Source organism: Dreissena polymorpha, chromosome 3 (assembly GCF_020536995.1).
Source record: "Dreissena polymorpha isolate Duluth1 chromosome 3, UMN_Dpol_1.0, whole genome shotgun sequence".
NCBI classification, from domain to species: domain Eukaryota; kingdom Metazoa; phylum Mollusca; class Bivalvia; order Myida; family Dreissenidae; genus Dreissena; species Dreissena polymorpha.
In genome coordinates this window covers 59,626,292-60,162,467 of record NC_068357.1, presented here as the reverse complement: position 1 = coordinate 60,162,467, position 536,176 = coordinate 59,626,292, and the positions used below count along the sequence as shown (strand labels likewise).

The 536,176-nt window shown below is 36.1% G+C and overlaps 14 protein-coding genes and 5 long non-coding RNA genes across 42 annotated transcripts; 8 read left to right on the top strand and 11 right to left on the bottom strand.

The window, feature by feature from the left end:
- The first annotated feature begins 11,020 nt into the window (after positions 1-11,020).
- On the top strand, positions 11,021-18,982 carry LOC127874382 (protein SYS1 homolog). The gene is made up of 3 exons (XM_052418664.1): positions 11,021-11,423; positions 14,246-14,316; positions 16,976-18,982. Exons 1-3 carry the CDS (start codon positions 11,226-11,228, stop codon positions 17,214-17,216), a joined length of 510 nt encoding a protein of 169 aa, XP_052274624.1. The 5' UTR covers positions 11,021-11,225; the 3' UTR covers positions 17,217-18,982.
- A 2,400-nt stretch (positions 18,983-21,382) lies between these two features.
- Positions 21,383-64,452, bottom strand: LOC127874376 (vacuolar protein sorting-associated protein 35-like). Of its 7 annotated transcripts, none has more exons than XR_008046849.1 (19): positions 64,396-64,452; positions 63,264-63,356; positions 58,654-58,750; positions 56,975-57,098; positions 52,286-52,471; positions 49,117-49,336; positions 48,401-48,484; positions 47,298-47,407; positions 45,240-45,336; positions 43,753-43,901; positions 40,147-40,170; positions 36,603-36,810; positions 32,695-32,850; positions 31,052-31,174; positions 29,756-29,935; positions 26,930-27,166; positions 26,609-26,752; positions 23,609-25,502; positions 21,383-23,192 (listed from the first exon to the last, which is right to left on the bottom strand). XR_008046849.1 is itself a non-coding variant. In XM_052418649.1 (18 exons), the coding sequence occupies exons 1-18, from the start codon at positions 64,414-64,416 to the stop codon at positions 25,329-25,331; spliced, it is 2,427 nt and encodes an 808-aa protein (XP_052274609.1). In that variant the 5' UTR covers positions 64,417-64,452; the 3' UTR covers positions 21,383-25,328. The 7 variants fall into 7 exon arrangements, 4 of the variants coding, with proteins under 4 accessions (XP_052274609.1, XP_052274610.1, XP_052274611.1 ...); XR_008046850.1 differs by having other exon boundaries at positions 21,383-23,837; positions 23,873-25,502; XR_008046848.1 differs by having other exon boundaries at positions 21,383-24,028; positions 24,089-25,502.
- LOC127874380 (uncharacterized) lies at positions 25,541-26,496 on the bottom strand. The gene is made up of 3 exons (XR_008046852.1): positions 26,239-26,496; positions 26,057-26,169; positions 25,541-26,018 (listed from the first exon to the last, which is right to left on the bottom strand). It is a non-coding gene; the product is annotated as an uncharacterized LOC127874380 (long non-coding RNA).
- A 2,138-nt stretch (positions 64,453-66,590) lies between the features above and the next one.
- LOC127874377 (alanine aminotransferase 1-like) lies at positions 66,591-87,223 on the bottom strand. 2 transcript variants are annotated; one of them, XR_008046851.1, is made up of 14 exons: positions 87,014-87,223; positions 86,043-86,132; positions 85,817-85,928; positions 85,413-85,543; positions 84,255-84,371; positions 82,224-82,353; positions 81,071-81,150; positions 79,055-79,188; positions 78,053-78,161; positions 76,611-76,676; positions 72,303-72,458; positions 70,100-70,212; positions 69,632-69,787; positions 66,591-68,446 (listed from the first exon to the last, which is right to left on the bottom strand). XR_008046851.1 is itself a non-coding variant. In XM_052418654.1 (13 exons), exons 1-13 carry the CDS (start codon positions 87,206-87,208, stop codon positions 68,356-68,358), a joined length of 1,524 nt encoding a protein of 507 aa, XP_052274614.1. In that variant the 5' UTR covers positions 87,209-87,223; the 3' UTR covers positions 66,591-68,355. The 2 variants fall into 2 exon arrangements, 1 of the variants encoding a protein (XP_052274614.1); XM_052418654.1 differs by lacking the exon at positions 69,632-69,787.
- A 138-nt stretch (positions 87,224-87,361) lies between these two features.
- Positions 87,362-112,252, top strand: LOC127874378 (T-cell activation inhibitor, mitochondrial-like). The gene is made up of 9 exons (XM_052418655.1): positions 87,362-87,504; positions 90,405-90,537; positions 92,622-92,742; positions 93,578-93,797; positions 96,903-97,126; positions 100,990-101,081; positions 104,071-104,312; positions 109,630-109,761; positions 110,352-112,252. Exons 1-9 carry the CDS (start codon positions 87,482-87,484, stop codon positions 110,584-110,586), a joined length of 1,422 nt encoding a protein of 473 aa, XP_052274615.1. The 5' UTR covers positions 87,362-87,481; the 3' UTR covers positions 110,587-112,252.
- Positions 112,253-112,684: 432 nt separating this feature from the next.
- On the bottom strand, positions 112,685-127,580 carry LOC127874379 (ribonuclease P protein subunit p29-like). 2 transcript variants are annotated; one of them, XM_052418657.1, is made up of 6 exons: positions 127,451-127,580; positions 122,145-122,202; positions 120,223-120,431; positions 118,517-118,585; positions 113,919-114,103; positions 112,685-112,931 (listed from the first exon to the last, which is right to left on the bottom strand). In XM_052418657.1, exons 2-6 carry the CDS (start codon positions 122,199-122,201, stop codon positions 112,795-112,797), a joined length of 657 nt encoding a protein of 218 aa, XP_052274617.1. In that variant the 5' UTR covers position 122,202; positions 127,451-127,580; the 3' UTR covers positions 112,685-112,794. The 2 variants fall into 2 exon arrangements, with proteins under 2 accessions (XP_052274617.1, XP_052274616.1); XM_052418656.1 differs by having other exon boundaries at positions 127,405-127,574.
- A 4,999-nt stretch (positions 127,581-132,579) lies between these two features.
- LOC127872261 (lipopolysaccharide-binding protein-like) lies at positions 132,580-155,883 on the top strand. The gene is made up of 12 exons (XM_052415591.1): positions 132,580-132,604; positions 137,968-138,041; positions 145,712-145,869; positions 147,951-147,977; positions 148,632-148,811; positions 150,416-150,496; positions 150,844-151,017; positions 151,195-151,262; positions 151,410-151,452; positions 154,507-154,570; positions 154,925-155,001; positions 155,677-155,883. The coding sequence occupies exons 2-12, from the start codon at positions 138,038-138,040 to the stop codon at positions 155,881-155,883; spliced, it is 1,083 nt and encodes a 360-aa protein (XP_052271551.1). The 5' UTR covers positions 132,580-132,604; positions 137,968-138,037.
- A 12,135-nt stretch (positions 155,884-168,018) lies between these two features.
- Positions 168,019-198,665, top strand: LOC127874375 (hemocyte protein-glutamine gamma-glutamyltransferase-like). Of its 2 annotated transcripts, XM_052418647.1 has the most exons (16): positions 168,019-168,423; positions 170,750-170,956; positions 182,113-182,340; positions 182,749-183,006; positions 183,351-183,469; positions 186,222-186,326; positions 187,631-187,805; positions 190,029-190,167; positions 191,366-191,469; positions 191,755-191,917; positions 192,502-192,614; positions 192,955-193,034; positions 193,517-193,718; positions 194,402-194,562; positions 195,257-195,393; positions 195,817-198,665. In XM_052418647.1, the coding sequence occupies exons 2-16, from the start codon at positions 170,764-170,766 to the stop codon at positions 195,953-195,955; spliced, it is 2,316 nt and encodes a 771-aa protein (XP_052274607.1). In that variant the 5' UTR covers positions 168,019-168,423; positions 170,750-170,763; the 3' UTR covers positions 195,956-198,665. The 2 variants fall into 2 exon arrangements, with proteins under 2 accessions (XP_052274607.1, XP_052274608.1); XM_052418648.1 differs by lacking the exons at positions 168,019-168,423; positions 170,750-170,956 and adding an exon at positions 174,885-175,188.
- An 11,373-nt stretch (positions 198,666-210,038) lies between these two features.
- On the bottom strand, positions 210,039-223,203 carry LOC127874372 (G1/S-specific cyclin-E-like). Its single transcript, XM_052418643.1, has 11 exons — positions 223,070-223,203; positions 222,636-222,680; positions 222,432-222,513; positions 222,257-222,310; positions 221,283-221,597; positions 220,769-220,915; positions 220,115-220,210; positions 217,109-217,255; positions 216,392-216,503; positions 214,445-214,602; positions 210,039-214,264 (listed from the first exon to the last, which is right to left on the bottom strand). Exons 2-11 carry the CDS (start codon positions 222,668-222,670, stop codon positions 214,106-214,108), a joined length of 1,305 nt encoding a protein of 434 aa, XP_052274603.1. The 5' UTR covers positions 222,671-222,680; positions 223,070-223,203; the 3' UTR covers positions 210,039-214,105.
- A 64-nt stretch (positions 223,204-223,267) lies between these two features.
- On the top strand, positions 223,268-230,804 carry LOC127874373 (uncharacterized protein F13E9.13, mitochondrial-like). Its single transcript, XM_052418645.1, is given in 9 exon segments — positions 223,268-223,286; positions 223,846-223,974; positions 225,684-225,766; positions 226,122-226,308; positions 227,166-227,316; positions 227,706-227,793; positions 227,795-227,834; positions 228,160-228,257; positions 228,259-230,804. Coding segments are annotated over 8 exon segments (837 nt in total). The 5' UTR covers positions 223,268-223,286; positions 223,846-223,886; the 3' UTR covers positions 228,361-230,804.
- Positions 230,805-234,368: 3,564 nt separating this feature from the next.
- On the top strand, positions 234,369-238,432 carry LOC127874370 (iroquois-class homeodomain protein irx-2-like). Its single transcript, XM_052418641.1, has 4 exons — positions 234,369-235,624; positions 236,226-236,317; positions 236,820-237,067; positions 237,418-238,432. The coding sequence occupies exons 1-4, from the start codon at positions 235,493-235,495 to the stop codon at positions 238,014-238,016; spliced, it is 1,071 nt and encodes a 356-aa protein (XP_052274601.1). The 5' UTR covers positions 234,369-235,492; the 3' UTR covers positions 238,017-238,432.
- A 755-nt stretch (positions 238,433-239,187) lies between these two features.
- LOC127874371 (uncharacterized) lies at positions 239,188-245,994 on the bottom strand. Its single transcript, XM_052418642.1, has 4 exons — positions 245,476-245,994; positions 244,212-244,316; positions 240,500-240,684; positions 239,188-240,096 (listed from the first exon to the last, which is right to left on the bottom strand). The coding sequence occupies exons 1-4, from the start codon at positions 245,792-245,794 to the stop codon at positions 240,016-240,018; spliced, it is 690 nt and encodes a 229-aa protein (XP_052274602.1). The 5' UTR covers positions 245,795-245,994; the 3' UTR covers positions 239,188-240,015.
- Positions 245,995-248,232: 2,238 nt separating this feature from the next.
- On the bottom strand, positions 248,233-425,885 carry LOC127874357 (solute carrier family 12 member 6-like). Of its 11 annotated transcripts, none has more exons than XM_052418619.1 (28): positions 425,788-425,885; positions 402,942-403,121; positions 399,785-399,949; positions 398,378-398,401; positions 318,737-318,822; positions 310,746-310,856; positions 305,432-305,575; positions 296,903-297,088; positions 295,030-295,259; positions 290,667-290,872; positions 287,832-287,972; positions 283,352-283,450; positions 282,875-282,932; positions 279,639-279,757; positions 277,288-277,462; positions 275,894-275,992; positions 272,021-272,140; positions 271,761-271,865; positions 271,004-271,092; positions 267,075-267,154; positions 265,229-265,317; positions 263,710-263,816; positions 261,670-261,876; positions 260,102-260,193; positions 256,250-256,406; positions 253,420-253,573; positions 252,713-252,846; positions 248,233-251,124 (listed from the first exon to the last, which is right to left on the bottom strand). In XM_052418619.1, exons 3-28 carry the CDS (start codon positions 399,897-399,899, stop codon positions 251,033-251,035), a joined length of 3,219 nt encoding a protein of 1,072 aa, XP_052274579.1. In that variant the 5' UTR covers positions 399,900-399,949; positions 402,942-403,121; positions 425,788-425,885; the 3' UTR covers positions 248,233-251,032. The 11 variants fall into 11 exon arrangements, with proteins under 11 accessions (XP_052274579.1, XP_052274580.1, XP_052274578.1 ...); XM_052418620.1 differs by having other exon boundaries at positions 425,806-425,882; XM_052418618.1 differs by lacking the exon at positions 425,788-425,885 and adding an exon at positions 424,389-424,629.
- Positions 251,157-252,337, bottom strand: LOC127874367 (uncharacterized). Its single transcript, XR_008046845.1, has 3 exons — positions 252,071-252,337; positions 251,903-252,014; positions 251,157-251,846 (listed from the first exon to the last, which is right to left on the bottom strand). It is a non-coding gene; the product is annotated as an uncharacterized LOC127874367 (long non-coding RNA).
- On the bottom strand, positions 395,286-396,604 carry LOC127874369 (uncharacterized). The gene is made up of 2 exons (XR_008046847.1): positions 396,232-396,604; positions 395,286-396,086 (listed from the first exon to the last, which is right to left on the bottom strand). It is a non-coding gene; the product is annotated as an uncharacterized LOC127874369 (long non-coding RNA).
- Positions 425,886-432,765: 6,880 nt separating the features above from the next.
- On the top strand, positions 432,766-446,807 carry LOC127874362 (plexin-A2-like). 3 transcript variants are annotated; one of them, XM_052418633.1, is made up of 7 exons: positions 432,766-434,499; positions 435,389-435,511; positions 436,184-436,388; positions 436,749-436,948; positions 438,625-438,743; positions 441,877-441,959; positions 442,858-446,807. In XM_052418633.1, the coding sequence occupies exons 1-5, from the start codon at positions 434,449-434,451 to the stop codon at positions 438,649-438,651; spliced, it is 606 nt and encodes a 201-aa protein (XP_052274593.1). In that variant the 5' UTR covers positions 432,766-434,448; the 3' UTR covers positions 438,652-438,743; positions 441,877-441,959; positions 442,858-446,807. The 3 variants fall into 3 exon arrangements, with proteins under 3 accessions (XP_052274593.1, XP_052274592.1, XP_052274594.1); XM_052418632.1 differs by having other exon boundaries at positions 441,877-441,977; XM_052418634.1 differs by lacking the exon at positions 441,877-441,959 and having other exon boundaries at positions 436,749-436,927.
- A 24,896-nt stretch (positions 446,808-471,703) lies between these two features.
- On the top strand, positions 471,704-474,846 carry LOC127874365 (uncharacterized). Its single transcript, XR_008046843.1, has 3 exons — positions 471,704-471,791; positions 472,600-472,746; positions 473,282-474,846. It is a non-coding gene; the product is annotated as an uncharacterized LOC127874365 (long non-coding RNA).
- Positions 474,847-475,272: 426 nt separating this feature from the next.
- LOC127874366 (uncharacterized) lies at positions 475,273-477,604 on the bottom strand. Its single transcript, XR_008046844.1, has 3 exons — positions 477,502-477,604; positions 476,381-476,518; positions 475,273-475,827 (listed from the first exon to the last, which is right to left on the bottom strand). It is a non-coding gene; the product is annotated as an uncharacterized LOC127874366 (long non-coding RNA).
- Positions 477,605-494,632: 17,028 nt separating this feature from the next.
- On the bottom strand, positions 494,633-526,158 carry LOC127874359 (progesterone-induced-blocking factor 1-like). 3 transcript variants are annotated; one of them, XR_008046842.1, is made up of 17 exons: positions 525,519-526,158; positions 525,097-525,217; positions 523,887-524,006; positions 522,880-523,013; positions 521,975-522,083; positions 521,343-521,524; positions 519,787-519,912; positions 519,201-519,299; positions 517,615-517,780; positions 515,078-515,228; positions 512,134-512,224; positions 505,978-506,080; positions 504,940-505,070; positions 503,808-503,892; positions 499,547-499,711; positions 496,706-497,487; positions 494,633-496,559 (listed from the first exon to the last, which is right to left on the bottom strand). XR_008046842.1 is itself a non-coding variant. In XM_052418627.1 (16 exons), the coding sequence occupies exons 1-16, from the start codon at positions 525,959-525,961 to the stop codon at positions 497,389-497,391; spliced, it is 2,325 nt and encodes a 774-aa protein (XP_052274587.1). In that variant the 5' UTR covers positions 525,962-526,158; the 3' UTR covers positions 494,633-497,388. The 3 variants fall into 3 exon arrangements, 1 of the variants encoding a protein (XP_052274587.1); XR_008046841.1 differs by having other exon boundaries at positions 494,633-496,686; positions 496,846-497,487; XM_052418627.1 differs by having other exon boundaries at positions 494,633-497,487.
- Positions 526,159-536,176: the final 10,018 nt, after the last annotated feature.

The window sequence follows — 536,176 nt, the reverse complement described above, 5'->3', positions numbered from 1 at the left end:
TTACGTTATTTTGCAATAGCATCGTTCCGACATGAATTCATGTCGGAAGCTTTAACGGCATCAAATTCATATAACAGCACAGAATAATCATGCAATAATTATTAAACATAAAATAAAACATTATTTTACTAATTGCATTAGAAAAATGTTTATACAAACTTACAAGTAATGATAGTCCAGACCTTAAAACACTACCACTGTTCAAATTCCATATTGTTGCCATATAGCACTGTGTAAATTGAAAGTTGCATAATGTTACCTCATTGGTCGGTTATAAATACATTGTTTCTCTATATATAGTATTCGATTTAGACGAAAATAATAATTTACGTGGAATGTCATATTAGTTTTCCATTAAAACGTTGATCTTGCCGTGTGTGTTTATGGACGTTATTAATTATGTTATACTTATTTTTGTATTTCATTAAGAATTAGAACGTGTAGCCCTTTTTGTTAAATTTTTAGCAAACGATTCGCGGCTAAATAAGACACGGAAAATGGTTAAAGCGACACTTTCATTTAATGGTTTAATGTGAACAATATTAAATGAAGCCTTTTTTGGTATTAATATATTTATTGACATGTTAAATTCGATACTTGAAAAGGTATTTAGTCTTTAAAAAGATGTCGCTGATATTGTTAATTTCAATAACTGTTAATATGCTTAATGTTGTATAAGAAATTGAATAGTTTCACTGAGTTGTATTCCCGCCTAAAATCCGATATCGTAAAACGCGCAACGGTTAAGAATAAGGTCTGAATAAGTTTAGGTATTCAAATCCGAATATCTGCAGCTGTGCAGCTGGGAAGCCCCGTTTAGCTTATAACAACCGCAAGCGAAACAACATACTTTTTAAGTCTTGCACTAAGACTCAGTGCCTTCCCCAGGATTTTTTTCAGGCGCCCCCGGGGCCCAGATCGGGATGGTTCCGAAGGGTGTCCCCTCCATACGTTGATTTTTTTTTAAATTTACGTGTCAATTCACGTTCTGTGGTGCGTTTATAATCAAAGGAAAACAGCGTCAAAAGACGTCATTTGGTGCGCTATGACTCTTCAAAAAATTCCCCCAGTCATTTAAAAAAAAAATTTTTTAATTGTTAAAAACTTTTCCGCACAGATAGTAAAATCCCGACTCGAACGATCCCCAATACATCCGTTTCAAACCCGACTCTATTACTGTATACTTACTATTTTTCAAGTTTCTATTTATTATCCGATAATCCCGTTTTATTCGTTTTATCAATCTCTTTCTGGTAAATATTGTACGATTAAAGCTTTCAGTTATTTCTTTAACACAAACCTTGCCATTTTTAGTGACTATTTATAGATTTGATGAAATATTGCGTCCTGAATATGCGTCAATCCCCTGACCTGTTGTGTGCTTGTTAAAACGCTCAATACACGCCATTTGTATGCAATAGACGCGACGTTGTACATGCTGCATAATTTTCGCGCTCTTTTTAATTGAGAAAAAGATTCGACACAAAATAAAATTTGCACTGCTAATTTGAAGCAAAAAATATTAACGTTGTGGTAACATTTAACATTCGGAAGTGTGTTCGGATTAAAAACGCGTGTAACAATCGACTTACGGGAATGGGTTTCGGATTACAAATTAATTATTCCCATTTGAGATTTCAACAAATATTAACCGTTGCGTTTATAAATTCAACGATAATTTGTTTAAACACTTTACGAGTCGAATAAATCTTTTGACGGAATTATGCATGAAATTCACGTTGTCCACGAGGATCACGACCGGGTTGCCATCATCAGTCTTCTTACTATCGATTATCGGACGAAACATTTACAAGTGTGCGTAATTTATTCAACGAAAATTTGTTAAAGCGCATTACGTGTCGAATAAATGTCAGAAAAACGAGGTTAATCAGTTCTATAAATGGACATGTTGAAATATACATGTACTGGAATTAAATAAATTGTTATCACATAATTGTAACCGGGAGTCATTTGCACAACTTACTCGCTATAATAATTAATTGTTTACCACTTGCAATTAATTTCTCGTATTAATTTGAGTCATAGGTAACACTTGTTTACAGTAAAAAGGGTGTGATGATGATGCCCAAAACCGTCTTTAATGTTCTGTACTGTACTAATTACCGGTTTATATTACTCAAATGGTACAACTTCTTACTAATCAAGCTGCGATAAACTCTTACTTCATGCCCGACGTCAATCAAAAATAATGGTCGATAGTTAACCCGCCCTCATAAGCATTCGCGTAACCGATTGGACGATGAACTTCACAGTTTGACGACTGGAAAATTACCAGATACATCCTTGTCAGCATTTAATGACCGTGTAATGTGGCTAGAATAATCGATACGCGCGTCATGCTATTCTCTTATTCAGTGGATTATCCATTACCCCATGTGGTGTTTATGGCGATTACTTGTGAAAGTAGGTACCGAGTGCTCTTTTAAACAGGGAATATTGATACACTGATAGGGAAACCTTGATTTTTTTGGACAATCTCTACTTTATTTTTACTGAAGAATTACACTGATCGGAAAATTTCAAGCGCCCCGGGGACTCTGATTTCGAAATTCAAGCGCCCCGGCAAGGGGCGCTTAAATGGCCTGGGGAAGACCCTGAGACTCCATTGATCACAAGTATAGGTCCCCTGCTGTGGCGTATGACACCATAGTGCTATTTAGTATTGGTCGGCACAGTATCTGATCATAAAGAGATAATTGGTTTGTGCTGAACACAGGGGCAATAAACCACAGATCTATCGATAAACAAGATTATTGAGATATCTTTTATTGAACACCGCGATAAAAATGCTTCAAACCACGGACTCTAGATTACCACGGATAAGAAACATGGCAACATTCTCAGAATCATCACTGCTATATGTGTAATCACCTAACAATATGTCTAAAAATAATTTATATATTTGAGTTGAAGACGATGTACTGTTGTATAAGTCTGAATAATCTGTCTGCCTGTCTAAATCTAAGCCGTCATCGTCCCAGTGAAAAAAATATGATTTTGAATAGTTGGACATGATGCCCTGATGTCAAAATACGAAATGCGTAACACCAACCGTGATATTCAAGAAGTTTAATAATTGATAATTTAAGGTAATAACATTTCATATAATTATACATAAGTCCCTCGTTGATAATTAACAGCAAACGATGAATGTTTTTGACACCCATTTTATTTCAAGTATGCATGCAAAGCCGAATAAAATCGAGAGGATCCGCTATAAAAGCTGTTTCATCATAAAGTTATCACCCTTTCTGTGTTATAAACAAGAGCTGAAATCGTTAATTTGTTAAGATTTATTTATAATAAGCTTTATTGATATGTTTCGTGAACAAAAATACCACAATATATTCCATCAAAAATATAATAATCAATGGCAAAGGAAATTCAATGGCCGGTTTCTAAACAAAAGCATAATCGCCAAGATCGTAGCATCAGTTCAGTGCGTTAGGAACGCGCGCTACTTTCTTCCGCCTTCATTCCTTAATTACTTTCGTTTTTTTAAACAATTTTTTTCTATCGTATACAGAATTCTATTCTCCTAAGCAAGATGTAATTTTTAAAACTGAACTCCAAATATAAACGCTACAATTGGTATTAAGTACGAACATGTCAACCGTAAATCTAGATTCTAAAACTCCATACGGTATGATATTTGCAAAAGTTAAAGTTATAACTCGCCGGGCTGTCGAAATCAGAAGAAACACTAAATATATGTTTATATATCTGTTTACTACGGAACGTAAGCTTTCTAATGATATATAATTTGTCAAAATCGGCCGAGAAATGAAACTATAATTCAACAAAAGACGTGAGTGGGTACATCAAATGTATAACCTCGGCGCTTCGCTTTACGCTAATTGTACAAGATCGATAGCCACAACACGGTAAAACGCGCGGTGGTAAAACATAAAATGTGTATTTCTTGTGTTTATCTCGCTATAAATCCATTAATAGCAACGGGAGTATACTAAACGTATATTTTTTGAAAGAGGAATTAATAAGCAACAAGATAACGTATAAACCAATAAAATCGAATGAATAGTTTTTGCATAAGATTGAATTTACTACAGTAAGGGTCAAATAGTCGAATCATCTCCTATCAATATACACTTCGTGATACAACTGGTAGTTTTAACACACACATATAGGTTTCATTTAATTAAAAAAGTACAGAAAGCTAAAAAGTGATGTGGTTTGTTGTACAACAACAATTGGTTATGTGTAACCTATTCAAAAAATAATTTCGTTCAAGATAATTCAATGTAATTTATAAACGACAAACACACTTCGTGTGTTGTGTATGTTTATTTTTAAAAATGTACATAAGTGGTTTAAAAGCACAATTTTTACACATTTAATAGAGGTAATCGCTCACATTTATGTCTAATTAATGATAATTTTATGCATTAGCAAAGATTTAACGAGAAAAACTGAAGTTTAAGTTGAACTCAATTTGCTATAGGAAAACGACGGTAGCCGTTTAGACGTAAGCGGGGTAGCTTACGTCTAATTATTTGGACTATCGTATCATGTCATGTGAAAATTGTGTTATTGCCACTTCAGTTAGAATGTGCCCGTCAATTGGAAAAAAATATCTTCCAGTGATGGGCATAAGCACTGAGGTTGCATAAAAAATAATATTAATAATTTTGTTTTAGCCCTTAAAAGTCTTACAAGCCCTGCAATGTTTCATGTGAGTTAAATTAAAAACTTAAAAACTAAACAAAAACAACAACAATGGATCTTGTACTGGTTTGACATCTTTTAACAATAGACAGTGAGAATAGTCACACATAACCAAAATGAGTTTTTAGAGTGGAATGCTTTAACAATAATTTTCAAAGGTTAGTCTTATATTTTGTTTTGATTTTTTTTCAAATCATCAAATAAGATATTAAGATCATCTGCCATTAAATACTTATGTATATGTTGTAAATAACTATAGGATTTTAACCCATGTCTCATTATTTTTAATTTTATGTTAAACTTTTATTTGTTTATATCCGTATCCGAATAGTTACTGTCCGGATTTGACACTTAAAAAACTATACATAGAAGTAATATGCGCATTTAACTCAATACGGTTACGTTTTTTTTTAATGTCAACGAAAAATTAGTGTTGAGAAAGTTTATTGATGTAAGGAAGACTGGTCTTAGCGATGAAATTCTTTCACGGGAAATATCGATCACTCGTCGGTTACGTAATCCATTCACATTTTCAGAGCTCCAGATAAGGGTCGTATTTTCGTAATTACGAATTATTTTCAAGTCTGTTACGTATTTATTTTAAACTTTTGTCGTACCATTAAGAATTACAAAATCAAGTTACGAATATTATTTTTACATCGGTTCGTATCAAGTTTTATTGAGTTCTTTTCGCATATTTAAGATCTTTGCGGTGCTTATATAGAATGGTTATCGGGTTTGTTTAACAAAGCGCATTTTTTCTAATAAAAGCGGCATATACAGTCTATCTGTCAAAAAACAATGGCTGCGCCCAAGAGCGTCCTAAAAACCTGCAAAGCGTCCAAAACACGCTTTTAACATATTGTACGCAAAGTGAGCCGAAGTTAAATGTTTAGATAGACATTATAGAAAAGATCTTATATGATGTTGTAGGTCCTCGGATGTTTCGCCCCCAAGACGTTTCCGCCCTGGTCGTTTCGCACCTGGTCGTTTCGCCCCCATATTAGGGGCGAAACGACCAGGGACTAGGTGTTGAGTAGTTTAATTGGTGACTATTATATAATCATCAAAGAAAGTACCCTGAATCAATAATGTAAGTATATTAGTGGAACACTAGGTGTTGAGTAGTTAAATTGGTGACCATTATATTCAATAATGTAAGTATATCACGCATTTATCCGACAAAGGGTAGGTGATAAAAGCAATTAGCCACCATAAGTATATATATTAATGTAAAATGAATGCAGATATTTTTTTAATTGACTTGATAATCACAATCCAATCAATTTGATATGAGTATCTTTTATAAGCGGGTTATATAGATATAGATATATATATGAGGCAATTGACCGTAAATTTAAATTTTCCTTCAATAGTATACAAACTATTTTTTATTGACCGAGCACTCCCTCTGGTCCAGGGAAACAACCATTGTAGACTTCATCATCATAATTACCTCCCTTGTACAACTGAGTGACACCACCCCTGCTGGCTCTTCTTTTCCCCCACCCATATCGGCCTACACTTCCATAAAATCTCTCCTTCTTTCAACCCTCCAGGGTGGCAACATGTATTTTAAATATATAAATGCATATAGTCCTGTACATATTGTAAATAATGTACATCTTGTACAATTTTAGCTGTCTGTCTTATTTTTAACTGTAAAGTACATTGTCTTACCCTTAATTTTTATGTGGCCCTATGAAGGTGACGGTTTGGAGACACGTAAGTTATTGCCCTTAACATAAGGGTTTATTACTAAACCCACTTTTAAAATATTGTTTTATTGCCACTCTGGGGGGATCTCTCTTTCCTATAGCCAAATCCTCCTTAAGTTCCATACAGACAGGGTCTTATGTTGGAGCATTACGGCTATATTCCCTGTCTGCAAGTGTTCAACATTGAGCCACATACATAAACTTGTACTCATTAATTTTTTAATAACTCAATACTTAATTGCAATATTAATATATAATTGAGAGTTACACGCTCTATGTGACATCATATATTGTCTTTTTTTTTTTTTTCCTTTCCTTCTCATATAATTGCATTTTCACATGCAACTTCACTCTACATTTGAGAGCTGTTAAATCAGGCTCTGGCATCCCTATTAATAAAAGTTCTTAGATATAAACATATCTCTCTTATGATTAGATCTTGTTGTTTGGCATTTAGTTTAAACTTTAAACATACACATAAAAATGGTACTTGACTATGCATGTAAACATATTGTGGCAATGTTCAACCACTTTGTGATCTGGAAAACCCTCAAATATTATTATATTGTTACACAAACATATTACACATCTGTGTATTCCTTTTTCTATAATTAATATATTAAATAGTCCTATTTGGATTCAAATTTTTAAACTACAGATCACAAAGTCTAAAGACTCCAACAAACCCATTGCAGTATATACTGAACAATGGGTCTGGTAATGATGCTGCCACATACAACAGTATGTGTGTTTTCACCATCTTTACTTATAAAAATTGGGCTATTCTTTCTCTCTCTCCTCCTTAAAAAACAATACAAAGAATAACATACAATAACAACATCATATGAATGATATAAATTAATAATAAGCACAGTAATGTAACAAAAAACATAGTAATCTAATACTATAAAACAAATCCAAGTTCTTTTGGATTAACTCATTCTTGTTCTTTCATTTATATTTTTGCATATCAACCATCATTGTTTACTTTTTCTTAAAAGTACAAAGTCAGCCGTGGGAAAATCTATTTTAAAACGGATTGACCTACTGGCAATCCTTAATAAGAAATTTCGGCCAATCAGCGCCATCGTTATATAAGCGCATCAACCAATTAAAACGCCGCTTTTTAACCGCGTTAGGCCTATTCACTGTATAGCACTGCGTCTTTTTAACGCTTCATATAAAGGTTATATATTTTTAAACCAATAGATTTTTATTAAGGCACCGCACCAACACTGCAAAGTTTTATATTTATACCAATGGTACAGCCCAGTAAAATCGGGCTGTCCATTTTATGGCCGTTTTCGGCTTTTTATGCAGAGTCCTATGTTAAGCAGTGTGCTCGGGCAATGGTTTTTAACCGAAGTCCCGAGGGTAAATAACCCCAATAGTCAGTCGTAAATTTAAATAGCATGAGTCTTAAATTAACAATGCATTTCATTCCCTCATTATGTAATTGTGATAAAACAGGTGTTAGTTATGGTAGCTATAGCGCTTACCATTTGTAGAAAACGAAATGTGAAAACATTTGGAGATCTGTATTAAAAGAATAACAGTGCTGCTATATATTGTAATGTAAATAATTACGACTCATTCAGTTTATAAATGTGCTTTGCTGTAATTTATTATTGTGTGCTATGTATACTCGAATAAACTATGTGTTCTGTTCTATTATATTCCAAAAAATATTCATGTAGTGCAATTTCATATTTAATTAAATACAATGTATGGAAATAAAACAGTTGGTTTCTTGTATGCGTGATATTCAATTAGTATTACTATTTATTAAATTCAATTAAAAATGACTTTTTAAATGGAAATAATAATACGAAAGTGATGACATGTGTAAATAAGTAGTAGTGTTGCTTATTTTATCTAAATAGCAGCGATAGTATATTTATTATCTCTGTTATATAATGTACTTGTGTATAATAAGAAATTCTAGTCATAAGTTGATGGTATATTGAATATATTTTGTGTATAGAATCTATTATATAGGAAAAATACAGAAAGCCACTGTTAACCAGTTCACTTAGGTCGTCGCTCTTTTACATCATTTTTCACTATGCGCATTAGTACCCAGTTTTACAAACACCAGTGTTGTATCAACTTCAATATTTTATAACAGGTGTTTAACATAAGGTTAACAGGGGCAAATCTGTAAGATTGGCCATGTATGTTTGTAAATTGTGTTATTTTATGTATTATTATATTGTACATGTCATGGACGAGAAATAAACCTTGAAACTCTATGTTTAAGTCGTAAGACATAATTAAACATCTTAATTGCGATAAGTTCCATTGATTAACTTGACAGCTTACGCACAAAGTGGTGCTAAGGCAACAAATGAATAAATTGGTCAGAAAAAATATCTCTTTTTAGTTTTTTGTTACTACTCTAGAGTCTAGACTATAAGTTTAGTCATTGACGTGATAAATATCCTCTTAATAAAATTATATAATGGTCATCAATTAAACTACTCAACAACTATTGTTCCGCTAGTATGGGGGCGAAACGACCAGGGCGGAAACGTCTTGGGGGCGAAATAACTAGGGTGCGAAAAGACTTGGGCGCGAAACGTCTGTAAATCATGTTGTATGTTCAGTTGCCGACACAGTCGGAAAAGCTAAACAAAAACGCGACACGACGGGTCCAAACTTAAACACAAAAAAACATTGAACGAGTGGAAGGGACATGTCACGTGGCTAATCGTTGAAAAGATTGAAGGGGAGACCGGTTTTAATTGTGAAATATGTAAAAATTGATCTAAGGCATGCAATCTAAGCACAGTTTGGGCATATGAAGGTATTTGAAAAATAAAATTGTATAATACTGAAGAGATACTGTTGAACGCGTATAAATAAAGTTGCTGGTACGTTTATTTTGATTTTTTTGCATGAAAATAACCATTATTATTAATTTTTAGGTCATTTAGAAAAAATAAGAATTATTTTCCAAAACTTAGTAGTAACGTTAAGAATAAAATTTCAGAGTTAAGAATTCTTTTTGAAAATCTGATAGTAATTTAAGAATTTCACAAAACCTTATCTGGAGCTCTGATTTTACACAGCGGTTAGAGTTGCGCCCCATTTGAAAAGTTTTGTTTACTTTCTACGCAACAATGTCCGGCGAAAATAAATGGCCGAAATGAAAGGCTCGACAATATCAAAAGATATTTCCAGCGAAAATAAAAGGCACTGGCTATTGGGAACGGCACCTAAAATCGTTCGGAACGGTAGATATCGAGATTGGGAAAGGTCCGGTGCTAAAATTGGGAAGCCTCCGGTAGGCTTTGGGAAAGGTACCGTTCCCCGGTACTAGTTAAAGAAGGAAAAAAAACGCTGGGAATTTAATGGCATAAAATTTGTTATAAACAAAAGGTCGAAAGTCAAAAACGAAAAAAACAAAACGTGTTTGAATGTCATTATGCGACCCAACTTGAAATGTGCATACTTGATATTGTGCTTTAAAAAAAAAATATATGTGAAGTATTGTATACAAAATTTAAGTCGTCGAGTGTCAAACCTTATCTAGATTGGCAAAAAAAGTAGTCGCCAAATTTCAGTGTTATGATGACTATCCGCATAATTTGCTCTATCAAAAACAACATATTTAGTATCATAAAGTATCAAAAAGCATTGTATTAAATTATCCATCAAACCACATTTAAATGAATTAATGTTTACCTGACATTAAATACTTCATTTCATGTTTTCTCATTTCATTTTTATTTATTTTCAGGTATTGGTAGTAACTATATACAATTTAGAGCTTTCCCCAAGATTGTTTTCAGACCCTCTGGTCTAAGATTGTGTGGGTCTTGCCATTTGTAGCTCCTATTCCCCCCCCCCCCCCCCCCCCCCAATATTTATTATGAAATGTACTTGTCAAATGACGTAAGTTGGTGCTTCTTGGTTCTTTAGAAATAAATTTACTGCAATGTATTATTTGTGTATTGACATATTTTTTCTATAGTTTAAATGGGTCATTTGTTCAAACATAATTTCTTAAGTCTAGAATACTGCATGTACTGAGTCGCTAGGCTATTTAGTTAAAGCGTCTGTTGCAACACACACGCTTTCCATTGCAGATGACAGCATTAATTTTGTGCTCTTTCTTAAAACACAGGCTTTACATCGCATATATGTATAGTGAATGGTTATTATGACGTGGCTGTAGAAAAACGGTGGGATATTTTTCCTTATATGGCTGTACGGAAACCTTAGTAACATTTTGGTCACATTTTTAGTGCAATCTAAATAAAATTGTATTGCTATGTTGAACACTTTATGACACTATTTAAGCCACATTTATTGGCCAATCTTCATGAAACTTGGTAAAAAACCTTTGTTACAATGAAATATCGACTGAGATTGAAACTTGGTCATGTGTGCTTAACAACTAGATGAGGTATTAGGTCAAATTTAAAAAAAGTTAATTCTCTAGAAGTCACTTTTTGGCCCAATCTTCATTGATCAGCGTGCACTTTTTCAGAAAAGTCTAGTTCCTTTGGGTCTAAGTTGAACGCCTTAGGGCCTATGGCCCTCTTGTTAGGTTTCCAGCTGTTGTTAAACTACTGTGTGAATATACCGTAGGTCCAAGGATTTTCTTCTATTTACAGATGACCTGAAAGGACTTGTCATTGGATGCAATATTTCTACCAAGCAGTTGCCATCTGTTGTTTTTCCACTAGTTTGGAAAATGATGTTAGAGTTAACTATCTATATATGATTCTCATTCAACCTTAATTGACCGCGAGTGAAATTCGAAGACTGATTCACTTTGATAAATTCTTTGGGATGTTTGACTTATTGAGACGCAAAGCAGGAAGAATGGCGATAGGGACATTCCGTAGCAACGTGTGGGACCCGGTGTTGATCATTTGCCAAATTGTCAGCATGCAGTGCCAGTACATTGTCACCCTTGGAATCTGGGTCCACCTCCTCAACGTCCTCTGCGGATACAACACAACTATTGATCAACTTTTTACACAGGCTGTAAGCATTCCTTAGAACTTGTAAAATTGGCCTAGCGATTGGGAGGTCACGGGTTCGCTCCCCACTCGAGGAGTATTCTTTAGATCTTCTTACTCAAAGACATCAAGTATGGTTATACATGTAGGCTCAGGAAATATACGGTACTCGAGAGCATTTCTATAAGATAAGCCTGAGGCTTTTGATGCAATCGAGCTAAAATAAATAGGTTTAAACTAACAAGGCTTACCGGAATCCACTAACATGATACATGTGCGTGAATCCACTTATAATTACAGGAATCAGCATTGAAAATGCATAATAATCATCCTAGTAAAAGTGGTTGGTTTAGTACATGTAGTTTAACAAATTTATTTAAAATAATAGTTGACCTTCTACTACTACATGTATTCCTTTGATTTCTTATTAGCGTGTTCTGTCTGTAGGAAAGTCAAATTTAAAACTAGATGTACAAGGCCCTTAATCATGCACACGATATCCTGGCTGTTGGTTTCAGGAAAAAAACATGTTTCCTGTAATTATGAAACCAATGCATATGTATAATTTTGGATAAATTTTATTTGATTTTTTTTTCACAATTATTTAAATCATCATTTTTTGCGAGGTATACTTTTTTTGTTGTAACTCATTAACCATTATTTAAAATATTGTTACTTTCAGGGTTGGCACCAATCGACCGCCCCCGGTTTTAACCGGTGGTTTTTACCGGTTAAAACCGCCTCGGTCAATACTCCCAAAGTGGTCATTACTGGTCAATACTGGTCGATTGAACTTTACCCCCAATTTTGATTATAATATTCCATGCTTAATTAAAAAATATTGATAATATAAATTAAACAGACATGTTGCCAAAAATGTCTTAAACTATTAAAACCCACTAATTTATACCTGTTCATGCAATTTGTAGGCAAATCTCTCAAAATTTTGCAAGTTGGTCAATTGGAGTTTGCTGGTTGATTGCATTTTTTTTTTCAATTCTAACGAATTATGAATGCTCAGAAAATTCTGTGCTTGATTCAACAAGAAACTGTCAATTACTGTGTATTAGTTGTTCCTCATGCCCCACTGTCTCCACAGTCTTTCACAGTCTTCAAACCTATACAGGTTAGGGCACCCAAAACTGATAATAGGGCCTTACATGGCACCTTTGACACAACCCTTACTTGTCATGTATTCTTGCCTGGATTTCTTTAACAAAATAGTGAAAAAATATTTTATTTTACCATTGATATAAAAAAACTTTAAAAAAAGAAATAATTATAAAAAGAAAGAAATAATTGAAGAGTCTAGAGTAGACCCACAATTGGTAAACATTATTTGTTGCCAAAATCAAGAACTTTGATAGCTTATTCATTTGAAGACCAATTGAAGTTTAAAATAAGAAAACCCTCTTAATATAGAAAGGAGACAAGTTAGAAGTAACTATTAAATTAATAACATTTATACAAGTTATCTCATTTTGTTTGAGTGAAATGAAATAGCCTAAGGGCAGATTTGCTTCATTGTCACAATCAGAGACATACCAGTGCATGCATTTTATTACCAATTAAGGCTTAGGGGCCAGATCATTTATGACCCTAGAAACCACAAGTTCTGTTTGTCCATCAGCTTATCAAATAGATATATCAATAGATCAGTGAAATACTATGGTAACTACAATAGTAATAATACTTCAGTAACAGATGTGATACACTGAGATAAAGATATTGCCTTAGTTCTTTTGTATTTGAGACCGTTTCCATAAATAATAAAGAAGTATTTTTTACAGCTTTAAAGCTTTTTTTTTACAATAGATAACTCAAAAAAAGTTTATCAATTACAGAATAATGATTGATTTAATATAGAATAGATTAAATTCTTCCTTTGTCATGTTTAAATGCTACAATTTTCAATCGACCAGTATTGACCAATAATGACCAGTATTGACCGGTTTTAACCGGGTATTGACCGCCGGCCCGGTCAATACTCAATTGACCGGTCAATATGCCAACCCTGGTTACTTTGTAACAAAACATTTGCAGATGAAAAAAAGACGTTATATATTTAAACAACGTTTTGCAGCGTTATTTGTTCAAAGTCTTGCAACCAGACAGATGATGATCACTGCTCAGCGCATGCGAAACTCGTTCTTAATTCTTTTCAAATTCGAGCTGGTATTCGGCCCCATTCCCAATGGATTTTTTTTTCCCAAATTGAAACTTAAAATTCCCAATTGAAGAGCAGCCTGCCTGCCAACTTTTGTTTAAGTTCTCCACATTTATATCCCCTCCAGCTCTATAAGTTGAACCTTTGTTAATATAATAAATCTCAATTTTTAAACATTTGTTAGCAAAACAACAACAACACAAATTTACCAATTTAAGTCAAAATGCCACCAATTTTCCCAATCCAAAGGGACCAAACCCGTTTTCAAAATGGTGAAAAAACACTGAGTTCTATGTAAGCTTCAAAAGGCAGAATATTGTTGTTTGTATTTGGTACATGTACCTACATTTTATGTAAAGTAGAGGTTCTAACACAATATAAATAGATTCAGGTGGATTCTGATAAGTGACTGGTACGCCATGTTTGATTTTATGACTTTGATAAAAAAAACAGTCTTAAAAAGTGTTAATTATATGCAAGTCATTATTTGTTTTTATATGCAATATAAAGAGGAAAACATATTGCTACATTTTTATCTTTGGAACTGAAGATATGTTTTGCTTTACCTTTAATGATTTTTGTTATATGTCAAGACCAAGTTTAATTTCAACTTAATACATTTTTCTAGAGCTATATTAAAAATATACAGAATAAACAAAATATTACTTCTCATATTTCAGGATAAAGGCTTGTTCACAGAAGGACCAGGAAAAGCGAATACAATGGCATATGCTTTAAACTGTTTGACAAGGTAAACTAGATATTGTGCAATTAAGGGGGATCATTTTTTACCTTTGTTTGGTTTTACAAATTAGTTGTTAGCTTCCCGAGAATTACATGCACATGGGGATCTTTTCTGATCACCTTCTGTTTTTTTTGCTTCGTCCGTTTTTTGTCCTCAAATTTTAACGTGTTAATACTCTAAAGGCCACATTAATGTTAAACTTGGCGAGAATGTTTTTCCAATGATATCTTGACTTAGTTAAAAACTGATTCACCTTGCATCAAAAACTAGTAAACTATGTTTAATGAAAAGAGAAAGCTTATGAAAACTGTAGTCTTTTTTGCAATTTTCATGAACATTGCTCAGAATTTTGTTCTTATGATGTCGGATGTGTTCCAAAATGGCTCCCGTCCGTTAAAAGGCATGGCCACGTGATGCTGGGCAGTTTTCCTTATATAGCTCTAGTGGATAATTGCGAACACTCTAGAAGTCACTTTTTTCGGCGTAAGCTGTATTAAGCCAGCTTTTCACCCTGACTTGACCTTTGTAAGTGTCCAATAATATTCAAATAAAATTTCCCGCGGCTAGGTACGAATGAATACACTTCATTTATTCCATTGGCTGATTTGAGTATAACACCAGAACATTGGAAACATATCCGCGTCTTTGTAACACTGTTTTACTGCATGAAACAATTTTATCTCTAATGAAAAGGCTCAATAGATAGAACAGTTTTACAATCAATTTTCGACATAAATACAGTTTGTGCGTTCACCTTTTATTTTCAGAGAATTACCAGCGCAAAAGCGTTTATACTAAAGGCTATATTCTCATATTTAGTACTTACTTGCATTGCATTTCAACCCGCGAGGTTTCGGGTCAATTCGCGGTTAGTTTGTGAAAGTCAGAGTTTATATACAGTTCATCACCGGAGTTCGCAGAAGGGGTTGCGATCTTTTCATTGAAGGAAAAAATTGGAATCTATGCTATTTTTGTCTGATGGAGTAAATAGTTCGTTTAGTCTCTTTGTCGATATATCAATATTTTAGGCACAGCTGTTGCCTTGGTCGTGTACAGTTGGCGTAAACAAGCCGTCGTTTCAGTAGCAGAATTGTTACCTAACTTTAATGCATTGCATTCCAATCCGCAAGGTATCAAGGTCAGTTTGCGGTCAGTTGCAGAAATCTTTATATAAACGCCGTCTCGTAAACTTTGTGCACTTGAAGTCTGTTTTGATCAGAAAAATACTAAATAAAGATATTCGGCGATATTATTGTGGTATGTCAATCATCGATTTTTAATATGTTTTCAACATTTGCATTTAGACCAGTTTATTAAGCATGAGCACAATAATTCACTGTACTATAATTATGCAATTAAATAAGATTCGAGTATTGCCGGCTGACCTATATGCACTCGTTTATTTTCATGTTTCTTGTGTTTTTCTATTCTGTAAATATAGATATCTGAGTAATAATATCACATAAAGCAAAATAAGCCACGAAATCTGGCGCAACACCCCGTAATTGATTTGCTTGTGATGTAGCTAAGAACTGCGCAGAAAAAAGGCATCCGCTACTTTTTATCTCATAGAGATAACTTTTGATCGTTCATAAACATCGACCACAATCAACGCCGTATATCTTTTTTTAAAGATATTTCTTGTTTCCACATGTCAAGGAAATTTCCTAGAGCCCTAACCCCTTGTTCTCATTATATCTTGGCTGAATTCAAAAAATGTTCATGTCCATTTAAAAAAAACTTGGACGATAGAGTTTTCTGTAAAAGGCTATAGAGAAACATTGTAAATGGCTATAGAGAAAAATTGTAAACTCTAAATTTTTCAAATCATCATGAAATATTTTCAGAATGTTTCTTATAATAATATCTCACCCAGGTTCAGAAATGGTTGTGGCCACTTTGATTACATCTACAGGTATTAAAATGATAGCTACCGTAGTGTGATGTTTTAATAATTTTTGATGAGGATGATGAGGAGGCTATTGGTGATGAATACAGAAACATGAACAACAACCCAAATTTCTAGTGGTTTTCAATTACTCAAATGTTCCCATTACTTCAGATTATCTAAGTTATTATTACAGAAAATTACTTATTTATTAAACCAGTAATACAACTTTCAACCTGTTTCAATCCTTTATACATCATTCATGTCAGAAGCTGTATGTAATCCTTCCATAAGAACTATAAATAATTCACAGGTGACCTATTGAACTTTGTTTTAACAGCCAAATTTGAACGAGAGACAATTTACCAGCTTAGTGAGCTGTGCCAGTAGAGACATACCACATAAATTACTTAAATTAAATTAGGTTTAAATATGTACATAAACATTGTTCTTTTTTGGAAACATATTTACGATTATCAAGAAAAGGTCATAATGATGTACTCTCTTAACTGTTTGCAAAAGATGGCAAAAAATTAAAAATATTTGTTGCATGTCTAAGTCGGAGTGAGACCTGTTGTAACAACTAAGTAAATAGGTTCCATTTACGCGGAACACACATTTCAATGCTGTCTAAGACAAATCCCGCAAAGGACTGACAAATCCCGTTAAGGACTGATGATGTCTTAAGACTGACAAATTTTAGTTTGAAATATTAACAATCTTTAGTTTCAGGATAATTATTCGATATTTATTAATTTAATTTCTTGGCTTTTTCAGTGCGCTGGGACTATGGATCATAGTGGGAAGAACGAAACAGTGTTTAGATTTCTCATTGACTACGCATGTGATACATTTCGTGACCTGTTGGATTGTCAATGGACATTTACCGCACACCGTGTCATGGTGGATACTTAACCTGGTCGGAGTGACACTCATGACAGTACTGGGAGAGTTCCTATGCATGAGATCTGAAATAAAGGCCATTCCGCTAGGAATGGGGTCAAAAGTTGACCTATAAGGGGCATATAACAAATGAGAAAAAATATTAACTGTGATAACATGTAGGGTTTGGCGGATTTTGGTAATACATTTAAAATAACCATTTGGTCTGCAGATAATTAACTTTTTATGAAAAAAAGACAAACTCAAAAAGCGCCAAAGGTTATGAAACAATTAAATTGGAATATGAAATTTTAATAGGTATCAATTTAGTGCAAAATCACGTTTGCTTTAACCCAATTGTGAAAGATAAATACATTAACTTATAAGTCTCCTACTGGTTTCACCGGAGGGGACTTATGGTTTGCGCTCCGTCTGTCAGTCCGTCTGTCTGTCACACTTTTTGGGATCCTGCGATTACTTTAAAAGTTCTTAATATTTTTTCATGAAACTTGAAACATGGATAGATGGCAATATGGACATAATGCACGTCATTTCATTTTGTTCCAACGGCAATAATTCTTGTTGCTATTGCAACAAATAGACTAGAAATACTGCTGAAAATGTAGGTTTTCTGGATCCTGAGATAACTTTAAAAGTTCTCATTATTTTTTCATTAAACTTGAAACATGGATAGATGGCAATATGGACATTATGCACGTCATTTCATTTTGTTCCTACGTCAAAAATTCTGGCAACAAATATTTTAAAAAAATATTCCGACAATGGTGGAATTTCGGACAATGGTGGAGCTGGTAGGGGACTTTTATTGCTTGGCAATAGTCTTGTTTAAATATGTGTTCATAATGTACATATTGTTTGTGAGTTTCTTGTGTTACTATAAATCTTTGTCCATGTTAACACTTACTTGCAAATGGTCACTACAATTGCAAAGATTATTTAAAGAACCAGAGGACATTCATTCTGGACACATTTTCATATTCTGGAAATTGTTCCATGAATATTTGACTCATTGTTGTTTCAAACCTTGTTTTAAATCAAGTCATGTCAAGGATCATGCTAATCTGTTTAAAAAAGAAGAATTTTCAAACATTCAATTTTAGCTCACCTGAGGGATAGCTCGAGGTGAGCTATTGTGATCACTCAGCGTCCGGCTGGCCGTCCGTCCGTCTGTCTGTAAACAATTTGTAAACATCTTCTTCTACTAAACCATTGAGCCAATTTCAACTAAATTTCATGTGGAGCATCCCTAGGTCATGGGACTTTCAAAAATCTTCCACATTTTTTGTCCAATCCTTTCCAAATTTGCACAGTGTCTTTATATCAATGAGGACACGAACCCTACAAAAAATGAGCATTATTGGTCCATGAAGTACAGAATTACCTCCCCTTGAATTGAGAAAATGGTGTTTATGCAATGAAGTCCAAATTTTTCATCCAATTCTTTCCAAACTTGTAAGGATTTAGCATGGTTCAAACAAGGGAAACAACTACGGTTCATGCATGTTCTTTTTATTACAGATTTGCCTCCCTTTAATTCATTCAAAATCTCATTTTACAGCAGAGATTCCAAATCTGACCTGTAAATGGGCCCCATATTTACTGCCAGTGCTAGGTTACCTTTTCCCATTTGATCATTCTTAAGTATTGGTCTTGTAATGCTGCTACTGCTTCTGCTTCTGCTACTACTACTACTACTACTACTACTACTACTACTACTACTACTACTACTACTTCTACTACTACTACTACTACTTCTACTACTACTACTACCACTACTACTACTACTACTACTACTACTACTACTACTACTACTACTACTACTACTACTACTACTACTACTACGACTACTACTACTAGTACTACTACTACCAACACCACCACCACCACACCACCACCACCACCACGTCTACTATTACTACTTCTACTACTACAAGCCACTATACTACTACTACTACTACTACTACATACTACTACTACTACTACTACTACTACTACTACTACTACTTCTACTACTACTACTAGTACTACTACTACTAGTACTACTACTACTACTACTACCACCACCACCACCACGTCTACTATTACTTCTTCTACTACTACTACTACTTTAACCACTACTACTACTACTACCACTACTACTACTACTACTACTACTACTACTACTACTCTACTTCTACTACTACCTACTACTACTACTACTACTTCTACTTCTACTACTACTACTACTACTACTACTACTACTACTACTACTACTACCACTACAACTACTATTACTACTACTACTACTACTACTACTACTACTACTACTACTACTACTACTACTACTACTACTACTACTACTACTACCACTACTACCACTACTACTACTACTACTACTACACCACCACCACCATCACCACCACCACCATTCACAGTGACAAAAAACGTATTCACACAATGGCTGCTACTACAACTTATAGCCCATATAGGGGGGCATGCATGTTTTACAAACAGCCCTTGTTTCTATGGGATTTTAACCACAACTGTTCATGTTTATCTCCGACACATATTTTTAGGTCACCTGTCATGAAGTGACACGGTGAGCTTATGTGATCGTGTGATGTCCGGCGTCGGTTGTGCGTGCCTGCGTTTGTCCGTGCGTCCGTCCGTCAACAATTTGTTTGTGTAGACAGTAGAGGTCACAGTTTGCATCCAATCTTGATGAAATTTGGTCAAAATGTTTATCTTGATGAAATCCGGTTTGGGATTGTATTTGGGTCATCTGGGGTCAAAAACAAGGTCACTAGGTCAAATAATTGAACAACCTTCTGTAGACAATAGAGGTCACAGTTTTCATCCAATCTTTATGAAATTTGGTCAGAATGTTTATCTTGATGAAATCTGGGTTGGGATTTTATTTGGGTCATCTGGGGTCAAAAACTAGGTCACTAGGTCAAATAATAAAAAAACCTTGTGTAGACATTAGAGATCACAGTTTTCATCCAACCTTTATGAAATTTGGTCAGAATTCTTGATGAAATCTGGGTGGGATTGTATTTGGGTCATCTGGGTTAAAAATCTAGGTCAAATAAATAGAAAAACCTTGTGTTGACAATAGAGGTCACAGTTTTCATCCAATATTTATGAACTGTGGTCAGAATGTTTATCTTGATGAAATCTGGATTGGGATTGTATTTGGGTCATCTAGAGTCAGGAACTAGGTCACTAGGTCAAATCATAGAAAAACATTGTGTAGACAATAGAGGTCATAGTTTTCATCTGATCTTAATGAGTCAGGTGAGCGATTCAGGGCCATCATGGCCCTCTTGTTATTTTTCAACATAATCCTAACAGATGATAGGTTTTGTTTTATAATGCTGATATTTGTTAAATGAATGTTCATATCTGATGAATCAGGCATGATAACCATATTTTCTTCAGTCATGTCATTGTATTCAATACATTTTTCGATTTGCAAGGGCAAGATTAATTAAGAAACAAAGAGAAGGACATTTTTCTTCCAGTAAAGGGAGGGAATCATAGTTTGAGCACTGTTTGTCAGCACTATTTGGGTCCGCTCAGCTCTCTTTCTCAACCAGTTTTCATGTGATTGTCACCAAACGTTCTGACTATATTTATTAGCATACAATATAGACAAATTCTGTAACCAGGAAAACCTCACCAGGTACTTAAATTTGGAATTACAAGCAAGGCACTTAAATTTGAAAAATGGAGTTATTGCCCTTCTACATTTGTTTTTCTAAAAATATAGTAATTTAAAAAATAACTCCCAATAAATGTCAGCCATGACCAGTCTCCCTACCTTAAAGGTCAAGGCCACATTAAGAAAAAGAAGGTCATTTTGACTATTAAACAGATAGTTAGGTTAAAACATTGTTATTCATCATGCAATTTTAAAATAACTTGTCACTAATAACTACCATGAGAAAACTTTCTTGCATTTTTCACTGGTGTCATTACCGCAAGGGTCAAATTCACACTAAAAGGTCACGTCCAATTTGCCCATGAACAGCTTGCTTTTGCCATAACTGGAATTTTGGGAATAAAATAGAATGTGGGAGCAACCTTGTCCTGTCTACTCATGTCTTGTTATATACTTGTTATTTACCAAATTTTTCAATATTTGTTAACTGTTGCAAAATAAAACTTTTTTTCATTTATATACATGTATATGGAAGTCTAGGTCATTGCCTATTAATGTATGATCTTTCTTGTTATTTTACTTTCGTTTCTTTGATTCACTGAATTTGGAAGCAATTTTATTCTAGGTGAACCCAGTCAGGTGTGTATTACAAATTGAAATGCTTATAGAAGGTTCAATCATTTATAATCTGTCAAAGTATTATGATGATTGAATGATGTAAGTTAAAATTGCATAAATGCCGAAATCTAAAAATGTGTACATGAATGATGGATGCTTTGGTATGATTATACATGAATTTGAATTGAATGTTATGAAAAGTCATGCAAATAAAATCTACATGTTATTTGACTTTTAATATGTGTGTGATGTACAAATCTGTGGATTATCTTTCATTTAATATTTCTTTAACTGTTAATTTATGAAAGATGAACACACCAGAAGACAAATAATCTAAAAAATCCCAAAAGATAGAAGGGCAGGCTTAATAAATGTCTGTCTGTTGGTCTGAAACTTGCCTAAACCAATACTTTCACTCACAATGGAGGGTTTCTAAATTACTTAGGGCACATGCTTATTAAATATGATACTGTTTTGACATGCAAAAATCAGACAATAACATTGTCAGTCTTTAAAATCAAAAGAGAGAACCTAATTGTCAAAACCCTTTTGTCTAAGCCCTAATTTCACCACCCATTTGATTTTTATTTTAAAAAAATTGCACAAATGGATACCTATCCAGGTTGTGTCAGGTGAATTAAAAGCCCATAAACCCACAAAATCAACTAATATTTGGTACAGTATTTCGAACAAATAAAGTTCACTCATACAAAATGAATATTCCTTATAGCAATCAAAAAATTGTACTAAATATTTATTGATTTTTAGTGTTCATGGGCTTTTAATTAGTTGGCTTCACTTAAGGAAGTAAATTGTCAAACTTTGAGAACTTAAAGCTTTGTGACAAAGGTGACCAATACTCTAGCCTTCTTGTCTAGTCAAACTTTGAGAACTTATAGCTTTGTGACAAAGGTGACCAATACCCTGGCATTCCTGTCTGGTCAAACTTTATAAACTATAAGCTTTGTCACAAAGGTGACCAATACTCAGGAAGTCTTGTCTGGTCTGTAGTGTTAAACCCTTTCCCACTCAGAGGCAAAGTGAAAATGGCTCTGTGCAAACAGCATTAAACCAGAACAGCCTGCAAATAACTCGCAGTCTGTTCAGGTTATATACTGTTTGCTGCGCATCAGTTTCTTAAGGCTTGGAAATGAAGCCTTTAAAACTTGAATGTAGTAAAAAAAGGTCTTCAATTAAATTTAGCTTGCTAACACGTATGACTTATCAGTGTGTAACCCTTACATGACACATATGACCTAGCAGTGTGTAACTACAGACATGTATGACCTACATGTAGCAGTGTGTAATCCTTACATGACACATATTACCTAGCAGTGTGTAACCCTTACATGTCACGTTTGACCTTTCAGTGTGTAACCCTTATGTGACACAAGACCTAGCAGTGTGTAACCCTTTTGTGACACATATGACCTAGCAGTGTGTAACCCTTGCGTGATTCGTATGACCTAGCATTGTGTAACCCATGCGTGATTCGTATGACCTAGCATTGTGTAACCCATGCGTGATTCGTATGACCTAGCAGTGTGTAACCCATGCATGATTCATATGACCTAGCAGTGTGTAACCCTTGCGTGACACATATGACCTAGCAGTGTGTAATGCTTATGTGACACATATGACCTAGCAGTGTGTAACGCTTATGTGACACATATGACCTAGCAGTGTGTAACCCTTACGTGACACATATGACCTAGCAGTGTGTAACCCTTACGTGACACATATGACCTAGCAGTGTGTAACGCTTATGTGACACATGATCTAGCAGTATGTAACCCTTGCGTGATTCGTATGACCTAGCAGTGTGTAACCCTTGCATGATTCTTATGACCTAGCAGTGTGTAACCCTTGGCTAATTTGTATGACCTAGCAGTGTTTAACCTTGCGTGTTAGGAATGACCTAGCAGTGTGTAACCCTTGTAACATGTTTTACCTAGCAGTGTGAAACCCTTATGTGACACATATGATTTATCAGCGTGCAACCCTTATGAGACACATATGACCCTGCAGTGTGTAACCTTTACATGATGATTATGACCTAGCAGTGTGTAACCCTTGTGCGACAGGAATAACCTAGAAGTGTGTAACCCTTATATGACACATATGACCTAGCAGTGTGTAACACTTGTGCGACGCATATGACCTTTCAGGTGTAGCCCTTGTATGACACATATGACCTAGCAGTATGTAACCCTTACATGATTTGTATGACCTAGCTGTGTGTAAACCTTACATGATGCAGATGACCTGACAGTGTGTAAACCTTGCGTGACATGAATGACCTAGCAGTGTGTAACCCTTATGTAAAATGTTTTACCTGGCAGTGTGTCACCCTTATGTCACACGTTTTACTTAGCAGTGTGTAACCCTTACATGACACATATGACCTATCAGTGTGTTACCTTTACGTGATACATATGACAGTGCAGTGTGTAACCCTTGTATGATGCGTATGACCTGGCAGTGTTTAACTCTTATATGATGCGTATGACCTGGCAGTGTGTAACCCTTATATGATGCGTATGACCTGGCAGTGTGTAACCCTTGCGTGACAGGAATGACCTAGCAGTGTGTTACCTTTATATGAAACATTTTACCTAGCAGTGTATAACAGTTATGGGACACATTTTACCTAGCAGTGTGTAACACTTATGTGACACGTTTTACCTAGCAGTGTGTTACACATTTTACCTAGCAGTGTGTAACACTTTATGTGACACATATGACCATACATTTATATCTTTACCTAAATGGTCAAATACACAGACAACTGCATAAAAAGAGAATGAAAATAAATGGTTTTGAATTTTTTATTCCGCTGTGTTTGTCATTGCAAATTACACATAGCAGAGTGACACCATAACATGCACCAAAAAATTAATATTTAGATTAATGTATACATACAAAATAATTAAAAGACTACACACAAATAAAAAAACAGTACTTTCTTAATTAAAAATCAAAACTATTCTTTGATATGAACGAGAAAAAGTATATTTGTTTGTTAGTGCAATCTTTCATGAACTTAACAGAATAAATCATTACATACCTGAACAGGGGTATAAAAATCTTGCAGAGGTTGTATTGCTTAATACACGAGTTAACTTACTTAATACACGAGTTAACTTACATGTAATAACCAAGTAAAACAAAAAATATGACTGTTTTAACATAATACAGGATATAATTATAAATAATTAAAGATAATTGTTGGAAAATACCAAACTGGGTATGTGCTGTTACATAGCAGTTGTTTGATTCCAAATGTACATATTTATGGGAAGTCCTTATAGAACAGACAAATATTTAAATAGTTGCTAGCAAGTAAAAACTGTAATTCAAGTTTTTGATCACCAGGCACATTCACTGATACCTACATGCACATGAAGATTGAGTGTTGTATACCACATATAACATGTTTATTCCTAATGTACTCTACACATGTTATTTTGTATAATATACAAATGACCAAAATGAACCTCTGATCCTTGGCGCCAAAATAATCAGTACTGAAAGATGCATTGTTTCAATATACCACTATTACCCATTAGTAAGCATGGTCTTTAATTTAATTTTCTAATGGACTACAAACATGTCAAAATGTTCCTCTGTGTGATGAAGGGTTAACCCTTTACCACTTAGATGTGTATTTTCACGCATATGTAGTCCCTGAGAACGTTATATTTAATTAAATACCTTTCTTTATAGATTCAAGTTTTAAAGGCTTCATTTCCAACCCTTAGATACTGATGAGCAGCAAACATAATAAAGCCTGAACAGACTGCGAGTTACTCTGTTTACACATAGCCATTTTCTCTTTGCTGCTAAAGGTAAATGGTTAAGTGAAGATCACTTTGCCTCTGAGTGATGAAGTGTTAATTTAAGATCACATGAGTCACATTTTTATGTCTATATCACACTTCAGTACAATTGTAAGAGTCCCTTGCTCTAGATAACAAGCCCTGTATAGTCAGCCCCCTCCCCGTCCTGTTTCTGCAGCTGCAGGTGTTCCAGAGTGTTCTGAAAGTGTTTGTTGATCTGCTCTGTCTCCTCATTGGCCTCGAGACTAGGCAACGTCTCCTTGATCTTCGCTATCAGCTGGTTTAATACTTGTAGTGTTATCTGGAAAATGGACACAATGGAAAACACATAAGCCTCACTTTGGGAAGACTGGGCTAAAAGCGTGTGCGTAAAGTGTCATCCCAGATTAGCCTATGCAGTCAGCACAGCCTTATCAGGGAAGACGGTTTCCATCTAAATTGGACTTTTGCTAAGCAGCAACTTCCTTTAAAGGTAAAAATCCATGAAAGCGAATTGGTGTCCCTGGTTAGCCTTTGCAGACTGGCACAGGCTAATCTACAAACAATTAATACACAGGTATTAACCCCTGGTTGGTAGGTCTTTAAATACTTAGTTCTCTCAATCTATGACCTAGGCAATTCTTACAGGTCATACATACATCAAAATATTTACTGAATTACAAGTAAATATTAACGTTTTCCTTACTTTATATTGCTAAGTAATCAACATGATCATTTGCCTACATTATGTTGCTCAAAAACATTCATGATTATTTCCATACGTTATGTTGCTAAATAACCTTCATGATCATTTCCATTCTTTCTGTTGCTAAATAACCTTCATGATCATTTCCATTCTTTCTGTTGCTAAATAACCTTCATGATTATTTCCATTCTTTCTGTTGCTAAATAACCTCATGATTATTTCCATTCTTTATGTTGCTAAATAACCTTCATTATCATTTCCATTCTTTCTTTTGCTAAATAACCTTCATAATCATTTCCATTCTGTTGCTAAATAACCATGATCATTTCCATTCTTTCTGTTGCTAAATAACCTTCATTATCATTTCCATTCTTTATGTTGCTAAATAACCTTCATGATCATTTCCATCCTTTCTGTTGCTTAACAACCTTCATGATCATTTCCATTCTTTCTGTTGCTAAATAACCTTCATTATCATTTCCCACGATTATGTCTCTAAGTAAACTTCATTATCATTTCCCTCCATAATATTTAAATTAGTAGCTCCAAAATGTACACTTAAAAGTTAAGATTTCTCTAAGCAACTTAATGAAAGCAGGCCCTGGATGTTTCTAGGTCACCTACCTGATCATTTCCCTTCTCATAGTAGTAGATGTAGTGGTTTGTGACCTACCTGATCATTTCCCTACTCATAGTAGTAGATGTAGTGGTTTGTGACCTACCTGATCATTTCCCTTCTCATAGTAGTAGATGTAGTGGTTGAGTAGCTCCACAAAGAGCTGTACTTGTACAGAGTTGTCCATGCACTGGTTGGCTATCTTCACTCCCTTCTTCAGGCAGTCTGACGTTCGTTTGCCATCCCTCGACTAGGAATTAATATGTTATTACAAATTATCAGGTTTAATGCTATTTACTGCTCATCAATACCTTAGGGCTGGAGTGAAGCCATAAAAATTTGAATCTATTCATAAAAGGTTTTCATCCAATTAGATTTTGAAGTAATTACAAATGGGTTGAAATTTTCAAAAGAAAACATGAATTACCTCCCCTTCGTGTGCTGAACTCTTCCCAGACCAAAACAAGTGAGAGCAAGTGGCGACGCCCCTACACTGATCAGGTTTCTTAAGAAGCTTGGATCCTGCGAGTGCACACTGCGTGCGTAGAGGTTCATGATTCTCCTCTCCAAAGCACGCCATCTGTTCCAGCGTGCCGGTGATCAGGGTTATGGCTGCCAACTGGGCCTTGCTGTCTGAGATTTCATCCTCATACAGGGAGAATGCCTGTTCAGGATACGAACAAAGATTACTGTAAAATCATTTATTTTTGTTGGCATGAAATTTCTCTGGTGTTACTTTTTTTAATGAAAAACATACAATTTGTGGATTTCTAATTTCAGGAGAAAAAAGAGACATTTGCTCTGGTCATTTATTTTCTGATGTTTTGTGTTAAATTGATGGATCAGTAAACCCATGAAAACAATTAAAATTTATGTCCTACAAATAATACTGATTTTACTGTATATGACAATAGAGATTCACTAAAATTTGGGGACAAAGCTCAGCAAGGGGATGTCACGGTAGTGAAGAATACACCCTTACCCTGCATGTAATGTTGTTAAAAAGTTGTGATATTCATTAAATACAGAATTTATGATTAAAGAATGGCATCACTTCAGCAACTTTGTATTTCAGGAACATTGCAAGCAAATTTTGATGCTGCACACTGAAAAGTGTAGAAGTGCTTTGTTGAAATTTGTTGTGTCAAAGGACAGGTAAACACACAGATGTCCATGGTAATTCTAGAATACACCTCTCTACTTAACAGCAGGGAGTATGTCAATAGTATCTTGTATAAAAATGTTCAGCACATGCAACAGCTCTCTTATAATAGTTGTTTACATTTAAAAACATGACTTATCTTAAAACAGTAGTGGTTTTAGAACAAGTAACTTATTTCAACAAAATACATGTTGAGTTTTAGTTCAATCAACCTATGTAAGAGAATTTTACTTACATATTCTCCTTTGAATAGTGTCTTTTTTTAATCAGATTTTCTCAATTCCGGACTTTTACCTGTAGTAGAACATTTTTCTTCCTTCAACTGTTTTAACTACCAGTTGGTCATGACTTTGAAGATTATTTTACTTTGACAAAACTAGCCCGTGACCCAAACTTGAATGTAAGGAACCTGTGACACAAACTTGCACTCCATTAACCTAAGACACAAACTTGTACACACCTGACCTGTGTCACAAACTTGAACGCTACTGAACTGTGAAACTAACTTGTATGTCACTAACCTGTGAAACGAATTTGTATGCCTCTAACCTGTAACACAAACTTGTACCCCACAAGCCTGTGACACAAACTGGTATGCCACTAACCAGTGACACAAACTTGTACCCTACTAACCTAAGGCACAAACTTGAATGTATGCTACTTACCTGTGACACAAATTTGTAGTATGCCACTAACCTTTGATACAAGCTTGTACACCACTAACCTGTGACACAAACTTGTACCGTACTAACCTAAGGCACAAAATTGACTGTATGCTACTTACCTGTGACACAAATTTGTAGTATGCCACTAACCTTTGATACAAGCTTGTACACCACTAACCTGTGACACAAACTTGAACGCAACTGAACTGTGAAACAACTTGTATGTCACTAACCTGTGAAACAAACTTGTATGCCTCTAACCTGTGACACAAACTTGTACACCACTAACCTGTGAGGAAAACTTGTACCTCACTAACATGTGACACAAACTGGTATGCCACTAACCAATGACACAAACTTGTACTCTACAAACCTGTGATACAAACTTTTTTGCTACTAACCATTGACATAAACTTGTAAACAACTTATCTATGACTTAACTTGTAAGCCTTTAATCTGTGACAAAATAATGACACAAACTTGTATGCCACTAACCCATGATATAAACTTGTATGCCACTAACCCATGAGACAAACTTGTATGCCAAAATCAAGGACACAAACTTGTATGCCACTTACCTGTGACACAAACTTGTACCTCTCTAATCCGTGTCACAAACTGGTATGCCACTAACCAATGACACAAACTTGTACCCTACTAACCTGTGATACAAACTTGTACCTTTCTAATCCGTGTCACAAACTGGTATGCCACTAACAAATGACACAAACTTGTACACCACTAACCAATGACATAAACTTGTACACCACTAACCTGTGATACAAACTTTTTTGCCACTAACCATTGACATAAACTTGTAAGCAACTTACCTATGACTAAACATGTAAGCCTCCAATCTGTGAAAAAATAATGACACAAACTTGTATGCCACTAACCCATGACATAAACTTGTATGCCACTAACCCATGAGACAAACTTGTATGCCGATAACCTGTGACACAAACTTGTATGCCAATAACCCATGACACAAACTTGTACGCCACTAACCCATGAGACAAACTTGTATGCCACTAACCTGTGACACAAACTTGTATTACACTAACCCATAAGACAAACATGTATGCCACTAACCTGTGACACAAACTTGTATTTCACTAACCCATGAGACAAACTTGTATGCCACTAACCCATGACACAAACTTGTATTCCACTAACTGTGACATGAACTTGTATGCCACTTACCTGTGATATGAACTTGTATGCCACTAACATGTGACACAAACTTGTCCCCCACTAGCAAATGACACAAACTTGTATGTCACTAATCTATGAAAAAAACTAGTACCCAACTAACCTGTGAAATAAACTCGTACGCCACAAACCTGTGAAATTATTCTTAGGCCACTGTCCTCTGGCACAAATGTATACACAACTAACCTGTGACACAAACTTTTAGGCGACTTACCTGTGAAATAAACTCATATGCGACAGTTTCATGGTTCTCAAAGGCGATATTTCCCGCTGCCATGGCACCCTGCAGGAAGAGCCGCAGTGGGATCTCGGCCTGCTCGGCCTTGATGAGTGCGCCAATAGTCTGGTGACAGAACTGGAAGATCTTCTGGCACTTCTTCTGCCAGTTCTCGTCCTGTGAGATGAAGATATTATGTGAGCAGTGTTCTGGGAAAACTGGACATAATGCATCTGCATAAAGTGTCCTCCCTGATGAACCTGAGCAGTCTGCACAGGCTTATAAGGGACAACACTTTCCACTTAAATGGCATTTTCCGTTTAAAAGAAGTCTCTTCTAAGATCCAGTTTTAATATAATTTCAATATTTCTATGTTTGGTATGATAAATAGCGAACATTCTGATATGACATGGAAATAAACTTTCTTTTCTTTTTATTTTATACTGTCCTATCAATAACCATTTACTAGTATAATATTAAAATTGCTATCTTTTGATAACAAAACTAACCAAATGTCATGAATGACCTTTTGTTTTCCTCACAGATATTTCTTTAGATTTAACTCTTTAGAAAAACATACATAACAGTACCTATTATATTATGACCCACATAATGCAAAGATGGGTTTTATGCCACTAAGGTTAGCTCCAGACCAGCCTGGCATCCGCACATACTGGTAAGGGGCTACCCTGTCCATAAATGAGACCACAAAACCCTGGGTGAATTTATAGCTCCTGACCAGACTGCACGATTGCGTAGGCTGGGCTGAAGCTACACCTGGCTGCATAATATCAATCAGAACACCATGAAACATGAACACGAAAAGCTTTTCAACGTTTTCGTTATTAATTAATTTTAAGTAATAATGAAATCTAAAGCTAGGTCTGCACGTAAGCTCAGACACACAATCTTTTAGCACAATTCAACCATGAAAACTCAAGCTACGGAGCACAGTTGTTCTGTTTTAAGTAAGAGTGATTTTGATCAAACTGGCCTCAAATACAATCCTTAAAGTAGACCAACATAAAAAATCGCAGTACAATACCAGCATAAAATTCAATCCATTTAGCAGAAACAGTGCGGTGTGCACAGGCCAATAAGAGAATAAAATTTCCTCTTTTAAAGTATTTTTCTTTTAAAGGAAGTCTCTTCATAGCCAAAGGTTTAGTAAACATTTTGACAGAAAGCTCTCCCTGATAGGCCAGTGCAAACTGCATATGCTAATTTTGGAAAAAACTTTACGCAAATGCCTTAAGCCCCATTTTGCCAGAGCGTGGCTAGACTTGTATTTACCTCCTCTGAGCTGTGCATGTACCGAGTGGCCAACCTGTAGGCAGAGAACACAATGGGGGGCAGGGTAAACCGTATTCTCTTGTCTCCACCAGCTCCGAAATGCTTTCTAGCTGCATTAAGAATCTGAAGGCACAAAAAAGGGTAAACAGTTTAGTGTGGACACTGCTGCGCTGGTATCTGTCACGTAATCCATATGTTGTCCTCCTATCAACAGGAAGGTAACAGGTTCTATCTTCACTGTGAAAGCATTCTGTAATCTCCCCAAAGGACAACAAGTACTGATTATACCCAGGAAAGGGACTCAAGAGCAGTTTAAGTTAAATAAGCCTTGGGCTTTTAATGCAATCAAGCTAAAATAAATAGGTTTACACCAAGATTATACTAGTACAGTGAACACCTTCTATATGGAACACAAACTGGGCTGAACAAAATGTCCCGTTTTTAGGAAGTTCCATTTACAGAGGGTGTAGGTAATTAGGAAGTTCCATTTACAGAGGGTGTAGGTAATTAGGAAGTTCCATTTACAGAGGGTGTAGGTAATTAGGAAGTTCCATTTACAGAGGGTGCAGGTAATTAGGAAGTTCCATTTACAGAGGGTGTAGGTAATTAAAAACAAAACAAACTGATATACCATTCAGATAGGATTCTTTGCCAAGTATTTTTTTCAACCCTTTCCCACTTAGAAGCAACATGAAAATGGCTATGTGCAAACAGCATAAAACCAGAACAGCCTGCGAGTAACTAGCAGTCTGTTCAGGTCTTATGCTGTTTGCTACTCATCAGTATCTACGGTTTGGAGATGCAGCCTTAAAAAACTTGAATCTAGTAAGAAAGGTCTTAAATTAAATATAACTTTCTTAGGGACTACAAATGCGTGAAAATACGTATCTAAGTGGTAATGGGTTAAAGTATCATCAAATTTTATGATCATGGCAACAATCATAGAACATGTAAATTAAAAGAACTGTCCTACAGGTATTATTAACCCTTTGCATGCTGGGAAATTTGTCGTCTGCTAAAATGTCGTCTGCAGAATGAGCATTTTCTTCTATTTTTTTCAAAGAATACTGTCAGAATAGCAAACAGTTTGGATCCTGATGAGACGCCACGTTCTGTGGCGTCTCATCTGGATCCAAACTGTTTGCAAAGGCCTTTAAAATTCAGTTTCCGCACTGAAAGGGTTAAGACCTATTCAAACATGAAAAATGATGGTATGTGAATGAATATAACCCATTGTACATAATTGTACATAGAAAAACATTTAAAAAAAAAAAAGTTACTGAAAATGAAAAACAAATTAAATTGTAAAATTTCAAAATAATATTAAAATTTGTCGCTTCCATTAACTATAGAGCATACATTTTTATCTAAAGTAGTAATACCTTATAGAACTATTGCCCCTGATTATATGAACATTTGGAAAACTGGGCCTTTTACATTTGCACAAAGTCTTATCCAAGATTAGCAGTCCGCCTAAACTCGATTTATATTTAAAAGGGAGCTCCTTTGAAGAAAAATTTCATAAAAAGCAGTAAGTGTCCGACTCCACAGGCTTACCCTGGGACAACACTTTACAAGCATGCTTTAAGCCCAGTTTTCCCAAAACTCCGCTCACACCCACAAGGACTCTAGATGCCACCTACCAGATACTGCTGGTTTGGATCCTCAGAGTACAGCAGGTGTATGAAGCGACCAATGAGTCCCTGCTCCTCAGCAAAATCCTCAGGGTCATCTCCCTCCTCGGGCTGGTCATTCTGGTCCTGCACCAGCACGCTGATGATGGACAGCAGGTTGTCAACCTAGGGGATAATGGAGCATTGAACATTGTCCACCAATGGGATAATGGAGCATTAAACATTGTCCACCTAAGGGTTAATGGAGCATTAAACATTGTCCACCTATGTGATAATGGAGTATTTAATGTTGTCCACCTATGGGAAAATGGACCTTAAAACATTGTCAACCTAAAGGATAATTGAGCATTAATCATTGTCCATCTATGAGATAATGGAGCATTAAACAGTGTCCACCTATGGTATAATGGAGTATTAAATGTTGTCCACCTATAGGAAAATGGAGCTTTAAACATTGCCCACCTATAGGATAATGGATCATAAAACATTGTCCACCTAGGGGATAATGGATCATTAAACTTTGTCAACCAATGGGAAAATGGAGCTTTAAACATTGTCTACCAATAGGATTATGGAGCATTAAATATTGTCCACCTATGGAATAATGGAGCATTAAAGGTTGTCCACCTAGAATATAATGGAACATTAAATGTTGTCCACCTATGGAATAATGCAGCATTAAAGGTTGTCCACCTAGAATATAATGGAGAATTGAACATTGTCTACCTATGGGAAAATGGAGCATTAAACGTTGTCCACCAATGGGATAATGGAGCATTAAACATTGTCCACCAATGGTTTAATGGAGAATAAAACATTGTCCACCTATGGGATAATGGAGCATTAAAGGTTGTCCACCTATTGCTTATTGAAGCATTAAAAATTGTCCACCTATGAGATAATGGAACATTAAACATTGTCCACCTATGGAATAATGGAGAATTAAACGTTGTTCACCTATTGCTTACTGGAGCATTAAAAAGTGTCCACCTATTTGATAATGGAGCATTAAACGTTGTCAACCAATAGGGTAATCAAGCATTAAACATTGTCCACCTATGGGATAATGGGGCATTTAAAGTTGTCCACCTAGGGGATATTAAATGAGTATGATTCTGGGAAAACTGGGCTTAATGCATGTGTGTAAAGTGTCGTCCCATGTTAGCCTGTGAATTTTGCACAGAATAATCAGGCACGACACTTTTTGCTTTTATAGCAATTTTAGTTTTAAAGAATTCGCTTCATAGTTCTAAGTGAAAATCAAATTTATTCAGAAAGTGTTTAAAAGTGTTTAGCCTGTGGGGACTTCATAGGCTAATCTGGGATATTTTACTCACATGCATTGAACCCATTTTTTGAAAAGGCTCAAATAATTAACGCCATGTTCTGGTCCTACACTAGGCCCCCCATTTTGTGAAAAAATGAGTTGCAAACTGTTCAAAGTTGTGAAAAAATGAGTCACGAACTTTATAACATTGTGAAAATTAGAGTCATGAACTTCTTGAAATTCTGAAAATTTGAGTCGCAGATATCTGCCTAGCAACCGGGAGGCACTAGGATCGATTCCCACCATGAAAGCCTTCTTCAGATTCCCCTAAAAGACACCGTTCTACCTAGGAAACAGACTCAAGTATCAATAAGCCTTAGGGTTTCCTTGCAATTGCTAGCAACAAGGTCTGGTAATTTCTTATAACTGGCTAATACACAATTTTACTACCCAATCAAACAAGAATATCAGTTAAACTGATGGATGCTCCCCGATGATGCACTTTGTCGATCTATGTGTGAATAACCACCTAAAAAAATCTATTATTAGCCTCGGAGACCTTAACCTTGACCTCATCAAAAGGTAGAGGTCCATGCAAGGTACCTACATGCCAAATATGTAAGAGATCTGTAAAATATTGAAGTCACTATGAGAAACTGTAACAAAATTGTGACCAAAAAATCTATTTTTAGCCTCTGTGACCTTGACCCCAGTGACCTCTAACCTCATTAAAAGGTAGAGGTCCATGAAAGGTACCTACATACCAAATATGTTAGGGAACGGTAAAATATTGACGTCGCTATGAGAAACGGTAAAAAAATTGTGACAGAAAAATCTATTTTTAGCCTCTGTGACCTTGACCCCAGTGACCTCAAACCTCATCAAAAGGTAGAGGTCCATGAAAGGTACCTACATGCCAAATATGTAAGAGAACGGTAAAATATTGAAGACACTATGAGAAACTGTAACAAAATTGTGACGGAAAATCTAATATTAGCCTCGGTGACATGGACCTTGACCCCAGTGACCTCTAACCTCATCAAAAGGTAGAGGTCCATGAAAGGTACCTACATGCCACATATATATAAGAGATCGGAAAAATATTGAAGGTGCTATGAGAAACTGTAACAAAATTGTGACGGAAAAATCTATTATTAGCCTTGGTGACCTTGACCTTGACCCAAGTGACCTCAAACCTCATCAAAAGGTAGAGGTCCATGCATAGTACCTACATGCCAAATATATAAGAGATCGGTAAAATATTGAAGGAGCTATGAGAAACTGTAACAAAAGTGTGACGGAAGGAAGAAAATAAGGAAGGAAGGAAGTACGGAACTTCAAACTGGCAACTACATGCTCCACCGAAAATTTTCAGGGAGCATAATAAATACGGAATATTACGCTAGTCAATTGTTCCAAGAGTTTGTAACACTCGAGTGGCTTGTGTGATGACGTATCACACGAGAGGCGGAGCCTCGAGTGTGATGCGAAATAGCACAAGCCACGAGAGTGATACAAACTCTTGGAACAATTGACTAGCGTAATATTCCTTTTATTATATACAACAACTAACGAAAACAGTTAACAAATGTATTTTTTACTTTAACAAAATTGACAAAACAATGCCTAAAACGGTACGCCATAGTTTATTTAAGACGCGTATGAATACAGTTTATGTAAATTAACGTGTAAACAGTAGAACCGGGAAAACACAGGTTTCCGACACGCTTACCTTAATGCCATCGTTAATCACATTTTTATAACAATTAAGTTGACAACTTTAATCCGATGTTTATAACAAAAACGTTTAAACGATATGCACTCCACTTCTATCTTCCATGTCTTTATCGAAACTTAGTTTAAACCACACTATTTTATTGTTTTCCTATCGAAATATACATTTATGCATGATAAACACACACTCCAAAATACGTTTTTAACACATAGTTTACTGCTAAAAAACACCAGGTCCGACATATCCTTACAGAGTTTAGATAAAACTATTGTGTTTTGTCACAGAAATGACGTCACACGATGTACTACGTAATATATTTCGTAATAGGGTATGTAAGTCTCGTCATGTGACCACCGATATTTCTATTTTCGGTGCGTGTAATGTGACGTCATTAAATGGGTCGAAGTAGTCCGGCTAGTATGGTAATACGGAATTGGAAACAGCGAGTAGTGTAATACGGGATTTTTTATTTCAACGATTGATACAACCTGTATTTTGTTAAAAGCATTAAACATGTATATAATAAACATATATACTTAGCCAGAATGCCTTACCAGCCACACGGGCCAACATTATTTTTGTACTGAACCTCTTTGATGGCTTTGTCTGACATCTGACATACTTCTGTAAGGACTTTTTTATGGAATCACTCATTACTGCAGAGGTCTAATTTTTGCGTTTTCACACACCTTCCATTTCGCAAATTTTTGTTGACCACAAATATTTTCTTATTTGATCATAAGTTAGCTTTCACACAGGTTTTCTGACCGCTATATCACATGATTAAGTGGGTGAATCGATCGTCTTCCAATCAAGATGTTAATTGTCACTGCACAAATAGAAGACCTGGTTGTCTTTTGCAAATAACATGATTATTTAGAACATATTTTTTTTAATCACAAAACAGCAACAAACCTGATCCTGTGTGGGTATGTTGGTCTCGTTTTCAAGGGCGTTAGAAATCAGGAAGCAGCTCATTGCCTTCCGGCTCTGGTAGTCAAAGTACTCAAACAGCGGACCAAAGTGCTGCAGCTCCAGGACGGTCAGCACGTTGTTGTAGTTCTCGATGGGGATCTTCATGAGACGCATCAGCTCCTTAGAGACTGGGCTGCCGTGTTCTAGACTGAAATGAGAGAAACGAACATGGCCAACATAGCCTTAGGGACCACTGCTGTGTTCTAGACTGAAATGAGAGAAACAAACATGGCCAACATAGCCTTAGGGACCACTGCTGAGTTCTAGACTGGAATGAGAGAAACGAACATGGCCAACATAGCCTTTGGGACCACTGCCGTGTTCTAGACTGAAATGAGAGAAACGAACATGGCCAACATAGCCTTTGGGACCACTGCCGTGTTCTAGACTGAAATTAGAGAAACGAACATGGCCAACATAGCCTTAGGGACCACTGCTGAGTTCTAGACTGGAATGAGAGGAACAAACATGGCCAACATAGCCTTTGGGACCACTGTCGTGTTGTAGACTGAAATGAGAGAAACGAACATGGCCAACATAGCCTTAGGGACCACTGCTGAGTTCTAGACTGAAATGAGAGAAACGAACATGGCCAACATAGCCTTAGGGACCACTGCTGAGTTCTAGACTGGAATGAGAGGAACGAACATGGCCAACATATGATACCCTTAGGGACCACTGTTGTGTTCAAGACTTGAATGAGAGCAATGAACATGGCCAACATAGCCTTAGGGACCACTGTTGTGTTCAAGACTGGAATGAAAGAAACGAACATGGCCAACATAGCCTTAGGGATCACTGTCATGTTCTAGACTGGAATGAGAGAAACGACCATGGCCAACATAGCCTTATGGACCACTGTCATGTTCTAGACTGGAATGAGAGAAACGAACATGGCCAACATAGCCTTAGGGACCACTTCTGTGTTCTAGACTAGAATGAAAAACACAAACATGGCCAATTTAGCCTTAAGGACCACTGTCATGTTTTAAACTGGAATAAGAGAAACCAACATCGCCAACATAGCTTAGGGGAATAATATTTTTCTTGTAAAGGTATGCTGTTTTAAAGCTAGTCCCGCGGTGGTGGTGTTCATGTGGTTTTGGATCGGCAATCAGGAGGCCATGAATTTGATGTTTCTAGTGTACCTTAAAGAGGTGCTGCTTTTAAAGCTCAGTTTCTTGTGGCTATTTAAATATGGTGCTTGCTCACCAATCAGGAGGCCCTGAGTTCATTGCCAACTCTGTGAGTTTTCTCATGATATTCTCTTTAGACACCAAGTATTGGTTCTACCCAGGAAATGGACTAAAGTGTCTAAAATAAACTTTAGGGTTATGATAAAATGAAGCTTACTTAAATATTTTTAACTTAAGCTAGGTTCATAAGCATTATCATTCACTTCATGATTTCAGTAATGTTTTTTTATTGGCTATTTGCAAGTTAAAAAAAGACATTATTTAAAACTTAATGATAAAATAATTCACTTGTCAGTAACTTGTTTTTTTGTCTTACTAATATCAGAAACTATAAAGTCAAACTGAAGAAACCAATTCAATTCTGACTTTGAAAAAGGAAACATGAGTCAAAGTAGATTAAACAAAAAATCAGAAGTCAATTCATAGATCCAAGAAAGTTAAAGATTACACAGTCATAAGAATATCCCACGCTCACACATTCAACTCACAATTGCAAAGCTCAAATGCAAAGAGGCAAGTGTTTAGCCAGATTCTCTGTTTTTATTGCAATCTGGGACCGCAAGAAATTTATAGAAATAGAGTTTGGAAAGTTTAACAAAATCTTGTATCAGTCTACAATTTTTCCTCACAGCAAATCGGCATATTTATATGACCCACGTCATGCGAACATGGGTATGGGTTTCATGCCATATGTGGCCAAAGCTAATCCAGACCAGCCTGTGAATTAGCCCAGTCTGGTCAGGAGCTCTGATGTTTTCTTATAGGACCACAAAACCTTGCATGACTTCAAAGCCGACACGGTACCACCCGACCAAACAGTCAGGTCGCATTGATCAATGGTCATAAGAACAATTATTGCATGAAGGGGTCAATATATGAAAAGGGGGTTTAATGCATGTGCGTAAAGTGTCGTCCCAGATTAGCCTGTGCTGACTGCACATGCTAATCTGGGTAGACACTTTCTGCCTGAACTTGATTTTTGCTAAGAAGAGACTTTCTTTTAACAAAAAATATAATAAAAGCGGAAAGTGTCGTTCCTGATTAGACTGTGCAGATTGCACATGCATTAAACCCCGTTTTTACAGAGCACAGCCCATATGTTTGTGTATATAAGGAACATGTAAAGACTTCTGATACATATATTCAATGAAGCAAATGTTTTTTTGTAAATGACTCAAAAATAAAATATATGCAGCTTAACTTATGTCAACCTTAATGAGACCTAAATTTGTATAACTGACCCTGTTTGCACATTAGGTTATACCGCAGTAATGAGTAATGTTTTGGTATCATACAATATGACACAATTATTAACAACATTTGTCATCATTGGTTATCAAACAATATTAATATTTAATGCATACATTGTACTTCCATGATCTGAGACAAAATGGTAATGGGGCGTTAATAGAATTTTAATTAATCTTAACAATCTTAATTACATAACAAGTAATGTCAGTACAATATCTAAAGCCAAACTCAAGTTATTGAGCAGAAACGCTTTTTCTATTTTTAGAAACAGTGACCTAGACCGAATTTGCCCCAAATACCACCCCAAGCAAAGTCTCCATAGAAGCTTGATAACTTTCATCAAGATTGGTGATTGCAGACTAAAGTTATGCAACAGACACCACTGCTTGCCCATCTGCCAGCCAAGCCACCCACTATTATCAAATAACCAGGATGTTCAACCATTTTGAAAACCTGGTTATGAAGACTGTAAAGAACACATAAATAATGTATGATAAATTTGTTGGATTGAAATGTAGGAAAGGTTGATAACAATTGCTTGCATATATAACATAAACAATCAAACATCATTACATAAGTGTATGGAGTGGAAATTATTGATTCAATGGTTGAATAATAAAAGGAGAGGAGTATAATAAAAGCAGTTTCAAAATGTTTTCAAAGGAACATAGGATGCTTGTGCTACACAGTTTCATCCTCTTCAATTCTCATATACAAAAACCAAGAAATGGTTTGGTCCTATTTAAAGGTAAACTGAAAACTTCTATCGTCATCTAACAGACATATCCTTTTAAACACATAAAATAACCGATCATGGTAGAAGGAACTATTAGAGCAAAGTCATTTAATGTTTATATAAGACTTTATCAACATTAAACAAGAATTACTAGTATATTGATTTTCTGAAACATTAAAAAAAGGGAATCATTAAAGCTCTTGGCAAGGGAAGTAATACTGTCCAAAGGGAGGTAATTATGTGCATGACAATGCAACAGAATGCTGTAAGCAAGAGTGCTAGCTGGCACCAAGTTGCTCACCTCTTATCCTTGGACCCAGGTGAACTATAAAATAACAGAAAATGTGAAACTCATGGGTAAACAGACATGTTTGCACCACCTTGAGAATATACAGTTAAATAAACAGGTTTTTTCTATTAACTTAGTCAAAACGGTGTCGTCCCGATTGTCCCACATTTAGAAATTCAATACACCGTTCAAATAGGTGTGAAGAGGCGTAAGATGGGTAATACAAGTATAAAAAATATCATGTCTAGGATTTATTATGATTAACTACGATCAAAGTATAAAACGATGATTATCTATTTTTTGTCTGCTGTGACATAAATACAATATAAATTTTAAAAAATAAGATAAATGCGTTATCAACAAATTAACCTAACTTCACTTTTTTCAAAATTCCACGTTGCTGTATTTACTTATAAACACGAAGGGATGAACATTTTGCTTGACGGATTCAGATTTGTACTAAGTATGTATACTTGTATACTCATTGATCTTATAACATGCGAAGTATTGTTAGTATGCCATTCGAATTAAAGTATACAGAATCTTTATTCAGAGGGGAGATTAAATAACGGATTGAACGATTGATGCTTTGAATCGAAATATTAAGAATAAATGGTGATTGTTAAATAAACAAATTACCTGAGATTGTCTGATTTTTTTAATACATTCATATTGCATTTTATAGGTATTAAATCGATTGGTGATTAAATATAAAATGTTAATAAAGTGTGTCTATATTCCCTCTAATGGAAGAGAATAAAAATAAAATATTTATCGAGAAACACTTTTGTGTTTATGTTATGTTAATTTAATCAAATAAATACACGAAATAAATACCCCTTTTCGAGCCCCAGATATGCGACTTACCTGTCTTTTCCGTTATCGATTTTTTACTCTTAAAATAAAAATGTAGGACAATCGGGAGTAAACCGTCAAAACAAGACTATTGTCAAGCAACATGGTCCCCTACCGGTGAAACTCCACCATTTTCAGACATATTTCTAGTCAATTTGTTGCCATAGCAACCACAATTCTTGACGTACGAAGAAAATGAAATGACGTGCATAATCTCCATATTGCCATCTATCCATGTTTCAAGTTTCTTGAACAAATATGAAGAACTTTTAAAGTTATTGCAGGATCCACCATTTTCAGCAATATTTCTAGTCTATTTGTTGAAATAGCAACCAGAATTCTTGATGAAGGAACAAAATGAAATGACGTGCATATTCTCCATATTGCCATCTGTCAATGTTTCAAGTTCCATGTAAAAATATGAAGAACTTTTTAAGTTAATGCAGGATCCAGAAAAGTGTGACAGATTCACAGACTCGCACACGGAGCGCAGAGCGTTTCACCGTTAGGGGACAAAAATATGTTGGTTTAAGACTATCTAACCAAAACGGACATTATCATATTTTTAGAGTGCTGGTATCCCAATTGTGGTGAAAACATTGCATAATAAACAAAATTGTACAAATGTGGCAGCTGAAGGATTGGGTGCAGCATAACTTTAAACAAGTACACAATAACCTAAAACAAAAAACTTGGGAAAGTTAAAACTTAATGACAGTCTGATTTTTTTTGTGTGAATGGAAGAAAAAATATGTTGGAAAATATTTACAATGCTTTGTCAGAAAAAAATGCATACACAACAGTTTCTTTTCCACCAATGTGCAATAGCCCTAATTGTGCACGAACTCAATGAATATCATACATGCTTGATTTAAAGGTCTTTTTTTTCACTGCATTTTGAGGCCTATGTTTTCAATACCATCAAAATGTTCAACGGTGATTGATTTCAATGATTTTGATAACAATGTGATCAACTTTATTTTTAAATGGGGGGTATGTGAAATTATTAAAAAAACATTTGACTTTTTTTTAAATCATAAGATTTACCTGTTTCTAGATGTTAATGTGTATTAAAGTTAACAGTCACGTGAAATCATTAAAAAAAACATTTGACTTTTTTTAATCATAAGATTTACCTGTTTCTAGATTTTAATGTGTAATAAAGTTAACAGTCGATTAACAAAAGTGTTATTAAGATAGTGTAATTACTTGGGATCTAACCAAATGTCATGAAATACCAACAATGTCCAGTGGCCAGGATTCACATTTTATTGACTGGCTTACAATAATTAATGGTTATATTTTCACACACAAGTTCACTTTTAGATGAACAGTTAACTTTTCCGATGGAAAAATTATGTGAAATAACAAGAAAACAAGCTGACAAGTCTTCTTTTGTCTGACATAGTGTATAGTGGTAGTGGTGTGAAAACAATGAAACTGTTTGCCTTGGTTCGACCTTTAAAATGCGTAACGATTTTGTATACAATGACAGAAATGACATTGGCATGATAGCCAATACATGTAACGACACATGTGAAAAAGCATAAAAAAAATCACCAACAATTCTAATGCCTATGCTGTATAGCAGTTTCAGGGATTTCAATAAATTTTGTAAATCAGCAGTCAAAACAGCCCTTGTTTAAAAGTGTCAAGATCAAATGGAATTTTAAGGGGTCAAAATTCAAAAGTCGGGAGTTATTTCTGCACATTTGTTAAATAGACTGCAAATGTTGTCTCGCATACACTTAAACGAAATACAAAGAAAAACAAGAATATCAGTAAAACTGATGGATGCTCCCCGATGATGCGCTTTGTCAATCTATGTGTTAATAACCACCTCAAAAATCTATTATTAGCCACGGTGACCTTGACCCCAGTGACCTCAAATTTCGTCAAAAGGTAGAGGTCCATGCAAGGTACCTACATGCCAAATATGAAAGAGATCGGTAAAGTATTGAAGGTGCTATGAGAAACGGTAACAAAAGTGTGACGGAAAAAGTATATTAATATTAGCCTCGGTGACCTTGACCCAGTGACCTCAAACCTCATCAAAAGGTAGAGGTCCATGCATGTACCTACATGCCAAATATGAAAGAGATCAGTAAAGTATTGAAGGGGCTATGAGAAACTGTAAAAAAAGTGTGACGGAAAAAGTATATTATTAGCCTCTGTGACCTTGACCTTGACCCCAGTGACCTCAAAAGTTTTGAGGTCACTGGGGTCAAGGTCAAGGTCACAGAGTCAAAACTCATCAAAAGGTAAAGGTCCATGCATGGTACCTACATGCCAAATATGAAAGAGATCTGTAAAGTATTGAAGGTGCTATGAGAATTGGTAACAAAGGTGTGACGAAAAAAGTATATTATTATTAGCCTCTATGACCTTGACCCAGTGACCTCAAACCTCATCAAAAGGTAGAGGTCCATGCAAGGTACCTACATGCCAAATATGAAAGAGACCGGTAAAGTATTGAAGGTGCTATGAGAAACGGTAACAAAAGTGTGACGGAAGGAAGGAAGTACGGAAGGAACTTCAAACTGGCAACTATATGCTCCCCGAAAATTTTCGGGGAGCATAAAAAATGAATGATAATAACATATATTTTAGAGTAAGCTTCTTATTAACATTTGGGTCAAAATGATGCAAGCCATTGTTTGCAGGAGTAAAAAGTCAAATTTTTTCAAAATGATGGGATAAAAATAAAGGATTTTGCTCTAGTTGAAATCCCCGAATGTACAACTACCCCAGACTGGTACATACTGGTCAAGGTTGAGCCTGTTGAAGATCTCCTCTGTGGTCTCGAGAACCTTGTCCACGTACTCGATCTTGTCTGGGTAGCACTTGAGGGCAAGGTTGATCAGAGCCACCTGCAGGGCCACTATGTCCTCCGGGGGCATGTCCGAACGGTTCTGAAATTAGAGGGCCTTATATTAACCTCCAAGGGGCATATCCAAACGGTTCTGAAATAAGAGGGCCATACAATCCCTGGGCCATGTCCAAACGATGCTTAAATTAGATGGCCATACAGTTGGGCATATCGGAACGATTCTGGAATCTGAGAAACATACCGTGGGGCATATCCAACTGATTCTAAAATAAGAGGGGCATGTTCAACCTATTATGAAATAAGTGGGGCATGTCTGAATGATTCTGAAATTAGAGGGGAAAGTCTAAACGATTCTGAAACTTGGAGAGGGAGAGGCATGTCAAAAGGATTCTGAAATAAGAGGGTTTAATATTAACCTCCCAGTGGCATATATAAATCATTCTGATATCAGAGGGCCATACAGTGGAGCATGTCCAAACGATTCTAAAATTTGAGGGACAAACAATCCTGGGGCATGTCCAAACAATTATGAAATTGCAGGGCCACACAATAAGCCTTGTTCTGGGAAAACTGGGCTTAATTAATGTGTTTTAATGGTATTTTCATTTTAACAGAAGCCTTTTCTTAGCAAGAATCTAATTATGCTGCGGAACTGCACAGGTTTATTTGGGATAATTCTATACGCACATGCATTAAGCTAAGATTTTTCCAGAACGCTTTACTTATGTAGTAAGACTATTTCGGTAACAGGACAGCCAGTGATTTGTCTGCATCGTCAATACTTAATTATAATCTAAGCACATGCTTTTTTTTTTCTTTTTGTATTATGCTGCAGTTAAAATATTATTTACAGATTAAGTGTTTTCATCGGCTTGTGCATGATTTGGTGAAATTAACGTGAATGATGTCAAGTCTCAACACAACTTGATATAAAGGAAATACTCTTCAACCGCTTTATCTCATTGCCACAATAGCCTGTCACATGAAAGATCTTTTGACAAATGTAAATTGCAACTGAATTTTCATCTTTCAAAAATACATACTAATAATCTGTTCCTTAAATGAAGGACCTGTGCAAGATAGAGATGCTGTGATTACTATTAATGAACATCACAGAAATCAGATAAATCATATATGTTGGTGCTAAGAATAAATGCTGCTTACAAAAATGCATCTAAATATTAATTTGACCCACATCATACGAAAATGGGTCTTGTGCCAATAAAGGCCAGCATAGTTCCACAATCGCGCAGTCTGGTCATAAGCTCAACTGTAAGCTATAACATCATGCAGAGTTTCAAGGGACAGGGTGCCTCCTGACCAGGCTGCTTGGATGCACAGGCTGGTATAAAGCTACCTAGGCTGAATATGGCTTAAGGCCCTTTTCCGCACAACGCTGCTAATTTTTTGTATGACTCACCTGTATGACCTGGGAGATCTGCTGTGAGAAGATGTCAAAGAGCTGGATCTCCGAGGGAATGCCTGACCCCTCCTCGTTCTGGGCAAACTGGGCCAGTCTGCAATACAAGCCAGGTGCCAGTCATAACAATCATCCTAACTTAAGTTAAACATAAGTTGGAATTAAGTGGAACATTTTTACTAATTTCAGGAAAATTTCCCTTTCAATGCTGACTAAGGTTCTTTTGGTGGAAGTAGTGGTAGTAGTAGTAGTGGTAATAGTAGTAGTAGTAGTGTAGTAGTAGTAGTGGTGTAGTAGTAGTAGTGTAGTAGTAGTAGTAGTAGTAGTAGTAGTAGTAGTAGTAGTAGTAGTAGTAGTAGTAGTAGTAGTAGTAGTAGTTGTAGTAGTAGTAGTAGTAGTAGTAGTAGTAGTAGTAGTAGTAGTAGTAGAAGTAGTAGTAGTAGTAGAAGTAGTAGTAGTAGTAGTAGTAGTAGTAGTAGAAGTAGTAGTAGTAGCAGCAGCAGCAGCTGCAGTAGCAGCAGCAGCAGCAGTAGTAGTAGTAGTAGTAGTAGTAGTATGCATTACAAAAATGCAGTTAGCCTTACATTTGGTAAAATTTAAATATATTTCAAGGGACGCAAATGCAGTAACAATAAATTTAAACTTAATGCATTTGTTTCCCCTGTATATAACAAAGATATAATAGTGTATTACCTCCCCTGTCCTGCTTATATTTAAATTAATCAACAAAATTAAACATTAACACAATATTTAATATACAAAATATACAAAAAATCTCATATTCTGATAATATTTTTACTGATCCACTGTATTTTACTAAAACGATGATGTTTCATTGGACTGATAATTATAGATTTAGGATTACAGACCAGTTGCTTCAGTAATATTGTTCAGAGTGTGCCCTGTTGGCCGCGTATGCATTCTTGAGTTATCATTCAAAAACCATTTTACTATTTTGAGTCACCGTGACCTTGACCTTTGACCTAGTGACCTCAAAATCAATAGGGGTCATCTGCGAGTCATGATCAATGTACCTATGAAGTTTCATGATCCTAGGCCCAAGCGTTCTTGAGTTATCGTATGACAACCACCTGGTGGACGGACCGACAGACCGAACGACAGACCGACATGAGCAAAGCAATATACCCCCTCTTCTTCGAAGGGGGGCATAAAAAGATGTTGATGAGAGAGACGATGTTTTTCATACCTGTAAATGATGGGGATGATGTTTTTCTTACCTGTTGATGAGAGAGATGATGTTTTTTTATACCTGTAGATGATAGGGATGATGATGTTTTTCTTACATGTTGATGACAGAGATGATGATGTTTTTCTTACCTGTCGATGAGAGAGATGATGATGTTTTTCTTACCTGTAGATGATAGGGATGATGTTTCTTTACCTGTCGATGAGAGTGATGATGATGTTTGTCTAACCTGTCGATAAGAGAGTGCTGATGTTTTTCTTACCTGTCAATGAGAGAGATGATGTTTTTCTTACCTGTTGATGAGAGAGAGATGATGTTTCCTTACCTGTCCATTAGAGAGTGCTATTGTTTTTCTTACCTAAGGATGAGAGAGATTATGATGATTTTCTTACCTATCAATGAAAGAGATGATGATGTTTTTCGTATATGTCGATGAGAGAGTCTTTCTTAACAGTTGATGAGAGAGATGATAATGTTTTTGTTACCTGTTGCTGAGAGAGAGATGATATTTTTCTTACTTATCAATGAATGAGATAATGATGTTTTACTTACCTGTCAATGAGCAAAATGATCATGTTTTTCTTACCAGTCAATGAGAGATATATGGTGATGATTTTCTTACCTGTGGATGAGACAGATGATGATGTTTTTCTTACCTATTAATGAAAGAGATAATGATGTTTTTCATACCTGTTGATGACAGAGATTATGATGTTTTTCTTACCCATTGTAGTGAGAGATGATGATGTTTTTCACACATGTTGATGAGAGAGATGATGTTTTTCTTACCTGTTGATGAGAGAGATGATGTTTTTCTTACATGTCAATGAGAGAAATGATGTTTTTCTTACCTGTCAATGAGAGAGATGATGATGTTTTTCACGTTGACGTTGGCGTGCAGCTCTGCACACGCTCTCAGGAATGGAGTCAGAGTCTGCAGGTGAAAATCGTCTGGAAACACCTGCGGGAAATGCAGACCAGGTATATATGATATATTTCAAATTATAAATGAGGTATGGTATATCACATTACATTAAACCTTAAATGTAAAGTCTATTATATAGTATTCTATTATACATTATACACTATTTATATCATATTATATGCTGAATGTTATACATGAGGGCTGTTATATTAAAGATAACGTGGTCAAGACAAGCATGTCCCCGTGAGCCCATGTTTTAAACAGTGAGGCGCAATTTGTTTCTACCTCTCAACAGAAATATAAGAATGTTAAAACAAGAGCTGTTACCATAGGATGACATATGCCCCCTATAAACGCTTTGATAGAAGTTATAAGCATTTTTCGAAACCTAAACGCAGAATTCGAACCTAAACGCTGATCCTATGTTCAAGGTCACAGTCCCAGGGGTCACAATTTTGTGCGTATGGAAAGGCCTTGTACATTACACATGCATACCAAATATGAAGGTTATATATGAAGGAACATAGAAGTTATGAGCATTTTTCGAAACATAAACGCAGATTTTGAAACCTAAACGCGGACCCTAAGTTCAAGGTCAAGGTCACAGGGGTAAAAATTTGTGTACTTATAGAAAGGCCTCATCCATATATACATGCATACCAAATATGAAGGTTATATCTGAAAGGACATAGAAGTTATAAGCATTTTGCGAAACCTAAACGCAGATTTGAAACCTAAACGCTGACCCTAAGTTCAAGGTCAAGTTAACAGGGGTAAAAAAAATGTGTGTATGGAAAGGCGTTGTCCATATACACATGCATACCAAATATGAAGGTTATATCTCAAGGGACATTGAAGTTATGAGCATTTTTCGAAACCTAAACGCAAAGTATGACGGCCAGACAGAAAGACAGACAGATGGGCGGATGGACAGTGCAATCACTATATGCCCTCCTTCAGGGGCATAACAAAAGGCTCACTTAGAACTGCTAATTCTGATGACAAGTGATAGACAAGTGTAAGAAATACCTGTATAATACACTCCATCAGGTATTCTTGGGCAATAGCGTCTCTACAGCTCACCACTTGTTCCAACACTCCAGGCAGTACATTCTGTAGAGTAGATTAACCCATTTATGCCTAGTGGACTCTCCCATCCTTCTAAATTGGATCAATTTATTTCCAAAATTAGGGATGTCTAGTATATTTATGTCTATATTTAGAATATTTGTTACAGAAATTCCATTAAGCAAACAGCGCAGACCCTGATGAGACGCCGCATCATGCGGCGTCTCATATTGGTCTACGCTGTTTGCCAAGGCCTTTTTTCTAGACGCTAGGCATAAATGGGTTAACAAACCATGTGTAGTTGTTTTGTTACATGGATTTTTGAGCTGTATTTAAAAGTATTTCTGTCATATAAGCAACCTTCCAGGAAAACTGGGCTTAATACATTTGTGTAAAGTATCATCTTAAATTATCCTGTGAAATCTGCACAGGCTTATCAGGGACGACACTTTCCGCTTGTATAGAAGTTTGTGTTTAAAGGAGGTCTTTTCTAAACAAAAATCCAGTCTAGTCGAAAAGTGCCTTCCATTATAAGCCTTTGCAGACTGCACAGGCTAATCTGAGATGACACTTTGCGTACATGCATTAAGCTCAGTTTTTTATTAAGTTTTGTGTTCTTATTATTAAAAGAATACAAATCCAGACTTGCACATATGTAGCAATATCTTTTTCCTGACCTTTTTGTACTTGTTCATATCGATGCACTCTAGCTGACTCAGCCTGACCAGGTTGGTGCCGACCAAGATGCGCAACTCCTGTCGCTCCCTCTCCCGTTTCTCCTTGTTGCGTGTGTGACCCTGGTGCTGCATGCGCACCCAGAGCTTGTTCATCTCAGAGAAGTTGAGCGAGATGAAGTCAATGGAGTCTGATATGGTGCCACCCTCGTATTCTCCTGAGCTGAATAAACACAGTACGAGCCTTGTCATGGGAAAAGGGGGCTTAATGCATGTGCGAAAAGTTTCATACCAGATTAGCCTGTGCACTTCGCTTTTCATGGAATTTGTATTTTAAAGGAAGTCTCTACTTAATGAAAATTCATTCAATACTGGAAGAGTCATTCTTGAGTAGCCTATGTGGATTGTACACACTATTCTGGGACGATACTTTTCCATTTTTTAAGTATCTGATGCGCTGACCGCTAAAAGGCAGTTGTAGCTGATTCAAGAGACCGTAAATAATCAATTGCTGGGAGGATTTGGCTGATAACCAAACGTGGGAATGATGCCAAAAAGCATTTCACAACACTTGGAGGGAATCGCTTAAAATAGATTAAGTAATTGTTGCGCTAAGAGAGTGGAAACAAGTGGTCTACAGACAGATAAATCAACCTATTATAAAGAGATCAATATGACCTGAAATCAGTGATAATTGAGCCCAGTTCTAACGTAAAATCGAACAATCATTTTAAAGTTTGGTAAATGACCTGATTTTCCAATCACTATGAAATATTATGATACTATGACATAAACACTGAGTATTAATACATGAATATCAAACACATCACACCTCCTACAGGAAGACCATTGTTGAAAGGCCTCATCTCTAATCCCTCGCAGGGCTTTTGTATATTGCAGCAAGACAATGTAAAATCGACATACACATATTATGATGACTTATAATATCATTATTTTAAACTTTTTTTGCACATTTTAAAAAAAATATGACCCTTAGCGTAATGTCAATAGCGATGTGAGAAAGACATTATCTAAACTTCTGGGTAAATAATATTTTAATAGCCTATCTGACTTCTCCATTAAAAGCCCACAAACCCTCAAAATCAATTAATATTTCATTCAATATTTCAAAACAAGAGGGCCATGAATCGCTCCTGACTAACCAAATACAATTCCAACCCAGATTTCATCAAGATAAACATTGTGACCAAATTTCATAAAGATTGGATGAAAACTGTGACCTCTACTGTCTACACAAGGTTTTTCTATTATATGACCTAGTGACCTAGTGTTTGACCCCAGGTGACCCGAATACAATCCCAACCCAGATTTCATCAAGATAAACATTCTGACCAAATTTCATAAAGATTGGATGAAAACTGTGACCTCTATTGTCTATACAAGGTTTTTCTATTATTTGACCTAGTGACCTAGTTTTTGACCTAGTGACCTAGTTTTTGCCCGAAATACAATCCCAACCCAGATTTCATCAAGATAAACATTCTGACCAAATTTCATAAAGATTGGATGAAAACTGTAACCTCTACTGTCTACACAAACAAATTGTTGAAAGTTTTTCTATTATTTGACCTAGTGACCTAGTTTTTGACCTCAGATGACCCAAATACAATCCCAACCCAGATTTCATAAAGATAAACATTCTGACCAAATTTCATGAAGATTGGATGAAAACTGCGACCTCTATTGTCTACACAAGGTTTTTCTATTATTTGACCTAGTTTTTGACCTAGTGACCTAGTTTTTGACCCCAGATGACCCAAATACAATCCCAACCCAGATTTAATCAAGATAAACATTCTGACCAAATTTCATAAAGATTGGATGAAAACTGTGACCTCTACTGTCTACACAAGGTTTTTCTACTTTTTGACCTATTTTTTTTACCTAGTGACCTAGTTTTTGACCCCAGATGACCCAAATACAATCCCAACCCAGATTTCATCAAGATAAACATTCTGACCAAATTTCATAGAGATTGAATGAAAACTGTGACCTCTACTGTCTACACAAGGTTTTTCTATTATTTGACCTAGTTTTTTACCTAGTGACCTAGTTTTTGACCCCAGATGACCCAAATACAATCCCAACCCAGATTTCATCAAGATAAACATTCTGACCAAATTTCATAAAGATTGGATGAAAACTGTGGCCTCTATTGTCTACACAAGGTTTTTCTATTATTTGACCTATTATGTGACCTAGTTTTTGACCTAGTGACCTAGTTATTGACCCCAGATAACCCAAATACAATCCCAACCCAGATTTGATCAAGATAAACATTCTGACCAAATTTCATAAAGATTGGATGAAAACTGTAACCTCTACTGTCTACACAAACAAATTGTTGACGGACACACGCACGCACACACGCACACACATACGGACGCCTGACATCACATGGTCACATAAGCTCACCATGTCACTTCGTGACAGGTGAGCTAAAAATAATGTTAACACATAAAACATAAATGCTTCTTATAGCAATGGCCAAAATGTCAACGGTAGATGTGGTCTGGTTACATAAATTTCACAATATACAAAATGCTCTTTTTTGTTTCTCTTGCTGAACAACACATGTTTATGTACCAAGTTCGTGTTCGTGTGTCGTATGAATAGATAGCGTTGCTGGAAATTAAAATGGAATATATTGTGCCACTCAAAAATAAAAACTAGCATTTTGTATCTCTTTAAATCTATGTTACCATACTACATCTAGCGTTCAAATTTTGGCTATTGCTATAAGTTCACGGATTTTTTTATGGGTTAACTTTATTTTACGCAAATACATTTGTTGATTTTGAGTATTAAGGTAACTTTAATAGCCTATCTGACTTCTCCATTAATGATTGGAGGAATTTTTGTATGCACATTTACGTGAGAAAGAAGGAATTTAAAACTACTGGGTATGGTAAATCAGTCTCGCGGGGCTTTTTTTTTTCTTATAGAATGGATTTTTTTCACCATTTTGAAAAATCTGCAACTCAAATTTTCAACATATAGAGTCATCAAGGAATTTTTTTCACAATTTTGAAAAGTTAACAACACATTTTTTAACAATTTTGAAAAGTTTGTGACTCAATTTTTCTGAAATTGGGGGGGGAAAAGGCCGCTTCACAGAGACAACAAAAAGCCCTGTCATCAAAACACCTACCTGGCAACTTCTACCTCGACATCAGGGAGCACATTTTTCGTGCACTGCAGCAGGTAGTTTCGCAGGAAGAGGCCCCTTAGAGGGTGCTGCACACCACGACACATCTCCACGAGATCCTTGAGGATGTCCTTGCGAGAGAGCTCGTTGGTCTTGATGTACACGACACCCACTGTGATCAACAGGTACCTGGTATACCAGAAACAAAGTTACAGTGTAGTAAGCTCTTGATGTACAAGACACCCACTGTGATCACCAGGTACCTGGTATACCAGAAACAAAGTTACAGTGTAGTAAGCTCTTGATGTACACGACACCCACTGTGATCAACAGGTACCTGGTATACCAGAAACAAAGTTACAGTGTAGTAAGCTCTTGATGTACACCACACCCACTGTGATCAACAGGTACCTGGTATACCAGAAACAAAGTTACAGTGTAGTAAGCTCTTGATGTATACGACACCCACTGTGATCAGCAGGTACCTGGTATACCAGAAACAAAGTAACAGTGTAGTAAGCTCTTGATGTACACGACACCCACTGTGATCAACAGGTACCTGGTATACCAGAAACAAAGTTACAGTGTAGTAAGCTCTTGATGTACACGACACCCACTGTGATCAGCAGGTACCTGGTACTGTAAAACCATTAAATTTTGTGTGGTATGAATTTTCGTGGATTTCGTTGGTCCACTGAACCACGAATTCAAGTACCAACGATTATTTATACATTTTTAATCCTAAATTTCCGAATGTCATTTCCGACATTTTCTTGTGTTGTCAGTCATCCGAGATATTTGTTTTTGTAATAGTTACTTCACTTCAGTAGGTCACATTACACTATATCCATCAGTTTTTTGTTGTTTTTTTTTCATTATCGTTAATGTACGTTTTATTAATCATGGTAAATAAAGATAATAAATAGCATTACCAATTGGGAAGAAAAACAAATTTCTTTTTCGTGACGTCGTAAAATTAACAGTTTGCAGATTTGTCATATATGTCAATATGCGCAAATTAAATTTAGAAGAGACATAACCGTTTTCACACATGTATTTTGGGGACCTTATTACTCAAGTGTTTCTACTAGGGGGCCGATTGCGCTGAGAAGTGCAAATATTGACAAAACAACATCGATGGCAATTAGCGAGCTGGGACCCACAAGTGCACCACTTTATCTCTCTTATCGACAATTATCGGCAACACTTTCATGCTTCAGTGCACATTAACCTCAAGTCTTCCTGTCAACACAGATAAGCAGATTATGCTTCGTTATTACTCTGGTGGTTTTAATAAAGTATAATTATTATGACGGTCAGTCTTCCCCGAAAATTTGAAATCCACGAAATAACGTGTCAACGAATTAGTTGTTTTTCATTAAACCACGAAATTTCATACCGACGAATTTCTATACGTTTACACCCACTGTGATTAACAGGTACCTGGTATACCAGAAACAAAGTTACAGTGTAGTAAGCTCTTGATGTACACGACACCCACTGTGATCAACAGGTACCTGGTATACCAGAAACAAAGTTACAGTGTAGTAAGCTCTTGATGTACACGACACCCACTGTGATCAACAGGTACCTGGTATACCAGAAACAAAGTTACAGTGTAGTAAGCTCTTGATGTACACCACACCCACTGTGATCAACAGGAACCTGGTATACCAGAAACAAAGTTACAGTGTAGTAAGCTCTTGAAGTACACCACACCCACTGTGATCAACAGGTACCTGGTATATCAGAAACAAAGTTACAGTGTAGTAAGCTCTTGAAGTACACCACAGCCACTGTGATCAACAGGTACCTGGTATACCAGAAACAAAGTTACAGTGAAGTGAGCTCTTGATGTACACGACACCCACTGTGATCAACAGGTACCTGGTATACCAGAAACAAAGTTACAGTGTAGTAAGCCTTTGATATACACGACACCCACTGTGATCAACAGGTACCTGGTATACCAGAAACAAAGTTACAGTGTAGTAAGCTCTTGATGTACACCACACCCACTGTGATCAACAGGAACCTGGTATACCAGAAACAAAGTTACAGTGTAGTAAGCTCTTGATGTACACGATACCCACTGTGATCAACAGGTACCTGGTATACCAGAAACAAAGTTACAGTGTAGTAAGCTCTTGATGTACATGACACCCACTGTGATCAACAGGTACCTGGTATACCAGAAACAAAGTTACAGTGTAGTAAGCTCTTGATGTACATGACACCCACTGTGATCAGCATGTACCTGATATAAGAAACAAAGTTACAGTATTTACATTGTATAGCAAAACAATACAATAACTTTACAGATTCAGAACATGTATGCCCCAGTTAACTAGAGCTGAAAATAAATTATTAATGTATACAATCTTAACGTTGCTATGCTATTTGAGCATTACAAATATTAATAGACTTACCAGTTATTGCAACTCCTAAAATATCTCAAATGACTGCATTTCTTTATCAGAATATCCAATATAAAAATGTCAAATAATATTCTCAAGTGTTTATTTTTTGCCAAGACTCTTAATAAATATCCTACCAGGGCATTTATAATGATTTTTGACGATGCTGCGAAGCAGCTCGTCTAAGGTATCATACCATGAAAAACATCTTCACAATGGCGACCTATGTAAAAGACCGAGCCAGTCCGATTGAGATAGCTCAATTTTTCTAATCGGCGTACCTCGCTTATTATCATTGATAAAGGTATAGGAAGCTCAGCTATAAATAGGACAGCATATTCTGGGAAAAAGATTTTATAATAGTTTGAAAACGTTAATTTTTAATCAGTTATATTCAATTCGTTATATGTTTGTAGATCAATGAAACAACTATGCATTTTCTGTATTGTATTTGACATTTGTCGTGATTCAGTAAATAAATTGCGCAATAAAACGTGTATAATTAACTTTCAACGCAATCATGAGTGTAAAGAAAACGAATTATTTCGAACCTGCCAATTGTAAACGTTGTAGCGACTATGGTATATAAACAGCATAATAGCCATGTGACATCTGAGAAACTTGCTCTTATGCGTGCTTTCTCATTTTGCATATTTAATAAACTTTTCAAACAGAAATTACAGAGCAACATCAGTACATATACTATGTTTGATTATTCATTCGTTTGTTGGATATTGTTTGCTGTTTTAAACACATATTAGGTCATATCGCGGAGATTTAGTTAACCTTACCATGTGGTCATAGGCGAACTCACGTATTCAAGTGCTCTTACGACTATGTGCTCATACCTACTTTCCGGAATCATCATGAAATTATTGCTGTACTTAACGAACAAACATGCCTAAGCTTATTGAATTAAAGAAAAAAAATAATCAAAAGATAAAAATTATATGTTCATGCACATGGGCATGTGAAATAACGTCCGTACAGCATCATTAACTTAGGAAAGGAAACAACGAAATATAAAGTTTGGTATGATAAACATGTGAAATTAAAGAGCATGGTGAAATTAAAGAGCATGTCAAGTTTTGAATTTATATGCTGAAACGTTATGTTATATCCCACAAACATTTTACTGTAACATAACGTTTTTTTAAGATAAGTGGTACAGAAAAAACACGTCAAATATCTTAAAGATATTTCTTGTTATATTTGATCGAGAATGTAACCCGCCTCCCAGTTTCGCTGAATGGATCAAGTTCCCCACGGATACTACTTCCCTGTACCCCCATTTTTTTTCGTACCCTACATATTTGGTACCCAATTTTTTTCGTACCTAATTTTTGCTCGTACCCAATTTTTGTCGTACCCAATTTTTTTTTCCTACCCAATTTTTTTTTTCGTAACCATATCTTGTTTCAACCCATTTTTTTTTGCATAATTTGTGTACCCAAAATGTTCGTTACCATTTTTTTCCTACCCAAAAAGTTCGTAACTTCATATACAATTGTGGTGATGTAGATAAAATTAAATAGATGCTTTTATATCAATCCTCTTCAAAAGCATCTTCACACCAGTACTGTCAGTACTTTGATTTGTATTGTGGATCAAGTGTTTGCAAAAAAAATAACGAACCAATTACCATTTATTTTCAGCTTTCCAAACACTTGTATTCTCCAGGCAATCAATTGACTAACAGGTTGTTTTTTTCCCAATAGGAAAAGTACCAGTGCATGCCGATAGGGAAAAAATCAGCGTAAAAAAAAACTGAGATTAGGAAATTTGCAAAATGAAATCTTCAGTTTGGGAATTAGTTGTCTTTTTAATTTGAGTCGTGTTCTGAGAAAACTGGGCATAACGCATGTGGGTAAAGTGTCGTCCCAGATAAGCGTGTGCAGTCCGCATTAAAATGAAGTCTCTTCTTAGCAAAAATCCAATTGAGGCGGAAAGTGTTGTCATTGATTAGCGTGTGTGGCTTGCACAGGCTAATCTGGGACGACTCTTTACGCACATGCATTATGCCCCGTTTTCTCAGAACACGACTCATTAAATTGCTTGGTACTTCATGGCACAAACCCTTCTTAATATTATTTAACATGTCATTTGCTACAATAACTTAAAGTACTCATCTTATTTGTTCCATTGTAGAATTTAGGCACATTTTCTTCCTTTTGGAAATGTTTTTGCCGTAAAAGGGAATATTGTACTTTTCTCTCAATTGGGAAAGTGTCCTTTACCAGTACTTTGTACAAAAGAGACATAATGTTAGACTCACAGCCTGGGCACGATGTTCCCCGCGTACTGCACCAGCTCATACAGGTCAGACACCTTCCTGCCTTTCTGGAACTCATCTACGAGGTAGAGCTCCAGGTGGCGGAGTTCATCCGATATGGACATGTCTGCCACGGAGTTAAGGACTCATAACTTTAAACAGGGCTTTTGTCTTTAAATGAAAGTATTATCTCCTGCAAAATGTCACGTAGTTTTTTGATCTTTCATAATTATCATTTGCTTCCCGTTTGTTGTATTGTTTAACTGAAAATCCTCAACTCATCTATGCCTCCAAAAAGACCCTGTTGAAAGACGGAATAAAGTCCCTGTATAAAGCACCTACAAAAATTAGAACATATTGTCAATGGTGTCATGTTTGTAGCACATATAGAGACAAGGAGGCGTTTAAACATACACATGTAACAAATGTCTTAAACTTAACCCTTTACCACTTAGATACGAATTTTCACGCATTTGTAGTCCGTTAGAAAGTTTTATTTAATTTAAGACCTTTCTTACTAGATTCAAGTTTTTAAGACTTCATCTCCAAACCTTAGATACTGATGAGCAGCAAACAGCATAAAACCTGAACAGTCTGCGAGTTTGCACATAGCCATTTTCACTATGTTTCTGAGAGGGAAAGGGTGAAAATAAATGCAACTGGTAAAACAGGTATGCCGCCTCTGAGTGGACAGTTTTCTTATAAAGTACGATAAACATTATATGACAACAGCTTAAAACAAAAAGCTGGTATATTGTAAATAATATTCTGGGACATTAATCTCCGCTGTTAATCGTGCCATTATGTTTAGTATCGAACTTAATGAATTTGAGAGAAGATTTTATAAACCTGTTGCACTCAGAGAGTGAAAACATATTTGGTCTTACAATCAACATACATCCTGCAACATTTAAGAGCAGGAGTTGAAGGATTACTTAACTCTTTCAGTCCTGGAACCGAGTTCTGAAGGCCTTTGCAAACAGTTTGGATCCAAATGAGACACCACAAAACGTGGCGTCTCACCAGGATCCAAACTGTTTGCTATTCTGATACTATTCTTTGAAAAAAAAATTCGAAGAAAATGCTAATTTTAGAAATTCAGCAGACAACATATGAGCAGACTACAAATTTCCCAGCATGCACAGGGCTTACACAGCATATGAGTTTGATATCTTGTTCATCACCTCTGTGTACTCCCACTTCCCCCTACAACACAAGACCACACACAAATTGACAAATCTTTTAGTAACAAAAAATAAGCTGGAAATTGCTGCTATAATTCAAAATTCATCGTAACATTTCTGAGTTTAGTAAGTTGATTAGGTAGAAGTGCTGGGGAACACTTCGGGTCCACACATAATGTATCCTCTGGCCAGGAAAGGACCTCATAAATTTCAAAATTTACACGCACAAACACAGTATACATCAACCCATTTATGCCTAGCGTCTAGAAAAAAGGCCTTGGCAAACAGCATAGACCCTGATGAGACGCCGCATGATGCGGTGTCTCATCAGGGTCTGCGCTGTTTGCTTAAAGGAATTTCTGTAAGAAATATTCTTAATAAAGAAATAAATATTCTAGACATCCCTAATTTTGGAAATAAATTGATCCAATTTAGAAGGATGAGAGAGTCCACTAGGCATAAATGGGTTAACCAAATCAAAATTTTCTGAAAGGATACACAGCTCATAATAGCTTTTCGGGGAAAGGAGCGAAGTTCTGAGTTCACCTAGCATCGTGGAAGCATGCTTTAGTCCGTCCATCAGCTTTCCTTTGTCCTAGAAATGCACCAAATATGTCAAGAAATAAACATCCACAATTCTTGATGAAAAAGTATGTAAATTAGTTCTCATTGTCCAGCTGCATCTGCAATTTCTCTAAATATGAACACTTTGTAAGTTTAATAATGGACGGGACAAGACATTATCTGAATATTTAAACCCCTTTGCACAGGAATATTTCCTTCTTAGTTTTAACCCAAATACAAAAATATGTAGTTTTTTTCCAAACAGCTTACAAAACACTTCCTGATCTTGTGATATTCTAACCTATTGCCACTCTATGCCACTTTGATAAATTTAAACACGAAATGTGTTTGTCAGAAACACTATGTCACCTTCTGCGCTGCTTTGAATTTATTTTTTTTTGACCTTTGACCTTGAAGGATGACCTTGACCTTCCACCACTCAAAATGTGCAGCTTCATGCGAACGCTGCTTTAAAAAAAATTTGTTTTTTACCTTTGACCTTGAAGGATGACCTTGACCATGAAGGATGACCTTGACCTTGAACTTCCACCACTCAAAATGTGCAGCTTCATGAGAACGCCGCTTTGAATTTTTATTTTGACCTTTGACCTTGAAGAATGACCTTGACCTTGAACTTCCACCACTCAAAATGTGCAGCTTCATGAGAACGCCGCTTTGAAAAAAAAAATTATTTTTTTTACCTTTGACCTTTTAGGATGACCTTGACCTTGAAGGATGACCTTGACCTTGAACTTCCACCACTCAAAATGTGCAGCTTCATGAGAACACCGCTTTGAATTTAAAAAAAAAATTTTACCTTGAAGGATGACTTTGACCTTGAAGGATGACCTTGACCTTGAATTTCCACCACTCAAAATGTGCAGCTTCATTAGATACACATGCATGCCAAATATCAAGTTGCTACCTTCAATATTGAAAAATGTGTTTGTCAGAAACACTATGTCCCCTTCTGCGCCGCTTTGAATTTTTTTTTTTACCTTTGACCTTGAAGGATGACCTTGGCCTTTCACCACTCAAAATGTGCGGCTCCATGAGATACACATGCATGCCAAATATCAAGTTGGTATCTTCAAGATTGCCAAAGTATTCATAAAATGAGCGATTTTGGCCACATATACTTGACCTCTGACCTTGAAGGATGACCTTGACCTTTCACCACTCAAAATAAGCGGCTCCACGAGATACACATGCATGCCAAATATCAAGTTGGTATCTTCAATATTGCCAAATATTTATAAAATGTGCGATTTTGGCCACATATATTTGACCTCTGACCATGAAGGATGACCTTGACTTTTCACCACTCAAAATGTGCGACTCCATGAGATACACATGCATCCCAAATATCAAGTTGCTGTCTTCAATATTGCAAAAGTATTCATAAAATGAGCAATTTTGGCCACATATATTTGACCTCTGACCTTGAAGGATGACCTTGACCTTTCAACACTCAAAATGTGCAGCTCCATGAGATACACATGCATGCCAATATCAAGTTGCTATCTTGAATATTGAACAAGTTATTGCAAATGTTAAAGTTGGAGCAAACAGACCAACGTACAGACCAACAGACAGGGCAAAAACAATATGTCCCCCACTATAGTGGGTGGGGGACATAAAAAAAATCAATAAATGTTCATGTATGGTAAATGACATCAAATTTATTGATGAAAGAATTATGTTAATAAGAATATTCACATTAAATGTATAATTTGTATTTACAATTAAGGAATCGTAATGAAAAGATAGGCAAGACTGAACAAGCAAAACATTGAAAATAACGTGAACCTTTCCTCATTCAAATTTTCAAATTCAAAGTGACTGGAATCAGTCCATTTAGATATTACATGTGTCTAGAGCTGCTGAAATCTCATATAAGTTTACTTTTCTGTTTAAGAAAAAGCTATGAGTAACTTGTTGTTAAAGTAGTTATAAAGGGGAGTAACTTGTCCCTAAAGTAGTCATAAAGGGGAGTAACTTGTCCTTGAGGATAAAGGGGAGTATCATGTCCTTAAAGGGGCCTTTTCACAGATTTTGGCATTTTTTTAACTTATTCATTAAATGCTTTATATTGATAAATGTAAACATTGGATCATAAAAGCTCCAGTAAAAAAATCAAGAAAAAAATTAAAAAAAGGAAAAGAACATTGCCCGGAGCAGGTTTCGAACCAGTGACCCCTGGAGTCCTGCCAGAGTCCTGAAGTAAAAACCCTTTAGCCTACTGAGCTATTCCGCCGAGCACAAATTTTTGACGTATTTTATACATTATATAAGCAATCTTCGTAGTTTCACAAAATTTAACGACAAAAACAGAACTCTCCAAATTATTCAATCGTTTCGCGTTGCAACGCTTTATAATTTTTAGGTTTTAAAATCGTCAAAAGATGCATATAATGGCTATATTAGAGCATGGTTAATGTTCAGTATTACTGTTTCCTCACAAATATCATAACTAAAACGAAAACTTACGAATCTGAAACAACTTTTTTCAATTTTGTCAATTTACCAAAGCGTGAAAAGATCCCTTTAAAGTAGTCATAAAGGGGAGTAACTTGTCCTTGGAGATAAAGGGGAGTAACATGTCCTTAAAGTAGTTATATAGGGGAGTCAGTCTGAACAGACAACATGGCAACCCATGCCTAAGATGTCAGACATTTCCAATAAAAATAACCGGATCCGGTACAATTTCTAAAACTAATGGTCCATGTATCCCATAAAATTCAATGTGTTTTTAAATTAATATTTTTTGGTACAATATGAAAACGAAACAATTTTCCTGTAACAAGAACCTCCTGATTTCATTTTACTTAGCTGGATTATGGCAAATTATTATTAGAGTATTTATAACCAACCAGTCCAGCTCGCTTGAACTTTTAATAAGATAAAATGACATTTTTTCATTGATCAATATGATCACAATAAGAAAACTGTTTCCAGCCATTGAACAAAAATACTTTGAAAGTGGGGAACAAGGCATGCTTTTCTCTTTCCCTGAATTTGTCAACATCTGAAGCGAAAGTTGCACTTTCCAAGGCATATGATGTTGGCTATTCTAATTTATTTTTGACATGCAGCAAAAAAATGTGAAGTACTGTGGTCAAATAAACTTACATATTTTTATAAACATATTATAATAAAAAATCTTCAGTTTGTTATAATTAGTATTGCTTAACCATTGACATTGTGAAAATGAGATCTATAAACTTGAGAAAAGTATTTACTTTCATTTGATACATAAAAAACAAGGTCTAACAAAATTGGATGAGGTCCTGTAAAATTCAAAAGCTATATAACCTCAGGTCCTGTGGATTTTGGTTGTATTTTGGATGGATTGAACACATACAATACAGACAATTGATTTCACAGCTCCTGGTGTTTAAAAACAAACCCAACTCCTCAAAAGACCACTATTGTTTTCATTAATAATTATAAGGATGAAATCATTTTGGAATGTCAGGTAACAAGGAATAAAAAACAGTAACAGTAGTACCCCATTAAACCAGGGATAGACACTATCCATGGTTGGATGCCAGGCATGCAACTATCTTTAGTACTGAATCTGAATGGGTACATTGCAGCGTCTTGTTGGGCAAACATCGGTTTAGAGAGTTAAATCCAAGATTGAATTATTCAGTGCAGTTCTGACTAACTTGACACATTGTCAATAAGTTTTTTTGCAGTCCAATACAGTTTTGGGGAAAATGAGTTTTCAAATTTGCTCGGTTCTCCACGCGAAAATTTTAAAACACTTTTTTTTTTTAGGATGTTTGAAGATTGATAGTCTAATTTGTTAACCCTTTGCATGCTGGGAAATTTGTCGTCTGCTAAAATGTTGTCTGCTGAATTTCTAAAATTAGCATTTTCTTCCATTTTTTTTCAAAAAATACTATGAGAATAGCAAACAGTTTGGATCCTGATGAGACGCCACGTTCTGTGGTGTCTCATCTGGATCCAAACTGTTTGCAAAGGCCTTCAAATTTCGGTTCCAGCACTTAAAGAGTTAAGGTTTGAGGTTGCGTTTAATTCTTACTGGTGTTCATATGTCATGACGAGGTTAGGCTGGCACCTTACCCAGATTTACATGTTAAGAAAGGTAAGTTGCTTTATCTTGTGTTTGTCCTGTAGCCTTTAAAGTTCCAGTTTGTTTAGCATGGACGTGACACAGTACTTTAAGATTGACTTGGCAAAGAATAAAGCGCCTAGTCGTACTTATCTTACACATACATTTAAGAAAACAAAATTAGACAACAGCATAACATGGCTGACTTGACTCATACCAATTTATGAGCCTTAATTTTCATTCTTGTTTGAAAATAAAGTGAGAAACTGTGTGGAAAATGGCTCAAGCTCTTCTAAAAGGCTTATTGCCCAGTTGGACTACAAACTCTTTTCTGACCCCAGGCAACTAGGCAACCACTAATTCCTATCCCTGAAAACAGTTGTGACAGCTACCAGTAATTTTCCCATAAAACAGTTGTGACAGCTACTGGTAATTGTCCCATAAAACAGTTGTGAGTACCTACCAGACATCTTTTCATCTGAAATGATTGATTCTTTACGATGGTCTGGGCCTCCTCAAGAAGCTTCTCCTGCTCCTCAACGTTCTGAGTTGACGGCTGCAAACCAAATTTCACTCAGGCTCAATTGGTCATAGTCTGATCAGGTACTTCTAATAAGTGTCCCGGGTATTCTTAAGTACATACTACAAAGTACCCGGGCTACGAAAAATATACTTAAAGGCACCTGTTATATTCTGTGGTACTTTTGAGCCGACAATGACCAATCCAGCGTCACTCAAGGATGGTATGTTCTTAAATCTCTTGATGAGCATGCAAACAAAAACTTCATCAAAATAAGGCAAAAGCAGATCATTTTCTGCAGTCAATAAGTGTAAGTTATAAAATATAACACTGTATTTTTTTATTTGACCGGATTTCAACATTTTGAATTTAATTTATGGTAAATTATACCCTTTTAAAGAATTAGCTCAAGTTGAAATTAAGTACAGTCAGTAATTATATTGTACTAACTGATTTATCATGGTAAACAGTTATCTCAACAGTAATTCTGGATCATAACATAATTAAAGTATTCAAAAAGACGATTGTAAATTATAAGTGATAATTACTGATACCATAACGATATTAAGTTTGTTTTGTACAGATAAAATTTAAGGTTCTATGTACATTAGACAGGCATTAATCTTAAGCTTAAATGTGGAATAATTTCGTAGCTAACACATGCAGAAAATCATATCTTTCAGTTTCTAAGATTAAAAAAAGATTTAACAAAATTCAAGCTCTACAAATTACTTTTTGCACTGAAAAATTGTTTATCCAACTCATAGATCAGTTTAGTAAAGAAAAATAACAACAAATCATTGCGTTCACTTAACATTATACGCATTTTAATAAATATTTTTGGATGTAACAAACCGTCTCTGTCATTTCCTTGATCTAGAATTATCATAATTATGACGCGAAAATACATGTCATTATAAAATTGTATGTATAAATTTGAAATAAAATTGCAATATGAAGCTGCAATATGGTAAAATTGAACGTGATATACATATTGGCAATATAATTAATTGCATTCAATTTGAATTTACTTCAGAAATGGAATAATTTAAAAAGTCAATAATTTGACACCCACCATTTTTGGATCATGTGACATTTATCCACAAACACACGTGTGTTATGCGGACCGTTTATCGGTGTAAGATTTTCGGGCATTAACTCAATATTTTGTAGGATAACCTTTTCACAATTCTCATATAGACTAATTCAATGCTTCAGAAGGCTTTACATATTGTACAGTATCAAAACTGCAACCCCAGCATCCATAATAATAAATGGTGTAAAGTTGTTAACTGTTTTTCTCATTCTTCCCATTAGGTGCATAGCTCCTTGAGAGCATCAACTCACTTTGGAGTCTTGGGCCTGGGTAGAACCAGTACTTGGTGTATTCAGAGATCTCAAGAACACTTCCACAGTGGATATCGAACCCATGACCTTTTGATTGCTAGGCGGGCATCATATCGACCACACCATGACAAAAGGAATAATTGTAATTAAATCTATGTAAAAATGTATTGATATTTATGTTGCTCAAATATTGTTGTTGTTTTTTACAATAATTTTAATGATTACATGTTAAATCATGTTCATGTACATGTAAATGTTTCACGATAATAAATGTTGAGACATGATTGTAATTACCCTTAAAAGCCAGGGCCTATATTCACCAACCAATCCTTAGACACGAGTCTATAAATAAAGAATATTCCTTACACTGAAATATTCACTTGCTTTAATTCAGTTCCATATGATGTGGAATGTAAAACCTCTTATTATATAATTCTTTCTTTAGAACACTTATTTATAGCAATGCAACTTGTGTAACTTCAGCAACATGTGTGGACTATTACCCCTTTCCCACTAAGAACCAAAGTGAAAAACGGCTATGTGCAATCAACATTAAACCACAAATGCCTGCAAATAACTCGCAGTCTGTTCAGGTTTTATGCTGTTTGCTGCTCATTAGTAGTAAATGGTTGGAAATAAAGCCTTTAAAACTTGAATTTAGTAAGAAAGGTATTTGATTAAATTTAACTTTCTAAGGGACTACACAATCGTAAAAAATACATTTCTAAGTGTTTAATGGGTTAAGTATAAGAATGGGTTGGTGAATACAGGGCCTGATCCAGTTACAGCTAGCGTAGTTGATGTGTAAAGTGCTGGATTGCATTACATCTGATTTGTAGCAAAATGCGGTATAAGGAGAACTTATGCTGCCTTGCTATATGAGCTAGTTTTCATAATGATGGGGTAGCTTATGTCTTGGTTTAACCCACCAATGAGATGGATTCATGTTTAACCCACCAATGAGATGTATTCATGTTTAACACACCATTGAGATGGGTTCATGTTTAACACACCGATGAGATGGATTTATGTTTAACCCACCAACGAAATGGTTTAATGTTTTACCCACCAATGAGATGGATTCATGTTTAACCCACCAATGAGATGGAATTATGATTAACCCACCAATCAGATAGATTCATGTTTAACCCACCAATTAGATTGATTCATGTTTAACCCACCAATGCAATGTGTTCACTCATCCAGGAGGGTGGGTTACAGATATATGTATGGCAGTTGTCAGGTATGTGTTCTTAGTATTGGTGAATGGCCTCCAAATTTACGCTTCACTTCAATCAAGAGCAAGAAGGTTAACTGACTGCATACCATGATAAGCCTAAAATACTATTAAAACAATAAAACGTCCCAATATACAAACAAAAAATCAGTCTATATATTCAAAAGGGAGAAAAATGAACATTACGACACCCGACATATGACGTAAGGTAGATAATTATGGGCCAAATCTTGTGGTCTTCTCCTAATATATGTACGGTAACAAATGTCTTGTTTCAAATTATTCTACATTGAGCTTAATGGAATGTTTTCAATTCTATTAATAATTTTTTAGTATATGTTGATTATCACAAATAAATATATTTTGGAATCACGTTAAAGTAAAAATGATCTGTTCAAACTGTAACAATTAAGTTGTCTTTGGCACCCAAATGAAAGCACTGTCATATTGGTATACAGTATATTAAATGGTTTTTACTTCGCATTTTTCACCCATACCCTTACTAAGGATTGTTAAAACTCAGGACCTGGTCAAAACTCGACAGTAGTTGAAAAATAATTATTTTGCAATACATTAATTATCATATTAAATAAGATTCAAGTAATTGTTATTTTACCAACCAAGCATGTATCACCTTTCTATAAATGATCACAAACAAGCATTGAATAAAAGAAACACACACAAAATAATCATTTAATGTAAATTTATTATCCAAAACCTTTAACAATTCAAGGTAAAAACTAGTAGTTGTTTCTCAAAACATGATCATACATGTAGTTAATCAAAAACCCGTACTGATGCGGCTTAAATGTCAAATATAAATGCTTAATTTAGCTGAATTCATTGACAAAATAAATTTTCAATTACAAAAGCACCATCTTTCCAATTTACCAAAGCATATACTCAGCAACTTCCATCTTCTTTACATATGCAATTTCTGTTTAATGATTCATGTATAACATAACCTTGAACACTAAAACATTTTATGAGATTCACTTATTTATAGAATTTTTATATATTGACATTTGTAGACATTAAAATAAAATAAGTGAAACAGGTTTATTGTTTTAAAAAATCTTGTGTTGTTTTTTTCATACTAAGATCAACTACCGGTTATGGTTAAATAGTACTTATTCCTGACAGTAGAAAGGCGCATGGATTTATTTAACCCTTAAAGCGCTGGAGCTGAATTTTAAAGGCCTTTGCAAACAGTTTGGATCCAGATGAGACGCCACAAAACGTGGCGTCTCATCAGGATCCAAACTGTTTGCTATTCTGATAGTATTCTTTGAAAAAAATTGAAGAAAATGCTAATTTTAGAAATTCTGCAGACGACATTTTAGCAGAAGACAAATTACCCAGCATGCAAATTGTTAATTTAACAATAAATATTACTCAGAAAATCTTGACTGATTGCATCCAGGCAGAATGCAACAAGAGCTGTCAAATCTTGACTGATTGCATCCAGGCAGAATGCAACAAGAGCTGTCACCATAGGATGACTTATGCCCCCTATAAACGCTTGATAGAAGTTATGAGCTTTTTTCGAAACCTAAATGCAGATTTCGAAACCTAAACGCGGACTCTTAAGTTCAAGGTCAAGGTCACAGGGGTCAAAATTTGTGTGCGTATGGAAAGTCTTGTCCATATACACATGCATGCCAAATATGAAATTGCTATCTGAAGCGACATAGAAGTTATGAGCATTTTTCAAAACCTAAATGCAAAGTGTGACGAACAGACAGACAGAAGGACAGACAGTCCGATCACTATATGCCCTCCTTCGGGGGCATAAAAATCTAAATACTTTTCAATATACCTGGCAGCATAATAAAAGCTATTTAACTAGTTTACTTAGTATAAAAGCAGAACTAAGAAAGACTTACACAAATACTAATACTGTTAAAGTGTCAAAATACATGATAAAAGTAGCAAAATGTTTGTAGGTGTGATAAAAAAATATTAAAGAACTAGCTATCTACTATTCACAATTCCAATAACAATTTCATTCCACATAAACAGCACTTATAAATGCCAATTTAAATCACGAAATAAAATTACACATCAGTAATAAGTTATAACAGATACAGATACCAAAATCTAAATAGTTTGGTTGCATCCAGTTATAGTATTATTTTTAATACTAAGTATTTTAATTAGGAATCTTGTAAATTCAAGCAAAATTATTATACAGTGCATGGCACAAAAATTAAACAATCCAAAATAAACACAGCTGCACCAAATGAATTTTGAAAATATAATGGTTCAAAGAACTTTATAGATGCATACTGGGGCGATGCCTAAATCCGCCATATTTAGAAGGAATTTTAATTATATTCTAAAAATCTGCCAAACCATTAATTTGCGTTCAACATTTATAATAATATATACTGGTCTCTCAACAACAAAATATATGTTCTTTTTACAAACAAGAAAACTAATTAGTGATGTTTACTGGTACTTCTGTACAAAGTTCTTGTGGAAAACTTTGAACTTGTCCATAAACACTTGAAGCTTTTCAACAGGGGGTAAAATGGTTGTCCTGAAACAAATATAAGAAAAGATAAGATTCCTTTTACTTTCCTTTTATCATTGAAAGGATTGAAATATGGATAACTAAGGTTCTACAGCTCAAACAAACTAACCTTAAACTACTTTACCAAATTATCATTTCTTCCCTTTTGTATAGAAAATATCACCAATAAAAAAAAAATCAACTAATAAGTCTTCAACACGACCAAATAACTATTTGTTTATAAGGGTTTAGTTTGCTTAACACTTAATAATGAAATACAATAGTTTTACACACAAGCCTAGCATTCAGTGTACAAACTGCTTCCCTGATCCACTCACCTGAAGTGGTAAGTGGTGTTCAGTGCATTAACTGCTTCCCTAATCCACTCACCAGAAGTGGTAAGTGGTGTTCAGTGTGCAAACTGCTTCCCTAATCCACTCACCTAAACTGGCAGTGTACAATTAGCTTCTCTGATCCACTCACATGAAGTGGTAAGTGGTGTTCAGTGTACAAACTGCTTCCCTGATTCACTCAACTGAAGTTGTAAGTGGTGTTCAGTGTACTTACTGCTTCCCTGATCCACTCACCTGAAGTGGAAAGTGGTGTTCAGTGTACTGACTGCTCTCCTGATCCACTCACCTGAAGTGGTAAGTGGTGTTCAGTGTTCAAACTGCTTCTCTAATCCACTCACCTAAAGTGGTAAGTGGTGTTCAGTGTACTGACTGCTCTCCTGATCCACTCACCTGAAGTAGTAAGTGGTGTTCAGTGTACTGACTGCTCTCCTGATCTACTCACCTGATGTGGTAAGTGGTGATCAGTGTAAAAACTGCTTCCCTGATCCACTCACCTGAAGTAGTAAGTGGTGTTCAGTGTACTGACTGCTCTCCTGATCCACTCACCTGAAGTAGTAAGTGATGTTCAGTGTACTGACTGCTCTCCTAATCAACTCACCTGAAGTAGTAAGTGGTGTTCAGTGTGCTAACTTCTCTCCTGATCCACTCACCTGAAGTAGTAAGTGGTGTTCAGTGTACTAACTGCTCTCCTGATCCACTCACCTGAAGTAGTAAGTGGTGTTCAGTGTACTGACTGCTCTCCTGATGCACTCACCTGAAGTAGTAAGTGGTGCTCAGTGCATTAACTGCTTCCCTGATCCACTCAACTGAAGTGGTAAGTGGTGTTCAGTGTACTGAATGCTTCCCCTGATCCACTCACCTGAAGTGGTAAGTGGTGTTCAGTGTACTGACTGCTTCCCTGATCCACTCAACTGAAGTTGTAAGTGGTGTTCAGTGTACTAACTGCTTCCCTGATCCACTCTCTTGAAGTGGTAAGTGGCGTTCAGTGTACTAACTGCTTCCCTGATCCACTAACCTGAAGTGGTAAGTGGTGTTCAGTGTAATTACTGCTTCTCTTATCCACTCACCTGAAGTGGTAAGTGGTGTGCAGTGTACTAACTGCTTCCCTGATCCACTCACCTGAAGTGGAAAGTGGTGTTCAGTGTACTCACTGCTTCCCTGATCCACTCACCTGAAGTGGTAATTGGTGTTCAGTGTACTAACTGCTTCCCTGATCCACTTACCTAAAGTGGTAAGTGGTGTTCAGTGTACTAACTGCTTCCCTGATCCACTAACCTTAAGTGGTAAGTGGTGTTCAGTGTACTAACTGCTTCCCTGATCCACTCACCTGAAGTGGTAAGTGCCTTCTCTCTGACCGAACCCTGAGCCAGGCACAACGCAGATACCCGTCTCCTCAAGGAGCTGGGTGCAGTAGAATACATCGGGCTTCATTCCAGCTGCCTAATGTAAGAGGCAGACTTACAATGAAATAAACAATGATAAACTTGGACTGCTTTACAAAAGAACAATTTTTATTCAAGCAGGTATTCACAATCCCTATTACTCATTAGATACTCTTCTGTTTTCGAATATATTTGTTACCATCACTTGTTCTAATCAACAAGAATTAAGCAAGCTATTCACTGTAAGAAGATATGTTTATATGTGTTGTTAAGTTGAAACCTTTTTTTAAGCTTGATTACATTGAAAGCTTTAGGCTTGTTTAAACAAGCTCGAGTCCATTTCCTGGGAGTAGAACCAGTACTTGGTGTCTTTGGGAGATATCAAAGGAACGCTCCCAGTGGGGATTGCATCCAAGCCCTCTGGGTCACTAGGCCGACACAATATCCACTACGCCACAGCCACTTTTAAATGGATTGTTTAGTATCAGGATATGGTCTAAAATATCTGTATCGTGCTCATTCTGATGCTTTTTACCAGCCAAAAGTGTATTATGTAATTGCAGGGCCTGTATTCACCAACTAATTGTTAAGACTTAACAATAAAGACTAGAATTCCAACTAAAAAAATATGTCCAGTGACTGTGTTTGAATATGTACAGGCACTGGTGATAATGTCCCAAACAAAATTATCTGCATGAGCAATGGTGTAGATAGAGACAGTAAATGCCATTTTTACTAAAAATTACAGCAATTCTTGACCTTTCCAATTCAGGGAATGTTTGTCATTTATAATTTCTTTGGTGGAAACAGGCCCTAATCATCTTACAGAGAAATGTGTTAATACAAAATCAAAGTGCATTCAATAGATTTGCATTGACTACAGCTAAACAAAATGTTAATCATAAATTTTTTAAAGTAAAAAATTTGTTGACAAAACGATATGAAGACAGTTATACATAAGACAGTGAGTAAAACATGACTGCAATATTTTCCAGTTAACTAATGATTCAGTGCATACATGTAGTCATAGTTAAAGATTCTTATTCATGAACAGCACAATAACTATTCATTAACAAAAAAAACAAAAAAACATTAACATTAACAACATTAACACACACAAAAATCAATAAGAAAGTACAAAACCTGTGCACAGCAAACCTGAGCACAGCTTTGTAAGATGTAATTATTATTTCATTGTAGATTATGTATTTGATATTCTCCCAATCAAAGTATTCACATTATTCCTATTTTTGTTTATTGGCAAAAAAGTACTTCTCACAACGATATTTATTTGGTAATCAACAACGATTTTATAACAAGATAATTTAAAGCAATTTATTTTAGCTTGATAGCTTGTTTATATTATTCAAAGACAACATCCAAACAAATATCAAAGCTTTGTAGGAAGCATTATTGATATTACACGAAACATGTCTTTTTGTGGTAACAGTGTACAGACAGATGAACGAACCAGCAACCAATGGACAGGCCAATCACTATACTGCATCACAACTTCTTTTAAAACAAGAAACTGTCGGAGATGGGTGATGCTCCCTAAAGGTTTTTTTGTCACACTATATTGCACTATATATTCAGATAAAAGGAAACGTCTTGAGGGGCAAAACTTTGGACAAAATAATACGATGGATGGTTTAGCAACTAAAAAAATTCAAAGGGACATAACTCTCTAAATAAATCATCTAACCAGAACCCACAAATAACATGTGCATCTCCGCAAGGTAGTAAAGCTTCCCATAAAGCTTCATTGAATTCCGGTCATTAGTTGCTGAGAAATAGCCCGGACAGGAATTGCACTATATGTACAGTTAATGGAAAATTTCAAAGGGCCATAACTCTGTGAAAAATCAACCAACCAGAACCGGCTGATAATATGCACATCTCCTCTTGGTAGTGAAGCTTCCCATAAAGTTTAATTGAATTCCAGTCATTAATTGCTGAGAAAAAGCCCGGACAAAAATTGTGCACGGATGGACGGACGCATGGACAGACGAAGCGGCGACTATATGCTGCCCCCCAAAAATTTTGGGGAGCATAATTAAGTCGTTTAACGTGGAAAACTAGAAACAAAAGGCAATCCAGTTATCATATTTGAAACGCATCCACTCTACACTTGTACAAAGAACACACCTCAGCAGCCTTGATAGCTTTCTTTGGCAGTTTTATGTTTGGGAAGGCGTACATGGACCCCTGTACCACATTACATGATATGCCCTCGATGGAGTTGAACGTCTTGGTCACCATCGTTGCCTTTGTTTTCAGCTGACCCAGCACCATATTCTTCTCCTAGAAACACATTTGTGTCGTGTTCTGAGAAAACTGGGCATAATGCATGTGAGTAAAGTGTCGTCCCAAATTAGCCTGTGCAGTCCGCACAGGCTAATCAGGGACGACACTTTCCGCCTATTTGGATTTTTGCTAAGAAGAGACTTCATTTAAACGAAAAATGTCATAAAAGCAGAAAGTGTCATCCCTGATTCGCAGTCCGCACAAGCTAATCAGGGATGCCACTTTCCGCCTAATTTGGATTTTTGCTAAGAAGAGACTTCATTTAAACGAAAAATGTCATAAAATCGGAAAGTGTCGTCCCTGATTAGCCTGTGCAGACTGCACAGGCTAATCTGGGACGACACTTTACGCACATGCATTAAGCCCAGTTTTCTCAGAACAAAACACATTTAAAATCCTGTGTAATTCAATATGAAGAGTGCAAATAACAAGAGGGCCATGATGGCCCTGAATCGCTCACCTGACTCATTAAGATCAGATGAAAACTATGACCTCTATTGTCTACACAATGTTTTTCTATGATTTGACCAAGTGACCTAGTTCCTGACTCTAGATGACCCAAATACAATCCCAATCCAGATTTCATCAAGATAAACATTCTGACCACAGTTCATAAATATTGGATGAAAACTGTGACCTCTATTGTCAACACAAGGTTTTTCTATTTATTTGACCTAGATTTTTACCCCAGATGACCCAAATACAATCCCACCCAGATTTCATCAAGAATTCTGACCAAATTTCATAAAGGTTGGATGAAAACTGTGATCTCTAATGTCTACACAAGGTTTTTCTATTATTTGACCTAGTGACCTAGTTTTTGACCCCAGATGACCCAAATAAAATCCCAACCCAGATTTTATCAAGATAAACATTCTGACCAAATTTCATAAAGATTGGATGAAAACTGTGACCTCTATTGTCTACAGAAGGCTGTTCTATTATTTGACCTAGTGACCTTGTTTTTGACCCCAGATGACCCAAATACAATCCCAAACCGGATTTCATCAAGATAAACATTTTGACCAAATTTCATCAAGATTGGATGCAAACTGTGACCTCTACTGTCTACACAAACAAATTGTTGACAGACGGACGCACGGACACACGCAGGCACGCACAACGGACGCCGGACATCACACGATCACATAAGCTCACCGTGTCACTTCATGACAGGTGACCTAAAAATATGTGTCGGAGATAAACATGAACAGTTGTGGTTAAAATCCCATAGAAACAAGGGCTGTTTGTAAAACATGCATGCCCCCCTATATGGGCTATAAGTTGTAGTAGCAGCCATTGTGTAGATACGTTTTTTGTCACTGTGAATGGTGGTGGTGGTGGTGGTGGTGGTGGTGGTGGTGGTGGTGGTGGTGGTGGTGGTGGTGGTTGTAGTAGTAGTAGTAGTAGTAGTAGTAGTAGTAGTAGTAGTAGTAGTAGTAGTAGTAAAGTAGTTGTAGTAGTAGTAGTAGTAGTAGTAGTAGTAGTAGAAGTAGTAGTAGTAGTAGTAGTAGAAGTAGTAGTAGTAGTAGTAGTAGTAGTAGTAGTAGTAGTAGAAGTAGTAGTAGTAGTAGTAGTAGTAGTGGTAGTAGTAGTAGTAGTAGTGGTAAAGTAGTAGTAGTAGTGGCAGTAGTAGTAGAAGTAGTAATAGTAGACGTGGTGGTGGTGGTGGTGGTGGTGGTGGTGGTGGTGGTGGTAGTAGTAGTAGTAGTAGTAGTAGTAGTAGAAGTACTAGTAGTAGTAGTACTTGTAGTAGTAGTAGAAGTAGTAGTAGTAGTAGTAGTAGTAGTAGTAGTAGTAGTAGTAGTAGTAGTAGTAGTAGTAGTAGTGGTAGTAGTAGTAGAAGTAGTAGTAGTAGTAGAAGTAGTAGTAGTAGCAGTAGTAGTAGTAGTAGTAGTAGTAGTAGTAGTAGTAGTAGTAGTAGTAGCAGCAGCAGCAGTAGCAGAAGCAGTAGCAGCATTACAAGACCAATACTTAAGAATGATCAAATGGGAAAAGGTAACCTAGCACTGGCAGTAAATATGGGGCTCATTTACAGGTCAGATTTGGAATCTCTGCTGTAAAATGAGATTTTGAATGAATTAAAGGGAGGCAAATCTGTAATAAAAAGAACATGCATAAACCGTAGTTGTTTCCCTTGTTTGAACCATGCTAAATCCTTAAAAGTTTGGAAAGAATTTGATGAAAAATTTGGACTTTATTGCATAAACACCATTTTCTCAATTCAAGGGGAGGTAATTCTGTACTTCATGGACCAATAATGCTCATTTTTTGTAGGGTTCGTGTCCTCATTGATATAAAGACACTGTGCAAATTTGGAAAGGATCGGACAAAAAATGTGGAAGATTTTTGAAAGTTTTCACAAAATAGGCAAAAACGAATAAACATGCAAAGTTCAACGAGCTCCTGCGGTCATGTTTTTTGACGAATCAAATTTCTTTGAACAACTTTTTCAGGGGAGCCTTCAAAGGTCATCCCTGTGAAAAATTTTGAAAATCTGAAGAGCGGTTTCTGACAAGAAGATTTTTTAAGGTTTTTACCATATATGGTCATGGCGGCCATCTTGGTTATGTGATCAAATTTTTTTTTTTACAATTCTTTTGTCCCATGACCTAGGGATGCTCCACATGAAATTTAGTTGAAATTGGCTCAATGGTTTAGTAGAAGAAGATGTTTACAAATTGTTTACAGACAGACAGACGGACGGACGGACGGACGCCGGACGGTGAGTGATCACAATAGCTCACCCCGAGCTATCGCTCAGGTGAGCTAAAAAGAGCGTTGGCAAGACAGCAGTGCTTGACTATTCTTTAGCTTTTACATTTTCTGTGAGTCACCAGATATAATAACTGCTAAGGCATATTTGAAATTGAATGTTGTAGTGGAGAAATAGGTAAAACGTAAAGTTAACCTAAAAATGTTTAAATAACAACAATAAATGTGGCCATTTTTATTGAGTGGATACTATTTTCCTATTTTTTGGCAACAGACCTTGACCGATTGGCCTTAAATGCATAACATATATTGATTTGCATGTAAGTTACCAACAGCACAAAACCTCAATCATAGCTCAAGTCATGGAGCAAAAACCATTTTCTATTTTTTTAGCAACAGTGACCTTTACTTTAAAGGCCCCAAATTCAACTAAATGGTATGTTTGCATGCAAGCTACCAACATACAACATTTAAGTGCAGCATGACATCCCAAACTAAGTCATTTAACAGAAAAACTTTATACGAGCCTGTGTGAAAAGGGATTTAAAAGCAGATTGGCCAGTGCAGTCTTTAGAAAAACTTAAGTAAAACTAACAGCTATCAAGCATGACCTTAACCCTTTGAATGCTGGGAAATTTGTCTTCTGCTAAAATTTCGTCTGCTGAATGTCTAAAATTAGCATTTTCTTCGATTTTTTTCATAGAATACTATCAGAATAGCAAACAGTTTGGATCCTGATGAGACGCCACGTTCTGTGGCGTCTCATCTGGATCTAAACTGTTTGCAAAGGCCTTCAAATTCGGTTCCTGCACTGAAAGGGTTAAACCTGCCTGAGGTTGCAGCGATGTAATGGATATGTTGTCCACCTAGCGATCGGGAGGACATGGATTCAATCTCCACTGTGGGAGCCTTCTTTAGATTTTTCCCCCATAGACACCAATTACAGATTCTAGTCCCAGAAAACCAACTCGAGTGTTTCAAATAAGCCTAAGGCTTTCTATGCAATCGAGCTCAAATAAATAGGTTTAACCCTTTCCCCATATGCAGTAAAGTAAAAAATGGCTATGTGCAAACAACATATAACCAGAACAGCCTGCGAGTAACCCATAGTCTGTTCAGGTTTTATGCTGTTTGCTACTCATCGGTATCTATTTGTTGGAAATGAAGCCTTTAAAACTTGAATCTAGTAAGAAAGGTCTTTAATTAAATGTAACTTTCTGAGGAAATACAAATGCGTAAAAATATGTATCTAAGTGGTTATGGTTTAAACTAAACCTGCCTTCTGTGCATCATCTTTATGCTTTTAACATTAAAGTTTAGTTTAGTGAAAATCCAGCAAAATGTATAGGAATATGGGGCGGAGTTTGGAGTAAACTCTGTTGTCCCACACAAAGCAATACATGAGAAAATACAAGGGAGACAAATCTAGTGCACCTTCATGAAAAGTTCATAGGACGGCTCCCCACTCTTTGGAGGATTACAAACAACGTCCATCACGGCCTGGAACCAGAAACAATATGCTATAGAATAATAGCACACAAAGTCAGGTGGCTTATTTATTTCAAGTGCTGATATTGTAAGAAATTATTTTAATTGTTTCATACAAAGTTAACAATATGTATTTATACTACAGTGAAAGCTTGTTATTAAGACCACCTGTAGGACTTTTGCAAAGTGGTCACAATAGCAAGAAGATCTTAATGCTTTTTTTTCATGAATTTTGATGGAAAGATAATACAAGTGGTAAATATTCAATGAACTTTAATATTCTTGCATGCAATATAACAGTAATCAATAAATGCATTGTACAAATATAGTATTTTAATCTTTTCAAACAATCAATTAAACATAATTTTCATCATGATACTGTCCTTTTTGGAAATCTCATACTGTGTTGCATGGTAGGTGTCTTAATTATCCATTTTAATAAAAATATGCTATAGACATCAGTTTTTATATCCATCACAAACAAAACCATTTTACTCAATTATCCTTACTGATAAATTATTGGCCGTCTTTACAATTTAAAGTTTGTACCAAACAATTTCCAATTTACCCATATAAACTCAATCGTGTTAGCTAATTATCAATCACGAATCAAGGGTTGAAAAGAAAACCAAGGGCCCAAAATCACCTTGATGCAAATACTATTGTTGTTAATTGGGCCACCATGACTTCATACACAAACCTGATCAAACTTCAACTGCCAATCAAGAAAGGTGTGAAACGGGTGTCAACTTAGAGCAATTTCATTGAATGGTACTGATAAAAGTGGTTGTAACATCTGTTAGCGGATTGGTCAGATCAATAAAATATTGAAGGAACAAAAGCTGTGTTTGTGAAACACAATGCCACCTACAGTGCCGCTTTGAAGCCATATGTTTGACCTTTGACCTTGAAGGATGACCTTGACCTTTCACCACTCAAAATGTGCAGTTCCATGAGATACACATGCATGCCAAATATCAACTTGCTATCTTCAATATTGTAAAAGTTATGACCAAGGTTAAAGTTTTGGGACACACACATTAAATGACAGACAGACAATGACAGACAGACAGGTCAAAAACAATATACACCCAATCATTCGATCCGGGGGCATAAAAATTCTGGACTGAAAATAGTCATCATCCTGTAAAGTTGGTCTTAATGAAAGGGTGGCCGTTTAGAGAGTTTTTACTGTTATACATATTTTAACATAGGGCCTACTTACTTTCATTGCTGATATTGTGACTGTCAGAAATTATTTCATCTATATGTATACATTAATCAGTCCATACAAAGGTCAGCTTTTATTGCTGATATTGTCAAAAATTATTTCATCTCCATATACATTAATCAGTCTATACAAAGTAAACATGTCAGTGCTTCTTTACCTGTCCAGACACAGATGAGCAGAGCTTGGCTGAGATGGACTTGATCTGAATGGCCTTGACAGCAGGGTCAAGGTTGATCACCTCACAGTAGCCTCCCCTGAACCCACACCTATTTATAGAAATATTTCAATTTCTATTGATAGAAAATCCATGTTACAATGACATTTTATTGAATATATACAGGCACAAGGCTAAAAGGGACTGGTTTAAATATATTTTGAGAATAGTCAATACCATTCAATGATTTAAGACTAAAAAATAATATCAATACAATACGAGAAAATAATAAAGCTGCTCCCTGCAGTAGGGATTTAATCTAGATTCTCTGAATCTAAATTCCAACCCCTCAGTGTCTATTTTGCATTAACGTATAAGGCAGGAGTTTTTTCTCCAGGTTTCATAAACCCATGCTATGAAAAAAGAAGGCAATCAGCATATGCGGTGACATATGGTTCAGAAGATCCTGAGTTTATTCCCCTGTTCGAACTCTTGAGTTCCCAGTTCTGGTTTTACCTGCAAAACGAACTCGAGTCTCCCACTAACACAATTCTTTCTATTTAATTCAAATAAAGCTAAAATAAAACAAACACATCCACATGCATCCATGTATATATTTTTATTTTATCATTTAAAACAAAGATGCCCAGCATGGTTCCTTCAATACTTCTTTTATAGTATACAAAACAGTGGTTTTTTTATATAAAAAATCTACCCACACACACACACACAGTTCTTGAGGGGCCATGTGCTAGCAGTGTTTTGATAACAGGGTTTTCCTTTATAGAGAAACTCATTTTTTTTAATTTAACTTAGATCCAGACTAAAATGTTCACAATTTTAAAGAAGTTAGCTACACAATTTTTCACAACTTTGAAAAATCATGACTCATATTTAATTTTCTCACAGTTTTGACAAGTTTGGGACACGTTTTTCACAAAGTGAGGAGTCAAAGACTTCTTCACAAAGATGGGGAAAAAAGCCTAGGATAATCTTGTTACATACTCTCCCATATATCCCTTGGAGGATGACATGAAGGAGGCCAGCTCCATGCCTCTGTACTCAGGTCCCATCTCCATCAGCACCTTCTTGAATGAGTGGAAGGCAGAGCCCTCCGCATAGATGTTGTGCTGGTACACCTGGGCATTTAAGGCCAAGAAGTCAGATGCTTAAACCCTTTACCACTTAGATACATATTGTGACGCATTTGAAGTACCTTAGAAAGTTGCATTTAATTAAAGAACTTTCTTACTAGATTCAAGTTGTGAAGGCTTCATTTTCAACCCATAGATACTAATGAGCAGCAAACAGCATAACACCTGAACAGACTGAGAGTTACTCACAGGCTGTTCTGGTTTTATGCTGTTTGCACATAGCCATTTCACTTTGTTTCTGAGCGATCAAGGGTTAATAAGCAAGCCCGATAATTTGTTAAATTATTGATAAAAACCTAGAATCTTCAAGCTCCCAGATAGAAAATTGATGGTCAAGGATCAATTATAATCACTTAACAAGTCTTCTTACTAAAAAAAGGTTTAATTATTTTTTTTTTTTTTTAAACAAATTGAATTTTATTACATGTACTTAAATCAAATCAACTTTCAATACCGCAGTTTCGAGAATATAAGATGCACATAAAACTATCATGCAAATATTTCCAAGTATTCATTCAACCATCCATTTTTTTTATTTTTTTTTATAAAGGCTGTTAGTTGACAAAGCAAACATATAAAACTTTTTAATATTTAGTAAAAATATATATATATATATAAGTACAGTTGATATAATGCATGTAATGATAACATTTGAAAACCATTTAAGTGATGAAATAAATATTTTGGAAATGGTGTGAAATCAAATTTGCAGAACAAAGCATACAAAATTCCTCAATTTATAAAAATTGGAAACTGATAAATATTAGGTTTGTTTGATTTATTTTGTGATAATTTGTTAATCCAATGACTTTTTTGTCAGCAATTGTTTTATTTTATATTATATCATGTTTACCAATATTTATAACATAACTTACTGTTCACTGTGTGTTATGACCTGACCATTTATGCAATTCTGAAACGCTCGATTGGTAATTGTTGGCTCAGTTACTACTTAAATGTACCACGGGTACTGAAAATATACTAGAACGTACCCGGGAATTCTAACAATAAAAATGTTGTTGTTGGCTAATTTTTTCAAATTAATTATGTTCATAATCATGTCAATATTTTGTAAAATGCCCTCTACTTTATCGAATAACATACACAAACAAGAGATGTGCTTGTGAAACACAATGCCCCCTACTGCGCCACTTTGAAGCCATATATGCGACTTTTGACCTTAAAGGATGACCTTGACCTTTCACCACTCAAAATGTGCAGCTCCATGAGATACACATGCATGCCAAATATCAAGTTGCTATCTTCAATATTGAAATAGTTATTGCAAAAGTTTAAACAAGGTGAAAGTTTTGGGACAGAATGACAGACAGAAAGGCCAAAAACAATATGACCCCGATCATTCGATTCGGGGGTATAAAAAGCATATTGAGACAGGTTTTGTTCAAAGAGAATTGTGTTTTGTATACCGCAGCGTGTTTTACAACAGCAGATTTTTTTGTGGGATTATAACTCAGGTACAGTCTTAAATGGCCGGGTACATGTTAGAATATTTTTCATACTCCCGGTACATTTAAGTATACATAAGAGTACTTGGGGTGCATTTAAGTAGTACCCAAAACGACAATGGCCAATTGAACCTTCATATTTTCATTTAAAGAGGCATCCGAATATAAGACGCGAGCAAATTTATTTCGCAAAAAATATTGGTAAATCAAACAGCTTTTAATTATTACTTACAAATGTGCAATGAAATTATGGAGCAAGCCCACTTGAAAATTTAGGAAGCATTGGGATCTTAAAAACTATTATCATTATCTAGATAACCAGGTTGATATGAATTATATTAATTATTAAGTTTTTTTCTTCGTTCAAAAGGTAGACTCGAATTTTAGCCCTGCATACAAACCTCATCAGCCATTAAGAAGAGACCCTCCTCCTTAGCAAATCTAATGACTGCCTCAATATTGTCTCTCGACAGAACTTGACCTAAAAAAAAAACAAGCACACATACAGTTTATCTGTGTATGTTTGTCATAATGACTTACTACATTACAGATTATATTATTTCATTAGGAACTAGGAAATAATTTGACTTGATAAATGTTCAGAGAGCACTTACAAAAAATAATGCAAAATATTAAATAAAATTAAATGAAACACTTTTGCAAACCAACCTAAATTACGGACTTTAGACGTTAATATATGCAAAAAATGTATCATAATGATAAACAGTACAATATAAATTAATATTTATACACAAAATCCATTTAATATCAATTAATGGCAAATATTCATCAAAGAACTGCTTTTTAATTAAAGCACATATTATAGTAAATATAACATATAATGCAAACTAACAGGGGTAGAGAAACATTCCAACTTGAAACATTAAGCACAATAAATAAAATTCTTTATAAAAAAAACAACGCTACAAATCTTTTGAATTCTTGATAAAGTAATCCCTTTTACACAAGCTTAAAGAATCCATTATCTAGACTTTAGACTAACATTACAGCACAGTGCTAGGAAAACTTGGCTTTATTCATGTGTTTGAAGTGTTGTCCCAGATTAGCCTGTGTAGGAACTACACTTTTCACTTATAAGAATTTTTCCTTTAAAGGACGTCTCCTTGAAACAAAAATCCAGTTTAGGAGAAAGTGTCGACTCTGATTAGCCTGTGCAGACAGCATGGGCTAATCTGGGACGACACTTCATGCACCTTTTCAGCCCCATTTTCCGAGAGCAAGGCTTATTTGTTCAATTGATTCGTGTTCTGAGAAAACTGGGCATAATACATGTGCTTAAAGTGTTTCCCAGATTAGCCTATTCAGTCCTCACAGGCTAATCTGGGACCACACTTTCCGCTTTTATGACATTTTTCATTTAAATAAAGTATTTTCTTAGCAAAAATCCAATTAAGGCGAAAAGTGTCGTCCCTGATTAGCCTGTGCGGATTGCACAGGCTAATCTGGGATGACAGTTTACGCACATGCATTATGCCCAGATTTATCAGAACGCGACTCAATTATTTAGAGGCAAGACAGTGCGAGCGGTATCACCTGTAGGGTTTCCTGGGTTGATGATCACAATGCCCCTGGGCTTGCATTCTGAACGGGCTTCTTTAATGGCCCGTTTCAGCTCTGGGATGTTCAAAGCCCAAGTGTTTGACTCGTCCAAAAAGTATCCAATCTGCACAAGAAAGAACAGATAAGTTTATTTGCAACTTAATGATGTACAGCTCATCATAAACAAGAGCACTGCATAACGGGTGCCACGCTCAGCTGCAGGTGCAGTTTTGAATAAATGAAAGCTTGTCAGAATTTGTTGTTTTTTTTTTAGGTCACAGTGACCTTGACCTTTGACCTAGTGACCCAATAATGGGTGTGGCATGAAGAACTAATCAAGGTGCAGCTTCATTAAAGTTTCAAAGTTGTTGGTTGAAGCACTTTGATTTTAGAGCCAATGTTCAAAACCTTAACAAAATTTTAAGGTTTTAGCACGACGCGGACGTCGAGCTGGCTATGACAATAACTCAGGTTTTCTCCGAAAACAGCCAGGCTAAAAACAAGCAATAATAAATACACAATACACATGTGTCAAAATAACAAAAAAATGTTTTTGCATATTTTACAAATACATATCAATTGTTGTGAGAATGTTTGATGAAAGGGAAAGCTCTTTCTGTTTTAACAAAAATAAGTTAATGTTTGAAAAGGCCGAAAGATATCATGTTTGAATGTAAGTCACTGCCACTCCATGCAAGTGTTATTATTATTTATTTGAAGCCAGCCAAGGAAGAAGGCAAAATATATTTAGTTCAGGCATATTTATTGTTTCAGAATAAACTAAATAACATTCATATGCAAAGCTAACCATTATAAAATGTTTCATGGATTAAAAGACAATCATCAAGGATGCAGATTTGAGTTCTGTCCCAGGCTGGATTTTACTAGATGAGAATATGCAATATATATCAGGTAAAGGTGAATGTTGTTGAAAAATGAACACTTTTTCAGCTGTTTTTTAACAGTTTTGTTATTTTTATACTTAACATTATAGGACAGTGTTGTTATCACTAAGCGTTATCTCTAGCATTTTTCGCAACATTAAAATGAATTCTTCACAATAAATAGTATGTGAAAAAAAACAACTTGTATCGTCACACATTGATGAGAAATGAATAATGCATTTCATATGCCAAGTTGATATAAAATCCCAAAAAAATTACAGACAAGGGACAAAATTGTCACAAAACCAGGTTTTCATTGTGAAAAAAAAATCTGATAAAGGGAGAAAACTCAAACTGAACTTTTGAAATGAACAAACAAAATTACCCCCCTTTGTAAGTTTGTTTTAAAAAAAAATATATTTTTAGTCATGGCGACCTTGACCTTGGAGATATTGACGTGATTCTTTTGTGCGACACACCGTCCCATGATGGTGAACAAATGTGCCAAATGATTTTAAAATCTCACAATGAATGACATAGTTATGGCCAGGACAAGCTCATTTATGGCCATTTTTGACCTTTGAACTCAAAGTGTGACCTTGACCTTGGAGATATCGACGTAATTATTTCGCGCGACACACCGTCCAATGATGGTGAACAAATGTGCCAAATGATTTTAAAATCTGACAATGAACGACATAGTTATGGCCCGGACAAGCTTCGGAAAACCTGGTTAAAAAACCTGGTTAAAAATGAAATATAATCTTAAGAGAAAAAACACTTTTATATGCATTCTCATTTTGCAGTTTGCTAAGTTAATTTTAGACATTGAATACATTTTCAAGCTGTAACCTTCAGAAATTCTTTCACACAATTGAATAGCAAATAAAAACTTAAATGATCCATATAACTGTTTTCAAGTGCAATACATAGGCCTGCACGGAGAAAACAGCATACAAATAAAAATAAGTATACTAAATCTTATTAAAATTCAATTTTTTTGGTGTCGGACACAAGGTCCAACAGTTTCGGAAATAATACCTGCCCTAATTTAATTTTATCAGAAATGTCCAAGGTCCGACATCTTTCGCATGGGTTGGGTAAAAGTATACCACATGTAATGGTAGGAGTGGGTACTTACTGGGTAAGCGTTATATTCAGCAATGGTGGCGGTGTACAGTGGATATTGTGGGATGGGGATCATGATACCAGCTCTCTCCTTTCCATCCTTAGCGGTCATCAACATCTTCATTATCGTCTGATGTGGCATAGAAATACAATTAAATGCACACAGTTTATTAACACATTTCAAATTAATGCCAAGTTTTATTTTTGCATAAGGAACCATACTAAATTGATATCAAACATAAAAACGACCTTTTTTTAACTCTTTCTGGAACCGAATTTTGAAGGCCTTTGCAAACAGTTTGGATCCAGATGAGACGCCACAGAACGTGGCGTCTCATCAAACTGTTTGCTATTCTGATAGTATTCTTTGAAAAAAAAACGAAGAAAATGCTAATTTTCGAAATTCAGCAGACGACATTTTAGCAGACGACAAATTTCCCAGCATGCAAAGGGATAATAAAAAAAAATTAAGAACCTGCACAAGCTAATCAGGGACATCACTTTCCGCAAAAACTTGATTTTTGTTAAGAAGAGACTTTCTTTTAATGAAAAATATCATAAAAGCAGAAAGTGTTGTCCCTGATTAGCCTATTCAGACTGCACAGGCTCATCTTGGAAGACACTTTACGCACACTCATTAAACCCCCTTTTCACAAAGCATGGTTTATTTTGTCACACCCTCATGCTATGACTGATTTCCCCCATATCATTCTAGGAAAACTGTCCTTTTCAGCATCATAATGATTCTTTTCTCACAGTGGGCCCTAATTATCATATCATAAGCAGTTACCACAATCAGATTCTTTGGCCGAAAAATAAATGCACAAAATATGCAATAACGTCAGAGGTAATAGACAACCAAGCAGATTGATTAGAGTGTTTACTTTTGGCACCTCAAAATGAATGCCATGTGACTGCTGCACACAGGTAAAAACTGGCTTTGAGATTAAAATACAATTGCCGTCAGCCGCTATAGCAAGGTGATGGTTATACTCAGGAGTAATATAGAATGATTTTCTACGAGAGGAATCTAGACTGACCACTGCAGGCAGGTAACTGCTGGTCTCAGGTGACCGTTGGGTCAGGTTTGACTGTATAGCACTCTTGGCATGTTGGGAAAAGACATCACTACGGCATTGTTGTGAAGAGTTCACTATCAGTGTCACACTACCTTAATACTATCACTAGCTCCAGTGCTCAGGAAGATATCATTCGGGTCTGAGGGGTGTCCATCTCTTTCAGCGATGTACTTTGCAATATCCTCTCGGATGACTCTCACACCAGAGCTATCACTGTATGCACCTTAATAAAATACAATACTTAGACATTAGCTCAAGTTTCATATGCAACAAAAGTTATTGGAAAATGTGAAATTCTACTAGAACAAAACAATCAACTATTACAACAAACTATCGCACACTTCATTTCTAGGGTAAATTGCAAATATATGTACAGAAGAAGCAGTTTATATGATATGTATATTGGTACACGAGTACTTTAATGGCATATACTTTAACTATATCATGAAAACAACATTTGAAGTAAAATTGACACTTCATTGTTTAAAAAAATTACCCAAACTTTTTCCTCCACAGCCATCCAAAATTCTTTGAGCCCTCTCTTTAGCATCTGAGGGGTACGTGGGATCCTTCATCAACTTGTCTGGGTCTGTACATAGCGCAACCACCTAAAACGATCATGCATGTAAATGGGCAAACAAGCCTCTGGTTGCTACAGTGAACATTTAAGTCACTTCATTTTTGCAGTTGAATACATTAGTTTACACACTTTCGGTGATTACCTGTCTGATGAATGTTAGTGGCTTCTGGCCTGTAGCATGACAGTCTCCAATATTGGCTCGAATGACTTCTGTAAATGGCTTCTTAACACCCTGAAAATTAAAGTAGTTTAATGTCATAATATATTGTACAATTTTAGTACAAATAGTAGGAAAATTGAAAATAAGTGTAGTGAAATCATTTGGGCAAAAGTCCTTTATTCTTTAACTACCACCAGATTTGGTTGCCTCTCCAGTATACTGAGAGGCCCAATCTACATTTTACTATGCACTCAGTCTCATGCAAATTAAACTTTCAGACATTTAATTTTAAAACTAAACATCCTACAAATTAGCTCACAATAATCTGATTTTGTCTGATCTAAATTTGGGAAAGTCAGCAGGTTTCTTGGTAAAGACAAGACCTTTTGCGTAATAATATTAAGAGCAACAATTTAATTTACGGTAACCAGAATTATGTCTTACTAATCTGGACTAGTGTGATAGTGTTTTCAACTGTTAGTGTTACGAACAAATAAGAACCAGCCATCAGCTTAGCTCAATTAATAAGTGGAAATAGGTAAAAGCCAAGCATATGGTGCACTTATCCTCCAGAGATTTACATAAAGTGCATCAGGAGTGCTTGCAGTTGGGGAGGAGGATTGTACCATGCATGTATATAAACTAGCCGCCCCGTTAAATAAGTTTTCTGGCATTCGTGGGCTTGAAACTGGCACAGGATGCACTTTTCCTGCAAAGGTTATACTTTGTTTATACTTTGGTTTAGTTTAAAACTATTTTTTAAAGCTCAAGTCTGTTTAATGGATAGAATCAGTACTTGGTGTCTGCGGGGGAGATCTGCGGGGAGATCAAAGTGATGATCATACCCGTGACCTCTAAGTACCTAGCCGGATACCACTACACCACTGCAAACTTTTTTAAGTTTATAATGTAATTATTTTAAAATAACCTAACTATTTGCAGTAAAATTTCACCCTTTTCAATTCCTCCTCTATCTCTCCTGCCCTGATGACAATAGGCCCCCTGACTGCATATTCCATCTGCTTGACGTGGGGGTTCATGTTCTCCACTGTCAACACCTTACCCCTGCGTTGCTCGGCACAACCAACCGCAGGCTGCAGCATCTTCCTCAGAGGCTGAACGCTGCGGAATGTTTTTGTCGTCAACATTATGCGGACAGTAGCTTGACTTTCAAAAGATCCGAATCCAACGAAATCGTAAACACTATCCTGGTACTTGTTCTTTTTCTTTAACGACCTTAATTTAGTATTACTAACAGAAGACCAGTCAATATTTAGTTTGGAACCCCTTGGAACTTTACGAAGGATTTGATAAGCACCTACAGGATCTGAATAATTTTGCGCAGAAAATACTCCTATATTTAAGAAAAACACAATACATTTCTATTAAAGCGATGTTATAGCTAAATCTATTGACATGGAATGTGGGCTTTTTCTTATTCAAGGTAACTGTAAATTTGCTTTTGAGCTATCTGAGTAAAATAATAATGCATTAAAGGTCAAATTGTATTTGTTTTCATCAAGTTACTAGAGGCTTTATTAGTTTTAAATAGGTTACACTACACTTGAATATCATAATTAACATTATCAGCATTATACTGAATTAAAATACAAATAATTTGCAGTGATTCATGTCAATGTAAAATCCAATTAAGAAAAAGGAGACATGCAACATCAGAATTAAGCACACATGATAAGTATCAAAGGGTGTTCAGTGCTTTCCCCAGGAATTTTTTCAGGCGCCCCGGGGCTTATAGGGGTGGCTTCAGGAAGGGTGTTCCCCTGCCAAGGGCCAAAACACCATCTTTGGGGAAAGGGCCACATCCTTTTTTTCGGGAAAAAAGACAATATTTTCTGGCTTTGGGGAATGAAAAATATAGAGGTAGATTGGAAATAAATAGAAAAAATGCATGATTTTAAAGAAATTTATGTAAGGGAAAGGGCCTTTTTGGTAAAGAGGAAGAAAAAGAGGCCCCTTGCAAAGAAGGTTTTTTTGGCCCTGCCAACGTTGATTTTTTTTTAATTTAACGTGTCTATTCTGTGGTGCATTATAACTCTAAGAAAAACAGCGTCAAAAGACGTCATTTGGTGCGCTATGACTCTTCAAGAAAACCCCCCAGCTATAAAGTCAAAGACATTTTTAAATAATTTTTTAAAAAATTTCCCACAAAGATAGTACAATCCCGACTTGAACGATTCAATACATCCTTATCAACCCGACTCTATTACAGCATACTTACTACTTTTCAAGCTTCTATTCATTACCCGATAATCCCATTTTAAAATCACTTTTTGGTAAATATTGACAATCAAAGTGCTCAATAATTTCTTTTACAACAAACGTTGCCAATTTTCTAAAGTATCAAATAACTTTCGGCATAAGTGACTATTTATAGATTTAATGAAATATTGCCACTGAATATGCGTAAATCGCTTGACGTGGTGTGCAGAGCTCAAGATAAGGGCCGTACAGCCGTAAATACGGCTTTTTCATGAAGGTTTACGCATTTATTTTTATAAACTGGACGTACAATTACGACTTTACTATCCCTTTTACGCATTTACGAAAACAATCTGGCCGTACCGATACGTCCGCATCAGCGCGGTGTGATTTGTTGGTCTCGAACCTAACGGCGCTTTTTGTTAATTTAAATTAATGAAAAGCTCTAGACTGGGTTTAGGTTTTATTGTCTATTCTGTCGCGTGATTTCCGGTTACTCATAAACCCGTAAAAAACAATATGTCTGCACACAAGGAATGCCGGCTAAACCGAAAGCGTTTAAAAAAACACTTTGTTGTCATATAATGGCTACATACGGTCGTCTAACCATCCTGACATTCAAACTGTAAACCCAGAAATAGACATTGTCGCCCCGATATTAAACGATTTGATTGCATCGGAGGCTAAAAACGTTAGAAAACACGATGGGAAATGGATCCAAACAAAAACTATCGAAGATTGGAAAACCACATGATTGGCTGGTCACCGAGAAAATATAAGACATTCTACGGCTAAATTGTGAAATTTGCCGTAGTGCTGCTAAACCTTGTAAATTAAGCACAGTGTGGGCCTATGAAGGTTTGAATTATACAGTATTTTTTATAAACTAAAGTAGTTTTACTTGTTCATAGGTATAATTTTTTGCTCAAGGAGGCAACATATTTTTTGCTTTGCATTCTGTGCCCCCAAAGAATCCACTTTGCAAATGATATTTTCAGTTAAACACCCTTCAATATTCAAGAACATGGGTAGTACAGTACTACCTGTATTTTTGGATATGGTAGTACAGGTACTAATTGATTTTAAGCGTTACTCCTTTTCTTTCTGTCAGTGGCAGTACCGTTACTAATTTCACAAATCCTTATCTGAAGCTCTGGGTGTGTGCTTGTTAATACAACGCTCAATACACCCACGCTTTCTATGCACATGACGCGGCGTTGTACATGCTGCATACTTTTCGGGCCCTTTTTATTGATAGAATTTTTATTTGAAGCAAGAATCTGTTAACATAGAGTTAACATTTACATTCGGAAGTGGGTTTCGGATTTCAAATTTAATTACTCTCATTTGAGACTTCAAAAAAATATTAACAGTTGCGTAATGAATTCAACAATAATTTGTTAAAAGGTTTTACGAGTCGAGTAAATGTTTTGACAGTATTATTCATGAAATGCACAACTTCCACGAGGATTACAGCCATCATCAGTCTTCTAAGTAACGGGCCAAGATTTCTGTGGCAATTACATGTACGTCATGAGTTGTCTGCATGGTTTAACTGCATGTAGTGCCTGCCTACAAGTGCTGTCGCTAATACAAAGCGTACGCTCTCATTGGCCAATATTGATTTTCGAATACAGCGATGCTCGGCCCTTAATCGGGCTTTAGTTGGGTAAAGCGTTAGATGTAGTCGACAGAGGATCCTAAATCGGCTTTCAAAATTTTCGGCGAAGTCGATAACGCTTTGATCTTAAGAATGGCTAGTTGCAGTAACAGCAAAAATACACTGATCGCAAAATTTAAGGCACCCCGCGGACTTTGATTTCAAAATTCAAGCGCCCCGGTGAGGGACCGTTAAATGGCCTGTGGAAATCACTGGATGTTATTTTAAATATTCTAAGTCTTAACCTGTAACAGTTTTCCAATTAGTGAGATCTTATAGTTATATCATCTTTTAGTAATAGAAAGTCATATTTTTCATAATACATACAGAAAATGTGTATTTAGACAAACAACTATGTGCTAGAAAGTTGTCAAAAGACCCTGTCTTTAAAAACAAAATTGCCTGAGCATCATGCACCTGCCATTTACCAGATTAGATGTGATAATGAGGCCTTATGATCACAGATATATTGCTGTCAAGAGACAAGTACTGTACACAGCATGCCGTCACCTGAACAACAGTCAAACAGCTGCAGCCCTTAGGCCCTTCTACTTTGCTGTGCATCCTGACTTGTTTGGTAGGCACCCGAAAGAAAGGGTATGTTGATGAAAAAGAAAATAAAGTTTTATAATTATGAAATAGGTGAGCTTTTTTGTGTGCAGCACTAACTGATAGATTTTATATTAATTATTACCATCAGTGACTTCACACTAACCCATTTGCCTGAAGCCAAGAGGGGATAATCATGTGATATTCAATATGACGACACCAATGCCATCATTGTCATGACAAGTATATTTAGCTGTTTTATACCCTTTAGTTTTATTTATTATCAATTTTTAAAATGCTGCTAACTTTTCAGCCATATCATTAAGAAAGTTACTAGCATTTATTTCCTATTAAGATGAGCTCTATATCTCAACTTTACTTGTAGTGCAATTTTTTAGCGGGATGACCTAATTACATTCTGAGGAATAGACTAACTCCAGGGGTCAGTGGTTCGAGCCCATTTGAGGGTTACTTTTTTTGCTTTTTAAAACTTTATTCTTTTTTATGCTCCCCCAAAAATTTTTTTGGGGGGGAGCATATAGTCGCCGCTTCGTCCATCCGTCCGTCCATGTGTCCATCCGTGCACAATTTTTGTCCGGGCTATTTCTCAGCAATTAATGACCGGAATTCAATGAAACTTTATGGAAAGCTTCACTACCAAGAGGAGATGTGCATATTTTCAGGGGGTTCTGGTCGGATGATTTTTCACCAAGTTATGGCCCTTTGAAATTTTCCATTAACTGTACATATAGTGCAATTCTTGTCCGGGCGATTTCTCAGCAACTAATGACTGGAATTCAATGAAACTTTATGGGAAGCTTCACTACCAAGAGGAGATGTGCATATTTTCAGCCGGTTCTCGTCGGATGATTTTTCACAGAGTTATGGCCCTTTGAAATTTTCCATTGTACATTATAGTGCAATTCTTGTCCGAGCTATTTCTCAGCAACTTATTACGGGAATGCAATGAAACTTTATGGGAAGCTTCACTACCAACAGGAGATGTGCATATTATCAGCCGGTTATGGTCAGATGATTTTTCACAGAGTTATGGCCCTTTAAAATTTTCTATTAACTGTACATATAGTGCAATGCTTGTCCGGGCTATTTCTCCCCAACTACTGACTGGAATTCAATGAAGCTTTATGGGAAGCTTAACTACCTTGAGGAGATGCGCATGTTATTAGTGGGTTCTGGTTAGATGATTTATTAAGAGAGTTATCAGTTGAAATTTTTATGTTGCTAAACCATCCATCGTATTATTTTGTCCAAAGTTATGCCCCTCAAGACGTTTCCTTTTATCTGAATATATAGTGCAATATTGTGACAAAAAAAAACTTTTGGGAGCATCACCCGTCTCCGACGGTTTCTTGTTTTTAACTGAATTTACATTAAATTTTTTTCAATATAAAGCATTTAATAAAAAAACTTCAATACATGCCAAAATATGTGAAAGGTCCCTTTAAATATGTTTATAGTTGGTAAGAAATGAATTTAGGCTTTTACTAGTTTTTGGCAAAATAAGTTTGTGTTTTGTCAACATTTTATAATATATACCAGTAGTTATATTGTCGATGTCAAAATTAGTGCTGTGGTTGCATCAGTGTCTGTTTCTAGTATTCTAGAATTTAAGGAATTCAAGAATGTCAGAAACCTAACATTTCTAGTTCATATTTATGCCCCCCTTCGAAGAAGAGGGGGTATATTGTTTTGCTCATGTCGGTCCGTCGGTCCGTCCACCAGATGGTTTCCGGATGATAACTCAAGAACGCTTAGGCCTAGGATCATGAAACTTCATAGGTACATTGATCATGACTGTCAGATGACCCCTATTGATTTTCAGGTCACTAGGCCAAAGCTCAAGGTCACAGTCACTCGAAACAGTAAAATGGTTTTCTGATGATAACTCAAGAACGCTTACGCCTAGGATCATGAAACTTCATAGGTACATTGATCATGACTGGCAGATGACCCCTATTGATTTTCAGTTCAGTAGGTCAAAGGTCACAGTGACAAAAAACATATTCACACAATGGCTGCCACTACAACTGACAGCCCATATGGGGGGCATGCATGTTTTTAAAAACAGCCCTTGTTCTAATTCTGTATGCCACTGTTCTACTGTGTTTCAGTCTGTAAACGAGGAATCTTTGAAGCAGCTGCACGAGTATGTGGCCTCCCTGCAGGCCAACCGCAGTCTGACCCTTCAACCTGTAGATCTTGTCTTCTATGTACGCAGTCAGGCAAACACAAGTAATACATATTCTGATATGTTTTTGTCCTTCAGCCTGTAAATCTTGTCTTCTATGTACGCAGTCAGGCAAACACAAGTAATATGCTTATGTGTTGTTGTGTTTTTAATGCCTTTGCCATAATATTTGCAGAAAGGCATGTAATGTTTAGCCTATATGTTTGTATGTGTGTGTGTTTTTATGTGTAGGAATTTAAGTGTCTTGCTCAGTCAAAACTTTTTTGCATATGATGCGATTCTGAAATAAATTGACACAAATGATCATCATAATGTCAATGCATCATGTCATCTGCATCACACGCCTCAAGGTCAAGGTCACAATAACAAATTATGTGTAATACACCTGTACCTTGTACATTTATTTACCGTTTTATTATTTTGACTGATTGCTGTATCAATTGTTTATTGGTAATGTGCTTTTCTCTGAAAATGTCACAGACTTAATAATTTAAGCGTTTGATGTCATCTTTGAGGAACAGAACTTTTAAAATCTGTAGTGACAATATTATCTTAATTAATATTGACGAGAGGGCTATTGAATATGATAGCAGATTCTTTGGTAGAAAGCCATGTTGACGGAGGCATTCATAAAGCTTTTCATAGAATTAAAATTAATTTTTTCATGAGTTTTGTTTACTAAATATGCATCTTGTACCTAAATAAATCTAAACATTTTCTTGATATATATACAACTATTCTTTTATTAATCTTATAATTTTTGTTTGGTTAATAATAAATGTAATATTTACAAAGTGGTATATTAACAACATTATATAGTTAACAGGATGTTAAAGCAAAACCGTAAGTACAAGCAATGTCTTTGAGTGATGTTTTCAGATTTGCGCACAGTGAAAATTTCCCTGATGTCAACTGATGTTCGAACAACTGTGATTACCATTTTGGAGGCATGTGGCCTTCCGTTGGACTACGTAAAAACAGTACCAGTAACAACAAAGGCATACAGCAAGACTGACTGGAGCAAAGTACATGTGTACGATACAGAATCCAGGTTTCATTTTCAAGAACGACCTCCACCTCCTGTGCAGAGGACACTCAGGTTTTGGATTTGTTATACCCATACTCCGAATTGGAGCGGGGGGATTATGTAGTTATCTCCGCCGTCTGTCCATCTGTCTGTCCTGGCCACTATCTCCTCCTACACTATTAGCACTAGAACCTTGAAACTTACATGGTAGCTATGAGCATATGTGCAACAGTGCACTATTTTGAATTTTCATCTGAACCCTGGGTCAATAGCTGCGGAGTGGGGATTTGCGTTGGCTGCTGCCGCGCCATTTCTAGTTTGTGTATAGATTTGTATTGTAATAGGGGTTTGATTCCTTCTTTTCATTATTGATTTCCGTACAAACATAATTACTCCAAGTTTTCGGACACTTAAAAAAATTTTTTTTTTCCCAGTGTCGGAAAATTTAGTTACAAAAAATATTAATAAATTACAGATGTCTTGACATTTAGAGTAAAAAATACAGGTGTTCAAAAATTAAGAGACACTCTGAAATATTGCATTGATGATCTGATACAGGTATGCAATGTGTATAGCCTTTAAATGTTTCAGTGCGGGAACCGAATTTTAAAGGCCTTTGCAAACAGTTTGGATCCAGATGAGACGCCACAGAATGTGGCGTCTCATCAGGATCCAAACTGTTTGCTATTCTGATAGTATTCTTTGAAAAAAATCGAAGAAAATGCTAATTTTAGAAATTCTGCAGACGACATTTTAGCAGACCACAAATTTCCCAGCATGCAAAGGGTTAAATGTTTCAACAAATAGCAAGTCCTTGTAAAATACCATGCCAAATTGAACAAATTACTTCTACATATGTTTTACTTAAATCTTTTTTAAATCATTGTCTATCAACAGTATACATATATATTTATCTTATAACGTAAATGTTATGGTCTATCGCCTTAGGGTATTGGTCTGCAAGGTTTTATAACCTTAATGCGGCTGTAAAAAAACGTGATATAGGTGACATCCGATAAGCGCAACATGGGAGCATTCTGTTCAAATAGAATGTTGTATGTGCAAAAATTTAGCATCACGAAAATTATTAATTTGACTCAAAACGGTGTGTCCGAAAATCAAGAGTGTCAGAAAACTTAGAGAAATTACGGTGTGCACTATTTTTTCATTAAGAAATTTGTGAACCCAGTAAGGAAGTAGGGTATATACCTCCCCTGAGTTGTTTATAAAATCGCATAATTACTTATAGCATTTGATGATAGATGTGTTGTATTTAGTGTTAGATAAGGATTACCCTTACATACACTGTATATTTTAGTCATTACAATTTCAAGGATCTATTGCATTCAATAGACACTTTGGTGATTTGTGAGGATTGGAAATAAATATGATGGCATGAGGCTCAACTTAATTTTAAAAAAAACAACATGAAGGACATGCAAAAATCCTGAAAATACTCAAAATCATCATTAACCCTTTGCATGCTGGGTAATTTGTCTTCTGCTAAAATGTCGTCTGCTGAATTTCTAAAATTAGCATTTTCTTCGATTTTTTTCAAAGAATACTATCAGAATAGCAAACAGTTTGGATCCTGATGAGACGCCACGTTTCGTGGCGTCTCATCAGGATCCAAACTGTTTGCAAAGGCCTTCAAAATTCGGTTCCCGCACTGAAAGGGTTAATTTTCTTTATGACTCCACTCAGTGGCTATATGGAATAAGGCAAGGGTGAAGAAATATTTGAAGCACAAAATGAAATTGACAGACTGTTTACACCCCACTCATTATATCTCTTATTTTTCTCTGGTATTTCTATTCTTCTGGTATATCTGGACTTCAACCAGGAAAAACACATGGTGTCAATGAGAAAAAAAGATCTTGAAGGTGGTTTGGTGGCTAGTAAATAGAGAACTTGTTTTGGCTGTGGTAGATTATTGTGCCCTACCGGTGAAACCGGAGGGGACTTATGGTTTGTGCTCTGTCTGTCTGTCAGTCAGTCTGCCTGTCACACTTTTCTGGATCCTGCGATAACTTTTAAAGTTCGTTATATTTTATCATGAAACTTGAAATATGGATAGATGGCAATATGGAGATTATGCACGTCATTTCATTTGATCCTACTTCAAGAATTCTGGTTGCTATGGCAACAAATATATAAAAAAAATACTGACAATGGTGGGGTTTCACCGGTATGGGACAAAATTTCTTGGCAATCTCTTGTTTATTTTATTTCATGAGTGATCAGAGAAATTCATATTTTCAGAAGTGGATGATCATTTGTGGTTTTAAATTGAAATCTACCAAAACCAACGAATTTTCTGTTCATTTTATGCTCTTGGGTATTTATTATCCTCTGCATTTATTATCCTCCCCCAAAGGCGGAGGGATATCAGCATGAAACTTCATGGATGTATAAATATCAATGAGGAAAAGTGCCATGGACAAGAACCATAACCCTACACTGTCTTAAATAAGAATTATTGCGCTGTTTTGTATTATGGAACTTTCAAGGCCATATCTCAGATTTGCTACAATATTTCAACATGAAACTTCATGGTTGTATATCAATGAAGAGAAATGCAATGCATAAAAACAATTACCCTATACTTAAATATTTTTTTAGGATTATACCATATATCAAGGGATTTGCATCATTCCATAAGCAAACTTCATTTGGCTGGGATTATCAGTTCAACAAATTTGCTTGTGTTTTTTTTTTTACATTTTAAATGGTTTAAATATATTTTTTTAAATCAACAATTACATCATCACTTATTTTATGTGAAAGTCAACCCTTCTCCTGATAAGAAGCAAAGTGAAAATGGCTTTCACAAACAACATAAAACTATAACAGCCTGCGAGTAACTCGCAGTCAGTTCAGGTTTTATGCTGTTTGTTGTTCATCAGTATCTAAGGGTTGGAACTGAAACCTTTCAAACTTGAATCTAGTAAAAAAAGGTCTTAAATTAAATATAACTTTTTAAGGGACGACAAATGCGTGAAAAAACGTATCTAAGTGGGAAACGGGTAACTTAACGGTGACAATTATCAATAACAGGAAAGGATAAAATAATATAATTAAACTGATAATAGTTAAGTCAATTTCTCTTTCAAATACTGAACTAAAAATGTCCAAGACTTCCCATAAAATCATGACTACATTTGTATGTGGCTGCAGTCGTTGGCTAAAGGAGAACGAGGCGAGGGTAAAGAGGTATTTCGAGGCGAGTCTGGCGGCACAAGAGGAGATTGACAGGCTATGCACGCGCCTCGTGTCGCAGGTAGGGGTGGCTTCAGTACGCTGGGAGAACATCTGGGGCCACCGGCACTACATCGCATGTCTGAGAACATTTAACAAGCTGTGCGAGACACAGGTCGACAAGATGAGGAATACTCTGCAAGGTATGCAGGACTTTTTTATACTATTTTGGGGTAATCTGTGTCATTGCATGGGAATATTAGTCTGATCCCATACACCAGCAGTTACTAACTGTGTAACGATTACTGTGAAACCATTATATATCGTCAGGCATTAATTTTCGTATATTTCGTCAGTCGACCGATTGACGAATTCAAGATCCTAACGAACAATTATGTCCCATATCTGAACAAATTAAGACTGAATTACCAAAGGCATGAGGCACTAAAATCCAAAGTAATCCACGCATACATACTCTGTCTGTTACGTAATCAAGATAAATCCGGTTTTGACACAAAAGGGTGTAGATTACACAGTGTACTTAACTGACACGTGACATTGCTCTAAAACGCGAAAGCAGTACAGCTGTATCGACTGCGTTTACTTCGTTTAGGTAGAATTGTTATGATAAGCGCTAATTGTTAAAAACTTTATTACTGTGTGTATTGTGTTTTTCAGTGTTGTTCCAGAAGATTATACAGCCTCCACGCACCGGATTAGATCCGGATCAAAGACAATAAACAAAATTTAAAAAATACTTACCATATACATTCTCTGCATTGATTACAAATAAATACAGAACATTTTGATTTGTGTTTAGTTGTTTGCGTTTAACTACAATAAAGGTTTAAAAATAGCTTGTGTTTCATTTTATGGCTATCGATCTTTTTAATCATTGACATCTTTTACAAGTTCCCTAATGCACTGTTAATTTTACACTTCCGAAAATTATTGTACTTAGTGATTAAATATTTACGATGCAAAACTCTTGAAACTTTATTGAAAACTGACCAAACAGTTTGCTAACACTAATTTTAACCAATAATCTTCGCACCTTCTCTGATTTGCGCCGATAAAGGTAAGATTGTTATTAGTTTTGCCATGATAATAAATTAAAAGGACCAATTGGCAACTGGCTCCATTTTTTTCAAACCCGGGTTTCAAACACTTGTTAACGGCTATTTGTTCCCACTGATCCGCTAATCATAATAATGATACGCTAATGGAGGCAAATTACTGATCACCTGATAACAAAAGCATAGGCGGCTCCAGGGGGGCGGATGCGGCGTACGCCCCCCTAAAATCGTCAAAGTTAAGTCCATTCATTGGATGTTTCACCCTTTAACTAGATCTAAATCACCTATTTAAACTTGCCAAAGCCTTCAAAATCACTAAAATCTTGGAGCTTCCGGGGGGCTTTGCCCCCCCCTGGACCCTCAAAACTATCAACTATGCACTTTTTTTGGCATTATAAGAAGGTACTTTGATGAAAGTATGTATATAAGGCGTGACATGTTCGAGAAGTGGTTGTCAAAGCCTTCAAAATTATTTAAATTCTGTAGCTTCCGGGGGCCTTTTCCCCCCTGGACCCCCTAGCAGGGCTTTGCCCTGAACCCACCAGGGGGCCTAGCGGCCACCTGGACCCCCAGCAAATCTCTCAATATACCGCCCCCCCTCCCCTAACCAGAAATCCTGGATCCGCCCCTGAAAAGACTAGTATATTGACATGTGACAAATAGGCCTCACTTCCTGCAAGTGACTCTCAAGTGTCCTCCCTCTTTCCCCACTACGATTTTTTACAATTGCGATATATTTCGGACAAACAAATCGGATATTGACTGAAGCATTTTTTTTAGTCAGGAATTGGCGAATTTAAGTGCTGATGAAAACTTCACTTTTATAAAAATGAAGAAATTTTGTGCTGGCGAAAATAAATGATTTCACAGTACTAGTACATCTCAACCGACTACTCGATTACTCAGGGTGTATGGAAATAACTCGGGTTGTATGGAAAATACACCATGGGTATGTGACGGCTCTAAGCCAATCGGATAAGGTCCTTTTTGTAGGAGGTGAGATATTGGAAAATCTTAGGTGCTCAGTTTTAGCAGAAAACAGCAAGGTTTCGAAAACATTTTTTTTAGAGTATGAAATATTTAAAAAGCCCTTACTGTGGAAGGAACAAAGCTGGTATAAACTGGTTTCAACTCCCTTACTGTGGAAGGAAAAAAGCTGGTAGAAACTGGTTTCAACTACAGTCATTACTGTGGAAGGAAAAAAGCTGGTAGAAACTGGTTTTAACTGCAGTCCTTACTGTGGAAGGAAAAAAGCTGGTAGAAACTGGTTTAATCTACGATTTTGCCTAGTATTGTCATCACCAAGCAAATAATGTTCTTGTTCTCAGTATTGTATTGTATTGTATTTCATTGAATAATTTAATTTACATTCTAAAATATCATAATTAAAATAAAATGTATCATTATATAAATTATATATATAGAAAAAAATATTAACAAAAACTTCCCATACATTCTGGCATTAACATGTATTGTTCTTGTGTTCCAAAAAATTGTATGACCACATTTAATTTAAATGTAAGTGGTGATAATTGTCAGAATTAAATACATGTACCTCAATTATTCATACACCAAAGTCATTAACAGCTTTATACGGTCAGACATGCAAAATAGCAATTATTATATTAAAAAGCCCACCTCTTTACAGGACATCATAGTTTTAATAGTTTTTTATGCCCCCCTGCGAAGAAGAGGGGGTATATTGCTTTGCACATGTCGGTCGGTCTGTTGGTTCGTCCACCAGGTGGTTTCCGGATGTTAACTCAAGAACGCTTGGGCCTAGGATCATGAAACTTCATAGGTACATTAATCATGACTCGCAGATGACCCCTATTGATTTTGAGGTCAAGGTCATGGTGACACGAAATAGTAAAATGGTTTCCAGATGATAACTCAAGAACGTTTATGCCTAGGATCATGAAACTTGATAGGTAGATTGATCAGGACTCGCAGATGACCCCTATTGATTTTCATGTCACTAGGTCAAAGGTCAAGGTCATGATGACCCGAAATAGTAAAATGGTTTCCGGATGATAACTCAAGAAAGCCATGCCTAGGATCATGAAACTTGATAGGTAGATTGATCATGACTCGCAGTTGACCCCTATTGATTTTCAGGTCACTATATTAAAGGTCAAGGTCACAGTGACCCGAAATAATAAGATGGTTTCCGGATGATAACATAACGCTTATGGCTACGATCATGAAACTTCATAGGTGCATTGATCATGACTCGCAGATGACCCTTATTGATTTTGAGATCACTAGGTCAAAGGTCAAGGTTTTTGTGACCCGAATTAGTAAAATGGTTTCCAGATGATAACTCAAGAAAGCTTATGCCTAGGATCATGAAACTTCATAGGTACATTGATCATGACTCGCAGATGACCCCTATTGATTTTCAGGTCACTAGGTCAAAGGTCAAGGTCACGGTGACCCGAAATAGTAACATGGTTTCTGGATGATAACTGAAGAACGCTTATTCCTAGGATCATGAAATTTGATAGGTAGATTGATCATGACTCGCAGATGACCCCTATCAATTTTAAGGTCACTAGGTCAAGGTCATGGTGACCCGAAATAGTAAAATGGTTTCCGGATGATAACTCAAGAACGCTTATGTCTAGGATCATGACACTTCATAGGTACATCGATCATGACTGGCAGATGACCCCTATTGATTTTCAGGTCACTAGGTCAAAGGTCAAGGTCACAGTGACAAAAAACATATTCACACAATGGCTGTCACTACAACGGAGAGCCCATATGGGGGGCATGCATGTTTTACAAACAGCCCTTGTTTTTAATTACTTCATTTGTGGTGATATCTTTCACATTTATTGATAATTTGAGTCTAAACAAGGTCACAGTTGCATAGCATGTATGGATATTGGAAGGCTTAACAATCAGGAGGTGCTGGGTTCACTTCCTACTCACAAAGTGTTCTCAGGATTTGGACGAAAAAATATACTGCTACTGTTGTTTTTCAGGTCGTCACTTGGTGTTTGGTAACAATACAGGCATCAATCTCCATGGTGAGGTGGTACTTGGCAGCGAAGATGTGGCTACAGAGTGGATGCAGGTACTGCATTTTGGTTACCCGTACTTAAGTTATTGCACCTCAAATTTCTCAATAGCTGTCATAAAAATTCCCAATTGAAGGTTTTAAAAAAATTACTTAAAAAAGTTATTATATATGAATATATGAAGCTCTATGGCTTAAACCTAGGTAAATATAACATTTACAACATGACAACTTTTAGTTATCAATTTCAAAGTATTTTGGAGCAAAAAAATCAAATACCCTAAATCTGCTAATATAATACGCCCTCTTATATAATATGCACCCCCGAGTTTTTTCGAAATTTATTTGGTAAAAATTGAAATTCCTAGTAAAATACGCACTGAAAAATCAGTGTCCGAAATCGGACATTTCCGAAAAAATGGGTCAATATATTATTGTGTTGTGAAAATAGCAAATCAATTTGAGGTTATCAACCATCTGTTTCACAGTAATACCCCGGTTATTGATTGCGATGTGTTATCGTGCTGTTGTCATGACAGTTGCATAATATATATCTCTGTTTATTGTTTATATTACCGTTGATTGTTACCGATAACACACGGGCCACCTGCTGACACCCTGGTCAAGCAGTCATAATTGCAAAAGAAAGAAACAGAGACGCTGATTGTTTGTTTTTAAACATTTAATTCCATTTGACAATATTCAGGATGATAATAATTATAATAATAATAAAATAATAAGTAGACAAAGTGGTTACTTCTGTTTTTATAGTAGTCTAGATGAATCACTCTTCCGAAGTGTTACAGACTCGATACTTTTATTAAACTTACAATAAAATTAAACCGCTTGTGTTTTTCTCGAATCCCTTTAATTAAAATATGCCGCTGTTATTTAGAATAATTTGGGAGTAAAACACAAATTAATTATCACCTTTCAATTTAATTCGGCAATCGGCATAAAGGTGTAATATTAGCGTCATAGAACTAATTCTTTAATTACCACTCTATACTTTAGATATGGTAAATATTTGGAAGAATGATAAAAGTGGTCAGCTTATAAATATTTATTAACAGGTATTGTCACGTTGTTGTTTTTTTCATTTGCTAATCTCGTTATACAACTTAGGGTCCGGTCGCTATTTTGTAGGCAGACGACGATATTAACTGTGTATTCAAAGTATACAGTGTCTGCCCGTGAATGACCGAATATTATCCGATAACTCCTCCCGTTCTCCCGTTTCGTTCAACAACGTCATGTCATGTGTAAGCCAGCTCAATGTTGATTGGCCAGCTACCATGTGCACTTCAATAACAATAAGATCGAGTGATTTCTCATAATCGAGTACAGACCAGGTTTTGTTTACTGTTTGAATTGCGAACACTTTCATTGAAACAAAGAGACAAATATAGAAAACCAGTCCTATATAAATGGCGGATGTTTTCAACGAAATATTACTAGATTTTCGCAAATAAGATTTTTATTGAGCCAAATGCTCAACATTTTCGCAAATGGCAAAAATGACGAACGACAGCGCAAGTCCTGTTGCCCCCTTTTTAATGTAATGGTGTAGTTCAAAATGGTTGTCACGCAGCGAACAACAACGATTAAGTTGAAAATTTTCACAGGAAAAATTTTGTTCTGCTCTAAACTCATATATAATACGCATCCCCTACTTGAAGAAAAATTCGGCAGGTAAAAAAGTGTGTATTATATTCGCAGATTTACGGTACACCAAATTCCCAATATAAAGACTTCACCACGCGAATTTTCCCACTTTCAGGATTTTTTCGGGCACCATTTTCCCAATTGGGCTGGAACCGGTACTTTTCCCAATTGGGCAAAAAAATCGCTGTACTATTGTATAGAATTGAAAATAAAACCAACCTACTATAGAAACTCCCTCCTGAAAACACTTCAAATTTTGATCAGCGTTATAGAGTGAGTGATGAGGAAAAGGGTTGTTCTCAAACATTTGTGGTTTTTATGCCCCCCTTCGAAGAAGAGGGGGTATATTGCTTTGCTCATGTCGGTCAGTTGGTCGGTAGGTCGGTCGGTAGGTCGGTCCGTCCGTCCACCAGGTGGTTGTCAGAAGATAACTCAAGAACGCTTGGGCCTAGGATCATGAAACTTCATAGGTACATTGATCATGACTTGCAGATGACATCATTGATTTTCAGGTCACTAGGTAAAAGGTCAAGGTCACGGTGACCCGAAATAGTAAAATGGTTTCCGGATGATAACTCAAGAATGCATACGCCTAGGATCATGAAACTTCATGGGTAGACTGATCATGACTCGCAGATGACCCCTATTGATTTTGAGGTCACTAGGTCAAAGGTCAAGGTCACGGTGACCCAAAATAGTAAAATGGTTTCTGGATGATAACTCAAGAACGCATATGCCTAGGATCATGACAATTCATGGGTAGATTGATCATGACTCGCAGCTGACCCCTATCGATTTTGAGGTCACTAGGTCAAAGGTCAAGGTCACGGTGACCCGAAATAGTAAAATGGTTTCCGGATGATAACTCAAGAACGCATACGCCTAGGATCATGAAACTTCATGGGTAGATTGATCATGACTTGCAGATGACCCCTATTGATTTTGAGGTCACTAGGTCAAAGGTCAAGGTCACGGTGACCCGAAATACTAAAATGGTTTCCGGATGATAACTCAAGAACGCTTATGTCTAGGATCATGACACTTCATAGGTACATTGATCGTGACTCGCAGATGACCCCTATTGATTTTCAGGTCACTGGGTCAAAGGTCAAGGTCACAGTGACAAAAATCGTATTCACACAATGGCTGCCACTACAACGGACAGCCCATATGGGGGGCATGCATGTTTTACAAACAGCCCTTGTTTTTGTAGACTTTAAATTAAATCTTGTTAAAGCACAATGGATTAACTGTATTTTCCCAGTTAAAAGTGGCACTAGAGAATAAAACGCATTCCCTATTATCTATCTATATCTTTTTACATCTTTCAAAATCCTATACATTGCAATTTATTATTCATTTTTGTCTATTATATATACAGCAACTGCGTTGTGTGCACGCCTACGATCCCATGATTGAGCGGTTCCCGCGCATGGAGCAAGAGTTGTCGGCACTGCTCAATCATGTCCAGATAGTGCGGCGTCAGAAGCGTGAGTTTGTGATGGCACAATCGTACGAGGTGCTCCTCAATCGCATGCTCAACTCCCTGCGACGGTGCCAGGACCTGGTTGGGCAGGAGCTGGGTCTGCAGGACCTTTCGCATCTCGTCTTGGTCGTCGAATGGTGGGTAACAAGCGATCCAAAGTGTAACCCATTTATGCCTAGTGGACTCTGCCATCCTTCTAAATTGGTGAGCTTTTGTGATCACCTTTTGTCTGTCGTCCGTCGTGCGTTGTGCGACGTCAACATTTGCCTTGTTCACTCTCTAGAGGCCACATTTATTGTCCAATCTTCATGAAATTTGATCATAAGATTGGTTTCAATGATATCTTGGATGAGTTCGAAAATGGTTACGTTTGCTTGAAAAACATGGCTTCCAAGGGGCGGGGCATTTTTCCTTATATGGCTTTAGCAAAATCTTGTTAACACTCTAGAGGCCACATTTATTTCCGATCCTCATAAAACATGGTCAGAAGATTCATCCCAATGATATCTTGGACGAGTTCGAAAATGGTGTCGTTTGGTTGAAAAACATGGCCGCCAGGGGGCGGGGCATTTTCCTTATATGGCTATATAATAGCAAAACCTTGTTAACACTCTAGAGGCCACATTTATTTTCCGATCTTCATAAAACTTGCTCAGAAGATTTGTCCCACTGAAATCTTGGATGAGTTCAAAAATGGTAACCTTTGCTTGAAAAACATGGCAGCAAAGGGGCGGGGCATTTTTCCAAATATGGCTATAGTAAAATCTTGTTAACACTCAAGAGGCCACATTTATTGTCCAATCTTCATGAAACTTGGTCAGAAGATTCATCCCAATAATATCTTGGATGAGTTCGAAAATGATGCTGGTTGGTTGAAAAACATGGCCGCCAGGGGGCGGGGCATTTTTCCTTATATGGCTATAGTAAAACCTTGTTAACACTCTAGAGGCCACATTTATTGTCCAATCTTGATGAAATTTGGTCAGAAGATTGGTCTCAATGATATCTTGGATGAGTTTGAAAATGGTTACGTTTGCTTGAAAAACATGGCCGCAAAGGGGCGGGGCATTTTTCCTTATATGGCTTTGTAAGGCTATAGTAAAATCTTGTTAACACTCTAGAGGCCACATTTATAGTCCGATCTTCATGAAACTTGGTCAGAAGATTCATCCCAATAATATCTTGGACAAGTTCAAAAATGATGCCGGTTGGTTGAAAAACATGGCCACCACGGGGGCGGGGCTATTTTCCTTAAATGGCTATAGTAAAACCTTGTTAACACTCTAGAGGTCACATTTATTGTCCAATCTCCATGAAATTTGGTCAGAAGATTGGTCTGAATGATATCTTGGATGAGTTCGAAAATAATTATGTTTGCTTGAAAAAAATGGCTTCCAAGGGGTGGGGCATTTTTCCTTATATGGCTTTAGTAAAATCTTGTTAACACTCTAGAGGCCACATTTACTGTCCGATCTTCATGAAACTTGGTGAGAAGATTCATCCCGATAATATCTTGGACGAGTTCAAAAATGATACTGGTTGGTTAAAAAATATGGCTGCCAGGGGGCGGTACATTTTTCCTTATATGGCTACAGTAAAACCTTGTTAACACTTTAGAGGCCACATTTATTTTCCGATCTTCGTGAAACTTGGTCAGAAGATTTGTCCCTATAACATCTTGTTATCTCAGGTGAGTGACTTTGGGCCTTTCAGGCCCTGTTGTCTGGATATGACGGTTGAGTTCGAAAATGATTCGTATCGGTAAAAAAGCATGGCCGCCAGGGGGGGGGGGTCATTTTCCTTATATTTATATAGTAAAAAAGCTTGTGAACACTAGAAGTCACATTTTTTGCCTAATCATCATAATTTTTTTCTAAACATAAATTTTATAGATATCTCGGATGAGTTCGTAAATAGTCATGATGGGTGGAAAAACATGGCCGCCAGGGGGTGGGGCAGTTTTCTCTATATATCACAAGCCCATCTGACACTGGTCATTATATTGGCAAGTGGCTAAAGTTGGAGAGGAATTATGGTCTGTTACATACCTGACTTCCGTGTGTGGTTAACACATGATACTGGTCATGTGGTCAAGTTGTTAAGACCACTTGTTTACATTTGCTCAATACTCAACACTAGCCTAGGCTGTTTTTAATCAGATTGCATTGCTATTATGTTGGTCATTGACTAGATTAGTTAACTGCTCTACATAACATATTTCATTACCATTAATAATGAAACATTACAAATTGTGTGCACTTTTCACACATTGTCAAATAAGTCAAAATGAGTGAAAGGAATCCAAAAAATCAAAGAAGTAGCCATATAATGGGTATTTTGATTAGTATAAGTCCTGATTGGTTGTTGCACTATTATTTGGATACATTTCACAGGTCATTGACATAAGTGAAATAATTTGGAGACAGAATGTATATAGAATTTCATCTTAGTGTTAATAAGTACATGATTCCATGCTACTTATTGGGGATTTTATTTTAAAATTTAATTTATTTTATTTTATTAATTTTATTTATTTTATTAATTTTATTTTAAAATTTAATGTATTATGTGTAAACAAATCATTTACTTCCTTCATTCCCACAGCATAGGATATGAGTAAATCATTTGTGTTAACTAGTTTGTTTGGGTCCTGTTGAGTGTAGCTGAATGTGTTTATTTGTGCTTTTTAGCTCACCTGAGCACAATGTGCTATTGGTGAGCTTTTGTGATCACTTTTTTGTCCATTGTGCGTCGTGTGTTGTGCGGCATCACAATTTGCCTTATTTAAACTCTAGAGGCCACATTTATTGTCCAATCTTGATGAAATTTGGTCAGAAGATTGGTCTCAATGATGTCTTGTATGAGTTACAAAATGGTTACGTTTGCTTGAAAAACATGGCTGCCAAGTGGCAGGGCATTTTTCTTCATATGGCTATATATGACTATAGTAAAATCTTGTTAACACTCTAGAGGCCACATTTATTGTTGGATCTTCATGAAACATGGTCAAAAGATTCATCCCAATAATATCTTGGAGGAGTTAAAAAATGATGCCGGTTGGTTGAAAAACATGGCCACCAGGGGGGGGGGCATTTTTATGCCCCCTTTTGAAGAAAAGGGGGTACCGTAATTACTCTATGTTTTCGGACACTTAAAAATAATTAATTTTTTTCGTGTCCGAAAACATAGATACGAAAAATATTCACAAAATGCAGGTGTCCGAAAACTTAGAGTCGAAAATTGAAGTGTCCGAAAATAGCGTCAATTGTATCAACTACTACCGGTAATCGCATGCGCTTGTAAAATACCATGCCGTATAGTATAAATTACAGTTATATATATTTGCACTGCATTTGAGATAATTTTAAATGCTTAATTTATTTGACAGAAAGTTACTACAAGGTTGTACTTTGACGCACGAGTTCAAAGATGAGAATGTGACGTACCGATACTCGCTAGTATGAACATGTAATTAACGCAAAAAAGCAAACTATGAATTATTTGTTAGTTCATTTCAGATACCGGTAGTTGTTTTCTAACACCTTCCATTGTTCGTTAAACTTGCAATAGGGTGCATCACACTTTGAAGCGTTTTTTGTATTTGTCACAGTTATTTTACTTAGAAGGGGTAGGACCATTGCGGTAGATAATTAAACTGTTAATCGGTACTGCCCCTGGTAAGTGTCATAATGCTTATGCTATCGGGCGAAACCATTGTTTAATACCGGTTTACAAGGTTATTTACCTTATAACGCAATGTAATGGTCCGTTGCCCTCAGGCATGCACCTTCCATGTTTTATGATGTTAATCTGGTTGTAAAACCCCATGATCAAAGTGTAATTATATATCGAAAACAGGACCGAAATTTGGTAAAATAGCGCTGTAAAATATTCTGTCCGAAAACTTAGAGACATAAATAATGGACGAAAAATCGTGTGTCCGAAAATTAAGTCATGAAAAATAATTATTTTTGCTAAAAAAGGGGGTGTCCGAAAACTTAGAGTGTCCGAAAACATAGAGTTATTACGGTATATAGTTTTCGCACTGTCCGTCTGTCAGTCTGTCTGTCAGTCTGTCTGTCTGTGTGTCACACTTTTCGTGTCTGCTCTCTATTTCAAATACTTTTCATCCGATCTTTACCAAACTTGGTTAGAAGTTGTATCTAGACAATATCTAGGTCGAGTGCGATATGGGTCATGCCTGATCAAAAACTAGGTCACGGGGTCCCTTAGTGCATTTCAAGGATTTAGCATGGTAAAATGCTCATAACTTTAATCAAAGTGTTGGCTCTAATAAGAATTTCAAAGCGGCGTTCTCATGAAGCTTCACATTTTGAGTGGTGGAAGTTCAAGGTCAAGGTCATCCTTCAAGGTCAAAGGTCAAAATGTTTTGTTTTAATCATAGTGGCGTCCTCATGAAACTGCACATTTTTGAGTGGTGGTAGTTCAAGGTCAAGGTCATCCTTCAAGGTCAAAGGTAAAAAAAATAAATATTTCAAAGCGGCGCAATAGGGGGCATTGTGTTTCTGACGAACACATCTCTTGTTCCTAATATGGCTATAGTAAAACCTTGTTAACACTCTAGAGGCCACATTTATTTTCCGATCTTCATGAAACTTGGTAAGACGAATTGTCCCAATGATATCTTAGACGAGTTCGAAAATGGTTCCGGTTGGTGGAAAAACATGGCCGCCAAGGGGGCGTGGCATTTTTCCTTAAATAACTATAGTAAAACCTTGTTTATACTCTAGAAACTATATTTTTTGTCTGATCATCATGAAACATTGTCATAAGATTTGTCCCAATGATATCTTGGACAAGTTTGAAAATGGTTCCAGTTGCTTGAAAAACATAGCCACCAGGTGGCTGGGCATTTTTCCTTATATGGCTTCATGAATCTTCATGAAACTTTGTCAGAATATATTTGTTTAAATGATATCTTGGGCGTGTATGAAAATGGTTCTTGTCTGTTGAATAATGTGGCTGCCAGGGTGTTCACTAGTCATGAAAGTAAGTAAGAACATTTTGTTCTTATGACATCTTGGGCTGCACAGAACAGGTCAGTTCCATTGAATCTCAGGTGAGCGACTTTGGGCCTTCCAGGCCCTCTTGTTTACTTTCAAGCCCTTTTTTGAGGACTAAAAATTATAGTCTTGTTTAAATGAGACGCATTCTGAGAAAACAGGGCTTAATGAATGTGCGTAAAGTGTCATCCCAGATTAGCCTGTGCAGTCCGCACAGGCTATTCAGGGACGACACTTTCCGCTTTTATGGTATTTTTCGTTTAGAGGAAGTCTCTTCTACATGTAAGTCCAGTAAAGGCGAAAAGTGTCGCCCCTGTGCGGACTCCACAGGCTTATCTGCGACAACACTTTACGCGCATGCATTAAACCCAGTTTTCTCAGAACGCGATTCAAATAGTGTTGATTGTATCAGTGTTCCCATTGATTGCAGTGAGTCAGGCCCCCTTGCCCTGTCCAATGAGGGACAGTTCCTCATTCCTGCCTCCATTCCTGGCTCCTTAATGTTGAAATTCATAGCCGAGAACAAGGATCAGGCCGCCACCTTCCTCATAGATGCCAAATTGTGAGTTTCAGTTTTAACCCATAACCTCTCATAAACCCACTTTGGTGCGTTAATGGTCCCTTAGAAAATCAAATTAAATTGAAGACCATGATTCATTTTCAACCCTTAAATACTGATGAGCATAAAACACCATTTAATCTGAACAGACTGCGAGTTACTCGCAGGCTGTTCTGGTTTTATGCTGGTTTCATATAGCCATTTTCACTTTCCTTCTGAGCGAGAGAGGGTTAAGGCATTTTGTAGTCTTCCATAGTTAAGGCTCACAACAGGTTACTTTACAATCCAAAATACTCTGACAGTAAGAATTGTTATTGATTGGACATTAATTTGGGTGGATTTAAGTGTCTAACAAACAATCATTAAGCAAAATGAATCGAATTTGTTTGTTTTTTAGATAATAGTGTAATAACAATAAAATTTTAACATCTTGCACACATATCATATTAAATATACATGTGCATTTCTTAAAGACATAATCAAAGAATGTTGTTTGATACGACTAAAATAGTTTTTTAAGTGAGACAAAACGCTTGACAATCATAGAAATATATAGATTCAAAAGAATTCTCTTTTTTTCCTTCTAATTTCAGTCATACCTTCTACATGAATCAAATTCTTGACCAATGCAGAGGGCAACTTAACGTCTCAGAAATCAGCCGCGATGATGCAATAACTCCGAAACAAATGACAGAATGCTGCCAACGCTTACTGGACAGTCAAAGACAGCTGAACCCTTTACTGCAAGGCACGAAGCTCAAAGTGTCGACATATTACACATTAATGAAGGATGGAGAATTGACGATTCCTTGGAATTGGGTGGAATAAACAATATTTGGGAATATGGTCTGTGCATCTAGTCAATGGGCAGAATTCTGGTATTAGAAACCGGCACTAAAAACCAGGTTGAAAATTATATATACCCCAGTAACCACATTTTATATGCGTAAAATGAATCAGTGCCCTGAAATTGTTGGTTCTTGTAATGTAACCGTTGTTATCTCGTCATATTACTTATGTCCAAACTGTGCATCTTTTATCGTTTACTTTTACACATTAACAGTATTTCATGCCATATTTATCCCCACGCTTTTTGAAAAAAAGGTGGGGATATTGTGGTTATCTCCGCCGTCCGTCCATCCATCCGTCTGTCCGTCCGTCCGTCCTGGCCACTATCTCCTCCTACACTAAAAGCACTAGAACCTTGAAACTTACACACATGGTAGCTATGAGCATATGTGCGACCCTGCACTATTTGGAATTTTGATCTGACCCCTGGGTCAAAAGTTATAGCGGTTGGGGTGGGGCCGCGTCAGAAATTTTCACTCATTTTTTTAGGTTATTTTACATTTACTTCTTTATTTCTACACCGATTCACTTCAAATTGATACTGGACCTCTCTTATGACAATACGGTCAATCTCAACCATGCATGGCCCCATTCCCAACCCTGGGGCGCCCCGCCCACATAGGCCACACCCACCAAAAATTTCCATTTACTATAATTTTTTCATTTCTACACGGATTCACTTCAAATTGATACTGAACTTTTGTTATGACATTAGGGTCAATCTCAACTATGCATGGCCCCAATCCCAACCCTGGGGCGCCCGCCCACATAGGCCACACCCACCAAAAAATTCCATTTACTATAATTTTTTCATTTCTACACAGATTCACTTCAAATTGATACTGAACTTCTCTTATGACATTAGGGTCAATCTCAACTATGCATGGCCCCATAACCAACCCTGGGGCCCCGCCCACATAGACCACACCCACCCAAAATTGCCTTTACTATAATTTCTTCATTTCTACACCGATTCACTTCAAATTGATATTGAACTTCTCTTATGACAATACAGTCAATCTCAACTATGCATGGTCCCATTACCAACCCTGGGGCGCCCCGCCCACATAGACCACACCCACCCAAAATTGCCTTTTACTATAATTTCTTCATTTCTACACCGATTCACTTCAAATTGATACTGAACCTCTCTTATGACAATACGGTCAATCTCAACTATGCATGGCCCCATTACCAACCCTGGGGCCCCGCCCACATAGACCACACCCGCCCAAAATTGCCTTTTACTATAATTTCTTCATTTCTACACCGATTCACTTCAAATTGATACTGAACTTCTCTTATGACAATACGGTCAATCTCAACTATGCATGGCACAATTACCAACCCTGGGGCGCCCTGCCCACATATGTCACACCCACCCAAAATTGCCTTTTACTATAACTTCTTCATTTCTACACCAATTCACTTCTAATTGATGATGAACTTCTCTTATGACAATACGGTCAATCTCAGCTATGCATGGCCCCATTACCAACCCTGGGGCACACCTAGGTCAAACATTCGGCGTGGGGATACGCGTCGGCCTCTGCCGCGCCATTTCTAGTTATAAATACATTTAAATATTGTGATTTTATTACCGGTAAATTCATATTTTATTTAAATAAAGGGGCATTTTTGCGTGCATGGGTTAGAAATTCATTATTTTACACCAGTAAATCTGGCTAGTGGTGGTTATGAACAGAACTTGATGGATTTGTTTCATTCTAATTTCAGCAAATATTTTTGCAGCCCCCTACCCAAATCAATTCACTCGATCAAGTAATAGATTTTTGTCAGAGATTTATTTCTAAATGTAAGTACTGGTTAACTCGCTGTATGTCAAAATTAGTACTGTGAAAACCACAACATGACGTATTGGATAAGGTGTGTGCTTAGCAACTGGAAGGTCACAGATGCAATCCCCACTATGGGAACGTTCTTTAGGTCTCTCTTGAAGACACCTTGTACTGGTTCTTCCCTGGAAACAGACTCAATAGCGTTTCAATAAGCCCTAGGCTTTCAATGCAATCAAGCTAAAATATGTTAAAAGTGAAATCAAAAACAAAGCTTAAACATCATTTCATAATTTATATATTTTAACACAATCTGGAAACCAAAAAACAATTTTAATTGAACACATTTGTAAGTCTTCTAAGTTTGTACTGTCCACAATTAATTTATCTATCACAGTTCTACTGTAGCTTTTTGTTTGAATTTCCGTTTTGTCCTCTGGGCAGCACTGACACAGAACTGGTTGCCATGAATGGTGAACAGAAACCCGTCCAGTTGAAATGAAAACATGCAGCTTGCTTTTGGTATACCTGAAATTAAACAAAAACAGGTTCATCATATCAGCTTTGTTCAGGGAAAACTGGGCTTAATGCATGAGCATAAAGTGTCATTCCAGATAAGCCTGTGCAGTCCAAACAGACAAATCAGGGATGACACTTTCCACTTTTATGAAATTTTTCGTTTAAGGAATTTCTTCTAAACTGAAATACAGTTTAGGTGGAAAGTGTCTTCCCTGATAAAGCTCTGTAGACTGCACAGGCTAATCTGGGATGCCACTTCACACATATGCATTAAGCCTATTTTTCGCAGAAAGAGGCTAATACATTCTATAATCAGCCTGGCAAAAACATAATAGCAAGGTCCATTCTTGCTACCCACAGATAACCCTCTGATCTTGCCAAAACTTATATTTTTTGCAATATGGGCCAGTTAGCTAGGGGCTAAAAATCCCAAGATTGCAGGTTCAATTTCCAGTCTGGCTACATAATTTTTGTTGGAATGGATCATGAAAAATTTATACGGTCATTTTTTCGGTATATCTAATTCAATAACTGCAGTCAGTTACTGACACAAGCTTGTGCACTTAATATACCAGCTTAACCCTTTCTGCGCTGGAACCGAATTTTAAAGGCCTTTGCAAACAGTTTGGATCCAGATGAGACACCACAGAACGTGGTGTCTCATCAGGATCCTAAATGTTTGCTATTCTGATAGTATTCTTTGGAAAAAAAATCTATGAAAATGCTAATTTTAGAAATTCAGCAGACAACATTTTAGCAGACGACAAATTTCCTAGCATGCAAAGGTTTAAAGTGGAAAAGTGTGAGGTTTACTGATCACTGTGATAAGATTGAAAGACTGTTTGAAATGGGGGGAAAAATCCAATCATACAAAAATCAATGTTTTTTAAGTACAATGAATACTACAGATACCAAAGTCTACTCCAGCTAAAAATCAATTGTTTTCAAAGCAGTACTCTTTATTGTACCTTTTAACTGTTATGCTCAAACACTTACACTTTATTTTGTTGTCCTTTGCAATGATTTTCACCATATTTTTCGTCTCCATGAGAACGATACCAGCCAATCCAAGTAGCGAAGGGCACTTTGTCTTTCTAACAACGACCAGACACCCATGAAAGTCTGCTTTCAGCAGTCGCTCGTTGTTTAATTTGGAATGGTTGGGATCAGTAGAATTGTACCTGGAAATTATGATACATAGCTTATGAATTAAAACTGCATGCTTATGTACCTATTGATTTAGGGCTGAGGAAAAGTATCTGCACAAGCTAATCAGGTACGACACTTTCCACCTTGAATGGATTTGGTTTAGAACTGACTTTCTTCAAACAAAAAATACCATAAAAGCAAAGTGTCTTCCCTGATAAGCCCGTGTGTACACCGAAGTGCACAAGCTTATCTTGGACAACACTTTTTGCACATAAATTAAACCCCATTTCATGAGCGAGGCTCATATACAAGATATAACCCTTAACCACTTAGATACGTATTTAACCCTTTACCACTTAGATACGTGTTTAACCCTTTACCACTTAGATATGTATGTTACCTTTTACCACTTAGATACGTGTTTAACCCTTTACCACTTAGATACCTGTTTAACCCTTTACCACTTAGATACGTATTTAACCCTTTACCACTTAGATACATGTTTAACCCTTTACCACTTAGATACGTATTTAACCCTTTACCACTTAGATACGTATTTAACCCTTTACCACTTAGATACGTATTTAACCCTTTTCCACTTAGATACGTGTTTAACCCTTTACCACTTAGATACGTGTTTAACCCTTTACCACTTAGATACGTGTTTAACCCTTTACCACTTAGATACGTGTTTAACCCTTTACCACTTAGATACGTGTTTAACTCTTTACCACTTAGATACGTGTTTAACCCTTTACCACTTAGATACCTGTTTAACCCTTCACCACTAAGATACGTGTTTAACCCTTTACCACTTAGATACGTGTTTAACCCTTTACCTCTTAGATACGTGTTTAACCCTTTACCACTTAGATACGTGTTTAACCCTTTACCACTTAGATACGTGTTTAACCCTTTACCACTTAGATACATATTTTGACGCATGTGTAGTCCCTTAGAAAGTTGTATTTAATACTTTTCTGATGAGCAGCAAACAGCATAAAACCTGAACAGACTGCGATTTATTTGAAGGCTATTCTGGTCTTATGCTGTTTGCACATAGCAATTTTCACTTTGCTTCATAGGGGGAAAGGGTTAAAGCACTTTTTACGGGGCAACGGATTTGCACAATGATTCTAGTAAAATAATCTTTGGTCGAATTTTACATCCCAGTATTGGAGATTTTAGACACCAGTTTGTGCATACAATTTATTGCCTACACAAAACAACTCCTGTGCGTCTCTTTACAAAGACACACTTTGCTCAAGGGTGGAAGATTAAATCCCAAAAGTAAATTAATCACATTGATCCAAGGGTCAGTCTGTCCTCCCATACTCTGATTAGTGTGTTGGAGAACAGAACTGTGTTTAAATGTAAATAAACAAGCACATGTTGAATTGATATCCACCGCCTTCATCTCATTCACATTTATAAACCTATGAAGTTTCATGTTAACATCTTCCATAGTATCTGAGATACAGTCGTAAAAAGTTTGTTACAGATGGACTGAAAGACTGACGAACAGGTGGACAACGCCAAAACTATATTCCTCCGCCTTTGGCAGGGCAGAATACATAGTATTGAAATACCAGTAAGTGCACCAAACTAAACAACTGAGAAAATTTATCAGAATTCGTCCAAAGTTATATCAAGCAATATACTGTACATAAAGGGTATCACGTTTTAACGGTCGCGTTTCGTGTTTTGGTCAAAAACGTTTACAAAAACTGTAAACGTTTAAACGACAGTCAATATCAATAAAATTCATTTCAGTTCATGACGTGACAACGTTGCAAAGCTTGTTAACAGCTGCTGAAAAAGACTCGTATTAAAAACTATTTGTATCACGTGCGCCAGATGGCCCTCATTCACAATACCGTAAACATAACAATACACCATGTACGGACTAGACGTCTTGAATATTTAACGCGCGTCATCACGAAATTCCCGCCTTTTGTTGCATGTCCCGAGTCTTGAAAATTCGACGCCCGTCGGCACGAAGTGCACGAGGGAATTTTCCAGACGTTTCTTCATCGGCATTCATTTCTAGAGATATGGCCAACTATCTCCGTATAGAAACATTTTTACTGAAATTGAAGTATGCATCTTTGGATGTACATCGTGTTAAGTAAAACATTGAAAATTTTAAAACCGGTTAATACTCTTATTTAAGGAATGTTGGTTCGATATTAATTTGTTTTTGTTACAAAATATTACGGCATGAAAATAGACAAAGTGTAACCCAATGGTTAGACAACGACGAGAACAGTTTGTTTAAATATGACGTCATATTGCGAATGGGATATGCACTCAATATAACTTTCAGAAGTAATTACTGCTTTCAGTTTGGAGAGGCCATGGCACTGATGCTTTTAAAACGGACATAGGGATACCGTTTAAATGGTAACGTTTCATTTATTTCATTTCGATTTAACGTTTAGAAAAATATGTAAACGTGATACCCTTACTGTGCATCCATGTTAAATTATGATAAACAGACTGTGAAACCATTATAATTCATCAGACAATAGTTTTCGTGGAGCTTCATGGGTCTGCTCAACCAAGGAATTAAATGTTGAAGACTTATGTTTGAAGTCTCATATCTGACTTGTAAACAAGAGCGCCGCATGACGGAGCAATATACGCCCGATTCGTGTGCCATTGGAGATGATACACTGATGATTGATGTATTTGTTTTGGAAATAAGCAAAAAAAACAACAACAACTTATATAACTGATATATTCATATATATGCATTGATATCAATAAGTGTACACTTAGTCTCATTTGTTCTCTAAAACACAATATTTAAATCATAATTGTTTAGACCTACATAGGTATAGAATGGCAGTATTTCCTGTACTGATATTACTTATCTTGAAATTAGTTCCCTAAAAACTGGATAAAAAGTTGTTTAAAAGTTTCGGATGAATACAATTTGAATTAGAGTCCGGACAAAGTGGCGCCGTTGAAAATGCACTAATTGACCCTATGACCTAGTTCTTGACCCGACATGACCCATATTCGAACTTGACCTAGATATCAACTAGATGCAACTACTGACCAAGTTTGGTAAAGATCGGATGAATACAATTTGAATAAGAGTCCGGACAAAGTGGCGCTGTTGAAAATGGACTAATTGACCCTATGACCTAGTTTTTTACCTGGCATGACCCATATTCGAACTTGGCCTAGATATCAACTAGATGCAACTACTGACCAAGTTTGGTGAAGATAAGATTTATACAATTTGAATTAGAGTCCGGACAAAGTAAAATGCACTAATTGACCCTTTGACCTAGTTTTTGACCCAGCATGACCCATATTCGGACTTGACCTAGATATCAACTAGATGCAACTACTGACCAAGTTTGGTGAAGATCGGATGAATACAATTTGAATTAGAGTCCGGACAAAGTGGCGCCGTTGAAAATGCACTAATTGACCCTATGACCTAGTTTTTGACCCGGCATGACCCATATTCGAACTTGGCCTATATATCAACTAGATGCAACTGCTGACCAAGTTTGGTGAAGATCGGATGAATACAATTTGAAATAGAGTCCGGACAAAGTGGCCCCTTTGAAAATGCACTTATTGACCCTATGACCTAGTTTTTGACCCGGCATGACCCATATTCGAACTTGGCCTAGATATCAACTAGATGCAACTGCTGACCAAGTTTGGTGAAGATCGGATGAATACAATTTGAATTAGAGTCCGGACAAAGTGATGCCTTCCGCCCGCCGCCCGCCCGCCGCCCGCCCGCCCGCCAAGGGGTTTCACATAATACGTCCCGTATTTTATACGGGCGTATAAAAATTCTCAATTTTTAGATCCAACAAGATGCAAATTTGTTGAATTGATATCCACCAAGTTATTGTTTTTATGTATTTGGAATTCTCCTCATTGATATCTATACATCCATCAAGCTTTATGGGGAAATATTGCATCGTATTTGAGATAAAGCCCTGAAAAGATCATACAAAAACAACAAAGGGCAATAATTCTTATTTAATAAATTGTAGGGAAAAGGGTCTTGTGCATGGAACTTCTCTGCATTGATATCTATCAACCTATAAAGTTTCATCTCTTTATCTTACATCTTGTATGAGATATAGTCCTGAAAATACAATCTTGTATAAGATCTAGTGCTTACAAAAACAACAATGAGCAATGACTTATTTAAGAATGTGTAGGGTTATAGTTTTGAGCATGGCACTTTTCATCATTGATATCTGTACAACCATGAAGTTTCATATTGAAATCATATATAGTTTATCAGATATAGCCCTGAAACTAACAAGTTTGCAACAGACGGAAAACACCAAAAAATATCTATCTTCAACAGGGAATAAAAATGCCAGATTTTTCGAATCCACCATTTGTCATGTGAACAAAATTAAAAGAAACTACAGTGAACAATATTATTTAAATCTTGGTACCTGCTGAGGTCCAGAATGCTCCGCATGTAATCTTGCCAAAGTCTGTGTAGAGGGAGATAGTCTTCAAACCTGCAATTGACCGAAGGGTTAAGAGTTTTCAAAACACAACCCAGTCTTCCTGAAAACGGTTGGTCTAAAAGACAAGACGAACAAATTAAGAGTGACCAAAGAGTTAAGAGAACAAGAAAACTCAGTCTTCCTGAAAACAGTTGGTCTGACAGGCAAGACTGACAAATTAAGAGTGGCAAAAAAGTTAACAGAACAAGAGAACCCAGTTTTCCAGAAAATTGTTGATCTGACAGACAAGAGTTACAAATTTAGAGTGACCGCTGAGTTAAGAGAACAAGAGAACCCAGTCTTCCAGAATAACATTGGTCTGACAGACAAGACTGACAAATTAACTTATAAGAGTGACCAAAAAATTATGAAAACACAAGAACCCAGTCTTCCAGAAAACCGTTGGTCTAACAGACATGACTGACAAATTAAGAGTTACCAAAGAGTTAAAAGAACAAGAGAACCCAGTCTTCCAGAAAACCATTGGTCTGACAGACAAGACTGACAAATTTAGAGTGACCAAAGAGTTAAGAGAACAAGAAAACTCAGTCTTCCTGAAAACAGTTGGTCTGACAGACAAGACTGACAAATTTAGAGTGACCAAAGAGTTAAGAGAACAAGAGAAACCAGTATTCCAGAAAACCGTTGGTCTGGCAGACAAGACTGACAAATAAAGAGCGACCAAAGAGTTCAGAGAACAAGAGAACCCAGTCTTCCAGAAAACCGTTGGTCTGACAGGCAAGACTGACAAATCTAGAGTGACCAAAGAGTTAAGAGAACAAGAGAACCCAGTCTTCCAGAAAACCATTGGTCTGAAAGACAAGACTGACAAATTTAGAGTGACCAAAAAGTTAAGAGAACAAGAGAACCCAGTCTTCCAGAAAACCGTTGGTCTGACAGACAAGACTGACAAATTTAGAGTGACTAAAGAGTTAAGAGAACCCAGTCTTCCAGAAAACTGTTGGTCTGACAGACAAGGCTTACACATTTAGAGTGACCAGAGAGTTAAGAGAACAAGAGGACACAGTCTTCCAGAAAACCGTTGGTCTAACGGTCAAGACTGACACATTTTTAATGGGTCAAATATTTTTTAACAAAGAATACGTCAAGTTGTCTCACTGCTTATTGAACACTAAATCATTTATAGAAGCTGAATAAAACAATGTAATATTGTGGCAATTCGATACAGCCATTACCTATTTTTGTGCGTTTTTTTAACATGTTTTTCATTCTCACATATCGTTAAATAATTTTTCTGTTTTAATGAATGTAGACAACTACATTAATAGATTTGCTGGTACAGATCACTAAAAATTGACAGATATTTAGTCAATTAACCTGTATACAAGTATACATAATAAAATATTACTGGTTCAGCACATGGTTTTGGTCCTGCAAAGATTTTTGGCAAGTTATGGTAAAATTGCCTGATTAATAACAAAGTTACAGAAAAAACATGGTGACCAAGTGTGACAAATAGTTTTTAATTGCAAGATTAATCATGAAATTACAGTCCAGAGAAATTGGACGCCTACATAACAGAAAATTTCACTAGAGCATTGTGAATGCAATAACAAGCTTTCCAATGGGGGCTTGACAACAAAATGGTATAATTTGATAAAATTTGGTACATACTACATAATATTTACCTAAGACCCTCAGCTTTAAGCTCAAATATGTTAAGTTTTCGCCGGTCATTGACGGACAGCCTATTTCTTCCTTTGCCCTTTTCTGGTTTTTGCCATTTCTTGCGGACACTGTCGAGGACATGTGCCTTATGTTCTAGAGCTTCAAACCCAGTGTATCTGGCAGGCAGGCTGTCTGTTAAATACTCTCGGATTGGCTTTTTCTTCGAACCCTTTTGAAAACAAATGTAATCTGATATTATTTCATATTAAACAATATCAAAAGCTGCCTATAGGCACACATACAGAGTCAAGTTTATTATATTGTTGAAATAACATATCATGTATACAAATATTGAATCCTTGATGCAAAGTAGAAAGAAACAGGCAATAAGCAATGTAGCGGTTGATATTATCAAAGAATACAATAATTAAGTCATTTTATATAACCCAAGCATTAACCCCTTTTAACTCAGCTAAACATGTCTTTTGTACATATAACATAACTTTTTTTTATGCCCCCCCCCCCCCCCCCTTTGAAGAAGAGGGTGTATATTGTTTTGCACATGTCGGTCGGTCCGTCCACCAGTTTCCGGATGATAACTCAAGAATGCTTATGCCTAGGATCATGAAACTTCATAGGAACATTGATCATGACTGGCAGATGACCCCTATTGATTTTCAGGTCACTAGGTCAAAGGTCAAGGTCACAGTGACTCAAAATAGTAAAATGGTTTTCGGATGATAACTCAAGAATGCTTACGCCTAGGATCATGAAACTTCATAGGTACATTGATCATGACTGACAGATAACCCCTATTGATTTTCAAGTCACTAGGTCAAAGGTCAAGGTCACAGTGAAAAAAAAACGTATTCACACATTGGCTGCCACTACAACTGACAGCCCATATGGGGGGCATGCATGTTTTACAAACAGCCCTTGTTTCTTCTTATTTACCATAGTATTTTGCTACTGTTAAACTTCATACTTGAAACTAAAGTAAATGGGCTACACAAAACATTAAGAAAAGTGTTGAAAAAATAACCTGTTTATTATTTTCCTGGCACAAATATATGCTCAAAGACTCCTAATATAACTGTGTTTTATTATACCCACACACGAAGTTGGGGTATATAGGAGTGAACTTGTCTGTCTGTCGGTCCATATTAAGTGTCCGCTCTCTAATTCAAGTTGTTTTCATCAGATCTTCACCAAACTTGGTCAGATGTTGTATCTAGATGATGTCTAGGTCAAGTTCGAATATAGGTGATGCCGGGTCAAAAACTAGGTCACTGGGTCACTTAAAGCGTTTAAAACATTGAGCATGGCATCCGCTCTCTAATTCAAGTAGTTTTCATCGAAGCTTCACCAAACTTGGTCAAAAGTTTTATCTAGATGATCTCTAGGCTAACTTTGAACATGGGTCATGCCAGGCCAAAAACTAGGTCACCGGGTCACTTAGTGCGTTTTAAATATTGAGCATGGTGTCCGCTCTCTAATTCAATTAGTTTTCATCCGATCTTCACCAAACTTGGTCAGAAGTTTTATCTACATGTATATGATCTTAAGGCCAAGTTCCAACATGGGCCATGCCAGATCAAAAACTAGGTCATGGTGTCACTAAAATCGTTTTACACATTCAGCATGGTGTCCTCTCTCAAGTAGTTTTCAACCGATCTTCACCAAACTTGGTCAAAAGTTGTATCTAGATGATGTGTAGGTCAAGTTCGAACATGGGCCATGCCAGGTCTAAAACTAGGTCACGGGGTCATTTAGTGCCTTTTAAACATTGAGCATGGTGTCCGTTGTTTTTTGTGAAGTCAAATATTCTGTGTCAATGCGGCATGTGGGGGTATTCGTCACGTCTGTGACAAATCTCTAGTTAAAGACTGCTCCAGTAGTTACAATATGCAATTATACATCATAATTTGCCATAATCACTAACCTTTTCTTGACTGACTGGACATTTTATAGACTGTGGAAGTTTGGTATACAGGTCCATTCTGAAAATATACCGAACTGGGTCAATATGCAATATATATGTATAAGTATATGCTTTAAATTAAGTTTTCCACTTACATGTATGTCCACTAGGAAAATGTTGGTTAATTTGTTTAGACTGGTTTTAATAAAAGTACATAATCTATTTTTTCTAAATTAAGATATACAAAAAAATCTCAACTTTCAGTGGCCATGAAATATGAGACACAATTAAAATATACCTATGGCATTGACATTCAAATTTTTCTTGAGTATAAGGTCACAGTTTTGATGTATGATGGTTCATGTATACAAAATACCATGTCAAACAGTATTTATGATGTTACAATAAGTTTCAAATGAATATAAATATTCATTTGGTTGATTTTGTTCAACAAAAACACATTTTTGAAGGCTGTTCTCTGACCATCGTGTACAAAGATAAGTATTTGCTTAAGTATTACTTACATAATACGAATGTTTTATTATCTAACTATAATAAACCAATCAAATTATTATTTCATTGCTTATAATTGATTTTTTGTTATTTCACAATAAATAGGGTGCTTAACAAATTGCTCAAGTTCACGTTTCGAGATGGGTAAATAGTCCTAGTTAACTGAATTGTTAATAGGCACTAATTAATAAAATAATGATTTTCAAGTCAATAAAAAGTAACTTGCATAAGATTTTCATACATGTAAATTGTAATTGGGACAAATGAATGGAAATGCTACAGAATAAACAAGAGATGTGTTCGCCAGAAACACAATGCCCCCTATTGCGCCACTTTGAAAAAAATAAAAATTGACCTTTGACCTCGAAGGATGACCTTGACCTTGAACTTCCACCACTCAAAATGTGCAGCTTCATGAGAACACCGCTTTGAAAAAAAAAAAATCTTTGACCTTGAAGGATGACCTTGACCTTGAAGGATGACCTTGAACTTCCACCACAGCTTCATGCAGCTTCATGATAACGCCACTTTGCATTTATTTTTTTTACCTTTGACCTTGAAGGATGACCTTGAACTTCAAGGATGACCTTAACCTTGAACTTCCACCACTCAAAATGTGCAGCTTCATGAGAACGCCGCTTTGAAATTATTATTTTTTACCTTTGACCTTAAAGGTTGACCTTGACCTTGAACTTCCACCACTCAAAATGTGCAGCTTCATGAGATACACATGCATGCCAAATATCAAGTTGCTATCTTTAATATTGAAAAAGTTATGGCCAATGTTAAAATTTTTGGACGGACAGACGCCATATATTTGACATTTGACCTTGGAGGATGACCTTGACCTTGAACTTCCTCCACTCAAAATGTGCAGCTTCAAGAGATACACATGCATGCCAAATATCAAGTTGCTATCTTCAATATTGAAAAAGTTATGGCCAATGTTAAAGTTTTCGGATGGACAGACGCCATATATTTGACATTTGACCTTCAAGGATGACCTTGACCTTCACCTTTCACCACTCAAAATGTTCAGCTTCACATGCATGCCAAATATCAAGTTGCAATCTTCAATAGTGAAAAAGTTATGGCCAATGTTAAAGATTTTTTGGACAGATGGACAGACTGACATACACACATACACAAATACTGACATACTGACTGACGGACAGTTCAACTGCTATATGCCACCCTACCGGGGGCATAAAAACTGTCAATGCTTCAATCAAACCAAATAATCACTTTCAACTAGCAGGTGAAACAATGGTCTATATATTCCTATAACACAAATGAAATGGTTCACTGACTTCTCTCATTGCCAAATGTATTTATTATGTATTTATTGCCTAATTTATCTGCCTAATTTTATGACCGTCTGAGTAAACATGAATGCATAAATATTTACGTCAAATTTAGAGTTCATAATTTTATGTGATAATCTAGGTATCAAATTACAGAATCAAAATTTTGGCAATCTGAAAATTTAAGTGTCCAGGTAATAACGCGTGATTTGTCATTGTGTTCGGGTACTACTTACATGTATCCCGGGTACTCTTAAGTATACTTACATGTCAATTTTCTGTTAATGGCCTCTATATTATCGAAATTCCTACTAAATAGCATGTTAATGCAGTTTTTTATAAAGAGAAGGTTGTTAAGATAAATTATATCATTTTATGGTAACCGGTAGCGCGTTTTACGACATCGGAGTTTGGGCGGGAATACAACTCGGGTACAATCTAATATAGACCGGGTATGTTTAAGTATATTTACCGTACCTGGGGTACTTGTACGTATACTTAAGAGTACCCAGGGTACATTTGAGTAGTACCCGAGCCGACAATGACCAATTGAGCAGTAATAACAGTAATTTATGCAGTATTAAATGAATGTTTTTCATACAAGTCCATTCTGAACTAGGGATGGGTCACAGAGATTGATGCCATCAAAACGTATTTGCCAATGGCAAATCCACTCTTTACTGTTCAGTTTACAAACAGACAATAATTAAGCTAAAACAGGTTGCAGCTAAAATTCCCTTTATATGATCATTTTTATGCGCCTTCTAGTTCTAGTTAAGGACATATCACTTTCTGAAATGGTCAGAAGTGGGTGGAGTAATGTCAAATATTAATTCCTCATATTAGCATTGTATGTTAAGATTGGAACAATATGCAGAACTAAAATAACATATAATTCAGTGATACATAAACCAGTTCAAATGAAATCTTTCAAAAAGAGTAAATAATCACAAGTTTTCAACTTATAAACCACTTTTTTCTTGGGCGTTGTAAGACTTTTTTTCTTATTTTGTTCAAAAATCCATTGACACTAGCTGAAACCTACACAACTGTAGAAGAAAATGTTAGAGTATTATTAAATATAACACAATTGAAACACTGAAAAAAGGATCCTTTACACCCACTTCTGACCATTTCAGAAAGTGATATGTCCTTAAAGTCGAGTTCAAACAACAAGCCTCTGGATATACAGACACACAATAGCAATGCTTTATTTCTCCCATCCTTCAGTACAAAATAAGGTAATGTATATGTATTGTGTGTGTTCAGTGATTTTTTTTGCTTTTATTTGTTACAGCCTGTGCCTTTTGAATTGGGAAAATTAGCGCGATTAACCTTGAAATTGGGAAAAATAGCGCGATAAACCATGAAATTGGGAAAAAATAAGCATTATAAATAGGATTATAAGTAACAGAAGTGATATTGTTTTTAAGTGCATGTTCAGGGAGTTTTCTAGAAAAGGAGTCTGGTCAAATTGGGATTTTTTTTAATCAATGAAAGTGGCAAGTTTGGGAATGATTTATGGACAAAAATGACTAAATTCAAGTTATATATTTATGCCCCCTTCGAAGAAGAGGGGGTATATTGCTTTGCTCATGTCGGTCTGTCAGTCGGTCTGTCGGTCGGTCATCATGAAACTTCAGGTACATTGATCATGACTCGCAGATGACCCCTATTGATTTTGAGGTCACTAGGTCAAAGGTCAAGGTCACGGTGACCCGAAATAGTAAAATGGTTTCCGGATGATAACTCAAGAACGCTTCGCCCTAGGATCATGAAACTTGATAGGTAGATTGATCATGACTCGCAAATGACCCCTATTGATTTTCAGGTCACTAGGTCAAAGGTCAAGGTCACAGTGACCCGAAATAGTAAAATGGTTTCCGGATGATAACTCAAGAAAGCTTAGGCCTAGGATCATGAAACTTGATAGGTAGATTGATCAGGACTCGCAGATGACCCCTATTGATTTTCAGGTCACAAGGTCAAAGGTCTAGGTCACGATGACCCGAAATAGTAAAATGGTTTCCGGATGATAACTCAAGAAGGCTTATTCCTAGGATCATGAAACTTGATAGGTAGACTGATCATGACTCGCAGATGACCCCTATTGATTTTCAGGTCACTAGTTCAAAGGTCAAGGTCACGGTGACCCGAAATAGTAAAATGGTGTCCGGATGATAACTCAAGTTTGCTTATGGCTAGGATCATGAAACTTCATAGGTACATTGATCATGACTGGCAGATGACCCCTATTGATTTTCAGGTCACTAGGTCAAAGGTCAAGGTCACAGTGACAAAAAACATATTCACACAATGGCTCTCACTACAACAGAGAGCCCATATGGGGGGCATGCATGTTTAACAAACAGCCCTTGTTTGTAAGATGTTTAAAAAATAAAGTTGAGACCTAGATTTATGAAATCATAATTAAGTTATATGAGACTTCTTTCTAAAAAAAAAAAAAAAAAAAAAAAAAAAAAAAAAAAATTTTTTTTTTTTTTGGAAGTTTGGCTTTTTTTGGGAAATTTTGGTCAGATTTTTGGGAAAAAACGTGTTTTTTTGCGATTGGGAAGCAGCCGAAAATCGGCTGTAAATTTGATCAAAAAAAATCACTGGTGTTGTTGTAGTTTAGTTACAGGTCGTTCCCGCGTCTTCATGACTACATTTGGTATCGACCTGCCCCTGTGATGTTTCAGGGGAGACAATCTCCAGATAAATTCTTGTCTGGACGCAGCTCCGCCGAGGGAGTGCAGCAAGCAGCTCTGCCTTTATGGCCACTCTCGTCACCGGCCGTCGTCTTCAACCCCGAGACGGTTTCCCCAGTGCGTTGAGCGCACTGAGTACCGCCGCCCCGGGTCCACTCTCTAGGGCCACACCCTCGATGTTCTGATGTTAACACCAGGTCCATCCCGTACGTCCTCCAGTCCCTCTCTTGGAAAGTATAGTGTGAAAGCCACACTATCTCCTAGACCCTTGCATACAGAGTGGCTCGGGCCCCCGGTCTCAAGATCCTGGACATAGCGAACCCCCGTCGATGTACCAGTCCCTCTCTTGGAAAGTATAGTGTGAAAGCCACACTACCTCCTTGACCCTTGCATACAGAGTGGCTCGGGCCCCCGGTCTTCAAGGTCCTGTATCAGCGGTTGACGAGACCGCTGTATCTTTGGGGAGACAGCGAACATAGCAGTGTAGAACACGTCCGGCTCGAGGGTGGCGGACTCAGCTGGATTAGCAGAGCCGCCCGCAGAAGTTCCCTCTATTAGGAAATATGTACAGGTGAGAAGATCTTCTGCGGGTGACTCTCGCCTCGGTCGCGACGCGCACGCTCCAGCTGCTGACCGAGATGTATATGTATTTGGAAGTGAATGTGCTTTTATAGCTGCAGCATTCACCATCCGACTTATACTTACGTCCGAAAATCAGTACAACTAAGAAAACAGTGTTTAGTAAATTACTTTTACCCTTTTAAATAAAATAAACACAATTTATTCAATCTAAATTTGAAACCTTATAGGCGCATAACTTAATCCTTAAATCAATTAAACGTAGATCAGTTAAAACAATAATGTTAAAGTCAATCTATAAGTATTGTGTTGTTGTTGTCTCCTTGTGTTGTTGGTGTCTCCTCGAATGTGAGGTTACAATTCAGTGATAATATTTGCAGTTACAAATTCTCCAAGGGGAAATGTTTTCCTCTTACAAAATGATAAAATATGCACTCCTTTGGCAATATTTACTTGCTTAAAACATTGTAAAGTACACAGTAGCTAGGTGAATAGCAGGACCCAGTGGTGCATTTGATATGTTACTTTTAAAGGGGCCCTTTAACGTTTTGGTAAATTGTAAAATTTACTGCTGAGGGTTCCTTTTTTTTCTTTTTTAAATTTTATTCTTGATTTTGTTCTGGCGCATTTTATATCCAATGTTTACATTTATCAATATAGAGCATTTAATGACAAGTTTTAAAACATGTCAAAATCTGTGCCCGTTTAAGTGGTTTATTAATATGTATTTATAATTTAATATATAGAAAATATTAAATGACTGCTTTGTTCCCAGCCGTTGTATCGCACGAGTTGATACAATTTCATACAATCAGTGAGTGCAATAGAAACCACCAGAACACCACATCCATGAAATATTATTGGTACATTTATTATACAACTCAACAAAATTGGAAGTAACGAACGCTATGAAGGATATATCAATTCCGAAACATAAACAAAGCATTATATTGAAATACGCTTTATTGATAAGTTAATATGGAAATGGGTTTCTTACAGTGAGCTATGAAATTCTGGTTAAGTGTTGCGTACCGGTAAAGTTCAATCGTCCCCCGCCGCCGCCCACTTGCAGCCACATCATACACATTCAGTTTACCGGAACAGCTTCTTAAACAAAGGTTGCGCAAACTTCAACCTTGCGATTCCCTTGTGGCCTGATAATGGCGGACACTCTGAACGCCCTGAACCAACATATCCTAGCAGCGTCGACGGCCGCCACGAGCGGCCGTTGAAGCTCCGACGATCCGGCGGGAACCGCATCGAGTGACCAGACAAGCGTCTCCTCTGCAGAGATGAAGAGCGAGCGGACAGACGGCGGATTGAAAATTGAGACGATCTCAATTTCGTGGTCGCCGTCGCCGAATAGTTTTCAGGGGGCAAGCCCCCAGTCACGTGACACGAGCATGCTCGATTTCACTTCGTCGTCCGACTCCAAGCACTCGTCCGGCTCCGAGAGCGAAGATCATAAGCCGAACGTGTTGTCCAAAAAGTCACGTGGCGATAGTCCAACGTTAAGCTCTACGGTGACCGCTTCTCACCAAGATTCCTGCGGGTACTACCACCCAAGCGCCGGAGCCGCGCCCGTCGGCTTCGGCTTCCGGTACACCACGTGCGCGGATGTCAACATGAACATGTACCCGCATGCACAGAGAGCACCGGTGGTTTTGCACATTAATTTGCTACTGGAGATTTGACACTGACTGTCGCGGCTAAATAACGCTGTTTGTTTAGAACTCGACCACTACCATGAACACAGAAATATGCAAATAGAGTTCATTCTAACCTGTGCAGTTGAAATATTATGGTATGATCATCACGTTGTGATCATTTTTTTCAACTCCTGAAAAGTTGATCCGTCTATAATTTCCTCACTGAACTCACTGCATGCCGGTGTAAACGCAATTCGATGTGTTTCTTAGTATTCGGAAACCTTTTTTGGTTATGCAGTGTTCTGCTCGTTGTATTTATGATATTACCAATATTTCTAAGTTGTCGTCAGCAACAATACATTCATAGATCTAGCTATGTTTTAATGAAAATTAGTTGTTTAAATTGTTCAGTTCTTGATTGAACATGGAACTAATTGGTTTAGCATATCATTTCTGGGAAAACACGATTTAATACGAGCGACAGAGCATAAATCATACCGAAGACCGATCCATTAAGGAGTATTATGGCGATGGTACATATGAGCATATTTATTAAACGCAAACGTAGTGATGAGCCAGTCGTCTGTGTGCAAGCTTCTGTCGTGTGTGTGGTGTATGTTGAGGTGTGGGGGGGGGGGGGAGGGGCGGCGTCTGTGGCTCATCATATATTGTATTTATTAATATTTATTAGGCATTCCTAATATAAATTTGCCGGATAATAGCATAATTGTAGTCCAATGGAAATTCCAATTAAATGGTAAACCATACGTGTCGTCGGTACTTTGTTAGTGAAATACTTGTTCTTCCTAGACTCTGAGCGTTCAAGATATCTTCGTACGTCAAATAGGAGATCGATCGAACATTTCTGTCTATATTTACCGTAACCTTATACACTATTTTCATATGTATCGAAGATATGTGCATGAGGCGAAATGTTAGTGTACTAAACTCAAATCATCCGACGTTTTCCTTAAGTATTATGGTGTCCGCCTAGCGACCGGGAGATCACGGGTTCGATCCCCACCGTTGGAGCGTTCTTAAGATCTTCCCCTAAGACACCAAGTACTGGTTCTAGGCCCAGGAAACGGACTCGAGAGCGTTTATTTAAGCCTAAGGCTTTCGATGCAATGGAGCTAAAATAAATAGGTTTCAATTAAGTATTAACTCACTTGTCGTGACATGTTGTAACTGGAAAATAAATGAATTCGGTTTTGGAAGGTGAATTATATTTGACTATTTTCTTAATTAGAAAGCGTACAGTAATCATCATCATAATAATTATAATAATTATAATAATTGTAATACACGTAATAAAAATAATTATAATAATTATAATTATAATAATTATAATAATTATGATAATTGTCGTGCCTGTACGTGAATTGTGATAATTATGTAAACCACAATACTCTTGCCATTTAGCCAAAAATGGTCTGGCCTTTACGTTGTTTATACTATTTAACCCTAAATAAGTAGCCCCAAATAGTCCGACCTGTACGTGGATTATACTATGTTTCATGGTCAAAGATTGATACAATTACAGAATTATCAAGAGAATGAGAGTGTTAATTGACATGCATTAGATTTTAGATCTACTTCTTGATGAAAACGATACAAATCTCACGTTCCGCGGCGCTATTTACACTTCTTGTTGTGTCTGACAGTGTTTTGAGTATTGTAGCTTGAATTTTCATGTAAATGACTTAATTTTTGGTCGCCATTGTACGTTTCGGATTAAGAACGATATATGCATCTAAGTGATTCATTTTTATACGGTTCACAATCTGTCAATGGACTGTGAAAAGCGGACAGATATTATGGGGATGGAGAAGAACAACATCAGTCTTATTTTGAAATTTTGTTGTATTTATGTTTTAAGAAAGTATAAGAAATATCAAGACCTCATTAAACAATTGGCCATGTGCAAATGAAAATCTTTTAAAAAATCTAATTGGAAAGATAGAATTACTCACATGTTGTTATTGCTGATACCACCTGACAATTACAACTAACAACGAGAAACAACATCATACAAATCGCATGCATTATTATCATTATATTATCCTTATATACTAGTTACCTCATTAATGAAATACAACACAATAATAATTTACATGCAGACTAGACCAGTTTCGCTCATGGGCCCATGGAGCTTCGGTTAAAACATGCCGGGCATAATGTGTGAATTGAATCAATGTTAATTTAGGGTATACAGTATGGGCGTTGAAGCCCTTGGATTATCCCTGAGTTTTATATTATAATCATTCCATTTGTACGAACAGAAAAAAACTTACTGATTTATGCAATATAGACAATTAATTAAGGATTTATTTGCGAACCGTACACTCCCTTTGGAAGTGACGTATTATATCACTATTTGCATTGTTAATTGACTTTCTAGACTATCTATTGTGTAATTGTCGTCTACCAATATTGATAAAAATTGTAATGTTTTATAGTTAAAATATACTAGATATGTATTAGTTTCTTCTATGAAATAGACTGTTCTGATCCCATGGAACCGTTGCTATAACTACAATCCCATAGCTGTATATTTGGAACTATACGAATCATGTAATTTTAGTACATTCTTTACAATGCATAAACAAAAACAAGGATACACACAATTCTAACCTGCACACTTCCGGCATGATCTCTAATCCCTCTCAAAGTGCAAGCCTCTGGCGGAAAGAAAGAGAGACCATAAAAAAATGTCTCTATAAATGCAGTTGTTTATGCTTATATTTTGTAGCTAATAACATAGCAGTGAAGGCTATCACTAAGGTGGCCAGCACGACCACATTTCCGGACATCAGTGGCAAGGCTAGTGGCGTCCATTACAAGGTCAAAAAGTAAGTATGTGGGAAGCAGTGGCCAACTCCTGATCTTTAATCTTTCACTTCAGACAGCGACAAGTATTGGACAAGTTATTATCAAATATTTTTTCCACACCCCTCTGAAGACTAGTATCAGATTTGTAATATTTAAAGTGTAGTGAGCAGCATTAAAAGACACTTATGTCATACTGCGTTAAAAAAAAGACTTTCAAAGGTATCTGTCTGCTTCAATCGAAACAAATGATTTTTTCTTTTCAGAATCCGCGTATCGTCATTCATCCCACCAGCTAGTGCAATTGGACTGGTACCCGGCAAGGGCTTGCAATGGACAGCAAGCAGAGCCAAGGTTAAAGGGATCTTTTCACGCTTTGGTAAATTGACAAAATTGAAAAAAGTTGTTTCAGATTCGCAAATTTTCGTTTTAGTTATGATATTTGTGAGGAAACAGTAATACTGAACATTTACCATGGTCTAATATAGCCATTATATGCATCTTTTAACGATTTTAAAACCTAAAAATTATAAAGCGTTGCAACGCGAAACAATTGAATAATTTGGAAAGTTCTGTTTTTGTCGTTAAATTTTGTGAAACTACGAAGATTGCTTATATAAGCTATAAAATACGTCCAGTGTGCGTACTTGGCGGAATAGCTCAGTAGGCTAAAGCGTTTTTACTTCAGGACTCTGGCAGGACTCCAGGGGTCACTGGTTCGAAACCTGGTCCGAGCAATGTTCTTTTCCTTTTTTTAATTTTATTCTTGATTTTTTACTGGAGCTTTTACGATCCAATGTTTACATTTATCGATATAAAGCATTTAATGAATAAGTTAAAAAATGCCAAAATCTGTGAAAAGGCCCCTTTAAGGTGAAGGGATCTTTCGAATGCCATAAGTGAGTATACGGATTTGAACTTATCAAGTTCAAAGCATATTTACACGCATCTTTGGGTAAAATCACAATATTTTTTATTGACGAGGTTTTCTGTATGTTTTTTTCAATGCATAACACAGTTACTAAGACCTAGCTTATGCTATTATTAACTAGAAACTATTATGGTAGGTTGTTGTTGAGACGTGGGTTATTTTTGAGTCGTATGTATAGAGCTCGTGTGAAATCCCTTGATAAAACGTTTGCACATGATACAGTTTGTCGTTGTTTTTTTGACACAGTCACTATAATAATATGAAACTTAAACAAAAAACTAAAAGCCTTTCAGATCTGGAAGGATTTTCTTGTGATGGCACAGGATGTATGTGAGAGAATGAACGACAACTCTGCGTAATGATCGAATAAATTAACCTTCCTTGCGATGTCAGTTTAAGGGCATTTTGTAGCACGCAAGTCTTGAAATTGGGACAGCCAGTCAGAATCCATGGCTCAAGAAGAACCTTATTGTTGAAGATGGCGGCTTGACACTATCAACACAATCGATTATTTTGATGTAAATAGACGATCATCAAAGCGCTGAAGGCACTGAAGATGTGGGGTATAGCATTATCTAAGACGCAACACATTGTTCAAAATTAGGTTAAAGCTTTTTAAAACGCAAGTTTGAAATGATCACAACCCATTCTAATTTATAAAGAGTGTGTCTTAAGTTAACTCTTAACGAACATGTCGAGATGTGTGTGCACTGTTTATCATCCTAATTATGGTTAAATGATAAGTTAGACAAAATAACAACAACATGTCCCTTTTTGACGTTCTGAAAGCTTAGAAAATATTATGAAAATGGTATAATGAGAACCAGTTAATATAAAATAAAATTTGCAATCACCTTTAGATTAAATGAATATTGTTGGAATATCGAATCCTATCACATTAAGAATATAATTTCATGAAGGAAATAACTTTACACAACTTTTGTTTTTGACACCATATACAATCAAAGCGCTGAAACACCGAAGTTGTTCGCTATTGCATAATTTAAGACGAAATTCATTTTTCAAAATTAATCGCAAGTTTGAAATGAACACACGCCATTCAAATTTATAAAGAGTGTGTCATAACGTACGGGCCGAGCTTTGTGTGCACTTTTTATCATCCTATTTATTTCATAGAGATAACTTGGACAAAATAACAACAACATGGCCCTTTTTGGTGTTCTGAAAGCATAGAAAGTATGATGAAAATGGTAATGAGAACTGAATATAAAGACAATTTGCAATCACCATCATATTAAATGAATATTGTTGGAACTTATTAAATACCTATCTCACAAAGAATATAATTTCATGATGAAACTTCCCTGTACAAAACTTTTGATTTTTGAAACCATATACAAATTCAAAATATACAATAAGATCATTGATGAAAATAAATAAAAAAAATAAATCTGCGAGCAATACTGTTTACTCACGAATTAGGTATTCATCAGGACAGCCATTTTGACCCGTACATTGTTGTTTATGCATTACTTGTTACCCGAGCAGTTCACACAGTGTCAATAACTCTGACCTAAACATATGTAAAGAGCACTAGTGCGCTTTTTCGACATAGCTGTTTACTCAGCTTTTCATCTTAATGACTTTTACATAACGCCAGCAGACACGCATGAATATTTTCGAATACTTCATAGGCTGATTCGAGATACAACCTCTGAACTTTGGCTACATCACTGTGGCTGTGCTCAGCGCAAAGGATGTGTTCAGTGTAAGGTATTCCGGGCTACTCTCTGTATGTTCAAACGACACAAATTGTGACCCAGTTACAATTACTCGTTAAAATCCATCTCGCAGAATTTCAGTTTTGCTTTCAAGATGAGAAAACAATCATTACCGAAAAAGTATAGTGTCACGATTAGAGGAAAATAGTTTAATTATCCAACCACAATATTTGCCGTACTTGGTCAGCACGTCTGGAAATCGTTTCTGAAAGCCTGGATAGGCTGCCCTCATTTACAAGTTTGCTATTTTGAATTCAATATTGTATGGAAAAGCATTGTGCTAAAATGTGCCATTTACAATTCGCAATGAGATTTTTAATGACCCTCGTCATGCGAAAATGGGTCTTATTCCATATACGGCTATCATATATATAGCCCACTCAGCCTGCGCATCTCTCAGTCTGGTCACGAGATACATAATGAGACCATAACATATTGAGTGATTTTATAGCGAACAGCATAGTCTCTGACCTGACTGCGAAAATGCACATGTTGAGTTTAAGAAACGCTGGTCGAAACGCATTAGACCCATTTTCGCATGACGCGGCTATGAAAGTGTTATTTAAATGCGTTTAAATTAAATATTAACATACGATATATTTCGATAATGAAGAAATATACTCATAATAAGGCATTTGAGAACACATATGATGTGCACTCCCGTAGTATATTTTTATCTACTTACACTAATGTGTGGTTTGACAAAGCTAACACACATTTCATGCGGTGAATATGCAACTTACAAGTAAAAAAAACACAATAGTTAAACTTTTGTTTTCATTTTATTTATTTATTTAGAAAAGTAAATTGCAAACTTTATTTCAAAGTCAGCGTTTACGCCGACTACATTTTTAAAAGATATTTCTTGTTATATTTAGTTGTTTTCGGTTTAAGCGATTACAAAGCATTTTTGAGGATGCCTGTAGTAATTGGTGAACACATGTCCACCAACAACAACGTTTTATAAATTGAGAACTGTGAATATAAACAAGCTTAACCTTCTACTATTGCGTTGTTAGCACCCGTAAATGCAAAAGATCGCCGCTATCTGTTGAGAACAAAAGAACGTTTCCCAGAAATCCCCGCTGTAGAAGCATGAACGAGGTTACGAAACAGATCATTCGTGTTATATTTAATTGTTCTTTATATTCGGTTTTAGCGATTATGAAGTATTTTTGTTGTTGTCTATCGTATCCCTGAAGTTATCGTTGAACTCATGTTCAACGTTTTATTAATTTAGAATATAATCAAGCGTAACCTTGCCTCAGATTATGAATGACCTGTACTACGTTATTAAGACGCAGCAGAAAGTGGACTATTTTAGTTATTCATAAACAATATCTTCCGCGACACGTATAATACAAACATTGTTTATTGATTCTTTTCTTTATAAGCTCCGTTCGTAACTATTCCATTTAACACGATATTCAAATAATGTTTCGGTTTTATGAGTGAATATAGTTGGAGAACTCAAACCTTTTGCATAAATTATACAACTCTTTCTCGCGCGGATACGGCATGTGTGGCGGGTAGTAGGCTTTCCGTAGATAGCAGCGAACCGACTTGAAATTTTCAGTAACAACATTAGCTGTTCGCTACGCTACGCTACGCGAACAAATAAAAAATCCAAAATATTTAATAAAATAATTTATGAAAATAAATAATAAATCTGCGAGCAATATTTTTTACTCATGAATTGGGTAGTCATAAAGAAAGCGCTGTTGACCCTGTTTTTAATGTTAATGCATAACTTGTAAACCTAGCAACGGTGTCAACCAGTCTCTGACCTTAACATCGGTATAGAACACTAATGCTCTTTTTCGGCACAGCTGTTTTACCCAGCTTTTGACCTTTAATGGCCTTAACATAAAGCCAGCAGATACGAATACATTCGATGATTACACAGGCTTATTCCACTATTCTGTGCACAACGTAAATGATGTAACTCTGTTAAGTGTAAGGAATTCCGGACTAATCTCTGCATGTCCAAACAACACCTAGACACAAATTGTGGCCCTGTTACAATTTCGCGTTAAAATCCATATCGCAGAATTTTAGGGTCTGTACTCGGTCAATAAATCGTCAGAAAAAGACATACTTGACTATCGATAAACACAGTTTTGCTTTCAAAATGTGAAAACAAACGTCACCGAAATATTATAGTGTCATATAAGTGGAAACTCGTTTAATTATCTAACCCTTTATGTTTGCCGTACTCGGTCAGCACGTCTGAAAATCGTTCCTGAACGCCTGCATAGGCTACCCTTATTTGCAAGTTTGCTATATTTGCTATTTTGAATTCAATTTTATATCGAAAAGCATTGTGCTAAAATGAGCCATTTTCAATTCGCAATGGGAATTTTTGTAACCCGCGTCATGCGAAAATTGGTCTTATGCCACATGCGCCCATCATAGCTACAGCCCACCCAGTCTGCGCATCTCTCAGTCTGATAAGGAGATAAATAATGAGACCATTAAACCTTGAGAGATTTTACAGCGGACAGCATCGCCCCTGACCAGACTGCGCATATGCACAGGCTGTGCTAAAGCTACGCTAGCCGAAACGCCATAAGACCCATTTTCGCATGACGCGACTATGAAAGTGTTATTTGAATGTGTCGGAAGAAAACTGTGAACAACATACAAATGAAAAAGAAACAAATATAATGACCAAAGGATAATTATAATGTTTATAATGATTAATAATTATATATTTAAAACATTTGTATTGTACCATTTTAATGAAAATTACCAACGACACAAGATAAATAAAGCATAAATGTTTGTGATAAAGGGAAAAAATAATAAAACATAAGTGCATCGTTATATTCAAATATTGCTGATGTTGATTTTGTCGAAATATTGCACAGAAAATTCACATGGATATATAGTTGAATGTTAAAGTAAATATATCTAACGTAAAATATTGTATGTATACGTACAGACTTATCGATTTATGTCAGATATAATACAAAAATACGGATAATATATCTGATGACCTTGCCATTGGCCCTAGAAACCTGTTATTAGGCTCGAAACTCCGTCTCAACGTGTTTGCTTATCACGTTTGCCAAGTTGTTAGAAAGTTTCTTATTGTATGAAAAAGTTTTAGCTCCAAATGATTTTTTTTTCAAATATATATCAACGGTGACCTTGAATTGTAACATTGACATTCCGCATTGCGAGCATTCAGTGATTTTGCTGAAGCAGTTATTATGTCGTACATATTTTAACAAGTGAACAACACATATGTGTTTAAATAAAGTTTGTTTAATATTAAAGCTACGTATTATCTTTTTATCACATTTCTTATTAATATCATATTAAGAACATAAAATACAAAGTTCAAAACGAACATGTATTAAAACTAAGTTTATATGGACTTATATTACATATCGGACATAGCCGCATAATGGCCCTCGGACCGTTATGTCGGTAGCGGACAGGCTATAGACTTCCGGCCCAGCTCAGCCGTGCGGTATTGTCTAAGTAACCAAGAAGAAAATAATGTTATTGCAAGCATCTTGTTCGGCTTATTATGTCATGTTTGCTAGTCCTATTGATATTTAGAGACCCGTTTTGGTTTCAGAGGAAAAATCAAAGGTAGTGGACATGTCTCTGCCGATATTTCCGGTGTCGGCTTTGATTTGTCCATTGATATGGGTGAGTGCTATAACTGTTGTCATTTCATTGCTGATGGTGCTGTAGCTGCTGTAAATGTATTTGTCTTTTGAGAGTCATTTTTTTTTTCAAATAAAGATTGTCTTCCATACATTCAATATGTAAGTCGGGGTTTGCTGCTGCTACCGTTCTAGTGGTTCTGAAGCTTTTTGACACCATCCGTCCGTCATTCCGTCCATTCGTCCGTCTGTCTGTCACAAAAGTTTGACATTGGCAATGGGTATCAATTCAACAAACTCGTGTGTTTTATTTTAGATTGAAATTATATTAATTTCGATTTTGACAGACATAAGTCTTTAATGTAAACTAAATTTGAATTCACTATAGGAACAACTTTTAACATACATACTATATACCCACAGATCTTAACAATAATGCATTTGTACAGGTGTTGACTCCACTGGTCGTCCCAGGGTCTCGGCTGGAACGTGCACCAGTAGCGTCGGTTCGGTAAACATCCGTTTCCACGGCAAAATCTTAGCGAAGATTCTCAACCTCCTCAAGGGAAAGGTCGAGGACACTATCCGGCACACGCTTCGTACCAAGGTAATCTTACACTCTGTTGTTGTTGTTGTTATTATTATTGTTGTTAGTGTTGTTCGGCCTTTTAGCCGATAAAACAAGTTATTACAAAATATTGACCGAACTGTCCGTTTGTACGAGCGATTCCACGTTGGCTTGATTGCTTAACATTTAATTTGTAAACATTCTACCTTAAAGGGCCCGTTTAACGTTTTGGTAAATTGACACAATTAAAAAAAAAGTTGTTTCAGATTCGCAAATTTTCATTTTTTTTAAATTATATTTTTGAGGAAATAGTAATACTGACCATTTACCATGCTCATAAATATCCATTATATGCATCTTTTAACGATTTGAAAACCTGAACTTTATCAAGCGTCGTGCGACGCGAAACGATTGAATAGTTTGGAGATATGCTATAAGCATGAGCATGGATGGTCAAGTGGTCTAGGCGGGAGACTTTTTACTCCAGGACTCCAGGGGTCAGTGGTTCGAGTGGTTAAATTGTATTCTTGTTTTTTTTACTGGAGATTTTTAGGTAAAATGTTTAAATTTATCAATACGTGTATAATGCATTTAATGACATGCTTCAATACAAGCCAAAATCTGTTAAACGGCCCCTTACATATGACAGTGAAGAAAGAAGAGAAAAAACATTCATAAATTACTGCTTCAATTTATCAAAATAAAGCAATATTTGATCTCAATATGACCAGATGTGCGAGCTGGCAACCAAGGCTGTCAATACGGATGCCGAGAGAAAACTTGCCGCCATTCCAAGTAAGGGTCTTCATGAGATGTCACGTAATGAATATGATATTGACACTCAGTATGATACAACACTCGAACGACATAACGTTATAAATGGTTTCGTTTCACACAGTGATGATACCATGCTCGCAATAAAAATGTTTGCGGCAAGTGAACCTGACCGATTGCATGTTTGTATTAAAATAGAATGATGATTTGTATATTTCATCGTAAAGAATGTATTTTTATTTTCTTAATTTGTTGATATCTAGCATTTATTATCGAGAGGTTTCCTCTGTTTACGTAATGCATTTTATACATTGCACTATAGTCGAGGGGTTTATTTTCTTCCCATTATTAATTGTGCATCTAGCAGTAATGGCGGAAGGGGTTTCTTTCTTTCCTTTATTCTTTTTATGAGCAGCACTTATGGTCAAGGGTATATTTTCTTCTGTCTATTATATTATATCTATCAATTATTTATAGGAGTTCCTTTCCTTCACTTACATGTAACGTATTTGATATCCGCACTTATTGTCAGGAGTTTCTTATTTTTTCGTTTATGATTGTATTCCTAGCACTTATGGCCAATGGTTTATTCTATTCACATATTCAGAACAATAAGCTTCTTTTGACTTATACAATTTTAATTAAGGTTTTTGGTTTGCTGGTAAATAACTTTAGCTTGCATTTACCAAGCATGATGACACTTCGGCGTTTTGACAGACATTAAGCAAGTCTGTCTGAGCTGAAAGCATTGCATTTTGGGAAAATTGGGACACTGACATTGTTGCTAAAAATAGATAACGATTTTTATTTTTAAACCTTCTGTTACGATAGAGATATTTCCATTTAGTGTTGCCTATATGTAGATATGGTAGTTTGCATGCTCATCCAGCTTGATATTGTATTTGGTTCGTTGGAGCTCGGGCAACTGATACTTAAAATAGAAAGATAATTTACACTCAATAACGTGAGTTTGGATAGATGTTTTTTGTTTGTTTGTTATTTTGTATTAAGATAGAGTACATAAGGATCTAGCCGGGAATCGCATTTACTTTTAAATTTGTTATGTTGCTAACATAAATACAGACTTAGCTTTGGAATTGCATTTAGGCCAGTCAGGTCGGGGTGAAGGTCACTGATATTAAAACTATGACAATCTTATACGCTCATTTGGCATGCAACCTATTGTGCAACTTTTGCAGATTTTCACAATCAAAGTTGAATTTATGCATTTCTTTATATATTTGCACTTGTATTTTCTTATATGTTCTTATGGGTTTTTACGCAGTTACTGTGGCGTTTGACAAGTTCCTCCTCGACTACAGTATGCTACAGGCGCCCTTGTTCTCGGCGACATATATGGAAACCTTCCATAAGGTTAGAAACTTAAATGTAGGCCTCAAGAATTATGCTACTGTTGTGGTGGAGACTAATTGAACCATTTGCATGCTGGGAAATTTGTCGTCTGCTAAAATGTCGTCTGCAGAATTTCTAAAATTAGCATTTTCCTCTATTTTTTTTTAAAGAATACTATCAGAATAGCAAACAGTTTGGATCCTGATGAGACGCCACGTTGTGTGGCGTCTCATCTGGATCCAAACTGTTTGCAAAGGCCATTAAAATCCGGTTCCAGCACTCAAAGGGTTAACGAATAGCTAGATGCATTCACCATATCCCATTCAAAACAACGACATTATAACTAGCTATACAGAACATAAAGTTGTATCGTTATTGTATCGTTATATGAGACAATGAGCATACTATTTTATTTCTGATTTGTCTCGTAATTACAACAGTTAGTATCTGTTTTATTACTTGAAAAGATACAAATTATTCATAATTACTTACATGTATGCAAATGTTTGTGCATCTCCATAAGTGTGAACAAACATATTTAACAAATAGTAATTATCAGAAATTCCAACTCTTGTGTCATAGAAAGAAGCGATTGTTCTAAACATTCCCGAATATTACAATACGCATTTTCATCGGGCGGCATGCATGATAATGTAATAAACGATTGTTTGTCTACCAGGGTGAGATCTATTGGAAAACCACGCCCTCCACGGAGGCCCCCTTCACCGCCCCTTCTATGCCCGAGAATAGAGACACTGACCGGATGTTGTACTTTTATATCTCGGACTACATGTTTAACACGTTGTTCTTTGCGGCCCAAAGCAACAGATACCTGCAGCTCAACATCACTGCGTCTGACGTGAGTAGTTTGTTCAAACTAGCATATAATACTCGGCTGGAAAGCAGTTCGTACGGAAAATCGAAATTACACGAATGACATAGGCACTTACTGAAAATACATTTTTGGTTCATGAGTATTCATCATTATTCAACGACAAACAGTTTAAGTACGCAATTTATTTATTATCTTAAAGGTTTGGTATAATAATGGCAAGGCTGGGATCGATTGTATTATACAGGTTCCCCCGAGAACGGCGGGAAATTTAAGTACATAATGTCTATCCCCCGTGACAAGCGGGAAGTGTGTTCGTGGAAACTATGCCTATACATCACTTCTATTCTTTATCCTTAAATGGTGTTTTCAAGGCAAGAGTAAAAACCAGAGATAAAACTTTACTGAATGTAAAATAACTCTGGAAAACTGTACCCGAAAACAACCAATATTAACAAAAGTTTACTGATCAAAGTCTAGCAAATTCTCTAACACTGGTACAGTCAATTACGCAGGAACCTGTCGTCGGGGGCCGAACTAAGTAGACCATTGGACAGACTGACGGTGTGCCGTACGCTGTTAAGTCCCAGCCATGACGACTTGGGTTTCTAATGGAGCTTGTAATTCTCGACAACACTGAAATATAACAAAAATCTGGCAAGCATCGTTTTACAATTACAAGTTAAGTGGGAGGGTGGGTGGTAAATGTAAACTTGTAAACCATAGCGCGACCTACCCTGTGATGCGACGAGCTAGTAAAAGACCGACACTTTGCACGGGCAGTGGTTTTGTACTTAGTGGACGAGTCTATGTGTTACAGTAGACTGGGTAGGATGGGTTATAAAATAGTTAAACTTTTGTTTTCATTTTATTTATTTATTTAGAAAAGTAAATTGCAAACTTTATTTCAAAGTCAGCGTTTACGCCGACTTCATTTTTAAAAGATATTTCTTGTTATATTTAGTTGTTTTAGGTTTAAGCGATTACAAAGCATTTTTGAGGATGCCTGTAGTAATTGGTGAACACATGTCCACCAACAACAACGTTTTATAAATTGAGAACTGTGAATATAAACAAGCTTAACCTTCTACTATTACGTTGTTAGCACCCGTAAATGCAAAAGATCGCCGCTATCTGTTGAGAACAAAAGAACGTTTCCCAGAAATCCCCGCTGTAGAAGCATGAACGAGGTTACGAAACAGATCATTCGTGTTATATTTAATTGTTCTTTATATTCGGTTTTAGCGATTATGAAGTATTTTTGTTGTTGTCTATCGTATTCCTGAAGTTATCGTTGAACTCTTGTTCAACGTTTTATTAATTTAGAATATAATCAAGCGTAACCTTATACTATTGTGTTGTTTTCCCGAATCTATTAATAGCCTCAGATTATGAATGACCTGTACTACGTTATTAAGACGCAGCAGAAAGTGGACTATTTTAATTATTCATAAACAATATCTTCCGCGACACGTATAATACAAACATTGTTTATTGATTCTTTTCTTTATAAGCTCCGTTCGTAACTATTCCATTTAACACGATATTCAAATAATGTTTCGGTTTTATGAGTGAATATAGTTGGAGAACTCAAACCTTTTGCATAAATTATACAACTCTTTCTCGCGCGGATACGGCATGTGTGGCGGGTAGTAGGCTTTCCGTAGATAGCAGCGAACCGACTTGAAATTTTCAGTAACAACATTAGCTGTTCGCTACGCTACGCTACGCGAACAAATAAAAAATCCAAAATATTTAATAAAATAATTTATGAAAATAAATAATAAATCTGCGAGCAATATTTTTTACTCATGAATTAGGTAGTCATAAAGAAAGCGCTGTTGACCCTGTTTTTAATGTTAATGCATAACTTGTAAACCTAGCAACGGTGTCAACCAGTCTCTGACCTTAACATCGGTATAGAACACTAATGCTCTTTTTCGGCATAGCTGTTTTACCCAGCTTTTGACCTTTAATGGCCTTAACATAAAGCCAGCAGATACGAATACATTCGATGATTACACAAGCTTATTCCTCTATTCTGTGCACAACGTAAATGATGTAACTCTGTTAAGTGTAAGGAATTCCGGACTAATCTCTGCATGTCCAAACAACACCTAGACACAAATTGTGGCCCTGTTACAATTTCGCGTTAAAATCCATATCGCAGAATTTTAGGGTCTGTACTCGGTCAATAAATCGTCAGAGAAAGACATACTTGACTATCGATAAACACAGTTTTGCTTTCAAAATGTGAAAACAAACGTCACCGAAATATTATAGTGTCATATAAGTGGAAACTCGTTTAATTATCTAACCCTTTATGTTTGCCGTACTCGGTCAGCACGTCTGAAAATCGTTCCTGAACGCCTGCATAGGCTACCCTTATTTGCAAGTTTGCTATATTTGCTATTTTGAATTCAATTTTATATCGAAAAGCATTGTGCTAAAATGAGCCATTTTCAATTCGCAATGGGAATTTTTGTAACCCGCGTCATGCAAAAATTGGTCTTATGCCACATGCGCCCATCATAGCTACAGCCCACCCAGTCTGCGCATCTCTCAGTCTGATAAGGAGATAAACAATGAGACCATTAAACCTTGAGAGATTTTACAGCGGACAGCATCGCCCCTGACCAGACTGCGCATATGCACAGGCTGTGCTAAAGCTACGCTAGCCGAAACGCTATAAGACCCATTTTCGCATGACGCGACTATGAAAGTGTTATTTGAATGTGTCGAAAGAAAACTGTGAACAACATACAAATGAAAAAGAAACAAATATAATGACCAAAGGATAATTATAATGTTTATAATGATTAATAATTATATATTTAAAACATTTGTATTGTACCATTTTTATGAAAATTACCAACGACACAAGATAAATAAAGCATAAATGTTTGTGGTTAAGGGCAAAAATAATAAAACATAAGTGCATCGTTATATTCAAATATTGCTGATGTTGATTTTGTCGAAATATTGCACAGAAAATTCACATGGATATATAGTTGAATGTTAAAGTAAATATATCTAACGTAAAATATTGTATGTATACGTACAGACTTATCGATTTATGTCAGATATAATACAAAAATACGGATAATATATCTGATGACCTTGCCATTGGCCCTAGAAACATGTTATTAGGCTCGAAACTCCGTCTCAACGTGTTTGCTTATCACGTTTGCCAAGTTGTTAGAAAGTTTCTTATTGTATGAAAAAGTTTTAGCTCCAAATGATTTTTTTCAAATATATATCAACGGTGACCTTGAATTGTAACATTGACATTCCGCATTGCGAGCATTCAGTGATTTTGCTGAAGCAGTTATTATGTCGTACATATTTTAACAAGTGAACAACACATATGTGTTTAAATAAAGTTTGTTTAATATTAAAGCTACGTATTATCTTTTTATCACATTTCTTATTAATATCATATTAAGAACATAAAATACAAAGTTCAAAACGAACATGTATTAAAACTAAGTTTATATGGACTTATATTACATATCGGACATAGCCGCATAATGGCCCTCGGACCGTTATGTCGGTAGCGGACAGGTTATAGACTTCCGGCCCAGCTCAGCCGTGCGGTATTGTCTAAGTAACCAAGAAGAAAATAATGTTATTGCAAGCATCTTGTTCGGCTTATTATGTCATGTTTGCTAGTCCTATTGATATTTAGAGACCCGTTTTGGTTTCAGAGGAAAAATCAAAGGTAGTGGACATGTCTCTGCCGATATTTCCGGTGTCGGCTTTGATTTGTCCATTGATATGGGTGAGTGATATAACTGTTGTCATTTCATTGCTGATGGTGCTGTAGCTGCTGTAAATGTATTTGTCTTTTGAGAGTCATTTTGTTTTCAAATAAAGATTGTCTTCCATACATTCAATATGTAAGTCGGGGTTTGCTGCGGCTACCGTTCTAGTGGTTCTGAAGCTTTTTGACACCATCCGTCCGTCATTCCGTCCATTCGTCCGTCTGTCTGTCACAAAAGTTTGACATTGGCAATGAGTATCAATTCAACAAACTCGTGTGTTTTATTTTAGATTGAAATTATATTAATTTCGATTTTGACAGACATAAGTCTTTAATGTAAACTTAATTTGAATACACTATAGAAACAACTTTTAACATACATACTATATACCCACAGATCTTAACAATAATGCATTTGTACAGGTGTTGACTCCACTGGTCGTCCCAGGGTCTCGGCTGGAACGTGCACCAGTAGCGTCGGTTCGGTAAACATCCGTTTCCACGGCAAAATCTTAGCGAAGATTCTCAACCTCCTCAAGGGAAAGGTCGAGGACACTATCCGGCACACGCTTCGTACCAAGGTAATCTTACACTCTGTTGTTGTTGTTGTTATTATTATTGTTGTTAGTGTTGTTCGGCCTTTTAGCCGATAAAACAAGTTATTATAAAATATTGACCGAACTGTCCGTTTGTACGAGCGATTCCATGTTGGCTTGATTGCTTAACATTTAATTTGTAAACATTCTACCTTAAAGGGCCCGTTTAACGTTTTGGTAAATTGACACAATTCAAAAAAAAGTTGTTTCAGATTCGCAAATTTTCATTTTTTTAAATTATATTTTTGAGGAAATAGTAATACTGACCATTTACCATGCTCATAAATATCCATTATATGCATCTTTTAACGATTTGAAAACCTGAACTTTATCAAGCGTCGTGCGACGCGAAACGATTGAATAATTTGGAGATAAGCTATAAGCATGAGCATGGATGGTCAAGTGGTCTAGGCGGGAGACTTTTTACTCTGGGACTCCAGGGGTCAGTGGTTCGAGTGGTTAAATTGTATTCTTGTTTTTTTTACTGGAGATTTTTAGGTCAAATGTTTAAATTTATCAATACGTGTATAATGCATTTAATGACATGCTTCAATACAAGCCAAAATCTGTTAAAAGGCCCCTTACATATGACAGTGAAGAAAGAAGAGAAAAAACATTCATAAATTACTGCTTCAATTTATCAAAATAAAGCAATATTTGATCTCAATATGACCAGATGTGCGAGCTGGCAACCAAGGCTGTCAATACGGATGCCGAGAGAAAACTTGCCGCCATTCCAAGTAAGGGTCTTCATGAGATGTCACGTAATGAATATGATATTGACACTCAGTATGATACAACACTCGAACGATATAACGTTATAAATGGTTTCGTTTCACACAGTAATGATACCATGCTCGCAATAAAAATGTTTGCGGCAAGTGAACCTGACCGATTGCATGTTTGTATTAAAATAGAATGATGATTTGTATATTTCATCGTAAAGAATGTATTTTTATTTTCTTAATTTGTTGATATCTAGCATTTATTATCGAGAGGTTTCCTCTGTTTACGTAATGCATTTGATACATTGCACTATAGTCGAGGGGTTTATTTTCTTCCCATTATTAATTGTGTATCTAGCAGTAATGGCGGAAGGGGTTTCTTTCTTTCCTTTATTCTTTTTATGAGCAGCACTTATGGTCAAGGGTATATTTTCTTCTGTCTATTATATTATATCTATCAATTATTTATAGGAGTTCCTTTCCTTCACTTACATGTAACGTATTTGATATCCGCACTTATTGTCAGGAGTTTCTTATTTTTTCGTTTATAATTGTATTCCTAGCACTTATGGCCAATGGTTTATTCTATTCACATATTCAGAACAATAAGCTTCTTTTGACTTATACAATTTTAATTAAGGTTTTTGGTTTGCTGGTAAATAACTTTATCTTGCATTTACCAAGCATGATGACACTTCGGCGTTTTGACAGACATTAAGCAAGTCTGTCTGAGCTGAAAGCACTGCATTTTGGGAAAATTGGGACACTGACATTGTTGCTAAAAATAGATAACGATTTTTATTTTTAAACCTTCTGTTACGATAGAGATATTTCCATTTAGTGTTGCCTATATGTAGATATGGTAGTTTGCATGCTCATCCAGCTTAATATTGTATTTGGTTCGTTGGAGCTCGGGCAACTGATACTTAAAATAGAAAGATAATTTACACTCAATAACGTAAGTTTGGATAGATGTTTTTTGTTTGTTTGTTATTTTGTATTAAGATAGAGTACATAAGGATCTAGCGGGGAATCGCATTTACTTTTAAATTTGTTATGTTGCTAACATAAATACAGACTTAGCTTTGGAATTGCATTTAGGCCAGTCAGGTCGGGGTGAAGGTCACTGATATTAAAACTATGACAATCTTATACGCTCATTTGGCATGCAACCTATTGTGCAACTTTTGCAGATTTTCACAATCAAAGTTGAATTTATGCATTTCTTTATATATTTGCACTTGTATTTTCTTATATGTTCTTATGGGTTTTTACGCAGTTACTGTGGCGTTTGACAAGTTCCTCCTCGACTACAGTATGCTACAGGCGCCCTTGTTCTAGGCGACATATATGGAAACCTTCCATAAGGTTAGAAACTTAAATGTAGGCCTCAAGAATTATGCTACTGTTGTGGTGGAGACTAAAAACCATTTACATGCTGGGAAATTTGTCGTCTGCTAAAATGTCGTCTGCAGAATTTCTAAAATTAGCATTTTCCTCTATTTTTTTAAAGAATACTATCAGAATAGCAAACAGTTTGGATCCTGATGAGACGCCACGTTGTGTGGCGTCTCATCTGGATCCAAACCGTTTGCAAAGGCCATTAAAATCCGGTTCCAGCACTCAAAGGGTTAACGAATAGCTAGATGCATTCACCATATCCCATTCAAAACAACGACATTATAACTAGCTATACAGAACATAAAGTTGTATCGTTATTGTATCGTTATATGAGACAATGAGCATACTATTTTATTTCTGATTTGTCTCGTAATTACAACAATTAGTATCTGTTTTATTACTTGAAAAGATACAAATTATTCATAATTACTTACATGTATGCAAATGTTTGTGCATCTCCATAAGTGTGAACAAACATATTTAACAAATAGTAATTATCAGAAATTCCAACTCTTGTGTCATAGAAAGAAGCGATTGTTCTAAACATTCGCGAATATTACAATACGCATTTTCATCGGGCGGCATGCATGATAATGTAATAAACGATTGTTTGTCTACCAGGGTGAGATCTATTGGAAAACCACGCCCTCCACGGAGGCCCCCTTCACCGCCCCTTCTATGCCCGAGAATAGAGACACTGACCGGATGTTGTACTTTTATATCTCGGACTACATGTTTAACACGTTGTTCTTTGCGGCCCAAAGCAACAGATACCTGCAGCTCAACATCACTGCGTCTGACGTGAGCAGTTTGTTCAAACTAGCATATAATACTCGGCTGGAAAGCAGTTCGTACGGAAAATCGAAATTACACGAATGACATAGGCACTTACTGAAAATACATTTTTGGTTCATGAGTATTCATCATTATTCAACGACAAACAGTTTAAGTACGCAATTTATTTATTATCTTAAAGGTTTGGTATAATAATGGCAAGGCTGGGATCGATTGTATTATACAGGTTCCCCCGAGAACGGCGGGAAATTTAAGTACATAATGTCTATCCCCTGTAACAAGCGGGAAGTGTGTTCGTGGAAACTATGCCTATACATCACTTCTATTCTTTATCCTTAAATGGTGTTTTCAAGGCCAGAGTAAAAACCAGAGATAAAACTTTACTGAATGTTAAATAACTCTGGAAAGCTGTACCCGAAAACAACCAATATTAACAAAAGTTTACTGATCAAAGTCTAGCAAATTCTCTAACACTGGTACAGTCAATTACGCAGGAACCTGTCGTCGGGGGCCGAACTAAGTAGACCATTGGACAGACTGACGGTGTGCCGTACGCTGTTAAGTCCCAGCCATGACGACTTGGGTTTCTAATGGAGCTCGTAATTCTCGACAACACTGAAATATAACAAAAATCTGGCAAGCATCGTTTTACAATTACAAGTTAAGTGAGAGGGTGGGTGGTAAATGTAAACTTGTAAACCATGGCGCGACCTACCCTGTGATGCGACGAGCTAGTAAAAGACCGACAATTTGCACGGGCAGTGGTTTTGTACTTAGTGGACGAGTCTATGTGTTACAGTAGACTGGATAGGATGGGTTATAAAATTGGGGTTTGGGTTTCGACGATCCTTTAGGAAAATAGCGTTTGCGTTGAATAAGACAGTTTATTCTTGAGCGAATAAACATTATTATTCAACGACAAACGCCAAACAGTTAAATACGCAATTGATTATCTAAAAGGTTGGTCATAATAATGTCAAGGCTGGGATCAATTGTATTATACAGGTTCCCCCGAGAACGGCGGTAAATTTAAGTACATAATGTCTATCCCCCGTGACAAGCGGGAAGTGTGTTCGTGGAAACTATGCCAAAAAGGACCACGGCCGCAGGAAGTGGGCCTTCCGCCACACAGCACATCAGTAGAAATTGACAAATTTATAAACGAGGAACGATTTAATAATTTGGATTGCTACTATTGTTTTTGTGTGTTTTTTACACTATGTGGATTGCTGATAAAAGAAATAAATGCCTGACGTCGTGTATAAACCCAATTGCGAAATATTTTGTGTTTAATTGATTTCTTGTACTATACTTGATCTATTTGGTACCGATGTTAACATACCTCATTTTAAAGAATTAAATGACGAACTTCAAATTAAAAAAGGTTAATCGTACAACGATGAATATAACGGATATTTTAGAGCGTGGTAAATGTCCGGTAATAATGTTTCTTCGCAAATATCAAAACACCATCGAAAATTTGTAAATCTGAGTGTGTTTTTTTTAATTTTGTCAATTTAAAAAACAACACGTAAAAAGGTCGCTTAAATTTTATGTTGAATTTTATGTTTAACGTCATAAAAAACGTTGTTTTTTGTTTCTACTGTTAGCTGCCCGCTAGTGCTCGGGGTGTCCTCAACACGACCTGTGCAGGCGTCATACCAACATGTATCGGTGGCCTCATCCCTGCGGTAAGTGCACAAGGATAGGTATCACTTCTTAATTTTAATATAAACATATACTGTATACCTTGTAGTAAGATGCAAGCAAAAATAACTACTAAAGGGGTAAGTTGGTTTTGTGAACTTCATTTTCATAACCTGCGATACATGTTTTGTCTAAAATGATCTACGCATAGTTCGTTATATGCGGAAATGAAATATAAATACTTTATATCTGGTAAATATAGATGCCAATTAACCCATATTTGTGCTGTGCGCTTAATTCCTTTACAAATAAAATTAAAGTATCATGCAAACTATTAATTTTCAACAAAAACATCCATTTATTCTCCCCCCCCATTGTTGATTATTTCCAGATCGGTCAAAAGTATCCAAACAGTATTGTAGATCTGCGCTTGTTCAATGGTGTCGCTCCTGTCATGGACGTCACTTCCGCCGGTGTTGGTGTAAATACCTCAGGAGCAATCGATCTCAACGTGCATAAGCCGGGTACGAACAAAGGGGAAGTGTTTCTCGTCTCATTCAGTGCGGTATGTATGTTATTAACTGTTTTCTATGCATATTCTGTATTGCAATATATTAATCGTAAAATGAAAAGTGAGCTTTAATTTTGATTTTGTAAAAAAAATGAAAAAAAAGTTAATTTAATAAATATAAAATTAACATATTTGAAACAGTAAGCGTTTAGACCTGTAATGATTTTTCAGAATATGACCTTTCGATCAGACGTTTTGATGAACGGCTCGGTCATACATGCCAGGATCACTTATTTGAAGTAAGTTTAGTTGTACTATTTTGCTCAATACATTCCGTTCCCCTTGATCGGTGCATACGTTTTATTCCAAACAACTAATGACTCTCGCTATGTCATCATAATGCTATTTTGATAAACATTTTACATACGCTTTCTTTCTATTTTCAGCTGGAATCTTAAAACTGTTCGTTCGGAAGTTGGCCCTGTTGATGTAAGAATCTTTTTTATTATTTGCTGTCGTAAGAAACAATAAAACAGCATGTTAATCATTTGTTAGATACATATAATGAGACAAACAAAGTCATTACAAATAATAGTACCATCAAATGTTTATATAGTGTCATGCCATGTGGCGGCGTATGGCAAGCGGTTCGACGCATAATCCCAAGAAACTAGGTTTCTCATGAAAACCTAGGTTCTCAGAATGAGAACCTAGGTTCTCTCTTGAAGATTGCACATGGCTTCAAGAACCCAAGTTTTCAAATGAGAACCTAGGTTTTCATGAGAACCAAGGTTCTCAGAATGAGAACATTGGTTCTCATGAAAAACTTAGTTTCTTGGGATTATGCGTCGAACTGCTTGCCATATCCGTGGTTTTCATTTGGGAACCATAGGTTCTCAGGAGAACCTAGGTTGTCAGAATTACGCGTCTTTAATACTTAATCCGTGGTTTTCATTCTGGAACCATAGGTTAGGTTCTCATGAGAACCTAGGTTTCCAGAATTACGCGTCGGACGGCGTAAACTTGCTCGTTTGGAATACGGGACACATATATATTATTCAGGGCGCAGGATCAATGGGGTTCACATATGATTACACACGGGCTGGACAAAATGAAAACACGCCGTTAAGGACTTTATTTCTGCAGATATCTCAAGTTATTGAAATATGTTTGCAAAGTCTTTAGTGCATACGTTTGCAGTGTGGGCCGATATCTTACGATTGAATAAGACATTATTACACATTATCAATAGAGATAAAACTTCTATTTATACTATAATTATTGCTTACTATATCACAGACATACTTTAAATAGAAAACTGTACCGTACAGTCGTTTGAGGCCCGAACAAGGCAACTGAATATCTGAAACTCGTTTATTGCTGTAACGATGAATAATGTAACGATTGGTATGAATTTGTTTCAATTTTTAGTCTCAAAATATTGACAATAAAAGAAGTATTTCATAAACAGTTGAATTTTTTATTAACGTGTTCAGACCAATGTCGACCGATTACTGTACTAATTTCATTCCTCAAGAAGTTTCCTACAAGTTTCGTTGAATATTACTTATAATTGTCTTAACATTGTTAAAAAATGTTCTTGGGGAGCAACATTCACTGTTTCACGCCTATTTCTTATCATTCTACACATATGCCGCCAGCGTGTACCAAGCAATGGGAGACAACTGCAGGTTAATTATAGCAAGCGTTTCGACGCATTATCCCAAGAAACTAGGTTTCTCATGAGAAACCTCGGTTTTCATGAGAACCTAGGTTCTCATGAGAAACTAGGTTTATGAAATCCCAAGAAACCAGGTTTTTCATGAAAACCTAGGTTCTCATGAGAACTTAGGTTTTCATGAGAACGTAGGTTCTCATGAGAAACTAGGTTTATGAAATCCCAAGAAACCAGGTTTGTCATGAGAACCTAGGTGTATGAAATCCCAAGAAACCGTTTTTTTTTCACGAGAACCTAGGTTCTCATGAGACCCTAGGTTCTCATTTGAAAACCTTTGTTTACGCTAGAGAACCTAGGTTCTCATGAGAAACTAGGTTTTTCATGAAAACCTAGGTTCTCATAGACACATAGAACTTAGGTTTTCATGAGAACCTACTTTTTCATGAGAACCTAAGTTCTCATTTTTAGAATTTAAGTTCTCGTTTGATATCCAAGGTTTTCACAAGAACCTAGGTTCTCGACAGCTTTTCGCGTCGTTCTCTCTGATAACCTAGGTTTTCATGAGAACCCAAGATTTCATTTGGGAACCATAGTTCTCATTAGAACCTAGGTTCTCATTCTGAGAACCTAGGTTCTCATGAGAAACCTAGTGTCTTGGGATTATGCGTTGAACCGCTTGCCTTAGGCGGCGTAATGATTATTAAATGTTATCACAAACAAATATTGTGTTTTCTGATTTGCCGTCGCAAGAAACAATAACACAGAATGTAAATCATTTGTTAGATACATAGAAAGAGACAAACATATTCATCAAAAAGTATAGTATAATGAAATGTTTGTATATTTTCATTTAAAAGAAATATAACGGCAGCGTGTGTATTTATTATCAGTACATAGTCATATGACGGCGAAATGATTACCAAATGTTATCACAAACAAATATTACAATCGCATATTTACCCTTTGTAGACATTAAAAATACAAATATCAATGTTTAACCGATTGTCGACACAATTAAAGTAATTGGCCAAATGTAAACCCATTGTCGAAACAAAGACATCAAACAGCCAAATGTTCATCCATTGTCATCAAAAAAAAAGGAAAAATAACCAATATTAACTAACTGTCATCACATTCCTTAATTATATGAGCAAATGTTAACAAAGTTATACCTTAACCTTATATTACCAAACATTACTATATTGTCATAGTACAAAAAATTAAACGACCAAAAGCTTAACTCTATTCATCTTAAATGTACTATAAGTAATATACCAGTCGTGATAATTTAATCAATATAAACTTATCATTTAAAAAAAAAATACGGTATTTAAGAACTTTAATATGAGTAAATAACCCTTCTTTATCTTAAAATAATACTTCCAATGTCCGAATGATAACATATCAACAATACGACCAAATGTAAAACTCTTGGTCTTCACAACAAATCATGTGACCAATAGTTTATCATTTGTCATCGCCAAAATTAATACGATAAAGACGTTAAATAATTGCCAACACACAGAAATACGTCGTCCTTATGTAAAGCCATTGTCACCATACACTACAAACATCGCCTTTAGACATTTAATTTCTAGACTTATTAAAAATCTCAAAGTATCATACTCGACATATTTGCTTTCGTTATACGTGTCTGATATGAAAAAAACACTTTTCTAAACGCATCATTATTCAAAAATGTCGCTTTTTGCATATAAATTATACGACCAAATGGTCACCTATTGCTACAAGAAAGAAATAGGCATCGTGAATCAAAATAACACGCGCACAGTTTCATCCGTATTCTCAAATGTATGTCAAACACAAAGAGGCAATAAATGATCAGTATATCGATGTATTTTCAGGATAAATTCATCGACTTTCTGATCAAATATGCTCTCGACGTGTTCCTGATACCCAAATTGAACGGTAATATTGAACGTTTTTGTTGATCACGTTGCACTTTTATTAAAAATTCATTAAATAACATACAACAATAAGAAAGTAAAATAATGTACGTTACAGGAAGAAAATGGCGAATGAGCAATCTTTTGATTTCTTGAAAAAGCATACGCATTGCATGAAGCTAAGCAAGAATATCTTACACGACAACGACGACGACGCCGACGACGATGATGATGATTATTATTATTATAATTATTATTATTATTATTATTATTATTATGATAGTGATGGTAATGATGACAATGATGATGATGATGAGGAGGAGGAGGAGGAGGAGGAGGATGAGGATGAGGATGAAGATGATTATTATTCTTGCAGACTACGCTTCAAAGGGGATACCTCTTCCAATTGGAAAAGAGGTTTCATTGAAAAATGCATCCGTCGTGCTTGCTAAGGTATGATGAGTGTGCACATTAATGTTACAATATTGAATATGCTTAAACGTAAGTGATCGGCTGATTTATAATTTCGTCACATAATCATGACGAACAGTGCTTTGACCTGACGATTACGAGGATAAAACTTCGTCAACGAAAATGCAGGTTTATTGACTCAACTTAACGCGGATGGTGTGTTTGAAAAACAGTCAAAACATATGTTCAATGTAAGTGATTTTAACGTCGTTGTATAAAGTCGGTTAACATCATATTGTTTTTTATGTTTAAACACTACATATTATGTGGTGTGTTGTTTGAACTTATATGAAAAATAATAAACACGCATTAAAAGAGAACAAGTCAAAGCATACAATTGTAAACTAATTTGCAATACAATACATATGTTTCGACATGGTTAATTGATTAATAAATCACATTTGCTTCTGATAATTCAACAAATAGTAAAATAACTGATTTAAACCAGTAGTCAAATTGAAGTTTTAAAGGAATTGTCTGATTCATTCAACATATTTTTGTTTCGCTTACTACGAACAAATACATTGCTTGTACCTTTTAACTTAAACATTTAATCTCACATAATCCATTTATCATATTTATTGTTATTTATACATTGCAGTATTTCAGTAATAGCGCCATATAATTTCAAACACGCAAACAATGTATCATCTACAGGATACCATCGTTATCGCCACTGACGTCGCGTACACACCGTCGGTTCAACGGGATGTCGATGGAGCGTTGAAATTCGTGCCATACGACTCAATGTCAAGATCGATAACAAAAACATCGGTGACGTCAAGACCGGCAACGACAACATCGACGACGTCACCATCGGTGACGACAACATCAGCGCTATCAGAGTTTAAGTTAGATTGGTGAAAGAAGTCTTGATGATGATGGCATCATCAATCGTGTATGTAAATATGCAACGACTACAAAGAAATGACCTGTACTTGGTAGAAATCTACACTTAGTTTACACGCGTGTGCGATTAATTGCGATTTGCGTTGCACATATGTAGAGCAAACATGTTGATTGCTTTTTGACAATTAAGATAAAAACATATATGAATTTTTACGTGTGCAGATAGAAACAGCAACATCAACAACACTAACCTAGTGTGGAAGTTCCGTTTTTTGTAACCAATCGCGGTCGTGTTTTTAAAGTGTGTATGTCCTTTTGTCCATCGCGTGGTATCCGTATACACCCCCGGAAACCCGATCTGGTTCGACCTGCTTGGGAGTTTCCGATAAATTTGACTGAATTTCTGTAGGGTAAGTAAATCCAGTTCTATAATTGTTAAGTCATTTTTGAATTAAAATATCTTTTGATATATACACAGGAGGTATTATCATTTAAGCTAGAAAAATCCTGGTTATTATTATTTACAATTTATTGAAATATGGCTATTTAAAGTCGATGGTGCAGGTATCTGTCCCCTATTTAGCACTTTATTTACAAATTTCTTTAAATGTATGCCAGTGAAAAAGTTTTTGAACCGAAAATGATATCAACCAATGTCCCCCGAGTAACATATCCGCCAGAGTGTCTTAAAACAATTCGTTCTAGTGGAGTAATTCGACTTTACATTCAACATGTTGATGAAAAAAATGATTTGACCCGGTGCAGTGCCAAAGATGTCAAGATATGACAGGAGTGCAGTTCATTTATAAACTTAAAAGCTCACTATTACAGTTGATTAATGCCCACTCTGATGCATTTTAGATCATTTTAATTAAACTTTGAGGTTTATTAATTATATCCGTTCTGAAGCTTAGTTCATTACCAGCTTATTTGTACTTTTGAAACTTGTCCAAGCAGGTCGAACTTTTCACATTAGATCGAGTTTTCGGGGATGGTATAGATCGAACAATTTTAACAGGCACCCGTGAACTACTTTAATTATATATTGCACGCTTGGATAATTTCTTATATTTACTTTGAGATTTACTCCTACCCGTTTTGAACGGTTTTAATAAGACCATGACATTATTCAAGGTGATTTACGCCTCCATCGATTCAAAACGTTTACAGTATCAACACAAATTTATTCACCATAACGGTGAATTAATACATTCATAAACAGGTTAGTACTCAGTTAATATTGGCGAGCTTTACTTTTTGGCACTTTAAAAATAAAATCAGTTTGAACTGACGGCCATTTATATCAGTTTTTCAATACATCTAGTTATTATATGTATATATATATATATATCCATATATCCGTTTGTTTACCGACGAACCTGCTATTTACTCGTTATTATGTAAACACTTTTGTGTATTTAAATGCGTGAAATATTGTTATTTTTCAGTATCATACATATTAAGTAGTAATTCTTTATATTTTTCTTATGAATAAATGATATTGCTTGGACGTCGTTCATATTTTATTTCAATTTATTTTTTAACTTTTAATTCACTAAAAGAAGTAGACAGCAGCGTGCATAATGGAGCCTGTCGGACCGTATTTGGTACAAAAACGAATATGTACAAGTTTGTACCATATTCGGCCGAATATGGTACAACTGTCTAATTGTACCATATACGTATCTGCAGTTTTGGGGTAAAATGCCTGACCGAATATGGTACAAACTTGTACCATATTCGGATGAAAAATGTACCACATTCGTTCCGAATATGATACACACTCATCATCGTAATCATCATCATCATCATCATCGTTATCTCATCATCATCATTATCATCATCGTTATCTCATCATCATCATCATCATCATCATCACATCAATTATCAACACCCCAATGATCATCATCGTTGTTATCTTTACCAACACCACCATCATCATCACCATCAAAACCAACATCATCATATCCATTATCATGATCGTAATGGTGATCACAAAAGTTTTTTTTGTGATGATAATGACAGCGATGTTTTCGGTCGATAATGAGGATGTTGTGATGATGATGACGACGATGAGAATATCATCATCATCATCGGCCAATAAACATCGCCATCATCATCATCACAAATATTTTGTTATCATCATCATCATTATCATCATCGTCGGCCGATAAACATCGCCGTCATCATCATCTAAAAACTTATCATCATCATTATAACCATCATCATCGTCCGATAAACATCGCTGTCATCATCATCCCAAAACGTTTGTTATCATCATCATCATCATCATTATCATCATCATCATCACCACAATCATCAAACCCCAATCATCATAACCACTGTCATCATCATCACCACCACCATCATCATCACAATTTTTTTACCATCATCATCATCACAAATGTTTTGTCATCATCATCATCACATATTCATTTTACATTTTGTATTTTATAATTTGTTTCATTCAAGAGATTCAACAAACTTGTACTTTTTTCATTATTGGTATACTGACAGGATTTTTCAAAGTAATATTGAAGAACATAGAACAGCATTTAAATTTTAATCCAACTGTAGCATTTTGACAAGACATAATATACATATATACATTCATTTTAGTAGCAGCCAAAATATCCCAAATGTGCTTCGTAAAAAGTTACCAGTAAATGAGCAAATGACAACAAATTTCCGGTAGAAGAACATAATCATCAATCACAAAAATAACATAACAGGTTTCCAAACACCGATATACATGTATATTTCACCTGTAATGTCTGTACATGACATCTATGATATCATACCAACCGATTCCACTAACACGCAAACGCAGCCATGCGTTTGCCCATTTTGGCCCCTTGATGATTTCTTTTATTGCCGAAATAAGACCGCTGTTTCTGCCCGCTCTTGTTAATAGGAAACGAACGCTAACAGGATTTCTGTTACTAGTATCTAGTCCAATATCCGGCCGAATGTAAATTCTAGGTGTTTGCAAACTCATTGACCTTATTAAATCTCTAAAGGGTTTGCCGACCTTCGCCAACACAAACTGGATTGACGGGTTTGATTGTATGCAGAACTTAAAAATTTCAACTTGAATGTGAAGTGGTAACATCAGAAATGGAAAAGTCGTTCGCTTCTGTGCCCTCCTATTGTTTATCATATCTTGAAGCTCTTTCAGGGCTGAACACACAGAGACGTCACCGTTGTCGCCAGAGTCACCGTTGTCGCCGGAGTCACCGTTGTCGCCAGACGCAGCGTTGTCGCCGGAGTCACCGTTGTCGCCGGAGTCACCGTTGTCGCTGGAGTCACCGTTGTCGCCGGAGTCACCGTTGTCGCAAGAGTCACCGTTGTCGCCAGACGCAGCGTTGTCGCCAGATGCAGTGTTGTCGCCAGACGCAGCGTTGTCGCCGGAGTCACCGTTGTCGCCAGACGCAGCGTTGTCGCCGGAGTCACCGTTGTCGCCGGAGTCACCGTTGTCGCTGGAGTCACCGTTGTCGCCGGAGTCACCGTTGTCGCAAGAGTCACCGTTGTCGCCAGACGCAGCGTTGTCGCCAGATGCAGTGTTGTCGCCAGACGCAGCGGTGTCGCCGGAATCACCGTTGTCGCCAGAGTCACCGTTGTCGCTGGAGTCACCGTTGTCGCCGGAGTCACCGTTGTCGCAAGAGTCACCGTTGTCGCCAGACGCAGCGTTGTCGCCAGATGCAGTGTTGTCGCCAGACGCAGCGGTGTCGCCGGAGTCACCGTTGTCGCCAGAGTCACCGTTGTCGCCAGACGCAGCGTTGTCGCCTGACGCAGCGTTGTCGCCAGACGCAGCGCTGTCGCCAGAGTCACCGTTGTCATACGACTGTTCTAAGCGTGATATTATGTCCTTGTACACGCGTTGATTGATACGGATACTAACGTAATGCATGCCAAATCCTTCTGGGAAATACCCCAATGCAATTGTTCCAACATCACCATCGAACTTTCCATCTGCTGACACAATTGATGAGTGTTCTAGTCCTCGGGTAGAAACTACCAGGCACTGCAAATTATATTCTCTCATAAGTGCAATGAGCGTGAGGTTGTCGCCGTATGTCCCATTCTTAGACATATTCTTAACGTATTCATCAAATGTTTCATCATAGACAAAAGTTTCATAGAAATATCTGTTTTCTACAATGTGATGGACTGCTTCCTTACGTAAAGCATCTACGTCTTTGTATATACCAATTTACCAAGTTGATGCGATATAGCAGCAAATTGACAATTTCCATCCGGATTTGGGTCCATGGCAATATTCACCCCATCCAACAACTGCAGATTTTCATGGTGTGTTAAAACATGATAGTACTTAGTTCTGTGATTTTGTTTCTCTGAGCGGTTCTGTTTTAATGAATGTTTTTTAATTTTTCGTTGTTTCTCTAAAGCAACAGTTAGGCTAGTCATGTTTTCGACCCCAACCGATTTGCTTACGAATCCAAGTTCGGGTTTGTTCGGTACTTGAAATGACACGATATAAACACCATTTCGTTTTACTTTTTCTACCTTGCCTTCGATAACATATCTTTTGGTTGGCACCCTGGATTTTCGAAAGGGATAGCGAATTAATACTGTCTCTCCTACTTTGTACTTGCTTGGGGAAGTTGCGTTTTTCAACAGCGACCTGTAAGCCTTTTTATTTGCTCGCCGTATGGTTTTCTTTATTTCACGAGAACTATGACGTTCTTTGGTAAAAACATGACTTCTTCCGTAGTAGGCTTCAAAGGGCGTGAGACCCCCCAAGAACTCGTTTGAAACTTGTGTTTATGGCATAGGCTAAATCTTGAAGCCCTTCGACCCAGTTAAATCCACGTTTACTTTTTGTTGCAAATAGAATCTTGGCCTTTATAACACTGTTTGACCTTTCACACTTGCCCTGTGATTGAGGATGATACGGCCTACTATTGATCATTTTGATGTTGTACTTGTTCAACAAAAGTTTCATACTAGGGCCTTTAAATTCCAGTCCGTTGTCACATTGGATGATGTCAGGGGCAAGGTTAACCATCAACACGTCTTCTAATGCCTTTGCAACTTCACGCGAACTCTTCGTTTTCAGGGGTTTTGGCATAACGTACCTAGAATAAACGTCCACGACTTGTAGAATATAACTGTATGTGGACCCCTTGTAGCTAACACTTTGATTTTTCATGTTAATTATGTCAATCTGCCATCTTTTGCCTGGTTCCTCTTCTGTAATTGTCTTTGGCTTTGGCTTGTTTGTAAATCTCGGATACTTCTCATGGTAATACTTGCTATTGTACAGTATTTCAAGGATAGCTTGTTCCGAGAACCCCGTGTAATTTACTTTCAGTTTGTTGTAAATAACCCTTGCTCCACATCCTTTGTTTTCCATGAACATCTTCTCAACAAATCTAGGAAGATCTTCTTTCACAAGGACTTGCTTTCCGCCACACAATAAAGAACCCCGGTCACCAAGCTCGAAGTCCTTACGTTTTCTAATCATGGCCAAACAATTATTCTCTTCAGGTGTCCGTTTCTTCACAGGGACATCGAACGATCCGTTTAAACATCTGACAATAATGTCGTACTTCGACCTGGGCAAGCACCCTAATTGCTTCCTTTTTCTCCTAATTGCTTCCTTCATCTGAAATAATATAATAAGTTATTATACATTTATACTTCATTAGTTAATAGAGCTTGTATTGAACACCGCGTGTCGAAAACGAATGTCTCACGACATGAGCTGAGCTAAAATCACTCGTCTGATAGCTCCGCTAAAATTTACAATCCGAACTTCCGGGCAATATGCGCAATGAAAGTAGCAAGGGCAAACTTATGGCGGTCAACGGACAAACGGTCTGTAGAAACCAATGCTACGTGGATGGAAGGGATATAAAGAAGGGGCCCTGGGGGCCTAGGTCGCTCACCAGAAGTCACGACTAGGCAGGGTTCGAAGGTCAAAGACCTATAAACTCCATAAAATTTAAAATGTTCAAATCTACAGATTACAGGAGCTCGATCTGATTTTGGTGGAAAATACACTTTCGAAAAAATGACTGTAGCTTAAATATTTTAGCAGTTTAGGAGTTACGCACCCGGAAGGAATGCCACGGACAATTGGATAGACGGACGGACAACTGCAAATGCACTCTGAGGGGGGGGGGGGCATAAAACATAAAAATCAATGCATGTTAAAACATCAATGCATATTAAGACAACTGAAAATTAAAATTATGTACAGTACTTACTGTCAAGAATACTTTTGAAGTTTGAAGAAAGTTTGGATTTCAATTCTTTCTAGTCGAAAATCACAACTTTTCTTGCCGACCGCCAAGTCAAATATGGTTACTGACTTCTGAGTAAGACTCGTGTGCAAAATTCCCGCCTTTTTAAAGCGGCACGTTATCAAAGAAAAAATCGGAAACTTAAAAGCTTTGTCGGCTTCTCAGCAATATGACGTCGGAACGACAAATCAACTTTACAAAGTAATGTTTAGGAATACAGTCACACCTGTCTAAAGCAGCCAGTCAAACATCCTTATTTTTGGAGAGTTAGGGTTATTCATTTAAAAGAGCTCAAAATCTCTTAAATCGGATTTTGGTGAAAATACACTTTCGAAAAAAAAAGTTTTAAAAATTTGAAAATTGCTATTATTGATCTCCACGAAAGTATCTGGCCCGCCCGGGAATCGAACCCAGGCCGCCTGCGTGCCAATCTGACGCGCAACCGACTGAGCTAGCCGGCGAAACAGTTACACAACCAGCAAAATCCATGTAAAGTGTGGTTAGGTTAGCTGTTTCTGTTACTGCTAGTTACGACGACGACGACGACGACGACGACGATGATGATGATGATGATGATGATGATGATGATGATGATGATGATGATGATGATGATGATGATGATGATGATGATACTTTTGTCACTTCCAATATTAGGTTAATACAATGTATTTGAGTTTGAAAAAAAGTTTACACATCGGCAGACTATTTCATTTATTAAGAAATACATAATTTATGTACCATATACGTAGGCCATTTTCATTTTTATGAGTTTTTTTGGTATGTACCAAAAACGTTTTTGCGAGCATAGAAAAACTTATTCCAACCGAATATGGTACAATGTTTGTACCATATTCGGTCGAAAATTGTACCATCTTCGGTCCGAGTATGGTACATTTGTACCATATTCGGCCGAATATGGTACAAATGTACCATATTCGTTTTTGTACCAAATACGGTCCGACAGAGCCTTTTAGTAATTTATTTGGAGTACGTTGGTAAATGACATGAAGCCCCGTGCGTGGGGTAGCTAATAACGTCAACAGCTGGCGTAGGGTATCAACTGATATGAAGCATACGGTAAACACTATCGTGCGAAGAAACTCCTATTTCGTGTAGCTTTGGACGTAGGGTAGCTTACAATGTGCACGTGAGACCTTGCGTCTCCAATTACGTCAACATCTTGCGCATGGTAGACAATTACAAGTAACCTTGCGTCGAAAATAGCGCGTATGTCTGGAGAAGCGTAGCAAATATTGTGTAGTCTTTGGCGGAAAGCAGACAATGGCGCTTGAAAGGCCATTGTCGGCCAGGTACAACTTAAAAGTAACCCGGGTACTCGTAATTACACTAGAGAGTACCCGGGTACATACACTATACGAATAATTATGTACCCCGAAGTATGACCATGTGCCTGTAAGCGTATTTTCCGTACCGGGTGCATTGAGTATACGTTAGAGTACCCGGGTATTTTAAGAATTACCTTACCCAATAACGACCAATTGAGCGCCAATGACATGTAGCGTCTTGCGTTAGGTGGATATGGCCGATGGAAAGTGGCCGTTGGCGAGGGTTTACTAATGACCAGTACCGTCTGACGAAGGATTGCAATTGACTAGTGGCATCTGTCTCGCCAAGTGTCTCGAATTGCGTAAGCTTTTGGCGTAGGTTTGCCGATAACGTATAGCCCCTGAAAGAGGTTCGCAAATGACGCGTCGCCCCATGCGCAGCGACGTCAATGACAAGTAGCCTCTGGCTAAGGCAGCGAAGTATTTGTAGCCTTTATCGTAGGAACGTCAGTGAAGTATAACCTCAAAGGCAAGGTCTCAAAAGGCGTAAGTGAGGCATATAGATATAAATGGCGGTTATCCTCTTGCGAATGGTAGCTGGTGACATGTGACCTCGGTCGCAGGGTCGTAAACGGCGCTATCAGCTGGCATAGGAATACCAATTTCAGTAAATGTTCCCTTAACTCTGTATTATGTTTTTAAAAAATCGTCTAGTTGTGCTATCTTTGGATAATTAAAGGGTATGAATACTAGATGCAAAACACCGCCTCTGATGAGTTTGTTTTTTATCTCGACAGCGATACAACATATGTCCATTGTAGATAAACTGGCATGTCTTCGACATTACATCAACCATGTTGCTGTGGCACATGGACTTAGTAAAGAGTTTCTAAAGTACCTTGACATAATTTAAAGTTTTCTTTAACATAATTCAACTAATCCAATGTTTTGTTCAAATCTGTACATTTCTACGGCTGTTTAATATCGCATGCTTCTAATGTTTTGCCGTTCACTAACGAAATGTACAGAAATAACGATGACTTCAGAAAATTCTTACCTCGATGAGGTCATTAATGTTATTAAAAATTTAATGTAATTTTAAACGTATACTATGTATTCGTATAAACCTAATAGTCGGCATTTTAGGACAAGCAGTGACCGGTTTTATTCTTACGTGGTTATTAGTGGTTATTAACGGGTAGTATTAAACGTTACGTTACATCGCTCATAAGAATATTTTGGCTTTTTGCTTGTTAATGTTGGGAACGAAAATATGAATAACTCGAAACTGAAATCAGGATTCCAGCGACACGTGATGTTGGGAACGAGAATATTAATAACTCGAAACTAAAACCAGGATTCCCTCGACACGTGATGCACACAACAGCAGAGAGTTTAAACCAAGCGACCCAGTTAAACTGTTATTTGATATCCATAGTGCACAGAATTTGTCATGTGTGCAGAACATGTGGATACAAAAAGCCTATGTTTATATACAAATGAGTTGTTACAAGAAATGCATATTTTTACAGACAGCTCATACATCGAGTTATTTGCGAATAATTAACAGGAAATGCTCTGTAAATCAAGTTATTTTCTTTCTTGCGACATGACAATACTATTTATATTAACAGCTGGGTTGTTGTTTAACCTCATTATGGGTTTCTATTAAATAAGTGACTTCATCAGATGTTATTTCTCGTTATCAGCTGATTATTTAAAGCTACAAATACATGTTTAAAAACAAGGTTATTTTATCTATCTACTGCGCTGCGTGACTTCATGTAAAAGTTGGAAGTATTTTATATTTTAGTCATCATTATAATTATAGGGATAACGTTCGTTCCAGTGTTTGCGTCCGGAAGTGCACCAGAAGCGTCAGTGTAATGAACATTCAACGATAGCATTACGTGGCTACTAAACCCTCTAAAGGGACAGGTCGACAGGACTATCCAGAACGCGCTGCCTTCCCAGCTTCAGCAACACTCTGTTGTTGTTGGTGGTGGTGGTCGTCGTAATGGTGGTGGTGTTTGTATTGTAAAGTACTTTTTTCTTAGGAAGCTGATGATGGAAATTAGTGATTCGTCTGTTTGTGCGAATATATGTTGGTCCCATTGCTCATTATGATATAAACATTTTATGATTTAATTAATGGTGACGAAAAAAGAGACACCTCATGGTTTGTTATTGGCTTTTTAATATTGTATACAGGAAAATACAGTATTCCGTGGTATTTTATCCAGTTATTTTATATACGGTACATAACTCATGGAATATTTGTTTAATGGGGCTTTAATTTAAGGCTTTAAGTGGAAAAAGCACAATTAAGTCACACAAAAATTCAAACTTTACCACCCGACGATAATTTATGTAAGAGGTACCCTAACCCTTTTAAGACCCTGGTTTTCTTTAGTCTGGCTAAATCCCTGTAGTATAATACACTGGCAACTCGAGATAAACTTATTGCGTAATACACCTATGTTTATATCATGAAACGTACGTATTACTCGTCTGGAATTTAACGATGCTCGATACATTTCAACATGCATAATGTGCAATTAGGTAGGTTATTTGATACCCGTGCGAGATGTAAAATAAATGAAGAGAAGAAAAATATTTTTTTTACAAATAATAATAAATCTCAGAATTATATTGTGATACTATTTAACGCCGATATCGGAAACTCTTGCCGCAAATATTTCTCGTGCAAATGATGATGTGTCATTACTAAGTGATCATATACTAGTTATTACATCTCATGATTTGGAATGTCGGCTAGTTTTCTCACGGCATCTATGATGACAGCATGGGTTGCCAGCTGGCACTTCCCTTTAAAACAGAAATCAAGTTTTGCTTTATTTTCTTAAATTCAATCCGCACCGTATTAATTATGTTTTCTTTGATCTTAATTGAAGAAAACATTAACAAATGAAAGAGGGTAAAAACGGTGGGACTTACAATGGACGGGACCTTAATGTTTAAAACGGGGGGCATACAAATAAGAGGGGACCGCTTTTCCGCTTTCGATTAATCCTTACTACGTGTACAATTGTAAGATCGGTATGTTAAATGTGCACGCAACCATGTACGCAATACAAAAACAAAATATATGATCAGTAAATGGTTATTGGAGTCAAATATGAAAGTCTGCGTACAATTCAATATGATGCGTGCTTTGCCAGTATAATGCATTCATGTTGTCATTAAAAAAACGTATTTCATTGACCGACTGTCCATCGTCAAATTTTAAAAACTCATAATATATGGTACGTCTAACTGCATATTTGAATTTGCATAAATTTCATATAAAACGCAACAGCATTTGATCTAGTAAATGTGCAAAAAGTTCATCTCGTCATGCTGGTTCATAAACTCAATGAGCCGTTCTCAGTAAAATGGGGGTTTAATGCATGTGCGTAAACTCTCGTCCCAGATTAGCCTGTGCAGTCCTCCTAGTCTAATCAGGGACAACACTTTCCGCCTAAACTAGATTTGTGTTAAGAAGAGACTTTCTTTAAAAGAAAAATATCATAAAAGCGGAATGTTGTCCCTGGCTAAAATAAGAATATATCGGTCTTAAGGTGCAACTAATACTTGAATGTTTATCAAGGTTTCTTCTTTTCTATATAGTCTTTTCAAAGCGATGTGACATCACCTCCTTCGTCTGGTTACTATGCAGACCTATTATTAAATAAAACTTAACTGTCAATATTTAACAGACACTGTACTTTACAAAAATGTAATGTCTAATTTGCCATCACACTTGATTCTGTACGTTGAGATATGTAATGCCCAATGTAGGAATATAAATGAGCCGCGTTCCTGGAAAACTGGGCTTCAAAGCATTTGCGTTAAGTGTCGTCCCAGATTAGCCTGTGCAGTCCGCACAGGCTAATCAGGGACGACACTTTCCGCCTAAACTAGTTTTTTGCTAAGAAGATACTTTCTTGAAACGAAAACGACACTTTCCGCTTTCATGACATTCTTTCGTTGCAATGAAGTTACTTCTTAGCAAAAATCCAATTTAGGCGGAAAGTGTCGTCCCTGATTAGCCTGTGTGGACGGCACAGGCTAATCTCGGGCGACACTGTACGCACATGCATTATGCCAAGTTGTCCCAGAACACGACTCTATTGTACTTCATATTTTAAAGCAATATATTTTAAAGTTACTAACATCAACTGGAGAGGTTTATTGAAACTCTTCGCGTTATGATTGATTGTTCGCCTATGGATCCTTGTCCGTAAGAAAAATATAACCGCGCCCTCTTGTTGTTTTTTAAATCATGAGTTAAGAGATCCACAAAACAATGTTTACGATGATTACTCATTTGTTAACAACACTAATTAGCTCATGAAGGATAATGAAATGTTCAGGGGAGGAGACTAATAATCTTCGGTTGTTAAAGCCTGACTGACCAATAAAAACCAATGTATCTTTACATATAAATTTATCCCTTATATAAACAATTAATTCTATTGAGGATCGATACTAGTAGCGACCATCTAAAAATCAAATAGAGTACTAGCTCACAGTGTGATCGGCAATCGGAATACACCGATAATCTTCGGAATTCTCCGTAATAGGCAATAAATCGTCTGCTGATCAAGCAAGCGTGCCGGGTCAGAACATAAACTTAATATGTTTAATCGAGTGACTTTTTATCATTATATTTACTCCATACATATTGAGAATTTATCTAAGGAATGCAATAGACAGTTACTTAAACGGATTGGTTGTGACTTATTCAGTCTGTTAAGTGTGAGCCTTTGAAAGAACGATGTGTCTCCATGTAACTCGACACCTCTCTTTTCAAATTGTGCAAGAGTATACCTAAAATATTTGAACGCAAGAGGAACATAACGCGTGCAGCTAGGGTATAAATAAGACTACATTTTTGGAAAACTGTCATTCGACATTTTTTAGTTTGAATGGTGTCTTTCCCAGTCTTAGGCGATATATAAACGCGTGCAGACGGTTACTACGAATTCGACATAAAGGTGCGTACTAGATAAATAATTTAAATTAGTATACAATTATTCGCATTTAATATTACTTGTTATTCTTTTATTTTATTTTACTACATCTGTAAAGAAAATGACATGTATTTTCTGTACTTCCCTAGTAGACGAACACCATTCTATACTTGAACGTAACTTGGATACAGTTTTAATATGTAAAGATATACCTTCATGTAATAGAAAAAAGGACAAATGTGCAAAATATGATTGAACTTATGTCTTCTGATTTCGTACCTGTGTTCAGAAACCTGTGTTCCATTGTCGATTTTGCAATTTTAGATAGATCTTCTTATATGTTTGTGCCCATGTGATACGTATTTACAAATTAAACGTATTCCATAAATGTCGTCTATCTATTTTATTCAGTCGACATTTGGCATATGCTCAAATAGATTTATAATCTTTCAATCTAGATAATCTTTTATTATAGTGACATGTGTTTACGTACAGGGTATTGACAGATATGTATACAATGCAAAAAAGAACACCCGGCATAATAGGCCTATGAGTCACATTAACAACAAATATATAAATTGCTTCAACTTTGCTTTTGTTTTGTATGTGAATGAAATGTACGAATATTTCAAACCTGATGGTACAGATTGCTTCTGTTAACCGATATACGTCTAACTATGTTTCGGTATGAATGATAATTATATTATAAAATCTGTAATGCAATCTACTATATATTTTGTGTTGCAAGCTTTACTGTTCTACTTACATATTTTGCTTTATATCCGTCCGTACTTAAATAGCAATTGTCATACAGTACAGGATGAAATCAGCGCTTTTATGAGTCGTGTTCTGAGAAAACTGAAGCTTAAGGCATGTGCGTTAAGTGTCATCCCAGATTAGCTTGTGCATTCCGGACAGGCTAATCAGGAACGACACTTTCCGCCTTAATTGGATTTTTGCTAAGAAGATACTTCATTTAAACGAAAAATGTCATAAACGCGGAAAGTGTCGTCCCTGATTAGCCTGTGGGGACTGCACAGGCTAATCTGGGACGACACTTTACGCACATGCATTATGCCCAGTTTTCTCAGAACGCGACTCATATATATTTCAATACACCATCCTGTACAGTAACGTAAGACATCAATATGCATAGTTATACAGTTTCTAACGTATGAATTATCTAACGCACACCTGTCTAACAACGAACAAACATGTCATGATACCCTGTTATTCGTTTCGCTCAGGTGTTTTTCATACAGGAAAATAACAGCGTCATGTTCCGTGAAATCTCTTCTATTGTTTTTCATACTTTGTTTCCTTATAATGTACTTACAATGTACTTTGGTACTTATATTACTTAACTTGTTATATGTATTACCGTATGAAAAGTTTTCGGTTGTTATTTTTTGCTTGTTTTCTCCTCATGAGCTTTTAAGGGACGAGGAAATTTATTTATTAATAATGCACCACTTATTGATAGCTGCGACTACTCCTCTTTGATATTATCACGGGAAAATATGTATTACCTACTGTTAATGATGTATTGACATTATTTATGTATTTATGCATGATAATGTATAGTTACCTCGCTTACTCATTATTAAAATGCCTGTTATAATTAGGTTAATATGTCTATTAATGCTGTCACCATATTGCGTGTTCTGAAACGTGACCAAATGAGCCATTGGCATTCTGAAATTGCTGTAAATTAATCTATAATCGTATGATTCGCGGCACACAAATAACCAATTTGATGGAACCTCTATTGCTCACGGTGTTTGAACTATCAGATGTTCGAGAAATCTCTTTGACAGCTTAAAAGAAAATTTCATGAATCCGATCTTTGACATAGTTGTATATGTAGGGCAAAATTCTATTAAAAAGGCATTTTCTTTTTTTATAGAGGTCACTTGAATCTAATAATTACTTATTATTTATGTTATAAATACCATACTATTTAACACATTAAGCAATTTAAAATGCAGTAAAATTAATTGCGTGAAAGTAAAGACATTTCGTTATTTACCCAATGATTTCTTTACATGCATACGAAAGACACACTTTAAACCAGACGCACACATAAACATTTCATTGGTTAGCTTATATTCACGTCTATTTTTCTTGTTCTAAAACCAATTGACATAATACATATGATTCGAACTGAAAATGATCCGAACATTATTTCAGCCTACGAGAACTTATTAATGTTAATTTTGTGAATTTTCTTTATTTAGTAAAATGTATTGTTTTTGCGTGGTTTATGAATAATTTTACAACGGCAATCGTATTCTTTGTGTTTTTAAGCTACATCGTATATTAGGTTTGAATAAGTATTGCCTGATTGCAGTACCGTCTTAAATAATGGGACGCCGCAATCTTAACAATCGCCGGGTACGCCGCTCCCGAGGAAGGCGAGGACGCGGTCTCACATGGAGCCTCAACATGGAGCTGAGCGCACTTGGACGCCGCTTCGTTTCCGTGAACGGTAACCGCCCCTCGTGGTTACCCGGTGGGTCAGATGACAGAGACTCCGAGCCGGACACCGACGAGACCGGTATGGCATCCGTTTGCTAATACTTTCATGTTCCTTCATATTTTTTTTGTATCCAAGAACGTATTCACCAGACATTGCTTGAACTAATAGACCAATAAAGGCACTTAACAGTCTGAATATATAATGTCGAGGCCTGTGTTGTTGTTGTCATGAAAAACTGTTCGAAACGCAGAATGCTGCTATTAAAGATTGTACATGCCGAAGAAGAGCTTAACCCTTTGCATGCTGGGAAATTTGTCGTCTGCTAAAATGTCGTCTGCTCAATTTCTAAAATTAGCATTTTCTTCGATTATTTTCAAAGAATACTATCCGAATAGCAAACAGTTTGGATCCTGATGAGACGCCACGTTCTGTGGCGTCTCGTCTGGATCCAAACTGTTTGCAAAGACCTTAAAAATTCGGTTCCCGCACTGAAAGAGTTTTATTCAAGGTTTTATTGTTTGAAACTCTAGCCATCAGATCTTTGTTGAGGAGCTTTCATATTCTTATTATTAGAATTAATAATTACGGAAAAAATCACGGCATCGATCATATGTATATACATGGTTTAGACTTAAGTTTATTATTAAGGTTGTTTATTCGTTAACTCTAATGAATGAAATTTCAAACGCCTTTAATCAACAAAAATGTTTTTATTGTTTTATTCCATGTAAATTTCAAAACAACGAAAACGGTTTACATTTATCGTTGATTTCGTCATCTGATTAGTACTGATGCGTCTTCAGGAAAACCCCGCTTAAAACACACTAAATTACTTCCGGAAACAAATATGCTTCTCATTCTGTATGGCGCTCATAAAAAAGGCATTCTAGCTTTGGACCGTCAGGCCACAAAAAAATCGAACACTAAATTAGTTTTGTTAACAAATATCCTTTGCATTTTGTATGACACATTTATAAAACTTTCTCCAGCTATGGACCGTCAGAGAAAAAAATCAAATATGCTGCTTGTCACGGTGCATGATATGTCATCAACCTCTTTAAAACTTAAAACTTTCCAAAAAAAGAGCCGTAGGATTTTGCGTAATAGGAAATGAAGTTTGAAAAGTCAGAGCCTTATGATAATTCTAAGTCTAGAGATAATTTATAAGTACCATAACTTTTAGTAGCCCTCAGTGCTATGACTTTTACCAAGTGTGTGTATATAAACGTTGGACACGTGAAGCTTATGTGAAGTGAAATGATTGTGAAGTGTTTGCAGAAGAAGTCCTTGAGAATATCATGTTTCCAACTTGAAAGTCTGCTGATATGAAATATCAACATAAGTATGGAGGTCAAATTTATTTATTAAAAACGGAATTTAAAGAATCTTGGGGTTAACACTGTGTCTATTGTATTAACATTTTCCAAGTGAAAATTGTTTGTAAACCACAGTTGTTATTATATGGGCCGTGATCTATGCAAAAGGGGTTTTAATTCATGTGCGTAAAGTGACGTCCCAGATAAGCCTGTGCAGTCCGCCAAGCTAATCAGGACGACTCTTTCCCCTTTTATGGTGTTTTTCGTTTAAAGAAACGTTCTTCTAAGCTCAAATCCAGTGTATGTGAAAATGGTCGTCCCTGCTTAGCCTGTGTGGACTGCACGTGTAGAACAGAACAGAAGCACGATCCATAGTATAATAACACTCAACAGAGTCCGAGTTCATGCAATTAAAAAAAACTACAACATTAGTTCTGATCAGCGTGTACCACTTTTATTTCTTTAAATGTTTTTTTAAGAAATGAATTTAAATAATATCAATAGTACTTAGTGTTTTATATTATCAAACTGTAATCAAACGACCGCGTTGCTACTACCAACTTTTAGGTACGGCTTTTGTAAATATTTTAGGAAAGTATACAAAAAGCGAGCTGATTACTGTCCCCGTCCCTACGCTTGTTGCGGGATTTAGACATTAAGAGTAATTGTTACATGCACTAGAAATAGTTTCAGATCGAAGATAAGTTTGAGATTGATATCATATAGAGAATGTCCTTCCTCGCGGAACATTTTGAAGCATAAATCAGGATATCGTCAATATAGCTTAAATGTGTACTCTTTTTTAGTTTCGTTCATTTGACAATATATTTAATATAAAATAATCTATTGAAAACCTGAACCGACACATCACATATCTAATGAGTGACTATAGAAACTGAAATGGCTCTTCAAAATGAAGACGGAAAAGATTACAACAGAACATTTCCGATTGTGGAGTACTCCTCAAGTTTCGCTAACTATAAAGAACGTTTATCTTAAAATTGTACAACCTATAAATACACATCAAAGACCTAAAAATATGTTCACATTTAATCATGTATAATGTACACGTCAACGCCCTAATAAATCTCTTCAGAATTAATAACCTATTATGGACACGTAAACAAACTTGAACTCTTCCGTACGTAGGTAGCAATAATTTGGAAAATAATATTATCTTAAAAGCTCTGAACTAAAATTGCATATAAAGTAAGCATATTTGCAAAGACGCATTGTTCCGGTAGCACGCCATTTAATGTTTTGTATGAAATTTGAGTCCGCATGAAATATGCATTTGTATGGAATTGCAAACAATACGCTGATCATAGACTGCACTTTAAACCAACCATTTGATTATATGTCCGATACGCGAATTTCGGTTTCAAATACCATTATTTGTGCTCATACAGACATAGACTACGATAAAAAGCTTATGCCACAGCTAAACAATATACAACTACGGTTGGGCCTTATCTCATAAACCTGTTATTCGGTACAATCTCTACATCTCATCTTTTGTTATTTGACCGTTTCCTACCCATCCCTAAAATAATGCATAACCTTGCATTTTAGCACGGAGTATTTTATTGATCAAGAGTCCGTGATTTTACAATATACACTCCGTGCTAAAATGCAAGGTTATGCATTATTTTAAGGGGTGGGTAGGAAACGGTCAAATAACAAAAGATGAGATCTAGAGTCCGTGATTTTAGTCGATGTTTGATAACATACTGTCTGGTATCAGCAAAAAAAACGTAACCTTTATGACAGATGATTTGATAACATTTGTGTTTTGTTTTGTAAAGAATGCACGTCGTCGTTAAAAACGAGTGACAGCTTTAAAAAAAAGTTTAAATACTCATGCACGTTAACGTCCATGTATGAATAGTATCCTTTTGTGTACAACACAAACTACAAGTGACATTTTCTTAGCGGGATCTGTGATTTTATGACCCGCTAAGAAACTGTTAAACAGTTAATGTTTGTCAATTTATTTAAACGTAAAGAACTTGGTTTGTAGGGATTGTGTGAAAAAATTAATATCACTAAAATAACACCGTGAGACAAAGCACGGTATGAAGCAGTCCATTCATCGATGCCACCTGTAGGCCGTGGACATCCATGTTATAGGTTTAAAGTCCTTCCGCGCCTGAGGCAGCATTCTCTGATCATTTTGTGTGCACTTATCCGTGGATCTTCACTTGCATCCCATGTGCACCTCTATATATTGCATGCAACTATGTGAACAATCACGGCGTTTTAAATCTGATTTATACGATCATAAATACCGGAACATAAAACATACTAAGTACCGGAAAGGCCCTACTCATTAATAGTGAATCATAATTATTGTGCTTAACGGTTGCTCAATCATTCTTCAATCCCGATATGTGAACAACATTACGAATCTACAGAAATATGTTGTTAACATACACAATTGCGTAATTGCGGGACATAATGTTCCAGTTTCAGTTTCATTCTATTAGCAAGCGGCAAAATATTTGCCTTTGGAAGCACGTATGTACTCGGAAAGCATTCTGCTTCAATCAAGTGTTTTATCTTGCGCATGCATATCATAGGTACACTAAACGTCTTGTACAAAACTTCCGGAGGAAAACAGGCACTGTGCTTCGCTATGTAGTATATCTTTACTGTGTGTTATGCCGAAAGTACCAGACTTGCTTATCAGGAGGAGTAAATAGAGGAACATAATAACAAATATCGCTTCTAAATCTATCAAGTTCTAGTCTAATTAATATTACGTGGTTGTGTTAACAAAACAAAATATATAAAACTATCTATTACAAATGTTCGTGTAATCTGGACCTACAGTAATGGGTAATCTGTGCACTAAGTTCTTCCCACGATGGGCAACTCCCAATAAGCCACCTGGCGGGGCTGTCGTTGATAGACGTGCGTTTTACGAGGGGCATCCGGGGCTTCACGTTCCACTAACGACTGGAATAGTTTCAGAACTTGCCGTTACTACTCAACGTAAGACGTAATAGGCACAAAGTTAATAGATTTATCCATTAGTTAACTAGGATTACAATACGTGAAACAATAAATATATATTTAAAAGATATTCGGAGCATATCTTGATTGTTAAGTTAAGGGTTTACAGGGGTCGTTTATTGCATTATGCCTCATAATTTGTTAAGTATTGTGCGCTTACAGAAAAAAACACGCTCTAAGCACTAATAGTCACTTATTTCCAGTAAATGATCCAATTTTCATTTCCTATGACGCATGTATACATGCATTCGAGCTATGGTTGGTCAGGCCTCAACCATATAAAATCAAAGAATGAAATATGATGCGTTTGCATGCTGTATTATCCTCCATTCAACAAGACGTAAACGAACCAATTTAACACCAGTTTGCTTGTTGATAAAGAACTTATGCAGTTCGACATGTTGGACATGTGTGATTTTTTAACCCTTTAAGCGCTGGAACCGAATTTTGAAGGCCTTTGCAAACAGTTTGGATCCAGATGAGACGCCACAGAACGTGGCGTCTCATCAGGATCCAAACTGTTTGCCATTCTGATAGTATTCTTTGATTTTTTTTTAAAGAAAATGCTAATTTTAGACATTCAGCAGAAGACATTTGAGCAGACGACAAATTACCCAGCATGCAAAGGGTTAAGATGTATACTAATCTGCTGTGAAACGTAATTTATCAATAAAAATTCTTTAAAGGGACCTTTCCACGTTTGAGTAAATTGACACAATTAAAAAAATCTTTTAGGTTTGCAAATTTTCGTTGTTGTTATGATATTTGCGAGGAAACAGTAATACTGAACATTCATCATGCTCTTAAAAATATCCATTGTATGCATCTTTTGACGATTAAAAAACCTTAAAATTATTATAACGCGTTACAAACGCGAATCGATTGAATAATTTGGAGAGTTATTATCATTATATTTTGTGACATGACGAGGACTAGGCCTGTTCAAATACAGTTTAAAACACGCCTCTCTCTGTAGCTCAGTTTAGGATCACTTTTTTTCTTTCTTTAATTTTATTCTTGTTTTAACTTGAGCTACTTAGGCCAACATTTTTTAATAAATTGATTTACGGGATTGTTTTTATAAAAATAGGGTCGGGGGATCGAAATAAAAATAAAAGGAAAAGAAAAAATATCACAGAGTCGACAAAAAAATAAAAATAAAAGTTTAAACTTGTCAATTTTTTTAATATTTATATACCAACTTTTTAGGTTACTTTTTAATTATATATCTTATTTATGAAAACAGTAAGTCACTAAAAGCAATAGAAATAGTGTTATTAATGCATTTTTCAAGAACATTTCTTTTTAATCTTAATTCTTGTGGAATGTCTTCATTGTCTGCTATTGAATAAAAAATTGTACATTTAAACAGTATTAAAAGTAATCACTCAGTGTTTGTTTTTTATCAAATAAAGTGTAATCTTTTTGTTTTATTGTTTAATGTCCTGCTTAATAAACATTTCTTGAGTAGAAATCAATGTTGAATACTAGTAGCATTCATGAAAAAAAAGAGTCCAACACAAGACAACTTTTAACTGTCAAATTGAAAAGAACCTAAAATGTCATTTACATAAATACAACAGTAGAACACTATAATTATGTATGTTTCTGACTAGACTGTTATAATCTGAGGAACGCTTAACAGTATAACACCATATAAGTGTTTTTCCCAGGAGGGCAAAGGGGCATTGTGTATTACTTTCAAAAAAGGCATTTTAACGCACAGTTTATGCAAAAAAGGGAAAAAAAAAGTTCTCTGGATACCCGGTTTTGAGAGAAACATTTAATCACATTAGAGGCAGTTAAGGGAAAAACATAAAAATATAAACAAACACATTTAATGGTAATTGATGTTTTTAACTAACTTTATTTAATATTAATATATTTATCTTGCTTTGTCTTCCATTAAAGTTCCATGCTGTTTCAGTAAACTGTAGAGCATGACAAACATAATAAAGCAATATATGCATATGAATCTGATTATAAACAGATCCACTAACATATAAATGAAACCATGTTTGCCTTATCCAATTTTTTAACGATAATCCTGCCAGATGTTTTAACTTTGCGAGTAAACTGAATGCAAACACTCGTCTGTTACATATATCCACTGAGTAGATTACTAATAAATATGTTGTCGGCATCGAAAACGTTTTTAGCATCGTTCGTTATCACATGTTTTAATTTGCATTTCAGTAATCCCTTCTAAATGTATAATCTCCATCGTTTATTTGATCGTTATTTTCCATTTTTGCCGAGAGTCACAATTTATTTGTTCTGTATTGTCCGCCATCGTGTTAAAATGATGTAATCGACAGGTGCGCACCTCTACGTAAAACTGTATAATATGTCCATCTAATACGCGATTCGCAATTAATTCAATATTCTTAATGTTTGACTTGACCATGTAATTTGCGACATTTTCTATTTTGAAATAATGCCGCGGACGCTGTTCATATTATTGTTGTCAACCCAAACTTTCGAGCACGCCATTTTGCATGCCCAAACAAAGCTTTTACTTTAACATAAATACGATTGGTTTATTCTATTTTAAACAGCCAATTAAATTTGCCGATAATGGAAATACGGATCCGATAAAACGCTTGCGAATATAAATTTTGATTTTTGTCGTCGACAGATTTATTTTTTCACGCGGGACTTAAACACTGTCGGCGGAATTTATGAAAATAAAATTGCCGATAGTTACTTTTATTTTTATTTCATGTTGACATGAAATACGGTCGGCGCTCCCGTTAATCAATTTATTAAAAACTGTTGACCTTGGGTCCAATTTTTACATTTATCAATTTAAAGCATTTAATGAAAAACTTCAATACATGCCAAAATCTGTGAAAATTTCCCTTTAAGTATCCATCAGCGTTACGACTTACTCCAAGTGTATACATGTATAGATCTAATCGTTGGACACTTGAACCCTCCGTATTATTCGATAATTGTCAAGTGGTTGCAGACGAAATACTTGAGAATATCCTATGACAAACTTTAACGACTCTTGATTGTCATTTTCATAAAACGTAAGGAGATTATAATTCGACTTTTATTTCACTTAATGTATTTTAAGCAATTCATTTAACACTGCATATTTTTGAAAACGCTTTATACGAATGCAAAATATTAAACATTACCAAATTGACATGTATACTATCATATTACCGAGTTCCACTTTCAGACTCTATTATATAACGCACGTTTTTATTTAACCTACGGTGTATATAATTATTATAATATTGCCTGGTCACTAACTTAAAACTCAAAAATGCTTATTTTACTAGGTCTTTCTTAGTATACAAAGTTCTCATGTATCGTGGTCATAAAATATATTTATTTTCACTTGTGGCTGCGCCCCTCGTTAAAATATTATTTTCTTTAATCACTCGGGAATTAAAATCGATATTCCACCGAATCCAATAACTATCCTCTATTTCATTGTCTTCAGATGAGATAAAGAAGGTTTACGAGGGTGCTTTTCTGCATAATGTCTCATCTTAATGTTATATATGGTGCGCTTACAAAAACAACGCTCTAAACACTAACAGTCACTTTTTTCCAAAAAATGATCAACTTTGTAATTCCTATGACGCATTTATGAAATCTTTCGATGAATGTACGATCGGGCCTAAATAATCAAATGTGATTCGCGTTGATGATTTATTATCCTTCAATCAAAAAGACTTGAACGAGCCGAGTGAACACTGGTGTTAAAGCCCCATTAACACTCAAAATTAACGAATATTTCGTAAAATATTACGAAAAATAAAGTTAACCAATAAAACAAATCAGTGTTCCTTATAGCAATAGTCAAAGTTTCAGCGCTAGATTTGGTATGGTAACATTCATTTAACAAGATATAAAATGCTCGTTTTTTGTGACATTATATTCCATTTGAATTTCCCGCGATGATATCCGAACATTCACGAGTGTTCGCGAGATTTACTTCGGGCAACGACGTAGGTATCAGAACCACGTCGTGACTAACTTTATTGTACCGTTTTAAGGTGATCTCACGCAAACGTTCCAACAACGATAATTTTGTCGACTGGTGTAGTAAGGTTCTTTCCCTTATTATGCTGCTGAAGTTTAAATGCATGTGGAACTTATTGAGGCGCCCAATCGCCGATTAATTGAGCCTTGCACTGAGAAAACTGGGCTTAATGAATGTGCGTAAAGTGTCGACCAAGATTAGCCTGTGTACATTCTTAACGAGACGGGCACAGGCTAATCAGGGACGACACTTTCCGTCTAAACTTGATTTTCGGTAAGGAGGGACTTCAACGAAACAAAAAATACCATAAAAGCTGAAAGTATCGTCCCTGATTAGCCTGTGCGGACTGTTTTAATCAAGTTGGAGAAAATGAATGTTATTTGTATAAAACAGTAACGTTTTACATGGAATAACACAAATAGATGATTAATAACATACATGAAGACCAAATTGGATAATGCACACAAGTGGCAATTTCTCAAAAGTGAACATCCTTTACGCTTTACCCCACAGCATAGACCATCAAGGAGTTTTTACAGAATCACTTGAAAGTTAGAGAATACAAAACTGAATGTTTCCCAATTTGCTAAGTCAACGTATTTTTAACAAACGCGATACATGCATTTATTCATTCGTGTCTACTGTATGGACATTTTCTCAATATTTCATTGGACGTTAATAAATACTTTATCACTGTGTTCTATCGGTGGTTATTAAAGTCTTATAACTTCATGCAACAAAATCATTTAAACTTCGAATCCTATAATATTAACGGCTAAATTCGCTGAGACAAATATTAATCTCTTGCCTAATGTAGCCCACGCCTGACGTTGCACTTACATACAATCAGGCGCTGAAAGACGATTTGAGGTTAAAGGGGCAGACTATTTTACCATCACCAACCGTTAAGAAACAGAACACTGCGAATCCCATGTCATAGCTCGAAACGGACACAATTGTTCGTGATATTGTACAATAAATACTGACATAGCCAACCTCTTAATCGTTTATTGTTAAAACGTTTTGCAAAACAGGATCGAACCTTAACCTACGACTGCTACAAAACATCAAAGGAAAATAATAAGATAAGTTCAAATAACATATAACTTAGACTTCTTAGACGTCTTCAAACTTTGTATCGTTACTTTAAGAAACTTTCACAAAGAGTGTCTAAATAGTAAATATCATGTGTCCAACATTTTGTCACAGATTCGAAATATATTATAACATTGTACACAGATTCGAAATATAGTATAACATTGTACACAGATTCGAAATATAGTATAACAGTGTACACATATTCGAAATATATTATAACATTGTACACAGATTCGAAATATATTATAACATTGTACACAGATTCGAATTATATTATAACATTGTACACAGATTCGAAATATATGATAACATTGTACACAGATTCGAAATATATGGTTACATTGTACACAGATTCGAAATATATTATAACAGTGTACACAGATTCGAAATATATTATAACAGTGTACACAGATTCGAAATATATGATAACATTGTACACAGATTCGAAATATATTATAACATTGTACACAGATTCGAAATATATGATAACATTGTACACAGATTCGAATTATATGATAACATTGTACACAGATTCGAAATATATTATAACATTGAACACAGATTCGAATTATATGATAGCATTGTACACAGATTCGAATTATATTATAACATTGTACACAGATTCGAAATATATTATAACATTGTACACAGATTCGAAATATATGATAACATTGTACACAGATTCGAATTATATGATAACATTGTACACAGATTCGAATTATATTATAACATTGTACACAGATTCGAAATATATTATAACATTGTACATAGATTCGAAATAAATTATAACATTGTACACAGATTCGAATTATATGATAACATTGTACACAGATTCGAATTATATTATAACATTGTACACAGATTCGAAATATATTATAACATTGTACACAGATTCGAAATATATGATAACATTGTACACAGATTCGAATTATATGATAACATTGTACACAGATTCGAATTATATTATAACATTGTACACAGATTCGAAATATATTATAACATTGTACATAGATTCGAAATAAATTATAACATTGTACACAGATTCGAATTATATGATAACATTGTACACAGATTCGAATTATATGATAACAGTGTACACAAATTCGAAATATATGATAACATTGTACACAGATTCGAATTATATTATAACATTGTACACAGATTCGAATTATATTATAACATTGTACACAGATTCGAATTATATTATAACATTGTACACAGATTCGAATTATATTATAACATTGTACACAGATTCGAATTATATTATAACATTGTACACAGATTCGAATTATATTATAACATTGTACATAAGGGGGGAAAATAACACTACTAAAGAAGACTCTTACTGAAAAAACAACTCATTTTTCTTTTATGAGAAATAATCATCAGAAATTAATAAAATTATAAAGCGGTCCAAACTCAAAACGATTTGAATTCTTTGTGTGTTTATGTTGTTTTCGTTATATTCTATGCTATAATGATGATTGATTTTATAAAGTATCAAATGCATGGCGTAATGTATCAGCTGGGATGGCCGATTGGTTAAGCTTTTAAATCCAATGTTCAGTGGTTCAAGGGGGTGTAAACTAGTTTCGTTCTTAAATTATATTCGTGTATCAAAACAGTAAATGTGAACATTCTTTATCAACTCACATGCAATGCAATCGATCAAATAACAACTTAGTTGACAGTGCTCTTATAGTCGATAACCCAAGGACTATTAAACATGTATAATACTTACAATTCTTGCCAGGCATTTTTGAGGAAAGTTATCAAGCTTTGAAACTAAATGTTCGTTTTAGCACCCGATAAGAGTGCACCGGAAGTGCTGAGTGTAGCGGCAGTAAACCTCGACATCCGGTCTAACGTGCAGCGCCACCACACGGCGGAGTTCGACATCACAGACGCTGCAGTGTACGACGAGCGGGAGTTCCTTGTCGCACGACGCGGACAACCATTTACCATGATCATCACGTTCAATCGGAAGTATGACCCGGGCGCAGACGACCTTCGCTTTGTTTTTCAGTTTGGTAGGTGGATAACGATCGATGTAAAAATATCGCGAAATTCTTGTAAAAATTGTTTGAAGCTAAATCATTTGCAATAAATAAGCAGATCAGTTTCTCTAATTGCGAATTCGATCAAAGTCACGCTATTATATTTATATAAATGCACATTACTTTTTCATTTGATACACGTCACAATATTCATTAAAATGCACGTCTCTCTATATATTGAAATACACTTCGGTAACATCTGTCTAATGAAAATCATCATGTCTTACTCAAATTTCATAACAAACAACTGAGCCAACAATGTTCCGTTGTGATACAAAATTATCTATGCTTACACAGTGCTAACCTGAATGCCATCAAATTACCTTGCCAGTCCTTACTACAATGCAACGACATAACGTTGTCGCTTGATTTCCCGCCCAGGATCCCGTCCGCTTCCCACCAAGGGGACGCATGTGGAGTTCATTCTCTCGGCGGATGACGTCAAGGGCGAGTGGGGTGGATGGATCACCGGCGAGGCCGAAAACGCTCTGACAGTGGAAATAACGACCCCGCCGACGGCGTTCGTCGGCAAGTGGTCAATGAAGATTGACGTCGTGAAGCGTTCCGACACGTCCATTAACGTCTATCGATATGAGCACAAGGACCCGATTTATGTCCTGTTCAACCCTTGGTGCAAAGGTCAGACTTTTATTATGCTCCTGCAATATTAATTATACCTTTTTTTCTTGCGACGTTGTATTTTTTTAAGATATATAAGACTCAAATTTAGAGTTCACCTGAGCTAAAGCCAAATTGTTTTGCAAACAAATTTCCACATAAGACAATACACAGGTGAGCGATCTATGGCCATCTGGACCCAATTGTTTTATGATAGCGACACCGGTTTAGAAAATAAGTGTCGCTGACAAACGAACTTCTTACCATGACTTCCGAGATCTTACGTAACATAGTTTTAGAAATGGATGCAATGTTGTAAAGTTGAAAACTACTTCCATGAATATCCATTTTATCCTCTACGTTAGAGGATGGAGTGTTCATGAAGGACGAACATCTCTTGAACGAGTACATTCTTAACGAGACGGGCAAGATATATTCGGGCAGCCACAAAAGGATCTCTCCTAAGCCATGGGTGTTTGGCCAGGTACTCCTTAGGTTATGATGGTGCTATTTTCGAGATTTGAGTCGTGTTTTGAGAAAATTTGGCATAATGCATGTGCTTAAAGTGTCGTCCCAGATTAGCTTGTGCAGTCCGCACATGCTAATCCGGGACGACACTTTCCGATTCTATGACATTTTTCGTTAAAACGAAGTCTCTTCTTAGCAAAAATCCAATATTAGCGGAAAGTGTCGTCCCTGATTAGCCTGTGCGGACTGCACAGGCTAATCTGGCACGACACTTTACGCACATGCAGAATGCCCAGTTTTGTCAGAACGCGATTCACTTGATAGAGTTTAGAGTTAAGGGTTTATTTCAAAATACATTAGGCTCAAAGCAATTGAGTACACGCATTTTACAACAAAGTATATACACAGATGGTCAATGACGTAAAGAATTTTTAACAGAACCTACAAGAAAGTCTGAATACAAAACTTTGTATAAAATCTGATCATGAAATAACATATTTAAAATTATAGCTTATGAATGTTGATAATAATTTTGTTTTTAATTTATTTTCCGACAATATTTTGCTAATTAAAGTTACTCTTAACTACCATTTAATGGTACCTTTTCCCAAGGTTTCTTTATAAAATTTATTTTTGTACAATTAACATGTATTTATTTTATATATTGACAAATAGATATTACCAAATTTGAAATTTAAATGTACAAGAAAATTATATATGACCTTGGTTTTGGATTAATTAAATTGAACACTTTTTTATAAATAGATGCGCGTCATAACTTTATTTTAACTTTGTATGTATTTAAGACGTTGAACATTTGCATGATGTATCAGTCATAATAAATTGTCTGTTCAGTTATAAGAAATACAATTGCACTTATGTCCTTTGCCCTATGCCATATAACATAACATGACGTTTATTCGGCATTAAATAGCATATTGCAAATTTATAGCCTATACACAGTATGTGTTTTAAATAGCAAAGACATGGTACATGTATTTGAAAAGTGCAACACAAAATGATGTATACAAATAGTGGGTAAAACAAAAAAGAAAAAAGGCATGTCAAAATCATTCAAAGAATAGAATCAATAAGTCATTTACATAATGAATATATAATTTCGGTGGTGAATTTCATTTACAAAAAAAAGTTCTCATTGTTTAAATGATCGATTATATTTTCAATGCTGGATACAATTACAAATTTAAAAATTGTTCAATTACACAGACTTAATTAAGTAACACTATTACGTAATGATTATGTTAAAATTACAAAAAATAATGAGTAGATTTATTTAATAATTTGCATTAAACATATGTTTGCTGTCTCTTTTATGTGAATTGAATATTCTAATTGATAATGATAACAAAATAATTAACTTTAGAATATTCTAATTGATAATGATAACAATACAACTACATTTTCAAATTTTGAAAATCATACAAAGAAGTGATCTTCTTCATTACAAATAGTCAACATTATATAAAATAATCGCACAAGTTGATCACTTTTACTCTATCCAATACAGTCATTCGATCACCTTAATATTTTAAACAGTAGGCAAAAGGAAATAATAATCATAATTAATACGATTCACTTATTATTGTATCTGTTTTAATAGACGTACAAAAATGAAGGCGTTAACAGCATATAGTTTATACTACGTTACATTTGACCTTAGTTTGAGGGCAAAATAAACATATTTTGATATGTTATTTAGTTCCTTTGTTGATTTTGATGACATTATAATTTCGAATTTGTTCAATGTTGGCCAATGACGAAAGTATGGTTTTAGGTATTGTTGTCTAATTTCTTTATATAGGGGGCATACTAATAAAAAGTGAAATTCGCTTTCTATAGCATTCATATTGCAGTAAATACACTTCCTTTTTTATATACTCGATGCTCCGAGTTCTGCTTGATATTATGCATTGCTTTGTTCTATAAATTTGCTCTATCGCCCAAATTACATAATCATATGACCCATATTCAATCGTCCATTTTCAACTGCTCATGTTTAACCCTTTGCATGCTGGGAAATTTGTCGTCTGCTAAAATGTCGTCTGCAGGATTTCTAAAATTAGCATTTTCTTCGATTTTTTTTCAAGGAATACTATCAGAATAGCAAACAGTCTGGATCGAGATGAGACGCCACAAAACGTGGCGTCTCATCTGGATCCAAACTGTTTGCAAAGGCCTTCAAAATTTGGTTCCAGCACTGTAAGGGTTAATTGTAAATGGCTAATGTACATTGATATGTTCCATGTTTAATAATTAATATTCGATAATCTGTTAAATAATTCTAATTAATAATTCTAATTCAATTACTGAAATTAATTAACCATGTTCAATTAACCCTAGTCGTCGTTCCCTGTTCAATAATCTAAATCAAACACCAATAGCCGTGCTTAATGACCCGAATTCAAGGGAAGGTAATCAAGGTCCAATTTAATATCTGTATTCAGTAATTATTGGCCATACTCAATGAGCCATATTAAGTTATCCATGTTAATTGAACCATTTTGATGATCCATTTTAAACAGTTCATGATTAAAGTTCAATATTATTTGCAATGCTCCATTATAACTGGTCTAAATCCATATTCAGTGAGCTTTAAATGTTACATAATTCATGTTCAATAACCAAGCGGTATGAAATGATTCATGATCCATGCTCAATGTTCTATTATCCGTGATAGTAGTATTTTTCTATGTGTTTCACCATATTTTGCAATGTTCTATGCCCCACTTTCTATTTTCTATGTACAGTTCACGGGTGACGTACTGGACTGCTGTCTTTACCTGTTGGACAAGAGCGTTAAGGATCAAGCCCGAGGAGATCCGGTGGTAGTTTCGCGCGCGATCTCAAAACAGGTAAGAAGCACAGGTGGTTAGCGTGTGGCTATGCTATTAATTAGTGAAAACATCATTTTGAATGATAAATAATCATATTATAACGAAAAATTAACTTTTCTGAAAAAAAATATTTCACTATCAAATATATATATAACAAGGTATGCAACTCAAAATCACCCCAAAACGGGGTGCATCGCTTTGAACAGCCATATCTTCATCAATTTTGCAGCGATTTTCACGATCTCGGTCTTATTCAACGCAGAAATGAATTTCCTTTCTGGAAATGTATATGTCTTGCAATATTTTTACAAATGCTGGGTCAACTTTTAAGAAATAACACGATACACAACACGCATGACCCAGTTGACAGTGATCATGCTGTCTTTAAGACTGAAATCTTCACGGAGTAAAGGGCAACTTCCCTATAAAGTTCGTGTAGTTCGATACCATAATTCAATAAAACGTATGAAAAAACATTATTACCGTTCTTGTCGTTACATTCTGCATCAAGACTAACTGTCCAGCGCCGTTTGAAACCTTTGTTTACATACATTTCAACTAACTGACATTTTAAACATACGAGTGATTTCATTGGTCCAATGCGGAGGTGTGTCTTTACAACTGGAGATTTCATTCATAAAAAATACATGATCACTGTCAACTGGGTCATGCGTGTTGTGTATCGTGTTATATCTTAAAAGTTGACCCACCATTTGTAAAAATATTGCAAGACATATACATTTCCAGAAAGGAAATTCATTTCTGCGTTGAATAAGACCGAGATCGTGAAAATCGCTGCAAAATTGATGAAGATATGGCTGTTCAAAGCGATGCACCCCGTTTTGGGCTGATTTTGAGTTGCATACCTTGTTATATATATATTTGATAGTGAAATATTTTTTTTCAGAAAAGTTAATTTTTCGTTATAATATGATTATTTATCATTCAAAATGATGTTTTCACTAATTAATATCATAGCCACACGCTAACCACCTGTGGTAAGAGGCAAGCCTTATTTTAGCTTATTCGAATAGCCACCCATTCCATTTGGATACCACAAGCTTAACGTTCAACTTAATCATGAGGGGAATTAGGTTAAGCTTTTCCTGGATTTATCTAATAATGTGAAGTGTTAATTAACATGTGAAAAGTGTATACAACTTTCGCTTAATCCGACGTCACCTATGAGACGGTGACAGAAATGCTCATGTCTTCAAAATATTGCCTTTACAGTTAGGTTAGCGTACTTAATAGTAACTTACTCAGCCCGTACAGTTTATTACCGTTGTGTTCATTCTTGTTATATTTTTAATCGTCTTAAGGTGAACTGTCCCGACGACGACGGTGTTTTGGAGGGGAACTGGAGCGGAAAATACACGGACGGCACCTCACCGCTGGACTGGACCGGAAGTGTGGCCATACTTGAACAGTTCTATAAAACAAAGACGACCGTCAAGTTCGGCCAGTGCTGGGTATTCTCCGGACTAGTGACCACGGGTAGGGGACACGAGAACGAGCATTTTTGGCCTGGGGCGTAGCCCCAAGGCCATAGTAATGATACAAATTTCTGAGCGAGTCAGAATTGGCTTGCTGCCAAGAACCAAATTTCCAAAAGTCCGATTTACCCCTTAATTCATGCGCAATAAAAGAAGTTCTTCGCAGATCTCAATAAACCACATTGTAAATACAGAACATTACTAAATAACATGACCGTGTCATAAAAGTTGTAAACAAATATTATTAAAGCAAAATTGCTAAGCATTGGCTACGACAGTTTTTATTGTTTGCATATTCGTGCGAGAATAAGTTCCTCACTTGACGGTCTAGGCCGAAAAGATACGAGTGTCCAATGAGACAGTAAGAATAATTTTTTTCTGATACATTTTTTTAAGACATTATATTTGGTATTTACAAACATATTTTAAGATATTGTTATTTGATTGTGCGTTAACGAGTCATTCAAGAAAAAAGAAAATGAAAAAAAACAACAACAAATATTCATGATCATTCTCGGAAATATACGAAGTTCCCGGGTATGATATTTCACTGCGCAGATCGAGTGCGCAAATCGAGCGCGAAAAGTAAATTTCTACGTGAGACAACTTACACAATATGTACACCGTTCTTTACCAGGGTAAAGTCCCAGTCTCACTATGATGCCGGCGGTGCCCCGGTTCGTGATCCGGAATCTACCGGGATGGACCGGGGCTCTACCGGGGCTCTACCGGGATGAACCGGGACTCCATTGGGGACGACCGGGATGAACCGGGAAAAAACCGGGGCTCCACTGGGAAAGAATTTAAATGTTTAATACCTCCGGGAGTCACCGGGAAGGACCGGCAACGACCGGCGCGGCACCGGGAACAACCGGGACGGCACCATAGCTCTACCGGGGCCCATACAGACCCCGGCAGAGCTACGGCAACGCCCAGGTGAATGCCGTTAGAGTCCCGGTTTAGCTACGGTACACAAGTAAACCGGCGCACTGCCGGGACGCCACCGGCATTCACCGGGGCTTCGCCGGGGCATTACCGGCTACGATCGGGGTGAAACCGGGGCGTTGCTCTGCCGGGGTCTGATGCCGGTATAGCCCCGGTGAGTGCCGGCGGTGTTACGGAATACCGGGGCTCTGCCGGGACGCTGCCGCCTTTCACCGGGGCTCAACCTGGGCACTACCGGGGCTATGCCGGGACTCTGCCGGCTTTCACCGGGCTCAACCGGGGCATTACCGGCGACAACCGGGGCTCTGCCGGGGCTTCACCGGGATAAACCGTAGCCAGTCCGGGTTGACCGGGACTCTGCCGGGCTGTTGGCCGGCTTCAACCTGGGCGGCACCGGGAAATAGTGTGACTGCGTTAAAAAAAATCTACGAATCATCCCGGTCCTCGCCGGTCGACCGGCGTTTGCAAACCGGGATGGACCGGGGCTCTACCGGCAATAGTGAGACTTGGGCTTAAGTGGATTTTCTTTTGTATACACATTACAAAGGAAGTATGAGTGTTTTCCTGATCTGTTAATTATGTAATAGAAAGCTATTGTAGGCTATTGAAAGTGATTTATTTGACGCCAACAATAACAGTTTTTTTGCGGCCATGTTGTTGTTGTTGTATATCTTCACCGCCTATGTAGACGAACCTCTACCAGATCCGTAGAGTTGAACAAAAGGTTATCGTTCCCACAACCAGTATCGTGTTGTCCTCCAACGTCTATGTACACTGTAGTATATACACAAATATTGTCTTTTCTTACAGTCTCTGAGCTTCTGCACTCAACCGCTAGGGCCAATCTGTATACATACGGACAAAGGGAGAAATTCGGACAAAAGATCCTAAATGCATTTTACGTCACAATAAATCTAGCCCCAGGCCTTCAGTGCCTACAGCGCTTTGATTTATAGTTATTACCTTACGTTGACAATTGGAATAATATCAGTCTTCATTGCACATAATTTTAAGATGAAAACAGTGTTGGTTTTCAACGTTTAAATATCGTCATTTGATGCAATTGACATTAAATTTGTTCACGACTGGATAAAACTCTACATGTATTATGTTATGAATCATTGGATCATTTTATAAGGAACATGTTTAATGTTAAAGTAAGGAATAAATAATTCGAATTTTAAATCTTTGAGATAATATAAAATAAAAATGAGTCGTCATAATGGTAACATTTTCGTTTTGTTAAAATGTCCAGTAAAATCTGCATCACTTTTTTCAGTGTGCCGTGCTCTTGGGATTCCCGCGCGCAGCGTGACGAACTTTGCGTCTGCGCATGACACGGACGGGAGCATCACCATTGACAGCCACTACGACGCGGAAGGGAACCCACTCAAGGAGTATGACGACGATTCCGTATGGTGAGACGTCGCCGACACATATAAATTCAGAAGCTTTTAATTTTAGTTTAAACCTTTTTATGTTAAGATCGATTGCTTCGTAAACCTTACAAATAGTGAGTCACACTCGAGTAAGTTTCCTGAATAGAATCAGGGCTTGGTGCCTTAAGATAATATATTTGGGATGCTTTCTGAATGAGATCGAACCCGGTATCTCCTGATCGTAAGGTGGACATTACCTGACTACGCCACAATGACCCTTTTAACTTCTATTTTAATCAATAGCCCGGTACTTTTATCTAATAAAATGAACAGAAAAGTGACATCCGTCCGGCTGTCCGGGATTTTGTCATAAAAGAAGTGTACATACAATTTTAATGCATTTAAAAGGACATGCGATTGAATATGACAGGGGTGTTTTCGATATATCGATAGTATTCAGCTTAATATAGTTTTCATTATTGCTTTATATTACAATGTACTCTTTAGTAAGCACGTGATTTCTACGCAGTACATGTTATGAAACAAGCGGTGTTACAAAAATTGACATTTCGTCAAAATTTAACTCCAATTGAATGCTTTCCAATTATTATTTAGTTGTAGACCTCTTTCCGTAAAAACAATTACGGGTAGAACATAGTCAAACTAAGATTTTTTTTTATTTAAAGGGGCCTTTTCACAGATTTTGGCATTTTTTAACTTATTCATTAAATGCTTTATATCGATAAATGTAAACATTATATCGTAAAAGCTCCAGTAAAAAATCAAGAATAAAATTAAAAAAAGGAAAAGAACATTGCCCGAACCAGGTTTCGAACCAGTGACCCCTGGAGTCCTGCCAGAGTCCTGAAGTAAAAACGCTCTATATACTGAGCTATTCCGCCGAGTACTTAGCTAAACGTATTTTATACCTTATATAAGCAATCTTCGTAGTTTCACAAAATTTAACGACAAAAACAGAACTCTCCAAATTATTCATTCGTTTCGCGTTGCAACGCTTTATAATTTTTAGGTTTTAAAATCGTCAAAAGATGCATATAATGGCTCTATTAGACCATGGTAAATGTTCAGTATTACTGTTTCCTCACAAATATCATAACTAAAACGAAAATTTGCGAATCTGAAACAACTTTTTTCAATTTTGTCAATTTACCAAAGCGTGAAAAGATCCCTTTAAATGCGATGGGTATATTGCCAATGTTTACTTTCCGGCGCTTAGGAATTTCCACGTGTGGAACGATGTGTGGATGTCGCGACCGGATCTTCCAGCTGGTTATGGCGGATGGCAGGCTATTGATGCGACGCCACAGGAAACCAGCGAAGGTAACATTCGAAGAACTGTCATTTCGGATACGTGAAACTATTGTACTAAAACGTTTCCAAAACATACAACGATATGAGAATATGGTGTGAAATAAACTACTATTATTGCTCCTACTACTTATTCTACTACTACTACATTTATTACGACTAATATAACTTCTACTAATACTGTCACCAATACTTAAAATATACATATTCAACTATTATAGGCGTATACTGTATGGGCCCCATGTCCCTACTAATACTGTCACCAATACTTATAATATACATATTTAACTATCCTAGGCGTATATTGCATGGGCCCCATGTCCCTGAGAGCCATCAAGGAGGGCAATGTGAACCTGCCCTATGACGGCCCCTTCGTGTTTGCGGAAGTGAACGCCGACAAGGTCGTCTGGATCCTCGGCAAGGACGGGGCCATGGAGCGCAAGCAAGTTGAGAAAAACAGGTCAGAAAGTGTTTTCTTGGTTTTATCCACCAATTCGCAGTGTTATTTGTCAGTCATTCCACGCTTGCTTCTTAAAAGATTAACCGCCATTGCCATTGATTGGGTTTCTTGTTTGGGGTCGTCATATTTTTATTCTATACACGTATGAAACGTTTATAAGAGTTAGTTTCCACCAAAAAAAGCGCCATTCACACAGATAGTCAACTACATCTACAGCGGCCTCGGTATGTTTAAGAAGAAACTCGTCAACAATCAAATTAACCTTGTTCACAGTAAATGCGTATACAACAATAGTTCTAAAACAATATATACTTTAATTTGCTTAAAAATTGAGACTTTTGTTCACTTAATATTGCTCGAAACCTCTATGTATTCAAAACTTCTGTCACTTTCATTAATGAAAACTGCCTTTAATGCGCACACTTTTTTATAAATACCCTGCGTAAAAAACCGTACACAACGTTCTTGTGCCGGACGCACATTCTGATCCGTGAAGAAACGTCATCGTCGCGAACGTCAGTTAATTCCGGTTAATCACAACAAATGACAAACACTATTATATTGCTTATTATTCAACTATTTAGCGTTGGCAAGTTCATCAGCACTAAGAGAGCGTTCGGTCGCGCCACCTGGCGGGAGATGCTGCACGGGGACCCGGACCGAGAGGATGTCACCAACCAGTACAAGTTCGAAGAAGGTGCTTGTCTTATCTTTATTTGACGGAATATGATAGTATTTTTCCAAATGCGCAATATTTGGGGAAAAAATGCATACGGTAATCAAGCAATTTACAGTTTTTTATTGATCATTGCCAAAGGTTCCTCAGTAAACTTGCAACGATTTTTTCATAAATCATAACGTACGCAATGTACATCTTCAACGGCAATACTTCCGTCGAGAACTCCAATACCAGTCTGGCTTTAACAAGAATAGGAGTCCAACATTCATAATGTTTATACTATATGTATATGCGCTGCGATGTCAATACTAAAATTACGCATACCTTATGCCCTGTTATGCACGTGTTCTTCGTGCAGGCTCCGAGGAGGAAAGGGCCGCTATCCGACAGGCAAGCAAGTTCTCAAAGCGGACGGACGTGTATGAAACCACTGCAGAGGTATAGACGCATAGGCCTACAAACGACATGTATTTGCGCCTTGACTGTTACGTGTAATTACTAAATATCATATATAATGTGTGGAATGTTTCTGAGATGGCAGTTATATATATGATTATAGATTATCTATAACTAATATTGTCACGATTCAAACCGCCTATACAACATCAGAAACTATGAAATATACATTTTTAAGACAGATATGTTCAATGCATTGATCACAACATGTACATCACATCAGGTGTTCGAACATAATAAGGCACATCCAATCAATTTTAGACGTGATCATAGAAAATATGTCTTGCATACTCATAACATAAAATGGTACATTACCCCACAAGCAAAGGATATTCCTAAATGATACATCTGGGAAACATACAATGTATAAATTGTCATTTCTTAAATATGTCTTGTATTATTTACCTGATTGAAGTATTTTAGAATTTGATACAATACCTAGTTTTGTTTGTCGTCGATGCCAGGATGTGAAACTGTCGGTGGTGAGTGACCCGGACACGTTCATGGGTAATGACATCAAGCTGACCGTGACCTTGGAGAATACGGGTCAGGAGCGGCGCACGTGCAACGGCACTCTCGTACTCGGCAGCATGTACTACACCGGCGTCTTCCACCGGGAGCTGCTTTCCCGGAAAATTAACGCAGTGGAGTTGGTACCCGGCCAAAGTAGGTTAAATGTGATACACGGTTTCTAATTGACGGTGTCTGTGTATATGCATATTTAACCCATTTATGCATAGTGGACTCTCCCATCCTTCTAAATTTGATCAATTTATTTCCAAAATTAGGGATGTCTATTATTTGTATTTCTATATTTAGAATATTTATTACAGAAATTCCTTTAAGCAAACAGCGCAGACCCTGATGAGACGGCGCATCATGCGGCGTCTCATCTAGGTCTACGCTGTTTGTCAAGGCCTTTTATTCTAGGCGCTATGCATAACTGTGTTAAGTCAAATATAAATTATATATATTATATATATATATATATATATATATATATATATATATATATATATATATATATATATATATATATATATATATATATATATATATATATATATATATTGCTATAAAAATATATAAATGGGCTGCTTGTTTGTTAGTATCAATATTATATATTGTGTTATACTATGGTGACTAAGTAATTATTACATTAAATAATTTGAAGATTTGTCTGTATTTAAACGTTTCAAACAACTTAATACGGATTCAATAATAATTTAGGTTATACTTGATAATAGTACTTTTATGGCGTCTTAATCATCGTTGAATGGTAAAATAGAGTAGCAATATGTTTTTGCTTTATTAACGATCGTTTATCTTTAAAAATGTCATTGCCACAGCGAAGAGCATGGAGTACAGCGTGCCAGCGACCCAGTACCTGGACGACCTAGCAGACCACTGCCTGTGCAAGATCTCGTGTGTCTGTATCGTCAAGGAAACGAGGCAACACTGTGTGATCCAGGACGAATTGCGCCTGCGCAAACCGCACCTTAACATCAAGGTGAGAGACTTATGATGAGGGATTTGGGGGAATTTAAACTTATATCATATTACGTGTTAATTTTCAAAATAAATATCATTGATTTCAGAAGTAAATATATGGTAAAACCAAATCTGGCATTTCTAAATAAGTACTTCGTTGAGTCTTTTTTTTTCAATGTAAGACAACGTATGGCCAGCCATTTGGGATTGTTTACAGGTCCTTTAGTGGAGAACGTTTCCAAATAAATAATGAAACAAACCTCAATTTAAATAAACACTTTTGTTAAGTGACATTTCCAAAGTAAAGCGAGACATATTCAAAATAGTATGTTTTAGTTTTTATAAACTAATACAGTGATCACAATTAACCAGTAGACACAAATTCATGGCCACACCTGTCTGTTGTTTGTCTCTATTATATTATATTATATTATATTATATTTTATTTTATTCTAGACTCTTCTCTCATAATTATTCAAACATGTGATATTTACCAATACAACAATGAACACGTGATTGGTCAACGAATGCATTGAATTACGTGTACTAATCAATTCGTTATATACGGTTGGTAAAAAATTATTTAATGGTCTTTGAACTAAGTTAAACTTTTCAGTGTATTTGTGTATGACGTTATTCACGGATAGAGGTTAAATTGTTATCGAGAAAGAAAATAAACCTTCTTCACGATGTATTGTTTCTCCACCGTACAGGCGCCGGACGCTGTCAAGGTCGGGGACAGTTTCTCGGTTGAGGTATCGTTTGAGAATCCCCTTCCGGTGACCTTGACCCAATGCGAGCTGCGCGTTGAGGGACCGGGTATTCAGAAACCTGTCGTCTACGCACAAAAGTATGCACGAAATATGTTTCTTATTTTAATACACTGTGTTTGCTTAATGTCTGCCTTTTCCTGATATTTGAAATTAAACAACATTATGAGTTCGCTGCATATAAGGAATATTTTTAATTTGTTGTTTTATCTGTCTAATAACTCGATCAGCCCTTAATATAAAATTTGTGTTTGTTGTTCGTTTGTATGATTAAATAAACAGGTTTAAGCCAAACATATATTAAAAAATAATTAATACAATTCCTAGTTTTTAGAATTTTTATAGTATTTCTCTGTATAAACCTCAGCAAGATAATATATTCTCGAGTGGAATCAAAATAATATAGTAAAACATGAAACCATATATATTGAAAGAAAACAACATTCTAACTGGAAGTTGTCTTCTGTTAGTATAGATATGCACACTCTTACACTATTTTCCAGTAACATTGACGCCAAGAAGACGTTCCTGGGGACGTTTAAGATGACGCCAGTAAAGGTAGGCGCCAAGGAGATTGTTGTGTACTTCAACTGCAGACAGATTTCCGCAATTACCACGTCACATCCGGTCACCGTAGCATAGTAGTGGAAACAGAGTATGCGCGGTACAACGAAATAAAACGCGGTGTAGATGACAATCCAAATTTTAATTAATCGCCAATTTTGGTTTTGCGTATTTTTGTGCATCAATTATATGTTCTTTGTAAATGTTCATATATGGTTTGGACAATATTTATCTGCGTTCCATTATATATACACCTATGCAGCATGTAGCTGTAGCCTATACAATTCTGACGCAGGATAGAGCCGAGTAGCTTTCAAACATTTAGATATAAAGCTCATGTGAAGTGTGCTGGAAATGTGTTGTTGTTTTCATTTGAGGTAATACGTATTAGTTAAGGGTAATTAATTATGAAAACTCATTTGTGGTTATAAAAATATGCGTCATAATTAAGTTGTGATAATAAATCGCATGCCAAATTTTATTCCATAAAATTGACGAGAACCGATTTGTATTATGCAGTGAATGGTGATCGTTAAGCGGTCATAAGCGTGCTGTCATTGACAATTACTCACTGCCAAATTATATCACTACTTATATTATCACTACGTGCCACGTTGTACGTTGGTTTTCAAATTGCTTCAATACTTAAAAAAAATCCGAATCATTGATTATATATAAATTACAATCAAAAGTTCGCTAGTTGAGACTGCTGTTCATGATTTTATCGATTCCATATTAATAAAAGACCGCCCAAAACAAAATGTATTTTTTATTTATGTGTTTATTTATATACACTTTAATAATAAAAATCTAACTAAATGTGTTTTTTAGGTACACAGTTTTTCAAGTCAATTTGATTCAAGTCGTTTTGCAACCCCAATCGCGCTAAACGTGATTTGTTTTAGTTGTTGTTATTATTTTTGTTTGTGATTTGTCATTTTGATATAATAAAAGATATCTACTATGTTTTCATTTTTTTTACGCCTTTTCATTATAGTAATTTTAGTGAACCGACATTTTTCATTAGTGTTATTTTAACTTTATGTAATGTGTGCCAGTAAAGCTTAATTACTGTGAAATCATTTATTTTAGCCAGCACTAAATTTCGTCATTTTTATAACAATGACGTTTTCGTCAGCACTTAAATTCGCCAATTCCTGACTTTGAAAAAAAATGCTTCAGTCAATATCCGGTATGTTTGTCCGAAATAAATCGCGGTTGCAAAAATTCGTAGTGAAGAAAGATGAAGGACATTTGAGATTCACTTGCAGGTGGTGGGGCCTGTTTGTCACATGTCAATATACTAGTCTTTTGTTATCAGGTGACCAGTAATTTGCCCCCATTAGTGTATCATTATTATGATTAGCGGATTAGTGGGACCGAATAACCGTTTACGAGTGTTTGAAACCCGGGTTTAGTGAAGTCAGTTGCCAATTGGTCCTATTCATTTATTATCATGGCCAACCTATAAAACAATCTTACCTTTATCGGCGAAAATAAGAGAAGGTGCGAAGATTATTGGTTAAAATAAGTGTTAGCAAACGGTTTGGTCAGTTTTCAATAAAGTTTCAAGAGTTTAGCATCGTAAATATTTGATCACTTTAAGTACAATAATTTTCGGAAGTGTTAAATTAACAGTGCATTATGGGACAGCGGTTTCATAGGGCAAAGTTCAGATTTAATTGTAACAACCAATGGACGAGTGAGTTTAAATTAGATTGAATGCAATAGGATACAAAGAAATGTTGTATTGCGTCATACTCAGTCATTCGAAACGCGTGCTTTCCGGGGATTTCCTGGAAATCGCGCAAAAATAAAACTTAATTTTTGAAAACAATTTCCGTACTTTTGGATGGAACTAATAGTCATGATTGCTAATTCCTCTTTACCTGTTACGTTTTCAATTGCTACAAGTAACAATTATTTGAAACATGTATCGTAAAACTTGCAAAAGATGTCGATGATTAGAAAGATCGATAGCCCATAAAACGAAGCACAAGCTACTTTTACACTTGTATTGTAGTTCAACGCAAACAACCAAACACAAATCAAAATGTTCTGTACTTATTTGTAATCAATGCGGAGCATATAAACGGTAAGTATATATATCACCGTCTTTTAATTTTGTTTATTGTTTTTGATCCTGATCTAATTCGGTGCGTGGAGGCTGTATAATCTTATGCAACAACACTGAAAAACACACTACAGACAATGGGTAATTAAGTTGTTAACAATTAGCGCTTATCTTTACAATTCTACCTAAACGAAGTCGATACAGCTGTACTGCTTACGCGTTTTAGAGAAATGTCACGTGTAAGTTAAGTACACTGTGTGATCTCCACCATTTTGTGTCAAACCCGGATTTATCTTGATTACGTAACAGACAGAGTATGAATGCGTGGATAGCGTTGGATTTTAGTGCCTCATGCCTTTGATAATTCAGTCTTAATTTGTTCAAATATGGGACATTATTGTTCGTATGGATCTTGAATTCGTCAATCGGTCGACTGACGAAATATACGAAAATTAATGCCTGACGATATAAAATGGTTTCACAGTAATATCTTATTTTCTCGAATTCAGAATTCGCTTATTTATTGTGTGTGAATGCGTATGAAATTGTATCAGCTTTATATAATTATACAGTATTATTGTTCAACAATTTATGTAGAACTGTGTTTCTCCAGCACACAGTACCAGAATGTTCTGTGTGTACATGTATTCATTATGTTGTTTACGGCTGCTAGGTGCATTTATAATTGTTTCGAAATAAACAGAGCTATATGTATTTGTTTATTTGCTTTAACTATTGGTGAGTGTCGTATCGGATAACACATTTAGTTATTTCTCTCTCCTCCTCCTCCTCCTGCTCCTCTCTCTCTTTCTATCTCATACAAACCGATCACAATTAAGAAATATTATGTTATAACTTATTTTAAAATCATTCAGTTAAAAGTGCCCCAAATGGTGAATATTTATTAGAGAGAAAAATATTATATGCTTTCATTTTACATGTATGTATTTGTTTAGCCTTATAAATGTCGAATTTATGACACCTGGAAGTTTTGTGCAGAAACAAACATCATAATATAATTGATAAATATTTCTCCACTAGTTGGCACATTCATGTGACCACTTGACTTATCAATAGATACGTCTATGTTATACTTTTTAAATTCCCTGAAAATGTATCTAACACTGCCGAGATCAAACGACCGACAGAGAGCCCCGCTGACGTGAATAAAGCGACCAAGTTTAACAGCTGTACTAAAATCAAATACTTACTCGAGGGTTGTTGGGATTGCCTTCTGCAATTTGCCCCAAAGGCATTCAATACATAGATGGTGGGAAGGCGGAAAACTACAACGGGCGAGGCATGGTCAGGGGTGATAACCCAAAAAAAGGGTTAGGGTAAGGGGTCGGGTTTGGGTTAGGGTTGGGTTTAGGCTAAACCAAACCCTAACCCGACCCCTAACACTAACCCTGACCCTTACCCTAACCCTCTACCCCCCCCCCCCCTTGCGCAATACCATACCATGCCTCGCCTGTTGTAGTTTTCCGCCTCCCTAGATGGTGACGTCACTACGTTATTGTCAGTAAGACCGGTGTGACACAATGGACCCATAGGTAACATAATGTACGTATACTAAATAATGTAGTCCATTACTGCATTTAATCTGTTTGCATACAGATTCTGCATTCGCAAACAAAATAGCTCCGATGAGCGCGTTCCATCCATGGCAACGTCTTTTCACTGTGGCATTAGGACCCGAGTAACACGCAGTCCTCATGGAAGGTGTATACAGCGACAAAATATCGGATATTTCGGTTCAATAATGAACTATCAACACTTAACCGATACAGCGCATTTATGTTCTTTCGTTTTAAGAAATCAACTGCGTTCGCGATATGGGCAACAAAATTAAATTTACTCATAGTTATGAGTAAATTTATTATTCTCTATTCTCAAAATACTATTAAAATCTCATCATCTTTATAACCCATATCATCATCATTATCATTATCATACAAATAATAAACCAAAGACAAAATAGGAGTGAGTGCTTTTATTTGACAGGACTTTTAACATATAAATGCAAAAACAATTCTTCTGACGCCCGTATGTGTTATATGTGCAATGGATATATACCTCAACGGCACCGCTCACTTGATGAGTCTCGAGACGACTGGAAACGGTGAAATATCTTTGTTCAGGTGTATAAAGAACTGAAACGATACTATTTAAATGCTGTAGGGCATGTAATTATGAATACTTCACACGCATATGTGTGTCATGTGCAAAAGTGCAAATTTATTCATAACAATTAGACGTCAAGTATATAACTCAAATAAATAGTAACTGTTTGAAAAAAACTGATCCCCGCCGATGCCCAAAGTGCACACAGGACGCCCCCAATGCCCATCAATCACGCTTACTTGCTTAAATATTATAAATTAACAAATGTGAAACATTAATTTGTTCAAAGAAGCTGCTAATATCTGCAAGATTCATCCACCACCACCAATCAAGAGAAGTGTACATGACTTCACGTACACCCCATACAATAATCAGTAGGAATAAACGATTCAGGTAAATCCGCGAGCGGGATACGCAACCCTACTGCAATTTTTTTTTCTTATTTTTTCTTTTAATGGCAGGGGGTCGTATGAGGACCCATGGCTCGAGACCGGTGTCTAGGTGCCTTCATCACCTCCCGAAACCTCTTATTTTAGAGAAATCAACAAATAAGCAGCTATTATTATACTGTAAACATTAAGTATTCTTTAGTAAACAAGAGCACCGCCTTGCGGGTGCAGACCGCTCATCTATTTTCTTTTTAAAGGTGAAGGGACTCTCATTTTCAATCACAAAGGAGGGAGGAGTGGAGTGAAGAGGGGTGTATAGTGTGGGGTTGTGGACATTTATTACATTATCTTCCAAAAAAGCGAATAAAAAAAAAAAAAATCGGGGGGGGGGGTTTGGGTGCGATGGTTGGACGGTATTTCAAACATAACCGTTTAAAAAAAAAATGGGGGGGGGGTATAGTGTGAGGGTGTGGTGATAATTTGTGAGATGATCTTAAAAAATAAAAAAAAAATAAAAAAAAAATCAAAAAAAAAAATTGGGGGGGGGGGTGGGGGGGGTGGGGGTATAGTGTGAGGGTGTGGTGGTCATTTGTGAGATGATCTTAAAAAAAAAAAAAAAAAAAAAATTAGGGGGGGGGAGGGGGAGGGGGGGAGGACACGGGGGATGGTTTGGGTGAAGTCTATTGTGGTATGTCAGGTAAGAGTAGTTTCATCAAAGTATCAATCAAATCTAATCATAAATAAAGAAGTTATGGCAATTCTAGCAAAATTTAATAATTTGACCTTGAGAGTCAAGGTCATTCAAAGTTCAAAGTAAAATTCAAGTTGCCAGGTACAGTAACCTCATGATAGCATGTAAGTATTTGAAGTTTGAAAGCAATAGCCTTGATACTTCGAGTGGATCGAAACACAAAATTTAACCATATATTAAAAGTTACTAAGTCAAAAAAGGGCCATAATTCCATAACAATGACAACCAGAGTTATGCAACTTGTCCTTTTACTGTACCCTTATGATAGTTTGTGAGTGTTCCAAGTATGAAAGCAATATCTATGATACTTTAGGGGTAAAGTGGACCAAAACATAAATCTTAACCAAATTTTAAATTTTCTAAGTATAAAGGGCCCATAATTCCGTCCAAATGCCAGTCAGAGCTACATAACTTTGCCTGCACCGTCCCCTTATGATAGTTCATAAATCTTGCAAGTATGAAAGCAATAGCTTTGATACTGTAGGAATAAAGTGGACCTAAACACAAAACTTAATCAAATTTTCAATTTTCTAAGTATAAAAAGGGCACATAATTCTGTCAAAATGCCAGTCAGAGTTACATTACTTTGCCTGCACAGTCCCCTTATGATAGTTAGTAAGTGTTGCAAGTATGAAAGCAATAGCTTTGATGCTTAAGGAATAAAATGGACCTAAACACAAAACTTAACCAAAATTGTCAATTTTCTAAGTATAAAAAGGGCACATAATTCTGTCAAAATGCATGCCAGAGTTATCTAACTTTGCCTGCCCAGTCCCCTCATGATAGTAAGTAAGTGTACCAAGTTTGAATGCAATAGCATTGATACTTACTGAGAAAAGTGGAACTAAACGCAAAACTTAACCAAAATTTTCAATTTTTTAAGTATAAAAAGGGCACATAATTGTGTCAAAATGCACGCCAGAGTTATCTAACTTTGCCTGCCCAGTCCCCTAATGATAGTAAGTAAGTGTACCAAGTTTGAATGCAATAGCATTGATACTTTCTGAGAAAAGTGGACCTAAACGCAAAACTTAACCGGACGCCGACGCCAACGCCAACGCCGACGCCGACGCCGACGCCAAGGTGATGACAATAGCTCATAATTTTTTTTCAAAAAATAGATGAGCTAAAAATGTAAATCAAACATTATCAATTTCATTGCGCAAATTAACATAACAAACAAGCATCAAAAGCATCCCGCACACGCCCCGGACATCAACAAGAAACAAACGAATCACTCAAACCATAAAATCCATAAAGCACCTTAAAAGAATGTTGATAAATCATAAGTATTCCGAGAAATATATAAATGCATGACATTTTTTTACAAACGGTCAAATGACCACACAAGCCAAACGGCTAATCAACATCAGGCACACTCTGGCCTTCACAAACAGTCAAATGACCGCACAAGCCAACTGGCTTATCAACATCAGGCACACTCTGGCCTTCACAAACGGTCAAATGACCACACAAGCCAAACGGCTAATCAACATCAGGCACACTCTGGCCTTCACAAACAGTCAAATGACCGCACAAGCCAAACGGCTAATCAACATCAGGCACACTCTGGCCTTCACAAACGGTCAAATGACCACACAAGCCAAACGGCTAATCAACATCAGGCACACTCTGGCCTTTATCAACGGTCAAATGACCACTCGAATTATGCACAAGAGAATTAAACAGATATTATAAAACACTATTTACAAAATTAATGATAAATATTAAAACGGAAATAAAAAATATCATAATCATAATCCTTATAATAATAATAACATACTACATAAACCATACCTTTATGTTCTCCAATACTTAATATACCATTCGAACTGTCCAGTTACTGCACTGCAAAATATAAAATTGCAAAGATTGTTAATTCCATGTGAACATGCTTTCTAAGAAAATACGGTCAACTCACAAAAGCCAACCGGCTTTCACACATCAGATCACCTTGCTTTAAAAAACGGTCAACTGACCATACAAGCCAACTGGCTTACCAAATCAGGCCAAATGGCCGTAAACAAATTGGTCCAATGACCACAAGGAACATACACACAAAACAAACACAGAACTTACTAATACTCAAAAGAATTTCCAAACCATTTATATAATAATATATTAGAGTGTCTTTACATGTGCTACGAACAACACATCATACATTTCAAATCAAACATACATTAATATTGACTTTTCACAAATCTAAATTTAGCGACACCGATAATCTGTCTTTCAAAGAATCTTTAACATATCCGTCCTTAGTGGAAACACTTTTCCATCTACCATGTCTTTGCCAAAGTCTATCCACGGTCTTATTATTGGCACTTATAGATGCTCCACCAGCACGAAAAAGAATGAAGTCCATATTTAAAAGAAACATAACCCAATAGACTTAACTTCTTCTTAAAACTATCATTTATAGAAGAATAACTAATATGCTTATTATTAGAAATCAATTTGAAACAGTGTTTAACATTACACAAATAAACTGGTCTAAACGCATAATCAGTACATGAACATGCAATATCTGCAACAAACAAATACTTTTCAAACAATTTCACAGGACATAAGTCTGTATTAGTTTGTGCAATCAGAATAGTATTACCTTCTCTTAAAATGTCCGTTTTTGACTTTTCAACTTTAATTTCACAATGCGTATATAAAAACACAACATCTGATCTTTTAACAGACAAAATTTCACTTATCCTGAAAAAACCAGCATAAGATAAGAAAAAGATTGTTACGTCTCTTAAATCCCCCAAAGAACAATCGCTCTCAGAAACAAAAGTGTGATGAAATTTCTTTAATATATCTGATGTAATAAGCTCTTTCTTAACTACCGGCTTTGCAATTCTCCGAATGCACCCAGAAAGACACAATTTAAGCCACTGATCAAAACAAGGGTTAATTTCCATGGAAATAGTATGAGCCCAATTTATAGAATAAAAAATCATATCAAGTTTTGATTTACTAATTTGGCACTCCTTTATACATTCTGTTAAATACAAAGCTACAGTTACTGGGTCGGCTGGTAAACTTTTCAAATTATGAATTTTACACCACAAACAAAACTTTTCAAAATTCAACATGTATTGATGGACGGTTGATTTTTCTTTGCCTCCAAAAAAGAAGACCCTTTTACTTCTGAGAACATGTCCTGTGGGTGAACCGAGACTTTTTTTGCACATGTCGGCAACCTGTATCCATCTGTCCGATTTAAAAATGCCTGTAGTTATAAATTATCAGATACTTTATAACAAAACAAAAATACAAAAACAAATAAACTTAAACGTCACAATGCAACCTAACAACCATAACTTTACTTGTAAATTGTTCCGAACCAAATATTGATTCAGTATTTCTACCCTGCACATAAACATCTTTGGGATTATCAAAAATTAAAATATCCTTAATACCACACAATAAATGAGTATCTTTACCAAAAATCATTGGAAAAATGGACTAGAAGGCCAGTATGGCGCAACCAATGTACCACGTCCTCTGCATTCATTTAAATAATTTAATACTTTTGGAATAAGATAAACTGGAGGAACTAACCAATTATTGTTGTTAAACCAATTTACCGAAAAAAAGCATCGACACCTTCCGTTGTCGGAGTCCAAAATAAAGAATTATACCTAGGTAATACGTGATTGTAAGAATAAGCGAATCTATCTACGTCATGAGGTCCATACAATGAATCAATATAACAGAAGAACTGTTTAGAAATACCGAAATCATCATAATCTATCAACCTACTAAGACTATCTGCAACTGTGTTTTCAGTCCTGCTTAACCAAACAATTTTCAAAGAAATTGCATTAGCAGCACATAAAGAATATATATATAAAGCCATATTATGAAGCATTTGCAGTGTACTACCCTTTTCAATTACACTAACACAGTTCTTGCTATCAGTGTTCCATAAAACACATTTACCCTTTAATTTTGGTTAAAAACTTAACAAACAAAATTGTATAGCTTTAAGTTCTCTGAACGTAGAACTTTGCCCACGCTCATCATCAGACCACATCCTGTGTGAAATAGAATTATGTTGAATTATTGCTGCACCCGCTCTATCGGAAGCGTCTGAGAAAAAAAACACTTCCGGAATATAATCTGTGAATAATGGTTTCTCAAAAGGAGCAGACAACACATTATGTCAAAATTCCAAATCATCTTTACACTCGGACGCACTTAAATATGAATCCCAACTTAGCCTGCTTTATATCAATCTGTAAAATACTTTAGTTTTCAATAAACAAACATTTCCTAAAACAGGAGACATCGATATTATTTTACCCGCCAAGCAAGCAAGATTTCTAGCTGTTATGTAGTCAAGCGAAGACTGAACTTTATTTAAACACTCTAAAGTATTGTGAATACGCCGCTCCGGTATTCGAATCACTCTACATTTTAAATCCCAGACAAAACCTACCCATTCTTAACACTGTACAGGGATAAAAATAGATTTTTCCATATTAAAAACGGTGGTGGTACTCTTCGTCCTCGACCGATAACGTTTCCGGAAGCCCCGACGTTGACCGCACAACCGGAAGCGAAGTGTCCGACATTGCCACACTTGTAACACACGACTTCTCCCAGCTGGTCGAAACGCCGCCCCATGAAAATGCCTCTACCGCTGCCGCGACCTGCTTGACTATAGGATGTTGAGTTTCGAAAAGCATTATAATTAACAGTGGAATTTAACATTGCTTTCTTTCGCTTATCAGCTTTTGCAACCGCTCTTTCCTCTGCCTTACGAATTTTTCTATCATCATCCGAATCAGATGCATAATCAATCATCTCATACTCATTGACAGTGTTCCAACCTGCAGATGAACTGTCGGCAATTCTAATTATTTTATTACGATGCTGAATTTTATCTTTCAGTTCCTTCATTAAATCAACCGCCTTGGACACATCTCTTAAAGAAAGAGCCTTCTCACACATGTTTGCAATGTCAAACAGTTCATTATTGAAATCAAATTGCTTTTTGTTACCAATGTTATTGAAAGAAACAGAACTATCAAGTCTAACTTTTTTCTCGAATGTTCTGCAACCAATTCTGCTTCTAATTGAAAATCCTTTCGAAGGTCCGAAAATTTTCTGTCCAACAGGCTCTGAATTTCTGTCATTATTGATAAACTGCCCTCCGCCCTTTCGTTTTCTTGTTCCATAACGTTTGCCTGTCAAATACACTCGCGAATGGCGACTCAATAGATGTGCAAATCATATATACCCCAAAACGAAAAACTCGTGCGCTTTCGCGCTTAAACATGCACACAAAACCCGTGCATTATTCGCGCTAAACCATTACCATAATCTCTCTTCTAAATAACACGTATTAAACCATACTATACCGTATTTATCAAATCGAGAATAATTTCATATAAGAATTGTGTTGTTGTTGTCTCCTTGTGTTGTTGTTGTCTCCTCGAATGTAGGGTTACACTGAATATTTGCAGTTACAAATTCTCCAAGGGGAAATGTTTTCCTCTTACAAAATGATAAAATATTCACTCCTTGGGCAATATTTACTTGCTTAAAACATTGTAAAGTACAAAGTAGCTAGGTGAATAGCAGGACCCAGTGGTGCGTTTGTTATTTTATTTTTAAAGGGGCCCTTAAACGTTTAGGTAAATTGTAAAATTTACTGCTGATGGTTACTTTTTTTTTCTTTTTTAAATTTGATTCTTGATTTTGTACTGGCGCATTTTACATTTATCATTATAGAGCATTTAATGACAAGTTTTAAAACATGTCAAAATCTGTGCCCGTTTAAGTGGTAAATATGTATTTATAATTTAATATATAGGAAATATTAAATGACTGCTTTGTTCCCAGCCGTTGTATCGCACGAGTTGATACAATTTTATACAATCAGTGAGTGCAATAGAAACCACCAGAACACCACATCCATGAAATATTATTGTTACATTTTATTATACAACTCAACAAAGTTGGAAGTAACGAACGCTGTGAAGGATATATCAATTCTGAAACATAAACAAAGCATTATATTGAAATACGCTTTATTGATAGGTTAATATGGAAATGGGTTTCTTACAGTGAGCTATGCAATTCTGGTTTTCTGTATTTGATGAGGAAAAAACACCAGTATTTCAGGCTAATTATCTTATAGGTTTTTATAAAGAATAACAGATAACTTTCTTATTCTTTAGAGATATATAAGGTACGGATTAGAAAAAAACAACACAAGGCTGGTGAAGCCTCTTATTCGTGATGAGCCAGACATTTGACGGAACAATAATGTAGTACATGTATTCTGTTTTCTGTGCTTCATACCTATACACCCTAATTTTCAAAGAAATAATAAACTATAATATACTATATATATATATATGCTACCACTCTTTGGTGGGAATGAATATCTATAACTGTTTTGATATGCTCCTAAAGATGTTGTGAGCACTTAAACTTAAAATATTAGTAGAATAAGTTGTTCGCTTTTTGTGGCTTACATGTTATACATCGTTGGTATCATATTGTTTTAATGAATGTGATTCATTTCGTCAGAAAATTTAGACTGTATCTTTGACTTCAAGTACAATTTCGCTAATTTAACTGTTATAAACGCCTTATAACCAAATATAAAATACTCAGGTAATATCAGGCAACTTTGTGTAAAATCCATATCACGGTAGAGCTGAGGTATGGATAAATCAGAGGTATGATTAACCCATTTATGCCAAGTGGACTCTACCATCCTTCTAAATTGGATCAATTTATTTCAAAAATTAGGGATGTCTAGTATATTTATTTCTATATTTAGAATATTTCTGACAGAAATTCTTTTAAGCAAACTGTGCAGAACCTGATGAGACGCTGCATCAATGCATCTGGGTCTACGCTGTTTGCCAAGGCCTTTTTTCTAGACGCTAGGCATAAATGGGTTAACAAGGTATGTTGTAAAGTTTACACTTGAGAAATTTCATATCTGATATATTTGATGCAAGTGAAAATGCAAGCAGGATAGCAGTTGTATCAACACAGCACACAGAAAAAATAAGATCTTGTGTTGCCACAAATAGTATGAAGAGCTTTATAGACACATGATATAGAACAGCACATTAACTACAATAAATACGCTATTAACAGGGCGCTGCCATCCCAGTAACCAGTGTGTGGTTCTTGCCTACTGTCATTAACTATTCATCCAATGACTTCGGTCTTTTTCATAAATAACACAAGGGACAAAATTGTCACAAAACCAGGTTTAAAATTTGAAAAAAAAAGTCTGATAAAGGGAGACAACTCAAAATGTGCATTGTTACTGATTGTCCCTAGTTAACCCCTTGTGTAAAATTATATTATTTTTAGTCGTGGCGAACTTGATTTTAATTTGAAAAACAGTCTGATAAAGGGAGACAATTCAAAATGTGCATTGTAACTGATTGTACCTAGTTACCCCCATTGTGTCAAATTCAATTTGTTTTTAGTCATGGCGACCTTGATGATATCGATGTAATTCTTTCGCATGACACACCGTCCAACGATTGTGAACAAATGTAAAGAGTATTTTAAAATCTCACAATGAATGACATACGGTAGTTATGGCCCAGACAATATCATTTATGGCTATTTTTGACCTTTGAATTCAAAGTGTGACCGTGACCTATGCAATATCGACAAAATTCTTTCTCGCAACACACCGTCCAATGATGGTGAACAAATGTGCCTAATGATTTTAAAATCTCACATTGAACGACATAGTTATGGCCCGGACAAGCTCGTTCCGACCGCCCGTGCGCCGATATTCGCCAATCTAATAACCAGTTTTATCATTGAGAAAATCTGGTTAACTAGTGAAAAAAATATGCCACCTGTGCTATGATCAAACCCGTACCAACGGAACACTAGCATATTTCTCTAGAATCCGAGCTTAAGAGGGTGGCTCTATCTTACGGCACAGAACAAATATATACTGCTGAAATCCCAGCATTTCAAATATACATGTATAACCCTTCATCATGACCTTTTTAACTTATCAGGGATGTGATTTAAGAACCACCTACAGGTAAGTGGAGGAAAATGCTCTAACCACCTTACAGGATTTAGTTAAACAATTCTTCATTTTATATAGATCCAGCAAATTTAATATAAACTATTTGTAAATAAGTTTGACATTGAAAGGTTAGAAATCAGCTGTAAGGAAAACAAGAGCACCGCATAACAGTTGCCAACGCTCGGCTGCAGGTGCAGTTTTGAATAAATGAAAGCTTATCAGATAATTTTTTAGAGGTCAGTGACCTTGACCTTTGACCCCAAATGGGTATGGCGTGTAGAACTCAAGGTGCATCTACATATGAAAATTCGAAGTTGTAGGTAGAAGCACTTCGATTTTAGAGACTTTAAAACTTGAATCTAGAAAAAAAAGGTCTACTATTAAATTTAACTTTACAAGGGATTACAAATTCGTCAAAATACGTATCTTAGTGGTCAAGGGTTATCTTGTAATTTACAAGAATTGCCTTAATTGAATCTCGCTTGGTATAAACAACCTCTATGTTTCATTATGAAGTTTTAACATGTTATTGATGACATAAGCACCTATCATCGCCTTCATATTTGCAAACCCTGAAGAGCTATTCTTGGGTCCAAGTCTTTTTTTTAATTTGTCTAAGAATGAGTTGACAAATATGGACGCTAGCTGTCTGGGTGGACCTTGTATACACTTCCCGATTACCCGATTGCAGATGAAATCCAAGACCTTCCTGTCAGTTACATGATGTAGGCATCGTTTCAGCTAAATGGAAAATCAAGAAACAAATTTAGAAGCAATGAGCAAGAACAAGCGCACACATTTTTGTATCTTTAATATTATTTTATTTTGTATTTGTCGCTTACCAGTAATATATTACATTTAAAATGTTATCATTTAAAATGGGACACAATGATCAATGTAAATTTACACTGAAACATTTTCTTCAAATCACACAATCAAACCCTAATCTAATTACTAAAACCACACTGCAGATACAAATTCAAATTCGGATAAATGCACTTCATATTTAAAACTATTTAAAGATTACAAATTATGGTGTATTTCTTATTGTTTAAAACAAATATACACGACCAAATATTTACAATGTCTTGATTTGAGATCTTCGTTTTTTAGACTGTTGTTGAAAGTCAACAGACTTAAGCATAGCCATATGGAGTAATGGACTCGCTTATTACTGAATAGGCTACACAGCACTTATACTTGATACACACAAATAAGAATACTTGGTTTGGTTGTTTTTGCCGATTATGAAACAAGTCAAAATGTTGAATGTGTGCATTTTGCATTCAAACCAATTAAACATCAAACAGTAACCAAGATACTGAATGAAGCAAGTACATGGATAACAAAATATTTAAATGTATTTTTTTCATGGTATTTTCTTTTGATGAAGAAAAACAAGTACATAGTATTATCAATGACATACTTCGAAGCAACTTGTTTGGTTGCATAATTGAAAAACAATTAAATCCAAATTAATTTATCTTAAAGAGAACAAACAAATATGATAAAATATTTGATGATATAAAATGATTTATGCTTGAAAATTGAAAGCTATGAACACATTATTCAGCTACTGTATTTTTATACAGAGCTTAATTAAATCACAATTTGAAAAGATAAACAAAGGTAATTTTTACAAAGCTAAATAAATCACAATTTCAGAAGGTAATATAATATAAGGCACTTCCATCATACAGTATGACAAGATATAAAGCACTCCGATCTTACAGTGTGTCAAGATATAGTTTTGCTTACAAACAGCGAGATATGTCTGAACACATTTCATTTGAACACATAGTATCTGAACACATTTCATTTGAACACATAGTATCTGAACACATTTCATTTGAACACATAGTGGTATGCATGTAAGTGCATATGTATATAAACATGCGCACTTATATATGTATAACTTAGCCAGTCGAATAACTATAATCAACATTGTATTGTCTTCTTTACATGCAAGTGGTATGAAATTAATGGGAAGGCATACATAAAGCCCTATTTAACAGGAATAAAAGGCTTTTCAGTTCATTTAACAGCTCTTCTTGGGCCATATTCCTGTCTTAAAAATTGTTCCCCCCACCCCCAAATTTAGTCCTAACTTCCATATTGACGGGATCTTTCAGAGGTTTTAAAAAGTTTCAAAACAGGACACAGGAGCATATATTAAGCATTTTACTGATCTGTTTTTGTGCACATGTTTTATCTGTGGTTATATATATAATTATTTAAATTTTCAATCAATCTTAAAGGTCAATTTACGTTATAGTTTTTTGTCCTCTTTCATATGCATGGGTCATGTTCCGAGTGTTAAAAAAAAATGCAATATATAATAAATTTTTACTGAAATTAAGTAAAAATCAGAACAGAAGATGAGGTTAATACCACTTCTTTTGTGCAAAATGAAATTCCTGGATGTTTTTTCCAACTTAAAAGTGCCCCCCACCCCCCAAACACACATATTTCTCGACAACTAATTAGGATTAAAGCTTCAAAAATTTGGCCCAATAAGCGCACATTTGTGACAGTGTCAATATTCAGATGTTATCCTTAACACTTATAGTGCTTTTCTAAAATAACTTTGTATGCTATTTTTATTAAATGTTCTCTAGATACAAAAATAAGAAAATTTAAAAAACTAGTACTAGTATTATCAGATATTATCTGTTACGGTCAAGTTACTGCTGATGAGAATTATAGTTAAAAGGCCCAGTATTCTAGTATTACAATAAACTTGAATTATGTAGAGATTGTTTGTAAGAGAGTTAACATACAAAAAAATTACATACATCAAACAAGTAGTAAGAATTTGGTGATGATCAATCTTAATGTTTCTATACACTCATAGCTTGAGATACCCCATGGACTAAATATAGTACACTACTATTAGTTCCAAGCCTATGGTACGAATGCATTCTATTAGCAACATCACCTTTTAAAAATACTTTAATGTATTTTTTTATATTTAAGGAATAGTGTTTAATGAAATTGACCTTATTTTCCTTCCTGAGAATTTGTACCATCTCTTCATGCATTTATTTATTTTCGTGTCAACTAACTTGAATAAAATCCCACTTAAAAAAACATGCATGAAAACATGCCTTGTGTTTAAATAGTAGACAGAGGCGACTAGTTGCAGTAAGAGTAAGTAACGACAAAGTCTACACAACAAGTAGAATGTAGTAATATATGTTAGCTATAATACAACTACAAATATTGATAAATTATGTAACAATTATAAACAAAAATGACAGTTCTATGTCATAACTATTTCATTGACAAATATTGCACCCAGATCTGTGAGGTTACTAATAAATTTTCAAGGCATAAGATTACTCAAAAATTTTATTATTAACTGAGAAAGTTAGTTTTTTAAATTAAGTATTTGGCTTTCATACATCTTCCTTTTCCACAGCTTTAAAAAAACAGGGACTACAATTAAAAAACTTAAATTATTACCAAAGTTTAAAAGAGGACATTAAAACACATAAACACATGACCAAATTAAAGTACAAATGACAATTATAAAATAAAAATAACATCAAATTAGCTTGGAATATTTAAAACACAACAGTGGTTTCACCAAACTGTGCATATGCATTAAATTATATATAAATTATATTAAATAAAAAATAAAAAACATCATGAAATTGATTCAAAGAAAATGTACATCTCACTAATTACAAACACATCTGAATGTCTGCATTACAAATAAAGGCACTCTCGGATTTTGAACACAAAAAAATCACCACGCGACATTGCATAATTTAATTGAATAAATACACACCGGTCTCCTACGAAACCAACAACAGCAACATATCTCAAAACAAAGTCTCGAGTTCAAACAGCATATAATAGTTATATTAAAAAATCAAGTGTTTGTTTTAAAAATACGAACAACTCAAAACCCTTGAACACATTTGAACTTGGCAATTGCCCTGAATTTGCATAAATAACAAAGCATAATCGTGCAAATGAATCCTATCATAAAATTAACAGCATGCATATTTCTTGACCCGTTTCAGTTCTTAACAACTTTACAGTTTTATAAAGCAGGGTCTGTATTCACCAACCCATTCTTAAACTTAACCCATTTATGCCAAGCGTCTAGAAAAAAGGCCTTGACAAACTGCATAGACACAGATGAGGCGCCGCATGATGCGCCGTCTCATCAGGATCTGCGCTGTTTGCTTAAAGGAATTTCTGTAAGAAATATTCTAAATATAGAAATAAATATACTAGAAATCCCTAATTTTGGAAATAAATTGATCCAATTTATAAGGATGGGAGAGTCAACTAGACATAAATGGGTTAAGAATAAAGAACAGTCTAAGACTCAATGAAAATACCTCATACATGTAGTTTGCATATATACAGGTGAAAATGCTGCTTAAAGCATAAAGATATTGTTTTTTTAACAAAGATCTATAATTTAAGGTGTTAACTGCCATGGTATACTAGTCTTAAAAGTAGTTAAATAAAAGTAAATTACCGTTTTAAGATAATTTTTCATTTTTAGACTGGAGTCTAAGAAATGGTTGGTAAAAACGCACCTGATTTCAATTGCACCAATCACAACATTGCCGTTTGAAGGCTTTGAGACCTTTTGTGGCACCCGTCACTACTCAAGCACAAAACTCCCCCCTCTATTTTCACACATGAAAACAGAATAATACGCAGGAAGCAATTAGTTACAGCCAAACAAGTCACCAGCTGTCAGCAGTGATATCCATTGCAGATACTTGCATAATAACATTGCCCGTTATCCCCCACTAGTCAAGGAAAATAATTTTTCCCCACTCGCCAACTGCAATACTGCACTGCCTGAAGTATGGAGCTACACCTGCACAAATCATCAGCTGTCTGCAGTGAGGTCAGGCGTGCCCGGGGACAGTGGTACATAGCCCTTCTTGTCACTGGGCGGGGTCAGCTGGGTGATCACCTGGGCCTGCAGGTCAGGCGGACTTCCTTGGTCAGCAAACTGAACCTCGTCCCTCCTGCACTGTGCCTTCTCCTGGAATGTACAACAGACATAAGACTATGTTCAAGTTCTCTGTGTCTTGACTTACTGAAACTTTATCCGAATACAGGTTATCTTTTGGATTGGCTAAAGGTATTTATATTTATACAATTGACTGCAGATTTTTTGCTAATAAAGTTAGGTTTATTAAATTAGCAACAAATGTTTAAGTACCAGTAACTGGAGGTCCACCACATGTGTTTGTATAGTATGCGAGTCCTCAGACTGTATATTGGGGAAGAACTTCACGGCTATCTGACCCAGTTCTCTAACAGACAGTGCGTACGGCGTCATCCACTTCACGCATGGTAGAATATCCGCCCACTTATAACCTGTCAAGATATTTTCACATAAAAAAATTGTTCATATCAGCTGTTCTCTGAGCTTTGTGAAAAGGGGGTTTAATGCATGTGTGTAAAGTGTCGTTCCAGTTTAGCAATCTGCACAGGCTTATCAGGGACAACACTTTACGCATAAACTGGATTTTAGATCAGAAGAGACCATCTTGAAACAATAAATACAATAAAAGTGGAAAGTTTCATACCTGATTAGCCTGTACAGACTGCACAGGCTATTTTGGGACGAGACTTTACACACATGCATTAGACCCCTTATCCACAGAGCGTATCTTATATAGAAAATATAGCTCTTGTTTCCAAATTTTGTATCGATCAGCTTGTCAGTAACCTGTCTAGACAAACAACCATAACTTACTCACTTTTATTATGAGTCACACTATTCTTCAATAGTTCAGGGGTGTGATCGTGGTTAAGTCTGAGGGTAAGAAATTCTGTATACTGACAAGATTTTTATATGAAAACCTTTATAAAATCACATTTAAAATCAATGTGTGTTCCGATCCCTGTGAATGATGACTGCAATCTTTCTTTAAATCTCAATGACTTCAAATTTCAAATAAGGTCAACAATTTGACAGTGTTCTTCTAACGATAGTTTACAACGGGATCCATATTTCACGATTTTTTCACATGGAATATGACTTTAAGTTTAGCCTTACCAAGACAGTTGATCTTCCGTACCCATTCAGACAGTGGAATCGCTGAATATCCACTGTTGTTTCTTCCCTTTCCCATTTAAATGTGTTATTCAATAATTGTTCAATCTCCGAGATTTGTGAGATTCGTTCGTTCGTTCAATATAGTTCATTATCGCTTCACAAATGTGCCATTTGTAAACAAATCAGCAAAGAAATAAGAGCGTTTTAAAAGACCGAATTTAATTGGATGATTGGGAAACAACAGCCAATGACGTCACGGTTCCAAAATGCTTAGGAAGAAATGTCCAGTGTAATATGAGGATAGTTTTAGCTGGCCGCGGATTTTTTCGGGCCGCTTATGAAATACGCACGCGGAATTTGTTGACTCATTCCTTTCCGAATTTACGCGATTTGCAGAAATGACCCCGGACAAACCGATCCACAGAAATCACACGACTGAAAAGTTCATTGTGATTTAATAAGGTCTCACATTTTAAACTAAATGTAAACTAATTAAAGGCCATTTTAAGAAATACCATGTACATGATACCTATAAGGCGTTCGCTTATACAGAACTGGCAGAAACATACAGTGGTAACACACATTTGAAAATTGAAGTAATAAGGAAAATTTCACATTTCTGAACTACTCATCTTTTTAACACCATGTGCATGATTTGAACAAAGTTGGCAGAGGACCACCATACTTCATTATTTGCCAAATATTCCACCTCTGCGCCTTTTCGTTCCAGATCACTATTTTCAAGCCCCTTAACTATAATACAACTTACAAGTCTTCATAAATCACGTTACACATTGATTGTCGTCATTTTATACCCTAAACTTGATCAAACTGAGTAGAGTTCCATAAGACAATCAAGCATACCAAACATTGGAGCCCCTACTGTACACTTGTAGCTTCTGAGATTTGTGATTTTTCATTTTTTAAATTTAATTTGAGCTCTTCAGGTAGCAATTTAAGCAATGCCATCAGGAGAACATTAAACACGAAGATTGACAGACAACACAGTATCCTGAAAGACCCCATGAACACAATATGCTAACATGAGCTAAAAATAAGCACCTAATGTGATACTATATTGACTTCAAAAGCATGCATACTGACCTGAGACAGACAAAACCAATTCTTTAGAAGACATGTGGTAGAGGGCAGCTGCTGCCAACACACTGTATTGAAACTGCAAGCTTTCCACATCCAATACACACAGGTCCAACAACTGCAGTAAAAGGTTTTAATTTGTCAACCAGTACTTTTGGCTAAAAGTTAGGTATTTCATTATGTTTAAAGTCATTACCACAATCAATGATCTCTTATTAAAAAAAGTTACAAGTCTACTTCTAAATGCCCTCTTGGCTCATAATTGTGTGAACGTCATTGTCTTATTTTTGTTATTTAAATTATCTCTTAATTACCTTTCCACCACTAAATGCTTTTTTGGCTCATAATTTTGTGACTTTTGCATGATGTATTGTCATAATTTTGTTAACTTATAAATATATATTTAATCATCTCTAAATTACAAAGTAATTGCCAGCCAACGCGTAATGCTGTATTGCTAATGCTTTAACACTGTCCCACTCAGAAGCCAAGTTAAAATGGCTATGTGCAAACAGCATAAAACCAGAACAGCTTGCGAGTAACTCGCAGTCTGTTCAGGTTTTATGCTGTTTGCTGCTCATCGGTATCTTCAGTTTGAAATGACATCTTTAAACCTTGAATCTAGTAAGAGAGGTCTTTAGTTAAATTTAACTATCTAAGTGACTACTAGTCAGTCTACAAATGTGTCAAAATACGTATCTTAGCAGAAAAGTGTTCACATACCCTGGCAATCTGCACAAACACGTGGGAGGAATATTGCGGGAACACGAAGCCATGTTCCCCGCCGCGTATATGCTCCACATTGGACACCTGGAGGTAGATGTTGAGCCAGCTATTAGCTGTCACTGGAGAAAGGTCCCACTTGATTGCCTGTTTGGAAAAAATACATTTTTAATAGCATGTACAAGCATTCAATCAAGCCCAAATTCACCTCAAAATCAAAAGGGGTAATCTGCGAGTCATGTTCAATCTACCTATAAAGTTTCATAATCCTAGGAGTATGCGTTCTAGAGTTATTTTCCGAAAATCATTTTACTATTTCGGGTCATCTTGACCTTTGACCTTGTGACCTCAAAATCAATATATATATATATATATACACACACGTCAATACGTACTCATTCACATATACGTATTTGCACGTTATTAATATATATATATATAATATGTATATATTCGCGAGTAGACTAATCTCCAATCTGCAAACACTGGTTTTCGTGACACAAATTCACTAAGCACATTTCTTACCAAAATATCTGTTGCTTGTATCTAAAACGTAGTCTTTTTCGTTGACAAACACATTTCATTATTCCTATCAGACTAGGTGATGTCAATCGTTTATTTGATTGCTATTTGTCATTTCAATAATCTTAATTTTTGCTTCACAATGGCGCCATCTGCAAACGAATCAGCTAAGAAATACCAAACCCATTTTAGGACGATTTTAATTGGAAGATTGGGAAACGATAACCAATTATATCGCTCGTTTTAAAAATGCTTAGTCAGAATCTACCAGTGTAAAATGCGGAGAGATTTCGCAGGCCGCGGATATTCCGCCCGCCTATGTAATACATCCGAGGAATTGGTGGTAGCCCCTCTCCCCCACATTCTTTTAAACGAATCTCAGAAGTGACCCCCGGGAAATCCGCGGGATTCGCGGAAAAATCACATCCCTGATATATATATATACATATATACACGTCAATATTTACTCATTCAAATATACGTATTTGCAAATTATTAACACGCATACACCTTCATACACAGAGCTCCAGATAAGGGCCGTACAGCTGTAAATACGCCTTTTTCATGAGTATTTACGCATTTATTTTTATAAACTGGACGTACAATTACGACATTAATATCATTTTACGCATTTACGAAAAAAATCTGGCCGTACCAATATGTCTGCGTCAGCAAGGCGTGATTTGTTGGTCTCTATCCTAACGGCGCTTTTCGTTAATTTAAATTACCGAAAAGTTGTAGACTGGGTTGATATATTATTGTCTATTCTGTCGCGTGATTTCCTGTAACTTGTAAATCCGTCAAAAACGATATGACTGCGCGCAATTGAATGCCGGCTTAACCGAAAGCGGCTCAAAACAACACTTTGTTGTCATATAATGACTACATACGGTGTCTTCTCACCATCCATTAAATCTGTAAACCCAGAAAAAGACATTGTTGCCCCGATATTAAACGATTTGATTGCATGGGTGGCGTAAAACGTTAGAAAACAGGATGGGAAACAGTGAAGTGTTCATTTACTTAGCTTACTAGTTGGCCTGTGTTTTCTTGTCAAGAAAAATGAAGAAATAGTTTTAGTCCTGAGTTTTAATGTGTAGTTGTATTAGCATCATAATTCAGAATGGAAAACCTAATACAGTAACTGTTTAAGAAGCTACATATATTTGTTTTAATTGCTGCAAATGTTTCTGTAAAGTCAGTTATACACCCTTCAATATCCAAGAACACGGGTAGTACAGTACTACCTGTAATTTTGGATATGGTAGTACAGGTACTAATTGATTTTAAGCTTTACTCCTTTTCTTTCTGTCAGTGGCAGTATCGTTATTAATTTCACAAATCCTTATCTGGAGCTCTGCATACACATCAAATCTTAAACATGTTATGCAATATTTCACCGAAAAAAACACCACACAAAAAAACAATGAACAAATAGTATATGCTATGTGCTGTTGTGTTTAAAGTAGTTTCCCATCTAAGGCTAGTTTATAAAAAAGTAAGTAAAGGTAAACTTTTAGTTCGCTTGTACTTCATGTATGTAGATAGACACGCATCTGTGTGCGATTGAGTGGAGTTTATATTGATAAACAGGATATACTTGTGCGCATGTAGCGCATCTTTTTAAGGGCCAAATGCATGCTGCTGTTCTTCTTACAAAAAGCATCTATTTTTAGTTACTTATTTTGTTTGCTCAATAAACGTTTGGTGTTGCATGGACAATGCCTGGGGGGGGTCACCCCTCCCCCCCCCTAAATTATCTCATCGAATTTACATGAATTACGAAAACGACCTTTTTGTGCCCTGAAAAAAAACAGTATTCCGGCCAGAGCTCCAGATAAGGATTTAGTCTAAAGGGTATTTCACCCTCTGATATTATTGTCAATGCCTATTTTACTCCTTTGTTTCAGCCATAAAGGGTTAGGAACATTTAGGGGTATTTCCCATTTCCATAGAAAACGGAAAAAGTAAAAGGCGTGTTTAATCTAGAGATAGTATTATTATTTATATTATTAAATTTAAACAGAACATATTTAAAACGACGATATGAACAGACTTTCTTTAAAAATATTCCCGCAAGTTGCTTAAAACGTCCCTTTTTGATCCACAAACATGATTGGCCGCCATTTGTATTACAAGCTTATTTTAATTGACTTACTTTTGATTCAAAGGTTAACTGACACTAAAAACTTAACTGGATTATTGGTTAAACCGGTTACGCTCTTTAATCGATTTAAAATATGTACTAAGATTTGTAAAGCGTTTTGTTACGTATTTGGCTGATTTTTAATGCGTTTTTTTATTTTTTCAATGCGTAAATTCGCAGATACGCCTCTTATCTGGAGCTCTGATTCCGGCACAAACCGGAAAATATTTTAACCCTGTATGTGTTAATTTATAACTCATGTTTATTTATAATGGCATTATTTCTTAATCTACATTGGATAAGAGCATGATAACACGTAAATGGAATCAATGCAATACCTTAAGAATGATGAGTTCCTGGTCAAGTATTTCATCCTCTGAGCAGGCCCCATCTGTCACATAGGCAAACTCCATCAACTTCGGTGGGTAGATTTCCTGAAACAGATATACAACATAAAATATGCAATAAAGTTTGCAAACTGTTCTAACTTGACCAAGCATCAAAATTTAGACTAAGTTCAGACTGTCCCATATGAAACACGTGAAAATACAACACTGGGCGATTTTCTTTACTGACATTTTATAATGCATTATTCTACGAATCAGTGAAATAATCAGTGAAGTTAACAAATCGTTACTAATTGTTATAAAATCTTTAAGATAAGTTGCTGTTGAACGTCAAACATTTTCTAATGTCATTCATCAATTTTCACATGTTCAATATATAGAAATAGTGAATTTGTTTGTGCATCGAGTCCAATGATCTGGAGAAAAAACTCATAATTGTATATAAATCTTAATAATAATAATACACTTATATGGAAAAAAATCTGTTCAAAGTTTGATTTTGTTTACATTTCGCTTTGGGAATAGGTCTGTATAAAAGTCCCCATAAATATGGCTGGAAAAGGCCTGTCACATGTTAGGGGACCATGGCACAAAAGAAAACATAGCAACTGCTTTACTTTTTAGTTTTTACTGACAACAACCCACCTCCAGTTTTGCAGCTATAAAGAGGCAAGTAATTCCAATCAGTTGCAGTTGATGTTTTTGTATATTGCTTTGGGTGCATATGAAGCGATCTAGAAAATCAGACGCCAAGTAGAACGATTCTCGATGTAACCGATAGACCTCACACACCTGAAAAATATCATTTAAGGTCATCATAGATATAAACTTGTACATCATCTCTGGTATCTTTTAGGCAGCCCTAAACTTTTTTTATTATTATACATTTGTTAACCATTTAGATAAATAATTTCAGGTTATCTCAAAAGGTTGTAAAGAACCTACTTTACAAAATACCTATATCTTGTGCAACTCAATTTAGTATTTTAAACACAGTAACAGCCACATGAATGTGCTTAAAGCTGCTTTACAGTATTACAAACTAAACATTTCATCCCATGCACCACCTTATGGATTATGATAATCCAGATTAACCAGCATCCAAAAGATTAACAAATCTGTTCTAAAACTTTCAGCTAAGATAAAAGCACTGCCATACCTCAATCAACCAGTCTAGAAGTATTGCCCTCATCCTGGCATGTAGAGCTGGGTGTTTATTGAACATATCTTTGTTTCTAACATAGTTCTTTTCTTTCCGCAACATAGTGTGCCAAACTTGCTGAGAGTCTGCCCAATCCAGCTCTGGTAGCGGGCATTCTCTGAGTTCTACTGGGGTGGTGAAGTAATTTTGAAAACGGAACTGTTGGCCCAATTTGTGGTCGGAGAAATTGCATTGGATGGGGGAAGATTCTGGGCTTGGAACTATTGAGCAAGTTGTGATTGCGGTGGTCTCAGATATCGGTACCCACTGGTTCTACAAAGAAAAGTGTTTTTTACATGAAAACAGAATTTTTAATCGCATACACAACAATGGAATATATTTAAAACACATAATACTTATTGGAAACTCTCATAGTGATAAATGTACATTAAGCATCATTATTTAATATTTGTATCATTGATTGAGGTCAGCTTTTAATGCTTCCCAAGCCATTTCCACATCTGTTTAAGTCACTACCACCTATGTATGCATATGCAATCCCTTCTCAAAATTCATAATATGGTCTTTTAAGATTAAACAAACAGAAGTCCCAGTGTGTGACATTCTTGTTGATTTTCACATGTTTAAGCTACTTAATACTGATGAATAAAGCCAATGATTGGAATACAATGATTGTTTAATAGACTATGAAAACACCTTTCAACAGAAAATAGGTGTGACAATTTATATGTTGTAGACATGTCATGTCAATCAACTAAGTAAACATCAAATAGGCTTTAATATGTTTATTTATATGGTTTTGTGTTATTTTATTTTTATAAAGATATTAAGTGAAATTATGTTTAAATGGTACAATTAAAATAACATCACAATCATTTGAATTTTTTATATAAATGATTCAAAATTGGAGCTAGCACTATTTTTTAAACATGCATTAATAATGATGTGAAATGAAATGTAAAAATATAAACCTCTATTCTGAATGACTGTCTTCGTTTTGATACTTCCATACCTCCTTCGAGATCCTGAAACACGAAATTATAACTTCTAAGTAACAAAAATAAACAGTTCCCCACCCACCGAAATACAATGGACAAAGCCGGCAAAATGGCGCAAAAATACAAAGTTTGAACAATAAAAATATACCTCGTCTGCTTTCCGTTTTCGGTTCACTTTATTGCATATTGATAATTGATCTGTATTTTTGGATTTGGAACACATTCGAGAGCTGAAAATGGAAAAAGAATTGATATTTCATTCACTGTTCTATAGCCTCTCTTCGGGCGTTCTGCAAAATCAAAATGGCGGGACGCCAACGAAACGTCAAATAAAAGAAAAACGTTAACTCACCTTTTTCTAGACATCGTGGAACGTCGTCTACACATTCGATTTGTCCTAAAACAAAATGAATGATTTAATTCCAGTTTGAAACCAAAAATGACTGAAAAACCATGATTTTACATGGTTGACCGACTGCATGAGCTGTCTACGAACCCTTCGCTGTTCAACTTCAAAATAACAATGTGCTTGGTCGACGAAAAATATTTGCCTGCGGCAACAACAAACAAACAATAACTCCAGTAATAAACACCGATAACATCAAAACTTACATTTTATTCGCTGATTTTTACAATGTGGTCTGCGGGAGTAAAAAATGTCTCAAGTCAAAATATCAGTAGGCCTAAAAAGCAATCTGAGACTGAATATCCGCATTTAGCTCTACAGTTAACAAAAAGCGATAATCCTTTCGTATATACAATTAAGATATATAGCACATTTCTCACTTTTCACGATTTTTGAATGATCTGTGACATCTTCTAACTGTTCCTTCCGACACCCAAGCTGATCTTGGCGCAACTGATAAACCGCACAACGGTCTTTGTGGGGATCAGCTGTTAGAAGGGCCAGTCAGCGACACTCCCGCCAACCGCTCGGCTCAACGGACTTTTCCGAATGGGAATATGCTCATTTTTGAGGATTTTGAGATAAATTAATTCAAAAGTTGGGAACTTAATAATTAAACAAAGCAAAATTTAGTAAAATGTTTCATATGCTTATTTTGTCATCAGTGCATTTTTATAGCGCGAAAATCTGCATGTTTTAAATTTTGTAATGTATGATTGAGAAATATATTTTTAAAAAACAGTTTTACCGTAAATACTAATAATATATATTAAAACTGAAATATTTATTGGTGTTAATTATTATGTTAAAGCTACTGTTTGTCGAAATATAGGGTTAAATAGTGATAATGTAAATTCATAGGATTCGTTCACATGAAAGCTTATTTTACCAATATTTAAACTTAATTTCTAAACAATTTCCATTCAAAATATTAGCATGCAGGATACGAACAGAAAATTTGGTTTGTGTTTTATATTTCGTTATAAATTTCATTTATTTCCGGTATTAAAATAACAAAGATATTAGCATTGAAAATGTCCACGTATAGCGTTCTAAAATGTAAACAAGACATGTATATGCGCATGCGTATTCTGTAGAATCCTCGATGACCTTTGAACTGTGTTCAGATATTGTTATGATTGGACAAACGTTTCAGCACGGAACGCCCCCGCCAAAATTGTAAACATTAGATGAAAAATGGCGGCTGTCAAAGTTGGACATGCAAGCATATTTCGAAAATTGAGAGCAAATATAATAGGAATGATACATTTACCGGCCAGCCCAGGTATATATTATGTTTATTCAAGGTCAAGATACCTGACTTCATTTAAATACATGTTATGACAGTGCGGGTTTTTTTACGTTACACGTGTGATTTCAATCTGTTATGATAGGTTGTCTCAGTAAATCAGACATGTATACATATGTGTAGTCCATATAAATGATAATTTTTGCTATGGTGGCTCTGGTATCAGCAGCCCATTGGGTTATAAAGCTGATAGTTGAATTATTGCAACTAACATATGTGTCGTGTACTGAGAAAACTGGGCATAAAACTGAACATGTGTGTACAGTGTCGTCCCAGATTAGCCTGTGCAGTCCGCACAGTCTAATCAGGGACGACACTTCCCGCCTTTATGGTATTTTTAGTTTCAATGAAGTCCCTCCTTACCGAAAATCAAGTTTAGGCGGAAAGTGTCGTCCCTGATTAGCCTGTGCAGAACACGACTCATATACAAAGAATTTGAAATAAGTAAAACCGTTCATATGGGTATAAATTCTCCGCAAAAAAATGTTGCCAATTTTGATACACAAAATTGATATATACTCAACCAGCGTCTAGTCAAAATTCCGCCTGCGATACGTCAGAATCATTCTTAATTTCATCTTCACAAACCAGCCTTGACCTTGTATGCAGGATTCGGGGTTAGAAGGGGCGGAGTATTTACCATTAAGATTGGTCAAAACACAACAAACTCAACATAACATGCAAAAGCCTAAAATCTGCTCACTGCTAATAAACTATGGTATATCTCGACATTCTGGTTTGTTTGTCTGTCGCTTCAAGACCACATCACTGTAAATTTTCAGTGAATGGTCATTAACAAATGATATGATAAATGTTGCAGTTGTCGCTAGATAATGGGCCGATATTGGATCACTATTCGAATGCACGTTCAGAAAACGAATCTTTTAAATCACTTCTTTGATATTAACGAACATTGTATAATTGAACTGGTATGTCCCCCCCCCCTTGCCCCACCTCAAACAAATTAGCTGATATTAAACAAATATATAATTTCCAATTCGGGAAGATATCTGCCCTAACAAGCACATCTTTTAATTTCATCATCCAGCCAAAATCGGGTCGATATGGGCATGATCTCTCGGGAAGGACAAGGTCTACCGGCATTCTATCCCTGAAAGTGGGAGAATACAAACAAATGCGCCCCTGCACTATTTCACTCTCCGTCATATCGATACAATCTATAAAAAAATAGACGCATTTTATATAGATTTCTTAAGCAACTCTCCCATAACTTAAACTACTATAGCACACTACAGAAAAAGGCAATTACATTTAGAAAAGACTACGGATTTGCTTTGATTGATGGGAATTCAAAAAAAGAGAAAGGATTGCAAAAAGAACAACGACACGTTGTCAGTTCATCATTGCTTTAATATTCAATATAACTCACAGTTTTTGATATGCCTTTTACATTCTTTTGTGAAAGTCTGATATTTAAATGTATGTTTTTCCAGAGTCAAGTTTATTGTGCATTTGCTAAGACAGCAGTTTCCTCTCTTTTGGTTTATGTTTTAATGCGGAAAATGTGTCGTATAAACGAAAATTCAATTACAGTAAGTGAGAATGATATGCAACAGAAAAAAAAATCATGCTGTTTTTTTCTATAGTTAGTCTCAGTTAATACCTGATATATCGGGTACATGTGTGGAGATGGCCAAGAAATCGGCGTATGTTTTCCTTATTAGGAACCCCCGGATTCTCAGGGTCGGTAAATGACATACTGCTCAAGGCAGCGAGGGAGGCGGCCATCTACAAGCACGCTGGCGTGGTAAGATACTGTTTTAGATTTCAAAAGTGTTTACATGCCCTCGATAGGGTGGCATATAGCAGTCGGACCGCCCTTCAGTCATCAAGTTTGTCAAGCAATCCGTTTTCCGGAGTTTTTTTTATAACGCAACGCTTTCATATATAGAGCTGATTTTTGGTACGTGAGTCTACCTACATGACCTGTAGATGAAGTATGAGTTCCGGTCCATTGTTTTTGGCAAAGCTATGGGCATCGAACATTCAGAATAATTTAGAAAAACAGAATTTAATTTCGAATATACATGCATCCAATATTTATTGAACATTAAATAAAAGAAATTTTATCACGCGACCATCGTTTCTTGACTTTACCCCAGGACAGCGTTCTTATCGAGAACATGCACGATATACCGTACCTCCACTCGTCGGCCGTTGGACCGGAAGTGGTGTCGGTGATGACCGCCGCGGCAAGCGTTGTGCGGTCTGTGTTCAGCCACGCGCCCGTCGGGGTGCAAATACTGGCGGGTGCCAACCAACAAGCTCTGGCTGTGGCTCTTGCAGCAGGTGTGTCTGCCTATGTGTTTCTTTGACCTCATCTAAACAACAACACCTTTGCGAGAGACAACATTTGGTGTTGTTGCGATTCAATACTTACCAGGGCTTTTCACCCTTATATAACTTATATATCCCATGCGAAAATAAGGTCATTTTTTCCCAAAATTGATAGAGGAATTTCCCAAATTAAAAAAAAAATTATTTTTTTTTTTACTTAGACATATTGGGCATCTCCCAAATTGAAAGCAATGAGCTCTAATATGATTAAGAATGCACCAAAATGTGTCTTTTAATAGTTCTGCACAATGAAAAGACCCTGTTTCAAAAACTTAAAAAAAACACGGATTCCCAAAATGAGCAGTTATCGCGCATGAAATTCCCAATTTGAAAGGCCCCTGGCCTCTTCCCAATTTCCTTATGAAAAGCCCTGCTTACCCTCCGCGAATCGGCATATTTCATTGATCTATCATACTGTGTTATAAAGTTATTGTTCTGAAAGTTCACAGCATGGGTTTGGTAGCTTTATGAATGTCTTATTAAGAATAATTGTTGGTAGAGATATGACTAATGAACAGTACAGAAAAGTGTCGGCGATCTGTGCCTTTTAAGAGAGTTTGTACGTAACCCTTTGGGGTAAAAATAAAATAACGAATATTCAGCTTTTGATGTTTTATTTAAAGATCCTGTACTGTACAAGTGTGCAGCAACATTAATGCTCATCTGTCATTATATGTTTTGTAAGAAATCATGCATTTATAAGACGACAGCTTTACATACATATGCAGATACTTAGCAATTCAAAGTATCCTGTCGTATCTATATTTTAATTTAGATTATATTATACGGTTTATTACATTTCTTTGAAGGTTTGGACTTTATTCGCGCGGAAGGATTTGTCTATAGTCACGTGGCAGACGAAGGTATAATGGACGCCTGCGCCGGCCCGCTTTTAAGATACAGACGACATATCGGCGCCCAAAACATAGCTGTGTTCACTGACATTAAAAAGAAACACAGGTTAGTGTGTTGACCATTATTTCCTCTCTCGTATTATTATAAAAAGATACATTATAATTACAAAAAAATAAAAAAATATTATCACCTACCCACGTGTACGGAATTTCCGACTTGGTCAATACCGGTTTAGGTGAACAACCTCAGAACTTATTATACAAAATATCTCCACATATTACAAGTAAATATTTTACAACTAGCGTCACTCGCAACAAGGCCAGTATCATTTCGATCAAAATGTTTTTACATCAAAGAAATTAAACGTGTGTTAAAGTGGATAATTTACTAGTTTGTACATATGCAAATTTCTTTCAAACACAATCTTTACAGTTATCATTCACACATTCTGCCGTTTACTGACCGAGTTAATTTTTTAATCGTTTATTGTCCAGTGCACATAGCATAACATCGGACGTGAGTATAGCGGAGACCGCCCGTGCCGCGGAGTTCTTCAGAAGTGACGGCGTCATCGTTACCGGAAAGCAGCACGGGACAGCCTGTCGACGTCGCAGAACTTACGGGTACGGTGTCTGAATATCGCGGCGCTGGTATTGCTAATTGGTCGTTGCGAACATTTTGTTTTGCTATATTTAACAAACATAAAACAACAAGATACTAATCAGGTCCGCACATTCTGCTTGCTTGGTATAGTTTCTGTTTTAATAAGTCTCTTCTATAGGTAACTCCGCTGGAGGCGGAAAGTGCCTTCCTGGACCACCCTTAGCAGTACTCCAAAGGCTTACGACACTTAACGCACGTGCATTAAGCGTAGATTGCTCAGATGGAATTAGTTAAAACAAAATGTTGCGCCTAACACAAATTTTAATTACGGTTCCTATATTACAGATGTGTTGAATGCGGTAAAAATCCCGGTTTTCGTGGGATCGGGCGTGACACTCGAGAACTTCCGTCAGTACAGTCACGTGACCGGCCTAATTATTGGCTTCCTATTTCAAAACGGACCACCATTGGACACGGGACATTGACGAAAGCGTTCTTGCGGACTTTATGGACAAGGTGAAAAACCACCAAGAACGGGACTCATGATGACGGCAAAGAACACATATTAATTCATTGAGAAGTATTATAGGTGTCTACCTCTTGTTATATCAGAAGACATAATGCAACACCGAACCCATGATTTATTTGGCTGCAACGGTACAACATCTCTTTTTTCCTATATCAAGTGTCAGAATACTGGATACATGTTCGATTCGAGTGCGGCTCAGTGTGGGTACGAATCGAATACTTGACAGGTTGCGAATTTCATCGGAAAGGTGCCAGAGCGAGGCGTTAGAAGCCGAGGATTTGTCAACTCTTTAGTTCACGTCTTGCTACAAAAACACACAGCAATCAATAAAAGTCAATGTTATCTTTAGGCGTCTCTCTAGCCGAACCGTACCGCTCTGGTCTGACTAAATGTTATACAAATACTTTGAAAGCGGTCACGCATCAATAGACCCAAAAAGTATAATTGTGCAGTTATTTGTTTAAAAAAAACTAGTTAGTTAAATGTGTTCCTTATGCTTTGAATATAATAAGCGTTTTTATGAATAAATGTAAAAAAGTACACTATTTGATTATCTAGTCTTAACGTTCACGAAATTCCGAAAAAGATCGGGGGTTTTAACTATAAATACGGAGTATATCAAGATTTTGGTTCATGTTCGCGATCATATATAATGCAAATATGGATGTTTTAATTTTAAAGAGTTTCATAAAAATCCACACCCCTTCTATAGTATTAAGAAAATCTCTTGCAACATTTTGTGTGTGCATGGTTTGCAATCCCTGTTTTCTCTTTTGCTAAGTCAGGCTGTTTTTCTTCCAATATACCCTGTTATATTTTTGACAGTATTCAATGCAACAGCTGATGTATCAATTATGTTGATTATTTGATATCCAACTCTTCTGACCTTTTCCACAGTTATCAGTTTAACACGGACATGAAAATTATGTTAACAACATGTTACCGTGTCAAGTGTCAATAACGTTGCTATTGGCAACCAGCGTAGAAACCCGCCATTATCGTTGGACGTTTATGTCTTTAATTAATACGTAAATAATTGTAAGATGTATGCATCGCTATAGTTACAGTACCCGCTCGATTTCGGCCATTGTACTATAAAACTGCCTGCTTAAATTTACAACAGTAATCATTCAATTTTAAAACATTGACAGTTATTAAGGCGACAAATAACTTGACTTCTGGTGATAAATTACTAAGTAAATTCGACTTTTGACAGATTTGACAGTTGAAATTTTACTGACGGACACTGCGAAATGGCCTTTTTTGGCGTCAACATTTTCAAACGATGGACATTAAATAATAATATATAATAATATATAATAATAATAATAATAATAATAATCTCTTTATTTTCCGAAGGTTTTCCGAAAATTCAGAACCTTTATCAGTAAGCAATCGCCTCGTTAACAAATTTGATGTCCCAAGTTCACTGCATCTTGTTTTTTTAGGAATGCACTTCTTACACAAAACTGAAGAAGATAATAACTTATGTAATCTTAAATCAATGTCATCGGAAAATGACTCTTTAAAAGAGACGTTTATGTAAATTAAATGTGTTACCTACATGTAAATAACGGCGTCATATGTAAACCGATAATTATATTTATTCTGACAGGAATTCTAACCAAGTATGAAATTAATTAATCCATTTATGCCTAGCGTCTAGAAAAAAAATGGCATTGGTCTTGATGCGGCGTCTCATCAGGGTCTGCGCTGATTGCTTAAATGAATTTCTTTAAGAAATATTCTAAATATAGAAATAAATATACTAGACATCCCTAATTTTGGAAATAAATTGATCCAATTTATAAGGATGTGAGAGTCCACTAGGGTTAATTAATTGTAAGTGTATGCAGTGCAATCATTGTTAGGAATAAAAATATAACGCTCAAATAATTGTACAATCTTGAGTAAAATATCTGTGTTTTTTTCTTGCCCCTTTTACCCGCATTTTATTCGATTCTCTTAATTGTTTGACAAAACGGAATAGTACTTTTAAGCAAAGTATTACTTTGACAAAATTAATTTTAATTCATATAACGAAGAATTGTTATAATTACTATAACTTGGAATGCTGTCCGAGCTCTGAAAAAAGTTGCTGCGTTCATGCATGTGAAATGTTAACCATGGTCCTATACAAACAGGTCCCTATATAAACATACGCAATTTATTACAACTTTCAATGATGCGCTATTTTGTTAAATTTAGTTCTGTAAGGGAGATAACTAGTTCTGAGGAACTGTTGCAGTAATGTCCCTTTCGCATGAAGGCTATGTTTACTTACGAAAGCAAGTAATATGCCTGAGGCGCAAGATGAATTCGTTTGTTTACCATTCTACGTAGGATTCCTGTCAACCATGTCAATGTTAAAACAGATAAATTTTAATTTATGTTCGTTTTTCTAAAACTTATGTAAACAAGACAACTTAAATGTACAAACATTAAAAATTACATGACACTATTCACATTTGTTTAAGTGACATATTTTGAAGGGCTCGATGATAAATCAATCCAAGACGAGACAAAGGACTTACCGGTACTGCGTCGAGAAACAAAAACAAAATCAAAGAAAATCTAAGCTGTAACAACTGATTTTATGGACAAAATTGTTTCCCTTTACATTCTCATTTAAATGCGTAATGTCATCAATATACTTTAACGATTGTTATACTATTAAAAGATACGTAGAGTGAACAAAATACTTCGTATACTAGTAATTTGTATACAATTAATTTTGATATTTTATATAGCGTTCATATATAACTCTTTCCTGTATTTTAGAGATGTCGAATTCCCGAGTGTCAGGTTTAATAATCCTGATTTCATATTACCACAAATTGTTATTTGAAAACAAACTTCTAAATTTTCGCGATTCCGACTATTGTCAATTAAATGATCATAACGATGCAGCGCAGAGAAAAATTCCAATTAAATTGAATAAAATGAGACACGTTCTGAGAAAACTGGGCATAATGCATGTGCGTAAAGTGTCGTCTCAGATTAGCCTGTACAGTCAGCACAGGCTTATCAGGGACAACACTTGCCACTTTATGAAATTTTACGTTTAAATGAAGTATCTTCTAAGCAAAAATCCAATTTAGGCGGAAAGTGTCCTCCCTTATAAACCTGTGCGGACTGCACAGGCTAATCTAGGACGACACTTTACGCACATGCATTATGCCCAGTTTTCTCAGAACGCGACTTAAATATACGCTAGCAACATATAGCCATACCCTGTTTCCATTTTACGAGAATATCGTGGGAAGTTATTCATATTTCGGAAAGACCACTATGTGATCGAGAATTGGCAAGCCGCTGCATATTAATATCGATCAACACGAAAAAAATTACAGGTCTAAGAAATATTTGCCTTTAAATGACAACCTACTTCAGAAAAGACAAAATATACACATATTTTTCATGAAACATGCAACAGCCAACGTAGTATAAAGCAAGGGACTCATTTGAGTAAATTATTTTTATGAAAAAATGAGACAACTCTGCAGTAATAAAGAACGTTTCAAGCAAAGAACTTATTTGAGTTATGTAAATATGAACTTACTCCAAAGCAATGCTAGTGATGCCAAGTTCGACAACTCTGCTGGAAAGAAAGGCAATAACACAACGTTCGATTATTGAGACGATATGAATTATGTGACTATAAGCATACTTCAGATGCAACGCCAGTTTAGTTACCAAGAGCGACAATTCTGAAGATTAACGAGTCGGTTCCGTCATTGATTTCGACCAACGGGCTATAATTATATTTAAATAAATTATATGATTATAAACTAGAGTATAGGACTATGGGCATACTGAAGATGGAGAACCACGCAAATCTTGTTTTCATGGGCGACAACTCTCCAGTACAGAGAGACGACTCCGTTATTGATTAAATGCAACGGACGACAACTCTCTTGAATTGCGAATGACGGTGCTCCGTTATTGATTAAATTCAACGGACGACAACTCTCGTGAATTGGGAATGACGTTGCTGATGTGATACTGAGATGTAAGATGGCTATCATCTCCCGGGTTATGATGGCTGTGACAGGACTTACCATCATGAGAAATAATCACCGACATTGAAATGATCGTAATCTATCGTGTGTACATTCGCCGGGAATGATTTTATGACCGATCTTCGCTGATCTGGTACTTGTAATCTCTGTGAACTGGGGCAAACACTGATTCAACATATTTATTTAAAGATAATAGTCATTGTTTACATTTATCAACAAACAGATAACCAATGTTAAAAGTCGGGTGTCAAAAATTACAAAATGAAGTTATTCGTATTTCTTGACTTGCCTGTATAAAATTATATCGTTCGGAATGCCATACATAAACACGATTAAGATTATTTGTTGGTGACTTTTGAGAAAAGTTTTAAAGAATTTAATTGATCTTGACGTCCTAGTCAAATTTGAAATTCTCAATTAAACTCCGAATGTTTTATTTATTATGCTTGTAATAACAATGTTGCATGCGACACTGTGTTTTTGAATTATTGCATCTCATAAAATAATATTTAAAATAAAAAATACCAGTAAGATCTCCCACTACCCCTATTTTAACTCATGTTTTGACAAAAAGTTTCTATCCATTGTTTCAAGTGCACTAACACCAACCAATAATTATATTCGAATGCTCTTCTTTTTCGGGCTATTTAATCTATTCGTAAATATATATATATATTATAAACGGTTGCTGCTTTCATGTATGTAAATAAATAACCATGGTCCTATACAAACAGGTCCCTGTATAAACGTACGCAATTGAATAGAACTTTCAATGATGCGGTATGTTATTAAATTAAATTTATATATATAATTTGTTTGTTTGTTTTGATGTTGGGTTTTAAAGTACTTTTTACATCCGGTATTTCGATAACTTTTTGTGGACTCCCTAAAAGCTTTAAGGCATCATCCGTATATGTGGAAGTCTTTCTAATTCTAGGAGCCACTTTGATTATCAAAGTGTTTATTTGCTGTCTTTATGGATTTCATGTTAACCTTAACAGAACTATGCGGACATTAAAATATGTGAGTGACCAATAATATGTACAGGCCATTACTGTACTATAGTACTATGACAGCGTACACTGAAGTACTATCAGAACCACGATGCGCACTTCCGCCGGTGTAAAGGGTCTATGGCCCTTAATTCACGGGTACTCTCGCACAAGGATTTAAAAGCACAGTGCTACTTGAACTCGTCGTAAAGTAGCTTGCAAGTTGATCTTATCCTGGAAGATTATTTTTATGGTTGTCACAAACTTCGGATGAGTAGCAACGGGACCATTGTTGTCTCAATAAAACTATTCGTCTTCAAAGTGCATTAAATGTACTTCAAATCTATAAAAACCATCCCATATGTCTAAATAGCATTAATCTTATCCCTCCATTGTGTTTTCGCGTACTTGCAATTCAATTTCATGTATTTATTTTACATTTTCGGTAAGTGACCTTTTTTCGTAATTTTGTTAATAAAATTCGAAACAGTCCTTATGCTGACAAACACGAAAGTCTGAAAACACCACCAGCTAACAACGCTATGTTCGTGTGCATTATCGATACTTACTAATATTATAATATGCATCTAACTATGTTAAGCATATATTGCTTAAACATGCGTCTCATTTCATTTCTAAAGACTGCGCCGCTTAATATTTATGTTCTGATTGACTTTAATTATATCTAGTGATGGTCAACAAATATCAAATAATGCATTTGTATTTTGCACGTCTTAATTACCAATATACTAATTGTATTGATAAATCAACGTGAGTTCTCATGCTTTAGGGTGCTATAATTGTTCAAGTGAAATACTAGTAACGTAATTGCATCTTTACATGTAATGTTAGATATATTTCATTATTACTACATGTACTCGTATGATTTGGAGCGTATTATATTGTAATAGTTTTGTGTAAATGTTTTTAGTGTTTTGGCACTTTTATGGCAATCATTTTAAGATATAATTAATTTCGTGACACAGACATATCGTTCGCTATGGAATTTCTTGAGCTCACAATCTGCTATTTATCAAATATTGTAAATTATTCGAGTATTGTTTAACGAAAGATCGAATCTCGAAGACCTTATTAAAAATGGAACATTTCATGCGATATTATAAAGATATCGGATACATCTATTCAAATCGTCAATCTTGATCACTAATAAAGTTGTCAGACCAGCAAAATGTTGCCTGTTAAAAGATTAAAACTCATTATTCACTGATGTTCGAACATCCTGTAGCCCTAAGGGTTCAGTGATGGGGTTAAATGTCGTTTCCTCTACAGTAGATCACGCGTGATAAGACCCGTGTCACTCAAAACGAGGCTCCCGCGCGCTGAAACTTCATAACGAGGCGGGAAGATGAAAATGGCCGATAAGCGTTGATTAGCCAATCACGCTTCCCGAATTCGCAGTGAGGCACACGTTTTGACGTACGTAATTAAAATTTTAAGTATTCTTAATTGAAATTAAGAAAACACTGATTTCAATCGACCAATGGATGGCGAAGATGTATGACTGAGCGAAGTGTGCTTCTCATATATATATGTAAAACCTAAACAAATAAAGTGTATCGCATCTGAAACATTAAATCACTATAATAAGTATTTGAAGCGAAATATATAAACTAATGTGGTGTTATTGCATAAGTGAGTTTTTCCACGAGTGTTGTGCTAAACTGTTTTTACGAAAGTAACTTATTAACTTGGATATTAACCGTGTATCTGACGAAATGTCTTTTATGGCATCACTTACGCATGGAATGCCTCCGCCTGTATCGGTAAGAACCATGTAGCATTCTTTCTTTCATAAAAAATATCCAATCATAAACACATGTTAAACGCGAACAATTTTAATGGAAATTAATACTCTTTTGTGAATATTATAATTTCCTCCATGTTTATATTATATGTTTATCACCATATATTGTATACAAAAATAAGACCTGTCTTCAAGTAAACGTAAAAACTATTAAAGCAAATTGATATTTCATATTGTCCATCTTAAAACGAACGATTAGATATAAGCTGGTAGATTTGTTCCTTTTTTATTTTAATATTTTTGTTTGAACTTGTAAATAACATGTATCAAAATGTTTTAATATATGTTCTGTGTGATTTGTTTCCTCTAGATGGGGCCCGGAGCTGCCCAGACTGGTAGCCAGCACTATATGCCCCGGGTTCCGAGTCTACCAGAAAACGTGTACACCAGTCTGCAATATGCGAGCCAGAGGCCGGCAGACGACAACGCAAATTTCTATAACGTAAGAATTTCAACATATATGTCGACTTCGAATTATCTGCTACTGTTCGCGTGTATTTCAACGTTCACTAATTGTCTTATAATACATTTTAAAGTTATATATTTTGTATCGTATAAATGAATGTATATTAACACGTTAACTACGTATCGTTTTTTTTTGTTCTGGTTTCTTACCCTACTTGACGTTCCGATAGAAAGGACTATTTCAAGTTACATTCTGTACTTTATGCAAATGCATTCAAACCATCAACAATTTCACTTTTCCACCGAACGTAAATAAGTAAAATTATTTTGAGCCTCGCTAAGTGAAAAGTGGGTTTAATGCATGAGCGTTAAGTGTCGTCACAGATAAGCCTGTGCAGTCCGCTGTCGTATGATATTTTCGTTTAAAGAAAGCCTCTTCTTGCCAAAATCTAGTTAATGCGGAACGTGTTTTCCTGAATAAACCTGTGCAGACAGCACAGGCTAATCTGGGACGACACTTTACGCAAATGCATTTAACCCCCTTTTCACAGAGAACGGCCCATTTATATTTGCTATTTTTTACCAGAATTTAACAGAGTACGGCCCATTTATATTAGCTTATTTTCGTATATTTCCAGGCATCCGCCCACAGTAAGCTGAAGGCAGCCTCCTCGCTGGGCTCGCACTACTTCGTGGACCACATGATGAACCCCCACCCCTACAGCTCGCTGTAAGTACACCGATATATTAATACAGACGACTGTAGTGTGAATAGTTCCATACATACAGTGTACGGTTCTCATCGCAATCGTTATATCTTATACAGTTTAAAAGAATGTAAGAGCTCCGGATTATGGACTTGAACGTTGCTTTTCACAGATGGATGCTCTAAGCTTTGGGTTTGAAGACTTTTCATGTAGCATTTAGTATATGCTATACGTACTAGTATACTCGAGTATGCTCTTTTACGAACTCGTACGAGGATGCATCTTGGCGTTAAACATGGATGAATAAATTAACATCATTTTTGCATGTATCAAATGGTATCACACCTTGCAATCATGTTCCTTTATGTACCGTCATGTATCAAATGGTATCACAACTTGGAAATATGTTCCTTTATGTACCGTCATGTATCAAATGGTGTCATAAGTTTTCAATAAGCTTCCTTTATATCCCTTTCAAGTTACTGTTCGATGATGTTTACTAATTTCACTGTTCATTATTTCCAGGTATCCGGGCTTTGACATCAATGCCGTTCGTCGCAAGAACGCAACGCGGGAAATTACGGGCCCGCTTAAGGCGTGGCTCAGCCAGCACAAAAAGAACCCGTATCCAACCAAAGGTGAAAAGGTCATGCTGGCAATAGCGACGCGGATGACATTGACACAGGTGTCCACGTGGTTCGCCAACGCAAGGCGGCGCATGAAGAAAGACAACTTGAGCGATGACGAAGACGACTTAGGGACTTCCGGAGATGGTGAGCTTTTAAAATATCTTTACATCATATCTTATATGAAGCTCTTAGAGTGATTTTAAGTGTCTAAAAATACAGATCTGTATATTTCATTCATATAATCTATAAAGATTCTAGTGTGTCATGAGCTTTAACTGTTTGCAAAATTGTGATTTGGACTTTGTTACACTTATATAAATATTCACATTTTCATTCTCGCGGTATAATATAATCGTAAATCTATAGCAACTAATTACCAGGCAATGCATTCAAACTTACGCAACCACGAAACCATGAAACTAATTGAGGTGGTAAACACATAAAGTACGTGTGTGTTTTTTAAATCGTGTTTCATTCTTTCTCTTCGTATTCAGAGATCCGTCAGCGCAGCGGAAGTGTCTCCAGTCGCTCCCAGGCCAGTAGTGAGGCGGACGTCTCCCGCGAGTCCGACATCTCGCGAGAACTGGACCACTCGGACACCGAGGAGCAGCATGTGCTCGTCGCGCGCCCCGCCAAAAAGTGCGTGCAGCGTCTCTTCTCGCCGGACATGCGCACTGGACCGGAAATCGCCGAGCCCGCCAGCTCTCCGGAGAGCCTGCCGAAGAGCCCCGAATACACGAACACCCGTCTTCCGTCCGTTTCCGAAATGATGAGCAGCATACAGTTCCAAACTAAACCACTTCCGGTTTTAAGTACAGACAGAAAGTCGGACATTTCTCACAAACCCAAAATATGGTCAATTTCAGAAATCATAAACCCGGCCAGTAGATCGACAATTCAAGAAAGTACTGATGCCTTACCCCAAGGGCCGAATTCCCTTCCGCCCCAAGGCTTTGCGAACACGTATTCCATGTACCATAACCACGGTTACCCAAGCAACGACAGTTCGTATCTCTACCAGAACGCTTCCCACGCGGGTTACATTTGTAGCACGGATTATACCGAGGCTCCTTCCGCTGTACAGTATTTGTGAACACTGATGATATGCAAAATGGTCCGTAGACATTCTTTAACGTTGAATACAGGGTAAATCGAATATTATTTACCGCTCAGTGAAATGGTGAAAAGCGCGACATTATGTGTATGCACCTATCGCACCAACAATAGTGAACTGCCGCAAGTTAATATTTATATTTGCTTTTTATTTCATAATAGTTATTCAAGTTAAAGAATATGAAAGAATTGATAATTGTATATTACATAACTTGCATAGTTTGTATAATTTATTATATGCGATAAATGTAAGAATAACCATTATATTGTTATTTAACAATAAAAAACTATAAAATATTGAAAAAAACTTAATTGTTTGTTGCGTTCATGTTATAAGGTACTTTAATATTATAAGTTACATCAACGAATTATGCAAATTCATTTATGTTTACAACTTTTAATTAACATGTTTTAAATAATGAGTACATAAGGGCAAATATAAGATATACTCAAAGTTTTTTAATCTTATCATAGCAATATGTTGTAGCCTATATATACTACTCAAAATTTGCTAAGGATCACTTTTTATAGTATGTGTAAATTGAAGTTCACCCACTCAGCCAGCATCACGCATCAATGATAAATCAATACATAAAAATAAAATCAAAAACACACATTCTAATATCAAAACCTGCAAAATAACAATTGAAATTAAATTATAATAAATTGAATATTATCTGAAAATAAAAAGTGATCCTTAGCAAATTTTGAGTAGTATAATTAATTCAATCCACATGTACAAAGTAACGTTGATGTGATACAGAAAAATGTTACGAAAAAAACAAGGCTCTGTGAAGAGCGATCTTTCATTGTTGACACGTGTGAAACATGGCATGATATTTTTCACATATCTGAAAGATATGATTTGTGACAAATATGTATCTACACTATGTTGCGAAATACGACATTGCGAGAATATAGAGTTAACTAGTGTACAATGTGCGGGACAATGTGGATATATTTATCACAGATATTGCTTGACCACCGAGGAAAAACAGAGCGGACATACTTTTTAAACTAGCGCCCTGTTGCGACTGCACTGCACAAGTATTGCTTCTTTTTTCCATATTATTTTAATTGACATGCATGTGTCACTGCTCTGCATTTCCTCATATTTACATGTACTATAATAATATACAACCAAAAGGAAACAATATGCAGACAAATTTAAGATACTGTGGTAATGGTAACACGTACATATTGATTTATATTAAAACCATTATATGAGCCTTGTTCTGATAAAACTGGGCTTATTGTATGTGCATAAAGTGTCATCCCAGATAAGCCTGTGCAGTCCGCACAGGCTAATCAGGAACGACACTTTCGCATAAACTAGATTTTCGATGGAAAGGTACTTCATTTAAACGAAAAATACCATTAAAGCGGAAAGTGTCGTCCCTGATTAGTCTGTGCGGACTGCACAGGCTAATCTGGGACGACACTTTACGCGCATGCATTTTGCCCAATTTTCTCAGAACAAGGCTCATATGCAAAAACATTGTCATTATGGACCTCTTTTCATGATGCACACACACAGCACTGTTCACGTCATGATAAAAACGCAATAAGTTCCGCCATAGTAACGATATGATTCGAAAACACAAGAATTACGCAACAATTACGAGAAGAAACACACTATATCTCAAAGATGATAAATGATAAAAATACCATAGTTATTTTTAATAGTATACAAATATTAGACAATGACATCACATTCGACGTCATTAGATCCAGCAACTGGTCATTTTATCGGTAATGTTGGTATTCTCAGACCGCACATTGCCTCACTATGTGAACACGGGGCTGAAATCATGTGCACATTAGCATAGGCTACACACTGACGAAACTTTCCGCTTTTACTGCATTTTCGTCTGCAATACTTCCTTAAACGAAAAAGTCCATAAACACGGAAAGTGTAGTCCTATAATAGCCTGTGTGCACTGCACAGTCCCGTTTTCCCTGAGCGAGGCTCACATCTCTTAAAGGGTGAAGTCCGAGAATCCACACGCTACGATCTCGTCATTCACGTCTGTAATCCAGCCCTTCGTCTGGTAACGACCCTGGACACGAGAACGAATCAAAACGCTGTTTGCGTAGAATGACTTTTGGCAAGTAAAGACACTCAATATATAGCGAAATTATAATTGCTTGTTAGAGTTAAAAGCGAGTAGATTTCTTGTGTAATACATGTATGTATATATATGAGCCTCTTTCCGGGAAAACGGACATCGATGCATGTGCGTAAAGTGTCGTCCCAGATGAGCGTGTGCCGCCCGCCTTGGCTAATCATGGACGACACTTTCCGCCTTACTAGATTTTCTCTTAGTGGACGTTTATCGGTACATAACGAAAAATACCAAACAAGCGGAAAGTTTCGTCCCTGATTACAGGCTAATCCGGGACGAAACTTTACACAAAAGTATTAAGTCCCGTTTTCCCAGAGCGCGGGTCAACTACACTAACCTTTGGTAGGTACACCGGGATGTCGCGGTCCTTCACAAAGGAGTAGTCCTGTGCAAGAAAAGGGCAGTAGACCACCCTGTCATCATAATCCTCATCCAGCGTGCACAGCTCCCAGTTGCGGGCGAACAGGTCCTTGCCATTATACTTGACTTCAAGAAAGAACTTGCCGCCGGTAAGTTCCTCGTCTGATAAAACCCCATACAAGTACATAACAGTCGAACTATCTTTTCTTTAATATGACGTTTTGTCGGGAGATTTTTTATTGATTAAGTATGTGTATGCATTATAATAAACTACGGGTAACTAAAAAAATGAATAAATAATAAATGAATACATAAATAAAGATGATTTATTCTTAAATCTTAAGATATCTGCAATAACTGCAAGAAAAAATGTATTTTATGCACTAATAATTTCTGCTAATGTATTTTAATAAACTAAGATATTTGCCAAAAATAAAGTTCTTAATGGTGTGGCTACATTCTGTCCAGCCCGTGTGTAAACCCCGGTGAACCCCATTGATCCTGTACCCTGATATGGGTAAATGAATAGGAACTTTTCCCATCAATAAAGAACTTTCCACTCTGCTATCTGTTATTGTTTGACAACAAGCAATAGTAGTACACGTGAATCTAATGTAATAAATCGTTCGGGACAAACGCTGACATCAATGAAGATATATATAAATTATTTAATATTTCATTATACATTATGTAATAATCGGCCGGGATATCGCTAACCGGGGTTTTGGTGTATATAAATCAGTTTTCGTACATGACCTGGTTATCAATTATGTATATACATGTTCATTGCTCATGTGTTTGATTGCGGGAGTGGATCAAATGTGATAACAAATGTTAATTGGTATCTGCTAGGGTATTAGATAACATAGTAACACGTCTGATAACAGGCGATAACATGTTTACACCGATACAGTTTATCGCACACGAAAAGGTACCACGTAAATACTAAAAGGTTAGTTTGAGGTCCCATAAATCAAAGTAGACTTGAAACGTAGTTGTAGTATATTTTATTTCTGTATGGCTACGGGTAAACGCGAACATTAAATAAAACATTCAAACATTTAATTATTTAACCCATTTATGCCTAGCGTCCTGAAAAAAGGACATTGCAAACAGCGTAGACCCAGATGAGACGCCACATAATGCGGCGTCTCATCAGGGTTTTCACTGTTTGCTTATACGAAATTCTGTAAGAAATATTCTAAAAATAGAAATAAATATACCAGACATCCCTAATTTTGGAAATAAATTGATCCAATTTAGAAGGACGGGAGAGTCCACTAGGCTTAAATGGGTTAAAATCTTAACCGTAATAAAATGCTCTGGGCATTGACCATTTTACTTGAAACACACATTGTTTAGCAAAAGGTGTTCAACAAATATAATCGTATCAAGATCCGTTCGTGATTAAATACTATTGCACGAGCATGTCAAGAAGATTAATTATGATTTGAACTATATATAGTGATTTCAAATGTAAGGTTACAATTTAAATTTTCTACGTCACGTCACACCTTTTAAAATTAAATGAGCCGTTTTAAGTAAGACAACCGTCTTATTCAAAACCAATAGACTTTAATAAATACCGAATACATACAACACAATTCATCACACAACTAAATTTATAGAAATAAACAGACATATACTAGTATATAGTGGACATTTTTGCGTTGTTGTTGTTTTTCCGAAATGTTATCTTCAAATGTCTGCTACGAATAATCGAATCGCGGCTTAATTAATAACACGCATTAGCTCGTATCCGCACATGTGCTCATATTTGAATAGTGGAAAACAAACGATTGAATTTCGGGCGCATCATGGCGCAGCTGAAATTCTTTCAAAGAAAAAAAAAACACAGCAACATCAACAATTCCAAATTAATTTCTTGCGTTAGAACAAAGTGACGTTTATCTTTTTTCTTGAATTGACACTCCCAGATGCGACCGTCATTCGATAGCTTCTTGAATAATAAGCATTATAGATAGACATATACACAGTTCACAACATAACATAGAATAAAATAAGAAGCAATTATTAAAAACTATATCATGTACAATAAACTATGACATGCTCACCAAACCAAGGATAACACAAAAAAGAGCAAGCCCTTATTTCCATTGTGGTCCTTATTATTGGTGGCATGACAAAAAGAGGCAGACCTTAAACATAACTATGTTGACCTTAAACATAACTATGTTCATAGTAAAATAATTATTTAATGAAATAAAAAATATATATCACCGTTCAAAAGAGATCAAACTAATTATCACAGTAGTGCTCAGAAAATATGACAGGAGCTGGAAATTAATATCAATTGATAATGTTATCAATTATTCCAACACATAGATATTTGTAAGTTGTAATTTGATGATATGAGGTATCATGAATTATCTAAATTAAATATATTGCTAAAATGTATGTAATGAAGTATGAACTAATAATTATTAAAAATAAAAACCTAAGACGAAGTTAATATCTGCTTATTAAAAGTGAAAAGATACACATATATAAAAAATTAAATATTATTCATTTAATGACTTTTAATGGCAACCTTAAAGCCTTCTAACCTGTTGACCTCTGTGAGTGACTCAGGTAAAGAGTTCCAGAGTTTAATGCTGTTAAAAGAAAAGGATTTGGAACCATGACATTTGACCTTGGGTAAACAATACCCACCCTTTTTACTAAGCCTAGTGCTGTAATTATGCATAGAATCTTGGGAAACAAAGTGTTCACTCAAGTAATCTGGTAAAAGGCCATTTCTTATTTTGAAGACATGACATAACATTATTTGATTTACTCTCATGTGAACTGGTAACCAGTTGAGGGACTTAAAGTGAGATTGGTCAATATGAACTCTAGAATCAAGGTCAAGAACAAACCTAATTAACTTATTTTGACAGGTTTGTAACTTATTTCTTAAAGACTGAGTTATACTATTATACCAAACAGAACAAGCATAATCATAATGACACTGAATCAGTGACATTACAAGAAGTTTCTTCGTATGCAAAGTAAGGAAATCTTTCTTGCGATAAAGGAATTTTAACCAAGAATTGGCCTTTTTCAAAAGAGACTCAGCCATTGAGCAGAAAGAAAGGTTTTGGTCAATGGTAATTCCAAGATACTTAACGGATGATGTAGAAGCAATGGGTGTACCATTACAAGATATATCAATGCTAGATTGTGACCTAAGTTTTTGCTTGGACCCAAACACAATTGACTCAGTTTTACCTAAGTGTAATGACAACTTATTGTCGATCAACCATTGGCTAACCAAGTTCATATCATCTGTTAGTGCCTTTTCAACATCAAGTACACTTTTACCAGAAACAAGGATTCCAGAATCATCAGCATATAATAACAATTTATTTTTAACCACAGCTGACATATCATTCACGTAAATTAGAAAAAGAAGGGGTCAAAGGATTGAGCCTTGGGGTACACCACATTGTCCGTTTCAATGCGGGGATCCCTTTTTTTCGCGCGTTTGTGGCTTATTTGTGATTTTGAATAGTGCTTTTGCATTGTGTCACACTGTTTGGAGAGCATGTTTTCGCCATAGTAAAGTTTATTTCCTTCTGATGCAGGTGAAGTTGTTGTTTATAGTTGACAGGGTGCGGACAATCAAAGTCGAGAAAAAGTTTAAGCGTACAATAACATAGCAGCTACAACGATATTCTACTACTTACGGAGGGTGATGTTGATGAAGGTACGCGATTTGACGCCCTTTAGTCCGGCCCAGTGTACGGTTGGTAGCATGATGGTGCGACCTATCATCACCCGGTCCTTCTCATCTGACAACAACACCCGTGGCAAAATTAAAGAAACTTGTACACATATTGCCATATTTAAGAAAAATCTCATAAAAAATGTTTACTAAAAAATCGTTTATATCTTGAATTACCTTAAACAATTACAATATAAAGAAAAGTTTAATACAAATAAAAAGGATTCGAACCAGGGACCTCTCAAAGCGCAAGAAAGTGCAATTCATGCTTTAATATTTTTTGCCAATTATACACGATCTGATTGTAATACATGTATTTTCCAAATTATCGACAAAAGTTTACTCACGCCTCATTTTTTTACCATTTTTGAATTATGATTATCCATTAAGAACCAATACCTGTTCTCAAACGTTTGAGAAAAATGCACGAATACTTTTTTTAAAATATTAATGATAGAGGACATTAACGAAGAGTACAAACATATCGTTATTAAACTAGTGCTAAACAAAAGACAAAAACTGAAATATTATTCGCATAATAATCGCAGAATATGAAGTCAAGTCTGTAAACTCAAAATAATTGTATCAAATGAACATTTGTTGCACAGTAAAGATCATCGTATTAAATATCTCTTAACTGAATATAATATACATAATAATATAATGTTGTTTAATTAAGAAATACAGTTTTTGTATGTTGTACCAAAGTTTTAACGTTCCACGTTAACAAACACGTCTCAGTGGTTATCTCAACGAAAACAGCATCGTCGTCGTGATTGCATGCCTTGAATGTTGTTAATATATAGCAAAAATTAAATATTGCGTTACTTGTCGCCGAATAAACTCAAAGCGTTCTCTTAAATCACCAAATATTTTACTCGTTTGCACACGTTTTGCAGTGATATAGAGGTCGCACAATTTGTTGCCAAATTAACCGTTTCAGATGCAACACGGAGCGTCAGTAGATTTTGTGACATTTAGTGTTGGTTAAAAAATGTAGCGCCAGAATTTCGACATACTAACAGTTATAATGACATCCGCAACATTTAGAATTGCTTTTGAAAACGAACTTTCAACTCTTAGGCTTTAGTAACTTTTTACCATAGTTGATACAGTTCAACCGTTAACAAACAGCATTTATACACAGGGCCCTTATTTTTTGTTAAAGGGCCCTTTGCATTTATAATGAAAACTTTCTAACATGCATTTAACAACCAAACGCATACCGCAGTTATCGTAAATCTCTCCTATATTCACGAAGTCGTTCTTGGCGATGAACTCGTCCCAGTGTTGGGCGGCCCTGCGCTCCTCTTCCGCCACTTCCTTCTCAAGCTCGTTCATTTTATGGGGATCGCGATCGTGGTAGTGCTTGAATTTGGGGTTGACCTGGGAGCCCTTGTTGGCCACCATGATATCCTCCGGGGCGCCGTGGTTGAAGAACAGCGCGTAGAGCGTGAACATGAGAATGATGAATCCGCCGCATACTAACATGGAGGCCTTTTTACACGTTAAATTGCACATTTTTCTGACTACTTTCGAATACATCGGGCTTTATTCGCACAATGCCTCTTTTCCAACGGCGGGGGTTACCGGTATATAAATGATTTACATCTTTTTGTGTGTTTAAAACGGAGACAAACAAGCACCACCACCGAACAACGACCCAATACGAATTACGGTAATGAAATCCCAGTATCCACCACTAACATGGACAATGTATTTAAACTATTATTATCTATATACAACAAATACTAGTTCGTACAACGTTTATCATGGACCTTGCACCTTGCAGCGACCTTCTGATCAGTTTGAAATGCAAAGGATTGATACATGTATGAGATACAATACACACTATAGATCGCTAGATAAACTCAAGGGTGACAGAGTTCAATGGTAAGTTTTTTTTATACCACATTTATATAGCGCCATTTTCATACTCGAGATGGCGCTTTACATTTTTCCCTGATCACTGGGTCATAAGTCGTCCGTTAACATCTTGGCGCAGTATGCAGCCACGGCACATTGGCTCATGTCCCTAACAGGTACCCATGTATACACCTGGTAGGAGAGGAGCAGATGTGGGATAAATTTCTTGCTCAAGAAAATTCCAGTGGTCAGGGCGGGATTCGAACCCGGGACCTCTCGATCCCTAAGCCAGCGTCCTACCACTGCTCCCACAAAGTTATTCAGAGGTCAGAGGTGAATCTTCCGCTGTTGTATGTATTGCATCAACTTGGTTCCAAAATTATGTACTCTGCTTCAAGGCGATCATGAACAAAATATATCAATAAGACTATACATTTCCAAAGTATTAGTGAGCATTTGTAATTATGGACGATTGAACGTTTACGAATGGTCATTTAATAGCACTTCTTAAGCCTTTGGTCACCAACAAGCGCTACTATTTTTAAAGGGCAGCACGTTTAAACAACACAAACAACGAATCCTGCCTCGTATAAGTAGCACTTAAATAATAAATTCCATTTAATGCAAGTGTAAGTTAGTATACTAGGTTGTTGGCTAACTCATCCTTTGAATTTGTTGGCGTCGCACTGAAGTGCGGCGACTAGTATGTAATACGTTTTTTTTTCGCTTATGGGAGAAGTTATTTTACGGATCAATGTATATATTTTTGTTGTCAAAATATCTTGCATAGTGGTGATTTTTTGTGTAAATAAGTGTAAATAAGTACTGCATTTGTGCCCATTACATTTACTACAACATTTATTGCCAATAATGCAAAGCTAATTCTTTGAATTAATAACTGATCACAGGGACTGGGCAATAATAAAATATCACAGGGACTGGGCAAATACGCGAACCGGTGAAACTTTCTGGTTTTGTATAAAAACAAAACTTCTTTGTTCCACTATCCTAGCAACCACCTAGTTACTAATAAAGGCGCTATAGAGCGCGAAGCGCGACACGTATCATTAATTGTAATAATGAGTCTTGATAAAGGAAGCAGACGCTTATCAATGAGGAGCACCATCACAGCACTCCAGTCTCATTACTATCAAGTCCTCCTACAGGTTTTTTTAAGAACCACATATAGAAGGCCGCAGCAAGTGGTGGACCCTTTGGTATGGACCTTTAACCCCGCTCACTATCAGGCGTTTAAACTTGCGGGTTTACATTAAAACCGACTATTAATAGCTTATTAATATCTTAGGTGATTTCAATCGGTTCCGTTGTGTAGTGGTAACACTCGTCACATGCGAGAGGCCCAAGGTTCGAGCCCCAGTAGAATCAAATTATTTTATTTGTGTTAACTTTTTGTTTTGATGTAGACATTTTAGTTGAAGTAAATATGCTGTTTTATTGTAACCATTTTTTGTTTTTATTATGCCCATGAAATATATGTGTGAGAGGGTGGGGGGGGGGGGGTTCGTAAACACATTAAAACTTTTACAGTGTTTTCATATCAATGAGTACTCAACCCCTATCGTAAATGAGCAACGTAAGAATATGTTCAGAATCATCTCCCCTTGAAGTTGAGAACAATATGAAATTACGCTTACAAGATGCAGCAGATTTTTAAAACCAACACAGTTCTGTTCCATTAATGAAAACTGCACACTGATGCCAGTAAAAACAAGAGGAAACCAATGTAAATAAAATGAACTATGAAATATTTGGGGGTTACAACACAAAATCATAGATAATGTTTATTTGGAGGTTATAACACGACATCATAGATAATGGTTATTTGGAGGTTATAACACAAAATCATTGATAATGGATATACCAGCATATTTTCCTTTTTTTAAAAAAAATAATTGGCCAATATATTAGTATTTACAGTAGAAAAAAAACGTTCCATGTAACTTCACTGAGTGCCTTTTACACTGAAATTCCCGACGCCCTTTGATGCTTTGCATCAATTCTTATCTTGTAACATTATTGTTTTGCTCCAATGTTTGAATTCGAGTTAAATTCAACTAGAAGTACTGATAGATCATAATTGAAGAAGAATATACCAATTAATTCTACAACAGTTTATTATCAATGTTGAATTTTCTAGGATACACATACATGTTGCGAAATGCAACCTGACGCTCATGCAAGATGTACAAAACACATACATACAGATAAATACATAGCTCTATATAAACAAAAACTTCTAAAAATATTAAAACACAAATCACAGGTTCACATACATGAACAGTTTGCCAACAGTCTAATCATAAATATACAATTACATGTAATATTTAATTAATATTCATATAAACATACATATCTGTGACACAACCAACTACAAGTTCACAAGTGCTACAGTCATTCTTCAATGAAGTAGGCCTTATAAATGCACATGTACAAGTAAGTACAATATAGCGCCTGTCTCACAGCTAGGGTTTAGAAAAAAATCGCTAAAAATTGATCTTTTAACTGAAATTGAATTCACTTAATGATTGTGATATTCTGGCTGCAGGATCATGGGACTTCATGAGGTTCACAAATGGATGTTAATGGATGTAAACACACCGGTAAGTGGTGTTTTTTTTTCCAATAACTTTTTTTAACAATTGTTCTTAAGAATTTCAACTAGTGCATAAAAGACATGTTTTTATGTGGCTTATGGCAATGTGAAAAACATCAGAATTACTTTTTTTAATAATCCTGTGTTCTTGGCCGAAAATTCTATGTGTACATCCATTCATATACATCGCCATGGTTACGCTGCACACAACGTGAAAGTTTGTCACAACTTGCAGACGTATTCAATAATAAATTCTTAAATCTTATGATATTGGCACAAACTGCAAGAGAAACAGTCTTTTATGCACTAAGGATTTTTGCAAACATATTTCAATAAGTTGAGATATTTGCAAAAATCAAGCTTCTTAACAGGTGTTTTCATTTTGTCCAGCCAGTGTGTAAACCCCATTGATCCTGCAGCCTGATATTAATTTATATGTTAATGATTGTGATATTGTCATGCCCTAAAAATTGAAACACTTCATATCTCATATTATGTTAATTTTAATTAAAATAATAATTATTTTTTATTAAATGATAAGTCACCACATTGCTTGTAGCTAATTATAATTACAGGCATAATACTGATATGTTTAAGCATAAGCAGTTTAACTCAATTTTTTAAAACACACAAAAATAAAACTATCCATCTTTAACTCATTTTTTGTGTGCAAACAGAATAATTTAAACAGAATTCATGAAATAATACAGTATAGTTACTGTAAGGATTTCAATTGCAAATTTATGTACAATTGATCGTGTTTATATGAGTCGCGTTCTGAGAAAACAGGGCATAATGCATGTGCGCAAAGTGTCGTCCCAGATAAGCCTGTGCAGTCCACACAGGCTAATCAGGGACTACACTTTCCTCCTAAATTAGATTGTTGCTAAGAAGAGACTTCATTTAAACGAAAAATGTCATAAAAGCGGAAAGTGTCATCCCTGATTAGTCTGTGCGGACTGCACAGGCTTATCTGGGATGACACTTTACGCACATGCATTATGCCCAGTTTTCTCAGAACACGACTCATATCATTAATTATAGCAGTGAATATACATGTATTTTTGACACCGAAAACAACATTTTATTTTAATAGCTGAGTATCAACACTTTAACCCTGTGTGACCAATTCAATACAAATAATTGTTTCCAAGAAATGTGTGAAGTAAAACATCTTCATACATAGCTTATTCTGTCTAAACTTCAAATACAACTTTGTGTTTCCGAGTAATTGTGAACTACTAAATCTACATACATGGATATTTATAAATAAACACAGATCAGTACATAAAATACATGAGTAAATAAATAAGTTTTAACATGACAGCATTTTAACAATTCAGCAAACTGCAATTACAATAGAACTGTAGATACCAACATGTGGCCAGCACTACTACAAAATTATCTATAAAAATAAAAGATATCCTACAGATCCTTTTCCAATAACAAGTGATTGGACTAGAGGAAATCTTTCCTGAAATATTAAAAGAACTGGTTAATGTTTGCCAAAGATACACGATTTTCACAATGATATGCAAAACAATTTCACAGATAAATAGCAGTATAACAATTTCTATATCAAACATAAATAGAAAAAAAGCCGCTAAATCCTAACTGTTTACACACATATCTGTAATACTCTTTTTGGCACACATATTATTATTCACGAGCATGGCAATACAAGTATAATGGTTTTGAATAAAATACTCAAGTTTATAAAAACAATATCCTAATATCATATTTTTAACAGGATTTCTTTTGTGTATCTTAAATACAACCTTCCAAATGCACCCATTTCAAATAGTTCACCAATAGGCAGATCTTTATCTATATTTTTCATCTAAGGTTTTACAGTAAATTGATTGGATTATGCAAACATTGACATTTTCTACCATTGAAATACAATAAAAATATCAAACTAATTCAAAATCGATGACCAAATATTGTCATAAATAATGAAATATACCTATACATGTTTTGAAGGGTAATTGGTTCTATACATTCTATGGAACAAATTTTTTTCAAATAATTGCTTCAAGGCTTTTAATTAACCATGCAATGTACACTAATTAACAAGCAGGTGTTCCTTTCAAAACATTGTTTAACTTTGAATTCTAGGCCACAAATCAAATTAATAAAAAAGCTCATACAATGAGTAAATCACACAAAAAATAACTGCACAAAATCTGCATCTTCTGACATAAACTCTCCAAAGTTCTGAAACAAGCACATTTAACATTCAAAGTCGATGAAATGCAGGAACTGATGATGTGGTATGTTCGTGTGCACACATTCTGATGACATCATGAGTAGATGGTGATGACCTCACTTCCACTTCCTCTCACCATGAGGACCTTTTCCAGGCCCTCTGTGAGGACCTCCAAAAACTCCATGTCTGTTCAATGGGTTAAGAACATCACTGCAATCAAGGCCATTCATTTTTAAAATAAATATTTAATTTTATGTGCTGTCCCTAAACAGCATCAATGAAGTTTTGATATTTAGCAAAAAATAAGTATATACATTTGTATTCATAAAGATCTTATTAATACGCTGAAAGCATACAAGTGATTTATTACACACATACACAAAATTGTTTTAGATTCATAAGCAAATTAAATTTAGCGTTGTTTACTGTGGGAATATGATAGTATTCTTGTAAGTTCTTGTTTATAACACAATTCTTGTAATTAAACCAATTGGGCACACCTATTGTACGCAAACTTAATAACCAGAATATTTAACATAGCAAAAAAACTTATTCAAAGATTCCTAAGACAGCAAGTACCAAATTTTTAATGCAAAAAGACTCAAGAGTGGTTTTAAGTCTAAGGCTTTTGAATGGTGTTTAAATATCCAACTCGAAAATGAAAAGAGCCTTGCTCTTTGGAAAGGGAGTTTAATGCATGTACATAAAGTGTTGTCCTGGATAAGACTATGAAGTTTGCGCAGGCTAATTAGAGGTGACACTTTCAGCCTAAACTAAGAACAGACCTTATTTCAACAAAAAAAATCATGAAAGCAGAAAGTGTTGTCCCTGATTAGCCTGAGCGGACTTCACCGGCTAATATGGGAGGACACTTAACGCACATGCATTGTGCCCTGAGCGGACTTCACCTGCTAATATGGGAGGACACTTAACGCACATGCATTGTGCCCTGAGCGGACTTCACTGGCTAATATGGGAGGACACTTAACGCACATGCATTGTGCCCTGAGCGGACTTCACTGGCTAATATGGGAGGACACTTAACGCACATGCATTGTGCCCTGAGCGGACTTCACCTGCTAATATGGGAGGACACTTAATGCACATGCATTGTGCCCTGAGCGGACTTCACCGGCTAATATGGGAGGACACTTAACGCACATGCATTGTGCCCTGAGCGGACTTCACCGGCTAATATGGGAGGACACTTAACGCACATGCATTGTGCCCTGAGCGGACTTCACCGGCTAATATGGGAGGACACTTAACGCACATGCATTGTGCCCTGAGCGGACTTCACTGGCTAATATGGGAGGACACTTAACGCACATGCATTGTGCCCTGAGCGGACTTCACTGGCTAATATGGGAGGACTCTTAACGCACATGCATTGTGCCCTGAGCGGACTTCACTGGCTAATATGGGAGGACACTTAACGCACATGCATTGTGCCCTAAGCGGACTTCACCGGCTAATATGGGAGGACACTTAACGCACATGCATTGTGCCCTGAGCGGACTTCACTGGCTAATATGGGAGGACACTTAACGCACATGCATTGTGCCCTGAGCGGACTTCACCGGCTAATATGGGAGGACACTTAACGCACATGCATTGTGCCCTGAGCGGACTTCACTGGCTAATATGGGAGGACACTTAACGCACATGCATTGTGCCCTGAGCGGACTTCACTGGCTAATATGGGAGGACACTTAACGCACATGCATTAAGCCCTGTTTTCCCAGAGCATGTTACAAAAGCATATCAAGGATACAGTTAAGTTCCCCAGCCTCGTGCTTCGGAGGAGCGGGGAGGTTGAGGATGACCAGCTTGGCCTCATGGGACTTCTGTATGATCACTTCATTGAGACGCACCGCTGTGTGCATGCGACGCACGTTCTTCTGATCTCTTGGAACACAAAAGTGCGTTCAATAGTAAATAACCATATTTTTAATTATTATGACTAATTATTTTTAAATAATACAATATTTTTAAAAGAATTCTTTAAAAATATACATAAACATAAATAGTATTCATAAAGACGGAATTTTTTACCAAGCACACGAAATCCCTGCTTAAGCACTCCGATTTTTCATTAAACTCAGCAAATTTATACTTTTGACCCCAACATATAATCACACATAAGCGGTTTGTTTAAATTGACAAAATACAGCTGTGTCTTAAAATATGATTTAAACTCCTGCATTTGTCAGAGGCATGGCCTTAAAGGCAGAATTACTGGATCACTGTGTGTACCGGTACAACAATATGTCTTGTCAATATACGCACAATGGTAATGATATTATTAAAGTTTTAATTTCAACGCTTGAGAAATGTGAAAGTAGTTCCCTCCACTAACATTTGTGGACAAAACAAGAGATAAACTGAACCATAGAGTTAGCGCTTAATAACCCTGACTACCCCTTCTGTGGCATAAACAAAACTAAAGGCAAGTTTATCAAGCTAAGGTGAAAATCTTACGGTTTGATTTCCAGCACATTCTTATTGATGGAAGACGCCATTTTTTCAACGGACACTCCCTGGCTACGGATGTTTGGAGAGAATGTGTACTGGTTCCGTTCGGAAAACTTTTCTTCGTCTGTTGTAGATTCCTCAACCACTGTGTCTAGTTTGACTGCAATTATGCCATTTTCAGTAGATGACCATGCTTTAAGGGGCAATAGCTAAATAGTGACAATAATTTTATATGCATAACATGAAGAAAAGCAAATAACTGTCATAAACGAACAGCTGCGTCCATCCCAATTCTGTACACACTTTTTTTATATATTTATACAAAAATAAATAAATCAATCCCTGTCAAAAGCTCAAACCTAAGGCTTTAATAAAACCAGTCATGATCAATGTTCCTATGAAGTTTCATGATCCTAGGCGTAAGCATTCTTGAGTTATCATCCGGAAACCATTTTACTGTTTTGGGTCACTATGACCTTGACCTTTGACCTAGTGACCTGAAAATCAATAGGGGTCATCTGCGAGTCATGATCAATGTACCTATGAATATTCATGATCCTAGGCATAAGCGTTCTTGAGTTATCATCTGGAAACCATTTAACTAATTCGGGTTACCATGACCTTGAGCTTTGACCTAGTGACCTGAAAATAAATAAGGTCATCTGCGAGTCATGATCAATGTATCTATGAAGTTTCATGATCCTAGGCATAAGCGTTCTTGAGTTATCATCCGGAGACCATTTTACTATTTTGTGTCTTCGTGACCTTGACCTTTAACCTGGTGACCTGAAAATCAATAGGGATCATCTGCAAGTCATGATTAATGTACCTATGAAGTTTCATGATCCTAGGCATAAGCGTTCTTGAGTTATCGTCCGGAAACCATTTAACTATTTCGGGTCACCGTGACCTTTGACCTAGTAACCTCAAAATCAATAGGGGTCATCTGCAAGTCATGATCAATGTACCTATGAAGTTTCATGATCCTAGGCCTAAGCGTTCTTGTGTTATCATCCAGAAACCATCTGGTGGACGGACATACAGACATACATACGGACGGACCGACATGAGCAAAACAATATACCCCCTCTTCTTTGAAAGGGGGCATACATATAGATCTCATTCCATCCAAAAAGACATGAATAAACATAACAAGGCATTTTGTCAAGTACCAAATCACTGAGGTGATAGAAATAAATGGATGCACGTGTAATTAGCAGTAATCAGTTCGAGCAGATATAAACATGCAAAAACAGATAAGATTGGTTATGTTTAATGCTGAATACAGTTACTTTTATTAAATTGTGTGTAATACATTTATATTGAAATATTCAATTTGTAAAACATATTCTTTTAAGTTGTAAGAAACTATCAATATATAATTATAAAACTGCCACTAAGAGTACACATACTTAATTTATGTATCAACACTTTAAAATGTCATCATGTCTTATGCAAATTATAAATTGTCATGCTTGATCAATGCTTTTTATTTCTTATAATGTCAAACATAAAAACTTTCATTATGCAAGAATTATTATTAAAACAAGATGTGTTTGTGAAACACAATGTCCCCCTATATGATGTGCGACCTTGAAGGATGACCTTGACCTTGTGAAGGATGACCTTGACCTTTCACCACTCAAAATGTGCATCTCTGTGAGATACACATGCATGCCAAATATCAAGTTGCTATCTTCAATATTGCAAAAGTATTCATAAAATAAGCGATTTGGGTCACATATATTTGACCTCTGACCGTGAAGGATGACCTTGACCTTTCACCACTCAAAATGTGCAGCTCCATGAGATGCACATGCATGCCAAATATCAAGTTGCTATCTTCAATATTGCAAAAGTATTCATAAAATGAGCGATTTTGGCCACATATATTTGACCTCTGACCTTGAAGGATGACCTTGACCTTGACCTTTCACCACTCAAAATGTGAAGCTTCATGAGATACACATGCATGCAAAATATGAAGTTGCTATCTTCAATATAGCAAAAGTTATTGCAAAATGTTAAAGTTGGCGCAAACAGACCAACAGACCAACAGACAGACAGGGCAAAAGCAATATGTTCCCCACTACTATAGTGGGGGACATAAAAACACAATAATACAAGTGTAAACTAGTTGCTATCTAGTTGTTTAAACAAAAAACATATTTAACAGGCTTTTCATACTGACAGAAAATCACCAAAACCTTGTTTGGACATTGTTTGCTTAAGAAACCTTTAATGATGTAATTGTAGGTCGGAAACATGTCAAGGTAAAAATGAGCACTTTTATTAACCATTCTGTACCATGCCCATACTTGACCTTTGAGCTTTAAGTGTGACTTTGACCTTTGAGCTTTAAGTGTGACCTTGACCTTTGAGGTTAAAGTGTGACCTTGACATTTGAGTTTTAAGTGTGTCATTGACCCTTGACCTTTAAGTGTGACATTGCTTTTGTGAACGATGCACAAATAGCATTTATGAAGCCTATTATCACAACAGTCTGGGTAACAACTTCAGGGTTTAATTAATTTGTTTCAAAACTCTAAACCATATCTTATTACTGCTAGCCATAAATAATTTCCTAAATTGAAGCATTCTAGGTACCTTTAAGAAAAATACTCTATACATGTTATTATTCAGTGTTTTTGGTGTATTATTTGGTGCAAATATTTTGCTAGTGTTCCCATCATGGTTGTGCGCAGGAACTTTGATAGTTGTATCCCTCGTATATATTTTGCATATGTATAGAGTATTTTTATTAAAGGTCCCATTGTTCTAAGTTACTTACTTTTCACATCATTATGTGCTTGTCCCTTTGTTCTAAGTCACTTACTTTTCACATCATTAAGCGCTGCCCCTGTCTCATGACTCTTGTCCACGATGGTCTGGGGCAGGCTGACGTTGCCCACCCGCATGTTTTTCAGCATCTCTGTCCGCTGCTCCATCATCAGGGTGCGCTCGTACGTGTACGCTGTGATGTCACTGTCGGCCTGCAAGGGGGAATATTCAGCCTCATATACGGGTCGTGCTCTGGGAAAACAGGCGTATCAGGAATGACACTTTTTACTTATATGGAATTTTGGGTTTGAAGGAAGCATCTTCTTAACAACAATCAAAGTCGTTGAATTGATATCCCCCGCCAATATGCTTCTGGACACAAAAGTGGTATATTTGACACTCAAAAAAGCATTTTTTCAAGATACAAAGGGCCATAGCTCAATTAATAACAGATGGTGTACAATGCCATTTGGCGTGCATCATCCTCTTATCCATTTATATACTCATACCAAGTTTCAATGAAATCCACCAAAGCACTTCTAAGATATGGCTCCGGACGGAAGGAAAGACAGACGGACTGAAAGACGGACGGACCGACAACAACAAAACAATATCCCTCTGCCTATGGCAGCGGATAATACAAATTAAGTTTAGTTGGAAAGTGTTGTCCCAGATAGCTGTGTGGACTGCAAAGTGTTTTCCAAGATAGCTGTGTGGACTGCAAGTGTTGTCCCAGATTGCTGTGTGGACTGCAAAGTGTTGTCCCAGATAGCTGTGTGGACTGCAAAGTGTTGTCCTAGATAGCTGTGTGGACTGCTAAGTGTTGTCCCAGATAGCTGTGTGGACTGCAAAGTGTTGTCCCAGATAGCTGTGTGGACTGCAAAATGTTGTCCCAGATAGCTGTGTGGACCGCAAAGTGTTGTCCCAGATAGCTGTGTGGACTGCAAAGTGTTGTCCCAGATAGCTGTGTGGACTGCAAAGTGTTGTCCCAGATAGCTGTGTGGACTGCAAAGTGTTGTCCCAGATAGCTGTGTGGACTGCAAAGTGTTGTCCCAGATAGCTGTGTGGACTGCAAAGTGTTGTCCCAGATAGCTGTGTGGACTGCAAAGTGTTGTCCCAGATAGCTATGTTGACTGCAAAGTGTTGTCCCAGATAGCTGTGTGGACTGCAAAGTGTTGTCCCAGATAGCTGTGTGGACTGCAAAGTGTTGTCCCAGATAGCTGTGTGGACTGCAAAGTGTTGTCCCAGATAGCTGTGTGGACTGCAAAGTGTTGTCCCAGATAGCTGTGTGGACCATAGGGGACTGCAAAGTGTTGTCCCAGATAGCTGTGTGGACTGGCAAAGTGTTGTCCCAGATAGCTGTGTGGACTGCAAAGTGTTGTCCCAGATAGCTGTGTGGACTGCAAAGTGTTGTCCCAGATAGCTGTGTGGACTGCAAAGTGTTGTCCCAGATAGCTGTGTGGACTGCAAAGTGTTGTCCCAGATAGCTGTGTGGACCTGCAAAGTGTTGTCCCAGATAGCTGTGTGGACCGCAAAGTGTTGTCCCAGATAGCTGTGTGGACCTGCAAAGTGTTGTCCCAGATAGCTGTGTGGACTGCAAAGTGTTGTCCCAGATAGCTGTGTGGACTGCAAAGTGTTGTCCCAGATAGCTGTGTGGACTGCAAAGTGTTGTCCCAGATAGCTGTGTGGACCGCAAAGTGTTGTCCCAGATAGCTGTGTGGACTGCAAAGTGTTGTCCCAGATAGCTGTGTGGACTGCAAAGTGTTGTCCCAGATAGCTGTGTGGACTGCAAAGTGTTGTCCCAGATAGCTGTGTGGACTGCAAAGTGTTGTCCCAGATAGCTGTGTGGACTGCAAAGTGTTGTCCCAGATAGCTGTGTGGACTGCAAAGTGTTGTCCCAGATAGCTGTGTGGACTGCAAAGTGTTGTCCCAGATAGCTGTGTGGACTGCAAAGTGTTGTCCCAGATAGCTGTGTGGACTGCAAAGTGTTGTCCCAGATAGCTGTGTGGACTGCAAAGTGTTGTCCCAGATAGCTGTGTGGACTGCAAAGTGTTGTCCCAGATAGCTGTGTGGACTGCAAAGTGTTGTCCCAGATAGCTGTGTGGACTGCAAAGTGTTGTCCCAGATAGCTGTGTGGACTGCAAAGTGTTGTCCCAGATAGCTGTGTGGACTGCAAAGTGTTGTCCCAGATAGCTGTGTGGACTGCAAAGTGTTGTCCCAGATAGCTGTGTGGACTGCAAAGTGTTGTCCCAGATAGCTGTGTGGACTGCAAAGTGTTGTCCCAGATAGCTGTGTGGACTGCTGCAAAGTGTTGTCCCAGATAGCTGTGTGGACTGCTGCAAAGTGTTGTCCCAGATAGCTGTGTGGACTGCAAAGTGTTGTCCCAGATAGCTGTGTGGACTGCAAAGTGTTGTCCCAGATAGCTGTGTGGACTGCAAAGTGTTGTCCCAGATAGCTGTGTGGACTGCAAAGTGTTGTCCCAGATAGCTGTGTGGACCGCAAAGTGTTGTCCCAGATAGCTGTGTGGACCGCAAAGTGTTGTCCCAGATAGCTGTGTGGACCGCAAAGTGTTGTCCCAGATAGCTGTGTGGACCGCAAAGTGTTGTCCCAGATAGCTGTGTGGACCGCAAAGTGTTGTCCCAGATAGCTGTGTGGACTGCAAAGTGTTGTCCCAGATAGCTGTGTGGACTGCAAAGTGTTGTCCCAGATAGCTGTGTGGACTGCAAAGTGTTGTCCCAGATAGCTGTGTGGACTGCAAAGTGTTGTCCCAGATAGCTGTGTGGACTGCAAAGTGTTGTCCCAGATAGCTGTGTGGACTGCAAAGTGTTGTCCCAGATAGCTGTGTGGACTGCAAAGTGTTGTCCCAGATAGCTGTGTGGACTGCAAAGTGTTGTCCCAGATAGCTGTGTGGACTGCAAAGTGTTGTCCCAGATAGCTGTGTGGACTGCAAAGTGTTGTCCCAGATAGCTGTGTGGACTGCAAAGGCTAATCTTGGACAACACTGCACTTTTATGTATTTTTTTTAAAGGAAGTCTTTTCTAAACAAATATCCAGTTTAGGTGGAAAGTGTCGTCCTAAGCCTGAAGGTTTATGGAAAAAATACATTTGTAGCTAGATAAAGTGTATGCCTTGATTTGTTTCTTGATTTAGTGTATGCCTTGATTTGTGGCTTGATTTAGTGTATGCCTTGATTTGTTGCTTGATTTAGTGTATGCCTTGATTTGTTGCTTGATTTAGTGTATGCCTTGAGGTCTTTCTACTTCTGATAGAGACAAAAGTAGACATGTCAATGTGACGATATCCATGGCATAGACCTGAATGGGTAAGATAAAATAACACGTCCTGACAGTAAAAAGGAAACTTAATGTGTTAAGAATGCCACTTTTCAAAACATTAACATTTATTAGTTCTTCAGCTTCTCACAGAACCAGTAGCATTAAAGATTTTGTAGGAATAAACTTATCTATACCGATAATTTATTTTAAGACGCATCTTTTTACATGCCATGATTTCATTTAACAATTACTTTTAAAGAAAGACTTCACTACCTACCTAAACACAAAACAAAATAGACAAGTTTTCCAGCTGAGCTTGCTTGGTCTTTGAAGACAAGAATTCTGTATGAGGTAAGATTAAAACTTTACCACTCAGAGACGCATTTTGACCCATTTAAAGTCTCCTAGAAAATCAAATTAAATTAAAGACTTTTATTGCTAGGTTCAAGATTTAAATACTTCATTTCCAACACTTTGATACTGATGAGAAGCAAACAGCATACACCCTGAACAGCCTGCAAGTTACTCAAAGGCTGTTCTTGTTTAATGCTGTTTGCATATAGCCACTTTAACTTTGATGATGAGTGGTAAAGCGTTAACATTAAAGTGCCTGCTCATAAAGTTCAGCTTACCATTTCCACCACCTCCACATCTGCCTGTATTCTCAACTGGTACATGAACTTCTGCAGGTCAGCCTTCATCTGAATTGTGTTGTCTTCCAGTTCTGATCACCATGGTTAAAGGGAGATAACACATAGAAGGTACACAGGGGCAGGAACTCACAATGTTCAAAGGGAGATAACATATAGATGGTACACAGGGGCAGAAACTCACAATTTTAAAAGGGAGAGAACACATAGGAGGTACACAGGGGCAGGAACTCACAATAGTTCAAGGGAGATAACATATAGATGGTACACAGGGGCAGGAATTCACAATGTTCAAAGGGAGAGAACGCATAGGATGTACACAGGGGCAGGAACTCAAAATAGTCAAAGGGAGATAACAAAAAAATGGTACACAGGGGCAGGAACTCACAATGGTCAAAGGTAGATAACACATAGAAGGTACACAGAAGCAGGAACTCACAATGGTCAAAGGTAGATAACACATAGAAGGTACACTGTGGCAGCAACTCACAATGGTCAAAGGGAGATAACACATAGAAGGTACACAGGGACAGGAACTCACAATGGTCAAAGGAAGATAACACATAGAAGGTACACTGGGGCAGGATCTCACAATGGTCAAAGGGAGATAACACATAGAAGGTACATAGGGGCATGAACTTGGAATGGTTAAAGTTAGATAACACATAGAAGGTACACCGTGGCAGGAGCTCACAATGGCCAAAGGGAGATAACACATAGAAGGTACACAGGGACAGGAACTCACAATGGTCAAAGGGAGACAACACATAGAAGGTACACATGGGCAGGAACTCACAATGGTCAAAGGTAGATAACACATGGAAGGTACACCGTGGCAGGAACTCACAATGGTCAAAGGGAGATAACACATAGAAGGTACACAGGGACAGGAACTCACAATGGTCAAAGGGAAATAACACATAGAAGGTACACAGGGGTAGGAACTCACAATTGTCAAAGGGAGATAACACACAGATGGTACACAGGGGCAGGAACTCACAATGGTCAAATGGAGATAACACATAGAAGGTACACAGGGGTAGGAACTCACAATTGTCAAAGGGACATAACACATAGAAGGTACACCGTGTCAGGAACTCACAATGGTCAAAGGTAGATAACACATAGGAGGTACACAGGGACAGGAACTCACAATGGTCAAAGGGAGATAACACAAAGGAGGTACACAGGGAAAGGAACTCACAATGGTCAAAGGGGGATAACACATAGAAGGTACACAGGTGCAGGAACTCACAATGGTCAAATGGAGATAACACACTGACACAGATGGTACACAGGGGTAGGAACTCACAATGGTCAAAGGGAGATAACACATAGAATATGCACAGGGGCAAAAACTCACAATGGTAAAACAGGAGATAACAATTGCTTGTTTTTTAAAAGTTAGTTATTATGTAATTGACACACACTTTTTTATGAGGATTTTGATACATCTGTTGTACCTATTACTTACATATCATGACCTGTATTTTAACTATTTTGACTTCAACTTATATTTTTAAAATTAAGTATTTGGTATCCAAGGATACGGGCCACGGTGAATATCCTCAGCTTGCAGTTTCTCCACGTCTTGTGCTGCTGCAGCAGGAAGGGTAGCAACATGAGAAGACCTCCGTCGTGTACGATCCACCAGATGTCGATGGTGCCCTTGAGCCGCTCCATGCTGCTCGGGAAGTTGCTGGCGCCCTTGATCACCAGCAGCGCCATCTGGCCTGCACCTATGTTGTTCACCGTCTCTGTGAGGAAAATTAACACAAAATATGGGATATGATGGATACTTTATTGAAATAATAGACACTTAGGATGTGCATTAATACCCTGTTGTTTATTGTCTCTGTAAAGAAAACAACAGAAATATGGGATCTGATAGATACTTGATTGAAATAATGGACACTAAGGATGTGCATTTATTACCTGTTGTTCACCGTCTCTGCGAGCAAAACAACAGAAATATGGGATCTGATAAATACTTGATTGAAATAATGGACACTAAGTATGTGCATGAATTCCCTGTTGCTCCAAAATCTTATAAACAATGCTTAAACAATGATACCATATGTTATAAAAATGAGTTTTTTAAGGAACTTTGTTAGTGAGTCTTTGGCCAGCTTTCTCTAAAAATCCCATGACTAGTTTTATAAATCATGGCATGAAATTACAACAAGAGTCTTTTTTATCACATGCTTTTTAATTAGCAAGAAAAATTATTATCTATGTTAACCACATGATAACATAAGAAAGTTGTTTACATTGCATGTCAATAGCTGTTGCTACATCATTTCAAAAAAATAATTTGATGCAATTTGTAAGTCAAATAAAAAGCATCAAATGAAATTCTCAACAAGAGATGTGTTCGTCAGAAACACAATGCCCCCTATTGCGCCGATTTTTTTTTGACCTTTGACCTTGAAGGATGACCGTGACCTTGAAAGATGACCTTGACCTTGAACTTCCGCCACTCAAAATGTGCAGCTTCATGATAACGCCGCATTGATTTTTTTTTACCTTTGACCTTGAAGGATGACCTTGACCTTGAACTTCCACCACTCAAAATGTGCAGCATCATGAGAACGCCGCTTTGATTATTATTTTTTTGACCTTTGACCTTAAAGGATGACCTTGACCTTGAATTTCCACCACTCAAAATGTGCAGCTTCATGAGATACACATACATGCCAAAAATCAAGTTGCTATCTTCAATATTAAAAAAGTTATGGCCAATGTTAAAGTTTTCGGACAGACAGAGGCCATATATTTGACATTTGACCTTGAAGGATGACCTTGACCTTCACCTTTCACCACTCAAAATGTTCAGCTCCATGAGATACACATGCATGCCAAATATCAAGTTGCAATCTTCACTAGAGAAAAAGTTATGGCCAATGTTAAAGTTTTTTTTGGATGGACGGGCAGACTGACTGTCATACTGACGGACAGTTCAACTGCTATATGCCACCCTACCAGGGGCATAAAAAGCTATATTTCACTTGTTTCAGATGAAACAAATATTTGCAATTGTTACATTACAAAGAAAACAAGATGTAGAATGTGATAAGTTTTATTGCTATGGTTTTGTTTTTAGTACATTTTTTTTTTTTTAGGGGAAAATGAAAACTATGGGAAAATTTACCAGCTGAGGGGAAAAAATCCGAGGGAAAAGGCCGATTTTCGGCGGATCCCAAAGTACAAAAAAACAACCTGTAAGCATAGGAATTAACCCTTTCCCACTCAAAAGCAAATAGAAAATGGCTATTTGCAAACAGCATAAAACCAGAACAGCCTGCGAGTAACTCGCTGTCTGTTCAGGTTTTATGATGTTTGCTGCTCATTAGTATCTAAGGGTTGGAAATAAAGCCTTTAAAACTTGAATCTAGAAAGAAAAGTCTTTCATTAAATTAAACTTTTAAGGGACCACAAATGCGTCAAAAATACCTATCTAAGTGGTAAAGGGTTTTCCCAGAACAAGTCTCATATAGATAAATCACTCATGCTACTTAATTTAGTAGAAAAATGGTTTCCCAAAGAGCGGCTTATCATTTCTTAATCAGCTACTGTTTACTAAAACCTACCAATGAAGACCTTATAGCTGCGTTCGTCTGTGTTGTGCCTCCATCCGTAGGGCCAGCCCACCACCACCGTGTTGTGTCGCAGCCCGCCCAGACCAGAGTTCTGCACTCTGTGATAATGGAAACAAGACTGTGGGATGTGTCACAAATGACCTGCGTCTTAAGCAAATGATCTGGAGCAACACTGACACCATAAAGCATAAGACCCATTTTCACAGAAATGGAAAATAAATCTGGGAAATGTAAAAAATGATCCTAGTCTTGCAGAAATGGGTTTTATGCATTGTGTGCCAAGCATAGCTCCAGACCAGCCTGCGCATCTGCCCAGTCTGGTCAGGATGCGCAGGCTGGTCAGGGGCAACCCTGTCTGCTATTTTAAGACAAAACCTTGCTGGATTTTATAGCAGACAGCTTTGCTCCCCACCAGATTGTGCAGGCTGGGCTGGAGCTACGTTGTCAGGGTCTTGCATTAGACCCATTTTTGCATGACGCGCAACAAGTTCAATAATTGTATTGATTTCTTTGGTTACTAGCTAAGGTCCATTTCTTCGGGAATATACCAATCATAAAGGTCAATTTATTGAAACTAAAAGATTAACATATTGTTATATAAACGTGTCATAAGATCTTTACAAAGCCTGTATTCATGGTCATTATCAGAGTAATTCTCTAGTTGTTCCTTGTGTTAAAATGTCAAAAACCTAGCACATGTGAGAATCATTTTGCAACAAAAACATCACAAATTCAGTCGAAGCATTGCTCACAAGTACCTGCAAAAGTTCCAGCAAATGCTCAACTTGACTTAATCAAGTTAATGAAATAATGTCCATCCAAAACGGTAAGAAATGATGTTACATACACATGGCTACACAATTTATAGCAATGTATATTAGCAGTAATAGAGTTGAAAAATAACCAAGTTCTTTAAAGTAACACAAAAGATTTCTAGCATGTCTGTCTGGGGGATCCACTAGCCACACTCCTAAAGACATATGTCTTGTTCTGAGAAAATTGGGCATAGTGCATGTGCGTAAAGTGTCGTCCCTGATTAGCCTGTGCAGTCCGCACAGGCTAATCAGGAACGACACTTTCTGCTTAAACTAGATTTTAACGGGACTTCCTTTAAACGGAAAATACCATTAAAGCGGAAAGTGTCGTCCCTGATTAGCCTGTGCGGACTGCACAGGCTAATCTGGGACGACATTTTATGCACATGCATTATGCCCAGCTTTCACAGAACATGACACATATTAACTTGACTAAAAAAACAACTGGTTCACTGTGAAGTCTGTGCAGACTTATTAGGGACAACAATGTCCACTTTTATGAAATTTTTTGTTTAAAGAAGGTCTCTTTTAAATGAAAATCCAGTTTAGGTCAAATGTATTGATCCTGATAAGCCTGTGCAGACTGCAAAGGCTAATCTGGGACAGCATATGCATTAAGCCCCATTTACTGAGAGTGAAGCCTAAAGGGTTAACAAGACTAGTAAAGAAAGAAAAAGACGATAGCATTCACTGACAGGTGACACAGTCCGATGGTTATGTTCTCTGAAACGATCACGTCTGGGAACCCCTTCACGTCTGTACTGTCTATCACCTTCTGAAGGTTCTGTGGGAACAGAGAAGGGTTCAGATAGAGTATTAACAGCAACAATACCGAAACAAGAAGCGTACCAGATAATGTTTTTATGTGTCAATGTGTAAAGGAAAGGCATGCAACTATTGGCATAAAATAATAGGTTTTTCAACTTCAGAAAAAAATCATTTACATAAGAAAAAGCAACAATGATGTATGTTAGTTGGTTGGAAACAACCATGATAAACATTTTAGAAAAAAAGAGGAGTAACAGGAAAAATGTACAAACTCATTCTCATGGATGTACTAAGAAACAAGACAAAAAAGCAAGACTCCATTGTCTTTATCCAATGTCACTCTACAAGACTCTCTTGTCTTTATCCAATGTCACTCTGGCTAGAATTGATCCTCGCTCTGGGTAAACAGAAATTAATGCTTGTTCCTCAAGTGTGGTTCCAGATTAGCATGTGCAGCATGCTTTTGTGGAATTGTTTGTATCAAGGAAGACACTTCTTGCCGAAAATCCAGTTTATGCCAAAAGTGTTGTCACTGATTTGCTGGTGAAGCCTGCACTTGCAAATCTGGGCCGACACTTGGCGCACATGCACTACGCCTGTTTTTTCACCAGCGAGGCTCCATTGTATATATTTCAAATGGGTTGAACATCTTGCCTAGGCAACACAATCTGTGGTCTTCACATTCCCTCACTGGTCAATATAAAGTTCAAGGGCAGCAATTACATAACAAACAGAATCTGTAGTTGTCTAACCTTAACCTATAATTGGTTACATCATTTAGTGACTGATACATATCTACTGTTCCATGTGAAGAGTTCAAGAGCACTAACTAAGAACTACCACAGTCATGAGTTGTCGACCATGTTTTGCCACCTGTGCATAAATCATGCCAATCATAGGCCAGAGTTCAAGGGAACTAACTAAGGAACCACCACAGTCATGAGTTGTCTAACCTTTTTTGCTGCCTTTGCATCTGAATACCTATCATAGAGCAGAGTTCAAGGGAACTAACTTAGAAACCACCACCGTCATGAGTTGTCTAACCTGTTTTGCCGCCTGTGCATCTCCATACCTATCATAGAGCAGAGTTCAAGGGCACTAACTAAGGAACCACCACAGTCATGAGTTGTCTAACCTGTTTTGCTGCCTTTGCATCTGCATGCCAATCATAGAGCAGAGTTCAAGGGCACTAACTAATGAACAACCACAGTATTGAGTTGTCTAACCTGTTTTGCCGCCTGTGCATAAAGAATGCCTATCATAGAGCAGAGTTCAAGGGAACTATCTAAGGAACAACCACAGTCATGAGTGGTCGAACCTGTTTTGCTTCCAGTTCGTAAAGCATGTCTATCATAGAGCTGACTTCCAGGGCATTAACTAAGGAACCACCATAGTATTGAGTTGTCAAACCTGTTTTGCCCACTTTGAATCTGCATGCCTATCATAGAGCAGAGTTCAAGGGCAGTAACTAAGGAACCACCACAATATTGAGTTGTCCAACCTGTTTTGCCCCTTTTGAATCTGCATGCCAATCATAGAGCAGAGTTCAAGGGCACTAACTAAGGAACCACCGCAGTCTTGAGTTGTCTAACCTGTTTTGCCCCCTTTGAATCTGCATGCCTATCATAGAGCAGAGTTCAAGGGCACTAACTAAGGAACCACCACAGTATTGAGTTGTCTAACCTTTATTGCTGCCTGTGCATTAAGCATGCCTATCATTGAGCAGAGTTCAAGGGCACTAACAAATGAACCACCAGTCTTGTGTTGTCTAACCTGTTTTGCAGCCTGTGCGTCGGCAAACCTCTCCTTGAATTTTCCCTCAAGGACACTAGTCACGAGCGTCAAACCCTTGCCTGGAAAAACAAATGTGGAATCGTATGGACATTGTGTATGTCTGTATGTGTCTTGTTCTGATAAAACTGGGTATAATGCATGTGCGTTAAGTGTCGTCCCAGATTAGCCTGTGCAGTCTGCACAGGCTAATCAGGGACGACACTTTCCGCTTAAATGGTACTTTACGTCTTTTCGTTTAAAGGATGTTCCTTTTTACCGACAATCTAGTTTAAGAGGAAAGTGTCGTCCCTGATTAACCTGTGCGGACTGCACAGGCTAATCAGGGACGACACTTTCCTCTTAAATGGTACTTTACGTCTTTTCGTTTAAAGGATGTTCCTTTTTACGACAATCTAGTTTAAGAGGAAAGTGTCGTCCCTGATTAACCTGTGCGGACTGCACAGGCTAATCAGGGACGACACTTTCCTCTTAAATGGTACTTTACGTCTTTTCGTTTAAAGGATGTTCCTTTTAACCGACAATCTAGTTTAAGAGGAAAGCGTCGTCCCTGATTAACCTGTGCGGACTGCACAGGCTAATCAGGGACGACACTTTCCTCTTAAATGGTACTTTACGTCTTTTCGTTTAAAGGATGTTCCTTTTTACCGACAATCTAGTTTAAGAGGAAAGTGTCGTCCCTGATTAACCTGTGCGGACTGCACAGGCTAATCAGGGACGACACATTCCTCTTAAATGGTACTTTACGTCTTTTCGTTTAAAGGATGTTCCTTTTTACCGACAATCTAGTTAAAGAGGAAAGTGTCGTCCCTGATTAACCTGTACGGACTGCACAGGCTAATCAGGGATGACACTTTCCTCTTAAATGGTACTTACGTCTTTTCGTTTAAAGGAAGCTCCTTTTTACCGACAATCTAGTTTAAGAGGAAAGTGTCGTCCCTGATTAACCTGTGCGGACTGCACAGGCTAATCAGGGACGATACTTTCCTCTTAAATGGTACTTTACGTCTTTTCGTTTAAAGGATGTTCCTTTTTACCGACAATCTAGTTTAAGAGGAAAGTGTCGTCCCTGATTAACCTGTGCGGACTGCACAGGCTAATCAGGGACGACACATTCCTCTTAAATGGTACTTTACGTCTTTTCGTTTAAAGGATGTTCCTTTTTACCGACAATCTAGTTTAAGAGGAAAGTGTCGTCCCTGATTAACCTGTGCCGACTGCACAGGCTAATCAGGGATGACACTTTCCTCTTAAATGGTACTTTACGTCTTTTCGTTTAAAGGAAGCTCCTTTTTACCGACAATCTAGTTTAAGAGGAAAGTGTCGTCCCTGATTAACCTGTGCGGACTGCACAGGCTAATCAGGGACGATACTTTCCTCTTAAATGGTACTTTACGTCTTTTCGTTTAAAGGATGTTCCTTTTTACCGACAATCTAGTTTAAGAGGAAAGTGTCGTCCCTGATTAACCTGTGCGGACTGCACAGGCTAATCAGGGACGACACTTTCCGCTTAAATGGTACTTTACGTCTTTTCGTTTAACGGATGTTCCTTTTTACCGACAATCTAGTTTAAGAGGAAAGTGTCGTCCCTGATTAACCTGTGTGGACTGCACAGGCTAATCAGGGACGACACTTTCCTCTTGAATGGTACTTTACGTCTTTTCGTTTAAAGGATGTTCCTTTTTACCGACAATCTAGTTTAAGAGGAAAGTGTCGTCCCTGATTAACCTGTGCGGACTGCACAGGCTAATCAGGGACGACACTTTCCTCTTAAATGGTACTTTACGTCATTTCGTTTAAAGGAAGTTCCTTTTTACCAACAATCTAGTTTAAGAGGAAAGTGTCGTCCCTGATTAACCTGTGTGGACTGCACAGGCTAATCTGAGTAGACACTTTACGCACATGCATTATGCCCAGTTTTCTCAGAACGCAACTCATATATGTATTTTATATTCATTTACATGTATTTATATATGCACAGCTCCCAAAATATTGACCTGGCAATGACCGACCTGTATGCATAAGTATGCATAAATATTTCAATATACCGTTACGCTGAATACAAAATTTTCTGTAAAAGATCTGATTTCAATTAATTGACGCTCCCCAAATTAAGTATACTGTATGACCTCACTCAACTCGTGCAAATTGTGCACCAACAAAACCGAATGCAAATATAAAGAAACAATCCAAGTGTATAATTCAAGCTATATGAGTCGCATTATGGTAATACGGGGCTTAATGCATGTGCAGTAAGTGTCGTCCCTGATTAGCATTTGCAGTCTGCACAAACTTATCAGTGAAAACACTTTCCGCTCAAAACTGGTTTTTTGCAAAGAAGAGATAACCTTGAGATGAAACAAGAGATGTGTTTGTCAGAAACACAATGCCCCCTATTGCGCCGCTTTGACGCCATAAATTTGACCTTTGACCGTGAAGGATGACCTTGACCTTTCACCACTCAAAATGTGCAGCTTCATGAGATGCATGTGTATGCCAAATATCAAGTTGCTATCTTCAATATTAAAAAAGTTATGACCAAACTTTAACGAAGGTTAAAGTTTTAGGAACGAAAAAACAATGATATTTGATCTTTGACCTTGTAAGATGACCTTGACCTTGACTTTTTACCACTCAAGATGTGCAGCTCCGTGAGATACACATGCATGCCAAATAAGAAGTTGCTATCTTCAATAATGCAAAAGTTATCAAACTTTAACGAAGGTTAAAATTTCGGGACACACACATACAATGAATGAATGAATGACAGACAGACAGGCCAAACACAATAAACCCCTGATCTTTCGATCCGGGAGCATAAAAAAAACAATAAAAGCAGAAAGTGCTCTCCCTGTTAAGCCTACGTAGACTGAACAGGCTAATTTGGGACGACACTTTACCCACATTTATTACATTCCGATTAGCTCAATTCTTAAAAGGCCCACTATCTGTGGGTACAAACCAAGCTGACCAATTATTATTTTTGAAAATCACACATCATATCAGCAGTAATAATCAGTTTCAGAATGAAACTGAAACATGTTTATGATGTACAGCGGTAAATAAAAGGTTTGAACCAACAGATGAGATGGGATTTGCAGCTGTTGTGTTGTGGAGATCTGATGTGCATATGAGTCGCGTTCTGAGAAAACTGGGCATAATGCATGTGCGTAAAGTGTTGTCCCAGATTAGCCTGTGCAGTCCGCACAGGCTAATCAGGGACAACACTTTTTGCTTTGATGGTATTTTTCGTTAAAAGGAAGTCTCTTCTACACAAAAATTCATTTAAGGCGGAAAATGTCGTCCCTGATTAGCCTGTGCGGACTGCACAGGCTAATCTGGGATGACACTTTACGCACATGCATTATGCCCAGTCTGCTCAGAACGCGACTCATATAATCCATCAGAACTGCAACTTATACATCTGATATGTTTGTGATGGTTTGAACAAATTGAAACATGCAAATTCTCTCCCTTTCTAGAGATTATAGATATGTAGCAGGGTTTGGTAGAAGGAGAACTTATACTGCCATGCTACAATGTATATGAGCTAGCTTTCATAGCGACGAGGTAGAGGGTCTGCCTGATTTGGAACTGGGAGGTCCCGGGTTCGATCCCCATGGTGGTCGGGGATTTTTTCTGGCTGGGTTACAGATATGTTATCACACAAAGGACAAGCATGTTTTATTTTCTTATTTTATGCTTTAAACTTTTGTTATGTTAAAAACAGTATTCAAGCATATATAAACATATCAAACTTGTTTTCTTATATTAAATACAGATGAGACAAACTTGAACAAATAGTGAGCAGAAAACAATGAAGAAAATTTTGGTTTTTCAAGAAACACAAAAGTAATTTAGATTCTCTATATTTTACAAAATAAAGGCCTGTGAAAGTCCTTGACACATACCAGCCTTAAGTTGTGTTGCAAACTCCACCATTTTCGGGTACTTTGGCTGTAGATTCTCATCCAGTTTGAATAAGACTAGCAACTGGGGCCTGCAGATTGAACATGCAACTTTTTTTAAGTCAAACCTAGAATTATCAAACAAAATACATACCCATGTTTTTTTCCAAATGAATTATCTATAAAAACATTTCTACTTAATTGACTGATCATTGTTATCCCTACTATACAGTGTAATAGCTGACAACTAAAATAATAACAAGAACTGCATGAAGAATAGGCAAGGAAAATATGTATTAAATGGTCTTTACCCTCGTAAATTTATAAAGATGTATTATTGTTTACAATAAACGTCTTAAACTATGTTTCCAACGCCAAAACAATATCCCTCCGCCTATGGCGGTGATAAAAAGTCGAAAAATGAATGAGTCTTGCTCTTCAAATCGGGGCTTAATGCATGTGCGTAAAGTTTTGTCCCATATTTGTCTGTGCAGTCCACACAGGCTTATCAGGGACGACACTTTCCGCAAGGACAGGATTTTCGTTTAGAAGAGACTTTCTTTTGAAAGCAAATCCATGAAAGCTGAATGTGGCATCCCTGATAAGCCTATGCTGACTGCAAAGGCTAATCGAGGACAACACTTTACGCACATGCATTTAGTCCCATTTTCCTCCTAGAAAGACTCAATTGAAAATGTTTCCTGGCACACTCTGATCAACCAGTAGTTTGAGTCCCATCTCCACAATTGGGAGTACTCACCTCCAGTTCTTGGTGTGGGGTGGCCCCTGTTGTACCCTCAGCAGGGAGTAGCGGGCGGCAGACATGGCCAGACCCCGGATACCGTCACCCCACTCCTTCTCGGCCCTGGAATAGGATACGAAAAACATGGCCTGGAATAAGGTACAAAAAACATGCAATGAAACAGTATATGAAAAACATGCCTGAAGAGGATATGAAAAATCCTGCAATATCCAGCTATTTAGTGTTTTTTATGACACTAACATATAAATATAACCTACCCTTTATATTCAATGTACTTGTATATGCAGACAGCCAGGGCTATGGCCACTAGGGCGTAGTACCAGCTGGATATGAACATCAGGCAGACACAAAGGGCCATGCCAATGAGAGACAAGGTCCTGCAAGAGATGCATGGTATCATTTAACTCTTTCAGTGCTGGAACCGAAATTTGAAGGCCTGTGCAAACAGTTTGGATCCAGATGAGACGCCACAGAATGTGTCGTCTCATCAGGATCCAAACTGTTTGCTATTCTGATAGTATTCTTTGAAACAAAATCGAACAAAATGCTAATTTTAGAAATTCAGCAGAAGACATTTTAGCAGATGAAAAATTTTCCAGCATGCAAAGGGTTAAACAAGTTTTTATACAATACAGTTTAACCATTCCCACTCAAATGCAAAGTGAAAATGGCTATGTGCAAACAGCATAAAACCAGAACAGCCTGCAAGCAACTCACAGTCTGTTCAGGTTTTATGCTGTTTGCTGCTCATCAGTATCTAAGGGTTGTAAATGGAGCCTTTAAAACTTGAATGTAGTAAGAAAGGTCTTAAATTATATTTAAAAATTTCTAAGGGACAACAAATGCATGAAAATACGTATCTTAGTGGTAAAGAGTTAAACAATTCCTTTGAAGGGAATGCGCTTGGTCTTTTGACAATGAGATTACATTTTCTGACTTCCCATTCAAGTGTAACTTTAACCCACAAATTTGCACACCGACAAAAAAATCACTGACATGCATCCAGATAATATTGACACTAATACCTGGATCTGGTTACTCAAATCTTTAACTGCCATTTAAGCTTAAAGCAGTAAATTGTAGGATCTGGTTATTTATGTAACTTTATAAGACTTTTATTTATGTGTTAATTGTAAAAAAATTGCATGCTCAATTAACTAACATATGTGTGGATATTTTTTTCATTAGTTTTATTTAACTTTGATGGTTATCTTAACTTGCCATTAAAGTTTTGAGCAACTGGGCTTTCTTTTTAATCTTGTTAACCATATGTCCAAGTGACAGTTGTGTTTAGATGCATGCATTTACATTTTTTTTAAAGACAAAACAGGGACTACCCTACGGGCCACTAGAGCAATAATTTCGCTCTAACGCCCATGATTTTGCCCCACGAGCACAGAAAAGCGAAGATCAAGTCGCAAGCTTTTTTGAGTAAGCAAGACTGGAAAAGCAAAAATCAAGTCACCTGATTATTTTTGCTAATCTTAAGGCTGTGCTACCACCCGCAGGTTATTAGCAATTTTGTAAGATTGCGTACTATATTTAAGCCATGCTTTTGAAAATAAGATGTTTAATGCATGTGAATAAAGTGCAGTCCCAGGTAAACCTTTGCAGTCCCTACAGGCAAATCAGGAACAACACTGCTTTTATGTGCAGTCTCTACAGGCAAATCAGGGACAACACTGCTTTTATGTGCAGTCCCTACAGGCAAATCTGGAACAACACTGCTTTTATGTGCAGTCCCTACAGGCAAATCAGGAACAACACTGATTTTATGTGCAGTCCCTACAGGCAAATCAGGAACAACACTGCTTTTATGTGCAGTCCCTACAGGCAAATCAGGAACAACACTGCTTTTATGTGCAGTCCCTACAGGCAAATCAGGAACAACACTGCTTTTATGTGCAGTCCCTACAGGCAAATCAGGAACAACACCTCTTTTATGTGCAGTCCCTACAGGCAAATCAGGAACAACACTGCTTTTATGTGCAGTCCCTACAGGCAAATCAGGAACAACACTGCTTTTATGTGCAGTCCCTACAGGCAAATCAGGAACAACACCTCTTTTATGTGCAGTCCCTACAGGCAAATCAGGAACAACACTGCTTTTATGTGCAGTCCCTACAGGCAAATCAGGAACAACACTGCTTTTATGTGCAGTCCCTACAGGCAAATCAGGAACAACACTGCTTTTATGTGCAGTCCCTTCAGACAAATCAGGAACAACACTGCTTTTATGTGCAGTCCCTACAGGCAAATCAGGAACAACACTGATTTTATGTGCAGTCCCTACAGGCAAATCAGGAACAACACTGCTTTTATGTGCAGTCCCTACAGGCAAATCAGGAACAACACTGCTTTTATGTGCAGTCCCTACAGGCAAATCAGGAACAACACTGCTTTTATGTGCAGTCCCTACAGGCAAATCAGGAACAACACTGCTTTTATGTGCAGTCCCTACAGGCAAATCAGGAACAACACTGCTTTTATGTGCAGTCACTACAGGCAAATCAGGAACAACACTGATTTTATGTGCAGTCCCTACAGGCAAATCAGGAACAACACTGCTTTTATGTGCAGTCCCTACAGGCAAATCAGGAACAACACTGCTTTTATGTGCAGTCCCTACAGGCAAATCAGGAACAACACTGCTTTTATGTGCAGTCCCTACAGGCAAATCAGGAACAACACTGATTTTATGTGCAGTCCCTACAGGCAAATCAGGAACAACACTGCTTTTATGTGCAGTCCCTACAGGCAAATCAAGAACAACACTGCTTTTATGTGCAGTCCCTACAGGCAAATCAGGAACAACACTGCTTTTATGTGCAGTCCCTACAGGCAAATCAGGAACAACACTGATTTTATGTGCAGTCCCTACAGGCAAATCAGGAACAACACTGCTTTTATGTGCAGTCCCTACAGGCAAATCAGGAACAACACTGCTTTTATGTGCAGTCCCTACAGGCAAATCAGGAACAACACTGCTTTTATGGGCAGTCCCTACAGGCAAATCAGGAACAACACTGCTTTTATGGGCAGTCCCTACAGGCAAATCAGGAACAACACTGCTTTTATGTGCAGTCCCTACAGGCAAATCAGGAACAACACTGCTTTTATGGGCAGTCCCTACAGGCAAATCAGGAACAACACTGATTTTATGTGCAGTCCCTACAGGCAAATCAGGAACAACACTGCTTTTATGTGCAGTCCCTACAGGCAAATCAGGAACAACACTGCTTTTATGGGCAGTCCCTACAGGCAAATCAGGAACAACACTGCTTTTATGGGCAGTCCCTACAGGCAAATCAGGAACAACACTGCTTTTATGGGCAGTCCCTACAGGCAAATCAGGAACAACACTGCTTTTATGTGCAGTCCCTACAGGCAAATCAGGAACAACACTGCTTTTATGGGCAGTCCCTACAGGCAAATCAGGAACAACACTGCTTTTATGGGCAGTCCCTACAGGCAAATCAGGAACAACACTGCTTTTATGGGCAGTCCCTACAGGCAAATCAGGAACAACACTGCTTTTATGTGCAGTCCCTACAGGCAAATCAGGAACAACACTGCTTTTATGTGCAGTCCCTACAGGCAAATCAGGAACAACACTGCTTTTATGTGCAGTCCCTACAGGCAAATCAGGAACAACACTGCTTTTATGTGCAGTCTCTACAGGCAAATCAGGAACAACACTGCTTTTATGGGCAGTCCCTACAGGCAAATCAGGAACAACACTGCTTTTATGTGCAGTCCCTACAGGCAAATCAGGAACAACACTGATTTTATGTGCAGTCCCTACAGGCAAATCAGGAACAACACTGCTTTTATGGGCAGTCCCTACAGGCAAATCAGGAACAACACTGCTTTTATGGGCAGTCCCTACAGGCAAATCAGGAACAACACTGCTTTTATGGGCAGTCCCTACAGGCAAATCAGGAACAACACTGCTTTTATGGAATTGTTCGTTGAAAGGAAGTCTCTTATAAGCTAAAAGAAAATCCAGTCTAGGCGGAAAGTGTCCTCCCAGATTTGCCTGTGTGGACTACACACGCTTATCTGGGAGGACACTTTAGGCACATGCAATAAGAATTGTATAAGATTGCATATTTTACTGCCAAGCCTACCAGTGGTAGAAGCGAAAGCGTGGCCTCCAGCTAGGGGTTCTCACCAGGGTCTGCAGGGCACACGCCATGTTCACAAAGCCGTAACACATCAAGAAAAACCTGGAGAACAAAGAATAAAAATTCATAACAAATACATCAATGGAAAGGCATTTTTTATTATTTACCTTAAATATAACAACTATCATTGTAATCAGTAGGTCAAACGATAAATTGATGTTTCAAATGTATCTATTCCACAGATGAACCTTCTTCCAGACCCAAATGATGGCACTGTGTTTTTGATGCTATTAGTTTTTGTCTTTCGAATATTTTCAGGCAAGACATTTCAGAAGCTTCAATAGATAATTTTGAAAAAGAAAAGTTACTTGTCATAGGTGTGATTTTGGAAACACACCAAGTTACGAAAAAAACAAATCATATCCCCTAATAGGTTTCCTCTAACAAATACCCATCAAAATAGGTGCAAAATGTTACTTTTTTTCACTTATCTCTCATTGAAAGAAAGGAAATCAGCTGAAAGGAGGAGAAATATTAAACAAGCAGTTAGCAAAATATTTGGGTCCTGCTCTGTGAAAAGTGGGTTTAAGGCATAAGCGTTAAGTGTTGTCCCAGATTAGTCTGTGCAGTCCGCACAAGATGATCAGGGACGACACTTAACACTTTTATAATATTTTCTTTTCAAAGAAAGTCTCTTCTTAGCAAAAAGCCAGTATAGGCGGAACATGTCGTCCCTGATTAGCCTGCACAGGCTGATCTGGGATGACTCTTTACACATATGCATTAAACCCCCTTTTCACAGAGCACGGCTCATTTAATTATTTCTCTCAAACGATTCTCTTTCCAGAAGCGGACATGGTCATGACATTGCCAATTTATTTCCTAATTGTCCCACCTTATGGCCCAGACATGAAATAAAGACACACCAATCAATTAATTAACTGCCCAACCAAAAAGCAAACAGCAGCTCATCAAAGTGTGGGGGCCGGGGTACATCATTCTTCGCACAATTAAGCCTCGTTTTGCCAAAAACAGGCTATATTCATGTGCGTAAAGTGTCGTCCAAGATTAGCATGTGCAGACTGCACAGAGAGGACATTTTCTGCTTGAATAAAAATTCTTTGTTCAAAAAGTCTCTTCTTAATGATAATCAAGTCTAGGCAGAAGGTGTCGTCCTTGACTATCCTGTGTGGACTGCTAATCTGGGACAACACTTAAGAGCACCAGTTTTTCCAGAACAATCTCAGTTGTTTTAAGAACCATGTGTCCGGCCCCCAAATATTAATGAGCTGCTGTCTGTTTGGATAGTTTATTGGTTGGTGTGTTTTTATTTGATGAGTTTATTGGTTTGTCTTTATTTGATGTATTAAGCCTAGTTTTCCCAGAACAATGCTTACATGGTGATGACAGGGGCTACAAGGTCAAGGTTGGCCACCAGGATACCAATCTCACTGATGGCGAGTGTGAGCAGCAGGGCGCGGAAGGGTTCACCACGCTTCGTGGTCACTGAGAAGACCTTTAGGATGGGTATCGTGCCATCCATGGCAATGGCCTGTAGGAGGCGGGGGGCACCTGTAGAAGAGTAGACAAAATGATAGCACTTGTAGAGGAGCAGACAAAATGATAGCACTTGTAGAGGAGTAGACAAAATGATAGCACTTGTAGAGGAGTAGACAAAATGATAGCACCTGTAGAGGAGTAGACAAAATGATAGCACCTATAGAGGAGTAGACAAAATGATAGCACTTGTAGAGGAGTAGACAAAATGATAGCACTTGTAGAGGAGTAGACAAAATGAAAGCACCTGTAGAGAATTAGACAAAATGAAAGCACCTGTAGAGGCGTAGACAAAATGATAACACCTGTAGAGGAGAAGACAAAATGATAGCACCTGTAGAGGAGTAGACAAAATGATTGCAACTGTAGAGGCGTAGACAAAATGATTGCACCTGTAGGAGGCGGGGGGCACCTGTACAGGAGTAGACAAAATGATAGCACTTGTAGAGGAGTAGACAAAATGATAGCACTTGTAGAGGAGTAGACAAAATGATAGTACCTGTAGAAGAGAAGACAAAATGATAGCAAATGTAGAGGAGCATACAAAATGATAGCACCTGTAGAGGAGTAGACAAATGATAGCACCTGTACATTAGTAGACAAAATGATAGCACCTGTAGAGGCGTAGACAAAATGATTGCACCTGTAGAGGAGTAGACAAAATGATAGCACCTGTAGAGGAGTAGACAAATTGATAGCACCTGTACATTAGTAGACAAAATGATTGCACCTGTACAGGAGTAGACAAAATGATAGCACCTGTAGAGGAGTAGACAAAATGATAGCACTTGTAGAGGAGTAGACAAACTGATAGCACCTGTAGAGGAGTAGACAACATGATAGCACCTGTAGAGGAGTAGACAAAATGAAAGCATCTGTACATTAGTAGACAAAATGATTGCACCTGTAGAGGAGTAGACAAAATGATTGCAACTGTAGAGGCGTAGACAAAATGATAGCACTTGTAGAGGAGTAGACAAAATGATAGCACCTGTAGGAGTAGACAAAATGATAGCACCTGTAGAGGAGTAGCCAAAATGATAGCACCTATAGAGGAGTAGACAAAATGATAGCACATATAGAGGAGTAGACAAAATGATAGCAACTGTAGAGGAGTAGACAAAATGATAGCACCTGTAGAGGATTAGACAAAATGATAGCACCTGTAATAGTAGACAAAATGATAGCTCTTGTAGAGGAGTAGACAATATGATAGCTACCTGTATAGGAGTAGACAATATGATAGCACCTGTAGAGGAGTAGACAAAATGATAGCACTTCTAGAATAGTAGACAAAATGATAGCACCTGTAGAGGAGTAGACAAAATGATAGCACTTGTAGATGAGTAGACAAAATGATAGCACTTGTAGAGGAGTAGACAAAATGATAGCACCTGTAGAGGAGTAGACAAAATGATAGCACCTATAGAGGAGTAGACAAAATGATAGCACTTGTAGATGAGTAGACAAAATGATAGCACTTGTAGAGGAGTAGACAAAATGAAAGCACCTGTAGAGGATTAGACAATATGATTGGCTACCTGTAGAGGAGTAGACAAAATGATAGCACCTGTAGAGGAGAAGACAAAATGATAGCACCTGTAGAGGAGTAGACAAATGATAGCACCTGTAGGTGTAGACAGAATGATAGCTCTTGTAGAGGAGTAGACAAAATGATAGCACCTGTAGTATACAAAATGATAGCACCTGTAGAGGAGTAGACAAAATGATAGCACCTATAGAGGAGTAGACAAAATGATAGCACTTGTAGATGAGTGGACAAAATGATAGCACTTGTAGAGGAGTAGACAAAATGAAAGCACCTGTAGAGGATTAGACAATATGATAGCACCTGTAGGTGTAGACAGAATGATAGCTCTTGTAGAGGAGTAGACAAAATGATAGCACCTGTAGTATACAAAATGATAGCACCTGTAGAGGAGTAGACAAAATGATAGCACCTGTAGAGGAGTAGACAAAATGATAGCACCTGTAGAGGAGTAGACAAAATGATAGCACTTGTAGAGGAGTAGACAAAATGATAGCACCTGTAGAGGAGTAGACAAAATGATAGCACCTGTAGAAGAGTAGACAAAATGATAGCACATGTGATTTTCTAAGGGACTACACATGCCTCAAAGTGGGTATCTGAGTGGTATAGGGTAATTGAATGTTCACATTCAAGCTTTACCTGTGAGTGACTGTAGTCCAGCTCCGATTGTAGACAGGAAGGAACCAATGAGGATGACCCAGCGAGTGGGCCAAGCAAGGAAGGCCACCACTAGACCTCCTTCAATACTCACCCCTAGCCTGTGAACAGAGTGTGTAAGAATATTGGTCATCATAACAGGACAGTCTGATAACGTTCATTAAAATATACCTCACTCTGGCATAACCAGCTTAATGCATGTGCCTAAAGCTATGTCCCAGATTAGTCTGTACAGTTCCCACAGACTAATACGGGGCAATACTTTCTGACTTGACTGTTTTTTTTGTTAAAAAAATACCAAAGGAGAGGAAAGTGTCTACACTTTAGGCACATGCATCCAGCCTTGCTTTATCAGAGCGCTGCTCATATTCATTTATATTAACAAATAAGATTGTATATAACAGAAATCATATACTAACAAGAGCTCTGTGGTCGGAGACATATTCCCCCCCCCCCCCCCCCAGGGCCAATTTCAATAGGAATCATCTACTGTTCAAGGCCAATGTGAAGTATCAAGCCAATTGGTCAATTCCTTGACAAGTTATTGATGGGAAACGATTTTCACACTTATTGTAACAGTGACCTTGACATTTCACCTAGTAACAGCAATTGCAGTAGGGGTCATCTACTGTCCAAGGCCAAGTCACATTGGAAGTATCACGCCGATCTTTGAATCAGTTGACGAGTTATTGATCAGAAAAGATTTCACACTTAGTGTGACAGTGACCTTAACATTTTACATAGTGACATCAATTTCAATAGGGGTCATCTACTGGCAAAGGCCAATGCATATGGGAACAATCAAGCCAATCAGTAAATCAGTTCACAAGTTATTAAATGCAAAATTAATGCACATGGGAAGTATCAAGCCAATCAGAACCTCCATTCCAAAGTTTTTGATCCGAAACAATTTTCACTCTTAGTGTGACAGTGACTCTGACCTTTGACCTAGTGACCCCTAGTGTCATCTACTGGCAAAGGCCAATGCACACAGGAACTATCAAGCCAATTGGTAAATCCGTTCACAAGTTATTGATCGGAAACAAACTGGTCTACTGACAGACCGACATACAGCAAAACAATACACCCCTCTTCTTCGAAGGGGGGCATAAATAAAACATGGGCACAACATTTTAACTTCTCTAAGTAATAGAATTCTTCTAGAATATTTTATTGAGATCTTCAAAAGACCTTGAAATCTTTTTATGTTAAACCAATTAATTTTTTATCATTTGAATCCAAAAGCAATATCCTTGTTGAAACACTTTCCAGTTTGTTGCCAGAAAAGAACCCGTACACCGTGTCTAAGGAAACAGACTGTTAAACCCCTGACTGCAAAGGGACTGAACTCACTATGACCACGTCCCAAGGCAGACTCCATTTCAACAGTTTGACCTTAGATTAACCCATTTATGCCTAGCGTCTAGAACAAAGACCTTGGCAAACAGCCTAGACCCAGATGAGACGTCGCATGATGCGGCGTCTCATCTGGGTCTGCGCTGTTTGCTTAAAGGAATTTCTGAAAGAAAAATTCTAAATATAGAAATAAATATACTAGACATCCCTAATTTTGGTAATAAATTGATCCAATTTAGAAGGATGGGAGAGTCCACTAGCCATAAATGGGTTCTCTGAAAACTGGTCTTGATGCATGTGTCTAAAGTGTCGTAACAGATCTGCCTGTGCAGTAAACACATGCTAATCAGGGACTACATTGACTGTCTAGACTGGAGTTTTGTTTACAAGAAACTCTGTTTAATAAAAAAATACTAAACAAGATGCGTTTGTGAAACACAATGTCCCCCTATATGACGTTTGACCTTGTAGGATGACCTTGACCTTGACCCTTCACCACTCAAAATGTGCAGCTCCATGAGATACACATGCATTTCAAATATAAAATTGCTAGCTTCAATATTGCAGAAGTGACATTACATGAGCAATTTTGACCCATATATTTGACCTTGAAGGATGACCTTGACCTTTCACCACTCAAAATGTGCAGCTCCATGAGATACACATGCATGCCAAATATCAAGTTGCTATCTTCAATATTGCAAAAGTATTCATAAAATAAGCGATTTGGGCCACATATATTTGACCTCTGACCTTGAAGAATGACATTGACTTTGACCTTTCACCACTCAAAATGTGCAGCTCCATTAGATACACATGCATGCCAAATACATGTATCAAGTTGCTATCTTCAATATTGCAAAAGAACTCATAAAATGAGCGATTTTGGCCACATATATTTGACCTCTGACCTTGAAGAATGACCTTGACCTTGACCTTTCACCACTCAAAATGTGCAGCTCCATGAGATTCACATGCATGCCAAATATCAAGTTGCTATCTTGAATATTGAAATACTGCAAAAGTGTACATTAAATTAGCGATTTTGACCCATATATTTGACCTTTGACCATGAAGGATGACCTTGACCTTGAGCTTTCACCACTCAAAATGTGCAGCTCCATGAGATACATATGCATGCCAAATATCAAGTTGCTATCTTCAATATTGCAAAAGTTATTGCAAATGTTAAAGTTGGCGCAAACAGACAGACAGACAGACAGACAGACCAACCAACCAACCAACAGACAGGGCAAAAACAATATGTCCCCCACTACTATAGTGGGGGACATAAAAAGCGGAAGGTTTTGTCCGTGATTCTTCCATGTGTAGTCCGCACAGGAAAGATCTGGGACCGCACAGGGAAAATCTAGGTACGCACAGGAAAGATCTGGGACCGCACAGGGAAAATCTGGGTTCACACAGGAAAGATCTGGGACCGCACAGGAAAAATCTGGGACTGCACAGGGAAAATCTGGGTCCACACAGGAAAGATCTGGGACCGCACAGGGAAAATCTGGGACGGCACAGGAAAAATCTGGGACTGCACAGGGAAAATATGGGACCGTACAGGGAAAATCTGGGACCGCACAGGGAAAATCTGGGTCCGCACAGGAAAGATCTGGGACCGCACAGGGAAAATCTGGGTCTGCACAGGGAAAATCTGGGACCGCACCGGGAAAATCTGGGACCACACAGGGAAAATCTGGGTCCGCAGAGGAAAGATCTGAGACCGCACAGGAAAAATCTGGGTCCGCACAGGAAAAATCTGGGACAACACTTAAAACACATAAGAACCCCAGTTTTCCTATAACAAGGCTCTATTCTACAACAGCGCGCATATGAAATGAACAGTCACCTACTTGTCACGCAGTAGATCACCTTCGACAGTTCCAGCCAAAAAAAGCGCACAACTCATATCTGGTGATATTGTTAAGGCCTATAAGTCCTACATGCATACAGTTTGTAGAAGAATTTAAAGAAATGCTTTACTCCTTTTACAATATTAAGCTCCAGTTTTCCAATAAATGTTGCATCATGGACTCAAATAAGCAAGGTTAACAGTTATGCACCAATCTTAAGCTCATACTTCTAACAAAGAATTTTTTATTTCAACAACAAATTTGTCACAATCAACTAAAATATAGTTTCTTCATAAATCCATGTTTTAGAGACTACAATAATTATCTTCTTAAATAATCAAAGCATTTACTCCAAAAATGATTGGAAAAATCTTTTTTCACAATTTTTAACATTACAACTATCCCCTTCCGAAAAATGTGTGTATAACTCGAATTAAACACTGAGTTTATCTATGTTAAACTGGTTGTCAAGGATACAGACTATACTGGTTGTCACGACAGCACTTATTGTACCTATGGGAATGGAGCGCTGAGCGTCCTCAAGGTCTCCAGATCGGTTTGAGCCAGCCATTATACCTGCCGGTACAACGAGAACGTTACATTAGTGTGCGCCTCCAACCAAGGAAAGATATGAGCCCTACTCTGTACAAAAACAGGGCTTAATGCATGTGAATGTGCAGTAATGTGCAGTCTGCACAGGCAAAAACAGGGCTTAATGCATGTGAATGTGCAGTAATGTGCAGTCTGCACAGGCAAAAACAGGGCTTAATGCATGTGAATGTGCAGTAATGTGCAGTTTGCACAGGCAAAAACAGGGCTTAATGCATGTGAATGTGCAGTAATGTGCAGTCTGCACAGGCAAAAACAGGGCTTAATGCATGTGAATGTGCAGTAATGTGCAGTCTGCACAGGCAAAAACAGGGCTTAATGCATGTGAATGTGCAGTAATGTGCAGTCTGCACAGGCAAAAACAGGGCTTAATGCATGTGAATGTGCAGTAATGTGCAGTCTGCACAGGCAAAAACAGGGCTTAATGCATGTGAATGTGCAGTAATGTGCAGTCTGCACAGGCAAAAACAGGGCTTAATGCATGTGAATGTGCAGTAATGTGCAGTCTGCACAGGCTAATCAGGGAAGAAATCCTAGAGTGGATTTCCATTCCTTCAAACAAAAAATGCCATAAGGCTAATCTGGGACGACACTAAAACAGATGCATTTAATCCCGTTTTCACAGAGCACAGCTCAAATCTCACATGTGAGTTTGGACAGTCATGATATAAGCAGATAAATTGAGCATGTCAACTAAAACAGATGCATTTAATCCCGTTTTCTCAGATCACAGCTCAAATCTCACATGTGAGTTTGGACAGTCATGATATAAGCAGATAAATTGAGTATGTCAACTAAAACAGATGCATTTAATCCCGTTTTCACAGAGCACAGCTCAAATCTCACATGTGAGTTTGGACAGTCATGATATAAGCAGATGAATTGAGCATGTCAACTAAAACAGATGCATTTAATCCCGTTTTCACAGAGCACAGCTCAAATCTCACATGTGAGTTTGGACAGTCATGATATAAGCAGATAAATTGAGCATGTCAACTAAAACAGATGCATTTAATCCCGTTTTCTCAGAGCACAGCTCAAATCTCACATGTGAGTTTGGACAGTCATGATATAAGCAGATAAATTGAGCATGTCAATGAATCCATACATTGCACTAAAAAAAACATATAGTGGCCAATTGAACTTTGAAGAAAATTCCCTGATATTTCTTTAAAAGGTGGATTAAGCTTAACCCTTTCCCACTCAGAATTAAAGTGAAAATGGCTTTTGCAACTAGCATAAACCAGAACAGCCTGCAAGTAACTCGCAGTCTGTTCAGGTTTTATGCTGTTTGCTGCTCATCAGTATCTTAAGGATGGAAATGAAGCTTTAAAACTTGATTCTAGTAATGACAATTTTAAATTTAAATACATTTGATAAGGACTAAAAGTGTGTCAAAGTGCGTTTATAAAAGGGTAAAGGGTTAACCAGTTACAAGTGAAATGGTTCAATATGATCATAAAAATACTACATTGTTCATTCATTCACATTATACCATTCTTAACAACATCTTCCTTACCCAATTTATATTTATTTCTTTGTTATATTATCTATCATTAAATTCTATGTTTAAATTTCTTATTTTTAAATTGTTTTACAACATTCCAAAAAATTCCCCCATTTTTTTCATTTTTTTTGGCAATATATCCCATATGTCCCTGTTTTTCTGCTGTGGGATTTTTCAAAACACGCATTTCCTCTCTTTTTTGGAAGTCTTTCGCAGCCAAGAAAATGGTTTATCAAATAGAAAATCTTTTCTGTTTAATTAAATGCATTTCTTAGAAAACAAGCAAAATTGTTTAATTGATATTCCCAGCCAAATAAAGTTTGTTTATTGATGGGTGCAAATCCCTTGAATATTGTATAATCCTAAAAAAATATTTAAGTGTAGGGTTATTGTTTTTATGCCTTTTAATTCTCCACATTAATATCTATACACAAATGCAGTTGCATATTGGAATCTTGTAGCGTATGAAAATATAGAAAATATAGCCCTGAAAAGTTACAAAATACAAAAACAACAAAGAGCAATAACTCTTATTTAAGAAAATCTAGGGTTATAGTTCTTGTGCACGCCACTTCTCCTTATTGACATCAATACACCCATGAAGTTTCATACTGAAGTCTTGCATGATATCTGAGATATAGCCCTGAAAAGTTACATCATACACAAAAACAAAGGGCTTATTTCTTATTTAAGAAAGTTTTGGGTTATGGTTCATGTGCATGGCACTTAAAGAATCTCCTCATTCATATATATACACCCATGAAGTTTCATGTTGATATCTTGAGATATAGCCATGCAGAGTTGGCTTTTTAAGGGAAATTTTACCAGATAATTACACACTTACAAGAAACAAGAGGGCCTGAAAGGCCCAAAGTCGCTCACCTGAGATAAAAAGATATTATTGGGACAAATCTTCTGACCAAGTTTCACGAAGATCGGAAAATAAATGTGGCCTCTAGAGTGTTAACAAGGTTTTACTATAGCCATTTAAGGAAAAATGCCCCGCCCCCTGGCAGCCATGTTTTTCAACCAACCGGCATCATTTTTGAACTCGTCCAAGATATTATCAGGATGAATTTTCTGACCAAGTTTCATGAAGATCGGAAGTAAATGTGGCCTATAGAGTGTTAACAAGATTTTACTATAGCCATATTAGGAAAAATGCCTCGCCCCTTGGAAGCCATTTTTTTCAAGCAAACATAATTATTTTCTAACTCATCCAAGATATCATTGAGACCAATCTTCTGACCGAATTTCATGAAGATTGGACAATAAATGTGGCCTCTAGAGTGTTAACAAGGTTTTTCTATAGCCATATATAGCCATATAAGGAAAAATGCCCCGCCCCTGGTGGCCATGTTTTTAAAGCAACCAAAACCATTTTTGAACTCATCCAAGATATCATTGGGACAAATCTTCTGACCAAGTTTTATGAAGATCGGAAAATAAATGTGACCTCTAGAGTGTTATCAAGGTTTTACTATAGCCATTTAAGGAAAATAGCCCCGCCCCTTGGCGGCCATGTTTTTCAAGCAAACGTAACTATTTTCTAACTCATCCAAGATGTCATTAAGACAAATCTTCTGACCATATTTCATCAAGATTGGACAATAAATGTGGCCTCTAGAGCGTTAACAAGGTTTTACTATATATAGCCATATAAGGAAAAATGCCCCGCCACTGGCGGCCATGTTTTTAAACCAACCGGCATCATTTTCAAACTCGTCCAAGATATTATTGGGATGAATCTTCTGACCAAGTTTCATGAAGATTGGACAATAAATGTGGCCTCTAGAGTGTTAACAAGATTTTACTATAGCCATATATAGCCATATAAGGAAAAATGCCCCGCCCCTTGGCAGCCATGTTTTTCAAGCAAAGGTTACCATTTTTGAACTCATCCAAGATATGATTAGGACCAATCTTCTGAGCAAGTTTCATGAAGATTGGAAAATAAATGTGGCCTCTAGAGTGTTAACAAGGTTTTACTATAGCCATTTCATGAAAAATGCCCCGTCCCCTGGTGGCCATTTTTTTGAACCAACCGGCATCATTTTCAAACTCATCCAAGATATTATTGGGAATAATCTTCTGACCAAGTTTTATGAAGATCAGACAATAAATGTGGCCTCTAGAGTGTTAACAAGATTTTACTATAGTCATATATAGCCATATAAGGAAAAATGCCCTGTCCCTTGGCAGCCATGTTTTTCAAGCAAACGTAAGCATTTTCGAACTCACCCAAGATATCATTGAAACCAATCTTCTGACCAAATTTCATGAAGATTGGACAATAAATGTGGCCTCTAGAGAGTTAACAAGGCAAATGTTGACGCCGCACAACGAACAACGGACAAAAAGCGATCACAAAAGCTCACCATGAGCACGTTTTGCAACATACAGTCTTACCTGTGTGCAGTCTTACCTGTGAGCGGTCTAAACTGTGCGCGGTCTAAACTGTGAGCAATCTTACCTGTGCACAGTCTAAACTGTGCGCAGTCTTACCTGTGCACAGTCTTAACTGTGCGCAGTCTTACCTGTGTGCAGTCTAAACTGTGCATAGTCTTACCTGTACACAGTCTTACCTGTGTGCAGTCTAAACTGTTCGCAGTCTAAACAGTGTACAGTCTAAACTGTGCGCAGTCTTAACTGTGTGCAGTCTTACCTGTGCGCAGTCTTAACTGTGCAAAATATAGTCTGTGTGCAGTCTAAACTGTGCGCAGTCTTACCTGTGCGCAGTCTAAACTGTGCGCCGTCTAAACTGTGTGCAGTCTAAACTGGGTGCAGTCTTACCTGTGTGCAGTCTAAACTGTGCGCAGTTTAAACTGTGCGCATTCTTACCTGTGACTGATGGGAAGTAGATGGCCAGCAGCACAACAAAGGATGTCGTCACGTCGGACACTATCTCACCACGGGCCGTGTTCCCCACCACCCTAGAACCGATGATATCTCCTGCCTGTGTGTACCGATTAGGCACATTCGCTGGAAAAAAAAACAGTTGCTGTGAAAGAAGGATCCGGGTTCTGCCAAAAATACTGTTTACCCGTTACCACTAAGATAAGTATTTAACCCTTTACCACTTAGATTAGTATTTAAACCTTTACCATTAAGATAAGTATTTTACCTTTTACCACTTAGATAAGTATTTAACCCTTTACCACTTAGATAAGTATTTAACCTTTTACCAATTAGATAAGTATTTAACCCTTTACCACTTAAATAAGTATTAAACCCTTTACCACTTATATAAGTATTTAAATCATTATCATTTGTGGGACATAAATTTTAGTTGATAACCTGTGTTGACCAATCAACATTACAAAACTTTTGAAAATGACAGACGCAAATTCCTATTTTTTCCCCCAAAATCAAACATCAACAATTGTATGTGTCCACAAAAAAGCAATATTTAACAGCATATGCATAAACAGTGGTTTAAACTTATTCGCAACTATTGCAGTCACATTACCACATGCTCTTAGAAAAATCAAGACTCAGTGTTATCCCATATTAGCATGTGTAGTTTGCACAGGGTAATCTGGGAAAACAAGACTCAGTGTTATCCCATATTAGCAAGTGTAGTTTGCACAGAGTAATCTGGGACAACAAGACTCAGTGTTATCCCATATTAGCAAGTGTAGTTTGCACAGGGTAATCTGGGAAAACAGGACTCAGTGTTATCCCATATTAGCAAGTGTAGTTTGCACAGGGTAATCTGGGAAAACAAGACTCAGTGTTATCCCATATTAGCAAGTGTAGTTTGCACAGGGTAATCTGGGAAAACAAGACTCAGTGTTATCCCATATAAGCAAGTGTAGTTTGCACAGGGTAATCTGGGAAAACAAGACTCAGTGTTATCCCATATTAGCAAGTGTAGTTTGCACAGGGTAATCTGGGAAAACAAGACTCAGTGTTATCCCATATTAGCAAGTGTAGTTTGCACAGGGTAATCTGGGAAAACAAGACTCAGTGTTATCCCATATTAGCAAGTGTAGTTTGCACAGGGTAATCTGGGAAAACAAGACTCAGTGTTATCCCATATTAGCATGTGTAGTTTGCACAGGGTAATCTGGGAAAACAAGACTCAGTGTTATCCCATATAAGCAAGTGTAGTTTGCACAGGGTAATCTGGGAAAACAAGACTCAGTGTTATCCCATATAAGCAAGTGTAGTTTGCACAGGGTAATCTGGGAAAACAAGACTCAGTGTTATCCCATATTAGCATGTGTAGTTTGCACAGAGTAATCTGGGACAACAAGACTCAGTGTTATCCCATATTAGCATGTGTAGTTTGCACAGGGTAATCTGGGAAAACAAGACTCAGTGTTATCCCATATTAGCATGTGTAGTTTGCACAGGGTAATCTGGGAAAACAAGACTCAGTGTTATCCCATATTAGCATGTGTAGTTTGCACAGAGTAATCTGGGAAAACAAGACTCAGTGTTATCCCATATTAGCAAGTGTAGTTTGCACAGGGTAATCTGGGAAAACAAGACTCAGTGTTATCCCATATTAGCAAGTGTAGTTTGCACAGGGTAATATGGGGAAGCAAGACTCAGTGTTATCCCATATAAGCAAGTGTAGTTTGCACAGGGTAATCTGGGAAAACAAGACTCAGTGTTATCCCATATTAGCAAGTGTAGTTTGCACAGGGTAATCTGGGAAAACAAGACTCAGTGTTATCCCATATAAGCAAGTGTAGTTTGCACAGGGTAATCTGGGAAAACAAGACTCAGTGTTATCCCATATAAGCAAGTGTAGTTTGCACAGGGTAATCTGGGAAAACAAGACTCAGTGTTATCCCATATTAGCAAGTGTAGTTTGCACAGAGTAATCTGGGACAACAAGACTCAGTGTTATCCCATATTAGCATGTGTAGTTTGCACAGGGTAATCTGGGAAAACAAGACTCAGTGTTATCCCATATAAGCAAGTGTAGTTTGCACAGGGTAATCTGGGAAAACAAGACTCAGTGTTATCCCATATAAGCAAGTGTAGTTTGCACAGGGTAATCTGGGAAAACAAGACTCAGTGTTATCCCATATTAGCAAGTGTAGTTTGCACAGAGTAATCTGGGACAACAAGACTCACTGTTATCCCATATTAGCAAGTGTAGTTTGCACAGGGTAATCTGGGACAAGAAGACTCACTGTTATCCCATATTAGCAAGTGTAGTTTGCACAGGGTAATATGGGGAAACAAGACTCAGACATATTATTAAACCAAAAATTGGGTCACTGATTAACCCTTTACCACTAAGATACATATTTTCACGCATTTGTTGTCCCAATAAAAGTTGTATTTAATTTAAGACCTTTCTTACTAAATTGAAGTTTTGAAAGCTTCATTTACAGCACTTAGTTACTGATGAGCAGCAAACAGCATAAAACCTGAACAGACTGCAATTTACTCACAGGCTGTTCTGGTTTTATGCTGTTTGCACATAGCCTGTGCATATAGCCTGTGCAAACAGCCCTGCCCTGGGAAAACCAGTGAAGTGCACACAGGCCTATCAGGAACATCACTTTCTGCTTTAAAGCAATTTTTCTTTTAATGGTCTCATTTTAGTAAAAAATCCAGTCTAGACTGAAAGTGTTGTCTCTTATAACACTGGCTTATCTGGGACGACACTTTAGGCCCAGTTTCCCTTGAATGAGGCTCAATGAAATCCCTCACCATGGAAGACTCCACTAGCCAGCCCTGGTATACCAGGCTTCGTGTACATATTATTGCTCTCAAAGTACGGGTCACACGTGGTCTCATTGGGCCAGCCAGTGCAGTACTTGTGGAAGACCGGGACTGTCTCATTCTTCATGCACATCATCACTCCGTCCACAGTGACTAAAGATGCACTCAAAAGTCGGTCGCCTAGGTAACATATCCTGAAACAAGGCTGGGCATCTCAGTCTAGTCAGTTAATTCTTCCCCACTTAGATACGCACTTTGATGAGTTTGTAGAGCATTCAAAAATCAAAATAAATTTATGACTATTCGTAAACCTTTACCACTTTGATACATATTTTAACGCATTTGTAGTCCCTGAGAAAGTTTAATTTTAATTAAGACTTTTCTTACTTTAGTCAAACCCCTCTTTGGCAGCCAGTCAAGGGAAACGGCCAAATTAGCTGCTAAAGCGGGGTGGCCTCTTAAGATGGGGTTGGGTCATAGAGAGTCTGGAGTTGATGAGTGCATGGCAAACTGTTCAATTTTTGTATAAAGAAAATGGTAAATATGTGTTCATGTACTAAACAATGTATAGACTTAAAATAATTTTATTTTTTCCTTTCTTAAGTCAGCTATAAAAAAACGTTTTCATTCAAAAAAATATTATATTTATCTGTCTAATCATCATCATCATCAGAATCAAGTCAATGAAAAAGAATCATTCTCATGATTCATTGTTTACACAATGCGCGTTGTATGGTCTCAATGCACTTAAGATGGGAACAGTTGTGAATCTGTTATGCGTGAATAACTCCCGTGTCACTATCAATAAATAATTTAATTGGTTTATTGCAGTCTTATGGCTTTGTAATACCTACCGCACAATTGGTACCGACAGTGATCCCCTTCATGATAAAATCGTGGCCACTTACTTAAGAGACTGATAATAGCAACCGGGTGTAATCCTCCCGGTTATCGTGCTTTTCATGCATACTATTATAAAAACATTTTTTCGGAAAGGGTTTTATCAAAATTAATATTGAAATCATTGTTAATATAAAACAAATATAAATGTTTTGTTTAATTCCCAAATGAGAATAATTATTTGTAATCCGAAACACACTCCCGATTGTTTTATGTCAACCAGACGTTTACAAATTCTAGCATCAAAAAAGTCCTCATGTATTTCCTTTGTCCTGACAAAAGCGCGAAAATTATGCACCAATGTACAATGTCACGGCATACACATGGAAAGCATGCATGTATTGATTTATGGATAAAAACTTTGTAGCACAGAGAACATGTAGATCAGTTGATTTAATTTAAAAGTTTCGTTGTTCTTTTAAACTTTTAATTAGCCGATAATTGTCATAAATGTGTGCTTGATATAGTTTGATGCAACAGCTACAAATAATAAATTTTAAATTAAGAATCTCTTTTCCAGTAATAATAGGTGATATTCGCACGTGCGGAAACAAAAAGATCAAACGGTCGCATATTGCTTTTAACCTGATAACTCGATAATTCGCCGCTTATTAATTGCAATTTGCAAACTGGCTGTCAAAATGTTTATCACACATCACGCTTCAGTACTACATAGCTTAAACGGCAGACTGGAAGTATGTATCGATTTTTTCGCCGTTGCGTCGGTGTAATTTTGCCAATGTACATGACTGACTTACTCGCGCATGACCACTCATATGGGGGAAATTTAACATTTGGGATGCAAAATTGCTGGCTGCTGGCCAGAGAAACAGGTTTACCGCTTAAGAGGGGTGCATTATATAGTGTTTGTCGACTGACGCGGCACAGACCGGCCGCCTACACGGGGCGACCGGTGATGAGGGATGACTGGAAGTAGGGGTTGGACTGTAGATTCAAGTTTTAAAGGCTTCATTTTCAAACCTTACATACTGATGAGCAGCAAACAGCATAAAAACTGAACAGACTGTGAGTTACTTGCAGGCTGTTCTGGTTTTTTGTGGTTTGCACATATCCATTTTCACTTTGCTTCTAAGTGGGGAAGGGTTAATAAAATTTTGTTTTAAAGCCTTTATTTTCAACTATCGAGTACTGATGAGCAGCAAACAGCATAAAACCTGAACAGCCTGAGAAGCCTTTAAAACTTGTTTACCTTTGTAATGGAGGACAGAGAGTTTTGACCAAATAAGCATGAGTAAAACAAACTTAGAACAAGGCCGTCATACACATCAAATGTTAAACCTCTGACACGGTTTTAGAGAAGATTTTTATGATTATATCTTACTTGTATTAAGTTCTATGTAAATCACTTGACCTTTGAGCTGTGGCCAATTTTAATCTTACACACCAAATATGAATCCTCTGACCCTTTCAGTTTCAGAAAAAAAGATTTTATTCACAATAGAGTCTATATAACTTATGTGACCCCTTGGTCCTGGACTGTAATGAAATCTGGTACATGATCTGAACAAATTAGAAGAGGACCACCATACAACATTACACACCAAATATTTATCCCCTAATCCTTGCAGTTTTTAAGATGATGATTTTGAAAGTTTTTATTTTTAGAATATATATAGGTCGTGTTCCGTGAAAAAGGGGCTAAATGCATGTACCTAAAGGGTTGCCCAAGATATGCCTTATCAGTCCGCACAGGCTAATCAGGGACTACACTTTCTGCTTTTCAATATTTTTTGTTTCAAGAAAGGCACTTCTTAGCAAAAATCAAGTTTAGGCGGAAACTGTTGTCACTGACTAGCTTGGTGCTAAGGAAAAAAAATTAGTAGCCAAATTTCAGCACTACAATAACGACCCACATTATAACCTTATTTGCTCAATGGACGACATAATCATTATCATGAATCTATAGGTATCAACAATGACTGTACTAAATTATCAATGAAGTCACATTTAAATAAATTATTTGTTACCTGAAATCAAATAATTTCATATTGTTTTTTATTTTTCATTTATATTTATTTTCATGCACTGGCACAAACGGTATACAATGTTAGAACTTTCAGATATGCCCCGGTCTTTGATTGGGTGGGTCTTGCTTTGCATGCGTAGAACTTGTCATTGCAGACGACAGCAATAATTTTGCCCTCTTTCTTATAACACGGGTTTTACATGGCATACCGGTATTAATGCATAGTGAATAGTTATTATCACGTGGCTGTAGAAAAACGGTGTAAATCAGTTCTACAAATAGACATGATAAAATGTGCATGCACTGGATTGAATTTGTTACCGCATCACATTATTAACGGGTTTTGTTTTTCACAACTTACTCGCCGTAAGTAATTTTACACTGCTCAACAATTGCAATTAACTTCTCATAATTAATGATTGTTTACAGTACGGTAAATAGGTGTGATGATGATGCCGCCTTTAATGTACTGCTTTATTTACCGGTTTTATATCACGTATTAATGCTACAACTGTGATTCATTGTTACATTGTTAATAAACCTGCGATAAACGCTTACTCTGTGACCGACGTCAATCAAAAATAATAATCGCTATATAACTCCGCCTCCATGAACATTCTCGTAACCGATTGGACGTTAAATATCACAGTTTGGCGACTGGAAAGTTACCCGAAAATTTCACGTGATGAATCTGTCAGCATACACGACTGTGTTATGTGGCTTGAATATAAGATACGGGCATCCGGTTATCTCTTATCAATGGACTATCTATTACCACCTGGAGCTTTTATGGCGATTTCATGTGGAAATCGGTGCCTAGTTCTCTTTAAAAGTAGGGAATATTATATACTTAAAGAGAAATATCAGGGTTTTTTTTGCAATCGCCATTTTCATTAACATTTTAAACTTTAATCGCCAGCTGAAAGATTCAATCGCCTTTGGCGATTTTGGCGATCGGAAACGCTAACATAGACTGATTTGCCTGTGCGGACTTCACACATTACCAACATGCATTAAACCCCCTTTTCACAAAGCGCTGTTCATACATGTTTAGCTCTGGTGACCAACATATGCAGATGACGGGAACCATTCAAACAACTTTGAAAAAGGTACCCCCAAGGCTCATACCTGTGAATTTTTGTTACAAACTGCCAATTGGTTAATCAGGGATTCAAATGAAACTTCCGGACAACTGGCAGCTCCCACCATATTTCTTTAGGCATATATAGCTTATAAGAGCAATGTCATGCACAAATAGGACTAATAACTTTGGAAAGCCTTACTTCAGAACATTCTGTGCAAGAGCTAGCCTGTTTGCCATAAAGTCAAAAAGGTTTAGTGATCTCATAAATTAATAGGGTAGCTCCTGACCATGCTGCAAAAATGTAAAAGCTGGTCTGGAGCTACCCTGGCGGCATACACCATAAGACCCATTTTCGTATGAAGGGATGTAAAACAACTTACAAGGGACTATTGCCTGGATGGGCTGCAAATATGCCGATGTATATACACAGAATGGATACAATCACACAGGCAAGAGACAGGGCAGCGAACTTGCTGACGAACGCAACCCCTATGAACACGACAATGCCCAGCAACAGTAGCACCGCAGTGCCGTACACTCGGTAGTTGTTCAGCGCATTGGAGAGAACACCCACATCACCAAATATTGAGAAATCCCGGTTCATGTATGTCTGAAAAAAACAACGAAAGAATAATTGTTGATTAACCCTTTACCACTTAGATACGTATTTTCATGCATTTTTAGTAGAAAATTCAATATAATTAAAGACCTTTCTTACTGGATTCAAGTTTTAAAGGATTCATTTTAAACCCTTAGATACTGATGAGCAGCAAACAGCATAAATAAACCGAGTAACTCGCACTCTATTCAGGTTTTATGCTGTTTGCACATAGCAATATTTACTTCGCTTCTGAGTCGGAAAAGGTTAATCACTTAATTTGATACCTAAATCTACAAAAAATATTTACATGATTGATCATTATTTTCATATTTATTTGTGGGGATTGACCAAACAATTCTTAGGCCTAAGTCTTACAATAAAGAATATTCTTTAAATTGCAACTTTTCAGAACTACTAAAAAGTGAAGTCTAGCATGGAATTTAACATAAACAAGGGCTGTTTGTAAATCATGCATGCTCCCCATATGGGCTGTCAGTTGTAATGGCAGCCATGGTGTGAAGACGTTTTTTGTCACTGTGACCTTGACCTTTGACCTAGTGACCCGAAAATCAATAGGGGTCATCTGACAGTCATGATCAATGTACCTATGAAGTTTCATGATCCTAGGCCTAATTATTCTTGAGTTATCATCCGGAAACCATTTTACTGTTTTGAGGCACTGTGACCATGACCTTTGACCAAGTGACCTGAAAATCATTAGGGGTCATCTGCCAGTCAAGATCAATGGAGTTTCATGATCCTATGCATAAGCATTCTTGTGTTATCATCCAGAAACCATTTTACTGTTTTGAGTCACTGTGACCTTGACCTTTGACCTAGTGACCTGAAAATCAATAGGGGGTCATCTGCCAGTCATGATCAATGTACCTATGAAGTTTCATGATCCTAGGCCAAAGCATTCTTGAGTTATCATCTGGAAACTATTTTACTATTTCGAGTCACTGTGACCTTGCCCTTTGACCTAGTGACCTGAAAATCTTTAGGGGTCATCTGCCATTCATGATCAATGTACCTATAAAGTTTCATGATCCTAGGCCTAAGCGTTCTTGAGTTATCATCCGCAAACCATCTGGTGGACGGACCGACGGAGGGACGGACCGACCGACCGACATGTGCAAAACAATACACCCCCTCTTCTTTAAAGGGGGGAATAAAAATTGCAAAATTCTTTAATTAGAACAGTTTTGTAAATGACAGAAGAACCATTTTAGCCTGTATAAATTCACACTTTGAAGTATGCGGTCTTGGGTCTAGGTCTAATCCTTATTGTAAAGTCTAAGAATTGGTAAGTGAATGCCGGCCTAGCTGATCATTTACCAGTGCAGGGCTTGTTGGCTTCTGTTTAACCCTTTACCACTTCGATACGTATTTTGACGCATTTGTAGTCCCTTAGAAAGTTGAATTTAATTACAGACCTTTCTTACTGGATTCAAGTTTTAAAGGCTTCATAATCAACCCTTAGATACTGATGAGCAGAAAACAGCATAAAACCTGAACAGACTGTGAGTTACTCGCATGTCGTTCTGGTTTTATGCTGTTTGCAAAAGCCATTTTCACCTTGCTTCTGAGTGGGAAAGGGTTAAAAGGAGCAATACATTAAATGCATGAGAACGTTCACCATGTGCACCTACCACCAGGATCTCAATGGCTCCAATGATGTACATAGAGGATGCCACAGTGGTTCCCAGGTAGAACAACACCCCCACAGCACCTCCAAACTCCGGCCCCAGGGCCCTAGAGATCATGAAGTAGGACCCCCCGGCAGGCACCACCCCGTTGGTTGCTATGGCGCTCATGGATATGGCTGTCAGCATGGTCTGAAAGAATTATCACATACATTTAAAACTTTATATCAAGTTCACAAAAAAGTGCCATCCCTGATAAGCCTATGCAGACTACACAGGCTAATCTAGGACTACAATTTGCAAACATGCATTAAGCCTCATATTCTCAGAACCATCAGCACGGTCTGAAAAAATTCAACACATGATCACAGTCATACATCTCATATGCAACTTCCAAACTCCCCAGGGCCTATGAGATCATATAATAGAAATACCCTGCAAGTACCACACCCTTGCTTGCAAGGGCAAACCTTTACACAGCTGTCTGCATGATCTGAAAGTATTTATCATATATTATTTTATGCTTTCCCATGGCTTATAGAGAAATATCAGTGAATTAAAACTTTTTCAAACATTGAAAACTAACAGTGAAAATAATCGATAAGTTTTACTGTTATACAGTGAAACCTCGCTATTGAGACCACCTGTGGGACTTTTGAAAAGTGGTAACTCCAAGTCTGTTCAGGTTTTATGCTGTTTGCTGCTCATCAGTATCTAAGGGTTGGAAATGATGCCATTAAAATTTGAATCTAGTAAGAAAGGTCTTTCATCAAAGATTACTTTCTGAGGGACTACAAATGTGTCAAAACATGGATCTAATTGGTAAAGGGTATATCAATAGCTACATCAAGATAACCAAATAAACTTAAGTTCTTCACTGGAAATACCCAATTTGACACAATTTGAACGGAAGCCATTCCCCAATTTTATAAACTGAATTTGTTGGAATTTATTGAAAATGAATACAAATTGTTTCCATTTGATTTGTTATAACCTTTGATGAATGTAATATATCTCATGGAGCTGTTTACTGCAGGCTGTGCTTTCTGATTATTAATCATTTTTGACATAAAACAAATGCCACATATTTTGTCTTAACATTGCCCAAGAAACTTCGCATATTACAATGACAGTTCTTGTCTTGTTGAATAATGAACTTAATAGCTTGATGTCAATTCTTTTAACAGAATGTGTTGAAATTTTTATTTCAATTCCAAACAGATGCTAGAAATGTTTATGAATATAACACTCGCTCTGTATTATTTTTCCATTTCATTGCAGCCTGATGAAAACACTCAGATATTTGCCAGTTATTGGAAAATGTTCATGGACTCATTTGTTTATAAGGTTAAATCTTTGTGCTTTCTTTCAAGATGGATGGAAAATTGTATGTACCAGAAAAATGTTCCAATAACTATTTGAAACATAAACAACAACAGTGACTCACAACAAATAAATGCATTTATTTCCAAATGTATGGACAATTTATTCTGTACAATAAATATAAAGAAGAGCAGGACATTGACTCCAATGATTTAATAATTGGCTGAAATGCACACATACACTGACAAAAATCTTAACACAACTTGAAATGTAGAAGTGGGGAACTCATTACTCATTCTTTTCTGCAAAAAAACATTTATCTAAATAAGATGATTGTCTGAAGAAGGCTTCCATAAATATCTAAGTGTCAATTAATTTGGCTTTAGGTCTGCTTTTTTAAAAGTTATTAAAACCTATAGACTTGCAAATTTAATATGTGAAATGTTACGCCCATTTTTTACATGGATCTTTTTTATCAAATATTATTTTATATGACATTTCTGCACTAAAGAGAAAAAAAGCATTCAACACATAATGATAGACAATGCCAAACGAATTAAGTTTATTGAAGTTTATTTATTTTCAAATTAGTTGGCCACTGAGGTATTATTAGAGTAGTGAGACTTGATTTTCAGTTTTCTTGGGAGATTTGGAGTATGATCAGTTTGATCCTTGTGATTTGGGATATTGTCAGTTTGATAGATTGTATGTTTTATCTGTGTGATTGATAGATTGTATGTTTGATCTGAGTGATTGATAGATTGTATGTTTGATCCGTGTGATTGTTAGATTGTATGTTTGATCCGTGTGATTGATAGACTGTATGTTTAATCCATGTGATTGATAGATTGTCTGTTTGATCTGTGTGATTGATAGATTGTATGTTTGATCCCTGTGATTGATAGATTGTCTGTTTGATCCCTGTGATTGATAGATTGTATGTTTGATCAGTGTTATTGATAGATTGTCTGTTTGATCCGTGTAATTAATAAATTGTGTGTTTGTTCCGTGTGATTGAAAGATTGTGTGTTTGATCCATGTGATTGCTAGATTGTCTGTTAGATCCTTGTGATTGATAGATTGTGTGTTTGATTCTTGTCATTGATAGATTGTATGTTTGATATAAATGATTTATAGATTGTATGTTTGATCCGTGTGATTGATAGATTGTCTGTTTGATCCTTGTGATTGATATATTGTGTGTTTGTTCTGTGTGATTGAAAGATTGTGTGTTTAATCCGTGTTATTGCTAGATTGTAGGTTTGATTCGTGTGATTTAAAGCTGTCAATTTGATCCTTGTGATGAAGTGATTGTTTCTTTGATCTCTGTGATCACAAGATAGTCAACATAATCTTCAATTCATTCAATTTTAATCACATTTTTTTTATTTCAAAAGTTAAACAAAACAACTGTAACATTAAAAATCTTACTTATTTATTTGATATGTAAGAATATTTTTGGTAATTGTAACTTCAGTATGAAAACCATAAAAATAATGTTGCTCTATTGGAACTCAGTATACAATGTACATGTGTGTATACTACAGACATGATAAATCATTGTGTGCAATATATCTTGCAAGTGACAGGTCTATTAACTTCCAATATGTTGATGTACTGTTTGCTAGAAGAAGCAATATAACAAAATTTATTGGCATCTCTCTCTATCTTTCTGTTTTTCTTAGAGCATCCAACACGATTAGGACAATTGCGTTGTTTGGTTATATTTTACTTTAAGTTAATTAACAATTGAGCAAAAGAAGAATTTTCAAAATAATAGTAATAATTTTATTAACATCATCACCACCACTACCATCACCATTATCAAATTCATAATCAAATTTATCATCATCATCATCATCATCATCATCATCATCATCATCATCATCATCATCATCATCATCATCATCATCCTTTAACTAATCCTTTTGTATTTTATTATCCTACTTGGATAATTCAATGTGTTATTTACAGTTGTGATCAGTTTGTACATTTGCACAAAACTGTCTTGGCTGATGTTTTATACAGTAAAATTAATTCCATAAAACAAGGCATTTCATGGCATTTAAGTAAATTGGAAGCAGTTCTCTGATTAAATGGCAGCAAATGGTTGTCAAAGTGTGCAGTAGCAATTCAAAGTGTGCAGTAGCAATTCAAAGTGTGAAGTAGCAATTCAAAGTGTGCAGTAGCAATTCAAAGTGTGCAGTAGCAATTCAAAGTGTGCAGTAGCAATTCAAAGTGTGCAGTAGCAATTCAAAGTGTGAAGTAGCAATTCAAAGTGTGCAGTAGCAATTCAAAGTGTGCAGTAGCAATTCAAAGTGTCTGACTATTCTACTTAAAAATATGTGTCTTGTTCTGTGAAAGCTGGTCATAATGCATGTGCGTAAGTGTCGTCCCAGATTAGCCTGTGCAGTCCGCACAGGCTAATCAGGGACGACACTTTCCGCCTAAAGTTGATTTTTGGCAAGGAGGGACTTCCTTGAAACTAAAAAAAACATAAAAGCGGAAAGTGTCGTCCCTGATTAGCCTGTGCAGACTGTACAGGCTAATCTGGGACGACACTTTATGTACATGTTTTATGCCCAGTTTTATCAGAACAAGACAAATATTGTTTTTGTGATATTTTTTTTGTTAACATTTAAATGGATTTACGTTTTTGTGATTGCGTGTTAAGTGACCGCCTAGTTTACATGTTGCTCTAATCAAAATATATTATTTTCATACCTATGTGGTGATGTCTTTGAAAATATTTCAGCTACCGTAATTACTCTATGTTTTCGGACATTCTTAGTGTTTGGACACCCCTTTTTTAGCAAAAATAATTATTTTTCGTGACTCTTAATTTTCGGACACACGAGTTTTCGTCCATAATTAATGTCTCTAAGTTTTAAGACAGTATATTTTTCAGCGCTATTTTACCAAATTTCGGTCCTGTTTTGGATATCTAATGACACTTCGATCATGGGGTTTTACAACCAGATTAACATCATTAACCATGGCAGGTGCAACAGACCATTACATTTGCGTTATTGCGTAAATAACCTTGTAAACCGGTATTAGACAATTGTTTGACCCGATAGCATAAGCGTTATGACAATTACCAGGGGTAGTGCTAATTAACAGTTCAATTATCTACCGCAATGGTAATACCCCTTCTCAGTAAAATAACTATGACAAATACTAAACGCTTCAAAGTGTGATGCACCCTATTGCAAGTTTTACGAACAATGGAAGGTGTAACAACAACTATCGGAAATGAACAAACACAGAATTCTTAATTTGCTTTTTTATTGCATTAACAACAGGTTCATACTAGCGAGTATCGGTACATCTTTGAACTTGTTGGTCAAAGTACAACCTTGTAGTAACTTTCTGTAAAATAAATTAAGCATTTGTCATTATTTAAAATGCAATGCAAACATATATAACTGTAATTTATACTATACGGCACCGTATTTTACAAGCGCGTGCTATTACCGGTAGTCGTTGATACAATTGACGCTTTTTTCGGACACTTCAATTTTCGACTCTAAGTTTTCGGACACCTGTATTTTGTAAATATTTTTTGTATCAAAGTTTTCGGACACGAAAAGAATTAATTATTTTTAAGTGTCCGAAAACATAGAGTAATAACTGTATTATGATAATAAAATATTGGAAAATTAACTAGGAGCATTATACAGAATGTTTAGTCAGTCTATTGAATTTTAAGGATTAATAAAGCATTTATTTTTTATTTTTTTTTAATGTTTATGATAAAAACAATATAATGTCCATAGGGCCCTCACCAACTTTTATCTCCAAACTTCGCATATGTCACAAACAAGCATTTGTTTTCTCAAACTTTACATTTGACCTTTTCATGTGACCTTGACCTTTAAAGTAATGAGAGAGGGGGGATAAAACCAACTCTCAGGTTCCCAATGTAGTCATTGCTGTGGTTATTTTTTTTAATTGTATGAGGAATGACAACGTTACAGCGGAGACCAAATCTTTGTTATAATGGTCAAACATTGACCCTTGACCTCTAAAAGTGACTTTGACCTCAGTTTGTACACACAAAATGCTGTCTTCTCATGGTGGTTATAAGCAGTAAGTTGTTTAAAAATAGCTTGATAAATAACAAAGTTACAGTCAAGACTAGCTGTTTTATGCCTCAATTTGACCTTAAAATTTGAGCTAGGGAAACAAGGGTTACAGGTAACACCTTGTCTTATGATGGATTGCATTTGTGCCAAGTTGTTTCATTGCAAAATTTGACCATTTACCTCTCTGTTTAACCTGGACCCTTGATGAAGAGAGAAAGACAGAGAGACGGACATACAGAGAGACAGACATACAGAGAGACAGACATACCAAGAGACAGACATACCGAGAGACAAACATACCAAGAGACAGACATACAGAGAGAAAGACATACCAAGAGACAAACATACCAAGAGACAGATATACCGAGAGAAAGACATAAGACAGACAGACAGACAGACAGACAGAGAAACAATTATATTCCTCCTTCTTCTAAGAGGGTCATGCAAATAACTACTTGCCCTCAATTATCAGAACTAAAGCATTTGGACACTGCAAGATAAATCATTTGTTTACAAGAAATTAAAATACATATGGGCAAGTGTCGGTGAAAATCGGTTTTAATGCATGTGCATTAAGTGTCGTCCCAGATTAGCCAGGTTAATCAGGGAAGACACTTTCCACTTTTATGATATTTTTCATTTCAAGAAAGTCTCTTCTTAGCAATAATCAAGTTGAGGCGGAAAGTGTGGTCCCTGATAAACCTGTGCAGATTGCACAGTCTAATCTGGGAGGACACTTTACCCACATGAATTAAACCCCCTTTTCACAGAGTGCAGCCCAATTATGCTTTAAGGTCAGCTTGCTTTTTGGTGAGTTATTCTGAATGTCAAAATTCCCAGAGTGATGCAAAAAAATAACTGTCCAGGAAGATCCTGTATCAGGAAGCCACTTCAATGTCTAGAATAGCCAGATGTGGTTCTATATAATCATAATTGACACATGATACAACTCACAACGAAATCCAGACTACTGTCTGTCTCTTATTTCTGACACGTTCTATTGGTTCCCAGTATTTCATAAATATGCAAAATGTCCTCACCTGGTGTCTTCAAAAATTGTCTAATTTTATGGAATAGAATACCAACAGCGAGGTATGAATATTTTATTAGGAATGAAGTCAATATCAATACTTTATAATTCTCTGCAATATATAAATCTGTTCTGACATTTTCACACTCTTGCATGTGTGCTGTAGAAGCTGTATGATCTAAAAATGAAAAATTGTCACTAAGATATGCCCATTAAAAAAGCCTCTTTGGGATTGAAGATTCAATGTCTAAAGAGGAAAAAGACAGACAGTAACAAGTAACATAAAACAAGAAGGCAATGATGGCCCTGAATTGCTCACCTGAATAACCAAATACAATCCCAACCCTGATTTCATCAAGATAAACATTCTGACCAAATTTCATTAAGATTAGATGAAAACTGTGACCTCTATTGTCTACACAAGGTTTTTCTATTATTTGACCGAGTGACCTAGTTTTTGACCCCAGATGACCCAAATATAATCCCAACCCAGATTTCACCAAGATAAACATTCTGACCAAATTTCATAAAGATTGGATGAAAACTGTGACAAAGTTTTTCTATTATTTGACCTAGTGACCTAGTTTTCGACATAGTGACCTAGTTTTTGACTTAGTGACCTAGTTTTTTACCCCAGATCACCCAAATACAATCCCAACCCAGATTTCATCAAGATAAACATTCTGATGAAATTTCATAAAGATTGGATGAAAACTGTGACCTCTACTGTCTACACAAATTGTTGACGGTTTTTCTATTATTTGACCTTGTGACCTAGTTTTGACCTCAGATGACCCAAATACAATCCCAACCCAGATTTCATCAAGATAAACATTCTGACCAAATTTCATAAAGATTGGATGAAAACAGCAATCTCTATTGTCTACACAAGGTTTTTCTATTATTTGACCTAGTTTTTGACCTAGTGACCTAGTTTTTTACCCCAGATGACCCAAATACAATCCCAACCCAGATTTTATGAAGATAAACATTCTGACCAAATTTCATAAAGATTGGATGAAAATTGTGACCTCTACTGTCTACACAAGGTTTTTCTATTATTTGACCTAGTTTTTGACCTAGTGACCTAGTTTTTGACCCTGGATGACCCAAATACAATCCCAACCCAAGATAAACATAGACAATCAAGATAAACATTCTGACCAAATTTCATAAAGATTGGATGAAAACTGTGACCTCTACTGTCTACACAAACAAATTGTTGACGGACGCACGCACACACGCACGCACACACGCCAGACATCACACGGTCACATAAGTTCACCATGTCACTTTGTAACAGGTGAGCTAAAAAGTAACAAGCCCATAGACAGAAATAAAGGCCCGTTGTCAAAATGGACGCCATACCTGAAAATTGTGGTGAAGAATTGGTGAAAAGCGAAAGAGTTAAAAAATCTAAAACAGTGATTTCATGTATTTAATTTTTAGTATAAATAAAGTGAATAACTCTTGTGTGCCTGGCATGATTTGGCTTGTTATCCAATATGGCCTATAATTTATGTCAACAAACATTTCCGAAAAGTTTGGAGAAGATTCGATTAAAACAGAACAAATAAGAGAGCAAAAACAGCAAATTTTAATCTTTTAAATAAGATAATGGGCATTAACTTTGAAGTACTTAAGGCATTGAAAAGAATTAAAACTTTATCTTAAGGCATTGAAAAGAATTAAAACTTTATCTTAATTCAAGACAAAACCAATTCAAAAGGTTTATTAAAAGTCAATCTCAGCATGTGAATAGAAAGTTCATGTGTATACACCACAAACTAACAGAGAAATAAACATGGGTGTAATTTAAGAACCACCTCAGGGGAGGAAAATGCCCTACCTCCCTTACAGGATTCAACTAAACTCTGTATTTGTATATAGATTCAGCAAAGTTAATAACCATTTGTAAATTTTGTTTGATATTCAAAGGGAGGAAATCAGCTGAAAGGAGGAGAAATCACAACCCTTATGACCGCTCAGACGACAGACGATGACCATCCACAAAAGCTCACTTATAGACACGATGTGCTAAGCTGAGTCACAAAGAGGGAATCATTTCCTGTCGCGTTGCCCTGGGATACTTACACAACAGCAGCAGATGAACACTATGAAGAATCCCTCCAGTGCGCCTGCCATCCCCACAATCCACGACATACGGATGAACAGTAGCACTCCAAAGATGTTCTGTACGCATGGAAGGAAAACACCCAGCAGCGTTCCTAGGCGCGCCTAGAATGTAGAGAATGCTATATTAACCCCTTACCACTTAGATACATATTTAACACTTTACCACTTAGATATGTATTTTTAATAGGGATGTCAACGAATATCCGAATATCCGAATATTCGGTCCCGGACCGAATATTCGGATACTATTTTCCGAATCGAATATTCGGAAGAAAAAAATAAAAAAATCGAGTAATTTCAAAGACTTTGTATTCGTGAAATTTGCTTCAAACATTGTACAAAAAGTCGTTCCTCGTGTCATAATGTTTAGTCCGGATAATTCGTCGCTATGGTGATGACAGTATACCGGTCATAAATCCCGCTAATTGCCTAACAAAGACAGTCACTTTGTGTCAAAATTATGATAGGTTCTAATCGCATCGGCAATTAAAAACACCGACCTGCACTTGATCCAATGACTCGAATTACATTTAAAATTATCAAAGATAAAATGAGTAAAGGAAAAGCCGACTTGGTGTGAAAAAACAAATAAGACCGTATGGCAATTAAAACACCGACCCGTCTTGATCTAATAACTCGAATTACATTTAACATGATAAAAGATTAAATAAGTAAAGGAAGTGCCGACTTGGTGTGAAAAACAAAAAAAGATCGTATGGTTATAATCACGTTGTCCAATCAAAAAAGGTTTTAGAAAATAATTTACTCAACCTCTAACCGAGCAAGAGAATTCTGACGAACTTCAGAGATATTTGCTTGTGAAAATGGAGCCAACCGCTAAACCTCTTAAGTGGTGGAAACGTCGCGAGAGCGGATTTCCGAAAGTCGCGTATGTTGCTAGGAGTGTTCTATATGTACCTGCAACTTCTATGCCATCTGAGCGCATATTCTCAACCACTGGATTGCTCATCAATAAACTAAGAAATAGACTCGCCAGTGATCTGGTCGACGCAATCGTGTTTTTAAATAAGAACAATGTTCATGTGCCCAGAGACGCCGATCCGAGTGACTTTTAAATGTGGCAACGGTGTTTTGTTTGCATGTGTTCGCTATGTAAATAATACGTTTAAGTTCAGTTCAAATTATTCATAGATCTAACTGTTTTGTCATGTAATTATTTTGTCGTCATGTAAATATTATGTTTCTCGTTCTATTGTTGATGTACAATATTAAAGCACGTGTTCGCTATGTAAATACTATCTTTAAGTTTAGCTTAAATTATTTATAGATCTAACTGTTTTGTTATGTAATTGTTTTGTCGTCATGTAAATATTATGTTTCTCGTTCTATTGTTGATTTACAATATTAAAAGTTAAAAAACAGTTTTCGTCATTCAATTTTAACAATTAGCGACGCAATGCTGTGTCAATATTTAGTCACTTCCGGGGAACTTCCGGTAAAAACAAAAGTAGAATTCATGGAGTAATGGTACGGTAAACATAGTTGATTTTTTTCTAACAGATGTTGACCGAATATCCGAATATTCGTTCGGAAGGATGACCGAATATCCGAATACCAATATCGGTATTCGTTGCCATCCCTAATTTTTAAGCATTTGTAGTCCCATACAAAGTTACATTTAATTTATGATGTTTTTTTACTTAATTCAAGTTATAAAGACTTCTTTTCCAATCCTTAGATACTGATGAGCAGCAAGCAGCATAAAACCTGAACAGACTGCGAGCTACTCGCAGGCTGTTCTGGTTTTATGCTGTTTGCACATAGCCATTTTCACTTTGCCTCTGAGTGGGAAAGGGTTAAAGTGTGGATGTATTAACATGTACTTAGATAGATAGATAGATTTATTTTGGCATAGGAAGCATATACACTGTTCACAACATAACATAGAATAAAATAATAAGCAATTATTAAAAACTATATCATGTACAATAAACTATGACATGCTCACCAAACCAAGGATAACACAAAAAAGAGCAAGCCCTTATTTCCATTGTGGTCCTTATTATTGGTGGCATGACAAAAAGAGGCAGACCTTAAACATAACTATGTTGACCTTAAACATAACTATGTTCATAGTAAAATAATTATTTGATGAAATAAAAAATATATATCACTGTTCAAAAGAGATCAAACTAATTATCACAGTAGTGCTCAGAAAATATGACAGGAGCTGGAAACTAAGATCAATTGATAATGTTATCAACTATTTCAACACATAGATATTTTGACAGTTGTAATTTGATGATATGAGGTATCATGAATTATCTTAATTAAATATATTGCTAAAATGTATGTTAGAAGTATGAACTAATAATTATTAAAATAAAAACCTAAGACAAAGTTAATATCTGCTTATTAAAAGTGAAAAGATACACATATATAAAAAATTAAATATTATTCATTAAATGACTTTTAATGGCAACCTTAAAGCCTTCTAACCTGTTGATCTCTGTGAGTGACTCAGGTAAAGAGTTCCAGAGTTTAATGCTGTTAAAAGAAAAGGATTTGGAACCATGACATTTGACCTTGGGTAAACAATACCCACCCTTTTTACTAAGCCTAGTGCTGTAATTATGCATAGAATCTTGGGAAACAAAGTGTTCACTCAAGTAATCTGGAAAAAGGCCATTTCTTATTTTGAAGACATGACATAACATTATTTGATTTACTCTCATGTGAACTGGTAACCAGTTGAGGGACTTAAAGTGAGATTGGTCAATATGAACTCTAGAATCAAGATCAAGAACAAACCTAATTAACTTATTTTGACAGGTTTGTAACTTATTTCTTAAAGACTGAGTTATACTATTATACCAAACAGAACAAGCATAATCATAATGACACTTTATGTGTTATTTGACATGTTTTCATGGTTGATTATTGTCAATCATTGACATTGGCATTTGAGCCTAATTCAGGCAAAAATGGGTTTAATCTGTGCCTTAAGTGTCATCCTAGAATAGCCTGTTCAGCCTTAAGTGTCATCCTAGAATAGCCTGCTGTGCCTTAAGTGTCATCCTAGAATAGCCTGCTGTGCCTTAAGTGTCATCCTAGAATAGCCTGCTGTGCCTTAAGTGTCATCCTAGAATAGCCTGTTCAGCCTTAAATGTCATCCTAGAATAGCCTGCTGTGCCTTAAGTGTCATCCTAGAATAGCCTGTTCAGCCTTAAGTGTCATCCTAGAATAGCCTGCTGTGCCTTAAGTGTCATCCTAGAATAGCCTGTTCAGCCTTAAGTGCCATCCTAGAATAGCCTGTTCAGCCTTAAGTGTCATCCTAGAATAATCTGTTCAGCCTTAAGTGTCATCCTAGAATAGCCTGCTGTGCCTTAAGTGTCATCCTAGAATAGCCTGTTCAGCCTTAAGTGTCATCCTAGAATAATCTGTTCAGCTTTAAGTGTCATCCTAGAATAGCCTGCTGTGCCTTAAGTGTCATCCTAGAATAGCCTGTTCAGCCTTAAGTGTCATCCTAGAATAATCTGTTCAGCCTTAAGTGTCATCCTAGAATAGTCTGCTGTGCCTTAAGTGTCATCCTAGAATAGCCTGCTGTGCCTTAAGTGTCATCCTAGAATAGCCTGTTCAGCCTTAAGTGTCATCCTAGAATAATCTGTTCAGCTTTAAGTGTCATCCTAGAATAGCCTGCTGTGCCTTAAGTGTCATCCTAGAATAGCCTGTTCAGCCTTAAGTGTCATCCTAGAATAATCTGTTCAGCTTTAAGTGTCATCCTAGAATAGCCTGCTGTGCCTTAAGTGTCATCCTAGAATAGCCTGTTCAGCCTTAAGTGTCATCCTAGAATAATCTGTTCAGCCTTAAGTGTCATCCTAGAATAGCCTGCTGTGCATTAAGTGTCATCCTAGAATAGCCTGAAGTGTCATCCTAGAATAGCCTGTTCAGTTGGCCCAGGCTAATCTAGGATAAAACTTTCATGCTTTCACAAAACTTTTTGTTTTGCGGACGTCTCTTCTTAACACAAAACCAGTCTAGGCAGAAAGTGTCACCCTCCATTAGCATGTGCAGACAACCCAGGATAATCTGGGACAGTAGTTTACACACATGCGTTAAGCCTTTCAGTGCGGGAACCGAATTTTAAAAGCTTTTGCAAACAGTTTGGATCCAGATGAGACACCACAGAACGTGGCGTCTCATCAGGATCCAAACTGTTTGCTATTCTGATAGTATTCTTTGAAAAAGAATCGAAGAAAATGCTAATTTTAGAAATTCAGCAGACGACATTTTAGCAGACGACAAATTTCCCAGCATGCAAAGGGTTAAGCAGAGTATTTCCAGGATTATTTCTCATTTATATTTACTATTCCAATTTTCACAAACAGGATGTTGACTGATCCAATCCACAGAACATGCTCTTTTCTTAATTAAGTGCATTTGATTATACTGTGAAAAGATTTGAACACATGGAAGTTTCAGTTGCATTGTAAACTTATCACAATAACCACTGATAACTACATAATAACCAGGAATGTCACACTTCATGGCAGGAATCTGCATAACAAACTGTGACATTAACCCAAGATTCCAGCTTTTTGTGAGAATGATGGTGTCAGTATAATTTTATTGTGACACTGATGGCCATAATGGAGGGATATAACCCTTTATTGTGTCTGCCAGTGTTATTTGGCCATTATTATAACTAGGAAATAACTCGGGTGAGATGATAGCCAAATTTTAAAATGTTGCAAGAGGTACTGGCGTCCAGTGTAAACACTATGCAGTAACCGTATCTAAATCTTTCAGTGCTGGAACCGAATTTTGAAGGCCTTAGCAAACAGTTTGGATCCAGATGAGATGCCACAGAATGTGGCGTCTTATCAGGATACAAACTGTTTGCTATTCTGATAGTATTCTTTGAATTTTTTTTGAAGAAAATGCTTATTTTAGACATTCAGCAGATGACATTTTAGCAGACGACAAATTACCCAGCATGCAAAGGGTTAAGTGAATATGAGATAAAGAACTTCAGGTGTTTGTGGACACTATATTGTTGTTGACAATGCTGAGCAATCTGGATAACCCATTATTTAGTTGAATAAAATGATTAAAATCAAGTTTTTACTTATGCTTTTGAATGTACTTCATGGCAAATAGTTGGGAACCTTGGCTTGCATGGGTCTTTTGCTTCTTACCATTGTTGGGCTCCATGCTAGCATGGAACTGTACCAGTCTATTGTGCTTTCATCACAGTCTACAGAAATAATCAAACACAATTTTGTGCACCCCAATCCCTGTGTTTGCGTACCTTCGCTTGGACCTTCCCTTTTTTCTCGCTGGTGTTGGGTTCAACACCCGCATGGTAGTTGGCCAGTCTGTTGAGAAGAGCAGAAATCTTGCCCTGGTGGTGTATGTCGTCCTGAAATTAGAATGGCAAAATACCACTAAATATTACTCAGTGATTTGTTTTTGCTTTATATTTTATATCATGTGCCTTTTTTATTTGGAAAAAAGTGTGATATACCACACAATTGGGAAAAAATAAATATTATTAATATGATTATTAATAATGGTTTACCCATTGTTCATAAGTGCATGTTTGGCTGCTTTCTAAAATTTATATTATAAATTGCTAGGGAATGAAATTGATGAATAATAAACTCAATAAACCAATTATTGGAAAAGTTTGGCATATTTTTGAGGAAATTTTGGTAAGATTTTTGGGCATTAAATGTTACTTTTTGCCTTTGGGAAACATTTTTTTACTTTTTGCAATTGGGAAACAGAGGCTGTTATTTTTGGCAAAAAAATCACTATTAATTAACATAGTAATTGTTAACGCCGTTAATTTACGGGAAATATAACGTACGTTGGCGCGAAATATATATATACGCCTCCGACATCATTTATCCATTGTTATTCTACGTAAATATCTGTAAGTTTAAATTGTTTTAAGAGTGTGGTTGTTTGTGTATGGAAGAATAAATATTGGTAAATATATTGTTGGTACTTATATTGTATATGTATTTCTGTATGTATTATCCTTATTATTACATACGCGCAATCGTTTGAACTATTTGTTTAAATACTATGTTAATAATTTGGTGTGTTTGACTGTTCATATTATAAATGAATTGTATTTATTTTTTAGAGAATCGTCAGCGAATAAAAATAATGACGCATATCTCGTTTCTTCGTATTGAACTGGCCAACTCTTAACAGTAATAATTAATTGCCAGTATGCATGCACAATTAATTAATGTTTTTACCACTTTAAATATAAGCTCACTGCTGGTAAAAATGGGAATAATATATACAATATTTTAAGCCATCTTTATTTATTGATCTTGAACAAATTCATCAAAATTTGCCAAAAAAACAAAAAAAAAACCACACACAATAAGAAAACGATTAAGTTCATACATCAAAATATAGAAATTTTTAACCATCTTCATTTATTGATCTTGAACAAATTCATCAAAATTTGCAAAAAAATGTTTAAAACAAGAGATGTGTTTGTTAGAAACACAATGCCCCTACTGTGTCGCTTAATTGAAGCCATATATTTGACCATTGACCTTGAAGGATGACCTTGACCCTTCACCACTCCAAGATGTGCAGCTCCAAGAGATACACATGCATGCCAAATATCAAGTTGCTATCTTCAAAATGGGGAAAGTTATGGGCATTGTTAAAGTTTTCGGACGGACAGACTGACTGACTGACAGGCAGACAGACTGACGGACAGTTCAACTGCTATATGCTATCCTACCGGGGCATAAAAATGTTCTATAGATCATATCGCTTGTTGTGTTTGAATGTGTGTGTGCTTAAAATATAAAGTTGATAATTTTGAAACTAAAATCTGAATACATGAGCATAATGGGTTATTACTTATCTTTAAGAGATTTTGACGATTTGGGTAATTTATGCTGGTGTTTCTTTTTCACAGATGTGAAATTTGCAATAAAGAAAAAGTATGTAAATGAAATATTAATGGTACATCTTATAAAGTGGCTAAACATTAATGTTCCACCCTAAATTCATCACTAAGAAATAATTTTTTATACTGATCTAAGAATAAAGAATCTCTGTGTGTGTGTAAAAAATATTTTGCAGTTCAAACAGATTTATAAACACATATATATGCTATCTATCTAATGTTCACTACATGATAAGCCACAGGCTTTCAGTATCAATATTAATCTTAACTGTATCTATGACTGAGTTAACTCTTTTTCAAATACTGGCTTATCAGGTGATCAGCTGATAATAAAGTCCAAAAACTGACAATTGTCAGTGCTCATGAAAACAACAAGTTATTCCCAACAACAGCATTACTATCTATCATTTCTATCTAAATTTCAGAGCTCATTGCATATAGCATAGATTTGAGTTGTGTTTTGTGAAAGCTGGTCATAATGCATGTGCGTAAAGTGCGATACTTTCCGCCTAAATTGGATTTTTGGTAAGGAGGGACTTCCTTGAAACTAAAAATACCATTAAAGCGGAAAGTGTCAGCCCTGATTAGCCTGTGCGGACTGCACAGGCTAATCTGGGACGACACTTTACGCACATGAATTAAGCCCAGTTTTCTCAGAACAAGACACATTTTTTGATTCACAAGCATAGTTTTATTTTAGCCTCGCTATGCAAAAATGGGGTCTAATGCATTTGCGTAAAGTGTCCTCCCAGATTAGTCTTCACAGGCTTATCAAGAACAACATTACCGCTCTTGTGGTACTTTTTGTTTCAACCAAGTCTCCTCTTCGCAAAAAAATCCAGTTTAGGCAGAAAGTGACGTCCCTTATTTGACTGTGCAGACTGCAAAGGCTAACCTGACACTTTAAGCACATGCATTCAACCCTTTTTTTCACAGAGCGAGGCTAATTTACAGAATTAAACCTGAAGTACAAATAACAGGTGTGTGATTGAGGTGAAGTCTGAGATATGGAGAAAAAAAACCTGAAATACAAATAACAGGTGTGTGATTGAGGTGAAGTCTGAGATGTGGAGAAAAAAAACTGAAATACAAATAACAGGTGTGTGATTGAGGTGAAGTCTGAGATGTGGAGAAAAAAAACCTGAAGTACAAATAACAGGTGTGTGATTGAGGTGAAGTCTGAGATGTGGAGAAAAAAAACCTGAAAAACAAATAACAGGTGTGTGAATGAGGTGAAGTCTGAGATGTGGAGAAAAAAAACCTGAAATACAAATAACAGGTGTGTGATTGAGGTGAAGTCTGAGATGTGGAGAAGAAAAACCTGAAATACAAATAACAGGTGTGTGATTGAGGTGAAGTCTGAGATGTGGAGAAAAAAATCCTCCGAATTTGAACAAACAAATGCCCTTAACGTTGTGACAAACCTCTTACAATATGCATAGAAATAAAAATTTCTTCGAAGTTCACAAAGAGATTTATATATATAACTTTTTTTACATTTGCATATAAAATAATAAAACATTTAATAAAGGATGCCAGTTTAAAAACAAGAGCACCACATAACAGGTGCCAACGCTCTGCTGTGGATGCAGTTTTGAATCAATGAACAATTGTCAGAATTTGTTGTTGTTTTTTAGAGGTCACAGTGACCTTTGACCTAGTGACCCAAAAATGGGTGTGGCATGAAGAACTTATCAAGGTGCAGCTACATACGAAGTTTCAAAGTTGTTGGTGGAAGCACTTCGATTTGAGAGCCAATGTTCAAAAGGTTAACAAAATGTTAAGGTTTTAGCACGACGTTGACGACACGACTAACTGGCTATGAAAACACCTCGGATTTTCTCCGAAAACAGCCGAGCAAATATTATTATTTGGGCTGATTTCCATTATAAATGCTCAATAATTATGAACAATTCTGTCAAACATGCGCTTTTTGCTAAATGTTTTACTTTGCAATTTAGTCAGCCCTTTTACAGTGTCTTCAATGATCTTCAATTAATGGCACTCCTACCATGGGATCCATTGATCAAGCCTTACCAGGATCTTGATTAACCATTTGGAAACCAGACTGGCTGTTTAATTTATATCCACTGTTGTATGAAGTAATTCCCATTTCAATTTGTTTCCATTGATTGGTCAATAACCCAAATTTGGTGAAAGTCCTTCGTTCTTGCGATAGTTGTCAGAATGACAGTCACCATTTGCAATAGAATAAGCAACAATTTACCCAAACGTCTAACATTGATAGCAATTAGCGAGCGGGGACCCACAATATCGCCGCTTATTCGCTCTTGTCGACAATTATCGGCAACACTTTCATGCTTCAGTGCACATTAACCTCAAGCCTTGCTGTCAAAAAAGATTATTCTTCGTTATTACTCTGGTTGTTTTAAAAAAAGTTTAATTATTATGACTGTCAATCTTCCCCGAAAATTTGAAATCCACGAAATTACGTGTCAACGAATTAGTTGTTTTTAATTAAACCACGAAATTTCATACCGACGAATTTCTATACGTTTACAGTATATGGGCCGTGCTCTGTAAAAAAAGGTGTTAAATGCTGCTTTGATGATATTTTTCGTTTAAAAGAAAGTCTCTTCTTAGCAAAAATAAGTATAGGGGGAAAGTGGTGTCCCTGATTAGCCTGTACATTGTAAGGTGTGGAATCCTGCTTCAAAAGGTTTGAGATGCCACTTCAAAAAGTTTGAGATGCTGGTTCCAAAGGTGTGAGATGCTCCTTCAAAAGGTGCGAGATGCATCTTCAAAAGGTATGAGATGTTGTTTTGAAAGGTGTGACATGCTGATTCAAAGGTGTGAAATGCTGCTTCCAAAAAGGTGTGAAATGCTGCTTCACTAGACATGAGATGTGGTTTTGAAAGGTGTGAGATGCTGCTTTAAAATGTGTGTGATGCTGCTTCCAAAAATATTTTAGATGCAGCTTCCAACAAGATGCGTTTGTGAAACACAATGTCCCCCTATATGACGTTTGACTATAAAGGATGACCCTGACCTTGTGAAGGATGACCTTGACCTTGACCTTTCACCACTCAAAATGTGCAGCTCCATGAGATACACATGCATGCCAAATATCAAGTTGCTATATTCAATATTGCAAAAGTATTCATACAATATGCAATTTGGGCCACATATATTTGACCTCTGACCTTGAAGGATGACCTTGACCTTGACCTTTCACCACTTAAAATTTGCAGCTCCATGAGATGCACATGCATGCCAAATATCAAGTTGCTATCTTCAATATTGCAAAAGTATTTATAAAATAAGCGATTTTGGCCACATATATTTGACCTCTGACCTTGAAGGATGACCTTGACCTTGACCTTTCACCACTCAAAATGTGCAGCTCCATGAGATACACGTGCATGCCAAATATCAAGTTGCTATCTTCAATATTGCAAAAGTATTCTTAAAATGAGCGATTTTGGCCATATATATTTGACCTCTGACCTTGAAGGATGACCTTGACCTTTTTACCACTCAAAATGTGCAGCTTCATGAGATACACATGCATGCCAAATATGAAGTTGCTATCTTCAATATAGCAAAAGTTATTGCAAAATGTTAAAGTTGGCGCAGACAGACCAACAGACAGACAGACCAACAGACAGGGCAAAAACAATATGTCCCCCACTACTATAGTGGGGGACATAAAAAGGTGTAAGATAATGCTTCGAAAAAGGTGTAAGATGTTGCTTCCATAAAGGTGTGAGATGCTGCTTCCAAAAAGGTGTGAGATGCTGCTTTCAATAAGATGTGAGATGTTGCTTTCACAAAGATGTAAGATGTTGCTTTCAATAAGGTGTGAGATGCTGCTCCAAAAAGATGTAAGATGTTGCTTTCAAAAAGGTGTGAGATGTTTCTTCCTAATGGTGTGAGATGCTTCCTAACAGTGTGAGATGCTGCTTCAATAAGGTGTAAGATGCTGCTTCAAAAATCAGTGAGATGCTGCTTCCAAAAAGGTGTGAGATGCTGCTTACAAAAAGGTCTAAGATTATGCTTCCAAAAAGGTGTGAGATGTTGCTTCCAAAAAGGTGTAAGAAGCTGCTTCAAAATATTTGAAATGCTGCTACAAAATGTGTTAGATGTTGCTTTCAAAACGGTGTGAGATGCTGCTTCCAAAAAAGGTGTGAGATGCTGCTTCCAAAAAAGGTGTGAGATGCTGCTTCCAAAGAGGTGTGAGATGCTGGGACCAAAAGGTGCAAGATATTGCTTCCAAAAAGGTGAAAGATATTGCTACCAAAAGGTGTAAGATATTGTTTCCCAAAAGATGTAAGATATTGCTTCCAAAGAGGTGTTAGAAGCTGCTTCAAAATATGTGAAATGCTGCTACAAAAGGTGCGAGAATTTGCTTCCAAAAAGGTGTGAGAAGCTGCTTCAAATGAGCATGTCAGCAACCTGGAATATCTTTATGTCAAAATTTAGATAGAATATCATCCATAAGCTAAGTCAAAACATGCAAAATACAAATCTTACTTTTTCTTTTCTTTTTCTCTTAAATTATGAATTTGAACATGGCAACTTTATTTGTAATTTAAAAAAGAACCAGCTTTATTAACAAACCCAACAACAGCAACAAAAGCATTATATAAATCAAATTATTGATATAAACAATAAGATAAAAATAAATTGATCTCAATCCATCACCAAAACTACTTATCAACAGCAACAACTTAACTACAATCACTACCAGTCACAACAACAAATGAATTTCCCTTCCCTTTACCATGACAATCATTGCGCTGTCAATCTTCAGTTAGGTAATAAAATTTGGCCACTTTTGCTATTCATTATGCTCCGTGGTGAATATATATGTCTGTATCAATGATGCTAAGAGCTGAAGTTAGTTCTCCGTTATAGATATATTTATTGATGTGAGAAAGACAGTAGCACTCAAGGAATCTAGTTTTCACCTCAATAAGGCAAAGAAAATGTTTGGCTGAAAACTTCCTTAGTAATAATAAAATGATTTTAGTGTTATTATTAGGGTCTAGTCATTTTTTTGTAATTTACCAAAGAGGCAAACAATTTATACCACAATATAAATGGTAAATGCACGGGCTTAAAGTCTGATTATGATACTAGACTCATCTTCAATTGACTTTGACATTCCCTCCCCCCTCCCAATTTCCACTGGGATATAAGTCGTCGGTTTACATTCTGCGCTGTATGCAGCCACAACACATTGCTTATTTCCCTAAAATTTACCAATTTATACCCCTGTGTAGAGAGGAGAAAGCGTGGGATTAATTTTTTGCTCAGGAAAATTCCGTGGTCTGAGCGGGATTTGAACCAGTGACCTTCTGATTCTTAGACCAGCATCCCATCATATCTTCATTAAATGCTAGAATATATCTCAAATGCTTAATGAAGTATTTCAAACTGGATACAGTGGGCAAAAATCACTCAGTAAAGAATAACTCTTGTTGACTTTTATCTTCATAAATAAAAAGAAATATGTTGTTTTCCCAACTGGGTAGTGATGGCGATTATTCTTTATTGAGGACTGCGGGCAACGTAATTGTATCTGATTAAGAAATGTCAAGAACATACAATAGTTCACACAAAACACTTAAAAATAATAGGAAAACATAACTCTGCTGACTCCTCACCTTATTAACCCTTTGCATTCTGGGATATTTGTCATCTGCTAAAATGTTGTCTGCTGAGTTTCTAAAATTAGCATTTTCTTCGATTTTTTTTCAAAGAATACTATCAGAATAGCAAACAATTTGGATCCTGATGAGACGCCACGTTCTGTGGCAACTCATCTGGATCCAAACTGTTTGCAAAGGCCTTCAAAATTTGGTTCCAGCACTGAAAGAGTTAAGTGCCAGTTTTTAAAACATGACAGACATTGTAATTTGGTTAACACCATCTGGCCAGAACATAGTGCAACACTACTGTATTTGATATAGAAATGTCAAACAGACACAACAGTTTTTGCTCAGCCCTATATATCACAATAATTATCAGTGTTTTTTTACACAATTTTGGAAATGGGGCTGGGGTCCTTTAGTTTGGAATAAATTGGTGAACATTGACGAATGGTTGGTTTTTATTGCTAAAATACTTAGAAATTGATAATATAAGTGTTTTTATTATAACATTTATTAAAGTTTAACTAATATAGCTGGACAGATAAAGTAAAAGTTGAGTTTCATTTTAAAATAAATCAAACAATTATGCTTGGAAACCTTTAAAAAGCAAGATACTGCAGTCATTTGGGACAAACAAACTTTTTGAGATTGGAAATGGGGCCAGAGTTTGGCCCTCAATTTCACCCCTTCCCCCCCCCCCCACCCAAACACATACTGTAACTGTCAAACATTTCTCACCTCATACAGGGCCATTTGGTTGGAGTAGTCTGAGTTGGACAGCTCGTCTGACCTCGCAAAGGGCTCATCATCAGGGGTACCTTCTCCTGAAAGAGGACACACACCCATCAGCCTCAATATTCAGCTTATTTACTCACATGATATTAGTTTAAACCTATTTATTTTAGCTCAATTGAATCAGAAATATAGGGGGCCATTGAAAGGCTCTCGAGTCTGTTTCCTGGGTTGCACCAGTACTCGGTTTCTTTTGGAAAGATCTTTAGAAAGCTCTCACAGAAGGCATCAAACTTGTGATCTTCTGAAACCTAGGCGGACACCGTATCTACTATTCCAAGGCAATCTAATAATAACAAGAGATTGCCAAGCAATATGGTCCCCTACCGGCTCCACCATTGTCACAAATTCCACCATTGTCAGATTTTTTCTCTCTATTTGTTGCCATAGCAACCGCAATTTTTGGCGTAGGAACAAAATGTAATGATGTGCATAATGTCCATATTGCCATATCCATGTTTCATGTTTCATGAAAAAATATTTAGAACTTTAAAAGTTATCGCAGGATCTAGAAAACCACCATTTTTAGCAGTATTTCTAGTCTATTTGTTGCCATAGCAACCATAATTTTTGACGTAGGAACAAAATGAAATGAAGTGCATAATGTTAATATTGCCATCTATCCATGTTTCAAGTTTCATGAAAAAATATTTAGAACTTGTAATGTTATCACAGGATCCAGAAAAGTGTACATTTTTATTAACTTTTTTGTAGAAAAAAGGACACAATTATTGTGATATTGCATCAGAACGATGGGTACATGCTGAAAAGATTCTGTAAAATTGTAATTTTATATTATATTAAAATCTGCTTACATACAAGTGTTAAGATTTATAAAGGTATATAATGTCAATTAGTTTAATTAAATACACACAAATTAAACACACGCAGGAAAGTTGTTATTGAATTTAAAGTTGAGATTGTGCATTGCCTTCACCAGTAAGTGTTATTGAACATGAAAAATTCAGCAGTTTAAACACCTAAAACAGGCAATGAATATAAATGGAGCTAACATGTGTTATATTGGTTCCTTAAAGGTGCCTTTTCACAGATTTTGGCATTTTTTAACTTATTCATTAAATGCTTTATATCGCTAAATGTAAACATTGGATCGTAAAAGCTCCAGTAAAAAATCAAGAATACAAGAGTTCCGCGGTCGGAGATGACCGCATTGAAGCCGGATTTTTGATTTAAATGACAGGAAAGTACCTTTCGTGTTTTTGTCAATGCAATACTTAAATTACTGAAATATTGTTCAAAGGTCAAAATGAAATGTAAGTACTTTTCAAGGCATTAAATTAAAAAATGTAGTGTTTCTGCAATGTTTTATCTAACACACAAAATTAAGCAAATTTTTTATCATAATACTTGAGTGTTTAATTCCAATAGACATGCTTTTAATTTGTAGTACATATAAATCCAAAGTTAAGTTTTGTAAGGACTTAGTAACCTACATGTATGTGGTCAAAGAATTCATTTAAAATGTTTAACATTTTATTAAGATATTGTCTTGAAACAACATTTGGTGTATGTTGCACATTTTTACCTACCAAAGTTATAAGAACTTTAACATTTTTACATTCAAGGTCACAGTGACCTTGACCTTAGAATGAATGACCTTGAAATGACCAGTGGTCATCTAAGTGTGCTTGCAAACCTTCATGTCAAGTTTGAAGACTCTATGTCCAAGCATACCAAAGTTATAACAATTTTAACATTTTAACATTTAAGGTCACAGTGACCTTGACCTTCAAATGAATGACATTGAAATGACCAGTGGTCATCTTCTAGTACTGGCCAATCTTTATTTCAAGTTTGAAGACTCTAGGTACAAGCATACCAAAGTTATAACATGAAATAAGAACTTTAACATTTTTACATTCAAGGTCACAGTGACCTTGACCTTCAAATGAATGACCTTGAAATGTCCAGTGGTTACTTACTAGTTCTGGCCAACCTTCATGTCAAGTTTCAAGACTCTAGGTCCAAGCATACCAAAGTTATAACAACTTTAACATTTTTACATTCAAGGTCACAGTGACCTTGACCTTCAAATGAATGACCTTGAAATGTCCAGTGGTTACTTACTAGTTCTGGCCAACCTTCATGTCAAGTTTCAAGACTCTAGGTCCAAGCATACCAAAGTTATACCATGAAATAAGAACTTTAACATTTTTACATTCAAGGTCACAGTGACCTTGACCTTCAAATGAATGACCTTGAAATGACCAGTGGTTACTAACTAGTTATGGCCAACCTTCATGTCAAGTTTCAAGACTCTAGGTCCAAGCATACCAAAGTTATAACAACTTTAACATTTTTTATATTGAAGGTCACAGTGACCTTGACCTTCAAATGAATGACCTTGAAATGACCAGTGGTCATCTGTTAATCCTGGCCAACCTTCATGTCAAGTTTGAAGACTCTAGGTCCAAGCATACCAAAGTTATACCATGAAATAAGAACTTTAACATTTTCGAGCACGCCGCCACCCCGCCCGCCCGCCCGCCCCCCCCGCCCGCCCGACAACATCAATCTATAAGCCGAGATTTTTTCGAAAAAAATCCGGCTAAAAAGTAACAAGAGTGCCAAACTGTCACAAGGTACGCCCGTTCGAAGGTTTTGGACACCATGCTCAATGCTTGAAAGTGTCCTCAAGACCTAGTTATTGACCCGGCATGACCCATATTTGAACTTGACCTAGATATCACTTAGATGTAACATCTGACTAAATTTGGTGAAGATCAGATGAAAACTACTTCAATTAAAGAGCGGACAGCATGCTTAATGCTTGAAATGCACTATGTGACCTCGTTTTTGACCCGGCATGACCCATGTTCGAACTTGACCTACATATCATCTAGACACAACTTCTGACCAAATTAGGTGAAGATCAGATGAAAACTACTTCAATTAGAGAGCGGACACCATGCTAAATGCTTGAAATGCACTAAGTAACCTCGTGACCTAGTTTTTGACCCGGCATGACCCATATTTGAACTTGACCTACATATCATCTAGACACAACTTCTGACCAAATTTGGTGAAGATCGGATGAATACAATTTGAATTAGAGTCCGGACAAAGTGGCGCCGTTGAAAATGCACTAATTGACCCTATGACCTAGTTTTTGACCCGGCATGACCCATATTCGAACTTGGCCTATATATCAACTAGATGCAACTGCTGACCAAGTTTGGTGAAGATCGGATGAATACAATTTGAAATAGAGTCCGGACAAAGTGGCCCCTTTGAAAATGCACTTATTGACCCTATGACCTAGTTTTTGACCCGGCATGACCCATATTCGAACTTGGCCTAGATATCAACTAGATGCAACTGCTGACCAAGTTTGGTGAAGATCGGATGAATACAATTTGAAATAGAGTCCGGACAAAGTGGCCCCTTTGAAAATGCACTTATTGACCCTATGACCTAGTTTTTGACCTGGCATGACCCATATTCGAACTTGGCCTAGATATCAACTAGATGCAACTGCTGACCAAGTTTGAAGAAGATCGGATGAATACAATTTGAATTAGAGTCCGGACAAAGTGATGCCTTCCGCCCGCCGCCCGCCCGCCGCCCCGCCCGCCGCCAAGGGGTTTCACATAATACGTCCCGTATTTTATACGGGCGTATAAAAAAAGGAAAAGAACATTGCACGGACCAGGTTTCGAACCAGTGACCCCTGGAGTCCTGCCAGAGTCCTGAAGTAAAAACGCTTTAGCCTACTGAGCTATTCCGCCGAGTACACTTAGTAGACGTATTTTATACCTTATTTAAGCAATCTTCGTAGTTTCACAAAACTTAACGACAAAAACAGAACTCTCCAAATTATTCAATCGTTTCGCGTTGCAACGCTTTATAATTTTTAGGTTTTAAAATCGTCAAAAGATGCATATAATGGCTATATTAGACCATGGTAAATGTTCAGTATTACTGTTTCCTCACAAACATCATAACTAAAACGAAAATTTGCGAATCTGAAACAACTTTTTTCAATTTTGTTAATTTACCAAAGCGTGAAAAGATCCCTTTAATGCACAGAAAATGTGGAGTTCCTTAATTAAATATTTTCCTGAGAATTCTCCGTCAGATTAAAAGTCTCTGAAAAGCACTTCAGGACAAAAAGGCATGTTAAGATTGAAATTTTAATTCTCCATGGAAATATATAAATGTCAGCAAGTGAGATGTATAGGATAAGTCAAGTAATAAGTCCTTTAAAGGTGCATGAATAAAATACACATCTCTTACATTCTTAGACACATTACATACATTACTTTCTTCAACAAATAGGGTTATTTTAAGTAAATATTCCTTTAAAGGTGCACATACAAAACATAGAACTCTTGAGGAAATAAGATTATTCAAGTAATAAGTCCTTTAAAGGTGCATGTACAAGACACATAATTCTTAAGGAAATAGGATTATTAAGTAATTAGTCCTTTAAAGGTGCATTAAATAAAACATACAATTCTTGAGGATAAATATGTGAAATACAAACCAGATCTGATAGGGACCCAGATGCCATCTCCCCCAAAACACTTTTTAGGTGATAGAATATTGCCACATTTTCATTAACAACAATGCTATGTGCACTTTTCGGCAGTCTGGATAAAGAAAACCAGGGTCAATATCTTCAAAAAGTTTTGTTTTCAACTTTTTCACAAAATGTAACATTAAGAATAAGATAATCTGCTTAAGAAGCAATAAGCTCTTGGAAAAATGGCACACACTTCTAAATAAGAAATGAACCAATAGGCAAAAGATGCAACCAAAAGACAATAACCCCTGAGGCTATATTGACATACGGTATGTTGTTTTTGAAAATCCTTACAGACACTTTAGAGTACTGGATCATTGATTTAATACAAAAACACTAATTTTACATCTTAGGGGTTTAAGATTTGAGTCCAAGCTAAGGTTTTTTTTATACAACTTATTAATCTGTTACAAAAGATGAAAACTATATGGTTGCAGTAAACTAAATGGTTAACACATATGGTTGCAGTAAACTAGATGGTTTACACATATGGTTGCAGTAAACTAGATGGTTCACACATATGGTTGCAGTAAACTAGATGGTTCACACAATGGTTGCAGTAAACTAGATGGTTCACACATATGGTTGCAGTAAACTAGATGGTTCACACATATGGTTGCAGTAAACTAGATGGTTCACACATATGGTTGCAGTAAACTAGATGGTTCACACATAGTACTTAAATGAACCTCATCCTGGGAAAACTGGGCTTAATGCATAACTGTAGTGTAATTCTACACAGGCTAGTCTGGGACAACACTTTCTGCCTTAAATGGATTCTTGCTAAGAATAGACTTCCTTTAAACAAACAATACCATACAAGCGGAAAGGGTCATCTTTAAAGACCCTGTGCACACTGCACAATATGAGAGGACACTTTACGTAAAAGCCATGAGTCTGTTTAACTCTTTCAGTGCGGGAACCGAATTTTGAAGGCCTTTGCAAACAGTTTGGATCCAGATGAGACGCCACAGAACGTGGCGTCTCATCTGGATCCAAACTGTTTGCTATTCTGATAGTATTCTTTGAAAAAAATCGAAGAAAATGCTAATTTTAGAAATTCAGCAGACGACATTTTAGCAGACGACAAATTTCCCAGCATGCAAAGGGTTAAGACACCCTAGTTTATCTTGTGCTTTCCCCACATAGAACAATTGATTACGCGGTGCCTACATGACAGCCTATTTAGGCAGCTGAAACAATATGAGAAATGCGAAAGGTGGTTGTGATCACTTATCAAAGGTATGTCCTATTTCTTTTGGTACAGTTTTCAGTTACTGTCTTTAGACTGATAGCGTTTGCAAATTTGAATTTCAATGACCATGGGAAGGGCCAAATGGAAATAAGTCAAAATGGCACTAAATATTTACCAGAGATTGACAAATGCTGGGACAGAGAGCCTATGCCGCGCAAACAAACAATATTACTATGTACGGAAGCACTGTGTACTATTTTAATTAATTATAAATGTACTGAACAGCGACAATAAATTACAATATTTTATCGACTGTTTTGCTATTTAGGATCGATTCAAAATTATTCCATTTAAAGGGGCATTTTCACAGATTTTGGCATGTTTTGAAATTTGTCATTAAATGCTTTATATTGATAAATGTAAACATTGGATCTAAAAAGCTCCAGTAAAACATCAAGAATACAAGAGGGCCTGAAAGGCCCAGAGTCGCTCACCTGAGATAAAAAGAAATGACCTGTTCTTTGCAGCCCAAGATATCAATGGAACAAAAGTTCTAACCAAGTATCATGAAGAATGAACAACAAATGGCCCCTTGGCGACCATGTTTTTTTAACAGACCTGAACCATTTTTTAACTCTTCCAAGATATGTCCAAATTTCATGATGATTGGGAAAAAAATGCGTCTTCTAGACTGTTCACATGTTGTCACTATATACATATAAAGAAAACTGCCCCACTCCCTGGTGGCCATGATTTCACTGATCGACGACCATTTTCAAACTCGTCCGAGACATCCACATAACTAATGTTTAGACAAAATTTCATGATGATTAGGCAAAACGTGTGACTTTTAGAGTGTTCACACGCTTTTTTAATTTATAAATATAAGGAAAAAGACCCCCCCCCCCCCATTGGTGGCCATGTTTTTTACCGATCTAAACCATTATCGAACTCAACTGTCCTATCCAGGTGTGGTAGTGCGGTCTCCTTCGCTTACGCAAATGAACCGGTCACAGGACGGTTACAAGCTATGTAACTTTGTAAGAACTTATGTAATGCGGAAATATTTATTTGACAAACTCTTATTTCCGGTCAGGATGAATATAGTGACTGGTTGTAATCTAATTAACTAAAGGTGTTCAGTCAGGGACTGCCTAAATACACTTAAAGAATTTATTTATAAGTGAAAACCAAGGCAGCTTTAACAAAAAAATAAATAAATTATTCCAAGAACTCGGAAAATGAAGAACAATGACAGAAAATTAAGAACAGGTACAAGCCAAGTTTAAAGTATCTTAGTATCGTTACAAAAATGAATAACATACAGCAAATACCTTAATGAATGTAAAAAGAAGTTCAAAATCTGTCAAAACAAGAGCACCTGCATAACGGGTGCCAAGCTTGGCTGCGAAAGCTTGTCAGAATTTGTTTTCTCTTTTTTTAGAGGTCACAGTGACCTTGACCTTTTACCTAGTGACCCAACAAGAGATGTGTTTGTCAGAAACACAATGCCCCCCACGGGTCGCATTGAAATAAAATTACTATTTATCATTTGGCAGGTATAGAAATCATCTCCCTTTAAAGTTTATTACTTCCCTTGAATTTTGTCCAATCAAACCGGCGGGGGGGGGGGGGGGGGAGGGGAAAGGGTCTCACAGTCAATTATGACCATGTCAGACATCACTGACAACCAAGGCCTGCAGTTTAAAAGAGATCATAACCAGAGTTGATCATGTTTCTATGGACACAAGTCCAAAGATACTATAATTATATCATTTAAAAAAAAAAAAACTTTGAAAAATCAATCATTTGGGTTAGAAATAATCAAAATAATAAATCTGTACAGTAACTGTGAAAAGAACTTCAATTCTTGGTAAGGAAATATATAATATGAGATTTATAATTATATAAATTACTTCCCTTGAAAATAATTGTCCGTAACAAATCTCTATTTTTAGTAGCAAATAATTAAAAGCCACTATACTGTGACTGAAGATTCACCACTCAAAATGTGCAGCTCCATGAGATACACATGCATGCCAAATATATAAAGTGGCTATGTTCAATATTGAATAATTTTCTCCCTTTTTAAAGCTTATTACTTCCCTTAAATCAGTATTTTTTACCATAGACCGTAAATGATGACCTTGACCTTTTACCACAATGTGTTTGTCAGAAACACAATGCCGCCATTGCAACTGCGCCTGCTTTGACTTATTTAACAAAAATATATATACGTGGGCAGGTCAGATAACTATGTTCATTTAAAACTTATTACTTCCCTTGACATTGTTTTTTCGACCCTAAACCTTGAAGGATGATGTTCACCTTGAAATTTTACCACTCAAAATGTGCAGCTCTATGAGATACACATGCATGCCAAATATCAAGGTGCTATCTTCAATATTTAAAAAGTTATGGCCAATGTTAAGGTTTAAGCACGACGCCTACGACGGACGGTGGACAACGAGCTGGCTATGACAAAAGCTCGGGTTTTCTCCGAAAACAGCCTTGCTAAAAACTGATATAAATAAAAGTTACTGTTAGTCTAGAAAGTGCTTCAAAAATCTAGTTTACAAAATAGGTCTAATTGATCTAAAGAACAATATTAATGGAGATTAGGAAACTTCAGTGAATCAAATTTAAAAATAAGAAAAAACAAGATGTGTTTGTGAAACACAATGTCCCCCTATATGATGTTTGACCTTGAAGGATGACCTTGACCTTGTGAAGGATGACATTGACCTTTCACCACTCAAAATGTGCAGCTCCATGAGATACACATGCATGCCAAATATCAAGTTGCTATCTTCAATATTGCAAATGTATTCATAAAATAAGCGATTTGGGCCACATATATTTGACCTCTGACCTTGAAGGATGACCTTGACCTTTCACCTCTCAAAATGTGCAGCTCCATGAGATGCACATGCATGCCAAATACCAAGTTGCTATCTTCAATATTGCAAAAGTATTTATAAAATAAGCGATTTGGGCCACATATATTTGACCTCTGACCTTGAAGGATGACCTTGACCTTTCACCACTCAAAATGTGCAGCTCCATGAGATACACATGCATGCCAAATATCAAGTTGCTATCTTCAATATTGCAAAAGTATTCATAAAATGAGCGATGTTGGCAACATATATTTGACCGCTGACCTTGAAGGATGACCTTGACCTTGACCTTTCACCACTCAAAATGTGCAGCTTCAAAGATACACATGCGTGCCAAATATGAAGTTGCTATCTTCAATATAGCAAAAGTTATTGCAAAATGTTAAAGTTGGCGCAAACAGACCAACAGACCAACGGACCAACAGGGCAAAAACAATATGTCCCCCACTATTATAGTATTATAGTGGGGGACATAATTACTACAGTTATTGAAATTGAATAGAGTCTTTCTAATTTAGAAAATGCCAAATAAAAATAATCTAAATAATAAGAATCATTTAGAAAATAATGCCAAAATGTCATGACGCTGGTGTTAACAATAATTTAGAGTTTAATTATTTCAAAATTCCAACCTTTTTCAAGAGCTGTTAACTCTTCAAGAAAGCATCAAGGTGTTTAAATCAGCCAAAACAGCTTATTTTATACAGTTCAGAAGAGATCAATGGCAGAGTAGTCAATTTTCCCTCAGAACAGTGCATTTATCAAAGATCAATATCTTCCCAAATTCCAGAGCAGAACTAAAAATAGATTACTGAGGTATATCGATCCCTGTGTCGTTGCGGTATTATTTGTTTAAGTTTTTGTTGTCATGAAAACTCGTTGAATTACAACGTAAAACGTCTTATTTGAACTGACGCGAATTAATTTAATCATATTTCTCAGCTCTGCATTTGCTTTATTTTGATAATTTAATCCCAAGTTAAACGTTAGCAAGTGTTTTTTACTGGAATTGTAAACAAAGAGTCAGGTAAAGTCTTCCGGAAATTTGCACTCCGAGTAAATTGATAGTTTGATGTCATCAAAGGAAAGCCGCTTCCTGTCTGAAGCAATAAAGCAACAAATTTCTGGCCGACAAAATTGGCTTCCTTTGTCAAGCAATCAACATGCCGAACCAATCATGTGTTTGTTCCTCAATGGCAATCGTCTAATTTAATTATAGCACGTGCAAAGCTCTGCATTTAAATCTTTTGCAGAGAACAGAGGTGGAGTTTAACGGTTAATTGAGCAAGTTTTTTACGCAAGTTGAGTTCCGATTCGCCGAAATTACTCAGCCCTAAGCATTGAAACAACAAATACATGTATCGATGATTTTCCAATCTCTGCGTAAATATGCTACCGTGCGAGTATACTATGTAGGTTACAAACCAACAAAAATAATAACAAGGGCTGTTTGTAAAACATGCATTCCCCCCATATGGGCTCTCCGTTGTAGTGACAGCCATTGTGTGAATATGTTTTTTGTCACTGTGACCTTGACCTTTGACCTAGTGACCTGAAAATCAATAGGGGTCATCTGCCAGTCATGATCAATGTACCTATGAAGTTTCATGATCCTAGCCATAAGCGCTCTTGAGTTATCATCCGGAAACCATTTTACTATTTCGGGTCACCGTGACCTTGACCTTTGACCTAGTGACCTGAAAATCAATAGGGGTCATCTGCAAGTCAACATGATCAATCTACCTATGAAGTTTCATGATCGTTGCCATAAGCGTCCTTGAGTTATCATCCGGAAACCATTTTACTATTTCAGGTCACCGTGACCTTGACCTTTGATAAAGTGACCTGAAAATCAATAGGGGTCAACTGCGAGTCATGATCAATCTACCTATCAAGTTTCATGATCCTATGCATAAGCGTTCTTGAGTTATCATCCGGAAACCATTTTACTATTTCAGGTCACTGTGACCTTGACCTTTGACCTAGTGACTTGAAAATCAATAGGGGTCATCTGCGAGTCATAATCAATGTACCTATGAAGTTTCATGATCCTAAGCTTAAGCGTTCTTGAGTTATCATCCGGAAACCATTTTACTATTTCGAGTCACTGTGACCTTGACTTTTGACCTAGTGACCTGAAAATCAATAGGGGTCATCTGCGAGTCATGATCAATCAACCTATGAAGTTTCATGATCCTAGGCCTAAGCGTTCTTGAGTTATCATCCGGAAACCATTTTACTATTTCGGGTCACTGTGACCTTGACCTTTGACCTTGTGACCTGAAAATCATAAGGGGTCATCTGCGAGTCATGATCAAACTACATATAAAGTTTCATCATCCTAGGCCTAAGCATTCTTGAGTTATCATCCGGAAACCATTTTACTATTTCGGGATCACTGTGACCTTGACCTTTGACCTAGTGACCTCAAAATCAATAGGGGTCATCTGCAAATCATGATCAATGTTCCTATTAAGTTTCATGATCCTAGGCCTAAGCGTTCTTAAGTTATCATCCGGAAACCACCTGGTGGAAGGACCGACAGACCGACATGTGCAAAGCAATATACCCATTCTTCTTCAAAGGGGGGCATAATTATTGTCTTCAGCACGGGTGACGATTTGTGTAAAATTGGACATTGCGATGTAATTAAACAATGTTGTGAGCAGCAGGTAATGAAAATGTTATAGATATAGACGGGTGTTTTATTTTTCTTAAATTAGAGACAAACAAATGATATTTGTCTAATGGCCAGCGCTATCATAGTCAGTTTCCACATCCATATATATGTTGTTGATGTATATTCCTTGAGGACTGCATGTAACTTGGGTGCAAGGCAGCAGTGAGGGACGTTGTCATGAGTGGCACATGCGCTTTACGCCGATGACGCCAACATGGTATTGAGTGTTCGAGTGTATTGTTTGTCACACTATAAATACTTATCAACTAGATGCAGTGAAGGCGCGAAATACCGGGTTGAACTGGATTTTATGGTGAGCGTCTCTTAATGGGGAAATATTTAAGTCAATGAAAAATAAAATGGGATCCACGGACGATTTGCCTAAAATTGGACATTGCGATGTAGCAGGTCTGCAGCAGACTATGTCATATGATTGGATTAAACAATGTTGTGAACGGCAGGTGATGAAAATGTTACACTGTTCAAATATGAGGAATAGGTAATAGTGGTTCGAATTTAACGCGCAGGGGTCTTGAAAAAACACGCGCAGTGCACGTCAATAAGGACATATACGGTATTCCAGCACACACCTCACATATTAACCACACATACACATAAACAAAGATTCCATTGATTTAAATGTATTGAATAAAGTGTTCCAAACATTTATGTTAGATAAAAGCCTTTCATTCTCAGAAGTTGGGAAGTACCTTTGATAAACGGTTTAGTACAAAACTATTTCTTCAGAAGAATATGCAAATGTATTCGTATTTTGAATAATATTGTTCATATTGTTTTCATAGTGTTTTCAACTGATTGTTCTGAATATATGTGTAATCTTAAATTATTGTTCGCCTAACCCTTTGAGCGCTGGAACCGGATTTTGAAGGCCTTTGCAAACAGTTTGGATCCAGATGAGACGCCACAGAACGTGGTGTCTCATCAGGATCCAAACTGTTTGCTATTCTGATAGTATTCTTTGAAAAAAATCAAAGAAAATGCTAATTTTAGAAATTCAGCAGACGACATTTTAGCAGACGACAAATTTCCCAGCATGCAAAGGGCTAATAAGCTTTTGTCTGTTCTTACTCATTTTGGCAAACGCAAGTGATGTTACCATATCTTTTTTATGATGTATGATTGAAAATTCTATATACTAAAGTGAACAATTAACATTATTTTTGTAGTGCATGTTGTTTGACTGATATAAATACCCTTAATGCCTCTTATGGTACACCTTACCTTGATAATAGGTTATTGTTTGGATATTTAGTTACAGAAAAAAGTATGTTCGAAATAAAGACATAAACAGGAGAGAATAGGAGAGTAAAATAAGACGAAAGTTGAAACTTATATCCATGTAATTTACATTCAAATGGAAATACTAGAACAGGAAATGTTGTATGGTGGCGGTTAGTATTTTATATTGAATTGTTAAGTAGATACAACAGTTTCTCACTCTAGTCTTAATTTAGCAAGCTTTGCATTTTTTCAATTTTATTTACATGTATCATGTTCAAGGCCTTCTAATACATGGTTTGATAATCAAAGCATTGTGGACTACTGCAATTGGTTTACCTGAACAAGTTTAGGATTTTAATAATATAATATGTGGGTATTAATTAAACACTTAAAGGACTAAAGAAAAAGATGCTTCCACAAATCTCAACCTTCATTTTCTAAAAGGGACCTGTTTACAGATTGGCAAATTAATTGTAGTCAATTTGTTTTTCACACTAGCCAACCCCCCCCCCCCCCCCCCCCACCCCCCAAAAAAAAGAAAAGAATTTTGCACTTAGAGAAGTGAAATAACACAATAGACATTGAAAAAACTTTACCATACTATTTTTTAAGAGGTATTTTGATAAGAGTTACATAGAATTCCAAATATAATCCAATCCAACTTGGAAATTTATCATTCATGGTATGTTTTTGTCCTCCCAACAAAAACTTGTGAGATTTTTTACACTATGTTTGTTGCACAACATGATTTTTAACTATATCCGACCTGTTTATACCCACCTGAATATTGTGTGCATAAATACAGTAAATAGCTAGCTATTAAATCAACAACACTTCTCTCATGAAGTTGCCTGATATGTATGGCTGTCCTAGTTATCAGGCAACTTACCTGTTTACATCAACATACAAGTTTTCCATCAAAAACTGTCCAAACATTTGTAGAATACACATAACTAACATTTATCTAAATAAAAATTGTCTGATGGATCTTGCAAGATATACAAAGAATATAAAGGCACATCTTTTTTTTTAACTGAATTCACTATGTCTGGTGTGTACCCATCAATTAGAAAATTGGCCTCATAGGTCTAGCTTGTTGAAAACATTTAAAAAAAAATATTCATTTATATACTTATGTAAGTGGTATATGTGGTTTAAACTTGTGTTATATAATTCAATGATAAACTTACATCAGTGTAATGAAGTATGAAATTGTATAATAAAAAAGGGTATATAATTATAATAACATTCAGTAAAAACAGCTAAACAATACCCGATCATGAATCACAATGTTTATTTAGGATTGGAAAAAGAATTGTATAAAAAGCTGGAAAAATTAACCATATGCATTGTATATAGGTCATTTCGTTACTAAACTTAAACAAACAAGGATTATAAAAGACCTGCGTTGAATGACAGATTACCCTTGTGTGGTAATGGTCATGGAAAGTCAAAATATTGTCCATTTGACATGGCGTTTGTTGATATGGGTCAGATAAGAAATTTTCGTAAGCAACAACTGTTTAAGTACCCACGAGTTGCAGAGAACTGTCAGGTGCAAACTAAATTGTCAAATCTAAACAAGATATGTGTTTGTCAGAAACACTATGTGGTTGGGGACATAAAAAAAATGTAGAACAAAAACCTTAACAGGGCAATCACAATCTGCAACAAGCATAACAATGCATGAGCGCTTAAAATTACTGTCATAAAACCAAAACTATGAATAAAGCCCAGGTTGTATTTTTTTATATATATATATTAACAGTCCCAGCATTAAACTTAGTTTAAAGCTTATTAAGATCGCTTGCATCAAAAGTAAAAAGCCTATTGCAACACTCAAGTCTGTGTCACGGGTAGAACCAGTATTTGGGTGTCTTTGGGGCAGATCTTAAGAACACTTAACTCGATAGACAGACCTTCAACCACATCGCCCTCTGTTCTGATCTTGGTGATCACATGCTCCCCATTGTCCATTGTTTCGGCATTCCCATTTGTCATAGGCAAAGGGGACGATGGCGATGGAACATTCTCAACAACTTCCACTGGTTCTTCGATAGACTCGATAGACAGACCTTCAACCACATCGCCCTCTGTTCTGATCTTGGTGATCACATGCTCCCCATTGTCCATTGTTTCGGCATTCCCATTTGTCATAGGCAAAGGGGACGATGGCGATGGAACATTCTCAACAACTTCCACTGGTTCTTCGATAGACTCGATAGACAGACCTTCAACCACATCGCCCTCTGTTCTGATCTTGGTGATCACATGCTCCCCATTGTCCATTGTTTCGGCATTCCCATTTGTCATAGGCAAAGGGGACGATGGCGATGGAACATTCTCAACAACTTCCACTGGTTCTTCGATAGACTCGATAGACAGACCTTCAACCACATCGCCCTCTGTTCTGATCTTGGTGATCACATGCTCCCCATTGTCCATTGTTTCGGCATTCCCATTTGTCATAGGCAAAGGGGACGATGGCGATGGAACATTCTCAACAACTTCCACTGGTTCTTCATCTTCTAATGGGAATAACGGCTCCAATGGGATGTTGTTCCGCTCGGGCACTTCCTCCACACTGAATCTTGATACCATATGCATTCTTAGGTATCAGTCATTAAATATAACTCTTGCACTTTTTGGCACAAATTTTGTTTACCTATATACTTCAGTTTGACTGAGTGGCGAAAGTCATGATATCAATTTGCTAATTTTATTTTTTATATTTTTAAAATTAAATTCTAGTTTATTCAAACAAATTTTAGCATCTAAATTATCTCAATCAATCTCATGTTCATAGCCATTTACATTTATTCCTATATATGTTTGTACAAATCCTTTCCAAAAAAGTTTTCACTTTAAGAGTTTGTGATTTAAATATGTACTCAAGATGAACCTGTATTTCCTTTTTTTAGTAAAAACAGGAAATGGAGGTTCATTTGCAATGCTAATTTATAGCACATGCCATAGATAAAATTATGCATTATAATTATAACTAGGATTTTTTAATATGTGTTACTTATTACTTATTCATTTTTTTTGGGATGTGTTTTTATTTTAGAATACTTAAATCATAAGAACTACCATAGTTCAAACAAAATATAACTTTCCTAGTATTTTAAGCGAAAGGAAAATTTAAAGCTTATTTAAATTACATTATATACTCAACATCACTTGACTTGCGGTATCACTTGTCTCGCGGTATTTCGTTGTGTGCCACCTAGCCGATGTTTACATTGTCAACAAGCTGAGCTACTTTCATTTTTCATTGAAATACTATTTTCTGGGTGAAAATGAGTGGAATACTGGTAAGTTTGTTCATTTTTTTATTATGTATATGTTTTTCATTAAAATGTAATAAAAAAAACTTAGAAAATAAGAAAAAATCGGTACTTGTCAACCTTTCCATCGATGTTTACAAGTTCGTCTGCTGTATCAATAAGGTAAGACAACACACATTATAAAACAGTTATCATAAACTAATTCCCATCAGTTTTGTTAATAGGTCAGGCTCAACACTTTCATTAAAATTATGAATATAAAACTATTGACAATGTCATTTAAATTAATGTCAACAATGAAAGATAATTAGCCAGATCTTTTTTTTATTATTTTTAGAAAATGAAACAATTCAGAGACAAGGAGCCATATGACAGAAATAATCTGCAAAGGGCATATGCTGCTACATTGTCCGGTATGTCCGTGTATCGTGCAGCCAGGGTGTATCAGGTGCCTGAATCAACACTGAGGGATAGAACCAGACAAAATGTGTCGATACTGTCATCATGGGGCAAACACACTATTCACACAAGATGAAGAAAGGAAGTTTATTGACCATATTGTATACATGGCAGACATAGGGTATGGCTAGTCACTAATGGACATTCAGTACATGGCATGGGACTATGCAATGTCTCTTCACAAGCTTGTAAAGGCAAAAGAACATCTAAGCCAGGGTTGGATGTATGCTTTTCTCTCCAGGTGGGATGAGCTAAAAGTTGTTAAGCTCCAATGTCTTTCTTTATCAGGGGCTAATGCCAGCATTTTTTTATTATCTGTTTTACGGGAGCGACCGACCCTATTTTTTGACAAATACAAATAAAAATTAAAGTCACTTTCGTTTTTTTGTTTGTTTACATTTCACCCGCCGACCTAGTATTTTATCCAAAACGAGAAAAAAAATTGCGCAGATTGCCGAAAAAGTTGTTCAAAATTTGTTTATAATACGGGTTGTTTCGTTGTGCCAATTCGACTTGTTAAGCGTCAGCGATTTTCATTGGCTATTGCAGCCAATACCACAAGCTATTAGCCAATCGGTGAGTATTTAACAAATGATTTTCATATTGCATTTCCGAAATGGCGGACATTAACATCAACGAGACAAATGTAGCATATTTTTAAATGAAATTAATTAAAAACGACGCAGAAACAATTTCAATTAGAAAGATAATCTTCAGAACACCATTGTTGACATCATGCCCATATTTATTATGTGGTACGAAATTCAAAATAATAATGAGTTTTTGCAGATGATGCAGAGGTGTCACCATCGATAACTTTCAATGTGTTAAAAAGTTTTGGGTAGGTTTAATAAATATGCGTATTTATTAAAATGCATATCCTGTAATATTTTTATAGATAAAAATCAACATCCCGAAAATGTCCAAGAAGTACTACTTTACGTTTCTTTATAATGAACATGAGGACTGAACCACAGGTACTTGCATCAATAATCCCATTCCCCACCCACCCATATATATTCTTTATTTAGAAAAAAAGTATGCAACACAGCTTCTGAAGAAAATAACATTGGGTCCCGATGTTCATATGTCCCTCAAAGTCACAAGAAAGTTTTATTTATTTTTCTTGACATTATTTTTTCAAAAATGAGTTATTATTTAGCCGAAATATGATGTTCTATCAACTGTAAATAATGTTTTCATACTGCAAGATTTGTACTGCAAGGAATGCAAAATAAATTTATCACACCTCAGGCTCTGTTGATAAATGTGCTCAGGGCCCTCGCTTGGCCATTTTTGGGGCCAAAATTCGGCCCCATTCCCACCTTAAAATAGTATACTTTTTTCCTCTATTTCACCTATAACTTCCCCACTCCAAAACAAAAAAATATTTTTTTTTATACTTTTATACCTATGTTGCCAGCTGGTATCTTGCTATAAACCTTTGATTAAATGTATATTTATGTAAATTACATTAAAATAGAGCAATATTAAGTGTTGAATGATTGGTGAAAAGATCTTGTAAAATTCCCCTTTTCGCCGAAAACGACGTGAAATTCCCCCCTCTAAGGGCCCCAGCCCCAATCCCCCAAAGTGTAGCAAGGGCTCTGGTGCTCAATCGGCTCTATGTATTTGTTCCAAGGGTTATTATTATCTTCATATTTATATAGCTCTCTCTGATTATTAAATATCCAAAACATGTTATTGCTGTTTCTCCTTAATACAGACAACACATTCCATAGAAATTTTCATTTGAACTTAAACTGTGAATAAGTGAGGAACAAAATAATACGTGCAAAAGTTAACACCATTTTATTTTGACAATACTGTGAGTTTTTTAAGAAATTTTTAAAATAAAATACTATTTTAAAATATACAATTACATAGTTCAAAAGTTGTGTTCTATATATAATTAATCTTGCGAGTAAGTTATATACAGTCAGCAGAGTAATTCTACTAGAACAATTTAAATCCTTGCTACATGTGCGATTTAATTCTTTATACGGCTTTCACTTAAGAAAATGTTCAATGAAATAAATCTAGGTTTCTAGGTATATTGTGTCTTTTACCTCAATATTTTGTTGGGGCTAATGTGAAGCCAATGGACATGATACAAAACCTACGAAGATTACCGCCATACAATGTCACATACAAAATAATTATCACCTAACCCATGCGCTTTGAGAGAATAATATTGTTTAACTCTTATATAAGTAAATATTAAGCGTGTGAAACAAGGACGGGTTATTTTTAACTCCAAGTGTATGATTTGATCACACCTAGAAGAAGAAAACACTAACATGTTACACACCAAATATTGAACCCCTGACCCTTGCGGTGTCTGTGTTGTTAGAGATTATCAAAGACATTAATCTATATAAATCAGTTGACTCCTGAAGCGCAAACAGTTTTGACCACGGAAACATGCTTTGTTGAAACTTAGCAAAGAACCACTATATGGTTGGCATGCAACGCAACAAACCAAAGGGCCTTGCGGTTTCAGAGAATGATTATATTATTTATATTTATAAGCAAAACAGTAACCCCTAGGGAGGGCAAATTTTCTGCATGATTTGAACAAACTTCAAAGAGAACCTCATAACGATGTTAGACACCAAATATTGTAGTCATGCCTCTTGTGTTCACTTTACATATATCAACACTATAACTCTCTCTGAATTTAAAATGAAATGCAGCACATGTTTTATAAGTCTATAACTCACGGTTTCTTAAATAAAATATTCACATTTTATGTACTAGAACTTTCACTACACAAAGTTTGGATCAAGATCAATTCAAGCGCAGTCTGATGAGGATCCAAAGTATTCGCTTAACATCTTTAGAAGTACTGACTGAATGACAATTATGTTGAACAGTTTGGATCCTGATCAGACTGCTCTTTTGGAGCCAAAATGGCCGCAATCGCCCTAAGGTCCATTTTCCTGTTATGTGGCTCATTTTTTCACATGATTGATACAAATTATCATGATATAAAGCAAGTCTGTTGTATATTAAATAGTATTTTTTAGTGTGCATATTCCACCCATGGATGAAAGTTACAAAGTTGGTTGTTATTTAAAGCTATTAAACAATTTAAAAAGTTTTCAATTCTTTTTATTTAAGTCAAATGCATGCTATATTTGTTATAAACATACATATGATTAACACTCAACAAAAGTTTAACGATCACTATAATACACTACACACCTGGCGTGGTTAATGGTCTTTATTGAAGCAACACAGTATAAAACATGCGAATGGTGCTTTTACATATAAATATATATAAAAATATGTTTACTATTATTATAAAAAGCTTCTACAACAGTGTAATAAGATATATAAAACACTTTAAGGTTAATGCAAGTATACATAAGGTTGAATTGGCCTAATTTTAAATTTTTAAAATAAAAAAAAATATCAGTTTAGACAGTTTTATTATTATTTTTTTGGTAGACGGCTCACTTTTCATGATTTTATTTTTATTTTTATTTATCCCCCCCCCCCGACACAATTTTTTTGAAAAATTTCCCGTAAAACAAATTTTAAAAGAATGCTGGCCTAAGTCTGCAACCAAGGAAAACATTGACAAGTACTTTCAAGAGTTAAATTCTATTTTCACTGAACATGATTTGAAGCAATCTCCACACACAATTTTTAACATTGATGAGTCTGGATTCTCAACTGAACATAAACCACCCAAAATAGTACGCGGCAGCAAACCAAAAACATCAGCCTGAACGAAAACAGTCACTGTCATTGGGGCTGCGAATGCTCTTGGCAATCACATACCACCCTTTTACATTTTTCCAGGGAAAAGGTGGTGTGATGAATTGCTGGAAGGTGCTGCCACTGGATCACATGGAGGCATGACTGAAAGTGGGTTTGTGAATAGGGACCTGTTTGATAGATACCTGAAAGGTCATTTCACCAACCATGCCGGACTAGTAAAGGGCACAGACAAGCAAACAACATTTATCTTGTATGACGGTCACAAATCACATGTGTCACTAACCCTGACTGATTAGGCTAAGGAACATTAAGTGGTGTTGTTTGTATTACCATCCCATTCTAGCCATCTCACCCAGCCCCTTGATATTGGTGCGTTTGGACCCATGAAGCACCATTACAATAATGAAAAGCGTACATGCATGCAAACCCAGGGGTGTCCATCACATGGTATGAAGTGGCTCGGTTGACTGCAAGACCATACGGTAGAGCTTTTTCCCCAGACAACATCACAAGTGCTTTCAGAAAGGCTGGCATTTACCGCTTCAATCCCGATGTGATCACATCAACAGCTACAGCACCATCATCCATCTACAAGCATCCACCAGAAAAGCTAAGAGATGATGCAGAAAGTGCAAGTGCTGAAAACTCAGACAACCAGGTCAATATATCAACTTGTAAAATAAGTCAAAACTTCTTTGAGGAGAGAACAATAACAAAAACTGTGATTGTAAAACCAAAAAAAAAAAATCACACCACCATATAAATTACAAGGAAGTCTTCTGTCTGAAGAAAACATGGAACAAATAAAACTCCAACATCAAAAGAAAATTCAGCTGGAAGAAAATGCCAAAAAAATTGAGAAAATGCCTAAATCAAAGCAACCAAATAATCAAATAACATGTGAATCCCCGAAGGCAACAACATCTGGACTGCAAATCAAACGGTTCAACCAGCATGGGAAAGATGCTGAATCTGAAACTGATGGTGATGATGAGAATCAATCGGATCTATGCTGTGTATGTTCCAGGTCGTCCCCTCCACAGCTGAAGGACATACACACACTGGTCATCATTAAATGGGGCCAGTTTGACAAATGCAAACACTGGGTTCACTTGACATACTGCTGTCAATTAGTTTAATTAAACACATGCAAATTAAATACATGCAGGAAAGTTGTTGAGGAATTTAAAGTTGAGATTTAGCACCACCTTCACCAGTAAGTGTTATTGGACATGAAAATTTCAGCAGTTTCAACACCTAAAACAGGCAATGAATATACAATGTAAATGGAGCTAACGTGTGTTATATTGGTTCCTTAATGCACACAGAAAATGAAGTTCCTTAATTAAATATTTCCCTCAGAATTCTCCTTCAGATTAAACAGTCTCTGAAAAGGCACTTCAGGACATAAAGGCATGTAAAGATTGAAATTTTAAGGAACTTCATTCTCCATAGAAATATATAAATGTCAGCCAGTGAAATGTATAGGATAATTCAAGTACCAAGTCCTTAAAGCGGGTATATACGATTTTTCATATGTGTTTAATTGTAATATATTGATAAAATATGTTACAATAACACAAAATAGGCAAGAAAAATTATACATTAAAGCCGAATTTCATAAAATGCAGCAAAGACAAATTAGCGCCCCGAGCCGATAGTGACGTACATATTTTCCTACAATAACCGACGCATTCATCTTTGTATTAGGATCGGAGATAGTGTTCGTGTGTCGTATGAATAGATATCGTTGCAGGAATTCAAATAAACCGTTAAACTAAGTTTAGATGCACATCGTACATGTATGGTATACATGCTGGCGAATTCGGCTGTACAGCCGTTTTCAATTTCAGAATTAAATATCTGGCTTATTTCGCATTTTTCGACACATATTTTTCTTAACTTTTATTTTAATTTATATTGAAATATATATATAATAAGTTTTTTACACAGTTTATATAAATTCATAAATATTTGACAAAATCGTATATACCCGCTTTAAAAGGTGGATGTACAAGACACATAATTATAGGGTTTTTCAAGTAATAAGTCCTTCAATTTATGTGCATGTATAAGATATAGAATTCTTACATACATTCTTACATACATTACATAAATTACTTTCTTTAACAAATAGGTATATAGGATCATTTTAAGTAATTATTCCTTTAAAGGTGTACATACAAAACATAGAACTCATGAGGAAATAAGATTACTCAAGTAATTAGTCCTTTAAAGGTGCATGTACAAGACACATAATTCTTCAGGAATTAGGATTATTAAAGAAATTAGTCCTTTAAAGGTACATTCAATAAGACATACAATTCTTGAGGAAAATATGTGAAATACAAACCGGATCTGATAGGGACCAAGATGCAATCTCCACCAAAACACTTTTTAAGTGATAAAATAATGCCACAGGTGGTATGCTTGCCTAGCAAAGACATTTGACCATTCACAAGCTGGTATTAATTGAGGTTGTCATAGTGACACCTTTTAGGCATTGTCGATAATAACCAGCCTTGGTGTTGCAGCCAACTAAGGCAGTACAAAGATATTTTAGCCCTGCTCAGAGAAAACCGGGTCAATTTGCATAAAGAGTCATCCCGGATAAACCTCAGCAATCCACTTAAAAATGTAAAATTGAATGTCTACCCAAGAAGACAAATTAATATTTTTATCACAAATTGTATGTAAACACTTAAATCTATGCATTTTAACACTGAACATTTTTCTGGCTTTTATTTGTAAATATTTTGCTGCATTTTCATTAACAACTACGCTATATGCACTTTTCGGCAGTCTAGATAAAGAAAACAAGGGTCAATACCCTCAAAAACTTTTTCACAAAATGCAACATTAAGAATAAGATAATGTGCTTAAGAAGCAATAAGCTCTAGGAAAAATGGCACACAATTCTAAATAAGAAATGAACCAATAGGCAATAGATGCAACCAAAAGACAATAACCCCTGAGGCTATATTGACATACGGTTTGTTGTTTCTGAAAATCCTAACAAACACTATAGAGGACTGGATCACTGATCTTATATAAAAACACTGATTTTACATCCTAGTGGTTTACAGTATGAATCCAAGCAAAGATTGTTTACCAACTTACTAGTATTTTACATGAGATGATAAGTATATGGTTGCAGTATAATATAGGTGGTTCACACATAGTACTTTGTATATAGTTTACTATAGGTGGTTCACACATAGTACTTAGTATACAGTATACTATAGGTGGTTCACACATAGCACTTAGTATATAGCAGTATACTATAGGTGGTTCACACAGAGTACTAAGTATATAGCAGTATACTATAGGTGGTTCACACATAATACTTAGTATTTAGCAGCATGCTATAGGTGGTTCACACAAAGTACTTAGTATATAGCAGTATACTATAGGTGGTTCACACATAGTACTTAATATATAGCAGTATACTATAGGTGGTTCACACATAGTACTTAGTATATAGCAGTATACTATAGGTGGTTCACACATAGTACTTACTATATAGCAGTATACTATAAGTGGTTCACACATATTACTTAGTATACTATAGGTGGTTCACACACAGTACTTAGTATACAGTACACTATAGGTGGTTCACACATAGTACTTAGTCTATAGCAGTATACTATAGGTGGTTCACACATAGTACTTAGTCTATAGCAGTATACTATAGGTGGTTCACACATAGTACTTAGTATATAGCAGTATACTATAGGTGGTTCACACATAGTACTTAGTATATAGCAGTATACTATAGGTGGTTCACACATAGTATTTAGTATATAGCAGTATACTATAGGTGGTTCACACATAGTACTTATTATATAGCAGTATACTATAGGTGGTTCACACATAGTACTTAGTATATAGCAGTATACTATAGTTGGTTCACACATAGTACTTGGTATATAGCAGTATACTATAGGTGGTTCACACATAGTACTTAATGTATAACAGTATACTATAGGTGGTTCACACATAGTACTTAGTATATAGCAGTATACTATAGGTGGTTCACACATAGTACTTAGTATATAGCAGTATACTATAGGTGGTTCACACATAGTACTTAGTGTATAACAGTATACTATAGGTGGTTCACACATAGTACTTAGTATATAGTATACTATAGGTGGTTTGCACATAGTACTTAGTGTATAACAGTATACTATAGGTGGTTCACACATAGTACTTATGATATAGCAGTATACTATAGGTGGTTCACACATAGTACTTAGTATATAATATACTATAGGTGGTTCACACATAGTAAGTAGTATATAGTAAACTATAGGTGGTTTACTCATAGTACTTAGTATATAGTATACTATAGGTGGTTCACACATAGTACTTAGTATATATGAGCCTCATTCTGGGAAAACTGGGCTTAATGCATGTGGGTTAAAAGTTGTCCCAGATTAGCCTAAGCTGTCTGCACAGGCTAATCTGGGACAACACTTCCCGCCTAAAATGGATTTTTGTTAAGAAGAGATTTCCTTTCAACAAATAATAACTTAGACTGATAGCAAGCGTTTGCCAATTTCAATTTTGATGCCCATGGGGAAGGCTAAATGGAAGTAGTTCAAAATGGGGCTCAATATGTACCAGATATATAAATATTTACGGTAGCATAGTGTACTACTTTAATTAATTATAAATGTACTGAACAGCGACAAATAATTATAATTTTTTATTAACTGTTTTACTATTTAGGATCAATTCAAAATTATTACATTTAACATATCATGCAGATTGTAATGTCAATTTGCGAATGAATGGAGTTCAAACACTGAAATCTCATTCATTAATGATTTAAAGTACAACTTTATTCAGTGGAACATAGTGATTTCTTGCTACGATTCTGAAAACTAATTTGTTCAGTAAACCGTAGTGATTTCTTGCTACGACTCTGAAAACTAATTTGTTCAGTAAACCGTAGTGATTTCATGCTACGATTCTGAAAACTACTTTGTTCAGTAAACCATAGTGATTTCATGCTATTATTTTGAAAACTAATTTGTTCAGTAAACCGTAGTGATTTCTTGCTACGGTTCTGAAAATTAATTTGTTCAGTAAACCGTAGTGATTTCTTGCTACGGTTCTAAAAACTACTTTGTTCAGTGGACAGAAGTGATTCCTTGCTACGGTTTTGAAAACTACTTTGTTCAGTGGACAGTAGTGATTTCTTGCTATGCATAGTATCCTAGGACTACTGCAAATGGTTTACATGAACAAGTTTATGATTGTATGCGGGGATTAATTAATAACTTAAAGGACTGAAACAAATTGATGCTTCCACAAATCTCAACCTAAATTTTCTTAAAGTGACTTGTTCACATATTGGCAAATCAATTGTTGTCTATTTGATTCTCACACTTGCCTAAAATAAAAGAATTTTGCACAGAAGTGAATTAACATGATATACAAAACTTTACCATATCATCTTTCAAAGAGCTATTTTGATAAGAGTTAAATAAAAATTACAATTATCATCCAATCATCCAACTTGGAAATGTATCTTTCGTTTGTACATGGTATGTTTTTGTCCTCCAAACCAAAACTTAATTGTGAGGTGTTTTAAAATACATATTTGTTGCACAACATGATTTTTAACTATATCCGACCTTTTTATACCCACCTGAATATTGTGTGCATAAATACAGTAAATAGCTATTAAACTATTAAATCAACAACACTTCTCTCATGATGTGCTGATATGTATGGCTTTACTAGTAATCAGGCAACTTACCTGTTTACATCAACATACACGTTTTCCATCAAAAACTGTCCAAACATTTGTAGAATACACATAACTAACATTTATCTAAATAAAAATTGTCTGATGGATCTTGCAAGATATACAAAGAATATAAAGGCACATCTTTTTTTTTACTGAATTCACTATGTCTGGTGTGTACCCATCAATTAGAAAATTGGCCTCATAAGGTCTAGCTTGTTGAAAACATTTAAAAAAAAATATTCATTTATATACTTATGTAAGTGGTATATGTGGTTTAAACTTGTGTTATATAATTCAATGATAAACTTACATCAGTGTAATGAAGTATGAAATTGTATAATTTAAATAAAAAGTTATATAATTATAATAACATTCAGTTAAAAACAGCCAATTATGATCGTGAATCCCGATGTATATTTAGGATTTTGTTATTTATAAATTTGGAAAAAAAATTGCATTAAAAGCTGGAAAAAATTAACCACAAGCATTGTAAATATTTCAGTGTGAGGCTCATAAAAGACCTGTGTTGGATGACAGATAACGCCTGTGTGGTAATGGTCACGGAAAGTCAAAATAATGTGATGTGACATGGGGTTTGTTGATATTTGTCAGATAAGCAATTTTCATAAGCAACAACTGTTTAAGTACCCATGAGTTGCAGAGAGAAGTGTCATGTGCGAACTAAATTGTCAAATCTATTAAAGATTGTAGGATGGAAACCTTAACAAGGCAATCACAATATGCAACCGGCATAACAAAAATTAAAAAGTAAAATTATTGTCCTTAACTCTTTCAGTGCTGGAACCGAATTTTGAAGGCCTTTGCAAACAGTTTGGATCCAGATGAGACGCCACAGAACGTGTCTCATCAGGATCCAAACTGTTTGCTATTCTGATAGTATTCTTTGAAAAAAATCGAAGAAAATGCTAATTTTAGAAATTCTGCAGATGACATTTTAGCAGACGACAAATTTCCCAGCATGCAAAGGGTTAAACCAACTAAATGAATAAAGCCCATGTGTGTTTTTTTTTATAATCAAGTCTCATATCCCAATTAAACTTTCCCACTTAAAAGCAAAGAGAAAATGGCTATCATGTGAAAACAGCATACAACCAGAACAGCCTGCGAGTAACTCGCAGTCTGTTCAGGATTTATGCTGTATGCTGCTCATCAGTATCTAAGGGTTGGAATTGAAGCCTTTAGACTTGAATCGGGATATGAAAGGTCTTTAATTAAATTGAACTTTCTAAGGGACTACACATGCTTAAAAAAACGTATCTAAGTGGTTAAGGGTTAAAGCTTTTTTTAGATCGTTTGCATCAAAAGTAAAAAGCCTATTGCAACACTCGAGTCAGTTTCCTGGGTAGAACCAGTTTTAGGGTGTCTTTGAGGCAGATCTTAAGAACACTAAGTAACAAGATAGACAGACCTTCAACCACATCGCCCTCTGTTCTGATCTTGGTGATCACATGCTCCCCATTGTCCGTTGTTATGGTGATAGTAGGAAGCTTTTGGGGACTCTCGGGTCCAGCTTCGGCATTCCCATTTGTTAGCAAAGGGGACGATGGTGATGGAACATTCTCAACAACTTCCACTGGTTCTTCATCTTCTAACGGGAATAGCGGCTCCAATGGGATGTTGTTCCGCTCGGGCACTTCCTCCACACTGAATCTTCGTACCGTATGCATTCTTAGGTATCGGTTATTAAATATAACACTTGCCCTTTTTGGCACAAATTTTGTTTACCTATATACTTCAATTTGACTGAGTGGCGAAAGCAATGATTTGAATTCAACAATTTTTTCATATCTTTTAAATTAAATTGTAGTATATTTAAACTAATTTTTGCTACAAGTTATCTCAATGAATCTCATGTTCATATCCATAAACATTTATTCCCATGACTGTACACATCCTTTCCAAAACAGTTTTCACTGTAAGATTTTGTGTTCTAAAATATGTACTCAAGATGAACCTGTGCCAGGGGAATTTTTCCAAAAACTCTCTTCCTTAAATACTAGAAATCATTAGCTATTACAGACATTTAATCAAACCAATTCGCGCACAAAGTTTTATTTTCATGTACAATTCCAACAGGCATCAATGGTATCCTGCGAATATATTTATTACTTCCTAGGAATAACATGCAGTAAAAAATGCCCAGGGAATGATCACTTCTATCACAGAGTGCCTATATCTGATAACTCCTTGACTGGGATGTGAATCCTGCCGAAAACCTCCAGTATATAGACACCTCTTCAGCTGATATTGCGCAATCGCTGTTCATTGATAATAGGAATTTCGTATGGACACTATTCAAGTGCTTTTTCAAGCAAAATATTATGATTTTTGTTAAACAAATATTTGACATAAACTTCTTCTAGATAAAACAAGTAATGTCATCAACAATTGCAGAGGACAAATTGGAACACTATTGCGCAATCTCAAAGACAGCATTGACTATCTTATTTCCACTCCAAAGGCGAACCAAAATGAATTTTATCATTACACTGAATTTCGTAAGAACAAACACATCTAGGGACGCCATTAATTTAGGGAAAACAAGCATGTTCCTTGGGGCCACTGGGACAACAGCAAATATGTGATTTAATTATCCATTGCAGCAACTGCTTAATGGAAGTGTTCGTGACAAAAACTAGTATAGATTGTTTTCTTTGAATAACAATAGAGACTGTGAAAGATTGTTTTCAACAACAAAAAAATCATTCAGCAACTGCCTACTGGAATTTTTGGTAACAAAAATTTAAGTAGACATTGTTTCCTGGTACAAGAGAAAGACTGGGAGACTTTGCTTTCTAAGCAATATGAACGAACAAAAGCAAAATAACACAATACATAATTGGCCAATGTGCCAGTAAAGCAAAAACAGTATACATCCAAACCTATAAATAACATGTGATTTTGGAAATCAAATCTATACTATAGTGCCAAGGAGAAAACCAATTTTCTTTTCACTCATATTCCAATGAAACATTAATATGATATCTAGAGGTTCCAATACAATGCACATGGTATATAATAATGGACAAAACAGATGTAGACAACTGTGTGGCAATTTGTTTAGCAGAGAAGGTTGCTTAATGATAGGCTTGTTCCACAGAAATTGTTGTATACCTCCCAGTTCCACTTACATCACCAATACAAATCTTTGTAATTAGATCATTCTATGTCCATAATTTTAAGACAGGATTGTTTAACCCTTTCCCACTTAGATACATATTTTGACGCGTTTGTAGTTCCTAAGAAAAATAAATAAATTAAAGACCTTTTTTACGAGATTAAAGTTTTAAAGGCTGCATTTGCAACCCTTAGATACTGATGAGCAGCAAACAGCATAAACCTGAACAGACTGTGAGTTACTCGCAGGCTGTTCTGGTTTTATGCTGCTTGCACATAGCCATTTTCACTCTGCGTCTGAGTGGGAAAGGGTTAAAAACAAGAGTTCCGCGGTCGGAGATGACCGCATTGAAGCCGGATTTTTGATTTAAATGACAGGAAAGTACCTTTCGTGTTTTTGTCAATGCAATACTTAAATTACTGAAATATTGTTCAAAGGTCAAAATGAAATGTAAGTACTTTTCAAGGCATGAGCAAACCTTGTGTTATGTTTTGAATGCATGCATATACATGAACAACAATAACATTTAAGGTCACAAATATGAACTTGAATTGACATTTAACATTTTTACCTACCAAAGTTATAAGAACTTTAACATTTTTACATTCAAGGTCACAGTGACCTTGACCTTAGAATGAATGACCTTGAAATGACCAGTGGTCATCTAAGTGTGCTTGCAAACCTTCATGTCAAGTTTGAAGACTCTATGTCCAAGCATACCAAAGTTATAACAATTTTAACATTTTAACATTTAAGGTCACAGTGACCTTGACCTTCAAATGAATGACATTGAAATGACCAGTGGTCATCTTCTAGTACTGGCCAATCTTTATTTCAAGTTTGAAGACTCTAGGTACAAGCATACCAAAGTTATAACATGAAATAAGAACTTTAACATTTTTACATTCAAGGTCACAGTGACCTTGACCTTCAAATGAATGACCTTGAAATGTCCAGTGGTTACTTACTAGTTCTGGCCAACCTTCATGTCAAGTTTCAAGACTCTAGGTCCAAGCATACCAAAGTTATAACAACTTTAACATTTTTACATTCAAGGTCACAGTGACCTTGACCTTCAAATGAATGACCTTGAAATGTCCAGTGGTTACTTACTAGTTCTGGCCAACCTTCATGTCAAGTTTCAAGACTCTAGGTCCAAGCATACCAAAGTTATAACAACTTTAACATTTTTATATTGAAGGTCACAGTGACCTTCACCTTCAAATGAATGACCTTGAAATGACCAGTGGTCATCTGTTAATCCTGGCCAACCTTCATGTCAAGTTTGAAGACTCTAGGTCCAAGCATACCAAAGTTATACCATGAAATAAGAACTTTAACATTTTTACATTCAAGGTCACAGTGACCTTGACCTTCAAATGAATGACCTTGAAATGACCAGTGGTTACTAACTAGTTATGGCCAACCTTCATGTCAAGTTTCAAGACTCTAGGTCCAAGCATACCAAAGTTATAACAACTTTAACATTTTTTATATTGAAGGTCACAGTGACCTTGACCTTCAAATGAATGACCTTGAAATGACCAGTGGTCATCTGTTAATCCTGGCCAACCTTCATGTCAAGTTTGAAGACTCTAGGTCCAAGCATACCAAAGTTATACCATGAAATAAGAACTTTAACATTTTCGAGCACGCCGCCACCCCGCCCGCCCGCCCCCCCCGCCCGCCCGACAACATCAATCTATAAGCCGAGATTTTTTCGAAAAAAATCCGGCTAACAATAATGAAATTGAGTCTCGCTCTGGCAAAAAAAGGGCTTAATGCATGCACATAATTACTGTCACAGGTAAGCCTATGCAGTTTGCACAAGGAAATATGGAAGGGCACTGTCCGCTAAGACTTAATTTTCCTTTAAAGGAGACTTCCTTAAAATTAAAAATTCTATAAAAGCAGAAAGTGTTGTCCCTGATTTGCCTCTTGGATGACATTTACACACATACACATTAAGCCACGTTTCCACAAAGCGAGGCTAAAAAGATAGTTACATGGAGTCACACTTTCCGCTTTCATGACATTTTTTCTTTAAATGAAGTCTCTTCTTAGCAAAAATCAAATTTAGGTGGAATGTGTCATCCCTGATTAGCCTGTGCAGACTGCACAGGCTAATCTGGGACAACACTTACGCACATGCATTATGCCCAGTTTTCTCAGACTCATATGTGCGAAATAAGTTTAAAATAGCTCAAATTCTTATTATTGGTACAAACCTAATATTTCCCATCAATATATTGGAGAGTCTGACCAAATCTGATCCAAAAATGATCAGTGCTGAGGGCTTACTGATTGTCCTAACCCTTTACGGCTTACATACGTATGTGTATGCATTTACTAGCAAATATTAAACAACAAAAATTTCAAACTTTTTAAATTGGATTTTTTTTAAAACTTGTTCAAATATATGCATCAGCTATCTGTAAATGTTAATGATTGGCAAATAGTGATTTTGAGCCAATTTCAGCCAATACCTACTTGAATAAAACGCTCTTCTCACAGAAGATTATCTACAAGGTAAAAGCTAATACTCTGCGGAAACAAGGTCTTTAAACTGTTTGCACCTATCTAAAGCTCTGAACTTCATAACATTTTCTTCTATTTATATTGAGCCTGCTATTATCAACTAGAGCTTTGTCACAGACGTGACGAATACCCCCACATGCCGCATTGACACATAATATTTTGCATGTCGTCTTCACAAAAAACAGCGGACACCATACTAAATTTTTAAAACGCACTAAGTGACCCCTTGACCTAGTTTTTTACTCAGAAAGGCCCATGTTCTAACTTGTCCTTAAGATCATCTCCATAAAACTTCTGACCAAGTTTGGTAAAGATCGGATGTAAACTACTTGAATTAGAGAGCGGACACCATGCTGAATGTTCAAAAAGGCACTAAGTGACCCCGTGACCTAGTTTTAGGCCCGGTATGGCCCATGTTCAAACTTGTCCTAGAGATCATTTAGATAAAACTTGTGACCAAGTTTGGTGAGGATTGGATGAAAACTACTTGAATTAGAGACCGGACAACATGGTGAGGTTTAAAACGCACTAAGATACCCCGTGACCTAGTTTTTTGACCCGGCATGACCCATATTCAAACTTGACCTAGATATCATCTAGATACAACTTCTGACCAAGTTTAGTGAAGATTGGATGAACACTACTTGAATTAGCGAGCGGACAACATTGTGATGTTTAAAACGCACTAAGTGACCCCGTGACCTTGTTTTTGACCCGGCATGACCCATATTCAAATTTGCTCTAGACATTATCAAGATACAACTTCTGACCAATTTTGGTGAAGATTGGATAAAAACTACTTGAATTAGAGAGCGGACAACATTGTGAGGTTTAAAACACACTAAGTGACCCCGTGACCTAGTTTTTGAACCGGCATGGCCCATGTTCGAACTTGACCTACACATCATCTAGTTACAACTTCTGACCAAGTGTGGTGAAGATCGGATTTAATTTACTTGAAATAGAGAGCGGACACCATGCTCAATGTGTAAAACGTACTAAGTGACCCTGTGACCTAGTTTTTGATCTGGCATGGCCCATGTTAAAACTTGGCCTTCAGATCATCTAGATAAAACTTCTAAACAAGTTTGGTGAAGATCGGATGAAAACTACTTGAATAAGAGAGGACACCATGCTAAAAGACGCACTTAGTGACCCCGTGACCTAGTTTTTGACCTGGCAAGGCCCATGTTCGAACTTGGCCTTAAGATCATCTAGATACAACTTCTGACCAAGTTTGGTGAAGATCGGATGAAAACTGCTTGAATTAGAGAGCGGACAACATGCTGAATGTTTAAAATGCACTAAGTGACCCCGTGACCTAGTTTTTGACCCGGCAAGGCCCATGTTTGAACTTGGCCTTAAGATCATCTAAATACAACTTCTGACCAAGTTTGGTGAAGATCGGATGAAAACTACTTGAATTAGAGAGCGGACAACATGCTGAATGTTTAAAACGCACTAAGTGACCTGTGACCTAGTTTTTGACCCGGCATGACCCATATTCAAATTTGCTCTAGACATTATCAAGATACAACTTCTGACCAATTTTGGTGAAGATTGGATAAAAACTACTTGAATTAGAGAGCGGACACTTAATACGGACCGACAGACACACCGACCAACCGACCGACAGACAAGTTCACTCCTATATACCCCCCTAAACTTCGTTTGGTGGGGTATAATGATCTTTCACAATCTTTGATATCAGGAATAGGGAGATGCCTTTTATGCATATGGGTGATATTAAACCTTTTCCACTCAGAAGCAAATGGAAAATAAAAATGTGCAAACAGCATAAAACCAGAACAACCTGCCGAGTAACTTGAGTAACTGAGTAACTCGCAGTCTGTTCATTAGTGCGTTCAGTTACAGCGAATGTTCGCTTTGGTTCGCGAATGTTCGCTATTGAATGCTCTGTTCGTCGCAACCGAAGCAAACCCTCTTGGGGGTAGTTCGTTATCAAAACCAATCGTTCAATAAGACCGAATCAGAAACGAATGATCATTGGCAAACGTTTGCTGTAACTGAACGCCCTACAGGTTGTATGCTGGTTGCTGCTCATCAGTATCTAAGGGTCGGAAATGAATTCTTTAAAACTTGAATCTAGTAAGAAAGCTGTTTAATTTAATTTAACTTACCAAGGGCTTACAATTCATCAAAATACGTATCTTAGTGGTAAAGGGTTAAATACGTGTTGAAGTGGTAAAGGGTTTATACAATGGTGATTACAAACATCAAATGTGCTGCTTCTTTTAGTAACATATTTGTAATGTTCAACAATATTAAGTCCTTAAATACAACTGATCAAATAATGACCTAGATTATTTTGGTGAACCAATGTCAATGTGCAGGAACAAAAACTGTCACGAGACCACAAATGCGAACGACCACGGCTATTTTGCGGACAAAACATCAATCGAAGGTATGTTTTTATTACATTTTCTCCGTTTTAGCAGAACACATGTTACAATGTCTTGGCGCACATACGCAGTGCGAATTCTACTTTTCATTGATGTATTGCTCATATTTTTAGGTATAATACTTTTTGAGAACATTCAATGACAAATATCGAACTCGACGATGCAGACGACCACACATTTTTATTAATACCCGTGTTTATTGTTAAAGCGATTACAACTGAAGGTTTTATAACTGTAAGTATGCGTATTTTTTTCAAATATGACCAAATATAAGTCTTAATAATATTATTTTATTATTTAGAACGACCGACGACATTTGTTTTGAAATTGGCAAACGACCACACTCAAGTGATAGGCGAACGTCCACACACTGTATGCTTGACACATGTATGCATGCAATGAAAAGTATATTTCAGATTGATCACTCAAACCCACAGATATGCCGCTATTGTGGCAACGTTCTTAAAGCAAGTCGTCTCCGCGCCAGCATGAGATGAGTCACAGAGGGACTGGGAAGATTTATACCTGCTGCAATGAAGTGTACTTCAGCAAGGCGAATCTGAACAGGCACAGATGCAATAATTTTGTAAATCATGTATTGAATTATGTTTGTCAGAAAGTGTAATTTATTAATACAAAAATATGCTGTTAAGTTCTACTTTTAATGTCTATTTAACCCTGATGAAATTTTACAAATTAGAGGTACAAAATAGACAGAGCAAACATGGGTGCTTATCCTATCAAAAATATTGTATTTAATAACTAGTACCGTAATTACTCTATGTTTTCGGACACTCTAAGTTTTCGGACACCCCTTTTTTTAGCAAAAATAATTATTTTTCGTGGCTCTTTATTTTCGGACACACGAGTTTTCGTCCATAATTAATGTCTCTAATTTTTCAGACAGTATATTTTACAGCACTATTTTACAAAATTTCGGTCCTGTTTTCGATATCTAATGACACTTTGATCATGGGGTTTTACAACCAGATTAACATCATAAAACACGGCAAGTGCGTGCCTGAGGGCAACGGACTATTACATTTGCGTTATTGGGTAAATAACCTTGTAAACCGGTTTCGCCCGATAGCATAAGCGTTAATTAAAATTACCAGGGGCAGTGACAATTAACAGTTCAATTATCTACCGCAATTGTACTACCCCTTCTCAGTAAAATAACTGTGACAAATACTAAACGCTTCTAAGTGTAATTCACCCTATTGCAAGTTTTATGAACAATGGAAGGTGTTAGACAACAACTATTGGAAATAAACAAACAACGAATTCATACTTTGCTTTTTTATTGCGCTAATTACAGGTTCATACTAGCGAGTATAGGTACATCACATGCTTATCTTTGAAATGTTGGTCAAAGTACAACCTTGTAGTAACTTTCTGTCATATAAATTAAGCATTTAAAATTATCTAAAATGCAGTGCAAACATATATAACTGTAATTTATACTTTACTGCATGGTATTTTACAAGCGCGTGCTATTACCGGTAGTCGTTGATACAATTGATGCTATTTTCAGACACTTCAATTTTCGACTCTTAAGTTTTCGGACACCTGTATTTTTTGAATATTTTTCGTATCCAAGTTTTCGGACACGAAATTTTATTTTTATTTTTAAGTGTCCGAAAACATAGAGTAATTACGCTATATAATGTCGCATGCAAAAAGTCTTACTTGCTTATGTTTGTAATGGGATCAACATGGGCTTAATAAGAAGCTTGTAGTGATGATAGTTTACTCCATATGATTAATACTAATTGACCCATTATACAATATTTTGACTTGAATAAGAAAATTGAGAATGTTCGTATGTAATTAAATGCTATTCAATGGCACTGATAATTATAATTTTATATGTCATGTACATGGCGAAGACAAGGCATTCGTGTGTACCAAGTGCAGTAAGCCATTTCCTACAAATGCTGACATGCAGAAGCACATGCGGCGGGAAAATGGGCAGACAATTGCGTGTGAAATATGTGGCGTACGTTTTGCTGAGAATTTAAAGGCATACATAGATATGCACAACTATCTTTTTCTAATTGGAATATCTACGTCGAACACCTAATCACCGTGTGTGATAAATGTGTCGTAGGAACACAATTTTGGCATCAACATTGTTTTTCACCTGCTTGAAAGGAGCCATTAAGGTTGTTTTTTTCATCTTCATCTACGAGTTGTTTGCTGTTTTTCTAGTGCCAAAGTATTTGTTATAAATTGGTGCTTGTGATAAATCATCTATAAAAACCTTTTTCTTTAGTTCATGTTTCGTTTGTTAATGTTTGTTTTTTTATTCGTTAACGATAATGATGTTGTAGATTCATTAAATTAGTTTATACAATTTGTTATGCTTGTTTGAATCAGAAATGAGTCACATGATACAAAATCAGTGCTATTATTTTTATGTTCTGTGATGATGTGTTCAGGAAAACAAAATTTGTACATTTTAGACTGACAGTTTTATGTTTGCAAATATCCGCACTGTGATCTTTGTCTTTATTTTATTATTTTATTATTATTTATTTTATTTATTTTATTATTTTTAGAATAAGTTGTTGATCTGAAAAATGTTTGTGGTAAATAAAATAAATGTACAGTTTTGTGATAGAAAGGATACATATTTCAATTTTCATTCGTTTCACCATTCAACACCATTGTAAATAACTGCATATTTCATAAGACTTCAACCTCATTTATGAAATTTAATATGCATACATTAACACTAATAACAAGTTTAACAATAAGTTGCGTATTCACAAACTCCACTGATGCATGGGATACGTATACAAATCAATATGTAGAAAAACAAGAGGGCCTGAAAGGCCAAAAGTCGCTCACCTGAGATTCAGAGGAACTGACCTGTTCTGTGCAGCCCAAGATGTCATTAGAACAATATGTTCTTACCAACTTTCATGACTAGTGTACACCCTGGCAGCCACGTTTTTCAACAGACCAGAACCATTTTCATACACATCCAAGATATCATTTAAACAAATATACTGACAAAGTTTCATGAAGATTCATAAGTCCATATAAGGACAAATGCCCCGCCCACTGGTGGCCATGTTTTTCAAGCAACTGGAACTACTTTCGAACGTGTCCATAATATCATTGGGACAAATTCTCTGACAAAGTTTTATAATGATCGTACAATAAATATGGCTTCTAGAGTGTTAACATGGTTTAACTATAGCTATATAGGGAAAAATGCCACGCCCCCTTGGCGGCCATGTTTTTCCACCAACCGGAACCATTTTCGAACTCATTCAAGATATCATTGGGACAAATCATCTGACCAAGTTTCATGTTGATCGGACAATAAATGTGGCCTCTAGAGTGTAAACAAGGTTTTACTAAAGCATGATATATAGCCATATTAGGAAAAATGCCCTGGTGGCTATGCTTTTTAAGCAACCAAAACCATTTTCGAACTCATCCAAGATATCATTAGGACAAATCTTCTGACCGAGTTTCATGAAGATCGGAAAATAAATGTAGCCTCTAGAGTGTTAACAAGGTTTTACTATAGCCATATAAGGAAAAATGCCCCACCCCCTGGCAGCCATGTTTTTCAACCAACCAGCATCATTTTTTGACTCGTCCAAGATATTAATGGGGTGAATCTTCTGACCAAGTTTCATGAAGATTGGACAATAAATGTGGCCTCTAGAGTGTTAACAAGATTTTACTATTATCCATATATAGCCATATAAGGAAAAATGCCCTGACCCTTGGCAGCCATGTTTTTCAAGCAAACGTAACCATTTTCAAACTCATCCAAGATATCATTGAGACCAATCTTTTGACCACATTTCATGAATATTGGACAAATGTGGCCTCTAGAGTGTTCACAAGGTTTTACCATAGCCATATAAAGCCATATAAGGAAAAATGCCCCCGCCCCTTGGCAGCCATGTTTTTCAAGCAAACGTAACCATTTTCACGCTCATCCAAGATATCATTGAGACCAATCTTCTGACCAAATTTCATTAAGATTAGACAATAAATATGGCTTCTAGAATGTTCACAAGGTTTTACTATAGCCATATAAGGAAAAATGCCCCGCCCCTTGGCAGCCACGTTTTTCTAGCAAACGTAACCATTTTCGAACTCATCCAAGATATCATTGCGACTAATCTTATGACCAAATTTCATGAAGATTGGACAATAAATGTGACCTCTAGAGTGTTAACAAGGTTTTACTAAAGCCATATAAGGAAACTGCCCCGCCTCCTGGCGGCCATGTTTTTTCACCGATCTGGACCATTTTCGAACTCGTCCGAGATATCAATAAAATCAATATTTTGACCAAGTTTCATGATGATTGGGCAAAAATTGTAAGGTTTCTCTATAGCCATATAAGGAATACTGCCCCGCCCCCTGGTGGCCATGTTTTTCAACGGACCGGAACCATTTTTGAACTCAACCAACATATCATTTAGACAAACATTTTGACAAAGTTACATGAAGATTGGGCATCAAATGTGACTTCTACAGTGTTCATAAGGTTTTTCTTTTTTTTATCCTAGTGACCTAGTTTTTGACCCAGCATGACCCAGTTTCAAACTCAGTCGAGGCATAAATGGGACAAATGTTCTGACAAAATTTCATAAGGTTCAGACAATAAATGTGGTCTCTAGAGTGTTCACAAGGCAAATATTGATGGCGCACGACGCACGATGGACGACAGACAAAAGGCATCACAAAAGCTCACCATGAGCACGTTGTGCACAGGTGAGCTAAAAATGCACATTCAGTATAAGAATTTACCTTTAAACAAGGGCTGTTTGTAAAACATGCATGCCCCCCTATATGGGCTATAAGTTGTAGTAGCAGCCATTGTGTGAATACGTTTTTTGTCACTGTGAACGGTGATGGTGGTGGTGGTGGTGGTGGTGGTGGTGGTGGTGGTGGTGGTGGTGGTAGTGGAAGTAGTGGTAGTAGTAGTAGTAGTAGTAGTAGTAGTAGTAGTAGTAGTAGTAGTAGTAGTGTAGTAGTAGTAGTAGTAGTAGTAGTAGTAGTAGTAGTAGTAGTAGTAGTAGTAGTAGTAGTAGTAGCAGTAGAAGTAGTAATAGTAGTAGTAGCAGTAGCAGTAGTAGAGTAGTAGTAGTAGTAGTAGTAGTAGTAGTAGTAGTAGTTGTAGTAGTAGTAGTAGTAGTAGTATAGTAGTAGTAGTAGTAGTAGTAGTAGTAGTAGTAGTAGTATGCAAAAATCTCAATGAAAAGAAGCACACTTGTCTTGTTTTTTGTGATGTTTCAAAAGCATTTGATAGAGTGTGGCACAGAGGTCTTATTCATAAACTTGAAGCTTATGGCTTTAAAAATGAATTGCTATTATGGCTTACTAATTATATCTCAAACAGGTCACAACAAGTTCTTATTAAAGATACCATCTCTGACAGTAAGCCTATTAAGGCTGGTGTACCCCATGGTTCTTATGGTGTACGAACTGGTCCAAAACTATTCTAAACTGTCCGGGACAATTTAGAAACCGTCCGGGACGGTTTGTAAACTGTCCCGGACTGTTTACTAAACTGTCCCGGACAGTTTGACGGTTTAGGAACGTTTTGGACCGTTCGTGCGCAAAACCGTCCGGGACGGTTTAAACTGTCCGGGACAGTTTAGTAAACTGTCCGGGACAGTTTAGTAAACTGTCCGGGACGGTTTAAACTGTCCGATACGGTATTATTTATATCAACCAATCAGAACACTCCTTACAATAATGCTTTACTTTAGAAGTCGTAATGTAATATCGTTGTCATCTCGAGCAACGCTATTTTTCTCGGACAAAACATGATTTTAAAAATATTCAATCAATCATTGCTGCCAAAAACGCCAGAGTTAAAAATGATTATTTTAAGTATTCGAAATAAATGTATTTGCCCACAAAGTATTTCTGACATTGGTAACGATTTTCTTCTTTTACAGTCGCTGCCCTGAAACTGTCGAGTAGGTGTAAACTCGGGATATGATGTGGTCATTCTGTTCACATTTCTAGCCTGAGCATCCAATCTTGTCAGTGAAGAGTTAATCACCTCAAGGGACCTATTTGTCTCTAAAGTTCTTGTAATGGAATTAAACACATCCCGACAAGTCTCTCAAAATCGATCTCTGTCCATATTCGCGTACAAATGATAAATTATCGAACAATCACTCGAGTAAACGTTGCTAAAAAGGAAATTCTCACTTTCTAAATGGCACACAAATGCGAAGTGTTACGAGTGTTCTGATTGGTTGATTGACTCCTCCTAAGAACCTTTGCCGTACTAAAATTTATGCCTGTAAACCGTCCGGGACAGTTTAGGAAACCGTCCCGGACAGTTTCCAGGAAACCGTCCCGGACAGTTTCCTAAACTGTCCCGGACGGTTTGTAATACACAAAATAAATCGCCCGGTACAGTTTACAGACGCACGAGCGGTTCAAAAGTAAGAAACTGTCCGGGACAGTTAAGTAAACTGTCCGGGACAGTTTACAAACCGTCCCGGACAGTTTATAAACCGTCCCGGACAGTTTAGAATAGTTTTGGACCAGTTCGTACACCATAGGTTCTGTCCTTGGTCCTCTTTTATTCTTAATCTATATTAATGATATATCTGAAAATCTGGATAGTCTTACTAGACTGTTTGCTGACGACACTTCTCTTGCGTATGCTTCTAAAGATATTTCCGAAATAACCGCAATTATTAACTCTGACCTTGACAAGCTTGACTGTTGGTCCAGGAAATGGCTTGTGTCTTTTAATCCAAATAAAACTGAATTCATTTTTGTGTCAAACACATTATCCGGAGAAGCGTTAAAACTGCAATTTCAAAATACCGTAATTACTCTATGTTTTCGGACACTTAAAAATAATTAATTTTTTTCGTGTCCGAAAACTTAGATACGAAAAATATTAACAAAATACAGGTGTCCGAAAACTTAGAGTCGTAAATGGAAGTGTCCAAAAATAGCGTCAATTGTATCAACGACTACCGGTAATAGCACGCGCTTGTTAAATACCATGCCGTATAGTATAAATTACAGTTATACATGTTTGCACTGCATTTTAAATAATTGTAAATGCTTAATTTATTTGACAGAAAGTTACTACAAGGTTGTACCTTGACCAACGAGTTCAAAAATGAGCATGTGATGTACCGATACACGCTTGTATGAACCTGTAATTAACACAATAAAAAAAGCAAACTATGAATTCTTTGTTTGGTCATTTCCGATAGTTGTTGTGTAACACCTTCCATTGTTCGTAAAACTTGTAATAGGGTGCATCACAATTTGATATATTTAGTATTTGTCACAGTTATTTTACTGAGAAGGGGTAGTACCAATGCTGTAGATAATTGAACTGTTAATTGGCACTACCCAACGCTTATGCTATCGGGCAAAACCATGTTTAATACCGGTTTACAAGGTTATTTACCCAATAACGCAAATGTAATAGTCCGTTGCCCTCAGGCATGCACCCGCAATGTTTTATGATGTTAATCTGGTTGTAAAACCTCATGATCGAAGTATCATTAGATCGAAAACAGGTTCGAAATTTGGTAAAATAGCGCTGTAAAATATACTGTCCGAAAACTTAGAGACATAAATAACGGACGAAAACTCGTGTGTCGGAAAATAAAGAGTCACGAAAAATAATTATTTTTGCTAAAAAAAGGGGTGTCCGAAAACTTAGAGTGTCCGAAAACATAGAGCAATTACGGTACCGTGTTATCATCATCAAACACCCATAAACACCTTGGGGTTACATTAAGTTCAAATGCCAAATGGTCTGACCATGTAAATAATGTTTTTGATTCCTGTTCAAAGAAAATAAATGTTCTTCGAAAACTTAAGTATATATTGATCGAAAAGTAACATTCTTAAACTCTATCGAACCTTTATTCTTCCAATCTTAGAGTATGCTAGTGAAGTTTGGGACGGTTGTACTGAATATGAAAGCAATAGGCTGGAACATTTACAATTGGAAACTGCTAGAATTGCATATGGGTTACCCCTCTTCTGTAGTAAAGAGAACGTATATAAAGAATCTGGTCTTGAACCCTAGCCTCGAGGAGACAAAGAAAAAAACTAGTAACATTTTATAAAATTCACTCTCATTTAACACCCTCTTATTTATCAAATCTACTTCCACAACATGTCGGTAGTATATCACATTACAATCTAAGAAATCAAGGAAATTACTCTTTGCCCCAATCGCGATTAACTTCATACAGTATATCGTATTTTCCATCTACAATAAAATTGTGGAATGACCTTAATATAGACACAAGAGAAAAACCTACAATATCTTCTTTCAGATCAGCGATAACCCCACAGCCATTTGTGTGCCCAAAATACTATAATATAGGCAAAAGAAAAGTAAACATTGCTCACACAAGACTTAAAATATGTGTAGTAGTTTAAACTACAATCTTTATAGATCAAATCTAATCGCTGATCAATCTTGTTCTTGCGGAGCTCCTTGTGAAAATGCGCGGCATTACTTTTTTGAATGTTTAAACTTCGCACACATAAGAGGACTAACTATAAGCAAATTGAACCATAACTTTAATGTTAAATTGTTGCTATGTGGTGAACCCAACATGTTTTGGATTTTAATGAAATGGTGTTCAGAACAGTACAGACATTCATAGCAGGCTCAAAAAGGTTTTTAATTTTGTATAAAATTGTCAATGACATGCATACAATGGGAGATAACTATTTTCAATAACTTTACAATTGTTAACCTACTTTCATGTCTATTTATCTGTGTATAATCTGTGTTAAACTAACTGATTATGTTGTTGAACTATTAATAATGTATTTTAGTAACATATGTTATATAATTATCTGGGAGAGTATCCAGAAAACTGCAAAAACTTGTAATCCAATCCCATGCATATTTGATGCAATAAATACGTTTAAACTAACTAGTAGTAGTAGTAGTAGTAGCAGCAGCAGCAGCAGCAGCAGCAGTAGTAGTAGTAGTAGTAGTATTAGTAGTATGCATTACAAAAATGCAGTTAGCCTTACATTTGGTAAAATTTAAATATATTACAAGGGAGGCAAATGCTGTAACAATAAATTTAAACTTATTGCATTTGTATCCCCTGTATATAAGAAAGATATAATAGTGTATTACCTCCCCTGTCCTGCTTATATTTATATTAATCAACAAAATTAAACATTAACACAATATTAAATATACAAAATATACAAAAAAATCTCATATTCTGATAATATTTTTACTGATCCACTGTATTTTACTAAAAGGATGATGTTTCATTGGACTGATAATTATAGATTTAGGATTACAGACCAGTTGCTTCAGTAATATTGTTCAGAGTGTGCCCTGTTGGCCGCATATGCATTCTTGAGTTATCATTCAAAAACCATTTTACTATTTCGAGTCACCGTGACCTTGACCTTTGACCTAGTGACCTCAAAATCAATAGGGGTCATCTGCGAGTCATGATCAATGTACCTATGAAGTTTCATGATCCTAGGCCCAAGCGTTCTTGAGTTATCGTATGACAACCACCTGGTGGACGGACCGACCGACAGACAGACAGACCAACATGAGCAAAGCAATATACCCCCTCTTCTTCGAAGGGGGGCATAATGAATATGCCATTAGCTGGTATATAACATATATAATTTACATTCGAATTTACCGTTTTGCTGGTCCAATTTATTACACAAAACACAATGAAAGTTAGATGACGTCTGTTAAGCCCATTAAAGAAGTAACCAGCATTTTGAATTCGATTCTTCTAGCTTTTCCCCGACTAACACCAAGGGCTCTTTTTGTAGAGAGTTTCTGTCGGTATCAACGGTCCTGCCTTTCTCACTCCTGTTTCGATGATCAAAGAAATTTTCCCTGTAAGATTACATACCATATTGAGCTTTATTATTTAAAACATCAGTTAGCGCAACTATTATAATAAAATATATGGTTCGTATTTAAGTATTTGTAACTTAAAAATATTTTTCAAAGTTAAAAACAATCCACGTGGTTTCCATTTGATATTTGTTTTGTCATAGCAATCGGAACTAAGCATATATGTACAAGCGGGAAAAACAAAACAAAGTTTGTTTTCATAGCCTACAGTTAGTCCAACTAACTTACTTGAACATTATATCAGTAACGACTGCTCTGGATCTAGATACGCATGCCGCACAGTTTTGGTCACACTCTGATGAGAAATCCTTGGATATTTATGCGATTGTCCCGTAATGTCTATATATGGTCTATAATAAAAAATATATTATAATATGCATGGATTTTCTATGACTATATACTATATTATAGTAAAGTATACAAGTATACGAAACACAAATTTGTTTGTGCGTGCATTCGTACGAGTGTTTTATTATTAAGTGTGGTTATTCGCATAAATTTATATTCCAAATGTGGTCGTTCGCAAACGTTTTTTAAGTGTGATCGTTCGCACATTTATTTTCCCCCTTATAATAATGCTATAGACAATGTTAATAACCTTTTAAAACTATTTACATTTTAAAGCTGTTATGTCGGTCTGTTTCGTATAGTTAAACATTGACAACTTGGTCTTTTAAAAGAGAAACGCACGCAGAAACAAGATGTGTGGTTGTCTGTATCGTCGAGTTCGATATTTGTCTTTGAATGTTCTCAAAAAGTAATATACCTAAAAATATGAGCAATACATCAATGAAAAGTAGAATTCGCACTGCGTACGGTGCAACAAGGCTGTTTAACATGTGTTCTGCTAAAACGGAGAAAATATCAGAAAACATACCTTCGATTGACGTTTTATCCCCAAAATAGCCGTGGTCGTTCGCATTTGTGGTCACGTGACAGTTTTTGTTCCCGCACATTAAATGTCAAGAGTCCATAGTTATAATGGTATCAAGCCAAATATTTTTGTTAGCAAATGTTACAGTCCATAGAATTGTATATAGGTGAACATCTGTAAATATTTGATTTAGCAACTATAAAAGTCCATGCAAGAGTATCCAGTCAAAGAGCTGAAGGTCTGACCAATCTTAACAGCCCATGATACAGTATCAAGCTGGATATTTGTGTTGACGAATGTAAATGTACATGACCTTGATTTGTGGTCAGCGCCGCAAAGCGCCTCCTTATGTTAGTTGAAACACTTAGTTAGTCATTAATAAAATAAGGAACATAATAGGAATGGAGGACATGGATACTTGACCATTGAGTACTGCACAGCTGGCCAATTATCAATTCCTATGTGATAAATACTAGCTCCATGGTTGCTTCATCCAAACAAGTGCAAAAAAATCTTTGAAAAAGGGACCTTAGAAAACACACTATCCAGGGAAACAAGTCATTTTTTCTAATAAACAACTTGTTTCAAGAGTTTTAACTGCAAATCAACCACATCTAGGAATAAATGTTAATTGAAACATCAAGGAAAATGTAACATACATTCAAAATGCTTATTATCACTGTATTAACCATATATTTTTGAGGCAATTTGAATTGACAATTACGGATGGTTCAATGATAATGATACAAGATCAAATACAATATTGTGTTTCAATGTGACTATGAAAGTATAAACACGAATAATGATGCTACTTCAAAGTAACTGATCAGTAAATGGAAACCACATTGTCCTGTCAAATAAAACACAATGTAATACTCCAATATACAACTGCACAACTTTCAAAGATTTCATTAACTATCCATAAAGACAGAGTAATTAAATATCAATGTTAAACTTGCACAGAGAGAATGGTATAGATGACTATCAAATGAATGATAAATAATCGTAAACGGACATTAAATGAAGCCCTGACTGGCAGATTAAGAAGATAAACTGATAATTACCACCATCAACAAAAGTCTATATATGCTGCAGATGCATAAAGTAATGTAATCCACTGAATTAGTCAAGTCAATCACTCTTTTAATGTTGATTTTGAGCCAATTGTTCTTAAATTATTGTTTTGAAGCTCGATGCATAATACATCAACATACAGCATCGAAGGCGATATGCCCGCTTTATTCTTATAATTATAACCTTCAATCTGCAAGGATATTTTATTTGGATTGCACGCAACATGTTAATGAACACTTATTTTCCAAAATCGGGCTAATATAAAACTTAATTTCTGTGGGTAAAAAACTTGCATTTGTCTACATCGAAATTCTGTTTACTGGCATACTTCAAAATCATTGTTCTGGCTTATGTTATGTGCTTTTCTGTACTTCAGGTAGTATAATGCACAGGAATATAGTACTGTTGGTCTTCAGTGGTTCATGAAACACAAACATAGTTGGCATTTTTTTCTATATTTGGGGAAACGGGGCCTTCCATTTCAGGGAAAACAAGGGACAAAATTGTCACAAAACCAGGTTTTCATTGTGAAAAAAAAATCTGATAAAGGGAGAAAACTCAAACTGAACTTTTGAAATGACCAAAAAAAATTAACCCCCTTTGTAAGTTTTTTTTTTTTTTTTTAATCTAATTTTAGTTGTGGCGACCTTGACATTGGAGATATTGACGTGATTCTTTCGTGGGACACACCGTCCCATGATGGTGAACAAATGTGCCAAATGATTTTAAAATCTCACAATGAATGACATAGTAATGGCCAGGACAAGCTCATTTATGGCCATTTTTGACCTTTGAACTCAAAGTGTGACCTTGACCTTGGAGATATCGACGTAATTATTTCGCGCGACACACCGTCCAATGATGGTGAACAAATGTGCCAAATAACTTTAAAATCTGACGATGAACGACATAGTTATGGCTCGGACAAGCTCATTTATGGCCATTTTTGACCTTTGAACTCAAAGTGTGACCTTGACCTTGGAGATATCGACGTAATTATTTCGCGCGACACACCGTCCAATGATGGTGAACAAATGTGCCAAATGATTTTAAAATCTGACAATGAACGACATAGTTATGGCCCGGACAAGCTTATTCCGCCAGCCCGCCAGCCCGCCAGCCAGCCAGCCAGCCCGCCAGCCAGCCAGCCCGCCAGCCAGCCAGCCCGCCCGCATTCGCCAATCTAATAACCAGTTTTTTCCTTCGGAAAACCTGGTTAAAAATATTGACAAAACTGAACAAGAAACTGTTGGAGACGGGTGATGCATCCCAAAGTTTTTTTTCACAATATTGCACTATAAATTCCGACGGGTGATGCTCCCCAAAGGTTTTTTTTGTCACAATATTGCACTATATATTCAGACAAGGCTATTGTCAAGCAATATGGTCCCCTACCTGCTCCACCATTGTCAGAAATTCCACCATTTTTAGAATTATTTTTTTTGGGTTGCCATAGCGACCACAATTTTTGACGTAGGAACAAAATGAAATGAGGTGCATAATGTCCATATTGCCATCTATCCATGTTGCAAGTTTCATGAAAAAATATTAAGAACTTTTAAAGTTATCGCAGGATCCAGAGAACCACCATTTTCAGCAGTATTTCTAGTCTATTTGTTGCCATAGCAACCAGAATTTTTGGCGAAGGAACAAAATGAAATGATGTGCATAATGTCCGTATTGCCATCTATCCATGTTTCAAGTTTCATGAAAAAATATTAAGAACTTTTAAAGTTATTGCAGGATCCAGAAAAGTGTGACAGACAGACTCACAGACAGACAGACAGACAGACGGACGGACGGACGGACGGACGGACGGACAGACGGGCACACAGAGCGCAAACCATAAGTCTCCTCCGGTGAAACCGGTAGGGGACAATTAAAGAAAACGTCTTGAGGGGCATAACTTTGGACAAAATAATACGATGGATGGTTTAGCAACTTAAAAATTTCAAAGGGCCATAACTCTCTAAATAAATCATCTAACCATGCAGAACCCACAAATAACATGCGCATCTCTTCAAGGTAGTTAAGCTTCCCAAAAAGCTTCATTGTATTCCAGTCAGTAGTTGGGGAGAAATAGCCCGGACAAGAATTGCACTATATGCAGTTTATAGAAAATTTCAAAGGGCCATAACTCTGTGAAAAATCATCTGACCATAACTGGCTGATAATATGCACATCTCCTGTTGGTAGTGAAACTTCCCATAAAGTTACATTGAATTCCGGTCATTAGTTACTGAGAAATAGCCCGGACAAAAATTGTGCACGGACGGCACACGGACGGAAGAACAGACGAAGAGGCGACTATATGCTCCCCCCAAAATTTATTTTGGGGGAGCATAAAAAAGCCCTGAACAGAGCCATTTTTTTAAATTAGCGTGAGCTATATACAGCACTTCCATTAGCTTTCAAAGGTTGGAAGTCATGACTTCTAAGCCTTAAATTTTTGAATGTCCCAGACATTTAGTTGAAAGTCCCACTTATTTTTCAGTATATAAGAAAACCCTCCTGTATGTGTGGATCGCTGTATACATGCATTTGCAAACTCTATCCATTACTCTATAATCCAGTATAATTACGATTTATATTTTCAAAACCAAAATGGGACAAATATTGATGTTAGAGAATATCATAAACACAAAAGGCTGCCATTTTATGCAAGTGCATGTTCAAAGTGTGATCAGAGAAAATTTCCATTTGAACATGCGTTAATTAATTGAGGTCATGTGCGAACATCTTGCACTGTTTGTATTTAGTAATAACTAGTGAATTTAATGTTAATTGAATGTAACAGAAAATTTCTCAAAGTGATGGTGATTTTCTCAGAATAAAAAGAGCATCTTTTCTGTTAATTTTACCAAGTACCAATTAAAAACTCGACATATATATATATGTATGTATATATATATATATATATATATATATATATATATATATATATATATATATATATATATATATATATATATATATATATATATATATATATATATATAGAACATACATGTTTCCATGTTTTATTTAAGGCCCTTTAATCATTTGAGATATAATTTTGTTAAATTGAATTACTAAACTTTTAACAAGAATTAAAAATCTTAATGTTTTCTGCACTACGAAGTTCTTAAACAATCAAAGCGCTGAAGGCACTGAATTTGTTTGCTGTTGTATAATCTTAGATGCAACTCAGTTTTCAAATTTATGTTATAGCTTTTTATATCGAAAGTTTGAAATGACTACAACCCATTCAAATTTATAAAAAGTGTGTCTTAAAACACAGGATGAGATGTGTTGTTTTTTTCTAATCATTGATACAGCAAATCAGTATGCACAGGCTAATCTTATTTGACATGCATTAAGCCCCGTTTTCCCTGAAAGCGGCCAATATGTACAGATTTCAATGATAAACACTAGACTGGCCAACATTGTCTTACAAGCTGTTAAATACACACTATGTACTGTACCAGTGAGAACAGGCAGTTGCGGTGGTTAAAGCATATGCTTTTAGCATTATGTCGTCTGCTAAATTTTACTTGAGTTATCCACACAGGCAGTCACGGGTTACGGTTCCTAGCGTAGCTAAGGCATACTCAGATTTGCAAAATTCGGTCTGCAATATTTGTGAGCTAATGTTCACAAATAAAAATAAATATGCTTTCCATGCTGATTACTTGTCAAAAAGTCATGTGCATGTATTAATTTGCGCTTTTCATGGTACAAAAGATCAACACAAAATAAATTAGCATAAATTTTTATTCGAAGCTAGAATATTTACAAGTTGCGTTTGCTTTAGAAGCGTGTTTTGGATACAAATTTAAATATGCTTCAGGGGTGCCAATTGTCCCAAATTTGAAATCCGGAAAATTAAATTAAGCCGTAGGATAAAGGGAAGAGAGGGCCCGAACCCCCAAGCCCTAGCTTATTGTTCTTTTTTTATAGTCTTCCTAGGTGCAATTTCTGGTAAGTACAATGCAACATATTATAAACCAAACCATCCGTAACACCGCAGGTGTATTTGTCATTCTAAACAAATGATATTAAGAACTTCGAAATTAAATTAAAATTGACAAACCAGCGTATCCGAAAACGACTGTCCGAAAACATGTCGCGATACATCATTTGCAAATGAAATAAAATATGCATATCGTTTGACTGCAGAAAATGAAAACCAGTAACCAGTAACCCCACAAATACGCAGTCAATATATAATTTGATTAACATATTGTTTTAAAATATGATATTGCAGTGCTTTACTTAGCCAGTTACTGCTCATGTCAGTGCCAGCCGCTTACCAATCAGAAATCAATAAATAAAATCGGTACCAAGCACAAATGTCCGGAATGCCGACGATGCTATAACAATATTCGTTCTGAAATGATCCCTCACTTAAAGAATTTTGTCCCTACCCCCACCCGCCTTAAACAAACTCATCGGATTAACATTCACCTCAAAATCAACCTAAGACGGCTCAAATCCGGATTTCCGGAATAATCCGGAAAATTGACACCCCTGATGCTTATGTGAGAATGCAACAAAACATGAAATGACTACCAACAATGGTCATAAACCTTTTACCACTTAGATATGTATTTTGACGTGTTTGTAGTCCCTTAGAAAGTTAAATTTAATTAAAGACCTTTCTTACTACATTCAAGTTTTAAAGGATTCATTTTCAACGCTTAGATACTGAGGAGCAGCAAACAGCATAAAACCTGAACAGACTGCTAGTCACTCACAGGCGGTTCTGGCTTTATGCTGTTTGCACATAGCCATTTTCACTTTGACTCTGAGTGGGAAAGGGTTTTAATAACGCCGTAACCTTAAATTCTACTGAAGACGCCAATAAACGGCTGGTTGAATAAGCAAGACACTGATAACTGTATGTATTGTAGCCGGAGTTAGAAAATTCACTATTTTCAACTTGCTGAGTAATTTTTTGTAAACGGTTACTGGTTGGCGAAGTCAACAAAGTGAATTGCAAGATTTGTTGTAGGAATTTGCGCATCCCATGTATTAGAAAACAGTGTACATGTGGATTATCTGATGTCCAAGGGATTTCCACCATTTGTATAACAGACGTTACTGACTGCTGTTTTTGGGTGTAATTTACGCGTGCACGTCAGTCTTCAGAAGGGTTGAGTGAGCATGAAAATATTTTCCAACTTTGTAAGTTTTTTATCCACAAAATAGGAGCTGATTGACTTATTTATGATGCTTAAAGATATTTATCTCATTTGTTACTTCACTTGCTAAATTTTCCCACAATAGACCAACAAGGGTTTATTCTCAACTTTGGTAAAAACAACAACACTGTAGTAAGCTTATTAACAAAATTTCACTTTTTTTACTGTAGGATTAATTTATTTCCCCCCCCCCCCCCCCCACTGACCCCTAATCGGTGAAGTTAAAAAATCCCACAAAATTTTTGTGTATACATGTATGTTTATATGTTTATACCAGTAAATGAAAGACACAAACACAGACTTTGAAATGACCTGCCATGTATTCCCTACAAAATGAGATAATTGTAGATATATTGCTTGAAAGACATTAGTTTATACCTAAAACAAAATTGCTCACAGGAAATTCCCCCAGATTTAAAGAGCACAAATACATATTCACTTTGTCTGGGAAATAATTCAGTTCTAGCCATCAAATTAATCATCTTAAATGGACCTTTGCAGCAATATAGAAGGCAGACATAGTTTCACTAAATGGATTATTGCAGCAATATAGAAGGCAGACAGAGTTTCACTAAATGCAATTTTGACACAAAATATATATAATTTATTACAAGCAAATTTGTTGAATTGATATCCCCCACCCAAAATAAATTTTGTGACAGACGGACGGACTGACGGACAGACTGACTGACAAATGGACTGATGGACATAAAACAACAATTCAATATCCCTTTGCCTTTAATTGTGCGGGGTATAACAATAACAAGAGGGCCATTATGGCCCTGAATCGCTCACCTGACTAACCAAATACAATCCCAACCCAGATTTTATCAAGATAAAAATTGTGACCAAATTTCATAAAGATTAGATGAAAACTGTGACCTCTATTGTCTACACAAGGTTTTTCTATTATTTGACCTAGTGACCTAGTTTTTGACCCCAGGAGACTCAAATACAATCCCAACCCAGATTTCATCAAGATAAACATTCTGATCAAATTTTATAAAGATTGGATGAAAACTGTGACCTCTATTGTCTACATAAGGTTTTTCTATTATTTGACCTAGTGACCTAGTTTTTGACCCCAGATGACCCAAATACAATCCCAACCCAGATTTCATCAAGATAAACATTCTGACCAAATTTCATAAAGATTGGATGAAAACTGTGACCTCTATTGTCTATACAAAGTTTTTCTATTATTTGACGTAGTGACCTAGTTTTTGACCTAGTGACCTAGTTTTTGACCCCAGATGACCGAAATACATTCCAAACCCAGATTTCATCAAGATAAACATACTGACCAAATTTCATAAAGATTGGATGAAAACTGTGACCTCTACTGTCTACACAAACAAATTGTTGATGGTTTTTCTATTATTTGACCTAGTGACCTAGTTTTTGACCTCAGATGACCCAAATACAATCTCAACCCAGATTTCATCAAGATAAACATTCTGACCAAATTTCATAAAGATTGGATGAAAACTGCGACCTAGTGACCTCTACTGTCTACACAAGGTTTTTCTATTATTGGATCTAGTTTTTGACCTAGTGACCTAGGTTTTGACCCCAGATGACCCATATTCAATCTTAACCCAGATTTCATCAAGATAAACATTACCAAATCTCATAAAGATTGGATGAAAACTGCGACCTCTAATGTCTACACAAGGTTTTTCAATTATTTGACATATTATGTGACCTAGTTTTTGACCTAGTGACCTAGTTTTTGACCCCAGATAACCCAAATACAATCCCAACCCAGATTTCATCAAGATAAACATTCTGACCATATTTCATAAAGATTGGATGAAAACTGTTACCTCTACTGTGTACACAAACAAATTGTTGACGGACACACGCATGCACACACATACGGACGCCGGACATCACACGGTCACATAAGCTCACCATGTCACTTCGTGACAGGTGAGCTAAAAATAGCAGATATGAAAGCAACAATATAATCAGGACAAAAATCAAGGAACAAAAGAAGATGTTATAATAATCTACCTAATATCTTCTAATTAACTCCCCTACCCATCCTAACAAATCACTCTTCCAGCCAAAATTTCATGAAAGTGAACATTTTCAAACCAAATTAATTCTTAAATCTGTCTAATGAAATCGCAAAGCATTATTTGGTTGAGTTACAGTCACAATATTGTGTTTGATGGTTTTCTACAAAGCCATATAGATGAGCAATTGCTAAATTAAATCACTAAATTAATGGTCTTGTTTCAAACAAACCCTTGGATAAACCTTAGGCCCTGGGTAGAAACTCTACTAAATTTAACTCATAAATATGTTACCATCTTCTTACTTTGGGCCCATACTAACCAGAGGTCCAGATGGAAAATTTCCAAATACGCATGAATTATACTTTTGATGTGTGAAAAAAATCATCATATAAATTGGCATACGCATTTTGTGCAATTATCAGTTGGACCAACAGCGCCCCAATTTGGATCATTTTATCAGCAATTTCAAAATGTATGTTTATGTAAACAAGAGTAGATGTTCTTAATTATTAATACATGTTGTCTGCATGTTCAAGTATAAAAAAATCATAAAATACAAAATCAAAGACTTTTGCAGGAGTATTTTAAATACTCCCGCTAAAGTCTGTGATTTTGTATTTTACACATCAGCTAAAAAAGTCATGAGTGAAATACTCTTTATCTTAAAAAATTATCTTGAGCTCTGCTCTGATAGTAACATAAAAATATTCTTAATGATTAAACGTTTAACTTAATGGGTGCAATCTGGGCATTTTTTTTTATCAACAGCTAGGTTGTAATTACCCACACTGGCTTTTGATTGGTCGGTTGTTATCCTCTCATCTCGGCATCTGTAGTTCTCATTACCATATTTGGAAATCAACTGTACACATTTTCCAGTGATGTACAAGTGCCTAACTCATACAATAAATAAAATATAGGTTACATTCTAAGAAAGCTAGAACAAATAAAACTTTTCTGTGGCTAAGATTTAGAGACTTAATTTTTTGCTTCTCTGCCTTTGATCCACCGGCCTTCTTTACACATGAGATTTTTTTCGTAATATGTATGAAGATGCATGGAATTTTATTGCAAAAAGTTGGTGATTATTAATCTTCCAACATCATTCATCACCAACTAAGAAGTTAGAACATTCAGAATTTTCTCAATAATTATCTTATATTCTTAAAAATGCCTAGCTCCAGCTTGTATATTAGCAAAAATGTACATAAACATATCAGCACACCAAGATGGTTGATGTATTTGCTTTAATCAGTAAAGAGTATAACCAAATGTAGATCTCTAACGATTGGAATGACCAATGAACTCTGGGAAAGTCTTCATGGCTTTCACTATCTTGCAATCTGGAAACACAGAGAATCTCTGACCAATGATTTCCCATCGGATATCCCAAAATCCATTTAGCAACGGTTTATGGAACTGAAGCTGTCATTTTATTTTGCTTTCTTACTGAATAGGGGATGTTTCCAAGAGAGGTATGTAACAAGACTTCAAACTCAAGTCATCAATTTCAGCAATAGTTAAGAGATTTTTGTTATATTGCAAGGACATATTGATCATCTTTCACTGAAAACATAAAATTTATGATGATTTATCTGGGTCTTTCGTCCTTCAAGATTAACCCTTTCCCACCTAGAGGCAAAGTGAAAATTGCTATGAGCAAGTAACTCAGGTGTCTTCATTTCCACACAAGTAACTTACACACAAATGGGATGATTGACCTCAAAACCCAAAACCAATAGGTGTTTTCCTTTCCACACAAGAACACTGCAGGGAATCACGTGATCACAAAAGTACATCGTACGCACAAAACGGCGGAAAAAGCTCTCGCTTAATGACGAAAATAAAGGTATTCTCATATTTTATAATATCAAAATAAATGATAACTATGCGCAGAGTAGGGCTGTCACGATACGCCGCGAGCGTACCGCGGTATATCGTGGTACGGCAACACTGTATCGCGGTACGTACCGCGATATTTTACAGAATATGTATCTGTGAAGAAAACAGCAGAATAACAAGTTTCACAAACTTTATTAAGCTCAATAATCAGAAAACACTGGTATCATAGTATGACTAGAAACTGTAAAAGAAACTGTAATAAACTTGATAGAAGTAGTCATTGTTATTGTTATTCGCGTCTTTTTCTAAAATGTCCGCCATGTTGTTTACAATAGCTGTGACTGTGGTCTGTGTAAATCGAACGCTTCAAGGGCATGTTTAAAATGCGGAGTCAGCAGGCCCAGTATTGAAAATCCGTAGCGTTCGGACTCTTCCTCGACTTATTTAGAATCTTAAGATAACATGATTCGGAAACGCCATGCTTTGAACGATCGATATACTAAAGAAAGAAAATAAGAAATAGAATAAATTTTTTTTTGATAATTATGAACTTATTTGCAAAAGGAAATCTCAAATCTGTCCACAATTCCAAAAAAGGTACGGACCCATAAATCGCCGTATTTTAAACGTCTACCAGTGGAAGCGCTTGCTTGACCTGGATATTAATGAATTATTTATTTAGCCCTTTTGAATCGCTTCTACAGTTTTCAAAACGATATCTATATCAAAATAATTATGTAATGTATTTATATCTGTGCTAATATAATAATATTTAAAAAAAACGGTGCGGCAACGCCGTACCGCGGTGCGATTTTTTTCACGACATGCACCGCGATATACCGGTATACCGGTGAATCGTGACAGCCCTAGCGCAGAGTACCCGCCTAGTCGCCTTATGTACTCTGGTAATTTTCATTTTTCTTAGATTTCTTTAGTTTTCTCAAACATTCAGGAACAATAAACAATGAAAATTGTACATCGTCTGAACATACTTTATTTTGACGTGTTTGCTATTCAAGACGACAAACAACAAACTAAATAAAATATTTTTTTCTTGATAACATGCTTAGAATATTTTGTACAAGGTTTTGCACGTTGTTTAAGCTTTTTGAGATCTGAGGCGAGGAATTTAAAAAATAGTTCATCGTCTGAACGTTTTTTGTTTGAGTACATCGTCTGAACGGTTTTGAGTACATCATCTGAACTGCTTCTGTTTTTACTTTAAATGCGATGTTTATCATAATAAAATTGCAATAACATCTGTGATTAACCAAGCGATTTTTCGTCCAAATGACGTTCCATTCTATGATCAGGAAACACAAAATCCTGTGTTATTTTACATGTTTTCATAGTGTTTAATTTTATTAAATTAAATTTATTAAATTAAATACAAGTAACGCTCAATTAAATACAAGTAACGCTCGAAAAAGATTGTTATTTATATATATATAAAGGCACGACACTAATGTAATATGAGGTATGTCATTTGGACGAAAGATCCGTGGCTTTTCACATATTTATATTAAAAAAGACCCATTGTAGTTTGCAGTAAAACTAAACTGAACATTTCTTTTTACATGCTTGGATATGTGAGCGCTTATTAAAAATATAATGCTCGACTCGAAACAATGGCAGCTCTTAGCTTGCGGTGATTTTTGTCAAGCTTCAATAATATATGTAGTATATAATATTGAATGTAAATCTTAGTCTGAATTACATATATGTGGTAATCGATATATAATTATTTTTTGTGAATATAAAATATTGATGTCATCAAATAAGTTGATATAATTAGATGTCTGTTATATATAGCTGTTTTTTTTATTTCAGAATGCGCAAAAAGTCAGGTCGATCGCTTTATTGTTTGAAAAGAAAGCGCTTGAAAAAATCGCAAACAATACGATTAGTTACACCAAAATGCATTTCGTCAACTGCATGTCACACTGGAGATTGTCTGCAACAAATTACACCTGTGCTAACGCCCATTAAGTCACCATTTCATTCACCAGTGTATAAAGTATCTCCACCCAAAAAGCGAACAAAGAAAAGCATTTCTGCAAGAGCTCTTTTTGAGCAGCAGCCATCTTGTGAAAAAATATGCCGTGGCATTCATGAGGCTACTGAATCAGATTATCTTCTGTACATTAACAATGGATCAGTCAAAACAAAAAGCGAACAGTTAAGTGAAGTCCATATCATGTGAATCTCAAATCAATGAGAATACTACAACAGTAGCAGACAATTTAACGAGATGCATAAACTAGTTTGTACTAATGTATCTAAGATATGAAATAGTTGTATACATACATGCCAGAATTTTTCAGGTCCAAATCGGGACTTTCCATAAAAAATTGTTGGGAAATTTGACCAAAAAGCGGGACACCTAAAACGATCAATCATTCCACCTTTTCTTTAGTCAGAAGTCAGTATATTACTTACAAAAACTCTAAACTTCTGCCCAATTATTGATGATAAATGTGTGTTCAGAATTTCGTGAACACAGACGTTCTCCATTTTCCGGAAATAAACACACTCCAAAAACTGAAATGTGGGGTATCCCTGTATGCCTCGATTTGACATCCAATTGGTACAGGGATATCCCATTGAACATATGTAAATCGTGTGACACAGTGTGAGCGTATCAAGCACTGTTTTTATTCAACCAATCGTAAATAAACTCTAAATTTAGATTGATGCAATATGTACAAACTATTTTCTGAAAATCAGTCAAAAACGAAAGTTAATTTGGGATAAACATCAATGTGTATTGGTCAGCATTAAATTTGTTTGATGTACACAATCGGTGTTTTGACAGGTTTATAACCTTAGGTTGTATAATACACATGATAATAGACTTGATTGGGCCATGAAATACAAACGCAGGTGGAGTTTATTTCTGTACATACATCTTTCAATAGCAATTAGTGACCCCTATCATAAAAACACCATGCTGATTAAATCAATAAGTTGCCGATAAATCACTGATAAGGTGTCAAAAACAACACTGGTGCACTCGAGTAGTAGAAGAGGGTTGTTAATTGGGGGCAATAAAAGGATTAGTGATGATAAGTTTTAGCCAGAAAGAGCTTGAAAAGTGAATTTTATAGGGAACTTATAGACCTTACATTGTTTTTAACGAATGTCGGGACAAATCGTCTCATATCGGGACGCCGGGACAAAGATCCCAAAAGCAGGACTGTCCCGCCGAGATCGGGACGTCTGGCATTTATGATCTCTTTTTTTTTTTCTCAGATTCTACCACCTCCTTTTAATACCATTTTTATGAATTGTTATAGACTTTCGGAATGCTTTAAGAATGCTTTGTGCTATTTTATGCCAAATACATGTTAATGTTGTGTCATTAAATAAAATTTAATGTAAATAAAGAAGTCATTATGACCTAGTGATATATTTTATATGAAACATCATATAGAGGCCCTCGAATACATGTATGTGTTATTTAATCTTGACTGGGGTCAGAAGTGGCCACACACAGGAAATAAAATATTTTATTGACTTGAATAGCTAAAAAACTGATAAAATAACTTACTGGACATGTGCCCAATTTGATGGGGGTGGAGGCAGATATAAGACATTAGCATAAACAGCAAATGCATTTTACACAAGTTATGATGCTTCAAGAGGAATTTACTGGATTAAAGCATTTTGAGGACTATAATATCTATTACGTATTGTATATCTATTATACCCGGTACATGAATGTCTTCCTATCAAAATATACTGCTGTTGATAGCCTAGCACAATGTTGAAATTATGCATTTGTACACTTCAGCATGTGGTGCATTACAACTAGTGCTTAGTGTATTGTCTACATTGTCAGATACAAGTACCAAAAGACAATATCAGTGCAGCAAGATTTTTTATAGACGATAGTGTTAACAAGGTTTTGCTATAGCCATACACGGTAAGCTGCCCCGCTCCCTAGTGGCCATGTTTTTTAACAGACTGTAACAATTTTCGAATTCAGCCGAGGTATCATAACAACAAATGTTTGGACCAAGTTTCATGAAGATTGAAGTATGAATGTGACTTCTAGATCATTAAGGTTTTACTATAGCCATGTGAGCAAATATGCCCCCCCTCTCTTGCCGCCATCTTTTTCAACGAACCTGAACCATTTTCAAAGAAAGCTGATATATCATTAAGACATACGTTTTGACCAAGTTTCAAGAAGATTGAACTATAAATGTGAATTCTAGTGTTAACAATCTTTTTCTTTATTTTGGCCAAGTGACCTAGGTTTTTACCTGGTGTGACCCAGTTTCGAACACGACAAAGATATCATTGGGACAACTTTTCTTACCAAGTTTCATGACAATCAAGCAATAAATGTTACCTTTAGAGTTTATCAAGGAAAAATGTTGATGACACATTAAGGACAAACGGTGCTCCTAAAAGCACACCATGAGCACCTTGTGCTCAGGTTAGCTTAAAATAAGAAACTTAACGTTACATGTTTTATGAAACAAACATAATTTTATTTGCACTAAACAAAATTTCCAGTACTTTATATTGGTTATGTCATAGTCAGAGAGGTAAATATTATTCACATATACAGTACATATATTGGCATGTTCACAAATTCAAATATATGACAGTTAGTTTAAATAAATTCTTTATCACAGTCATTCTCAAGATTTATTTAAGTCATATCACAGTGATAATTTTCTCATCATTTCCTTGACCGGTTCTGCTGTTGGGGGAAAATGAGGGACAACAATACAGAAATCCTCCTCCAGTCAAGTCTGTTGTGTGCAGCTTAGTGTATTCATCCATGAAACGGGATGTCCACTCTTAAATTATCCATTCAGCTTTTCTTCTGACGGCCTCGGCATTGACCTGGAGAACAGTCTTGCACAGAGATTCGTGCCTGGTGACGTGTCCAAACCAAGCCAGCTGTACCTTAGCACAAATATTCGTGGTCATGGAAGTGCAGTTATAAAATTGCCCTTACTGAAGCTTGTTTCATTCTGTTCACTGTTGTTTATTTCTCAATATAAAACAATCGAAAGCAATCCAGTGTAATTTGTCCACTTCATATTGATGGCTTATTTTATTGGCCCATCGATATATAGAACATTACTGGCTTTGATTTGCTGTTGGCATATATGGTAAAGTCTTCTTAGGTACAATCTGATCTCAGTTCTGAAATTTAAAGATATAATAGCATACAGTTGACAATATAACAGCAAATACATTTTTAACACATTGAATAAACACACATTCACAGATTCGCATGAATGGTTTCTTTGTCTATTAATTTTTGTAGTAAAATTTGAAAGAAAACTAGCGTCATAAATAAAGTTAATGGCTGATCACAAACATTATTACAATTTTATTCTGATAAACATCGCATTAAAAGTAAAAACAGAAGCAGTTCAAATGATGTACTCAAAACTGTTCAGACGATGTACTCAAACAAAAAACGTTCAGACGATGACTTTTTTCCAAATTCCTCAGCACAGATCTAAAAAAGCTTAAACAACATGCAAAACCTTGTACGAAATATTCTAAGCATGTTATCAAGCAAAACATGTTGCATTTATTTCGTTGTTTGTCGTCTTGAATAGCAAACACGTTAAAAAAAGTATGTTCATACGATGTACAATTTTCATTGTTTATTGTTCCTGAATGTTTGAGAAAACTACAGAAATCGAAGAAAAACAACAATTACCAGAGTACATAAGGCGACTTGGCGGGTACTCTGCGCATAGTTATAATTTATTTTGATATTATAAAGTCATTAAGCGAGAGCTTTTTCTGCCATTTTGTGCGTACAATGTACTTTTGTGATCACGTGATTCCCCGCAGTGAAGAAACTTACACACAAATTCAGTTTTTTTTTTCCACTTTTTGGGAAGATAGCCCATGGCTTTGGAATTGGGAATTTTATCGGCATTTTCATGAAATTGGGAAAATAAATTCATTAGCCTTTTTTTCCACACGAAAAGTCCACTGATTAGGGAAATACTAAATTTGATTTAACTCTTTATAATCATTCAAATTAAAAGAAAAAATCATATAATACTTTGTTAGATGTAATTGAATTAAAACTGAGATAAAATAAGACTTTTGGGAAAAAAGTATACTTTTTGGGATTGGGAACATAGCCGAATTTCGGCTATAAAATCGGGCCAAAAAACCCCCTGAAATTGGATGACTGAACTCAAAACTCAAAACCAATAGGTGTCTTCCATTTCACACAAGTAACTTACACACAAATTGGACGATTGACCTCAAAACTCAAAACCAATAGGTGTTTTCTTTTCCACACAAGTAACTAACACACAAATTGGATGATTGACCTCAAAACTCGAAACCAATAGGTGTTTTCTTTTCCACACAAGTAACTAACACACAAATTGGATGATTGTAGGTCAAAGCGTTCTGAAGATATTGAGTGAAAACGAATTAAATGTTACCTGAGCTCCTGTGACCTTCAACCTGTTTTTAGTTATTAATCGCAAATTCTGTGATTTAAGTTAAGGATAGTTTTTTGGGACAAATAAAGCAACTCTGGCAGGTAACATGCCGTCAGAATTGATCTGGTTTTGGATGACGGTAAAAATACGACGGTGGGTTACTTGAAAAGATTATTAATTTGTCCGATGATTTTAGCAAAGTTACTCTATTCCATAAAAAAAATCAGAGATAGCACACAGCATAATTAAAATGACATCTCAGAAATCAGCATGTTATTTGTTCAAGCTTGTGTTGGGTAAATCTCAAATGCCCAAAATCAGTGCTGATTTGTTTGTATGAACCAGTCTCTGGGAAAACTATGCTTTATGCCTGTGTGTACAGTATCGTATGAAACCACCCATGCAGCTGGCAAAGGCAAGTCTGGGCTACACTAGATTTATGTTAACCCTTTGCATGCTGGGAAATTTGTAGTCTGCTAAAATGTCGTCTGCTGAATTTTTAAAATTAGCATTTTCTTCGATTTTTTCAAAGAATACTATCAGAATAGCAAACAGTTTAGATCCTGATGAGACGCCACGTTCTGTGGCGTCTCATCTGGATCGAAACTGTTTGCAAAGGCCTTCACAATTTGGTTCCAGCACTGAAAGGGTTAAGAAGAGACCTAGATTGAAAAAAAAATCCATAAAAGCCGAAAAGTCGTCCCTTATTTCCATATTTGCAGACTCTGCATTTAGCCCTGCTTACACAGAGTGCGACCTTTTTTCTGCCATTTTTTTATTGACTCTACAAGATCTTAACTAAAGAAATAACTTACCAATTATAACATAAGTCGTCCAATAATGACCCTTAATTAACAGCTTTATGATGCCCTTGTAAGATTTATTATAGCCTTGACAATTTCTTGTGAGATATAATTCTTAAAAATGAAGATACCTCCAAGAAAATGATATCAGTTATCTGAGATTTGTCCCAGAATTTGGATGTTTATTCATTTTTTTTCTTTGCATCTTATATAAATCATGTTACATGAATTATCTGGCATTTTTAACCAGAGGTGAAAATATTCATGTTTGCAAAGGGCGTCTATAGCCAAAAAATTTCAGCTGATATTTTGATATATTACCGATTAATAAAACAATCATTTGAGGGACTTTTAATTTAGAAAGAAAAAAGTATACAGTGCAAATCACTTACGACCCATCCGATCAGATACTTTCAAATGTGCACGTTTAAGAGAAATGAAGTTTAATAGAATATTCTGCAGTAAATTTGGAAACAGAAACTTTCAAGATCAATAGGTAAACTTTACTGGTATTTTTTAACTCATTTATGCCTAGTGGACTCTCCCATCCTTCTAAATTTGATCAACTTATTTCCAAAAGTAGGGATTTCTAGTATACTTATTTCTATATTTTGAATATTTCTTACAGAAATTCCTTTAAGCAAACAGCGCAGACCATGGCAGATATTCACCAATCCATTCTTAGACTTAAGAATTCCGAATAGACTAAGAACCAAGAAAAATGCATTCAGTGTTTGAATATATACAGGCATGCACTGGCGATTATTTCATTCACAAAATGTTCTACATGAAGAATGATGTTGATAGAGGTGGTTTAATGCCAAGTTTGAATCAAAATTCATGCAATTCTTTAATATATCAATTTGAAGAATATTCTTTATTCTTAGACTTAAGTCTAAGAATTGTTTGGTGAATACAGGCCCTGATCTAGAAAAAAGGCCTTGACAAACAGCATAGACCCAGATGAGACACCACATTATGCAGCGTCTCATCTGGGTCTATGCTGTTTGCCAAGGCCTTTTTTCTAGACGCTAGACATTAATGGGTTTAGTCAGAAAATCAACACAACATTAAAAAACAAAAACATGCATTATTTTGCCATTTTGTCTGCCATAATACTGTTTATACCCTTTATAATTAATTACATTGTTTGTTTATGCATGATTTGCTTGACAATATAGAATATAACATTTTGCATTATATTGACAATATAGTAAAAATCAAGTATACTGATAAACAATAAAACACAAATACTGGTACAAATTAACCAATATTTTTAACATCTAACATAATATTTCTAAGTTCTTCAAAAACAGCTACCATTCAATGCACGGCTTTAGCATTTTTTTGGAAAGCAATAAGCTTCAATTGTTGGCATATTTAGAGGAACAAGATCCACAATTTGGCTCTGGCGCCGTCAACAAATGGTTTGATATATCCACCTTATACCAGTAACACCTGAAGAATCTATCAAACCATGCTTTTGCCATTAAGTTCACATCTGAGACTTACTACAATGTTTACATGTGGCAGGTTCAACATTATATTAGTTTCTAAACACAAACAAAGAAGAGCTCTTGGTTATCGGCAATATCAACCCTTTGCATGCTGGGAAATTTGTCGTCTGCTAAAATGTTGTCTGCTAAATTTAAAAAATTAGCATTTTCTTCGATTTTTTTTTCAAAGAATACTATCAGAATAGCAAACAGTTTGGATCCTGATAAGACGCCACGTTCTGTGGCGTCTCATCTGGATCCAAACTGTTTGCACAGGCCTTCAAAATTCGGTTCCCGCACTGAAAGGGTTAAAATAACATACCTGATTATTTAAATATTTAACACAGAGGTACAATGTTCTTTTCTGCTAATAGTCAAGTACATACACGAAAATGTATTAACGTTCATGGGTAACCTTTGATATTAAGCTATCTACATGTGTTAAAGTTTCTGTAATGATTCTACACTGTTTTAGAAAAGTATCATTTATTGGAAAGATCTACTGAATGTGCAAGATGCTGAAGGTATTTACCGTAATTACTCTTTGTTTTCGGACACCCCTTTTTTTAGCAAAAATAATTATATTTCGTGACTCTTAATTTTCGGACACACGAGTTTTCGACCATAATTAATGTCTCTAAGTTTTCAGACAGTATATTTACCAGCGCTGTTTTACCAAATGTTGGTCCTGTTTTTGATATCTAATGACACTTCGATCATGGGGTTTTACAACCAGAGTAACATCATAAAACATGGCAGGTGCATGCCTGAGGGCAACGGACCATTACATTTGCGCTATTGTGTAAATTTCCTTGTAAACCGGTATTAAACAATTGTTTCGCCCGATAGCATAAGCGTTGTGACAATTACCAGGGGTAGTGCCAATTTACAGTTCAATTATCAACCGCAATGGTACTACACCTTCTTAGTAAAATAACTGTGACAAATACTAAACGCTTCAAAGTGTGATGCACCCTATTGCAAGTTTTACGAACAATGGAAGGTGTTAGACAACAACTATCGGAAATGAACAAACAAAGAATTCATAAATTGCTATTTTATTGCGTTAATTACAGGTTCATACTAGCGATTATCGGTACATCACTTGCTCATCTTTGAACTCGTTGGTCAAAGTACAACCTTGTAGTAACTTTCTGTCAAATAAATTAAGCATTTAAAATTATTTAAAATGCATTGCAAACATATATAACTAATTTATACTATACGGCATGGTATTTTACAAGCGCGTGCTATTACCGGTATTCGTTGATACAATTGACGCTATTTTTGGGCACTTCAATTTTCGACTCTATGTTTTCGGACACCTGTATTTTGTGAATATTTTTTGTATCTAAGTTTTCGGACACGTAAAAATTTAATTATTTTTAAGTGTCCGAAAACATAGAGTAATTACGGTATACATTTATAATAAATGCGCTGTACCAAGACAGGGCACTTAACTACTCTTATATTAATGACAATTTTAATGACAACAAGCAACTAGGCAATGCAACAAAATTAGATTTCAATTGTTTTATTTATTTTTGTTTGGAATTTTAATAACTGCAGAAGGTCTGCATATAGGATCCATACACATACATTTCAAATGAAAACCATCGGAAAAATTATAATTAATACAAGTAAACTGTTTAAGTACTAAGTAACACAGACTTTCACCTTCATCCAACTGGCCCCTAAAGGAATCCTTAGTTTGCATTTATGCTAGCTGCGCACCAATACCAAGGTCAATAAACAATTAGCCTGTCATGAAAAGCGTCCTTGAAGCCAGAATAAACTGCTGACACTTGCCTTTTTGCTATCAAAAACACAGTCTGACATTTAATTTCTATCAAAATGTAATTTCTTTGATATGCATAGAGATATAACTGTGTGATTTGAATGTGTGGTAAGGTTGCATGGCCTTGATGAAATACTAACATACAACATATTTAACCCTTTGCATGCTGGGATATTTGTCGTCTGCTAAATTGGTGTTTGCTGAATTTCTAAAATCATCATTTTTTTTCACTTCTTTTTCAAAGACCACTATCAGAATAGCAAACAGTTTGGATCCTGATCAGACGCCACGTTTTGTAACGTCTGATCAGGAACCAAACTGTTTGCAAAGGCCTTTAAAATTCGGTTACAGCACTTAATTAAAGGGTTAAAGTTCTAAATACATAATATGCCATGAGAGGACTCAAGTATGTACTGATGTCATATTGTACATATCTCTGTACCTAAGTGTGCAGTTTGAATACATATGTACATGTATGTAATTGTTATTTCCAGAATGTCATATATTGCACAAAATAAAGAATACATAAGTGTATACAAGTGCATAGGAAATGTGACATGTACTATGACATGATTTATAAACTGTATAAACATTAATTAAAATGTTTACACATAAATATGCAATATATAAGATAACAAACGTTTTATACAACAAATAAGGGAATAACAACTGAAACAGCAATACAAATAACAAGAAAAACTTTGTTTTCAATGTATAATAGGCTATACTATACCTGTTTTTATAGCCCCCTACAATAAATGAGCTCAAAACTTATAACCCAGATCCGTTTATAACGCTGTTGCGTGGCTTGTACCCCGTCATCCGCGTTATATTGGAGTTACAGTGTATTTAGAAATGTAAATTGTTCCACCTTAAGTTTTAAAATCAGAATATAAGCTTTTTTCAGAGATTGTTAGTTGTTCGAGCTAGCGAAGACCTTATGTAGAGTGAGTTTTGCAAGTCAGTCTGCTCTTAACTACGCTAGGCGGAGCCAAGTTGAGAATTGATATTGGCCAATGAGAGCGCACGCTTTGCATGAGCGACAGCACTCGTAAGCCTGCACTACCTGCAGCAAAATTATGCAGACGACGAATGACGTACATGCCGCTAGAAGCGTCTGCTCTACTACCCCAGGAACATTAACCACCGCATCTGCCTGTTTATACCTCACCACTGGTGCACTGCAGACAGCGAGTGTGTGTATGTAATCAATAGTGTTTAACAGCTTGTGCAACGACATTGGCAAGTCTAGTGTTTAACAGCTTGTGCAACAACATTTGCAAGTTATCATTGAATCTGTACATATTGCTGCTTTTAGGGAAAACGGGGTTTAATGCATGTCAAACAAGATTAGCCTGTGCACACTGATTAGCCTGTGCAATGCGCACAAGCTTATAAAGGACGACACTTTTTTATTTTATGGTGTTTTTCGTTTAAAGAGAGTCTCTGGTACTGGGATTACAATTAATGCACATGCATAAAGCCCTGTTTTCCCAAAATGAAGCTTAAATTATCTTTTTTATTAATGATTTGAAAAAAAACAACATCTCGACCTGTGCTTTTAGACACACTCTTTATAAATTTGAATGGGTTGTGTTCATTTCAAACTTGCGATATAAAAAGCTATAACATAATTTTAAAAACTGAGTTGCCCCTAAGATTATGCATTAGAGAACAACTTCAGTGCCTCTTTGATTCAAGTAAGTGATTGGTCTGTGGGGAAATTTCACCACAATTTAGTAGAATCTTTAAACCAGTTTGTTCCTGATAATTGCTGCTTTTCGGTATGTTATCACTGCAATTAGGTTTGAATTAATCACCGTTGCACATCTTTAGGGCTGTGTTATTTGAGGAAAGGAAGGCCAAGATCTTGTCCTGTCTGGATAAACATCCTCAATCACTGTAAAATGAACCCTTGACACAGACTGACAACTATCCGAGTCTAATATTTAAACATGGCTAAAAACAACCCTGTTAGGAAATCCAGATTTTGACAAGGTACACACTAGACGGCAGTAAATCAATAATCTACAAGATCTATGTTTCTCAACTTTCTCTAGAGGTCTCGCACTTTCTGACAATTCAGATATAATTGTTGTAAATGAGAAAATAAATGTAATTGACACCATCACTATGTAATGTTTCCACAATACTCTGAATGCCCTGTAACAGAAACAGATTAATTACTTGGCCACTAAAACAGTCACATACAAAAGAATCTGTTTACAGCACTTTCTTACAGATTTCATGGGAGGTATTGCCATCCTATTTCTAATGTTAAATTGCAATTGTTTCTATATACAATATGACCTAGGTTCTTATTCTTTAATACAAATACAAGTAAACATCTCTTTATTAGATATGCATTTCTGGTCCCTTTACTTGGCATACAAGTGCTGGTCACTTGATTTGAAAAACATGTGCTGGTTCCTTGATTTGATATTCAAGTGCTGGTCCTCTTTTACTTGATATTCAAGTTCTGATCCCTTGATTTGATATACAAATGTTGGTCCCTTAATTTGATATACAAGTGCTGGCCACTTGACTTGATATACAAGTGATTTGATGTACAAGTTCTGGCTCCTGGATTTGTTATACAAGTACTGGCCACTTGATTTGATAAACAAGTGATGGCCACTAGATTTGTTATGCAAGTATTGGTCCTTTCATTTGATATACAAATGCCGGCCTTTTATTTGATATACATGTGCTGGCCCCTTGATTTGATTTTTTCGAGGGCTTGTCCCTTGATTTAATATACAAGTGACAAGTGCTGGCCACTTGATTTGATATAGAAGTGCTGGTCCCTTTATTTGATATACAAGTTCTGGTCCTTTGATTTGATATACAAGTTTTGTTTCCTTCAATTGATATACAAGTACACTGGTCCCTTTATTTGATACGCAAGTGCTGGTCCCTTGATTAGATATACAAGTGCTGGTCTTTTTATTTGATATTGAAGTGCTGGTCCATTCATATGATATAGACGTGCTGGTCCCTTGATTTGATATACAAGTGTTGTTCCCTTCAATTGATATACACGTATTAGTCCCTTCATTTGATATGCAAGTGCTAGTCGATTCATTTGATATACAAGTGCTGGTCCCTTGATTTGATATACAAGTGTTGGTCCCTTCATTTGATATACAAGTGGTGGTCCCTTCATTTTATATACAAGTGCTGGTCCCTTGATTTGATATACAACTGTTGTTCCCATCAATTCTGATACCTTGATTTGATATTCAAGTGTTGGTCCCTTCATTTGATAGACAAGTGCTGGCCACCAGATTTGATATACACGTGTTTGTCCCTTGATTTGATATACAAGAGCTGGCCCCTGGATTTGTTATACAAGTGATGGAAACTTGATTTGTTATACAAGTATTAGTCCTTTCATTTGATATACAAGTGCTGGCAACTTGATTTTATTATACAAGTGCTTGTCCATTGATTTGATATACATTGGCATTTATTTGATATACAAGTGCTGGCCATTAGATTTTATACATAAGTGCTTGTCCCTTGACTTGATATACAAGTGCTGACCTTTAGAATAGTTTTACAAGTACTGGCTCCTTGATTTGATATACAAGGATTGGTCCTTCAATTTGATATGCATGTGCTGGCCACTTGATTTGATATACAAGTGCTGGTCACTTGATTTGATATGCAAGTCCTGGTCCCTTTATTTGATATACAAGTGCTGGTCCCTTGATTTGATATACAAATACTGGTCCCTAAATTTGATCAACATGTGTTGTTCCCTTCAATTGATATACTGGTATTGGTCACTTTCTTGGATATGCAAGTGCTGATCCCCTTATTTGATACACAAGTGCTGGCCACTTGATTTGATGTACATGTGCTGGTCCCTTTATTTGATATACACATGTCAGTACTTGATTTGAAATACAAGTGCTGGTCCCTTGATTTGATATACATGTGTTGTTCCCTTCAATTCATATGCATGTGCCAGTCCGATGATTTGATATACAAGTGTCTGTCCCTTTATTTATATAATATAACTTATATAATACATGTGTTGAGCTTTTGATTTGATACACAAGTTCTGATTTCTTCATTTGATATACAAGAGCTAATTAAGCCTTTGATTTGATATCATGTATTGATCAACTAATACTCAGATAAAGCTGTTATTATACTAAACAAAAACAGCATATTGAATGTTCCACAGGTTGCTATAAATTGCTGATCAGAGAAACATAAACCAAATGCCCCCCCCAAATAAAAATCCCAAAGGGAGATAATAAAAGATGTTGTTACAATTTTCCTGCTCTGGGTAGTCCCCCATTGAATACATAGTCAAAGTGGAAAATAGTCAAAGTGGAAAATCTTAGTAGTACATTTATATATTAATAATTTAACCTCAAAACATTTTCTAACTCAAAACTAGTAAACAAAATTAATGAGCATACCAGTTAGTTTAATGATAATAACTGCTTTTTAATACAAATAAAACTGCAACTACCAGTATTTAAAGTTAAGAGTAGTGGGGAAGTTGTGTCTGGAACTCAGAAAAAATAGTCATAGATATTCATATTCAATTTGACAAAAACAAGTAGGACAAGTAATATGGTAATATTTAAACAAAACCTTAAAACTCCTGATATTTTACACTAAGATATGAACATTAAGTAAGTCCATGTCTTGAAATATGCAGTTACTGACAAATTACATTCTGATATACATGTATGAGAAGTAATTAGGAATATAAAAAAACACTAAATATCAATTATTAGCCTCTAAATATGGAAAATCAAGCAAATATGGTAAAACAATGTGAATCAAGTGTCTGTGGTAAATCACAAATGCTGCAATTATGTGATCCTGGTTCCGCACTGTGGGAAATGGGGCTTAATGCATGTACATAAAGTGACGTCCCATATGAGCCCATGCATTTTGCACAGGCTAATCAGGGACCACCCTATCAACTTAGACTGGTTTTTTGTCTAGAAGAGACTTCATTTAGATAATCAATTCCATACAAGTGGAAAATGTCATCCCTGATTAGCTGGTACAGACTTATCTTGGACAACACTTAACACACAAGCATTTAGCCTATTTAAACCAAAGGGCGGCTCAATTCTAAATCGTGTTAGGTCCCTGTGAAATGGAGCCTTGATTCATGTTTGACCATGGTTAAAAATGTTCAAACAATTGTTAAAAATGTAAAGCTGTATAAAGGTCTAGTTTTGCTATGATAGGCAAAGATTTGATGTTGGTCTAACAATTTACAAAAAGTGTTTTTCAGGCATTGTAATATGGTCAATCTTAAATATTAACCAACTGTACTTAACCAACCCTCACTATTTAGCTTATGTTTGGTACTAATTTATTAAGTTTATTTCCAATAATAATATATTTTTATGATGTTTCCGATGGAATATGTACACTTTTCAAGGTTTTCTATGATTGACAACAAATGGCATGATTAGATCACTAATTACAGACCAACCACGGACCAATACAATAACAGAACTTTAATTATAGACTGATTTAAATAAAAAGGTGCAAATTTCAGAGCTGTTGTTTAAATTGAGACTGAAAAGTCATTCAACCTATGAAAATAAATTATTTCAAGACATATAATCATCTTTATTTGAGTGTCTCTTGCATGGCAGGCATTTTTTCTATATAGGAACTTTTAATGAACCAATCATTGTGACTTCATTCGAGTATACAAAATAATTGTTCAAAATAATTGTTCCTGGCTATTCCTTGGGCTATACCATTACATGTATGTGTTCTTATAGAAGAACTTAACAGTCTAATCTGTTAGCAGAATCAATAGTTAGAATGCATTACAGAAGAATTGTCTGTCATGAAAAACAAAAAGTAAGCCGTTTGAGATTTCTGAAACCTTTGTTGTTTGGGTTGAAACTTGTTTTACTGAGACAATCGTTAATGCTGTGATGCCCATGACTTTCACTTTTGCAACCATGTTTTACTGATTTTGCACATTGTTGAGGCAAAACACTAGGTCAGTTGCAATGCCTTTCACACAAAAACAAATTTTCTGAGAATGACATTTTTAAATTAATGTAGTTTTTTATTTGACTTTTGAACAACATGTTTGTTAATTGTCAATCAGGTAGACATAGAGCTGGGTGTTATGGTTATACAAAAAAACAACATGTTTTGTTATATTTTTCTATGTTCATGACATTTCTACAACCATTTGGTGCTAAGGTATGACATATCTTTATCCTTGTTGAATTGTTGGTGATTTTTCTACATCCATGTTTTGTTCAAAGTGATATTTCTACTAAATTGTGTTGTGTGTCACATTTTCACATCCATATGGTCTGGTAGGTGACATTGCTACATCCTTGTGGTGTTGAGAGTGATTTTTCTATAACCATGCGTATTAAAGAGACCTTTTCACTTTTTGGCAAATTGACAAAATTACAAACAAATGTTTAAGATTAGCACATTTTCGTTGTAGTTATGATATTTGTGAGAAAACAGTAATACTGAACATTTACCATGATCTAAAATATCCATTACATGCATATTTTGACGAATTAAAAACCTGAAAATTATAAAGCATTTAACAAGAAATAATTGAATAATTTTGAGTGTTCTGCTGTTGTCATTATATTTGTTGACACTACAAGGATTTCTTATATAAAGTATAAAATACATCATTGATTGTAAGAGCACGGATGACCAAGTGGTCTGAGCATTGGACTTTTACTCAAGGGGTCAGTGGTTTGAGCCCAGTTGACGGTCACTTTTTTCTTCTTCTTGAATTGTATTATTGTGTTTTTTTTTCTGGAGCTTTTTAGATACAATGTTTACATTTATCAATATAAAGCATTTAATGAAAAGCTTCAATACATGCCAAAATCTTTGAAAAGGTCCCTTTAAGGGCGACGTTTCTAAAATCACATTTTGTTACACAATGTTTCTACATCCATGTTATGCTGAGTGACGTTTCTAAATCCAATTTCTATTGAGGGAGATATTTCTACAGCCATGTGGAGTTGAGGATGACATTTCTACAACTATGCATGTTGAGTGTGCTGTGTATAAAAATATATGATGTAGATGATGTTTTTACATTGTTATTGTGTAGTGCTGTGGGAGAGACATTTCTACAAAACTGGAGTGGAGTGGTTGCCTTTTTACATCTATTTAGTGTTGAGGGAGACATTTCTATAAACATGTTACTTGCTTTTCCAGGTGGCATTTTTACAACCGTATCTTCATCTTGCTATAGACCCACAAAGCTTAAAACCCCTCCCGAGTCCGAGTCCGTTACTATTTATCTAAAACCACAAATATTACTATCCACTACCCAGTACACCAAATAGCCATGGAAACTGTGGACAAAGAACCAATTGCAATCCAAACCAGACAGAACCAGCTTGTAGAAAAAGGTTATTGCATCCCCTGTGAAATAATATGAGATTCATAAACACCAAAACATATTTCATGATTTTTCTGGCAGATGATTTGTTTCTGTCACGAGAGACTTGCTACTTATTTCCAAGCGACCATACCACATAACTATTCAAACTGCTTCTGTGTATCTGACCTTAGTGCTCTAATGTGACAATGTGCCACATTGTCATGCTTTTTTTCTACAGGCCCAACTATTTTTTATTAGTAAATGTACATGTACCAAGACAATAGAGATGGAAAAAAAAAGAAGATAATTTATGGAAAAGTGTAAGAGAGTTGTAACTGAAGACCAAAAAACTCAATTTAATATTTGTAACTAAAAAACCCATTATTTCATGCTTTCTGATGGTTTAAAGAGAAATATCAGTGAATTTAAACCGATAATTCACTATTTTCAAACAGTGAAAATTAAAATTGACAATTATCAATAATGTTCGCTGTTACACCGTGGAATGACGTCTTTTTCATGACGTTATGACAAAATTATTTCAGCAAAAATACAACAATAATCATTTGTAAGCATAAAATTTGGTACTATATGGATTTGAATTTATTCTTCATCACAGAAAAAAAATATTGTAAAAACGTTATTTCCTATGATCACTTGTGAATTAAAATCAATATTTCGCAAAATCTAACAAATATCCTCCATATGTTGGGAAAAAATAAATTTAATAAACATGAAAAGTTGATAATTATCATTTAAATAATGATCCTTGTGATCATATACCATAACTTTTAAACTAATGATGATGATTTAACTGTTTTGAAAATCTTCTAAAATGAATCCATACACATATTACCATCGCAAATGGAAACATCAATTATAAATAAAAGAGAAAATTCTAATTTTAATCATAATGAACCATTTATTGAGTTCAAACATTTCTCACTAGCTTTTCAACTACCAGTTTTCCCCATACTTGTCTGCACATGACAATAACCTTAGGAAACTCATTAGTGTCTTGCTTAAAGCATTAACACAGTATGGAATACATTGGCATAATAGGATGAACAAAGTATTTGTCAAGTGATGAAAAAAGGCAGTTCAAAATACCAAAGAAATCAGTAAAAATACTCTTGTTGAGTTTTAACTTGTTCTATTCAGCTTTCCTATAAGCTTGGACATTATTTACTTTTGCTTGCCTGTGCACTGAAAGCTTGTTTATTTTCTATACATTTTATGTTGCCTAAGTGTAACCTGCACTTTTGTTTATTGAAAGAGTACATGTAATACCACACCTCTTCAAGAAGTGATCAAATGCAGATCTCTGTATTGTATACTAATTATTTCTACACTGAAAACTGCAATCAATCTTTGAAAATATTTTGAATCTATTTACAAGAAAGATTTTACTAAAATTGCAGTACTATTAACATTGCTAGTAATGGAGGGCTAAGTCGCCTTATGTACTCTGGTAATTTTTTGCCTAATAACATGCTTAGAATATTTCGTACAAGGTTTTGCACGTTGTTTAAGCTTTTTTTTAGATATGTGGCGAGGAATATGGAAAAGAGTACATCTTCTTTTGTTCAGACGATTATTTATCATTTATTTTGATATTATAAAATATGAGAATATCTCGATTTTCGACATTAAGCGAGAGCTTGTTCCGCCATTTTGTGCGTACGATGTACTTTTGTGATCACATGATTCCCTGCAGTGTATACTTAAACGTACCTTTGTTCAAAAAGAATTTTGTTTCATAATCAGATCCCCTCAATTGACAATATCAATACCCTTTAACAGTATTCTGTAGGGCTTTTTACAACATCGGATTTTGGTCGGAGATAAAAGGCACATTCTTATAACATACATGCCAGAATTGTTCAGGTCCAAACAGGACAGTCCATAAAAATTGTCGGGACATTTAACCAAAAAGCGTGATTGTCCCGCTGGGACACATAAAATGATCAATCATTACACATTAACTTTAATAAGGAGTCAGTATATTACTTACAAAAACTCCATATTTCATGCAAATATTGACAATAAATGTGTTTAAGTATTTCATGAACCCAAATGTTCTGGATGTTCTGGATGTAAACAAACACACACACTATGTGCATGCGAGTGATTACATAAAGTGAAATGTGGAGTGGAGTATGCATCAATTCAACATCCAATTGGGACATGGTATTCCAAATGAACATGTGTAACTCGTGCAACGCCATGAGCGCCCTTCGAGCACTGTTCTTCTTCAACAAATCGTCACTCTAAATTTAGATTGATGCAATATGTACAGAATTTTTTTTTAAAAGAAGTAAAAAACAAAACTAACTTTATGTGAAACATTGATGTGTTATGATCAGCATCAATTTGTTTGATATACAAAATTAGTGCTTTGACAGGTATTTTAACCTCAGGTGGTAGAATACACATAATCTTGGGACTTTATTATGCAGAAATTGGCTCTTATTTCAGAACGACACATCTATCAACAGCAATTACAGGTAGCAACCCCTATCATAAAAACACCATGCTGTGAATTCGTGATAAAATCCATAATTTGCCAATAAATCGCTGAAAAGATGTCAAAACAACACAAGCAGCGCCGCCAGCAGTGATTTCTAAATAAGGGGCTATAAAGGGATAAGCAATTGTTAGTTTTACCCAGAAAGAGCTTGAATAGCAAATTTCATTGTGAATTCAATAAGTAGTGATTTCTAAATACGGGGCTATAAATGGATTAGCAATTGTTAGTTTTACCCAGAAAGAGCTTGAATAGCAAATTTCATTGTGAATTCAATAAGTAATTTAAGTTACTTATAAGTTATTAAAGTTATTATGTAAGTGCTTTGCTCAGCATGAAAACATGAACCACTCTTCAAGGCAGGTGGGTTGGGTTATCAAGCTATGTTAAAAAGCTGTTAGTTTTATTCAAAACTAACATATACAAATAACTTACATGTACCTCTAGTATCAAGTTTTAGAGAAAAGATACAAAAATATCATTTATCAGATGCTATAACATGCTTTCTATTGGATATAACCATTTAGACAATTCTTATCTTTAATATTTTTATGATGCTTACATTTTGTAAATTTTCATTGGCTGTTTTCTGTTCAACCATATGCTGCTCAATTTGATGAAATGATGTCTTCAACATCAAATGATTTCACTTCAGAAAACCATTGTTTTTAAATCATATTTTTATTAAATGTTGTGTTTTTGTCATTTTACCACTTGATAAAAAAGATCTGACACACATTGTTCTTTTATACAACACTTCATAAAATGTGTCAAGATATTCGTTAGCCAAGGGCTCACACAGTATTCAAACTTCTAAATGTGTTTAATCAAATATGGAATAAAATGACAACTAATGCCGGACACATTACGTGTTAAATGAAAAACACCTGCAAATAACGAATGGTAAAAAACGTGAGGTATTACAACCATAACCATAAAAGCAGGAAAGTATACAACAATAAAAGCTGCGCCATGAGCGCATGATACGCCCGTCGTTCGCCAATGAAGTAGTAAGGTAATAAATAACCCTTTGAATCATTTTTTTTTTTAACTTCAGTTTATTTGTATTTGAATACATGGTTTATTTTATAAGTACATGAGCATGGAAATCACGAAATTTTGACGAACAAAGTCCCATAACTCTGGAACGACAATTCAGAATTCCGTCAAAAACGAAAGGGGATCAGGGTTTATCAATATTAAGATTGTGTTGAAATTTGAAAAAAATCCATCGAAGGATATTTGAGCTACAGTAGGACATTCAATGAAATCACGAAATTTTGACGAACAAAGTCCCATAACTCTGGAACGACAATTCAGAATTCCGTCAAAAACGAAAGGGGATCAGGGTTTATCAATATTAAGATTGTGTTAAAATTTGAAGAAAATCTGTCAAAGGATATTTGACGTAGCGTACGACATTAACAGACGGACGGACGGACGGACGGACGGACGGACGGACAGACGGACGCGGGGTATACCATAATACGTCCCGTCATAGACGGGCGTATAAAAAATCCATCGGGGGATATTTGAGCTACGGTAGGATACATGAACAACAATAACATTTAAGGTCACAGTGACCTTGACCTTAGAATGAATGACCTTGAAATGACCAGTGGTCATCTAAGTGTGCTTGCAAACCTTCATGTCAAGTTTGAAGACTCTATGTCCAAGCATACCAAAGTTATAACAATTTTAACATTTTAACATTTAAGGTCACAGTGACCTTGTGTGACCTTGACCTTAGAATGAATGACCTTGAAATGACCAGTGGTCATCTAAGTGTGCTTGCAAACCTTCATGTCAAGTTTGAAGACTCTATGTCCAAGCATACCAAAGTTATAACAATTTTAACATTTTAACATTTAAGGTCACAGTGACCTTGACCTTCAAATGAATGACATTGAAATGACCAGTGGTCATCTTCTAGTACTGGCCAATCTTTATTTCAAGTTTGAAGACTCTAGGTACAAGCATACCAAAGTTATAACATGAAATAAGAACTTTAACATTTTTACATTCAAGGTCACAGTGACCTTGACCTTCAAATGAATGACCTTGAAATGTCCAGGGGTTACTTACTAGTTCTGGCCAACCTTCATGTCAAGTTTCAAGACTCTAGGTCCAAGCATACCAAAGTTATAACAACTTTAACATTTTTACATTCAAGGTCACAGTGACCTTGACCTTCAAATGAATGACCTTGAAATGTCCAGTGGTTACTTACTAGTTCTGGCCAACCTTCATGTCAAGTTTCAAGACTCTAGGTCCAAGCATACCAAAGTTATAACAACTTTAACATTTTTATATAGCTACAGTAGGACATTCAATGAAATCACGAAATTTTGACGAACAAAGTCCCATAACTCTGGAACGACAATTCAGAATTCCGTCAAAAACGAAAGGGGATCAGGGTTTATCAATATTAAGATTGTGTTAAAATTTGAAGAAAATCTGTCAAAGGATATTTGACGTAGCGTACGACATTAACAGACATACGGACGGACAGACGGACGGACGGACAGACGGACGCGGGGTATACCATAATACGTCCCGTCATAGACGGGCGTATAAAAATGGATGTGTATTGTGTACCATACACAAATTATGACAAAATAATTGTGATAACAAAATATTAATAATATTGCAATATACCTGGTAAATTTACCTGGGAAGAGATATTTGTAAAACAAATTTTTATTTGTAAAACAATGACTTGTATGCACCCCACCACCCCTTCTGCCAATAATATGCAGCCCAGTCAATATGTGCAATTGTGTATAAAAACAGTTTTTATGTTAAAAGCCCTTTTGACTATAACCTCCCACTGGTTCAACTTGAAAAGAAATGGCTTATTTCTTTCTTCCCCAGTATCCTGCATACTCAATTGGATGATTGTGAAACAATTGGCCTTCAGGGAAAATAGTGAACGTTTTACAAAGCCTATGCCATTGACCTTTGGCTTGAAAGTTAATATAAATTTGCCTTTTCACCACAGTAACCGTTATAAAATTTTGAATTATTGTTGGTAAACAAATTATCTTAATATCTACAAAAACAAATGTTTTTTTTTTTTTCAAATCCCATGTGACCTTGATCTTTGACCTGCTGACTTCCAAATCTATATTCATCTTCCTTTCCTACCAAGTAGCCAGCATACCACTTTGGTTGATCTTTGGTAAAAATGTTCTCTAGTTATAAATATCCAGTGCAAATAAATTACATGTTACAACACACATGTGGCCTTTTTACTTTGACCTTTGGACATCAAAAATCAATAGGTGTCTTCCTTTTCTCCTGTGTATCCAGCATACCAACTATCTTGATTGTATGTCAACATATTTGCAAGATTTTGTGCCATAAAATGGAATTGTCTACTGACAAAACCACTGCTACCGACAATGTGACTGACCAATAGTAACAGTTGCAAAGTAATATAGTATAATTCTTCCACAAAGGTTGGACATAAATATACCAACAACAAGAGATGTGTTCGTCAGAAACACAATGCCCCCTATTGCGCCGCTTTGAAATTTTTTATTTTTTTATTTTTTTATCTTTGACCTTGAAGGATGACCTTGACCTTCACCTTTCACCAGTAAAAATGTGCAGCTTCATGAGAAACACATGCATGCCAAATATCAAGTTGCTATCTTCAATATTGAAAAAGTTATGGCCAATGTTAAAGTTTTCCGACGGACAGACACCATATATTTGACATTTGACCTTGAAGAATGACCTTGAACTTCACCTTTCACCACTCAAAATGTTCAGCTCCATGAGATACACATGCATGCCAAATATCAAGTTGCTATCTCCAATATTGAAAAAGTTATGGCCAATGTTAAAGTTTTCGGACGGACAGACGCCATATATTTGACATTTGACCTTGAAGGATGACCTTGACCTTCACCTTTCACCACTCAAAATGTTCAGCTCAATGAGATACACATGCATGCCAAATATCAAGTTGCTATCTTCAATAGTGAAAAAGTTATGGCCAATGTTAATGTTTTTTTCTGATGGACGGACGGACAGACTGACTGACTGACATACTGACGGATAGTTCAACTGCTATATGCCACCCTACTGGGGGCATAAAAAGTATTTTATTATAAAATGTGTTTAAAAACACTAATTGCATTAACCAAATTTCACTGAATTGTATGTTTGTTGGAATTCGAATACACATCTTAACACACCACTCCATTTTTGTTGCCTCAGGTATCAAGTAGCAACTACAAGTAATGTATGAATATGTAAAAATAGAATATATGGAAACTTGTTATGTAGTTACTGAAATTAATTAGGTTATCTTGGATAACAAGCACTAAAATAGTGTATTTACCCGTAAAACGTGAGTACTTTCCCACTAGAAATAAACAACAAACAAAACATAATGCATAAACAAAGACACAAAACACAATGCTTTATAACAAAACATCAGCAAAAAAATCTGCTAAAATAAGTAAGGTACTAAACAAGAATTACTTTGAAAAATAAATTGTATCTGGACATTAATTCACAGGCAGTCAACCTTGTATACAGATTTTAATTTTTAGTTTTGTGTTTATCATAAAATACACTGTAAATAAAAACAAGAGGGCCATGATGGACTCACCTGAGAAGTAGTAATGTTAAGCAAGGGCTGTTAACATTGTTTTAGGGAAAAAAGGTTTTATTATTTCTGCTGATATATAAATATAGTCGCCATAAGTATTTGTTTGTGGGTGTGTTAATGTTTTTTAAATAGTAATTTTTGCAGATTGCTAAAAAACTATATTTTGGATTAAAGTATTATAAGGATAGTAATTTAATAAAGAGCATAATTAGCACAGAAAATAGAAATACTGCTTTCCACAAATTGTAGTCTGGCTTTGAGATCAGGAGATAAGCATCACAGCATCTTTGTATGTTATAAAGTTTGACTAGTTACAACCTGTTTATGAAAGAACAGCATCTTTTGTTAAAGAAAAATGCTATTTTTTTCAATAGATGTGAAAAAAGAGTGTATAGAGAGTTTATCAAAACAACATTTAATGTTAAACTATTTGTTTCTTTAATGCACCAAAAATCATGATGATTATGCACAAACATCCTCATTAAAATAGAGTGTTAACAGGGTTTCACAATAGCCATATATGGGAAATTTAACCGTCCCCTGGTGGCAATGTTTTTCAACCGACCAGAACCATTTTCGAAAACTTCAAATGTTCTGAACAAGTTTTATGCAGATTGGACCATACATGTGACTACTTGAGTGTTAAAAAGCTTTTTCTTTAATGTGATCTAGTAACCTACTTTTTTACCTAACATTAGCCAGTTTCGTAGGTATGACAAAGGTATAATTAGCACAAAGGTTCTGACCAAGTTTCATGAATATTGCAAATTAAGGTGGCCTCTAGAATATTAACATGGCAAATTTTGACGATGGATACTGCACTACAGAAGTCTGGCGACGGAAAAAAAAGCGTTCACAAATGCTAAAAACTGTTGTGTAACAACAATACTAATTAATTTTAAGCAGTTTTCCTTTTTGCAAGAGCAAATAATTGGGGATCTTATTCAAAACCCATTCAAAAATCTAAAGCAAAAGTTCAAACAAAATGTTGTAACCTACTCTACTTGATGGACAATTTCGCCCCCTCTACTTGATGGACGAGGAGCCCTCTGATTGTTATAACATTTTCACAATTTTAAGATTGCTTTAATGAAAATAAAACCAAAACAAGCAGGGAGACAATCAATGACATACCTTTAGATGACGTATCACTGAAGTCTATCTTTGCTGCCCCATACATCTCCTGGCCACGTTGTCCGCCTATGGGCACAGCCTCGCTGGCTGGGGTCACAGTGAAACGGTCTGTCATGGCTTCACTTCAAGACTCTTTGCCCCGTGTTTTACTGCTTTCAAAGGTATCTGTGAAGTGAAGCGAACAAGTCAGTACAGTACAGTACAGTACAGTACAGTACAGTACAGTACAGTACAGTACAGTACAGTACAGTATAGTATAGTATAGTATAGTATAGTATATTATAGTATAGTATTGCATAGTATATCATAGCATAGCACAGCACAGCACAGCACAGCACAGCACAGCATAGCACAGCATAGCATTATAGTATGAGCCCTGCATTGGTCATTTTTCATCAGGATAGTTCACATGCTATTATTTTATATCATTTTATATAAAGGGGTTGAGTGATAATATAATATGCAGTTAATTCTGGTTTTATGCTGTTTGCTGCTCATCAGTATCTGAGGGTTGGAAACAAAGCCTTAAAAATTTGAAACTAGTAAAAATGGTCTTTAATTAAATTTAACTTTCCGAGGGACTACAAATGCGTCAAAAAATGTATCTAAGTGGTAAAGGATTAATATGGGTCCTATTTATTTGGCCCTTTTAATTATACATTTTAGGTCATAATTGTGGCTATTCTATATACAGGTATCTACAGTTGGGACATGGTTATTTATCCTGCATGATAGTGCAGTTGGTTAAAGCAAGTCTGCTATCATTTCATAATATGGCTCTGAAATTATCACAATGATACCCATTTTGGGGTTGTTGTTGTTTTTCCTGACCTTTTTTCGGCGTAAGCTGCATAAGCCAGCTTTTCACCTTAGCCTGACCTTTGTAAGTGTCCAATAAAATTCCAATAAAATTTCCCGCGGCTAGGTACGAATGAATACACTTCATTTATTCCATTGGCTGATTTGAGTATACCACCAGAACATTGGAAACATATCCGCGTCTTTGTAACACTGTTTTACTGTATGAAACAATTTTATCTCGAATGAAAAGGCTTTATAGATAGAACAGTTTTACACTCAATTCTCGACATCAATACAGTTTGTGCGTACACCTTTTATTTTCAGAGTATTACCAGCGCAAGAGCGTTTATACTTAAAAGGCTATGTTCTCATATTTAGTACTTACTTCCTTATTCCTGTCAACATGTTAACATGTAAAAGTATAAAGAGCAATGGAAGCGAGGCCTCACTTTAAAGCATTGCATTTCAACCCGCGAGGTATATCGGGTCAATTCGCGGACATTCAGAGTTTATATACAGGTCATCACCGGAGTTGGCGGCCAGTAAAATAATTGTTATATAATAAAGACGCTATCCGTGAACTAGGTGACCTGGAATTTTCTTTAGACCAGAAATATGTTAAATGAAGATATTCAGCAATATAATTATGGTATGTAAATAATAGATTCTTAATGTGTTTTCAACAATACAATGATAAATATTATTGTTGATAAATTTAACAATAATTATTCGTCCATATTGCCTAATGTACTAAAGTGATATTATGAGCATGTAACAGTTTATAGGTGTCTATCGCAACCGTTGATTATTTTTGATGTTTCTACTTCATATACATTTATATTAATTAATGCAGCATCATCATACTTAAACAATATACCAGAAAGAGAAAAATAATGCATTTGAATATCAACCGTACTTTCGTTTGACAACTGATCATGCGTTTACGAGTTGAACCTAAATTTAGTTTTAGTGCAGATTTGTTCATACGACACAAAGACACGAAATTGTTTTACGGATCATTTCAGCTTACAGGACTGGGTGGGTCACGTAAGAATATCGAATATAAAATATATTTTTATAAACAACTGGTAGGAAGGTGAGTTGCAGATAATTAATCAGTAACCACATTTTAACTAACTATTTTGACCTGTTAATTCTTTTCAGCTCAATTCAACAGCGCAAAATGCCCATAATATCACTTTAAGCATTAGCACGATGATAATTGATACTGTTAATAATCGAATCAAATAGCAATGCCCGACAAACCACTAAAACAGGTTTGTTCGAAGAACGCGCCTATAAATAGGGATACTTCTCGTGTGGCCGGTTGACTCATATGTTTAAAGTTCACTTCCATTCTTCTTTTGGTTTTCTGTTTTGTATCTATAGGTTTATGACCAGCAATATGTTAAAATGTAAAATAAGCCGCGAAAACTCCCCGTAACATCCCGTACTGCGTGTGATGCAGCTAAGAACTGCACAGAAAAAGACATTCGCTATACTTGATCTCATTCATTAAACTATTTACGATATTTCTTGTTTATAATATTTTTCTATCGAATTCCACATTGCGCATTATATTATACTAGATTAACTTCATGAATATATTCTTGTAAAATGCATTTTTGTGGGATAATTATTTTATACATTGCAGTAGGAATCCAGATTTTCCTTGCCCAATTCCTTTTCAGTACAAATTGCATTTTCAAGAGCAAGTAATGGATGGACAGAATGCCATTAACCCTTTGCATGCTGGGAGATGTGTTGTCTGCTAAAATGTCGTCTGCCGAATTTCTAAAATTAGCATTTTCTTTGATTTTTTCCAAATAATGCTATCAGAATAGCAAACAGTTTGGATCCTGATGAGACGCCACATTCTGTGGCGTCTCATCTGGATCCAAACTTTTTGCAAAGGCCTTCAAAATTCGGTTCCAGGACTGAAAGAGTTAAATACAGAAACAGTTGTGTACTTGATAGCAACCTCCAATACCATGCCTGGGCCAGAGATTGATTATGGGTTGTTCAATATTGATTTCCTTAATAGTTATAGTGTACATTTTGCAACAGACCATTACTGCACACTGCCAACAATATATGCCTTGCTCTTGGAAAACGGGGCTTAATGCATGTGCGTAAAATGTCGTTAAACATTAGCCTGTGCAGTCTGCACTGGCTAATTAGGGACAACACTTTTCACTTATATTAAATTGTTTGTTTCAATTGAGTCCCTTCTCAAAGAAATTCCAGCATTCGAGCATATTTTTTGTGTCATTTCTACTTCATATACCACTTATATGAAAATGTGTAGACTTAATTCTAGTTTTTGACACAACAACATGTACCCACACTTTCTTACATCAAATTTCCAGGTCTTTAATAATCCAATATAGTGACAGATGTTTGATCTTGCACTTCCAAACCACAGAGTCCAATCTCTAAAGGCATCCAAGGCTAGTTCAATCTGGAAATGTCTTGCATGTCCATCATAGTTTTAAGCGTCAGCATTTATGACCCAGTGAATAGTGTTGTGCTGTTACTGAAACATAATCAACAAAAGACTGATAAATATCGATCAGAAAATGATGCGTCCAACTGGCAATGACAACAACATTTGTGTTGCCGTTTAATTTACAACAACCAATTCCAAATTTTATTTATTGCAGTAAGGATTAGTAAATTATATATAGATAATTGTGTGTGTGTGTTTGTGTGGTGGGGGGAGGTGGTAATAGCTCTGGAGGTTTGGGGAATTTTATAGCTGGGGTGGGGGAAACTCATAGCTCTGGTGGTTTGGGGAATTTCATAGCTGGGGTGGGGGGAAACTCAAAGCTCTGGTGGTTTGGGGAATTTCATAGCTGGGGTGGGGGAAACTCATAGCTCTGGAGGTTTGGGGAATTTCATAGCTGGGGTGAGGGAAACTCATAGCTGTGGATGTTTGGCGAATTTCATAGCTGCAGCAGTGGTAAACTCATAGTTCTGGATGTATGGGGAAATTCATAGCTGGGGTGGGGGGAAACTCATAGCTCTGGAGGGTTGGGGAATTACATAGCTATAGTGGGGGGAAACTTATAGCTCTGGAGGTTTGGGGAATTTCATAGCTGTGTTTGGGGAAAACTCATAGTTCTGTAGGTTTGGGGAAATTCATAGCTGGGGTGGGGGGAAACTCATAGCTCTGGAGGGTTGGGGAATTACATAGCTATAGTGGGGGGAAATTTATAGCTCTGGAGGTTTGGGGAATTTCATAGCTGGGGTGGGGGAAACTCATAGCTCTGGAGGTTTTGGGAATTTCATAGCTGGGGTGGGGGGAGACTCATAGCTCTGGAGGTATGGGGAATTTCATATCTGGGGTGGGGGAAAACTCATAGCTCTGAAGGGTTGGGGAATTTCATAGCTGTGTGGGGAAACTCATAATAATGGAGGTTTGGGGAATTTCATAGCTGGAGTGGGGGGAAGCTCATAGGTCTGGATGTTTGGGGGATTTTATAGCTGAGGTTGAGGGAAACTCATAGCTATATACAGGGATCATATTTTCCCGAAACATCAATCGGTCCGGATTTAAATGGGGAAAAAGTGTCCGAAAATTTATATCCCAAATCATGACAAATTACATTAAAATATATACCATTGATTTTGCTATTCATGAAGATGGTATAATAAATGTACAAATTAAATTGCCTTAGGCATTATTTTTAAACGGAACATACGAGTTTTCTCATTTTGTTTTATCATTTGCTATTTCGTTGACATTGGTTGTTTGTGCGCTGTTTTATCTGACTGTTTTTCATCGTTGTCAATATTATTAGTCTGTGTAAATCTATACAGATGTTTTAAGGCGTTGTCAACTCGATAATAGCTTTCAAACATGCATTGAACCAAACAAATGTCTGTGCGTAGTTTTGTTACTGACAATAACAAAACCAAATAGTTAAGAAATAATTCATGTACGTTATAGTTTGTAGTCGAATAACCCACGGCCGATAGTTAAGATGCGTTGGGATTAAATGATTTGAAACCACGCATCTAAACTTTCGGTCGTCTGTTATTCAACAACAAACAATAAAGAACACGAATTATTTCGATTCTAACACGATTTTTACTGAAGATTTATACAATGTATATTATTTTTCTTGTGTACTATTTTATGTGAAGTTCCGCCCATAAAAATAACTTTCGGCTGTTCTGTTGATCAGATCCGCGACTTTTATTTATTTATTGCCGAATTATTACGCTGGTGGAAAATGTATCGGCATATTTTGTTTAATTACAGCACGTGCTTTCAGTGTATAAGGTCCGCCCACAATTATTGTATAATATCCGATTTTCTTCTTTGTTTATATGACAGTTTACTGTATCATGCATGAAATGCACAATTTCCACGAGGATAACATCGAGGTTTGTATCTCCGAAGTAACTGTCAACGATTTTATCCTGGACGACTACAACTTACGGACCGATTGTGCTAGGTATAAGCCAGTGAAATTATCGATTGATATTGACACGGGGTTATTCACGCGTGACTAATACACAGCCGCGTGAATCTTCGCTGCTTGGGGCCATACTCTGATACTAGTCGGCTGACGTGCAATAATCTTGTCCTGACCAGTTTAGAGACTGCAGCGAATGGTTTATCACACATAATGGAGATAAGAATGTAATTAGGGTGTGCACTGTGTACTCGATTTCATGACATGGGAATTTAAGCAAACAGAATCAGACCGACTGTTCGGGATTTTCAATCGGTCTTTCATGACCTCAATCGGTCTAGGACCGACAAAACCGACAAAAATATGATCCCTGGCTATATAGGTTTGGGGAAATTCATAGCTGGGGATACTCATAGCTCTGGAGGTTTGGGGAATTTCAAATTGGGGTGGGGGGTACTCATACTCAGCAAACACCTGACGTTGAATAGACATCGTATATTGGATGAATTTCGGTCGCAACGTCGGCAACCAAAATAAAACGTTGATTCAACATTTAAGAATGGCGACGTTTAAACAACGTCGGGAAAAGACGTCTTTATGACGTTGTTTTTTTGGTCATAAAATGACTATGTTGAAAAAATGTCTACCCAACTGGCACGTAACGTTCAAATAACCTTACGCTTAAGTTCTATTTAGGTTATGATCACACAGAACGTTGTAACAAAAATCAAACAAGGGCTGTTTGTAAAACATGCATGCTCCCCATATGGGCTCTCCGTTGTAGTGACAGCCATTGTGTGAATATGTTTTTTGTCAATGTGACCTTGACCTTTGACCTAGTGACCTGAAAATCAATAGAGGTCATCTGCCAGTCATGATCAATGTACCTATGAAGTTTCATGATCCTAGCCATAAGCGCTCTTGAGTTATCATCCGGAAACCATTTTACTATTTCGGGTCACCGTGACCTTGACCTTTGACCTAGTGACCTGAATATCAATAGGTGTCATCTGCGAGTCATGATAAATCACCCTATCAAGTTTCATGATCCTAGGAATAAGAGTTTTTCAGTTATCATCCGGAAACCATTTTACTATTTTGGGTCACCATGAACTTGACCTTTGATCTAGTGACCTCAAAATCGATAGGGGTCATCTGAGAGTCATGATCAATGTACCTATGAAGTGTCATGAACCTTGGCATAAGCGTTCTTGAGTTATCATCCGGAAACCATTTTACTATTTCGGGTCACCATGATCTTGACCTTTGACCTAGTGACCTCAAAATCAATAGGGGTCATCTGCGAGTCATGATCAATGTACCTATGAAGTTTCATGATCGTAGCCATTAGCGTTCTTTAGTTATCATCTGGAAACCATTTTACTATTTCAGGTCACCGTGACCTTGACCTTTGATATAGTGACTGAAAATCAATAGGGGTCAACTGCAAGTCATGATCAATCTACCTATCAAGTTTCATGATCCTAGGCATAAGCATTCTTGAGTTATCATCCGGAAACTATTTTACTATTTTGGGTCACTGTGACCTTAACCTTTGACCCAGTGACCTGAAAATCAATAGGGGTCATCTTCGAGTCATGATCAATGTACCTATGAAGTTTCATGATCCTAGGCATAAGCTTCTTGAGTTATCATCCGGAAACCGTTTTACTATTTCAGGTCACCGTGACCTTGACCTTTGACCTAGTGACCTGAAAATCAATAGAGGTCATCTGCCAGCCATAATCAATCTACCTACGAAGTTTCATGATCCTAGGCATAAGCGTTCTTGAGTTATCATCCGGAAACCATTTTACTATTTCGGGTCAATGTGACCTTGATCTTTGACCTAGTGACCTGAAAATCAATAGGGATCATCAATCGATAGGGGTCATCTGCGAGTCATGATCAATCTACCTATCAAGTTTCATGATCCTAGGCATAAGCATTCTTGAGTTATCATCCGTAAACCATTTTACTATTTCGGGTCACCGTGACCTTGACCTTTGACCAAGTGACCTCAAAATCAATACGGGTCATCTGCAAGTATCAATGTACCTATGAAGTTTCATGATCCTAGCCCCAAGCGTTCTAGAGTTATCATCCGGAAACCACCTGGTCGACAGACCGACAGACCGACTTACCAACCGACAGACCGACATATGCAAAGCAATATATCCCCTCTTCTTCGAAGGGGGGCATAAATATCAGTATTCGTAACTTGTGTTGCGAACGTTATCAGGAAACCAAATTTGAACGTTATATTCCTTACGTTCAAAGAACGTTATAACAACGTGTAAAAATCACACAATATAAACATGCACATTAAATTTGTTTTCATAAAGAATTTGACGTTGTTTTTTTTTAGTTTTTTTTTTACAAAATACGCTTATAAGTAGATTTGCATTATGACCCGTTTGTGTATCTTTGAATGTTTGCAAGCGCTATTCTCTTGTTATCTAAAAATAAATCAGCAGATCTCGCTTGTGTGCGCCACTCTATACCTTTGTTCACTGACCTACTGGCTAATTGGATTTTCAAACTGTGTTGTTGTTGAATAAAAACCTTTTTGTTCAATAATAAGAGAAGTTGGAACCTACAATGGACGATAAACAAGAGTTTGCGAGGTAGGTTTTTATTGTTATTTCAGTTTGTAATATTAAAATTGAGGTCATTATGCACTTGCTTAAAATTCAAATTCAGAATTATGGGGAAACTCGTACCATGGAGACTTCGTACCACTTTTGAATATACTACGTTCACTTAATCATTTTTTGGTAGCAGTTTGTTGTTGAAAACATGTTATTTCGTGAAAAATAAATATGTACACTTAATCATCGTTATTTTGAACACTGATAATCCAAATTCACCGTTAATTGAAAAAGAAATAAAATTCAAAATTGTATCTTAACCTCAATTATTAATTTTATTAAATTCTAAAATTGAAATATATAACTATGTAAAATGTAGTTTATAAAAAGTTATTGTTGGGCATGACATGATTAAAATATTGATCTTGTTGGTTAATTTCAAATTTAGTTATGAATTGATACAGTCATAAAATACATTATTAAATTTAAAGATGTTGTAACGCTTTATTATTTTACCATGTATGATAGAAAATTCGGTTTCATATATGTGTATGTTCAAGATGATGCATATATGTGTGTTTTCTCGGTGTTATTCATGCCGTACATGTATGTCTTGATATTTTTTCCGTTTTATTTTTTTTTAAAGATCAGTCTGTCAATCTGATATTTTTTGTACTTCCTGGACAACTGAGTAGACACCCGAACAGATCCGGATTCAAGACAAAAAAAAACAACAATGCGATGATATGTATTCGTATAAATTACATTCATGCAATAAACTTGTGTAGAATAAAGATGAGTTGGTTTTCAACCTCAATATGAAAATTAGATTTAGGTTCGTTTTAGGTTAAATGATAACGTTATTCCGCAACGTTTCGGGAACATTAAGCAAACCATACATTTTAACTTTGCAAAGTGGTTGAATTTTGGGTGCAAAGTGGTTGAAGTTTGGTTGCAAAGTGGTTGTAGAATGGTTGGATTTTGGTCAAAAAATGGTTGAATTTTGGTTGGTTGTAACATGACGTCGAATCGACGTCATAAAATGACGTCTAAAAAAACTTTCATATACAACCAAAATTCAATGGTCTTTCAATGTCATGGTACAACGTCTTTTCAACGTCTATTCAACGTCATATGTTTGCTGGGTAGCTTTGGAGGGTTGATAATTTCGGAGTTGGGGTGGGGGGGAAACTCGTAGCTTTGGAGGGTTTGGAGAATTTCATAGCTGGGGTGGGGGATCTCATAGCTCTGGAGGTTTTGGGAATATCATAGCTGGAGTGGGGGGAGACTCATAGCTCTGGAGGTATGGGCAATTTCATATCTGAGGTGGGGGAAAACTCATAGCTCTGAAGGGTTGGGGAATTTCATAGCTGTGTGGGGGGAAACTCATAATAATTGAGGTTTGGGGAATTTCATAGCTGGAGTGGGGGGAAGCTCATAGGTCTGGATGTTTGGGGGATTTCATAGCTGAGGTTGAGGGAGACTCATAGCTCTGTAGGTTTGGGGAAATTCATAGCTGGGGGTGTTCATAGCTCTGGAGGTTTGGGGAATTTCAAATTGGGGTGGGGGGAACTCATACCCAGCAAACACCTGACGTTGAATAGACATCGAATATTGGTTGAATTTCGGTCCCGCCGTCGGCAACCAAAATAAAACGTTGATTCAACGTTAGAATGGCGACGTTTAAACAATGTCGGAAAAAGACGTCTATAAGACGTTGTTTTTTGGTCATAAAATTACTATGTTGAAAAAATGTCTACCCAACTGGCACGTAACGTTCAAATAACGTTACGCTTAAGTTCTATTTAGGTTATGATCACACAGAACGTTCCCATAACGTTGTAACAAAATTCAAAATATCAGTATTCGTAACTTGTGTTGTGAACGTTATCGGGAAACCAAATTTTAACGTTATATTCCTAACGTTCGCAGAATGTTATAAGAACGTGTAAAAATCACACAATATAAACATGCACATTAAATATGTTTTCATAAAGAATTTGACGTTTTTTTTTTTTTTGTTTTTTTTTTTTTACAAAATACGCTTATAAGTAGATTTGCATTATGACCTGTTTGTGTATCTTTGAATGTTTGCAAGCACTATTCTCTTATCTAAAAATAAATCAGCAGATCTCCCTTGTGTGCGCCACTCAATTCCTTTGTTCACTGACCTACTGGCTAATTGGATTTTCAAACTGTGTTGTTGTTGAATAAAAACCTTTTTGTTCAATAATGAGAGGTTTTGGAATCTACAATGGACGATAAACAAGAGTTTGCGAGGTAGGTTTTTATTGTTATTTCAGTTTGTAATATTAAAATTGAGGTCATTATGCACTTGCTTTAAATTCAAATTCAGAATTATGGGGAAACTCGTACCATAGAGACTTCGTACCACTTTTGAATATACTGCGTTCACTTAATCATTTGTTGGTATCAATTTGTTGTTGAAAAATGTTATTTCGTGAAAAATAAATATGTACACTTAATCATCGTTATTTTGAACACTGATAATCCAAATTCACAGTTAATTGAAAAAGAAATAAAATTCAAAATTGTATCTTAACATCAATTATTAATTTTATTAAATTCTAAAATTGAAATATATAATTATGTAAAATGTAGTTTATAAAAAGTTATTGTTGGGCATGACATTATTAAAATATTGATCTTGTTGGTTAATTTCAAATTTAGTTATGAATTGATATGTAAAATACATTATTAAATTTAAAGATGTTGTAACGCTTTATTATTTTACCATGTATGATAGAAAATTCAGTTTCATATATGTGTATGTTCAAGATGACGCATATATGTGTGTTTTCTCGGTGTTATTCATGCGGTACATGTATGTCTTGTCATTTTTTCTCCGTTTTTTTTTTTTTTTTTAAAGATCAGTCGGTCAATCTGATATTTTTTGTACTTCCTGGACAACTGATTAGACACCCGAACAGATCCAGATTCAACTGGCAACTATATGCTCCACCAAGAATATTTTCGAGGAGCATAAAAATCCCTCATATTGTTCCAAGATATCACTTATCTTCTGACCAAGTTTCATGATGATCTGACAATAAATGTGGCCTCTAGAGTGTTAACAAGGTTTTACTATAGCCCTAGAAGGACAAATGCCCCGTCCCTTGGCAACATGTTTTTTAATCAACGGGAATCATTTTCAAACTCGTCCAAGATGTGATTGGGACCTATTTTCTGACAAAGTTTCATGTAGAAGGTTTCACTATAGCCATATTAGGAACAAGAAATATCTTTTAAAAAGATATACGGCGTTGATTGTGTTCGATGTTTATGAACGATCAAAAGTTATCTCTATGAGATAAAAAGTAGCGGATGCCTTTTTTCTGCGCAGTTCTTAGCTACATCACAAGCAAATCAATTACGGGGTGTTGTGCCAGATTTCGTTGCTTATTTTGCTTTATGTGATATTATTACTCAGATATCTATATTTACAGAATAGAAAAACACAAGAAACATGAAAATAAACGAGTGCATATAGGTCAGCCGGCAATACTCGAATCTTATTTAATTGCATAATTATAGTATAGTGAATTATTGTGCTCATGCTTAATAAACTGGTCTAAATGGATAAATATTTCTAATTGATTTTATCAAAATTGGTCCTTATCATGCAAATGTTGAAAACATATTAAAAATCGATGATTGACATACCACAATAATATCGCCGAATATCTTTATTTAGTATCTTTCTGATCAAAACAGACTTCAAGTGCACGAAGTTTACGAGACGGCATTTATATAAAGATTTCTGCAACTGACCGCAAACTGACCTTGATACCTTGCGGATTGGAATGCAATGCATTAAAGTTAGGTAACAATTCTGCTGCTGAAACGACGGCTTGTTTACGCCAACTGTACACGACCAAGGCAACAGCTGTGCCTAAAATATTGATATATCGACAAAGCGACTAAACGAACTATTTACTCCATCAGACAAAAATAGCATAGATTCCAATTTTTTCCTTCAATGTAAAGATCGCAACCCCTTCTGCGTACTCCGGTGATGAACTGTATATAAACTCTGACTTTCACACACTGGCCGCGAATTGACCCGAAACCTCGCGGGTTGAAAAGCAATGCAAGTAAGTACTAAATATGAGAATATAGCCTTTAGTATAAACGCTTTTGCGCTGGTAATTCTCTGAAAATAAAAGGTGAACGCACAAACTGTATTTATGTCGAAAATTGATTGTTAAACTGTTCTATCTATTGAGCCTTTTCATTAGAGATAAAATTGTTTCATGCAGTAAAACAGTGTTACAAAGACGCGGATATGTTTCCAATGTTCTGGTGTTAAACTCAAATCAGCCAATGGAATAAATGAAGTGTATTCATTCGTACCTAGCCGCCGGAAATTTTATGTGAATATTATTGGACACTTACAAAGGTCAAGTCAGGGTGAAAAGCTGGCTTAATACAGCTTACGCCGAAAAATGCCCCGCCCCCTGGTGGCCATGTTTTTCAAGCAAGCATTACCATTTACAAACTCTTCCAAGATTGGACAATAAATGTGGCCTCTAGAGTGTTAACAAGGCAAATGTTGACGCCACACGCTGCACAACGGACGAAAGGCGATCACAAAATCTTTACAAAATCGTAATGTTATGGCATTTTGGTTCAGTTGTGATTATTTACCTTGAGTTCGTTGGAAAAAAACTTTACCGCAAATTGAATGGAATTGACATTTTTGCTAAATTAATTTCAAATCAAACATGCTGTATCTTTTCTTTATCATGACAGTCCATTAAATTAGTCACTATTGAAACGGTTCTGTACACTGATTAAATGGACAATCAATACAAAACTTGATGTAGTGTACTGGGTGTTTTGAAAACCTGCTTAGAATATCTCCTTACCTATTGTTTATACAGCAATCCTTTGACAAAAGGGATTAACATGTGCAAATACAACTCTCTGCAGATGTGGTCCATAATTACCTTAATACCTTGTTCTGAATGTATTTATTATCGTTGTGTGAATGAATAAACTGGTTATACAGGTTTTTGAAGGTGATATATGTCCAATGATGCGGAAATCAAAATTTCCTCGTGCACAGATTTGTAAGTTTAGTCATTCGACAGGCAAGCAGGGTAGAGCGAAGATTTAAATCGTTTTATTTATTTTCTCAACCACATTTAATTGTGAAATTTGATTTATTTTTGTGTCGTATTGGCGTTGGTAATTTATTAATATGGACAGTCAGGATGAGAGGAGAGATCGCTTCGCCGGCGGGGACAGGGCTGGCACAGTAAATGGACACACGTAGCGACCACGTGGTAGCAGTCAAGAAGGTAGGCCCTCGGGGATAGAGGAGAATTGTTTGACGTGTTTGGTTTACATATAATACGCAGATTGTGAAGAAAAGTATCATTTCTCACGTTTTTCTCTTGTAAAATGTAGTTTAAAGAGGCATGTCCTTTTTTTCGGAAAATCATTGGTGCTAATCCTGATATAATTGACTGTATTGTCGGCGCTTACGCATTACCATTCTTATAATTACCTGAAAAATGTGTATCTGGAAATAACCAATCAGCTTGAAAGCAGATAGATTAGCAGATATTAACGAGTCGGTGCAGGATATGTAAAATAATGGCTGTATTGAAGAATTAAAAGACATCCCTCATGTTGTTAGTCAATCAAGTGTAGCCGTGAATGAAGCCGAAAGCTGGATTTGTGATCAATGAGGACAAGTCAATATAAGTACCAGTTCAGAGGCTAGAATGGGTAGGATTAATCTGGGATAGCCAAATGTTTTCTTTTGAAATTCCCGATAGAAGAATAACTGATTTTAAAAATACTCTTTTAAAGGTATTTTCTTCCATGCCAATGGTTTCGCCAAGGGATATAGCTAGATGTATGGGGGAAATTGTTTCAATGATGCCTGTTATTGGAAGTCTGGCTAGGTAAAGACTAGATATCTTTATTCTGAAATTGTTTATAGACCGTCAATGCATAGAGTTATAGCCCTTGAACCAGATAGCTTATTTATTTCCGAAATTAGATTTTGGTTAGGTCGCATAGATGGCATACAATCAAGGCATTTTAGTAAAACTACATGTGTCGAAGTTTTAAAAGTTTACAGTGATGCAAGTGGGTTTGCCGGTGGGGCTTATATTGTTGATATGTCAGGTTTTATTTTTCACGATATATGGTCAAATGACGATTGCAATAAAAGTTCTACTAATGGAGTAGTTCTAGTTTTACGTGCCTATGGGAATTTTTTAAGGGGGGGGGGGGGCTGTTAAGAGGTTTTCTGACTCTGAATCACGTGTAAAGTTGGCAAAGGTAGGAAGTTCTAAACTTGAGTAACATGATCTAGCACTAAGCATTTTAGTATGTGTTTGAAGATGAATATAGGGCAAGAAATACAATGGGTTCCAAGAGAATTAAACTCCATTGCCAGTATAAGTAAAATGAGCAATACAGATGATTGGTAAATCTCACGAGATTTCTTTGAGTATTTAAATGGTAGCCTGGGTCAGCTTTTGATTGATCGCTTGGCTACTTTTAAAAATGGAAATACTTAAAGATATAATTCAAAATTCTTTGATTTTGAAACAGAAGCAGATTGCTTTACACAGTTTTGGGGTGCAGATTTGAGTTGATTGATGCCCCTATTTATCTCGTAGGAAAAACAATTTTGCACTTTCTAGAATGCAACGCATATGGCGTTTTGGTGGTACACAGATGGCCTAGTGCAGCATTTTGGCCATTCTTATTTGAGACTGGCAATGTACAAATGCACTTTGAGAAGTATATTATTGTGTTTGACAAAGGGCAAACTATTTGTATGAGTAATAACCACTCTGTTTCAGTTCAAGACCTTTTTCAAGAAATGTTCTTGCTATTCGAATTTAACTATACTATATGTCGTTTATATGTGAATTGGTGATATGAATGTTTTGATTGTTTTGCTATACTTATGGTATAGTTGGGATTTTTCACGTGTTTATATGTGTAGAAATGATTCAATGGATGTTGTTTTTGTATAGCCATTAAGTATGTATAGAAACCATGTTGGTCTATGTCCGTTTGCATCTGGTGCTTACGAAGTCGTGTACAGTACACGAGGAATGGAATATTTGCAAAAAAGAAAGCAAAAACAGTACTTGCAAAAAAGAAAGCAAGGGTTAAAAATAATAGTTTTAAAAGTATAATACTTGCAAAAAAGATAGCAAGGGTAATATTTATTTCAAATTGGTAAATACTTGCAAAAAAGAAAGCAAGGGAAACGGTTTTGTTATAGAAAGTCAATTTAAAATGTTGGTGTGTGTGTTTCGTGTCTGTCTGCCTCTGGGGTAGACGCGATTGTGTGTGGCATTTCGTGGGCTCTTGTAATTCTGGTCTGGTTGTGTTTTCTGATGATGGATTTAAAAGGGCCAATTCTGGGCCGATGGTTCGGAGGTGCTTAGTGACCAAAGCGGATGTGTAGAGGCTTTGATTTGAGATTTGTAATGGTTTGTTTGGTTCGTTTTTTGGGGGGTTTTGCGGTTTAGGGACTTTGAATTGAAAGGATGCGATACAAGATTTTTTGAGGATTGTGCTATAATTATTAATTTCAATAGTAAAACGGTTCAATTGTGCAAGGGCGAACAGGTATTGACATTTTGTAAAACAAATGCAGTTTTATGCCCTATCTTCTACTTGAAAAAATGTATCTTGGCAGCAACTATTCTAGATATTGCAATATATGTTTTGTTTAGAAACATAACAAATTGTAAGAAAATGAATAAATACATTTTAGTTGGCTCAAAGCAGATGAGTTACAGTAGACAATTAGATATTTTGCACAACATCTTTCGTGAAATTTGACTTAAACCTAATGTTCAAGGGTTGCATTCATTTCGGTCATGGGAAGCAACTGCTGTTGCAAATAGCGGTGTATCTGATAGTGTTAAAAAAGCATGGGCAGTGGAAGACTGTTGGCGCTTAGGATGGCTACGTGAGAGATTCGGATGAAACACAAACAATTGTTTCTACTCGTTTGGATTTGTAAATATATATGGTACTTAGTGTTGTATGTTGTTAGTTATGCGTTGTTTTTTTTTGCCCCGTTCTTTTTCTGTCGATAAAATACCCTGCTTGTCATGACACCTAAACAAATGTGTTTGTTTTTATTCTAAATGGTTAGATGATAAATAATTTATGTTTGTCATAAAATGTAATGGAATATAAAACATAAATGTATTTATTATCGTTGTGTGAATGAATAAACTGGTTATACAGGTTTTTGAAGGTGATATATGTCCAATGATGCGGAAATCAAGATTTCCTCGTGCACAGATTTGTAAGTTTAGTCATTCGACAGGCAAGCAGGGTAGAGCGAAGACTTGATTTAAATCGTTTTATTTAGTTATGCTCTGTTTGTGTGTTAATGTTAATATTATGTTTTATGTGTTTCAATGAGTTTTATGAGAGCAGACGGATGACTGACTTGAGATAGAAAGGGGCATTTATTCCAGACATTTTACCATTAGATGTACATGGTTTTCTAAAAAGAATACTTAACGTTTACGATATAGTAACAGCTGATTTTTTGTAGATTTCTCTAAAATTAAAGGTTTCAGGAGGTGATGAAGGCACCTAGACACCGGTCTTGACCCATGGGTCCTTATACGTCCCCCTGCCATTAAAAGAAAAATGAAAAATGAGCAGTAGGGTTGCGTATCCCGCTCGCAGTTACACCCTAATCGTTCGTTACCACCGATTATTGTTTGGGGTGTACGTGAAGTCATGTGCACTTCTCTTAATTAATGGTAATGAATAAATCTTGTAATTATCGCAGCTGCTTTTATCAAAACTAATGCTGCACTTTATGTACTTTTTGGAATAGGGGTTGTGGATGGGCATAGGGGGCGTCCTCGGTGCGCTTTGGGCATTGGCGGCGGACGGGCGGTTGTTAGGGCTGTGGCGTCCTTGGTTGGGCTTGTGATTTTGAATTGTGTAGTTAAATTGTGCAGTTGTATGATTTTGAGTTTAGGCTTGACGTCTGATGGGTATTAATAATATTCAATTATTCACATGTAACGCATGAGCATTTTACAATGATACGTATAACGACGTGTTCTACAGAATGGATTTAGTATCGTTTCAGTTCTTAAATATATGAGAAGGATGTCGCAATGTTTACTGACGTCTCGAGACTCTTCAACTGAGCGGTGCCATTGGGGTCGATATCTGTTGCACATTGAACACATACGATCGTCAGAAAATTTGTTTCTTGTATTTATGTGTAGAAAGCCCTGTCAGATACAAACACCCACTCCATGCGTGTGTTTCAAGAAATAAAATACCCTGCTTGTCATGACACCTAAACAAATGTGTTTGTTTTTATAAATGGTTAGATGATAAATAATTTATGTTTGTCATAAAATATAATGGAATATAAAACATAAATCTCATTATTGTTTAGGTCAATACGTTCTTATAAGTATGAAGGACAACAAGAACAATTTTTTTTAGGTTGAAGCAGGTATACATGTATTTGTATAATAAATTTATATAGTCGTATCATTATATCAAATAAATATCTTTAAAATGTTTATGTAAGTTGATTTTCTGCTTTTTCGTTAGAGGTAGTTTTTTAATTATGTGTACTGGTTAAATATTCGAATGTCTACATGAATTTATTAATTATTATAAGATAATGCAGTGATTTTTTTTGCTCAAATTTACAGCCGATTTTCAGCTGTTTCCCAATCGCAAAAATAAACGTTTTTTCTCAAAAATCTGACCAAAATTTCCCAAAAAAAGCCCAACTTCCAAAAAAAAAAAATTTTTTTTTTTTTTTTTTTTTTTTTAGAAAGAAGTCTCATATAACTTAATTATGATTTCTTAATTCCAACTTAATTTTTTAAACATCTTACAAAATATATAACTTGAATTTAGTCATTTTTGTCCATAAATCATTCCCAAACTTGCCACTTTTATTAATTAAAAAAAATCCCAATTTGACCAGACTCCTTTTCTAGGAAACTCCCTGAACATGCACTTAAAAACAATATCACTTCTGTTACTTATAATCCTATTTATAATGCTTAATTTTTCTCAATTTCATGGTTTATCGCGCTATTTTTCCCAATTTCACGGTTAATCGCGCTAATTTTCCCAATTCAAATGGCACAGGCTGTAATAAATTAAAGCAAAAAAAATCACTGTAATGTTAAACAAATCAATCATAAGAACAATTTTAAAACAAGAATCCGTCGGAGACTGGTGATGCTCCCCAAAGGTTGTTTTTTGTCACAATATTGCACTATATATTCAGATAAAAGGAAACGTCTTGAGGGGCATAACCTCAGGGGTCTAGCTAGGCTAAAAATTTAGGGAGAAGTCACTTCTCCCTAAAGCCAAAATAGGGAGAATTGGTAACATTTTTGGGAGAAATGGTACATTTGCGTCATAGATCTTAGTTTAACGTATATTTTGCAGCAACTTAACGGATAAGTGGTTTCTGTTCAGCTTTCAATCAACTCTACACTTGTTTTATACAAGACATTTTAAGTGTATAAAACCAACATTTTCCTTATTTGTAATTGATTGTTGATTATGATTGTACTTTAAATTACTTTTTTTTCCTGAACAGGTGTATCAAATAAACTTCAATTGTAACAAGCCAGTTATGTTCAGAATCTTTTTACTTCCTTGTTAATTTTAAGCAATTCAACATTAAATCAAATTCATATTTTGTTACAAATATTTGTTTTAAATAAAAAATTAATTTAAAATCTCAGTTTACAGCAGAGATTTCAAATCTGACCTGTAATGAGCGCCATATGTATTGCCAGTGCTATGTTACATCTTCCCATTTGATCATTTCCTAGTTATTGTTTTAATTGGCCATTTAACATTGCTGAATCATAATTATTGGTAGCAAGCAGAAGGCAATTAATCAAGGCATCATCTATTAACAATTTCAAGAAGTCTAAAAAAGCTCCAGACTGTTCTTTTGAATGTTCAACTTTGCATGACCTGTAAATGGGGCAACTTATGGCTGAGAATCCTCATGTGTCCAATTCTCCACATCATATTGATTTTAATTTGTCAATGTTTGGGACAAAGTAAATCATTAAAAGGAGTAGAAGTCACTTCACCTTCATGAAATTAATGTGCGAAGTGAAGATTAATTGGGCGAAGAAATCGCCCACTTCGCCCACTCGTGAGACCCCTGTAACTTTGGACAAAATAATACGATGGATGGTTTAGCAACTTAAAAATTTCAAAGGGCCATAACTCTCTTAATAACTCATCTAACCAGAACCCACAAATAACATGCGCATCTCCTCAAGGTAGTTAAGCTTCCCATAAAGTTTCATTGAATTCTGGTCATTAGTTGCTGAAAAAAAAAGCCCGGACAAGAATTGCACTATATGTACAGTTAATGGAAAATTTCAAAGGGCCATAACTCTGTGAAAAATCATCCGACCAGAACCGGCTGGTAATATGCACATCTCCTCTTGGTAGTTAAGCTTCCCGTAAAGTTTCATTGAATTCCGGTCATTTATTGCTGAGAAATAGTCCGGACAAAAATTGTGCACGGACGGATGAACACACGCACGGACAGACGAAGCGGCGACTATATGCTCCCCCAAAAAAATTGGGGGAGCATAACTAGATGCACAATATTTGACAATGAAATTACTAAGGATGCTCCTCCAAACAATTCCTAAATGCAAGTGTATTACAAGATGACATTATTATCTGAATTTAACTATACTTAAGTAGTCTTAGGTTTTACAAAAGATTTTTTATGCTAACTAATTGAAAATGCAATTGCCTAACATATACAAACATCAGGTAATTGTCTTAATTGAAATCTCTTTAGGCTGAGTTTTCTGTGACCTTGTTACCCTACGTAACTGTCATTTGAATTGATTATTTATTGTTACATCAACATACAGCATTATAATAACGGTAGATTTATTGCCTATACAATATGCTATCACTTGCATATAATATACAACAGGAAAAATTCCAGAGGTTACGACCATGCACTCTAATGTGCCATTTTTACCAATGAATTTGAATACAAAATTTACCGCCTGTAGGACTGAAATTTTTCGAAGTAGAAAACGTGCAATCTACAAACAGTCATCAAATTTACATTCACATGTTATTTGATTCACTTTTTACTTCTGGGAAGTATAGAGTATAACAAGAGCTGTCAGAGGTCATCGGGCTCGACTATTCGAGTGCTTGACAGTATAAAAAAAGCCATCATGGGAAAATTGTTCATATTCAATAATTTAATAGACGATCTTTCAAAATTAAAAAAAGGGAAAAAAATACTTTCTTTGTTGTTTTTTTTTGGGGGGTGGGGGGGGGGGGGTTGAGAGGGGGGTATAATGTGGGGTGTGGTCATTTATTAGATGATCTTTCAAAAATAAAAAAAGGAAAAAAAAATGTGGGGGGAGGGGGGGGGCAGGGATTCTGGGTTGGATCGATGAGTATTGTTTGGGTGGAATCCATTGTGGTATTCAGGTAAGTGTTGTTTTGTCAAAGTATTAACACAATCTGATCATAAATAAAGAAGTTAAGGCAATGTAACTAAAGTAATATGCATATTATAATGGAAAAAGGGCCATAATTCTTACAAATTGCTTGATACAGTTGTCTGCTCTTGTTTATAGATTAGGGTCATGTTGGTAAAGAAGTTTGCAAAATATGAAAGCAATATGTCAAGGGACATTGAAAATATTTGAGGTGGGACACAAACTTTAACATATATTTATCAATAATATGCATATTCTAAGTGGAAAAGGGGCCATAATTATTACAAAATGCTTGATAGAGTTGTCTGCTCTTGTTTATAGGTTGGGGTCATGTTGGTAAAGAAGTATGCAAAATATGAAAGCAATATGTCAAGGGACATTGAAAATATTTGGGGTAGTACGCAAACTTTAACATTTGCTGCATATTCTAAGTGGAAAAGGGGCCATTATTATTACAAAATGCTTGATATAGTTGTCTGCTCTTGTTTATAGGTTGGGGTCATGTTGGTAAAATAGTATGCAAAATATGAAAGCAATATGTCAAAGGACATTGAAAATATTTGGGGTAGTACGCAAACTTTAACATTTGCACGCCAAAGCAAACGCCGACGCCGGGGTGAGTAGGATAGCTCCACTATATATATTTTTTATAAACATAGTCGAGCTAAAAAGGGCGTTTTGCAATGATGGCCAGCATGAAAGAATTAAATCTCTAATACAAAGGCTTGAGAGTAAGAACAGTTTCATACTCAACTCTTGAAATCAATTCAGTTTGTGTGAACCCCTAAATAATTAGGAGATTGCCAGCGCCATGCAGAGGGTTTGTACGTAGAGGCTGTGTTCTCATATTTAGTAATTACTACTATATTGCATTCTGTGCACTGGTATATTTTAGCACACATAATTATTGTTATTCTCTATCCTGATATAGTCTTTGAAAAAATAATACAAATTGTTTTCCAAATTTAACGTTAAAACAGTAAATGTATAAAGCTTCAAACAAGCCAGCGGTCCAGCTGTGGAATTAGTCTTTTCCCAGGCCCTTATTGTGTGGGGCTGCACCACGCCGCCAATCTGAAGGCCCATTTTGCCCTTTTCAAAGGTAAAAGTTTCCATGCGCCCTTATTGATAACATCTTAACTGCCTCTTGACCAAACATCTCAACTGAATAGTATCAGAGTACTGATGGCTTCAAGGAAGAGAAAATGCGTGCTTTTGTGAATTAGTCATGCGTGAATAACACGGTGTCAATATCGATCGATAATCTCAGAGGCTTTGTGGCTTGGTTATCCCAAGGACAATAATCGGTCCGTAATGTGTATTACTCCTCCACGATAAAATCGTGGAAAGTTACTTAGCAGACTAATGATGAAAACTGACTGTAATCCTCGCGGAAATTGTGCATTTCATGCATAATACAGTATTGACAAAACATTTATTTTTACATGTAATTTAATTCGAATAAAACAAGCTGTATCTTTATCTGTATGGTCTTTTAGATAAGTAATTATTGAAACAATTATTTTACTGTACAGTAATTAAACAAAATCATATTGAATGTGAATCACCAATTTATTCCGACATATCAGACAACTTATTATTTTGAAAGGTATTTATTAACATTTAACTATCACATAATTTCGCAACTTGAGGATTTACAACTATGAAGGTTGTTCTCTTGCTCTAAATTCATCATTTGAGTAAATAAATTCCATAACTCAGAGCAATATATGAGGATTTATGATTTTTCATTGCTATGCGCACCTGTCGCTTACATCATTTTAAAAAGATGGTGGACAATATAGAAAAGAAACTGTGACTCTCTTCAAAAATGACAAACAACAAGCAAGTAAAGATGGACATGATAACTTTATTGGGGATTCATTAAATGCCCGTCATAACTAACAATGCATGAACGTTTTAGATACAAACAACATGATATATTTATTAGTAATCTACACAGTTGATGTACCGGTATGTCGCCGAAACAAATGTTTGTAAATTGGCGTTTATTTTACTAGCAAAGTGAAAACATCTGACAAGATTATCGTTAGCAAATGGTATAAGACAAACATGGTTTCATTTATATGTTAGTGGATCTGTGTATAATCTGATTCATATGCATATGTTACTTTATTATGTTTTTCATACTGTACAGTTTACTGAAACAGCATGGAACTGAAATGGAAGACATCACAAGGTTATTATATTTATATTAAAAAGTAAGTTAAATACATCAATTACACTTTAGTGTGTTTGTTTATATTTTTATGTTTTTCCAACAATTGCCACTGATGCAATTAATGTTCCTCCCAAAACCATGTTTTCACAGAACTTTTTGTGTTTTTTTTCTCCCCAAAGTGCACCTTAAAATGCCTTTTTAAATGTACAATGTACTGCTCCATGCCCCTTTGCCCTCCTGTGAAAAACACTAGGAATGGTTACCTCACTTAAATGCATTGCATTCTAGCAAGCAAGGTATCAAGAGCAGTCACAGTCAGTTACAGAATCATTATATAAATGCTTTCGCATTTACTAAGTGAACTTTAAATTTGTTTGACGATAAATATCATAAATGAAGATATTCAGCATAATTATTATGGTATGTCACTCATAGATTCTTAATGTGTTTTCAACAATTCTATGATAAGTAACAGTTTTGATTAATTTAATTAGAAATATTCCACTATAAAGATCAATTTATTAAGCATGAGCATGATGATTCACAATACAAAATTCAATTGAAACAAATAACAATATCCGACAAACCACTAAAACAGGTCTTTATAAATATTTCAAATATGTACAGATGATTTGTGTGTGGCTGGTTGTGTAGTATGTTTTCATTTATGTTCATTCTTTTTGTGTTTTTCTATTCTGTTTTTTAAAGATATATGGTAAAAAATATAAGCGAAATAAGCCACGAAATCAGGCGCAATTGAATTGCCTATGATGCAGCTAAGAACTGCGCATAAAAGGCATTGTCTATCTTTGATTTCATTGACACAACTTTTTTTACTTTCATCAACACCAACAATAATCAATGCCATTTATCTTAGATCTTTTTAAAAAGATATTTCTTGTTTAATCTATGACATTTTTAATTGACATTTTGCCAAACAAGTAAACACATATATCGTTGCATAGTCTAAGTTCGTGGATAGTGTAAGTGCGTGGATTGTCAGTTTGGAATAACTACACGCGCTAGATTTTGACATCCTGGAGACGAAAACCGGAATTGTGTATTGCAAACTATCTTTTTACAACTGAGAACAAAATATTTGGATGAAATGCGTTCTAAACAGGCAAACAAATTGAATAATGGCCATAAGTGTATTTTACCTCCATTTTCATAATGCACAAATTTCCTTTGCCAAAAAAATCCGTAACAAAATACATTAAACCTATTTTGTTTATATACAGCGCTCTATTGACACTGTATGTACACAGCCTCATACTCGATTTTTAAATGCTTTTTAGGCAACGTAAAATAAGAAGTGTTTTACGGTAACTGGTTCCTTATGCCTTTTTATTTAATGTACACATTTGGTTAGGGTGTGGCTATGATATTCATTACAGAAAAAATCATTTTTAATGATAAATAATCAAATTATAACGAAAAATCAACTTTTCTGAAGAAAAAAAAATCACTATCAAAGGTATTTTACTCAAAATGACCCGAAAGCGAGGTGCATCGCTTTGAACAGCAATACCATCATCAGTTGTGCACGAACTCAGTCTTATTCAAAGCAGAAATTAATTTACTTCTGGAAATGTACATATCTTGCCAGATTTCTGCAAATGCAAGGAAATTTATTTCTGCGTTGCATTTATAAGACCGAGTTTGTGAAAATCGCTGTACACTTGATGAAGTTATGCCTGTTTTCGGGTGATCTTGAGTTGGATACCTTATTATAATATATTATATATATATATATATATTTATTTGATAGTGATTTTTTTTTCAGAAAGTTGATTTTTCGTTATATTTTGATTATTTATCATTCAAAATTATGTTTTCACTAATAAATATCATAGCCACAAGCTAACTACCTGTGTTAATTTACAGGCCAATCCAACTCCATTGAAACATTAAATATTTCATTTAATAATGTTCTTTATAAATGTTCAATGTTCAGTTACATGTATTTTTTTATTGTTTGCATTCATGTATTAAAAAATGTTTAGAAAGCACACATTTCTACATTTGGCCTAATCAGCTGTTCTGGAGTAATGATGTAACATGTGTCATCCACGAACTTACATGAATTCAAAATGGCAGTTCATACTGATCAGGGGTTGAAGAATCCACTCGACCGCTTGCATATGCGAGTGAAGTTGACGGTCGGGCAAGTTAAATTTGTTAAAAACTCGACCGACCGGGCGAGTGCTGTTTTTCAAGTTGAGAAATATAAATTCAGTTCCAGAACTCCTTCCACATCGATACAAATTGCGAACAATTTTTCGAACAAACAAAAAATACGTTAAGTACACAAAGAAACTTCACTTTCGTTTTGACAATGAAAAATGACGTCACGGGCACAGTAAAATAATTCTCGAAATCGGCTGCGCTCTTTTCGTCATTGTCAGTGCTCTTAGCTAATCGATAAAAAGTGAATAAAACTGTTAAATATATTGGTCATTCCATGAATTTTAATGTAAATATCAATAAAACAATAATACATCACTGGTTAATTATAATACTTCTTATTTTTTATTAAAAATAAACAAACAAACAAATTTATTAATAAACAGAATAATTCCGAATTTCGTGATCAGAAGCCTCAGGCAAAATTTACCATATTGTAACCGTTTGTCAATCAAGCATGTCTTTCAGTAAAAGTTTGTCTGAAATATTGAAATGGAAAAGGGTTCTATTTTAAAATATCTGCAAGGTGGTGGCGACAGGGACCAGAAAGAATAAGAAAGGTCGTCAAAACGAGAAGCGGAAAGAATTGAGAAAAGGAAAGAGGTGCAGAAAACGTAAGGAAAGCAAATATAATCCATCAGATAATGTAGATAATTTGTTTGCAGTTTAGTGTCACTATGTTAAGTAGGTTAGGAAGGTTCTGGTTGATCTATAAATATAGATATCTATTTTTTTTAATGCAGGGCAGATTAAAGTGAAGGGCGAGTGGATTGTCAGGCCTACTCGCCCTGCAGGGCGAGTGGCTCTGGAATTTTGTTTTTCAACCCCTGCTGATGGATGGTGTTTGTTAACTTGAATTTGGAAGACAAGATTACAATTGAATTTGATTCTTTGTTATTATTCACACAGGTGAGGATTTAATTTATGCTTAATTATATTAATTTGATCAAAATAAAAGTATAATTACTTATAAAACTGTTCTTTTATATCAACGAACTTACGATAGACCAGGATAATATTTTCAATAAGTTAAATGTTTTGTTTACTATTATACATAATAAGGTTAACAAGAGATTGTTAATTATCCTGATTAATCATGTTACTGCCAATGTGATAAGAACGATGAGTGAGTTATTGATTATTTATCCTTAATTGGTGAGCAATACCACTCCCGAAAAATCTTACTTTTATCACTATTACGTCATGCTTTCAACAAATGCTGAGATATCGAAAAAAAAATTGTTTATACGCTTCCTCGTGAAGCAATAACCATTGAATGAATGTATGTACTTACTCGTGAAAAATGACATACCGTAAAAATACTTCTTAGTTTTCGTAGCACCTGTCAAAAGCCATAAGAGCTAACAGGGGAGTTAAAGCGCGTTGTTGATGTGTTTGGAAGCAAAAGAAAATTTAGAAACATTATATCACGGCCGTTAATCACGCGCGCCACCTCTTTTTTGAGATGCATTAATAGATGAGCCAATGCTACCTCCGAGGTGGCGCCCAGGCCTGGATGTTTTGAAATGTGACGGATAATATTACAGGATGATTAGGTCTTTGTGTTTTTTCAACCTATTTCGAATTATTTTAAAAAATCGGCCAATGTAGTGCGATCCAGCGATTATAAATTCACCCAAAGATGCACATGCAGCAGTATCATAAATTTGCCCCCCCCCCCCCCCCCCGGGACCCTACCCCCCCCCCAGCTTACCCCAGGGGTTTCAGATTGTTAAATGTACACCTATTGTGTATGGTTTGACTTTTCAACAACGAATATTGACAAAAATACCCAGTTTGAAAAAATAACCCTCGTATATGTATTATATATACTACATTTACGAAGGGTATTTTTTTCAAACTGTGAATTTTGTCAATATTCGTTGTTGAAAAGTAAAACCATACACAATAGGTATACATTTAACAATCTGGAACCCCTGGGGTAAGCTGTGGGGTAGGGTCCGGGTGGAGGGGTAGGGTGCGGGTGGGGGGGGGGGGGGGGTAGGGCAAATTTATGATGCTGCTGCCTGTGCAAAGATGTACAGAAGTATACAATCGCAACCCATTTAGAAACGTGAGAACCTTTATAAGTTGTGGCATGGTAGAATTTGTAAAAGCAAATCGATTTAATTTGCCTGTGTGACGACCAAATTCCCAGCCAATTAAATCGCGCATTACATAAAACGATTGCTTTGAACCTGTACAAGTTAATGCGTACACAAACACATCGGCTTCTAGCCGATCTAATAGATTTATTTGCATTTTTCAAAAAGAGGTGGAGCCAATGCCAAGGTGGTGGCGCTCAGATTAAGAGGTGGCGCCAATGCACATTTATAGCCATTTTAAAGTGAAATATTTTATGTTATGGTTTCCATTATGTTTACAGGACTTACATATTTTTTTTGTAAGTTGACTACTTAAGCTCATTTTAGTCGCGTGCGTTTTAAATAAGAAAAAGTAGTTTTCTAATAACGTCTTGATGGATTTAAACGTTAATGTAAGGTAAAAACATTTAACATGTATTATACAAAAAATTTAACGGTAAAAGACCGAGCTATCTTCATTTTTTGTAGTTGATCGTGGGAAAAACAACAAAATGACAATGGCCTTTTATTACATTATGCATTTGGATTAAGGGACACACATCATCGTTTCAAGAAGAAGTAGTATCTAATATTTATATCGTGAATTATCATACTGTACACACACATTGCGTCGATTAATTATTTTGATAATGTTGAACATTAAGTTATGTTTTTTTTGAGTATATTACACATTTTAAGTATATATCGTACAATATGTTTCATTCATGTTGACAACTTCTTCAGTTGATCACTTATATTAATCAAAGCGCTGAAGGTATTGCAGATGTTCGCTCTTAGAAATTGATCAATATCACAGTCACAGGATAAAAGTGAAACCATCTAAGTAAGGCCAATGGTAGGCCACGAAGAAAACAAACACATAAATGCGATTTCACTTAGTGTACAGGGGGGGGGGGGGGGGGGGGGGGAGATATTGCGGGAGGAAAATGACATTCATTTACCATCTCTCATAATTGTATAGAGGATTCACAAACACTCCACTTGTAATTATCAAGGTAAGGGTTACAGCGATTTTTTTTGTCCAATTGAGAAAAGTACCCGTACCGGTATTTAAGTTATTTTGAACTCAATATAATTAGTAATTAAACAAATCATCACGTGACGAAAAATAGACGCCAAAACACCCGCGAAAAAGAACCACGTGACGAAATAGGACGCTTAACGCAAATACCATGCGACTACGACTTTTATTATGTAAGAACGCTCCGCAATTCCTTTGAAGCCGGGGCCTTGTGATTGCTATTACGTAAAGAATTGACCTCTAACTGAAGTAAGCAAAGGAAACGCAGCACCTAATTGACCCATTCCTTCTATGTGCGAAGGCAGATTGAATTTTACTAATGTATGGTTTGCCTATTATAACACACATTATAATGCGGTAAATATGCGACTAACAAGTAAAAACACTATTATTTAACTTTTGTTTTGAATTAAGTTATTTAGAAACCAAAATTCCAAACCTTATTTCAAAACAGCAAGACTAGATTTTTTTTAAAGAATATTCTTGTTATATTTAAATGTTTTTTAAACATGTTGCCTCTAACCAACATGCAGTTTTATGTGAGGCCTGTTATAGTTGGTTCCATATAAAATGTGCCGACATATCTAAGGCGGAATATACAAAACTCTCGGAATCACCAGACCCTTGGATTTGCTATGACTTCTCAAGGTTTCACTTCTCGGACTCTTACTTTAGTGATTATTCCCTAATCTCAGACTTAAACTCATCGTCTGGATCCAATACAATTTCATCTGTTTTCGAAGAACTTGCTGACGTTCGGAAAAAGCATTCAAATAAATTTATTGTAGCTCACCTAAACATAAATAGTCTAAAATCAAAATTCTTGGAAATATATGATGTGTTAAATGAAAAACTTGTTGATCTTTTATATATATCAGAAACTAAAATAGATAACTCCTACCGCAGTGCCATTTTTGAAATCCCAGGATATAAATTTGAACGCAGAGATAGAGACACAAATGGGGGGAGGGTTAGCAGCCTACATTCGATCAGACATTCCATCCAGGAGACGTATAGATCTTGAGTCGGACAATCTAGAAAACATTATTTATGAAGTTAATTTAAATAAATCAAAATGGTGTTTTTTCTGTGTATATAGACCTCCAAGCATGAACAACAAATATTTCTCAGAAAACTTTGTTTATACCCCCTCTCCATGATGGCTTACTTTATACTGTCAAGCACTCGAATAGTCGAGCGCGCCGTTCCTAGACAGCTCTTTTTTTTAATGCTCATAACTTCTATGTGGCTTCAGATGTAACCTCCATATTTGGTATGCATGTGTATATTGACAAGGCCTTTCCATATGCACACAAATTTTGACCCCTTTGACATTGACCTTGAACTTAGGGTCCGGGTTTAGGTTTGTAAAATATGCGTTTAGGTTTTGAAAATGCTCATAACTTCTATGTCGCTTCAGATGTAACCTTCATATTTGGTATGCATGTGTATATGGACAAGGCCTTTCCATACGCACACAAATTTTGACTCTTTGACCTTGACCTTGAACTTAGGGTCCGCATTTAGGTTTCGAAATCTGTGTTTAGGTTTCGAAAAATGCTCATAACTTCTATGTCTCTTCAGATGTAACCTTCATATTTGGTACGCATGTGTATATGGACAAGGCCTTTCATTACGTACACAAATTTTGACCCCTTATACCATGACCTTGAACTTAGGGTCAGCGTTTAGGTTTCGAAATCTGTGTTTATTTGCTTATTGTGTTGTGTAAAATGACTGATGAAAGCTGTTTTGTACTTTGCAGATGATGCTGAGGTGTAGTTAAGTCATTAGGGAAAGAACTTGACAAACCCAGTTCCTGTATCGTTTCCTGGCTTATGATGAAGGTGTGTATATGAATTTTTTTGTGTTGATGTTAATTATGTGTGTAGAAAATAAGAAAATACCATAATTCATCATTTGTTCCCGCAACTTCCACCATCATAAGTTGTGGAGGACTCACACTTTAGTGCACACCAATGGTGTGAGGACTTACTGTCAGTGCGATGACTCTAGTCCTCAAAATGTTTTCATTTATGTTAGTTTTGTTGACCAAGCAGTGCTTTGCACAGGATATTTTTCAGACGCCCCGGGGCCATTAGGGTTGGGATAGGGAGGGCAATTTCCTGCATACGTTAATTGTTTTACATTAACTTTTGACGTTATTTGGTTTGCAGAGTTTTTGCGTGTTTTTTATTGAGACAAAGAAACAATATGAAATACATGAAGCACTGTTCATTTGAAGCTAGAAGTAATTCATGTCGCATTAACATTAAAATTGGGAAGCGAGTTTCGGATTACAAATTTAACTATTCTAATTTGAGAATTCAACAAAACATTTATACATGTAGTTGTGTATAATTCAACAATAATTTGTTAAAGGGCTTTATGAGTCCAATAAATGATTTGACAACATTATGCATGAAATGCACTATTTCCACGAGGATGTATTGAATGCCTACAAGTGCTGTTGCTCTTGGAAAGCATGCGCTGTCATCGGTTAATATTGATTTTCCAATACAACAACGCTCCACCTTTAGGTGGGCTTAAGTTGGGTAAAAAAATTTCAAGTAATTGACAGATGATCGTAAATTGGCTCTCAAATATTCACAAATTTCGCTTTGATCTGAAAAATGGCTAGATTCAATTACTGAAAAAATACTAGTACACTAATCGGTAAATTTCAAGCGCACTGCAGACTCTGATTTCCAAATTCAAGCGCCTCGGCGAGGGACCGTTAAATGGCTTGTGAAAAGCATTGCCTAATCTTACATCATTTTAACAAAAACATGCATTGTCCTCAAGTTGACTGCTACTCACGGTACTCATACACAAACACATTGTGTTATAAGGTCAATATCTTTGAACCCAAATTGGTTTTGGAATATCGTGACGCATAGTTAGATCCAAAAACACGCACATATGGTGTTGTGTTCTAAACTGCTTTGCCTTTGGGGTATATTTCACCTTAGGTGACATATCTTGTTATACACAAAACTGTTTTAATAAGAAGGCACCTAAACTATGTATAATTATTTTATTAAAGGTCAACCGAACACTGTGTCAAGAGATTGGTTATTTTACAGTCTTAGTTTAATCACACCTCTGAAGATGGATTTCATAAAATTAGAATAAAAACAAGTCGTGCAAGAGAGCAATAAGTTCTCACACATGACCTTTTACAGGGTTTATTTGTTTTGCTGAAGTCCTCACAATGCTGTTTCACATTCTTAATTTTGTATGCAACCCGGATCGAAAGATCGGTATCATTGTATGTGTGTGTCCCAAAACTTTAACCACGGATCCGTGCTTTAACCAAGGTTTAAGTTTTGCAATAAGGCCTAAATTAAAATTAAGTTTGTTTGCCCTTTACCGACCGACCCACTTTTTACCCCCCGACCCAAAAAATTTTATTGCGATTTCTGAAAACATATTTTTTTTTCGTTTTTTCGCCAATCATAAAAGAGCCGAATGCAATATTTATTTGTGCGCATATTTATATCCCTGTCCATTCTTATTGCCCCTGACCAATCTAGGTCGCTCCGATGGTTGGAATTTCATAACCCCAGAATAGACAGTAATGCAAGCGTCTATAACCAGCATCGCGATCGGCGGTGTTCCGTGAAAATGGCCAAACGACATCATACTTAACTATTGGTTCGCGAAAGTAGTCTTATTGAATACTAACTATCGAATTAACGATGGACATCATATAAATAGTATGGATTAATGAAAAGAAAGTGTCATTCTACGATGAAGCATACGTTTTAGATACAAATAAAACTTCTTTTTTTTTAATGTATGAACTGAATGTCACAGAACAAGTGTTTGAAAATTGAAATGCAGTCTACTCCCATAGAAAAATACATCTAACAGTTACAGGATTATTGTTCGAAAATGCAAAATAAAAGACAAACATGATTAGATTTATATGCAAGAGGATCTGTGTTTAATCAGATTCATGTGCATATTCTGCTTTATTATGCTTGCCACTCTAAACAGTTTACTGTAATGGCATGTTAGTGAAATGGATATTTAAAGGTAAACTTATTTAATATATTAATGTCTCTTAGCTAAATGCATCGACAACACTCAAGTATATATGTTTCAAGCGTTAATATATCCACAAACTGAAACTAACACGCTTAATTTATTTCCCCAAATCAAGTTTTCATGCTAATGTTAGTTGCAATAATACAACTCCCAGCTATTGACCTTCTGAGCTGTACGAATGTACTCATTAAAGCTCAGAGCATTCAAGAAGAACTAATGCTTATGTTCAGTTTGCCTTTCCGTGAATTTACTTTGCCATGCCGAGACTATGCACTAACCGGTCAAACACTTAAAATTGAGGCCTGTAAAAATTTCAACTGGCCTGTGAATTGTTTCTCCTGGTAGGCAAGTCTGGCCTGTTAAATGTGACGGTCTTTCGCAATGTCTGAATTTTTCCATTAAAGGCTTTGGGCTGTCTTTCTACACTCCTTCAATGCTTGTTGCATGCTAATTAAGCCCAATTGAAGGGAAAGGTTGAAGTTAAAAATAAAAGCTGTCTGGCAGTTAAATAATGACAAATGCATTTGAGCAATTAACATCATATTATAATGAACACGTATTTGATGTTATAACACACAAGCATGCATTTGATATCGATATATGCAAGAAACAGCAAACAAGATAATGTAAAGCTACATAGGGCTTCGTACACTGCAACAGTGCTTTAATAACGCTCGATTGGTCATTGTCGGCTCGGGTACTACTTACATGTACCCCGGGTACTCTTAAGTATACTTACATGTACCCCGGGTACGATAAATATACTTAATCGTACCCGGGAAATTTGACGCTAAATCGGTCGTTGTCGGCTATTTTTTTTTTAATTTTAATTATATTGACATTTATATCAATTTTCTGTAAAATGGCCTTCTATATTATCGAAACTCATACTCAAAAAGCATGTTGATGCAGTTTTTTTAAAGAGAAGTTTGTTTAAGCTAATCGAAAGCGCGTTTTACAACATCGGATTTGGGGAGGAAATACTACTCAGGTACAGTCTAATATCGACTTAAATATTAAGTATATTAACCGTACCCGGGGTACATGTAAGTATACTAAAGAGTACCCGGGGTACATGTAAGTAGTACCCGAGCCGACAATGACCATTCGAGCTTTAATAACAGTGTTTTAAATATTCATAGACTATTAGTGTATTAAAAATATAATTTTTCAAATAAAATAATTTTCCTACCTACCTACCCACCTGTAAAATTTAGGGTCGGTAAAGGGCAAACCAACAATATTTTTATTGTGGCCTAATTTTTGCTTAAGTTTTGCAATAATTTTTGCAATATTGAAGATAGCAACTTTATATTTGGCATGCATGTGTATCTAAAGGAGTTGCATATTTTGAGTGGTGAAAGGTCAAGGTCATCCGTCAAGGTCAAAGGTCAAATATATGGGGGAGACATAGTGTTTAGAAAAGTGCCATGCATGAATTTGATGAAAATGAAGATTTGTCCTGCATTTCTTTTTAATAAGAGTTTTCTCAACAACTTACCAATCAAAATGTGGACTTTACACAAAGCTTATTTTACATGTATTATAAAAGTGAGGACTTGACATACAATTGATGTACCATAAAATTGAGGACTTGACACACAATTGATTTGATCAAATAAGACTTTCCATACAATTACTATTTTCAAAATAAGAACTTTATCAAAAAAATTCTTAGCAATCAAAATGAGCACTGTCTATGCATGACAGTGAAGAAAATGAAGACTTGTCCTGCAATATAATTTTTTTTTAAATAAGAATTTTCTCAAAAACCTTATCAACCAAAATGAGGACTTAATTACACAAAGCTTATCTTATTATCATATTGAGGACTTGACATACAATTGAATTACCATAAAAGTGAGGACTTGATACACAATTTGTTTGATCAAAATAAGACTACTCATTTTATTAGCTCGGCTGTTTTCGGAGATAACCCGAGGTATTGTCATTCCCAGCTCGTCGTGTTGTCCGCCGTCAGCCGTCCGCCATAGGCGTCGTGCTAAAACCTTAACATCTCTAAAATCAAAGTGCTTCCACCTACAACTTTGAAACTTCATATGTATATGCACCTTGATGAGTTCTACACGCCACACCCAATTTTGGGTCACTAGGTCAAAGGTCAAGGTTACTTGACCTCTAAAAAAGCCAAAAAAAATTCTGACAAGCTTTCGCAGCCGAGGGTTGGCACCCATTATGCTGTGCTCTTGTTCTCCTTCTATTAAGCTGATACTGTAAAAAGAACGGTACTCAAGAAAGTATTTGTCACATTGCTACTTACTCATCCTGCACTGTGAGATAAAATTATGTAAATTCATAATGGGCTTGAGCTCATCTGTTTTCCATTGTTGATTATCTGACCCCATGTCATGCTGTTCAGGGTCTGACAGTAAGAAGCTGTTTAACCCTTTACCACTTAGATACATATTTTCACGTATTTGAAGTCGCTTAAAAAGTTTGAATTTTAGACCTTTCTTAATAGATTCAAGTTTTTAAGGCTTCGACTCCAAACCTTAGATACTGATTAGCAACAAACAGCATAAAACCTGAACAGAATGCAAGTTGCTTGCAGGCTGTTCTGGTTTTATGCTGTTTGCTGTTTGCACATTTTCACTTTGCTTCTGATGGGGAAAGGCTTAACTAATAATATTAGCCCACAATTTTCTATACAATCCTTATCTGACACATTCTGGTGTCCTGCTTGTCATAGAGATCTGCTTTTGGACTTAAAGTTGCACGAGCTGCACAGAGAGTACGTTTGGCTGCAAGTGGTGCCATGTTGCGGGGACTGTGTGTCAGTGATGCAGCACCAGCCTGCCCGGATCAGGTAATTTAGAGAGACTCTCATGCCAAAATCAGAAATATACTTTAAAGCCTCCCTCTAAAAGATTGGAGCATATGGACCTGGCTTTGTCGGGCTATCTGAATTATAAATTTGTAGAAATTTAGATTGATAGGGTGTGAAACAAGATATTTTGTCTGTCATATTTAATGCAGAACATTACGCCCAGTATGTACTGGAAAGTTGCCAAAAGAAATGTTGATCAAAGTAGATCAAACAAATAATCTTATGGCATGCAAAGCAGTAGAAATTTATATAATCTGACAGGAGCTGCATGAAATCATATTGTATTATAGTTTTGTTAATCACATGGCCACAGCATTGGGATACTTATGGCTTTCAATGACTGAGCAATAAACGGAAAGAAGATTGTGCGTGTGATAAATGAGTGATGGAACGCCTGCATTTTAGGAGTGTAGTTGAATACAATTAAAATAAAGCGAAAAGGGTTATTCACCTTTTAGATGGTTGGCTTACAGAACATAGCACAGGTGGAAGTAACGTACCCAGGATAGTATTTTTCATATATATATTTTTTAGGAGCCCAATATATTCAAATTAATGTATAAAATCATGTTTAATGAGAAAAAATTGACAAAGAGCCATGAAAAAAAAATCCCCACCCTCCGATATTGGAATTATATGATTCCAATATCAGAGGGTCGGGATTTTTTTTTTCATGGCTCTTTGTCATTTTGTTCTCATTAAACATGATTTTATATATTTATTTGAATATATTGGGCTCCAAAAAAAAAAAAAAATACTATCCAGGGTACGTTACTTCCACCTGTGGAACATAGTTGAAGCTATCAGCAAAGAGCACTCTAGTTAAGCACATGTGACATTCCATTTTACCAGTGAGTGTTTGTTATAGACTACAGCTGCAGTTCATTCCCCTGTCAAGTGTCCACAATTGGAGACTACCTCCTTTGACACTAACGTGGTTGTACATTCCGGCCAGAATAAGAGCATCAGTGTACATGTGGCGGACATTCAGGTATGTAAAATCTTCATGGATTGAAATAAATATTTGTTTGTTCAAGACTAGTAATCATGCATTTTACTGGTTTATTGCTGATGTTGGCTAATACTTCACAGAAAATTTAAGTAGATGTACTGACAGGCATCATATAACTAAATCAATAAAAAAAACGAGCAAACATTTCAATACAAACAAAGATATAGCAAAGATTATGTGCAATACCTTGTTTTATGGAACAATGTCTAAAATATGTCGAAACTTTGTTCTTCTTCTGAAAGTTTCTTTTAAAAAAGAGCGAAATTTTAAAGTCTCATTTCACACTTTAAGCCACATGTTAGTCTCATTTCACTTGTTTTTGCCACATTTTCAAACCTCATTTCACACTTTGTGCCACATTTTAAAGTCCCATTTCTTACTTTGTGCCTCATGCAAAAGTTGCATTTCAAATTTGTGCCACATTTTAAAGCCTCATTTCACAGATTGCCACTTTTTGGAGTCTCATTTCACACTTTGAGCCACATTTTACACTCTCATTTCACACTTTGAACCACATTTTCCAGTCTCATTTCACACTTTGATCCACATTTTAAAGTTTCAGACTCATTTCACACTTTGAGCAACATTCTTGAGTCTCATTTCAGATTCTTTGCCATATTTTGGTGTGCAATCTCACCTGCTTTCTTGCAGCCAGACCAGATGGACAATGTCCTCTGCCTGTTCACGTACAGCTGGGAAGTGAAGTACTCCACATGGAAAATCACGTCCTCCAACCTCGAGTGTGAGGCTCTCCAGTTTGAGTTCTCTGACGTCACGTTGCCCATAGTAACCGCTCAGTTCACCGTGACGAGTGGGAAGAACAGCGTCCCATTGGATAATCCACAAAATATCACAGGTGAAGTAGCCTTGAGGTTTGATACCTTTTCGAGTTTATAAAACAGAGACATGTGACTGGGTATAACATCATTTAATATTTTAATGACAGCTTATTTGTTTTTGTTTTACTACAATCAAGGGTTATTGTAATTATTCTGCGATAATCTTGTCTCACGGCCTAGATATGATCAGATGAAATTAATTTAATGCTAATTATGCAAGCCTTTAGGAATAACAACTTTTATTACAGGTTATTTCAATTCTACATCTGGATATTACTCTTCTCTATATGATATGATGGCCTTGAAAAAAGTAACAAAACAAAACATACTGTTTCCTTATCTAAAATGTGGTATTAAACTTTTTATTCCATTTCTAGTCCGCATCTACAAGTGTGGTACCATGGTAACCAACTGCGGTCAGTGCCTTAGTATGGACCCGGAATACGAGTGTGGCTGGTGTGTGGGTGCAAGCCCCACATGCTCCTTGCAGACTCTCTGCCCTGCATCTGACTGGCTCGACCGCTCAGCTGTCTGTCCCAACCCTCAGATACTCGGGGTACGTGTGGCCATAATGCAGGTGTGTAAAGTGTCGTCCCATATTAGCCTAAGCACAGGCTAATCGGCAATAACGTTTTTCACTTTTATTGAATTTTGAGTTTAAATGAGGTATTTTCTTAACATAAATCCAGTTCAGGCAGAAAGTGTAGGTTTGGATTAGCCTATGCAGACTGTATAGGCTAATCTGGGGGCAACATTCCACGCACATGCATTAAGCCCCATTTTTCTAGACTGAGAGACATTTGGAAATGCTTATTAAACCCCACTCCATTTAAGAATTACAGTACTGAAATAATTTGGGCTGTCAGTCTTCCTGGGAGTTCATTAGGTTAAATTGTTCATTTATTTTTAAATAAGCAGTCCTCATAGGCTTATCAGGGACAACATTTTCTGCCTAGACTGGATTTTTGTTGAAAAGAGACAAATTATAATCCCAAATTAGCCTGTGCAGACTGCGTAGACTGATCTGGGACGCATGCATTAAGCCAGGTTTTCCCAGAGACGGACTTATAGACTTGTTTTTTATGAGCCTAGGGTAAGTTACAAATTTGTATACCAAAAAAACTCCTAATAAAGTTTGGTATTTTTGTTTCATCAATTCTGTAAGTATGGTCGCACACATAAACTGGTCTGAAAATCTTCTGTATGCACTTGCAAACATTCAACAATAAAACTTAATGCAATTTTCTTTATGATATCAAGATGTCAATTTGAGAATTTTAGCTCGGCTGTTTTCGGAGAAAACCCGAAGTATTGTCATAGCCAGCTTTTCGTGTCGTGTTGTTCGCGTCATGCTAAAACCTTAATAATAAAGGTTTTGAACATTGGCTCTAAAATCAAACAGCTGCCACCTACAACTTTGAAACTTCATATGTAGCTGCACCTTGATGAGTTCTACACGCCACACCCATATTTGGGTCACTAGGTCAAGGTTACTTTGACCTCTAAAAAAAAAAAATAAAAAAATCTGACAATCTTTCATGTATTCAAAAATGCACCCACAGCCGAGCGTTGGCACCCGTTATGCAGTGCTCTTGTTATAAAAGTGAGGACTTTACATACATTTGATTTATCATAAAAGTAAGGACTTGATGCACACTTCATTTTATCAAAACGATGACTTTCCCTGCAATTAATTTTTTCAAAATAAGAACGTTTTCAATAAAAAATCGAAGCAATCAAAATGAGGACTTTGCACAAAACTTATTTTATGATCAAAGTGAGGACTTGACATACAATTGCTTAATCATAAAAGTGAGGACTCAATGCACAATATATTTTATCAAAATGATGACTTGCCCTACAATTATGTTTTTTGAAAATAATAAATAACCGCAGAAAACTCTTATCAATCAAACTCAAAACTTATTTTATTAACCCTTTGCATGCTGGGAAAATTGTCGTCTGCTAAAATGTCGTCTGCTGAATTTATAAAATTAGCATTTTCTTCATTTTTTTTCAAAGAATACTATCAGAATAGCAAACAGTTTGGCATCTCATCTGGATCCAAACTGTTTGCAAAGGCCTTAAACATTCGGTTCCCGCATTGTAAGGGTTACAATACATTTAGTCCAGACTTGACATACAATTCTTGGCAAGCATGTCGTATTAATCATTTCCTAATTACAATCATAAGATGGATAGTTATGTAGATTGATGTTGTGATTTAACATGGCTTTCGATTCTGTCATGCAGGAGATGATGCCAATGATTCACCATTAGAAGACATGACGGTAACGGTGGCCCAGAACGCTGCTCAACTAGAGTTCTAGCAACATTCTGACATGCTCACAAACAACAAAACATACTACCGGGTAAGGTATTTGCTGAGACAAAATCTCTGGTTCTCATATGCAATCATTCTTGTTAGCTCGGCTGTTTTCGGAGTAAACCCGAGGTATTGTCATAGCCAGCTCGTTGTGTCCGTCGTCATGTTGTGTCGTCCGCTGTCCGCTTCGTGCTAAAACTTTAGCATTTTGTTAACCTTTTGAACATTGGCTCTAAAATCAAAGTGCTTCCCCCTACAACTTTGAAACTTCATATGTAGCTGCACCTTGATGAGTTCTACACGTCAAATCCATTTTTAGGTCACTAGGTCAAAGGTCAAGGTCACTGCGACCTCTAAAATAAAATTCTGACAAGCTTTCATGTATTCAAAAATGCACCCGCAGCCGAGCGTTGGCGCCCGTTATGCGGTGCTCTTGTTCAACTTCATAGCGGACATGGAAGTTATGACAAAGGCTGGTGATGCCCCAGATGCACCAGAAGACATTAATTTTTATGCCCCCCTTCTAAGAAGAGGGGGTATATTGTTTTGCATATGTCGGTCGGTCCGTCTGTCCGTCGGTCGGTCCGTCCACCAGATGGTTTCCGGATGATAACTCAAGAACGCTTAGCCCTAGGATCATGAAACTTCATAGGTACATTGATCATGACCGGCAGATGACCCCTATTTCCAGGTCACGGGGTCAAAGGTCAAGGTCACAGTGACTCGAAAGAGTAAAATTGTTTTCGGATGATAACTCAAGAATGCTTATGCCTAGGATCATGAAACTTCATAGGTTCATTGACCATGACTGGCAAATGACCCCTATTGATTTTCAGGTCACTAGGTCAAAGGTCAAGGTCCCAGTGACTCGAAACAGTAAAATGGTTTCCAGATGATAACTCAAGAATGCTTACGCCTAGGATCATGAAACTACATAGTTACATTGATAATGACTGGCAGATGACCCCTATTGATATTCAGGTCACTAGGTCAAAGGTCAAGGTCACAGTGACTCGAAATAGTAAAATGGTTTCCGGATAACTCAAGAATGCTTACGGCAAGGATCATGAAACTTCATAGGTACATTGATCATACTGGCAGATGACCCCTATTAATTTTCAGGTCACTAGGTCAAAGATCAAGTTCACAGTGACTCGAAACAGTAAAATGGTTTCCTGATGATAACTCAAGAATAATTAGGCCTAGGATCATGCAACTTCATAGGTACATTGATCATGACTGGCAGATGACCCCTATTGATTTTCAGGTCACTAGGTCAAAGGTCAATGTCACGGTGAAAAAAAAACATATTCACCCAATGGCTGCCACTACAACTGACAGCCCATATGGGGGGCATGCATGTTTTACAAACAGCCCTTGTTATATTAAGTTTAGCAAATTGTTATATGCAATAGTTACTAACAAAATAAGGACTCAACACACAGTTCTGTATATTGTGCATGTGAGGACTTCAAATACATTTCTTGCTTAACATGTTCTGTCATTTTTTTGCTAAATTTCTTTATCAAATATACATGTAGTTACTAACAAAATGAGGACTCAACACATAATTCCATATATTGTGAATGTGAGGTCTTCAAATATAATTTTTATGTTTCATGATATAATTATTTTCTTTTTAACTTCACCAGATACACATATTTGTTAATGGAAGTTGTGAGCATTTCTAGCTTTCTTGTGATGCAGGAGTTTTTTCCCATGCACAAAGGGATATTTGTTTGGCAAAATGTATGCATTTATTTAACTAAAACCGCACTTGTTTGGACAAGTATGGGTCTAAGTGCTCTAACACACCAATTTCATCAAAAGATGACATTTTCAATATGTACTTGCGGTTATTAAATCATTTGCCATATTTCCGAAAAAAGAATGAAAGGGTTTGGATATTAACCAAATCAGTCTTGCTGCTGATTATAAGCAGAACCAGTAGTTAAGTTTTAGAAACTTATTTTCAATACTGTCCACTGAGCAATGTGAATGAATTTTCTTGCTCAAAGAAAACAATGGCATTATAAAGCGGTTTAGCTTGAGCCTAAAACCTCCAGATCAACTTCTTAAGACTTTACCACTTTTGGTTAACAGTCAAAGCGGCTTTAATGGCTAAGCACTCCAAAGTTGATATATACATTTTGTAAGAAATTGTCATTGTAACATTCAGTTTTATGCTGAACTGTTTATAGACAAACTAAAGTTTCAGTCTTTGATCCCAGACATTATGCCAAGTTAAAACAAAAGATAGTGTGAGAGCTAATTTACTTCCACAACATATCTAAGTAGTGAAGTATTTCAGCCAGTTGTTTGAAAGGAGTTTGCCGGTGAAGGAAATCCAAGTAGATTCTGTGTGACGGGTGAGGCCTTTAAAAAGACTGTAAATAACTTAATTTGTTTTGCATCTAGCACTTCCATACTTTGTTGACAGGTACTATACCACATCAGGAAAATGCCTATAGTTTGTAACCTTATATATACACATGTTTAAAGAAAGCTTTCAGACCCAGCATTTGATGATGTCTGCTCATCTAAGTGAAAAGATTTTACTAGTGACATTGAGGAAATAAAAGCGCTGAAGGCACTGAAGTTGTTTGTTGTTGTCGTCCTTGATTAGCATGTGTGCATTGCACAGGCTAATCAGTGTGCACAGGCTAATCTTATTTGACATGCATTAAGCCCTGTTTCCCTGAAAGCAGCCAATATGTACAGATTTCAATGATAAACACTAGACTGGTCAATGTCGTCTTACAAGCTGGTAAATACACTCACTGCAGGAGTAGAGCAGACGCTCCTAACCATTCGTCGTCTGCAGTGCAGACAGGCAGCGTAATCATTCCTAGCATAGTTAGTTCCGGTTCTATGCGTAGCTAAGGCTTCTAAGCACATACTGATTTGCAAAACATTCTCTGTAAATTTAGTTTTGGCTCACGACTAAAAACCAGCTAAGTAGCTGTACATTTTTTATGGAACATGGTATCTTTCTGAAGTATTGAGTTTGTATTATTTTAGTTCTATTGTAAGTTAAGGGCAATAGATGTATCCACTTTATAGCAGGGTCTGTATTCATGGAAATTTGTTTTTTAGCCTGGAAATGATTTTTGAACTCTGTGTATTTTGCTTATCGTGATGTGTAACATTACTGATGAAAGCTGTTTTGTACTTGGCAGATGATGCTGAGGATGTAGTTCACTCATTAGGGGGAGAGCTTGACATAACCAGTTCCTGTATCATTTCCTGGCTTATGATGAAGGTGTGCCCTATGTTAAAGGTTATGGTTACAATAAGAATTCAAAGATCAAACATACACAAACTGTGTCCTGCCAATTACACTGAGAGCCTGTCTTCTCTTTCCATGACCACTATCAGTACCCTAATTAAGACCGTAGGCGAGGATGCGCACAACAAATTGTATGTTCATTGATTTTTACCGAGGCTGTTTTTGGAGAAAACCCGAGGTATTGTCATAGCCTGCTCGTCGTCCGCTGCCGCCGGCTTCGTGCTAAAACCTTTACATTGGCTCTAAAATCAAAGTGCTTCCACCTACAACTTTGAAACTTAATTTGTAGATGCGCCTTGATGAGTTCTACATGCCACACCCATTTTGGGTCACTAGGTCAAAGGTCAAGGTCACTGTGACCTCTAAAAAAAAAAAAAATCTGACAAGCTTTCGCAGCCGAGCGTGGCACCCGTTATGCGGTGCTCTTGTTTATATTTTACCATGGTTCTGAAAATGTTCGAAAGTTTCATAATGGCACATCATATTTGCTATTGCACAAAACACTTACACTGCCACCTACAATCATCAAATTATGTGTAGGTTCCATGTAACACATTTAACATGTTAACTGTGTTTTATGAACATATATTGTTCCTCAATTAGGTTGACTTTTCTTGACATATGTAAAAAGAGATTAATAGTTCAAGTCCTCACATTGGTTTCAGTGTGTAGATAGAGATACATTGCTGAAGTCCTCAAAAGATAAGTTATTAAGAAATTCACACACAAATGCACATACATATATAAATATAAAAAAGCAGAAAGGTGTCATTATACCAGTATTTATATAATACTGATATAAAGGCTTTTGTCAGAATATTGGTATAGTTTGTATCATAAACATTACAATTTTATTGTTTATATTTTGTAGGAATGCTGAAGAGCAACAAATAGAAACCGATGACTTTGTAGAAGATTCATATGATTATGATAATGATGCCGATTACATCTCATCAGAGGAAAGTGACAGTGATTGTAAAGGCACAGTATATCCAGAACGAGACACAGTGAACATATACGTTGAGGAAAGTTTAAATGTCATACAAGGAGATGGAGACAAAGAACAGGTTGAAATAGGAAAATCCAGTATCAAACTAGTGAATGTACAGAAAGAAACAATACACATAGCTACCTCAAAGAATACTAATATGTGTAATTTTAATTAATGCTTTTGCAATGCTTTGCAATACCTAAATATGTATAAAGCCAAAATGAAAACCTCAAGGTGCTTTAAAAAAAAAGAAAATTAACATTGTTGATAAAAAGCTGCCAGCTTTAATCTCATGTTTGTTTACATTATGTTTGTTTTTGTGCGTAGTATACATTCTGTATCTTAATAGCGTGTAACAACTAGTCCTCCATGGTGCAGTGGAAGAGTACTCGCCTGCAGATCTGGATGTCTTCAGTTGGAATCCTTCTACTGGCTTAGTGTTTTTTTTTCCTAGAATGTTGAAATTCAAGAAATGTTTTGATAATACACATTGACAGCAAAAATACAACGTTTACATGTTGAAATTAGTGATCAATCTTTTTGCATTGTTATATTATATTATTGATTTGACATATAGTGTTATTTCTTATTCTGAAATATTCGTATTGACTTACCGGTCCAGCATCTTTAAACAATGTACGGATCAACATACAAATGTACCTTAATAGAAAAATAACCTAATCTGTTTAAATAGCTTGGCAAAGTGCTGACCTGTTTTACACAATGAAACACATTTTTTGTAATATAGGTTTTAAACTGTTAATTATGGTTGTGGTAGATGCAATTGAGTTAGAGACTAAAAATGAAAGTGGCATGGCTTATCTAAAAATTTGTTGTCCAATCCCTCCTAATGTGCAGTTGGCAGATCATCACAACTTGTAAATGAACAGTTTATATTGGAGAATTATGTGAACAAGTTAGAGTACATATTCCTGAATAACATGGTTGTCTTCGTTTAAGGGCTGAGTTTGTGTCAAAGTTTCTCTGTTATGTATGTCATAGGAATGTTTACTTATACAAGGTAATTGATAATTCTAATATTTTTCATATCATTCTGGGAGTTTTCAATCAGCAGTTTTTAACACAAAATTCTAATCTGTTGTAGTTAATACTATTTGTGATTTGAAACCAAACAGGGCATCCCTTAGCTTAGCTTATTATTTTCAATGGCCCGTTTTCAACATATTGTTGGTATTAAACTAGTAAAATGGTTCGTTTATGTTATACTTTGATCATTATTTGGTTGAGAATAATGGCCTTTCTAGATCACATGCCTCAAAGTGACAGGGTGAGCCTTTAGGCTCAGTCTTCATGGTGCGTCGTCAAACTTTATGCTGTGAACACAAGAGGCCAAATGCTCTGCACAGCTGGGTCAGAAGAATAATTTTGATATCTTAGTAAAACCTTATGAACACTGTAGTTGATTGTATCTTCACCAAACTACTGTAGTTGTCAAATCTTAATTGTATCTTCACCAATCCTTGTCAGAATGTTTGTCTTAATGATATGTAAACCAAGTTCTGACATGGGTCATCTGGGGCAAAAAACTAGGTCACCAGTTCAATAAATATTTTAATGAGTCAACAGAAATTGTCATGTGAGCGATATAGGGCTATCTTGGCCCTCTAGTTTATGTTGTATTAATAAGTAAATCTGTTTGCTGTTGTAAACAAACTAAAGTGTTAAATTTGTTCGAATGAAAATTGCAGACTTTGCAGTTAATCTTAGTGCATGGGCCATCTTTTATAGAAACGATTTTTGCTTAATATGATAGGGATCTATTTATTATGTTGACTAGAAAGCTTTTTGATACATTAATATGTCAATTTTGCATTATGTTGCTTGACGTTTAAATAATTGACCCTTTATAATATCACTTAACTACTATATAATGGTTTAAAGTATAATGAGGATTATTTTTATAAAATCATTTACTGATATTTAAAAAGGTGAGCTTTTAGAATCATTCTCTGTTTGGCATCGTGCGTCATCAGTCCTTACCTTGTGAACTCAATTTTAAGCCTAATTTTAGCAAAAAAGGGTCAAGATGTTAATATTGACACAATTGGACAAGTTTGATAGTGGGCCATTTGAGGTGAAAAAGTAGGTCACAAGGGCCAAATAAGGGAAAACATTATGAACACTTTAGAAATCACTGTTTTGATTGGATCTTCATGAAACTTTGTCAAAATGTTTTTTTTTCAATAATATGTAGGTCAAGTTTGATAATGGGTCGTTTCCGGTCAAATATTAGGTCACTAGGGCAAATTTCTGGAATACCTTGTAAATACTTAAGAAGTCACTGTTTCGATTGTATCTATACCAAATTTTGTCTGAATTTCTACCTTAGCTATATGTAGGTCAAGATCTGGGGTAAAAAATCTAGGTCATGCATCAAAACAAAGTTTTAATGAGTGATTAGTGATTGTCATATAAGCAATAAAGGGCAATCTTGGCCCTCTTGTTTCATTAAGTGGAACTAAAACACAGATTAACCAGTTATTTTCTGATGATTCGTATTTCTACAATGTAGTCGAATAACAATTTAAGTCTGTTGTCGATATTGTTGATGCATGATTTACAATGTGTGTATAAAATATTGTCATTCAAGCAAGATTTTTCAATATTTCATGTTAATATTTATATCAAATTCTATAAAAATAAAACTACCGTAAGCAATCTCTAATTTAAACCTCTGTGCATTTACTTTATGACAAACATGCTCACTATTGTACTTTCTTTGTACTTAAGAATAGTTGAGAAAATAAAAATCAGAAAATATTTGTTATTTTGTTGGTTAATACCTCAGTCACAAATAGACACCGATCAGCGGCCGACGTATTTTTCCGCTCATCGCGCATCAAACGCTATAACACGTTGTCAATCAGTATAAGGCGTTGCGAGTCGCTATAACACGTTGTCAACCAGTATAAGGCGTTGTCAGTCGCTATAAAACACGTTGTCAACCAGTATAAGGCGTTGTCAGTCGCTGTAACACGTTATCAACCAGTATAAGGCGCTGTCAGTCGCTATAACACGTTGTCAACCAGTATAAGGCGCGGTCAGTCGCTATAAAACGTTGTCAACCAGTATAAGGCGCTGTCAGTCTTAATAACACGTTGTCAACCAGTATAAGGCGCTGTCAGTCTTTATAACTCGTTATAAACCAGTATAAGGCGCTGTCAGTCGCTATAACACGTTGTCAACCAGTATAAGACGCTGTCAGTCTTAATAACACGATGTCAACCAGTATGAGGCGCTATCAGTCTTTATAACACGTTATAAACCAGTATAAGGCGCTGTCAGTCGCTATAACACATTGTCAACCAGTATAAGGCGCTGTCAGTCGCTATAACACGTTGTCAACCAGTATAAGGCGCTGTCAGTCTTTATAACACGTTGTCAACCAGTATAAGGCGCTGTCAGTCTTTATAACACGTCAACCAGTATAAGGCGCTGTCAGTCGCTATAACACGTTGTCAACCAGTATAAGGCGCTGTCAGTCACTATAACACGTTGTCAACCAGTATAAGGCGCTGTCAGTCGCTATAACACGTTGTCAGTCGTTGATTTTCGTTGATTTTGAGTATTTATGCGAGTTAAAATATTTTAGGTAAGAGTGAATTAGTATATAAAATAATAGCCAATATAGTATCTCCTTTACACGAGTGTTGATTGAGTTTACCATGCTTTTATGGTAAAATATTTGTTCAGGATAGATATGCTATTTGTCTTGCATTGTATTTATTATTGCTTCATTTCAAACATTTTAAATGTTCTCCCTTATTTTGACACTTTGTGTGTTATGTTAAATACATGTATAAAATGATGATATTTGTGTATGTTTTATCTTACAATATACATTTTAGCTCACTCTGGGAAAGCATGTTTCAATTATCATGTTCGTTTAATGTTGCCCTAGAATTACCTGTGCAGTCTGCATAGGTTAATCAGGGAAGACACTTTCAGCCTAAACTGGATTTATGCTAAAACCAGTGACTTCCTTGAAACAAGAAATTCTATGAAAACACGTCAAGTGTTGTCCCTACTGGGGACTGCAAAGGCTAACTGGGATAACACTACGTACATGCATTAAGCCCTGTTTTTCCAGAGAGCATCTTATTTTTTATATTGCCAGTTCTCGTGTAAAATTACATGCTCTTGAGTCTGTTTCCTGAATAGAACCAGTCATTGGCTGCTTTACAACGATGGGAAAAAAGCGTGTGTAATAACCTCCTTTTTTCCATATAATATTTTCATCTTTTTTAACTCTTTAAGTGCTGGAACCGAATTTTGAAGGCCTTTGCAAACAGTTTGGATCCAGATGAGACGCCACATAATGTGGCGTCTCATCAGGATACAAACTGTTTGCTATTCTGATTGTATTCTTCGAAAAAAATCGAAGAAAATGCTAATTTTAGAAATTCAGCAGACGACATTTATGCAGACGACAAATTTCCCAGCATGCAAAGGGTTAATGATGAAAGTTTACTTTTTGGCTGAATGGTAAGTGGGGTGCGTATAAACTGTCCATGGCTTTCAGTAACTATATGTCTCTATCTTGTCCCTTAGTAAAGAAAACCTGGTTCATTTTATCTTGTTCCTTTCACGGTCAAGGCTCAAATAGACTTATTTTTTAATTTCACTTTTTTTTTTAAATACCAAATTTATTATTAGTCATTGATGGAGATCTAAACAACCCTCAGTTTGGATCGAACCCGTGACTAACTGTATCCGATAATTAAAACCAAAATCTTCATCCGCGAAACTAAATGACCGAGTGAGTGAGTTTGGGATTGAGTGACTGACTGAGTGAAGGAGTGAGTAAGTGAGTGACTGACTGACTAAATGAGTGATTGATATGAATCTATTTAAAATGTATTCTTCACCATTAAGGCATAATAATGAACGTATCGAAACTTCTGGAAATGCGTCCCTGGGTTCTCCCTGTGCTTTGTATTGGAAGCTTAAAGTGATATTATGGGCATCTAACAGTATGAAGGCGTCTACCGCAACCGTTGTGTTTATTTCTGGTGTTTTCACTTCATATACACTTATATTTGTTAATGCAGCATCAACATACTAAAACAATATGCTGGAAAGAGCAAAATAATCCATTTGAATGTCAACCGTACTTTCGTTTTGACAACTGACGACAGAAATGATTCGATGAACGATGTGAGTCTAAATGTAGTTTTCATGCAGATTCGTTCATACGACACAAAGACACAATTTTGTTTTACGGATCGTTTCGGCTTAGAGGACTGGGTGAGTCATGTAAAATATAGAAAATAATACATATTTTTTATAAACAACTGGTAGCAAGATGAGTTGTAGATAATGGGTCAGTTACCACATTTTAACTAATTCTTTTGACCTGTTAATTCTTTTCAGCTCAATTCAACAGTGAAAAAATGCCCATACTATCACTTTAACAATTGTTTATATTCACATTGTCTTGTTTATCTATTCATCCATTCATTTATTAACATAATCGTCCGTGTTAGTGAGATAAATAACTCTCAAATCTTGAATGCAGCGATTAGATGTAATGAAATGTATTATTTTCCGGAGTTCAAAATACAACAAATGCTTAAATATAATGGTTAGACTTAACCACCAATCAGTCAAACATCAATAATTCTTTAAGGGGTCCAGATATCGGAAAAGTAGCACCGGAATCGGATTCAGGAAGACAAAATCACATAGATTGGACCATCTTATTGTTTTATTTCCCTGGAATGTAAGGTGTACTGGGTTTTGCGCTTCTATTCAAAGGGTGCTGCATTCTTATCGAAATGCACAATTTAAACTCAATAATTCTTTAACGAGTCGAGATATCGAAAAATTAACACCGGATTCGGATTCAGCGACAAAAATTCATAGAGATTTCACTATCTTATTGTTTGATTTCGATGGAGCGAACGAGCTAGCGAGCGAGCGTATTTCCTTTGTGCAGGTAAATAGGACTGCGTGAGAAAAGGGTGCTTAATGCAAAACATTTTTTGATTATAACTTTTTTATTTTATTTTTTTTTTCAATTTCTTTTTCAAACTTTTAAACAACACTATAAACTGTTTATGTTTTATTGAAAACAAAAAATAATAATTTTTTTTCATTATATGATACATATGTATTTTTTTATTTATTTTTTAGAAATTGATAACTTTTGAACGGCTGTAGATATCTTAAAAATTCCAACGAATTCGTGATCAGCATGGTCATAGGCATATAAAATTAAACTTCTGTTTATTTTATTTCAACGTTATTTTTATTTTTTAATTCTTAATTCTATCGTACAGTTCTGCATTATAAAACAAACGTTTACAATATAGTTAAGATACTAAATCACTCGCATCATGCCAACAACTGAGTCTGGGATTGAAGCCGGATCGCCTTGGTGAGAAGCGTGTATACCAACCACTGCGCTGAAAGGACATGCACATGTGTTTTCCCAGAGCGAGGCTCATTTTGTATGGCGCACCAAAGGGGTCGAAACTTTAACTTCTGCTCGAGCAGAAAAAAAAATGCTGCTCTAGCAGCATTTAATGCTGCTTGAGCAGCATATTGCTGCTCGAGCAGCAATTTACTGGTCGAGCAGCATTTAAATGCTGCTCGAGCAGCAAAATTCCTGTTCGAGCAGCAATATGCTGCTCGAGAAGCATTTATTCGGCGTAAGCTGCATAAGCCAGCTTTTCACCTTAGCCTGACCTTTGTAAGTGTCCAATAAAATTCCAATAAAATTTCCCGCGGCTAGGTACGAATGAATACACTTCATTTATTCCATTGGCTGATTTGAGTATACCATCAGAACATTGGAAACATATCCGCGTCTTTGTAACACTGTTTTACTGTATGAAACAATTTTATCTCGAATGAAAAGGCTTAATAGATAGAACAGTTTTACACTCAATTCTCGACATCAATACAGTTTGTGCGTACACCTTTTATTTTCAGAGTATTACCAGCGCAAGAGCGTTTATACTTAAAAGGCTATGTTCTCATATTTAGTACTTACTTCCTTATTCCTGTCAACATGTTAACATGTAAAAGTATAAAGAGCAATGGAAGCGAGGCCTCACTTTAAAGCATTGCATTTCAACCCGCGAGGTATATCGGGTCAATTCGCGGACATTCAGAGTTTATATACAGGTCATCACCGGAGTTGGCGGCCAGTAAAATAATCGTTATATAATAAAGACGCTATCCGTGAACTAGGTGACCTGGAATTTTCTTTAGACCAGAAATATGTTAAATGAAGATATTCAGCAATATAATTATGGTATGTAAATAATAGATTCTTAATGTGTTTTCAACAATACAATGATAAATATTATTGTTGATAAATTTAACAATAATTATTCGTCCATATTGCCTAATGTACTAAAGTGATATTATGAGCATGTAACAGTTTATAGGTGTCTATCGCAACCGTTGATTATTTTTGATGTTTCTACTTCATATACACTTATATTAATTAATGCAGCATCATCATACTAAAACAATATACCAGAAAGAGAAAAATAATGCATTTGAATATCAACCGTACTTTCGTTTGACAACTGATCATGCGTTTACGAGTTGAACCTAAATTTAGTTTTAGTGCAGATTTGTTCATACGACACAAAGACACGAAATTGTTTTACGGATCATTTCAGCTTACAGGACTGGGTGGGTCACGTAAGAATATCGAATATAAAATATATTTTTATAAACAACTGGTAGCAAGGTGAGTTGCAGATAATTAATCAGTAACCACATTTTAACTAACTATTTTGACCTGTTAATTCTTTTCAGCTCAATTCAACAGTACAAAATGCCCATAATATCACTTTAAGCATTAGCACGATGATAATTGATACTGTTAATAATCGAATCAAATAGCAATGCCCGACAAACCACTAAAACAGGTTTGTTCGAAGAACGCGCCTATAAATACGGATACTTCGCGTGTGGCCGGTTGACTCATATGTTTAAATTTCACTTCCATTCTTCTTTTGGTTTTCTGTTTTGTATCTATAGGTTTATGACCAGCAATATGTTATAATGTAAAATAAGCCGCGAAAACTCCCCGTAACATCCCGTACTGCGTGTGATGCAGCTAAGAACTGCACAGAAAAAGACATTCGCTATACTTGATCTCATTCATTAAACTATTTACGCCGTATATCTTTTTTACAGATATTTATGGCACGCCTGAACCACAAAAAAGAGAAAAACTAAGTTTAAGTAACTTAAACTTAGTTTTTCACTACTTAAACTCAATTTAAGTAACTTAATTCGAATTAACGCTACTAAATGCATTAAGTAGTTAAGAAGAGTTATTTTCTATTTATGTGAGAAAAATGAATTAAGCAGAGAAAAACTCGTTAAGTGCGCCCGAACAACAAAAATTGATTTTTATTACCGTTAAGTTACTTAAATTGCATTTAACGCTGCTTAAAATTAATTTAAGTGCTTTCGCATCGTTAATTGTATTTAATTATTACTTAAGTAATAAAATTTTTACTTAAGTTGAATTATTAATTATCGTTAAGTCAAAACTCGCGTCCGAAAATAAGCATATGAAACAAGCGTTTTGATTGGTTGTCAGGTTTGTTAATAAATTCATGCCCGAGGTCGGAAGAAAAAGATTGCCATGTGGTACGAGCAAAAAATACAGATATTATAAATTTGGATTAGAATCTTAAGTCAGCTAAAATTTGTTTTAGTCTGGAATAACATTCAAAACACCCTTTCATCATCAAATTTTGCTGACAGTCAGTAACTATGCAATAAACATCAAAAACGATCCGCCCGTCTATATATTTCCGGGTCATATCGCATTTACCTGTAGTAATAACTTGTCTTGTATACGAGTAGTCATACCAGCTTGTATGTAGAAACTGGGACTATATTATATGTCCCAGGTAGAAATTAAAGATTATATCGTGTCACCGAATCCAACTTAATTATATTCTATACATGTAAATTTTGGCTTTGATTTTAGTATTTAAATGGAAAAAAAACAGTCTCCAGTATCTCAGTATTGGCAGTGAACTTATAAGTAAACAATCCCAAAAAGTACACATATCAGAAATTACCCAGGTGATATTTTAAGTCTGAGTGCACTATTGTCTTTTAAAATAATTTTAAATGTAAAAAAAGAAAAAAATGTACTGTTAACATATTATTTAGAAACATATCTAACTTAAGTGTTCTGATTTTTCCCCTTTAGAAATAAATAGTTTAGACAGAGACATATATTCAGTATATATTCCCAGTTTAGATATTAATTAAAAGAACTAATGTATGCATTTGTTAAATGTCATTCGTTCTTCCGAAATATTATCCTATATTGTTTGATGAGATTCAAAATAAACCTAATTAAGAATTTAATTGTTGTTTTAGTGCAGCAGTTAACAATTTATATTTTTTTATGAGTGTGTAAATATTGCAATGGTAACAAACGAATCCATAATACAGTATTAAAAATGTCATGAGGATCAGTGATCGCTCGTTAATTGTCTTTCATATCCTGTATTTGTTATTTCAGTTCCCTTTTTAAAAACAACCAACATTTTGTTGTTGTTTTAACAGTATTGGTAATTGTCTAGTTAATTGAAGGGTACCCCTTGATTACACATGGGTTGTTTTCTTAAAAAGAAGGCCATATGACATTCCACAAGCTAAGTCATAGTATGGCTTCATCTTTTTCTTATAAATAAACCACCACTCAATTGCTTGATCATAATTATCCTGAATTCAAGATGTCAGTTGGTAAGTAGCAATTTTATTTTTTGGGTGTTTTAGTTTTGTCAAAATTTAGTCAATAACATCACTTAAGCCATAACGCTTCGATAAAATGATTAAACAGATATATATTATGTTAGTATGCAAGTGGAAAGATATTATATGGGATCAGTTACATAGAGACCACACTCCATCCAAGAGAAAAACAGGGAATTTCAAAAAATAGTGGTCTCCACAAGTCATCCAACAAGTCCTTGTGTGAAAAAAACAGCTAAAAGATGCTGTAATATGGTTATGGGTTAACACTGCTTGTAATTTTCCTGCATGAGAGCTTTTGATAATCATAGTCACATGTTGTTGTTTATTTTTGTAATGGAATCCTAAAGGAATCCTTTGAATGAAAATAGAACCTTGATCAAAATTGCTTTTATACATTGAGTTTCATGACCTTTAATAGTTGCCAACAATGTTGAAGAAACTTATTCAAATATTAATGACTTTGAAGTTTCTGACAATCCCTTTAATGAAATAAAATAAATTTAAATAGAAAATTCATATTCGTATTAAAAAAAATAAAAACATTTATGCAAAGACAGTGTTTTAACACCCTCGACTACCATCATATGGTATCAGACTCAATTAAAAATGAATTAGTGAAGAATAAACATGATCAATGATAGTTCCATAAAACTTAAGTCAGGAGTAAAGGTAGGAGAAAATTTTTGAGAAGTTTAAGACCCGGGAAATAGCTTAATTTCATATAAATGATCACACATTGGAAGGTATAAGAATATTCCAGGGGGGGGGGGACCAATTCAGGAAATTTTGCACATTTTGATAAATTGATGTTAAAATCAAGTTAATACTTGATAGCAAACAAAACTTGAATTTAGGACTAAATCATTTTTTGGAAACGACAATATTGCATCCTTACTTGAACATGCACGAAAATATCATAAACAGTATATCCATGGCGAGGGGAAGGCTTTTCATGGGGACTCAAGGATGAAGCAATTTTAACTCCGGGATATTGGGAATGTCGTTAAATTTCTTAAGGAATTAAGGAAAAATGTTATCAAGAATCTGGATTCCTATCCAGAATTTGGAAATTTTTTCAAATTTTACATCAGAATTATAAAATAAACACACAAGTTTCTTGTGAGAATTTAAAAACAGAAAATTTGATGTGAATAAAAACTTAAGATCAGTCCCAGCCAAACTCAATTTATTTTTACTGGACAGGAGGTCCTGTAATATCAAAACTTTTACAGGACCTTAAAAATTTTTACTGGACGGTCCTTTATTTATGTTTTGCATCAGAAAATATTATACTGGTCAGGAGGTCCTGTAAGTGTGGTCACCTTACTGGACCTCCAATTTTTTTACCAGTCATGTCCTGAGGTCCTGTGAGTTTGGCTGGGACTGTAAGATATGCATTGCGGTTTAGATCTATTTAAAACAATTTGCCTAACATTTTTTTATACCTTTATCTGGAATTTGGGAATGAATTTAATGAATTTAATTTAATCCAGGAAATCGGGAAAGGACTCAAAGGAGCAAAATAATAGGTACAGGATTTCGGGATGGGACTCCCTCCTTACCCCCTTTATGCATGACAGGCCAAAAAGTTTGTTATATTTAGCATTCTACTCACCATAACGATCAACTGAATGACTGCTGTGTTGAGCATGTTGAGTCAAATCAGGGAGACTATCTCTGACTAACACTACTGACTGGATGGTGCTCTTCAGTAAATCATCTGGGACGGTGTGGTCATTCTCAAGTCTCTGCAAGTTTGTAAGAAGACTGGCGATCTGGGTGCGAGCTGCAGAAACGTCAAGGTTGCCGTTCTGTTTGCCTCTCTGTACATCTCTGAGTGTTATTGAAACTCTTTCAAGAACACTGTCAGCTGTAGGTAAATGCGTGCGTTGTAACCGATCCATTGCAAAATTGTAAATGGCGGTAGAAGAAAATCCTTTCCTGTTTACGTTTGTTACGACGTTTCTGATTGGCTTAGGTCTTCCGGATCATTAACTGACCAATCAAAACAATTCGACTTTACAACTTAAGTAAAATTCCTTACTAAAGTTGAATTCGTGTAACTAAAAACATATTTTAAGTAGAAAAACCTATTTTAACGCAACTTAATTGAAAATAGTACAATTGATAGAGAAAATCCTTGTTAAGTTGAATTAATTCAACTTAAGTAAGAAAATTACCATTAAGCACCGTTAATGCATTTTCGGTTAACGCCGCGGGAACCACAAAAACTACTTAAATTCATTTTAAGCAGCGTTAATTCGAATTAAGTAACTTAAATTGAATTTAAGTAGAGAAAAACCTAGTTTAAGTAACTTAAACTTAGTTTTTCTCATTTTTGTGGTTCAGGCGTGCCATAGATATTTCTTGTTTTTAGAATAAGCCATTGAACCCGTCAGCCAATCAAATTTAAGCTTTCAAACGGACGACATAAGCTATCTCTACGGAAACGAAATAGACCGGTGTAGCGTGAATATTGTTTGATCGTGAGATCTGTCACATAAATCGGAAATCTAACGATTTTCACAGTACCCCGTGAGATTGCTCCCATCAGTCGCCGTGAAAAAATGTCAGATTGATGAAAAATAATATTTAACGCAATGTTGTTTCAATTCAACTTAATTTCGCGTTTTAACAGCTTGCTGTTATTTTAGGACATCTTTTTTTCGGACGTTGAACCTAAACACGTTGTTCACAACAAAAATATCAAAACAGTAGTTCTAACACCATGCAAACATTTGAATTTTAAAACGATTTTCGTTTTAAATGTTATATATATCGATGATGTACATGCATTACGTTGTAAAGAAATATGGTAATGCCTAATTTACAGTCATCAGTGTTTTAATACAAAGATATAACATTGATTTAAGAAAATATTTTCAGATTACATATATATATTCCAGAAATGTATAATCCCAATCAGTGTTTTTATCATTATTTTAGCTAATTCAAATGTACACTCAATTCAGGAAAACTATTGTATTATATTTCACACAATCATAGTTACCACCATCATCATTTATTTAATTTGTCAATAAGCTTGATTGGTAATTGTCGGTTAGGCTCGGGTAATGCTTTAAAGTACCCCGTGTACTCTTAAGTATACTTTAATGTACCCCGGGTACACTAAATATACTTAAACGTACCGTCGATGTGTCTGTCAGTGCAGTCACTCACAAACTTTTCAGGGCTTTATCTCAGAAACTCAATATAAGTTTTCAACATGAAACTTTATGGGTGTATAAATATAGCTGAAGAGAGGTGCCATGCACAAGAACCATAACCCGTCGCTTTCTGAAATAAGAGTTATTGCACTTTGTTGTTTTTGTATGATGTAACTAGTGCTATATCTCAGATACTATACAAGATTTTAACATGAAACTTCATGGGTGTATAATTATCAATGCACAAAAACCATAACCGTATACTTTCTTACATAACGGTTATTCCCCTTTCTTGTTATTGTTCTTTTATGATGTAACTTTTCAGGGCTATACCTCATTTATAGAACCATGCATAAGAACCATAACCCTTCACTTTCTTAAATAAGAGTTATTGCCCTTTGTTGTTTTTGTATGATGTAACTTTTCAGGGCTATATCCCAGAAACTATTAATACAAGATTTCAACATGAAATTTCATGGGTGTATAATTGTCAATGAGAATAAGTGACATGAACAGTCTGACGTTACTTTTCAGGACTATATCACAGATACTATACACAATTTTAAGATGAAATTAACTGGATGTTAAGATATCAATGAGGAGAGGTGTCATGCACAAAATCTATAACCCTACACTGTCTTAAATAAGAGTTATTGCCAATTGTTGTTTTTTTATGTTGTAACTTTTAAATAAGTGGAATAAGGGTACAACCCTTCAAATAAACTTTTCTGTTAGTTCTATACCCATCAATAATCAAAATTTATTTGGCGGGGGAAATCAATTTAACGAATTTGCTTATTATTAGTCTAAACTTTGAAATGGACTTAATATTTTAAGTAGCATTGAGAATATAAGACACAATAGACTCATCAGTCATCAGTATTATGTTAGCATATCTTTAGTCGGTTACTGAACTAGGGCAAATATATTTGAAGTTTATCAGGTGGTCTAAAAGTCCTCACCGCCTAGCAGATAAGTCTACAAAGTATTTTAAAACCGGTTCATGAACATAAAATGATAAGTCATTTCCGCCATCGCGATTATTTATTTTAAGTCAATATGTTTTTGGAATCTTAAGGCACTCATTGAAAAATACATCACTACATAAATAAATATCTAGGTCAATTGTGATTCTGTCAAGCAATGATTATCATATCAATTATTATCTCCAGAGTTATTCTTTTTTTCTTGCATTTATCATAATCTAACCATCTGCATTATTTTTGCCAAACAGGTGGTTTTGCAATCTGAGCACCACAATCATCAATTTTTATGTGTGGATATAAAGATTTTATAAAATTTAGGATTATAGAACCTTAAGTTTCATTGTGCTGTACTTGTTTAGGAGATGTGTAATACCAACTGGCTACTTCTGTTTTCAGAACTAAAAGGCACAGAAGGATTTTATTAATATTTGTTGAGTTCTCAGATTAATCGAGCCCAAAGCACTTCCTGCTACAAAAACATATTTTCGAGCAACAACACATATTGATAATATACTCTTAGTTTATTAAGACATCAACAATAAGCAACATGTATGCATGAGCACATGATATAGTTAATATGATTTATATATAAATTAAGAAATGTTTCAGTTGAGAAATGCATTTCTCATTGAATCACATGTTATTAAAACCATCATTTTGAATAGAAATTACACATGCAGTAACAACCAGCTGCAGACAAATTGTTTCTTACATGATTACTTATGCATGTCAAGGATAGGAAATTACACACAAGGAATGAAATATCAATGTGCAGGTATCAACAGTTGTCTTTGATTTAATCTATCTTGAATAATGCATACTTTTTAACATGAAAATCTCATTTTCCACAAAACACTAAATTAAAAGTAACAGGAAGGTGGTAAAAAATTCATTATTTCAGTTACAAAGCAATGAATTGAAAACTATCGGTACATTCAAGTTATCTGTATAAAACATGGCATCAACTTAAAATCAGTATCAATAAATGTATCACCTTAAATCCGCAGATGTTGAGTAAGATTGCCTATTTAAACAAAAAATTATAATTGCCCTAAAATGAGTGATTTAACAATATACATAGAACTATCATGAACCATTTTCAACATTTACTTTGTTGTTCTAAAATTTAAATATATATATGCAATTTCAAACTATTTATGCAGGTAAACCATGTACACACAAAATTTTAGTACTCATCTTTACCTTTTTTTTTTATCCCCATGTTTTTTTAAAAGCGTGGGGATATTGTGTTTAGCTCCGCCGTCTGTCTATCTGTCCGTCCTGGACACTATTATCTCCTACACTATTAGCACTGGAACCTTGAAACTTACACACATGGTAGCTATGAGCATATATACGACGGTGACAGCGACGGAATTTTGATCTGACCCCTTGGCCAAAAGTTATTGGGGTCAGGGTGGGGCCGGGTCAGAGATTTTCCTGCGACCGCGATTCGAAAAAGGCTCATAACTACTGTGTCCCTTCAGATATTGCTTTCATATTTGGTATGCATGTGTATCTAGACACCACCTATCCATTCGCATACAATTTTTTACCCTTGACCTTGAACTTTGGTTCAGTTTTAAGGTTTCGAAATCTGTGACCGCGATTCGAAAAAGGCTCATAACTACTGTGTCCCTTCAGATATTGCTTTCATATTTGGTATGTATGTGTATCTAGACAACACCTATCCATGCACACACAATTTTTTACCCCTATGACCTTGAACTTGGGGTCAGTTTTCAGGTTTCGAAATCTGCGACCGCGATTTAGAAAAAGGCTCAGAACTACTGTGTCCCTTCAGATATTGCTTTTATATTTGGTATGCATGTGTATCTGGACAACACCTTTCCATGCGCATGAAAAATTTTATCCCTGTGACCTTGACTTTGAACTTTGGGCCAGTTTTCAGGTTTTGAAATCTGTGACCGCGATTTGAAAAAGGCTCATAACTACTGTGTCCCTTCAGATATTGCGGTCATATTTGGTATGTATGTGTATCTAGACAACATCTTTCCATGCGCATACAATTTTGTACATGCTACCTTGAACTTGAGGTCAGCGTTCAGGTTTCTGAATCTGCGACCGCAATTCGAAAAAGGCTCATAACTACTGTGTCCCTTCAGATATTGGTATAATATTTGGTATGCATGTGTATCTGGACAACACCTTACCATGCGCATACAATTTTTGACCCCTGTGACCTTGACCTTGAACTTTAGGCCAGCGTTTAGGTTTCGAAATCTGCAAACACGATTCGAAAAAGGCTCATACATACTGTGTACCTTCAGATATTGCTTTCATATTTGGTATGCATGTGTATCTGGACAAGACCTTTCCATGCGCATTAAAAAGTTTTGACCCCTGTGACCTTGACCTTGAACTTAAGGTCCGCGTTTAAATTTCGAAATCTATTAAGTGGTTATCTACCCAATCAGAAGAAGTGCAAGCATTTTCATCATACAAAGGAATTATTCAACAATGAAGCTTGTGTATTGAAAACATATATAGAGTTACACAGTAGTGGCGCAGAGATGTATTTAGTAGTCAATTATTTGTGTTTATTAATCTGTGAAATGGTTTAACTCATCCATCTAATGTTTATACAAGGGATTATAAAATATTGGTGCAAGGGACACTTGTATTTAAGAGAAGAGATAGAATGCAGTCAAGCATAAAAAGAATGAGAAACTCATGGAATAGAGCCTCAAGAATCTATAAAAGGGCTGAAACTTTCAATTTGTTCAATCACACTTTTAGACTCATTATGAAAATCTTTCAAAATGTTCAAGTGTGAAAAATGTGACAAACAATTTAAAGCAAAAAGGACTCTTGAACAGGCACATCAAAGACAGACATGAAATTTAACATATTCATTGTTGTGTACAAGATTGCGATATAAAATTTCTGAGACGCTACTATTTAGTCAACCATTAAACCTCAAAACATGACTTCCAAAGCAGAAGCAATTAGATTGGCTATAACAGAGCACATTCAGCCATCTCATTCCAATGAGGATGATATGTACATAATGGATGTCAGTGAAGTTGATTCAGTATTAGATTTGTTAGGAGAGCAGGATGAGGACCTAAATCCAAGTGAATTTTACTCTTGTATTAAGAACTTCGATTTTAACATTTTCACCGCCACCAGAATCAACAAAGCCTCGACTATGCATGGCCCCATTACCAACCCGAGGGCGCCCCTGGGTCAAACATGCGGCGTGGGGATACTCGTCGGCCTCTGCCGCGCCATTTCTAGTTTTAATTTTAAATTGTAGTTGACCTTGTTTTATTTTTAAAGCCTGGTTTCAATACATCAACTATATTGTGCAATACAAACATCACACACAAAGCTATCTTGGGATGTAGGTTGTGAGACGCAGACCTCATGCAGCCATCGTTTGCAAACGTCGGATGATATCCATTTTAATGCCGTGCGGGTCTTTACAGTGGAGTGAACGAGTCGCACAGATATGTTTGCCGCACTCCATGAATCAGAAGTCTGTGTTTCACAACTAGTCTCGATAAACTGAAACATGGGCCTGTCGCAACATTGTGGGATGCTTTTTCCTGACCAAACATTCAGCAGTCTGGAAATAAAGTAAAAGTCTTTCATACATAACGTAAAAAACAACAACATTTGTTTGCAATAAGAAAAGCATATATTCACTAAATTAAGTGTTCACAAAAAATACTATTTCTGAAAATAAAATTGCAAGAACGATAGTTTGACAGTGAAAAGTATTCATGTTTTATGCATCATAAATATACAATCACATTAAGACACAAAAAAACAACTTTTCATACAAAACAATATAATGGAGCAAAGAGAATGCTGTATTTCATTATATGACACATTAATAAATTAAAATATGAGTAATCTTCTTGTTTAACCTAATTTTCAGGGTTATTTGACAAAAGTGGGACTCTATAACACAGTTTGAAATATCATGACCTTTATAAATTAAAAGAAAATGCAAGGCTCTAAAAACCAATGCACCAACAGAAAGGTACGATGATTATATTCTACATTCTCTCATTATTTTGTTGAATAAAAGTTAATGCAGATCTTTACTAAGCAAACTAGAGCTTTGTCACAGACGTGATGTATACCCCCACGTGCCGCATTGACACAGACTATTTTGCATGCTGTCTTTACAAAACAAGAGAATTAAATTTATGGCGATTTTTTTGAATTATAATGCCATTATCATTTATGGCCATTTCGACCTTTGAAATCTTGAATTCTTTTGCATGACATGCCGTCCAAATTTATGGCCATTTTTTTACTTGTGAACTCCAAGTGTGACCTAGACCTTGGAGTTATCGACATAATTCTTTTGCATGACACATCGTCCAATGACTGTGAACAAATGTACAAGTTTTTTTTAAATCTCACAATAAATGACATAGTAATGGCCCGGACAAGATCATTTATGGCCATTTTTGACCTTTGAACTCACAGTGTGAACTTGACGTTGCAGATATCGACGTAATTCTTTCGCGTGACACAATGTCCAATAATGGTGAACAAATGTGCCAAATGATTTTAAAATCTCACAATGAACAACATAGTTATGGCCCGGACAAGCTCATTTATGGCCATTTTTAGCTCATCTATTTTTTGAAAAAAAATTATGAGCTATTGTCATCACCTTGGCGTCGGCGTCGGCGTTGGCGTTGGCGTCCGGTTAAGTTTTGCGTTTAGGTCCACTTTTCTCAGAAAGTATCAATGCTATTGCATTCAAACTTGGTACACTTACTTTTTATCATGAGGGGACTGGGCAGGCAAAGTTAGATAACTCTGGCGTGCATTTTGACAGAATTATGCGCCCTTTTTACACTTAGAAAATTGAAAATTTTGGTTAAGTTTTGCGTTTCGGTCCACTTTTCTCAGTGAGTATCAATGCTATTGCATTCAAACTTGTTACACTTACTTACTATCATGAGGGGACTGGGCAGGCAAAGTTAGATAACTCTGGCATGCATTTTGACAGAATTATGTGCCCTTTTTATACTTAGAAAATTGAAAATTTTGGTTAAGTTTTGTGTTTAGGTCCATTTTATTCCTTAAGCATCAAAGCTATTGCTTTCATACTTGCAACACTTACTAACTTTCATAAGGGGACTGTGCAGGCAAAGTAATGTAACTCTGACTGGCATTTTGACAGAATTATGTGCCCTTTTTATACTTAGAAAATTGAAAATTTGATTAAGTTTTGTGTTTAGGTCCACTTTATTCCTACAGTATCAAAGCTATTGCTTTCATACTTGCAACACTTATTAACTATCATAAGGGGACCGTGCAGGCAAAGTTATGTAACTCTGACTGGCATTTGGACGGAATTATGGGCCCTTTATACTTAGAAAATTGAAAATTTGGTTAAGATTTATGTTTTGGTCCACTTTACCCCTAAAGTATCATAGATATTGCTTTCATACTTGGAACACTCAAAAACTATCATAAGGGTACAGTAAAAGGACAAGTTGCATAACTCTGGTTGTCATTGTTACGGAATTATGGCCCTTTTTTGACTTAGTAACTTTTAATATATGGTTAAATTTTGTGTTTCAATCCACTTTACTTCTTAAGTATCAAGGCTATTGCTTTCAAACTTCAAATACTTTCATGCTATCATGAGGTTACTGTACCTGGAAAGTTGAATTTTACCTTGACCTTTGAATGACCTTGAATCTCAAGGTCAAATTATTAAATTTTGCTAAAATTGCCATAACTTCTTTATTTATGATTAGATTTGATTGATACTTTGACGAAACTACTCTTACCTGACATACCACAATAGACTCCACCCAAACCGTCCCCCGTGCCCTCCCCCCCTCCCCCCCCCCTATCATCTCACAAATGACCACCACACCCTCACACTATACCCCCCCCACCCTCACCCTCACACTATACCCCCCCCCCGACCCCCCCCCCACCCCCACCCCCCCCCCCAATTTTTTTTTTTCACAAATTACCACCACACCCTCACACTATACCCCACCCCCCCCCCAATTTTTTTTTTTAAACGGTTATGTTTGAAATACCGTCCAACCATCGCACCCAAAAAATCCCCCCCCCCCCCATCGCCCTTCCCCCCACCCCCCAACCCCCCCCCCGCCCCCGATTTTTTTTTTTTCGCTTTTTTGGAAGATAATGTAATAAATGTCCACAACCCCACAACCCCACACTATACACCCCTCTTCACTCCACCCCTCCCTCCTTTGTGATTAAAAATGAGAGTCCCTTCACCTTTAAAAAGAAAATAGATGAGCGGTCTGCACCCGCAAGGCGGTGCTCTTGTTTACCTTTGAATTCATGTTTAAAAGGCTTCATTTCCATCCCTTAGATACTGATGAGCAGCAAACAGCATAAAACCTGAACAGTCCGCAAGTGACTCGAGTTACTCGCAAGCTGTTCTGGTTTATGCTGTTTGCACACAGCCATTTTCACTTTGCTTCTGAGTGGGAAAGGGTAAAATAATTTACCTCCATCCTAAAAGAAATGTACTTTAAAAATGTACTTTACAACACACATGAAGTAAATGCATGAAGTAAACATTGGACTTTCATAAAATGAAAGTAAGCGATTGAAACAACAGCATGTGGTTGGTTGATAGTTGCCAGGATTAAGCATTAGACATCCTTCCTGAACATCAACAAGCACTAAATGTTTATGTTACCCCAAACAAATCTAAAGTTTGCTGATGACATAACCAAGCCATATCAATACATCCCAAAAGTGCAGTATAGACATTGAAACCTATCAAGTCAAAGAATGGAAGGTGATAGATAAATGAAGCCAACACAGAATTCAGACAAACAAATTGTAATTAATCCAAAGAATAAAATTAGCAAAATGATATAAGAATTAACCCAAAGGATAAGAAATCAAGCCAAAGACTACTAAGCTTACAGATTTAAGAAAACAAATGAGGAATCCGGCTATGTACATTAATAAAGTATATAGCATAAACAAAAAATTCAGTAAGACAGTAAAAAAACATATAATAATACATAACCCAGTCAAATAATATGGGAATTCAGACAAAAAGGACGGATTTTAGATCCCATTGAAAGAATAAAGAATCCAATCCATGAATCCACTTAATAAGAAATCAAGTCAAAGAATAACAAAACCAGCTAGGAGTCACAGAATATGAAATACAGAATACAGTCAAAATTGCTAAATTGTATGAGAAATCAAGTTAAAGAATAAAGAATCCAGTCACAGAATAAGAAATACTATCTTGCCAAATAATGAGAAATCAAGTAAAAGAATACACACAATTAAGTGTCATTCAATAAGAATCCAACCAAAGAAAACAGAAAACAAACTGGCAAAGGATTAATGTAAACTACAACATTTACACTACTGGCATACCATACAAATTAACACAAACATCAATACCTATACTATTATAACCCAATCATTATACAAAGTAATGATAGAGTCAATAATGCAATACTTCAATGGAAATTGTGACAGGGTCATTGTATTATTGTCATAAACCTGCATAGCTGGGTTATACAAACCTCTGCTGGGTCATGATACACCTTTGAAAAGGTGGTTGATGGTTTGTTTGACTCTTTTAGTGCTGGAACCAAATTTTGAAGGCCTTTGCAAACAGTTTGGATCCAGATGAGATGCCACAGAACGTGGCGTCTCACCAGGATCCAAGTTGTTTGCTATTCTGAAAGTATTTTTTGAAGAAATTTGTCGAAGAAAATGCTAATTTAAGAAATTAAGCAGACGACATTTTAGCAGACGACAAATTTCCCAGCATGCAAAGGGTTGATCTTAAGTGTGTCATTTGCTTGATGGGACACCTTGCTAATACAAGACCTTTCATACATAAATTAATTACGGTTGGAAATAGATTAATTATCTAATTAGCGCTGACATATGATGCTCTCACATGCTATTCCCCAATTAGACGGGGTAGCGGATCAGTTTGGTTAGCTGATGAAGGCTATTTGTTGATGTAATGTTCTCAATCAAATAGTCATTAACCCATTTATGCCGAGTGGACTCTCCCAGTCTTCTAGATTGGATCAATTTATTTCCAAAATTAGGGATGTCTAGTATATTTATTTCTATATTTAGAATATTTCTTACAGAAATTCCTTAAAGCAAACAGCGCAGACCCAGATGAGATGCCGCATCATGGGGCGTCTCATCTGGGTCTACGCTGTTTGCAAAGTCCTTTTTTTCAGGACGCTAGGCATAAATGCGTTAAAATTTTGTGTCATTGACCTATAAAAAATATGTTTGATATTTGAGAAATTATAATAAACAAAAGTAATGCGTTTGTAGGGTATATATTTAATTTAATGTGATTGACCTAGAATATGTTTTAACATTTGTTCGGTAGAAATGCGTTTTAAATTTGATAAATCTTGTATCATGTTTTGATGTATGATATATATTTGACGGTCGGCTACAAATGAATGGATAATAAGATATGATATGTTAAGAATTTCATTTATTTGAAAACGTTGAATAAGTTAAAAGTTGAATAAATTTCATATATATAACGGATGGTTGCAACTGAATGTCTGATGATGGAGTTGTATGGATTGGTGAATTTTAGCTTATGCAATTTTATACCACTATGACATTCTTTACGGCCAATATGAATGCTGATTTTGAGGGGAATAATGAAAAGTGAGATGTTTGAGACTGCTGAGGTTACTGATCACTATATCAGGGTTACAAATTGAAATGAAGTTCACACTGTATGGTTTCTATGTAGTAAGAGAAGCATTAAAATTTGAGTCGCGTTTTGGGAAAACTGGGCTTTGAGCATGTGCATATACATGTAGTCTTGTCCCAGAGCATGTGCGTCTAGTCTTGTCCCAGATTATGGTTTGAGGGTTGGGTTGGAGCGTCCTCATGTGCGTATAGTCTTGTCCCAGATAATGGTTTGAGGGTTGGGTTGGAGCGTCCTCATGTGCGTATAGTCTTGTCCCAGATTATGGTTTGAGGGTTGGGTTGGAACGTCCTCATGTGCGTCTAGTCTTGTCCCAGATTATGATTTGAGGGTTGGGTTGGAGCGTCCTCATGTGCCTATAGTCTTGTCCCAGATTATGGTTTGAGGGTTGGGTTGGAGCGTCCTCATGTGCGTATAGTCTTGTCCCAGATTATGGTTTGAGGGTTGGGTTGGAGCGTCCTCATGTGCGTATAGTCTTGTCCCAGATTATGGTTTGAGGGTTGGGTTGGAGCGTCCTCATGTGCGTATAGTCTTGTCCCAGATTATGGTTTGAGGGTTGGGTTGGAGTGTCCTCATGTGCGTATAGTCTTCACTCTTGTCCCAGATTATGGTTTGAGGGTTGGGTTGGAGCGTCCTCATGTGCGTATAGTCTTGTCCCAGATTATGGTTTGTGGGTTGGGTTGGAGCGTCCTCATGTGCGTATAGTCTTGTCCAAGATTATGGTTTGAGGGTTGGGTTGGAGCGTCCTCATGTGCGTATAGTCTTCACTCTTGTCCCAGATTATGGTTTGAGGGTTGGGTTGGAGCGTCCTCATGTGCGTATAGTTTTGTCCCAGATTATGGTTTGAGGGTTGGGTTGGAGCGTCCTCATGTAAGTATAGTCTTGTCCCAGATTATGGTTTGAGGGTTGGGTTGGAGCGTCCTCATGTGCGTATAGTCTTCACTCTTGTCCCAGATTATGGTTTGAGGGTTGGGTTGGAGCGTCCTCATGTGCGTATAGTTTTGTCCCAGATTATGGTTTGAGGGTTGGGTTGGAGCGTCCTCATGTAAGTATAGTCTTGTCCAAGATTATGGTTTGAGGGTTGGGTTGGAGCGTCCTCATGTGCGTATAGTCTTCACTCTTGTCCCAGATTATGGTTTGTGGGTCGGGTTGGAGCGTCCTCATGTGAGTATAGTCTTGTCCCAGATTATGGTTTGAGGGTTGGGTTGGAGTGTCCTCATGTGCGTATAGTCTTGTCCCAGATTATGGTTTGAGGGTTGGGTTGGAGCGTCCTCATGTGCGTATAGTCTTGTCCCAGATTATGGTTTGAGTGTTGGGTTGGAGCGTCCTCATGTGCGTATAGTCTTGTCCCAGATTATGGTTTGAGGGTTGGGTTGGAGCGTCCTCATGTGCGTATAGTCTTGTCCCAGATTATGGTTTGAGGGTTGGGTTGGAGCGTCCTCATGTGAGTATAGTCTTGTCCCAGATTATGGTTTGAGGGTTGGGTTGGAGCGTCCTCATGTGCGTATAGTCTTGTCCCAGATTATGGTTTGAGGGTTGGGTTGGAGCGTCCTCATGTGAGTATAGTCTTGTCCCAGATTATGGTTTGAGGGTTGGGTTTGAGCGTCCTCATGTGAGTATAGTCTTGTCCCAGATTATGGTTTGAGGGTTGGGTTGGAGCGTCCTCATGTGCGTATAGTCTTGTCCCAGATTATGGTTTGAGGGTTGGGTTGGAGCGTCCTCATGTGAGTATAGTCTTGTCCCAGATTATGGTTTGAGGGTTGGGTTGGAGCGTCCTCATGTGTGTCTAGTCTTGTCCCAGATTATGGTTTGAGGGTTGGGTTGGAGCGTCCTCATGTGAGTATAGTCTTGTCCCAGATTATGGTTTGAGGGTTGGGTTGGAGCGTCCTCATGTGAGTATAGTCTTGTCCCAGATTATGGTTTGAGGGTTGGGTTGGAGCGTCCTCATGTGCGTATAGTCTTGTCCCAGATTATGGTTTGAGGGTTGGGTTGGAGCGTCCTCATGTGAGTATAGTCTTGTCCCAGATTATGGTTTGTGGGTTGGGTTGGAGCGTCCTCATGTGTGTCTAGTCTTGTCCCAGATTATGGTTTGAGGGTTGGGTTGGAGCGTCCTCATGTGAGTATAGTCTTGTCCCAGATTATGGTTTGAGGGTTGGGTTGGAGCGTCCTCATGTGCGTATAGTCTTGTCCCAGATTATGGTTTGAGGGTTGGGTTGGAGCGTCCTCATGTGCGTATAGTCTTGTCCCAGATTATGGTTTGAGTGTTGGGTTGGAGCGTCCTCATGTGCGTATAGTCTTGTCCCAGATTATGGTTTGAGGGTTGGGTTGGAGCGTCCTCATGTGCGTATAGTCTTGTCCCAGATTATGGTTTGAGGGTTGGGTTGGAGCGTCCTCATGTGCGTATAGTCTTGTCCCAGATTATGGTTTGAGGGTTGGGTTGGAGCGTCCTCATGTGCGTATAGTCTTGTCCCAGATTATGGTTTGAGGGTCGGGTTGGAGCGTCCTCATGTGCGTATAGTCTTGTCCCAGATTATGGTTTGAGGGTTGGGTTGGAGTGTCCTCATGTGCGTATAGTCTTCACTCTTGTCCCAGATTATGGTTTGAGGGTTGGGTTGGAGCGTCCTCATGTGCATATAGTCTTGTCCCAGATAATGGTTTGAGGGTTGGGTTGGAGTGTCCTCATGTGCGTATAGTCTTGTCCAAGATTATGGTTTGAGGGTTGGGTTGGAGCGTCCTCATGTGCATATAGTCTTGTCCCAGATAATGGTTTGAGGGTTGGGTTGGAGCGTCCTCATGTGCGTTTAGTCTTGTCCAAGATTATGGTTTGAGGGTTGGATTGGAGCGTCCTCATGTGCGTAGAGTCTTGTCCCAGATTATGGTTTGAGGGTTGGATTGGAGCGTTCTCATGTGCGTATAGTCTTGTCCCAGATTATGGTTTGAGGGTTGGGTTGGAGCGTCCTCATGTGCGTATAGTCTTGTCCCAGATTATGGTTTGAGGGTTGGGTTGGAGCGTCCTCATGTGCGTATAGTCTTGTCCCAGATTATGGTTTGTGGGTTGGGTTGTAGCGTCCTCATGTGAGTATAGTCTTGTCCCAGATTATGGTTTGTGGGTTGGGTTGTAGCGTCCTCATGTGAGTATAGTCTTGTCCCAGATTATGGTTTGAGGGTTGGGTTGGAGCGTCCTCATGTGCGTATAGTCTTGTCCCAGATTATGGTTTGAGTGTTGGGTTGGAGCGTCCTCATGTGCGTATAGTCTTCACTCTTGTCCCAGATTATGGTTTGTGGGTCGGGTTGGAGCGTCCTCATGTGAGTATAGTCTTGTCCCAGATTATGGTTTGAGGGTTGGGTTGGAGCGTCCTCATGTGCATATAGTCTTGTCCCAGATTATGGTTTGAGGGTTGGGTTGGAGCGTCCTCATGTGAGTATAGTCTTGTCCCAGATTATGGTTTGAGGGTTGGATTGGAGCGTTCTCATGTGCGTATAGTCTTGTCCCAGATTATGGTTTGAGGGTTGGGTTGGAGCGTCCTCATGTGCGTATAGTCTTGTCCCAGATTATGGTTTGAGGGTTGGGTAGGAGCGTCCTAATGTGTGTCTAGTCTTCACTCTTGTCCCAGATTATGGTTTGTGGGTTGGGTTGGAGCGTCCTCATGTGCGTATAGTCTTGTCCCAGATTATGGTTTGAGGGTTGGGTTGGAGCGTCCTCATGTGCGTATAGTCTTGTCCCAGATTATGGTTTGAGGGTTGGGTTGGAGCGTCCTCATGTGCGTATAGTCTTGTCCCAGATTATGGTTTGTGGGTTGGGTTGGAGCATCCTCATGTGCATATAGTCTTGTCCCAGATTATGGTTTGAGGGTTGGGTAGGAGCGTCCTAATGTGTGTCTAGTCTTCACTCTTGTCCCAGATTATGGTTTGTGGGTTGGGTTGTAGCGTCCTCATGTGCGTATAGTCTTGTCCCAGATTATGGTTTGAGGGTTGGGTTGGAGCGTCCTCATGTGCGTATAGTCTTGTCCCAGATTATGGTTTGAGGGTCGGGTTGGAGCGTCCTCATGTGCGTATAGTCTTGTCCCAGATTATGGTTTGAGGGTTGGGTTGGAGCGTCCTCATGTGAGTATAGTCTTGTCCCAGATTATGGTTTGAGGGTCGGGTTGGAGCGTCCTCATGTGCGTATAGTCTTGTCCCAGATTATGGTATGAGGGTTGGGTTGGAGCGTCCTCATGTGCGTATAGTCTTCACTCTTGTCCCAGATTATGGTTTGAGGGTTGGGTTGGAGCGTCCTCATGTGAGTATAGTCTTGTCCCAGATTATGGTTTGAGGGTCGGGTTGGAGCCTCCTCATGTGCGTATAGTCTTGTCCCAGATTATGGTTTGAGGGTTGGGTTGGAGCGTCCTCATGTGCGTATAGTCTTGTCCCAGATTATGGTTTGTGGGTTGGGTTGTAGCGTCCTCATGTGAGTATAGTCTTGTTCCAGATTATGGTTTGTGGGTTGGGTTGTAGCGTCCTCATGTGAGTATAGTCTTGTCCCAGATTATGATTTGAGGGTTGGGATGGAGCGTCCTCATGTGCGTATAGTCTTGTCCCAGATTATGGTTTGAGGGTCGGGTTGGAGCGTCCTCATGTGTGTCTAGTCTTGTCCCAGATTATGGTTTGAGGGTTGGGTTGGAGCATCCTCATGTGAGTATAGTCTTGTCCCAGATTATGGTTTGAGGGTTGGGTTGGAGCGTCCTCATGTGCGTATAGTCTTGTCCCAGATTATGGTTTGAGTGTTGGGTTGGAGCCTCCTCATGTGCGTATAGTCTTGTCCCAGATTATGGTTTGAGGGTTGGGTAGGAGCGTCCTCATGTGTGTCTAGTCTTCACTCTTGTCCCAGATTATGGTTTGAGGGTTGGGTTGGAGCGTCCTCATGTGCATATAGTCTTGTCCCAGATAATGGTTTGAGGGTTGGATTGGAGCGTCCTCATGTGCGTATAGTCTTGTCCCAGATAATGGTTTGAGGGTTGGATTGGGGCGTTCTCATGTGCGTATAGTCTTGTCCCAGATTATGGTTTGAGGGTTGGGTTGGAGTGTCCTCATGTGAGTATAGTCTTGTCCCAGATTATGGTTTGTGGGTTGGGTTGGAGCGTCCTCATGTGCGTATAGTCTTGTCCCAGATTATGGTTTGAGGGTTGGGTTGGAGCGTCCTCATGTGCGTATAGTCTTGTCCCAGATTATGGTTTGAGGGTTGGGTTGGAGCATCCTCATGTGCATATAGTCTTGTCCCAGATTATGGTTTGAGGGTTGGGTTGGAGCGTCCTCATGTGTGTCTAGTCTTCACTCTTGTCCCAGATTATGGTTTGAGGGTTGGGTTGGAGCGTCCTCATGTGAGTATAGTCTTGTCCCAGATTATGGTTTGAGGGTTGGGTTGGAGCGTCCTCATGTGCGTATAGTCTTGTCCCAGATTATGGTTTGAGGGTTGGGTTGGAGCGTCCTCATGTGCGTATAGTCTTGTCCCAGATTATGGTTTGAGGGTTGGGTTGGAGTGTCCTCATGTGAGTATAGTCTTGTCCCAGATTATGGTTTGTGGGTTGGGTTGGAGCGTCCTCATGTGCGTATAGTCTTGTCCCAGATTATGGTTTGAGGGTCGGGTTGGAGCGTCCTCATGTGCGTATAGTCTTGTCCCAGATTATGGTTTGAGGGTTGGGTTGGAGCGTCCTCATGTGTGTATAGTCTTGTCCCAGATTATGGTTTGAGGGTTGGGTTGGAGCATCCTCATGTGCATATAGTCTTGTCCCAGATAATGGTTTGAGGGTTGGGTTGGAGCGTCCTCATGTGCGTCTAGTCTTGTAACTTCTAGAGTGTTCACAAGGTTTCTATATAGCCATATAAGAAATACTGCCCTGCCCCCTGGTGGCCATGTTTTTCAGTGGACCAGAACCATTTTTGAACTCAACCAACATATCATTATGACAAACATTTTGACAAAGTTACATGAAGATTGGGCATCAAATGTGACTTCTACAGTGTTCACAAGATTTTTCTTTTTTTGACCTAGTGACCTAGTTTTTGACCCAGCATGACCCAGTTTCGAACTCGATCGAGGTATCATTGGGACAAATCACCGGGGATGAACAACTTTTGTCACGTGACCGCAAAAGTCAACGCCGGTTGCAGAAACAGATTGTAATCTTGTACATTAAGGTAAGTTTTGTTGTTTTTTCATATAATCAAAATTTCAGTTTTTAACAAGTGATAGCCTATGACACAGTATACTAAATAAACTTTTATTTGAAATGATTCCATTGCCTTTACTGTTTCCACTTTCCGAGAACACTTCGACACAAAATTCTGAAATGCATTGCAAACGCTGTTTGTTTATGTGGTGTTGATGATTTTCTTTCAACAATATTGGTTTAACGACTGAATTAGTATGATTTTACACTTCATTTTAATATATTTAATAAGATTCATGACAAAAATAGCGGTGCAAATTGAAAAATATCTTATTTTTTTGTTTTGTTTTGTTTTGCAAACGCAGGTTGGTATTTCTTGAGCAATAGGAAATGGCAAACGCAGGTTGCGAGAATATTCAAAGGATAATGAAACGCACACTGTACACATTTTTGAAAGTCTTCTAAAATATGATATGGTTACAAATACGAAAATATTAACTATTCAACACAATATATGACTACGGAACTTCAATTGAGGACATTTAAACAGAGCGGAAATATGCTTATCAACACATTAAGTACTGTTACAAGTATATTGAACCACAACGTGCGTTGCCTCCTTTAAGCGGACCTCGAATGACGCTAAACGCGCCAAAACTCACGAAAATCCCGTGCATTAGTAAACACGCATGTTTATTGAACTGTGACGAAAAGAATAGCAGATAGTGTGTCACATCCAATCACTTGCGTTTCATATCTCTTTTGGTGTAGTCTTTAAAACTTTATAAAAACATTTTAGAAATATATTTTAACAAAAAGTAATTCTTTCATTACAGAAACATGACGCTCGTGTGTGAAATCTGTGGAAAGACATTTAAATCGAAGTGGGGGTTAAAGCTTCATGATAAGCGCCACAGAGGGACTGGACGATTCGCCTGTTGTGGAAAAACATTTTACACAAAACAGGCGTTCAACAGACACAGGTTTGTATTTTTTTTGTTTTTAGTACAATGCTAGGTTCTGTCGGTTTAAAAATCAAGATACAATTCAACATAGGTCATTGCATTCTGAGCGAAAGTATGTTTTTATAACCTAGTTGCAAAGCACTATTTAAAATGTTTTGAATGGTGTTTTCGAAAAAAGCCGGCTTTAAAACACTTAACACATTATTACTAGTGTGGTGCATATTGGTGTGCTCATTATAGTATTTAGTTTTTAACGACCATAATTGTCCAGATAAATTTCAATGCAAATTGTCACTGAACAATTGGAATTTACACCGTATAAATCCAGAATGTACGCGTTCCGATACTTCACGTATGTAATTGGACCCTTAAACATATTATTTAATGCGTATTTTGGATTTTGAAATGCGTAAATACGCGTTAACGCGCCTTATCTGGAGCGCTTCTGACGACCATCATTTTGTTAAGTTCCACATTGTTATGGATAATATTCTGTGTGTATTTTTCTGTATTGAATAATAATTCAACAGTTCCATTTGTTTTTGTTATATAGATGCAGCATTCATGGTGTTGAAAAGCCGTTCCCCTGTGAACAATGCGGCAAAAAGTTTTCAACCAAAGATGACCTGAATCGTCACGTCCGGAGGGAGGTTGCTGCAAAGCAATTTACCTGCTCAATTTGCAATGCAACGCTCCGGGAGAAAATTGACCTTCAGGCCCACCTTGCCACCCACAATGGAGAGAAAAACTTTGCTTGTGATATGTGTGAAAAGAGGTACAGGCACCGCAGTAGTCTATCAAAGCACAGATCTGCAAAGCACCGGGCCTAGTCATCTGTTGCATGACGATGATAAGACCAAGAATTATTTTTAATTCTTACCAATGTGCCGTGGTTATTTTCTTAATTATTGAAAATACAGACTGTCATACAATAATATATAGTATTACGCGTGTTTTTGCGTCTTAAACATTGTGTTACATATCGTTTATCTTGTGTTGTTTTGTTTGATATTCCTGTTTTTAATAAGATTATTGTTGTAATATTTATCATTCTAATTTAAAATGATTATGATAATGGTTGATCTCATACAAATTATTGTGTTCATTATTGCTCATCTGTGATTACTGTTGATCTCAGCCCATGAATTGTGATTTATATTGATTATCTGTGATTATTGTTGATCTTATCAAAATAATTGTAATTTATGTTGATTATCTGTGAATTTTTTATCTTAACCTATTAATAGTGATTTATATTATCTGTGATTATTGTTGATCTTATCAAAATCATTGTGATTTATGTTGATTATCTGTGATTATTGTTGATCTCAACCGATTAATTGTGATTTATATAACCAGTGATTATTGTTGATCTTTTCAAAATCATTGTAATTTATGTTGATTATCTGTGATTATTGTTGATCTTTTCGAAATCATTGTAATTTATGTTGATTATCTGTGATTATTGTTGATCTTTTCAAAATCATTGTAATCTATGTTGATTATCTGTGATTATTGTTGATCTTTTCAAAATCATTGTAATTAATGTTGATTATCTGTGATTATTGTTGATCTTTTCAAAATCATTGTAATTTATGTTGATTATCTGTGATTATTGTTGATCTCACCATATCCGCTGGAATATACATTTGAGCCGCGCTCTGTGAAAAGGGGGTTTAATGCATGTGCGTAAAGTGCAGTCCACATAGGCTAATCAGGGACGGCACTTTCCGCTTTTATGATATGTTTTGTTAAAAGAAAGTCTCTTCTGAGCAAAAATCGAGTTTATCGGAAAGGTTTGTCCCTAATTAGCCTGTACGGAATGCACAGGCTAATATGTGACGACACCTTACGCACATGCATTAAACCCCCTTTTCACAGAGCGAGACTCATTTGTAATCTGCGATTTTTGTTTATCTATTTCGAATCAATATGATTAAAATATATTTTTGGTGAGTTAGCTTTTTGTCTCATTGGAATCATTGTGCGAATTGTCAACAATTACATGTAAATCTGTAATTCCTTCTCAAGTTGCACATAGGCCAGTTTAATGTTTTGCGTATAAGCTATTATTGCGATACGGGATATTCTTTGCAGCAATAAAACAATTAATCTGCATATGTTTGGTTCGTTTTGTTGTTAAAGACACTGATCTTGTTTGCGTTCAACCGCTGGGTTTTTCAATGTTTTTCACAGTATAGTTAGACTTATCTCGGTGAAGTGTACTTTGTCATGGATGTAGTATGCCTTCAGCTTTATTTTAAGTATTATCTCCAACAATCATATTGTAAGATTGTCAGGATTCTCACGTTACACATAAAGACATTATATTGTATGACCAATATGAAGACACTAGTGATTTGCAAGGCGCCCATGTAAAGGTCAATAGTTATTATTATATTTAAAGTTTCGGATCAAAAGATAATGGTATACACCTAAAATGAAAACTATGTCTTGCAGAATAAGAGGAATCGATTGTTTTATTTGCTTCATGATACCTCTCTCCTTATAGGTCCACATTATTTATCATTATTCAACTAAAAGAAAGATACCTTTTTTTTAATTAACAAGATACAAGATACATGGCATTTTTTAGAAACTGTAATTTTAAAACTTGAAACAAATAACAGCAAACAAAATAAAGTTAGATCCAATATGTCTGTTGTTGTTTCAAATCCCCCAAAAAGGTTGAATATACCGGTAGGCCTCGTTAAATGAAGCATCCCACAGCGTCAATATAGGCAGCATATTATACGGCCCCAATATTGGTAGCTCCTCAATGCATAAACATAGAAAGAGCAACACAAAATCAAATTCAGTAGCATTACACGGAATCAATATAGGTAACGTTGGTTAACGAATATCAAAAATGACAGCTGTCTTTTAAAGAACTACAAACTGTCGTATGATATTATGATTTCCTTTTACGGGTCAATGTCAATTCCCATTTTTGATGTTAGAAGCATTTTGCTGTCATTTCGTCTTGCCCTCTCCCATCGGACACCCAACGTTCCCTTCTGGAGAGCGTTTCTGCTTGTTGACACGGTGTCAAATTTTAGTTTAGGTTCCTTCCGTTTTGGAATGTCAAATTCGTGGTCCCTGAAACATGATATTTGTTATCGAAAACTATTTATTTTACAACATTTACCATCTTATTTACTGAGAGCGAGTTTTTCAGCTTGACATCATCCGAAGCAAAGACAATAAAATGTAATCACATTTTATGTCGAATCATGAATTATTAACAGTACTGAGTATCATTTTCAGGCAATTATGACCCCTGTACTCGTCGACGGTTCGAACCCGTGTCCTAGACTCTTAGTGAATACATGAAATTGATCTTCTTCAACTTGGCAATTAACCTTTTTGACGACAGATGCAAATTAATCCTGTTGAATATTACGTATTGATAAGTTTATATAACGAATTTCACATTTTAGGAAACATCTGCATTAGACACATATAATCCTCTTCATTACAATGCATTTTCTGAGCACGTGCCTCAGTGTACAAAGCATACCTTTAAAATAAAATAAATGTTGACTGTCTCCTGGCAATTAAATAATGATTCATTTTAAAAAGACTTTTGTTGTAGACATCTCTAAACCTAAAACGTTTTTAAATAATTTTAAATCACAGGATCTTGGCTTACTTTAATCTTATTTTTCGAATGATGTCATTCTGCTGTTGCGTATTGCATCCGTCACTGTTGGTCGGCTGTGCAGTGCTGCTCTCAGTTGATCCAGTCAAGCCATACACATGGGAGCGACTAGTACGGTAAAAAAACTTCCTGAAATCATAAAATTTGATTTAGATTAATTGCGGAACAGTAGCAACACTGTAGAGATGATTCTCACAGTTCTTCTATAAATTGTTCCCTCAATCTTCACAGCTGAGCAAAACATATGCATACAATTGTGTTCATTCAAATTGCATTCTTTAACTACCAAATCTTAATATTAAGATAATATTTAATATTAAATATATTTGGACAACTAACAAAACAGCATGAGAAAAATAACATTCCGACAAATTATTTTTCAATTCTTTTGAGATCTTCATTTTACAATACTCCGCTCCGAATCGCGATTTATTTTATGATGATAATGGCGATGAAGATGGAGATGATGATGATGAAGATGTTGATGATGATTTGATTTGAACAGTACATATCGAGTATCGCTTCGTGTGTCGTGTGTCGCGGTCTGAAATTAGACCGCGTTACACGAAATTCGGATAATATGGGCGATATTTGAATAATAAAATATCGCGCGTCGCCGCGACTGTCGCGCAAAATATCGTGTATCGCTTCGTGTGTCGTGTGTCGCCCTTGATGAAAGAAGGGCAAGAATATAGATGTCACTATCCGGATTCCGTAATCTTAACCAACCTGCGTTTGCCATAATCCAGCTTCAGCAAACTGCGTTTGCTCAACCAACCCGCGTTTGTAAATTTTTGAAATAGCAAGAACTGCCCAAATTAAATATAACAACAACAACTTATATCGCAAATACAATAAATCATCAAAAATTAAGCATCGTGTGCTCTCATTTTTCTAGAAATATGATTTATTCGTGAATGGAAAGTAAAAAAATATAAAATCAAACTGCGTTTGCATCGAAAATCTAAAGTTTGTGTCGAAGTGTTCTTAAAAACTGCAAAGCTTCGAAACAAGTGCAATGCGTCTTAATATGCGAAAAGGTATGAAGCATGTCATAAGCTTTGTATTGTCCAGAAATTTTAACATATTCTCTATAAAAAGATGAAAATTACCTGACGGAGCGGGATTCCTGATGTAATTCAACAACCTGCGTTGACTTTTGTGGTCACGTGACAAAAGTTGTTCATCCCCGGTGAAATTTATGTCTGTGTTTAGAAACTTAAATAATTTGCTTTTGGTTTCAATATGAACTCCACCAAACCCTCACACTATATCATCAAGTTCAATATTCTAATAATATTTTTCCATGACAAACGTTCCACAGCACAAAACTGGAACTATTTTTGACGATGCTGCTTCAGCAGCTCGTCTAAGTTATCATGCCATGAAAAACTTCTTCACAATGGCAACCTATGTAAAAGACCGAGCCAGTCCAGAGATAGCTCAATTTTTCTAATCGGCATACCTCGCTGATTATCATTGATAACATTATCCTAGCAGAGTTGTCGTTCGTGCCTCAACATACAACAATGGCCGCGCCCATTAGAGAATGTTGACACTCGTATCAAAACTTTCTTACAGCAATAATCGGCTTGTTTGGCTATTTAGAAACTGAGCTATCGATTAAAAATCAAAAATATTGTGTGAACGTCTGTCCCACATTTATTCTTGTAGACCGTTTGGCTTGAAATATTGCGTGGTTATCGACCGACTGTGAGTAAACGGCTGCACGGATTTCTTTGAAGTAAACGTTTTTTGAAAGGTTGTCCAAATGTCCATAAGAAAACCAAGGGATGCTTTGGATTATTATTATTTTTGACATTTTTGCGGCCCGCGAAGAAAGGCGTATGAAAATTCTGGTTAATGACATTGTTATGATTTTAATATCAGAGGGTGGGGATTTTTTTTTTCATTTTTTTCATTTTTTCTCTCATTAAACATGATTTTATATAATTATTTGAATATACTATTCAGGGTACGTTACTTCCACCTGTGTTGAAAACATATACATAATCATGCAGTTACATGATACCAATAAATAATAACAAACCCACCCATACTATAGGGGTCATTGACAAAGCCTATGGTAAAAATGTGAACACATTCAGTGTAATCGCCCTATCGTGCCAGCAAAAACAACATGTTGACAGGTTGTCATTTTTGACAGTTCTACTTTCAATTTCATTTTGTGTTATCAAACTATTAACAATTATGTGGCTGAGAAAAATATCGCCATTGCGTATTTAATATATTTTCTGCACATGTCTTCAAAAAACTTACATCAATACACGATTTTCTTCGTTGATTCAAACATTCCTTACAGGCTACCGGTTTGTTCACATAATTCGCCTACATTTTGACGCGCGTATGTAGGACCGCATTACCGCTTTCAAAATGTGTATTCATACTATTGCCTTCGAGGTACTTATCCGATATTTGACGGAAAGGGCCGAGAATGTGCGATTGTGAGTCAAGTTCCCCACAGGTACTACTTCCCCATTCTATACATAGATGGTGACGTCACTACGTTATTGTCAGTAAGACCGGTGTGTACACAATGCTACTTCCCCGTACCCCCATTTTTCCGTACCCAAAATTGTTCGTCCCCATTTTTTTTTCGTACCCAATATTGTTTCGTACCCAATTTTTTTTCATACCCAATTTTTTTTTCGTAACTTTTCGTAACAATTTTTTTTTCGTACCCAATTTTTGGTACCCAAATTTTTTTCGTACCGAATTTTTTTTTCGTACCCAATTTTTTTTTTCGCATAATTTTTTCGTACCCAAAATTTGTGTATCCAATTTTATTTTTCCTACCAACAAACACAATTGTGGTGATGAAGATAAACTTATATTGATGCTTTTATATCAATACTTTTCAAAAGCATCGTCACACCAGTACTGTCAGTACTTTGATCCTTCATTGTGCTCAAATCATAATGCCCATGAAAATATTTCAGGCAGTATGGAGACAACAAAAACGTAATGACAATATTCTGGTATACCAAATACAATTAAGATAGCAAGGAGTTAAACATTTGAACAAAGACACCTATACATTTGAAACTGTAAGACAACTATAGTAAATTTGGTAGTATACAACATTTGGTTATTATAAGAATACTAGAAAAGTAAAATTAAGTCATTTGAGGTAAGTTGTTATTTAATTGCCTGACGAATAACAAAGTTTCAGCCCGGACAAGCTGTCCTGAAAACATTACCGATTCAGTTTTGTGGCTGAAATAGTTTTCAAAAATGCTATGTACCAACTTTCTATACAAAATATCTCAACTTACTCAATTTACCATCCCTCATGTAGTTGTTAATCATTTTCGATTTTTAATGCCATGTATCCTCCCCACCCCCTACCCATTGTACCGACAAAGCACACAGACACGCAATGTTGACTTTGTTTGAACTTGCTAAAACTAACCAGGTAAGTCAATGTTTGGAAGTATTACCTTTAATACATGAAACAAAACCAATTACATTACACATTAAAGTCAACATAGAATAATATTATACATTTTTTAACAGGCTTATCAATAAACTGATATTATTCACATGGAACAGGATGTTTTCAGTGTGGTCAAGCTCTTCTTGACAAATTAAAAGAAAAATATCACTGACTTTGTCAGATAAAATGAACAGTTTTGGCTATCTGAAGTATCCAGTTGTGTCCAAACTGTGCTGCTCTCTTCTGGCCACATTCAGTGTGCCCTTTATTATGTGGGGGACATAATTGCAAAAGACATATCCCATATGAACATCGAAAATAAAGATGCTGTCGCCATTATAAAAACTGCATGCATTCAAAAGGACACAAAAATAACCCAAATTACACAAGCAGTGTTTTTTTTTTTTATCATTTTGGTAATGGGGAATGGGTCCTTTGAAATGGGAAAATCGCATCGGTTCGACTAAAATTGGAAAATCGGTGTATGGTTTATGGCGTACAAATGCTTTGTGAATAAAATTGTTTTAAATACTATATTTACTTAGGTTCACGCTTAAAGCTGCATGGAGAAACGAACAAACTATTAAAATTTATTGTAATAAAAATATACATATATTTTTTTAGATTTATTTTAGGCTGGTCTTTTAAATGTTATTTTTCCAAAGTCTCCGGCGCTTCCGGCTCTAGGGCCCCACCCGGGCTTCTCGCTAAACCCATCGCGGGCCGTTGCGGCACATGCTTAAATTTCCTATTTTGCCAACTTTTAACCGTGTTTTTTGAAGACTTATACACATTTAAAACAATTAAATGTTAATATACATGTTGTTCATCACTTAAATATTTACATTTCAATATAATTATCAATAGCACACCCCATTGCCCAAGATACGATTAATTAAGTTTAAAATAAAATGTTATTTATATTAAAGGCTTAATTTAAAACAGTTTTTTTTTCTGGAAAAGAATGAAGCCAAAAATGTCATAAAAAAAGTTTAAATTGTTGACAAGTTTTGAGAAGATAACTTGTGATTGCGTTTGCAATTTTTTTGAATTGTCTTTATAACACAAGAAGATAACATGTGATTGCGTTTGCAATTTTGTTGAATTGTCTTTATAACACATGTCCGGATACCACGTTGTCCTTTTCCGACAGAGGCTGCAAGTCAAACACTTTAATGTAATTATTATCCTTCATTCCCACAATGAGTGAGCCTGTAAGCTCACTGTAATAGACAGACATGGGGTAATTCACATTATCACTAACTTTGACTACCTCGGCTAGTATCTCACTCCCATTTTTGTCTAACTTGAGGATTATGTTGGACTTCATTCCACATACCAGAACATGTCCTGAGTCTGTCACATGGAGACCAGGAAAGTAAAGGGGGTCATCCTCCCACTCCATTCTAGGACAGGTAAAACAAGTCACTTTTCCATCACTGCGAAGTGTGACCAGCTCTGTAGGATTGTTACTTGCCATATATATCCTGTCTTCATCTGGACTCACTGCACAGGTGGTGACTGTGGTATGAAAGACCATGGTTTTGAGTTATTGTTTATATATGGCAACAAAATGTCAATAAATATCAAATGATTAGTCGTATGTTCTTGATATGGAACTACAAAGACCAGCTGCATTTTATATGTGAAACAGTGTGGTTGTTTCTGGTTAAACGTTTATGTTTTAGAATGTTTTTCAAAAACATCATTTTCTAACCTCTATTTATAATTTTTAACTTAATATGAAAATATACATTCTGTTTTGATGTGAAATTAATCTGTATAAGTGGAATTGCTAAATGTCATAATATATTTTATCACATGCTATACCCTGTTTCCCATGTAAAAAACCATTACATATTTTTTTTTATTACACATGTGTAATACAACATTTTTAAGCGTTTTCATTGGCTTAGTTTTCGTTTATTGACCAATCGCATTTTGTTATTTTGCTGAAATAACGTTGCAACGTCAAATGACGTCATGAAATGTAAACAACATTCGGGATTTATCATTATGTTTGCGTAAATATTTATTTAATTTGCTCATTTTAAAGCATGTGATAAAAAGATCTGACACTCGTTGTCATATCACACAGGCGAGCTTACTAACGAATTTCCTGGACGAGTTTAATAAAATATGGTATGATATGACAACTCGTGCCAGATCCTATATGTCTGATAAAATTTCTGGTACATGTATATAAGTCTTTCTACATCTTGATTTTAACGGGTGTAAAACATGTTTTTTGAAAGTTTGGAAATTTGGATTAGTGATAGTTATACCTGAACCTGGTTTATGTGTATACAATTTTTTCGACAGTTTTTTCTCCAGAGTAAAGCGATGCAGAGCTGTACTATCTGTAATGTATAGGTTACCGCGGCGATGGGCAATACACACACAGGCATGTTTTAACACCAGTGTCTCGTCCTTTGTCAACCGACCATTTGTCACTTTGATGAAATGGACCTCAGTGTTAAACATCGTAACAGCCACCAAACTGGAGTCAATACTGCACACAGATCGTGGTCCGTCAGGCAAGTCAAAAGTTGACACCACCGCGTAGGTCTTATCCAGAAGCATCACATTATTGTTCTTCCAATCTGTGATGAGCAGTTGTCCACACGCTGTCTCACAGATACCAGATATTGTGCATTTTTTACAATCATTCACATTATCATTCACTCTATACCTCTTACTACTCTTTACTTTGATTGCTTGGTTTGGATCACTTTGTTGGTGTTCTAAGCTGAATACTGTGTTGCAAGCTGTAGGATTTTCTCGGCTTGTTACTGTTTTCTGCGTTGTGCTTTTAGCTGTTTGTGACGTCTTACTACTATTTACTCTGATTGCTTGGTTCGGATCACTTCGATGCTGTTGTAAGCTGAATACTGTGTTGCAAGCTGTAGGCTTTTCTTGGCTTGTTCCTGCTTTCTGCGTTGTGCTTTCAGCTGTTTGTGACGTCTTAATACTCTTTACTCTGATTGCTTGGTTAAGATCACTTGGTTGCTGTTGTAAGCTTAATACTGTGTTGCGAGCTGCAAGCGTTGTGCTCTCAGCTGTTGGTGATTGTTTAACTTTTCCCAAGCTTGAGAGTATAGACAGAGTTTGTTGGATGGCTGCCTTACGTTTATAAGTAAGTATCGTCTCGTTTTTTGTTTTTATGTCTTTTAAAAATGCTTTTATCTTGAGGGACTGGTCACGGCATTCTATGTACTTGATAAAACTGACTGCTTCAGTCTTGTCCTTTTGTCTAAACAATTGGTCTTTCAAGCGTGTTATATTTTCGATAGACTCAGTGCAGTTTTCGATGTCAGTTTTAATAGATGTCCTCATGGTGGACTGCAATTTGTCCAAATCACACTTAGTTTTCTTCTCCAGTTTATCCAAAGAAGAATTAATTTTTTTCCATAAAGCATTGATTTTTTTCAGATTTTTTGTATAAGATTTATCAAGAGACTTCAGGTTTTTCTCAAAGTCTTCTCTTTTTGCTATCAACCTCTGCAGTTGTGTATCAATTTTTTCGGACAACTTCTTAAAGTCTCCATTTTGACTGAGGTCTTTCCATTTTGCAGCTATATGTATAACGTTTCTGCATGTCCTGTTAAAACAAACACAATTTACTTAATGTACGTGCTTTTACAAGCATTGGTAATATATTTAGTTGAAGAATGTTTTTGTAATTACATTATTATGTCACATGCAATGTCTTTTGAAACAAATATTGCTGTTATTTGTTAAACTGAAGAATGTTAATTGAGCATACAAAATAAATATTTAACATTTATACTAGGGATGAAAGAGATTAACCGGTTAACCGGTTAACCTACCGAAACGACCAGTTAACCGGTTACATTTTCGGAAAAAGGTAAACATGCCGCACCATCTACGGTAGTAAATAGCGTGTCAACAAACAAGGCAATACAGCAATAAATAAGTATCTTTGTGGTAACAAACAGGGGGTACGGTTTCATATTTGGCACTTGTTGTTTTGTTTAACTCGCGAAAATTTAACAAGCGAACTGCGGGGAGTAGGGCTATTAGCGAAGACCCAATTGACACGTTTATCGAACTCGCGATTAAATTCAGTTGAGACTTTGTATGGCTTATTTTGATATTTTGTCATATTCTTTTACGCAGGAAAAAATAAAACAATATGTAGCAAACACTTACAAAATTATTAAAATAAATGGTACAATACATTTTACTAAGAAAAAGGCATGTTATCAACGCAAGCGATCTCAAATTACTTTCGTTTGTATAGAGAGTAAAGGTACGAGCGGTATGGCATTGTTTACGTATACTTGAACATTTTATCTTCTTAAGGTGTTTCGGTTAACGTGTTACTAACCGGGTACGGCAAAAGGTTAACCGGTTAATGATTTTTGTAACCTCTTGCATTTCTAGTCGAAACAACATGAACTGTTATCAAGAAATTGGTTCCTGATTGCTTGAGAACGCTTTAACCTTAAATCATATCCATTGGTATGCAGGTTAAGTAGGGTGACCAAATGACACATTTCGCACATTTTGAAAAAGCTTTGCCTTAAAATGCAACTTTGTTTCCACATAATATCTTGAGGACCGCTTTGCTACGCTGGTTACTTGGGAGGAAAGAGTTATGCAAATTGAATTTGAGATTTACAGGTAGAGAGATAGATAGAGAGAGAGGGAGAGATGGTGGAGGGAGGGATGGTGTGTTTATCAATATTCTGTAAAATATATTTATGATCTGTATGCACGTATATGTAGTATAAGCATTATATATGCAATTATCTAATTTGATTTTTAAAATTTCCCACAATTAGGAAGTTGAGTTTGTTGGTCTTTGGATGTCATGGTTTCAAGACTTTCATTGGATGGCTGGTTAACGAGTAATACTTGCACGTCATACTTACGCTTGTAACTGAAACTGCATTTATTAGGTAGAGCTAGGGTGGAAAATGGCAGGAAATGAGGCTTGATACAAAACAAACAAACGTTGAAAGATGATAGGTCAATGTTAATTGAAATATTAAGAGAATGCTTTTACGAAAGAGTATCCAAGTTAGTATGTTGGTTACTAGCAACGAAAGGAAGAAAGTTTTCAGATCAACCAGTAGTAGGTCAATGCAACAATAATTAAACTTTTATGACGACTTTTTGAACGGCTGAGTTGAGAACATATTTGTCTCTCAAATATCCTTTGCTGTGATTTCGTATATGTTCAACTTTTAAAGTTTATGTTAAAGTGCCAACATACGGCAAGTGTTACATTGTTTTCTTAACGACGGTGCATTGATTGAAGCAAAAGACCAAAGGGCGTTTTGGCACACTTGTTTTATTAACGTTTCTTTAGATTTCTATTACAATTCAAAGTTAAGTTTCATAGTTGAAATAAGTTTAGAGTACATGTATCAGGGGAGTGACCTTGGTCTCAAAGGACCCACTTGTGTACTTTGTTCAACACTGAAAGAAATGTGAAGGATGGTCAAGAGTTTGTTTAGATATGCAAAAATATAGTGATAAAGAGTGCACATGTACTTACTCATGATTTTTGCCGTGACATACTTTACATATCAGCTGATTGTGGTCCTCACAGAAATTGCTCAGTTTTTCTTTCTTGTGCTCCTTACATTGCTCTAGTTCTCCAACATTAGCTTCAGGCCATTTGCTGACGTTTTTCTTGTCCAAAGGTGTATGCTTGTTGTAAAGATAGTTATGACGCTTCACGCATTTGCCACAAAAACATGTAGAGCAAACCTCACAGTAAACTTCAGCCTCTGTATTTCTGCCATTTCCTTGACATGTGAAACAAGAAAAGTCAAAGAAATAGTCTGATAATCTATTTATTGAACTCTCCATATTGGAAGCCATTTGTATCGCTATTGATATCTTCTATCGTTGTTAACTTTTTAAAATTGAAATTCAGTCTGTGTAACCTATGTAAGGTGAGATTCGATTATGTGACTGTATATTCTGTCATACTGTAGTTGTTACAAGTCCCCATATCGATTACCAATATCAATCAGTTAAATATCAAGCACTTTAAACTATCCACAGACTGATATGGTTAAAAATGTTCAAAGAACATTACATATGTGCTGTTAAAAGGTTTAACTGCTGTTAAATTGATAAGTCTAATCAATAATCGATTTATGTACAAAAATACATAGTATATTCTTTTCTACTACGTAAACTCTGCAGAGCCAAATAAGTGTTTGTGTAAAATGTAAATATAGATTACAATCAAAATTAAGTAATATATGAACACACTCTGAAACTGAACTAACGTACATAATGCTCATGTATAGCTCTGAGGATACCGCGTTCATTGTCGGTTTTTTATTCATATTTTTTCTCTCACTTTTTATCTCGGAAGTTTGTATAAAATTGCAGAACTGTTGAAAATAAAATCGTAATCACAATTAGTCCATGACAAAATATACATATCTGCCTTTCTTTGCTACATTTTGGACATTAAAAAAAGAATGGGGGTCATCTACAAAACAGTACTAATTAAAAGTACTAATTGCATGGAACTTTACACTATGTGCAATTTGATTTTCTTCGAATTAGTTTCAATGACTATTTTATGACTAGAACTACGGATTTTAGCAAACGACTTTCGATTTTAAAATTGCATTTGAACCGATAAATATTTCTCTAATGTTAACATAAATTTTAACTGTTTGTAGCTTTTACAATCAATCAATGTTTGTTACAATGAGATAAAACAACAATTATTCATGTGCTTTTTCTTGACTGGGCCAAACGACTCCGCACCCCAAATATTCCCTCCGAAATCATCTTGTCATACAAATTAACTTACAGAAATATTATTTTCACTTTGCATGATGTTCTTTACGTAGAGGTCGTTTACAACATTCTTCCTATACAACATCGTCATTAATAAAGTTATTTACACCAAGAAAATATTTGCATAGTTGTATTTTGGCTTGTTCCATTGTATCTGAATATTATACCGAACATTATTGATCCATAAGCCAGAATACGTTTGACCATGGAATAAAACGATGAAACATATAAAGTAAATAAAAAATACACCGCACATGTATTATCATATATTATTTAATAACAAATATTGATGTTTTGGCTTTAGTTGCGACTTCTTGTTTAGCCCCCCCCCCCCCTCATATTTTTGTCTGAGCTGCGAATTTTTCTTAAGCGCCCCTCCATGCTAAGGTTTATTATAATTATTATAAAGCCAATTCTTTATGATTATATTAATTCCCTCCATGCAAAGGGTTATTATTATTATAAAGTCAATGCTCGTATGAACGAAGCGGATCGCTGCTTCTGAATACAATGATTTCAATAGGCATGCGTGTAATTTGAATACCTTTTGAAATACATTTTCTCTTACACCACTTTAAACATACATGTCAATGGTTTGTCGACATTAAGACTGTCAAAGGCCTTTTGAAAATCCAGGTTTAAACCTTATATCTACCTATATACATTTATACCATGCTTTTAAAATGTAATACATTGTCCTTCGTTGGATATCTGTTGTCAAATCCAGCTCGGTATGTTTCATTGTGTGAGTGTACATGTATTATCAGCCCTTTTGTATGATCTTTTACATACAAGGTACATGACATTAATTTATGATCTACCTCTGAAGCTGAAAGGGTCATCTTTGGTGCCAGACTTACGTACTGAAACGATAATACTATCTCACAAAATATTTGGACTTTTCCCAGGATTTAAAATCTGAATGAATACGAGTAAAAGTGTCAGTTTTATATTATCGACAGGGATTTTATAAAATTCAGATCCAAAGCCGGGGACTAATTACATTTAATTTTGCATATGCTTTGCGGTATTTCATCATTTGGCATCTCTGAGTTTAAAAGTTGAGCTTCTTCATTGCCATTTTCGCTCAACTCCATATGGTATTGCCTAACTACGGTTGATTGTCCTTAAAGGGGCCTTTTCACAGATTCTGGCATGTATTTAAGTTGTAAATGCTTTATATTGGTAAATGTAAATATTGGATTTAAAAAGCTACAGTAAAAACAAGAATAAAATTAAAAAAAGAAAAAAGGTAACCCTCAACTGGGCTCGAACCACTGACCCCTGGCATAAAAGTCTAACACTTAGACCACTCGGTCATCCATGTACATGCATTTAGTGATGTATTTTACACTTTATATAAGCAATCCTCGTAGTGTCACAAATTATAACGACAACGACAGTATACTCTCCAAATACTTTGTAGTGAGTACACTCAAAACTATTAGCAATTATTGGAAAATTTGATTCTCTAACCACTGATACGTGAGTAAATTATATGGCATAGTTACCAAATGTTGGCTTTATTTATGGATATTCTGTTAACCGTAGCAAACAAATGTGTGTTCCAATTTATTGACATAATTGTTGAGTTATTTATTAAGCAAAGATTAAGACCAGATAATCATCTATTGTTTAGAAAGAAGGATTAAAATTATATGTATTCCATAAAAAGTGAAAAATAGGTAGAAATGCGAATTTGGTTGCCATGGTATCCCTTATAGGAGGACAAAATGGAAAACAATATTATTTAAAATACATTTTACTTATCCCTCATAAATATGGTATATTAAATTACATCAAAATCACACATGCGACCAGACTGACGTTGATTTTAAATAGTGCCCTCCATTTTCAAACGTGCAGCCATGGAAACTCGTATTCCGAAACAAATACTTATCGGACAGTGCTGCTCCCATCTTAAAAAGATCGAGTAAGGTGTTAGGTATAGATATGTGAAATATCAGGGTAGTGTAAAACCGGTAACAAAATCGGGGTTATTTTCCCCTACTAAAATCATTCAATCGTTTCGCGTTGCAACACGAAACAAACCTGAAATAAAATTTAAAAAAAATAAAAATAACGAAGCGTATTCAGCTTAATTGTTCACATATCAAATACTATCGTTTGAAAAATATATAATTTTTTTATATAGTTTTTTGGTATCTGTTACATATCTAACATTTTGACGTAAACATGTTTCCACAAGCTTTAAAAACATTACAGTGTTATTTTTCTTGTCAGTCATACTCTCTTATGTACCTACTTAGGTACAAATTTAATGATTGTACCAAATATTTAACGTGTGCAACATACACCTATTAAAACAATAGTCAAACTTCAAATAAACTTAAAGACAAGTGGCCTCTGTCATGATATTATAAAACTGGTATTATTAAGTCTATTAAATGCTATAAAATCAATGCATGTAATTATTTTCGGTAAGGATGTATATTTAAAGAAACTACCGGTAAGTATTTATTTATTAAAATGAATTAAAACTATTCTGATATTCTCCTTTACAGTAAAAAATAGGTCACCAGTTTGTGTACGTTTTAACTTTGGGAGTGTCAATGCCATTATGACTCTTTTGTTATTATATTCTTTATTACAATATTTAAATAAAAACACACACAAAATTAATACACTGACAAAGCTGAAATGTTAAATGCATCTTCGTTGCATTATCATCAAAATATGAAGTTCATAAGTAATGCCATGTGTTTTTTCACTTCCAGGGTAAGCGGCCTGTTGCCTTTTAAAGTGTGGCATGTTTCTTTTTGGGATAAAGAATGGATTTTTGTCCCCATGAAAAGGAAGATTTTAATGCAAGAAATATTTGATTATGCTCATTTTTATTTACTGTAACTTTAATGGGAAACCTTGTTCATCTGCTGGGTTAGAAACATCACAAATTATTTATGTTTATCAATGTTAATTCACATGGTAGTGTTTACTTAAAGCTTGATTGGACTACAAAACAAACATGCACATATCTCGTAATGAATTTTCTTGTTGTAACTCTGAGAAATTTACCACCATGGGTGGGGGGGGGGGGGGCACCTTTAAACGGCATGTGTTATACAAGGTAAAAAACACTTCCTGAGAGGAAGAATATTGCCATGAAGTGTGCATCCTTTTGTTCAACATTATTTGTTGTTAGCACGTGTTTGTGAATGTTTTGCAAGATTTACATTTGTCAAGAAAAATTAACTGACACTTTTGTTTATGGATAAATCGTGTTTTTTCATGTCCGTACTCGTGGTGTATGATTTTGTGTAATTTAAGTGCTGTTTTGTATTGTTGTAAATTAATTGTTGATTTAGTGTTAATTTGACGACGTCACGTAAAAGAGGACAATCGTTGATATACAGTTTAAATACCGTGATTAATTAAAAAAAATATATTTCCCAAACACTTATCAAGAAAACAACATATTGTATTAACTAGCATTATCTAGTTCAAACATATAGAGTTTACGTCAAATGGGTGGAAAATAACAATAACATTTTCAATTCGGAAATATTTTAATTAGTCAATTTAGTGTAATGTGACCTACTGAAGCGAAGTAACTGTTACAAATCAAAGCGCTGAAGGTACTGAAGTTGTTCGCTGTTGTCGTTCTTGATTAGCTCATGCGCATTGCACAGGCTAAGCAGTGTGCACAGGCTAATCTTATTTGACATGCATTAAGCCCCGTTTTCCCCGAAAGCAGCCAATATGTACAGATTTCAATGATAAACACTAGACTGGTCAATATCGTCTTACAAGGTGATATATAAAATGTGCAGTGCAGACAGGCAGCGGTAATCGCTCCTTGCATGGTGAGTTGCGGTTCTGACCGTAGCTAAGGCTTCTAAGCAAAATATGCTCTGTAAAAAACAAATATCACGTATAACCGACAACAAAAGAAATGTGGGAAATTACATTCGGAAATGACCGATTTCGGATTTAAAATGTATAATCGTTGGTACTTTAATTCGTGTTTCAGCGGACCAACAAAATCCACGAAAATTTGTACCACACGAAATTTAATGGTCTAACAGTATGTAAAAAATAGATAAAAAATAGGTGAATAAAATGCCGAATCCCAAACATTTACCTAGATCACAAAGTTATTGCCCAGTCTTTATGAGACGTGGTCAGCACATTTGTCGCAATTATGTCTCAACCGAGTTTTAAAGTCACTGGTGTCCATTGAAAAACATGTCCGCTAGGGGGCCGGGTTATTTTTCGGCGTAGCTGTTTAACGTCACTTTTGACCTTAGGTGACATTTAATCATTACAGTAAAATTCATATAAATATTCCCGCGGCTAGACACGAATGAATACACTTCATTTATTTCATTGGCTGATTTGAGCATACCACCAGAACATTGGAAACATGACCGCGTCTTTGTAACACTGTTTTGCTGCGTGTTCACCATGAAACAATTTTATCTCTTATGAAAAGGCTTGAAAGATAGAATAGTTTTACACTCAACTCTTGACATCAATACAGTTTGTGCGTACACCTTTTTATTTTCAGAAGATTGCCAGCGCCAGAGCGTTTGTACTTAAAGGCTATGTTCTCATATTTAGTAATGACTTCCATATTGCTGTCTTTGTACTAGTATATTTAAGTTCATAAAAGTATCGTTTTTTCCTATCCTGATATTCGTTTTGGCCTAACCATTTTAAATTGTTTTCGATATTGAACATGTAAAAGTATGAAATTTTAAACAAGCCGTCGTTCCAGCAGTGGAAGCGTGGCCTTACTTTAATGCATTGCATTCCAACCCGCAATTATCAGAGTCAGTTCGCGGCCAGTAAAATAATCGTTATATAATATAGACGCTATCGCGTGAACTAGGTGAACTGGAATTTTCTTTAGACCAGAAAATATGTTAAATGAAGGTATTCAGCGATATAATTATGGTATGTTAATAATAGATTCTTAATGTGTTTTCAACAATACCATGATAAATATTACTTTTGATTAATTTAACAAGAATTATTCCACCATATTGACTAATGTATTAAGCAAGCACGATGATTCTCGATACTGTTAATAATCGAATCAAATAGCAATGCCCGACAAACCACTAAAACAGGTTTGTTCGAAGAACGCGTGTATAAATATTTAAAATATGTATGGATACTTCGCGTGTGGCCGGTTGACTCACATGTTTTAATTTCACTTCCATTCTTCTTTTGGTTTTCTGTGTTGTATCGTTAGGTTAATGACCAGCAATATGTAATAATGTAAAAAAAGCCGCGGAAACTCCGCGTAACATCCCGCACTGAGTGTGATGCAGCTAAGAAATGTAAACAAAAAGACATTCGCCATCTTTGATCTCATTCATTGAACTCTTTACCTTTCACCAACTCCAAACAATCAACGCCGTATCTCTTTTTCAAAGATATTTCTGGTTTCTTATGTCTTTAGTTAAACCTTGTGAAAGTGAAAGTCATATGATAAGTCATATATCTTTATGAAACGTGTTCAGAATATATTTTCTTATGAAATTTCAAACATGTTCGTAAATGATTCTGGTCCATTGAGAAAAATGGCCACCAGGATGCAAGTCAGATTTCCTTTTCTGCCTATAGTGAAATCAGTTTTAGTGAAACATGCACAGAACATTGTTCTAATGATATCTTTACAAATTCCGAATATGGATCGAGCCAGTCTTGTTGGCAATATTACCCCATATCATCTCACATGCTAGGTCTGCATCTTGGCAAACTGCATAGGGAATAGAGAATACATGGTGAGTACCGAGATGATGAAAGTTTATCCGGTTCGGCTTTGAAAAAGAAATAGGGCAAGCTTTAGGGAGCCCTACTCTTTTTTTCGACCGAACCGGATAAACTTTCTCCACCTCTGCACTTAAAATGTACTAGTATTCGATTCATGTGGCCTCATTTTTGACGATGCTGCGAAGCAGCTCGTCTAAGTTATCATACCAAGAACAAATTCTTCACAATGGCGACCTATGTAAAAAACCGAGCCAGTCCGATTGAGATAGCTCGATTTTTCTAATCGGCATACCTCGCTGATTATCATTGATAAAGGTAAAGGAAGCTCAGCTATAAATAGTACAGCATATTCTGGGAAAAAGATATAATAATAGTTTGAAAACGTTAATTTTAAATCAGTTATATTCAATCCATTATATGTTTAAAGGTCAATGAAACAACTATGCACATTCTGTATTGTATTTAACATTTGTCGTGATTCAGTAAATAAATTGCGAATTAAAACGTGTATAATTAACGTTTAAAGCGATCATGAGTGTAAAGAAAACGAATTATTTCGAACCTGACATGTGTAAACGTTATAACGAGTATGGTATAAAAACAGCATAATAGCCATACGATATCTATGAAATTCGCTCTTATGCGTGCTTTCTCATTTTGCATATTTAATAAACTTTTCAAACACAAACTACAGAGCCACATCAGTGCACATACTATGTTTGGTAATTCATTCGTTTGTTGGATATTGTTTGCTGTTTTAAACACATATTAGGTCATATCGCGGAGATTTAGTTAAACTTACCATGTGTTCATGGGCGAACTCACGTATTCAAGTCGTATTCGACTATGCGCTCATACCTACTTTCGGGAATCATTATTAAATTATTGCCGTACTTAACGAAAAAAAACATGCCTAAGCTTACTGAATTAGAGAAAAAAAAAACAATAATCAAAGAGAAAAAATATACGTTCACGCACATTGGCATGTGAAATCACGTCCGTACACATAACATCATTAACTTAGGAAAGGAAACAACGAAATATAAAGTTTGGTATGGTATTCATGTGAAATCAAAGAGCATGGTGTAATTAAAGAGCATGTCAAGTTTTGAATGTATCTACTACGTAACGTTATGTTATAACCCACAAACGTTTTACTGTAACAGAACGTTTTTTTTTAAAGATAAGTGGTACAGAAAATACACGTCAAATATCTTTTTAAAGATATTTCTTGTTATATTTGATCGAGAATGTAACCCGCCTCCCAGTTTCGCTGAATAGGTCAAGTTCCCCACGTGTACTGCTTCCCCGTACCCCCAAATTTTTGTTCGTAACCAAAAAATTTCGTACCCATTTTTTTCGTACCAAATTTTTGTTTCGTACCCACATTTTTTTTCGTACCCTATTTTTTTTCGTACCGATTTTTTTGTTCGTAACCAAATTTTTTTCGTAACCAAATTTTTTTCGTACCCAATTTTTTTGGCATAATTTTTGTACCCAAAGTGTTTGTACCCACATACACAATTGTGGTGATGAAGAAAAACTTAAATTGATGCTTTTATATCTATCCTCTTGAAAAGCATCGTCACACCAGTACTGTCAGTACTTTGATAAATTATGTCTAACATACTATTACTTTGTTGGATTTAATTACATTTCATTGAAAAATAAAAGCAATTGCAGACGACCGAAAATAAGTGTGTTCTAGTGAATTGTTAGCTTTCTATTTATATAAAAAAGGCTGGATATTAAAGGTTGAGTAAAAAAACTTAAAGGCGAAATAGATGGATTACTTCATTGCCATATGTTTGCTTAAATTATATACACATTTATTACTTTTACTATCATTTTGTTTTACCAAAACATTTGGCATGAACTTCGCATGTACATTTTGAATAAGGTCAAATATTAGAACATGTTAATTGGTGTATAGGAATACGTACTTACCCGTAACCGTAAGATCGTGGTCAGGCAAGGAACTTCCGGAGATAAACTAGTTTATTCGACCCTTCGTTATTAGGTCAATAATTGCAACAGAGGCAGGATAAATTAAAATAATATACCGGTATCCAATTTTAAGTTATTCTCTGTAAACCAATTATCTATTTTTAGAAGCAGATCAGTTAAGTTTCTTCGGTTTCAGGTAAACACACCAGGGCCTTTTGCCCTCTTGTTAACCAGCAGTCAGTGTTTCATTGAACGTAACATGATAAACGTGGTTTTAATAAATCAATTAAGTCATAGAACAACATTAAAACGTTTTATTATTTTGAAATATTTCTAAAATACGATTTATCTTACACAATAATAATAACAATTTATGTACAGAATATCACAGAAAGTATATTTTTCCTATGAAAATAAATCAACCAATAGGGACATTTTAACAATCACCTGAAACAATTTCAGAAACGTGTAGTAAGGGTCTGTATAGAAAGGCAAAGCACACAATTATTTGTTCACTTTTACATAGATACAATGTCAGAACATACCAGTCCATAAAGTATTTGCAATAGAGTTAAATACCAAATATAATTGATGTATGTGCTGCATAATATATCATTGATCTATGTTGTCTCCTTATATTGAACACAGATTAATATCAGTTTCACAATTCATAAAAGACCCATATGTGTGAAAGCAGATTTATGTCTGTGGTTAGAGACTTAAATAATTTGCTTTTGGTTTCAATATGATCTCCACCAAACCCTCTCACTATATCAACAAGTTGAATATTCTATTTATATTTTTCCCTCACATAAACGTTCCACAGCACATAACTGGCACTATTTTCCTTCATTGTGCTCAAATCATAACTCCCTTGAAAATATTCCAGGCAGTATGGAGAAAGCAAAAACGTAATGACAATATTCTGTTGTATCAAATACAATTAAGATAGCAAGGAGTTAAACATTTGAACAAATACATTTAAACATCTAATAAGTAAGACAACTATAGTAAATTTGGCAGTATACGACATTTAGTTATTATAAGAATACCAGAATAGAACTAGAGCACCGCATTACGGGTGTCAACACTCTGCTGCAGGTGCAGTTTTGAATAAATGAAAGCTTGTCAGAATTTTATTTTTTAAGAGGTCACAGTGACCTTGACCTAGTGACCCAAAAAATGGGTGTGGCATGTAGAACTCATCAAGGTGCATCTACATATGAAGTTTCAAAGTTGTAGGTGAAAGCACTTTGACTTTAGAGCAAAATGTCAAGGTTTTAGCACGATGCGGACGACACAACGAGCTGGCTATGATAATATCTCGGGTTTTCTCCAAAAACAGCCGAGCTAAAAATTAAGACATTTGAGGTAAGCTGTTATATAATTGCCTGTCAAATGACAAAGTTTCAGCCCAAACAAGCTGTGTTGTGGCCAACTATGACCTTGGACCTAAACATGTGACCTTGACCTCTGATGTAGAGACAGGGTTTACACACAAAATGCTGTCTCCTCATATATGTCATTAGTGGGAAGTTATTTTCTAAAAGAGTGAAGAATTACAAAGATTCAGTCCAGAAAATTTGACCTTTAAACTCTTAGAGCAACCTTGACCTTTTTGAAAGGGAGATAAGTGTTAAATGCAAATGTTAATTAACATGTCGTCCTAAGATGGTTTGCATTTGTAATTTTTTAATCCATCAAAACGTGGCAAATTTATTGCTGTGTCAGGAATTTTCCCCTCTGTTTAACATCAAGTTTACACTTTTTTACCTCCCACGTGTTCCCTTGACCTTCGAGGTAGGAAGACTGGTGTATTACGCAAACACGTAACTTATGATGGTTTACATAAGTTATTATAAAACCAATCAATACAAAGCAAATTTATTGCTGTGACGAAGTTTTATGGCAAATGTTGACATTTGACCTCTAAAGAGTTTTTTTACCTTTGAGGTCAAGATACGGAAGTTACATGTGACATTGTTTGATCAAGATGGTGATCATTTGTGGCACATTATTAAAAACAAGATGTGTTTGTGAAACACAATGTCCCCCTATATGATGTTTGACCTTGAAGGATGACCTTGACCCTTCGCCACTCGAAATGTGCAGCTCCTTGAGATACACACGCATTTCAAATATAAAATTGCTAGCTTAAATATTGCAGAAGTGACATTACAAGCGCAATTTTGACCCATATATTTGACCTTGAAGGATGACCTTGACCTTTCACCACTCAAAATGTGCAGCTCCATGAGATACACATGCATGCCAAATATCAAGTTGCTATCTTCAATATCGCAAAAGTATTCATAAAATAAGCGATTTGGGCCACATATATTTGACCTCTGACCTTGAAGAATGACCTTGACCTTTCACCACTCAAAATGTGCAGCTCCATGAGATACACATGCATGCCAAATATCAAGTTGCTATCTTCAATATCGCAAAAGTATTAATAAAATAAGCGATTTGGGCCACATATATTTGACCTCTGACCTTGAAGGATGACCTTGAAGGATGACCTTTCACCACTAAAAATGTGCAGCTCCATGAGATACACATGCATGCCAAATATCAACTTGCTATCTTCAATATTGCAAAAGTATTCATTAAATGAGCGATTTTGGACACATATATTTGACCTCTGACTTTGAAGGATGACCTTGACCTTTCACCACTCAAAATGTGCAGCTTCATGACGTACACTTGCATGCCAAATATGAAGTTGCTATCTTCAATATAGCAAAAGTTATTGCAAAATGTTAAAGTTGGCGCAAACAGACAGGCAGACCAACCAACAGGGCAAAAACAATATGTCCCCCACTACTATAGTGGGGGACATAAAAATCAATCAATACCGTAAAGTGATGGCTGAGACAGAAAACTTAACAAAGTTAACAGAGTGACTATTATATGCAACCTTTTTTTTAAGAGGGGGGGGGGAGGGGCGTATAAATGTATCATTTGACCCAATTCAGAACTAAAATAAAAATATTTTAAGCTTATCTTAAGACATATCTAAAATATGGCTGCTGGAAGAATTCTTCGTTCTTCAGGAGTTGTAGATGGTATATTCTTTAGATTTCTGTGTAGACTGGGACATATTCTTGTTCTTCAATTTCTTGGCCCACTTGGGAGGTGAACTTCGGGTCTGAAACCAGCATAGCACACAAGCTGTCAAATCTCCGAGTAAAAGAGAAGTAAAACCTTACAATGAAATATAAAACTACGATGGTATCAAATGTGTTTGAACAATTTTAATTTGTCAGTTGTTTTAAGACAGTCTCTGGTGTTTCCCACAGAAAACATAAACACGGTAGTCTAGAAGGATGTTCTACATTATGACCTATTGGTCTATTATGCTATTGATGAAGTGATAGATATTTCAAGAGCAAATAACCTTACTGGTTGATCAAACCCCTTCACTTTTAAATTGATCCATTTAAGTTAAATTAAGTTTAAGTATCCTTGCATTCAAAAGAAGGAAATCAGCCAAAAAGGATCAATAGCACACCCCTGTAAAACTAAATGATGACACAATGTAAAAATAATCCTTGCTCTGGGGGAATGGGGCCTAATGCATGTGCATAAAGTGTTGTCCCAGATTAACATGTGCAATCTGCACATGCTATTCCGGGTCGACATGTTCCGCTTTTATAGAATTTTTTGTTTAACCCTTTCCCACTCAGAAGCAAAGTGAAATTTGCTATGTGCAAACAGCATAAAACCAGTAACTCCCAGTCTGTTCAGGTTTTATGCTTTTGCTGTTCCTCAGTATCTAAGGATTTGAAATGAAGCTTTTAAAACTTGAATTTAGTTAGAAAGGTCTATGATTAAATCTAACTTTCAAAGGAACTATAAATGCCTCAAAATCCGCATCTAAGTGGTAAAGGGTTAAAGGGGCCTTTTCACAGATTTTCGCATGTTTTGAAGTTTGTCATTAAATGCTTTATATTGATAAATGTAAACATTGGATCTAAAAAGCTCCAGTAAAAAATCAAGAATAAAATTTAAAAAAGGAAAAAAAAGTAGACTGCAGCAGGGCTCAAACCAGTGACCCCCGGAGTCCTGGAGTAAAAACTAATTAGACTGCTCGGCCATCCTTCCAAGTATGCATAAGCCACATATTTTATACTTTATATAAGCAATCTTCAAAGTTTCACATAATTAAATGACAACAACAGAACTCTCCAAATTATTTAATCGTTTCGCATTGCAACGCTTTATAATTTTTAGGTTTTTTAATCGTCAAAAGATGCCTATAATGGCTATATAAGACCATGGTAAATGTTCAGTATTACTGTTTCCTCACAAATATCATAACTAAAACGAAAATTTGCAAATCTGAAACAACTTTTTTCAATATGTCAATTTACCAAAACGTGAAAAGATCCCTTTAAAGGAAGACTGCACAGGCTTAACTGGGACTACATCGTACACATATGCCTTGAGCCAAGTTTTCCCAGAACAAGGCTAAAATGACGAAACATTATTTAAAATTCAAGTTACACCCACCAATGAAATGAATTCATGTTTAAGGGGCCATCCAACAGATAAAGCGTCGTATTGACAAGATTCGATATTTTGGAAAACTACGAGGATTGCTTATATAGCTAAACAATACATCTGCTCTGAATGTGAGCATGGATGGTCGAGTGGTCTAGGCTGGAGGCTTTTTACTTCAGGACTCCAGGAATCCAGGGGTCAGTGGTTCGAGCCCTGTTGAGGGTTACTTTTTTTTTAAATTGCATTCTTGTTATTTTAATGGAGATTTTTAGTTCAAATGTTTAATTTTATCAATATAAAGCATTTAAAGCATTTAATGACAAGCTTCAATACATGCCAAAATCTGTTGGACGGCCCCTGTAAACCCACAAATGAAATGGATTTATGTTTAACCCAACAAAGAAATGAATTCCTGTTAAACCCACAAATGGAATGGATTCATGTTTAACCTAACAATGAAATGGATTCATGATTCTCCCAAAAATGAAATGGATTCATGTTGTACCCACCAATGAAATGGATTCATGTTCAATCCATCAATAAAATGGATTCATGTTTACTCAACAATTAAATGGATTCATGTTTTACCCACCAATGAAATGGAATCGTTCTAAAGAAGCCAATGAGATTGATTCACATTAAAACGACCAATTATACGGATTCATGTTTAACCCATTGCTGAATAGGATTCATGTTTAACCCACCAATGAAATGGATGCAGGCTGAGTGACATTGGGGTCATCGTCTGTCTCAAAGCCCCTAAATGGGGCATGAACAGAGGCACTCTTAGGCTTCACTGGGTGAGGCTTCTTGTCGCTATGGCGATGCTGGGACATGCTCAGTACCACCTGCTTCATCACTGACATCTCCTGCAGCAGAGACAGCCAGTTACTAATACATGTATAACAAATGGCGAGCAATGAATGGCACCTTCTTTTTCAATTTTGTCATGTTTTTTAAAGGAAATGCTCATTACCATGAGCTTCATCATGCAGTAAACAATATCGCACCCGGTGAAGCCCCGGTTGTCCCCGGTCGTCGCCGGTTCATCCCGGTCGTTCCCGGTGGAGCCCCTGTTCATCCCGGTAGAGCCCGGTTCATCCCGGTAGATTCCGGATCACACACCGAGGCTCCACCGGCATCATAGTGAGACTGGGCCTTAACTATTTATGATATGCATTGGCCTTGCATTCTTTTTTGGTTCTTGCAACTTCCAAATGATTATCAATCAATATCCTTCACCGATATTTGTATGATTTTCTTATTGCTAGCGATTGGTCATCATAATGATCAAATTGGAATAAAAAACATCACTTTTTTTTAATTTGAACGAATTTTACTTTGATTATTCATACAAAAACTTCTGTTTAATTATTATAAGTACTATGTGAAAACATGGCATCATAAATCAACATTTTGAAATTTTCAACTATTATTTGTACAATTGATATTTATTAGTTAAAGTAGTATGTTCATAATTTTGGTATGTTCTGGTGAGCCTTCGCTGCCTTGCAAAAGGTTACTTAATAGTGAATTTATTATTTTGTTTTGATATTTTTCCAATTAACACATGACAAAACATGTTTGTCATGTAGGAAAATTTACCTAAAAGGTTATTGATTTTTTATTATTATACATGACGGTTGCATAACGGTTGCATAATGAAAGATAGGCAGTTATGCAAGACCACCAGTGAGTCAATAGCTAGTTAAAGACATGACGGGAAAATAAACATATACTGATGCAATAATGATCAAGACAGGTTATTCGATAATATTCGCTGAATGTGAGATACCGATAAATGCAGCTAAACATGTACCGCATTGATCTCACGCCTGGTGAGTTTGATATATAAATGGATTCAATGATGCAATCTTAGTAAATCTTAGTAAATGTTCTTACTCAAATAAAATAATTACCAAAGATAAAGTCCTTATACTTCTCAGCAAATACACGACTATGTAAGCGTTACCTATAACTTAACTAACGATAGGCTGCTTATGTTTCTAACTGCTACCAACATTTCTAGCAAAGTACCTGGACAAACTAAATGAGCGTTTTTGAACGTGATTCATCTGTGTTAGTAAACATTTAAAACGGGTTGCTGAAAAATCTTCTTTCCTTTAATAGAATACTGTATTAACTGTGAATATAATAGTATAAATATTCAAAAATACAATTAATGCTTCCCGAATAGAGCTGACTTGGTGTCTCTCATGCATCGGTACTTGCCGCTATGTGTGTTTTGGTTTGTTAGGTATAAATACTGATTACTCTTTAAATAATAGTTATAATCGCCACTGGATGTTCTTGATATGTTTTAATAGACGTTCATGTATACTTTTTTTCTAAAGATATCCTTGCAGACAACTGATGTCAGGATTAATAAATAAACATATGTGTTTGGTATATAGGTTGTATGTGAATGTATTATGTGCATAATTCTTTTTAATTAAAGTCATATGTTTAACAACGTGTCATTTTCTCAGTTTCACTTGTTGACTTGCAAAGTATGAAACATTAACAAATTGTTTATTCTATACCATAAGATCATGTGGTCTAAATTTGATAATTATGAACAAATGCCACATGGATAGACTGATTCAAAGTGTCCGAAAATTAAATAAATTGTTTATACATCCGGAAAAAAAAACAACAAAAAAAACAAAAAAAAAAACAATATCGCACGAGTTACTACTATCACAACTAATGGCGAGTAATGCAATAAATGGCACCTTCGCTTTTATATATTCGGATATGATTTTCAAAGGTGATGAACCATTAGACCAACTCAGGTAGGAGCCCAACTATGCAACATTTGTGTGTAATTATTATTTCAACACCCAACGTAAATGAAATATTATCTATAAAACAAGAGGGCCATGATGACCCTGAATCGCTCACCTGACTAACCTTGGTACATCAACTTAAATTCTATCAGACCCACATACAATTCCAAGCCAGATTTCATTAATTAATACATTCTGACAAAATTTCATTAAGACATGATGAAAACTGTGACCTCTTTCATCTAAACCAGGTTTTACTAGAATTGGCCCGGTGACCTAATTTTTGACCCCAGATGACCCATATACGATCCAAAATCAGATATTATTAAGATAAACAATCTGACCAAAACATCTGATAAAAACTGTAACATCTATTGTCTACACAAGTTTTTCTATTATTGACCTAGTGACCTAGATTTTGACCCCAGATGACCTAAATACAATCCCAACCCAGATTTCATCAAGATATACATTCTGACCAAATTTCATAAAGATTGGACGAAAACTGTGACCTCTATTGTCTACACAAGGTTGTTCTATTATTTGACCTAGTGACCTAGTTTTTGACCCCAGATGACCCAAGTACAATCCCAACCAAGATTTCATCAAGATAAATATTCTGACCAAATTTCATAAAGATTGGATGAAAACTGTGACCTCTATTGTATACACAAGGTTTTTCTATTATTTGACCTAGTTTTTTTGTCCCAGATGACCCAAATACAATCCCAACCCAGATTTTATCAAGATAAACATTCTGACCAAATTTCATAAAGACTGGATGAAAACTGTGACCTCTACTGTCTACACAAACAAATTGTTGACGGACGCACACACGCACGCACAACGGACGCCGGACATCACACGGTCACATAAGCTCACCATGTCACTTCGTGTCAGGTGAGCTAAAAAAAGTTACTAGCTCATAATGTGCAGCAGAAAGAACCATTTAAGCATTTTTGGTACAAAAAAAAATGAGGGAACTAATGTCAGTACCACATTTGCATAAGCTGGTCGACTTTTGGCCAAGTGAAATAAATAACATGTGACATAATGCAGAAGTCATTGAATATGGATGCAGCAAGCGTGCAACTTATTCATTATGACCGAGATTTACAGAAATTGTACATATATTAACAGTATTTTATTACGGTTTCCTGATACAATTTGAAGTGGTTCTCTACAAGAAAAGTCCACAGTACAGGGACAAAACTAACCCAAGTTTGTGTGATATTATCTTAGATGTAGTTATCATATTTTTAGTTCTAACTAAATTTAGCTGAATGCCACCAACAACCAATAAAAAACAAGGGACAAAATTGTCACAAAACCAGGTTTTCAATTTGAAAAAAAAGTCTGATAAAGGGAGACAACACAAAATGTGCATTGTTACTGATTGTTCATAGTTACCCTCTTTATTCAAAATCAATATATTTTTAGTCATGGTGAACTTGACCTTGGAGATATTGATGTAATTCTTTTGCCTGACACACCGTCCAATGATTGTGACCAAATGTGCCAAAAGATTTTAAAATCTCACAGTGAATGACATAGTTATGGCCCGGACAATCTCATTTATGGCCATTTTTTACCTTTGAACTCAACGTGTGACCTTGACCTTGGAGATATCATGTTCGCGCGACACACCGTGTAATGATGGTGAACAAATGTGCCAAACGATTTTAAAATCTCACAATGAACGACAAAGTTATGGCCCGGACAAGCTTGTTCCGCCAGCCCGCCGACATTCGCCAATCTTCCTTCGGAAAACCTGGTTAAAAATCCCTAAATACAAAATATTCCTGATTGCATAATTAGAATATGGCGATATACTTAAGAGCAGGAGAGACTTATTTACCAGATATTAAAGTTACTGACTCATTTTATTAAAGAAGTATATTTGAGGTGTGCTCTGAGGAAATGGATCTAAATGCAAGTTTGTGATAATGCATGGCCGTAGTGTTGTCCCAGATTAGCCTGTGTGGTTACGTTTTAACTGGATAAAAACGACCATACAAGTGGAAACTGTCGTCCCTGATTAGCCTGTGTAGACTGCACAGGCTAATACAGGATGGCACTATGCACAGGCAATCATCCCCATTTTCCCAGAAAGAGAGCATGACTCATTTGTTTGTAAACTATATTATATAATGTCTCGATGTAAGTATAATATCACCTCTCGTTGGTTGAGGAGTCTCTCCAAATCTAGAGCCATCTGGTTCTTAGTTTTTATAGCTTCCCCCCTCTCCTTCTCTAACCGTCTGAAATGTACAATAAAAGTTGATGGCATTGAATGATTATTACTGTAGAATCATTTATATTCATGAGACATTCAGTTTCCTTTATTTTGTAGGGTGACAGATTCAAGGATTTTTAAACACATTGGTAAAATGACCGACACAAACTCATCAAAATGACACGAAATTAAGTGTCCACACAAGTAATTTTTGTTAAAAAAACAAACACAATTAATGCTGACAAATATAAAAAAAATTACAGTAAGTGCTAAAGACTTTCAAATCAATCTCTTTGAATGTAGGACCTCATTGCATGTATTAATAATATTAATATAATCCTAGTTTACATAAGGTCTCAAAAAGCATATTACCCAGAGTACAAAATATAAACAGCCAAACAATAGCTTTATTTTGAGTTGTTATACAATCTGTGAAATTGTGATGACTATAATTATCTTGTGATTGAAAAAATCTTCTTAAACAGTACTGCCTTGGATTTGAAAAGGGCCATGTGCCCTTTTAATCAAAGTGTGTGCTGTCATATTATCCCTAAGGCATATTTTTGCAATAAAACATTAACATATTTTTATACAACACATAACATGTATTGTCTTTTTCATTATTTTTATGAAAAAAAAAAGTTTATTTTATTAGTTCTTTTAAACATCAAACAAAATGTGCTGTAAAATGACGTGTTCAAATTAAAAAGGGCATGGTGGTAGTTTCACCCTTTCCTCCATAAGAAGCAATGTAAAATGACTTTTGCAACCAGCATAAAACCAGAACAGCCTGCAAGTAACTCGCAGTGTGTTCGGGTTTTATGCTGTTTGCTGTTCATCAGTAACTAAGAGTTGGAAATGAAGCCTTTAAAACTTGAATTTAGTAAGAAAAGTATTTAATTAAATGTAACGTTTTAAGGGACTACAAATGCGTCAAAATACATATCGAAGTGGTAAAGGGTTAAGTGGGCAAGGTGGACCCTCAGAGAGGCAGGGTGAAGTGCCCTTCCATTAGGACCAAGCAGGAGCACTTTTAAATAATTGTCCTATGTGAACAACAGTTGGTCATTACTGGTTTTCCTCCTCTAGACTGCCAATGTAGTCCTTCTGTTTGGAGATCTGTGAGTCCCTTGTACGCATGCTCTCTATCAGGTAGTTGTACGGCTGCTGGGCCTGGTCCAGAATGGAGTTGGTGCTCTTCACCTGCATAGACCGGAGGCAAACAGATTTAAAAAGGGACTGCTGTCGCTAAAAGCACTCAGATTACCTCTCCGAAGACCAATAATTTAAACTGAAATGCAGCCTCTCCCCCCAGCTAACAGTCAACCATAAATTTCTGTGCCTGGTGTTCTTGTTGTTTTTTTTAATCCAAACATTCAGCAGAAATATTTGCGAAAATAAAAGGGTATCTTGCCCTCATAAATGTAAATGGAATCATAATAAACATTTCAGATATGTTAAAAGCGATGTTTAATTATTAAGCCTCCCACTGAGAAAACGTGGCTTAATGCATGTGCATAAAGTGTATTTCCAGATTAGCCAGTCCGTACAGGCTAATCAGGGGTGACACTTTCTATAAAAAATAACTTTTTTGTTTTGTTTTAATTGAAACAAGGGACAAAATTGTCACAAAACCAGGTATTCAATTTGAAAAAAAGTCTGATAAAGAGAGACAACTCAAACTGAACTGATTGTTTATAATTAACCCCCTTTGTTTCAAAATAAATCTATTTTCAGTCCTGGCAACCATGACCTTGGAGATATTGACGTAATTCTTTCCAGCGACACACCGTCCGATGATGGTGAACAAATGTGTCAAATGATTTGAAAATCTCACAATGAATGACTTAGTTATGGCCCAGACAAGCTCATTTATGTGCATTTTTTTACCTTTGAACTCAAAGTGTGACGGTAACCTTGGAGATATCGACGTAATTCTTTCGCGCGACACACTGTCTAATGATGGTGAACAAACGTGCCAAATGATTTTAAAATCTCACAATGAACGACAAAGTTATGGCTGAAGACTGACAGGCTAATCTCTGATAACACTTTATGAACATCCATTTAGCCCAGTCTTCTCAATTATTCTTGATCCAAACTAGCCTACCTCTTCCGCTAATTGAACTATTTTCTTCTTCTCTCTGTCAATCTCCTGTCGTAGGGAAGTATTGATCTTTTCAAGCTGTAGAACCCTTCTGGCTAAATGCACACTGAAAAGAAAACTTGGTAAGTAACATTATCCCTTGCAAATACGTGAAGTTGATCATAACACTTAACCTTAATATTAACAATTTACCTTGCTCCTAAAACTGAATCTTATCCCAACACTTGATATTATTCCTATCACTTACTCTTAATCCCAACACTTGATATTAATCCTAACACTTAAATCTTAAACCCAACACTTGACATAAATCTCAACATGTAACCTTAATCCTAACACGTAACCTTAATCCTAACTCTTAACCTTAAACCCAACACTTGACATTAATCATAACACTTAATCTTAAACCCAACACTTGACATTAATCTCAACACTTAATCTTAAACCCAACACTTGACATTAATCCCAACACGTTACCTTAACGCTTTACCACTTAGATACGTATTTGTACGCATTTGTAGTCCCTCAGAAAGTTAAATTTTATTAACAGTGTTTCAGATTGGGTCGGCCCTTCGGCTTTTGGCTGATAAATTTTCAAATGACCGAAGAAATTGTATTCAGTGCGACGATCGGGCAGACAAATAAACCGTTTGTCAGACAATGTGACCCGTACATTTCTGTAGGAATAATTCAAGTCTTTTGGACGATCAAATATCAGTGTGCATTCTAGACCGCGCGATTACACAAATCACACTATTTTTCCAAAGATTGCGCATATTTGCAGCATGTGTGCGAGAAAATTCGCGCTCTTGATATCCATGCGTATTTTTAAAGATCAAAGCAATATTGACTTCACCGAAAATTTAAAGAGCCAATTTACGATCGTCTGTCAATAACATGTATCTATTTACCCAACTTAAGCCCGCCTTAAAGTGGAGCATCGTTCTGTTGGAAATCAATCTTGACCAACAAGAGCGCACGCTTTAAATGAGGGACAGCACTCACAGGCATTCAATACCTGCATTAAAAGTATGCAGACGACGCGTGACGTAATTGACATAAGTGTTTGGTTTTGTGGCAGTTTGTTGGATTTGTTAGACCTACCATTCTAATCAGACGCTACGTTGTTAACCTCCACGTTTAAATCGTGACTAGTAACTTAGAAAACTTATGAATGATGGCAACCGGGTGTAATCCTTTTGGAAATTGTGCATTGCATGCGTAATATTGTCAAAACATTTATTTGACGCTTAAAGCGTTTTAACCAATTATCTTTGAATTGATTTCACATAAATGTTAACGTTTTGTTTAATTCGCAAATGGGCATAATGAAATTAGTAATTTGAAAAATCTTCCGAATTTTAATGTTCGACGTATAATGTAAACACGACTGGATTATGGGTAATGGATAGAGTTTGAACATGTATGCATCCATCGATCAATACGTACAATAGGGTTATATGTATCTAGGCATAAGTATAAGTTAATTTCTGTCGGAGATTTTAATAGAAAAATCTTACCCATCAGGAGAGACCTCACTATTAATTGTATCCTTGAAATTCTCTCTTAACATTTAGTTGTCCTTGAATGCTTTGAGCTTTTATGAGCACACACGTACAGCTCATCCGGAAGGTCAATAGCTGAGACTTGGATTATTGCAACTAACTTTGTGGCACTTGATAATAAAGTTTCATATTGATAAATTTCCTAACCTCTTAAATTGGTCAGTTTTGCCATCACATGTCCAGTAAACAGGCTATAAATGGTGATTTTCCGTTAAAAAAACCAAACTCTAAAGCCTTGAGAAACAGGCTAAACCCATACACTCAGGACATTGAAAAGTATTAATGGCAAGCCCAAAGGACCTCTTTTGAAGCGGCCTTAGAGGCATGGAAAAGAGCTGTGCTTAGGAAATTGTTTTGACCATGAATACTTGAACTCTCCAAAGTCTATAGTGTTATTTGAAGTAAAATGTCATTGCATTTAGTTTTGACTTGTTTTATTTATTACTGTAACTGTACGATAACAAAACTGTCTGAAAGTTTTTTTATGATTTAGGACAAATGTCTGGAAAACAATTTACCATTTAGGACACCTGTCCTGAGGAAATTGGGGCCGATCTGAAACACTGATTAAAGGCCTTTCTTACTAAATACAAGTTTTAAAGGTTTCAGTTCTAACCCCTAGATACCTATGAGCAGCAAACAGCATAAAACATGAACAGACTGCGAGTTACTTGCAGTCAAAATTCCTTCCATAGCGTTCTTCTGCACATTCAGCTGTAAAAGTTTGAGCGAAATCAACAAACAATGCTAGAACTATATATTATATATAATAGCAAACTACAAAGAGCTGTAAGTCTGCCAAACCTTGTTGCAGTTGTAATTCCTTTTTTAACGATTACCTACACATTAAGGTCTTTCAACTGTGAAACTTTGACAGATATTCATCTATAGTTAAAGAGGAGTTAACAATATACAATTTTGAGACTTCATATTCTACAGTGGACAAACCTACAAAGACCAAGAATTCTACCAAAAATTCCTGTCTTTAAGACCATCTTCACATTAAGGTAATTTAACTGTGAACGTTTGAGCAAGATCGCCCCATTAAAGACGAGTTTAAAACTCAAGCTTTGGGCAAAAATATTTTTTTTATATTAGGACAAATGGCCATAATTCTGCCAAAAATTGTCAGGGTCCAAAATCCCTTACTCACCATCATCTTCACATTTAGGTCGTTCAACTGTGAATGTTTTAGCAAGAACCCAACAATATTTAAGGAGGAGTTCATAACACATGCTTCAAGACGCACATACAGATGGAAATTATTAATGCCTCCCAATTTGTGAAGGCACACAAATCTTTTTCTCTGTAACCAAAGAGTGCTGTACGGAATAAAAATATTCTCAAGAGGTCACCAAGAAAGTGTTTTAAAGCCATGCCCCTGTGGTAAAAAAATGGCCATGACCATGGCTAACATTTGTTTGCATCAATTCGCTACGTAATTTGAGAAACTGAATCTTGCATATTATTGTTCACAAATGTAACACGCCCAATACGAGCCTTACCCAGGGAAAACAGGGCTTAACTCATGTACTTAGTGTCATCATATATTAGCCAGTGCGGATGACACTTTCCGTTTTTATGGTATTTTTTGTTAAAAGGAATTCTCTTCTTAGCGAAAATCCAGTTTAGACGGAAAGTGTCGTCCCCAGTTAGCCTGTGCTGGAGGCATAGGCTAATGTACGATGATACTTTATGTACGTGCATTAAGCCCTGTTTTTCTGAAAGAGTGGCTCATATATACCGTTTATATATATAGTATAAAGTGTGATAAAAGAATAATAGGTTATTAGACGTTTCTCTGTACAATACAGAGATATATTTGGACGAGCACACAGTTGGACGTCATATTGGACGAGCCGTTATGCGAGTCCAATATGACTTCTAACTGTGTGCGAGTCCAAATATATCACGTATTGTACAGTTTAAACGTCTAATAAGCTTTTTATTCTATATCCCTTTCTTCAGCTCTTTGTTTCATTTTAATTTTGATTTTAAATTGCTTTAATTGCATCTATGCTATTTTCAAGACAAGCGCCCGTGTGAGTCGATTATAGTACATTCGGATACTTTTTCTCGGTAACAGCTTTTATCGTTATAAAACAATTGCTTAGTGCACTTGTACTCAACTGTCCAATATGGAACAAGGGACAAAATTGTCACAAAACCAGGTTTTCATTGTGAAAAAAAATCTGATAAAGGGAGAAAACTCAAACTGAACTTTTGAAATGACCAAAAAAAATTAACCCCCTTTGTAAGTTTTTTTTTTTTTTTAAATCTATTTTTAGTCGTGGCGACCTTGACATTGGAGATATTGACGTGATTCTTTCGTGGGACACACCGTCCCATGATGGTGAACAAATGTGCCAAATGATTTTAAAATCTCACAATGAATGACATAGTTATGGCCAGGACAAGCTCATTTATGGCCATTTTTGACCTTTGAACTCAAAGTGTGACCTTGACCTTGGAGATATCGACGTAATTATTTCGCGCGACACACCGTCCAATGATGGTGAACAAATGTGCCAAATGATTTTAAAATCTGACAATGAACGACATAGTTATGGCCCGGACAAGCTTATTCCGCCAGCCCGCCAGCCAGCCCGCCAGCCAGCCAGCCCGCCCGCATTCGCCAATCTAATAACCAGTTTTTTCCTTCGGAAAACCTGGTTAAAAAATACAGACTTTTTGGATCCAATACCGGAATATATTGGAAGGTCACGTGGTATATATGAAGAATGCCGATTGGATGAATTTATTGGATATAGAATAGATCATTTTTCTCGTCATCTACGTCATACTGTTATTCGCTACATAGGGGCATACCCTCGAAATATAAATCAACGCTAACTGTCCTTTAAAAAGACCCTTATTATTATGATATTGATATTATTATGACTCTGTAACTTGTATATGTTAATAACTTATCCCCAATGAAAGACTGCAAAAAGGTTTTATTTAGGCCCCGACTTTAATATTTCTTGGTTAACAAAACCGCCGACCCTAATTTTTGGAAAATGGGGGAAAAAAAAATTCGGAAAATCGTCTTTTATATATATATTTTATTCCCGCCCGCACTGAAAAACGAGCGAAACGAGAAAAAAAACACATCCAGTTTGAGTACTGTTGCGAATAAAATCAAGTAAGTACAATCAACGATTGGTTCACAAATATTGCAGAGATCGGGATATTTTTCAATGTGACACATTATGTACATGTACCAGTCCTTTAATGGGCACTTCTCAAAATTTATTTCGGGTAAAAATTACAGACAATAGGAAAATCAGCGTCAGTAAAATGTCGAACCCATCAAATTTATTTCCGAGTCTGTGACGCAACTATATTGTTTAACATGTTAATTACATTAAACAAACCCGATATTATAGTAGATAAAAAAGTATTACCTTGCAATATGATAATTAGTATAAATAATCCAATAAAACACTGCCATTATTTACAATATTTATGTTTAGGAATTTTGTAAACATGTCCGCCATAGTTTATAGGAACTGTACAGAAATTTTCAAAATAGGAACAAATCGGTATATCTCGGAAAATGATTGATAAATGTATTTGTCGTTTCAATGCTAAGGGCCGAGTAATTTCGGCAAATCGGAACTCAACTTGGGTAAAACAGTAGCTCAAATTAACTGTTAAACTCCGCCTCCGTTCTCAGCAAAAGATTCAAGGGAGGAGATATGCACGTGCAATTATTAAATTGGAGGATTGCAATTGAGAAACAAACACACGATTGGTTAGGCATGTTGATTGCTAGACAAAGGAAACAAATTTTGTTGGCGCGAAATTTGTCGCTTTATTGCTTCAGACAGAAAGCGGCTTTCCTTTGATGACGTCAACTGTCAATTCACAAAGACTGCACATTTTCCGAAGACTTTAACTGACTCCTTGTTTACAATTCCAGTAAAAAAAACACTTGCTAACATTAAACTATGGATTAAATTATCAAAATAAAGCAAAAGCGAAGTTGACAAATATGATTAGATTAATTTGTGCAGTAAAAATAAGACGCTTTGCATCGTAAATCAACGAGTTTTCATGACAACAACAACATTAACAAACATTACAGTGACGACGCGGGGATCGATCTACCTCGATTTTTTTGCATGGACGATCTCATAAGTTGAGTAAGAGCAAACACATAATTTGTGTACGAGTAGTTTATCTTATAATTTATAAGATTTATGCAATGGGCATCGCATTGCGCAATGGTGCGCATCGTAGTACAGAAATGAAGCGCAGTTTTTCTTTTTAATGGGAGAAGAACGTATGTCATGTAATGGAGTGTTTAAAATTGCCTGATGTTACAAAAGGTGCTTTTAGGACTCATTTCATTTGAAGATATAGATGTGTTTCATTGCATAATTTGATTTTTGTCTCTGTGTTAATGTTATAAAAGATATGTTGTCTTTGTTCTGATGTTATTAGTATTAACTTTTTTTCCAATTTTTTTTTTTTTTCGACCGCCCGATTGACCATTTTCAAAATAATATTTGTAAACCAATAAAAAAAAAAGTCGTGGCCTAACTTAACAAAAGTTCTCCATTAAATATTTCGCAATCTGACTGCTCACCTCTGCTGGAGCCTTCGTTTGGCTGTGCTTGGTACATTGGCACCATAGCCGTACGAGAAGAGAACCTTCTCCGCTTCCTCCTCATTCTCCACTGAAAACAGAGAAACCGTGAAATGATAGCAGTAAGTCTTAAAATTGGGGATGGGAATCATATTCAAAATCTGTCTGTATTCGGATAACCGCATCCAGTGTCAGAATATGTCTGGATATCCATATACTTTTATAAATAATCTACAAACAACTACCCCCAACATCACTACCAACATCACAACACTGGGAATACGTTATCTAGCACTGTTAACACACAACTGAACAAAACAAACGTCTTAATATGATTATATGACTTATTTAAAACAATTACATGTATGTTACTTATACACAAAATATCAAAGTCGCAAAACACATTCATTAAAAAAACAACTCATAAAACTGATGCAACATTTATCAAGCTAGATATTTTATATTCTTTGTACATTAAGCTTTAGAAATAAGGCACAAATAGCCTGCAGTAATCGATTAAATTCATTGTTTATTCAAATGTCAAGAAAGACACAAATTAATTTATATTGCGTTTTATTACAGGGAAAGATTGGTATTCACTAATTTAAAACAAGAGGGCCTGAAAGGCCCAAAGTCGCTCTCCTGAGATAACAAGATATTATTGGGACAAATCTTCTGACTAAGTTTCATGAAGATTGGAAAATAAATGTGGCCTCTAGAGTGTTAACAAGGTTTTAGTATAGCCATATAAGGCAAAATGCCCGCCCCCTGGCAGCCATGTTTTTCAACCTACCGACATTATTTTTGAACTCGTCCAAGATATTATCGGGATGAATCTTCTGACCACGTTTCATGAAGATCAGACAGTAAATTAGGAGTGTTAACAATATTTTACTATAGCCATATAAGGAAAAATGCCCCGCCCCTTGGAAGCTATTTTTTTCAAGCAAACATAATTATTTTCTAACTCATTCAAGATATCATTGAGACCAATCTTCTCACCAAATTTCATGAAGATTGGACAATAAATGTGGCCTCTAGAGTGTTAACAAGGTTTTACTATAGTCATATAGAGCCATTTAATGGAAAATGCCCCACACTGGTGGCCATGTTTTAAACGCTACCAAAATTATTTTCGAACTCATTCAAGATATCATTGGGACAAATCTTCTGACCAAGTTTCATGACAATCGGAAAATAAATGTGACCTCTAGAGTGTTAACAAGGTTTTACTAAAGCCATATAAGGAAAATAGCCCCGCCCCTGTGGTGGCCATGTTTTTCAAAGAACCAGCATCATTTTTTAACTTGTTCAAGATATTATTGGGATGAATCTTCTGACCAAGTTTCATGAAGATCAGACCTTAAATGTGGCCTCTAGAGTGTTAACAAGATTTTACCTTAGCCTTATATTGCCATATAAGGAAAAATGCCCCGTCCCTTGGCGGCCATGTTTTTCAAGCAAACGTAACCATTTTCGAACTCATCCAAGATATAATTAAGACAAATCTTCTGACCATATTTCATCAAGATAAGACAATAAATGTGGCGTCTAGAGTGTTAACAAAGTTTTACTAAAGCCATATAAGGAAAAATGCCCCGCCCCCTGGCGGCCATGTTTTTCAACCAACCGGCATCATTTTCGAACTCGTCAAAGATATTATTGGGATCAATCTTATTGGGATCAATCTTCTAAGTTTCATGAAGATTGGACAATAAATGTGGCCTCTAGAGTGTTAACAAGATTTTACTAAAGCCATATATAGCCATATAAGGAAAAATGCCCCGCCCCTTGGCAGCCATGTTTTTCAAGCAAAGGTTGCCATTTTTTTAACTCATCCAAGATATCATTGGGACTAATCTTCTGAGCAAGTTTCATGAAGATCGGAAAATAAATGTGGCCTCTAGAGTGCTAACAAGGTTTTACTATAGCCATATAAGGAAAAATGCCCCGCCCCCTGGCAGCCATGTTTTTCAACCAACCCGCATCATTTTCAAACTCATCCAAGATGTTATAGGGATGAATCTTTTGACCAAGTTTTATGAAGATCAGACAATAAATGTGGCCTCTAGAGTGTTAAAAAGATTTAACTATAGCCATATAAGGAAAAATGCCCCGCCCCTTGGCAGCCATGTTTTTCAAGCAAACGTAACCATTTTCGAACTCATCCAACATATCATTGAGACCAATCTTCTGACCAAATTTCATGAAGATTGGACAATAAACCTGGCCTCTAGAGAGTTAATAAGGCAAATGTTGACGCCGCACAAGGCACAACGGACGACGGACAAAGAGCGATCACAAAAGCACGTAATGCTCAGGTGAGCTAAAAATGAATGTACAGAGCATATGTTTGCTAACTGTTGCACCCGTTAAGTAAAGCCCAGTGGCCATTTGTTGTCAATTGTCGGTTAAAAATGACCGTAAAACAAAACACGAAGGTGCAAGTAAACAATCAGCAAACTAAGCTATTTTTGCCATAATGATGGGGATACTGTCATTGGTACCATAACAACCAGTTAATGGATTTATGATAGTCTGCAAACGATGCCTGGTGTACAGATTAACATAGAAATATACTATAAGGACCATAACTTGCATAACAAAAGGGGAAGTATCGTTTATTTTAGTATTTGGGATCCTCTTTTACTATCCGGATACTTGAACAGTATTCGGATATCCAGATATTCGGAAATTCGTTACCATCCCTACTTAAAATGCTTTTTTGGGTCACAATGAACTAATGGATAAGGTTTCTGCCTAGCGACTCGGAGCTCACTGGTTCATTCCCAACATTGAGAGAGTTCATTGAATCTCCTAAATAGGCACCAAGTACTTATTCAAACCTGGAAACGGACTCGAGAGCGTTTGAATAAGCCTTCGGCTTTCTGTGACATCAAGCTAAAATACATAGGTTAAAACTAATATTTAAAACATGCCGTACCCTCAGCAGCCTGCATGACAACGTCGTCCAATTCCTTCTCCATGCGCTCATACGTCTGCAGCCTCCCCTCCCTCTCCTGTAAAGCAGACTCCAACTCAGATATACGTTTCTCCAGACCCGTCTGCTGGCCGTAGTATTCCTTGGTCAACACCTGCAGAGAGACAGGGAACCATACATTCAAAATATATATATATTTGGGTCACTAGGTCAAAGGTTAAGGTCACTGTGACCTCTAAAAACAAGAAATGTGTCCACAGGACACGGATGCCCCCAACTGTAACTTTGTCACTACATAAAAGTATAACTGTGTAAACGCTTGGTAGAAGTTATTAGCTTTTTTCAAATCCTAAACGCAGATTTCGAACCTAAACGCGGACCCTAAGTTCAAGGTCAAGGTCACAGGGGTCAAAATTTGTGTGCGTATGGAAAGGCCTTGTCCATATACACATGCATGCCAAATATGAAATTGCTATCTGAAGCGACATAGAATGAGCATTTTTCGAAATCTAAACGCAAAGTGTGACGGACAGACAGACGAACGGACAGTCCGATCACTATATGCCCTCCTTTGAGGGCATAAAAATGTCTTAGAATATCAAAATAAATCAGAAAGCCACATAAACTAGAGAGCGGACAACATTCTTAATCCTTGAAATGCACTAAGTGACCCAGTGACCTAGTTTTGCCCCGGCATGGCCCATATTCGAACTTGACCTAGATATTGTCTTAATACAATTTCTTACCAAGTTTAGTGAAGATCAGATGAAAACTACTTCAATTAGAGAGCGGACACCATGCTAAATCCTTGAAATGCACTAAGTGACCCAGTGACCTAGTTTTTGACCCGGCATGACCCATATTCGAACTTGACCTAGATATTGTCTTGATACAACTTCTGACCAAGTTTAGTAAAGATCAGATGAAAACTACTTCAATAAGAGAGCGGACACCATGCTAAATCCTTGAAATGCACTAAGTGACCCCAAGACCTAGTTTTTGACCCGGCATGACCCATATTCGAACTTGACCTAGATATTGTCTGGATTCAACTTCTGACCAAGTTTGGTAAAGATCGGATGGAAACTTTTTGAATTAGAGAGCGGACACGAAGTGTGACCGACCGACCGACTGACCGACCGACAGACAGTGCGAAAACTATATACCCCCTTTTCTTCGTAATGGGGGCATAAAAAATGCACCCGCAGCCGAGCGTGGCACCCGTTATGCAGTGCTCTTGTTAAATTAAATTATAACAAATAATAACAAGAGCACCGCTTAACGGGTGCCAGTGCTCGGCTGAGGGTGCATTTAAAAAAAAATGAAAGCTTGTCAGATTATTTTTTTTTAAAGGTCAGTGACCTTGACCTTTGACCTAATGACCCAAATATGGGTGTGGTGTGTAGAACTCATCAAGGTGCAGGTACATATGAAGTTTCAATGTTGTAGGTGGAAGCACTTTGATTTTAGAGCCATGTTCAAAACCTTGACAAAATGCTAAGGTTTTAGCACAACGCGGATGGCGGACGACACGACGACGGACACGACACGACAAGCTGGCTATGACAATACCTCGGGTTTTCTCCGAGCAGAGCTAATAATATATATACTCATTAAATTAATAATTGTTTATAATTTATTTCAGTACAAAATAAAATATATACACTGCAACTCCAATATATCACGGTCCGTTATATCGCGTTGTCCAATATATCGCGAATCGGCTATGGCTCCCAAAAATCTGACGTGCATAATCCCCAAATAAAATGTTTTAATCTGAGAATTTAGTGAATTAAAATCCGTTTCAAGCTAGTATTTTTCCCTTTTTTCACCAACTTTAATCCAACATTCATAATCCAGTTTTGACCAGATTGTTTGCTTACATTGTACATCACTTTAACACATGCGTACTGCGATAAACAATAGCCCCTCTTGTCAAACATCACAGGTAATTTCCGGTGTTACCATTCTGTATTGAATTTGCTTTGAACTGCCGAAACGCACCAGTGCACACATGAAGGTGTACACAAATATAACTGTAAATGTCACACGTCAATACTGACCTATCTCAACAATCTGTGTGCGTTAGATACAGTGTAAACTACTTGCTTTTAATTGAGAGGTAAAGATCCCTCAGTTTGTCAAAATGCACTACTATTAAAACCCATGCTTTCCATGCTTTTCATGAGAATGAATGACGTCATTTTGTACATGGGTCTAATTTGTGCATGCTTTCTTGAACAATACAACTCGGCAATGTTCTTCGGATTACAAATTTAATTTGAAAATACTCACAAGGAATAATGTTTTGTGTTATACCAATGAATAACATATGGATATAACACATAATTGAATAAGGTAGGTAAATAGCGTGTTTTTAGATTGCATAACGATGCTAATGCATACATATACATGCATACATAACCTTACAAAGTATTTAACGTGCGCCGGATATATCACGGTCGCGATCTTTGGACCCCTTCAACCGCGATATATTGGAGTTGCAGTGTAAAATATTTAGAAACAAATAGTGTGTATACCTCTGCCTTCTTGGTAAGTTTCTCCACCTCCAGCTGTGTTTCCTTGAGATTTTTCACCGTCTCCTCGTGCACCAGTTGTAGACGCTCCAGTTCAAAAGTCTTCAGTCGGAGGTCATTGGCTAGGTCAGACACGCGGCCATCCCCACTCAGTTGTAGGCTGCGAAGTCTGTGGAACGGGAGTTGGAAAATTGTAGGACATTGTTTAATGTGTCTGTATTTGTACTTACCGTACTTCTTCATTAGTGGAAAGGGCGAGAGTAATTTGATTACAACAATTCTATCTGGCAAAATTATGAGAGCTAGCAATCAGATAACCGCTTTTATTGGAGAAGCCCAAACCCGTAAATATATCCCTTATTTTTATAGTATCGGCCCTCCTCATGGAATTGTGATTTAAACGAAAAACCCTCAAGAAGTGCTGGAAAGTTTTGTGTTTTTTTTTTAATTTTTATAAATTTTAATTTATTTGATGGTTATCAATGACTATTACGACGATCATTCTCATAAGTTCGGGTGTTCATTGGAAAGTAGGTCATGTTTATTCTAGGGTGATGCTATGATTTTTAAATTACGTAACACAATTATGTTTGGATTAATAGTAGCTGCATCAAATGTTTTAAATGCCACTTAATTTTTTATAAAATTTAACAATATTTTTAGAACAATTTTAGCAAGAATTTTGTTTTCCCATTAAGATACTATTTTTAGAACAAGCACATGCGCATAGAACAAATCTTAGAAACCAATCAGAAGGGCCGATATTATGATAACCATTTTACATGATACAAAATAGTACAGGGAGCTAATTCTAGCCAGTAATTTGTCACAACAATTCCGATTTAAATGCATTTTTCGTTATGTCAAAAATAACACTTTTAACTATAGATTGACATATAACACTTGTATGCAAGTTTTTGTATTTGTTCACTTCCAAATTTCGTATGTATTCATTAAGAGGGCCGATACTACGGATAGATATGCTAGTGAGAAGTGAAAACAAGTTTATTAATATCTTAAGAAACAAGTGATGTGCTTGTGCAACACTATCTCCCCCCCCCCCATATATTTGACCTTTGATCTTAAAGGATGACCTTGACCTTTGACCACTCAAAATGAGCAGCTCCATGAGATTATACACATGCATGCCACATATCAAGGGGGGCATAAAAAAGCAACAATTTTGGAATTGTATCCCAGTTAGAGGCGTTAATGCATGATTCATTTGGGAACAAAAGCTGAACAAATAAAACTAATTCAATAGATCTATAGCCTGGACAAACGTGAAACAACTGCCATCTTTTGAATCGCAGCCTTTATGAAAAGTTCAACAGTCAGAGATGAAATTAACCTTGTTTTGGTAAAACTGGGCTTAATGCAACTGTAGAGTAAATGTGGAGTCTGCACAGGCTAATAAGGTACGACACTTTCCAACTAAAATGAATTTTTATTTAAAAGAGACTTCTTTTAAACAGAAAATCCCATAAAAACTGAAGGTGGACTGCTTGAGCTAATCTGGGATGACACTTAAGGAACATGCATTAAGCCCAGTTTTCCCAGAACAAGGCTCAACTGGCTAGCAGACATACTCTTGCAGCAGCTGTTCATATTTAGTTCCGGTCTCCCTCTCAGCTATCTGGGCTCTCTCCTTCTCTGATATGGCCATGTCCCGAGCCTCTCGCAGGTTCCTAATACAAGCATCAAATAAGTCTTCGATGATCTTAGAGACAAAGCAAAATATACTTGCTAACAACTTTTTAATGTAAAAAGACCAAAGTACAAAATAGATACTTGAAGAATTGTCTTTAATTTAAAAAAAATCAAATACAAAAGATATTCAGACCTAGGGAAAAAATATTTTTTTATGGAATTGTTCATGATTTTTTTTTAATTTTTGGGATTTCTTAAATTTTTTCATACAAATCTTTGTGAAACAGACCCTTACCAAATGTCAATCTTGAACTGTTTTATATGTTCGCCATTACGTAATGGATATGGATGTCCATCTAGCGATCAGAAGGTCACGGGTACGATTACCATTCTGGGAGCTTTCTCTAGATTTTTCCAAGACACCAAGCACTGGTTATAGGCCCAAGAAACGGACCCGAGAGCGTTTCTATACGCCTGAGGCTTTCAATGAAATCCAGCTAAAATATAGGTTAAAAGTAAAATTACCTGTTTTCTCGTTCATACATCTCCTTGCTGCTGGTACGGAGTCGGTCAATCTCGCCATTGGTCCGCACTCGTATCTGCTCGAGCTCATCTCGCAGCTTGTTCTCATACTCAGACTTATACTGCTCTCTAATGTGTACGAAAAAATTATTTCACCCATTAAGACTCAGATACGCACATTTACGCATTTGTTGTCCCTTAGAAGAAATTAAGTTTAAGGGGAGTAATATTTACAATCTCACAGTTCCCTCTATTTCTTTAAACTTTCATTATAATTAATACATCAATTCCCAAATAACCAATTGGATTAGCCATAATGTTTCTCAAAGTTACCGTGCAAAGGTAAATTTGCATTCTAAAAAAAATGTTTGTTTAACTGTAACAACATATATTTGTCCAATCATAATTATGAATAAGTCAACAAAGATTGTAAAGTTTTCAAAAGATGCTCAACATTTATTCTGAATAATATGTGAAAAATCCTTCAATTTAAATATTGAGTGATTGTTGCAATATGTCATCGTTTATTTCATGTTTTAAACAGTAAAACCAATATATGTTAAGTGCTCCAGCTAGGATTTGAAAAGGGCAGGGGGGCTATTTTGTCAAAAGGGGAACTTTTGACGGGCAGAATTTTGTCAAAAGGGCACTTACGAGCGTGAGGGCATTTCTGGAATGCTCGCTATAGTAATTTATATGTTTTTAATAAATGTTAAAATATATTATTCCCATTGTTATTAAACCATTCAAATAAAATGTCTACAATGAGGAATAAATTAATTACATTGTAATAAGAGATTTATAAATTATAATGTCAACAACAAAAAAACATAAAAGGGCAGGGCCTCGAAAGGGCAGGCCGGGGCTTCCCAAGGGCAGTGCGAGGCGCCCTTCCATTTAGGCTTAGCTGAAGCACTGCATGTAGCATGTACTGCACTTTAAATGCTACTGCTAAAGGGGTCACAGTATTGTACAAAATGCACATCTATGTAGCACAAATTTCAATGTCTAGCTAGACATGTTTCTAAAATCACACAGTGACAGAACATCGAAGTACTTTGACAAGTTTGTTTCCAGGTAGTTCTATTGAAATTAAACAGAAATTGCATTATCTTTCCTAACTATGCTTATTAACTGCAATCTTACATATAATAACATATGAGTGAAATTAGAACTATTGGCTGTGGACATCTAGCATTGGCACTGATAGAATTTAAGTCCAGTAAGTCCTAAATCTGCAAAATTGTAAAAACAAATCACAGGAAATAAATACCAGATCAGCATCATTATCAAGTAAATAAGAGCTGTGTTTGTGAAACACAATGCCCTCTACTGTGCTCTGAAGCCATATATTTGACCTTAAAGGTTGACCTTGACCTTTCACCATTCAAAATGTGCAGCTCCATGAGATTCACATGCATGCCAAATATCAAAATGCTATCTTCAATATTGCAAAAGTTATGACAGACAGTTTTGGGACAGACACACACAATGACAGACAGGCCAAAAACAATATACCCCCCGATCATTCGATCCAGGGGCACAAAAGGTGCCAGTACCTGGAGGTGACATATTTCTCGTACATCTCCTCCCGGGACCTCTTTGCGTCGTCCAGCTGTATGTTGAACTGCGCCATCTTCTCCTCCGAGAACTGGAGCCGGTTGGCAATGTCCGCTGTCTGCCGCGTGAGATAATCCTTGTCCTGCTTCAACAGGGATAGTGACTGACGCGCAGCGGACACCTGCAATAAAGGGATTTGTTGTTGTTTTTTAACAATTTTGGTATGGGGCCGCATCACTTTGGATTGGCTTAATTAACAGTGTTTTGACTAAAATTGGGAAATTGATGTTTTTGTTGTTTTGCTTGATTAATGCTCATACTTGAAAAAAACAAGAGATTGCCAAGCAATATGGTCCCCGGGCGGTGAAACTCCACCATTGTCAGTAATTTTTTATGTAGGAACAAAATGAATTGACGTGCATAATCTCCATATTGCAATCTGTCCATGTTTCAACTTTCATGAAAAAATATGAAGAACTTTTAAAGTTATCGCAGGATCCAGAAAAGTGTGACAGACTGACAGACAGACTGACTGACAGACAGAATGACAGACTGACGCAAAGAGCCCAAACCATAAGTCCCATCTGTATTCACCGGTAGGGGACAACAAGTATTTCAGTATGGCGAATACCTCTCTACTGAGCTCGTCTCTCTCCTTGCACACGTTCTGATGGGAGGCCTCGAGAGCGCTCAACTGTCGGTGAACATCCAGACTGTCCTTCTCCATAGTATCACGCTCGCTGTCAACATTCAGATATATGGATTAATTCTTATTAAATGATTAAATGTAGTCTGTGCAGTCTTATCAGAAACAACCTTTTCCCACTATTTGGTGTGTTTTGTTTAAATGCAATCCACTTTAGGCAGATTGCACGGCCTATTTAATGCGACACTTTCCGCACATGAATTTAACCCCATTTCTAAGGGTGAGGCTCAAACTTCAAAATGTGCACTTTTTTAGCACTTGACTGTGTCTCATTCTTGGGAGACAAAAAAACATTTGAGTCGTGCTCTATGAAGAGCAGGTTTAATGCATGTGCGTAAAGTGTTGTCCCAGATTAGCTTTTATAATATTTTTTGTTCACAGAGTCTATCTTTAGCAAAAATCCAGTTTAGGCGAAAAGTGTCGTCCCTGATTAGACTATGCGGACAGGGGTGTGATTCAACAGAGACATTATGGGAGGAAAACATTCCAACACCTTATTGATTTAACCAAAACAAAATGAAAATGAAATGAATGCTTCAGTTTTTGCAGATTCATTCATACGCCACAGACACAAATTTTAGTTTTGCATCTTTACGACTAGACTCGTCGTCTTTTTTAACTTTTCTTTATGAATTAAATTTCAGGGAACAATGTTTTATTTTGGTACCATCAAAATAGTCAAATTATTTTATTTAACACTTTCATGCATAAGTTTCTTAAGTTTCAACAATAATATATTAACATTACCATTGTGTATTCTTGCTTTCATCTTTGCCTTTCAAAAAGAAAAAAGAAAAACCATAATATAGATTGGATACAAAGGTTCAAACCTTTTCACCCTGTCATAGTTCTCCACTTTGTAGTTGTCTGTTTTCACCTGAGACTTGAGGTCGGCTGCAGACAGCGTCATCTTCTGAAACTTCACTCTCAGCTCACCATGGTCCCTCCTCTCCTCCTCCAGTTGCTATAAACACCCAGGGACTTCAATTGAGTTGTGTTCTGAGAAAACTGGGCATAATGCATGTGCGTAAAGTGTCGTCCCAGATTAGCCTGTGCAGTCTGCACAGGCTAATCAGGGATGACACTTTCTGCTTTTTTTTATATTTTTAGTTTGAAGGAAGTCCCTCCTTACCAAAAATCAAGTTTAGACGGAAAGTGTCGTCCCTGATTAGCCTGTGCGGACTGCACAGGCTAATCTTGGACAACACTTCACACACATGCATTATGCCCAGTTTTCTCAGAACACGGCTCAATTCAACCCTTTACCACTAAGATATGTATGTAGATGTGTTTGTAGTCTCTTAGAAAGTTATATTTAATTGAAGACCTTTCACACTAGATTCAAGTGTTCAAGGCTTTATCTACGAACATTAGATGCTGATGAGCAGCAAACAGCAGAAAACCTGAACACAAAATTGTGTACCACCACTACAATTTTAAGCACGGGGAAATGTTTGACTCCTGATTTTGAAAATCTATTCAAATCTCAGCACATAAATCAAGGTTCAGTGGGTTTTTTTTCACCGTTTTGGAAATGGGGCTGGGTCCCCTTGGATTGCGAAATTTTGATTAAAATTGGGAAATTAGTGTTGTTGTTTTGCTAAAAAAAAAAATGCTTCAAAATTGAGAATACATATGTTTTCAGTATTATATTTACTAAGGTTAAACTTGTATGGGAGATGAACACAATATTGGGATCTAAAAAAGAATGGTTTTTTATTGTTCCATTGGTAATTTTTAGCTGTCCATTGGGAAAGGGGCCGATTACTGGACCCGATTTTGAATGAAAAAAAGTACTGATACCATAATCAAATGCCAAGAATTAAGTTTCCTGTACCTCTTGCAGCTCAATCACCTGCTTGGACTGAGCTTTATCAGTGTCTTCTAATGTCTTGACTTTCAGACGAAGTTGTTCTATTTCAGTCTCCAGTGGTCTAGTCCTTTCAAACAGACGAACCTGCAGACATTTTGAAAATTTGTAGGATTAACAAAAATTGAGTAACAGGCATATAAATCAAATTCAAAATGGAACAGCAAATTTTATGGAAAAGTGAGTGATCATAAAGCATTTTTTATTGGGAATAATGCGTTATTTTAACACCATGTTATATGAGAAACACTAATTTCTATTAAATGTGTACTGATATTCACATTTTATTTCATTTTGTACAATTCTTGTCAATCAAGCTAAGCAGTTTTTTAGTCGCTGAAAAGTGATGCTTTAATAAGATCTATAATAATTAATTATCATGTCCAAGAAGTACCAAAAGTTACAGAGATCAGGGCTTGCGCTGCCATTCGCCTAATTAGCAAATGGCTACAAATAAGCAAATTTGGCTACATCTTTTTCTTCATAAAACCTCATAAGATCACCAAAATAAAAATAAGTATACTGTCTTAAGGTAATTTTGGCTCAATTTTTTTTCTCCAGCCAATGGGAGCCCTGAATAGATATTTGTAAAACGTGTCCTCAGTCTGCCCCCCTTCCCCAAACTTGCTTTGAACATGTTATCATGGGTATTAATGGTACTCAAACAGACCTTCACCTATAACATTTTACAATACAAGCCACTGTGACCATGACCTTTAACCTGCTGACCTTTCTTTCATCCTATGTAACCAGCCTATCAATTTGGATGATGTTAGGTCAAATGGTTTTCAAGTTTTTGTACAGAAACAACACGGTCCCGACCAAACAACCAACAGATGCAAAGCAATATACCCAAGCTTTTTCTTCTTGAACTAAAATAATGTACACCTCTTTTTTTAGAAAACTATTCTCAATGGCATAATGGACATGCATAGTGTCATCTCAGATTAGCCTGTGCATTCCAAACAGGCACATCAGGGACAAAACTTTCTATTTTTTAAGGTAGCTTTTGTTTTAAGGTAGCCTCTTTTTAGCCCAAATTAAGTTGATGTGGAAAATTTCGTCCCTGTTTAGCCTTTGTGGACTGCACAGGCTAATCTGGGATTACATTTTACACCCATACACTGAGCCCAGTTTTGTGAGAACCAGGCTCATATTGTTAGTAAATTTTTCATACCGCTACATAATCCCTGAGTGACAGGTCATCATCAGTTGTTGTTTTAAGCTCAAAAAACTTCTCCTCTGTGAGGTCTAAATCTCTTAGCGTCCTCCGCACATTACCAGCTTTCTCTTGCAACCTTAAATATTACAAATTATTGAAATGATTTTAAACAAAAAGGAATTATTTTATAAAGATAATTATTGATATTATACAGCTAAATCTTTAAGAAGAAGCAATAAAAATATTAGATTAAATATGTATTTATTACATAAAAATTGGATCCTGATTTTCTTTCTATTAACAAAGAATTAAGGGTTGGTTGGGTTATCAGAAACAACCTTTTTATTCGAGCATTAAATTGCAGCAATGTTTGCAATGAATTTTCATTCATGTTGATATTAAAACAGAAATGAAGATAATGCATTAAAGTAGCATGCCTCTCATTTGTTGCTTCTAACTGTTTCTGTTTTTGTCTCACTTCCTCCAACTCAGACTTGATCAGCTCCTGCCTCCGGCGCGATTCTTCTTGTTGAATGGTCAACTGTGATTCTAGACGTGCCTGCAATATCTGTTTCTGGTGTCTTTCATCATTCAGGTGTTCTTCTAAATCATCGACTCTCTGCAGATACTCGGCTTTCATGTTCTCGATCTGCAGATGCTTCTGCGACAACTCAATTCGCACCAGCTGAAGATCATGGGAAAGCTGTTTGCGCTCGATAAGCTGCCTCGTTATTTTAGATTTCTTCTCTTTTCTGTCTCCATGAGTCTCAGTTCTGTCTGGTGACAGAGTCAAGTCAGTGGGAACAGACGTTTCGAATCCGCTGCTGAAATCCTCGGATTCAAATTCGTCGAACGCATTTGACAGATCTCTGGCTGCCATATTTGAAGCTTTTATTTACCGATAACAACCAATGTTTTACTAATAAAATTTACACATACATAAAAAGTCTTTTTATTTTTACTGACATGCATTAAAACTGACTGTGACACCTGATAATACAAGAAATGAGGGGTTTAGAATTTCAAATTTTCGTGCTGCAACTTGCTGTCGGTGCGAATACAAACATAATCTCGTTGTAATCGTCCGGTTTAGTAATCGAACCCAACGCAAATGTACATGGAAGTTGCACTTTAATATAGTTTTGTAGTTGCGCGAGGGTTCCAAGTCGAGTGGTTGAAAATAAAAAAAAATAAAAAAATCGCTAATAATATCGCATCATCCAATAATATAGCGATGTAACGAATTTCAAAACAAATAAAATGAAATTCTCAGTATCATATTTAATCAAGACGGCGGTCTTTAACTCGTAAGCGTGTTTGTAACAAAGGCCAGTAATTTTCACTAATTGTTTACTATATAAATTAACGAAAACTTAAGGTTCAAACTTGCTTATATGTGTGAACAATCAACTGTTCATACCCCGATATGCAAATGATAATATAGGGCGAACGAACTCAGGGCGAACGGACCCAGGGCGAACGTGTAAATAGGGGCGAACGGACCCGATACCTTTATAAATGACAATTGGTTTTAAAGGGATCTTTTCATGTTTTGGTAAATTGACAAAATAAAAAAAAATGTTTTAGATTCGCAAATTTTCGTTTCAGTTACGATATTACAGTGAAAAATCCTCAGCCCCGACGGGCGATTGAACCCGCGACCTTCAGGGTATTAGCCAGATACTAGAACCGCGTCGCTAAAGAGCTAGCCCAACTGCAAAGCTGTTGCGAGTGACCTTATTCACTACCCCCCCCCCCCCACACCACCCTTACTGTTTCTGTTGTTGTCGTTATATTCTGCGATACTACGAGTATTGCTTATATAAAGTATCAAATACATCACTCATGGTATGAGCACGAATGCCGAGTGGTCTAAGTGATAGACTTTTACTCCAGGGGTCAGTGGTTCGAGCCCAGTTGAGGGTTACTTTTTTTTCTTTCTTTAATTTTATTATTTTTATTTTTATTGGAGCTTTTTATATCCAATGTTTAAATTTATCAATATAAAGCATTTAAAAACTGCAATACATACCATGATTCTGTTTAGGACCTCCTCGTTGGTGATGCGGTTTTTGTAGGAGATCCCGAGAAGTCTTCGGAGGCATCTCATTTCCATCGCCTGTATCCTTCTCTCAGTATCCATGACTGACAGGCGTAAACTAATATGGACATGACTAGGGCGTGCATCTTTCTGAGCTTTGATCTGATGGCAATGTTTTTGTCTGTCCACATATCATATACACGGCCGTTAATCCGGATGTTTTGTAATTTCATGGATAATTTTACAGGGTGATTAGGTTTACCGTAATTACTCTATGTTTTCGGACACATAAAAATAATTATTTTTTTTTCGTGTCCGAAAACTTAGATACGAAAATATTCACAAAATACCGGTGTCCGAAAACTTAGAGTCGAAAATTAAAGTGTCCGAAAATAGCGTCAATTGTATCGACGACTACCGATATTATCACGTGCTTGTAAAAAAACCGTGCCGTATAGTATAAATTACATTCATATATGTTTGCACTGCATTTTAAATTATTTAATGCTTAATTTATTTTACAGAAAGTTACTACAGGTTGTACAGTACAGCTCACGCAAAACCAACAAAGTCCGCGGCTATGCCGCGGACAGATTCTTCTGTTAACGTATTTTCGCCGCGTATATACTCGGCATGATGCCGAGGGCACTCGGCGAAATTTCGCGGAGTGACGCCGCGTCTGTTTTTGCCTCGGCATCGATTCGCGGAGTAACGCCGCGTAGATGCGGCGATTCGCCGAGTATAACTATTTACAAATATTGATTGTATACTAATCTATAACACAGTTATCGAAATATAGAAACATACACAGAAAATACGCTGTGCGATTGTTAACATTTCTCTATATCTGCATACATTTAATTAAATTATCAATCGGACCGTCATCTGTCAAAACAATTATTGTGTATGTCGATAACTAGATCTATATTGAGTTAAAGTTAACACAGTTAAATCCCGTAGATTATTCGGAAACGAGACTTGCTTTTAAACGTCTGTCATGTCGCCAAAATTGTTGCTCAATAATTTAAGAAAATAAATGTAGTATTAGATACACATTTTACAACATGTACATGATTCTAGGCTTGTTATTCTTTAGCAAGGCAACCAAAATTCTAAAGATGGCTGCCAGTGCAGCAACCATCTGCGAAAAACGAGAGACATATTGTTGTGCTTTGTCTAAGTTATCTCTATAACATTAATATGAGGATAAACAGTGCACCCACATCTCAACCTGTGCTTTGCGACACACTCTTATAAATTTGAATGGGTTGTGTGCATTTCAAACTTGCGGTATAAAAAGCTATACATAATTTTGAAAACTAAGATTATGCAATAGCGAACAACTTCAGTGCCTTCAGCGATTTGATATAATGTTTTATTTGACCGTACGATTATTAAACCTTTAACATAACATATTTTATAAATCTTAACTTGTAAAATTCCCAAGTATGTATGTTATGTTCAATACCCGTTATAATATAAAAATGGAGCTTGCACACTGGTATATATGTTGGGACGCATTGGCCATGGCATGTATTACTAGTATGTATTTGTCTATTGTTGAAGATCGTGTACCTTAAACATGATGAACGGGAGGGCTTGTGCGCTTGATATTTCGTTTATGTTAATACACCCAATATTTATAAGACCCATGGCGAACGCCTCATAAGTTTACATTGTACTTGTGAAATCTGATACGGCTTTGGAAAATCCCGGTCTGTTGCAATCGATACCCCTGCAAAGCTTGTTTTTGTATATGATAAAATAGGTTTGCAAGTACGTCCTTTTATTTTGGGCTTGCTGTCTTAAGATTTTGTGAAATGGGAAGAACATATTTGCAATGCCAATTATTTTCAATGAATAACTTAAGTCGGGCAGATATAGCTGATATCTTATTACTACTTTTATGTATAAAACTTCCGTGTGTAACGCAAATGCTTGATATATTTGTTATTCAAATTTTCGGAACTGGACATACCGATCGTTAAACTGATACTAGATTTGCACACTCTTAAATAAAGAAAAGAAAATTCCCCTTCAAGCTGGCCATTATTTACGTTATTGATAATACACTTAAAGTTTTTAGATGTGTATTTATATTCTTTTCCTACGAGACATGGTTTACTGGGATATACACGTAATAGGATGAGTTATTTTATTAAGTGCGATCAGTTATCATTTTCTGTTTGAAACAAGCATCATAAAATCGATTAATTGTATAATAGAAACACATAACATATTTTTATTATATATTTATGGTTTTGAATTCATGTTGCATTTTATTATGTTTGTTTTTTTAATAAAAAAAGTGTATATCCTATGTACTGCAAATGACATTAAGTCTCGTCTTATTATCTACCATGTTGTACTTTATATAATCGTCTTTTCCATAAACTAATTATAAGTATTATGGATATGTGAATAATAAAGCACAAAAATATAGTACCACATATAAATGGGGGACACACCTTCATATATTGGCAATACACCTCATTCGTTTTCTTATTTCATTCAAAAGTGTAAGCTCCCTTTAACAGGCCTACTTTTATCCCCGCATCATATTACAAGCTTAATGTTTACAGCACACAGCGGTAACATGTTACGAAACTGCAACTAAATTGCATGTTAAAACCCTCTTAAAAATGCAATAATTTATGTCAAGGCCTCAATTTCATTGTGGAAAAGTATACCGTACTTAAGCATGGCTTACGTGCATGTTAGCGCTGAAAACATGACAGTGCGCCGTTAGTTTTCAAACAAACATTTGAATACGTATTGTATCTTTGCAATCTGATACAACGCCCGGAATGGCGGTCTGATAAAATCAATATCCCAGCCAAGCCTGCTCTACATTAATATATTTTGCATACCAGCAGGCTGAATATAGTTTCTAAATGTCCATGACAACAGGAAGATAAGTATCGAATGTGTAGAATTTCCAACGACTAACCAAGAGAGTATTAACACTTAAGAACAATTAAACAGGTGCATGCCATGGTGTCTGATGTGTCATTATGCAAGGATATTTAATACGTGTTTCTTCCGATCATATTATTTTCCTGCCATTGTAAATGTTTTGCAATATGCATTGTATTATACATCAAGCCTTTCCAGACAACTATTTGTATGATCAAGAATAAGGAACATTCATGAACAACATGCTTTACATTGTAGTTAAGATCTTTAATCCTGTTACGTGCAAACGCCTATGCGCCATAGTGTGGTTTTCAGTAGTTATGTGAATCACATTATATTACATGTTAACTTGTATAAACAGCCATTGTATTTAAGTAGGTCATGGTTGTATTGATTGCTGAATATTTGCTTGGAGAGGCTTCTTAAGTTACAGGCGCGATTATGTAAATTGATTATTGAAGTCTAAAATAGTGTTCGGGTGATCATTTTCGTCGTAATTTTAAGCTTTTTGGTAATGCGATCATTTTAAAGGGATCTTTTCACGCTTTGGTAAATTGACAAAATTGAAAAAAGTTGTTTCAGATTCGCAAATTTTCGTGTTAGTTATGATATTTGTGAGGAAACAGTAATACTGAACATTTACCATGCTTTAATATAGCCATTATATGCACCTTTTGACGATTATAAAACCTAAAATTTTTAAAGCGTTGCAACGCGAAACGATTGAATAATTTGGAGAGTTCTGTTTTTGTCGTTAAATTTTGTATAACTACGAAGATTGCCTATATAAGGTATAAAATACGTGCAGTAAGTATACACGGCGGAATAGCTCAGTAGGTTAAAGCGTTTTTACTTCAGGACTCTGGCAGGACTCCAGGGGTTACTGGTTCGAAACCTGCTCCGGGCAATGTTCTTTTCCTTTTTTTAATTTTATTCTTGATTTTTTTACTGGAGCTTTTACGATCCAATGTTTACATTTATCAATATAAAGCATTTAATGAATAAGTTAAAAAATGCCAAAATCTGTGAAAAGGCCCCTTTAAGTGTGGCAGTTAGAGCAGGTATAAATACCAATGTTTCAATGCATATTTTGCCAAAAATCATGATAAAGGTTTACCACTGAAAACTTCAAGTATAATTGCCTTCGATACGTGTATGTAAGGCAAACGTATAATGGTGTTACGATTACAACCTTTTGGTAATTCATGACACGCAAGGAATTTTGTAAGAATAATGTAATGGCAGTGTTCTTATTTCTTAACGTAATGTTCAACACATGAATTTGCGGGGTACAGAATTCGCGCTATTTCGATTGCCAATGTGCTCCTGCGGTCTTTATCTTTAATACCCAGTCCATGTGAAGAAAAGCTACTTATTTTTAATCAGAACACTCGTGAAGCCTATTATGCTTGTTCGATGTACATGTATACACGTCAGTTCTAATGTTTAGCGGTCCACTTCTACATCTATGTTCAAATGCGGTCGTGATATTGAACATAATCAGCATCATCATCATCAGCAGCAGCAGCAGCATCGGCGGCGGTGGCAGGACGGCGGCGGCGTCGTGGTCGTCGTTGTCATTTTCATCACCATCATCATCATCATTTGCATATGATACTTCACGTGTCTGAGATATATGTGGTTCCATTAGCTGAAATACAATAATGTCCTGTGAACAGCAGTATTTGGCATACGTACGTGTTTTTTATGCCCCCCGAAGAGTGGCATGAAGTTATCGAACTGTCCGTTAAGCCGTCCGTCTGTCTGTATGTCTGTCCGTCAGTCCGTCCGTCCGTCCGAACACTTTATCATTGGTCATAACTTTTGCAATATTGAAGATAGAAACTTGATATTTGGCATGCATGTGTATCTCATGGAGCTGCACATTTGTGTGGTCAAAGGTCAAGGTCATCCTTCAAGGTCAAAGATCAAATATATGGCTTCAAAGCGGGCAGAAGGGGGCATTTTGTTTTTAACAAACACCTCTCTTGTTAGTTGTTCGCTTGCGAACAATTAAGATTAAGAGCTAGTTTTGCAAGTCGGTCTGCTCTTAACTACCCTAAGAACGATGACCACCGCATCTGCTTGTGCACACTGATTAGCCTGTTTATTTTTCACCACTGGTACACTGCAGACAGTGAGTGTGTGTATGTAATCAATAGTGTTTAACAGCCTGTGCGACGACATTGGCCAGTTTGTCATTGAAATCTGTACATATTGGCTGCGTTCAGGAAAACGGGGCCTTATGTATGTCCAATAAGTGGTGTCCTGTGCACACTGATTAGCCAGTGCAGTTCGCACAAGCTAATCAAGGACGACACTTTCTGATTCTATGGTGTTTTTCGTTTAAAGACAGTCTCTGGTACCGGGTTGACAATTTATGCATATGCATTAAGCCCTGTTTTCCCAAGAAGCTGCAGTCAGTATACAATACACTAATTGTTTCAGTGATGAAGGAACTGAAACAGCGTAACGGTAACGATACAGTGTGTTTAAATTATATTTTATTTAGAGGAGTTGTCCGAACGTAGTTAATCTACATTTAATAAACATCATGATTTCGGAACTTGTAATCAGTTTCTATCCCAGGTAAATTATAGTTTATAAGATTTTTCGCCGAGTGACTCAGCGTCATATCACCAACAATTTCCTCGGCATCATGCCGAGGCGTGCCGCGGTGTCTCGGCGAACAGACACGGCGACTCGGCGACTCGGCGACCAGATGGTCGATGCCGAGTCGACTCCGCGAACAATTGATGTCGTCAAACTCCGCGGTCGCGGAATTTGTTGGTTTTACGTGAGCTGTACTGTACTTTGACCAACGATGAGCATATGGTGTACCGATACTCGCTAGTATGAACCTGTAATTTACGCAATAAAAAAAGGAAAATATAAATTCTTTGTTTGTTCATTTCCGATAGTTGTTGTCTAACACCTTCCATTGTTCGTAAAACTTGTAATAGGGTGCATCACACTTTGAAGCGTTAAGTATATTTATCACAGTTATTTTACTGAGAAAGGGGTAGTACCATTGCGGTAGATAATTGAACTGTTAATTGGCACTACGCCTGGTAATTGTCATAACGCTTATTTTCAAAAGAAAGTTGTTTAAGATTATCATAATTGGCACTAATTGACATTATTCCGTTGTTCCACTATGGCTTTTAACGTTAATTACTGATTTCTTTAATCTGATTGGTGAATTATAACGATCCAATCGACGTTCAAGCTGCATTATCGGTATATTAGCTTTAATCTGTTTGATAAATTCCATCATTCAAATTACCCTGAGACTTCGAATGTTATTTAGCAATATAATTGTTCACTTTTAATTATGGATAAGTTTGTGAAAATGAAAAAGAAACGGGGCTCTGAGTTTAGGAAAAGACTCATTCAATCCTTCAAAAGAATTGTTCTTACATGTTCCGGTAATCGTAACACGCGTTTTTATTTCAATACAACCTTTTTTTCAGAAGTTGTAATGTTCATAAGGAATTTGTTTATCTATAAATGTCATTCATCAATAATTTGCCTAACATGAATGAAAATGAATGTCATTACCGGTATGAACCGGGTTGTTTGTGTTTGTTGGTCCTTAATTACCGGTAAATTGAAATAAAAGCAATAAATCCATGTGCAATAATTTATTGTGTTGTACTCTTCGTTCTCTGCTTTTCAATAAATACAACCACACAGCTTTGCTACCTGAAATTATATGGAACAAAGATATATAATATTAAACATACTGCTTCCTTAAAACGGCATCAATTCAAATGCAATCGGGCGAAACCATTGTTTAATACCGGTTTACAAGGTTATCCACCCAAAACGCAAATGTAATGGTCCGTTGCCCTCAGCATGCACCTGCTGTGTTTTATGATGTTAATCTGGTTGTAAAACCCCATGATCGATGTCATGAGATATCGAACAGGACCGAAATTTGGCAAAATAGCGCTGTAAAATATGCTGTCCGAAAACTTAGAGACATTAATTATGGACGAAAACTCGTGTGTCCGAAATTAAGAGTCACGAGAAAAAATATTATTTTTGCTAAAAAGGGGTGTCCGAAAACTTAGAGTGTCCGAAACATAGAGTTATTACGGTAATATGTTTTTCAACGTATTGCGCAACCTTTTTAAAATCGGGCGATATAGTGCTATTCAGCGAAGATTAAATAATCCAAAAATGTACAGAAACATATATTCTTAACCCATTTAAGAACGCGAGAACCTTTATAAGTTGTGGCATGGTGAAGTTTTAAAAAGCATTTGGATAAGTTAATCCTGTTTGACGAGGAAATTTCCACCCAATTTAATCATTAACGGCATAAAAACGATTGCGTACAACAAACATTAGATGCTGCATGCACAAAAATATCGGCTTCTTGCCGACGTCGTAGATAATTTTGAATTTTTCCAAAAGAGATTTAGCAAATGCTTAAGAGGTGGCGCTAATGATAGGGGATGGTGCCAATGCAGGATGTATAAATTAACAGTCGTATCACAATGAAATATTGTTGTATAGGTCCCTGAATTATCACATGACGTACATTGATAAAAAATGCTATTTGTTATATTTTATTTATTTTTCAACGTAAATACTAAGGCCAAAATCTTTATAGACATAAACGCATTCTATAATAAATAAGATGTAGTTTTTTTAGATGGTCGCTTTAGTGACCGTTCAAAGTGCTTTGTGTAAAATTCAGGTCGGTACGACCTAGCTACAAGGAGCCCAATACCCGTTTACTACGCGTATCCGCGCAAGAAAGAGTTGTATGATTTATGCAAGAGGTTTGAGTTCTCCAATTATGTTTATTCACAAATGGAAACAATGCAATGACCCAAATGATATTATGAAATCATATATAACTGGTCAATAAAGCAATGACCGACATGATATTATGTAATCATATATAACTGGTCAACAAAGCAATGACCCACATGATATTATGTAATCATATATAACAGGTCAACAAAGCAATGACCCACATGTGGTCAACAAAGCAATGAGCCACATGATATTATGTAATCATATATAACTGGTCGACAAGCAATGACCCACATGATATTAGTTAATCATATATAACTGGTCAACAAAGCAATGACACACATGATATTATGCAATCATATATAACAGTTTAACAAAGCAATGACCCACTATATTATGTTATCATATATAACTGGTCAACAAAGCAATGACCCACATGATATTATGTAATTATGTATAACTGGTCAACAAAGCAGTGACCCACATGATATTATGTAATCATGTATAACTGGTCAACAAAGCAATGACCCACATTATATTATGTAATCATATATTACAGGTCAACAAAGCAATGACCAACATGTAATATGCAATCAGGAACGGTTATCTATTACAGTATTTTTTAAAATCACGACTGACTGTGTTAAAGTTTAGCATGGATATGGCTTGACTTTTGCCTAAGATTGAACGATGGACCGATTTTCTTATAGTTTTGATACAATAGCAATACATCAAATTTCGTTTCAAAAAATCATTTAAGTTTATAAACAGATAAAACAAATAAATATAGAATTTGCATTCACTGTCAATAAAGCTGACTTTAACGAAAATAATAACATCAAGATACAATAATTGTGCTCTTAACATTCAATATTTGACAGTAATGATAATGAATAACAGTTTACAAACTACATATTGGATATAATATCAATGATTCACGTTTTTGTTTCAAAATTCATTTAAATGTGTTAACAGATTAAAGAAAAACAGTGTTATATAATATTGTATTTCCATTTCGCTGAATCTGAATAAACATATAGATGCAATAATTTATTTCTTAAATTTCCTCATTTTACAATTATCTTAAGGATCTTTTCACGCTTTGGTAAATTGACAAAATTGAAAAAGTTGTTTCAGATTCGTAAGTTTTCGTTTTAGTTATGATATTTGTGAGGAAACAGTAATACTGAACATTAACCATGCTCTAATATAGCCATTATATGCATCTTTTGACGATTTTAAAACCTAAAAATTATAAAGCGTTGCAACGCGAAACGATTGAATAATTTGGAGAGTTCCTTGTTTTTTGTCGGTTAAATTTTTTGAACTACGAAGATTGCTTATATAAGGTATAAAATACGTCAAGAA

Bases quoted from the DNA above. Each gene is read 5' to 3' on its own strand.
- LOC127874382 (XM_052418664.1), top strand. From the start codon at position 11,226: ATGTTTGACTTATTGAGACGCAAAGCAGGAAGAATGGCGATAGGGACA. The intron at 11,424-14,245 runs GTAAGCATTCCT...CTCATATTTCAG, and splicing joins ATCAACTTTTTACACAGGCT to GATAAAGGCTTGTTCACAGA. The intron at 14,317-16,975 runs GTAAACTAGATA...TGGCTTTTTCAG, and splicing joins GCTTTAAACTGTTTGACAAG to TGCGCTGGGACTATGGATCA.
- LOC127874376 (XM_052418649.1), bottom strand. From the start codon at position 64,416: ATGTCACATGATCCAAAAATG. The intron at 49,337-52,285 runs GTAGGTGTTTTG...GTGTTTATTCAG, and splicing joins GTCGAGGTAGAAGTTGCCAG to CTCAGGAGAATACGAGGGTG. The intron at 43,902-45,239 runs GTGAGTCATACA...CTCTAATTTCAG, and splicing joins AGATCTCCCAGGTCATACAG to AACCGTTCGGACATGCCCCC.
- LOC127874377 (XM_052418654.1), bottom strand. From the start codon at position 87,208: ATGTTGACGACAAAAACATTCCGCAGCGTTCAGCCTCTGAGGAAGATG. The intron at 85,929-86,042 runs GTAATCACCGAA...TGATCGTTTTAG, and splicing joins CACTAACATTCATCAGACAG to GTGGTTGCGCTATGTACAGA. The intron at 70,213-72,302 runs GTGTGTTCTTTG...CTCTTACATTAG, and splicing joins AAGCTATCAAGGCTGCTGAG to GCAGCTGGAATGAAGCCCGA.
- LOC127874378 (XM_052418655.1), top strand. From the start codon at position 87,482: ATGTGGGCTTTTTCTTATTCAAG. The intron at 87,505-90,404 runs GTAACTGTAAAT...TTATGATCACAG, and splicing joins TGGGCTTTTTCTTATTCAAG to ATATATTGCTGTCAAGAGAC. The intron at 93,798-96,902 runs GTTTTGGATTTG...ATGTGGCTGCAG, and splicing joins CCTGTGCAGAGGACACTCAG to TCGTTGGCTAAAGGAGAACG.
- LOC127874379 (XM_052418657.1), bottom strand. From the start codon at position 122,201: ATGGACCTGTATACCAAACTTCCACAGTCTATAAAATGTCCAGTCAGT. The intron at 120,432-122,144 runs GTTAGTGATTAT...TGTTTTCAAAAG, and splicing joins GTCCAGTCAGTCAAGAAAAG to GGTTCGAAGAAAAAGCCAAT. The intron at 118,586-120,222 runs GTAAATATTATG...GGTCAATTGCAG, and splicing joins CTTAAAGCTGAGGGTCTTAG to GTTTGAAGACTATCTCCCTC.
- LOC127872261 (XM_052415591.1), top strand. The intron at 145,870-147,950 runs GTAATCTTACAC...CCCTTGTTCTAG, and splicing joins GGCACACGCTTCGTACCAAG to GCGACATATATGGAAACCTT. The intron at 148,812-150,415 runs GTGAGCAGTTTG...TTCTACTGTTAG, and splicing joins TCAACATCACTGCGTCTGAC to CTGCCCGCTAGTGCTCGGGG.
- LOC127874375 (XM_052418647.1), top strand. From the start codon at position 170,764: ATGGGACGCCGCAATCTTAACAATCGCCGGGTACGCCGCTCCCGAGGA. The intron at 193,719-194,401 runs GTAGGTTAAATG...TCATTGCCACAG, and splicing joins GGAGTTGGTACCCGGCCAAA to CGAAGAGCATGGAGTACAGC. The intron at 195,394-195,816 runs GTATGCACGAAA...ACTATTTTCCAG, and splicing joins CCTGTCGTCTACGCACAAAA to TAACATTGACGCCAAGAAGA.
- LOC127874372 (XM_052418643.1), bottom strand. From the start codon at position 222,670: ATGTGTAGACGACGTTCCACGATGTCTAGAAAAAG. The intron at 222,311-222,431 runs GTATATTTTTAT...TTCGTGTTTCAG, and splicing joins GAAAACGGAAAGCAGACGAG to GATCTCGAAGGAGGTATGGA. The intron at 214,265-214,444 runs GTACTTAAACAT...TGTACATTCCAG, and splicing joins TGGTGGACCTCCAGTTACTG to GAGAAGGCACAGTGCAGGAG.
- LOC127874370 (XM_052418641.1), top strand. From the start codon at position 235,493: ATGGGGCCCGGAGCTGCCCAGACTGGTAGCCAGCACTATATGCCCCGG. The intron at 235,625-236,225 runs GTAAGAATTTCA...GTATATTTCCAG, and splicing joins ACAACGCAAATTTCTATAAC to GCATCCGCCCACAGTAAGCT. The intron at 237,068-237,417 runs GTGAGCTTTTAA...CTTCGTATTCAG, and splicing joins CTTAGGGACTTCCGGAGATG to AGATCCGTCAGCGCAGCGGA.
- LOC127874371 (XM_052418642.1), bottom strand. From the start codon at position 245,794: ATGTATTCGAAAGTAGTCAGAAAAATGTGCAATTTAACGTGTAAAAAG. The intron at 240,685-244,211 runs GTAAGTAGTAGA...GGGTTTTATCAG, and splicing joins CTTCATCAACATCACCCTCC to ACGAGGAACTTACCGGCGGC. The intron at 240,097-240,499 runs GTTAGTGTAGTT...TCTCGTGTCCAG, and splicing joins TCCCGGTGTACCTACCAAAG to GGTCGTTACCAGACGAAGGG.
- LOC127874357 (XM_052418616.1), bottom strand. From the start codon at position 346,277: ATGCATACGGTACGAAGATTCAGTGTGGAGGAAGTGCCCGAGCGGAAC. The intron at 282,933-283,351 runs GTATCCTTGACA...CAATATCACCAG, and splicing joins CGTGACAACCAGTATAGTCT to ATATGAGTTGTGCGCTTTTT. The intron at 261,877-263,709 runs GTAGGTTTTAGT...TTTTCCTCACAG, and splicing joins CAGCTATAAGGTCTTCATTG to AGACGGTGAACAACATAGGT.
- LOC127874362 (XM_052418633.1), top strand. From the start codon at position 434,449: ATGTTGCGGGGACTGTGTGTCAGTGATGCAGCACCAGCCTGCCCGGAT. The intron at 435,512-436,183 runs GTATGTAAAATC...GCTTTCTTGCAG, and splicing joins TACATGTGGCGGACATTCAG to CCAGACCAGATGGACAATGT. The intron at 436,949-438,624 runs GTGTGTAAAGTG...TCTGTCATGCAG, and splicing joins TACGTGTGGCCATAATGCAG to GAGATGATGCCAATGATTCA.
- LOC127874359 (XM_052418627.1), bottom strand. From the start codon at position 525,961: ATGGCAGCCAGAGATCTGTCAAATGCGTTCGACGAATTTGAATCCGAG. The intron at 523,014-523,886 runs GTACAGGAAACT...GGGTGTTTATAG, and splicing joins AGGTGATTGAGCTGCAAGAG to CAACTGGAGGAGGAGAGGAG. The intron at 515,229-517,614 runs GTATACACACTA...GTCTCTCTGCAG, and splicing joins AACTTACCAAGAAGGCAGAG to GTGTTGACCAAGGAATACTA.